The sequence below is a fragment of the Cetorhinus maximus genome, chromosome 25 (assembly GCF_964194155.1).
Source record: "Cetorhinus maximus chromosome 25, sCetMax3.hap1.1, whole genome shotgun sequence".
In the NCBI taxonomy this organism is placed as follows: Eukaryota; Metazoa; Chordata; class Chondrichthyes; order Lamniformes; family Cetorhinidae; genus Cetorhinus; species Cetorhinus maximus.
This window is the reverse complement of record NC_135903.1, coordinates 44078235-44654950: the sequence shown is the minus strand read 5'-3', so window position 1 is coordinate 44654950 and position 576716 is coordinate 44078235. Positions and strand designations below refer to the sequence as shown.

The 576716-nt window shown below is 45.7% G+C and overlaps 5 protein-coding genes across 11 annotated transcripts in view; 1 reads left to right on the top strand and 4 right to left on the bottom strand.

Moving 5' to 3' along the window:
• Positions 1-117601: 117601 nt before the first annotated feature.
• On the bottom strand, positions 117602-153314 carry myl4 (myosin, light chain 4, alkali; atrial, embryonic). Its single transcript, XM_078529881.1, has 7 exons — positions 152992-153314; positions 142487-142514; positions 136205-136354; positions 135397-135570; positions 123592-123669; positions 120746-120788; positions 117602-117878 (listed from the first exon to the last, which is right to left on the bottom strand). The coding sequence occupies exons 1-6, from the start codon at positions 153097-153099 to the stop codon at positions 120760-120762; spliced, it is 567 nt and encodes a 188-aa protein (XP_078386007.1). The 5' UTR covers positions 153100-153314; the 3' UTR covers positions 117602-117878; positions 120746-120759.
• Positions 153315-171535: 18221 nt separating this feature from the next.
• strada (STE20 related adaptor alpha) lies at positions 171536-266467 on the bottom strand. 3 transcript variants are annotated; one of them, XM_078529877.1, is made up of 13 exons: positions 266376-266467; positions 246785-246840; positions 244138-244195; positions 229849-229877; positions 217624-217726; positions 206971-207092; positions 195056-195164; positions 194076-194199; positions 183505-183676; positions 179272-179376; positions 174641-174882; positions 174044-174086; positions 171536-172836 (listed from the first exon to the last, which is right to left on the bottom strand). In XM_078529877.1, exons 2-13 carry the CDS (start codon positions 246794-246796, stop codon positions 172684-172686), a joined length of 1272 nt encoding a protein of 423 aa, XP_078386003.1. In that variant the 5' UTR covers positions 246797-246840; positions 266376-266467; the 3' UTR covers positions 171536-172683. The 3 variants fall into 3 exon arrangements, with proteins under 3 accessions (XP_078386003.1, XP_078386004.1, XP_078386006.1); XM_078529878.1 differs by lacking the exon at positions 229849-229877 and having other exon boundaries at positions 266376-266451; XM_078529880.1 differs by lacking the exons at positions 217624-217726; positions 229849-229877.
• Positions 266468-266932: 465 nt separating this feature from the next.
• On the top strand, positions 266933-382872 carry ddx42 (DEAD (Asp-Glu-Ala-Asp) box helicase 42). 4 transcript variants are annotated; one of them, XM_078529873.1, is made up of 19 exons: positions 266933-267148; positions 279104-279331; positions 294445-294604; positions 302934-302995; positions 305531-305567; positions 309357-309503; positions 310310-310414; positions 316973-317092; positions 345711-345887; positions 349707-349835; positions 351308-351407; positions 351799-351846; positions 354987-355084; positions 360859-361135; positions 365523-365624; positions 367457-367581; positions 369818-369928; positions 379193-379291; positions 381542-382872. In XM_078529873.1, the coding sequence occupies exons 2-19, from the start codon at positions 279111-279113 to the stop codon at positions 382295-382297; spliced, it is 2874 nt and encodes a 957-aa protein (XP_078385999.1). In that variant the 5' UTR covers positions 266933-267148; positions 279104-279110; the 3' UTR covers positions 382298-382872. The 4 variants fall into 4 exon arrangements, with proteins under 4 accessions (XP_078385999.1, XP_078386000.1, XP_078386002.1 ...); XM_078529874.1 differs by having other exon boundaries at positions 266940-267059; XM_078529875.1 differs by having other exon boundaries at positions 266972-267069.
• Positions 382873-425967: 43095 nt separating this feature from the next.
• LOC144667704 (parathyroid hormone/parathyroid hormone-related peptide receptor-like) lies at positions 425968-531297 on the bottom strand. Its single transcript, XM_078529158.1, has 15 exons — positions 531205-531297; positions 521296-521368; positions 507617-507642; positions 501505-501610; positions 496621-496731; positions 491542-491663; positions 489086-489180; positions 487817-488000; positions 483606-483759; positions 472569-472629; positions 470776-470842; positions 469313-469407; positions 447249-447390; positions 432542-432583; positions 425968-426336 (listed from the first exon to the last, which is right to left on the bottom strand). Exons 1-15 carry the CDS (start codon positions 531295-531297, stop codon positions 425968-425970), a joined length of 1740 nt encoding a protein of 579 aa, XP_078385284.1.
• A 35190-nt stretch (positions 531298-566487) lies between these two features.
• Positions 566488-576716, bottom strand: part of rnf113a (ring finger protein 113A) — a 19208-nt gene continuing 8979 nt past the window's right edge. For both annotated transcript variants that reach the window (XM_078529871.1, XM_078529872.1), the window contains 7 exons: positions 576194-576301; positions 574054-574163; positions 571068-571174; positions 570126-570215; positions 568344-568437; positions 568068-568174; positions 566488-566665 (listed from right to left, as the gene is read on the bottom strand). In XM_078529871.1, coding sequence (XP_078385997.1) covers positions 566589-566665; positions 568068-568174; positions 568344-568437; positions 570126-570215; positions 571068-571174; positions 574054-574163; positions 576194-576301 — 693 coding nt within the window. In that variant the 3' untranslated portion in view covers positions 566488-566588. The remainder of the gene's footprint in view (positions 566666-568067; positions 568175-568343; positions 568438-570125; positions 570216-571067; positions 571175-574053; positions 574164-576193; positions 576302-576716) is intronic.

Sequence of the window (576716 nt, the reverse complement as noted above, 5' to 3'; positions counted from 1 at the left end):
GTACTGGCAAACATGATGACTGTAATAGTTTCTCAGCTTTCATAAAGGCTTCTCCCTGTTGTGAATTCCATTACTTTTTTAACAAGTGTAATGGTGATAACACTTTGGTAAGTTTGGCAAGAAGTAGCGATAATAGTTGATCATGCCCAGGAAAGACTTCAGTTCAGTTACACTGAATGGAGAGGGCGCAGCTTTGATCACTCTAACTTTATCATCTACCAGATGCAAACCCATGGCGCCCACCCTATGGCCCAGGTAATTAACTTCTGGCACTCAAAATGTACATTTTTCCTTCTTTAACTGTACGCCGGTTTCCATGAACCTTCTTAACACTGCCTCCAGGTTAGCCTACTGTTCGGCTTAAGTTGACCCTGTGATCAGAACATCATCTGGGTATACTACTACTCAGGCAAGTCCTTGCAGAAGACTCTCCATTCTCCTTTGGAAGATGGCATGTGCAGACGATACTCCAAAGGGTAGGTACATATATTGAGAGAGGCCCTTGTGCGTGTTGCGTGTTGATGGTTACATACCCTCTAGACGTGCTATCCAGCTCTAGCTGTTGGTATGCATGGCTCATGTCCAGTTTGGTATAGGACTTGCCACCAGCTCGCTTTGCATACAAGTCCTCTATCCTTGGGTTAGGATATTTACCTAGTTTAGCTGCCTTGTTCATGGTGAATTTATAGTCCCCACAAATGCGTATGGTTTGATCAGGCCTAACCACTCTGGGTGCTGCCCATTCTGAGAATTGGACAGGTTGGATGATGCCCAGCTTTTCTAACTGGCACAGTTCTGTATCCACCTTCCCCTTCAATGCATAAGACACAGGTCTGGCCTTAAAGAAACGTGGTGTACTTGAGGATCCAAATATATTTTTGCCTGTAAGACTTTTAACTTCCCTAGTTCGCCACGAAATACACTGTCGTATTTCCTTAGCAATTCAGGAATTCCTGTTCTCAGGTGAAATATTTCAGACCAGCTAAGCTTGTTTTACCATAACCAGTCTCGGCCCAGAAGGCTGGGTCTTTCTCCTGTCACTATTATCACTGGAAGCTGGGCTGTCAGTTTCCTACAGGACAAGGGTACTGTGATGATGCCCTTCATCATTATGGATTCTCCAGTGTATGTCTTCAATTGAGCCGTTGTCTGCTCCAGGTTTAGTCGCTGGGTGCCTTCATTTACGTATTTCAATGTGTGCTCTCCCATCACTGGAGTTGAGGCTCCCGTATCTACCTCTATTATTAGTGGCTATGGGCTCTGACAATATTCCAGCAATAGGACTGAACACTTGTGCTCCAGAACTTGCTGCGCCCCTAGCCATGCTGTTCCAGTACAGCTACAACACTGCTACAACAGCTACAACACTGGCATCTACCCAACAATGTGGAAAATTGCCCAGGTATGTCCTGTACACAAAAAGCAGGACAAATCCAACCCGGCCAATTACCGCTCCATCAGTCTACTCTCAATCATCAGTAAAGTAATGGAAGGGGTCTTCAACAGTGCTATCAAGCGACACTTGTTTAGCAATAACCTACTCACTGATGCTCAGTTTCGGTTCCACCAGGGCCACTCAGCTCCTGACCTCATTACAGCCTTAGTTCAAACATGGGCAAAAGAGCTGAACTCCCGAGGTGAGGTGAGAGTGACTGCCCTTGACATCAAGGCAGCATTTGACCGAGTGTGGCATCATGGAGCCCTAGCAAAACTAGAGTTAATGGGAATCAGGGGGAATACTCTCCACTGGTTGGAATCATACCTAGCACAAAGGAAGATGGTTGTGGTTGTTGGAGGTCAGTCATCTCAGCTCCAGGACATCACTGCAGGAGTTCCTCAGGGTAGTGTCCTCAGCCCAAACATCTTCAGCTGCTTCATCAATGACCTTCCTTCCATCATAAGGTCAGAAGTGGGGATGTTCGCTGATGATTGCACAATGTTCAGCACCATTCATGACTCCTCAGATACTGAAGCAGTCCATGTCCAATTGCAGCAAGACCTGGGCAATATCCAGGTTTCAGCTGACAAGTGGCAAGTAATATTCATGCCACAAAAGTGTTAGGCAATGACCATCTCCAACAAGAGAGAATCCAACCATCGCTCCTTGATGTTCAATGGCATTACCATCACTGAAACCCCCACTATCAACATCCTGAGGGTTACCATTAACCAGAGACTGAACTGGACTAGCCATATAAATACTGTGGCTGCAAGAGCAGGTCAGAGGCTAAGAATAGTGCGATGAATAACCCACCTCATGACTCCACAAAGCTTGTCCATCATCTACAAGGCACAAGTCAGGAGTGTGATGGAATACTCCCCGCTTGCCTGGATGAGTGCAGCTCCCACAGCACTGAAGAAGCTGGACACTGTCCAGGACAAAGCAGCCCGCTTAATTGGCACCACATCCATAAACATTCACTCCCTCCATCACCGATGCACAGTGGCAGCAGTGTGTATTATATAAAAGATGCACTGCAGGAACTCACCAAGGCTCCTTTGACAGCACCTTCCAAATCCACGACCACTACCATCTAGAAGGACAAGAGCAGCAGATAGATGGGAACACCACCACCTGGAAGTTCCCCTCCAAGTCACTCAGCACCTGACTTGGAAACATATCGCCGTTCCTTCACTGTCGCGGGGACAAAATACTGGAACTCCCTCCCTAACAGCACTGTGGATGTACCTACACCACATGGACTGCAGCGGTTCAAGAAGGCAGCTCACCACCACCTTCTCAAGGGCAACTAGGGATGGGCAATAAATGCTGGCCCAGCAAGCGACACCCACATCCCATGAATGAATAAAAAATTAATAATTCACTTGGATTGTGACGGTGATGGGTTCAGTTTTACTGCGGTGACGTTGTACAGGGAATAGATGTCGGTGACATTGTACAGGGAATAGATGTCGGTGACATTGTACAGGGAATAGATGTCGGTGACATTGTACAGGGAATAGATGTCGGTGACATTGTACAGGGAATAGATGTCGGTGACATTGTACAGGGAATAGATGTCGGTGACATTGTACAGGGAATAGATGTCGGTGACATTGTACAGGGAATAGATGTCGGTGACATTGTACAGGGAATAGATGTCGGTGACATTGTACAGGGAATAGATGTCGGTGACATTGTACAGGGAATAGATGTCGGTGACATTGTACAGGGAATAGATGTCGGTGACATTGTACAGGGAATAGATGTCGGTGACATTGTACAGGGAATAGATGTCGGTGACATTGTACAGGGAATAGATGTCGGTGACATTGTACAGGGAATAGATGTCGGTATCGGCAGCTTCAGGTTCTGTTATTTTATTCACTTCAATCATTTTGGTTTTCTGCCTTGTGGGCTGTTTCGATTTTGTCCTGCATTGCTTTATTATTACGTGACCTTTCTTATGGCAGTAATGGCATCCTGCCTCGTGAATCTGCAGGTATCTAGTGTGTGGTTAACCCCACATCTATAACAGGTTAACCTCGGAGTCGCTGCTGTTTTCCTGGCAGCAGAGATTGTCTCTCGCTTCGCTGCTGTGTCTCTGGTTTTTGAGCCACACCCTGGGGTAGGCTCCTGTCCCACATGAAGAACAGCGCCATGTTGTATGTTCTGTAAAGCCTGTGAGTCTGTCGCAGCACTTTCCATAGCTAGTGTTATTTCCATGATGTTGACTTCTGTGAGTAAATGGCGTCGTCCTCAACTCCACAAACTAATCGGCCCCGCAGCATTTCATTCAGTGTGTCTCCGAAGCTGCAGTGCTCAGTCAAGTGCTTCAGCTTTGCTATTTAGGTTGCGATGAACTTTCCTGGGGCCCTTACTCTGGAGTTAGATTTAGCATCATTATGGAAAAGGACAAAGATAGAACAGGAGTCAAAGTTCTAAATTGGGGGAAGACAAATTTTACAAAGCTGGGAGGTGAACTGGGGAGAGTGGACTGGATACAGCTATTAGAAGGAAAAACTGTGTCAAATCAGTGGTAGCCAAAGGCGAGATTCTACAAGCACAGTGAAGAAATGTCCCCACAAAGAAAAAGGATGGTACTGCCAACAGCAATGTGGTTGACTTTTGAATGCCCTCTGAAATGGCTGAACAAGCCACTCATGTGTAACAAACAGCTACAAAGTCACAAAAAAGGAATGAAACCGGACGGACCACCCGGCATCAACCTAGGCACTGGAAACGACAATGGTAATCTCAGCCCTGTCGACCCTGCAAAGTCCTCCTTAATAACATCTGGGGGCTAATGTAAAAATTAGGAGAGCTGTCTCAAAGACTAGTTAAGCCAGACATCCTCACTGAATCAAACCTTACAGATAACGTCCCAGACACCACCATCACCATCCCTGGATATGTCCTGTCCCACCGACAGGACAGACCCAGCAGAGGTGGCACACAGTGGTATGAAGTTGAGAGGCAGTTGCCCTGGGGGTCCTCAACATCAACTCCAGGGCCCACAAAGTCTCATGGCATCAGGTCAAACATGGGCAAGGAAACCTTCTACTGATTACCACATACCGTCCTCCCTCAGCTGATGAATCAGTGCTCCTCCATGTTGAACACCATTTGGAGGAAGCACTGAGGGTGGTAGAGGTGCAGAATGTACTCTGGGTGGGGGATCTTCAATGTCCATCACCAAGAGTGGCTCGGTAGCACCACCACTGACCAAGCTGGCTGAGTCCATAGCTGCAGGTCTGTGGCAGGTGGTGAGGGAACCAGCAAGAGGGAACAACATACTTTACCTTATCCCCAGCAACCTGCCTGCTGCAGATGCATCTGTCCATGACCGTGTGGTGGTCACTCCTGCCGATACTGTCATTGTGGAGACGAAGTCCTGCCTTCACATTGAGGATACCCTCCATCTTGTTGTGTGCTAAATGGGATAGATTTCGAACAGATCTAGCAACTCAAGACTGGGTATCCATGAGGTGCTGTGGGCCATCAGCAGCAGCAGAATTGTACTCGACCACAATCCGTGGCCTCATGGCCCGGCATATCCCCCACTCTACCATTACCATCAGGCCAGGGGATCAACCCTGGTTCAATGAAGAGTGCAGGAGGGCATGCCAGGAGCAGCACCAGGTATGCCTAAAAATGAGGTGTCAACCTGATGAAGCTATAACACAGAACTAACTACTTGTGTGCCAAACAGCAAAAGCAGCAAGTGATAGACAGGGCTAAGCGATTTCACAACCAATGGATTAAATCTAAGCTCTGCAGTCCTGCCACATCCAATCGTGAATGGTGGTGGACAATTAAACAACTCACTGGAGGAGGAGGCTCCACAAATATCCCCATCCTCAATGATGGGGAAGCCCAGCACATCAGTGCAAAAGATAAGGCTGAAGCATTTGCTGTAATCTTCAGCCTGAAGTGCCAAGTGGATGATCCATCTCGGCCTCCTCCGGAGGTCCCCAGCATCACAGATGCCAGTCTTCAGCCAATTCGATTCACTCCACATGATATCAAGAAATGGGCTGAAGGCACTGGATACTGCAAAGGCTATGGGCCCTGACAATATTCCGGCAATAGTACTGAAGACTTGTGCTCCAGAACTTGCTGCGCCCCTAGCCAAGCTGTTCCAGTACAGCTACAACACTGGCATCTACCCGGCTATGTGGAAAATTGCCCAGGTATGTCCTGTACACAAAAAGCAGGACAAATCCAACCCGGCCAATTACCGCCCCATCAGTCTACTCTCCATCATCAGTAAAGTAATGGAAGGGGTCATCAACGGTGCTATCAAGCGGCACTTGCTTAGCAACAACCTGCTCACTGATGCTCAGTTTCGGTTCCACCAGGGCCACTCAGCTCCTGACCTCATTACAGCCTTAGTTCAAACATGGACAAAAGAGCTGAACTCCGTAGTGAGGTGAGAGTAACTGCCCTTGACATCAAGGCCGTATTTGACCGAGTGTGGCATCAAGGAGTCCTAGCAAAACTGGAGTCAATGGGAGTCGGGGGAAAACTCTCCACTGCTTGGAGTTCATACCCAGCACAAAGGAAGATGGTTGTGGTTGTTGGAGGTCAATCATCTCAGTTCCAGGACATCACCACAGGAGTTCCTCAGGGTAGTGTCCTTGGTCCAACCGTCTTCACCTGTTTCATCAATGACCTTCCTTCCATCATAAGGTCAGAAGTGGGGATGTTCGCTGATGATTGCACAATGTTCAGCACCATTTGCGACTCCTCAGATACCGAAGCAGTCTGTGTCCAAATGCAGCAAGACCTGGACAATATCCAGGCTTGGGCTGACAAGTGGCAAGTAACATTCACACCACACAAGTGTCAGGCAATGACCATCTCCAACAAGAGTGAATCCAACCATCACCCCTTGATGTTCAATGGCATTACTATCACTGAATCCCCCACTATCAACATCCTGGGGGTTACCATTGACCAGAAACTGAACTGGACTAGCCATATAAATACTGTGGCTACAAGAGCAGGTCAGATGCTAGGATTTGTGCAACGAGTAACTCACCTCCTGACTCCCCAAAGCCTGTCTACCATCTACAAGACACAAGTCAGGAGTGTGATGGAATACTCCCCACTTGCCTGGATGAGTGCAGCTCCAACAACAATCAAGAAGCTTGACACCATCCAGGACAAGCAGCCCGCTTGATTGGCATCACATTCACAAACATTCACTCCCTCCACCACCGACACACAGTAGGAGCAGTGTGTACCATCTACAAGATGCACTGCAGGAATTCACCAAGACTCCTTCAATAGCACCTTCCAAACCCATGATCACTACCTTCTAGAAAGACATGGGCAGCATCTACATGGGAACACCACCACCTGGAATTTCCTCTCCGAGTCACTCACCATCCTGTTGTGGAAATATATCGCCATTCCTTCAGTGTCGCTGGGTCAAAATCCGGGAACACCCTTCCTAACAGCACTGTGGGTGTACCTACACCACATGGACTCCAGCGGTTCAATAAGGCAGCTCATCACCACCTTCTCAAGGGTAATTAGGGATGGGTAATAAATGCTGGCCCAGCCAGTGAAGCCCACATCCCATGAATGAATAAAAACAAAGTCACAAAAGGCTTAATAGTGTAGAAAGCCTAGAGGAGTATAGAAAATGCAGGGGTGAAGTAAAAAAGGAAATTAGGAAAGCAAAGAGAGGATATGAAAAAATATTGGCAGGTAAAATCAAAGAAAATCCTAGGATGTTTTAACCATACATTAAGAGTGAGAGAAGAACTAAGGAAAGGGTAGGGCCTGTCAGAGATGTCACATGGTAACTTGTGTGTTGATGCTGAAGATGTGGGCAGGGTTCTCAGTGAGTACTTAGTCTCTGTCTTCACTAAGGAGAGGGATGATGCAGACATTCTAGTTAATGAGGAGGAGAGTGAAACATTAAAGCAATTGGCATGGTGAGAGAGGAAGTACTGGAGGGACTGACATCCTTGAAGGTGGATAAATCACTAGGGCTGGATGGATTGTATCCCAGGCTGTTAAAGGAAACCAGGGAGGAAATAACAGATGCTCTGAGGATCATTTTCCAATCCTCACTTGATATATGCAAGGTCCCAGAAGATTGGAGGTCTGCAAACATTGTACCGTTATTTAAAAAGGGTGCGAGGGATAGGCTGGAAAATTATAGGCCCGTCAGTCTGACTTTGGTGGTGGGTAAATGATTGGAAACAATTCTGAGGCACAGGATAAACTGTCACTTAGAAAGGCACAGATTGATCAGGGATAGTCAGCACGGTTTTATCAGGGGAGGATCAGGTCTTACTAACTTAATAGAAATTTTTGGCAAAGTAACAAGGAGGATTGATGAGGGTAGTGCAGTGGATGTTGTCTACATGGATTTTAGTAAGGCATTTGACAAGGTCCCACATGTGAGACTGGTCAGGAAAGTGAAGGTGGTGAGTTGGATCCAAAATTGGCTCCATGACAGGAAACAAAGGGTAATGGTCGATGGGTGTTTTTACGAATGGAAAGCGGTTTCCAGTGGTGTTCCACAGGTCTCAGTGTTGGGGCCCTTGCTGTTTGTCGTATATGTTAATGATTTAGACTTAAATGTGGGGGGCATGATTTGGAAATTTGCAGATGACACCAAAAATATCTGTGTAGTTGATAGTGAAGAGGATAGCTGTTGTCTCCAGAATGATATCAATGGTTGAGTGGGTGGAGAACCGGCAAATGGAATTCAGTCTGGAAAAGTGTGAGGTAATACATTTGGGGAGGGCAAACAAAGCAAAGGAATATTCAATAAATGGAAGGATATTGAGAGGGGGTGAGGAAGTGAGAGACCTTGGAGTGCATGTCCACAGGTCCCTGAAGGTCTCAGGACAGCTGGATAAGGTGGTCAAGAAAGCATAAGGAATGCTTCCCTTTCTTGGATGAGGTATTGAATACAAAAGCAGGGATGTAATGATAGAACTGTATAAAATGCTGGTTAGGCCACAGCTGGAATTTTGTGTACAGTTCTGGTCACCACATTACAGGAAGGACATAATTGCTCTGGGGAAAGTACAGAAAAGAATGTTGCCAGGGCTTGGAAATTGCAGCTATGGTTGAAAGATTGGATAGACTAGGGTTGTTTTCTGTAAAACAGATGAGGTTGAGGGGTGACCTAATTGAGGTGCACAAAATTATGAGGGGCCTAGATAGGGTCAACAGGAAAGACTTCTTTCCCCTAGCTGAGGGGTCAATTACCAGGGGACACAGATTTTAGGGGATTGGTAGAAGGGTTAGAGGGGACATGAGGGAAAACATTTTCATGCAGGGGATGGTGGGCGTCTGAATTCACTGCCTAAGTTGGTGGTTGAGTCTGAAACGCTCAACTCATTTAAAAGATTCTTGGATCTGCATCTGAAGCGCTGGAACCTGCAAGGCTACGGACCAGGGGCTGGAATTAAAAGTCTGATGATGACCACAAAATTTTTGCCAATTGTTGTAAAAACCCATCTGGTTCACTAATGTCCTTTAGGGAAGGAAATCTGCCGTCCTTACCCGGTCTGGCCTACATGTGACTCCAGACCCACAGCAATGTGGTTGACTCTTAAATGCCCTCTGAACAAGGGCAATTAGGGATGGACAATAAATGCTGGCCTAGTCAGCAATGCCCACATCCCATGAATGAATAAAAATATTCTCTGATACACCCAGTGTCTCACAATATAACTCAAACTCTCACATTATGTAATTGCTGCACATTCAGCTTGGTTTTGTGTTACTTACATGCATGAATAAATAAATATATATATTTGGCTGTAATAATTAATAATATGAACAAATAAGTCAAAGGTTCTGCAAACCGTACGCCATTCTTATCTGATTAATTAATATAGCAGGTTTGTTCTGCTCTATTTACAGTCTCAAGTCACATGTTTATGACAGACCTTTAGACAGAGTTACAGCTATTTCCAGCACATTGGAGAATTAATCACAGCTGGAAATGTAGTAGTCTCTGCTGACACTCAGAGTCTGGCCAACACACGCTGACCCCATCCTCTCCACACTGTCCTTAACCTCTCCATCCTGCCCCGGCTTTACCCCAGCCTCCCTGCTCTGACCCATCACTCTCCCCCTGTCCTCAGTCTCCTGGTTAATAGTCTGCCTCAGTTACACTTTCCTGCACTTCCCCCTTTTCCCTTGAATCCATTCAGTCATTCATGTGCATTCTGTCCTAAGGCAGATCCTTGGCTCATTGTCTGCTGAGCTTTTGTCAGGGGTGGTTTGCTATTGCTTTCCACTCTGAGGGGCAGGTCCCAGGTCCACCTCAGCCAGAACGGGAATCGAGCCTATGCTATTTATGTTATTCTATCCTACGTGCTAACCATCTAGCCAATTGAACTAACCAGTCCTGTTGATTCCATTAGTATCCAAAAATTTACTGATCTGAGTCTTGAATATACTCAAAAAATGAACGTCTTACATCAGGGATATTCAAAGATTCTAAATGCTTTGAATGAAGAAATTTCTTCTCCATCTCAGCCCCAAATGGCTGAACCCTTATTACCAAGCTGGAGTGGTGAGACTGATGGGCCTCCTGTGGCCAGAGCAGGGGGTAGAGGACCGTGAGATGGCCTCCACTGCATCCAGAAGGTAGCCTGCGATGCATCACTGAATCAGAGGCTGCACTATTCTAGGTTTGTTGGGCCATGTCTTCACGGAACAGCCCTAGGCTGCAGACATTGAGAAGTGCCCGCATGGCTGCAGTTTAACTGTGGTACCTGGTGTGAGGAAGTGGCGAGGTAACAGTGTGGCGGGCAAATCGGAGACCACCTGTCAGTGACCCAGCATGTTACTGGTGACTACAGGAAGGGGACCATCTGGCTTGAAAACCGCCATTGCGGCCAACGGGTAAAATGTCCTTTATGATGCTCACTACCCTCGTTTAGTCTGAATCTGGGATGGTTCTGCCTAATGTTTTCACCCGTTTGTAAGTCTAAGTTTGTAAACAATATACCTCAAAAACTAATGGACGGATTTCAACATAACTTGGGGCAGAATTTTTCGTCTCGCGGGCAGACGCGATGATGTCGGGTGAGTGTCCCGACGTTATTGCGCACTCTGGTGGTCTTTTGGCTGGTGGGCACGCGCGAGAGGTGACAGCACACCCGCTAACTATTCAGAGGTCCATTAAGGCCTAAATCAATTAATTAAATTGAATTTTTCACTGCCTGACCGACCGTTCGGTTGGTGGATGGGCGAATAGGGCAGGCGGCCTTTGCATTTTTAATTAAATCTCATCGACGGGCAGGATGAGGCTTTGAACAGTGACTGAAAAAAAAATAAAACATTTTTAAAACTCATATTTCACATGTTCCTGTTCGTGTGACAGAGTCACATGTGGGGACATGTTTTCCTTATTTTTAAAATCTTTATTTTTAATGTTAAAAATCTTCAGCTCTGTGCCTTTAGGGAGTTCTCGCTGAGCACACCCCTGTGGATGCTCACACTTCAGCGCTCACACTGCTCCCACCCCCACCCTGGCAGCACCAGTGCCGTTTCACACTGGCCGGCCGTTAACTGGCCAATGTCTGGCCGCTCCTGGACCACCCACCCGCCAAGGGGAAATCCCTCCCCCCAGATATGCAGATAGGGTTTGGCCCACGGCGGAACTGATTCGTTTTTGGCAAAGATCCGGATCCAGATCTGGATCCAGAGCCTGGAATTTTTTAAAGGATGCGTTAACATAGGGAGGTAGGGTGAATTGGCAAGTGTTTTTTAGAATGTTGGGGTTTGTTTTATTTCGAATGTGGTGGATTGTCTCAGCTACAATGGTGGAACTTGTCACAGCTGTCAAAATGTGACCAGGGTTTTCAGAGCAAGTTGTTGGATGTGGATTGGCCTGAAGCCTTCTCAGTGACATGGAAGCTCTTAATAAAAAGTTTTTTTTTCAGTTTTGTAGTTACTGAACATCAACCAGGCAGGGAAAAGCCTCAAGGTAGAGCTGTATAATTGTAATAACGTGGTATTAACACAGCATGGCAGAAGTATGCGCCCTCTTGAGTGCCCTTTTCACTTGTTCTGAGACTGTGGCCCCATATTCTAGATTTCCCAGCCAGGGTGAAAATTTTCTCAGCGTCTACCCTGTTAAGTCCCTTAACAATTAGATATGTTTTAATGAGATTCCCTCTCGTAAAGGAATGAAGGCCTCAGTGACAATCCCTCAACCCAGGAGCCAGTTTAGTGTTTTTATGTTGCTCTCCCTCCAGGTCAGGTATAACCTTTCTTAGTATGGAGGCTAAGGGCTGGATTTCGTCAAGGAGACACGTATCTGGAGTTGGGAATTTTCCTGACTCTGCAACACGGTCTCTATCTTGGAGGAACCTGTTTGATCTATTTGTGTGTCAAGAACGCAGACATGAGCTGGAGACAGGCCCCCCACCTCCGAAATCCAGTTTGATGTGACGATGGAGGTGGGCAGATGATGAGGTTGGCAGGCCTGAAGGCACACCTCCATTTACTAGGTCGTTGGGTCAGTTGTAATCATGGCTGTTAGTCCCTCTAGTCCTCACCCCTCACATCCCTTCCTCTATCCCCATGCCCCCTCAATGCCCCCTCAATGTCCCTCATATCTCCCATGCCCCATGCATCATCCATACTCCCTCTTTCAGTATCCACTCTGTACAGAACCAATGGGCCATTGCCAAGTTTGGCAAGTCTTTGAAATGCTCCTGAAACCGACAACATAAGCAAAAAGGCTTTAAAAACTCCTTTGAAGAAACCATTCATCTTACAACAACCTCATAATAGAGTCAATTAACCACAACCTTTCATGGTATCAATGACAAAAAGCTTTTACCACTTCACATTTCCTAATCTTGTGTATATAAACAAATGGGCATTGGAAAAACAAAGAAACAATAACTTATTAGAAGGTAATAAAGATGTCAATCAAACAAAGCTAGCACTCCCCTCCATGCCGTGTCAACATTGCCTACAGGGTGGAGTCCATTAACCATTCTTAGAGTTTAGCCTACCCTGAGAAGCCTTCTTAGAATCTTATATGTTTCAATAAAACTGCCTCTCATTCTTCTGGAGTTCAGAGAGTAAAGGCCCAATCTAATCGGCCTTTTATCATAAGGCAATCCCTTCATCCCAGGATTCGGCCTAGTGAACACTCACTGAACTGCTTCCAATGTAAGTATGTCCCTCCTTAAGTAAGGAGACCAAAACTGTTATTACCATCCCCAAAAACCAAAATAAACACATTTACTAAATGACCCCAAAATGAGAAATTACCAACAAGGTTTGACTTTTTATAACTTTTACTTTAACACAAATCAGAATCAATGTAAATTAAACATGAATTAACAGGCAAAAGATACTGCAAAGAAAAAAGTACATTTCAGCTTAAATAGTCAATACAACAACAATATGTTTTACACACCCACAAATGCCCAATCACTCTCCGCAGAGATGTGACAATACATAGCTACACAGTTCCACAATATGCTGCTCTTTATTCACTCAGGTTAGGCCAGGAGTCCTATCCGACAACAGCTTTCATCTTCGAGGTTCATGGCTATGATTATCATCAGCAAAGCACATTTCTATGAACCCCCTCCCCTTATGGTCACAGCAGTCTTGATGGTGTAGCTTTCCACATTTCCTTTTCAACCACCTGACCAATAACACCCCGGTTCAATTGGACCACTTCTGGGAAAACACCCAGATCTTTAGCATCTCCGAGCTATTGGCACAGCTTTCCAGGCTTTATACATTTTTAGCCAGCTCACACAATACCTCAAAGAGTTCCTGTCTCCTTTTCTGCCAAACAGAAAAGACTGACCTCTTCCTGAGAGAGATTTGCTTCTTCTCCTCATGTGAATTTGGTGTGTTCCTCCTTCTGTCTCTGTCTGCTTTCTCTTTGTGTCCACATCTGTGTACTGATTACCTTTGGTCTCCAGCTCTCCTGCTAGTAGCTATCCTTTGTGTCTGCAGTTCTCTTTTGTGTCTTCCAGCCACACGGCTTCAGGTCTTCCTCCATTTTGGTACTGCTTCCAGGTCAAGGGTTGCCAGGTCACATTGACCAGTATTTCTTACTTTCCAAGAAAGTCACAATTGATCCCTTTACAATTGATGAAAACTCTTAAAAGTCCTTTTCAAACATTTTAAAAACAATTATGGATTCCACAAATATTTTAAAGAAATTACAAGTCTTCCTTACTGTACTGCTTCCAGGTTAGAGGTTATGACACTACCTCCACCACCCCACCTTGGAAAAGGGGTTTACCGTGGTAAGATTTTCTTTACAACAATGTTTGAAATACATCATAAACACTTTAACAATTAGCATGTTACATGTTAAACAGCTAACAACAATGATACATCATATTTACAAAACAAACTTCATTAGACTTTCCAGTATCTGCAGTAGTTTTTTGTTTTTATTTCGTTATACGTTGTTACTTTACAATCTTATTAAACCCAATATAAACCCAATCTTATAAAACTTAACCCTGGCTTTAAGACAATGTTACTGTCCCTTATTCTTTAAACACTTGACAAGACATTCACAATCACAGCGTTTAAACATTCGACAGGACATTCACAATCACACCCTTTAAACACTCGACAGGACATTCACAATCACACCCTTTAAACACTCGACAGGACATTCACAATCACACCCTTTAAACACTCGACAGGACATTCACAATCACACCCTTTAAACACTCGACAGGACATTCACAATCACACCCTTTAAACACTCGACAGGACATTCACAATCACACCCTTTAAACACTCGACAGGACATTCACAATCACACCCTTTAAACACTCGACAGGACATTCACAATCACACCCTTTAAACACTCGACAGGACATTCACAATCACACCCTTTAAACACTCGACAGGACATTCACAATCACACCCTTTAAAAGCACAACAGGACATTCACAATCACACCCTTTAAAAGCACAACAGGACATTCACAATCACACCCTTTAAAAGCACAACAGGACATTCACAATCACACCGTTTAAACATTCGACAGGACATTCACAATCACACCGTTTAAACACTCGACAGAACATTCACAATCACACCCTTTAAACACTCGGCAGGACATTCACAATCACACCCTTTAATCACTCGGCAGGACATTCACAATCACACCCTTTAAACACTCGACATGACATTCACAATCACACCCTTTAAACACTAGACAGGACATTCACAATCACAGTGTTTCACACATTCACAATTACAGCATTTCACACAATCGCAATCACAGTGTTTCACACATTCGCAATTACAATGTTTCACACAATCGCAATCACAGCGTTTCACACATTCACAATCACAGTGTTTCACACATTCACAATCACAGCGTTTCACACATTCACAATCACAGGGTTTCACACATTCACAATCACAGCGTTTCACACATTCACAATCACAGCGTTTCACACATTCACAATCACAGCGTTTCACACATTCACAATCACACCGTTTCACACATTCACAATCACAGCGTTTCACACATTCACAATCACACCGTTTCACACATTCACAATCATAGCGTTTCACACATTCACAATCACAGCATTTCACACATTCACAATCACAGTGTTTCACACATTCACAATCACAGCATTTCACACATTCACAATCACAGTGTTTCACACATTCACAATCACAGCGTTTCACACATTCACAATCACACCGTTTCACACATTCACAATCACAGCGTTTCACACATTCACAATCACAGCGTTTCACACATTCACAATCACAGCGTTTCACACATTCACAATCACAGCGTTTCACACATTCACAATCACAGCATTTCACACATTCACAATCACAGCGTTTCACACATTCACAATCACACCGTTTCACACATTCACAATCACAGCGTTTCACACATTCACAATCACAGCGTTTCACACATTCACAATCACAGCGTTTCACACATTCACAATCACACCGTTTCACACATTCACAATCACAGCGTTTCACACATTCACAATCACAGCGTTTCACACATTCACAATCACAGCGTTTCACACATTCACAATCACAGCGTTTCACACATTCACAATCACAGCGTTTCACACATTCACAATCACAGCGTTTCACACATTCACAATCACAGCGTTTCACACATTTACAATCACACCGTTTCACACATTCACAATCACAGCGTTTCACACATTCACAATCACAGTGTTTCACACATTCACAATCACACCGTTTCATACATTCACAATCACAGCGTTTCACACATTCACAATCACACCGTTTCACACATTCACAATCACAGCGTTTCACACATTCACAATCACAGCGTTTCACACATTCACAATCACAGCGTTTCACACATTCACAATCACAGCATTTCACACATTCACAATCACAGCGTTTCACACATTCACAATCACACCGTTTCACACATTCACAATCACAGCGTTTCACACATTCACAATCACAGCGTTTCACACATTCACAATCACAGCGTTTCACACATTCACAATCACAGCGTTTCACACATTCACAATCACAGCGTTTCACACATTCACAATCACAGCGTTTCACACATTTACAATCACAGTGTTTCACACATTCACAATCACAGCGTTTCACACATTTACAATCACAGTGTTTCACACATTCACAATCACAGCGTTTCACACATTCACAATCACAGTGTTTCACACATTCACAATCACAGCGTTTCACACATTCACAATCACAGTGTTTCACACATTCACAATCACAGTGTTTCACACATTCACAATCACAGCGTTTCACACATTCACAATCACACCGTTTCACACATTCACAATCACAGCGTTTCACACATTCACAATCACAACGTTTCACACATTCACAATCACACCATTTCACACATTCACAATCACACCCTTTCAGCCAGCAACATGAACAAGTTTTAATGTGAACGGCTGTAACATAAAACTGCATCAAAACAGCCTTTGGTCCTTGGTTAAGAGATTATACCTTTTTCACATGGCTTTTTAGTATAGTATAGGACTGTGCAGTTTGGACATTGGGATAATATTCCTGATTGGTCTTTGGGGTGGAATCATCCCCTCTCCTGAGGCGGGTCCAGAAAGTCGGAGTGACTCCTGCCACGGAATGTGATTGGCTGCTATGCACAATCATGTGCTCCCTGCCTCATTATTTATGCATGCACACAGTTTGTGGCTGGGCAGGCAGGGGGCTGGGCAGGCAGGGGGCCGGGCAGGCAGGGGGCTGGGCAGGGTGCCGGGCGGGCAGGGGGCCGGGCAGGCAGGGGGCTGGGCAGGCAGGGGGCTGGGCAGGCAGGGGGCCGGGCAGGCAGGGGGCTGGGCAGGGTGCCGGGCGGGCAGGGGGCTGGGCAGGCAGGGGGCTGGGCAGGGGGCCGGCCAGGCAGGGGGCTGGGCAGGCAGGGGGCCGGGCAGGCAGGGGCCCGGGTGGGTCGGGGGCTGGGCAGGGTGCCGGGTGGGCAGGGGGCTGGGCAGGCAGGGGGCCGGGCAGGCAGGGGCCCGGGTGGGTCGGGGGCTGGGCAGGGTGCCGGGTGGGCAGTGGGCCGGACAGGCAGGGGGCTGGGCAGGCAGGGGGCTGGGAGGCTGGGCAGGGAAGGGGGCTGGGGAGGCAGGGGGCCGGGCAGGCAGGGGGCTGGGCAGGCAGGGGGCTGGGAGGCAGGGGGCTGGGCAGGCAGGGGGCCGGGCAGGGGGCTGGGCAGGCAGGGGGCCGGGCAGGCAGGGGGCTGGGCAGGCAGGGGGCTGTGCAGGGAAGGAGGCTGGGAGGCAGGAGGCTGGGCAGGCAGGGGGCCGGGCAGGCAGGGGGCTGGGCAGGGAAGGGGGCTGGGAGGCAGGGGTCTGGGCAGGCAGGGGGCTGGGCAGGGGGCTGGGCAGGCAGGGGGCTGGGGGGCTGGGCAGGCCGGGGGCTGGGGGGCTGGGCAGGCAGGGGGCTTGGCAGGCAGGGGGCTGGTGGCCCTGCCATCATGTCTGGGCACCATATTTAAAAGGCACCCAGACAGCCAATCATTAACCACACCAGGGCCCTGGAGCAAAGACGAAGAGCGGAAGGCAGCAAGCTCCAGCCCCATGGTTTAGTGCTGCCTCACTGGAGCATCTCCTCCAGGCTCTCGAGGGTAGGTGGGACACACTGTTCCCAACGGATGGCAGTCGGAAGCCCACCTGACTGACCATGCCGGTCTGGGAGGCCCACCTGACTGACCAGGCCGGTCTGGGAGGCCGACCAGACTGACCACGCCGGTCTGGGAGGCCCACCAGACTGACCGTGCCGGTCTGGGAGGCCCACCTGACTGACCAGGCCGGTCTGGGAGGCCGACCAGACTGACCACGCCGGTCTGGGAGGCCCACCAGACTGACCGTGCCGGTCTGGGAGGCCCACCTGACTGACCAGGCTGGTCTGGGAGGAGGTCAGCGCCACTGGGGTCTCTGCAGTGTTGGAAACAGATGAATGATCTCATCCTCTCCGCTAGGGCGAGTGAATCCTCTACTCTCCCAACTCACCTCATCACTCATTTTGTGTTTCTTTCATGGGACCTGGGCATCAATGTCAAGGCCAGCATTTCTGTTGCCCATCCCTAAATGCCCTTGAGAAAGTGGTGGGCTGCTGCCTTATTGAACCTCTGCAGTCCATGTGATGCGCTGTTAGTGAGGCAACTGCAGGATTTTGACCCAGCCACAGTGAAGGCACAAACATACGGTGTGGAGAAGAGGGTAACTTGCTGTTCCCATGCGTCTGCTGCCCTTGTCCTTCTAGCTGGTAGAACTCATAGGTTTGGAAGGTGCTGTCTAAGAAGCCTTGGTGAATTCCTGCAGTGCATCTTGTAGATGGTACACACTACTGCTACTGTGTGTCAGTGGTGGAGGGAGTGAATGTTGAGGGCAATGGTTGTGGTGCCAAACAAGCGGGGCTGCTTTGTCCTGGATGGTGTCCAGATTCCTGAGTGTTGTGGGAACTGCACTCATCCAGGCAAGTGGAGAGTATTCCATCACACTCCTGACTTGTCCCATGTGCATGGTTGTTGGGTTTTGGGGAGTCATGAGGTCAATGATTAGCCACAGAATTAGCAGCCTATGACCTGCTCTTTCATCAGACAGGCTCACAATCCAATGCAGAAAAAGACAGTGCACAGCAGGGTGGAGAGAGAGAAGACGGGAGGGAGGATGCCTGAGCTCAGGCCCCTCACTGCATTTGAGCAGCAGGCTGCTGAGCTGACAGGAGAGGATTGAGACCATGCCTGTGCTGACGGCAAGGTCGGTCTCCTCCCAGCATCTCGTGCGGAAGCATGCATAATCCCGGGAACCTCAGAAAATCAGGACTGATGAATGCAATGTTTGAGCCAGCCTAGACACTCATTCTCTCTTCCCTCCATTCTAGGTGCCAGCAGGAAGAGGGGGAGACCGGCCCCCACACCAGAAGTCAGCCTCACCCCCCAGAACACCTTGGAGGAAGACAATGACTACTTCACACCTGTAGAGCTGTCACAGCGTTCACCTGCACCCTCCACCAGCTCAGAGACACACACCTCAGTGGATCATATATATGGTTTAGGCAGGGGTTCACACTCTGGTGGTCACCTCCCAGACTCATGTCAACAGCAGGAGAAGGGCAACCGCCAAGGTCTCTGGCACTCGGAGGACTGTTGGAAAAGAGGTCCCTGCTGAGTCTGAGTCAGATGTGGAGCCACAGGGAGTGGCCATGGAGAAGATGCTGGAGATAAAGGAGAACATCAGGCAGAGGTGTCAGAGACCCTCAACAGAGTGACATGCGAGGCGGAGGAGTCTGTCCACATGCTCTCTGTTGTCATGGCTCCGACATGCAAGTGCATAGAAGTCTCCATGGGGAGGATGGCAGACGCCATGGAGATCCTGGTTCAGCAGAACACACAACTTCTGCCAGATATGCGCTTGGACCTGCACTCCATTGTTCTAGCCGTGGTTGAGCTTCTGCAGTGGCTGTGCGAGACAGGGACAGAGCATCTCGAGCCCCCTGCAGGGAGTCAGGGAGGGGCGCTTGAGCGCTCATGGGGAGGAGGAGCATCAGGTGGATACCCAGGACACTCCAAGGGCATCCAGGCATTCCCAATCTCTCTGCCTATACACAACAGTTGCAGTTTCTAAGGCCTCAGAGGGTGAACCTGCCCCTGAGCAGGAGACCCAAAGAAGGCCGGGGCCCTCCAGGCCTCGGATCTCCAGAGGACGCCTGCCAAGTTCATCACAGGCAAGAGGGAATGGCAGTCAGCAGGCTGCCTCCAACTCTACTGCGGATGTTGGGAATGCACCCAAACAAAGTGGTAGAGTGAGGAAGATTAAGAAGTTTTGAATTAGCACTGGTGGTACAGGTGTACAATCATTGTACACAGTTTTGGCAGTAGTAAGTATATGTTAGCTTGCACTGATTGGAAATCTCCTGGATTCATTCTTGCTGCTGGTTGTTGCAATAATGGTCGCGCACAATCCATCCCTTTCATGGGTTTTTCTAACCCTAATACAAGGCTGCACATGGAGACATCGCTTTTTGACAAGGGTGATGACAGCCATCCTCCCACTCGCACTATTCCATTTTCCTCCACTATCCTTGAGACTCAGTAGAGGGACCTTGTCAAGGTACAAAGACTGACCACATGAGCTCTGGTCAGGCAGGTCCATTTCGCCGAGAGGATGGAGGTTTGAATCACAGCTTGGCTGCCGTTCACGTGGATGACCCGTGTAGTCTTCCCCACTTCTCCCCTAACTCTGACTGGAGCCAATGGCCAATGATCAGGGTGAACAGCAGCTCTACACCTTGCTGGGATCTCGTTGTAATGGGAACCGTCTGGGCCAGGCCTGCTGCCGTGTGCCCTTCATCAGACAGTGAGGAATAGCAAATGAGAAAGCCCTCACACAGTCTCCACATGATTTTAGGGTTTCCCTTTAGCTGTCCAGTTGTGCTGACAGTCAGCTCCACCTACCCGAGAAGACCCTCCCCCAGCCTCGATGTTTTGCAGTTGGACATCAAGGGCATTGCCTTGGTGTCTCAGGATGATGCCTGCCAGGGACCAAGCTGTCTCCACAACCTTTTATCCTGCTCCTGTCACCCACCACCATCTCCCCATCACCATTGACACCCCCCCAATGTCAGCTTTATTCTCCCCTCAGTACCCTTGAGCCTCCCCCCTTCACTTTGAACCCGATCACCATCAACTTGGACATGCCTTCACTCCCCACTGAGCCCACACCAGTCACCGTTCCTATGCCCACCTTGATCCTCTCCATTCCCGTAATCCGTGCCACCATTCTTGTCCCCCTCAATGACCCTCTGAATGAAAGCTACACCCGTCATACTCAAACCCTGACCCTACCACCCTGCTGGATCCCACTTCCCCTCTCGCAGTCACCATCCCTTCCTCTCAACAGCTCCCTGCCCTAGGATCCCAACACTGACTCAACTAACCCTTCCCTCTGAAGCCCCCATACTCACTCCCCACCTTCCTCTTCATGCCTCCCTCCCTCCCTCCCTCCCCCTTCATGCTTTCCTCCCTCCTCCAGCAACCCCATGCCTTACTTCACAGCTCACTCCACCCACCCACCCACCCATCCCCTTCATCTCCCCCGGACCACCCCCTCACCACGGCTTCCACCCACACCCATCCTCTTCATGTCTTCCATGCACACCATACCTGCAGCCATCTCCAGTTTTTCAGGCAACGTCGACTGTAACATTAAGTGTGCTAAGATTCTCCCTCACCAGGTTTATGAAGTCGGGTAACTGAATGGGGTAAATTTCCGCTGGTGAGGTGGAATATTTGGCAGGGGCACGTTTCTGGTCTGTTGGGGTTTTAATGAGCATGAGATGCAAAATGGGTTCCCACCAAGCTTCAGCAGAAAAGTCGACCAACCATCACTCCGCCAACCGTCACTCCGCCAACTGTCACTCCGCCAACCGTCACTCCGCCAACCGTCACTCCGCCAACTGTCACTCCGCCAACCGTCACTCCGCCAACTGTCACTCCGCCAACTGTCACTCCGCCAACTGTCACTCCGCCATGAAATTTGGGAGAAGGAGATCATGACCTCATTTCCCGACATTGGGAAAGTGATTTTTTACATCCTGCCATACCTTCTGCCTCCATTCACCATGAATCCCACCGATGGTGGGAGGGGATGATTCCACCCATGGGTTTTACAATTTGTTTGGCCTGGTTAACTTTGTCAAGAACAACCTTACTGACTGCTGGCAGACCATTTGGTTTTTTGGGTACTGGTGGCTGTGAATTGGAATCCAGGGAGAAATCCCGGGTGATATTGTGCCTTACCCTCTGGATTCAGCAAGTTCCTTTGTTCTTCCTTAAAGCTAGACAGTAAATTCTCATCATGCTTTTCACTATTTAACATTCTTCGTTCTTCACCATGATCCAACCCTTTGGTTTTCTTTTCCAGGAGATGCAGGTTTAAAACTGCCTCCTTTTGTGCAAACAGTTCATTATTCTGCTGAGTAATATCATCTTCAGCTATTTTAAGAACTTTGTTCAGGTTATGTCGATGTTCAGCCCAGAAAGCTGAAATCCCTTTTCATTTAGTTCACAAATTTTCTTAATTTCTTTTTGTTTTTCATCCTCCCACTGCATTCGAGCTTTGTTTAATTCTGTTCTAGCAAGAGTGGTTGCCTCTTTGTTTTGAAGTTTTCATTGAAATTCAAGAGCACAAGTCCTTCCTCACAGCTCTATTGTGTCAGCATTGAACTCAGCTTTCCCACTCTCTTTCCTCTGTTTTATCATTAACTTTGAGTGCTGTTATTAGTTGCTTTTCCTCATCTTGCTCATACCTTTTCTGCATTTTTATTCCTGATGGCTTTATACCGTCTCCAACTGCCTGATGCTGCAATATAATTTTGAACTTAGCAGGCTGAATTTTTGACTTTATGGACACGTTTTTAATGAAAACATTAATTCTAGCAGAAGATTTACAGACTGACCTGGACTCTTTTAAGTCACCCAGTTTTTCCTGTAGAATTTTAGTTTCAACAGCTTCTACGTGCTTTCCTCAAGCCGCTGGAGACAGCGATACCTTATCCTCAGCCAAGTCATTTCCTGACAAGAAATCAGCACCTTCAAACAGGTAAAGTGCCCGAATCATTTCTTCTTTGAAGGTAGCCCATTGTTCAGCTACAGATTTTCCCGCCAGCCTTTGGTTCCAGTCTATCCAGTCCAGCTCTGTTCTTGCCCCATTGAAGTTGGCTCTCCCCCAGTTAATTATTCTTACTCTGGTTGACCATTGTCCTTTTCTACCGTCATCTTTAACCTTATGATACAATGATCACAGTCTCCTAAATGTTCCCCCACTGACACTTGATCTACTTGGCCCACCTCATTTGCAAGAACCAAGTCTAGCTGTGCCTCATTTCGTGTTGGATTGTACACATACTGCTGTAGGAAATTCTCCTGAACACACTGTAGGAACTCTTGCCCCTCTCTGCCCTTTACACTACCACTGTTCCAGACTATATTCAGGTAATTAAAGTCACCTATTACAACTACTCAAGAATGTCTACATCTTTCTGTATTTTCCCTGCAGATTTGTTCCTCTACATCCTTCCCACTAGCTGGCAGTCTATAGACTACACCGAGCAATGTAATTACACCCTTTCTGTTCCTTAGCTCTAGCCAAATTGATTCTGTCCTCGAACCCTGTGGGACATCCTCTTTCTCCAGCATTGCAAATCTGGATCCCTTTGCAAAATTATTGAATAACTGATTAGCAAATCACGGCTCATTGTCTAACACTACTATGTCCACAGTGTTACATAAATTCTCTTCAGTGATTGAATGACTGCTTTCTCCGTGATGCTGTGCAATCTGTTCACTTCAATCCACCGTGAGTTGTAATCAGTGACAATGAGGAATGTTTTCCTCCTAAAATCAGATAAGTCCATTCCCAGGCGATCCCACAGCCTTGGGTGAAAAGTAGAAGGTGATAGTTATTCTTTTTGCTCTTGGCTGCTCACTGCACATGTAAGACAAATGAGAAATAATTTCTTCCATTGAACGAGGAATGCCTGGACACCAGATTGTTTGCTGGGCTGTCACACAAATTTTTGCTATCCGTAAGTGACCTTGGTGAAGTCTTTGAAGAAAATCAAGCCATAGTGTTCTCAGTATGACTATTGTCTCATTGAAGTCTAGTAAATCGCCAATGACTGTGAGGTGCTTCCTCTGTTCAAAGTATTGGTGTAGCACTGGATTACTGGGGATATAGTCTGGCCATAACAATTGTTATTCCAGATAATATTCTCTTATCCAGAGATATTCGTCATCTTGCTGTTGTGCTTGTTTTATTTCTGGCAACTTTTTTTGCAGTAACTGGTATGTGTTGAGTGATTAGGGATGTATATGCTTCCACCTCCCCAATGAAGTGTAAATCATCTTATTTGTTTCAGTCTGATGGTATCCATGACAGTGCGTCTGCTGTCATTTCAAACTTCTTTTGAACATACTCTGTTATGGAGTCATATCTCATAATCTTAATCTGAACTCCTGGATCCTGGGTGGCATCTTCACAATTTCTTTCATGTTCAGTAGAGTGATTCGTGGTTATGGTCTGTTTCAATTCTGAACCACGGTCCCATCATGTAGTCTGAGAATTTTTAGCACGTCCACATTGCTACCAACGCTTCTTTTTTGAATGTGGTCTATCTTTGTTCTGTTTCTGATAATGACCTTGAGGCTTAGTAAACTAGTCTGTTTACCATCTCTCGGCACTTGAAATAATACTGCCCCAGACCGGTTGATGATGCATCTGCTGCTACTATGGTCAGTAACTCTGGGTCATAATATGCCAACATTTCAGAGGAGATTACTAGTTGTTTAATCTTTTCCAAAGCGTTTCACTGATCCACGTTCCAGCACCACTGTTGCGTCTGTCTCAACAGCTGTCTCAAAGGCTCAATAACCTCGGCCAAATTTGACAGGAACTTGCCGACTTCGTTGACCATCCTGAGGAATTTTTCTCAGTTCTGTTCCTGGGTTGTGGAAATTTACTTTTGTTTTTTGTGGATCAACTGTGATTCCAGTGGCTTTTACCAAGTGACCTAGAAATTTGATCATAGGTTCGGCAAACTCACATTTTTCATTCAATGTTAGGCCTGTATCCTGTTAGACTCCCAGGACTGCTCTGACTCAGTGGTCATGCTCTTCTCTCCTGGAGCCATGTATAAGTAAGTCATCCATATGGCATATTACTCCTTCCATCCCTTCTAGGGTTTGAGACATTTGTTATGAAACCCAAACTTCCCTTAATGTTGAGGGTGGAGGTTGGGAATTCCAAGTCCCGATAAACCTCAGACTTCCTGTGCATGTGCAGGCCAGGACCAGGCTGCACATGCGCAATTCAGCAGATCTGCACCTTTAAGTTCTTTGGCCCAGGACAGGTCTATACATAAAGAAAGAAAAAAAAGCGCAAAAACTCAGGTCAGGTGACTGGGAGCGAAGCACCATGAAAGACTACTGTCCCTGCCGGGGACAGGGAGAGGGGACAGAGAGAGATCCCAAAAAGAAGCCCAAGATAGGGGACAGAGACTGGGGAGAGAGAAAGCTCCCAGTTAAGTTAAGGAAGAAGAGAGGAGCAGCGAAGCAGGCTCCAAAATGGAAAAGGGCTGCAGGGAGCAGACTTCACATGGAAAAGGCAGCTGAAGATTGGTGACTCGATGCTGCGGGCCCTAGGGGCAAAGGTCACCCTTTGGAGTAGTAGCGCTAACCCTTTGGAGTAGTAGTGCTCTGCTTGGTGCAGTCAAATACCTGACGTTGTGCCTGTAATGTGGTGTTTGGGTGCATCCTCAGAAATCCAGTGGAACAGAATGTCAGGAGATGAGATGTAAACCCTACAAGGTGGGCCATTGCTGATGTCATCTGAGTCTGGTAATTGAAGAGGGCTCAAGAGCAGTCCTGAAGATTTAAGGGGGCAACTGAACATTGGTGATTCTCTGCTGTGGGCCGTTGGGGAAAAGATCACCCTTTGGAGCAGGAGTGTTCTGCTCTGCACAACTGAAGAGCTGAATTTGTGCTTGATGTTTGTGTTTAGTGAGTACTCGAGAATCCAAGGGAATGGAATCTCAGGGGACGAGGTTGAAACCCTGCAAGGTGGGCCATTGTTGAAGTCGGAGTTTGAGTGACCTTTGGAGAAAATTCCAAGGTGAGATCTTCCAAGATGAAGACTAGAATCCCTCGTGAGAGAGACAGACAGAGTTTCAGTGAGATTGATTGATTCACAGTATTGCTGATGTATGGTTGGGCTGTTGAGAAATCCGTGGAATCTGTTTTGGTCGCATTTGGCATTTGGCAGTGTGGTGTGTGCAACCACGGTTTGCATGTTAATTCATATTTAACTCATATTAACCCTGAATGTTAGAGTATAATGCAAAACTGAAATATAAAGATGAGGGGGCTGGACAGGGTAGATAGGGATCAAAAACAAGAGGACACAGATTTAAAGTGATTTGCAAAAGAAGCAAATGTGACGTGAGAAAAATCTTCTTCTCACAACGAATGGTTCGGGTCTGGAATACACTGCCTGGAAGTGTGGTGGGGGCAGGTTCAATCGAGGCATCCAAGAGGGTATTAGATGATTATTTGAATAGAAACAATGTGCAGGGGTACGGGGAAAAGGCAGGGCAATGGCACTGGGTCATAATGCTCATTTGGAGAGCCAGTACAGACATGATGGGCCAAATGGCCTCCTTCTGTGCCATTAAAATCCTGTGATTCTGATTCTGTGATATCTCTAACTTTTACCAGCTCTGATGAAAGTTAATCTCTCTCCACAGATGCTGTCTGACATGCAGAGTATTTCCAGCATTTTCCGTTTTAATGTCAGATTTCCAGCACCATTTTGCTTTTCATTCAGCCGTGGATGGATGAGGCTGATGAAGTGGGCATCAGGAATGTAGTCCCCCGAACATGGGGACAGTGCCCCAAGAAGTTCCCGGACCTCAGGAGGGCAGGAAAGGTGAGTGGTTTGACTCATTCAGGTGGTCAGCGCAGATATCCATGGGGAAGACCAGCAAGTGCAAGAAAAGATGAATGAAGACAGGGAACGCTCCCTTTTCACAACAGTAGCTGATGTATTTAGGTAAGATTTAAAGGTCTCAAATCTTTCAGTCAGTGAGTTGATGAGTGCGTGAGTGGATGAGTGGGTGAGTGGATGAATGGATGAGTGAGTGAGTGGGTGAGTGGGTGGGAGGTAAGTGCATTGTTGGATGGTCAGGGGGCAGTCAGATGGTAGGGGTATTTGGGTTGGGGAATAGTCGGGTTGGGTGGGGACAGTAGTTGGGTTTCTGTTGTGGTGCTCAGTTTAGTTAGACTGGTTAATCAGTGAGTTAGATCAAGTAGAAAACGGTGTAGCATTTCCAGGGTAAGTACGCAGGTAAGTCCCACAGATCTGGCCTAAGTGTCTGACTCTGAGCTCAGTGTTGGAGGCATTTGCTGGGCAGTGGAAATCAGCCCATTGGAAGTTTAAATTTCCTGGGCAATTTAAGTGCATGTGCGTGTAGTCAGGACTTCCACAGGGTCCTGATGCGCATTCCCAAAGTACGTCCAATCTTCAAAGATTCAGTTACTTGATGATTTGGGACAATGAGTTCAAACCTCTCTGTTGGACATCCCAGATTTGTCATGTTGCCATGGGGATAGATTGCAAGGAGTTTTTTTTTTGGTTTTGGGTTTTTCTGCGTGATTTATCAGGCAGTTGAAGCCTGGAAGCAGCTTTGAGACAAGTAGGCAGAGATTCTGCCAGAAAGTGTAGACCAGTAACAGAGGGCTATCAAAGACCAAGGGTGTTTTCTGAGTTGGAATCACTGAGGAGGAAAGCAGTGAGACCCAAGCTTGAGCAGAGATGTTCACAATCATGAGGTGTTTAAAGAGAGTTGGTGGGTCACTTAGGTGGATGCTAGTGGAAGGACCCCAAGCAATCTCATACTTCAGAGAATAGCAAGAATACTGAGGAGAATCAAAGTGAATTCCTGAGAGCTATGGCATACCTTGGTTTTGTCCCAGGAGAAGTGAAGGGACCCTCAATATCCTGGAAAGTATAGGGAAACTCTTGGGTGGAAATAGAAGTAGAACAGAAAGTGTTTAAAAAATAAGTGCTTAAAAATGAAGTATTTACAAAATATAGTATTGAGTTAATTGCCCTTGCTTTGGGTTTTTGTTTAAAATGTGAAATCTTGTGATGTAATTCTTTCAGTTAATATCTGGATGTTTGAATTTCCTTTTAAAAGTTACTGGTCTCCACTGAGATCATAACACAAGGAAATGCAAATGAAAGTGAGTGAAGTTCAGGATTTCCAAGAGGTTTGAATTACCTGTCAAGAATGAGATGGTACTTGTTTGGAGAAAATGCTGCATGAACCTGCATTTACTGGACATGGTTTCACTGTCTGAAGGCTTCCCAGCCTGTCAGTTTCACTGAACAAGCACTCCCTGCTGCTCTGTCACCTTGCTAAGCCTGAGAGTTCCACCCAGCTCAGGAAAACCCTGTTAAATCCTCAGTTAGCTGGGAATTTGAATATCTCGGTTACTTAGCTGACAGCTCTGTGGGTGTTTCCTGTCTACACAAAAACCCTCCCGGGCTAAACCTGCAAATGGGTGGGATCATCTTGGGTCCCTGACCTGGCACCACCTTTTGGGGCTTTACGCCCCCCAGCCTCCATCCCGCCAACACGCATGTGCACCCACTTGCCCTTGGCATATAAAATTCTGCCCAATGTCTCTTCTTGACAGAGAGACCCAGGCTGCTCAAATACTACTCTGTCTGGAGCACAATGACTGCCCTGTACTGAGTCTAATGTTGTTAATGTCTTCCTGTACCAGTCACACCTCTAGCCTGTCAAATGTCCTAACTCTGGACAGCACGCTCACACCCTTTTCCAACCCCAGTGGCTCCCATGCATTGTTAACTTTTAGTACACCCTAAAAGTTAGATTGTTGACACCATAATGCAACCCAGAATGAGGATCAGAAACAGAGCAACCACTCCACACAAGGACCAGGAGACAGACAGATGACTGGAAAATGCTGCATCATTTAAAGAATGGATAAGATTTCACAATGGATCAACTTATGTCAGACCTGTTTTTTATTCAGATATTCTGCAAAACCTGCTGGGGAATAATTGTGAGAATAAGGATTGTAGAAGTTCTTCCATGGGAATGGAAATTTAAGTAACAAAGATAAACATGATGAACTGAGTATTACTCAAACATGCCAGTCTGATACTGATGTCCGCTGGAGTTATGAGGGTGACTCCATGTTGTATGTGTATATGAGACATATGTAGTGTGTCCACCATGGACGCTATCACACTTCTGGTATTCAATAATCTGATAGGAAAACCGCTCCAACAGACAGGCCATCAATCAGAGACCGGCAAGATTCAGAACAAAGCAATTCAGCTCAGCTCTTCGGATCTAGCACACATGAAAAACACTTGTTTTGATCTATTTGGCCTTGTTGGGTAAACTCCTGTCACCCTGAGTATCAGTTGGACCATGTTAGAGGAAACAAAAGGAACCTCAATTAAAGGAGTGTCAGTTTCACTCTTCAAATGACTTGGCAATTCTTGGCCACGCTGGTGAAACAAAGTGGGCAGAAACGACTTGAGTTCTGTCTTCACGGAGGAAGACACAAACATCTTCCCAGAAATGCTGAGGAACCAAGGGTCCAGTGAGAAGGAGGAATTGATGGAAATTAGTATTACTAAAACAATAGTGCTGGAGAAATTAATGGAACTGGAAGCTGATAAACTCCCAGGGTCTGGTAATCTACATCCCAGGGAGGTGGCCTTGGAAATCGTGTTGGTTGTCATCTTCCAAAATTCTGTGGATTTCAGAACATTCCCAGTAGATTGGAGGGTGGAAAATGTAACCCCGCTATTTAAAAAAGGGAGGGAGAAAATAGCAAATTACAGACCGGTTAGCCTAACATGAGCAGTAGGGAAACTGCTAGAGTCTATTATAAAGGATGTGACAACAAGACACTTAGAAAATATCAACAGGATTGGACAAAGTCAACATGGATTTATGAAAGGGGAAATCATGCTTAACAAACCTACTGGAGTTTTTTGAGGACGTAACTAGCAGAATAGATAAGGGAGAACTAGTGGATGTGGTGTATTTGGATTTCAGAAAGCTTTTGATAAAGTCCCACATAAGAGGTTAGTGTGTAAAATTAAAGCACATGGGACTGGGGTTAATATATTGACATGGATTGAGAATTGGTTAGCAGACAGGAAACAAAGAGTAGGAATAAATGGGTCTTTTTCAGAGTGGCAGGTGGTGACTAGTGGGGTACCGCAGGGATCAGTGCTTGGACCCCAGCTACTCACAATATATATCAATGATTTGGATGAGGGAACCAAATGTAATATTTCCAAGTTTGCTGACAACACGAAACTTGTTGGGAATGTGAGAGGTGAGGAGGATGTTAAGAGGCTTCAAGGTGATTTAGACAAATTGAGTGTGTGGGCAAATACATGGCAGATGCTGCAGTTGTGGCCTCACCAGTGTTTTATACAATTCCAACATTATATCCTTACTTTTATATTCTATACCTTTGCCAATGAAGGAGAGCATTCCATATGCCTTCTTTACAACCTTGCCTACTTGAACTGCTGCCTTCAGGGACCTGTGTACTTGTATGCCAAGATCTCTCACTTCATCTACCCCTCTTAGTATATTCCCATTTATTGTGTAATCCCTGCAACTGTTTGACCTCCCTAAATGTATGACCTCACACTTCTCTATGTTAAAATCCATCTGCCACTTTACCGCCCACTCTGCCAACCCATCTATATCGTTTTGGAGATTATGGCTATCCTCTACACTATCCACTACTCAGCCAATCTTTGTGTCATCTGCAAATTTCCCAATTGTGCCCTCCACTTTCACGTCCAAATCGTTAATATATAACACAAACAGCAAGGGTCCCAACACCGAGCCCTGTGGATCACCACTTGAGATAACTTTCCATTCAAAAGGATATCCATCGACCATTACCCTTTGTTTCCTGTTACAAAGCCAACCTTTTATCCAGTTTGCCACATTACCCTGAATCCCATGGGCTTTTACTTTCTTGACCGATCTGCCATGTGGGACCTTGTCAAATGCCTTGCTAAAATCCATGTACACAACATCCACTGCACTACCTTCATCAACCCTTCTTGTCACTTCCTCAAAGAATTCAATCAAATTTGTGATGCAAGACCTTCCTTCAACAAATCCATGCTGACCATCCCTGACTAGTCCATGCCTTTCCACATGACAGTTAATCCTATCTCTCAGGATTGATTCTACTAATTTGCTCACCACCGATGAAAGACTAACTGGCCTATAATTGTTTGGCATTTCCTTTGATCCCTTTTTAAACAATGGAACTACGTTTGCATTTCTCCAGTCCTCTGGTACCTCCCCTGTATCTAGTGAAGATTGGAAAATCATCCTCCGAGCATCTGCTATCTCCTCCCTGACTTCCTTCAGCAGCCTCGGAAACAATCCATCTGGCCCTGGTGACTTACCAACTTTCAAGGATTTCAACCCTTTGAGTATTTCCTCTCTCTTTATGACTATCCCATCCAATATTTCGCAGTGTTCCTCCTGGGCGACTATATCTACATCCTCCCTTTCCTTTGTAAACACGGAGACAAAATATTCATTCAAAACCCTTCCCACAGCCTCTGCATCTACACACAAGTTTCCATCTTCATCTCTGATAGGTCCCACTTTTTCCTTAACTAACCTTCTTCAGAGCTAAAGGGAAGTAAAAATGTGGTGAAATATATACTGTTTAAGGGGGTTGGAACAGGTGAAGCTGGATAGAAGGCCAGTGATAGGTGGAGGCAAAGCAGAAATTGCGAAAGATGTTATAAACAAAAGGTCAAAGAGTTAATTAAAAAATTAAAATTAAAAAATTAAAAAATAAAAACGAATAAGGAAAAAGGGGGTGATCAGAAAGGTGTTCCGCAAAGCGGTCACCCAGTCTGCGTTTGAATCTCTCCAATGTAGAGGAAAACGCGTTGGGAGCAGCAAATGCAGTAGATTTGTTGGGAATGTGAGAGGTATGAGGGAAGTGCAAGCGAAATTCTGCTTCACCTGAAAGGAGTGTTTGGGCCCTTGGACATTGAGGAGGGGGGAAGTAAAGGGGCAGGTGTTGCACCTTCTGCGGTTGCATGGGAAGGTGCCGTGGGAGGGGGTTGAGGTGTAAGGGGTGATGGAGGAGTGGACCAGGGTGCCCCAAAGGGCACTATCCCTGCGGAATGCCGGCAGGGGGGGTGAAGGGAAGATGTGTTTGGTGGTGGCATCATGCTGGAGTTGGCGGAAATGGCGGAGGATGATCCTTTGAATGCGGAGGCTGGTGGGGTGATAAGTGAGGACAAGGGCACCCTATCATAGTTCTGGGAAGGAGAGGAAGGTGTGAGGGCAGAGTCGTGGGGAGATGGGCCGGACACGGTTGAGGGCCCTGTCAACCACCGTGGGTGGAAAACCTCAGTTAAGGAAGGACCACCATCACCTCAGGCCTTCAGTAATCCGGGTGCCATATTTAAAGGGTGTGTCCCTGCACAGGGCCGGCTCTCTCTGAGGGATCGAAAGCTGCTGGAAAGTCATGGCTGCCAAAGAGAGGAAATATGCTGCCCCCAAATTTAACAATGCCTCCCTCGAGCGCCTACTGGACACAATGGAGGCCCGTCATGAAGTCCTCTACCCCCACTCTGGGTGAAGACCAGCAGGTAAGGTCACCAATCCAGCATGAGAGACAGTGGCAGTGGTGGTCAGCGCCAATGCCCTGCAAAAGAGGACAGCCACTCAGTACCGGAAAAGGATGAATGATCTCTTCCCTTCCACCAGGGTTAGTCACTTCTTATCACACTCAACTCACACACTCACAAACCCATCACACATCCACAGGGATCTCACTCACTGCCAGTTCGAGGGATATCATCATTCTCACACACTCTCTCACACACACCTTCACCTGCCCTGCAGATCATGTCCTCATCCCATCTTCATCCAGGCACCACTCACCACACCCACATGCCAGGCATCCTTCCCATCTGGCCTGGCAGGCGTCCTGCTTACACTCTCTCCAACTGTCTTCATGCAGGGCAAGCTGGCACACAACAAACAGGAGAGGTCACAGACTGGTGGGCCTATGCCTGAAATCAAGGTCCTCACAGACTTTGAAAACAGAGCCATCCAGCCGGCCGGCGATGATCTGGACTGTTCTGTGCTGATGGTGAGGTTGGCGGTTCTCAAACAAGCAAAGATCCAGCAGTGTAACATCCATCAGATAACCAGCCTGTGAGTGAGTTCCCCTGTTCCCCAGTCCCCTGCCACACATTAATTATCTCTCCCTGATTTCACAGGCACATCCGGGCAGCAGCGGACGAAGAGTCTGATCACACCCTAATTGAAACCAGCGCTCACCCAACCCCTCCACCAGCACAGAGACACACACCTTGTTGGACCTGGTTCTAGAGTAGCCTCAGGGTCACAATCTGGTTCTAGAGTAGCCGCGGGGTCACAATCTGGTTCTAGTGTAGCCGCGGGGTCACAACCTGGTGAGCACATCGCAATATCTGATCCACAGCAGGCGGAGGCAGGGACTTCTCAGGTCTCCGGAACTCGGAGGGCTGCTGGAGGCCAGAGTGTTGCTGAGTCCGAGTCAGATGATGAGCCTCTAGACTTGGTCATGTCACAGTTGCTGGATCTGCAAAGGCAAGCTCGGGAACATCAGGAAGGCATGTCTGCTGCACATCTGAAGCTCACTCCAGCTGCTCTTTCCTCTCAAGGAGTCAGCCAGGGGCTATCGGGTACTCATAGGGAGGAGGATCAGTGGGTGTACACCCTGGAGCATTTCACCCAGGTAACTCCGAGTGTCCGGCCCATCCGAGTCCCCTCTTCCTGTGACCTCAGCAACTGCAGCTCCGCAGGCCGAGGAGGGTGTCACTGCCACACAGCAGGACCCCCAAAGCAAGCCAGGGCCCTCCAGGTCTTGGCCCTCCAGAGGACACCCACCATGTTCATCACAAACAGGGCATTGCAGTCAGCAGGCTGCCTCCATCTCTGCTGTGGATGTCGGGGAGCACCAGGACATAGCTGCATGGTTAGGAAGGTCAAGAAAATTTAGTTGCATAGTCTGCGCACAGGTGTTAATAACTTGTAGATACTGTTCATGCTCCCTGTTCTGATGAGCTATGTTCGTGTCACTTAGATGTGAAACATTGGTTCCTGCACAGGATAAAGGCAGGTGTCTCAGTCCAGAGTCTCTTCCCTGTGCAGTGTGTAACCTTCAGACCAAAGCGGTGGTCCAGCTTCACACTCACTGGAGACATTACTGATGCCTGCACCTCGATGGTGCTGGTCATTGCTGCCAGAATGTAGTGGGCAGGTGTCACAGAGTTCCCTCATTCTCTCTGTGTGCTCTCAGCACCTTTAAGGTGGGGCTGGTCCCCATCTCTTCAGCACCTGTGACCAGTGATGCTGTGCTCCTGAAGGGGGTCAGGTGCTGAAGGCTGACAAAGGATCAGGTACATATAAAGTTTCATGGCTGTGTCTCCACGATATGACCCTGATTACTGAGCGCAAGTGAGCTGCCCTCAGCCAGACAGGAGTCAGACACTCACAGAGACTGTGTGAAGATCTATGGAGTGTCCGCACTGCATCTCATCATCATCCTCCTGGAATCTATTGAGATAGGCGAATTTCTCCCTGAATGAAACCAGGATGGGTATGGCCTCCTGTTGCGAATCCTCCCAGATCTTTAGGGAATATTAAAACTGGTGCCTTGTCAGAAATGGTTCCAGCCTATCAGAAAGGACAGGCCAGTAGAAAATAAAATTAGAATTACCACTACACAATCTCCTTACCATGTCTCCCCTCACTGTGCCCATTATTACATGTATTTCTAAAGGTGCTGGGGATATGATCCCTCAGAAAGTGTAAAATTTAACATGATACTTTAAACACCATTTCAAACTTCACATGGTCAGTTAGCTCAGTTACTGGGCGGCTGGTTTGTGATGCAGAGCGACACTAACATTGTGGCTTCAATTCCTCTACCACCTGAGGTCATCCATGAAGGCCCAGCCTTCACTTCCGTGCCCCTCGCCTGAGGTGTGGTGACCCTCAGGTTAAACTTACCACCGACTGTCTCTCTCTAATGGTCCTTTGGGATTACCGCAGCTTTCATTTTACCTGGAACCTAACAACTATTAGGGTCTCTCGCTGCGTCTCCGTGACATAAGTCTGAGCACTGAGGGTATGTCAGACAGGATTCAAACATTCATAGATACAAGGTGAGGATGTCAGGACTGTCCTCACTGCATCTCGTCATCATCCACCACGAATCTTGTGGTTATGAGGGCCTCCCGAACGCGCTTGTATCTGGCCAGTGCAATGGCCTCATCGCCGGCATCCTCACTTTCGAGGACCTGATCACCATCATCCCCTTCAATGTCCTCCTCATCAGAGGGGACATTCAGCTCTTCCATCTCGTCTTCAGCCAGGTCCTTCCCCCATTGCAGCGCCAGGCTATGTAGTGCACAGCAAACAACGATGATGCGCGACACCCTCTGGGGACTGTATTGCAGTCTCCACTGGACCTGTCGAGGCACTGGAACCTCATTTTCAAAATGCCTATCGTTTGCTCCACCGGATTGTGGTATAAACCTCGTTATAGCAACGCTCTGCTGCAGTCTGAGGCTGTGTCATCAGCCACGGCCTCTGTGGTAGCCCTTGTCCCCGAGGAGACATCCCTGCAGCCTCTAGGACCCTGGAAGATGTCAGGGATCAAGGATGAAGGCATCATGAACACTCCCTGGGTGCCGTGCGCAGACCTGTAGGATGCGTTTGTGGTGGTCACACACCAGCTGAACATTCAGTGCATGGAAGCCTTTGCGGTTGATGTAGTTGACCGCTTGTTGCCATGGAGATCTAAGTGCCGTGTGAGTGCAGTCGATGACATCCTGCACCTGTGGGAAACCAGGGATTTGTGCAAATCCCAGCGTCCTTACTTTCTGGCTTTCCTGATCCCGGGTGAAATGCACAAAGTTCTGAGCCTTCGTGAAGCTGGGGTCTGTGACCTCCTGGATACACTTGTGTGTGGGGGTTTGCGAGATCCCACACAGGTCACCTGTGGAACCCTAGAAGGAGCCACTGGCTTAAAAATTGAGCACTGCAGTTACTTTCATGGCCACTGGTAGTGGATGCCCTCCATGTACCCGTGAAACCAAATCCTTCAGCGACACTGGTACTCAGTCATCTGCAGGAATGACAGGCGCTGTCTATAGGCCCTGGGTCCAGCAAAGCACCTACAAGCGACGGCTCCCTGTGGATCTACAGCTGTGTCTGCAGCAGGCCCTGCCGCCCCTTCATTCTGAGGGTGGTGCTCCTTCCTTTGCTAAGCCAGGCACCTCTGCCGCTCTCTTCTTCTTCTCTGCTCCCTGTAAGCCATGAGGCTAAATCACCAGCTCCATGATCCTGATGTTCTCCCCCTGCAGGGCCAAAGAGAGAGACCCGGGGTTAGCGTATGTGTCCTCAGAGCCTCTCCTGGTTAAGTCTAAAGGCCTCATCACACATGCCGGAGAGTCCTGGCCACCACTGGGATGGCCAGTGTATAGTGCGCTCATTGGCTGTCCGAAACCCCACCCACCTCCGCCCCACTCCACCTGACCGATTGGCAGCAGCGTCAGCCACTGGACTGCAGGCTGTGCTCTCAGCTCAGGCACAGGCATTCTCCTAACCTGCACTGCAAGGCTGCACTGTTAGCTTGAACCATGGGGGAGACTGGTCCACATGTTAATAAAGACATTGCAAGGGGCTGTGAGCACCTCCACCAGTGACTGCCCCATGGCCCCTTTCACAAGGGGATTGTACAACGTGTGCAGTCAGACAATTGCTCTGCTGTCCCCTAAAATGCACATTAATTTGCAGCCTACGCCCAAGGAGTGGAAAGTTCTGGAGCATTTGGTGACACTTTCATGCTTTTGCGTTGCTTGACTGGACAGAAAATCTTCACAGGCCCGACTCCCAGTTGCTGCTGACTGGTCTCAGCTGGTGAAGAATGTTCGCTTTTGACAAGCTTTTCCAAATGTGTGGCCGCTTCCCTCACCCCCCGACCTCCACCCCCACCCCACCCCGTGGCTTGTGCTTGTGAACCTCCTTCAGTCTGTGCTGCCTTGCCCCCCACTCCCCCCGCACCACCCCTTCCCCAGCCCCGACCCCACCCTCACTGGAGCTCTTGCCCTGGCACCGCACTGACAGTGAGCTGGGAAAAAAGCGATTTGCCTGTGCCCCCTGCGAATGTGTGGCGCCTCTTCCTCGATGTCCTAGGGGCGATGCTCCTGAACGCTACACAAGGTTGTGTCCACTCACCTCCGAGTTCCCTCGAAGTTTCGCTCGCCAGTTGCATGCCTTTTAGCAGCATCATGAAACCACTGCTCTGAAGTCACATCAATGTGGGCAGTAGATTTGACGTAGGGGTGATTCTGGTAAGCAGGGTTTATAATGAGATGCTAAAGTACTGAAATGATGTTCCCGATGTGTGGTGGTGGGAAATGCAACCCGCCTTTGACAGGTGGAGTAGACGATCGCAAATTTTTAGCCTTCTCACCATATTGCTCCCCCCTCCCACCAGGATACCCTTTGCCAACAGGATCGGAGGATTCAGCCCATTTTGTGAGACCAGGAAAGGGTTAACTAGAGCCACTTTCTGCTGCATCTGGACTGGTGCAGTGTGGATCATCCATGGTCAGGGTGGATTACACAGCAGCTGATTAACCCAACTCTTGTGTTCCCCACTCTGACCAAATCTGGCACCAGGAATCTCACTCCACGATTCAAGCAGCAATGGGTAAAATCTTATCCCAAAAGCCCTGCAGACAGCGGGGAAGCCAGTGGGAACCCCTTTGATTCAGTAGCCGATTTGCTGTGGCTCTTTAACTCAACCATGGCATTAGCATCCTGCCTCTGCGTTTGTCAGTCAGCCAACCAGAGAGAGTGGGCGGAGTGACACGCGGAATCTGTGAAGCCCAGGATTAGTCCTGAAGCCCAGGCTTCCCTGGCAGGCTGTTGCTCACAGCTGCTGCATCCCAAATAACATGCAATCCCGGTATGGGGTAGGATGTACATTGATTCCTGAGGCATCAGCAAACACAGGGATGGAGAGGAGAGCTGGGAAGGCTGCCCCCCTGGGACTCAGTCTCTTAGCTGGAGGTCCCGCTGTGGGATCCAAAGGATTGAAATGAAATAATGTTGGCCAAAGATGAGAGGGAAAGATGCTGAGTCGGATCACAGTGGCTGAGGAAGTGAGTGTCCTGGTTAGGTTGAAAGGGAACTTCTGACAACCCATGTCCCCTTTTAAAATGCCCATGTTTAGTGACAAATAGAAATAGTGAATCTATTTATTTAAACCCCTGAGTGTGTTGTCAAGAAATTGTACAGCAGCAGACTTTCAGGAATTCATTGTTTAGAAAAAGATGATTGTTTATTTCTAAACAGTAAAAAAACTAAATAATCCAAAAATGAACACGACTTCACTCAGTCACATATTCACTCACACTAACACACTCGAGAAATGTTACAGGGCTTAGCAGAAAGTGCACTGTTACAACTTATAAACTAGAAAGAGAATGTTCATCTGCCACTTGTCTGGTGTAATCTGATGATTAAAGTTGCAGGTCCTGATGAGAGACCGTCTGTAATCGAAGGATCAGTTTGGAAATTTCAACGTCCGAAGTAGAAGAGATTTGTAGGAATCCTCTTGAAAGGATGAAGTTGATTTCTGGTCATTTTTTCAATGAATGAAGAATCCGTTCTTGTGTGGGTTGATGTTCAGTGAGTTGTCGGTCCCTTGGTTTGTGTAGCTCTTTTCTTTGCCGTATCCTGATTGGCTTTTCTTTGCCGTATCCTGATTGGCTTTTCTTTGCCGTATCCTGATTGGCCTAGGTGACTGTAGTCAGAATGACAATTTTTTGGTTTTCTTGGTATAGTCAGCAGGATCTGCAGCTTCTTCTTTCCGTGTCCTGACCTCCTTGTGACTGCAATCAGAACAGCAGTTTAACTATTTTATATTTTAATTTTTTTGAACCAATAACTGAACTCAAACTGAAACTGATTCTGCTCTGACTGTTGGAGAACATGCTGCTCTTTGAGAGACAGTGAGTCAGATCACTGACTGGGTTTTGGAATTCACACTGCAGAGTAATCCGATGTTCAGTGGCCATTTTATGGACACAGTGACCTTCCTTCTAATCCAATATTTTTAACAGCTTCTCTGTTTGTGGTAAAGTGGAGTGCTATGTACCTTTAAGAGAATGTAGTTAGTTGACCATGTGGTTGTATTGACCAATCGCTACACAGCGTGGGTTCCTTGGGTAACTGTAAGTGTAGAGCTGGAGGTGATTGAAGAATCACACATGGTGTTAGTCCTCTGTCCTTAGTTCCAATGAACTACCAGTGTTTGTTCAGTTAATTGGTCTCTCTCTGCTTTTAGATTGTTTCAAGCACCAACTAATGTGTTAATTCAAGGACACAGCTAGTATTCACCAGACTAAGCGAACCTGACAACCAAAAAGGTAAAACTATTCAATGCCATTATTGAATAAGGTCTGTACTTTATGCCAGGCCTTACATGACATGAGAAACAGGAGTATAGTCCTTTGAACCTGGAAACAGTGCCCCTAGAGGTTTAAGGACCCCAGGAGTGTCGGAGAGGTGAGTGGTATAACTTGTTCAGTTGTAATCAGCTCAATCTGTCTTCAGAAAATCTCTTAACGTATGATTTTATTTTCAAAGACTTTTATTTAAAATATCTTAACTCTGGAGAGCATACCCATATTTCCCCCAACCTAAGTAGCTCCTTTTCACTGTTAAAGTTTAGCACACCCTGGAGGTCAGATTGATGACACCAAAATGCAACCCAGAATGCGGAAAAGAAACATTTTCTTATTTATTCTTTCACGGGATGTAGGCATCACTGGCTCGGCCAGCATTTATTGCCCATCCCTAAATGCCCTTGAGCTGCCTTCTTGAACACTGCAGTCCATGTGGTGTAGGTACACCCACAATGCTGTTAGGGAGGGAGTTCCAGGATTTTGACCCAGTGACAGTGAAGGAACGGTGATATATTTCCAAGTCAGGATGGTGAGTAACTTGGAGGGGAACTTGTAGGTGATGGTGTTCCCATCTATCTGCTGTCTTTGTCCTTCTCAGTGGTAGTTGTCGCGGGTTTGGAAGATGCTGTCTAAGGAGCCTTGGTGAGTTGCTACAGTGCATCTTGTAGATGGTACACACACTGCTGCTACTGTGCGTTGGTGGTGGGATATAGCAAGCAGTCTCCACAAGGATCAGTGGGACAGGACTGGAAAATACTGCATTACTTGTGAAGTAAACTGGACTTTATATTGGAACGGGTGCCCCACATGATGGTGTGGATGGGAATGGCAGGAACTGTGCTGCCAGTTTATGGTGACCTGTGAGTCACACTTGCATGATTGTTGTAGGGTGACTGAGTTGGTACTTTGGATAGAGTACTTCTGCAGTCACTTCTTATGTGGAACATATATAGAAACCTATAAAATTCTAACAGGACTAGACAGGGTAGATGCAGGAAGGATGTTCCCGATGGTGGGGGAATCCAGAACCAGGGGTCACAGTCTGAGGATACGGGGTAGACCATTTAGGACTGAGATGAGGAGAAATTTCTTCACCCAGAGAGTGGTGAGCCTGTGGAATTCGCTACCACAGAAAGTAGTTGAGGCCAAAACATTGTATGTTTTCAAGAAGGAGTTGGATATAGCTCTTGGGGTGAAAGGGATCAAAGGATATGGGGAGAAAGCGGGAGCAGCTATTGAGTTGGATGATCAGCCATGACCATGATGAATGGCGGAGCAGGCTCGAAGGGCTGAATGGCCTACTCCTGCTCCTAGTTTCTATGTTTCTATGTATTACGTTGAGGATCCCAACGTCCGATAGCAGGAAATGCCATCAGCGGGATGAGCAGGCAATCGTGAACTGGTTTTATGCTGTTGTGAAACTGATCGTGCCGTATTGTCTGCTCACGCCACCAATCATGTCCGATGCCAGTGGGCACGGAAAACCCCGGCCCATGTCTTCTGTACCGCAGTCTTGGGCTGGAAGCACTGAGAGGTGTGTGCGTGGCTGCAGTTTAAATATGGCGCCCGGCGTGATGACGCGGCGAGGTGATGGTGTGGTGAGCGAATGAGAGCCCGCCCGCCATGGTAACGGCATGTTTCCTGGAATGCATGATTGATGAGGCAGGATTGAGATGACACGGTGCGAAAATCCACCATTGCAGACGGCGGTAAAACATTCTTTGCCCCGCCCGCTACCGCACTTTGTGCAAAACTGGGACGATTCCACCCTTAGAGTTTCAGGAATGGAGCAACATCCTGAGTGTGCGATGCTGCCTGAACCATCAACTGTAGAAAATGGGAACCCAGCTCAGCAGCAAGGTTTAAAAATATTTGGGGTTAAATTGCTGGACAGTAAACATGTGCAGACTGTGTGACAGCTGCTGTAATATGCAGGGGTAAGGCCCTTACGGTGCCTCAGCACAGTCATGGTCCCCACAGCTTTCTAAAGGTCATTGTTGCAATTTTCTGAACACAGATTTATCTAACTTACCTTATGCTCCAGGTCTGAAGAAAGCACCTGCCACATCCTCTGCCTTTCCAGCAACAAAACCCGCCACTAACACCCAACAAACTGAACTCTCCTCCTCACACGGGGCAGTAAGGAATGAGGGATGGGGGATTGGGCACATCCTACTTGGCCAATGATTGCCGTTGTTCTGGCATTGAGCCTGGGCACCTTCCAGGTAACAGGCCCCAGTGAACAGCACCAATCGCACCCCCCATTCCTGGACATTGCACCTTAGCAGCTCATCCCCTTGGCCACCCCAGGTCATGTGAGGGCATTCCTTGGAACCTAAGAATGTGATAATCAGAAAACCAATTAACCCTTTTTCAATTGTCTCCAATGCACTAAGAGGACACCTTAGGCTCTGTATGGTGTTATCTTTGATAGCATTTAACTTCTCTGGCCAGAGCGAACGCTTTGCAATAGCTCCAGTTTTGACAAATCGTGGACACGCTCTCCCACAGATTTCCTTCAGTTTGTCAGACCCCCAGATGCCAACAGCCAAGGACTTGACGAATAACGAACTTGTCCTTTGGCTTTATACCTTATTCCACATTCTGTCTAATATCTCAATGCCACCTGGCAGTTTTACCTGTAAATAAAATCAAGGACATACTCCTGTCATTTATTAGCTGAGGCGTAGAATATAAGAGCAGGGAGGTTGTGCTGGAACTATATAAAGCACTAGTTAGGCCACAACTTGAGTACTGAGTGCAGTTCCGGTCACCTCTTTACAGAAAGGTTGTAACTGCATTAGAGAGGGGACAGAAGAGATTTACGAGGATGTTGCCAGGACTAGAAAGTTGCAGCTTTGAGGAAAGATTGGATAGGCTGGGGTTGTTCTCCTTGGAACAGGAGAGGCTGAGGGGAGATTTGATTGAGATGTGCAAAATTATGAGGGGCCTGGATAGAGCAGATGGGAACAGTTTATTTACTTTAGCAGAGAGGGCAGTGACTAGGGAGCATAGATTTAAAAGGATTGGTAGAAAGGTTAGAGGGGAGATGAGGAAAGTTTTTTTTCACCCTGAGCGTTGTGGGGGTCTGGAACTCACTGCTTGAAAAGGGAAGTAGAGGCAAGAAACCCTCAGCTCATTTGAAAGGTGTCTGGATATGCACCTCAAGTGCTGTAACCTGCAGGACAGAGGACCAAATGCTGGAAAGTGGGATTAGGCTGGGTGGCTCATTTTTTGGCCGGCACAGTTAGGATGGGCAGAGTGGCCTCTTTCTGTGCTATAAACTTTCCAGCATTCTATACTCAGTATCCTACATGTAAAATTGGAAGATAATACCGACTCAGATTAATTACAGACTCTATGTGAAGCTGTTCAATAGTGCAGTCTCACTGATTGACCTGTCATTAGTGATGGAGGCAAGTTTAACACTGTTCCTACCATCATAATGATCCATCACATTTTGCTGAAACCAACATTAATTATCAAATATTTTGCAAATGAATTATGAGAGTCATTACCTTGCCATTAATTGCAATGTAAAGCTGCTCACTGGCCTCCTCATGTTCCCTGTAGGGGGCTTGCTGACTCTGCCTGGGGGCACTGGTATGCCTGGCCCTCTTTGCTTGTGTGCTGGGCCCTCATTGCCTTTCCCAGGCACATCCGACATTCTGGCTGCAACTTGATGAAAAATAATTTACATCATTCATATTTCGGAGTTGGGAGGCCAACTGCCAATTTAATCTATCATCTGTTTCCAATCAGATAGAGCTGCATTAGTCACAGAAAGAGGTTTACTGTGCAACATTAAAATAACAGTTGTATCTCACCAGTTTTTGACAGTTCAACAATTTCCTCCTGGAGCTTGAAATTCAAAGACTTCAGATTCTCCAGCTTCTGTTCCAGAATCTCCTCTTTCTGCCGGAGGGCTGCCCTATCTTCTTTAATCTTCCTGATTTTTTTTCTCCTCTCGAGACTGGGAAGCCACAGGCTCTGAGGCCAGGATCAGCCGCCTCTTGGGAAGGTTTTGTCTCCAGCTGCTTCTTTGTGGATTTATTGTTCTTACCCAGATCTCTATTTTCAATGATTCTCTGTTCCATTATCAGATTGAACTGTTGCTCTCTTCCCTCCTTTGGTTCGGGTAAACTTCTCTTTCTGCCAGAGAGGAGATATTAGAACATTTGAAATCACAACTATCGAGCATTGGTTTGAGATCTTAAACAATTCACAACACGAATTGCCCCAGCTGCACTTGCATCCTCAAGTGCCCTCTTCGTGCTTGCTGGAGTTGATAGGGGCACATCCTCACCGCTGTTGCTGTCCTCGGTAGTGGTGTCCACAATCCTGGGCACCCTGAGCCTTGGACTGCTCCTCACATTGTGCCTGATCTCTTCCTGGGAGCCTATGGAGTAAGAACAATGGGACATGTTACAGAAATAGGCACAAGCACATTTTAGATTTACTTGTCTAGTCAATCAGGATATACCTCACGTTTTCAGGCAGATATAAAGTATTAATGGTAACTAATAGTTTTAATGGTAGTTAATAGTATTAATGGTAGTTAATAGTCAGTCTAGTTGTGAAAATAGAGATGTAAGGGAAAAGTAGAGCAAAGATGTTATGTGAGTCAGTTAAATTAGTGAGGTTAACACAACTTGATAGTCTCAGTCCTCTCTCCTGTCGACTTGCAATTTTTAATAAAATGCCCAATTCTTTTCCTCTTGACTCCTTATCGCTCCCGATCCCTCACGATCACAATGAACATTTAAAAAAAAATGTTTTCTGTTTCCAGTTGATCTCCACCTAGCGTGGGTGGGGGAGGGATGTGTGTGGCGGGAGGTGGGAGTAGCGGGGGCTGGGTGGTGCTGGGTGGTGTCACTCACTCCTGATTGACAACCATCTTTGCCAATTAGCAATCGATTCACACTAAATCCAGCCAATCAGGTGTAGTTGGAGGGGGGGGGGGGGGGGTGGGGGGCGGCCTCCTCCCATTTTTTGGGCCTTCCTAACCCCCTCCCGCTCCGGGGACCATGTCCCTGTTCCCGCTCCGGGGGCCATGTCCCTGTTCCCGATCTGGGGACCATGTCCCTGTTCCCACTCCGGGGACCATGTCCCTGTTCCCGATCCGGGGACCATGTCCCTGTTCCCGATCCGGGGACCATGTCCCTGTTCCCGATCCGGGGACCATGTCCCTGTTCCCGATCCGGGGACCATGTCCCTGTTCCCGATCCGGGGAACATGTCTCTGTTCCCACTCTGGGGGCCATGCCCCTGTTCCCGCTCTGGGGGCCATGCCCCTGTTCCCGCTCTGGGGACTATGCCCATCACACATCCACAGGACCCTCACATGCTGCCAGTTCAATGGGCATCACCATTCACTCTCTCACACACACTCTCAACTGCCCTGTGGATTGTTTCCTCATCCTGTCCATGGCACCACTCACCACCCACACATGCCAGGCATATTTATCATCTGAAACAAAAATAAAAATAGCTGGAAAAACTCAGCAGGTCTGACAGCATCTGTGGAGAGGAACACAGTTAATGTTTTGAGTCCGTATGACTCTTCAACAGAATTAAAGAGAAATAGAAATGTGGTGAAATATAAGCTGGTTGAGGGGGTTGGAACAGGCAGAGCTGGATAGAGGGCCAGTGATAGCTGGAGGCAAAGGAGAGATTGCCAAACATGTCACAGACAAAAGGACAAAGAGGTGTTGACGGTGGTGATATTAGCTAAGGAATGTGTTAATGGTGACATTAAGAGTAGAAAGCAGGATGAGCAAGGGACAGATGGCACTAGTGGGGGTGGAGGGAAGGGATCAAAATAGGCTAAAAGGTGGAGATAAAACAATGGATGGAAATAAATTTTAAAAATACTAATGGAAATAGGTGGGAAAAGAAAAAATATATATAAAAAATATATAATAATTATTAGAAAAAAGTGGATCAAAAAGGGGGTGGGGATGGAGATAGAGAAGCGAGTTCATGATGTAAAGTTGTTGAACTCAGTGTTAAATCCGGAAGGCTGTAAAGTGCCTAGTCGGAAGATGAGGTGCTGTTCCTCCAGTTTGTGTTGAGCTTCACTGGAACATTGCAGCAGGCCAAGGACGGACATGTGGGCATGAGAGCAGGGTGGAATGTTGAAATGGAAAGCAGCAGGGAGGTCTGGGTAATGCTTGTGGACAGACCGAAGGTGTTCAGCAAAGCGGTCACCCAGTCTGCGTTTGGTTTCTCCAATGTAGAGGAAACCGCATTGGGAGCGGCGAATGCAGTAGACTAAATTGAGGGAAGTGCAAGTGAAATGCTGCTTCACTTGAAAGGAGTGTTTGGGCCCCTGGATGGTGAGGAGGGGAAAGTAAAGGGGCAGGTGTTGCACCTTCTGTGGTTGCATGGGAAGGTGCCATGGGAGGGGGTTGAGGTGTTGGGGTGATGGAGGAGTGGACCAGGGTGTCCCAGAGGGAATGATCCCTATGGAATGCCAACGTGAAGGGAAGATGTGTTTGGTGGTGGCATCATGCTGGAGTTGGCGGAAATGGCGGAGGATGGTCCTTTGAATGCGGAGGCTGGTGGGGTGATAAGTGAGGACAAGGGGGACCTTATCATGGTTCTGGGAGGGAGGGGAAGGTGTGAGGGCGGATGGGTGGGAGATGTCAATCCCCTCCCACAGCACTTCACTTGCACTTCCCTCAATTGGCCTGCTGCAATGTTCCAGTGAAGCTCAACGCAACTGGAGGAACAGCACCTCATCTTCCGACTAGGCACTTTATAGCCTTCCAGACTTAACACTGAGTTCAACAACTTTACATCACGAACTCGCTTCTGTATCCCCATCCCCACCCCCTTTTTTATCTTCTTTTTTCTAATAATTATTATATATTTTTTATATATATTTTTTTCTTTTCCCACCTATTTCCATTATTATTTTAAAAATTTATTTCCGTCCACATTTTAGCCTATTTGATCCCTTACCCCCACCCCACCCCCACTAGGGCTATCTGTCCCTTGCTCGTCCTGCTTTCTACCCTTAATATCACCATTAACACATTCCATAGCTAATATCACCACCGTCAACACCTCTTTGTCCTTTTGTCCATGACATCTTTGGCAATCTCTTCTTTGCCTCCACCTATCACTGGCCTTCTATCCAGCTCTACCTGTTCCCCCCCCCCACCTCAACCAGCTTATATTTCATCCCATTTCTATTTCTCTTTAGTTCTGAAGAAGAGTCATACGGACTCGAAACGTTAACTCTGTCTTTCTCTCCGCAGATGCTGTCAGACCTGCTGAGTTTTTCCAGCTATTTTTGTTTTTGTTTCAGATTTCCAGCATCTGCAGTATTTTGCTTTTGTATTTATCATCTGGCCTGGCAGGTGTCCTGCTTACTCTCCCTCCATCGCTATTCATGCAGGACAAGCTGGCACACAACAAAAGGGAGAGGTCGCAGACTGGTGGAGGAATGCCCGACATCAAGATCCTCACAGACTTTGAAAATAGAGTCATCCAGCTGGTCGGTGACAATTTGGACCATTCCTGTGCTGATGGTGAGGTTGGCGGTTCTCAAACAAGTGAGGATCCGGCAGTGCAGTATCCATCAGATAACCATGCTGTGAGTGAGTTCCCCTGTTCCCCAGTCCCCTGCTATGCACTCATTATCTCTCCCTGATTTCACAGGCACATCTGGGAAGCAGCCGAGGGTCCACGACCCAGGTCCTTGACGCAAGCCCCGATGACACCTCAGAAGAAGAATCTGGTGACACCCTAATTTAAGACCCATCACAGCGCTCACCCTCACCCTCCACCACCGCAGAGACACACACCACGGTGGGACCTAGTTCTGGAGTAGCCTGGGGTTCACAACATGGTGAGCACATCGCACTGTCTGATCCACAGCAGTTGGAGGCAGGGACTTCCCAGGTCCCCGGCACTCGGAGGGCTGCTGGAGGCCAGAACGTTGCTGAGTCCAAGTCAGATGAGGAGCCTCTGGACTCAGTCATGTCACAGTTGCTGGAGCTGCAAAGACAAGCTCGGGAACATCAGGAAGGGATGTCCGCTGCACTCCTCAGATTGCAAGGCACGATGGAGGAGTCCATCCACCTTCAGCCATCCGCCATCTGCAAATGCACTGAAGTCAACACTGGTAGGTTGGCAGTTGTCATGGAGACCTTGGTCCAGGACATTGGTCCTGCGCTGCTGCTGGGCTGAACTCCATCACTGACGCCGTAGTTGCCTCCAACAATGTCAACATGAGAGGGGTGCGGGGCAGCTCGATCTCACTTCAGCTTCCCCTTCTCCTCAGGGAGTCAGCCAGGGGCCCTTGGGCACCCATAGGGAAGAGGATCAGCAAGTGCACACCCCGGGGCCATCCACCCGGGTGACTCCGGGAATGTCCGGCGTATCCGAGCCCCCTCTTCCTATGACCCCAGCAGCTCCACAGGCCGAGGAGGGTGTCACTGCCACACAGCAGGACCCCGAAAGCAGGCCAGGGCTCTCCAGGTCTCGACCCTCCAGAGGATGCCCGTCAAGGTCATCATAGACAGGGCACAGCAGTCAGCAGGCTGCCTCAGCCTCTGCTGTGGATGTCCGGGGATCACCAAGACGTAGCTGCAGGGTTAGGATGGTTAAGATGTTGTATTTTCACAGCTTGGGCACGGGTGTTAATCACTTGTACATAATGTTCACTATTGTGAATAAACTCCCAAAAATGTCTCCCTGTCTATGGCTCCTTGTTCTGATGAGCAGTGTTCTTGTCACTCAGATGTGAAACTTTGGTTCCTGTACAAGATAAAGGCAGGTGTCTCAGTCCAGGGCCTCTTCCCTGTGCAGTGTGTAACCTTCAGACCAAAGTGATGGTCCGGCTTCACACTCACTGGAAACATTAGTGATGCCTGCACCTCGATGGTGCCGGTCATTGCTGCCAGAATATTGTGGGCAGGTGTCACAGAGTTCGATCATACTCTCTGTGTGCTCTCAGCACCTTTGAGGTGGGGCTGACCCCCATCTCTTCAGCATCGATGTCCAGTGAGGCTGTGCTCCTGAAGTGCTCAGGTGCTGAAGGCTGACAAAGGATCAGGTGCGTTTAAAGTTTCATGGCTGTGTCTCCATGATATGACCCTGATCACAGAGCACAAGCGAGCTGCCCTCAGCCAGACAGGAGTCAGACACTCACAGAGGCTGTGTGAAGGCTTATGGAGTGTCCTCACTGCATCTCATCATCATCCTCCTGGAATATGCTGCGTCTCCATGACAGGAGCCTGAGCACTGAGGGTATGTGCACTGCCATCAGCCACACAGGCGTCAAACGCTCACAGGTGCAAGATGGGGATGTCAAAATTTTAAACACAATTCCATGCCCACTACATGAAGACTTAGGAAGCCTAATGGTAACATGTCATCTAATAAGATACACATTTGCTATAGATACGGAGGGAAATCATGGAGCAGATGTTTGTAGATTCAGAGGCAAAATGCAATTATTGCCACAGGAAAGGACAGCTGGTTAGGCAGCGAGAACAAAGGACAGGCAAATAGCAAAATAACAAACAAATCTGATTGAGCTCACTGACATAGCAAAGGCAGGGGCTGCTATTCCTGATGTATACTCTCTGTATCATGTAACTGCTGTTAAATCTGACAAGTGAATGGCAGCAGCTGCAGATGGGGGTGGATGTCGGTGCTTTAACTACTGTTGTTGGGATCACACGTTCAAGTACCTGAGTGAAGGGAGTCGGCCATTGACACTGGAGCGGACGCCCGCCAAGCTGAGAACTTACACTGGAGAATTCATTCAGGTCGAAGGCATTGCTGTTGTCCCAGTCTGATCCAAACCAGACAGCCCAACTGCCTGTGAGCATCAGAAAGGGGGAGGGGCCCAGTCTTTTGGGTCGAGATTGGCTGCAGAAAATAAAATTTGACTGGTCAGAAATATTCCATTTGAAGTCCAATGGAATTCTCGGGCTCTTGAAGAAATATGACACTGTTTTTCAAGATGAATTGGGAAAACTGAAGGGCGTGTAAGCTAAAATACACGTCAATCCCCAGGCAACAGCACGTTTCTTCAAGGCCAGACCAGTGCCTTACTCACCAAAAGAATAACTGGAAGCAGAGTTGTGCAGGTTGGAAAACCTGGGAATAATTCAGTCTGTCCAGTTTTCCAAGTGGGCAGCACCCATAGTCCCAGTTGTCAAGCTAGATCAGACTATACGTCTATGCAGTGACTACAAACTGACAGTCAACAGAGCAGCAAAGTTAGACACATCCCCCATTCCTAGAATTGATGACTTGTACACCAAGTTAGCAGGAGGCAAGTCACATACAAAACTCGGCATGATTCATGTCTATCAACAATTGGAATTGGATAACACGTCAAGAGAACACGTGACAATTAATACCCATAAAGTCCTCTCCCAGTAAACCCAATTACCTTTCGGAGTTTCATCAGCATGCGCTATTTTTCAACTAACCATCGAGAGTCTCCTTCCATGTGTGGTCGTGTACTTAGTTGACATTCTCATCGCTGGACTGACTGAAGCTGAACATTTAGCCGACTTGAGGAAGTGCTGAGAAGGTTTATGGAAGCAGCTGTGTGTTTGAAGTGTGAAAAATGCACATTTCAAGCATCGGAGGTGATCTGCCTGGGTCACAGAGTGGACGCTGTGGGGTTGCAGCCTCTTGAAGACAAGGTCCAAGCAATTAAAGATGCATCATCACCCTCTAATGTGACAGAGCTTAAATCTTTCCTAGGTATGGTTAATTACTCTAGCCGTTTTTTACCTAATTTATCCACTGTACTGGCATCACTACATTCGTTACTGAGGAAGAGCCACCACTGGTCATGGGGTTCACAGCAAGAAGAAGCCTTTGTAACAGCGAAGAAACTGCTTCATTCCTCATTCTTGTTGTACATTATGACCCACCTAAAGAGCTAGTGTTGAAGTGTGATGCTTCTCCTTATGGTATAGGAACCGTTTTACCACATCAGATGGAGGATGGATCAGAAAGACCCACTGGCTATGTTTCAGGAACATTTTCCCAAGCTGAAAAGGGTTACTCTCAGTTGGAAAAAGAAGGTTTGTCAGTTGTATTTGATGTCAAGAAGTTTCACCAATACCTACACGGGCAATATTTTACAATTGTGTCTGACAATGTCTGACAGGTTTGTTCAGCGAAGACAAACCAATTCCACCTATAGCTTCAACGCTGGGCTTTGACGCTATTGGCTTACGAGTGCATATTCCTGTACGGCCCTGTCTCGCATATAGCCAATGCAGATGTACTTAGTTGTCTTCCGTTAACGGGTAGTCTTGTCATTACACCCATTCCACAAGAGTTAGCATTATTGTTAAATTTCTTGGATTCATAACCTCTGTGAGCCAAACAGATCAAGAATTGGATGAACAGAGACCCAGTACACGTCAAAAGTCAAAGACTTCGTTTTACAAGGATGGCCAAGAACACTTGTGTCTGATCACTTACTCCAGATTTATTCCAGAAACACTGAATTGAGTTGTCAAGACAGAATTTTGCTGTAGGGTTCAAGAGTCGTGGTCCCGTCACAGGGTAAAGAGTCACTCTGGGCAGAGCTCCACAGTGCACACCCAGGCATATCGAAGATGAAGATGCTGGCATGTAGTTATGTCTGTTGGCCAGGAATAGACAGTGACATCGAGAGCATGGTTAAACACTGTTCCCTTTGCCAGCAAGAGCAGAGCTGTTTCAGCTCCTCTTCACCATGGGAATGGCCTGGTCAACCTTGGGTTAGACTGCATATCGATTAAGTGGGACTGTTTCTAGGCACCATGTTCCAATTAATTATCGATGCACATTCAAAATGGCTTGATATCTATGAAGTAAAAATGCCAACTTCAGCTGCAACTATTGAAAAGATGTATCATTTCTTCAGTATTCATGGTTCACCTGAGATTATTGTTTCTGATAATGGAACAGATTTCACAAGCTTGGAATTTCAGAGATTCACGGACCTGAACGGTATCTGGCACATAAAGACCACTCCCTGGCATCCTTCATCCAATGGTCTCACCGAAACAGCTGCCCAGATGTTTAAAGCTGGTATGAAGAAGTTATCTGCAGGTACTCTGGAGTTTCGCCTTTCCAGATTTCAGTTAATGTGAAACACCACATACTACTACAGGCTCAACATCAACCGTGTTACTGTTTGCGTTTGCGTTTACACATGCTGTTTCCAAATCTAGAGGGGAAGGTGACACAGAGCCAGAATAATCAAAAATTGACCCCAATCTACACAGCAAGGCTTGTATGTTCCATGTAGGTGACCCTGTGTACCTGCGTAATTTTGGAAGTGGATCCTGTTAGACTCCAGGAGCCATCATTTCAGAGACTGGTCCATTATCTTTTCAAGTGAAAATTGAGGATAGAGTTGTACCTAATCAGGTAGATCATATTAGGGTTAGAGAAACATCCCAACGACTACAAGGTCAACCTGTGATTGATGTTTCGCCGTTGACTCTGAGGTGTGTGATCGTCCTAGAGCTGATATTCCAGACGTATCTAACGAGTTTCCAAATACAGAACTAACCAGTTCCAACGATGTATCTTCGAGAGCAGCCCCTGATCCCATTAATCCTGTTCAGTAACCTCCTGCGGTAGAGCTACACCATTCTAATCATCTCCGCCGAGCTCCTCAGAGACTTGATTTGTAAACACCAGAGGCTGTACAAATGTTTGCTGGGTTTTTTTATTGGAAATGTAAGAAACTTAAAGGGGGAGGAAGTGTAGTAACTCGCTGTATTGTGCCTCCCTCCTGTCAATGACTCATCATGTGATACAATTAGAGGGGCTTCGACCAATAAGCTTATTGCGCTGGTGGTCCTGTGTGCGGGACTTCCGATGGAGAGATCATGTCTAGCGTGTAAGCATGTCTACATGTCTCCTAAATAAAGTTTAACCTTTTCTTCACCAAGAAGGTGCTGCTCCATCGAGTTATTACACCTCCTTTAAGACACTCTTAAAAACCTGCCTCTTTGACCAAGCTTTTAGGCACCTGCCCTAATATCTCCTTATGTGGTTGTGTTATATTTTGTTTTATAAAGCTCCTGTGAAACACCTGGGATGTTCTATTATGTTAAAGGTGCTTTATAAATATCAGTTGTTGTTTGGTAGGTCTCCTCGCTAGTGTGATCCTTAATGGGTAGTTGGTGTCTCCAAGGAGCCACCCATTGACTCTGCTTGGAGTTGTGAAGCTGTATGGTAGACTTAGCTGGCACAGGACAAACACATTACAATAGCTCCCTGAGTATCTAGCACAGGCGTGTATGATAACCTAGCAGCTGAATATTAATGGCTGTTCACTTGATGAGTCCTGTTGGTTGATCTGAGGGAGCCTTGATTGACAGGTGGCTGAATTCTATTACTTCCTGGGCCTGTGTGAATCTAGCCAGAGTAACAAACCTGAGGGCCCTCTCATTCTGTCTGGACTCCTCAGTACAAAGTAGATGTAAGTAGTGACCCTGACAAAGCTGGCATCACTCACCTGGGAGAGGCACTTGTGAGTAGCAGATTGAGATATCACCAGAGTTCCTTGGAAGGAGCTACAAGCAAAGAAACGCGCTGTGGTGACTTTGACAGTGGCTGGCAATATGTGCCCACCTGATCCTTTCTAATGGGGTCCTTGTTTCAGGAGGTTACAGAGGTTAGCAATAATTGTTTTGTCTTGTGTTCGGGGTCTAGATGGGGTTTTCCTGTTTTAGGTTTTGCCTGTCACCCGAAGAATGCTACCATAAACTATTATTCATACAAACCATTCTTGTTGATTTACAGATCTATGTGCAGCTCTGTAATTCCACATCAGGTTCTACTTCTGCTTCCCACCAGATCTCAACCTCGTTGTCATGTGATATTGCATCATAGTTACATCAGCAGTTCCATCAGTATCAGGTGCTTCTGATGTTAACCCTTTACTCTACAATAACCTGTCATGATAAATGGAACTTCCTGAGGCACTGCTGCCCTCAGTCATGTTGAGAAACTCATTCACTAACTGTGTGCCCTGTATTGGGGATATCGTCTCCTCTGAGCTTGAGCCCTGTCCTGTAGAGTGACTTGTGACTGAGAAGGCTGCTGCTGTTCCTGCTAGTGCTGGTCCTGGTGCTGTTGGTGTCGTTGGTGCCGTTCCTCCTGTTCCTTATCAGAGGTAGGAGATGCAGAAGCTGCCCCCATATTGCTGTCAGCAGAGAAGTGCAGATCAAAGTCCAAAAAACCCTAAGATAGGAGAAATATATTCCGAAATATTAGAAATCACCTCTAAAGCAGTGAAAGCACCATCTCAGAACAAGTCCGAGTGAGTAAACACTTTTCGTTTCGGTAACAAGGCTGTCATCGCTCTGTACTTAAAGCCTTTCCAGCCTGTCAGTTGCTTAACCTTGTCAATGCCCATTGTCCTCTCACCTTGATGACCCTTGTGTGTTTCAGATGGTCTGGAAACCCTGTTAACTGGCAGCTAAAGACAGAATGCAAGATTAAAGCAGCAGTCAATTGACTTTATGTCTAGTTAACTCTCAGACTTGCTGGTTCCTTGGAGGTTTCATCCCAAATTGCATCCAGATATGGATATGGAAGTCATCAGATTCCAGCCTGGTCCCCAACATAAACAGGAATATAGACAGGTTAAATGAATGGGGAAGAAGGTTGCAGATGTTTGGGAGTTGGGGTGAAGTGAAGCTGAGGTGTAGTTTTCAGCTCGGTGAACAGCAGTTGTTGGCAGCAGCGTGGCTGAGGAGCGGGGACTGTGCCCATGTTTAACGCTGGAGTGTAGCCTGGCCAACACGGGCAAGAGGCAGTCTCAGAGGTAGGTCAGCTCAGTTGGAAAAGAAGACACAGAAAGCTGGATCTGGGAGCAGATCTGAAAGAAATCTGAAACGGTGTGCCTTTTGGTGAAGATTATATCCATAGAACTTGGGTGGAGTAGAACTGCTGCCGGCTGAGGATCAGACTAGCTCTTTGAAGAAGAGGTGCTGAAATTCCTCATGAGGAAGACAGAGTAGGGTTTTGTGTGACTCACAGTGATCACTGACGTCTGGGTGGATTGCTGAATAAATTTATGGAATCAGTCTTGGTGGTGTCTGCCATTCGATGTGCAGTTTGTGGTGTGTTCAACCACAGTTTGCCTGCTAATTCTTTCTTCTTTGTTTAAAACTGGGGAACTTTATGGCTTTACTCCTTCATGAGTAACTGGGATTTCAGCTAAAAAAAAAGTTACTGGTCCCTAACCAGGTCATAACAAAATGTGAGGGTTTCATCCAGGACCATAACACTGTGATAATGATCAACCCCTCTGACACGGATTGATTCCCTGTGATAAAAATTGATCCATTGTAATAATGATTAACTCTCTTTGACAAGGTTCAATCTCCTGTGATAATGATTGTTCATTTGTTATAATGATGAAGCCACTGTGATAATGCATTTTCTAACACATGGACTGAATAGCATAGAGGCCAGCTCAATGGAGTACAGAGTGCTTAACTTGGGAATTTGGAGATTGAAGGAATTTGGCCCAGTGAAGGGTGAAGTGCTGCTCTGGTCTTTCACAAAACAAGGAGTGGCCCGAGAGAGGGAGGGAGACACAGCGAGGCCTGAGAGCTAAGGTCCAGAGGCATTAATTAGCTGAGCTTTTGGATGATCGTTTTATATTTTTTATTTTCAAAATTAGGGCAGTAGATTAAACTAGGACCAGGGATCTATAAGTACTGTATCAAGTTTATAGCTTAACTAGTTAAACTACTTAAAATAACCATAAATAATTGTTCAGCGATATTTCTAAACTTGAATCTTCTGGTCAGCATGTGAGGGCGGGCCCTGCACACCGATGCGCGGTGACATGGGGCATGAGTCCCGATGTCAATGGGAAAGTCCCAGCAGTTTGGAAAACCGAAAATGTAACACCTCTATTCAAGAAAGAAGGGAAACAGAAAGCAGGAAACCATAGACCAGTTAGTCCAACATCTGTCACGGGGAAAAGGCTAGAATCCATTACTTTGGAAGTAGTAGCAGAACATTTAGAAAATCATAATACAGTCACGCAGATTCAGCATAGTTTTATAATAATAATTGAATCTCCATGACCAGCTCTGAGTGATAATGATTGTTTCCCCGTGATAGAGATTTAATCACTGTGACAATGTTCAATCCCTGCTATACTGATCAATCTCTTTGTAATATTAATAGATTATATGTTATAATGGTCAATCTTCACTGATAATAATTGTCTCTGTAGAAAAATGATCCCCCTCAGATAATACCCTGTGGTAATGATTGAATTGCTGTAATAATGATCGATCCCCCATGGTAATGACTCAACCTCTGTGATCATGATCTACAGCCAGTATTAATAATTAATCCTCTGTGGTAATAATCAATCCTTTTTGATAATGGTGGTGATAATGATTAACTCGCTGTAATATGATAACCCTGTGTGTGTAAGGAGGACACTGTGCTGGAGGGTAGAGTTAAAGAGGATAACATGAGGGAGGGGAGTGTTTGTGAGGCGATTATGAATGAGGGGGTTGTGGGAGAGGGGGGAGGGATCAGTATGGGGGATGAGGAGTATCAGAGAAGTGAGTTTGGAGAGGGGTTTGGGTGTGTGGAGTGCGGGGCAGAGTGAAATGGGGGTGGGTGTGCCAGGTTGCTGCTGCATTTGCATTAAGTTATTAAATTAGTTGATAAATTGATCAATGGATTCAGTTTGTGTTTTGTCTCATTAGTGTGTTTGCTGGTCTGACATAGACACTAGGGGCTGAATTTTGCCCTCATTGGGCAGGCGTGGCAGGTGGGCCCTGGAGCAGTTACAAAACTGACCACCGCCCGTGATCAGGCACCAACCACAAGTTCACATTGGCTGACCCATTAATGGTGAGCCAGTGTGAATCGTGTGCTGCAATGCTGAGCGTTTCCGGGGTGGGGGCGGGAGGAGTGTGAATGCAGAGGTTTGTACATGCGCGTGGGTATGTGCACTGACATCTCCCTGAGGCACAGAGCTGTCTCAGGGAGCTGAAGATTTGAAACAGTACAATTTAAAAATTTGAAAAATAAGGTGAACGTGTCCCCTTATGTGACTCTGTCGCATGAGCAGGGTCATGTTACAAATGAGAGTCAAACATTTTTATTTTATTTTTAATTAACATTGGAAACCTCATCCTGCCCATGGATGAGGTTCTCTCAAAAATCCAAAGGCCGCTTGGCCTTTGCGCCTGCTCGCCAACCGAATGGTTGGACAGGCAGCAACAAATCCGATTTAGTTAACTGATTAAGGGCCTTAACAGGCTGCTTAATACCGCGAGAGTGTGCACTGACGTTGGGACGCTTGCCCGACATTATCACAAACTACTTTACTCCCGTTCGGGTCGGGCGCATGCCCGCCAGATGAGAGAAAAACTCTGCCCCGAGGAGATGGATTTGCCAATGTGTGCTCCTGGGGGAGAGCTTTGCCAGATGGGAGCACACATGAGGTAGGAGCCATTTGTGTAGGCGTGCTAACCACTCCCCATTGTATCTCAGCAATAACAGCATCAGGAGACTGGAATATTCCAGAATCAGCAGCTCTTTTAAAAATTTGGTGCTAAAGGTTTCTATAACATTAAAGCAGTCAGCACAACACGCAAATTCATCTCCATAGAAACGGGATCACATACTGATCTGTAACCATAGAAACAGGCTCACATATTGATTAGTCTCCTTGGAAACAGGTTCCAACAGGGATTTCTTCAACATTGATGCTGAGATTCGAATCAGGTGACAAAGTCACAGTTAATAAGGATCCAAATCCAGATCAGGATCAGGAATTGGGGAGGGGGTTAAAATTGGGTGGCATGACAGGGCCACCATGTCTGTCACTGACCCACCGCTGCTGTTATTTTGTCAGTGGCGGGGAAGGCATCAGGCAGTCCGGCCCCTTGGGCCAATTGATGCCCTTAAGCCACCACTGGTATTTTACCAGCAGCAGCAGTCTGGGTGGTGTCCATGCCACATGGTGAGGCTGCCAGGTGAAAACTCATGACCTTGTTGTGAGCTGGATGGGTTCTGTTCTGTTCTGTTCCAGCATCTTGTGCCCAACAGACCCCACCTGCCTTCCCCAATGTCAACTTCCTAATCCCAGTCTCCCACCCATCTCACCAGGGCCTGGCTTACAGACCCTGACAAAAACCTCCAATCACATGGGCATCTGGCTCCAATGACGATCATTGCTGGAGACCGGATGCAGTCTTAGCATTGGCCACTGGTCCTGGTGGCACTGCTGGGTTTAGAGAGCTAATGGCCATTTGATAGGCAATAGCTCACAGAGGTCAGAATTCGTCCTAGATGGGGATGGGAATCTATTCCTGAGGCACTGAATGGGCCAATGGACATAAAATATAACCCCTCTGTTCAAGAAGGGAGGGAGGCAGAAAACAGGAAACTATAGGCCAGTTAGCTTAACATCTGTTGTGGGGAAGTTATTAGAATCGATTATTAAGGAGGTTAAAGCTGGGCACTTAGAAGAGCTCAAGGCAATCGGGAAGAGTCAGCATGGTTTTGTGAAAGGAAAATCATGTTTAACCAATTTATTGGAGTTTTTTGAAGGAGTAACATGCACAGTGGATAAAGGGGAGCCTGTAAATGTCCTGTACTTGGATTTCCAGAAGGCATTTGATAAGGTGCCACATCAAAGATCATTATGGAAAATAGCGTATGGTGTAGTGGGAAACATATTAGCATGGATAGAAGAAATCTGAGAGTATGTATAAATGGGTCTTTTTCTGATTGGCAGGTGTGACAAGTGGAGTCCCACAGGGGCGTCAACTTTTTACAATTTACATCAATGACTTAGATGAGGGGAGTGAAGACATGGTAGCTAAATTTGCAGACAACACAAAGATAGGTAGGAAAGTATGTTGTGAAGAGGACATGAGTAGGTTGCAGATGGATATAGAGAGGTTGAGTGAGTGGGCAAAGATCTGGCAAATGGAGTTTAATGTGGGAAAATGTGAAGTTGTTCACTTTGGCAGGAAGAACAAAAAGGCAAAGTATTACTTAAATGGAGGATGGCTGCATAATCCTGAGGTGTAGGGGGGTGTGGTGCGGGGGCGGTGATGCAGAGGGGGGCGATGCTGGGGGGGCGATGCGTGGGGGGTGGTGTGGGGGGGTTGATGCGGGGGGGTTGATGCGGGGGGGTTGATGCGGGGGGGCGATGCGGGGGGCGATGCGGGGGGCGATGCGGGGGGGCGATGCGGGGGGGGGTAATGCGGGGGGGTGTGAAGCGGGGGGGTGATGCGGGGGGCGTGAAGCGGGGGGGGTGATGCGGGGGGCGTGAAGCGGGGGGGTGTGAAGCGGGGGGGGTGATGCGGGGGGCGATGCGAGGAGGTTGATGCGGGGGGGCGATGCAGGGGGGTAATGCGGGGGGGTGTGAAGCGGGGGGGGTGATGCGGGGGGCGTGAAGCGGGGGGAGTGATGCGGGGGGGGTGTGATGTGGGGGGCGTGATGCGGGGAGGTTGATGCGGGGAGGTTGATGCGGGGAGGTTGATGCGGGGAGGTTGATGCGGGGTGGTTGATGCGGGGGGGGTGATGCAGGGGGGGTGATGTGGGGAGGTTGATGCGGGGAGGTTGATGCGGGGAGGTTGATGCGGGGAGGTTGATGCGGGGAGGTTGATGCGGGGAGGTTGACGCGGGGGGGTTGACGCGGGGGGGTTGATGCGGGGAGGTTGATGCGGGGAGGTTGATGCGGGGGGGTTGACGCGGGGGGGTTGACGCGGGGGGGTTGATGCGGGGAGGTTGATGCGGGGAGGTTGATGCGGGGAGGTTGATGCGGGGAGGTTGATGCGGGGAGGTTGATGCGGGGAGGTTGATGCGGGGAGGCGATGCGGAGGGGTTGATGCGGGGGAGGTTGATGCGGGGGGGTTGATGCGGGGAGGTTGATGCGGGGAGGTTGATGCGGGGAGGTTGATGCGGGGAGGCGATGCGGAGGGGTTGATGCGGGGGAGGTTGATGCGGGGGGGTTGATGCGGGGAGGTTGATGCGGGGAGGTTGATGCGGGGAGGTTGATGCGGGGAGGCGATGCGGAGGGGTTGATGCGGGGGAGGTTGATGCGGGGAGGTTGATGCGGGGAGGTTGATGCGGGGAGGTTGATGCGGGGAGGTTGATGCGGGGAGGTTGATGCGGGGAGGTTGATGCGGGGAGGTTGATGCGGGGAGGCGATGCGGAGGGGTTGATGCGGGGGAGGTTGATGCGGGGGGGTTGATGCGGGGAGGTTGATGCGGGGAGGTTGATGCGGGGAGGTTGATGCGGGGAGGCGATGCGGAGGGGTTGATGCGGGGGAGGTTGATGCAGGGGAGGTTGATGCGGGGGGGTTGATGCGGGGGAGGTTGATGCGGGGAGGCGATGCGGAGGGGTTGATGCGGGGGAGGTTGATGCAGGGGAGGTTGATGCGGGTGGGGCGATGCGGGGCAGCGATGCGGGGGGGTGATGCGGGGGGGGTGATGTGGGGGGTGATGCAGCGGAGGGTTGATGTGGGGGGTAGATGCGGGGGTTTGATGCGGGGCGGTGGTGATGCGGGGGGGGTTGATGCGGGGGGGGTTGATGCGGGGCGGGTTTGACGCGGGTGGGCGATGCGGGGGGTTTGATGCGGGGGGTTTGATGCGGGGGGTGTTGATGCGGGGGAGGTTGATGCGGGTGGGGCGATGCGGGGGGGGGCGATGCGGGGGGGCGCGATGCGGGGGAGGTTGATGCGGGGGGGTGATGTGGGGGGGTTGATGCGGGGGGGGTTGATGCAGGGGTGGTGATGCGGGGGGATTGATGCGGGGGGGGTTGATGCGGGGGGGTTTTTGGGGGGGGTTGATGCGGGGGGGGGTTGATGTGGGGGAGGTTGATGCGGGGGAGGTTGATGCAGGGGAGGTTGATGCGGGTAGGGCGATGCGGGGGGTGCGATGCGGAGGGGTTGATGCAGGGGTGGTGATGCGGGGGGATTGATGCGGGGGGGGTTGATTTGGGGGGGGTTGATGCGGGGGGCGATGCGGGGGGGGCGATGCGGGGGGGTGATGCGGTGGGGTTGATGCGGGGAGGTGATGCGGGGGGGTTGATGCGGGGGAGGTTGATGCAGGGGAGGTTGATGCGGGTGGGGCGATGCGGGGGGGCGATGCGGGGGAGGTTGATGCGGGTGGGGCGATGCGGGGGAGGTTGATGCAGGGGAGGTTGATGCGGGTGGGGCGATGTGGGGGTGCGATGCGGGGGGGTTGATGCGGGGAGGCGATGCGGAGGGGTTGATGCAGGGGAGGTTGATGCGGGGGGGGCGATGTGGGGGTGCGATGCGGGGGGGTTGATGCGGGGAGGCGATGCGGAGGGGTTGATGCGGGGGAGGTTGATGCAGGGGAGGTTGATGCGGGTGGGGCGATGCGGGGGGGTGATGCGGGGGGGGTGATGTGGGGGGTGATGCAGCGGAGGGTTGATGTGGGGGGTAGATGCGGGGGTTTGATGCGGGGCGGTGGTGATGCGGGGGGGGTTGATGCGGGGGGGGTTGATGCGGGGCGGGTTTGACGCGGGTGGGCGATGCGGGGGGTTTGATGCGGGGGGTTTGATGCGGGGGGTGTTGATGCGGGGGAGGTTGATGCGGGTGGGGCGATGCGGGGGGTTGATGCGGGGGGGGGCGATGCGGGGGGTGTTGATGCGGGGGAGGTTGATGCGGGTGGGGCGATGCGGGGGGTTGATGCGGGGGGGGGCGATGCGGGGGGTGTTGATGCAGGGGAGGTTGAGGCGGATGGGGCGATGCGGGGCGGCGATGCAGGGGGGGTGATGCGGGGGGGTGATGCGGTGGGGGGTTGATGCGGGGGGGCGATGCGGGTGGGGTTTGCTGCGGTGGGGTGATGCGGGGGCGGGTGATGTGGGGTGGGGGGATGTGGAGTGGGTGATGCAGGTGGTGATGCGGGGATGGTGATGCGGGGGCGGTGATGCGTGGGTGGGGGGGTGGGGGGGTTGGGGGGGAGGGTCACCGTCTCCATCTATATTTCCATCCAGTTTCTTCCATTCTATTCCACCAAATTCTTTCAGGTTTTGGCCATCTCTATTAAATCTCTCATTAACCTTCTTTGCTGTAAGGAGAACAACCCCAGCTTCCCCAGTGTCTCCACATGAACCAAACCAGAACACACTCTGCTGAATCTTTTCTGTATCCTCTCTCAGTCCTCCCCCATCCTGAAGTGTGTGCTCCAGAGCTGGACACATAGTGCAGCTGGAGCCTAGTCTTTGATTAACTTCATACTTCAGAATCAGAAAGAAAATAGAAAATAAAAATAAAAATAAATACAAATGAACTGGTGAAAACCAACAAGTTTGATCAGTTAAATACTGAGAGACAAAGAGGATCAGGACAAAAAGTCAGAGCAAAATAATTTATCTAACCCTGAGCTGTACCTGTCCTGGGAGTATTTGATGGGGACTGTGTAGAGGGAGCTTTACTCTGTATCTAACCCTGTGCTGTACCTGTCCTGGGAATGTTTGATGGGGACAGTGTAGAGGGAGCTTTACTCTGTATCTAGTAACATTCTTTAATTCAACATAAACGTACCAATGATACAAGGATCGGTACAACAATAATCTGAGTTCTTTATTTGAAGGTAAGGCCATATCCATACAATATTAACTGGGAGATTGTGTCTACAAGTCTGACTTTGATTGCTGTTACTGTATACTGAGTATGGAGACCTGGGACCACTACATCACATCCTGTCTCAGTGGTAGTGACTGACAGCAATTTAAGATCTAGACCCTTCAATGTACATGTACATCATATCACAACATTCCCCTTTTTTCTAAACTAGTGGTTTTTTTTATAGAGATTCAAACTATTTACATGACAGCAAAAGAAAATAACATTGTGTATGAATAAACCATTATACAAAGCAATAAATTGACAAGTCTCTTAAACATATTAGTGGTTTGCTTATAGGTCCAGACATAGTTATGGTGATCTTGATTGGAGACAGTTGGATGTTGTCAGAATATTAGTTGTTGGTAGGGCTGTGTTGTTTGTGTTGGGTCTTAGACAGTGTTCTAGTCACAATAGGAATGCTCGATGTTTCTGGTTGTGGTCTTGTTCTGATTTGGCACCTGTTTTGCCACTGTCATCCCATGTGGTGTCTAGACTAGGATCTGAGTGGATGTTCCCCTCCTGGAAGTTCCCCTCCAAATCACTCACCATCCTGACTTGGAAATATATCGCTGTTCCTTCACTGTCACTGGGTCAAAATCCTGGAACTCCCCCCCTCTAACAGCACTGTGGGTGTATCTACACCACATGGACTGCAGCGGTTCAAGAAGGCAGCTCACCACCACCTTCTCAAGGGTAATTAGGGATAGGCAATAAATGCTGACCTATCCAGCGATGCCCACATCCCATGAGTGAATAAATTTAAAGAAAACTTGGGGAAGGACCTTGACCCATTTTGGCCTGAGTCTGAGGAGAAATTTTCTCTGACAAAGACTGATTTTTCCCTTGTCCTTCAATTAAACTTTCCACTTCATCAGTCATGTGTGTCTTGCTCTGACTCTGATCCAAACTGGTTTCAGGCACAACTTGTGTTACAGTAACTATTGGAAATCTACTCGTATCCCGACTATCCAAATCATCAGACTCATTCAATTCTTCCCAACTCCCTCATTCTTCATGAACCTCTGAAGGTAAAACATGATCTATATGTACAAACCTAACCTTTCCACTACCAAATATCTTGACCAAATCTGTGCGAGGGCCATAAATTTACATGACTCTTCCTGTTAGCCACTTCAACCGCTCATGATGATGATGATCATTTTTCATCTTCATCTTCTGGTTCAACTTCAGACTTTGTTCTCTCACTCTACCCCTGTCATAAATCTCTTTCTGTCTGGGTTGTTTCTCTTCTACTGACTGTGCTAAATGTGGCTTCAGCAATGAAGACCTCGTTCTAGGCTGTCTTCTAAGTAACAATTCAGCTAGCGCTCTGCTACAAGTAGTGTGAGGTGTGTTATAATAATTAAAGAAAAAATCACCAGTTTGTGGTTCAATGAAAACTGACATTTCTTTAATTTGTATCTAGCGTTTGTTTAACGAGAGCACACTTAACGATTTGATGGAACTCTAGTGTGTTTTATCTCATTCATTCTCATAAAATCTGAAAACTCTTCCAAACAAAACTGAGATCTGTTGTCGGAAACAATTTCCTCTGGGAATCCATAAGCAGCAAACAAGCTACACAAAATATCGAGAGTTTTGCTAGTTATTGTTGATTCATCAGCAACCCCTCAGCCCACTTTGAATGACTTTCTATCACAATGAAATGCTGTTGCCCTTCAAATTCTGCAACATTGATGTGCAGCCTCTCTAACTCTCTAGCTAGCCAATTATATGGCTACAAAGGTACCAATGGTAGCTTTGTTCTACAGCTTGACATACTCTATGTGATAATTACTGCTCATTCAATGGTTAAAGGAGGAATCTAGAGCCAGTATTTCATTAACATAGGGTTTGCTCACAAAACCCAGGGACACAGGCACAGACTCCCTTTTCTTTCCCCTCTGCAGGTGAAAACCGGTTCTTATATATACTTAAGCATAATGCCCTAACCTTTCCCCAGTCAGTAACAGCTGCTCTCACTTACAGCTAGATCATGGACTTCATTGTGACAGGACTGCAACATTAACAGATTCCCTTCTTTCTTAAAGAAAAAAGTTAACAAGTACATTGGGAGAATTTTTCCTATGGCGGGCGGGCTCAGTGGGAGTGGGCAGGGGCAGGGATGGAGTCAATCGCCGTGATCGGCTGCAGGACACCATTTTACGTGGGCAGCCCAGTTAAGACCCACACAGCGTAAGGTGGAGCCGGTAGCGCTCAGCGTTACCTGTATGGGTGGGGGGAGGAGGGAGAGTCAGGGCCTGTGCTCTTTCGCGCATGCACATGAAAGAGCACAACAATCTCCCTGAAGCATGGAGCCGCCTCAGGGAGATTAAGTAGATAATAAAGCTTTTTCATAAATGAAGTAAAAAATTATTTAAAGATGTCCCCTCATGTGACAGTGTCACATGAGCTGGGACATGTTTGTGAAGTGTGGAAAATTTTAAAAATAATTTTATGAAACCTTCAGGAAACCTCATCCCGCCTGTGGATGAGGTTTCCTGAAAAACGCAAAGGCCACTTGGGTTCTTCGCCTGCCCAACAGCCTGAAGGTTGGACGGGCATGTTTGTTAACAAGTTAAATTACTTTTTTAATGGCCCTAATAGGCCATTGACAGTTTGGCGGGCGCACATCTGCCTCCGGCACGCGCCTGCCGAATGAAATATCAAAATGATGCGCGATGATGTCGGGACGCAGGCCCAATGTCATCGCGCATCATTTTACGTATTGACATATCGGGCCCTCCCCCACACGCCAACAGTAATATTCTGCCCCATATTTACAGACAAACTTCTTAAAAACACTGAAGAATGAGAAATATATTGGACACTCTCAAGACCCACATCATGAGCCAACCTTCTTCTAAGACTCTCAATAACTTTACACTGGAAGTGTTCCTTTTGGTAAAACAATCAGACAATTGATGCCTTGCATCTACACATTTAAGTTTGGAGATTTCCCTTTTCTCCAAGATTTGTTTCGGACTCATAATGTCAATTTTTAATCTCCTCTCATTCACATAATTTCAGGGAGTGCACATTATTCCAATGGGAAAGGTTGTCTATATAACATTCAATAGGTATGTTTTCTTAGGCAGCTCCCTGATACAGAATTTCCCCTAATAACTTTGATAAAAAGAATACCATGTAACTGCAACGACAGGTACAGGAGTTACAGCAGCCAGGGTGTTTTTTAATATTCTCCTTATTTTTTTGGCTTCCCCAGCCAAGGCAACATTTCCCACCGTCTCCCATAAGAAATATTATCAAACTAGCTGCACTCAAAAACCCATCACAAAGGATTACATGAGAGGTGTCACTAAAATAAATTAATTTTATATTCTTAGGTCACCCAAAGATGGGAATTTTAGCACACATTTCTTCATCTTTAATTATTTTTTATAGCTTTGTTCACCCACAAAATGTGCTTGAACTTTGGATGTTTCATTATCGTACTCAGTTCCAGGACACCTAAACTTGCATCCAGCCCTTTCTGTGTGCCCAGCCAATTCAATCGTCCAATTAGACTTGCAGCTGCTCTGTCTCAGCTTTGAAAGCATCTGCATCTTTTTGTGAGAAACTGGCATGATTGCTGTAATAGGGTTAACACTTTCTAAGTAAGATTATTGATGTAAAGTAGCATCAGATCCATACTGCCTTTTCCCAAAGCAATATATTTAAAGGTCCCAGAAGCCTGATTCCCAATCTTAAATTCTGTTCTAATCCTGTCATTAACATTGTTTTGGAACTTGCTAGTTCCATACCATAGGAAGTCACCAAGATGCATCATAAAACTGCCTGAGAGTTTTCTGCCATGGTAGCAATAAAATATGGCAGGATCTGCCTACAGTTGGAGACAGCCCAACTTTAACAGAACTGATCTAACTGAAAGTACCATACTCTAGAAGCATCGGTCAAACCATAGACACATTTATTTAACTTCCGAAGTCTTCCTTCTATAATCTGGTGTCTCCTTGGGATGTTGTAGAAACACTTCCCTATGGAGATGATTCACATGCCGAAATGCAGCTTTTATGTCTATGAACTTACATTCCAAAGAAAACATTGCTAAAAGGGCCAAAAAAAATTTCAAAATTACTTTCCCGCTGTGGGCAAGTCCACTCTGACCTCTTTATCTCTTGAGTATTTTTCAAAACCGCAGGACACTAACCTAGCTTTGGCATTATAAGTTCTACCCTATAGGACCTTTGCTGTGCAGATCCATCTAGGCAATAATTTCTTTTGTGTTCATTCACGGGATGTGGGTGTTGCTGCCTGGGCCAGCATTTATTTCCCATTCCTATTTGCCATTGAGAAGGTGGTGGTGAGCTGCCTTCTTGAACCGCTGCAGTCCGTGTGGTGTAGGTACACCCACAGTGCTGTTAGGAAGGGAGTTCCAGGATTTTGACCCAGCGACAGTGAAGAAACAGCGTTATATTTCCAAGTCAGGATAGTGAGTGACTTTGAAGAGAGCTTCCAAATAGTAATGTTCCCGTCAAATGCTGCCCTTGTCCTTCTAGATGGTAGTGGTCATGGGTTTGGAAGGTGCTGTCTAAGAAGACTTGGTGAATTCCTGCAGTGCATCTTGTAGATGGTACACACTACTGCTACTGTGCGTTGGTGGTGGAGGGAATGAATGTTTGTGGATGTGGTGCCAATCAAATGGGCTGCTTTGTCCTGGATGGTGTCAAGCTTCTTGACTGCTGTGGGAGCTGCACTCATCCAGGCAAGTGGGGAGTATTCCATCACACTCCTGACGTGTGCCTTGTAGATGGTTGACAGGCTTTGGGGAGTCAGGAGGTGAGTTGCTCATCGCACGATTCCTAGCCTCTGACCTGCTCTTGTAGCCACAGTATTTATGTGGCTAGTCCAGTTCAGTTTCTGGTCAATGGTAACCCCTAGGATGTTGATAGTGGGGGATTCAGTGATGGTAATGCAATTGAATGTCAAGGGGCGATGGTTAGATTCTCTCTTGTTGGAGATAGTCACTGCCTGACACTTGTGTGGCACAAATGTTACTTGCCACTTGTCAGCCCAAACCTGGATATTGTCCAGGCTTTGCTGCATTTGGACATGGACTGCTTTAGTATCTGAGGATTCGCGAATGGTGCTGAACATTGTGCAATCATCAGCTAACATCCCCACTTCTGACCTTAGGTCATTGATGAAGCAGCTGAAGATGGTTGGGCTGAGGACACTACCCTGAGGAACCCCTGCAGTTATGTCCTGGAACTGAGATGACTGACCTCCAACAACCACAACCATCTTCCTTTGTGCTAGATATGGATCCAACCAGTGGAGAGTTTTCCCTCTGATTCCCATTGACTCCAGTTTTGTTAGGGCTCCTTGATGCCACACTTGGTCAAACGTGGCCCTGATGTCAAGGGCAGTCACTCTCACCTCAATGCTGGCTGACCCCTATCTGGGACCTCTGAATATGCACCAAAATCTCTCCGACTATCTAACTCTTTCTGTTGAGCCTCCTGTAGGCTTTATCCCCAAATTTATTTGCTGCTACAAAAATGTCTTGGTCATGGGGACTTCTGCTTCTGCGATTTTGTTGGGATTGCTCTGCGTTCTCCATTCTACTGTGCCATCTAGTCAGACCATGACCTCTACTCGCCTGTTGAAGTCTTTGCAGGCTCCTACTAATAGATCCCCTGTATACCCTGTCTGAGGCCCTTTCCACTTTCAATGCTTCCTCACCCAGGATTCATCACCTGACCCATTGCTGTAACTCGAGCTACATCTCCTTATTTTGCATTGTCGTACTCCATTTTCCTAGCCCATGGCCCTCGCAGCTTGACCATCATCCTGCAAATTGAATCAATCCTTGAATTTTCCAGAAATTTCCCTGCCTGTCCCACTATTGTTGCATCCCTCCAGTTATTTAAACTTTCTGGATGGTACGACACCAGGGGACCCACTTTGGGCAGTTGGCCTCTCGATCAATAGCCCTTTCCTGTTCATCTTGAACAGTTTCTCTACCAGCATCTAACCCCTGATCTATCAAATCTTGTCCCTCTAGCTCTACCCGGCAAAATACATGAGTAAACGATGCACATGGTGCTTCGTCATCCTCTATCACTGTCAGTATCCGAAAATATATCATTCATCCCAATGACCCCTGAGGAAAGGGGTTTTGTTGTTCAATTCCCATGTTAGATATTCAGTTTTCCCCTCACTTCCTATAACTTTCCCTGAAACTTTCCATTCTCTATGTCCCTCTCTTGTAATAAACCAGATCGCCTGAAATAAAGTCTACTTCAGATGGTCTAATGTGATGTCGCAACATTCTCTGAGTTCTTTCTGAAACTTCAGCCTTGATAAAAGATTTCCTGCCTGCACGTAATGCATTTAATTGGGCAGAGAAAATAGAACTAATGGTGTTTCTTCCATCAGACAGTACAGAAGGCAACTTTCGATACCTTCCATATACCAATTGTTATGGGTTTAACCCCCCAACCATTTGCAAAGAATTGTTAGAATATAATGCCCAGGCCAGTGCCATTTGCACCTTGCAAGCTGATTTGTCGGCCAGTACCTTATGCAACATCTCGTCAATTTTGTACATCAACATTTCCCAATCGATCACTATTTAAATAATACTCTGCATTCTGCTTTTCCTACTGAAGTGAATAACTTCACACATATCCACGTTATACTGCATTTGCCATGTATTTGCCCACTCACTCAACCTGTCTAAATCACCTTGAAGCCTCTTAACATCCTCCTTATCGCTCACATTCCCACCTAGTTTTGTGTCATCAAAAAACTTGGAAATATTGCATTTGGTTCCCTCATCCAAACCATTGTTCTATATTGTGAATAGCTGGGGTCCAAGCACTGATCCCTGCAGTACCCCACTAGTCACCACCTGCCACTCTGAAAAAGACCCATTTATTCCTACTCTCTGTTTCCTGTCTGCTAACCAATTCTAAATCCATGCCAAAATATTACCCCCAATCCCATGTGCTTTAATTTTATGTGGGGTTTTATCAAAAGCTTTCTGAAAATCCAAATGCACCACATCCACTGCTTCTCCCTTATCTATTCTGTTAGTTATGTCCTCAAAAAACTCCAGTAGGTTTGTCAAACATGATTTCCCTTTCATAAATCCATGCTGATTTTGTCCAATCCCATTGATATTTTCTAAGTGTCCTGTTATCACATCCTTTATATTAGGCTCTAGCATTTTCCCTATTACTGATGTTAGGTTAACCAGTCTGTAATCTGCTTTCTCCACCCTCCCATTTTTAAATAGTGGGGTTACATTTGCCACCCTCCAATCTGCCAGGACTGTTCCAGAATCTACAGAATTTTGGAAGATGACAACCAACACATCCACGATTTCATCCACCTCCAGGCCCTGGGGATTTATCAGCTTTCAGTCCCATTAATTTCTCCAGAACCATTTTTTTAGAACAAAGAACAAAGAAAAGTACAGCACAGGAACAGGCCCTTCGGCCCTCCAAGCCTGCACCGATCATATGGCCCATCAACTAAAACATTTTGCACTTCCAGGGTCTGTATCCCTCTATTCCCATCCTATTCATGTATTTGTCAAGCTGCCTTTTAAACACCACTATCGTACCTGCTTCCACCACCTCCTCTGGCAGCGAATTCCAGACACTCACTACCCTCTGCGTAAAAAACTTGACCTGCATATCTCCTCTAAAGTTTTCTCCTCTCACCTTAAATCTATGTCCCCTAGTAATTGACACTTCCACCCTGGGAAAAAGCTTCTGACTATCTACTCTGTCCATGTCACTCTGTGAGAACAATCCGAGTTTCTCCAACCTCTCCTCATAGCTAATAACCTCCAGAACAGGCAGCATCCATTTTACCAATGTTAATTTCCTTCAATTCCTCCTCCTCCTCACTAGACCCTTGTTCCCTAGTATTTCTAACTAATCAGGTGTTTTGCTAAATACCTGAGGGGACTTGGCGATCACATCGTCTTGTGCTGTGAATTTTACTTCTAAGCACAAAAGCTTGTTCCAGTTTAGCCTCAGTGCTGTTAACCAGTTTCTTCCTAACAAGGCTGGTCTTTAACCCTTCACTACGTGATGGGCGATTTTGCACATTGCTCCTTGTATGTGACTGGAACTGACACGCTTCCCATGATGGGGATTTTCTCTCCTCCATAACTTCATAATTCTGTCTGATTTCTCCAGTTGGTGCTGGCTCAATATTTGACGGTAAAGTGAATCGGAAATCACGCTAACGCTGCACCTGTGTTGACCTCCATGTTTACTGGAACTCCATCCAACGTTACATGGACTATGGTGCCCTGTGAATTTCTACTGGACATCCTTGTGCTCCAGATCAATGGGTCACAACCAACCTCTCATCCACCTGGTGCTGTTCGACAGCCGTGTGCAGTGACTGCCGCTTCCTCCAGCCAGCGTTTTCTCTGTTTACGTTCTTTCAACATGTCTTGGCAAGATGAGCCTTCTTCTTGTAGCTATAAAACTCAGTCTTCTGCAATGGAATCCATTCATTCAGTGTGCTGCCTGTGTAGATTGTAACATTTAAAGTACAAGTAGTTCCAATGCTTGTTACATTTGTTCCTGCCTAGTAACCAGGGCAGAACCTTCTTGAAGTTTTAATAGGTCACCAGATCAGTTCAAGGGTCAGGGGACAGCACTTCTAGAATAGTCTTTGGAGTCACTTTTTTTTCAGCCAGGAAATGTCTGAGAAATAAGGGACAAAGACAGGGACAGGAAAAGGTCCCAGTTAAGTTAAAAAGCATGAAAAGGGTTACAGTGAGCAGACTTTAAGTGAAATGAGCTCATGAGAAGCCCAGAAGATCCATGAAAGTAGCCGTGGGTTGGTGACTCTGTGTTGTGGTGGTTGGGGCAGAAGTACCCCTTTGGAGCATTGGTGTCCTGCTTGATGCAGCCAAAGAGCTGAAATTATGCTTGTGAGCTGGTGCTTTAGTGAATAAGAAATCAAAGAGAACATAACCTCGCAAAGCGAGATTGAAACTCTGTGAGGTAGGCCATTGTTGAAGCTGTCCGAATTGAGCAATCTTGGGCGAGCAAACCCTTGAGTGATTCCTACACCATCTGTGCCTGCTCCAGTCAGAAAGATTACCCGATTCCTTTCCCCCTGTGCCTTATTAACAGCTGGATTATCAGGAACATCGAGGATATCATTAGCGGTGAATAACACCTCGAGCCCTTTCACATACACACCAAAAGACTCCAGGACATGACTATACTCTCCCAGTCACTCAGTTGATGCAGCTATCTTCAAAGGGAAGACCACCCATGTGCACAGCCTTTTCACCAAGACTGGATGAGTAAAACTACTTTTCCTCAAAAAAACCCTCAAGCTCCTCTACTGGTTTGCTGGCAGCTTCTCCAATCACATTTGTTGGACTAGGAAATTGACATTCATAATCCAACCTCACTGTCAGAGTGTGATATCTTTGCAGGACAGAAAAGAGACTGTGTGCTGCACTTGAGCTCAAAGGTACCTAACTGAAAACTAGTTTCTTCCAGTTTGATTATTTGTATATACCTGTGGCCGCAAAAGTTTGCTATTATAGTTGAAAAATCATTTTAAGATAATATGCAAATAGTAGATAGTGTCATCATGGAACGAGGATGTTAAACAGGATGTGACCAGCAGGTTTTGTGTGTATGTGTGTGTGTGTGTGTGTGTGTGTCTGTGTGTGTGTGTGTGTGTATGTGTGTGCGTTTGTGTGTGTGTATGTCTGTGTGTATGTGTGTGTGTGTATGTGTGTGTTGAATCCCTGGAATTTGCTCATCTCTCCTGTAATTTCATATTTGAAATGAAGCAGTCTAACAAGTTCACTAATGGGTTCTCTACTGCTGTCTATGGCAAGCCTACCTTCACTGGTCAATATACACATTGGGATTCTTACAGTTCCACATGGTATAAGATTGGCCTTATCAGAAACCTTATAAATAGGGCCCGAGTCATTTGCCTAACATGCAAGCTTGATGCTGAAATAGGGCAGGAAGTTATCCTGCAGGATAAAGGCCACCCTAATCAGATCATTGCTCGTTATGTATCACGCAAACTCACAAACGGACATAAAGCTGTCACTTTCACCCCTGAAAAGTGTCCAGTCTACCTCAGGTTACCCTGGAAGGGTAAGATGTCTCAAAAATTTGAGCAGCAGGTGAAGCTAGCTGTTTCACGCTGCTACTATTCAGTAACAACATGAGAAGCATTCTCCACTACCAGGATGCTGCCATCAAGCCAAAAAGATGTTCAGCCTATCACACAAATGAGTAATGTGGTATATGAATTTCAGTGCCAGTGTGATGCCAGGTATGTAGGCCATATGTTCCAAAAACTGGTGGATGGTATCAAACAGCCCATCCCTTGACTGTTTGCGATAGACAGAGTACTGGGCTCAGAACATAATGTCTAATGTTGGATGTAATTCCATGACTGGACAGCACCTGATGAACAATCCTGAGTGTGCTATGAATTACATTAACACCTAATTTAAGACTATCAGTCGGGCTCAAAATGTAGCTCACTTATACCTGCTAGAAGCTACGTATATTCATATGCAGGGGCCTGCCCTCTCCAGGCAAAAGGAATATGTCCAGACATTGCCCCATTTTTAAATTAAACAAAAGCGCGGGGAACAATAACTCCCTGGTCCATTCTCCATGGCAATGCCTTGATCAATCAGAGTTGGCTTGCCAACCAATCAGCACCTTTTCCTCATGCAGTATAAACTGTTGTTGCCTTTGAAATTTGGCATTCTTGTGTCTGTCTGGATGAGTGCAAAATGAAAAGCTTTGACAACATGTCCCTTTTCTCAGCAATGAATAAGAAAAGCAAAAGCAGCATCGGAGAGATTCCAAACATCCTATTAATCAGGAGCACCTGTAAAAGGCAGGAAATATAAGGAAGATGACCACCAAAATCCCCAGCATGAATTGAAAGGCCACAGATGTCTTATCCGAACTTAGGCCTTTCAGACAAAGGATGAAACTATGCTTTCTAGCTTTATCCGTCATAGAACCAGATAAACAAGTGTTGAAAATAAAGATAGCCATTGGAAACAAGGAGCTCCATAGAGTCAACACTTTGAGTCTGTCTGGGGAGGATGAGAAAGTTCCTGTTAAGCCTTGGAACATACTGGAGAATCAGCTCCATGTAAAGGTGAACTGCACCAGGGAACCATTGTCCCCCATGCTTTTGTTTATTTCAGAAAAGGCTCAATGCCTGGACATATTCTTTCTGCTTACAGAGGACAGATCCCTGTGTATCAATAAGTGTAGATTCAAGTAAGTGTCAGTGAGCTACACTGCGAGCCTGGTTGATAATGCTAAATTGGGTGTTAGTGTAATTCTTAGCACACTCTGGATTGTTCAGCAAGTGCTGTCTAACTGTAGAATCACATCTACTGGTAGACATTATGTTCTGAGTTTTACAAGCACAGGCTGACTGAGTACAGCCAATACTCTGCCTACTGCAATCAGAATACACCAATTAGACCTGATGGTTTTCAGACAACAGCCACAAGAATCAATCAGGTCAGCAGCAGGGACCATGAAAAGGGCAGGGACTGTGATTGAGGTTGAGCTGTCTGAATGGATAATGGAGCTATGCATAGCTTCAACAATGATCACGGCCTTTCAAAAAGACCTTTTAGAGAAAAGGAAATGTCACAATATTGGCAGACTGCTAAAAGATGGCAGAGACTATGAAGCCATTGTGACTGGAGGGCAACAACTTCAAGCATTGGGTGTGGCTGCCAGCAATGGTGTGGTAACCAAGATGCAGAAACCAAACCAGCAGTGTATGAAATGCAATCCCCTGTACCCACTCCAAAGCTGTCCTGTGTTCCAAGAATTTTACAAAGTGTGTATCTTAAGAGGTCATTGGACTCAGCAATGTAGGAAATCTGCCTCTGAAGGTCCGACCAGAGATTACAATAAGACATGACGAAGCTAGAGGTACATGCAGCAACTGGCAGCAACAACAGGGAGTGGGACAGAGATCAACATAAACACAAGCACATACACCAGGTTAGTAACAAGACAAGCCAGAGTGAAGATTCAGAATGGAGAAATCTTCAACCAGAAAGTGAACAGGCTTTTCACATCATGAATGTGACACCATGTGTGTATGAAGTCAGCAGTACGAGGGTTATCAGTGGGCACCAACCTCAACATTGTGACCGTACATGAGATCACCAAGATACCAATCATGGCAAAAGAGGCAAAGAATAGTCAGTCCATGGTCTACAACAAATATTCTCAGACAGATTCGATGCTATAGGAAATTTCAGAAGTGATGCTGTACTACACCTCAGAGAAGGTGCAATTCTGTCAATTGACTCTCCTGGAAATTGTAGTGTTCACATTGAGGAGAAGCTTAAACTTGTGTTGGATGACATGAAGATACAGGGTAGACCATTTAGGACTGAGGAGAGGAGAAATTTCTCCACCCAGAGAGTGGTGAGCCTGTGGAATTCGTTACCACAGAAAGTAGTTGAGACCAAAACATTGTATGTTTTCAAGAAGGAGTTAGATATAGCTCTTGGGGCAAAAGGGATCAAAGGGCATGGGGAGAAAGCGGGAGCAGGCCATGAACATAATGAATGGCGGAGAAGGCTCGAAGGGCCGAATGGCCTACTCCTGCTCCTAGTTTCTATGTTTCTATGTAACGGCATTGTCCACCGTGTGCATCAGCACACTGACTAGTGCAGCTCTATCACATACATACTGACAAAAGATGGCATAATCTGGGTATGCTTGGACCCAAGATGTTAAAATCTCATTCTAAAGAGGAGCCCACACAAGATCCACATTAGAGGAATTGAATCCCAGTTCACAGGAGCAAGGTTTTTCTCCAAGTTGGTTGCCAAACATGGATATGAGCAGATCATTTAGCAGCGGAATCTTAAGAGATCACTATGATCAGGACACCAACCAGAAGATACTGCTTCCAGAGATTAGCCTTTGGTTTATCTGTCACTCAGGATCGGTCCCAGCAGCATTTGGACAGAAAAATCGGAAACTATTCCTAGATGTGTATGGATTGCTGATGATATTGCAATGATGGGGAAAAGCAAAGAAGAGCATAACTGAAACCTACACTCACTGATGGCAGCAGCTCAGTGTGAAAGACTTGTCTTCAACAGGAGGAAATGCCAGGTAAATGTGGATCAGATTAACTTTCTCAGCTCTGTTTATTCAAGTTCCATGATCCATCCTGACCCAGGCAAACTCAGATGTACAACACACGCCTACTCATCAAGACAAAGAGGACTTGCAGAGATACCTTGGATTATTCAACTTATTCACGTTGTATGTACCAAAATTCACCAAAAGGGCATCGTCACTTAGAGAGCTGCTAAGGGAGGATGTTCCATATCACATGGCAGGAGGACCATCAAAACAAGTGTGAGTCACTGAAACAGGCATTGCCAGAAGAGGCATGTGTTCGAGAACACTACGACCCAAGAAAGGAGATGGCTTTTGAGGTCAATGCATCTCAGAAAGGGTTAGGAACATGAATCATGCAAGACAGAAAATTGATTGCATTTGGCTCCAAAAGTCCATCACAAGCACAATCCAATTATTCAAACATTGAGTGTGAGACACGCAATCTGATATTCGGTATCACAACATTCCACATGTCCCTATTTGACAAATGATCCATTGTGGAAACATATCAGAAACCATTGGAAATGACTTGGCATAAGCCACTGATGAGTGCACTATCCAGACTGCAGCGACATCTTATAAAAATACAAGGATAAGATGGTGAAGTCCGTTACAAGCTGGATAGCAGACACTGAGACACAGTGAGCAGGTAACCAAATCTATAAAAAACTGCAGATAATTTATTACTAGACTACAAGTAGATGGTGTAGACATTGAAGCAGAAGATGTACTCAAGTTTGATCTGATGAGTTTTGGTCAACAGGATTGCAGCCAACTTCAGGAGGAGACAAAAAACGATCGACGAGTAAAGGCATTGTGGAAAGTCATCCTGGAAGGATGGCCTGATACAATACAAGAAGTGCCAGACACCCTGAGCTGATGTTGGCCATACGGAGGTGAACTGGGTATTTCAATAGGTGTGATTTTCAAAGGGATGCAGCGGCTTGTACCTGAAGCTGTTCGCCAGGACATATTGTCACGGTTACACCTGGAGCATATGGTCAAAAAGTGAACAAGGTGCCTGGCAAGGGAAACTATGTATTGGCCAGAGATCAACAACACAATTGAGAAGGTAGTGAGGATGTGTGAAGCATGTCAGAGTCGCCAACGACACCAACACTAAGAAGTTCTTTATGTTTTCGAGATCCCATCGGACCCTAGGTTGCAAATTGCAACAGATTAATTCACTAACTGTGGTAATGATAATCTCCGAGTCACTGATCATTTTTCCAAGTTTCCAATCATCCAACAATTGAAGGACACCTCGAGCGTGTCCATGACGGACACAATGAACACTATTCAGTTGTACACCTGAGGAGATTATATTGGACAAAGGGCCACAATATACTGGCAGAACTTATATGGCCACATGTGCCAAATGGGGCATAAACCCTGTGGCAGCCTCGCCACACCATCGCTGACCCAGTGGTCTTGCTGAGTGAATGGTCCGCACCGTCATGGCAATAATGGTGAAGTGTAGAGAAACAAAACAAGACTTCAATATTGCCATGTTACACTTGCGAGGGACACCTTTAGACATGGGCTTACCTTCACCAGCGCAAATCATGTTTGGGGGGCAGGTTAGGGCAGCCTTGCTGAGCCATCACCCGTCCAAACACTCAGGAACGCAGGAGGATGAAGATAGCACACGACTGATAAGCAGGTCTGGAACTGCCTAGTCTGCGCGTAAGGAAAAAGGTTCCGGTCATAATGGGGAATCTGGTTACCCGAGGAAGTATCGAAAATGCGCAGTGAGTCTAGAGCGTATGAAATTGAACGACACTAAGGAGAAACAGAAGCCAACTGTTGTAGGTACACCCACAGTGCTGTTAGGGAGGGAGTTCCAGGATTTTGATCCAATGACAGTGAAGGAACGGCGATATATTTCCAAGTCAGGATAGTGAGTGATTTGGAGGGGAACTTCCAGGAGGTGGTGTTCCCATCTCTCTGCTGCCCTTGTCCTTCTAGGTGGTAGAGGTCATGGGCTTGGAATGTGCTGTCAAAGGAGCTGTGGTGAGTTCCTGCAGTGCATCTTGTAGGTGGTACATATTCCTACCACTGTGCAATCGTGGTGGAGGCATTGAACATTCATGTTATTAGATAGGTTGCCAATTAAGCAGGGCTGCTTTGTCCTGGATGGTGTCGAGCTTCTTGAGTGTTGTGGGAGCCGCACTCATCCAGACACGTGGAGAGTATTCCATTACACTCCTGACTTGTACCTTGTAGATGGACAGGCTTTGGGGAGCTAGGAGGTGAGTTACTCATCACAGGATTCCTAGCCTCTGACCTGCTCTTGTAGCCACAGTACTTATATGGCTAGTTCAGTTCAGTTTCTGGTCAATGGTAACACTCAGGATGTTGATAGTGGGGGATTCAGTGATGGTAATGCCATTGAATTGAAAGGGGTGATGGTTAGATTCTCTCTTGCTGGAGATGGTCATTGCCTGACACTTGTGTGGTGTGAATGTTATTTGCCACTTGTCAGCCCTAGACTGGATATTGTCCAGGTCTTGCTGTATTTGGACATGGACTACTTCAATATCTGAGGAGTCACGAATGGTGCTGAACATTGTGCAATCATGAGTGAACATCCCCACTTCTGACCTTATGATGGAAGGAAGGTCAGTGATGAAGCAGCTGAAGGTGTTTGGGTCAAATTGCAGCAATGATGAGAGGCTTGGATCTTGTACCTGTGAGGGTGACGGAGGCAGGTTCAATTATAACTTTCAGAAAGGAATTAGATAAGCAGCTGTATGGTTAGGGGGGAAAGGGCAGGCAAGTGGGACTTAGTTGAGTTGCTCTTGCAGAGACCTGGCACCAACATGATGGGCCAAATGGCCTCTTTCTGAGCTGTAGCTATTAGATGGGAGATGGTTGCATCGTGGTAATGTCACTAGGCTGCAATTCAGAGGCCCAGGCTAATACCTTATGAGGGACAGGTTCAAATCTCAACATAACAGCTGGTGGGATTAAAATTCAATTAACAAATCTGGAATATAAAGTTAGCCTCAGTAATGATGACCATAAAGCTATCATCAGTTGTTGTAAAAACCCATCTGGTTCACTAATGTCCTTATGGGAAGGAAATCTGCCATCCTTACCTGGTCTGGGCCTACATGTGACTCCAGACCCACAGCAATGTGGTTGACTCTTGACTACCCTCTGAAATGGCCTAGCAAGCCACTCAGTTCAAGGGTAATAAGGGATGGGCAAGAAATGTGGCCTTGCCAGTGACGCCCACATCCTGTAAAAGAATAAATAAAAAAAGTGTGATAGCCATTGCCCAGTGTTTTACACATTCCTGCCAACCTTTATGAAGCATATTACTCATTAATAAAACAAACACATCCACACTAATGTCACATATTCGGCACCAGCCCTTGCGCATTGAAACCAGAGTCTTACACAGCCGTATCATTCTATCGTATGAAACAAAACAAACATCGAACCTGAAAATGTACTTTCCGCATTTTCAGCTGCTGATTGAAAACAACATTCTCCATCTGTTCTTTCACCTTTGCTTGGATCGGGCGACACTTTCCATTTACAGACTGAAGTTCCAGTTGCATTTCTGCTGTAAACCAGATTCCTGTCGCAAAGTGAAAAAAAGACAAACCATTCCAAGCTCACAAAAGATTAGAGGGAAGATTTTTACCTGAAGAGAAGCAGTCACTTTGGTACATGGGCAGGGAAGCAGGACCCCACCTCTGGCTGAATAACAGGTCTTTGTTGTGATGCTTTCTAAATTCGCAGCATCACAGTCACCCCAGGATCTGTCAGGATGGAGCTGGTTGTTCCAGTGTCAGAGTTTGCAGCCCACACTAGGTGGCAGCTCGATGTAAGGGTAGAATGGTGGAAGAGCTGTCTGCAGCCAGAATATTTCACACGGAGCTGGAAACACAACAACAAACCTTTAGGATCTGAAAAGCATCAACCTGTACTCACAGGGACACTCTCACAGCACAATGCTTTACTGAAAATTATCATCAAAGATGGCAGGACTATCTCCAACAAACCCGGGAATACTGAATGCTCCTCCATATTGTCCTGCCCTTCCCTCTGTCCCCAATACTCCTTCTAATCTCACCTCTTTCCGTGTATTCACAATATCCAGCGGGCTTCCCCTCTTTGACTCTGAATGATCTGTCCTCAGGAAAGGTCTCAGCTTCATCCCCCTACACCCCCACCTCAATGAATTTCAGGTTCAGCACAATGCTGAACTCCTCTTCCATCACCTTCACCTCACACACTCTGCTTTGGTCAGCAGTCTTACACATTGGGACCCTTTTACCTGTCTCCAGTATTCTCCCTTCACTTGGACCCCTCCCTCTGGCCTCTTATCCCCTTTTGACCATTTCATTGAGAACTGTCAGTGTGACATTGGCCTTCTCTGTTCCTCAGATCATACTGATATATTCCTATTTGTGCCATCAATTCATTTATCTCATTACAAATGTTTCTTTGTGCATTCAGATAAAGAGCCTTTAATTCTGTCTTGTACCATTTTTCCTTAACGTGATCCTATTTGCTTCTGCAATTATGTTTGTACACTCTGTTCCTTCCTGTCACACTCAGGTTATCATCACTGTCCTGTTATTATAATAATATAATACCTTGGGCTTATTTACTTTACAACACACAAAACACCAATCGCTCATAGGGATTGGGTAAAGACGTTGTGGGTTCATTTATTAATTCTAGGCACGAGAACAGTTATATATGGGTAAAGCTTATGGGCATCAGAGCTGTGTGTGTGTGCTCTGCTCAAAGCAAAAGTGAAACTAAGACTGGATCACATGACACATTTCTCTTCTAGGCATATTACAACAATTACCCCTATCGCCACCCTGCACCATTGCTTTGTCCTTTCATCCACACCACTCTGAGCCCCTCATTCAACTCTCTGATCTTATTTACCTTATGCTAACTCACTTGTGGCTCAGGTAGTAATCCAGAGATTATTACCTTTGTGGTTCTGCTTTTTAATTTAGCTCTAGCAGCTCATCCTCCCTTGGCAGAACCTGTATCTTAGTGCTACCCATGTTGTTGGTTCCCACATGAACCATGATAACTGGATCCTTCCCCTCCCGCTCCAAGGCCGGGAATTTCCCTCCCCGTGTGGTGGGACTCGCCGTGGGAGATTCTGTGGCCCAGCCAAAAGTCCATTGACTTATGGCGGGATCAAAAGTTCCAGGCGGTTGGCAGGGCCAGAAAACCTTGCCCCAAGTTCCTCTCCAGCACTGAGGAACTGTCCTTAATCCTGGCACTGAGACGGCAACGCAGGACTCACACTCTCGCTGCAGAGGACAGTGTCTATTGCCCTAATTATAATGCCCCCGCCTCTTTCTTACTCCCACCACTTGAATGGCTCCTTGCACCATGGCCAGTCTGCTCAACCTCATTGCAGTCCCTGCTCTCATCCACACAGGCTACAAGAACCTCAAACCTGTTGGACAAATCAAGGACTTGAGGCTCGTCCATTGCTACCTCTGGAACCCCATACATGCCTCACTCGCAGTCACACCATCCTACCTCTGACCACAGTCCAAATTCGAAGTACATAGCCTAAGGAATGTGACTGCCTCCTGGAGAAAAGTATCCAGGTGACTTTCCCCCTGCCTGATACATCACAGTGTCTGCAGATCAGCCTCCAGCTAGTCAACCCTGAGCCAAAGCTCCTCAAGATCCAGACATTTGCTGTAGATTTCTTTTTTATGTATTCTTTCATGGATATGGATGTCACTGGCAGTGCCAGCATGTGTTGCCCATCTGTAATTGCCCTTGAAGTGAGTGGCTTGCTAGGCCATGTCAAGAGGCAGCCACATTACTGTGGGTGTGGAGTCACATGTAGGCCAGACCAGGTAAGGGTGGCGGATTTCCTTCGCTAAAGGGCCTCAGTGAATCAGAGAACAACAATCGATAGCAGTTGTCATGGTCACCATCACTGAGACTAGTTTTATATTCCAGATTAATTAATTTAATTTAAATTCCACCTGCTGCCATTTTGAAGCCATGACACCAGAGCATTAGCCTGGGCCTTACCAGACATCACCACTAGGCCACCATCTCCCCTTGTGGCTATTGTGGATCATACTGGTGTTTATTTCATCCGTTGGTCATGTGGCCGACCTTCTGTCTGACTCAGGTAGTTACTTCAAACTACTTTATTAACACTATATACAAGATAGGCTACAGAGTAGGTATGTCTCTTGAGTACAGACTGTTCCATCTACTCGACAGTTTCTAGTACATGACTGATATCACTGTTACATGATATATATCACTAGCTCATTAACATAACTATTCCATTAACCCATTATGCTACAGTTTCACCAGCTTCCCCATGCTACAAGTACAAAACACCACCTGTCCTGCCAGATCTACTGTAATTTATTTAGCTAATTAGTGTTTCAAACTTAGAAACTTGGTGCAGACATGATGGGCTGAATGGCCTCTTTCTACACCATAACTTTCCTATGGTTCTAAATATTTCTCAATGAATATTTGTAGTAATCAAGTAGTTTTACTAGTTAAGCTATAAATTTAATACAGTACTTACGTCACCCTGGCACTAGTTTAAACTGTTGCCCCAGTTTTGAGAATAGAAAGAAACCTTAAAACTCACCAAATTACCTACTTGCCTAGTTAATGCCTCTGGACTTTAGCTTTCAACTCCCACTGCCTCTTGCTCCCCCTCTCAGATCATTCCTTGTCTTGTGAAGGACCAGAACCGCACCTCTTACCTCCCTGTGCTGAGTTCCCTCACTCACCAGGCTCCCTGATGTGAGTAAGTACTCTGTCTAGCAGCGCTCCTTCAAGATAAACTTTTGCTAATTCCTTTGTGCATTTGCAAAACCTGCCTAGGAAACCTGTTCTAACTCACCACCCAATTAACTAACTGTGCAGCTCCCACTAGCGGGCGGGCTATCACTGAAAGAAACTACAATTTAATGTTACAGTTAAGTTAAATGCTAGTTGTAAATATGACTAGGTTTTTGAAAGAGATTAACACTTCAGTTCCCCCCAAATTCCCGGAATTAGGGAAGGACTCTGTCTAGCAGTGCATATCGAGCTGGACTTTATAATACTAACACTGTCTCTCACTGTCATCTTAAATGTCACTGTGCCTGTCACTCTCTGTCACTGTGTCTGTCACCGTGTCTGCCCCATGTCTGCCCCGTGTCCACCATGTCTGTCACCGTGCCTGTCACTCTCCGTCACTGTGTCTGTCAATCTCTGTCACCATGCGTGACACTCTCTGTCACTGTGTCTGTCACTCTCTGTAACTGTCTGTCACCATGTCTGTCACTGTTTCTGTCACCATGCCTGTCACTCTCTGCCACTATGTCTGCCGCTGTGTATGCCATTATGCCTGTCACTCTCTGCCACTGTATCTGTCACTCTTTGTCACTGTGTCTGTCAATCTCTGTCACCGTGCATGTCACTCTCTGTCACTGTGTCTGTCAATCTCTGTCACCGTGCATGTCACTCTCTGTCACTGTGTCTGTCACAGTGCCTGTCACTCTCTGTCACTGTGTCTGTCAATCTCTGTCGCTGTGTCTGTCACTCTCTCATGGTGTCTGTCAATCTCTGTCAGTGTGCCTGACACTCCTGCCACTGTGTCTGTCACTGTGTCTGTCACTCTTTGTCACTGTGTCTGTCAATCTCTGTCACCGTGCCTGACACTCCCTGTCACTGTGTCTGCCACTGTGCCTGCCAATCTCTGTCACCCTGTCTGTCACTGGGGTATTTTGTCCACCCACACAGTGAGTAGAGAGGTTTGTGGGGGTGGGGGTATTAAATTGTCAAAAATCTAAAACATAAACCCAACCTATTGTGCACATGGCTCCTTCTTGTGTAAGTCTGCTGGGTTGGTTTGGGTATTAGTAACTCCCTCTGGAGAGGTGGCTCCCTCATTATAATATTTCTGTTTATGTGATGGACATTACAGAGGAGATTGTGGCCTCATCTGGGGAACCTTAATCCAATGATGCAAGTGGACCAACGACATCCTCCTCTCTGTCGGGGAGATTGAAAAACCTCAGTCCCCTTTGGGGGTAGGGGAGTGGGGGCAGGAAATGGGTAATTGTGATGTGTGGATGCTGGGGAGGGGGAGCCCACCAGCTCAGTGTCTATGGGTGGAGGCTACAGCATCTCCTGTGAAAGGAATGGTTACAACTCTGAGGGGACGTGAGCCTGCCACTGGCGATCTGCACAATGGCAATCTAGACTGGCATAGTGCCACATGTGTGCCATCTAGACTGGCATAGTGCCACATGTGTGCCATCTAGACTGGCATAGTGCCACATGTGTGCCATCTAGACTGGCATAGTGCCACACGTGTGTAATCTAGACTGGCATAGCGCCACATGTGTGCCATCTAGACTGGCATAGTGCCACATGTGTGCCATCTAGACCCTGCATAGTGCCACATGTGTGCAATCTAGACTGGCATAGTGCCACATGTGTGCCATATAGACTGGCATAGTGCCACATATGTTCAATCTAGACTGGCATAGTGCCACACGTGTGCAATCTAGACTGGCATAGTGTCACATGTGTGCCATCTAGACTGGCATAGTGCCACATGTGTGCCATCTAGACTGGCATAGTGCCACATGTGTGCAATCTAGACTGGCATAGTGCCACATGTGTGCAATCTAGACTGGCATAGTGCTGCACATGTGCCATCTAGAGTGGCATAGTGCCACATGTGTGCGATCTAGACTGGCATAGTGCCACATGTGTGTAATCTAGACTGGCATAGTGCCACATGTGTGCCATCTAGACTGGCATAGTGCCACACGTGTGTAATCTAGACTGGCATAGCGCCACATGTGTGCCATCTAGACTGGCATAGTGCCACATGTGTGTAATCTAGACTGGCATAGTGCCACAAGTGTGCAAACTAGACTGACATAGTGTCACATGTGTGCCATCTAGACTGGCATAGTGCCACACGTGTGTAATCTAGACTGGCATAGTGCCACACGTGTGCAAACTAGACTGGCATAGTGCTACACGTGTGCCATCTAGACTGGCATAGTGCCACATGTGTGTCATCTAGACTGGCATAGTGCCACATGTGTGCCATCTAGACTGGCATAGTGCCATGTGTGTGCCATCTAGACTGGCATAGTGCCACATGTGTGCCATCTAGACTGGCATGGTGCCACATGTGTGCAAACTAGACTGGCATAGTGCCACACGTGTGCAATCTAGACTGGCATAGTGCCACACGTGTGCCATCTAGACTGGCATAATGCCACGTGTGTGCAAACTAGACTGGCATAGTGCCACATGTGTGCCATCAAGACTGGCATAATGCCACATGTGTGCAAACTAGACTGGCATAGTGCCACATATGTGCAATCTAGACTGGCATAGTGCCACATGTGTGCCATCTAGACTGGCATAGTGCCACATGTGTGCAAACTAGACTGGCATAGTGCCACATGTGTGCAAACTAGACTGGCATAGTGCCACATTTGTGAAAACTAGACGGGCATAGTGCCACACGTGTGCCATCTAGACCGGCATAGTGCCACATGTGTGCAAACTAGACTGGCATAGTGCCACATGTGTGCAAACTAGACTGGCATAGTGCCACATTTGTGAAAACTAGACGGGCATAGTGCCACACGTGTGCAATCTAGACTGGCATAGTGCCACACGTGTGCCATCTAGACTGGCATAGTGCCACATGTGTGCCATCTAGACTGGCATAGTGCCACATGTGTGCCATCTAGAGTGGCATAGTGCCACATGTGTGCAATCTAGACTGGCATAGTGCCACATGTGTGCAATCTAGACTGGCATAGTGCTGCACATGTGCCATCTAGAGTGGCATAGTGCCACACGTGTGCCATCTAGAGTGGCATAGTGCCACACATGTGCCATCTAGACTGGCATAGTGCCACACGTGTGCAATCTAGACTGGCATAGTGCCACACGTGTGCAATCTAGACTGGCATAGTGCCACATGTGTGCCATCTAGAGTGGCATTGTGCCACATGTGTGTAATCTAGACTGGCATAGTGCCACGTGTGCAATCTAAACTGGCATAGTGCCACACATGTGCAATCTAGACTGGCATAGTGCCACACATGTGCAATCTAGACTGGCATAGTGCCACACATGTGCAATATAGACTGGCATAGTGCCACAAGTGTGCAGACTAGACTGGCATAGTACCACACGTGTGCCATCTAGAGTGGCATAGTGCCACACGTGCACCATCTAGAGTGGCATAGTGCCACACGTGTGCCATCTAGACTGGCATAGTGCCACATGTGTGCAAACTAGACTGGCATAGTGCCACATGTGTGCAATCTAGACTGGCATAGTGCCACATGTGTGCAATCTAGACTGGCATAGTGCCACATGTGTGCCATCTAGACTGGCATAGTGCCACATGTGTGCAAACTAGACTGGCATAGTTCCACATGTGTGCAATATAGACTGGCATAGTGCTACATGTGTGCAATCTAGACTGGCATAGTGCCACATGTGTGTAATATTGACTGGCACAGTGCCACACGTGTGCAATCTAGACGGGCATAGTGCCACACATGTGCAATCTAGACTGGCATAGTGCCACATGTGTGCAATCTAGACTGGCATAGTGCCACATGTGTGCCATCTAGACTGGCATAGTGCCACATGTGTGCAATCTAGACTGGCATAGTGCCACATGTGTGCAATCTAGACTGGCATAGTGCTACATGTGTGCAATCTAGACTGGCATAGTGCCACACGTGTGCAATCTAGACTGACATAGTGCCACACGTGTGCAATCTAGACTGACATAGTGCCACACGTGTGCAATCTAGACTGACATAGTGCCACACATGTGCCATCTAGACTGGCATAGTGCCACACGTGTGCAATCTAGACTGACAGAGTGCCACATGTGTGCAATCTAGACCCTGCATAGTGCCACACGTGTGCAATCTAGACTGGCATAGTGCCACATGTGTGCAATCTAGACTGGCATAGTGCCACACGTGTGCAATCTAGACCCTGCATAGTGCCACACGTGTGCAATCTAGACTGGCATAGTGCTACATGTGTGCAATCTAGACTGTCATAGTGCCACATGTGTGCCATCTAGACTGGCATAGTGCCACATGTGTGCCATCTAGACTGGCATAGTGCCACATGTGTGCCATTGGCCACCAATGTTGTAGCACCTGTGCAGAGTGATTTGGGATTGTGTTTGCTCGTGTGCTGCCACTGACGTCATTCTCCTGTATTGCTGCAGGAGGAAAGTGCCCAGAATGCCACGGAGAGGGTCCGGACCGATCACCACAATCCAGGCTCCAATGGAGCAGCGGGTGCTGGAACTGGCTGGAATCCAATGGGGACAGTGAGGCCAGGGTGCAGTCAGGAGCGGGTGAGTCACCTTAGAAACAGGCACGGGGGAAGCATCCGGTGAGAATGAGGGATGGTTGTGCTTCCGATTAACAGGACGTCAGGTGGAGCTGCAGCTGAATCTGTGGGCTCCTGTCTGGACAGTCGGATCTCCTGACCATTCGGTTTCCTCAAGCAGATCAATCACAGGATTAGCTGCCATCTCCAGGGAAAATCCACTCACCTCTGAGGAGGGGGAGGAGGGGACCTCAGAGGCTGCAGTGTCACATAATCCACCCCCAGCCCCCACAACAACCGCCCCCACCAGCTCAGATTCTGTCACTTCAGTGAGTATGGGCTGAGGAGTAGATTCAGGGTCACAACCAGGTCTGAGCACCAGGCAAACCCTGGACCAGCTGTCGGAAGCTGGGTTAGCCGAGGCAACTGATACATGGAGGACGGAGGGAGCCCCAGGCTGATACTGAGACCCAGGCTGATACTGAATCCCAGGCTGATACTGAATCCCAGGCTGATACTGAATCCCAGGCTGATACTGGGCCCCAGGCTGATACTGAGACCCAGGCTGATACTGAATCCCAGGCTGATACTGGGCCCCAGGCTGATACTGAGCCCCGGGCTGATACTGGGCCCCAGGCTGATACTGAGCCCCGGGCTGATACTGAGCCCCCGGCTGATACTGAATCCCAGGCTGATACTGAGCCCCCAGCTGATACTGAGACCCAGGCTGATACTGAATCCCAGGCTGATACTGAGCCCCAGACTGATACTGAGCCCCAGGCTGATACTGAGCCCCAGACTGACACTGAACCCCCGGCTGATACTGAGCCCCCGGCTGATATTGAGCCCCAGGCTGATACTGAGACCCCGGCTGATACCGAGCCCCTGGCTGATACCGAGCCCCAGGCTGATACTGAGTCCCAGGCTGATACAGGGCCCCAGGCTGATACTGAGACCCAGGCTGATACTGAGCCCCAGGCTGATACTAGCCCCTGGCTGATACTGAGCCCCAGGCTGATACTAGCCCCTGGCTGATACTGAGCCCCAGGCTGATACTGAGCCCCAGGCTGATACTGAGCCCCAGGCTGATACTGAGCCCCAGGCTGATACTGAGCCCCAGGCTGATACTGAGCCCCAGGCTGATGATGAGCTTCTGGAATTTTCTATGAGACAGTAGATACTGGAGGTACAGTGTGAGGTGTGTGAAGATCTGGCGGAGATTCCAGAGGGTACGCACACCCTGCCTTGGACAGTGGATGAGACCGTCCAGACCATGAGAGCTGCGATCTCCCTCCCGTCTTCATGCACTGCTCCCTCCATCGAGAGATTGGCGACTCTCATGGAGAGCCAGACCCAGCAGACCAGTCAGTGGCTGAGGGAGAAGCCTGCAGGCCTGCTCATCATGGCCTTGGCTGGGTCTCTATGGAGCAGTACCGAGGGGAGAGCAGAATGAAGCTCCTGGGGTCACCTCAGCTCCTCGCCCTTCCCAGCTCAGCAGGGAGGTACATGTGTGCCTTGTGAGGGAGGTGATGTTGCTGCCTTCTCCGACTGGGGCTCCTCCCAGGGTGGAGTGGCTCCTCTGTCCCCCTGCCAGTGACACCAGTGCCTCAAGTTATCGAGATGACAGAAAGGCAGCCAGAGTGATGGCTGCCAACCTCACCCCAGGCCACAGGGCACTGAGGCCAGCAGCCTGCCTCCAGCACACTGAGCAATGAGGGGGGAAACACCACACAGGTAGGCACTTAAAAGGCTTAAGAAAATAATCTAGATGCACTTTAGCTTCAAGAGGGTGTTCAGGAAATTATTGATTCCCCACTTGTGAGTTTTTATTAACATAATAAATGTTGAATTTGCTTCATGACTGTCTCAATGCAGCGTTGATGGTCAGCCAACTGCATCATGTAATCATCAGTGAACATCCCCACTTCTAGCCTTATGATGGAAGGAAGGTCATTGATGAAGCAGCTGAAGATGGTTGGGCCGAGGACACTACCCTGAGGAACTCCTGCAGTGATGTCCTGGAGCTGAGATGATTGACCTTCAACAACCACAACCATCTTCCTTTGTACTAGGTATGACTCCAACCAGCGGAGAGTTTTCCCCCTGATTCCCATTGACTCCAGTTTTTCTAGGGCTCCTTGATGCCACACTCGGTCAAATGCTGCCTTGATGTCAAGGGCAGTCACTCTCACCTCACCTCGGGAGTTCAGCTCTTTTGTCCGTGTTTGAACCAAGGCTGTAATGAGGTCAGGAGCTGAGTGGCCCTGGCGGAACCCAGACTGGGCGTCAGTGAACAGGTTATTGCTGAGCAAGTGCCGCTTGATAGCACTGTTGATGACCCCTTCCATTACTTTACTGACGATGGAGAGTAGACTGATGGGGCGGTAATTGGCCGGGTTGGATTTGTCCTGCTTTTTGTGTACAGGACATACCTGGGCAATTTTCCACATTGCTGGGTAGATGTCAGTGTTGTAGCTGTACTGGAACAGCTTGGCTAGGGGCACGGCAAGTTCTGGAGCACAAGTCTTTAGTACTATTGCCGGAATGTTGTTAGGGCCCATAGCCTTTTCAGTAACCAGTGCCTTCGGCCGTTTCTTGATATCATGTGGAGTAAATCGAATTGGCTGAAGACTGGCATCTGTGATGCTGGGGACCTCTGGAGGAGGCCAAGATGGATCATCCACTTGGGGCTTCTGACTGAAGATTGTTGCAAATGCTTCAGCCTTATCTTTTGCACTGATGTGCTGGGCTCCCCCCACCACCCCCATCCCCCTCACATCCCCAACCTCCCCCCGTCCCACCCACACCCCCAACCTCCCCCCATCCCACCCACACCCCCAACCTCCCCCCATCCCACCCACACCCCCAACCTCCCCCCGTCCCCCCATCCCGCCCACACCGCCAACCTCCCCCCAACCCACCCACACCCCCAACCTCCCCACATCCCGCCCACACCCCCAACCTCCCCCCATTCCACCCACACCCCCAACCTCCCCCCGTCCCCCCATCCCGCCCACACCGCCAACCTCCCCCCAACCCACCCACACCCCCAACCTCCCCACATCCCGCCCACACCCCCAACCTCCCCCCATTCCACCAACACCCCCAACCTCCCCCCATCCTGCCCACACCCCCAACCTCCCCCCATCCCACCCACACCCCCAACCTCCCCCCGTCCCCCTGTCCCACCCACACCCCCAACCTCCCCCCATCCCGCCCACACCCCCAACCTCCCCCCATCCCACCCACACCCCCAACCTCCCCCCATCCCACCCACACCCCCAACCTCCCCCCATCCCGCCCACACCCCCAACCTCCCCCCATCCCGCCCACACCCCCAACCTCCCCCCATCCCGCCCACACCCCCAACCTCTCCCACCCCTCAACAGCCTCCACCAACCTCCAAACTCTCAGCCTGAAGGTTCCAGTGTTTTTTAAAGTTGGTTTTTCAGGTCCGCAGCTCTGCCCTTGACTGCTCAGACTGGGGGGTGAACAAGAAATTCCATTTAGAGCAACAAGCCCGGGCCCCTCCTGTCCCCAGGCCCCAGTGTCTGCACCCCACCCCCCCGACCCCTACACCAGGCCCTGCTCTTGGCCTTGGTATAGTGCAGCACCCAGGCCCTCATTCAGAGCTGCTGTGTACAGGATGAAAGGTTAATAACAGTCCTGGGAACCTATAACTGGTGGGATAATGAGGTATTTCAGCATCTTCCCTCGGGCTCTTTGATAATCCACCATCCAACTGATGCGTTGGCATAATGGCACTAGACTGGTGTTTCAGCTCACTGCCTTTATATCTTTGTCATCATTGGTGGGGAATTCTCTTCACCACTCTCACGGGGCTTTTAAAGTTGGTTCAGGGGCTTTGCAATGCTCCAGAGGTTAGGGGTGTATTGGCGTTAGAGTATCCTAACCAACCAAAGAGCTTCCTTACTTCTCCCCCAGTTGTCGGTTCTTTGTGACAGAGACCTTCAGTGTAGTTACCTCTGCAGGATCCACCTTATAACCTTCACTTGAAATCATCTGAGCCAAGTACTTGACCTCACGTTTGAACAAAGAATATTTGCTGGGCTTTAGCTTCATTCTTTGTTCCTGAAGTATGTCAAGAGTCAGGGCTGAGGGAGTAGACACTGTTGGAGGGGCAGTACTGAGAGACCATCAGACTGTCAGGGGGTCAGAACAAAGGGAGCATTGCAATGTCAGGGGTCAGTACTGAGGGAGTATTGGACTGTCGGAGGGTCAGTGCTGAGGGAGTGTCACACTGGCAGAGGGTCTGTACTGAGGGAGTGCTGCACTGTCAGAAGGTCAGTACTGAGAGAGAACTACAATGTTGGAGGGTCAGTACTGAGGGAGTGTCACACTGTCGGAGGGTCAGTACTGAGGGAGTGTCACACTGTCAGAGGGTCAGTACTGAGGGAGTATCGCACTGTTGTAGGGCAGTACTCAGGGGCTGTTGACGGTCAGAGGTGTAATATTGAGGGAGTGCCGCATTGTCGGAAGGGCAGTGCTGAGGGAGTGCTGCACAGTTGGAGAAACTATATTTTGAGTGAAACACTAAACCAAGGTTCTGTCTGTTCTCTCAGGTGAATCAAAGATCCCACAGCAATATTTCAAAGAGGGGGAGAGTTATCCTTATTGTCACGAGCAATATTAATTCCTCAGTCAACATCACTGATGCAGATTAACCTGGTTGTTATCACATTACTGTTTGTAGAGCCTGCTGTGCACAAATTGGCTGCTGTGTTACATTACAACAGTGACTACACTTCAGAAGTATTTCACTGGCTGTTAAGTGATTTAGAGCAACTTGAGTATGTGAAAGGCACTATATAAATGCAAGTCTTTCCTTCCGAATGGTTTTTATTATCTGGATTTTATTATTTTTCTGCTCAGTTTTGCTATGTCTGGTGTTCCTCAGCTCACTATTCCACACAGAGCCTGTGCATCCCTCCTCACCCCCTCAAACACTGCCTCAGTGACCTCAGTGACCCCTCGCAATACCCTGGGCTGCATGTGTCGGGCAGGCCTGAGGTACTTTTAAAAAAATATAAACAGAAAATCCTGGAAATACGAGGTGCATCTGTTGGGAGAGGAAGAGAGTTAATATTTCAGATCAATGACCTTATGTCAGGACTGGGAAATGTTCGCGGTATCACAGGTTTTAGACAGAGTCAGGGATAAGGGGGAGTGGAGGAAGAGCAAAAGGGTAAAAGACAGGAGAAATTCAGTGAAAGGGATGATGGTGCTCGGCAGAAGGGGGTGGTAAAGGGACATGAAAGGTAACAAAAGTTCATTTAAAAGATGGATCTAGAAGACGTGTAAATGGAAAAACCAAATCATCAACGACAGCTGTGTACCTAAAGCAGAACACAGACTAAAGGAAATAATAAGCAGAGATTATGATCTGAAATTCTGAATTGAGACTGAAGGCTGCAAAGTGCCTAATTGAAAGGTGAAGTGTTGCTTCTCAAGCCTATGTTCAGCTTCACTGGAACATTGAGAAGTCAGAATGGGAATCAAGTCATGAAATTGTAGCTTGGGGTCAGGCTGCAAGATTTTATTCAGAATTCCAGCAGGTGGCACCAAATACACAGTTTACACAAGCCCATGATTGGTGGATATTTCCCTCGGACCATATAATCCTTCCAGCCTGCTCCACTATTCAATTAGATATTGTTTTGGATTTCCAGCATCTGCAGTTTTTTGCTTTTATCAATTATATAATTGCTGGCCTTTACCTCATCTCCATACCTGCCTTAATTCATTATCCCTTCATCATAGGGTGGCTGAGTTACTACTATTGATAGACTTGAATTGCAGACACTTGAGTGGAAGCATTAAGTTTATTTACAATATATTCAGCATCAACTACACGTGTGCTTTCAACTCCAACTCTATCTCTACACTGACTGCTGAGGTAAGCCACGCTACTCTCCTATTGGTTACTACAGATCATGTGATCTTGCCTAACAAATATTATTCTGAAAGGTACATTACACACTAAATAAAACCAGAATGACCACATTCCTCCCCCTTTAACTCAGCTATACACATTATATTTACAAGTACATATTTTACAAGACAACATAATATTTACACTGGGTAAGGAATTTACAAGTTCAGTCTTTCAGGTGGTTTCCTGGTACGTGTGGAATGTTGCAGCTCCACAACTTCAGATTCTTTGTCAGGAACCTTCTTTTCCGGAGTTGCCTGAACATCAGGTGCTTCGGTGGGCACTTGCAGTTCTGTATCCTCAACTCTTACAGGAACACCAGACATGTCAGTCCTGGGTTGAGTATCCTCAACAGGAAATGCAGACCCAGCAATGGTCATTGGTGGAACCAAATCTTGGTGATTTGTCTCCCTCTTCCTTAAATGGTCCACATGTTTATGGATGATCCGGCCTTCCACCTCCACGTGGTAAGTTAGAGGTCCAGTCACCGCACTTATTTCACCCGGTAACCACTTTGGTCCTTCTCTGAAGTTTTTCACATACACCGACTCTCACACGGTAAATTTCCTCTCTCGACTATGCCAGTCTAGTCTAGTTTTCTGGCTTCCCTGACTCTTTTCCACTTTACCCCCCTAAATTCGGCATTATTAAACTCAATCTCATCCTGAGACAGTGTTTCAACAATAAATCCGCAGGTGTGACACCTGTTGTTGTGTGAGGGGTGGTCCTGTAATGATAAAAGAAAGCGTGCTAGCTTGGTTGCCAAGGAATCACCAGTTAGCTTTTTCATGCCTGCCTTGAACGTTTGAACTGCCCTTTCGGCCAGTCCGTTTGAGGAAGGGTGGGTACGGTGCAGTTTTCACATGAGTGATACTGTTAAGGCTGATAAACCGTTGAAACTCAGCACTTGTAAATGCCGTGCCGATATCGGAAATGACTACTTCTGGAAGTCCATGAATGGCAAAACTCTGGCGTAGTTTCTCAATTGTAGCGCCCAACATTGGTGACTTCACCTCATATATGTCCAACCATTTTGAATAGGCATCGACAATGAGCAGAAACATTGTTCCCAGGAAAGGTCCAATGTGGTCAATGTGTAACCGCACCCAGGGTCTACCTGGCCACTCCCATGGGTGTAATGGAGCTGTCACTGGCAACTTTTGCAGTTGCTGACATTGCACACAGTGCTTTACTAAACTCTCTATTTCACCATCCATCCCTGGCCACCATAGATAGCTGTGTGCTATGGTCTTCATTCGGGAAATTCCTGGATGGGCACTGTGTAGTTCAATTAAAAGTGGCTCCCTTCTCTTTGGAGGAACTATCACTCGTACTCCCCACAATAAGATACCATCCTGGCTGGTTATTTCATGTCTCCTGTTGAAGTGTGGTTTCATTTTGTCATATGAGTTCCTGTGACCCTTCCAGGTATCAGACAGCCTTCTGTAACCCTGGTAATGGGGATTATGGTCTCTGCTGGTGGCACCTCACCTGAGGAGGGAGAGAGGAGCAGAAGGGAGAGGAGGCCGGGTGTCCCAATGCAGCATCCAGGGGAGGGACCTGTGGGAGGAGAGGCGCAGGCACAAGGGGCACAGGGTCAGCACGTAGTCCAAGGCAGAAGGGGCCGCAGAAGACACCACTATCCTGCTGCCAGGGTTTACAGGCAGCGATGCAGCTACCTCAATGTGTCTGAGGTGCAATACCGAAAGAGGCTCCGCCTCTCCAGGGAGACCATGACCTCCATTTGTCAGATGATCGGCCCTGAGATCAGCTCTGACTGTGTGGGTGGACACCCCATGACAGTGGCTCTGAAGGACACAGTGCCCCTCAACCTCTATACCTCCGGCTCTTTACAGGGGTCAGTGGGGGATCTTTGTGAAGTCTCCCAATCAGCTGTCCACAGTTGCGTCAAGCTGATGACAGAAACTCTGTTCAGGTGGGGATTGACTTTTATTCATTACTGCGCAGACGAGGCCAGCCAGGCTGAGTGAGCCAGAGGCTTCGCGGCCATTGCTGGCTTCCCCCGTGTCCAGGGTGCTATAGTCTGTACACATGTGGCCATCAAGGCGCCAGCAGGTGAGCCCGGTGCCTTCGTCAACAGGAAGGGCTTCCACTCCATGAACGTGCAGATAGTGTGTGATCACCGGATGCTGATTCTCCAAGTCTGTGCAAGGTACCCAGGCAGCTCCCACAATGCCTACATCCTCAGACACTCCCAGGTGCCGGGGCTCTTCAGTGCTCCAGCCCGGCTGGATGGATGGCTCCTGGGTGACAAGGGCTCTCCCTTGAAGGGGCAGCTCATGACGCCTCTCCCCCATCCAAGATCAGAGGCGGACAGTGTTATAATATGAGTCATGTCTCCACAAGGGCGGTGGTAGAGAGAACCACGGGTCTTCTGAAGATGTGCTTATGATGCCTGGACTGTTCAGGGGGAGCTCTACAAGAGGATTTTGATGCAGCTGCACAGGCCACAGAGGATGAGTCCAGTAGTGAGTCAGAAGAGGAGCACGGTGAGGGGAACACTGAGGGTGTGGAGGCAGACCTCAGTAACCTCCAGGGAGGCAGGGACACCAGGGATGCCTTGACCCAACCTTCCTTCAGCTAGACTGCCAAAGATCAGCTTCAACCACAGCCAGGGCTGCCTCCATCCCGAGTGTCTGAAATGACCCTTTCATTTGAACCCAAAGAACACTCAGTGCCTGTGCAATAAAGTTCAGAATCACTTAGGTCCAGCATTACAGACTGGCATCCGCTGGATCAATAAAATAAAAAGGAGAAGCATATTCAGGCCATGACGACAAAAACACAATTTATCTCATTTTGACAATTCCAAACTATTTACATAACCTTCTCTGGTCTTCATTCCCAGACCAGTATAGATAGATTAAACATAAATGAACATAAAATCACCCATGAACTGTCCCTCTTGTGCTCATGGTGCCTTTAACTTACATTTGCGAGTGCTACATCTTGGTGTTTCCCCCTCGCTGGCACCGGTATTGGAGACAGCCTCACTCTGCTGTCCTGTTGGCCTTGGTGACCTTGGCAGTCGTCCTCTGGCCAGTGGAGCCTGTGCTGGCCCCGCCTGGGAGGGAGCTGCCAGTGCCATGGCTGGCATCTCCCCAGTCACCACAGCCTCATCAGATGTCACAGTTACTGGCAGAGGGGTGGAGGAGCTGCTGCCGTCATCCAGAGCGCCCTGAGAGGAGCCCGCAGAGACAACAGGCAGCTCGTGGGTCAACGTGAGGTCGCTTTGGACCTCCCTGCTCACCATTGATGGACGGGTACCTAGCTGGGGTACTGGGTGCCTCATCCATCTCCCACACTGACACTGACCAGCTGAGGTCATTGTCGCTATGAGGGCTGCAGGTCTGAGCACAACCCCAAGAACCTCTGATTCTGTCCCTGGAGCTGCCTCTCCATGAGAGTCGCCACTCTCTCAATGGAGGAGACAGTGCGCTCAGCCATGAGGGTCAACTTAGATGAGGGAAGTGAATGAACTATCGCCAAGTTTGCAGATGACACAAAAATAGATGGGAAGGCAAGTGGTGAGGATGACACAAAGCGTCTACTAAGTGAGTGGGCAAAAACTTGGCAGATGGAATATAATGTTGGAAAATGTGAGGTTATGCACTTTGGCAGGAAGAATAGAGGAGCTGAATATTATTTAAATGGGGAAAGACTTCAGAAAGCTGTAGCACAGAGGGATTTGGGGGTCCTTGTGCATGAATCACAAAAAGCTAATATACAAGTTCAGCAGGTAATAGGGAAGCAAATGGAATGTTGGCCTTTATTTCAAAGGGAATGGAGTATAAAAATAGGGAAGTCTTGCTAAAATTATACAGGGCACTAGTTAGACCACACCTAGAATACTATGAACAGTTTTGGTCCCCTTATCTAAAGAAAGATATACTGGCGTTGGAGGCAGTCCAGAGAAGGTTCATTAGGTTGATCTTGGATATGGAGGGATTTTCTTATGAGGAGAGGTTGAATCGGTTGGGCCTGTACTCATTGGAGTTTAGAAGAATGAGAGGTGACCTTATTGAAACATATAAGATTCTTAAGGGGTTTGACAGGGTAGATGCTGAGAGGTTGTTTCCCCTTGTGGGAGAGTCTAGGACCAGAGGGCATAATCTCAGAGTAAGGGGTCGCCCATTTAAGACAGAGATGAGGGGGAATTTCTTCTCTCAGAGGGAAGTCAATCTGTGGAATTCTTTACCACAGAGGGCTGTAGAGGTTGGATTGTTAAGTATATTCAAGGCTGAGATAGACAGATTTTTAATCAGTAAGGACTTCAAGGGTTAAGGGGAAAAGGCAGGAAAGTGGAGTTGAGGATTAGCAGATCAGCCATGATCACATTGAATGGTGGAGCAGACTCGATGGGCCGAATGGCCTTCTTCTGCTCCAATGTTTTATGGTCTTATAAAGGAGACCATGGCACGCTGACCCTCACGGATCTCCGCCAAATCCTCCCGCACGTCTCACTGGACATCCAGCATCTGCTGCCTAATGCACGACTCCAGAGGCTCATCATCTGCCTTCAGCTCGGCACCGTCCTGGTCCCCAGCATCTTCTCACAGCCGGTGCCCTGGACACTCTCTGCCTTCGCCTGCACCTCAAGTGAGTGTGAACTGCCCTCACCAATGTGCACTGAGATACTAGCCATCGATCTAATGCCCACCGAGGTGCTGGTATCTGCACTGGTGCCTGGTGCAGAGAGTGGGTGTGACACTAGTGCAAACAACACCCGGTGTTCGTCGAGAGTCGGGGGGCCCTTCGAGGTGCACAGAGCAAACGCCTGCTGGAGAATCTAAAGGAGATCAAGAACATGTCATTAGTTAAAGTCATCACTCTGTCACTGTGCATGCCAGGCACCCTGGTGAGACAATGGAGATCTGCATCATGGTGCCATCATCTTTCAATGATCAATGGGGACTCCAGGTTCGAGGCTCCCATCAATGAAGAGACTGCACTAGAATGGTTACACAATCTGAAACTCTCACCTCTGTGCCCTGCGCTCTTACCTTCATGTGGCACCCCCGCCTCTCCACGCCCGGTTGCACGGGGAATGTGCCGGCTCTCCAGCTCCAGGGTGTCCTGCTGGAACCTGCTGAACAGCAGCAGGGTGGCCGGGCCTCGGACTGTACGTACCCTCTCTGATTGGTTATGGCTCGTCTCCTCCTGAAAGGACAGAGGAGCATTGATTAGTCCCCTCTCTACCTGCAGCGCCATTGCAGCCTGGCCAACCCCAGCTGAGGGACACCTCGCAGGGCACATTCGAGTTGTGGTCCTCAAGCCGCAAGGCCCTCAGTCCAAGCAGCCTGGGCTCACACCCTTGGCCAGCCCCATTTGACAGCTGGCGCTCAGACTCTAACACCCCTGAGATCCAGGGGGGATGGCCACACCTTAACACTTCACCACACTGACCCACGCCAACACGGTATTCACCCTGCCTGAGTGAAGCAGGTCATTGAAATGCTTCTGGCACTGAACCCAGGTGCATCGCACCACATCATGGTTACTCACCCAGGCTGCCACCTCCTCCCAAGCCCTTGTTATTGGGTGTAGTGGCCTCCTCCTCCCATCCCTGGGGACGAGGGTGACCCTCCTGGCAGCCACCTCCTCCAGTAGAATGGTGAGGCACTTGCCTGAAAAGTGGGGGCTGAGTGCCCACCGGTCCTGCCCTCTCGCCTGCCGTGTCCAGCTGCACTCGACTCCGTATCTTGGGTTTGGGAACGCAGAGGAGATGTCCTTTCCCGACAGCCTTCCAGGGGCTGCCTGGTCCCTTTTTAAACCAGCTGCCGGGGTCACCATTGGACCCAGTGACCAACAGACCCCCACATGGCCCTTCCCAACCAGTGCAGAGCCGCGTTTCACGCTGGCCGGGCATTAATTGGACCCAGCGTGAAATCGCGGTTGGAGGCCGAACACAGGCGGTGGCTCCTTTCCCGGCTGCTCCCAGGCCCGCCCACCGTACCCACCCATAGACCTCAAAATCCTGCCCAGTGAACATGGGACTGTACCCCAGTGAGAGTCAGCGTGTATCGGACTGCACCCCAGTGAGAGTCAGTGTGTGTGGAACTGTACCCCAGTGAGAGTCAGTGTGTGTGGGACTGTACCCCAGTGAGAGTCAGTGTGTGTGGGACTGTACCCCAGTGAGAGTCAGTGTGTATCGGACTGCACCCCAGTGAGAGTCAGTGTGTGTGGAACTGTACCCCAGTGAGAGTCAGTGTGTGTGGGACTGTACCCCAGTGAGAGTCAGTGTGTGTGGAACTGTACCCCAGTGAGAGTCAGTGTGTGTGGAACTGTACCCCAGTGAGAGTCAGTGTGTGTGGAACTGTACCCCAGTGAGAGTCAGTGTGTATCGGACTGCACCCCAGTGAGAGTCAGTGTGTGTGGAGCTGTACCCCAGTGAGAGTCAGTGTGTGTGGAACCTGTACCCCAGTGAGAGTCAGTGTGTGTGGGACTGTAGCCCAGTGAGAGTCAGTGTGTGTGGAACCTGTACCCCAGTGAGAGTCAGTGTGTATGGGACTGCACCCCAGTGAGAGTCAGTGTGTGTGGAATTGTACCCCAGTGAGAGTCAGTGTGTGTGGAATTGTACTCCAGTGAGAGTCAGTGTGTGTGGGACTGTACCCCAGTGAGTGTCAGTGTGTGTGGAATTGTACTCCAGTGAGAGTCAGTGTGTGTGGGACTGTACCCCAGTGAGTGTCAGTGTGTGTGGAACTGTACCCCAGTGAGAGTCAGTGTGTGTGGAACTGTACCCCAGTGAGAGTCAGTGTGCGTGGAACTGTACCCCAGTGAGAGACAGTGTGTGTGGAATTGTACTCCAGTGAGAGTCAGTGTGTGTGGGACTGTACCCCAGTGAGTGTCAGTGTGTGTGGAACTGTACCCCAGTGAGAGTCAGTGTGCGTGGAACTGTACCCCAGTGAGAGTCAGTGTGTGTGGAACTGTACCCCAGTGAGAGTCAGTGTGCGTGGAACTGTACCCCAGTGAGAGTCAGTGAGTGTGGAACTGTACCCCAGTGAGTGTCAGTGTGTGTGGAATTGTACTCCAGTGAGAGTCAGTGTGTGTGGGACTGTACCCCAGTGAGTGTCAGTGTGTGTGGAATTGTACTCCAGTGAGAGTCAGTGTGTGTGGGACTGTACCCCAGTGAGTGTCAGTGTGTGTGGAACTGTACCCCAGTGAGAGTCAGTGTGCGTGGAACTGTACCCCAGTGAGAGTCAGTGTGCGTGGAACTGTACCCCAGTGAGAGTCAGTGTGTGTGGAACTGTACCCCAGTGAGAGTCAGTGTGCGTGGAACTGTACCCCAGTGAGAGTCAGTGTGTGTGGAACTGTACCCCAGTGAGAGTCAGTGTGTGTGGGAATGTACCCCAGTGAGAGTCAGTGTGTGTGGAACTGTACCCCAGTGAGAGTCAGTGTGTGTGGGAATGTACCCCAGTGAGAGTCAGTGTGTGTGGGACTGTACCCCAGTGAGAGTCAGTGAGTGTGGGACTGTACCCCAGTGAGAGTCAGTGAGTGTGGGACTGTACCCCAGTGAGAGTCAGTGAGTGTGGGACTGTACCCCAGTGAGAGTCAGTGTGTGTGGCTGTGGGGTGGTGATCTCGAACTGCTCTGGGTCTTGAGGGCCCAGATAATGCTGTAGCCTCTTGGCCTAGCTGGAGTGCTCTGGACCTGCCAGCTGTGTAGTATTATAAAGGGAACAGGTGGAGTAGGTGACAGAGGAACAGGAAATCTGTCGCCCTGAGAAGACAACATGTGCCTGTCCTGTGGACCCCAGGCCAGTGCCCTGGTGCTTGGTATCAGCAAACCGGGGGTTCTGCCTGGGACAGGGCAGGGGTGATGCTGCTCTCTGGAAACCTCTGCCAAGACTTGTCCCCGGGGCCAAGATGGTAATCGCCTGAGCGTCCATAGCAGCTCTGAGAGCTCCAGAGAGGCTCCATCATGGTGGATCCACAATGGTGTTGATGGAGCTGGCTGCTCACTTCATGATGAACAGAATATTCTCCATGTTCTGTGTGAAATCCTGACACAAGCTACAATTGGATTGCTCCGTATTCTGCACTATAGTGAGTAACGCTCGGGCAGTCTGTCCAGTGCACGGAGAATGTCCCACAGGGTCCCCACCAACCTTCCTGAGGAGGCTGGGAACTCAAACTAAGCATCTGGGTCTCCTGCACCATGATCCCACCACCTCGTCTGGGTTCCCAGCCCCTCCACCTGCATTGTCTCCCCGTCTGATTTCTAGGACATCCTCTTCAGGGAAGAGAGACAGGAGAGGAGAAGCCTGTTCTGATCGTGGTCCATGTGTGGTACATTATTTATTTACTGTTGCTGACTGGGAGCTTAGTGACTCCAGTGTGGAGGCCGGGAGGTCCATAGCCCCAGAGTAACGTCCACAGCCCCAGAGTAACGTCCACGACCCCAGAGTAACGTCCACGGCCCCAGAGTAAAGTCCACGGCCCCAGTGTAAAGTCCATGGCCCCAGTGTGGAGTCCACGGTCCCAGTGTAAAGTCCACGGCCCCAGTGTGGAGTCCACAGCCCCAGTGTGGAGTCCACAGCCCCAGTGTGGAGTCCACGGCCCCAGTGTGGAGTCCACAGCCCCAGTGTAAAGTCCACGGCCCCAGTGTAAAGTCCACGGTGCTGGTGTGGAGTCCACGGCCCCAGTGTAAAGTCCACGGCCCCAGTGTAGAGTCCACGGCCCCAGTGTAGAGTCCACGGCCCCAGTGTAGAGCCCACGGCCCCAGTGTAGAGTCCACGGTGCTGGTGTGGAGCTGCTAGGCCGGGCCAGGATGTTAGATTTCATGACAAGCTGCAGACCTTGTTGCTCAATGTTTGAACTGGACGTAGTCTCTCAGTCACGGGCGTGTCTGCTAGAATATTTCACCCCTCACATCGTGAAGGGCAGGTGCTGAGCATGGGCTGTACATTTCACTATTTGGAGAGGGATCGGATCAACATCCTCTTAGAGGGCGCTAATGACATTAGAGCGAAACATCTCAATCCTCCTGAGGGTGAGGCAATTATTTCTGTGTAATCATTTCCCCTTGCCCCCACAACAGGTCAGGTCTATAAATGGTCATCAAGTATTACTGGAGATCTTAAGTAAGTGGCTCGTTGACTTAAATAGCAGGCCTGCTGCTTGCCTGTGTCATTGGGTTTTCCAGGAATGTGGTTTTTGACTGCCTGCTGCTGTTGTTACTGATATTCAGCATGTGCTCAGCTCACAGAACCTGAGAAATTGAATCAACCAGAACCAGCTTAGGGACTGGGCCTGAAATAAGCACTATAGGCCCTTAGGCTGTGCAGACATTGGGCCTAGCAGCTGTTTCAGCCAGGCAATCTGGGTGACTACAGAGCGGCCAGCCCAATATAGCATGTGATGGCTCCACAGGGTAGAATATGAGTGTGCAGGCTGCACTGTCTAAAATCAGAGATTAAACCTTCTTAATCTCTTGCATGTCCCAGCAAGCTCTCTGACTTCAGCTTCCTGCATTGATTAACATATAAGCAATTCTATTGGCAGAATGAGCTTAGCCAATGGAATGTTGGAATGTGAACAGCTGGAGCTCAACATCTGGGACATTTCACATTTTGTAATATCTCTCAGGGTGTCCAAGTGTCCCGTATTTTAAGGGATTGTCCCAGGTCCCCTAAGGGATGCCTTTTGTCCTTTGTTTGTAGGGCAGCCTGTGGGATTCTGAACCTGGGAGTCTCCGATTGCTTTTGCCTCTTTGTTTCCTTCTGCGAGTCTGTGCACTGCGGGTGTCAGAAAGCAGGGGAGTTACGGCCAGCAGCGACCCACACCCTCCTTCCCCCACCCCAGTACCACATGTCCCTTATTTCATTTCATTAGAGTTGATCACCCTGTTCAAATCCCTCTATCAAACTATCCAGAATCCCCACCTCGCCCAGTCAGTTCCACACAGTCAACACCCACTGTGTAAGATAATTACATCTTAACTGTCCTTCCGTCTTATTTCCTCAATTTAATTTTGCATTAGTTTATTACTGCCTCACCCTGGCTACATTTTAAGAACATTTTCCCAAGCTGAAACGGGCGACTCAGTTGGAAAAAGAAGGTTTGTTGGTTGTAGTTGGTGTCCAGAAGTTTCACCAATACCTAGACAGTGACCATAAGCCACTGACAGGTTTGTTCAGTGATGACAAAGCTATTCTGCCTGTAGCTTCAATGAGAATCCAACTTTGGGCTTTGATGCTATTGGTTTACGAGTACACACTCCTGCACTGGAAGGGGTGCAGAGGAGATTCACCAGGGTGTTGCCTGGGATGAAACATTTAAGTTATGAAGAGAGGTTGGATAGACTTGGGTTGTTTTCGTTGGAGCAGAGAAGACTGAGGGGGCGACCTGATCGAGGTGTACAAGATTATGAGGGGCATGGACAGGGTGGATAGGGAGCAGCTGTTCCCCTTAGTTGAAGGATCAGTCACGAGAGGACATAAGTTCAAAGTTAGGGGCAGGAGGTTTAGTGGGGATGTGAGTAAAAACTTTTTTACCCAGAGGGTGGTGACAGTCTAGAATGCGCTGCCTGGGAGGGTGGTGGAGGCGGGTGGCATCACATCCTTTATAAAGTACCTGGATGAGCACTTGGCACATCATAACATTCAAAGCTATGGGCCAAGTGCTGGTAAATGGGATTAGGTAGGTAGGTCAGGTGTTTCTCACGTGTCAGTGCAGACTCGATGGGCCAAAGGGCCTCTTCTGCACCGTGTGATTCTGTGATTCTGCATACAGCCCTGGCTCGACATATAGCGAATGCAGATGTACTTAGCCGTCTTCCGTTACTGGGTAGTCTTGTCAGTACACCTGTTCCACAAGAGTTAGTGTTATTGTTAAATTTCTTGGATTGATCACCCGAATGTGCCAAGCAGATCAAGAATTGGATGAACAGAGACCCAGTATCCGTCAAAAGTCAAAGACTTTGTTTTACAAGGATGGCCAAGAACACTTGTGTCTGATCGCTTACTCCAGATTTATTCCAGAAACACTGAATTGAGTTGTCAAGATGGAATTTTGCTGTAGGGTTCAAGAGTCGTGGTCCCATCACCGGGTAGAGAGTCACTCTGGGCAGAGCTCCCTAGTGCACACCCAGGCATATCGAAGATGAAGATGCTGGCATGTAGTTATGTCTGTTGGCCAGGAATAGACAGTGACATCGAGAGCATGGTTAAACACTGTTCCCTTTACCAGCAACACCAGAAGCTACCTATTTCAGCTCCTCTTCACCATGGGAATGGCCTGGTTGGCCTTGGGTTAGACTGAATATTGACTGTGTGGAACTGTTTCTAGGCAACATGTTCCAATTAATTATCGATGCACATTCAAAATGGCTTGATGTCTATGAAGTAAAAATGCCAACTTCAGCTGCAACTATTGAAAAGATGTATCATTTCTTCAGTATACATGGTTCACCTGAGATTATTGTTTCTGATAATGGAACAGATTTCACAAGCTTGGAATTTCAGAGATTCACGAACCTGAACGGTATCTGGCACATAAAGACCACTCCCTGGCATCCTTAATCCAATGGTCTCACCGAAACAGCTGCCCAGATGTTTAAAGCTGGTATGAAGAAGTTATCTGCAGGTACTCTGGAGTTTCGCCTTTCCAGATTTCAGTTACTGTGAAACACCACATACTACTACAGGCTCAACATCAACCGTGTTACTGTTTGCGTTTGCGTTTACACATGCTGTTTCCAAATCTAGAGGGGAAGGTGACACAGAGCCAGAATAATCAAAAATTGACCCCAATCTACACAGCAAGGCTTGTATGTTCCATGTAGGTGACCCTGTGTACCTGCATAATTTTGGAAGTGGATCCTGTTAGACTCCAGGAGCCATCATTTCAGAGACTGGTCCATTATCTTTTCAAGTGCAAGTTGAAGATAGAATTGTACCTAAACAGGTAGATCATATTAGGGCTAGAGAAACATCCCAACGACTACAAGGTCAACCTGTGATTGATGTTTCGCCGTTGACTCTGAGATGTGTGATCGTCCTAGAGCTGATATTCCAGACGTATCTAACGAGTTTCCAAATACAGAACTAACCAGTTCCAATGATGTATCTTTGAGAACAGCCCCTGATCCCATTAATCCTGTTCAGTAACTTCCTGCTGGTTTTTCTGATTTTTTTTATTGTAAATGTAAGAAACTTAAAGGGGAGGAAATATAGTAACTCGATGTATTGACCCTCCCTCCTGTCAATCCTGTCATGTGATGTGATTATGGGGGCATCGACAAATAAGCTTATTGCGCAGTAATCCTGTGGGTGGGGCTTCCGACAGAGAGATTGTGCCTAGTGTGCAACACCTCTACATGTCTCCTAAATAAAGTTTAGCCTTTTCTTCACCAAACTTGCTGCTTTGTCGAGTTATTACACTGGACATTTAACTGGGTTATCTATATAAATACTGTGGCTACAAGAGCAGCAGAAAGAGGGGTCAGCCTCGGAGTAGCTGGATGATGGATGTCACAGAGCGATCACAGGCAACGTACATGGGATGAGGATGGCGCAAGACAGAAGAACATGGCTTACCATGACAGCAAATCTCCTGGTAGGAATGGTTGCAAGCAGACGGACAGATAGACAGGCAAAAGCAGGTCAAGGCTGGGAATTTAACGAACATACGAAATAGGAGCAGGAATAGGCCATTCGGCCCCTCGACCCTGCTTCGCCATTCAATATGATCATGGCTGATCTGTTTGTGTTTCGAGTTCCACAGATACATTTACACCCGATAACCTTTGATTCCCTTGCCTAATAAGAATCTGTCTACCTCTGCTTTATAAATATTCAGTGACCCTGCTTCCACTGCCTCCTGAAGTGAGTAACTCACCTCCTGATTCCCCAAAGCCTGTCCACCATCTACAAGGCACAAGTCAGGAGTGTGATGGAATACTCTCCACTTGCCTGGATGAGTGCAGCTCCCACAACACTCAGGAAGCTCGACACCTTCCAGGACAAAGCAGCCCTGCTTGATTGGCACCACATTCACCAAGAACACAATCCCTAGACCACCAGCACATTGTGGCAACAGTGTGTACCATCTACAAGATGCATTGCAGGAATTTACCAAGGCTCCTCCGACAGCACCTTCCAAACCCACGGCCTCTACAATCAAGGCAATGCAGGAGAACACCACATTCCTGCAATTTCCACTGCCATTCACACATACCATCCTGACTTGGAAATATATTGCCATTCCTTCACTGTCGCTGGGTACTCCCTCCCTAACAGCACTGTGGGTGTACCTATACCACATGGACTGCAGCAGTTCAAGAAGGCACCTCACACTATCATCTTCTTAAGAGCAATTTAAGTTTGGCCAATTAAGGGTCTGGCACACATAGGGTTAATGTGGGACTAAGTACAGTACACCTCACACAGTGATGTAAGAGAACACTGACCCACACCTAGGGGTCATTCTAGTGTTAGACAGAGCCATGTGTACAAGTAAGCATGGAGACAGCTCCTAGCTTGGACTCCTTACTGTATGTAGGTACATAGATTTTGTACTTAATACATGTATACAGTTAACCTACTAATGACTACAAGGCCTATCGAATGGTACCCAACACCCTACAACATGGTGGCAGCGAATGGAAAAACTCAAAACCTCGCAAAAAATGCAGAGGAAAACTAAAATCCTGACAAACTAAAGAATAATCTGAAGAAGCATTCTAATCTGAAGAGAAGCTCAATAAACAGACACACAAGGGAAAATCACCAGGGAAAAGCTCCAAAGAAAGGCTTGGAAGCTGAAGGCAGAAATTGAAAATTCTTCACGGCAGCAAACAGCTTGGAAGTCCCGCTCCAATTCCGAGAGAGTGCAGACTCAGCAGACCTGGCAGGGGGGAGTTAAAACTTTTAAATTCTAGGATGCAGCAAGATCTGAGAAATTTTTAAATAGCTCAGTGGTCAGAAATTGCCATTTAAAAACTGTCAGAAAAGCCATCTTACTGAGTTGGTGCCTGAAGACCCGAGCTCACTCCGAGAAGAAAAAAATAATTAATTAATTTGGAAGATTCTTGACTAAAGAATCAGCTTTAAAGACCAGCATAGGCCAGGATTCGACATGTTCAAGACACAAAAGCATTGTACTGAAACAGAGAAGTTAGCAGCTAGCCGATCCAAACAGCCATTGTTTAAAACCTTTTCAAGGCTGAACACGAGTGTCATTGCAGCAGGTTCCTGCCAAAACCGACAAGCCAGTGAATGTGTGATGGGCTTGTGAGTGTGTGAGATGCCAGTGAATGTGTGATGGGCTTGTGAGTGTGTGAGTTGAGAGTGATGAGATGGTTGCCTTACCCTGGTGACATGGATCAGATCATTCACCCTCTTTCTGCACTGGATGGTCAATCTCTTCAGTGCAGCATTGGCACTGACCACCACTGCCATCACCTACCAGGCCGGAGTGATAATGTTGCTGCCCGTCCTGTGGCCTGGGTGGGGATAGGGGACATTACAGTGAGCCTCCATGATGTCCAAAAGGCACTCGAGGTCTGCACCATTAAACCTGGGGCTGCATTGACTTTCAGATATTGTCTTTTGGGGCCATATCTTCCATGCAGCCGTCCAGAGCTGGAAGCACTGAGAAGTGTGTGTGCGGCTGCACTTTAAATATGGTTCCCAGTATGATGAAGCGGCGAGGTGACAGGTGGAGCAGGCGAATCAGAGCCTGTCTGCCATCAGAATGGTGTGTTTCCCAGGGCTGCATAATTAATTTGGGACGATGAGGCGTGAGAAGCCGCCATTGAGTAAAATGTTTCTCCCGTCCACTGCTGCACTTAGTGCAAATCTGGGACAATTCCACCCCTTGTGTTCCCTTTAACAACACCTTTCAGGAAGTGAAGAAGTTACATTGAGCTGATGTATCAGTGAATGACTGGGAGTGAGGCCAGTAGATACTGAGCTGTCCTGTCCTGTTAGTGGTTATTACGAGGCCTCTGGGCAGCCTGGAGGCTCATTATTTATTTTAGGAACTATTTGTGGACACCGATAATGTTAATTAAAGGGATCTGGAGAGAAGAAGCGTCTGGAGACCTGCTGTTGAATGTTTAGAGAATGTTTGAGGCTCACATAACACAGCCATGATAGAGGCCTAGTGGGTATCTCAGGTTGGTCCCCAATGAACATCAGTTAGAAGCTTGAAGATGCCCCTAATTTGGCAGTTGCGTCGTGTTAATGTAGCCTGAGATAAAATTAGCTGTCGGATTATGACAAGGGTAAAGGGCTGAGTCAGCATGGATATAACCATAATGTAAAGTGAAGCCTCAACCTAAAGCTCTCACTACACTGGCCTTGTCCAGGTTGGGAGGGGGAATGTCTGGGGCAAGCTATGAGTGATGACTGCAGCACTGTCTGTATAGGTCCTGAAACCCTGTACTCCGGATCCTGATTATCGATAAAAGTCCTGGAACTCCCTTCCTAACAGCACTGTGGGTGTACCTACACCACAGGGACTGCAGCGGTTCAAGAAGGCAGCTCACCACCACCTTCTCAAGGGCAACTAGGGATGGGCAATAAATGCTGACCTAAGCATGTCCCATGAATGAATTAAAAAATAAATTCCCAGCTTTGAAATGTGTGGTTCTTGGCCCTCGCTGTTTGTCAGCCTGTGTAATGAAATCAGAGGTGACTTTCAGAGAGTGAAACTGGGCCTCCGATTTTTAGGAAAAGCTGAAAGGTTAAGCAAGAGAAAAAAGTTACTTTACACTGATTGTGATTTTTTTTGGGAATAAGTCCTCAGAGCCTCATAAGAACCGAAGTACAGGCTGCAGGACCTGTTGCATACTTCGATTTACAGGCCTCTACTCAACAACAACTTGCATTTGTATAGCAGTTCAAACGTTATTAAATGTCTCAAGGTGCTTTGCAGGGGCGATTCTCAAATAAAACCGAGGCGCGTGAGATAATAAGACAGGTGACCAAAGTTCTGTCAAAGAGAGTAGGTCATAAGGGAGTAGAGAGAGGTGAGAGGTTTAGGGAGGAACTTCCAGAGATTCGGGCCCAGGCTGAAGGCACTGCCATCAATGATAGAGCAATTGAAATCAGAAATGCCAGAGGAGGTCAGAATTGGAGGAGCGCAGGTATCTTGGAGGGGTTTGGGCTGCAAGAGTTTACAGACTAGGCCAGGGTTTTCCAGTCTCTTCTGCCGCTGGAGTCTTTCAGTTCCACCGACAGTCAGTGGAATTTTGGGTGGCCCATTGCATCCCCCACGGTGTGTCCCACCATGGCAGGGCTGGAAAATCACGGCCATAGGGTGGGGAAGGCGATGGAGAGTTTTGAAAACAAGGATGAGAATTTTGAACCCGAGGCATTACTTAAACAGGAGCCAATGTACATCAGCAAGCACAGGGGTGATTGGAGAGTGGGACTTGGTGCAAGTAAGAATATAGGCAGCAGAGGTTTGGATGACTTCAAATTTACAAAGCATGCAAAATGGAAGACTGGCCAGGAGAGGATTGGAATAGTCAAATCTGGAGGTGACAAGGCATCACTGAAGGTTACAAGTCAATGGATTGAGGCAGGAGCAGAGAAAAGCCATATTACAGAGGTGGCAGTGGGCTATCTTACTGATGGGGAGGTTATGGAGTTGGAATCTCAGCATCAAATAGGACATCAAGACTATTAACCGTCTGCCAGCTGCATGGGTGAGGGATGGAGTTAGTGGCTGAGGAACAGGTTTGTATTTAATTGGAGGAAGCTTCTTCTCATCCATTCTGATAATTTAGATAGAGTGGATGGGTTAAGAGAGATGGTGATGAGGTAAATTGAATGTCAACAGCGAACAGGGGAAAACTGATGCTATATTTTCAGATCATATCGCTAAGGGGCAGCGTGTTGAAGAGAAAGAACAGGGGGCCCAGGATAGCAGGAAAAGAAGCCATTGCAGGTGATTGTCAGGCTATGACTCGATAAACAAGAATGGAACCAGGTGAGAGCATCCCCCTGAGCTGATAAGAAGAGAAAAAAATAGATTATGAGAGTAAACCAACCAGGAATCGAAAAGCGGATTGCAAGAGCTTTTACAAGTTTTTAATAAGGAGGAGAGTTGCTAAAGTAAACATTGGTCTCTTCAAAGAGATCATAAGGAATGAGAAAATGGCAGAGGTGGTGAATTAATATTTTATATCTAAATTCACAGTAGAAGATGCAAATTACATACCAAAAATAGAGGGTAAGTAGGGGCTAATAAAAATGAGAAACTTAGGGGAGAATTTTCTCCCCGTCGGGAGGGCCGGTCAGGAGTGGGCACGGGCAGGCGCGGAGCCTATCACCACCCGCGATCGGCTGCACGCCACCATTTTACGTGCGTGGGCCTATTGAGGCCTGCCCAGCGTGAGTGCTCCCGGTAGTGCTCAGTGCTACCTGTGCGGGCGGGGGGAGGAGGGAGAGTCGGGGCCTGCGCTCTGTCGCGCATGCACATAAAAGAGCTCAGAAATCTCCCTGAGGCACAGAGCTACCTCAGGGAGATTAAGTTCAGAATGAAAGTTTTTATTAAAGGCAGAAAAAAATTATTTAGACATCTCCCCTCATGTGACAGCATCACATGAGCTGGGACATGTGTATCAAATGTTTGAAAAATGTTTATTTAATTAATAAACCCTTCATGAAACCTCATCCTGCCCGTGGATGAGGTTTCATGAAAAATACGAAGGCCGCCTGGGCTCTTCGCCTGCCCGACAACCTTAAGATTGGACGGGCAGCCCTGACAATTTGTTTAATTGGCTGATTAATGGCATTAACAGGCCTTTGACAGCTCGATGCGCTCACAGCCAACTCTGCTGTGTGCCCGCCGAGCCGAAGATCAGAATGACGCGGGGTGATGTCGGGACGCACACCCGATGTCACTGTGTGTCATTTTACACATCAGCGTGCGGGGCCTGCCCCCAGGTGCCAAAGAGAAAACCCTGGCCTTAAAGTAATGAATCTCAGCAGAGGAAGGATATTAGAGAAACTAAAAGCACTGAAAGTTGGCAAATCCCCAGGACCAGATGGTTTACATGCTCAGGCTCTGAAAGAGGCAGCTGCAGAGAGAGTGAATACATTTATTGTGATTTTCAAAACTTCCCTAGGTTCTGGAACAGTGCCAGCAGATTACAGGTAAGCAAATATAACACAGCTATTCAAAAAAGCAGGGAGAGAGAAAACGGAACTACAGGTCAGATAGCCTGACATCAGTCATTGAGAAAATGTTAAAATCTATTATTAAGGAAAGTCTTAATACACTGAAATTATTGTAATGTGATCAGACAGGGGAAACATGATTTTAAGAAAGGGAAATAGTGTTTAAAAATGTATTCCAGTTGTCTGAAGATGTAACTAGTAGGATAGATAAAGGGGAGCCAGTAGATGTGGTACACTTGGCTTTCCGAAAGGCATTTGATAAGCTACCACACGGAAGGTTGGTATCAAGATAAGGACTCAGAGTTGGGTGTGATATATCGACATGGATAAAGGTTTGGTTAACAGACAGGAAGCAGAGTGGGGATAAATTGGGCATTTTCAAGTTGGCAGACTGTAAATAGTGGAGTGTTGCCAGGATCAGTGCTGAGCCTCAGACATTTATAATTTGTATTATGGCTTAATGAAGAGACCAAGAGTAATGTATTTAAATGTGTACAGTTACTAAACTAGGTGCAAATGTGATCTGTGAGGAGGACACAAAGAGGTTGTAAAGAGATATAGACAGGTTAAGTGGGTGGGCAACAAGATGGCAGATGGAGTGTAATGTGGGGAAATGTGAGGCTATTCACTCCACTGGTCAGAATAGTAAAGCTGAATATTTTTTGAAAGACGTGAAGCTGTTAAATGTTGATGTTCATTGAGACTTGAGTGGACATGAACAAGGAATGCAAGCTTAGCTTGCAGATGCAGCAAGCAATTAGGAAGGCAAATGGCATGTTGGTCTTAATTGCAAGTGGATTGGAGTCCAAGAATGAGGAAATCTTGCTACAAATGTATGAGGCTTTGGTGAGACTACAGCTGAAGTACTGTGCACAGTTTTGTTCTCAATAAGGATATATTTGCCTTGGAGGAGTTAGAGCAGCGTTCACTAAATTGGCTTGTGGGATGAGAGGGTTGACCTGTGTTAAGGGACTAAGTAAATTGGGCCTATACTCTCTGAAGTTTAGAAGGATAAGTGATTTCAAAGGGCGCTTGACAAGTTAGACATTGAGACGTTTTTCTGGCTGTGATAGTCTCAGGATAGAGGGTCAATCATTTAGGGCTGAGAAGAGGTGAAATTTCTTCACTCAAAATTTGTGAGCCTTTGGGATTCTCTACCACAAAGGTTTGTGAAACTCCATCATTGAGAATACTCGGAGATAGATAGATTTTTGGTCTCTAGGGCAATCAAGGGATACTGAGCGCAGGCCAGGAAGTGGAGTTGAGCCAGGAGAGCAGCCATTATCATGCTGACTGGTACAACAGGCTTGAGGGGTCTCCTCATGCCCCTATTTCTTATGTTCTTATCTACATATTGCCTCTTGGTGACATCACACAAAAGCACAATATTAATTTTCACATGTATACTGATGAAACACAGCTCTACCGCATTACCACCTCTCCCAACTCCTCCACTCTTACTAAATTATCAGACCGCTTATCCAAAATCCAGCACTGGGTAAGAGAAAATTCCTCCAATGAAATATTGGGAAGACTGAAGCCATTATTTTCAGTCCACGCCCCAAACTCTGTTCCCTAACTACCAACTCCATCCCTTGCCTTGGCAACTATCTGAGGCTAAACCAGACCATTCACAACCTTGGAGTCATATTTGACCTCAAGATGAGCTTCCAACCACATATCTGCACAATCACTATGACCACCTATTTCCACTGCGCTAATATTGCCCAACTTCACCCCTTTCTCAGCTCATCTGCTGCTGAAACCTTCATTCAGGTCTTAGTTACCTCCAGACTCAACTATTCCAATTCACTCCTGGCTGGTCTCCCACATTTTACCCTCCATAAACTAGAGTTCATCTCAAACTCTGCTGCCTCTGTCCTAACTTGCAAAAAGTCTAGTTCACCAAATTTGTCTATTCTTGCTAACCGACAATGGTTCCTGGTCAAGCAATGTCTTGATTTAAAAATCCTCATCCTTGTTTCCAGTTCCCTCCATTGTCTCATCCCTCCCTACCTCTGTAATCCCCTCCAGCCCCACAACCCCACCGCCCGAAATATCTGTGCTTCTCTAATTCTGGGTTCTTGAGCTTCCCTGGATTTAATCACTCCACAGTTGGTGGCCATGACTTCAGCTACTTAGGCTCTAAGTTCTGGGATGTCCTCCCTACGCCCCTGTATCTCTCTCCCACCCTTTCCTCCTTTAAGAGACTCCTTAAAACCTGGTTCTTTAACCAAGCTTTTAGTCATCTGACCTAATATGTCCTTAAGTGACTCAGTGTCATACTATGTTTTATAATGCTTGTGTGAAGCACCTTGGGATGTTTCATTACGTTCAAGATGCTATATAAATGTCAGTTGTTGTGAAAGTGGGAAGAGAAGTCATTGCAACTGATATTTTGACTACGATAGAACCAAATGAGTGCAGTCCCACCCAGCTGGATACGATGGAGAGGTGTTGGGGGAGGAGGTCCCACCCAGCTGGATATGATGGAGAGGGGTTGGAGGAGGAGGTCCCACCCAGCTGGATACGATGGAGAGGTGTTGGGGGAGGAGGTCCCACCCAGCTGGATATGATGGAGAGGGGTTGGAGGAGGAGGTCCCACCCAGCTGGATACGATGGAGAGGTGTTGGGGGAGGAGGTCCCACCCAGCGGGATACGATGGAGAGGTGTTGGGGGAGGAGGTCCCACCCAGCGGGATACGATGGAGAAGGGTTGGGGGAGGAGGTCCGACCCAGCGGGATACGATGGAGAGGTGTTGGGGGAGGAGGTCCCACCCAGCTGGATACGATGGAGAGGTGTTGGAGGAGGAGGTCCCACCCAGCTGGATATGATGGAGAGGGGTTGGGGGAGGAGGTGTGAAAGGTTTCAGACAGGTCGAGAAGGACGGGGTGTGAAAGGTTACCTTTGTCACAGTCACACAGGAGGTCATTTGCTTCCTTAATAAGAGCCATTTCAATACAATGGCTTGGGCGGAAGCCTGGTTGGAGGGATTCAAACATGGAATTTAGGAAAATGTGGGCATGGATTTGGGATGTGACAATGAGTTCAAGGACTTTGGAAAGAAAAAGGAGTTTGGAGATGGTGATATTTGAAAAGAAGGGTTGATTTGTTTTGAGGGGTAATGAGAGCAGATTTGTAGGAGCTGGAGACAGTACACTTTGGATAAGAAAGATTATATGTAGGAGCACTTCAGGGAGGGATGGAGGGCAGTGGATTGAGAGGAGAGATAGTGTGGTGAATTTAGCTGCAAGTTGAAATCAATGAGGATAAGAAATCATTAGCGCTGAGGCTGAGGGAGGAGACCAGTGAGGAGAGCTCAGTAAGAACAGTTTGATTGTACTTTGGGGGGGTTTGGCTGGGGGTTGGGCAATGGAGTAGAAAGAGTTTCATGAAAGGTGAGAGGGTGGAACAAGGTGAGATGCTCATAGGAGGAGAACTGCCAAAGGATCAGGGGACAGGCCAAGGTGTGCAAGGTGAGATTTTGTGATAAGCTCCACACTTACCACCGTGACAGTCTAGGCAAGACAACTTGTGGTAGGAATAGCCAGGGGTGGTGGGGCCATGGGGCGAGGCTTCCGTTGGGAGGAAAGAATCATCACCCCTCAGCTAGCTTTCTGTTAAGGCATGATATTGATGCAATCATCCCCAATAAGGTTCTTGGATGGCAAAGAACTTTGGTCACAAGTGAACAGACATTCTGGAAAAGGCTGTGTAGAGGGGCAATGAGAGATGTCCTGCTGGCAGAGTCCACAGGGGCAGCAGTGAGTGGGATGAGTTGATGGGAAGGGGATAGGCAAGGTTAGCGGTTAGGCCCCAGTGGACACACTGGCCAGAAGGTCACTGAGAGAGTTGGATGGGCAGTGAGAAAGTCTAGGGGTTTGGTGGGGCAGGGGGATGGGCAGTGACAAAGGGATTGGCAGGATCCAGGAAACGGACACAGGGCAGTAGAAGACCAGGGCCAGGGGTGTCAGCAGGATTGTGGGACAGGCACTAGACACTTTAAATTAAACTATAAATGCACCCAATTATAGAGCCTGTGGAATTTAAACAATGTCAGAGAGGAGGTAATTCTCTCTCCGCAGATGCTGCACCTGTTGCGTATTTCCAGCACCTCCTGGAAAATGACAGGAATCGTATGGGAACCAGCAAAAGGCAAGACAGCAGAAGTGGCACCCAGTTCCTGTTGGTCAAAATGTTGTCCCTGATGTCCGAATGGTCAGTCATGCTAAAAGGCATTTGAAAAGTTGAAGGCCATTGCCAGGGAGCTTAGACTTCACGCTATATATGTTTATTGAATATATATATATATCCTCATGGCTAGTTTCTAAAATTTAAAAAAACTGGACAATGACCATTTAAAATGGCTGAAGCATTTTTTAATTCATTCACGGGATGTGGGCTTCGCTGGCTGGGCCAGCATTTAATGCCCACCCCTAACTGCCCTTGAGAAGGTGGGGGTGAGCTGCCTTCTTGAACCGCCGCAGTCTGTGTGGTGTAGGCACACCTACAGTGCTGTTAGGGAGGGAGTTCCAGGATTTTGTCCCAGCGACAGTGAAGGAACAGCGATATATTTCCAAGTCAGGATGGTGAGTGGCTTGGAGGGGGACTTCCAGATGGCGGTGTTCCCATGTGGCTGCTGCCCTTATCCTTCTAGATGGTAGTGTTCGTGGGTTTGGAAGATACTGTCTAAGGAGTCTTGGTGAATTCCTACAGTGCATCTTGTAGATGGTACACACTGCTGCTACTGTGCATCGATGGTGGAGGGAGTGAATGTTTGTGGATGTGGTGCCAATCAAGCGGGGCTGCTTTGTCCTGGATGGTGTCAAGCTTCTTGAGTGTTGTGGGAGCTGCACTCACCCAGGCAAGTGGGGAGTATTCCATCACACTCCTGACTTGTGCCTTGTAGATGGTAGACAGGCTTTGGGGAGTCAGGAGGTGAGTTACTCATTGCAGGATTCCAAGCCTCTGACCTGCTCTTGTAGCCACAGTATTTGTATGGCTAGTCCAGTTCAGTTTCTGGTCAATGGTAACCTCCCCCCAGGATGTTGAGAGTGGGGGTTTCAGTGATGGTAATGCAATTGAACATCAAGGGGTGATGGTTGGATTCTCTCCTGTTGAAGATGCTCATTGCCTGACACTTTTGTGGCATGAATATTACTTGCCACTTGTCAGCCCAAGCCTGGACATTGTCCAGGTATTGGTGCATTTGGACATGGACTGCTTCAGTATCTGAGGAATCGCGAATGGTGCCGAACATTGTGCAATCATCAGGGAACATCCCCACTTCTGACCTTATGATGGAAGGAAGGTCATTGATGAAGCAGCTGAAGCTGGTTGGGCCTAGGACACTACCCTGAGGAACTCCTGCAGTGATGTCCTGAGGTGACTGACCTCCAACAACCACAATCACCTTCCTTTGTGCTAGGTATGAATCCAACCAGCGGAGAGTATTCCCCCTGATTCCCATTGATTCCAGTTTTGCTAGGGCTCCTTGATGCCACACTCAGTCAAATGCTGCCTTGATGTCAAGGGCAGTCACTCTCACCTCAGGAGTTCAGCTCTTTTGCCCATGTTTGAACCAAGGCTGTAATGAGGTCAGGAGTTGAGTGGCCCTGGCGGAACTCAAACTGGGTGTCAGTGAGCAGGTTGTTGCTGAGTAAATGCTGCTTATTAGCACTATTGATGACCCCATCCACTACTTTACTGATGATGGAGAGTAGACTGATGGGGCAGTAATTGGCCGGGTTGGATTTGTCTTGCTTTTTATGTACAGGACATACCTGGGCAGCTTTCCACATAGCTGGACAGATGCCAGTGTTGTAGCTGTACTGGAACAGTTTGGTTAAGAGCTCAGTAAGTTGTCCAGCACAAGTCTTCAGTACTATTGCTGGAATGTTGTCAGGGCCCATAGCCTTTGCAGTATCCAGTGCCTTCAGCCGTTTCTTGATATCACGTGGAGTGAATCAAATTGGCTGAAGATTGGCATCTGTGATGCTGGGGACCTCTGGAGGAGGCCAAGATGGATCATCCACTCAGCACTCCTGGCTGAAGACTGTAGCAAATGCTTCAGCCTTATCTTTTGCACTGATGTGCTGGGCTCCCCCATCATTGAGGATGGGGATATTTGTGGAGCCACCTCCTCCAGTGAGTTGTTTAATTGTCCACCACCATTCATAACTGGATGTGGCGGGACTGCAGAGTTTAGATCTGATTCATTGGCTGTGGGATTGCTTAGCTCTATTACTTGCTGCTTCTGCTGTTTGGTACGCATGTAGTCCCGTGTTACAGCTTCACCAGGTTTACACCTCATTTTTCGGTATGTCTTGTGCTGCTCCTGGCATGCCCTCCTGCACTCTTCATTGAACCAGAGTTGATGGTAATGGTAGAGTGGGGGATATGCCAGGCCATGAGGTTACAGGTTGTGTTCAAGTACAATTCTGCTGCTGCTGATGGCCCTCAGCGCCTCATGGATGCCCAGTCTTGAGTTGCTAGATCTGTTTGAAATCTATCCCATTTAGCACAGTGGTAGTGCCACACAACACGATGGAGAGTATCCTCAATGCAAAGGCAGGACTTCGTCTCCACAATGACTGTGCGGTGTTCACTCCTCCCGATACTGTCATGGACAGATGTATCTGTGGCAGGCAGGTTGGTGAGGATGAGGTCAAGTATGTTTTTCCCTCTTGTTGGTTCCCTCACCACCTGCCACAGACCCAGCCTAGCAGTTATGTCCTTTAGGACTCAGCCAGCTCGGTCAGTAGTGGTGCTACCGAGCCACTCTTGGTGATGGACATTGAAGTCCCCCACCCAGAGTACATTCTGCACCCTTGCCACCCTCAGTGCTTCCTCCAAGTGGAGTTCAACATGGAGGAGCACTGATTCATCAGCTGAGGGAGGGCGGTACATGGTAATCAGAAGGAGGTTTCCTTGCCCATGTTTGACCTGATGCCATGAGACATCTCCCTGTAGGTGAGGCCTCTGTAGGTGAAGCTTCTCCCTGTGGGTGAGGCCTCTGTGGGTGAAGCTTCTCCCTATGGGTGAAGCTTCTCCCTGTGGTTCTGGTGTTGACAGGATATGTCTAATCCCAATTTGTAATTCCTGTCTGTGATCTGTGCCCGGAACTGTTGCCTGTGGCCATGATGTGCAGTTATTTTCTCATTTACGCCCCAAGGAAATGCGCAGGGAAAAAAAAAACAGAAATGTTTTTTGTTGAATTTAATTTATGGTAAAAACTCATATAAATTAAAATACAAGTTACTGGACAATGAAGCATGGGCTGAGTGTGATGGAACATATCCACATACAGCACACACGGTATGAGCAGATTGATTTCAGTGCTAATGTCAGGACTGAGTAGGTCTTCCCAATGACACACAATGGCTTCTCACTCGCTGAGTGACATCAGTGTGGAATCAGGAAAGGTTGTTGATGTAAAGATTTGACTGCCCCTGGTTATGTGTTCATTGGCAACCGCACTGTTCACACTCTGGAACCATAAGAAAGAAAATGGTCAGCAATTAGAAAGGAGGCCAGACATTAACATTCACAGAACTGCAACACAAATTAAAGTGACCAAAGATTAATTAGTAAAAGATTCACTGGGAAATAGTGATCATAATCTAATTGAATTCTACTTTAATTTTGAAAATGACATACTTCAATTATAAACAAGAATGTTAAACTTAGACATTTCCAATTACATAGGTAGGAGGGGAGAGCTGGCTAAGGTTAATTGGATAAATAGACTGGAAGCTAAGGAGGTAAATAAACAGTGGGAAACATTTAAGTTGGCAGGTTGTGACTAGTGGAGTGTTGTAAGGATCAGTGCTTGGGCCTCAGCTGTTTATAATCTATATTAATGACTTAAACAAAGAGACAGTTAATAATGTACCTAAGTTTGCTGACGATACAAAGCTTAATGGGAATTGAAGCTGTGAGGAGGACACAAAGAGATATAGACACAGGTTAACTGAGTGCACAACAAGATTACAGATGAAGTATAATATGGGAAGTGTGAAGTTATTCACTTTGGTCAAAAGAATAGAAAAGCAGAATACTTTTTAAAAGGTGTGAAACATGTAAATGCTGATGTTCAGAGAGACTTGGCTGTACATGCACAAGGAACAAAGAAAGTTACTAGAGAACCGCAAAGGTTCACTAGATTGGTCCCTAGGATGAGAGGGTTGTCCTATGATAAGAGGCTAAGTAAATTGGGTCTATATTCTCTGGAGTTTAGAAGGTGATCTCATTGAAACATACAAGATTCTGAAGGAGTTTGACAGGGTTGACACTGAGACATTGTTCCCTCTGGCTGGGTGTAAATTTTTTCTCATCTCAGGCTAAGGGGGTGATCATTTAGGATTGAGATGAGGAGAAATTACTTCACTCAAGGGTTGTGAATCTTTGGAATTCTCTACCTCAGGGGGTTGTGGATGCTCCATCGCTTTATATATTTAAGGTTGGGATGGACAGGTTTTTTTGGTTTCTCAGGGAATCAAGGGATATGGGAAAATGGAGTTGAAGCCCAAGATTTGCCGTGATCATGTTGAATGTTGAATTCTTACTCCTATTGTTTATGAAAACCGAGAGTACGGATAAAAGAGACATGTTTGGATTGTCAGGCTGTAACTCGCAGGGTACCACAAGGATCAGTACATGGGTCCCAACTATTTACAATTTATATTAATGGGCAGAATTTTATGTTCGGTGCGTGGGTGTGCGCCCAACACACGGGAACGTAAAATGATGCGCGATCACGTTGGGTGTGCATCCCGACGTCATCATGAACTCGTGTGATATTTCGTTCGGTGGGCGCATGCCTGAGTTGGCTGTGCACCCGCCAATAATTGAAAGGCCTGTTAAGGCCATTAACGAGGTAATTAAGCTGGATTTTATGCTGCCCGTCCATGGGCAGGTGAAAAGGCCAAGCGGCCTAACGAGCAGCATGAGGTTTCCTAAATTAAATAAAAAATGTATTTGAAAAATAAAAACATGTCCCATCTCATGTGACACAGTCACATGAGGGGACATATTTCATTAAATTTTTAATGTATTTTTTTCAAAAAACACTTCAATCTCCCTGAGGCTGCTCCATGTGTAATATATCCAATGAGTGCAATATATCCAAGTTTGCTGATGATACAAGGTTAGGTGGGAAAATAACTGGTGAAAAGGACACAAGAGGTTGCAGAGTGATTGAGACAGTTTTGCTGAGTGACCGTGACAGATGGAATATAATGTGGCAAAACATTAAGTTATCCACTTTGGCAGGAAAATAATAAAGCAATTTTTTAATGGTGAGAGGTTGGATTGGAAACGTTTGCATTCAGAAGGTCCTTGTACATGAATCACAGAAAGTTAACATGCGGTTATAACAAGCAATTAGGAAGGCAAATTGTGAGTTAGCTTTCATTGCACACAGATTGGAGTATATGGGTAAAGAATTATATTTAGAATTGGTGAGATCACGCTGGGGGTATTGTGTCCAGTTTTGGTCTCCTTATTTAAGGAAGGACATATCTGCCCTAGAGAGAGCGTAACAAAGTTCACCAGACTGGTTCCTGGGAGGAGGAGTATGTCCGGTGAGAAGGGTTGAGTGGACTAGGGGTGGAATCTTCCCTACTGGAGACTAAGGCCAGTGGCAGGAGCGGGAGTCGAAGTGAGTTCTGCTGGACAGTGGGACAGACGCGAGGATCTTGCACTGTTCAGCTCATTAATTATGCATCCGTGAGAAGCAGGTCAAATCTCCTGGGGGGCGGGCAGGAAGTGACCCGCCCTGCTGTCACCTCATAGGCTCCAACGTCCAGGCACTGTTTAAAGCAGCACCTGGACAGCCATTCACTCTCCCGCTCTGCTCCTTGAACTCCCGCCCAGTCTTGCCTCGGTCTCACTCCTCTCCCATGCCCAGCCTCGCGGCACCTTGTGCTACAGGCAGATGATGTCTCTCCGCGACAGTGTGAAAGGAAGGAGAAAGCAGCATCGACTGACCTGAAAGTCCAGGAAGAGGTCTACCTCATCACCTGCACGCCACTTATGTACAGTCGTGAAAGTGAATGTTCTAAATTCCCACTGGCGGGTGTTAAATTTGGAGGGGGAACAAGATTCCTGTGTGTTGGTCTTTTAATGAGCATTCATGAATCAGCCATGATCTTATTGAAAGGCAGAGCAGATTTGTGGGGCCAAATGGCCTAATCCAGCTCCTAATTCTTATGTTTATTTGAAGTAAAGTTTCCTCCAGATTGGATCCATTTTCACTGACTGACCATCCTGCGCCTCAGTCTCACTGAGTGAATCATGGCATTTCGAGCGTAAAAGCCTCCGTGCACTAATCACCTGGGACTTTAGCTAACTCACCGGTATGGAACTTTTCATCCTGATAAGATGTGTTTCGCAAAAGCTGAAAAATAAACAAAAAAATTACTGTCATTCAATTAACAAGATTTATTTAAGCAGTGTGGGCTGGTATACCAGAATACAGGCATGTGGGGTCTACATTACTCCTTGTTTCTACCTCTCCACTATCTGTCTCTCATCAACTACCACATCCTTTTGGACAACATGATAAATATAAAAGAAGATATTTCCTGTAACTTTGTTAAAGTATAAGATATGTATATCTGGGTTCTATACAGTATTTCCGGGTTTAGAGATTATTCAGGTTTTTTTTTTGCTTCTCTACAAAATTACATTTTGTCATAATAAAAATAGAAAATGCTGGAAAAACTCAACAGATCTGGCAGCATATGTGGAGAGAGAAGCAGAATTAGTGTGTTTTGGGTCAGTTAACTTAACATCTGTCGTAAGGAAGCTATTATTAAAGAAGCTATAGCAGGGCACTGGAATAAGTTCAAGGTCACCAGGCAGAGTCAACATGGTTTTGTGAAGGGGAAATCGTGTTTAACCAACTTATTGGAATTCTTTGAGGAAGTAACATTTACTGTGGATAAAGGGGAACCGGTGGATGTACTGTATTTAGATTTCCAGAAGGCATTTAATAAAGTGCTACATCAAAGATTATTGTGGAAAATAAGAGCTCATGGTATAGGGGGTAACATATTGGCATGGATAGAAGATTGGCTGGCTAACGGAAGCAGAGAGTGGGCATAAATGGGTCTTTTTCAGGTTGTCAAGATGTATTGAGTGGTATACCACAGGGATCAGTGCTGGGACCTCAACTGTTTACAATTTATATAAATGACTTGGATGAAGGGATGGATGGGGATTGTTGCCAAATTTGCTGATGACACAAAGATAGGGAGGAAAGTAAGTTGTGAAGAGGATGTAAGGAGGCTGCAAAAAGATATAGATGGGTTAAGTGAGTGGGCAAAGATCTGGCAAATGGTGTATAATGTGGGAAAATGTGAAATTGTCCATTTTGGCAGGAAGAACAAAAGAAGCATATTACCTGAGGGATTGCAGAGCTCTGAGGCGCAGAGGGATCTGGCTGACATAGTGCATGAATCACAAAAGGCTAGTATGCAAGTGCAGCAAGTAATTAGGAAAGCTAATAGAATATTATCATTTATTGTGAGGGGCATTGAATATAAAAGTAGGGAGCTTATGCTTCAGATCTACAGGGACTGCATTTGGAATATTGTGTACAGTATTGGTCACCTTATTTAAGGAAGGATGTAAATGTGTTGGAAGCTGTTAAAAGAAGGTATACCAGGCTAATACCTGAAATGGGTGGGTTGTTTTATGAGGAAAGGTTGGACACACGAGGCTTGTATCTGCTGAGTTTAGAAGAGTAAGAGGTGAGTTGATTGAAACATAAATCCCTGACAGGTGTATGTGGAGAGGATGTTTCCTCTTGTGGAAGAATCTAGAACTCGGGCATCACTGTTTAAAAATAAGGGGTCACCCATTTAAAACAGAGATGAGGCAAAATTTTTCACTTTGAGGGTCATGACTCTTTGGAACTCTCTTCCTGAAAAGGCAGTGGAAGCAGAGTCTTTGAATATTTTTAAGGCAGAGGTGGATAGATTCTTGTTAAGCACGGGGATGATAAGTTATCAGGGGTCAGTGAGATACAGATTTACGGTTACTATCAGATCAGCCATGATCTTATTAAATGGTGGAGCAGGCTCAAGGGGCTGAATGGCCTACTCCTGCTCTTTATTCATATATTTATATATTGGTGTCCTTATTGCACTCTCTCTGTATTATTGTACATCTTTGGGTTCGTAAGGGGCCTTTTCATTGCACCTCCAGTCTCCCTGATTTCAACACAATACAACATTTAGAGACTTTCAGGGTTGTTAGTGTATATAGCTGGAGTTAGGGGCAGAGCATGAGTTGGAAAGAGTTGGAATGAGGCAACAAAGTGTAGGTTGGAGACAGTTGGAGTGAGGGAACAGAGTGTGAATTGAAAAGAGTTGGAGTGAGGGGACAGAGTGTGAGTTGGAGAGAGTTGGAGTGAGGGGACAGAGTGTGAGTTGGAGAGAGTTGGAGTGAGGGGACAGAGTGTGAGTTGGAGAGAGTTGGAGTGAGGGGACAGAGTGTGAGTTGGAGAGAGTTGGAGTGAGGGGACAGAGTGTGAGTTGGAGAGAGTTGGAGTGAGGAGACAGAGTGTGAGTTGGAGAGAGTTGGAGTGAGGGGACAGAGTGTGAGTTGGAGAGAGTTGGAGTGAGGGGACAGAGTGTGAGTTGGAGAGAGTTGGAGTGAGGGGACAGAGTGTGAGTTGGAGAGAGTTGGAGTGAGGGGACAGAGTGTGAGTTGGAGAGAGTTGGAGTGAGGGGACAGAGTGTGAGTTGGAGAGAGTTGGAGTGAGGGGACAGAGTGTGAGTTGGAGAGAGTTGGAGTGAGGGGACAGAGTGTGAGTTGGAGAGAGTTGGAGTGAGGGGACAGAGTGTGAGTTGGAGAGAGTTGGCGTGAGGGGACAGAGTGTGAGTTGGAGAGAGTTGGAGTGAGGGGACAGAGTGTGAGTTGGAGAGAGTTGGAGTGAGGGGACAGAGTGTGAGTTGGAGAGAGTTGGAGTGAGGGGACAGAGTGTGAGTTGGAGAGAGTTGGAATGAGGGGACAGAGTGTGAGTTGGAGAGAGTTGGAGTGAGGGGACAGAGTGTGAGTTGGAGAGAGTTGGAGTGAGGGGACAGAGTGTGAGTTGGAGAGAGTTGGAGTGAGGGGACAGAGTGTGAGTTGGAGAGAGTTGGAGTGAGGGGACGTGTATGGGGAGGTGTTTGCAGCTTTTATCCTGGTCTCACCTTCATAATTGACACATCCATTCGAATCCTCTTGACCGGCCATTAGCTGCTCCACTTCATTTTCTGTCATCTTCTCACCTACCGAGTAACAGACTCATTAGATTATTAATGGCAGCTCAGTTAGGAGAAAAACCCTCTCTACTTATGTATCCCAGTAATAATACCAATAATGCTGTATCCCAGTAATAATGCAAATACTGCTGTAACCCAGCAATAATACCAATACTGCTGTTTCCAACTAATAATACCAATACTGCTGTATCCCAGAGATAATACCAATAATGCTGTATCCCAGTAATAAGACCAACACTGCTATATCCCAGCAATAATACCAACACTGCCGCATCCCAGCAATAATACCAATACTGCTGTTTCCAAGTAATAATACCAACACTGCTGTGTCCCAGCAATAATACCAATACTGCTGTTTCCAACTAATAATAACAATACTGCTGTGTCTCAGTAGTAATACCAACACTGCTGTATCCCAGTAATAATACCAACACTGCTGTATCTCAGTAATAATGCCAATACTGCTGCATCCAAGTAATAATACCAACACTGCTGTATCCAACCAATAATACCAATGCTGCTGTATCCCAGAAATAATACCAATACTGCTGTATCCGAGTAATAATACCAACATTGCTGTACCCCAGTAATAATACCAATACTACTGTTTCCAACTGATAATACCAATACCACTGTATACCAGTAATAACACCAATACTGCTGTATCTCAGTAATAACCAACACTGCTATATCCCAGCAATAATACCAATACTGCTGTATCTGAGTAATAATACCAACATTGCTGTATCCCAGGATTAATACCAATACTGCTGTATCCCAGAAATAATGCCACTATTGCTGTATCTCAGCAATAATGCCAATACTATTTTTTATTCATCCATGAGATGTGGGCTTCTTTGGCTAGGCCAGCATTTATTGCTCATTCCTAGTTGCCCTTGAGAAGGTGGTGGTGAGCTGCCTTCTTGAACTGCTGCAGTCCATATGGCGTAGGTACACCCACAGTGCAATTAGGGAGGGAGTTCCAGGATTTTGACCCAGCGACAGTGAAGGAACGGCAATATATTTCCAAGTCAGGATGGTGCGTGACTTGAAGTGGAACCTCCAGGTGGTGGTGTTCCCATCTATCTGCTGTCCTTGTCCTTCTAGATGGTAGTGGTTGTGGGTTTGGAAGGTGCTGTTGAAGGAGCCTTGGTAAATTCCTGCAAAGTATCTTGTAGATGGTACATACTGCTGCTACTGTGCGTCAGTGGTGGAGGGAGTGAGTGTTTGTGGATGTGGTGCCAATTAAGCGGGCTGCTTTGTCCTGGACGGTGTCAAGCTTCTTGAGTGTTGTGGGAGCTGCATTCATCCAGGCAAGTGGGGAGTATTCCATCACACTCCTGACTTGTGACTTGTAGATGGTAGACAGGCTTTGGGGAGTCAGGAGGTGAGTTACTCATCACACGATTCCTAGCCTCTGACCTGCTCTTGTAGCCACAGTATTTATATGGCTAGTCCAGTTCAGTTTCTGGTCAATGGTAATACCCAGGATGTTGATAGTGGGGGATTCAGTGATGGTAATGCCATTGAATGTCAAGGGGCGATGGTTGGATTCTCTCTTGTTGGAGATGGTCATTTCCTGGCACTTGTGTGGCGCGAATGTTACTTGCCACTTGTCAGCCCAAACCTGGATATTGTCCAGGTCTTGCTGCTTTGGACATGGGCTGCTGTATCCCAGCAATAATACCAGCTTCATTTATCTTCTCAGGTTCAAAAATGTCTAAATGTCCCACATTGGAACCAAAACAACATAAACTGTAGGCTGGGATCTTACTGAGGGATTTGAGATGGTTTCTATATAGACATAAAGATACCTGGGTCTGAGTTAAAGGCTAGAATTTAATCAGGAGGTTCAGGAAATTTGTATAAAATAACAAATACCCAAGAGTGAGTTACAGACTGTAATCTATTCGAAGGGCTCAGGGAGTTTATATACAGAATAACAGATTGATCTGGATGTGATCTAGTGGACTGGAATGATGAGCTCTGATAGGCTTAGTGATCTGGATGTGATCTAGTGGACTGGAATGATGAGCTCTGATAGGTTCGGTGATCTGGATGTGATCGAGTGGACTGGAATGATGAGTCTGATAGGTTTGGTGATCTGGACATGCTTAAGTTTCAGGCTGGATGGAGTCAATTGTATTAGCAGACTCCACAGAAAGAGGTGAAAGGAATTCAGGTTGGTCACCCTCAGTATTGGGATGGCATTAACCACTGCTGTCAGCACTCATTAACATGATTTGGCGTGGAACAGATGTCATACTGATGGGGTGGCAGAGATTGGATGAAGTCAGGTTTAAGGAGGGTATGGAGGGCAGCGAGGAGAGTATTGGAATAGTCAAGTTTAGAGGTGACAAAGGCAGGGGCGAGGGTTTCAGCAGCAGATCAGTTGAGCTAGGGGCAGAGACGGGTGATGTTGCCTTGCTGGAAGTAGCAGATTATACATGTCCTCAGAATTGGAGCTGCTGTAGACCAGTGTCATACAGCCCAGTGCAGGAACAGCCTAGCTGCTGCAATTCACTGCTATTGACACCCAGCTCTATGTGATGTCTAGTGGACAGCTGGAGAAGGACAGGCCCTTCAGATCTTGTAGCTTCACAGAAAGACGGCGCAGTTAGGACGAGACTGTGACTAACACGCTGAGGCTCGCTATAGCTGAATTCTGGGAATGAGCCTCTGATCCTGGCGTGTTCCACGGTGAGACCGTGCAGCAATGTTCTGAAACCAGAAACCGATGGGGTGCACCTAGTCAGCCATGTGGAAGGTGAGTGCCATCCCTGCTCCAGCAGAATAGAGAGCAATGAAAATCGGTCTGGGTCTGTAAAGATGTACGAGCGAGAGGCTTCTTTAGTTGAACAACAAACCTTATTTACAGAGCTGCTGGATTAGCTACAGGCCTCCAGCAAGGTTACAATACACGCCCCCAGGAAAACTCCACCCTCTGATGAGATTCCCCACGCTTGGTGTTGATTGGCTGTTCTGACCATGTGACCCGTACTCACTAAGGCTGGCCTTAAAGCAACAATTACCACATCCCTTCCCCCTTTAATTCCTTGTTTTACATTCCTTACACAAATTACTTTATACAGGTGAATAGAAAACAATATCAAAATCTTCGAAATAATCACACTGGCACTTTGTCATGAATTCAGATTACACACTTACACAGGTCCAGCAATTACAAATCAAGTCATTAAGAGGGTTTTCTGTTCTGGGTAGAGTGGTGTAATTCTATAGCCTGAGGCTCTCCTGCAGGATTGACACTAACAGGAACTGCAATAGCGGAACAAGCAGTTCATCATTATTTGATTCAATGGAAACATCAGTTATGTCTATAACAGGTTGATCAGGTACTTCAGTGCTTACAGGTTCAATAACATTCCTTGGTGGCGACACTGACTGTGGAAGCGTCTCCCTGCTCCTCAGGTGATCCACATGTTTATGAACGATCCGGCCTTCCACGTTTACTTGGTATGAAAGGGGTCTGATCTCACAGACAGTAATTCCTGGGATCCAACTTGGACCACTACCCGAGTTTCTTACATATACAGCTTCATCTACTATAAAATTCCGGGCTCTGCTATGCAAATGTGATTTGTTTTCTGATTACCTTGGTCATTCTCTACCCTCCCTGGCAAATTTGGAAATAGGAGGTTCAGTCTCGTTCTGAGACAACACTTCACAGGCGGCTCTGCGGGGGGAACTCCTGTTGTTACATGCGGAGTTGTGTGGTAGCTAAGGAGGAAACGTGAGATTTTGGATTCCAAGGTGCCTCTGGACAATTTTTTTCATCCTGATTTGAAAGTTTGGACGGCTCTCTCAGCTAGTCCGTTTGATGCTGGGTGGTAAGGCGCAGTTTGAATGTGTTTAATGCTGTTTAGATTGGTGAAGTTCTGAAATTCAGCACTTGTAAATACGGCTCCATGGTCTGATACAATGGCTTTGGGTCATCCGTGAGTGGAAAAGCATTGGCTTCACCTTTCGATGTAGCATGTGACATAGGTGATTTCACCTGAAAAATCTCCATCCATTTTGGGTGTGCGTCGATTAGACTAATAGAGTCATAGAATTATACAGCACAGAAACAGGCCCTTCGGCCCATCGTGTCCGTGCCGGTCATCAAGACCCTATCTACTCTAATCCCATTTTCCAGCACTTGGCCCATAGCCCTGTATGTTGCGGTGTTTCAAGCGTTCATCTAAATACTTCTTAAATGTTGTGAGGGTTCCTGCCTCTATCACCCCCTCAGGCAGTGAGTTCCAGATTCCCCCTACCCTCCGGGTAAAAAAATGTTTCCTCAAATCCCCTCTAAACCTCCTGCCCCTTACCTTAAACCTATGCCCCCTGGTTATTGACCCCATCACTAAGGGGAAAAGTTGCTTCCTATCTACCCGGCATAATTTTGTCCTCCCTCAGCCTTCTCTGCTCTAAGGAAAACAACCCTAACCTATCCAGTTTCTCTACATAGCTGAAACACTCCAGCCCAGGCAACTTCCTGGTGAATCTCCTCTGCCCCACCTCCCCAGTGCAATCACATCCTTCCTATAGTGTGGCAACCAGAACTGCACACAGTACTCCAGCTGTGGCCTAACTAGTGCTTTATACAGCTCCAACATAACCTCCCTGCTCTTATATTCTATGCCTCGGCTAATAAAGGCAAGTATCCCATATGCCTTCTTCACCACCTTATCTACCTGTCCTGCTGCCTTCAAGGATCTATGGACATGTACACCAAGGTCCCTCTGATTCTCTGTACTTTCTAGGGTCCTACCATTCATTGTATATTCCCTTGCTGTGTTAGTCCTCTCAAAATGCATCACCTCACACTTCTCAGGAATAAGTTCCATTTGCCACTGCTCTGCCCATCTTACCAGCCCACCTATATCATCCTGTAATCTAAGGCTTTCCTCCTCACTATTTCGACATCACCAATATTCGTGTCACCTGTGAACTACTGATCATCTCTCCTACATTCACGTCTAAATCATTAATGTACACTACAAACAGCAAGGCTCCCAGCACCGATCCCTGTGGTACACCATTCATCACAGGCTTCCAATCGCAAAAACAACCTTCAACCATCACCCTCTCCCTCCTGCCACTAAGCCAATTTTGAATCCAATTTGCCAAATTGCCCTGGATCCTATGAGCTCTTACCTTCTTGACCAGTCTCCCATAAGGGACCTTGTCAAAAGCCTTAATGAAATCCATGTAGACTACATCAATTGCACTACCCTCATCTACACACCTAGTCACCTCCTCGAAAAATTCAATCAAATTCGTTAGACATGATCTCCCCCTGACAAAGCCCTGTTGTATCCTTGATTAATCCCTGCCTCTCCAAGTGGAGATTAATTCTGTCCCTCAGAATTTTTTCCAAAAGTTTCCCTACCACTGCTGTTAGACTCACTGACCTACAGTTCCCTGGTTTATCCCTACCACCCTTCTTGAATAATGGTACCACATTCGCTGTCCTCCAGTCCCCTGGCACCTCTCCTGTGGCCAGAGAGGATTTGAAAATTAGTGTCAGAGCCCCTGCAATCTCCTCCCTTGCCTCACATAGCAGCCTGGGATACATCTCACCTGGGCCTGGGGATTTATCCACTTTTAAGCCTGCTAAAACTACTAATATCTCCTCCCTTTCAATGCTAATTTGTTCAAGTATATCACAGTTCCCCTCCCTGATTTCTATACCTACATCATCCTTCTTTATAATGAATACAGATGCAAAGTACTCATTAAAACCTCACCTACATCTTCTGACTGCACTCTGGTTCCTAATGGGTCCTACTCTTTCCCTCTTGCCCCTAATATACTTATAAAACGTCATTGGATTTTCCTTTATTTTATCTGCCAGTGTTTTTTCATGTCCCCTCTTTGCTCTCCTAATTTCTTTTATGAGTAACCCCCTGCACTTTCTAGACTCCTCCAGGGCTTTCACTGTTTTGAGCCCTCGGTATCTACCATAAGCTTCCCTTTTTTTCCTTATCCAATCCTGTACATTCCTCAACATACAGGGTTCTCTGGACTTGTTGGTCCCAGATTTCACCTTTATGGGAACATGTTGGCCCTGAACTCTCGCTATTTCCTTTTTGAATGACTCCCACTGGTCTGATGTAGATGTTCCTACAAGTGGTTGCTCCCAGTCTGTTTTGGCCGGATCCTTTCTTATCGTATTAAAATCAGCCTTCCCCCAATTCAGGACTTTTATTTCCAGTCCATTTTTGTTCTTTTCCATAACTACCTTACTGAGTTATGGTCACTATCACCAGCATGCTCCCCCCAACCCAATACCTCCTCCTGAGCAGAAACATAGTGCCTAGGAATGGACCCACATAGTCTCTATGGATCCACACCCATGGCTGGCCTGACCATTCCCAAGGGTGTAGGGGGTCTGTGGCTGCAACTTTTGCTGCAGTTGGCACTGTTGACAGTACTTGACTAGCTTCTCGATAGCTGCATCTATACCAGGCCACCACACGTAACTCCTGGCGAGCATTTTCATCTTAGAAATGCCAGGATGAGCGCTGTGTAATTCGGGAGGAGCAGTTCTCTGCCTGGCACAGGAACAACTACTCTTTCTCCCCGGAGTATGATGCCATCCTGACAACTCAATTTGGATTTGCAGGTAAAAAATGGTTTCATCTCCTCAGAGACTGGCTCATTTAACCATCCTATAAGTATCTGGTCTCTCACTTTGGACAGAAGCGGATCTCGATTGGTCCAGTTCCTGATCTGCTTTGCACAGATGGGTGATATGTCTAAAAAATTCACTGCAAGGACAATTTCTTGGGGTACAGAAGTACACACGATGCTTTCTTGCAAGGGCAGGCAGCTAAGAGCATCCGCATTCGCGATGTGTACCCCAGGTTAGTGCTTGAAAGTATATTCATAGGCGGACAGAATTAATGCCCATCGCTGAATTCTTACCGAGGTTATCGGTGGGTAAGCCTTGTCTTTGAAAAGGCCCAAAAGTGGTTTCTGATCGGAGACGATAGTAAAGTGTGAGTACTGGTGGAATTTTTTTAATTCTGAAGACTATTGACTCCTTCTCGATCTGCAAATAACCTTTTTCAGCCACTGAGAGAGTTCTTGCTACATAACCTATTGGCCTTTCAGAACCATCATCCATTCCATGGGGCAATACTGCACCAGTGCCATATGGAGAGGCGTCGCAGGTCAATGTCAATTCTTTAGCTGGGTTGAAGTGCACTAACAAGGTTGAGGATTGCAGCAGCTGTTTTACTCTGTTGACGGCTTCCTCCTGGGGAGCCTTCCAGGACCGACGATGGTGTTTCTTCAGCAGTCTGTGCAAGGGGACCAGTACAGTCGATAAGTTGGGTAAAAATTGCCCGTAGTAGTTAACAATCCCTAAACATGATTTGAGTTCCATGGTATTTGTGGGGAAGACGCCTCCTTTATCCCCTTAACCTTTTCTTCCATGGGGTGTAATCCTTGTGCGTCTACACAGAGCCCCAGGCAGGTAACCACGGTGACTTGGAAAGTGCATTTCTCCTTTTTTAGGCAAACTCCAGCTTCCAGAAACCTTTTTAATGTCTCCTCTAAATTAGCTAAATGCTCGGGCTCCGTCAATCCAGTCACGAGGATATCATCGAGGTACACTCCAACCCGTGGTACTCCCTGTAACAAACTCTCCATCGTCCTTTGGAATATCGCACATGCGGAGGACATGCCAAAAGGGAGGTGTGTATACTGGACCAGGCCTTTGGGAGTGTTTATGGTGACCTACCCCGGGATGTGTTATCTAACTCGAGAGGCTCATATCCAACTTAGTGTAGGATTGTCCTCCTGCCAGCTTTGTGCACAAGTCTTCAGCTCTTGGAATTGGATAATTATCCAACTTGGCGGCCCGATTAACTGTTAGCTTAAAATCGCCGCAAATGCAGCCAGTCTTATCCTGTTTCAGTACGGGGAAGATGTTTTGTTTTAACAATTCTAGCAGTCCTCCTGGCCGCACTTGAGAAATCTTGGAGCAATTTAACTTGATTTCTTTTAGCCAATCATGACCCAGAAGGCTCGGTCTTTCTCCAGTCACTGTTATTACTGGGAGCTGGGCTGACTGCTCACAGGTACCATGGCAGTGCCTTTTACTTATATTGCTACTCCTGTGTAAGTCTTCAACTGGGCAGAAGCTCTCTCCAGGCTTAAGGGTTGGGTACCCACTCTCAGGTACTGAAATGTGTGCTCACCCATCACTGTGGCTGATGCCCCTGTATCCACCTCAATGACCAGAGGCTCCCCATTTATGTGGAGTGTGACAGTGATAGGGTTTGCCTTGACTGTTTTAAGATTAAAAAGAGAGTGAATGTCAGAATCAGTTATTTCAGGCTTTTTCACACTATATGTACTTCTAACATCTTTGCTGGCTGGTTACTTGGCTGCCTGTACTTAGCTCTGCACTGCTTTATCAAATATCCTCTTTTGCGACAATAAATAGCACTCGGCCTCCTTAAATCTACATGTTTCAGGAGTGTAGTTACTCCCACATCGGTAACATTTCAATTTCAGGATCGCTGTCTGATTGCCTCCGGTATATTTTCTTGATTTCTGGATGATTGGGAATGATTCTCGCTTCGCGGCTGCTTCAGCAGTTTTGGCGCCAAGCTTGGCGCAGGATCCCACCCTAACAGGTAAACCGCGCCATTTTGCAAACTCTGTATCTCCTGTGAATCTTTTTCAGTGCCTTCCATGGCCTGCGCCATCTCCATTGCTCATTTAAAAGTTATATCGACTTCTGCCAGCAATCGACGCTGAATGGCATCATTGCGCACACCACAAACTAACCAATCCCACAGCAGGTCATTTAAGGTCGCTCCCAAATCACAATGCTCTGACAATTGCTTCAACTTAGCAATATAAGTCTCAATCGATTCACCTGGGGCCCTCAGTCTCATATTAAATTTAAATCTTAGCATAATGACCGATGGTTTGGGCTGAAAATGGCCCTGCACTAAATTCACAAGCTCACTGAACGATTTGGAGTTGGGTGCACTTGGGGCTGTGGGACTGTGAATAAGATCATGGGTTTGACTCCCACAGATGCTCCAGAGAATTGCTTTGCGCTTTGCCTTCTCCCCTATTTTGTTGGCCCGGAAATAAAATCCGAGGAGTTCGATGTATTAAGTCCAGTCCTCCGTGGAGGAGTAAAATGGGTCAATCTTCCCTAAGAGAGGCATCCTGGTGAGTATATTCTTTTTCTTTCCTTCCTTTTTTAAAACGAGATACTCACAGTTGTAAGGCGAGAGACAGAGCCAGGATCATTTAACCTCATCACCAGGTGTAGAGATGTACTACCAAGAGGCTTCTTTAGTTGAATAACGAACTTTATTTACAGAGCTGTTGGATAAGCTGCCTGCTTCCAGCAAGGCTACAATACTTTCCCACAAACTAGGAAAACTCCACCCCCTTATGAGATTCTCCGCGCTCGGTGTTGATTGGCTGTTCTGACCACATGGCCCTCACTCAGTAAGGCTGGCCTTAAAACAACAATCACAACTGTCCCAGCTTCTGATGGCTGGACAATGGCCAAAGCCTGAATCTCATAGTAAATCATTCCCATTATATTGTACAAACAATTCTCCTGCTCCCTCCCAGTGCTGAACTGCTCTAGAGGGAGCCCTACATCCATTCCATTTACTGTCTCTAACCGCTATTCCAATTACCTGTTCTAGGGGAGGATGTTCCTCCTAGCCTCTGGTTTAAGACACTCCCTTAATTCTTTGCTAGTGATTAACTGCAGTCCTGTAAGATTCTACTAGATTGCTCCTGACTGGGGTTAGCCCTAAGGATAACTAAATACGCACAAGGAGCAGGAGTAGGCCATTCAGCCCCTCGAGCCTCCTCTGCCATTTAATAAGATTATGGCTGATCTGATAGTTACCTCAATCTGCATCCCACCTACCCCCGATAATCTTTCACCCCCTTGCTTACCAAGAATCTATCCACCTCTGCCTTAAAAATATTCAGACTCTGCTTCCACTGCCTTTTCAAGAAGGGAGTCCCAAAGACTCATGACCCTCTGAGTGAAAACATTTCGCCTCATCTCTGTTTTAAATGGGTGACCTCTTATTTTTAAACAGTGACCCCGAGTTCTAGATTCTTCCACAAGAGGAAACATCCTCTCCACATCCACCCTGTCAAGACCCGTCAGGATCTTATATGTTTCAATCAAGTTGCCTCTTACTCTTCGAAATTCCAGTGGATACAAGCCTAGTCTGTCCAACCTTTCCTCATAAGACAACCCACCCGTTCCAGGTATTAGTCTGGTAAAACCTTCTCTGAACTGCTTCCAATGCATTCACATCCTTCCTTAAGTAAGGTGACCATTACTGTACACAGTACTCCCGATGTGGCCTCACCGGTGCTCTGTATAATTGAAGCATAACCTCCCTACTTTTGGGCGAGTCATGGCAAACCAAGGCCCATCAGTGGACGTACCCCTGCACTCAAATAAAAGCAAAATTCTGCAGGTGCTGAAAATCATAGATAAAAACAGAAAATGCTGGAAAAAACTCAGCAGGTCTGGCAGCATCAGTGGAGAGAGAATCTGCACTAACCCCACCACCCAAAGGTGCACCTGCCCGTGGACTGGGAAAAGGTGCAAGATGGTGCCAAGTTATCACTGGCAGCGATGGACTGTATGGGTTCCTGCTTGTCACATGGTACCCAAAAAGAAAAAACAGTAAAAACTGGGAAATAAGAGTACTGGGCCAAACTGCTTTTTTCCCTTCTGGGTATTTACTATTCAGTTATGGTGCTGGGAGGTTTTAAGACATCAGAAACAGTCAGTTTGTTAAGGAGGTGAGTGTGGGCGGCGATGAATGTGGGCAGAGGTGAGTGTGGGCGGCGGTGAGTGTGGGCGGCGGTGAGACTGCGGTGAGTGTGGGCGGCAGTGAGTGTGGGCGCCGGTGAGTGTGGGCGGTGGTGAGACTGCGGTGAGTGTGGGCGGCGGTGAATGTGGGCGGCAGTGAGACTGCGGTGAGTGTGGGCGGCGGTGAGTGTGGGCGGCGGTGAGACTGCGGTGAGTGTGGGCGGCGGTGAGACTGCGGTGAGTGTGGGCGGCGGTGAGACTGCGGTGAGTGTGGGCGGCGGTGAGACTGCAGTGAGTGTGGGCAGCGGTGAGACTGTGGTGAGTGTGGGCGGTGGTGAGACTGCGGTGAGTGTGGGCAGAGGTGAGTGTAGACGGCGGTGAGTGTGGGTGGCGGTGAGACTGCGGTGAGTGTAGGCGGCGGTGAGTGTGGGTGGCGGTGAGTGTGGGCGGTGGTGAGACTGCGGTGAGTGTGGGCGGCGGTGAGTGTGGGCGGCGGTGAGTGTGGGCGGCGGTGAGTGTGGGTGGCGGTGTGGGTGGCGGTGAGTGTGGGCGGCGGTGTGGGTGGCGGTGAGTGTAGGCGGCGGTGAGACTGCGGTGAGTGTGGGCGGCGGTGTGGGTGGCCGGTGAGTGTGGGCGGCGGTGAGGCTGCGGTGAGTGTGGGCGGCGGTGAGTGTGGGCGGCAGTTTGTTTAAAAGAAACAAATAGCGGTACAGCCTCTACTAAGAGAACTGAGCAGCAGAGAGGCAGGGACAAGAAGCTCGTGAGGGTTACTTGCTGAACAGTTATACGGAGGGAAAAGAGTACTCATTAAAGATCAATATCCAGGCCACATGTCTCCTATGGAATCATCTCCAGGCTCACCCATCCCTCCAAACTGGAGATTTACTATAATAACTTACCCAGTGTAGCTAACACGTGGCGGAGTTCGGCTCCCATGACAGTGCCATTTCCTTCCTTGTCAAAGACTTTCAAACCTTCTACAAAGTCCTCGTACGTGCCCACGTCCTTGTTCCTGGAGATGTGCTGCAACATGGGGAGGAAGGTCTCAAAGTCCAACATCTTCTGATTCATCTCTGCAAGGAGCCAAACAGACTGTCACGCAGACTGATAGGAGCCTCCATAAGGCGTCTTGGTTAAGAGTGGGAGAAGCTTGAAGCTCCTCACACCTCAAGGGAAAAAATATGTTAAAAAAATTAGAGGGTCAATTTTATCTGCTAGGATCCTCAGGGTGATTCAGGAAGTCAATGGAAAACAAGTTAAAATACTGAAAGGCCCATTCTAATGGATCTTAATGAAGCTGTATATGTTTTTTATGAGGTGTTTGGGATGTTCATTCATGTGTATATTCACATTTCTATTTCATTGCATATATTTGTACATTAGTGCATGTGTACTTTAGGTGTGCATGTGTCTATGCATGTGTGTGCACGTATGCACGTTTGCGTGTGTGTGCGCGTGTGCGTGCATGTGTGCGCATGCATGTATATTTGCAGACATGTACCATGTTTCTTTCCCCCAAGTTATTTTCCTTCTCCCATCTTGCCGCTCCATCATCCCAACACAACTCTGAGCCCAGGACCCCATTCACCATCACTCCAGTGCCTCTCAGCCACCATCACTGCTGTTGATCATAGTCAGTATTGTAAAGCAGGGTGAGTGCAGTGTTCCTGTGAAATGGAGCAGCCCCACTTTCTCTCTGATACTCACCTTCCGGTTTGGGTTTGCCAAGCACTTTCATGACCTCAGCATTAGTGGGGTTCTGTCCTAAGGCACGTAAGACATCACCACACTGTCCATAAGTAATCTTCATCTCACAGGACGGAGTCCTGTCGAAAAGGGCAAAAGCCTCCTTGAACTCTGAAATTGAAGACACAAATGGTGAGACGGTTATTCCACACGTGAGGAATTACACCAACCAGACATCGCCAGACGCAAACCAGACATAACCAGATATAACCAGTCACAACTGGAGAGAATCAGACAGAAACTAAACATATCCAGACACAACCAGATGGCAGCCAACAACGCAGGGTTCAATTCTACGGTATTGTTGGATAGATAAGGCCACCTGTATCATACATAGCGGGGAGACAGTAGCCTAGTGGTAATGTTGCTGGACTAGTAATCCAGGGACCTAGACTAATGCTCTTGGGACATGGGTTCAATTCCCAGCACAGCAGCTGGTGGAATTAGAATTCAATTAATAAATCTGGAATTAAAAGCTCGTCTCAGTAAAGGTGATCATAAAACTATCATCAATTGTTGTAAAAACCCATCTGGTTCACTTATGCCCTATAGGGAAGGAAATCTGCCGTCCTTACCCACTCTGGCCTACATGTGACTCCAGACCCACAGCGATGTGGTTAACTCTTAACTGCCCTCTGAAATAACCTAGTAAACCACCAGTTCAAGGGTAATTAGGGATGGGCAATAAATGCTGGTCTTGACAGTGATGCCCACATCCCATGAAAGGAATAAAGAAAAGAAAATCAAACCAAAGCTTTGCACCTTACCAAAAAAAAGGGGGTGTGGGAAGTGTCAGGAGATGTGGTCATTAGCAGGAGGTTGGTCAGTTTTGGGGGTGTGGCCCATATCAGGGAGGTTAATGTCAGGGTCAGTGTCAAGAGGTTGGTCAGTATTAGGAGGTGTGGTCAGTGTTGGGAGTTGGTCAATGTCAGGGTATGTGGGCAGTGTAAGGAGAGTGGTCAGTGTGAGGAGGTGTGGTCACTATCAGAATTGTGGATTTGAAAGAATGAGGCCATTCGGCCTTGTTGGTGTTTGCCCTCCACATGAACTCAGTCTTAATTAAAGTAAGACTTGCATTTGTATAGCACCTTTCATGGCCACTGGAGATTTCTGTTGTAATATGCCTCTAAAGGATTGCAGCATGACATCACTAGAAAGGAAGTGTGTCATATGATTCAGATGTAGTTTCACTTTTGCTTTTAAGCAGAGCACAAACACAGCTCTGATATCTCCAAGCTTTCTATCCACATATATCTGTTCACATGTGTCCAGAACCCACAACGTATTTAGCCATTCCTTATGAGTGATTGGTGTGTCTTTATATCATTACACACCTAAGGCATGGAGTGCAGCCATGGTTCCTTCTAAACAACATGGTGTTCAGCCTGGTTGCAAGGTTATATACAGGTACGACATGGTGTTCAGCCTGGCAGCAAGGTTACGTACAGGTACAACATGGTGTTCAGACTGGCAGCAAGGTTATATACAGGTACGACATGGTGTTCAGCCTGGCAACAAAGTTACGTACAGGTACAACATGGTGTTCAGACTGGCAGCAAGGTTACGTACAGGTACAACATGGTGAACTGTCTTAGATCATGCTACATGGCATGAGACAGCCCTTGACGTTTTGGTCAGACCTTTGGTCAGAAGTGTCGGAGAGTATTGATAACATGGTGTGGTCAGAAGTGTCGGAGAGTATTGATAACATGGTGTGGAGACTGCATAGAAAAGCTTTGAAGACACAGTGCTCAAATAAAGAGCTGGGAAGCAGACAGATCCCTTGTGGTGAGATTGCTGTGCGTAGCCTGTCAGTTCAGTGAGTGGGACAGTGTGTCGAGAGGACCAGCGCCTGGTTAGCTCGGTCAGGAAAGGTGAGTGACCAGGGTGTGGACTGGTTCAATACCGAGCGAGGGAGAGGCAAACAAAAAAACCCCGAAAAAATGTAATAAAAACTGAGCCAGAGAAAGTTGCGATTATCATGGATGGAGCTTCAGAAAAGCACACGCAAGTGGTTACAGCGACACTCATCCCTGGCACTACAGGAGAAGGAAGGTCAAAATGTCCATGAAATTCCCCAGACTGAATTGGGATGCAGCTGACCTACTATCTGAATTCAGAATATTTAAACAGTGCACAGGACTCTGGTTTCTTGATTCAGGTGTGTCTGAACCAGACAAGGAAGCCATAAAAATTCACCAAGCAATTGGGAATTAAGGTCTACACAGGCTGAACATGTCAGGATTAACAGCAGAAGAGCTACAGGATCCCCAAAGGATAGAATCAGGTTAAACTTCCGTATTCACCAACTAGAGTTTGTGTCATTTCGACAACAGCCTACAGAATCCATAGATCACTTCATCAGCAGATGCAGAGATCAGGGTACGTACTGTGATTGATCAAACACAGAGCTAGCAGGCAGAATTGTTGAGCTGGTGATTGCATCCACTCCCATCGAATAGTTCTAGAAAGATCTGCTAGACAAGCCCATAACCTACAGCATCAAAGAGCTACTGAAGGATGGATGTAAGTATGAAGTGATCCTCACAGGCTGACAGAGCTTACAGCTCCTTAGTACAACCCCAATTGTTGACACACTCACTAGGCACCCAAACCCAGTAAGACATGTGGAAGGTGTGACCTTCTGCAGGCACCAAGGAAATGCCCAGCTTTCCAGTTGCAAGGCATTTGGCAGAAAGGGCCATTGGCAGGGGCAGTGCACTAGAACAAAGGCTGATGCAGTTACAAAGAGCCGTGTACTGATCCAAACAGACCATACACAATGGGTACCTTTAAACAATAATAATAACCATCCGGTATCCTGTCAGAAATATATACGAGGTGATTGACAAACCTGAATACGACGATGATGTGGACGATGAGATGAAGAGCGGTGAACACATTTCACAATGTCAATCTCATGGAAAAAGTCAATGCATCACAGTGTCCAAAGTGTTTGCCAAAACTTGAATTATCTTCCCTAAGGAAATTGGTAACTATTCATTTTTGGCAAAGATTGACATAGGGCAAAGTGCCAAAATATTGCCCCTGCAAATTCTAAAAGGCATAAATCCACAGACATGGAAAGTCATAGCGAAACCTCCTGTTGTGAAACCTTCAGTATACAACGGCTCACTAATTCCCCGTGCAGGTTCCATAGTCCTGGAGTGCAAGCACAATCAATCCTCCTGGGTGTCACAGACATTCTACATCATGGAGACTAAAGGCCCAGCGATTGCAGGTCTACCGGCATGCTGTGACCTCACACTAGTAACAATCCATGGAATCAGTCAGACATCACAAGGCAGATCAACCTGAGAAACTACTCCTCTCACCTCAGTTCATGACCTAACATTGAAATATCCAGAATATTTCAATAAAAATGGCAGTTTCAAGGGAGCTGCAACATTACACTTGCAGGAGATTGCAAATCCATCCATTGATCTCGTATATTTTGTGCAATGCAAATACCAGCGGATACAAGAAGAAATGGCAAAAGATTCACTACAGAAACTGTGAAAAGCCATCCTCGAAGGATGGCCTGATTCAATTCAGTGTTGTTCAAGAACACGAGATTGTTTTGGCCTCGTCAGGACGGTTAAGCATCTCCCTGGGTGTCATTTTTAAAGGCAGATCATCATACCGGAATCTTTGTGACCTGATATTCTTCAACAACTTTATCACTCACAAATGAGCATGGACTGGATGAGAAGACTCGCAAGAGAGACAATCTATTGGCCAGATATGAACAATGACTTTGAAGTCAAAGCCAAGAAGTGTGAAGCATGTCAAGAGCATATGCCAAGTCAGCACAAAGTACCACTGATTCCACATGAAGTTCCTACTCATCCTTGTCCAAAATCACATCCGACCTCTTCAATGTCTATGTCACTGCCTTCATGTTGATCGACTAATTTACCAAATACCTCATCATCCAACAATTGCACAGTACATCATGCACAACTGTTGTGCACACTGTACATTCAATTTTCAGTTTATTTGTTGTGCTGAGAGAGATCATTATGGATAATGGTTCGCAATTTATTGATAAGCAATTTTAGGATATGTGTGAAAAGTGGAATATCGATCTCACTACTTCTTCTCCTCATTACCCTAGATCTAACGGCCTAGATCTAGCTAAATGAATGATTTGCATGGTGAAATCCCTAATTCTCAAATCTGAGAGTGACACCTTTAAGTGTAGCTATTCCACCACTGCCAAGCTCATGTTTGGCAGACCAGTGTGTACTAATTTACCTAGTCTTACCCATTCTACTCTCCCAGAATTAGAGTGTAACTTTTAAAACTACAAGAGAAGACCAATGTGCACTATAAAATGCAGATACAGATTTGCTAAGTTTACAGTTGGGACAATAAATTCACATCCAGGATCCCACAGAAGGTACGTGGCAACCAGCTGGGGTGACAAGGATTTGTTCAGAACCAAGACAATATGAAGTCATTACACACGTAATGAGGCATAACCGTTGACCAATCAGGTCCATTCCAGCTCATCAACCACCGTGCAGTCCTGTTGCATCGAGGAAAAGATCCCAAATGCAACCAGGAACAACATCCAAGGATGACAATCCCACAGATCACTGTGAACAATTAAAGAAACCTCCAGACAAGGTTACCATCACAAGATCTGGGCATACTGACATATCAACTTTACGCTTTAGAGATTCATAGATTCATCAGTCCTATACACTTATATAATGGTAACTAAACATGAACATTGATTGTAAATAATTATACTTCTTTAAAAAGAATTGGGGATGTTGTCCTGTGCCTTTAAGGGATAGGAGCATGACATCACTGGAAAGGAAGTGTGTCATGCGATCCAGTTTTAGTTTCACTTTTGCTTTTAAGCAGAGCACACAGCTCTGCAGCTCAGATGCCTTCAAGCTTTGTGCCCATGGTTAACTGTTCTCATGTGCCTAGTCTTATTAAATGAACCCACAATGTGTTTACCCAATCCCTGATGAGTGATTGTTGCTTATGTCATTAAAACAACATAATATTCTCAAAGCGCTTTACAGCCAATAAAGTACTTTTGAAGTGTAGTCACTGTTGTAATGTAGGAAATGTAGCAGCCAATTTGTGCACAGCAAGATCCCACAAACAGCAATGTGATAATGACCCAGATAATCTGTTTTGATTGATGCTGATTGAAGGATAAATATTGTCCAGAACCTCCAGGTGGAGGTTTCACGTGGTCTTTAAAATAATCTTGTGGTATCTTTTGCAATCATCTAAGAGAGCAGGCAGGGCCTTAATTTAATGTCTCACCCAAAACCTTTGTGTCTACACTCACATTCTAGATCGTAACATGAGCCAACAACCTTGTGTCTGAGGCAACAGTGTTACCAAACAAGCTACAGCCAACACATCTCACCAAAAGGCTGTCTGCTCCCCTATTCCCTTAACCCTCCCATTACTTCAACAACCTATCCAACCTATTGTTAAACGTTGACATGACTTCCACTTCAATCACAAAAGGTCGTGGATTCCACAGCCTCATAACCCTCTGTGGAAAAAATGTTCTCCTGTTTGTTGTCCAATCCCTTCTACATTCAATCTTGTCTCTAAGTCCTCTTTCTCTAGACCCCTTGATCACTGTTTTTATCTACCTTACTGCATTCCTTCATAATTTAAATAGTTAAAATGCCCCTTAATCTCCTCTATTCTAAGGAAAATGTTCATAATTTTAAGTCATCAGTTGTGTTTGTGTTTCTTCATACTCAACAGTGTCTCAGTGAACCTGCACTGTACCCTCCACTCTCTGTTACCTCGAAGCCCTTCCTATTGCGCAGAGCTGAAAACGGCAAACTGTGGTCTTACTAAGATTTTATGAAGATCCCCCATTTTATCTCCACTTTAGTATTTGTGCAGTTATCATAGCTTGATGATAATGAGGCCCAAAGCCTGATGACAAGTGAGCCCTATTGATCCATCCCGGCACAGGAATGGTTCCTGTTTGCTTGCATTTAGGCAGCAGCAAATCTTTCCCCCTTTAATTTTACTGAACTAGTTTTTGCTGCCTGGTGATGCTCAGACTGCATCTCGTGATGATATGCTTCTCTTGTAAGAGCAGTGGAAGAGCCTGTGGCCTGATTCCACTCCCCTCCCCCATTCTCTTGCCTGGATGAGCTGCTTTAAGAAGATTGAGAGCACAGTCAGCAGCTAGAATGAAAGAGTTGAAGATTTGATAGTGTTTGCTGTGGAAGGATGTTAACTCACCTTCAATCTGGTCCGCACTGAAGTCAATCTGAAACAGAAACAAAGTCAAGCTTATTAAAGGGGAAATGTTTATGAGAGAATGTTCCAGCCTCTTAACCTCATATTGGGCCATTTAGTTTGTTACATACAAGGTTACTCAGATCAGACAGGTATCAGGCTGAATTTCTGGTCAAGGCAGGTTAAAATCCCTGTCTCTATTCTCCATTACATTCAGCCTGGTTCCAGAAACATCTTAACAGTTAGCTACAATTACCAGAACAGCACTTACTGTTTGTTACAGGCACCCATTTTGGGCAAAGCAAGACAGCAGTGAGAGTTAAAAACACATATTTCCAAAGTCCTTCATGTCCTTGAACCCCCCTCCCCCAACCTCCTGGCTTTCAAACTTCACTCTCCTACTCCTGGACTGTGGCTCCTCTCCTGCCTCCCCACTCCCCTCCCTTTTCTTTTTCCCCTCCTCCCTCCACCATGTCCATCCTCATCCTGCTCCTCTCCCCTTCTCCCACAACCTTCCTCTCCTTCTTTCCACTCCATCAACATTGTCACAAACTGCATCCATATGAACAAATACGCAGGAAATCTCTGCCTTGGTGGGGTGGTTTGATGAGGACAGTGTAGATGGAGCTTTACTCTGTATCTAACTCCGTGCTGTACCTGTCCTGGGAGTGTTTGATGGGGACGGTGTAGAGGGAGCTTTACTCTGTATTTAACCCCATGCTGTACATGCCCTGGGAGTGTTTGATGGGGACAGTGTAGAGGGAGCTTTACTCTGTATCTAATCCCGTGCGGTACGTGTCCTGGGAGTGTTTGATGGGGACAGTGTAGAGGGAGCTTTACTCTGTATCTAACCCCGTGCTGTACCTGTCCTGGGAGTGTTCGATGGGGACAGTGTAGAGGGAGCTTTACTCTGTATCTAACCCCGTGCTGTACCTGTCCTGGGCGTGTTTGTTGGGGACAGTGTAGAGGGAGATTTACTCTGTATCTAACCCCGTGCTGTACCTGTCCTGGGAGTGTTTGATGGGGACAGTGTAGAGGGAGCTTTACTCTGTATCTAACCCCGTGCTGTACCTGTCCTGGGAGTGTTTGATGGGGACAGTGTAGAGGGAGCTTTACTCTGTATCTAACCCCGTGCTGTACATTCTTAGCTATAATGTGTCAATCTAATAAATTTCACAAAGGTGAAGCTGCTACAATATTCCTGGTTCAGGGTGGTGAGGAACCTCAATCTGGTCTCTCTTCAAAGCCTCTGCAACTGCCACATTCCAGCTCAGATTGAGTCAACAAACTGCCTATTGCTGTCTGAGACAAGAAATGTGAAACGTGCAGGAATTATCTGAGCTCACCTTGGATAAAGGTGGTGTTCTCTCAAGAACACTAGAAACGGCAAACTGGCTGAGACCAACTCCATAAATAGTGAGCATATCCCGAGCACATTGAGACAAAGTGTAGAAACTGCAGGACCTAGGGACACGTTTTCACCATCATGTGTGGCAAAAATGATGGATGCGGCCAAAAATCGTAAGTCCCCCGCCCCCAAAAATGGCACTTCCCCTTTTCACACTTGCGTGTTTTATGTAGGCAACTGGCCATTTAAATCACCAGCTGCCTCCACTGTAGTGGGAGTTTGGCCAGGAGTGTGAAACCCAGAGTGTGCAGATTAAACCAGGCAAGAGCAGGTCAGAACTTGGTGGATTTGTTTGGATAGTCTGGGCACCCCTGTGGCGAGATAAGTTACCCCTTTGGATCTGGTCCCGGGACAACTTTGGGGGAGGTAAGGTGCTCTTTTGAGTAGGTCAGGCCCTTTGGAATTTTTAAAAGTCTGCATAAATGTGCGTAAAAGGTGCATAAGCGCGTGTTACTTTCAAGCTCATTGGGATTGTCACCAGTCCTATCAAAATCAACTGTTAAAACTGTTAGAAGTGCCAGTCAAAGGGACCTGTCAAAACCATCAAGGCATTTAAAAGACCTGCCCTTTAAAATTTTTGGGAAAAAAATGTCTGGTGTTAAAATATAAATTCCTTGATCATTCACTCTGTCTGCTGACATAAGCCTGAGTGTTTCCATTACTGGATTAGTGCTACATAACTGATTTCACAACCATCCATTATCACAGCAGGGTGCCTGTCATATCCCAGTTTGATTGACAGCAACTGGTGATTACAGACTCTTTGATGTGGGACTATGATTTCAAATGCTTGATGTTATAAGGGATTATACTTGAAGGAAATGTTTCTTGTTATGAGGCTTTATTTAGTTGAAGGCATGTAAATGTAGAAAATGTGTTTTTATGAATGAGAGTGCTTTGTCAATATAGTGAAGACTGCAATAGACACTTTGTAGAACTTTACTTTATTTTATCTCTGCATGGGTCCTGAGGTCTGCCCATGTTGGATACTAGGTGGGTGGTAGGTGTGGTAGGTGTAAGGGCAAAGGGCAGTGGGTGTGGTGCATAGGCTGGCATGGAGGGTATGAGGGGTTATGGGGTGGGTTGGGGGCATGAGATGTTAAAGGTGGGACATGGGGGCTGTGTGGGGGAGTGAGAAGTGTGAGGGGTGAGGGCTGGAGGCGTGTTTCATACTTTAAACTTTATTTTTAAACTATGGACATGGTGCTAGAGCCTCAAGGCAGGCCTTCGGCCCAGCTCACCTCTGCAGCCGGCATCCTCCTCAGTTTCTCCCTGGTCTAATCCAGCCCACACCTCCCAGACTGAAAACCTGATGTCCGGGCAGCCACTGATAAAGGTTGGGTTTCCGGAGTGGGAATTCTTCTGTCTCTGTGCCCCAGACCCAAAGGCAAAAATCTGGGCCCTGGTCAATGCTTTACGACATGAGCTGGGGTGGTCGAACCCTCACATACCGATATGTCTACACCCTGGAGCAGAGAGCAACAGGACTCTGATGTACACATGGCACTGACTCCACTATTGTACCCATGGAATGGTATTGTTAGTAGCCCAGTTGCCAGCTGATAGTGAGACACAATTGTCAGTCACAGTATCACACTTCAACACAGAAAATTGTCTGTCACAGTATCACACTCCAACACAGGAAAGGTGTACATGCTGAAATAAAGATTCCTGTCATTGGCTGCTAGGCAGCAATAACCAATCACAAACTGTAGTGACACTACATCACTAGAAAACACACTCTTGGTGTCACGATATTGTGCGATATCCAATCAGATTACTCCCGGATATCTCTTATTCTATATATAAACCATCCAAACCCCTCAATTAATACTCCCAATAGCTGTTATTTTAGCAACTGTTTGTAATGTCACATAGGCCTTTGAAATTTTCATTTACAAATTACATTTCCCACACGCAATCACAACACCTAATCACATCATTCATCTACATCATTGATGTGCAGTGAATCATCACATCTCTAATTAAATCACCCAACCATAACACCCAAATACAGCACTGCTACACATCACCAACCTTACCACTGATCACCCAATCTTAACGTGCATCACATTACTCACTCATACCACCAAATCTCTAGCCCAAATTGCAACATCCAATCTCATTGAGAATTCACGTCGACCAAACATATAATCACATCAGCAAATCACAATCTTATATGTCTTCATTGATTCAGATCACCCAATCAGATCATTTAAAGATATCACTGAAACTCTGATCATTGTCATTGTTCAGTGTGACATCAGCATGACCTTTACAGTCCCCTGACTCTCTCTCCTCTGTACACGCAGAGAATGGTTACAGTATAGAACGAGGCCATTTGGCTTGTCCAGTCCTAGCCGACTCTCTGCAAGAAAGATTTAGCCAGTCCCATTCCTTCACCCTTTCTCCAAAGCTTTTTCATATCCTTCCTAAAGTGTGGTGCTCAGAACTTAACAAAATACTCCAGTTAAGGCTGAACCAGTGTTTTATGAGGATTCATCATAACTTCCTTGCTTTGGTGCTCCATGCCCTATTTATAAAACTCAGAATCCCGTATGCCTTTATAGCCACTTTCCCAGCTATCCTGTGACCTTCAATGATTTATGCATTTACAACACAGGTCCCACTGCTCCTGCTTACTTATTTAGACTTCGTTCCTCCAGTCCCGTGTGGGACAATGGGCAGCAAGACTCGGTCGCTGGCCCCTGGTCTATCACAATCTCTTTCACTCCAGAAGCTCCTCCTTAAATGTACTTTGCCAAGTCTCCTCTGTCCGGCCCCGTCTTCTTCTTCCATCTGGTGCTGTCCATTCTCCTGCCGCTCTGGCGGGATGTACGTCCGGGAGGTGAAACCCACATCCTGCCAACCTCAGTCATCTCTCTGTCATAATGTCCAGCAAGTGCCTCTGACCAGTCCTCTGGAGCACTTCCTCACTGTGATGCTGTCTCACCATGTGATGCCCAGGATCTTACGTAGGCAATGCTGGTGAAAGACGTGACACCATTGCTGTTCTCTTCCATGTCTCACTGGCATAGATTGCAGTTGGTATTACAATGGGCATGTGGAGTCACAGCTTCATGGCCGTGTTGATGGGATTGGCTGCCCAGACCGTGTGGAGTTGCTGGACAGCCATTGCCACTTTGTAGTTTCTTGTGTGGACATCGATCTCTACATCACCCCCTCCCCCGGATATGTTGCTTCCTCGGTAGGGGAACCTCTCGATGTCCTCGATGTCCTGTTGCCCGTTGGTGATGGGAGGGCCGTGTTGCTGTCCAGCCATCACTGTCTTGGTCTTCTCACAGCTGAAGCGTAGACCACCCTTGGCGCCGCTACTCTCAAGACCAGTGTCATGTCTTGGAGTGTGTTCAATTCTTCAGCCAGCAAGATGGTGTCATCTGTGAAATCACACCCGTCAACCAGTGGTGTTTCAACGGGATGTCAAAGTCTGCAGCCATCATCACCTTCCTCATGATGTAATCAATAACCAAGAGGAACAGGAATGGGGAGAGTGTGCAGCTTTGCCGTATTCCCGTGATGATGATGAGTCCGTGATGCTCGTGCTGGTCTTGATACAGCAGCTGGAGTCACAGTATAAGGTTTTGAAGATGTTAATATCCTGCTCTGGGATGTTGTACTGTCTTGCGATATGCACAGAATGACCGCTCCTGCACACCCTTTAGAATTGTACCCTTTATTTTATATTGCCTCTCCCTGTTCTTCCTACCAAAATGAATCAGTTCACACACCTTTGCATTAAATTTCAAAATTAAATTTAAATTAAATTTCTCTCTCCTCTTTTCCATCTCTCCCTCTCCATCCCCCATCTCCCTCTCTCTCTCTATCTCTTCAACCCCTTTGTCTCTCCATTCCATCTCCCTTTCCATCCTCGTCACTCTATACCTTTTGCCGTCTCTATTCTCCTTCCCCATCTCTCTCTTTCTTTACATAGAATTGTTTAGAATGCACAGCACAGAAACAGGACAAATGGACTAACAAATCTGCACTGCTGTTTATACTCCACACTAGTCACCTCCCTTTCTAACTAGCTCATCTTGGCCTTTCAATGCACCATTCTATTTTTGTTCATGTGCTCTCTCATATGCCTGTCCATTGTCCTTTTGAAAGCAGCTGAATTCTTTGCCTCGACCACATGTGGTGGTGCTGAGTTTCACATTCTAACCTTATTTCCTTATTGCATTTATTAGTAACTATCTTGTTTTTGTGGGCCTAGTTTTAGATTCTCCCACAAGTGGAAACATACTCTCCACATCTACCCTGTCCATTCATACATTTAAATACCTCCTCAGGTCTCTTCTAAGCAGCAACCTGTTCAAACCTCTCCGGAACTATCTTTGTAAATCCTTTTTATATTTTATCCAGTGCGTCCATGTCCTCTTTATATAATGAAGACCAGAATTGTGCACAATACTCTCCAAACGCAGCTTGCTCAGGGTCCTGTAGAAGTTTAATATACTGTAACTTCATTACTTTTAAATTCTATATCCCAATAAATAAATCCCAGTGTGTCGATAGCATTTTTAATTGTTTTGTTGTCCTATGATGCTGATTTTAATGATTTGTTCAGCTATATCTGAAGATTCTTTTACTCTTCTATCCCATTTAGTTTCTGTTTCCTATCAAATTTCATCATCTCACATATTTCTATATTAAATTCCGTTAGTCATTAAACTGCCCAGTCTGCAAGTTTTCAGATGCCACCTGGTATTATGTTGCATTCTTCCCTGTGTTAGCTGTAAACCTCCAGTTTGATATCATCTGCAAATTTTCATATCAAGTTACTTAGCCCTAAATTGAAATCATGAATGTAAATTATAAATAACCATGGTCTTTGTGGAACATTGCTTTCTACATCCCTCCAATCTGAATAACTATCCTTTACACTTAACGAGGACCATAAATAATCTCATCTTTTTTTAATCTAATTTGCCCCCTGACTCTACATGTCTGATCCATTCAGCTATTTGCCCCCTGACTCCACATGTCTGATCCATTCAGCTATTTGCCCCCTGACTCCACATACCCTAACCTTTGCCATGAGCCTTTCATCAAAAGCCTTTTGAAAATCCAAATATATGGTATCTATCACATAACCCTTGTCTACTCTTTCCATTATCTCCTTAAATAATTCTATTGGGGTAATTAAGCATAAATTAGCCTTTTGAAATTTATACTCACTTTATCATATTTCCTGTCATTAAGCTGACTGGTCTATAATTCCCAGGTCTTGTTCAAATTTCCTTTCTGTATGTAGGAACAATATTAGCTGTCTGACAGTCCTCTGGCACTCCCTCAACCCTCTATAGAGCTTCTGGATATGTAAACTAGCTCTTCCGCTCTTTCCTGTCTAGTTTTTTGAGTAAGTATGGGTGCAAACTGTCTAAACTTTTTAATAGTTTCTCTGGATGTCAATTATTTTCTCCCTTTCTCTCCCATCTGTATTAACATTCTTTTAAAACTCATTCAACAGTGAAGCCTTTGTTTCATTACCCTTCTGTCATTAAAAACTGAGGTCAAGTGGATTTTCGATATTTCTACCATTCCTATCATTCTCTGCTCCATCCCCTGTCATCATTCCTTCCCCAATGTTCCAATTCCTTCCCTCCTTTTTGAGTTTTTCTCCCTCCAATTTCCTCCCCGCTTTTCCAACTTTGTCCCAGGTTTCAGGCTCACACTTCCCCATTTCCCTCTGGTATCTCCTTCAGTGACTGTTTTTCTGGGAGAGGGGATATGCCTGCACAGTTTATCATTTTATCTCAGGACCTTCACTCATTTGCCACACGAGCCATTGGACAGTCACTAGGTACAGAAGCGTGGCTGCTGCTTCTCTCCCTCCCCAGCTGGGTCCTTTAGTCAGCCAGAGGCCCAGCAACTAACAGAGTCCCAGAGGAACTTTCAACTTTATCCCTTAAAGCCAAATGAATGTCACTGTCCAGATGACCAATCAGTGCAACGTTAAAGTGTTTCTGGTGCTAACTTCAGTGTTTCAGGGAAAATTTCAGCAGTTTAATTGAACTCATTCCTGTGCAGTAATCCTGCATTATGCCTGCCCGCATTTCCCTCTCAGTTAATGGACTGTAGCTTTTTCAATGTAAAAATTACCCTCACTGCACAGCCCTCTGTAAGTCAAAAACATCCCTGGGAAGTGTCAATACCCAGACCCAGGACTAGTTTGTTCACCAGCAGCCTGCCAGATGTTAGCTGGCAGTAAAGGCTCTCCAGTTGTGTGCTGAGTTCATGCGGACACAGCAGGAGGTCACACAGCCAGACGGGTACTGTACTAACCTAATCCAGTTACTGTTTCTATCTGGAGTGCCTAAGATTTTCACTCCTCATTTAGACTAAAGGCTGTGAGTATCTCTGCCATAGCTTCTGTTTCAGTTACTGAGGAATGTTTCTGTTCCCAGGGTGGTGGAGGCTGCAGTGACAGGTACTCTGTGATAAGGGACAGATGGCGTATCACACGCACATTCACCAATAGCTTTTTCAGCTCATGGAGCCACCTTAGATAGAAATCTTTCTTTAGACAGTGGAGGAGACAGCGGCTTGAGAAAACACCCCCACTGCTGGCTCACCATTGTCTGAAGCTTTTGGTAAAACATAGGAAATGTAGAATTGGTCAGGAATTAGATTAATTTAAACAGGAGAATATTTTCATTTATCACAGCTTAGAGAGGAGTTAAGGAGCAGTTTCCCTCAGCACAACCAGGGCAATGGTGGGGAGCATTCGAGGGATGGGTGTAGGTGAGTCAAGGTCAAAACACTAGCCTTCTCAAGGTGCAGTAGTTGGACTAGATGCTTAATGATTACGGCCACAGAGAAACCCCCTGGAATCATGGAGCTGGTACCCTGGGAGGACCAGAGACTTTGGGGGGGGCAGGGAGCGAGACGAGGAATGAGAAAAGATAAAGGCGCTTGCAGCTATTTATTGATCTAATTTTGGGTTAACAAAGAGAACAAGGAGCTGAGAGAAACAGTGCCCACTCTCCCAGTGCAGGAGCTGAGGGAAACAGTGCCCACTCTCCCAGTGCAGGAGCTGAGGGAAACAGTGCCCACTCTCCCAGTGCAGGAGCTGAGAGAAACAGTGCCCACTCTCCCAGTGCAGGAGCTGAGGGAAACAGTGCCCACTCTCCCAGTGCAGGAGCTGAGGGAAACAGTGCCCACTCTCCCAGTGCAGGAGCTGAGGGAAACAGTGCCCACTCTCCCAGTGCAGGAGCTGAGAGAAACAGTGCCCACTCTCCCAGTGCAGGAGCTGAGGGAAACAGTGCCCACTCTCCCAGTGCAGGAGCTGAGGGAAACAGTGCCCACTCTCCCAGTGCAGGAGCTGAGGGAAACAGTGCCCACTCTCCCAGTGCAGGAGCTGAGGGAAACAGTGCCCACTCTCCCAGTGCAGGAGCTGAGAGAAACAGTGCCCACTCTCCCAGTGCAGGAGCTGAGAGAAACAGTGCCCACTCTCCCAGTGCAGGAGCTGAGAGAAACAGTGCCCACTCTCCCAGTGCAGGAGCTGAGGGAAACAGTGCCCACTCTCCCAGTGCAGGAGCTGAGGGAAACAGTGCCCACTCTCCCAGTGCAGGAGCTGAGGGAAACAGTGCCCACTCTCCCAGTGCAGGAGCTGAGGGAAACAGTGCCCACTCTCCCAGTGCAGGAGCTGAGGGAAACAGTGCCCACTCTCCCAGTGCAGGAGCTGAGAGAAACAGTGCCCACTCTCCCAGTGCAGGAGCTGAGAGAAACAGTGCCCACTCTCCCAGTGCAGGAGCTGAGAGAAACAGTGCCCACTCTCCCAGTGCAGGAGCTGAGGGAAACAGTGCCCACTCTCCCAGTGCAGGAGCTGAGGGAAACAGTGCCCACTCTCCCAGTGCAGGAGCTGAGGGAAACAGTGCCCACTCTCCCAGTGCAGGAGCTGAGGGAAACAGTGCCCACTCTCCCAGTGCAGGAGCTGAGGGAAACAGTGCCCACTCTCCCAGTGCAGGAGCTGAGGGAAACAGTGCCCACTCTCCCAGTGCAGGAGCTGAGAGAAACAGTGCCCACTCTCCCAGTGCAGGAGCTGAGAGAAACAGTGCCCACTCTCCCAGTGCAGGAGCTGAGAGAAACAGTGCCCACTCTCCCAGTGCAGGAGCTGAGGGAAACAGTGCCCACTCTCCCAGTGCAGGAGCTGAGGGAAACAGTGCCCACTCTCCCAGTGCAGGAGCTGAGGGAAACAGTGCCCACTCTCCCAGTGCAGGAGCTGAGGGAAACAGTGCCCACTCTCCCAGTGCAGGAGCTGAGGGAAACAGTGCCCACTCTCCCAGTGCAGGAGCTGAGAGAAACAGTGCCCACTCTCCCAGTGCAGGAGCTGAGAGAAACAGTGCCCACTCTCCCAGTGCAGGAGCTGAGAGAAACAGTGCCCACTCTCCCAGTGCAGGAGCTGAGGGAAACAGTGCCCACTCTCCCAGTGCAGGAGCTGAGGGAAACAGTGCCCACTCTCCCAGTGCAGGAGCTGAGGGAAACAGTGCCCACTCTCCCAGTGCAGGAGCTGAGGGAAACAGTGCCCACTCTCCCAGTGCAGGAGCTGAGAGAAACAGTGCCCACTCTCCCAGTGCAGGAGCTGAGAGAAACAGTGCCCACTCTCCCAGTGCAGGAGCTGAGGGAAACAGTGCCCACTCTCCCAGTGCAGGAGCTGAGGGAAACAGTGCCCACTCTCCCAGTGCAGGAGCTGAGGGAAACAGTGCCCACTCTCCCAGTGCAGGAGCTGAGGGAAACAGTGCCCACTCTCCCAGTGCAGGAGCTGAGAGAAACAGTGCCCACTCTCCCAGTGCAGGAGCTGCATTAACAAATTCTTATTGAAGCTTTTGACAGCCATGACAAGATGGAAAATGAAAGCTATCACCTTTCAGCCACAATGGGATTTCCTGCACACGGTTAGTAAAAAAGCAAAAAATAAATAAAACCAACGCTTTAACTGCTCGGTATCTAGTTTTGTCTTTGTCTTGTCTCCTTTCAGAAAGCCTGGAGCCACTAACAGCAGGTAGACAGACAGCACAATCATCATCCTCTCACATTGTCAGACCGGCCTTGGCAGGGCCACCGCTGCTCTACTTACCATCACGTTCTTGGGGTCAAAGACTGGTTCCTTGGGGGGCTCTGGTTCAGGAGGGGGGGCAGGTGCTGGCTTTGCAGCTTCCTTCTTCAGGTCTTTCTTGGGGGCCATGGTTGTAGCGGGAGGAGCGTCTGCAGAAGCGCTGAGCACACGGACGAGCAGCCGCAGCCCCCAGCCCACTCTTATACAGATAGCCCCCTCACTCAGCCAGCGGACAGCTGAGAAAGCAGCGATCACTGCCTATAAATGGAAGAAATCTCCATCCCTCCAGGGAATATTGGAGCATTTGCTGGCGGCTTCCATCAGCTGGCGCTGCCATGGCAACCGGAAAGCCGACAGGTCATGAAATCTGAGCTAAAACAATTAAAGGGAACCTGTCCTCCCGAGCAGGTATTTGACAAACTCTTGGTGGGAGCGGAGACCAAAGGAAGGCGGGTCTCCCGGTGACTTTGTCAAGCCGCAGCGATGCAAAGACGTGTTTGGACAAAGCTTCTATCACTGGGGGTTGTGCTCACAAATGAACACAAGGCTGGTGAAGATTTTCTCTGCAGTGAAATGCCCCTTTAATGTTCCAAAGCCAGAGCTTCGTAACAGCCCCGTTATCCGCTGGACTTCAGTGCCCCAGAGATCAGAGAGATGATGCTCCAAATCTTTAAATAGCTTTTCAACCGGTAGTACCAGGGAGGCTGAGCAACACCCCTGGGCTAGAGAAGCTGGCGCTGAATGAGCTCCCATCTGTCAGTGTCTGTCTGCAGGGGCAGCGTGTGGGGAAGGAGCTTTTACAAAATTATTCAAACCCCATCCCGGCCTTTCTTTCTCATCCGCCTGGCGACCACTGTACCCTGCTTCCCACTGACCACTGCACCCACTGACCTCTAACTACCATACCCATTGACCACTGTATCCACTGACCTCTATATCCACTGACCACTGTACCCAGCTACCCACTGACCATGGTGCCCACTGATCTCTACCCACTGACCACTGTACCCATTGACCTCTATATTCACTGACCACTGTACCCAGCTACCCACTGACCACTCTACCCACTGACCTCTAACCACTGTACTCATTGACCACCATATCCAATGACCTTTATACCCACTGACCACCCTACCCACCGAACTCAACCCACTGACCATTAAACCCATTGAGTACTGTACCCATTGACCTCTATATCCACTGACCTCTATACCCACAGAACCCACCTTCTCACTGGCCACTGTATCCAATGACCACTGAACCTGCTGACATCTACCCAGGTATCAATTGCCCACTGTTACCAGGTGCCCACTCAACCACTGAATGATAGATAAACTGTGAATGAAGCAACTTGATGTAAGGTTCCCATAATGAGAGTGAACGCTCCATTATGGAGCTGAGCATGCCCTCAGAGATGACAAAGGAGGATGAGGGAGGAACAGGGGAGGAGGGCAAGAATGGGGAAATGGAAAGGAAGAGGAGAGTGGTGGAGAGGTAGGAAGGATGAGGGAGGGGAGGTTGAGGGATGGGAACAGCCCTTAGCTTGGTGATGAGGAGAGGGATGGAGGGGGAGTGGTGGGGAGCAGAGGGGGAATGGGGTGTGGAAGTAGTTGGAGAGTTTGGGAGAATGGGGGAGGGTAGGAGGAGAGAGTGGGGCAGATGGTGAGCAGAGATGGAGAATAAAGGGAGTAGGGAAGGGTGGGATGTGGGATAGAGTGGATTGTGGAGGATGAGGAGGGAGGGGGAGGGAGAAGAGAAAAGTAGGGTGGTGGGGGGAGGTCATTTCCATGCTACCAGGTTCTGCAGGGGTTTCTGAGCAGCGATCACACTGGATCTGAGCAGGGATTTCAAGCCCATTGAAATTATAGCACTGGAGTGGCCCATTTGACCATCAAGCCTATCCAATTTATTTTTATATTCATTCATGGGGTGTGGACGTCCCTGGCTGGGCCAGCATTTATTGCCTATCCCTAATTGCTTGAGAAGGTGGTGGTGAGTTGCCTTCTTGAACACTGCAGTCCATGTGATGCAGGTACACCCACAGTGCTGTTAGGGAGGGAGTTCCAGGATTTTGACCCAGTGACAGTGAAGGAATGGTGATATATTTCCAAGCCAGGATGGTGAGTGGCTTGGAGGGGAACTTGCAGGTGGTGGTGTTCCCATGTGTCTGCCGCCCTTGTCCTTCTCAATGGTAGTGGTTGTGTGTTTGGAAGGTGCTGTCGAAGAAGCCTTGGTGAGTTGCTGCAGTGCATCTTGCAGATGACACACACTGCTGCTACTGTGCGTCGGTGGTGGAGAGAGTGAATGTTGAAGGTGTGGCCATCCGGGTGCTAATCAAGTGGGCTGCTTTGTCCTGGATGGTCTCAAGCTTCTTGAGTGTTGAAGTTGCACTCATACAGACACTGTATCTAACCGATGCTGTACCTGCCCAGGGAGAGTGTGGTGGGACAGTGTAGAGATAGATATACTCTCTACCTAACCCCGTGCTGTACCTGCCCTGGGAGTGTTTGATGGGGACAGTGTAGAGGGAGCTTTACTCTGTATCTAACCCCGTGCTGTACCTGCCCTGGGAGTGTTTGATGGGGACAGCGTAGAGGGATATTTACTCCGTATCTAACCATGTGCTTTATCTGTCCTGGGAGTGTTTGGTGAAACTCCAATGTTGACTAATTTACCTTGATTGGTATTTTGCTGGCTGAACCTTTAATGTTATTGGATGTTTCTGGAAGGACCTGTGTGAGCCCTGATGCACCGTCAGGTTATTGAGAAAGTTGGGTTATTTTAAAAAGGTCAGCTGGGCTGCCAGAGCTGACAGTAACAGAATTCATCCCTCAAGCATTTCAGAAAACTCCTGGAATCTGCTGAGTAGCAACACTGACAACATGGAATCCTACAACACAGTGGGAGGTCTTTCACCAGAACATGCCTGTGACTGGTCTTTGAAAAAAAACTCTCCAGTTTGGACCTCCAACCCAGCAATTTCCCCAGAACACTGCAAATTCGATCTCTCCAATTATATGTCCAAGACTCAGCATGGACTGGACAGCACTGTACCCAGTCTCAGTACAGAATAGTATGCACTACACAGTGCTATGGGTTACTATGTTCAGTGGATGGGATTTCCCACATGTTGTGGCCCTACAGCTTGTCCTCTAACACACACTGCCATGCCCCCACCACCATCCCCCCCATTTTATATCAGCCCATCAACACATTCAGGCAGTATACAGTAAAACTACAAATACCCAACACACTTCTCTCAGAGATAGACTGTGGAAATCTGGTTATTCACACAGAATAACAGAGGCTTGTGAATGGGTTACAGGCTGGAATCTAATCAAGGGTTTGTGATGGTTTTAAACACTGAATACCTGGGTGATTATAAACTGACCTAATTGACAGGTTAGACTGTCAGCTGCAGAAGACCGAGGGAGCCTGTAACCTGATTAATGAGGGGTCCAAGATCCTGGGGTGATCCACAATGCTGAAGGGAAGGTTGGAGATCATGGGGAAGGTTCGAGAATCCTGGGAGGGATCTGAATTTTAGGGTGGAGAAAGTCTGTAATGCTGAGGGGAAGGTTATTGATTATGAGGAGAGTTTGGCAATCCTGGGGTGGTCCAAGATGCTGAGGGGAGCAAGCAGGTTAGCTTGGGAGGCGATGAAGCACTCCTGTTCCTCCTGAACCACAATGACCCTACTCTTGCTCCTATGTTCCTGTCTGGTCATTATCACTTTTTTAGTTGTGGGATCTTGGCCGTGTGCGAATTGGTGCTGTGATGCCTAAACTACAACAATGACTATAAAGTACTTCATTGGTTGTAAAATGCTTTGGGACATCCTGAGGTTGTGAAAGGTGATATATAAATGCAGTCTTTCTTTTCCCGTATCCCAAGAACAAAAGTAGCATCCCTGGGAGACAGCACTTGGCAGCCAGCTACCAGACAGGTGGTCACTATGGACAGGTTTCTGGGTGTAAACAAACCTCTTGTTGAGTGTCTTGCCTTCTTTCCCCAGCCGTGTCTCTATTTCTCATTTGGCCTGTCCCTTTCTCTTTAATCAATCTATCCTCCATCTATTTTCCTCACTCTGTATCTGTCCATCTACCATGCTTTCTCACCTATTCTTTTCTCTGTCTTCTGTATCTCTGTCACTGTTTCCATCCCTTGCTGTCATTTTCCTTGCCCGTCTCCCTTTCTTTCTGCCTCCCTCTCCATTTTGTCCGTTTCTCACTCTCTTTTCAGTATTTGGTTTCTCATTCTCTGGTTATTCAAGCAATAACCTTCATTGAAAAGGTAGGTGGCAGCTGTGGCTCAGTGTTTGCACCCTTACTTCCAAGTCAGAAAGTCGTTGGTTCAAGTTCCACAGCAGAAAGTTGAGCACAAAAATGAAAGCTGCCAGTCCAGGGTGGTACTGAGGGAGTACTGCGCTGTTGGAGACATTGGGAAAAATTTTACGGCAGGGGGATTTTACATTCCCGCCGAAGTCAATGAGGTTTAGAATGTCTCGTCACATTTTACAGCCCCGTCCCCACCGAAATGGGGCTGTAAAATCTGCCATTGTTTTGGATGATGCGTTAAATCAATTGCTTGTCAGCAGTGTCACATGGAAGTAAAAGATTCCATGCCCTATTTCGAAGAAATGCCATTGTCCTGTCCAATTTTTATCCCTCAGTCAACATCACAAAAACAGATGATCTGGTCATTACCACATTGCTGCTTGTGGGAACTTGCTGAGTGCAAATTGGCTGCTGTTTCCTATATTACAACAGTCATTATACTTCAGAGATACTTGTTTGACTGTAAAGGGCTTTGAGATGTCCTGAGGTTGTGAAAGGCACTATATAAAAATGCAGGTCTCTCTTTTTATTTGAGGCTGTTTTGCAGTTATAACTTGCATTTCGAATTATAAATGTTCTGTGAATTTGTCAGCTTTTCCAGGATTTTGAGATTGGTGCAAACAGGAGCTGGGGTTGGAAGGGTCAGGTTTTAATCTTCACCTTCAACAGTATATAAAGCGGCAAAAACTAGTGGTAGGCCAGAGGATTGGGAATTTTTTAGGAACTAACAGTGGATGACTAAAAAGTTAATAAAAAGGGAGAAAACTGATTATGAAAGTAAATTGGCAAGAAATATAAAAATGGACAGCAAGAGCTTCTACGGGTATATAAAAAGAATGAGAGTGGCTAAAGTGAGCGTGGGACCCTTGGAGAATGCAACTGGAGAATTGATAATGGGAACAGGGAAATGGCAGATAAGTTAAACCAATATTTTGCATTGCTCTTCACGGTGGAGGACATTATAAACATCCCAAAGATATCAGATAAGCAAGGAGCTAATAGGAGGAAAGATCTTGTAACCAGTCTCTATCACAAGGGACAAAGTATTTGACAAACTAATGGGACTAAAGGCAGACAAGTTGCCAGGACCTGATGGCCTGTATCCAAGGGTTTTAAAGGAAGTGGCTGCACAGATAGTGAGGGATTGGTCAAAATATTCCAGAACTCACTGGTTTCTGGGAGGGTCCCAGCGGATTGGAAAACCACTAATGTGACGCCCCTGTTCAAGAAGGGAGGGAGACAAAAAGTAGGAAACTATAGGCCAGTCAGCCTAACATCTGTCATTGGGAAAATGCTAGAGTCCATTATTAAGGAAGAAATAGCAGGACATTTAGAAAAGCTTAATTCAATCAAACAGTCAACATGGTTTTGTGAAAGGGAAATCATGTTTGACAAATTTGCTAGAGTTCTTTGAGGATACAACAAGCAGAGTTGATAAAGGGGAACCAGTAGATGGAGTGTATTTGGATTTCTAGAAGGCATTCGATAAGGTGCCACATAAAAGGTTACTGCACAAGATAGGAGCTCACGGTATTGGGGGTAATGTATTAGCACGGATTGAGGATTGGTTAACACACAGAAGACAGAGATTCAGTATTAATGGGGCTTTTTCAGGTTGGAAAGACGTAATTAGTGGAGTGCCACAAGGATCAGTCTGAGGGCCTCAATTATTTACTATCTATATTAATGACTTGGAGGTGGGGGCAGGTGTAATGTATCCAAATTTGCTGATGATACAAAAATAGGTGGGAAGGCATGTTGTGGTGAAGACATAAGGAATCTGCAAGGGGATATAGATAGGTTGAGTAATGGGCAAAAACTTGGCAGATGGGGTTTAATGTAGGAAAGTGTGAGGTCATACACTATGGTAGGAAAGATCAAAAGGCAGACTATTATTTATATGGAGAGAGACTCCAAAAAAGTGCAGCACAGAGGGACATGGGTGTTATTATGTATGAAACACAAAGTTAGCATGCAGGTACAGCAAGTAATTAAAAAGGCAAATGGAATTTTGGCCTGTATTGCTAGGGGGTTGGAGTTTAAAAATAGAGAAGTCTTGTTACAACTGTACAGGGTGTTAGTGAGGCTGTACATGGAGTACTGTGTACAGTTTTGGTCCCCATATTTAAGAAAGGATATACTGGCATTGGAGGCAGTTCAAAAGAGATTCACTAAAGTTGATTCCTGGGATGAAGGGGTTGACTTATTAAGAACAGCTAAACAGGTTAGGCCTTTAGAGTTTAGAAGAATGAGGGGTGATCTTATTGAAACGTACAAGATTCTGAGAGGGGTGACTGGGTAGATGTTGAGATGTTTCCACTAGTGGGGGAATCTCGAACTAGGGGACATAGTTACAGAATAAGGGGACACTCATTTAAAACTGAGATGTGAAGGAATTTCTTCTCTCATAGGGTAGTGAATGTCTGGAATTCTCTACCCCAGAGAGTTGTGGAAGCTAGGTCACTGAAAATATTTAAAGAGGAGGTAGATAGATTTTTAAAATGTCAGGGAGTTGAGGGCTATGAGGAGCTGGCACAAAAAAGGAGTTGAGGCCTGGGGCAGATGGCGGGGCAGGCTTGAGGGGCTATGAATGGCCTACTCCTTCTCCTATTTCTTATGTTCTTAACTTCACTATGTGGGGAGTAAACTGGTAGGAATTGCCACTGATCTAAATTTGTTTTCATTTGTGAAAATGAAATCAGGTAGCTTCTATAACATGCGCCTGTATCTGGTTGAGAGGTTGAAAATTGACCTCACAGACCCTCCATTTTTCCAGTGCAAATCATTCCAACTTCCATGATTCTTCCTTCTGGCCCAAGCACCTGGAATAAAAACCTTGCATATTTTGTAATACTTTTCACATCCTCGGAATCTAAATTGGCTCTGAGGTGCACTCAGGCAAATGTTGCAGCCAATCTGTACATAGCAGGATCATGCAAACAACTGAACCCAGGAACCAGTTTCAGTGCAGGGCTGAGTGCTAGACAGTAGTCAGAGGGACTTCCTTTGATAATCTCACAGGTTCTTTTATAATTCATCCAAACAATAATATATCTCACCTGAAAGAGGGCATGTCCAACATTGCACCACTTTAGACCTGTCCTGAAGTATTAACCTGGACTATGTGCTCAAGTCAGTTAAGTGGAGCTCATATTCATGACTTTGAACTGAGGGGAAAGCTTGCTACCACTGTGCCAAGTCAACACTTCCAATGCTGTTGGTTTAGTGTTGAGAGAGTGATTTTACTGATAATATTTGATTTGAAACAATTGTGGTAAAACAAACAGGTAGAAATCAATAACCACATTGGGAGCCTCAATTTGACCTGCACTCCTTTTGAGCAACTACAGGCCTGATGTCTTTAGACCCAGTGGTGTCAGTGGCTCCTCTGATTGGTGTGAACATCATACTTTTATGGGACTGGGTGCTGGTGGATAGTAAGGAGTCTTAATTTTTAAAAAATCTTTTTATAAAAATCTAATTTTGTTTGTAGTTAGCATTTAACTGAAATCTACAGTTTAAATTCTAAAGTTCCCAGCCTTAAGCAGGGTTTTAACAAGGTCTCTACTGGGTGAGCAGTTGGGCTTAGTTAAAGAAGAAGCTGAAACGGGTTCCTCTGTAACTGGGTCAGCTAGCCTTCATCTTCGAAGCATATAAAGGCAGCCAGCTTACTGTGATTTAGAATAGAGTGCTGGAAGCGGGATGATTGAGGGAGTCGCAGAAAGAGGTGCTCCTTTGCTTTTGGCATTTAATAACATGAGGGGAGTGGTGGCTTTAAAGAGTGAGGGGAACCAGGCCTGAGACCAAAGCGGGATTGGGAGCCAGCATGACAGGAGCGGCAGTCTTGATAAGTAGAACCTGATGAATATTTCTATTGTCCAGTCTTTAAAGCAAAAATTGGCCTTAAGTTTAGATTAAGTAGTGTTTAAAGTATAAGAAGTAAGGTCCCTAGTATATATTTAATATTCCTTAAACTAGAGGAAGTAAAAGTAAAGGGAGCAGCTTAACGGTAAGTCATGGCAGGGCAGCTTGGCCAAGTGGAATGTTTCTCCTGTGTGCTGTGGAAATCAGGGACACTTCCAGTGTCCAGAGCAACGTGTGTAAGAGGTGCCCCAGCTGCAGCTACTCAAAATCAGCATTTTGGATCTGGAGCTAAGGCTGGAGTCACTGCGGAGCACCTGCAAGACTGAGATCTTTGTGAATAACGTGTACAGAGGTTGCCACACCGCAGGTGAAGAGTGCATAGGCGGAAAAGGGCTGGGTGACCGCCAGACAGATTGAAGACACTAGGCAGCAAGTGCAGGAGTCCCCTGGGTCTATCTCCCTCTCTAACAGATTTTCCATTTTGGATACTGCTGGGGAAGATGGCTTCTCAGGGGAATGCAGCAAGAACCAAGTTCACGGCACAGGTGGCTCAGCTGTGCAAGAAGGAAAGAAAAAGAAATGTGGGAGAACAATAGCGATAGGGGATTCTATGGTAAGGGGAACAGATAGATGTCTCTGTGGCCGCAGACGTGACACCAGGATGGTGTGTTGCCTCCCTAGTGCCAGGGTCAAGGATGTCACTGAGCAGCTGTAGGACATTCTGAAGGGGGAGGGTAAACGACCAGAGGCCGTGGTCCATATTGGTACTAATGGCAGAGGGATGAGGTCCTGAAAGCAGAATATTGGGAGCTGGGAAATAAGTTAAAACGCAGCACCTCAAAGATAGTAATAATAATATCAGGATTACTCCCAGTGCCATGCGCTAGCGAGATCAGGAATAGGAGAATAGACCAGATGAATGAGTGGGAGAGATGGTGTAGGAGGGAGGGATTTAGATTCCTGAGGCATTGGGACCGATTCTGGAGAAGATGGGACCTGTACCAGCTGGACGGGTTGTACCCCATGAGGACCAGGACCAATATCCTCACAGGGGTATTCGCTAGTGCTGTGGGGAGGGTTTAAACTAGAGTGGCAGGGGGATGGGAACCTGAGCGGGGAGACACAAGAGAGGGAAACAAAAATAGGAATGAAAGACAGAAAAGTAGAAAGCAAAAGTGGAAGGTAGAGGAAACAAGGGCTAGCAGCAATGGGGCCATAGTGCAAAAAATTACACATAAAAATGTTAAAAAGACAAGTTTAAAGGCATTGCATCTGAATACTCAGCGCAAACAGATGTAAACAGGTACAATATGATTGCGATTACAGAGACATGGCTGCAGGGTGACCGAGGCTGGGAACTGAATATCCAAGGGTAGCTGACATTTAGGAAGGACAGGCAAAAAAGGAAAAGGAGGTGGTGTGGTGTTGTTAGTTATGGATGAAATCAGTGCGATAGTGAGAAAGAATATTGGCTCAGAAAATCTAGATGAAGAATCAGTCTGGGTGGAGCTAAAAAGCAACAAGGGGTGGAAAACATTCATGGGAGTTGTCTATAGGCCTCCAAACAGTAGTGATAAGGTAGGGGCAGCATTAAACAGGAAATTAGAGATGCATGTAACAAAGGTGTTTCAGTAATGATGGGTGACTTTAAGTTACATATAGACTGGGCAAACCAATTTAGCAATAATACTGTGGCAGATGAATTCCTGGAGTGTGTATGAGATGGTTTTATAGACCAGTACATCAAGGGACCAACTAGGGAACAGGTTATCCTAGATTTAGTATTGTGCAATGAAAAGGGGTTAATTAATAACCTTGTGTGGGGTCCTTGAGGGAACAATGACCATAACATGATAGAATTCTTCATTAGGATGGAAAGTGAAGTAATCCAATCCAAAACTAGGGTCCTAACTCTAAACAAAGGAATCTAGGAAAGTGTGAGGGGTGAGTTGGCTACGATATATTGGGGAACTTCATTAAAATGAATGACGTTGGATAGGCAATGACTAATAGTTAAGGAATGAATGTGTGAATTGCAACAGTTGTACATTCCTTTCTGATGCAAAAATACAACAGGAAAAGGAGCCCAACCATGGCTAACAGCAGAAATTAAGGATAGTATTAGATCCAAAGAGGAGTCCAAAGAGGATTGGGAGCAGTTTCGAATTAACAAAGGAGCACAAAGAAGTTGATCAAGAGGGGAAAAATAGAGTGTGAGAGTAAACTCACAAGGAACATAAAATGGACTGTAAAAGATTCTATAAGTTAAAAGAAAAAGATTAGCGAAGACAAATGTAGGTCCCTTACAGTCTGAAACGGAGAATTTATATTAGAGAACAAGGAAATGCCAGAGCAATTAAACAACTACTTTAGTTTTGTCTTCACAGAGGAAGACATAAATAACTTTCCAGAAATACTAAGGAACTAAGGGCCGAGAAGCAGGAATTGAAGGAAATTAGTATTTGTAAAAAAGAGTGCTGGAGAAATTAATGGATCTGAAAGCAGATAAATCCCCAGGGCCTGATAATCTACATCCTAGGGTACTGAAAGAGGTGGCCATGGAAATTAGTGGGTGTTTTGGTTGTCATTCTCCAAAATTCTGCAGATTCTGGAAGTCCCGGCAGATTGGAGGGTGGCAAATGTAACCCCACTATTTAAAAAAGGAGGGAGGGAGAAAACAGCGAATTACAGACCAGTTAGCCTAACATCAGTAGTAGGGAAAATGCTAGAGTCTAGTATAAAGGACGTGATAACAGGGCCCTTAGAAAATATCAGTGAGATTAGACAAAGTCAAAATAGATTTATGAAAGGGAAATCATGTTTGACAAACCTACCAGAGTTTTTTTTGAGGATGTAACTAGTAGAATAGATAAGGGCGAATCAGTGGATGTGGTGCATTTGGATTTTTCAGAATTTCATGGAAGCAGTCCATGTCCAAAGGCAGCAAGGCCTGGACAATATGCAGGCTTGGGCTGACAAGCGGCAAGTAACATTCGTGCCACTCAAGTACCAGGGCAATGACCACCTCCAACAAGAGAGAATCTAACCATCGTCCCTTGACATTCAATGGCAATACCATCGCTGAACCCCACACTAACAACATCCAGGGGGTTACCATTGACCAGAAACTGAATTGGACTAGCCATATAAATACTGTGGCTACAAGAGAAGGTCAGAGGCTAGGAATCCTGCAGTGAGGAGCTCACTCCTTACTCTCCAAAGCCTGTCCACCATCTATAAGGCAGAAGTCAAGAGTATGATAGAATACTTTCCACTTGCCTGGATGAGTGCGGCTCCAACACCACTCAAGAAGCTTGATACCATCCAGGACAAAGCAGCCTGTTTGATTGCTGCTACATCCATAAACATTCACTCCCTCCACCACCGACACACAGTGGTAGCAGTGTGTACCATCTACAAGATGCACTGCAAGAATTCACCAAACCCCCTTAGACAGCATCTTCCAAACCCAGGACCACTACCATCTAGAATGACAAGAGCAGCAGACACATGGGAATACCACCATAGAAAAATTACAGTGCAGAAAGAGGCCATTCAGCCCATCATGTCTATGCTGGCCAGAAAAAGAAACTAGCCGCTAATTTTAATCTCACCCTCCAGCACCTGGTCCGTAGCCTTGCAAGATACAGTGCTTCAGGTGCAGATCCAAGTACCTTTTAAGTGAGTAGAGCGTTTCAGCCTCAACCAGCAATTTCGGTAGTGAATTCCAGATGTCCACCACCCTCTGGGTTAAAAAGTTTTTCCTCATGTCCCCTCTAATCCTTCTACCAATCACATTAAATCTATGCCGCCTGGTAATTGTCCCCTCAGCTAGGGGAAACAGGTCTTTACTGTCTACCCTATCTCGGCCCCTCAATATTGTACACCTCAATTTGGTCACCCCTCAGCCTCCTCTGTTCTAAGGAAGACAACCCTAGACTACCCAATCTTTCCTCATAGCTGCAATTTTCAAGCCCTGGAAGCATTCTTGTAAATCTTCTCTGTACCCTCTCCAGACCAATTATGTCCTTCCTGTAATGTGGTGACCGGAACTGTATGCAACATTCCAGCTGTGGCCTAACCAGCGTTTTGTATAGTTCCATCATTACATTCCTGCTTTTGTATTCAATACCTCATCCAAAGAAAGCTTTCCATATGCTTTCTTTACCACCTTATCCACCTGTCCTGCCTTCAGGGACCGGTGGACATGCACTCCAAGGTCTCTCACTTCTTCAACCTCTCTCAATATCCTCCAGTTTATTGAATATTCCCTTGTTTTGTTTGCCCTCCCTAAATGCATTACCTCCCACTTTTCCAGATTGAATTCCATTTGCCACCCTTCTGCCCATTCAACCAAACCACTGACATAACTCTGGAGACAACACTGATCCTCTTCACTATCAACTATATGGCCAATTTTTGTGTCATCTGCAAATTTCCCAATCATACCTCCCATATTTATGTCCAAATCATTAATATGTACAACAAACAGCAAGGGCCCCAATACTAAGCCCTGTGGAACACCACTGGAAACTGTTTTCCATTTGCAAAAACATCTAATCGACCATTACCCTTTGTTTCCTGTCGCTGAGCCAATTTTGGATCCAACTCACCACCTTCACTTTTCTGACCAGTCTCGCATGTGGGACGTGTCAAATGCCTTACTAAAATCCATGTAGACAACATCCACTGCACTACCCTTATCAAGCCTCCTTGTTACTTGCACAAAAAATTTGATTAAGTTAGTAAGACACGACCTTCCCCTAACAAAGCCATGCTGACTGTCCCTAATCAACCTGTTCCTTTCTAAGTGACGGTTTATCCTGATCTCAGAATTGATACTAATAATTTGCCCACCACTGAAGTCAGATTGACTGGTCTATAATTTTCTGGCACCCTTTTTAAATAATCGTACAACGTTCGCAGACCTCCAATCCTCTAGTATCTCGCCTTTATCTAGTGAGGATCCGCTATTTCCTCCCTGGCTTTCTTTAACAGCCTGGGATGTAATCCATCCAGCCCTGGTGACTTATCCATCTTCAAGGATGTCAGTCACTCCAGTACTTCCTCTCACTATGCCAATTGCTTTAATGTTTCACACTCCTCCTCATTAACTAGAACGTCTGCATCATCCCTCTCCTTATTGAAGACAGAGATAAAGTACTGATTGAGAACCCTTCCCACATCTTCAGCATCAACACACAAGTTACCATGTACATCTCTGACAGGCCCTAACCTTTCCTTAATTATTCTCTTGCTCTTTATGAACTGGTAAAACATCTTTGGGTTTTCTTTGATTTTGCCTGCCAATATTTTTTCGTATCCTCTCTTTGCTTTCCGAATTTCCATTTTTACTTCACCCATGTACTTTTTATACTCCTCTAGGCTTTCTACACTATTAAATCTTTTGTGACTGTCATAAGCTTTCTTTTTCTGCTTTATCTTGGTCTGTATGCTTCTGGATAACTAGGGGGCTTTAGATTTGGCAGTACCACCCTTTTTTTGTGGGGACAAGTCTACAATGTGCCCGTACAGTCTCGCTTTTGAATGCCTCCCACTGATTTGATACAATTCCCTCTTCTAATTGCTGTATCTCACCAGCTCACCTCTGAGCTTTGTAAAATTTGACTTCCCCCAATTTAGAACTTTCACTTGTGTCCTATTGTTGTCCTTTTCCATAATGATGCTAGGTCTAACTGTATTATGGTCACTATCTCCAAAATGGTCCCCCAATGCTACTTCATCCACTTGCCAGCTTCATTTCCAAATACTAAATTTAGAACTTCACCCCCTCTCGTTGGGCTTATGTGCTGGCTAAAAAAATTCTCTTGAATGCAGTTCAAGTGTTTTGCCCTTCACACTGTTTGCACCCCAATTGTTATTAGGGCAGTTCAAGTCCCCAACGATTACTGCTGTATTGTTTTTGCATTCAGAAATTTGTCTACATATTTGCTGCTCTCTTCCACTATTTGGGGGTCTATAGTACACTCCGAGCAGTGTGGCTGCCCCTTTTTTATTTCTGAGCTAAACCCACATGGCCTCATTTGATGCCTCATTTAGTATATCATCCCTCTTCACAGCTGTAATTGATTCTTTAATCAATAATTCTACACCCCCACCTTCTTTTAATCCCCCTCCCTATCCTGTCTGAAAACTCTATATCCAGGGATGTTGAGCTGCCATATTTGCCCCTCAAGCCAAGTTTCTGTTATAGTAACAATATCACGTTGCCATGTGTCTGTGTGCCCTCAGTTCATTGGCTTTATTTGCTATCCTCCTTGCATTTACATATATACCTTTTAACTCTGCCACATTCCTGTGCTGTACACTTTTTAACCTGTGCTTCTTCTGTCTTTCAGAGTCACTTGCTAATTCTCCATCTCCCGTTTCCAGCTCTGACTTTGCCCTCAGGTTTCTATTCATTCATGGGCCAGCATTTATTACCCATTCCTAGTTGCCTTTGAGAAGGTGGTGGTGAGCTGCCTTCTTGAACCGCTGCAGTCCCTGTGGTGTTGGTACACCCATAGTGCTGTTAGGAAGGGAGTTCCAGGATTTTGACCCAGTGACAATGAAGGAACGGCGATATATTTCCAAATCAGGATGGTGAGTGATTTGGAGGAGTGGATAGGCTTTGGGGAGTCAGGAAGTGGGTTACTCGTTGCATTATTCCTAGCCCCTGACCTGCTCTTGTAGCCACAGTATTTATATGGCTAGTCCAGTTCAGTTTCTTGTCAACAGTAACCCCCAGGATGTTGATACTGGGGGAATCAGTGGTGGTAGTGTCATTGAACATCAAGAGGCGATGGTTGGATTCTCTCGTGTTGGAGATGGTCATTGCCTGACATTTGGGTAGTGCGAATGTTACTTGCCACTTGTCAGCCCAAGCTTGGATATTGTTCAGGTCTTGCTGCATTTGGACATGGACTCCTTCCGTATCTGAGGAGTCGCGAATGGTGCTGAACATTGTGCAATCATCAGCGAACATCCCCACTTCTGATCTTATGATGGAAGGAAGGTCAATGAAGCAGCAGTTGGGGACACTACCTTGAGGAACTCCTGCAGTGACGTCCTGGAGCCGAGGTGACTGATCTCCGACAAACACAACCATCTTCCTTTGTGCCAGGTATAACTCCGACCAGAAGAGTTTTCCCCGATTCCCATCCCCCTGCCAATCTAGTTTAACCCCACCCCCCACAGCACTGGCAAATCCCCCTGCGAGGATATTCATCCCAGTCCTGTTCAGGTGTAGACCGTCCAGCTTGTACAGGTCCCACCTTCCCCCAGAACCGGTCCCAATGCACCAGAAATCTGATGCCTCCCTCTTACACCAAATTTCCAGCCACGTGTTTATTTGCTCAATTCTCCTGTTTCTATACTCACTTGCACGTGGGCTCTGGGAGTAATCCTGAGATTATTGCTTTAGAGGTCCTGCTTTTCAATCTCCTTCCTAAAATCTGCTTTCAGGACCTCATCCCCTTTCCTACTCAATTCATTGGTACCAACGTGTACCATGACCTCTGGCTGACCCCCCTTTTCAGCAGAATTTCCTGCAGCTGCTCCGTGACATCCTTGACCCTGGCACCAGGGAGGCAACATACCATGCTGCAGTCATGTCTACGGCCACAGAAATGCCTCTTTCCCCTAACAAATCCCCTATCACTATGGCTCTTCCTTTCTTCTTCCTCCCCTCCAGTGCAGCTGAGCTGCCCATGGTGCCACAAACTTGGCTCTGACTGCACTCCTCTGAGGAACTAGCACCATCACCAGCTTCCAAAAAAGAAAACTGATTTGTGAGTAGGACCCCAAGGGACTCCTACACCACCTGCCTAGTTTTCTTGGACTGCCTGGCGGTCATCCATTCCCTTTCTATCTCCAGGCTCCTAAGCTGTCATGTGACTACCTCTCTGAAAATGCTATCCACATAGCGCTCAGCCTTGTGGATGCACCACAGTGACTCCAGTCGCTGCTCAAGCTCCGAAACCCAGAGCTCAAGGTTCTTTAACTAATGACATTTCCTGCACGTGGTTGTCTTGGACATTGGGAGCGGCCACAACTTCCCACATATTACAGGACACGCATTCCACATGACCAAGCTATCCTGCCATGGCTTCAATTTACTTCTTTTACGTTTACTTTATTTTACTTTGGTTTACTTCTATTAACTTATTACTTGGCCTACTTAATAAACATTACCAAAAGTACAGTACCTAATTTATTTTAAACCTTAGGAATAGAATAAAGCTTAAACACTTGCTAGATACTCACCAGATACTCACCAAACAGCTAGTTTCTTCTCCAACCAAATTGTGATATCACAGGAAAGAAGCAATTTTTTTCCTCACTCTCCTTTCGAACTCAGCACGGGCCAGTTCCAAGCAGCTGACCGGTCCACCTCTCCAACTGCTCTTCCCAAAGGTGAGTGATGTAGGCTGCGCTCCGCGGATTGTATTTATTCTCTCCCTGCCCCGTGTATCTCCCGTAGGTCCACCTCCTCTTCCGGAAGATGAGCGATGTAGGCTGTACTCCCCTGAAAGTTTCCCTCCAAGTCACTCACCATCCTGCCTTGGAAATATATCACTGTTCCTTCACTTTTGCTGGGTCAAAATCCTGGAGCTCCCTCTCTAACAGCACTGTGGGTGTACCTACACCACATGGACTGCAGCAGTTCAAGACGACAACTCACCATCACCTTCTCAAGGGCAATTAGGGATGGGCAATTAACGCTGGCCTAGCCAGTGACACCCACATCCCATGAATGAATAAAAAAACTAAAGCTTTTGATAAAGTCCCACGTAAGAGGTTAGTGTATAAAATTAAAGCACATGGGATTGGGGGTAATATATTGGCATGGATTGAGAATTGGTTAGCAGACAGGAAACAGAGTAGGAATAAACGGGTCTTTTTCAGAGTAGCAGGTGGTGACTAGTGGGGTACCACAGAGATCAGTGCTTGGGCCCCAGCTATTCACAATATATATATCAACGATTTGGATGAGGGAACCAAATGCAATATTTCCAAGTTTGCTGATGACACAAAACTAGGTGGGATGTGAGTGGTGAGGAGGATGTAAAGAGGCTTCAAGGTGATTTAGACAAGTTGAATGAGTGGGCAAACACATGGCAGATGCAGTATAATGTAGATAACCTCACAGTTATCCACTTCGGTAGGAAAAACAGAATGGCAAAGTATTATTTAAACGTGATAGATTGGGAAATGTTGATGTACAAAGAGACCTGCATGTCCTTGGACACCAATCACTGAAAGCAAGCATGCAGGTGCAGCAAGCAGTTAGGAAGGCAAAAGGTAAGTTGGCCTTCATTGCATGAGGATTTGAGTACAGGAGCAAGGGTGACTTGCTGCAGCTATACAGGGCCTTGGTGAGACCACACCTGGAGTAGTGTGTGCAGTTTTGGTCTCTGTACCTAAGAAAGGATATGCTTGCCATAGATGGAGTGCAGCGAAGGTTTACCAGGCTGATTCCTGGGATGGCAGGATTGTCATTTGAGAAGTGATTAGGCCGACGAGACCTGTGTTCACTGGAGTTTAGAAGGACGAGAGGGGATCTCATTGAAATGTATAAAATTCTGACATGGCTGGACAGACTGGATGTAGGGATGCTTCCTCTGGCTGGGGGGCGGGGGTCTGGAATAAGGGGTCACAGTCTCAGGATATGGGTAGACTATTTGGGACTGAGATGAGGAGAAACTTCTTCACTCAGAGGTGGTAACCTGTGGAATTCTCTACCACAGAAGGCTGTGGAGGCCAAGTTAATGAATATATTTAAGAAGGAAATAAATAGATTACTCTAAAGGTGTCAAGGGGTATGGGAAGAGAGCAGGAACATGGCATTGAGGTAGAGGACGAGCAATGATTATATGAATGGTAGAGCAGGCTTGAAGGACCTGGCAGCCTACTCTTGCTCCTATTTTCTTTGTTTCTATGTTTCACTCAAATTGCCCTGTATCTAACTGTACAATAATATAAGCTGGGGATGTAGCAATAGCATTCTCTTGTGACCTACACCAGATCATTCTGTCGTCTGCATTTGTGTTTCTGCAGTCTCTCTGATGGTAATATCATATAAGACAAGGTTTGATATGAATCGTAGGCTGTTGAGGTGTCAGGTAGATAATTTCTCTCTAGACTGGCATCCCATCTACAGGACTATGGAAGAAGCACTAGTCTGGCAATTGCACGAAGAGGAGCTCCACGAAGAGTTGCATATTGGGAATGACAAAGATTGCAGCTGTGGTCAGAAACTGAATAATTATCTTTCATCGGGATGCAAAACCCTACCTCTTAGTTCAACAGCCTTTTCCCCATCTCCAAGAGTTCTTACAATAAACAAAAATGTTCAAAGAAAATGAAAATACACACTTTTATTGCCACATTATTTTTCTCCTGGGTTGCTGACAGCACTGTTCAGGAGATTAAATCTAAAATTCTGAGACTCCAGGGCAGTCCTGGAGGAGTTAGGAATCCTACTTTTCCAAAAAGGGGATATCAGACAGCTGAGAGCTTCTGTGATTCCAAGGGATTGTGACTATCTGGTGAGTTGCTCATGTAGGGTTTGAGCCAACTCAGATCCACTGGAGAATCCTGGCCTAGGGCATCTCTCAGCTGGCCAGTTGAGACCAGGTCCTTCAAGAGGAGATCCGGTATATCTGAAAATTGCTCCTGTTCTAGCTCTGATGGGAGCCATACTGAAGCCAACTCAACAGTCTGTGGAGCCATGGATCTCACAGTCGAGCTCAACCCATGTTCTGCTGACTCCTTCTATTTACCTGCATTTGACTCGAGGCAGCACTGACTGGAAAATGCACCCCTCTCTGTTTCTCTAAAGCTGAGAGATAAAAAAAAAATCAACCCAATGGACTTGACAAATTCAGGACCAGGGTCCTGCATGGGAGAGAATCCAAATTAAAAATTGTTGCATCTGGGACTTGTCCAGTATACAAGGATTCCGCACATGTATACCCAAGTGCAACTTTCATATTGATTGAGTCTGAATAAATAACAATTCAGGTATAAAGGGATTTTATGTAAGAAGGTAATAAAACATTATCAGGGTACATTGCACGCCTCCATTGTGACACGAGGGGGTTTGAGTACAATGCCTCTGTACCCTCAAGCGGTGAAGTGTGAAGACACTGTCTCTGTACTCATGAGGAGTGTGAGGTGAGGGCAATACCTCATTACTCATGAGGGGTGTGGGTACACTGCCTCTGCACTCACTATTCACTAGCTGCTGGTACAGTTACTGTAAAAGGGTAAAGGTTTTGATCAGAAATCTCTTGAGTTCAAGTTGAGTAACAATGTTCAGGCGGTGGTCCCTGGTCCACCTGAGCTGGTTCGATGGGCACACACATTATTCAGCTTCCATCAGTACCACAGGTTGCTGGATCCCAGCTAACAATTGTAAGTTAATGAAGTTGGCTTTTTATGTAAAAAAAAGATTACAAATAAAGACCATCAGTGTCATGCAGTCACTGCACGTGCATGGGCTCCACTTTCAGAAGTCCCAGTCCTCCACGTCCAGCTGCTCCAGGCTGGATGCCAGTCCGGCCATCCCTCGCAACTCGTGTGGGTGAGTTCCTTCCAGGTCTGTCATAGGGGTTACGGGTCGGAGCAGGTCGGGAAGCACCTCCACCACTCGACGTTTCAGCTTGAAAAAAGAAAAGTGAATGAGTCCGTGCCTATCACAGCTCAGAGAAAGGAGCAGAACTGACAGGAATGGGGAGCTGACAAACTGGTGAAACTACAGCAGCCACCCTCCCTGCATGAACATGTAGAAAACTTGTTTTTATTCTTTCATGGGAGATGAGTGACACTGGCAGGGCCAACATTTGTAATAATCTTAACTTCACAGCAAAAAAGGTCCAAAATGGTTTTAACCTCCAGGTTCGATATGATTGTGACACTGAGGGGTTACAGAAATTATACTCACTTTGCGATGTGTTTTCAAAAACTCATCACCCAGTGTCTGGAGTCCCTATCAATCTACAACAGAAAAACATTGGACACCAGCTTCATCTCGCTAACTATTAAAACAGGACCGAGATCTTCACAGCTTCCAATATCTCCATGCTTAAGGAAGGATATACTTGCAGTGGAGGTGGTACAGCAAAGGTTCACTAATTTGGTCCCTGGGATGAGCAGGCTGTCCTATGATGAGAAGCTGAGTAAATTAGGTTTACATTCTCTAGAGTTTAGAAGAAAGGGAAGCAATCTCATTGAAACCTACAAGATTCTGAAGGGGCTTGATAGGGCAGACACAGAGATTGTCACAGTTTCAGGATAAGGGACCGGTCATTTAAGACCGAGATGAAGAGAAATTACTTCACTCAAAGGGTCCTGAATCTTTGGAATTCTCTATCCCAGAGGGTTGTGGATGCTCCACTGTTGAATATGTTTAAGGCTGGGAAAGACAGATTTTTGGTCTCAGGGAATTAAGGGATATGGGGAACGGGCAGGGAAAGTGGAGTTGAAGCCCAAGATCAGCCATGATCGTATTGAATGTCGGAGCAGGCTCCATGGGCTATGTGGTGTACTCCTGCTCCTATTTCTTGTGTTCCTCCCTCCCAGGCCTTCTTTCTCACATCCCTTCTTTCAACTTATCTCCCATAAACTCCTCTCCATCTTCCCATCCTCTTTGTCTCTCTCACCTTCTATCTCTCTTCCCAAGATGATATGCAGTGAGTGCAGTCCATCAAAATTGCAGTCTCACTATGAGCTTTTGAGAAAAACCTTATTTTCTAGAATGCCTTACTCCACTCTCCCCATGCCAACAATAAAATGAACCCCTAGGGATCAGAGAGGGCATGGAGTGACGGCAGAGCTGAATATAGAAGGAAAAATTACCATGCACATACCTGCTTCACAAACGAATGGTTGAGTAATGCACTGGCTGAGGGTCTATAAAGAACACACAAGGGCAAGAGTCAGTCAAGAGTGTTAAAGCAGACAGCATCAACTGCAGCAGTGAGGGTGACGCAGATTAACCACAGTTCGATGGGAAAAATACTTTCTTAATGGTGCAGTTGGTAAAAACAGCAGTAACTGCCTCACACAGACCAGGTGGTTTTGAGTTCAATCTCTGCCCTCTGTTGCATTAGCCAATCTCAGCTAGGTGCTACATTGCCCCGGGGGAGGTGCCAATCAGCCAGTGATCCATGTTGGAATATGAGCAAGTCAACATCAGAATCAGACTTGGATGATTGTCCTGAGCATTCACTGAGATTGGTCAGTTGGCTGCAGTGTCATTGCAAGAGACACAGCATTTAAGCAGAATCGAGGGAAATTTACTCTGCATCCAACATCTGACCTAGGAATACTGAATATCAGAGAGCTAAAATGGAAAGGATTTCATCCCCTGGCATTATCAACTTTATAAGCAAAAATACTAATTTTGTGAATGAAATCTAGCCATGAAACAGCCAACATCAAATCTGCTTTCACAATGATTGTACCTCTGCTCAGGCTCCCGCTGTAAGCACAACTCCACAAAATTGTGGAAGAGCCCAGAGAAGGTCCTGTTGTATGGATGCTGCACCTGTTCCCCATTTGTTGTTCGTGTTCCACAAGCAGCAGAACTCTCTACGATACCCGAATCCACCGCTGACTGGGAGTTTGTCATCAACAGCTCCTCTGCAGGGATAGTAGTGGTGTCCAGTAGGCAGGGCACTGTCCCATTCAACTTCTCCAGCAACATCTGAGAACAGCAAAAGATCCATGGGAATAAGAGATAAATGTTTTAAATCCAAATTAGAAACAGAAAATGCTGGAAAAACTCAGGTCTGACAGCGTCTGTGGAGAGAGAATCAGAGTTAACATTTCAAGTCCATATGACTCTTTTTCAGAGCTAAAGAGAGGTAGAAATATGATGGATTCTATATTATTTAAGAGGGGGTGGAGCAGGTGGAGCCAAATAGAAGGTCAGGGATAGGTGGGAGCTCAGGAGAGATTGACAAAAATGTCATGGACACAAGACGAAGGGAGTGTTAATGGTAGTGTTAAAGACTAAAGAAGGTGCTGATAGCGGCATAAAGGTGATGGCAGAATGTGTTAACGGCAGAACAAGGGCCAGTATTCTGTGAAATCACAACATAGAAACAAGTGACACATGGTCCAGTGGGGGATGGGGTAGGGGTGGTTGGGGAAAAAGGATGAAAAAATTAATAAATAAATAATAAAAATTGGATTAAAAAAAGGAGTCAAGATGAAGGAGAGAGTTCACGCTCTGAAGTTGAAGCTATAAGATTGGGCTTATCAGCAACCTCGTAAATGGAGCTTAATCCATTTGTTCACCATGTAAGCTTGATGCTGAAATAGGGGCATCGAGGGCATCCTGCAGGATAATAGCTACCCTAATCAGATCATTGCGTGATACACACGTGAAAACTCATGAACGGGCCTAAGGCTGTCACATTCGGCACTGAAAAGTGCCCCGTCTACCTCAGATTACCCGGATAGGGTGGATGTGGAGAGGACGTTTCCTCTTGTGGGAAAATCTAGAACTAGGGGTCACCCATTTAAAACGGAGATCAAGTAAAATTTTTTTCTCTCAAAGGGTCATGAGTCTTTGGAACTCTTCCTGAAAAGGTGGTAGAAACAGGATTTTGAATATTTTTAAGGTAGAGGTGGATAGGTTATCGGGGGTAGGTGGGATGCACAATTGAAGTTACAATCGGATCAGCCATGATCTTATTAAATGATGGAGCAGGCTTGAGGGGCTGAATGGCCTACTCCTTGTTCTTATGTTCGTAAAAATTCGAACGACAGATGAAGCTAGCTGCTTCACGCTGCGACTATGCAGTGGTGACGCAAGTGGTATTCACCACCAACAGGATGCTGCCATGAAACCAAAAAGATGTTCTGCCTATCACACAAATGAGTAATGTAGTAAATGAATTTCAGTGCCAGTGTGATGCTCGGTATATAGGCCATACAGCCCAAAGACTGGCTGATCGTATCAAACAGCATGTCCTTTCCACTGTTCACAACAGGCAAGGTACAGACTGTATCCAACCAGCCAGTACTTGTGAAGCTCAAACAGTGTCAAACATTAGATGTGATTCTGCGATTGGACAACATTTGCTAAGTAATCCTCAGTGTGCTAAAAATTACGCCGGCAATCAATTTGTCAGTTGGGTTAGCAGTGTGGCGCATGTGTGTACTGGAAGCTACATATATTAATACACAGGGCCCTGCTCTGTGTAGACAGAAAGAACATTGTGCCTGTTTCAGCTAAACAAAATATGAGAGTGCCATTCGCTGGTTCATTCCTCAGGGCAGTGCCTTGACCAGAGTCAAGCTGCCTGGATTAAATTTCAAACAATGCTTGGCAGTTAACTGTCAGTCACCATTAACTGGTGCATTCTCCATGGCAACACCTCTATCAGAGTTCACTTGCCAACCAATCGGCACTCTCTTCTCATATAGTATAAAGTTGTTGCTTCCCCGGCATTGGTATTCATTCTTGAGATTGTCCTGATGAGTGCAAGACAAAAAGCTTCAACAAAATGTCTTTTTACAGCAACAAGAATCTGCTCGGGTAGAGCTAAGAAAAAGTAAAGGGCAGCAAACATTGGTAGGAATTATTTATAGGCCAAACAGTATTGGTGTTGTAGGGCACAGTATAAATCAGGAAATAGGTGCATGGAACAAAGGTAATATAGTAACCATGGGAGACTTCAATCTACACATAGACTGGGTAAATTTAATGAGTATTAATGCCATGGAGGACAAATTCCTGGAATGTTTACAAGATAGTTTTCTAGAACAGTTTGTTGAAGAACCAATGAGAGAATGGGCCATTTCAGAGGAAGGACCAATTAATAATCTTGTTGTAAGAACTTTCAGGGAAGAGTGAGCATAATATGATGGCACGTTCCATTAAGTTTGAAAACAGAATCTCTCAGTGCAGAAGAGGCCCTTTGGCCAATCGAGTCTGCACCGACACGTGAGAAACACCTGACCTACCTACATAATCCCATTTACCAGCACTTGGCCCATAGCCTTGAATGTTATGATGTGCCAAGTGCTCATCCAGGTACTTTTTAAAGGATGTGAGGCAACCCGCCTCCACCATCCTCTCAGGCAGCGCATTCTAGACTGTCACCACCCTCTGGGTAAAAAAGTTTTTCCTCACATCCTCCCTAAACCTCCTGTCCCTCACCTTGAACTTATGTACCCTCGTGACTGACCCTTCAACTAAGTGGAACAGCTACTCCCTATCCACCCTGTCCATGCCCCTCATAATCTTGTACACCTCGATCAGGTCGCCTCTCAGCCTTCTCTGCTCCAATGAAAACAACCCAAGTCTATCCAACCTCTCTTCATAACTTAAATGTTTCATCCCAGGCAACACCCTGGTGAATCTCCTCTGCACCCCCTCCAGTGTAATCACATCCTTTCTATAATGTGGTGACCAGAACTGCACAAAGTACTCCAGCTGCGGCCTCACCAAGATTCTATACAACTCCAATATGACCTCCCTACTTTTGTAATCTATGCCTTGATTGATAAAGGCAAGTGTCCTATATGCCTTTTTCACCACCCCACTAACATGCCCCTCCACCTTCAGAGATCTGTGGACACACACACCAAGGTCACTTTGTTCCTCAGAACTTCCTAATGCCATGCCATTCATTGAATACTTCCTTGTCAAATTACTCCTTCCAAAGTGTATCGCCTCACACTTTTCAGGGTTAAATTCCATCTGCCACTTATCTACCCATTTGACCATCCTGTCTATATCTTCCTGTAGCCCAAGACACTCAACCTCACTGTTAACCACCCAGCCAATCTTTGTGTCATCCGCAAACTTACTAATCCTACCCCCCCACATAGTCATCTATGTCATTTACATAAATGAAAATTATGTTGTGAGGATGATGCGAAGAGACTTAAAAGGGGCTTGGATAGACTTAGTGAGTGGACAAGAACATGGCAGATGGAATATGATGTGGACATGTGTGAGGTTATCCACTTCGGTGGGAGGAATGGAGGTACATAGTATTTTTTAAATGGAGGGAGATTAGGAAATGTTGATGTCCAAAGGGATCTGGGTGCCCTTGTTCATAAATCACTGAAAGCAAACATGTAGGTACAGCAAGCAATTAGGAAGGCAAATGGAATGTTGGCCTTTAGCACAAGAGGATTTGAGTACAGGAGTAAAGATGTCTTGCTTCAATGATATTGAAGCTTAGTGAGACTGCACCTGGAGTATTGTGTAGAGTTTTGGTCCCCTTACCCAAGCAAGAGTATACTTACGATAGAGGGAGTGCAGTGGAGGTTCACCTGACTAATCCCTGGGGTGGCGGGTCTGTCCTTTGAGGAGAGATTGAGAAGACTAGGCCTGTATTCTCTAAAGTTCAGAAGAATGAGAGGTGATCTCATTGAAACTTACAAAATTAAGGGGACAGGGTAGATGCAGAAAGCATGTTTCTCCTGGCTATGGGGGTGGGTCTAGGACCAGGGGGCACATTTTCAGAATAAGAGGCAAGCCATTTAGGAATGGAATGAGGAGGAATTTCTTCACTCAAAGGGTAGTGAATCTTTGGACTTCTTCAACGCTGAGGGCTGTGGAAGCTCAGACACTGGATATGTTCAAGACAGAACTCAATAGATTTCTAGATACTAATAACATCAAGGAGTTTGGGGTAGCATGGGAAAATGTTCTAATTGAATGGCTGAGCAGGCTTGATGGGCTGAATGGCCTACTTCTGCTCCTATATTCAACTTTAAGACTTTGGTGTATGGAATTGTAAAGACTGGCTTATGTTGGTTCTGGAAATTGATTCTCAATCCAACTAGGCCTGAGTTAGTTTTGCTAACCGCATGATGAACAACAACATCCTGGTTAGATCAAATTTCATTTTATGAAGCTAAAAAGGGAAGAAAGTGAGTATTCTGTGGTTGAATTGAACTCTACCTGTGACAAATGTTAACAACAATTCTCAACCTGCCAATTAAACCTTCCTTTATTTTTCTCCACAGTCAATTGATCATTATATTATCAGAGCCCTGTGATGTGCCAATCTCATGCTGCAGTCTGTACCTATAGTAAGCAGTGCTGAGTACATTATAACACACATACCTGAGTTGCAGGCATATTTTTGAAAGGAACATGCCCATTAGCCAGCTCGCAGGCCGTTATTCCCAGGCTGTATATATCAGATTTGGCATCATAACCCTGCAGATTCTACAGGAAGGAAGGGAACAAAAGGTTCCAGGACACTTCAGTGAGCAGCTGTAAATATTATAACAAGGCATTAATACAAAGTTTCCAAATGATCAACCACCATGCAAATGGAACTCGGTGACTGGGGAACCCATGATCAGCTGCTAGGATCATAGGATCTGGCTCGCTCTACTGAAAGGCTTAAATTCAGATTACTGGAGTAATAAACCCGTGATACAGTGAATAAATAAATAGCTACTTCACACAACCTCCATCCTAAGAATGAGGGTGCAGGGCTCCAGTATTCATCGATTCCTCATGACCTAACCCCAATCCCACCCCATCCTCCTGGTCTCTGCCAATTTAATGAGAATCCTACTCCTAAGTGAACACAGTGGCAGTGATTTCAAACAGTGACCCAGCTGTCTTCAAAACAACAGGGTAATGAACACCATCTATCTTGGAATTCTGGGCAGGGGCCCTGACTTTTTAAAATCATTTACAGGATGTGGGTGTTGCTGGCTATGCCAACATATATTGCCCATCCCTCGTTGCCCTTGAAGGTGGGGGTGAGCTGCCTTCTTGACCCGCTGCAGTCCATGTAGTGTAGGTACACCCACCGTGCTGTTTGGGAGGGAGTTCCAGGATTTTGACCCAGCAACAGTGAAGGAGCGGATATATTTCCAAAGCAGGATAGTGAGTGACTTGGAGGGGAACTTCCAGATGGTGGTGTTCCCATCTATCTGCTGCCCTTGTCCTTCGAGATGGTGGCGTTTGTGGGTTTGGGAGGTGCTGCTTAAGGAGCCTTGGTGAGTTGCTGCAGTGCATCTTGTAGATGGTACACACTGCTTCTACTGTACGTCGGTGGTGGAGGGAGTGAATGTTTGTGGATATGGTGCCAATCAAGCGGGCTGCTTTGTCCTGGACGGTGTCAAGCTTCTTGGGTGTTGTGGGAGCTGCACTCATCCAGGCAAGTGAGGAGTATGCCATCACACTCCTGACTTGTGCCTTGTAGATGGTTGTCAGGTTTTGGGGAGTCAGGAGGTAAGTTACTCGCCATAGGATTCCTAACTTCTGACCTACTCTTGTACCCACAGTATTTATATGGCTAGTCCAGTTCAGTTTCTGTCAATGGTAACCCCCAGGATGTTGATAGCAGGAGATTCAGTGAAGGTAATGCCATTGAATGTCAAGGGGTGTTGGTTAGATTCTCTCTTGTTGGTCATTGTCTGGCACTTGTGTGACTAAAATGTTACTTGCCACGTGTCAGCCCAATTTTGCTAGAATGCAAAAGTAACCTCACCCTAAAACAACAGTTGCTACAGAAAGAATGTTCAACGTTTTAAACTGGAAGTACAGTCTCACATTGTCTGGATATTTCTTTCCAGATAGTATTCCTTCCTGCTACAGTAATATACAGGCTAAGGGCAGATATTCCCCCTCATCATTGTGAATGGAAGCACCACTAGTTCAGTAACAAACTTTTCACTACAAACCACTCTAACATGGAACTATCACCATTCCTTCATTGTTGCCGGCTGAAAATCCTGGAATCTCAGAATTTTAATGGCACAGAAGGAGGCCATTTGGCCCATCATGTCTGCGCCAGCTCTCCAAATGAGCATTATGACCTAGTGCCATTGCCCTTTATTTTCCCCGTACCCCTACACATTGCTTCTATTCAAACAGTCATCTAATGTCCTCGAATGCCTCGATTGAACCTTCCTCCACCACACTTCCAGGCAGTGCATTCCAGACCCGAACCACTTGCTGTGAGAAAAAATTTCTCATGTCACATTTGCTTCTTTTCAAATCACTAAGTCTGTGCCCTCTCGTTCTTGATCCTTTTATGAGTGGGAACAGCTTCTTCCTATTTACTTTGTCCAGCCCCCTCATGATTTTGAACATCTCTATAGTTCCTCTTAGCCACCTTCTCTCCAAGGAGAACAGTCCCAACCTCTCCAATCTCTCCTCATAGCTGAAGTTTCTCATCCCTGAAACCATTCTTGTAAACCTCTTCTGTACTCTCTCCAATGTGTTCACATCCTTCCTATAATGTGGTGCCAGAAGTGTACACAATACTCCAGCTGAGGTCTAACGAATGTCTTATATAAATTCAGCATAACCTCCTTGCTCTTGTATTCTATGCCCCTATTAATAAAGCCCAGGGTACTATATGCTTTATTAACTGCTTTCTCCACCTCCTGGTCTTTCTGCTCCTGTGTTCTCTTCAAAATTTCACCCCTTATTTTACATTGCCTGTCCATGTTCTTCCTACCAAAATGTATCACCTCACACTTCTCTGCATTGAACTTCATCTGCTATCTATCTGCCCACTCCACCAACTTGTCTATGTCCTCTTGAAGTTCCACACCATCCTCCTCACAGTTCACAACACTCCCAAGCTTCGTGTCACCCGCAAACTTTGAAATTGTCCTCTGCACACCAAGATCTAGATCATTAATATATCAGGAAAACCAAGAGTCCCAATACCCTGGGGAACTCCACTACAAACCTTCATCCAGCTCAAAAAATATCCATCAACTATTACTCTGTTTCCTATTATTCAGCCAATTTTGTATCCACGTTGCTACTGTCTCTTTTATTCCTTGAGCAATAACTTTTCTCACAAAACAAAAACAGAATTACCTGGAAAAACTCAGCAGGTCTGGCAGCATCGGTGGAGAAGAAATCAGTTAACGTTTCGAGTCTTCACGACCCTTCGGCAGAAGTCGTGAAGACTCGAAACGTTAACTGATTTCTTCTCCACCGATTCTGCCAGACCTGCTGAGTTTTTCCAGGTAATTCTGTTTTTGTTTTGGATTTCCAGCATCCGCAGTAGCTTTTAGCTTTTAACTTTTCTCACAAGTCTGTTGTGTGGCACTGATGAGGGGGAGGGGGAGTATCTGCCCTTAGTTTTCCTTCCTGCTACAGAAATACACAGGCTATCTGGGAAGAAATAATCAGACAGCGCGAGACTGTATTTCCAGTTTAAAACGCTGAACGTTCTTTCTGTAACAACAGCACTGTGAAGTATCTACATCGCTCAGACCACAGCGGTTCAAGAAGATAGCTCACCACCCCCTTCTCAAAGGCAATGAGGGATGGGAAATAAATACCAACCTTGCCAGTGAAACCCACATCCCATGACTTAATTAAGAAAAATCATTCCACACTCACACTTTGTTCTCAGAATCAGTAACCAACAATTGCAAGCAAGTGCATAAACAAGGAGGCGTATTCTGAGTGCAAACTGAATATAGGGGCACCAAACTCCTGACCAAGAACAGGAGGAGCATTAAGGCAAGCATTGCTTTTCAATCTGGGGTTGCATGAATCTACAGGCCTGGAGGTGAAAGCATGGAATCAACTGGGCAGGAAATATCAGTGTAAAGTCCATTGGAATCTTGGCACCAACTCTAGCGTTTTGTCAGAGACAGGCCATCATCATTGAACTAACTGGCTAGCAGTAGGCACGCAGCCTATAGAAACTCTCTTGCCACTAATAATCAGGGGTCTTTCAATTTTACTCAGCAGAATTCTGATTAATTCATAATTCATACTAGAAGCAAAGAGGAATATGGTAGTGATAGGAGACAGTATAGAGAGGGCGATAGATACAGTTCTCTGCAGCAGCAACCAGGAGCTCTGCAAGTTGTGTTGCCTGCCCGGTGCCAGGGTTAAAGGATATTTCCTCGCTGCTGGAGAGGAACTTGGAGGGGGAGGATCCTGTTGTCACGGTCCACGCGGAAACCAACTACATAGCGGAACATCATTCCTGGTTTAGTTACGTTAAACATATTTGAACATGCACCAGCAAATAATAAAAATGAAGATTTATCAGACTAGACTGATTTTGTTATGCTTTCTAGTACTATACCGGCAAGATTATAATAATAAAACGCAGCCCAACGTGCACATCAGAAGCATAGGTTTTGGGTGAAATTTTAACCCTGAAAGCTGTATCTTCACTATTGCAGCAAACTTTTGAGACCAGGGCAAGCTGTATCTCCTCTATAAATGTTGCATGGTTCCTGTAGAATACATGTACCAGGGGTTAGTCTGGTCACTATTACACCCACCCAAAGCTTCCAACTTCCTGTCACTCAATCTGTTAGAAGAGTTTGTTTAAAGCAGGTGTGAACTTACCTGTTGAAGCAGCTCGGGGCTTAGCCATGGTAATATTTTAACACTGTATTTTGGGAAGTCATGGATCACGCGTAGCCGCTGCCCATGGCTGATCATACTGAAAATACTGCGGAGTCCTGATAAATAGACCTGTCCATCTGACGATATTAGAATGTGACTGGCTTGAACACTCCTGAAAAGGAAGGAAGGAAATAAGATGGCTGTATTTACAGTTTGTTGATTTTACTCTATGTCACTTGCCATTACAGTGAGTGAGCCTGAGAGAGAACAGTGCTCGAGTGAAAAGCAGCAGCAGGGAGTCAGTGGGAATCAGAGTGCGCAGGTTAGAAAAAGGAAAAAAAAGTGTAATATAAGAAAGTGGGTCAAACATTGGTTGGTTTCTCTACTCTCTCTAAACTAGGGCATTCATTCATACTGGAAGCAAAGAGGAATATGGTAGTGATAGGAGACAGTATAACGAGCGCGATAGATACAGTTCTCTGCAGCAGCAACCAGGAGCTCTGAAAGTTGTGTTGCCTGCCCGGTGCCAGGGTTAAAGGATATTTCCTCGCAGCTGGAGAGGAACTTGGAGGGGGAAGATCCTGTTGTCATGGTCCACGTGGAAACCAACGACATAGTGGAACATCATTCCTGGTTCTACCCAAGAGAATTTGAGTGGTTAGGATCCAAATTAAAATGCAGAACATCAAAGGTATAATCATCTCTGGATTGTTACCTGAGCCACGTGCCAATTGGCAAAGGGTCAAACAGATTAGAGAATTAAACACATGGCTCAGTGGTGTGGGAAAAAGGGACTTTGATTCATTGGGTGCTGGCATCAGTGCTCAGGGAAGTGAGTGCTAATCTGTTGGGATGGGCTCCATAAACCCGGCTGGGCCCAGTGTCCTGGCCAATCGTATGACTAGGGCTGTGGACGGGGTTTTAAACTAATGGGGGAGAAGGGGAGGGTTTCTGTGTGGGGGGCTATTTAGGAATCTAAAGAGAAAGGTTGAGGCATTGGAACAGTGTATCAATGTGGGTAAAGACAAGCAACGTGGGGCATGATAAAGAGTTTAACAAAAATTGTACATCGGTGAACAAAGACATTGAAGTGAATAGGACATTGAAGGGAATAGAAGTAAAAATTTGAAATTAAAAGGTTATTTATCTGAATGCACAAAGCATCTGCAACAAGTTAGATGAACTAACAGCACAAATAGAGGCAAATAATATATATTTAATTGCAATTTCAGAGGCATGGTTACAATTTGACCAAAGTTGGGAAATAAATATTCCTGGGTACAGAATATTTCATAAAGAGACAGAATGATAAGGGAGGGGTAGCCCTGATAGTATAAGATTGCATAAGGTCATTAGTGAGAAAAAATCTGGCCTCAGATCATGAAGTACAATCAGCGTGGGTGGAAATTAGGAATAACAAGAGTCAGAAAACACTGGTGGGAGTAGTTTATAGGCCCCCAACAATAGTTATACTGTTGGACAGAGCATTAAATAAGAAATTATTGGAGCTTGTAACAAAGGAAATGTAATAATTGTGGGGGACTTTAATCTTCATATTTTTAGGCAGTCCTTCAGGGTCGAGGATGGCTTACTTCCACACTAAAAATGAATTCTCAGGTGACTAAAGAGTCCAATGCACGGCCTACAGTCTCTGTCACAGGCGGGGCAGACGGTGGTAGGTGGGTGGGGTGCTGCGTGCTCGTTTCGTTGTTGACGCTTGACTTCAGCTAGCCCTTGGCGATGAGACTCGAGGTGTTCAGCTCATTCCCGGATGCTGTCCCTCCACTTCGGGCTGTCTTGGGCCAGGGATTCCCAGATGTCGGCGGGGATGTTGCACTTTTTCAAGGAGGCTTTGAGGGTGCCCTTAAAGCGTTTCCTCTGCTCTCCTGGGGTTTGCTTGCCGTGTCAAAGCTCCAAGTAGAGCACTTGTTTCGGGAGTCTCGTGTCAGATATGCGGACGATGTGGCCTGCCCAGAGGAGCTGATCGAGCGTGGTCGATGCTTGGACTCTGTGGATGTTGGCCTGAGCGGGAACACTGACGTTGGTGCACCTATCCTGTCAATGGATTTGCAGAAGCAGTGCTGGTGGTACGTGTCCATAGGTTTGAGGTGCCTGCTGCACATGGTCCATGTCTCTGAGCCATATAGGAGGGCGGGTGTTACTACTACTCTGTAAACCATGAGCTTAGTGCTGGGTTTGAGGTCCTGGTCTCCAACACTCTCTTCCTCAGGCGGCTAAAGGTGTGCTGGCACACTGAACGTGGTGTTGAACCTCGCTGTCAATTTCTCCCCTTGTTCACAGTAGCTCCCAAGGTATGGAAAGTGGTTCACGTTGTCCAAGGCCTCGTCGTGGATTTTGATAATTGGGGGGCAGGGGTGGTGTGGAGAGGGCAGGTTGGCGGTGGACCTTTGTCTTACAGAGGTTTCGTGTAAGGCCTATGCTCTCATATGCCTTGGTGAAGGTTTGGCAATGGCTTGGAGCTCAGCCTCCGAATGTGCGCAGTTACAAGCATCGCCTCGCGTCGAAGACAGAGTCTCTGTTAAGATGATCTTTGACGTGCTCCTTCCAGCGGGTGCTGACTGCCTCTCTGTCCTTGATGAGCACCTCTCCGTTCTTGGCCAGCAGTGGAGTGGGGCCTTGGGTGCTTGGGCTGTAAGTGGTCTAGACTGTGCTAAAGCAGCCTCGCACGTCACGGTTGTTAGTTAACTGTTGGATCTCCTGCACTTTCTCCACCCATCTGTTCTTTAGGTTGTGGGTTTTTTGCTGGACTTCAGCCGTCTGTTGGGCTGCTTATTTGCTCTCGGGTTGGGTGGCTGTTTCAGGTTCAGAAATGCCTTGCGCTTACGGCTTATCAACTCCTGGATCTCCTGTTTGTTCTCATTGAACCAGCCTTGGTGTTTCCTGATCGAGTGACCAAGCATCTCTTCGCAGGTGCTGATGGAGGCCTCGAGGGCAGACCAGGTGCTGTGGACACTATCTCTGGGTCACCGGGAGTTGCCAGGTTGGCAGTGAGGCGCTGGCTGAATAGAGCTCTCTCATCAGGGGCCTTCAGTGCCAGTGTTGATTTTCCTGCGACATTGTTTTTGTTGCCATCGTTGCTTTGGGGCTGCATTGATGTTGATGATGGAGCGAATTAGGTGGTGCTCCGTCCAGCAGTTGGCACCCATCAAGGCACGGGTGACATGGATGTGCTTGCGGTTGCTCGCTCGGACAATGACCTAGTCGAACAGGTGCCAGTGCTTGGTGCAAGGATGTTGCCATGAGGCCTTGTACTTGTCTCTGACAGAACAAGGTGTTGGTTATGACAAGGCCGTGTTCCAGGCATTTTGTCAGGAGCTGGGTACCATTGGCGTTGGATTTCCCTATTCCCTCTCTGCCAATTACATCTCCCCAGAGGTCTGTGTCATTCCCAACTCTGGCACTGAAGTTGCCAAGGGGGATCAGCTTATTGCCCGCTGTGACTTGGGCCAGGGATTTTGAGGCTGGAGTAAAATTCCTCTTTGGACTCGTCCATCGCATCCAGTGTTGGGGCGTACGTGCTGACGATTGTAGCACATTGGCTCAGCTAGGGTGAGCTGAAGGGTCATGAGGTGCTTGTTTATCCCACAAGTGACGTCTCGGAGATGGCCAACTAGCTCGTTTTTAATGGCGAAGCCAACCCCATAGAGGCAGTGATCTTCTACTGGTTTATCCTTCCAGAAGGTGTAACCACCACCTTGTTCCTGCAGCTGGCTTTCTCCTGCCAGCTGGATCTCACTTAAGGCGGCACTGTCAATGTCAAAACATCTGAGCTCCCAGGCAACGGTAGCAGTACATCGATCTGGTCTGTCGCTGTTGGGGTTGTCCATGAGGGACCTAACATTCCAGGTCCTGGACTTCATTTTAAAGGGGGTGGAAGATGCCTGTGTGTGGGTTCTTTTAACATGGAGTGGCTGTTGCACACCAGCTACCAAACGGGTTTGACAGAGCGAGGCCTCAGTCCAGTGGCAAGGGGGCCTGAGACGATTAGAGACCAGGCTCCACTGTGTGGGCCTAGGACATACAGACACACAGTCCTACTGTCCTCTTTTCTCCTTTGCACAGGATCTCTCTCCCTGGGATTCAAAGAGCAGGTGGTGGCCTTGCAATCTCGCTGTTGGCCTGTGCTGCGCCACTCTGGGCAGTAACCATCAGGTGGTGATTCCTGCCTCCGGGTCCTCAACTGCCCTTCTGGGTGGTGATTGCTGTCTCTGGGCCCTCTTTTTGCCCACTCTTCCAGGTGATGGTTACGGCCTCCAGGTCCTCATCTGCTCTGGCTCTCCACTACCAGCTGCCTCTGTTTACATACTCCCGACTGCCTCTCCACTCGCGCTGTTTTCAGATTCCCGACTGCCTCTCCTCGCTGAATTCTCACTCTTTATACCCAGCTGAATCTGGCCTGAGGTCGAGGGGAGTAGCAGCTCGGGCCTAGTGTCCAGGGCCAAGCCTGCGCATTAATTCCTTCTTCCAGCGCATTCCCGGCTGAATTTACCTCGAATTCTGCCTTTATCCAAGGCTGAGGATTTTCACTCGCGGCTTCGAGTCTTTACCCGCAGCTCCGGTGGGGATTTAAACTCGGTATAAATCCAAAAGGACTGGAGTGGGTGGACAGGAGGCTGGAGGTAAGATGGTGGCACCCATCATTCATATATATCTTCATAATGACTGAGACAATCAAATTGGCAACAGTGGTCTTGAAGATGAGTTTGTAGAATGTTTTTATAACAGTTTCTTGGAACAATACGTGTGGAAACCACTGGGGATAAAGCTGGGATCTAGTATTGTGTAATGAAACGAGGTTAATTAGTAATGTCATAGTAAAAGATCTACTGGGAAATAGTGATCATAATACCATTGAATTCCAGGTTTAGTTTGAAAGTGAGGTACTCCAGTCACAAACAAGAATCTTAAACTTAAACAAAGCCAATTACATAGGTATGAGGGGAGAACTGGCTAAGGTTAATTGGGTAAATAGACTAAAAAGTATGGGGGTAAATGAATAGTCGGAAACATTTAAAGAAACAATTCAAAATCTTCAACAAAAATATATTCCATTGAAAACAAAACTCAGCAAGAAAGACCCATCCATGGCTCAATCAGGAAGTTAAGGATATAGTGTTAGATTTTAAAAAAGAGACTTACAATATTGCAAAAAAGAGTGGTAATTCTGAGGATTGGGAGTGTTTTAGAAACCAGCAGAGGGCTATCAAAAAGATAAAAAGAGGAAAGATAAAATGAGAGTAAACTGCCATAAATATTAAAACAGATTGTAAGACCTCTATAAATATATAAGGAGGAAGAGTAAACTTTGGCCGCTTAGAAGCAGAGACAGAAGAAATCATCATGAGGAATGAGGAAATGGGAGAAGCATTGAACAAATATTATGTCGGTCTTCATAGTAGAGGGCGCAAGTTTTATATCTAGGGGCTAAAAAGTGAAGAAATTAATATCAGCAGAGAAAAAGTACTGGACAACCTAAGGGAGTAAAATCCTACAAATCCCCAGACCTGATGGCTACAGAGAAGGACTTGGCGGTCGATTTGTCTAGGGAAGAGTGTGTAGATAGCCTGGATCATGTTGAGATCAAAAAAGAGGTGTTAGGCGTCTTGAAGAATATTAAGGTGGATAAGTCCCCTGGGCCAGATGGGATCTATCCCAGAGTACTGAGGGAGGCAAGGGAGGAGATTGCTGGGACCTTGACAGAAATCTCTGTATCCTCACTGGCTATGGATGAGGTCCCAGAGGACTGGAGAATGGCCAATGTTGTTCCTTTGTCTAAGAAGGGTAGCAGGGATAATCCAGGAAATTACAGGCCGGTGAGCCTTAGGTCAGTGGTAGGGAAATTATTGGAGAAGATTCTTCTTGACAGGATTTACTACCATTTGGACGCAAATGGGCGTATTAGTGAGAGGCAGCATGGTTTTGTGAGGGGGAGGTCGTGTCTCACTAACTTGATCGAGTTTTTCGAGGAAGTGACAAAGATGATCGACGATGGAAGGGCAGTGGATGTTATCTACATGGATTTCAGCAAGGCCTTTGACAAGGTCCCTCATGGCAGACTGGTACAGAAGGTAAAGTCGCACCGGATCAGTCGCAAGATGGATACAGAATTGGCTTGGTCATAGAAGACAGAGGGTAGCAGTGGAAGGGTGCTTTTCTGAATGGAGAGCTGTGACTACTGGTGTTCTGCAGGGATCAGTGCTGGGACCTTTGCTGTTTGTAGTACACGTAAATGATTTGGAGGAAAATGTAACTGGGCTAATTAGTAAGTTTGCAGACGACACTAAGGTTGGAGGAGTTGCAGATAGTGAAGAGGATTGTCAAAGGATACAACGGGATATAGATCGGTTGGAGACCTGGACGGAGAAATGGCAGATGGAGTTTAATCCGGACAAATGCGAGGTAATGCATTTTGGAAGGTCTAATACAGACAGGAATTATACAGTAAATGGCAGAACCCTTAAGTGCATCGACGGGCAGAGGGATCTGGGTGTACAGGTCCACAGGTCACTGAAAGTGGCAACGCAGGTGGATAAGGTAGTCAGGAAGGCATATGGCATGCTTGCCTTCATCGGCAGGGGTATTGAGTATAAAAGCTGGGAAGTCATGCTGCAGCTGTCTCGAACCTTGGTTAGGCCACACTTGGAATATTGCGTGCAATTCTGGTCGCCACATTACCAGAAGGATATGGAGATGTTGGAGAGGGTGCAGAGGAGGTTTACCAGGATGCTGCCTGATCTGGAGGTTATTAGCTATGAGGAGAGGTTGGAGAAACTCGGATTGTTCTCACTACAGTGACAGAGATTGAGGGGCGACTTGATAGAAGTTTACAAAATTATGAGTGTCATGGACAGAGTAGATAGTCAGAAGCTTTTTCCCAGGGTGGAAGAGTCAATTACTAGGGGACATAGATTTAAGGTGAGAGGAGAAAACTTTAGAGGAGATGTGCGGGGCAAGTTTTTTTACGCAGAGGGCAGAGAGGGTCTGGAATTCGCTGCCAGAGGAGGTGGTGGAAGCAGGTACGATAGTGGTGTTTAAGAGGCAGCTTGACAAATACATGAATAGGATGGGAATAAAGGGATACGGACCCCGGAAGTGCAAAATGTTTTAGTTTGACAGGCAATATGATCAGCGCAGGCTTGGAGGGCCGAAGGGCCTGTTCCTGTGCTGTACTTTTCTTTGTTCTTTGTCTAGGGCTCTAAGAGAGAGAGCTGCAGATATAGTGGATGTGCTGGCTATGATTTTCCAAAATTCCTTAGATTCGGGAACAGTACCATTAATAAGGAAGCTTAGAATGTTATGTCACATTGGAGGTGCTATTTAAATACAAGTTACTGTTGTCTTACGATGTTGTGCAGACCGGAAGTGTTGGGTGAAGAAATCTCTACAGGGGAGTAGTTGGGGAACAAGTATGTTATCATATTAATGTGTCAAGAAGCTGATTGGTTTTAAATGAACTTAGCTCACAATTTCTGTGACATTATAGATTGATTGGGCTGTTTCTTATCTCCTACCATGGCTTTGCACTTATGCAAACTTAAAGTGAACTAAAGTTTAACTGAAACTACACTTTAGAAGGTTTGAGGGGATGGGATTGCTGTGTATATAGGTTGCATATCATTTAAAGGAGGACAATAAGAAAAAAGACTTGCAGTTCTATAACACCATTCATGCCCTCTGGATTTCTCAAAGCAGATTATAGCTAATGCAATACTTTTGAAGTGTAGTCACTGTGGGAAACATGGCAGCCAATTTGTGCTCAGCAAGATTCTATAAACAGCAATGTGATAATGGCTAGGTTATTTTCTTAAAGTTATGTTCAATGAGGAATAAATATTAGCTAGGACATGCAAGGTATGCAATCTCTCTTAATTTAGCCATTCTCCTCATACAGGAACAGTAGGCCAATGTAGTCCAATTAATGGTGGAAACAAGGGGAGTGTAATTCCAGTTATCATATAGCCCTACCAAGACATGATGTAGAAGTCAAATCCAGACACTCAGAAAACATCAGGTTCACTCTCCATGTGGCAGCCTCACAAATACAGTGAATCAACTGGAATTTGATTGCAAGATGCTCTGGTAGTAGCTGTGGTAAAGTTGGAACGGCCTTTAACCTACACCTGGGGTTCTTCGCTGCAGGATGGTAACAATGTAGAATGTACCTAGCAAGCTCTTTAGCTATATGTCACTTTGTCCTTGTGTTCTTCAAGTCTGTGCCTCAAAACAGTAAACTTTTAAAGTTGCATAATAACTCGCCACCTCTCTGAGCTCCTGTATTCTCAGCATTCTCCTTCCAACTAGTGTGGTGTCAGATAAAACAGCAAAGCAGTACTTCTGTGTAGAAATTAGGCTGAGAAGTTACAATGGGCTCCTGACCTTAGTCGAGCAGTAGGACATTTAAAGGCAGTCTTGCTTTTCGTAGCTATTTCCAACATGCTTCACGGGGTCTTAATAGCTTCTAGCAATTCCCCAACCTGCTGCTAAAAATAGTCCTGCTGAAAATGTTGGTGAAAGGCTGGTTGCTGCTTTAACTCCAATGGGGAATGAGGGAAGGGGCAGCTGAACATCAAATATCATGGATTCTCTCCAAGGTATCGATGCTGCCTCCTACCGCAGTCTCAGAGAATCACATACAGTTGTCAGCGAAGGGGATTGCGATCTACATTGGCAAGTTGTTTTCTAGTGTATTGATGATGTGACTAGACTGGCATACTCCTGATAATCAGTTGGTGAAGGATGAGTCCAAAGCCAGTCTTTACTTTAGATAGATTTATTCACAGAGTGAAAGATTAAAGGTATAAATATCCTGACTTCACTCAACCAGCTTCAGCAAGTGTCTCTTTAAACATTCTTCAGTAACCATCCGATCAATGCCTTACACCAGTAAGTACTAACTTCAATTGATACAATTGACATGGACCATTAGCTTAGAGCAACCATACCAAGTTGGGCAACTGAGTTCTATAAATTTAGACATTTTTGGTTTGGTACCACAACAAATACTGAGAACCTGCTGCATTATTGTAACTGCTTCACTAGTGTCCCTCAGGGGAGGAAAGCTGCTGTCCTGACTCTTTCATGCTACACGTGTCTCCAGCCCCACGTTACATGCTTGACTCTTAATGTCCTCTGAAGCAGCCTAGCAAGAAACTTAGTTGCACAAGTAGCCATGACATGGAACAGCCACCAACATATTCGCAGAAACAATTTGGATGAGCAATAAATTCAACCTTATTCCATCATAGCCTGAGAACAAAATAATTAACAATGATTAATCATTATTAATAATTAACTATGCTGCCTGCAACCGTAAGATGGTCTGATTTAAAAGATCTGTCAATAAGCTTGTTGGCATAATATTCTGACCTGATTAGGCCCTTTCAAGTAAGTTTGCTGACCAAGTGTACGTTTGCAGTTAAGAGCCCTATCAAGAAGTGAGGAGAGGAAGAAAAAAATAACAAAGACCTGGGAGATCTATCATTGAGTCAATGGATGGGATATTATATACACACTTTACTAACTGACAGGGTAGCTTGTAGGTTTGTATAGCTTGGAAACACCCTGAAAATCTATACATCAGCCAGATCCCTGTGATTAAAACCTACAGGGAAGTGGGCATATGAAAGTCCATGATAGTGTTTTGTTGTGGTTTGTGCCAGACTTGGAGGTTCCCCTAGCTGGGAAGGTTTAACATTCCTCCACCTCCCCACAGGGGGAACATGATACTCACTAAATTAATTTGTTATGGGAATTGAATCAATGCCATTGTGTGATTTGCCATTCTTCCAGCGTGTCCGAGCCAACAATCTCACTATTCAGTCAGTTGACACAATAACGACTTCCATTTATACAGTGCTTGTAACGTAGGAGTGAGTCCCAAAGTGCTTTACAGGACAATTGGACACTGAATATGCACCAAAAAAAATTGAGGGTGGTGAGTGAAAGTAAAGTTGACACAGTTGGTAAGCTTTTGAAGATGGTTAGAAAGTAAGATGAAGGGATATTGGGAGAGAATTCTGGAATCAGATTATGATGGCTGGCTGCTCAGCCCCGAATATGGAGGGCATATGGAATACTTGACACTCAGAAGCCTGAAGGATAGCAGCTCGGATAATAGAGAGAGCTGGGTGATGTGGACAAGGATTAATGAATTCAAGTTCACAAGACAAAAAAAAAGCAGCTAAAAGCATTAAACGCTGTGAAATACTGGGTTGTATGAGAAGTATAGAGTATAAAATTAGATGAGATGTAATGGGGAATGTATATAAATTCTTAGTAACATCACAGCTGGAGTGTGTGTAGTTTTGAGCTTCACACAATAGGAAAGATATTTGCAATAGAGAGGGTACAACAGAGATTGCATTGCCTGATATGCAGAAACACAAATAAGGAAAATTGGGCTGTGCTGTCTCGATTAGAACAGAGGAGATTAATGGGCTATTTGATGGAGATGTTTAAAATTATGATGGTATGGATAGAGTTGATAGAAACAGTTTCCAATGTTGGCATATCTATTTCGATGTTTGGAATCTGAGCTAACAGTACATTACCTGTGTACATATCCCATTCTATGAATATAAACCAAGGCCTTTAGCACCCCCTGCAGGATGTATGCAATTGTTGGCTCATTCAGACCGTCTGTGAAATGGGTGTTCATCAGATCTTTAGCAGAACCTGGTGATTAGACCATATAAAATAATTAAAAGCTTTTCAAACTGAAATAGTCTGAGACACGGATGAAAACATGTCATAACCTCTCATGCCAAACTGGTGTCCTGATTCATTCAATGTCGAGCATCTGATAATTTTATTATAGAATCACCCACACTTTTATCATGCAGTTTACCTTTACAGGTTCAGTGAGAATTTTTAAAGCTTCCTTGTCCAGTAAGTTGCACTTATATAATGCCCCTCATATGTAAAAAAAAACTTAGTGGAAAATGCTGGTATTACATTTCTGACAACCAGTCATATCAAACATTCCCAGGACAGGTACAGCACGGGGTTAGATACAGAGTAAAGCTGCCTCTACACTGTCCCCATCAAACACTCCCAGGACAGGTACAGCAAGGGTTAGACATTTAATTTAATGGGGAAAATAAGAAATTTTTTACTGGATTGACACTGTCCAAATTATTTCATGTATAACCCTTAATGCCAGTAGGACAGAGGTGCCTTTCATCCCATCATTGAGCTAAGTTTGTCACCAGGTTCCAGAAATTAATGATCAATGCTCCAGTGTCCAGCCAGTATTTAGACCCACCCCAGTCAGTGTGATCCGACACCTAATATTGTGTCATAGAGATAGTACATTGCTCAATACATCTTTAGTCTGAAATCTGGGCTGTAATGATGCAATGTTAATATCTCCAGTCTTCTTTCTTGCTCCAGCAAAGATGGTGGAGAAAAGAGACAGTAACATGAAAACTGGAAACACATTTTCAAAGTTGACCTTCGAAAATGTGAAAAACAACTTTAATTTGGCTCTGATAAACAGTACTGTCTACAGTATTAGACACAGCAAACTTACCGTAGGCCATGAACGGAGTCACTACCCAAACTTCATTGTTGGCTATCAAGGTGGCTTTGTATGGCAATATGTTAGGATGATGAAATAGCTTTGATACGTGGAGTTCACTCTAATGAAATAAACTCACTGTTAGGTCACATATCAAACCTCATGGTTCAGTTGCTAACGAGTTAACAGAGACAAAGTTAACCAGTAACGAACGATTGCTACACATTTTGCCCCAAGATAATGGGCATAATGTGCACTAATCCACAGTTTCACAGTACAATACTATTATTTCCAATGTTGTTCTTTAATACAGATTGACTTATAAAACATTCCCTTTATCAGCAGACGAAATGGCGATATATTTCCAAGTCAAATGGTGAGTGACTTGGAGAGGAACTTCCATGTGGTGGTGTTCCCATTTATCTGCTGACCTTATCCTTCTAAATGATAGTGGTCGTAGGTTTGGAAGGTGCTGTTAAAGGAGCCTTGGTGAATTCCTACAGTGCATCTTGTAGATGGTACACACTGTTGCTACTGTGCGTCAGTGGTGGAGGGAGCGAATGTTTATGGATGTGGTGTCAATCAAGCGGGGTGCTTTGTCCTGGATGGTGTCAAGCTTCTTGAGTGTATTCATCCAGGCAAACAGGGAGTATTCCATCACACTCCTCACTTGTGCCTAGTGGATGGTGGACAGGCTTTGGGGAGTCAGGTGGTGAGTTACTCGTTGCACGATTCCCAGTCTCTGACCTGCTCTTGTAGCCACAGTATTTATATGGCTAGTCCAGTTCAGTTTCTAGTCAATGGTAACCCCCAGGATGTTGATAGTGGGGGATTCAGTGATGGTAATGCCATTGAACATCAAGGGGCGATGGTTGGATTCTCTCTTGTTGGAGATGGTCATTGCCTGACACTTGTGTGGTGCGAATATTACTTGCCATTTGTCAGCCCAAGCCTGGATATTGTCCAGGTCTTGCTGCAATTGGACATGGACTGCTTCAGTGTCTGCGGAGTCACGAATGGTGTTGAACATTGTGCAATCATCAGCGAACATCCCCACTTCTGACCTTATGATGGAAGGAAGGTCATTGATAAAGCAGCTGAACATGGTTGGGTAGAGCACAATACCCTGAGGAACTCCTGCAATGATGTCCTGGAGCTGAGGTGACTGACCTCCAACAACCACAACCATCTTCGTTTATGCTAAGTATGACTCCAATCAGCGGAGATTATTCCCTCGATTCCCATTGACTCCAGTTTTGCTAGGGCTCCTTGATGCCACACTCAATCAAATACTGCCTTGATGTCAAGGGCAGTCACTCTCACCTCACGTCGGAAATTCAGCTCTTTTGTCCATGTTTGAACCAAGGCTGTAATGAGGTCAGGTGCTGAGTGGCTCTGGCGGAACCTAAACTGGGTGTTAGTGAGCAGATTATTGCTAAGCAAGTGCTGCTTGATAGCACTGTTGATGACCCCTTCCGTTACTTTACTGATGATCGAGAGTAGACTGATGAGGCGGTAATTGGCCAGGTTGGATTTATCCTGCTTTTTGTGTACAGGACACCACTGGGCAATTTTCCACATAGCCGGGTAGATGCCAGTGTTGTAGTTGTACTGGAACAGCTTGGCTAGGGGTGTGGCAAGTTCTGGAGCACAAGTATTCAGTACTATTGCTGGAATATTGTCAGGGCCCATAGCCTTTGCAGTATCCAGTACCTTCTGCCGTTTCTTGATATCACGTGGAGTAAATCGAATTGGCTGAAGACTAGCATCTGTGATGCTGGGGACCTCCGGAGGAGACTGAGATGGATCATCCACTCGGCACTTCTGGCTGAAGATTGTAGCAAATTATCTTTTGGACTGATGTGCTGGGCTCCTCCATCATTGAGGATGGGGATATTTGTGGAGCCTCCTCCTCCAATGAGTTGTTTAATTGCCTACCAGCATTCACGACTGGATGTGACAGGACTAGAGCTTAGATCTGATCCATTGGTTGTGGGATTGCTTAGCCCTGTCTATCACTTGCTGCTTATGCTGTTTGGCACACAAGTAGCCCTGTGTTATAGTTTCACCAGATTGACACCTCATTTTTCGGTATGCCTGGTGCTGCTCCTGCGCTCTTCGTTGAACCAGAGTTGATCCCCTGGCTTGATGGTAATGGTAGTGTGGGGGATATGCTGGGCCATGAGGTTCAGGTGCAATTCTGCTGCTGCTGATGGCCCACAGCACCTCATGGATGTTCAGTCTTGAGTTGCTAGATCTGTTTGAAATCTATCCCATTTAGCACGTCAGTAGTGCCACACGACACGATGGAGGGTATCCTCAATGTGAAGGCAGGACTTCATCTCCACAATGACTGTGCGGTGGTCACTCCTCCAATACTGCCATGGACAGATGCATCTGCGGCAGGCAGGTCGGTGAAGATGTTTTTCCCCTCACCACCTGCCGCAGACCCAGTCTAGCAGCTATGTCATTTAGGACTTGGCCAGCTCGGTCAGTAGTGGTGCTACTGAGTCACTCTTGGTGAATGACATTGAAGTCCCCTCCCAGAGTACATTCTGCGCCTTGCCACCTTGTTTCCTCCAGGTGATGTTCAACATGGAGGAGCATTGATCCATCAGCTGAGGGGGGGGACGGGATGTGGTAATCAGCAGGAGGTTTCCTTGCCCACGTTTCCCGTGATGTCATGACACTTCATAGGGTCCGGAGTTGATGTTGAGAACTCCCAAGGTAACTCCCTCCCGACTGTATACCACTGTGCCGCCACCTCTGCTGGGCAGTCCTGCTGGTGGGACATGACATACCCAGGGATGGTGATGGTGGTGTCTGGGACAATATCTATAAGGTATGATTCTGTGAGGATGACTGTGTCAGGTTGTTGCTCGACTAGTCCTGTGAGACATTTATATAAACAACATAGATGACTATGTGGGGGGAGGATTAGTAAGTTTGTGGATGACACAAAGATTGGCCGGGTGGTTAACAGTGAGGTTGAGTTTCTTGGGCTACAGGAAGATATAGACGGGATGGTCAACTGGGCAGATAAGTGGCAGATGGAATTTAACCCTGAAAAGTGTGAGGTGATACACTTTGGAAGGAGTAATTTGACAAGGAAGTATGCAATGAACGGCATGACACTAGGAAGTTCTGAGGAACAAAGGGACCTTGGCGTGTGTATCCATAGATCTCTGAAGGTGGAGGGGTGGTGAAAAAGGCATGTGGGACACTTGCCTTTATCAGTCGAGGCATAGATTACAAAAGTAGGAGGTCATGTTGAAGTTGTATAGAACCTTGGTGAGGCCACAGCTGGAGTACTGTGTGCAGTTCTGGTCGCCACATTATAGGAAGGATGTGATTGCACTGGAGGGGGTGCAGAGGAGATTCACCAGGGTGTTGTCTGGGATGAAACATTTAAGTTATGAAGAGAGGTTGGATAGACTTGGGTTGTTTTCGTTGGAGCAGAGAAGACTGAGGGGTGACCTGATTGAGGTGTACAAGATTATGAGGGGCATGGACAGGGTGGATAGGGAGCAGCTGTTCCCCTTAGTTGAATGGTCAGTCACAAGGGGGCATAAGCTCAAGGTGAGGGACAGGAGGTTTAGGGGGGGATGTGAGGAAAATCTTTTTTACCCAGAGGGTGGTGACGGTCTGGAATGCGCTGCCTGGGAGGGTGGTGGAGGCGGGTTGCCTCACATCCTTGAAAAGTACCTGGATGAGCACTTGGCACGTCATAACATTCAAGGCTCTGGGCCAAGTGCTGGTAAACGGGATTAGGAAGGTAGGTCAGGTGTTTCTCACGCGTTGGTGCAGACTCGAAGGGCCTCATCTGCACTGTGAGATTCTGTGATAAAGCTAATGAGTTAACAGCGCAAATAAAGATAATTAGGTATGATTTGGTGGCGATTACTGAGACGTGGTTACAGGGAGAACAGGTTTAGGAGTTGAATATCCAAGGGTACTCTACAAGTATATAAAAGGGAAGAGTAGCTACAGTGAATGTTGGTCCCTTGGAGGATGAGATTGGGGAGTTCATCATGGGGAACGCAGAAATAGCAGAGACGCTTAATCAATATTTTGCCTCTGTTTTCATGCTGGAGAACACTAGTACCACCCCAATAGTAACAGGTAGTGCAGAGGGTATAGAGAAGGAGGAACTTAGAACAATCACCATCACTAGAGAAAAAGTACTGAGCAAACTATTGGGATTAAAGGGTCCCAGGACCTGATGGCCTACATCCCAGGGTCTTAAAGGAAGTGGCAGTGGAGATAGTGGATGCATTGGCTATAATATTCCAAAATTCCCTGGATTCTGGAAAGGTTCCAGTGGATTGGACAAATGCTAATATAACACCCCAATTGAAGGTGGGGCGGGCGGAGAAAGGAGGAGGCAGAAAGTAGGAAACTATAGACCAGTTAGTTTAACGTCTGTCGTTGGGAAATTGTTGGAATCCATTATTAAGGGAAGTAGTAATGGGGCATTTGGAAAGTCAAAATGCAATCCATCAGAGTCAGCATGGTTTTATGAAGAGTAACTCGTGTTTGACTAATTTTCTAGAGTTCTTTGAAAATGTGACAAGCAAAGTGGATAATGGGGATCCTGTAGATGTAGTATATCTGGACTTCCAGAAGGCCCTTGATAAGGTGCTGCACAAAAGATTAATACACAAGATAAGATCATACGGAGTTTGGGGTAATATATTAGCTTGGATAGAGGATTGGCTAACCAACAGAAAGCAGAGTCGGGATAAATAGGTCTTTTTCTGGATGGCAAGCTGTAACTAGTGGGGTTGCCACAGGGTTCGGTCCTTGGGCCCCAACTATTTACAATCTATATTAATGACTTGGATTCAGGGATAGAAGGTACCATAGCTAAATTTGCAGATGACACCAAAATAGGTGGGAAAGTAAGTTGCAAAGAAATGAGAAATTTACAAATGGATATGGACAGGTTAGGTGAATGGACCAAAATTTGGCAGATGGAGTTTAAAGTGGATAAGTGTGAAGTTATCCATTTTGGTTGGAAGAATAGAGGCAACTTATTATTTAAATGGAGACAAACTTCAGAATGCTTCAGTGCAGAGGGACCTGGGTGTCCTCGTGCATAAATCACTGAAAGCTAGTATGCAGATGCAGCAGGTAATAAGGAAGGCAAATGGAATTTTGGCATTTATTGCTAAAGGAAGAGAGTATAAAAATAGGGAAGTGTTGTTGCAACTGTACAAGGCATTGGTGAGACCGCACCTGGAGTACTGTGCACAGTTTTGGTCCCCTGACTTGAGGAAGGATATAGTTGCATTACAGGCTGTTCAGAGGAGGTTCACTAGATTGATTCCAGAGATGTCTTATGAGGAGAGGTTGAGTAGTTTAGGCCTATACTCACTAGAGTTTACAAGGAGGAGAGGAGATCTAATTGAGGTATATAAGATGCTAAAGGGGGTAGGCAAAGTAGACATGGAGTGGATATTTCCCCTTGTGGGGCATTCTAGAACGAGAGGCCATAGCTTTAGGCTAAGGGGTGGTAGATTTAAATCAGAGACGAGGAGGAATTACTTTTCTCAAAGGGTTGTAAATCTGTGGAATTCATTACCTCAGGGGGCAGTGGATGCCGGGATGCTGAATAAATTTAAGGAGGAGGTAGACAGATTTTTAAATAAGCAACGGGTTGAAAGGTTATGGGGAGAGGGCGGGAAATTGGAGTTGAGGCCGAAATGAGATCAATAATGATCGTATTGAATAGCAGGGCAGGCTCGAGGAGCTGAATTGCCTACTCCTGCTCCTCGTTCTTATGTTTTTTTAAATGGGTATTTTTCTTGGTTGTAACTAGTGGAATGCCACAGGGATCAGTGCTGGGGCCTCAACTATTTACAATCTGCTTCAAAGACTTGGATGAAGGGACCGTATGTATGGAAGCTAAATGTGATGGCACCAAGATAGGTAGGAAAGTAAATTGCCAAGAAGAGGTAGGGAGTCTGCAAAGGAATGTAGATAGGGTAAGTGAGTGAACAAAAATTTGGCAGATGGAGTATATTGTGGGAAAATGTGAACTTGTCCACTTTGGTAGGAAGAATAGAAAAGCAGTATACTATTTAAATAGTGAGATATTGCAAAGCTCAGTGATACAGAGGGATCTGGGTGTTCTGGTACATGAATCAGGAAAAGTTACAGCACAGAAAGAGGCCATTCAGCCCATTGTGTCTGCAGCGGCCAAAGAAAACGAAAATAAAAACTAGCTGCCCATTTTAATCCCACTTCCCAGCACCTGGTCCATGGCCTTGCAGGTTACAGCACTTCAGATGCAGATACAAGTACTTTTTAAATAAGTTGAGCGTTTCAGCCTCAACCATCAATTCAGGCAGTGAATTCCAGACACCCACCACCCTCTGGGTGAAGAAGTTTTTCCTCATGTCCCCTCTAATCCTTCTACTAATCACTTTAAATCTGTGTCCCTATAAATAGTTGAGGCCCCAGCACTGATCCGTGACATTCCACTAGTTACAACCCAAAAAATACCTATTTTCCCTACTCTCTGCTCCCTGTTGGCAAACAAATCCTTTAAGCATGCTAATATGTTACCCCCACACCATGTAATCTTACCTTTGATGTGGCACCTTATCAAATGCCATCTGCACATCCACACCACATCCACATCCACACCACATCCACATCCACACCACGTCCACATCCACGTCCACGTCCACATCCACGTCCACGTCCACACCACGTCCACATCCACACCACGTCCACATCCACACCACGTCCACATCCACACCACGTCCACATCCACACCACGTCCACATCCACACCACGTCCACACCACGTCCACGTCCACACCACGTCCACGTCCACACCACGTCCACATCCACGTCCACGTCCACATCCACGTCCACGTCCACACCACGTCCACGTCCACACCACGTCCACATCCACACCACATCCACATCCACACCACATCCATATCCACACCACATCCATATCCACACCACATCCATATCCACACCACATCCATATCCACACCACATCCATATCCACACCACATCCATATCCACACCACATCCATATCCACACCACATCCATATCCACACCACATCCATATCCACACCACATCCATATCCACACCACATCCATATCCACACCACATCCATATCCACACCACATCCATATCCACACCACATCCATATCCACACCACATCCATATCCACACCACATCCATATCCACACCACATCCATATCCACACCACATCCATATCCACACCACATCCATATCCACACCACATCCATATCCACACCACATCCATATCCACACCACATCCATATCCACACCACATCCATATCCACACCACATCCAGGGATAAAGAACTGTAGCAATGTGGATAGACTGAAGAGGTTGATAGATTGACCCCTCAGCTCGGGGAAAACAGGCCTTTCCTGTCTACCGTATTCAAGCCCCTCAATGTTGTACACCTCAACTAGGTCACCCTTCAGCCTCCTCTGTTCTATGGAAAACAGCCCTAGCCTATTCAATCTTTCCTCATAGCTGCAATTTTCAAGCCTTGGCAACATTCTTGTAAAAAATCTCCTCTGTACCCTCTCCAGGGCAATTATGTCCTTCCTGTAATGAAGTGGCCAGAAATGTACACAAAATTCCAGCTGTGGCCTAACCAACATTTTATACAGTTCCATCATTACATCCCTGCTTTTGTATTCAATACCTTGTACAATAAAGACCTTGTCCTGTCACCTTCAGAGACCTTTAGACATGCACTCCAAGGTCTCTCACTTCTCTTCCTCTCTCAATATCTTCCCATTTATTGAGTATTCCCTAGCTTTATTTGCCCTCCCCAAATGTATTACCTCACACTTCTCTGGATTGAATTCTATTTGCTCTTTTCCACATACTCAACCAAACCATATAATTCCACAGACAACAGCTATCTCTTTACTATCAACTACACAGCCAAATTTTGTGCCACCTGCAGATTTCCCAATCATATCTCCTACATCTAAGTCCAAACCATTAATAAATATGGCAAACAGCAAGGGGTCCAACACTGAACTCTGTGGAACGTCACTGGAAACAGCTTTTCATTTGCAAAAACATCCATCCACCATTATCCTTTGTTTCTTGTCGCTGAGCCAATTTTGAATCCAACTTGCCACCTTAGCCTGTATCCCATGGAATTTCACTTTTTTGACCAGTCTGCCATGTGGGACCTTGTCAAATGCTTTACTAAAATCTATGTAGACAAAATCTTTAAATTAAACAAGAAGGGTGAGGGATCAAGTTTGGGTAGAGGTAGAAATTCAAGGTCAAAGACAGGAGAGTAAAATAGTAAGTAATACGAGAAATGAGGGTCAGAGAATGGCAGGGAGGAAGAGAGAGAGAAAAAAATCTAAGAATATATCAGCAGTCAAGACTAGATGTTGCAAGGGTAACAAAAAGACAAAACTGAAGGCTTTCTATCTGAATGCGCGTAGCATTCATAAAGTAATGAATTGATGGCCCATATTGAAGTAAATAAATATGATCTGATAGCAATTATGGAGATGTTGCTGCAGGATGACTAAGATTGGGTCCTTAATATCGAAGGCTATTTGACATTCAAGAAGAATAGAAAGCTAGGTAAAGGTGGAGGGGTAGCACTGTTAATCAAAGAGGGCATTGATGTAATAGTTAGAGATGACCTTGGTTTAGGAGATCAGGATTTAGAATTGGTTTGGGTGGAGATGAGGAATAGTAGGGAAAAAGTCATTAGTGGGAGTTGTCTAAAGGGCCCCCTAACAGTAGCCACAGTATAAGACAAAGTATTCAAGAGAAAATATTGTGTGCTTATGATAAAGGGATGGCTTAATCATGGGTGATTTTAATTTACACAAACTGGAAAAATCAGATTGGCAGTAGTAGCCTGGATGAGGAGTTCTTAGAATGCTTTCGAGATAGTTTCTAAGAGCAGCATGTTCTGGTACCAACCGGAGAGCAGGTTATATTAGACTTGGTATTGTGTAATGTGACAAGATTAATTAATGACCTCAGAGTAAAGGCACCCCTAGGTAGCAGCAACCACAATATGATTGAATTTTACATCCAGTTTGATAGGGAGAAGAGTGGGTCTAAGAATAGTATCTTAAACTTAAATAAGGGCAACTATGTGGGGATGAAAGCTGAGCTAGCTGAAGTGAACTGGGAAACTAGGCTAGAAGCTGGATCAATAGAGAAGTAGTGGCACTCATTTAAGGGGATATTTCAGGGTTTTCAGGATAAGTACATTCCTACTATAAAAGGAAAATTCTAAGGGGAGGACCCACCATCTGTGGTTAACTAAAGATGTTAAGGAAAGCATCAAACTTAAGGAAAAATAATACAATAGAAAATAAAGAACGGCAGAGAATGACTAAAAGGTTAATCAGGAGAAAGAAATTAGAATATGAGAGGGAGTTAGCTAGAAATGTAAAAACGGATAGCAAGAGTTTTTACAGGTATTTAAAAAGGCAAAGAGTAAGTAAAGTTGGTCCTCTACAGAGTGACAGTGGGGAGTTAATAGTAGATAATAAAGAAATGGCGGAAGAAATAAACAAATATTTTGCTTCTGTGTTCACTATAGAGGATACAAAAAACATTCCAGTAATAGCTGCAAATCAGGAGGTGAACAGGAGAAAGGAACTTGGTGAAATTTAAAATCACTAGGGAAATGGTACTGAGCAAATTGATGGAGCTGCGGCTGGCAAGTCTCCGGGTCCCGACGGACTGCATCCTAGGGTCTTAAAAGAGGTGGCTAATGAGATAGTTGATGTGGTGTTAATTTTCCAAAATTCGCTCGATTCTGGAAAGGTTGCATCAGATTGGAAAGTAGCAAATATAACCCCTCTATTCAAGAAGGGCGAGGGGGGTGGGTGCAGAAAACAGGAAACTATAGGCCAGTTAGCCTGTCATCTGTCATGGGGAAGTTATTAGAATTGATCATTAAAGGAGGTTATAGCTGGGCAAGAGCTCAAGGCAATAGGGAAGAGTCAGCATGGTTTTGTGAAAGGAAAATCATATTTAACCAATTTATTGGAGTTTTTTTGAAGGAGTAACATGCACGGTGGATAAAGGGGAGCCTGTGGACGTACTGTACTTGGATTTCCAGAAGGCATTTGATAAGGTGCCACATCAAAGCGCATGGTGTAGGGGGTAACATATTAGCATGGATAGAAGGTTGGCTGGCTGGCAGAAAGCAGAGCGTATGCATAAATGGGTCTTTTTCTGATTGGCAGGATGTGACGAGTGGAGTCCCACAGGGGTCTGTACTGGGGCCTCAACTTTTTACGATTTGCATAAATGACTTAGATGAGTGGAGTGAAGACATGGTAGCTAAATTTGCAGATGACGCAAAGATAGGCAGGAAAGTATGTTGTGAAGAGGACATGAGATTGCTGCAGATGCATATAGAGAGGTTGAGTGAGTGGGCAAAGATCTGGCAAATGGAGTTTAATGTGGGAAAATGTGAAGTTGTTCACTTTGGCAGGAAGAACAAAAAAGCAGAGTATTACTTAAATGGAGGGCGGCTGCATAATCCTGAGGTGTAGAGGGATCTAGGGGTTCTAGTACATGAGTCACAAAAAGTTAGTATGCAGATACAGTGAGTAATTAAGGCAGCTAATGGAATGCTAACCTTTATTACGAGAGGGATTGAACGTAAAAGTAAGGATGTCATGCTTCAGTTATACAGGGCATTGGTGAGACCGCACCTCGAATACTGTGTGCAGTTTTGGTCTCCTTATTTAAGGAAGGATGTAAATGCATTGGAGACGGTTCAAAGGAGGTTTACCAGATTGATACCTGGAATGAGTGGGTTGTCTTATGAGGAACGGTTCAACAGACTGGGCTTGTTTTCACTGGAGTTTAGAAGATTGAGGGGTGATTTTATTGAAGTTTACAAGATCCTGAACGGCCTTGACAAGGTGGATGTGGAAAAGATGTTTCCTCTTGTGGGTGAGTCCAGAACTAGGGGGCACTGTTTTAAAGGTGAGGGTGTGGTGGTGGCAGGTTGAACTGTGGCTTTCAAAAGAACATTGGATAATTATCTGAAAAGGAGAAATTTCAGACATAGGGAAAGACAAGGGAGTTGGAGTAGCTGAGTTGTTCTTGCAGAGAGCCAATCTGGACACAATGGGCCAAAAGGCCTCTTTTTGTGCTGTAATTATTCTATTATTCCAAGTACCTAATGCCATCATATTCCTCAAACCATTCTTACTCCAGAAATACATTCAATTGTCTCTTGACCCCATTTACACTGTCCACTTCCACAACAAAGAACAAATAACAACCTTATACAACTAGGCTCTTTTGCCCTTCATTTGAAAAATTCCTGTTAACTTTTTATTCTTAGCTTCCACCTTTTAGTGTGCTCCATGGGATTTGAACCCTTTGTTATGGGGAGCGATGTATGTGGATCAATTTTGTCAAGTCTCTTTGTAATGTAAAAATCTTCAATTCAATCTTCCCATTTTGAAAGATCGGGAATCTTCCCAACTGGAATCATCCCTTAAAACTTACAATCACCTTTTGTAACAGTCCTCTGTTCCCCATCAGGGGCATGGATTTTTAATACTCTACAGGAGGCATTGATAAATTCAGGCATTTCCTACAAGACACCAACAAGTATACTTGGAGCAACCTGGCCCTAGGTTTCAATCTAGCCCAGGGACAGCTTGTCCTTTGAAGTCACGGCTCTTCATTCAGAACAGAAACACAATACAACACTAGACCAGCCCCGTGTTATCAATCACATCAAATGAAACAAGGGAACCTTTCAACATTATCCTAACTGGCCTCAAAAATTTACCTGGAAATCTAATAATTTAAAAGGGCCTTAAGTGATGTTTTAAATCTAATAACACAAGGCATATGCTTCCTTCACTGACTCCCAAACTTCACTAACACAAGTTATTACCTGTAATAAAGCAAACATCTCATTGGTGCAGTAGTCCAAGTTAATTCTTCGAACAGCCACCTGCAGGCCAGTCCGCTTGTACCTCCCCAAGGTCACAGTCATAATGTCATTAAATCCTTTACCTGTGCAAGAAAGACAGCCATTTGACTCCAGGGAAAAAGCAGAACTGGTATAAAATCAGCTCAATACTGAGTTTACATCTACATTTACTGATTACAACAGTGTTTCACTCATTTTATACTCCCATACAAATAATGCATCCTTTGGTAGATGCTCCACAGGTTGATAGTATTTCTATTGGGGTCTTTTTTTTTTGGCTGGCCGAGTCAGTTGATAGTTCTTTCAAACTGAGTCAGAAGGCCCATTCTAGGACTTGAATGAATAATCTAGGCCAACACTCCAGGGCAGTGCTGAGGGAGTGCTGCAATGTCAAGTGGTGCTGCCCTCTAGCCGAGATAATTACAAGATGGCTTTATCTGCCTGTTCCAGCAGATGTTAACAATTGCACATCACTATTTGAGGAGTAGGAAGTTTTCCCGGTGTCCAAAGATTTCTCCTCCAAACATGGAAATTAGATTAACCCATCTTTCGCCCCAGTGTTGTTTGTCGGATCCTGCTGCACACAAAATGGCTGCCAAGAATGCCTTTGCAACTCATTTCAAATTAAGTCACTTATGTGAAGTACTTGGAGGCATTGCTCACAGAGATCGTAAAGTGCTTTATATGCTTAAATGTTTCTTTAATTCCTTTAAAACGGTTCCTTGCTGGCAGTACAATTACTAAAAGATTTGGTCTCTTTTTAGTTGTGACGGCCAGGTGTAGACTATGAAGAGAGGGCGGGTTTGTCATTGCCGGATACTTGATTCTGATGCTTTTGTTATTGGTAATGAGGATAATTTAATGCACAGGGATTTCACAGTTCGATTTTATTTTGCAGATTTAACAGTTGGATATTTTCTTCTGTATTCCAGAGGCTGCTGCAATTATTTTGGTCAGATTATTGATTTCAAACAGTCTCACAGGGTGGTCATTTTGGAAATTTATACTTGGGCCTCTGTCGGTATGTTGGTTAGTTTGGAATGCTGCTGCTGCAGGATTTAATTTCTCATGTGCTCTTGGTTTGACTGTACATTTCTGTATTCGATGTATTTCACGCCTGTTTTTCAGGTTGTTTTGTATTTTTTTGGCTCAACAGCTGTTCCCGAGAGATTGGCTATCTCAACACAGACACTTGGGACATCACGGCTTGTTTTTAATCATATAGTTGTGCACGGCCTTTACCGACCAAGAAATCAATGGAATCATCTTCTCACATGGATGAAAAGTACTGTTTTCCTATTTGAGCAAGTATCTGTTGCTGTGACCCCAGAACCCAAATTATGACATGGTATTAATCCACTGTGTTTATTGACATAGAATTGCAAAGTATGTCAGGAAGCTCTCAACTCAAAGTACAGCATGTTCCAGGTGGAGAACTGCTGCTACAGTCTAAAACTAATCAATTCATTGACTGAAGCACTTTTAGGGGTTTCAACGTGATAAGGTTCTGGATTATCGAACAACATTATTTATCACAATAACTGAGTTGTCTTTCACGTTACCTGCAGTACTTTCAGCAGTTCCTGTTTCTGCACCCTCTCATTCACTCTGGTTTCACAATTCTGCAGAAGTGAACGTTTCCTTTTTCCCCCTAATTGTTCATCTGGGTGCCGTAGACATGGTCAGCATTTATTGCCCATTCCTAATTATCCTTGGGAAGGAGAGCTGCCTTCTTGAACTGCTGCAGAGCTATTTACTATAGATACACCTACAGTGCAGTTTGGTAGGGAGGTGCGGGATTTTAACCCAGTGGCAATGAAGGAATGCTGACATACTTCCAAGTCAATGGCTTGGAGGGAAACTTGCATTTGGCAGTTGAGGGGTTGGGAAGATTCGCACAGATTTCAAAAATGCAGTTTGATATCCAAATTCCAATTAATCTTTTACGTAGATTGAAAGGGAACTTTTAGCAACATGCTAAGGTGGTGTGAGATCCTGAGTTGGCCCAGTGATCCTAGGCTAGCCCGCTGGGTCTCAGTGTCGGTGAGTAATGTTGAGCTGGGACGTTTGCTTTCGTCATCAATTAAAACATTTCAACATCATTCATCACCAATTTCAAGCAGGAGTAATGATGGCGGGGAAGGAGGAAAGAGTACTTTTGCTCAAAGCGCTCCCATTTATCCAAAGTAAACTATTTGGCAGCCCCTTGTTGATTATATTAACCTTATTTTGATTCCTCAAAGTTGGCTCTTCCTCTCCAAGTTGTCACTGACTGGGAGCAGTACCCATGTGGCTCCATCGGAAAAGCAGGGGACAGGACTTCACGCTGGCTTAAGAATTCCAGGGTCTAACCCCTCAGCTGAAAAATCTGCAGACAAGGATTCCCAGAGACCATTAACATCTCCCAGGAGGTTCACGCTGAATTCCTTCAGTTCTCTTCTGGAGTCAAAGTCTTGACCAACTTAATCATCAGACAATGGGCAGAATTTTGCCCTTGGTGGATGTGTGGGCCCCACCGGCTTGGCGGTGGGCGGACAGCCGACCCCCGCCACTGAAACGGGGCCCGCCGCCATTTGACAGCTGTCAAAGTGCACTCTTTCGCGTATGTGCGCAAAAGAGCGCACTGCTCCCTGAGACTAAGTGCTGTGTCAGGGAGATTAGTGACAGTGCACAAAAGTTAAAAATTAGAAAAATAAAAAAATTATTAACATGAGCCCCTCATGTGACAATGACAATAAAAATGACAAATTTTATTAAACTTTTTAAAAACGGACATGAAACCTCATCCCGCCAGTGGATGAGGTTTCATGTATTATCAGGAGCTCGCTGGGGCTCCTGGCCTGCCCGCCAGCCTTAAGGTTGGATGGGCAGGTCTTTAGTGATTTTAATTAGCCTGTCAATGGCCTCAATTGGCCATTGACAGGTCGGTGGGCGGACAGCTGATTTCGCTGTCCGCCCGCCTTCCTAAAGGGAGCGGGGTGACATTGGGGGTTCCTCCTGACGTCATTTTCCTGTCGGCGAGCGGGCCCCGCCCCCAAATCGCCGACAGGAAAATTCTGGCTAATGTTACCAGCAAGACCGAGTCAGTCTCAGTCCAATTCACACACAGTCTTCTGTCAATCAGTCCCAGAACAATCCCAGGAATTGGTATCACTGTCATGACCCAGAGAAGGGTAAACCCAACCAGCAGGGGGTCTATGAATAAACAGATATTTTTAGAAAAAAAATCATGCATGTTTTTCTACTCTATCTAACGGAGATTCCTCTCCCATTTTCTTCCCCCTTTAAACATTTTGTTTAGGGGTTGAGATTTTGGTCATGGCTCAGGTGTCTGGAAGGTGCTAGTTTCATGGTGCAGGACTTTACTGATTCTGAAACCCAGATCAGTCATATCAGTAGCTGAATGTGCCATTCTTCTCCTGTGACCTCTATCATCAAGGACAAGACCAACAATGTTCTGAGACCACCTCCCTCTTGAAGCCACGTACCAAGCTTAATTTGTCACTATTCCTTTATTGTGGCTGGAGTTCCCTGCCAAAAGATATTGCATTACATAGGACTGCAGAGACATTATGGCATAGAAACTGACCATTTGGTCCAATTCGGCTATGACAGTGTTTATGCTTTACATGAGCCTCCTCCCACCCCTCTTCACCACTCACTTAAGATAATATACCTTATTATCGACATTAACAGCAACAATTTGTAGCTATATAATGCTTTGTATAATTTTATATTATATTATAAAATATAATTTGGCATTGAGCCACAGAAATATAAGGGCAGATTATCAAAAAATCAGCCAAAGTGTAGGTTTTAAGGAGCCATCATGAAAGAAAGAGAGTTGGAGGTTTAGGGAGAATATTTCAGAGCTTTGGGGCTTGGCAGCGGCAAGGCACGGCTGCTAATGGAGCAATTAAAATTAGGGATGCTCAAGAGGCCAGAACTGGAGGCAAGAGGGTTGGTCAGCTGGAGGAGATTGCAGAGATAGGGAGAGGTGAGGTCAAGGAGGGATATGAAAACAAGGATGAGAATTTTAAAATTGAGGTATTGCTTTAACAGTAGCCAACATAGGACAGCAAATACAGGGATTGAGGGCGAATAAGACTTGGGGTTAATTAGGACAGGGGAAGCAGAGTTTTGGATGACCCCAAGTTTACAAAGAGTAAAACATAGGAGGCTGGCCAGGGACATGTTAGAAAAGTCAAGTCCAGACATGAATGAAGGTTTCAACAGCAGATGAGCTAAGGCAATGGCAGAGTTGGGCGATGTTAGAAGCAGTTCAGAGAAGGTCCGCTCAACTCATTCCTGGGCTGAAGGGCTTATCTTATGAAGAAAGATTGAACAGGCTGGGGCTATACACATTGGAATTTAGAAGAATGAGAAGTGACCTTATTGAAACATAAGGTCCTGAGGAAATTTGATAGGGTGGATACTGGGAAGATGTTCCACTTATGGGGGAAAGAGTAGAACCAAGGCACAAAGTTTAAGAATAAACGGTCTACTGTTTAAGATAGAGATGAGGACAATTTTTCATTCTCAAAGGGTTGTTAGTATGTGGAATTCTCTTCCCCAGAAAGCAGTGGAAGCTGAATCATTGAATTTATTCAAGGCAGATTTTTGATTGACAAGGGAATCAAGGGTTGTTGTGGGTGGGGGAAACAGATAGCAAAGTGGAATTGAGACCACGGCCAGATCAGCAATGATCTTATTGAATGGCAGAGCAGGCTTGAAGGACTGAATGATTGATCTATTCCTGCTCCTAAGTCCTAAAATGAGTGCAACTTTGGAACCGATTGTATACCTGAGTGTTTGGTGATTGGGGGATTTTGTTGAGGAGCAGAAGGTGGTGTTCCTTTTCTTTTGCTTTTTCCACCTTTGTCACCTTGTAGGAATTGGTTCTTACTCTACTACAGGGAAAGGAGCTAGCTGTTTGATGAGTATCTGATAAGTGGTTAGAGTCTATTCCAGTCCTAAGCTTTAAAATAGTATACAAACTGGTGGTAAAGTTAGTAAAATATATGAAAAGGAAAATAAGTGAATAATATAATTAAGTAATTAATTTAAATACATTAAGGATGGCAGGACAGGTGTTGTGTCAAGGCTGCAGCATGTGGGAGCTCCTGGATGCCAGTGTGATCCAGGGCAAACATGCAAGTGTTTGTGGTTTGAGGAACTTTGGCTCAGAATCTTTGAGCTGGAGGTTGATCTGCAGATGCTGCGATACATCAGGGAGGGGGAAAGTTACCTGGATGCTTTGCACCAGGAGGCAGTCACACCACTTAGGATAGGGTCTTCTGATTTTGTCAGTGGTCAGGGACAGGATGGTGTGACTGTGAGTGAGGCAGTAAGGGGAACCAGAGGGCAGGAATATAGGAACCTCAGCCTTTATAATTGTAAGATAGGTTTGAGGTTCTCTCACAAAAATAAAAATAGCTGGAAAAACTCAGCAGGTCTGACCGCATCTGCGGAGAGGAATACAGTTAATGTTTGAGTCCATACGACTCTTCATCAGAACTGAGGAAATATAGAAATGAGGTGAAATATAAGCTGTTTAAGGGGCGGGGGGGGGAGGTGGAACAGGTAGAGCTGGATAGGGGGTCAGTGATAGGTGGAGGCAAAGAAGAGATTGCCAAAGATATCATAGACAAAAGGACAAAGGGGTGTTGACAGCGGTGATATTATCTAAGGAATGTGCTAATGGTGACATTATGGGTAGAAAGCAGGATGAGCAAGTAACAGATAGCCCTAGTGGGGGTGGGGTGGAGGTTATCACTGTACCTTTCTGAAAAGCTGCATTATTTCTTCCTTTATACCCTGTCCTACTGTTTGGTTACTGTTGGGGAACCTGAAAACTATTCGCACAATGATTTCTCATCTCTACACTCCTCACTAGGGCTATCTGATTTCCAGCATCCACAGTATTTTGCTTTTATCTTGAGGTTCTCTCAGCTTGTTTGGATGAGAATGGGGGCTGCAGGGTGCTTGGGCAAACTGACCATGGTGCAAGAAGCCATTCAAGTAGGGGGAAGAAAAAAGGAATGTAGTGATAGTAGGGAACAGCATAGAGAGAGGGAATTGACACTGTTCTCTGCAGCAAAGAGTGAGAGTCCAAACAGCCATGTTGCCTGCCAGGTGCCAGGGTTCGGGACATATGCTCAGAGCTGGAGAAGATCTTGCAGTGGCAGGGGGAAGGATCCAGTTTTTGTGGTCTATGTAGGTACTAATGACATAGGTAAGACTAGGAAAGAACTTCTGGATAGACAGTATGAAGAGCTAGGTACTAAATTAAAAAACAGAATCTCCAAGGTAATAACTGAGTCATGTGCAAATTGGCATAGGGTACGTAAAATTTGAGCCACGTATTCATCTCTCTAAGATGGGTGTGGGAGAATTGGGTTCTGGTTTGTGGGACACTGGCACCAGTACTGGGAAAAGTGGGGGCTGTACCACTGGGACAGTCTACATCTGAACTGTGCTGAGACCAGTGTTCTAGCCAGCTGCATAACTAGGGAAATAGGGTTTTAAACTAAAAATAGTGGGGGAGAGGGATCAAATTTGCGAAGAAGTGGCAAATCAAAGAGTAGAGAAAAAAGAGAAGAGAAAGGTATTAATGTAGAAGATGATAAGCAGACCGTGACAGGAAGGGACAGAGAGTACAGAGAGTTCAAATCTAAGCGTAAATCAGCAGATAAGGCTAGAGGTTACAAAATTAACGAAAGGACAGAACTAAAGGTTCTGTATCTGAATGCACATTGCATTTGAAACAAAACAGATGAACTGAGCACACAAATAGAAATAAATAAGTACAATCTGATAGCCATTACAGAGACATGGCTGCAGGATGACATAGACTGGGACCTGGATATTGAAGGGTGCGTGGCATTTAGGATGGACAGGAAGCTAGGAAAGGGTGGAGGGGTGGCTTTATTAATTAATGATGGTATTAGCACAAGAGAGAGGGATGACCCAAGTTCAGGAAACCAGGATGGAGAAATGGTTTGGGTTGTGGGAATGGTTTTCAGATTCCCCAACAGTAACCATACAGCAGGACAGGGTATAAAGGAAGAAATAATGCAGCTTTTCAGAAAGGTACAGTGATAACCATGGGAGATTTTAATCTGTATATAGACTGTGAAAATCAGATAGGCAAAGGTAACCTAGATGAAGAATTCATAGAATGCTTTTGGGATAGTTTCTTAGAACAGCATGTTCTGGCACCAACCAGCGAGCAGGCTATATTAAATGTAGTATTGTGCAAAAAGACAGGATTAATTAATGACCCTATAGTGAAGGTGCCCCTAGGTAGCTGCGATCATCATATGATTGAATTTTACATTCAATTTGAGGGAACGAAGAGTGGGTCCGAGACTAGTACTTTAAACTAAAGTAAGGGCAATTATGAGGGCATGGAAGCACCGTTAGCTAAAGTGAACTGGCAAAGTAGGTTAAGGGATAAGTAAATAGTGGCAGACATTTAAGGGGATATTTCAGAATACACAGAATAGATACATTCCAACAAGGAAGAAAAATTTCAAAGGGAGGACCCACCATCGGGGGTTAACTAAAAAAATTAAAGGAAGTGTCAAACTTAAAGAGAAAGCATATAATTGCACAAAGATAGGTAGCAGGTCAGAAGATTGGACAGACTATAAAAGGACAGCAAAGAATGACTAAAAGATTAATAATGAGGGAGAAATTTGAGTACAAGAGAAAGCTAGCTAGAAATATAAAAACAGATAGTAAGAGTTTCTAAGGTATTTTAAAAGGAAGAAAGTAAAGTGAGTGTTAGTCCTCTAGAGAGTGAGAATGGGGAATTGCTAATGGAAAATAAAGAGATGGTAGATGAATTGAACCGGTATTTTGCATTGGTCTTCACAATAGAGGATACAAGTAACATCCCAGGAATAGCTGTAACTCTGGAAATGGAAGGGATGGAGGAACTCAGGAAAATAACAGTCGCTAGGGAAGTGGTACAGAGAAAATTGTTGGAGCTGTGGGTTGACAAGTCCACAGGTCCTGATGGACTTCATCCTAAGGTCTTAAAAGAAGTGGCTACAGAAATAGTTGATGTGTTGGTTTTAATTTTCCAAAATTCCCTAGGTTCAGGGAAGGTTCCATTCGATTAGAAAATAGTGAATGTAACTCATTTATTCAAAAAGGGAGACAGAAAGCAGGAAACTTCATGCCAGTTAGCTTAACATCGATCATTGGGAAAATGTCCATTATCAAAGACTTTATTGCAGGGCACCTGGAAAAATTCAGGTAATCAGGCAGAGTCAACATGGTTCTGAGAAAGGGAAATCATCTTTATTTATTGGAGTTCTTTTAAGAAGTAAAATCTGCTGTGGATAAAGAGGAACTGGTGGATGTACGGTATTCAGATTTCTGGAAGGCATTTGATAAGGTGTTGCATCAAAAGGTTATTGTGGAAAATAAAAGCTCATTGTGTAGGGGGTAACATTGACATGGATAGAAGATTGGCTGGCTAACTAGGAAACAGAGAGCAGCCTTAAATAGGTATTTTTCTGGTTGGTGGGATGTAATGAGCGGTGTGCCACAGGGATCAGTGCTGGGGCCTCAACTTTTTACAATTGATATAAATGACGTGGATGAAGGGATGGTTACTAAATTTGCAGATGACACTAAGATTGGTAGGAAAGTAAATTGTGCAGAGGATACAAGGAGGCTACAAAGGAATATAGATAGATTAAGTGTAGGGCAAAGACCTGGTAAATGGAGTATAATGTGGGAAAGTGTGAAATTGTCCATTTTGGCAGGAAGAATAAAAAAGCATATCATTTAAATGGTGAGACATTACAGAGCTCTGAGATGCAGAGGGATCTAGGAGTCCTAGTTCATAAGTCGCAAAAGGCTAGTGTGCAGGTACAGCAAGCAATTAGGAAAGCTAATAGGATGTTATCATTTATTGCAAGGGAAATTGTATACAAAGGTAGGGAGGTTATACTTCAATTTATACAGGGCACTGGTGACGCCACATCTGAAGTACAGTATAGGTCTGCTAATTTAAGGAAGGACGTAAATGCATTGGAGACAGTTCAGAGAAGATTTACTGAACGAATTCCTGTAGTGGGTGGGTTGTCTTAGAGGAAAGGTTGGACAGGTTTAGCTTGTATCTACTGGAGTTTCAAAGAGGCGACTTGATTGAAACATTCAAGATTCTGAGGGGGTCTTGACAGGGTCGATGTGGAGTTGATGTTTCCTCTTGTGGAAGAATATAGAACTAGGGGGGGTCACAGTTTTAAAAATAAAGGGTCACCCATTTAAGACAGATGAGGAGAAATTTTCTGAGGATTGAGTGTCTTTGGAACTCTCTTCCTCAAAAAGCGATGGAAGCAGAGTCTTTGAATATTTTTAAGGCAGAGAAAGATAGATTCTTGATAAGCAAGGGGGTGAAAGGTTATCGGGGTAGGCGGGAATGTGGGATTGAGGTTACAATCAGATCAACCATGGTCTCATTGAATGGTGGAGCAGGCTCGAAGGATCAAGTGGCCTATCCCTGATCCTAATCTGTCCGTCCATGTCCAAGTCCTTTGTTCCTATCTTATGGAGGTGGAAATAGGCAATCTTTGCACAGGTACAAACATGTGGTTGGAAACTCATTTCAGGATCAACCATCAAGGTTGTGAAGAGTCTGGTACATTCTCAGATAGTCGCCTGGAAGAATGTTGGAATCATGGCTAGGGTACAGAGTTTGTGGCAGGGACCAAAGACAACAGAGAAAATTTCTGCTCATCCAGTACTCAATGTCAGGTCAGCAGTCTGATGGTTTAGAGACAGCTGTGGGAATTGAGAGGAGCAGTGGGGATAAGGTAGAGCTTATTAGTGACTATCTTATATTTATGGTGTTAGTTTTGGAACTCCTCGCAAGTGGAACCATCTCTATGTCCACCCTATCAAGCCCTTCCATAATTCCTAAGATTTCTATTGGCTTACCCCTCAGTCTTATCTTTTTCTTTTTACAGAATGCCTGTTCACTCTTTGTCAGTCTGCCTTCGTTACATGAACTGCATTGGTTGAAGGAAAAAGCCCACCACCAGCATCCACTCAGGTCAACTGGGGATGGACAATAAATGCTCGCGTTGCCCTGTTGTTTTGTTGTGTGGGTTAAATGTTTTGCTTAGTGTTCAGCCAAGTTTGTTTGTTGTTGTTGTATTCTGTGTGTCCTGTTTCTAATTGCTATTGACAGAAACAGTGCTTCACTAAGACAGATGTGTTGGTCACTTTATCAGTGTCATATTTCAGTGCTGGGGAGGAGGGGGAAAGGACAGGGAGACTTGAGCTTTGCTATCTTCTAGTCCATTTTCTGATTTGTGGGGTCCACTTCATTACTGTCTCATTCGGTCTCACTGTGCTGGGGTGTTACTGATATATTTCAATGTCTGTAACTGCCATTCAACAGCCAAGAATCAGCTGAAGAGCTGATCTGGGAGCATTTCTGGAAAGAGTACACCAATCAACTTTAAATGTTTGGAGACCACACACACACACACACACACACACATGGAGCCCCCTGTACACTGGGCTGGATTGAAAAGTAAAATCCAGAGCACATGGACCATTTAACAGGTAGGACACATGCACACACATTACCTATTGCAGTCAGCAGCTCATAGGAACTACTGTCTGCTGGGAAGTTGCTCACGGTATCCCAGTTCTGGGGAGATGTAATATTTTCCGATGGGTGTTCATCTGGCTGAGGGAGGAAAGAAACAGAACATGGGTATTGTAGCAGAGTGGTGAATGAACAGCTTCAGTGTGATTAGCAGTGAGACTAGCTGCCAGCAAGAGGTTTAACAGAGCCATTCAATTCAACTGGCACAGCTCCACATCTCTTCAAACTGTTGATTAAATTGAGCTATTGTAATAAAGCTCTGTCCACCCTCTCTAATTCATGTCCCCTTTAAGATCACGGCACCAGCAGTGTTCCAAACAACAATGCAGGCAATCATTTTCACAATGAATATCTCAGAAACCAGCTACACCGCATTTTCTGTCTCCCATAGAAAGTTCCGGCAGCCAGTGGTGCACAATATACAGCTATTTAACATCAGAGCAGGGTACATTCAATGAGCAGAGACTTAAAAATCAACAGCAGCAGTTGGGGCTGAGATCAGGGGGATAAGACTCCATTTAAATCTCGACAGCAAGCAGCAGTGGGCAGGGCAAGCTGACAAGGAAAGCATCTGTGGATAACAGATAACACAAAAGGCAAGAATTTCAATGGGGTAAGTTATCATAGAATAATACAGCACAGGAGGCAGGCATTTGGCCCATCGAGTCTGTCAGCACTTTCAAACCACAATCCAGTTGGTCCCACTCCCCCCCACTTTACAATTTTTTTTTCTCCAAGTATTTATCCAACTGTCTTTTGAAAGCTACTATTACATCTGTTTTCACCATCCTATGAGGCAGTGTATTAAAAAATACTAACCACTCATTGCATAAAAGTTTTTCATATCGCCTCTGGTTCATTTTTCAATCACTTTAAATCTGTGCCTCTGGTTATGGACCCTTCAACCTTTGAAAACAGTTTCTCTTCATTAACTCTATCTAAACCTTTCATGATTTTGAATATCTCGATCACACTACCTCTTAGCTTTCATTGGTCTAAGGAGAACAACCTCTGCTTCTCTAATCTATCTTCATCCTTGAACCATTCAAGTAAATCTCTTGCGTACCCTGTCCAAAGCCTTTAAGTCCTTTTCAAAATATGGTGTCCAGAATTGGACACAGTATTCCAACTAGGGCCAAACTGGTATATTTATTATTTAGCATTATTTCCAGGCTTTGGTACTCTATGCCTCTATTCAGCCCAGGATCCCTTTTGCTTCATTAACTGCTTTGTTAATCATTCCGGTCATCTTCAAAGATGGTGCACAATTACCTCAGATCTTTCTCTTTTTGCACTTTCCTGAAATTGTATCATTTAACATGTCTCTACTCACTTACCCTTCCAAAATTGATAATTTCATTCGTTGAATTTCATCTGGCATGTCTCCACCCATTCCACAAGCTGTCTACATCCTCTTGATGTCTATTACTATCTTCCTTACTGTTTACTATACTTCCAAATCTTATGCAAATTGCAAAGTTGTGCTCTGTAGCCCGAAATCAAAGTGATTAATGTGCATCGAAAACAGGAGCAGTCCTAGTTCTGAACCACGGGGAACTCCACTTTTAACTCAAACTCCCTCCAGTCTGACAAAAACCAAACACCACAACTTACTGTTTTCCATCTCTTAGCCAACTTTGTTTCCATGTTGCTACTGCCCTTTTTCTCCCTTCAGCTTCAATTTTGCTAACAATGGGTTTTGAAAGCACTCATGCACAGCATCAACATTAATAGGGGAAGGACACTGAGATGGACAACACAATTAGCTGTGTTTTGGAGAAAGGAGGGATTGAAGGTTATGGCATGGGGTTGGGTGGGTTGACTACTAAGAGCGAGCCAGGCTTCCTGGGCCTAAAGGCTATTTCATAGAACGGTTACAGCACAAAAGGAGGCTATTTGGCCTGTACCCCTACCCCCCCCCACCCCTTTCCCTGTAGTCCTACATTTTTTTTTCTATTCAGAAAACTTCTGTAGATGTTGGCATACAAGTTGACCTTTGAAACTTCTAAAAATTAAGTATAAAATGCAAAATGCCGGTGTGGTGGTCACCATTTAGATATGTGAAATAAATCATAACACCGGTAATTCATATTAATGTGATACACTTTATTGAATTAATTGTACATAGATACTTCAATCTCAATGAAAGTGTTTTAAAACCCATTAAATTCATTGGCTTTGGCTTCCGACACAGAGTTAGAACACAATGAGTTCATTCTGGCATCATTGTAAGGATCCCACTCTGGCGCTTTCGGTTTCAGAAACATCTTCCTCTCCATCCATTGAATTGGATATTTTGCATTTTTTGAATGATCTGATGACAATTTGAGCACTAACAGAATCCCATGGTTTGATGACAAAACCACACAAAGCACCAAGCGGGGAAGCACACATTTCCACTCGGTGAAGTTCTGATCTCCATCAACCTGTGTGATGTGGCACGAAGATGATCCTTGAGTGGCTTGCTAAGGCACACATTCAAATGCTGAACTAAGGATATTAGACCTCCTGGTATAACTACAATGTGGCCGTTATTTCTGTGCAGGTGCCTCTGGACCTCATTGATTCTATGGGATCTGAACAAGTGCTGCACAAATAAGCTGCATTCTTTACATTGGTCACTAGGACACCTATTTCACATACAATTGATCCATAACTTCACTCCATCCTCATCCATCCAATTGTTATCATGGACTTGTACAAAAAAATCCAGCAGGGAACTCTATTTTCAGCATGGTTTTAATCTTTGAAAATGACCATAGGCTTTAATTTAGTTCTGTCGGCCATGCAGGTTGGTACCACCGTCAATCTCGTCTCCTCAAGAGCTGTGGGTTTCTCTTGATCTGTTTGAACTTTTCCACTCCACAGTTTGGTTGCTGGCCATATTGAAATTCATGGGGTTTCACCCAAGTTGCTAATGTGGCAAAATGGGAACTTGTGTTTTAGCCACTGCCCGATGAGCCGCTGCCCGATGAGCCGCTGCCAACTGGTCATTTTGGTATCACGGTCTTTTGGTAATCTGTGAGCGAACTTTATCTTCTGCCGCAACACTAGACCATTTTCATTCCATAAAGCGACAACACCAACCACCTATTGCTCTGAAATCTTTGCTGGACTCACGGTTTGATTTGGCCCACTTAAGTGCATATTGGAGATGAAACAATTCTGACATTGAGGACCCATTCTGATAGATGCTTGTCAAGATCAGGCCAGTGGCTGGTCCCTGTTCGAGATGCATTTGGTTTTGGGCATCTTCTTCAAGGCAGATTCCTCCTCCTTTCATTCTCATACCAGTTTTTCACCAAATTCCCTCGCTGCAGCAGTTATTTGGCGAGTTGGCAAATGTTACGACTTTTAGCTCGAAACCACTTCATACTTAAATTTGTTTTGCTGAAAGACATTCGTCGTGGAGGGTCTGCTCTGTGTGGGTGTGTGTTAAATTCCCACACATCTTTGCAACACAGCCCATATCGCTTGCTCAATCCCTTGCATCCAGTTATAAGGTAAATAAAACATCAATTCGTGAGGTGAAGAATTGAGGCTGACTACTAATGCAAGTATAGCATGTTGTGGCTGAAAAGGGAACCAAGTATTTGCAAAAACCCAACTTTTTTTGGACTGGAAAATGGGGTCGTCTTAGATGCCTGGTCTACAGTATCCAAGTTTCTTCTGAAAGCCACAATTAAATCCGCCAATTAAATTGGTGTCTTCTGGTTCATGATCCTGCCACCACTGCAAACAGTTTCTCCATTGGTCTAGATTCCTCGTGATTTTGAATACTTCTTATCAAGTCTCCTCTCAACCTTCTCTTCTCCAAAGAGAACAATACCAGGTTCTTCAATCTATCCAAAGAAGTGAAGTCCTTCATCCCTGGAAACATTCTTTCTGCATGCTCTCTACTATCTTCACATCCTTTCTAAAGTGTGGTTCTCAGAACTAGACACAATACTCCATATGAATTAGGAGCAGGTGTAGGCCATTTGGTCCCTCGAGCCTGCTCTGCCATTCAATAAAATCATGGCTGATCCACATTCCTGCCTACCCCGGTAACCTTTGACTCCATTGTTAGTCAAGAATCTACCTACCTCTACCTTAAAAATATTCATTGACCTTGCCTCCATCACTCTCTGGGGAAGAGAATTCCAAAGATTCTCTCAGAGAAAAAACTTCTCATCTCAGTCTTAAATGAGACCCCCTTATTTTTAAATGATGCCCTCTAGTTCTAGTCAATCCCACATGGGGAATATCCTTTCAGCAACCATCCTGTCACGTCCCCTCAGGATGTTATGTTTCAATAAGATCACCTCATTCTTCTAAACTCCAATGGATACAGCCTAGCTCGTTCAACCTTCCCTTGTAAGATAGCATTCCCATCCCAGGTATCAGTCAAATTAACCTTCTCTGAACTGCTTCTAACACATTTATATACTTTCCTAAATAAGGAGACCAAAACTGTACACAGTACTCCAGATGAGGTCTCACCAATGCCCTTACAACTGTAGCATAACATCCCTACTTTTATATTCCATTCCACTTGCAATAAAAAACAGCATTCCATTTATCTTGCTAACCACTTGCTGTATTTGCATACCAACTTTTTGTGATTCATGTACCAGGACGCCCAGATCCCTCTGTACCTCAGAGTTCTGTAATCTCTCTCCATTTAAATAACAAGCTGCTTTTCTATTCTTCCTGACACAGTGGACAAGTTCACATTTTCCCACATTATACTCCATCTGCCAAATTTTTGCCCACTCACTTAACTTATGTTCCTTTGCAGACTCCTTATGTCTTACTCACAACTTACTTTCCTACCTATCTTTGTCATCAGAAAATGTAGCAACCACACATTTGGTCCCTTCATCCGATTCGTTGATATAAATTGTGATTAGTTGAGGCCCCCGCACCGAACTCTATGGTACTCCACTTGTCACATCTTGCCAACCCGAAAAAGACCCGTTTATCCCCACTCTGTTTCCTGTCAGCTAACCAATCCTCTATCCATGCTAATATGTTTCCCCCTACACCATGAGCTTTTATTTTACATAGTAACCTTTGATATGGCAACTTGTCAAATGCCTTCTAGAAATAAGTACAGCACATCCACAGGTTCACCTTTATCCACGTTGCTTGTTACTTCCTCAAAGAACTCCAATAAATTAGTCAAACATGATTTTCCTTTCACAAAACTATGTTGCCACTGCTTGATTGCATTGAGATTTTCTAAAGTGCCCCACTCCTTAACAATAGATTCCAGCAATTTCCCTACAACAGATGTTAAGCTAACTGGCCTACAGTTTCTTGCTTTCTGTCTCTTTCCTTTCTTGAATAGAGGAGTCCCATTTGCTATTTTCCAATCTCATCGGACCTTTCCTGAATCTAGGGAATTTTGGAAAATTAAAACCAATACATCTAATATCTCAGCAGCCACTTCTTTTAAGACCCAAGGATGAAGTCCATCAGGACATGGGAACTTGTCAGCTTTTAGTTTTAATAATTTTCTCTGTACCCTTTCCCTGGTGATTGTAATTATTTTAAGTTCCTCCCCCACTTTCGCCTCCTGATTCACAATATTTCTGTTATTTGTATCCTTTAAAGTGAAGACAGACGCAAAATGTGTATTCAATTTATCTTCCATTTCCTTATTTTCCATTATTAGTTCCCCATTCTCACTTTCTAGAGGACCAATAGTCACTTTAGTTACTCTTTACCTTTTTAAAATACCTGTAGAGCTCTTACTATCTGTCTTTATATTTCTGGCTAGCTTTCTTTCTTACTCTAATTTTTCCCTCCTTATTAATCTTTTAGTCATTCTTTGCTTTTTTTAATATTTTGTCCAACCTTCTGACCTGCCACTCATCTTTGTGGAATTATAAGCTTTTTCTTTCAATTTGATACTATCTTAAACTTCTTTCATTAATCACTGATGGTGTGTCCTTCCCTCAGGGTTCTTTCTTTCTCACTGGAAAGTCTCATTTGAGTATTCTGAAATATCTCCTAAAATGTCTGCCATTGCACTTCTACTGATCTATCCCTTAACTTAATTGCCCAGTTCACTTTAGCCAGCTCTGTCTTCATGCTCTCATAATTGCCCTTATTTAAGTTTGTAACACTAGTCTTTGATCCCCTACTCTCTCCCTCAAACTGAATGTGAAATTCAATCATATTATGATCACTGCTAACTAGGAGGGCCTTCACTATGAAGTCATTAATTAACCGTTTCATTGTATATTCTTGTATAGCCTGCTCTCTGGTTGGTGCTAAAAAGTTGATTGGCTCTAAGAAACTGTCCTGAAAACAGTGAATTCATCATCCAGGCTACCTTTGTCATTCTGATTTGTCCAATCTACATGTAGATTAAAATCACCCATGATTTATTGCCCTACTTTTCTCACAAACCGACATTATTCCTTCCTGTATACCCCATCCTACAGTGTGGTCACTGTTAGGGGGGCCTATAAACCACTCCTACAAGTGACTTCTTACCTTTACTGTTTCTCATCTCTACCCAATCTGATTCTACATCTTGATCTCCAGAACTACAGTCATCTCTCTCTATTGTACCAATGTCATCCTTAATTAACAGAGCTACCGCTCCACTTTTTCCTAGCTTCCAGTCCTTCCTAAATGTTATGTACCCTTGGATATTCAGGTCCCAGTCTTCGTCATCCTGCAGTCATGTCTCTGTAATAGCTATCAGATCATACCTATTTATTCCTGTGCGTGCTGTCAATTCACCCATTTTATCTGAATGTACATATCATTTGTAACAGAGCCAGTTCTGTCTTTTCACTTTTTGTAATTTCTAGCCTTATCTACTGGTGCACTCTTAGGTTTGTACACTCTGTGCCTTCCTGCCACACACTCATCATCATTTCCCTTATTCTTACCTTGATCTCTTGCCTTGTCTTCTCTATTTAATGCATCACATCTTCCCAAACTTGATCCCTTGCTCCACTCTTTAGTTTAAAGCCCTCTCTACTGCCCTAGTTATACAATTCACTAGAACACTCCATCCCAGCAGGTTCCAGGTGAAGACTTTCCCAATGGTGCCGCTCCCACTTTCCCCAGTACTGGTGCTACTGCCCCATGAATCAAAACCCATTTCTCCCATACCAGTCTTTGAGCCACGCAGTTAACTCTAATCTGATTTACCCTATGCCAATTTGCTCTGGCAGTAATCTGGAGATTACCACCTTTGAGGTTCTGCTTTTTAATTTAGCCCCTAGCTGCTCACACTCCCTCAGCAGAACCGCTTTTCCAGTTCTACATGTCATTGGTACCTACATGGACCACAACCACTGGATCCTCCCACTACAAGTTGCTCTCCAGCCCATAGCAGATATCCTGAACCCTAACACCAGGCAGGTAACACAGCCATCTGGACTCCCAGTCTCAGCTGCATAGAACTGTGTCTATCTCCCTGACTATACTGTCCCCAGCTATCACTAAATTCCGATTAACAAACCTTCTTGAATGGTTTCCTTTACCATGGTACCACGGTCAGTTTGCACATCCACCCTGTAGCCACCACTTTCATCCATACAGGCTGCAAGAACCCTGAATCTGTTGGACAATTGTAAAGGCTGAGGCTACTCCACTTCTGGGTACCCATACCTGCCTCACTCGCAGTCACACCCTCCTGTCCCTGACCACAGACCAAATCAGAAGACCCTATCCTAAGGGGTGTGACTACCTCCTGGTACAAAATGTCCAGGTAACGTTCCCTCTCCCTGATGCGTCACAGTGCAGCGGCAGCTCAGCTTCCAGTTCAATGACTCCAAGCTGAAACTTCTCAAGCCGCAGGCACTTACTGCAGATGTGTTTGCCCTTTCCAGGGGCTCCCAGTCTGCAGTTGCAACACCACCCGCTATGATATCTTTACTATGTATTAATTTATAATTAATAAACATGGCTACTCCCAATGACCTTTACTGCTGCTAGTAAATCTTAAAATTAATAAAACCTTACAACTACTAATAAATTACACAGGTTTTGAAGCTAAAGGAGCAAAATATTCACCAACCAATCACTTCTGCTTTTTCTGCGATATCACACTTGGATTTGGATTTCTCTCAGAACACAGCCACTCCAGGACAACAGACTGGACTGGGTTGGAGAGCTTTTCTAGGTGCTGCTGACTCCCTTGGGTCCTCTCTTCATCTGCCCTACTAGGAGGTGGTTACTGCCTCTGGGTCGTGTTTTTGCGCTTGTGACTTCAAGTCACAGTCTTAAACAGTGTCAAACAAAGGTTCACCATTACTTCCTTGTTTTTTTTAACTCTATGCCTCTATTTACAAAACCCAGGATCCAATTTGCCTTATTAAATATATGGGGAGGCGGTGGCATTGGGGGATTGTCACTGGACTGGTATTCCAGCGACCTAGGGGACCAGGGTTCAAATCCCACCATGGCAGATGGTGAAATTTGAATTCAATAAAAATCTGGAATGGAGTGAAACCATTGCCAATTGTCGTAAAAACTCATCTGGTTCACTACTGTCCTTTAGGGAAGGAAATCTGCTGTCCTTACCTGGTCTGGCCTACAATGTGACTCCAGATCCACAGCAATGTGGTTGACTCTTACAAGCAATGGCCTAGCCAGCAATGCCCACATCCCATGAATGAATATTAAAAAAAAATCACTCCGTCAGCATCACCGATTTGTGCACATATAACCCCTGGTGCCTATGTTCCTGTATCCACTTCAAAATTATATTTATTGTTTTACATTCTTCCTTCACTTTCTTCCCGCATTAAATTTCATCTGCCACGTGTCCGTCCATTCCACCAGTCTATCACCATCATCACAGTGGATTATGGTATATAAGTGGATTATGGTATATAAGTTGACCCCATTTCCCGACACTAAAATGCAATCAATACTCGGCACTCAAGTCCATCCCCCCATTTTTCACGCTTAGGGCTATACACAGGTTAGGAGTCGGTCTCAATTTTTCAGCTCGGACATGCACGTTTAAGGTTATACTCACCTCAAGTCTGTGCATGGGATCGAGCAGGTGATACGGGCTATGTTGCCAAGATGATGTGTGGGAGTTTAAGACATGCCCACACAGAGCAGACTGTGCATGGTGACCGGCGAACAGAAATGGCTCCCACTGCACCAACACCGGTGGGTCACATTTTATACTCGATGTACAAGTTGAACCCCAAATTTTGGGAGGATTTTTTGAAGCTTCAATGGTCGTCTTACACGCTGCGATCCATAGTAATTCTAAATTTTGTGTCATCTGCTAATTTTGAAATAATGCTTTGCACACCCAAATCCAGATCATTAATTTATATCAAGAAAAGAAGTGGTCTTAATACCTCCTCCTATGCTGTAAGTGATTCTATGACCCCACTGTGTACCTTCCTCTGGTTTCCTAATACTAAGATTCTCTGGTACTTAAAAGTCTTTGTTTAATAGCAAAAGTGGATCAATTTTCAATTCAGCGGGTTTGATGTTAATGGGGTTCCTTTGATCTAGGGCAGGTCCAACTGCATATCCACAGTTGCATGAATCTCCACTAGGATTCCATGGGACATTTAACTACTACAGCTTGTGTGGATGGTTGCTGATTAAAATGGAATGGGTTACTAAAATGTTGAGTCCTTGCATTACAAACATATTTTAAAAAATAATAATTTTTTCCAGTGACCAACTTACTGCTCACTGCACACTTGCTTTGGGGCCTTTCTGAGGATCCAAGCATCCCAACACCCTCATTATTGCTCAGGGAGAGCTACTCCTGCAGTTACTTGGCCCCACTGGGAACTGTCAGGGGCCTGGCTGCCCATTGCCCAGCATTAGCACCCCTCATCTGGAGGTACATTTCCCATTAAAGGCAGCAATATATTAAAAGAAGCCTCAGACACTGAGAATATGCTTAATTATCAATATAGCAAAACCTGTCCCCACCCAATATACGGAGTCTCTCTTTTCCTTTCTGGTGCTAATGGGTCTGATGTGTCTTTCCAGTTACCATTTCAGCCTCACATTGAACTACCATGGGTTTCCAGTCCAGGAGTCAATAATACAGCAGTAGCTTTTATTCAAACTACAATCAGTAAAAACAAATTAACATGACAAATGTAAATCTCACTCAGATAAAGCAGCATACACAGAGACCCCTGAATATATGGACTTGTAATCAACAGCAGGCTGTGTCTGTAAAATCGTTGTTAAGTACAGGCTACAAACACATACTATATTAAACTATAAATATTACCTCCTAGTAAAATACAATTTTTGAGGCAAAGGCAAATCACAAACACAATATTGGAAATCACTGACCTCACCAAGGTCATTATATAATGAGCCCTAAAGCCATGCAGCAGATACACTGCACAGCACACTGCAGTACACACAACACTCATGTTCCCAAGCATCGTCCAGTGACCTCCGGACAGCATCTGGTTAAAGCAGGAAGCAGCCAGAAGTAGTCGTGATACCCCTGTAGTTGCACAGCTTTTGACAAGCCAAGTGTACACTTACACTTGAGCGAGGTTCCATGGGGTTTTGTACTTACATCCTGGCAAGTCAGGGCTTTCAGCAGTGGACAGGGTAAAACAAGAATGGTTTCAAAGAAGATGCTGCTTTGCTATCCACAAACAATTTCACTCATCAACAGGAGTCAGGAGTTTGAATCTGGCTTGTAAGTGAAATTTCCTGATCTAAGATTGTCATGAGAATAAAGAGAGTACACTGCTCCACAGCAGCTTAGCCTGTAGCAGCACTGAGGGTTTTCACACATATTTGTGGATGGGTTACTGTATCCTCCTAAGTTGCGGTGTGAAGTTTTGACCTGTGCCTTGAAATGCATCTTTAAAGAGAAAGTCATTTTTTTTTGATAATTATGTTAAAGTTCGATAGCAAAGGTCACATCTCAGTCTAATGGACTGTGAAGATCTGCCACACTGAAATATCCACACCAGTTCCACCCTCACACAGTCCACCATTCTCTGCTCGGTGTTTTATGTGGATGAGCTGGTCATAGGTAGGTGCATGTCCACATATCTGTGAAACTCATCAGCTGATTTTTGTATTTATCCCATAAGCAACTGGTGAACCTGCGCCAAGCTCCGCATCCCAATTGCGGCCTCTGTTTCACAATGAACGCAGGCATGTATCTGCTGTCCAGAGCTGCCCTCATCAGTAGCGTGCTATCAGGAGTCGACTGTAGTACCTTGTTGACTATTTATTTTGGATATTTAGAGACAGATGGGATCCATCTTAAGAGATGGATGTGCAGTCATGACTCTTCAAATGCAGAGTTTTTTTTTTTAAACAGACTAGGGCGATGGGTCCCGTTCTTTGGCTTTATAGGTTTGCTGAGCGACTGTTATCATGTTCCCTTCCCAGAACACAAATATCAAACCTTGCCACTCAGAATGTGAGGAGTTGCATGCTTTGAAATTTATTTTTGGCATTTGTTCCAGGTGCATCAAATTATTAGGGGACTAAACACAGCTTAGTAATGTGCAATGGAGAAAGTGAAAAAAGTGATATACAAAGACAATACCAAAACGAGAGGTTATACTTAGCAGGAAAGATTGAACAGGCTGGGACTAGTTTCTCTCTCATAGAGAAGATTAAGGGGTAATCTAACATAGGTCTTTATGAAGAGGTTCGATCAAATAGTCAAAGAAATGGTTCCACTTGTGGGGACGACCTAAATTTAGGACCATAAATATAAGATAGTCACTAATAAATCCAGTAAGGAATTCAGGAGAAACTTCTTAACTCAGTGGTCAAAATGTGGGATTTGCCACTGCATAGAGTAGTTGAGATGAATAGCACAGATACATTTAAGGGGAAGCTAGATTGAGTATGAAGAGAGCAAGGAATAGACAGGTATGTTGATGGATTGAAATGAACAGGAATGGGAGAAAGCTCTTGTGGGGCATAAACAGTCAGACCTATTGGGCTGAATGGCCTGTTTCTGTGCTGTAATTCTATGTAATGTCATTAATAACATAATAATCTTTCTAACACTACTGTACAGAAAAGGAAAAAAGGAACTTTTTTTGAAAAACAAGACCACAAAATAAAATTCTCTTCAGCAATATATGGACATACAGGATGGCAAACTTCACAAGGGTGCAGTTAAAGTGAAGCTGGCTGCAACACAAGTCACATACTACATTGCAAAAGGGCTCACATGCAACCAATATCACAACCTTTTGGTGCTGAGTACTCACCTTTTTGTGATATTCCGCCTGAGGCCGCTCTGAAGTAAAGAAACTAAAAGTTGACTTTCAGTTGTGGGGCAGAACAATTGGCAAAAAAGACTGGCAATCATGATTATAGCTGACACCTCGATCAGAGTCACGGTCACATGGCACAAAATTAGATTGCTCAGTCAAAAAGGTTGGCATTTTACAGCAATAACAGTGTTTGAATGATAAATGCGATTTTAGTTTTTATTATACCATCTGACACCTACACAAAATTACAGTCTTATAGTCACTTAGATTCATTTACATACATATTACAGACTCATGGAAATGCTAATAGAATATTGTGAGATCAACTTAGAATAATTCAATCACTAGATTCCACAAGGATGCATGACAAAGGAATTATCACAGCACAGCCCCCAAATGATAGGATTCTGAAAAATACAGTATACATTATAAAACATCACAGTACTGTTCCCCCATAGGCTGTAATGATCATTGGACAAAACAACAGGAGATTATCCAGAGGATTGCAGTGAGCAACTAAAGCGAATGTCATTAAAAACATCTTTCATGTCAGACTGCTCAAGGACAGAGACAATAATCTGCAAAATGTCACAGAAGAAACACCAAGTTGTATTTTAAAAGTCTATAGACTGTAGGAAGAGAAAAATGAGGCGGGTGGGGTGGTGGTGGGGAGGAAGGAGTTGAGTCTGTTTTAGATCCTGAGGATGTAAGAGATAATGAAGGTTTAGAGTTAGATCCATGGAAAAGCAGGAGGAACAAGAGAAGAAAGTACAGAACAGCTAAGACCACCATAGTACAAATCACATAGATACAAATGGGTGTGATGGAAGGAGAGGTCAAAGGCTATAGGTTAAAATAGATTACTCAACAGATACAAAGATAACAAAAAGGTGAGGAAAGGCTCATTGATACTCACCTACATCGCACAGAGTATAAATAACAAAAACCATAAACAACAATATCTCTTGCCAAAAAGATATGGAGGGAAAAAAGCCCAACAGAGTTTATCGGGAAAAATTCCAATAAGCTCCAGGGAACCCATGACCATCAGTGATGCAACTCCCTAAGTAACCAAAACCCTCCACCCACATTTTTCAATTTCCCCAGACAGAGCATGAGAAGACTAGAAATGGTCTTTTCCATCAAATCCAAACATCACTGACTTCCTTATTCAAATACACATTCTGCTTAATCAATCGTCACCCTCAAAATTTATGACATCCTCCATTTCCACTGCCTCTCTGGGTAGATTATTCCATAAACTGTCTTATCTGTGTATTCACCCTTCTACAGAATGATACAGCAGAGAAGGAGGCCATGCAGCCCATCGTGACTGTGCTGGCTCTATGGTAGAGCAATCCAATTAATCCCACTGCCCTGCTCTTTTCTCCCCTTTAAGTATTTATCAAAATTCATTTTGAATGTTACAATGAGGTCTGTTTTCATCACCCTTTACAGCAGTGCATTCCAGATTACTTCAACATCACAGAATGGTTACAACACAGGAGGCCATTCGACCGTTGTATCTGTTCTGGCTCTCCAAAGGAACAATTCACCTAGTGCCACTCCCCTGCCTTCTTCCTGTAGCCCTGCACATTTTTCCTTTTCAGTTTATAATTCAATTCCCTCCTGAATGCCTCAATTGGCCCTGCCTCCACCACACAGGCAGTGCATTCCTGATCCTAACCACTTGCTGCTTGAAGAAGTTTTCCCTCACGCTGCCATTGCTTCTTTTGCTAATTACCTTAAATCCGTGTGCCCTCTGGCTCTTGATCCTTCCACCAATGGGAACGGCTTCTCCCCATCTACTATGTCCAGGCCCCTCATGATTTTGAAAATCTCATCAAATTTCCTCTCAACCTTCTATTCTCCAAGGAGAACAGATTCAACTTCTCCAATTTATCTACGTAACTAAAGTTCCTCATCCCTGGAACCAATCTCTAACGCCTTCACATCTTTCCCAAAGTGTGGCACTCAGAATTGGACACAATACTTTAGTTGACACCGAATCAGTGTTCTATATAAGTTTAACAGAAGTTCCTTGCCCTTGTACTCTATGCCCATATTAATAAAGCCTAGGATACCGTATGCTTTATTAGCCACTCTCTCAACCTGTCCTGCCACCTTCAATGATTTATGCACATACGCCCAGGTCCCTTTGATCCTGCATCCTCTTTAGAATTTCAACCTTTATTTTATATTGTCCCTCCACATTCTTCCTACCAAAATTAATTACTTCGCACTTCTCTGCTTTAAATTTCACCTGCAACTTGTCTGCCACCAACTTTTGAATTTCTGCACCATCTCCTCACAGTTCACAACATTTCCATGTTTTGAATTGACTGCAAATTTTGAAATTGTGCCATGTACATCAAGATCTAGGTAATTAATATACATCAGGAAGAGCAGGGGCCCTAACAGTGACCTCTGGGCAGCTCCATTGTAAACATTCCTCCAGCCCAAAAACCACCCATTAACCTCTTCTCATTCCTGTCACTCAACCAATTTCATATCAATGTTGCTATTGTCCCTTTTATTCCACAAGCTCTACCTTTGCTCACAAGTTGTGTGGCACTGTTTCAAATGCCTTTTTGAAGTCCATGTCCATCACATCAACAGCATTGCCCTCAACAACCCTCTCACTTACCTTGTCAAAAAACTCCAGCAAGTTAATTAAACACGATTTTCCCTTAACAAATACATGCTGGCTTTCCTTAATTAATCTGCATTTGCCCAAGTGACTATTAATTTTGTCCCAACTCGTTTCTAGAAGTTTCCCCACCGAGTGTAGTTGCCTGTAGTCGCTTGCCTTATCTTTATACCCTTTTTTGAACAAGGGTGTAATATTTGCAATTCTCCAGTCCACTAGCACAATCTCTGTGGCTAAGGGAAACTGAAAAATCATGGTCAGTGCCTCTGAATTTCCAGTCTCACTTCCCTCTGTATCCTTGATGCATCTCATCTGGCCCTGGTGCCTTGTCAACTTCAAGTACAGACGGCCTACCATTATCTCCTCTTTTACAATTTTAACCCCTTCAAATGTCTGAATTATCTCCTCTTTCACCTTGCCCTGTGCAGCAGCATCTTCCTTGGTAAAGACATATGCAAAATATTAATTTAATACCTCAGCCATGCCCCCTGCTTCCATGTGTAAATCCTCTTTTTGGTCCCTCCTCCTCCTTTTACCAGTTATATGCCTACAGAAGACTTTGGGGTTCCCTTTTATGTTAGTTGCCGGTCTCCTTTTACACTCTCTTGCTTCTCTTATTTGCTTTTTCAAATCCCCTCTGAACCTTCTATATTTAGTTGGTTCTTGGTTGTACAATCCACTCGACGTCTCTCACGGGCACACTTTTTCTTCTTCGTCTTAAGCCCAAGATCTTTCGTCATCCAGGGAGCTCTGGGTTTCTTTGCCCTGCTTTTCCCCTTTGTGGGTATATTTGACTGCGCTTGAACTCTCTTCTTTAAAGGCAGCCCATTGCTCAGATATTATTTTGCCAGCCAATCTTTGATTATCTTGGGCAGAACCATTCTAACCGCATTGAAGTTGGCTTTCCCCTGTTAATTATTCTTACCCTGGTTTGTTCCTTGTCCTTTTCCATAGCTAACCTAAATCTTATGATACAAAGTTCACTGTCCCCTAAATTTCCCCTACTGACATTTGACCCACTTCATTCCCAAGGACCAGGTCCAGCAGTGCCTCCTTTCTTGCTGGACTGGAAACATATTGAAGAAAGTTTTCCTAAGCACACGCTAGGAACTCTTGCCTCTCTGCCCTTTACATTATTACTATCCCAGTCTATATTTGAATAATTCAAGCCCCATTACAACTACTTTATAATTCTTGCACCTCTAATTTTCTTGCAAATTTGTTCCTCTACATCCTTCCCACTAATTTATGACCTATAGACTGCACGTGGCAATGTAACTGCCCCTTTATTTTTTCCTTAGCTCTAGCCAAATAGACTCTGTCCTTGCCCCCTCTGGGACATCATCTTTCTCTCCAGCATTGTAATGTTCTCCTTAATCAATACTGCCACCCCTCCCGTTTTCCTTCCTTTCCTATCTTTACTGAACACCTTGTAACCAGGAATATTTAACACCCAGTCTTGACCTTCTTTGAGCCAGATCTCTGTTATAGCCACATCATCATGTTTCAGTGTGGCAGTCTGCACCTGTAACTCACCAAACTTATTTCCCACACTCCGCCTATTCACATACATGCACAATAACCCTAATGTAGACTTTATTACTTTCTCCCTTACTCTGAACCATGTATTAACTTAATATTTCTTACTCCAGTGCTCTCTGTCTCTCCCATTATTTTGTGTACCTTGGTATTCCTCGGATATTACCTGCTGGTTCCCACATCATTTTAAATCCTCCTCAACAGCACTAGCAAATCGCCATGCAAGGAACTCAGTCCCGGTTCTATTTAGGTGCAATCTGTAAGGCCTGTAAAGGTCCCTTTCCCCCAGGGCTGGTCCCAATGTCCCAGACATCTAAAGCTCCCTTTTCCACACCATCTTTCCAGCCATGCATTCATCTGCTTTATCCTCCTATTTTACTTGCATGTGGTACCGGGAGTAATCCGGAGATCGACTTATCAAATCGCCAACTCTTCCAGTCTTCTTCATGCCCCCCTTGCAGCTGAGACACCCGTGGTCCCATGGACTTGGCTCCGATTGCAATCCCCAGATGAACATCACTCAGCCAGTATTCCATTCTGAATACAGATGAGAGTGTATGATGCACTCCGGGTACTTCTGCACTATCTGCCTGCTTCTTCTCGACTGTCTAGTGGTCATTCATTCCTACTCTCCCTGCATAGTCTTAAGCTGCAGGGTGACCACATCTTTAAAACGTGTTATTGACGAGACCTGGAGCTCGAGCTGCTGCAACTGATGACACTTCTTGCATGTATGGTTATCCAGGACACAAGAGTCTTCCTGGAGTTCCTGAATATCAAAAGGTGTGCACTGGAGGTTGTAGCAGCCCTGCCATTCCTCTACCTATTAGATAAAAATACTTACTACTACAACTAATAGGCCTTGCTACTTAAAAAAAAGACACATCAGCTACTCACGTCCCTTCTGTTGATGTTATTTAATTATAGGGAAGGTAACAATGCTTTTCTTGAAATTTTTAACGTTTTTTAGTCTATCAGCTGCTCAGACTTGCACTTCAAATAAAAGATGTTTCCTCATGTTGCCCGTTATCTTAAATTTGTGCCCTCTGGCTACTGGATTTTTTGCCACTAGAAACAGTTTCTCCTTAATTACTCTATCAAAAACCCCTCATTGTTTTGAATACCTTAATTAAATAACATCCCAACCAAAACTCAACTTTTTTTGCTCTAAGGAGAACAATCCTAGCTTCTGTAGTCTCTCCATATAACACAAAGTCCCTCATCCCTGGTACTATTCTAGTAAATCTCCTCTATGTTCTTTTCAAGGCTCCTACACATCTCCTAAAGTTTGTTGCCCAAATTGAATGTGACACTTAAGCGGAGGCTTAACCTGGGTGTTATAAAGATTTGGCATAACTTCACTGCTTTGTACTTTATTCCTCTAATAATAAAGGCAAAGATTCTATATGCTTTAAGTACAACCTTCTCAACTTGCCCAACCACCTTCAAAGATTTGTGTACATATATTGCAGATGTCTCTTTTCCAGCACTTCTTTAAAATTGTACCATTTAGTTCATATCATTTCACCTCATTCTGCCTTCCAAAATGCATCACTTCACATTTCTCTGCATTAAATTTCATCTGCTGCATCTGTCCATTTTGCCAGTTTACGTCCTACTGATGTTTAAGAACATACAGACATACGAAATAAGAGAAGCAGGCCATTCAGCCCCTTGAGCCTGCTCTGCCATTCAATAAGATCATGGCTGATCAATTTGTGTTTAGAATTCCACATTCCCATCTACCCCTGAAAACCTTGGATTCCTTTGCCTAAAAGAATCTATCTACCTACACCTTAAAAATATTCAATGACCCCGCCTCCAAAGTCACACAACCCTCAGAAAAAATCTCTCATCTCTGTCCTAAAAGGGTGACCCCTAATTTTAAAACAGTGCCCCCTAGTTCTGGACTTACCCACAAGAGGAAACATCCTTTCCACATCCACTTTGTCAAGACCGTTCAGGATCTTATATACTTCAATCAAGTCACCCCTCACCCTTCCAAACTCCAGTGGAAACAAGCCCAGTCTGTCCAGCCTTTCCTCATAAGACAACCCACTCATTCCAGGTATCAATCTAGTAAACCTCCTCTGAACCGCCTCCAATGCATTTACATCCTTCCTTAAATAAGGAGACCAAAGTTACACATGATATTCGAGATGTGATCTCACCAGTGCCCTGTATAACTGAAGCATATCATCCTTACTTTTATGTTCAATTCCTCTCATAATAAAGAATAGCATTCTATTAGCCTTTTTATTACTTGCTGTACTTGCATACTAACTTTTGTGACTCATGCACTAGAACTTCTAGATCCCTCTGCACTCCGGAATGCTGCGGTCATTCTCCATTTAAGTAACACTCACTGATTCCCAGGGGAACACCACTGTACCTCCTGTATGGAACACCCTTCAGTCTGAAAAATAACCATTCGCCAATGCTTTGTTTTTGGTCTCTTAGCCAATTTTGTATTCATATTGCCATTGAATGTTTAATGGGCTTCAATTTTGCTAAAAGATCTATTTTATGTTGCTTTGTCAAACGCTTTCAAAAGTCCACACACACATCAACAACACTACCCTCATCAACCTTCTCAGTTACATCAAAGAACTCATTCATGATTTGCCTTTTTACAAGTCTGCACTTTCATTTATTAGCCCCTACATTTCCAAATGCTAATTAATTTTATCCCGGATTACTGTCTCTAAAATTTTCTGCACCACCATCAGGCTGACCGTTGTAAGTTACTGTGTTTATCCCGCTCCTCTTTTTAAAGAAACGGTGTAACATTCAATTCTCCAGTTGTCTGGCAGCACCCCAAAATCCAAGGAGGATTGGAAGGTCATGGGCAGAACTTCCGCAATTTACATCCTTACTTCCTTCAGTAACCCAGTGTATCCCATCTGAACCAAATGACCTTTCTACTTTGACAACTACCGTTCTTTTAAGTACCTCTTCTATTTATTTTTATCCTATTCAATATTCCTACTACAGGGAATCCCCTATTAAAGTGGTTTTGTTTTAAAGGGCTTTATTTTTTTTAATGTCTGGGTTCCATTTAGAGTGCAGTGTTCCCTGTTTTAACGGGTGTGAGCAGTGTGATGACATCTTCACGCCCCCAACGTGATGACGTTACCGCGTGGCCAGGTCCAGTGATTCCGAGTAGAGTCCGGCTTACGGTTGTTTTGGTGCCATTTTGTCCTTACTACACATTCCAGGAACATTGTTTTTGCTGCTGCATTTTCAGGTTACCCCCCACCCCCACCCCACACTAACCTAAACTTCATTATTAAACTTTTTTATTGCAGCCTGCACTATTTGAGGAACTCTGTTGACTTTGATTTTTGAAAGAATTCTCCACTGCACTGCGGCAGTACAGTGATGTACAGGGCAGATACTGTACTGCAAATTGTTTTCAAATTTCTCTGCTGTTTGTACAGTATGTACCTGAGGAACTGCTGTGGACCTCTGCTTTAGAGATACTGCTCTGTACTGTACAGTACCTGTGTTTGAGGAATCTGTTGTAAACTTAGTGTTTTAAAGAGGTCTCTGCAAGGAAGCAGCCTTGGAAGGAATAAGATGGAATAAGGCAGCAATTTTAAAGTCACCTGCTGTACAGTACTGTACAGTATTTCAGATTTGTGATCCCGTCCGACCATGAGCCAGAAATGCCCAGCAATTGGTTGCAGTGAGCTTGCTACTGCCAAAAATAAAATCAAAACTATTTTACCCCGGAATGTACAGCACTGCACATGGATCACATTGTTTTACATTGATTTTTCCAGGCAAAAATTGTCCTCAGGAACCTAACTCTGCCTGTAACATTGATTCCTATGGGAAACTATGCTTCACTTTAAGGGGCTTCACTTAAAGTGGTGATTTTCACATTAAGTGAGGACTCCCCACTCCTCTTTTAATGCTACATTAGCAGCATCCTCTTCATTGAAAACATCATTTCATACTTTAGTCAAGCCCTTTGTCTCCAAAAGTTGATCTCTTTTTGGTCCTTCCTTTGACTATCTTTTCACTATTGAATTGTTTATTAAAGACTTTTGTATTCTCTTTTTGTTACTCACTAATCTGTTCACATACTCTCTCTTTGCCCCTCATTCATCTTTTTTTTAAAGATCTCCTCTGTGCTTTTTATGCTCCACCTGGATCAGTTTTAATCCCTGCGCTCTTTTCTCAATGTTTATATTGACATTCTGAGATCTAATTTATCTAATTCTTAAAAATACCTCCATAGGAGTCTTGCTAGGCTGTTGTTTTCCTATGTAAACATCTTGCTACCCATTGTCCTTCTTCATGGCTTAGGTGACCAATCCCATTTACCAACCTGTTGTCATCTTTTATGTTCACTCTCCCCCCTCACCCACTGCATTATGATGCCCAGCATCTGAGGTTGGAACAGATCAATGCTTTATACAAGCTGTCAATTCCCACAACTTGACCTCCATTCCACCAAGCTAAAACACCTGAAGATCCTGTTTGCCATTTTCATCGCCCTTGAAGACTGTGTTTATAGTTTAAGGGTGTCCTTGGACCTATTCAGTGCTGAAAGAGAAGTGTTCCAAAAGCCACCCTGGGCTATTCTAGCTGGCTATCTTAAAACAAGACAAAATTGGTTCATACAGATGGCTTGGTCCAGAGCATTCTGCAAGAGACAGTGGTCATAGACACCCAAATAAAGATACAGACAAGACGCAAGGGATAGGACTGGAGGTGAGAAAAACATTAAGATTATGAACAAAAGGCAAATCATTGAAAGAGGGAACTTAAAGAAGCACAAAAAGAACATTAGCTGGGGCAAAGATAAAGAAGTAAACTGGGATTAGGCAAAGGGGGTCCAAAACCGCACCAGCATTATGGGTCAGGTGCCTGTACCAGAATGTCTCGATTAGTTGAACTATCAGAGTCTTGGGTGAAGTTTCGAAACTTAGTTAAACTGAAGAAAATATTCACACTTTGTGTGACATTGTAACCTACAAAAATTATGGGATTCCATCTAATTCTACTAAGAGACTGCAATCGAATACTTTGTTATGTTTACACACAATGCATGGATGTGCTGGCTGCAGGACTAGAATGGCACTACCCCACAGATAGCAGCAGCAGTGTGGGGTTGGTGGGGTGGAGGGATATGGGGGTGGGGGGGGGAGAAGATCTGTATTTACTCATTCCCCCAGTTGATTACTGAGCAGAGGAGGCATTGACCTGGATCTCACCCGCCCTCCCTTCAAATTGGGATGTGGTGTGAAACAAGGAAAGAAAGATCACTTCTGATTTCATCAGGGTAATAGCTGGACAGTAAAACTCCACATCAGTGACCCTGGGGTTGAGAGAGGAGCATCAGCCAGGTTTCCTGCTCTCAATCACTATCCAGTGATCTCTGCTGAAAAGTGAGTCAGGTGAGGACAGGATTAGGTCTGGGTGTGATGCCTTGCATGAGAGAGTAGCCTGCTCAGACTGACTGACCAGGCTTAGACTTGGCAAGGTGATAAGGAGCTGATGCTTGCAGAGCTAAGCACTCCATTAACAAAAATCACTGCCATTTCTCTTCACATGCCAAGGGACAAAGTGCCGTTAGTTTTCACAGATCCAATCAGGATTGCAGGAAAATGAGAAAACCTTAAAATCCGTCTTAAGGATTATAAGAGCCATTTCTGAGCTCACATGGAGCGGGGATAACCAGTCATGTCTTGAGGGACAACACTAAACCTGCCTCAGTAACCCTGAGACCCATGATTTGTTTCTTCACTGTTTCACCATCATTAAAGGGCTGAGTAGGACCAGCTCATCAACCCCAATTGACAAAAGAAATAGGTAGCTCAAAGCATTGAGAGATCACCAGCAATTCCACATCACAACAAAATCCACAGGCGCTCAATTACACACATACGCATCCTTATTTTGGTGATAAAGCAAAAAATTACAAATGTTGCAAAACTGAAATAATGACAGAAAATGCTGGAAACATTCAGTAATCAGTCACTGAACAGTGATCCTTCCATGCTGATATAAAGTGTACGCCCAAACTAATTTGTCTTTCCTCATCCAGATGTTGATCATCTGGCTGCACATTTCTAGCAGTTTCTGGTTTTACAACAGGATTCTCAGTGGTGCACAGCTAACAAGGTGAGGCAGTTCTTACCCAGCCATCGCATTACTGCAGTGCCATGTTTGTTGTCTTCCCCCCTCCCGCTGCTGACTCTGGGTCATAAACATCTGGAAACAACAGCTTTGCTGATCAGTATCAGAGGTTTATGCAGACACAAAGGATTGTGAATGACGAAGTTTCAAAAAGATTTCTTTTTCTGGCAAATGTGTGGCAGAGAGGAATGAATAGTAAGGGAAATGAACTCCCTCTTAATATACAGGAGTCAAACCAAAACGTAGAGGTCAGGGATTCCCATGGTGTGTGGGTATTACTTAGGATGACAATGTTGAGCAGGAGTACTCTACATTTGTTAGGCTAACACATTTCAGAAAGCGGGGGACAGGAATTGCATCTATTCAGCAATTGCTAAGTTCCTTTTGCAACAATATTGAGATACACAAGGATAAAAGGCATGCACGACCATTGGAAGAGCTAATCTTAAGGTTAAATGATAGGAGCTGTATTAACAGAATGTGATGAGATAATGGTATTCATGTTTATCCTAGGTAAGGAATCATATAAACATCACAACACATTGGATCTCCGTAGGAAATTTCCATCTAGTCTTCATGAAGCTAGCGTAAACAGCCAAAAAGACATGTCTGCCAGATCTTGGAGGAGCTTTCAGTATGTGAGTATAGTTGGAGCTGATCTTTTTTTGGGGGCATCGCTGGCTAGGCCAGCATTTGTTGCCCATCCCTAATTTCCCTTAAGGTGGTGGTGAGCTGCCTTCTTGAACCGCTGCAGTCCATGTGGTGTAGGTACGCCCACTGTGCTGTTAGGGAGGGAGTTCCAGGATTTTGACCCAGCTACAGTGAAGGAACAATGATATATTTCCAAGTCAGGATGGAGTGTGGCTTGGAAGGAAACTTGCAGGTGGTGGTGTTCCCATGCATAGTGCCCTCGTCTTTCTAGGTGGTAGAGGTCACAGGTTTGGAAGATGCTGTCGAAGGAGACTTGGTGAATTCCTGCAGTGCATCTGGTGGATGGTACACACTGCTGCCACTGTGCGTCGGTGGTGGAGGGAGTGAATGTTTAAGGCAGTGTATGAGATTCCAATTAAGCAGGCTGCTTTATCTTGAGTGCTGTTAGAGCTGCACTCATCCAGGCAAGTGGACAGTATTCCATCACACTCCTGGCTTGTAGATGGAGGACAGGCTTTGGGGAGTTAGGTGAGTAATGTGCTGCAGAATTCCAAACTTCTCACCTAGTCTTGTAGCCACAGTACATAAATGGCTGATCCAGTTCAGTTTCTGTTAAATGGTAATCCCCAGGATGATGGTGGGGCATTGAGCAATAGTAATGCCATCGAATGTCAATGGGTGATGGTTAGATTCTCTCTTGTTGGAGGTGGTCATTGCTGGGCACTTGTGTGGTATGAATGATACTTGCCACTTATTAGCCCAAGCCTGAATGTTGTCCAGGGCTTGCTGAAAATGCTTCAGCATTTGAGTTGTCACGAATGGTGAACATTCATCAGCAAACATCTCCATTTCTGACCTTATTTAGACAGAAGGTCATTGATGAAGCAGTTGAAGATGGTTAAGCCTAGGACACTACATTTTAGTGAAGTCTGGGACTGAGATGATTGACCTCCAACAGCCAAAACCATCTTCCAACCAGTAGAGTTTACCCCCCACCCCGATTCCCATTGACTTCAATTTTGCTGGGCTCTTTGATGCCACACTTGGTCAAATGCTGCATTAATGCCAACATGTCACTCTCAGCTCACCTCTAATTCAATTCTTCTGACTATGTTTTTGACCAAGGTAATGAGGTCAGGAGTCAAGTGGCTAAACTGAGCATTGGAAAACAGGTTATTGCTGACCACGTGTCCCTTGAAGTAGCACTGTCATTGACACCTTCCATCACTTTGCTGGTCATCAGGGGTATACTAACGGAGCAATAATTAGCAGGATTAGATTTGTCCTGCTTTGTGTGTTCAGGACATACCTGGGCAATTTTTTCACATAGTCAGGCAGATGTCAGTATTGTAGCTGTACTGGAATTCTTTGGCTAGGGGTGCAGCTAGTTCTGGAGCACAAGTCTTCAGTACTACGTCCCTGATGTTGTCAGGGCCCAAAGCCTTTGCTGTTTCAAGAAATGACTGAAGGCACTGGATATCAAGTGGAGTGCATCTAATTGGATGAAGATGATGCTGGGCACCTCAGTAGGAGCTGAAATGGATCATCCACTCTACACATGGTTTCAAATGCTTCAGTCTTGTCTTTTGCATTGTGATGTGCTGGGCTCACCCATCATTGTGGATTTTTGTGCAGCCTCCTCCTTCAGTTAGTTGCTTAATTGTCCACCACTGATGACTGGACATTGCAGGGCTGCAAAGTGTTATGACTGGTCCCAGGGTGAGATCCCCCCAATTTGTTAACTTCCTGAATGGGACACCAATTTTGTTCTGCTCCCGGGTGAGGAGGAATGAGCTGGCTCCCCTTCTTTATTCAACCTCCCCGGTTGGTCACAAGGTCAATTCAAAAGGGATCCCTTCCTCCGCAGAAACCTTTTCCCAGTACAAATGTATTTTTTTTTTTTAGAAGGAGCCAATTTAACCAGGCTTTCTTGAGTCAAAGAATGAGCAAGTTTATTAGTGACTAAAAACCTGAGAAAAAAAAATAAAAATGCAACACACATAACTTCTCATTTCTGATTTGTGGGTAAGAGTCCAAATAGAAGTTTAAAATAATGAATCAGTGTGCGAGAGCGAGAGCCTGCACCCGTAGGGATGACTAATTGGTCTTCTCGATGTCACATGCACACACTGCAATGCTTTTTAACCCATTTTTCCCCTGTGTATTCCTGCAAGGGAAAAAAAAACATGTCTCTTGCCCAGGGTCTATTTTCTTTCATCTCCAAGCGTTTTACACATTGAGATATAAGTCAACAGGAGATGGCTTTTAGATGACTGCTGAGACTTGGCAATCAGTCTTTTTCTCAACAGCCACAGGAGATTAAAGTTTAGTCTTTTGCATCTTTCCTATCTCCCTTTCAAGTGTCTCTGCTTGAAGGCCATGACACCTTTTTTTGGTGCAACATTCCATGTTCTCTCAAGACAGGTCTGTCAGTATAATCCACATTGGAATTTTCCAGAAAATGGTCACTTTACATTATCAGCCACCTTTTGCCCAGTGTCCTTGCTTGTATTTCTTTAAAAAAACACACGTCTTCCTTAAAAAGTTCAATATGCCTGTAAGTAATTTGTCGCTGTAATTGGCTTTTCATGACAAGAGCTTTGATTTAATTTGTTGGTTGTAGGACCAGTTTGCTATCTATGGCATGCTGCTTCTGCTGTTTGCCATGCATGTAGCCCTGTGTTGTAGCTTTGCCAGGTTAGTATCTTGTTAGGTATGTCTGGTGCTGCTTCTGGTCTGCTCTCCTGCACTCTTCATTGAACCAAGGTTTGCTCACATGGTTTGATGGTAATGGTAGAGTGAGGGATAATCTGTAACCTCATGGCCCAGTTTATGGTTGAATATACACTATATGCAAGTGGCTGTTTTGTATTATTTCAATGGCTTGGTTCAATAAAGACTGTTCAACAAGTGTTTGACATATTTCCTTGTCCTCAAGCCTGCATTAGAGGTTAAGAATATATGGCAATCTCCTAAATAAACTCAACATATCAGAGTGGAAATGAACACCCACTCCCCAATCTAGTCCAGAGCTATTTTTAGAATGCCACTGATAGAGGCACAGCAGGAACTAGCCCATCCCCTTCCCTCCACACTCCCCAGCTCTTAGGGAGAGGTGGCCCATGGCACATTGACATTAATAGGAATGAGGAGAAGAAATAGGGATCAAGATGGTATATAGACTGCACAGAAGATGCTCAAAAGCATTGCCATTTGTCCCTTATGGATGACCTTAGTTAACTACCAGTTCATCTCTAACAGCAATGGTACAAAATGGTTCAAAACTAACTTACCGCCAAACAGTCCCACATCCTGCAGGCTCTCCACGCTCAGTTTTTCAGACACCCACCTCTAGGGCACGCAATTCAAATAAGTAAAAGAAACAAAGAGATGAGAAATCACAATTAGCAGTTTTTTTGCACTCTTTTGATCCAAAATAACGAGGAAAATCCAAGTGGCAAGATCAGAAACTAATGAGCAATTTCTAGATTCTAATTCATTGTTTTCCCAAGACTGCACTACGTAGCTTCAGATTTCATTGCAAATCAGCAGTTTTGAATCTCCTCCTCCAAATTTCTCCCTTTGTTCCTCTTCTCATGGAGAATTGTTGACATATGGGCCCTGGCATAATCCATCCTTCAGTACTTTGTCTAATTGACCACAATGGACCTTACCCTGGCTGACCATCCTCCAGATTTATATGTTGGACATCTTGTGGAGTTAAGTACTAATAATTGGACTTCTTTACATCTTGGAGTAACAGGCTTTTCAGGATAGACAAGATAGCTTTGAGCTGCCATTGGAGAAAGTCTGGTTTATCTTCTGCTCCAAATGTCTGTCTAATCGTGTATACTCATGTAAAAGTTGAACTTTTAGTGCTGATTTTTCAACCAAAACGTTAAGGGGTCGACTTTTACATGGGTAATGTTTTCGAGGGGCTTACTTTCAACTAATGCACACCTGCCAGACACATCTAAAATGGCTCTAAAAGAATCCACAAGGTACTCGGGGAAGCAGCAGCCAAAACAGCCCTTTATTCTCTGTTTTTTAAGGAGCCCCCCTCCGTGCCCTGCGACAGGAAGCAGCAACAGCAGCAGGGCCTGTGGTTCCAAAGCTGCTCAAGGGCCTACAGAAGTAAAGGGCCACGCAAATGTCATGTTGATGCTACCTTGCGTTGATCTAGACCTTGGTGCAGGGGGATTGCACTGAGTCGGCTTAACAAGGGCCCGATTGGTAAGGCATGAGCCTCCTCTCCCCTGCCCAGGAAGGCAGAGCACAGCATTCAAGGACACAAGACCCGGATGATTATTATTTTAAAGTTTGCTCTGGAAGTTGATCCCTGTACCTGGTTTCCACATAGGCTGTTTATTATTCTTCTCCAATCTGTTATGTTTCCCCAAAAAAATCAAAATCAATCAACATTCGAATATAAAAATAAAATACTGCAGGTGCTGGAAATCTGAAATAAAAACAGAAAGTGCTGTAAACAATTAACAGACCTGCCAGCATCTGTGAAGAGAAACAGAGTTAATAAAGTTTAATATCAAAGAGTAGAAATGTGATGGGTTTTATTCCATTGAAAGTGGGGAGGGGAAGGAAGAACGAAAGGGAAGGCCTGGGATAGGGTAGAGGGCAGGAGAGATTAAATGACAAAGATGTCATGGATCAAAAGGCAAAGGGAGTGGTAATAGTTGTAAAGAGAGAAAGCATTTGTCCAGAGTGAGTGTGAATGACAGAATAATGAACAGCTCTGTCTGAGCGACATGGTTCCTGTCTTAACTGACAAGTAGAAACTGGAGGGAATAAGTGAAACCTTTTTAATGGATAATGAATTGAGGATGTTGAAGTGATTGTAGAGATTATACTCTGGTTCTGAAATTTTTGGGCTTTGATCCCTGAAAAAGTAAGATTGACTTTTACATGAGGAATATGAAAAACTATGGGTTTTCTAGGCCTGAAAAAGCATGGGGGTGACTTTTACATGAGTATATACGGTATCTCAAAGAAATGCTTCAGCAAGGAATCAGCAGCTGAGATAACAACAACCACAAGTGATCCACGTATAACTTTAGTGGCTATGCATTAAACATAGGTAGAAGGGTCTGTTAACTCTTAATAAAACTACTCCTCAACTGATTTGGACAAGAAATCTTGTTTGAGAGAAGTATCATTAAAGTAAATAGCTACAACTCTTTATGCAAGTAGACTGTTTTCAAAGGATTCTGAAAAAAATAAATCAGGAAGTCTTATGTATGCCATGTACTATTGATGCAGACAACTAAGGATTATAACGAAGCACAGTTTTCAACAATTATTTGCAGAGCCCAAAAAAGATACAAAAGCCAAAAGGTACTTTTTAATGTACAATATAGTTTGATCAATTATGTTGCATTGGAATAAAATCTACTGTCTGTACAGCAACATGGAGTATCACATGTTAACTCCAAGTATGTTATTGTGAACCATAGAAAGAAGGCGGCTGACTAATATTGATCCTAACACACTCCCTGTAAGATGCTGGTAATAGAGTAGAGGCTTTCACTCCAGCATTCTGGGCTTAAAAATGTAGGTCTCAGAAATAAAATCAGTGTAGTAATCCAATGATTTTTTAAATGCAAGACAACACACAGTAAATATCTTTGCAGAGGCTCTGGGTGGTACCAGGGTATTAGACACTTATCTAATCAGTCCTATTTGGATTTGAGCCGAAATATTTTCTCTCTTCTGGCTGCATGTTTCCAACAAGTGAACAGGCTGGATCGCCAAACTCACTCGCCTTGCATTCAATCTCATGTCAACAGGCTCACAATGGCTTCTTTTTCATAAACCATCAACCAGCTCTTGATCATGACAAGGTCAGCTCAGTGCTCAAGCTAGTGAAACAGCTAGAACTTCACTTAACTTACATTAATGCAAATATTGAAATAAAATGGGACTTACCAGAAATGACATGGAAAAGCTGGTGTGTCACCAAACAGGCACTGCCATTAAGAGATCTAGTATGAAACAGAGCACCAATATAAACACAATGACTTCACAGTGGATCTGCTTCACTCCCATATTGTGTGGGAATACACTGCACAGCAAATCAAAAGGTAATTAAAAAAGGTTCCCATCCTGCTCCTCGTTCAAATCAAATGAACATGTCACAACAGTTTCACCTTATTCAGGACATGAAAATGAAACCCTTCCTGTTTCTTTGACCACCCGAGTCACTCTCCGAATGCATCTCAGACACAGCACAGGTTAGATACAGAGTAAAACTCCCCCTACTAGGGTATGGGCACCAGGATGAAATAATAGTGAGAAAAAAGGAACACAGTGGACTGGAAAAGATAAATAGCACTAGAGAGTGAAAAATAATTTAGATAAAGTAGGGATCAGACAGGGGCAAAAATGGCAAGCAGACTAGAACGGGTCTGGAGTGTATGTGCGTAAATGCAGCATGCATGGTAAATAAGGCTTTGAGCTATAGGCACAAATTGCCACATGGGACTACGATATCGTGGCAATAACAGGGATCTGGTTCAAAGCAGGATCTGATTGGGAATTTAATATTCAAAGCTCCAGGAAATTTAGGAAGTATAGGGACTGAAAGAAAGAGTGGAGGTGGCAGCATTGATCCAATAAATTATTAAACCTCTGGTTGAGAGGTTGAAGACAGAATCTTTTCAGTCTTTCAGAATTAAGAAACAATAAAGGACCTATTACACTGCTGGGCATACAATGGTGGGAAGGAGAAGGAGCAAGTTTGCAGGCAAATTACAGTGAGAGTACAGCAAGAGTAGCGAAACTAATTATCTCAATATAGACTGGGATAGTAACAGTGTGAAGGGCAGGAATTCCTGAAACATATACTTCAAACTTTGAGTCACTGTGTTTCCTGTCCAATGAGGAAGGAAGCAGTAATGGATCTCGTTCTCACCAGTGAAGTGCAGTAAGTGGGGCATGTTTTTTGGGGGGAGGGGCGGGGGGTTGGGTCAGTGATATGGTCATAAGGTTTAGAATAGTTATGGAAAGGAGAAGGAACAGTCAAGTACCAAAATAACTCAAGTGCAGGAGAGCTAATTTCAGTAAGTTGAAAAACAGATCTGGCCCAGGTGAATTGACATATAAAATGGGAAGCAAAACAGCAATTGGAACAGTGGGAGTCCTTTAAAGAGGAGATGGTAGACACATTCCAATAAGTGAGAAAGGAAAAGCATTGAAAGCTGGAGTTACCTGAAGAGCTAAAGATATAAGATTGAAAAAGAGGAGCCTTATGTCAAATGTAAGATCCACAATAGAGAACACAGCAAGTACAGGGAAAATCTAAAAAAACTAACATAAAAAGGACCCAAAAGGTTTTTGAATATATAATTACAAATTTTTAAAAAATTTGTTCATGGGATATAGGCATCACTGGCTGGACCAGCATTTATTGCCCATCCCTAATTGCCCTTGTTCAGAGGGCATTTAAGAGTCACTCACATTGCTGTGGATCTGGAGTCACATGTAGGCCAGGTAAGGATAGCAGATTTCCTTCCCTAAAGGATATTAGTGAACCAGATGGGTTTTTATGACAATCAGCAATCGTGGTCGTCAGACTTAATTCCAAATTTTTATTGGATTCAAATTTCATCATCTGCTATGGTGGGATTTGAACCCGGGTCCCCAGAGAATTACCGTAGGTCTCTGGAATACTAATATCATTATGTCACTGTCTACCCTGGAGGTGAGTCAAAGAAAGGATGGGTTAATTAGGGACCAAAAAGATCATCTTGTTCTTCTCAGAGGGCTTGGTTGAGACAGTAAATGAGTACTTTGTATTTGTCTCCACTAGTGAAGAGGATGTCGACAATGCAGCAGTAAAGGTGTTAGCAATGTTGGATAGGCGATACATAGATTAAGAAGAGGTTGGCAGTACTCAAAGTAAAAAAATGTCAGCCAGTCCAGATTTTTAATTATATACTAACTAAATGTTTAATTGCATTCAGGCGATGGGCATTAACTAGGGATTCACTTGCGCTCCTCTATACAGAAGCAGGCTGTGGTTATTGTGGTTAGAAGTGCATGTTTATAAATGTACATCTCTGCAAATAAAAGCTTACGAAGTGTGTAAATATTAGGCTCTAATTCTATTCTTCAGCGCCTTGCTTTCTGGGATAAAACACAGATCTGAAGCATCCGTGGTTGCTGAGGGCTGTAATGGTGAATTGCAGAGGTTCTGGCCACAATTTTCTAATCCTCCTTCAATATGGAGGCTGTGCAAAGGACTGGAGGATTGCAGAAGTTAAACCTCTTTAAAAAAGAGGAAAGGAAAAGTCAGGCAATTAAAGGCCAACCAGCCTGGTCTTTTTGTATTTATGGCCTGGACTTGAATAGTTTCAAAGTTCACAGATGACAACATTTTGAAAGGCAAGATGGTGGTTGAGGTTGTTGGAGGTCAATCATCTCAGTCCCAGGACATCACTGCAAGAGTTCCCCAGGGTAGTATCCTAGGCCCAACCATCTTTTCAAATCCTCTGGCCACAAGAAAGGTGCCAGAGGACTGGAGGACAGCAAATGTGGTACCCTTATTCAAGAAGGGTAGTAGGGATAAACCAGGTAATTACATGCCAAGTCTAACATCAGTGGTAGGGAAACTATTGGAAAAAATTGAAGGACAGGATTATTCTCCACTTGGAGTGGCAGGGGTTAATGAGGGATAGTCAGCATAGCTTTGTCAGGGGGAGATCATTTCTAACAAATTTGCTTGAATTTTGCGGAGGTAACTACTGGTGTAGATGAGGGTAGTGCAGTTGATGTAGTCTCCATGGACTTCACTAAGGTCCCGCATGGGAGAATAGTCAAGAAGGTAAAAGCCCATGGGATCCAGGGAATTTTGGCAAATTGGATCCAAAATTGGCTTAGTGGAGGAGGCAGAGGGTGAGGGTCAAAGGTTGTTTTTGTGATTGGAAGCCTATGATGAGTGGTGTACTGCAGGGATCGGTGCTGGGACCCTTGCTGTTTATAGTGTACATTAATGATTTAGACATGAATATAAAAGGGATGATCAGTAAGTTCGCAGGTGACACAAAAATTGGTGTTGTAAATCGTGAGGTGGAAAGCCTTAGGTTACAAGATAATTTTGCCGGTTGGTAAGATGGGCAGAGCAGTGGTGAATGGAATTTAATCCTAAAAAGTGTGATGTGATGTATTTTGAGAGGACAAACACAGCAAGCGAATACACAATTAATGGTAGGACCCTAGGAAGTACAGAGGATCAGGGGGGCCTTGGTGTACATGACCATAGATCCCTGAAGGCAGCAGCACAGGTAGATAAGGTGGCATATGGGATACTTGTCTTTATTAACAGAGGCATAGAATATAAGAGCAGGGAGGTTATGTTGGAGCTGTATAAAACGCTAATTAGGCCACAGCTGGAGTACTGCAGTTCTGGTCGCCACACTATAGGAAGGATGTGATTGCACTGGAGAGGGGGCAGAGGAGATTCACCAGGATGTTGCCTGGGCTGGAGCATTTCAGCAATGAAGAGAGACTGGATAGGCTAGGGTTGTTTTCATTAGAGCAGAGAAGGCTGAGGGGGGTCCTGATAGAGGTATAAAATTATGACAGGTATAGATAGGGTAGATAGGAAGAAACTTTTCCCCTTAACAGGGGTGTCAATAACCAGGGGGCATAGATTTAAGGTAAGGGGCAGAAGGGTTAGAGGGGATTTGAGGAAAACATTTTTCATCCAGAGGGTGGTTGGATTCTGGAACTCACTGCCTGAGGGAGTGGTAGAGGCATGAACCCTCAACATTTAAGTAGTATTTAGATGAGCACTTAAAACACCATAGCATACTGGGCTACGGGCCAAGTGCTGGAAAATGGGATTAGAATAGAAAGGTGTTTGATGGCCGGCACGGACACAATGGGCCGAAGGGCCTGTTTCTGTGCTGTATAATTCTATGACTATGAAACTAAATGATACAATTTTAAAATGGGTTGAAGATTAGTGAGGCGTGTACACAAATCTTAAATGGTGGCAAAACATGGCAGCTATTTAAAAAGCATATGGATTCCTTGGCTTTATTAATAGAGGAATAGAGTGCAAATACAAGGAAGTTAATGCTAAACCTTTACAAACAGTGGCAGAAGGGCTGGTAGCTAGAAGAGACAGGGTTAAAGCGACTGGTGGTAAAAGCAGAGATAGCATAAGGGAACATTTTTTACACAATGAGTTCTGATCTGCCTGAAAGGGTAGCAGATTCAATGGTAATTTTCAACACTCATGGGGCAGGTACAGCACGGGGTTAGATACAGAGTAAACCTCCCTCTACACTCTCCCCATCAAACACTCCCAGGACAGGTACAGCACGTGGTTAGATACAGAGTAATGCTCCCTCTACACTGTCCCCATCAAACGCTCCCAGGACAGGTACAGCACGGGGTTAGATACAGAGTAAAGCTCCCTCTACACTGTCCCCATCAAACATTCCCAGGACAGGTACAGCACGGGGTTAGATACAGAGTAAAGATCTCTCTCAACTGTCCCATCAAACACTGCCATAGTAAATACAATCCAGATCTATTAACATATACAATTGACTGCCTGTGACTCTGGATATCGTACAGAGGGTTACTGAAATAATGTACTTAGGGCAATTCAGACACTGATGTAAATAGATTCATGGGAAAGTCAATAATAAATGGGAATGTGTACATGTTTGAGAAGTTGCAGCACTGGAATAATTGAAAGCCCAGGCTCAAGGTAATGCAAGAAACCAATCCTGACTGGATTAGAGCCTTTCTTTCAGAAATGTAGACATTATTACTGCTTCCCATCACTGATTTACAATAAAATCAACTATTTTCAAATATATCATAAAACTTGTGGTGCATTGGCTATAACATTCCCAGGATAACACACAAACATACAAATTAGGAGCAGAAGTAGGCCACTCAGCCCATCAAGTCTGCTCTGCCATTCATGGCTGATCTGATTGTAACCTCAACCTCACATTCCCGCCTACCCTGAATCTTTCACCCCCTTAACAAAAATAAAAATACCTGGAAAAACTCAGGTCAGGCAGCATCTGCGGAGAGGAACATAGTTAACGTTTCGAGTCCTTATGAATCTTCATACGGACTCGAAATGTTAACTGTGTTCCTCTCCGCAGATGCTGCCAGACCTGCTGAGTTTTTCCAGGTATTTTTATTTTGGTTTTGGATTTCCAGCATCCGCAGTTTTTTGCTTTTATCTTTCACCCCCTTGTTTATCAAAAATATCTATTTACCTCTACCTTAAAATACTCAGACTCTGCTTTCACCGCCTTTTGAGGAACAGAGTTCACGCCCAGGCTAACACGCCCAGGCAGGACTTTTACACAGATAAACATGATAGAATTAAAATTCAGCGTGAATACATAGCAGAATTTACAATGCTGCAACAACCACTCTGACATTTAATTCCTTTCGATAAAGTGGCTTTGCTTCGCAACAATGCACCGTGACAATAGGCAAATTCAGAACATCACCTCTTCCTGCACCCTCCCTCTGACAAACACACATACACACACACCGATGTTCACTCTGTACTGCCCCCTCCTTTCTCTGATGTCCACTACGTACTACCCCCTCTCTCACTGATGTTCATTCTTATTGCAGTCTCTCAGAATAAAAGGAGATTCTGTTCTTTTCTAATCCAGCTAGACAGAATATCTACATTCACAGTAACTTTTTTATTACCACAAAAGATCAAAATCAGGTCAGGGAAGGAAATCCACACACAATCAGATCTATGACTTCTTGTTTTTCAAAGAACAGAGCCAAACACACAAATGCGACGATCAATAGTGGGGAAAATGAATAAACAAGAACAAAGAAAAGCAGGCTGTGCAATGATGTGCTTTGCTTTGACAATAGACCTCATCTGTTGAAGTTTTTGCATCCTGCGATCTATCAAGGGTACTCCACAGGGGGGTGATAGACCCAGGAATCAGCATACCTTACACTCAAAATACTGCCTTTGTGATGGAGACAGCATTTTCTTGCATAATGTCAATCAATATTCCTCAGCTCAAAGCAGTTATTTGGTCTGGTGTTAAGACTTGCAATCATTAATAAGCCATTACATTTTCTTGAATGAGGCTGTGATCATTGTGCAAGGCACCATCAGTGAACGGATAGATATGGAACTTCTAACAACTGAAATGTAGAATGTCTGATATTTCTTGGTAATTTGCCAAACGCTGCATGATTTGAAGAAAAAGATCAAAAACATTTTAGTGGGGACATCTCAGAATCTCAAAGAACGTTATAGGACACACCTGTCCACGTATAACGGGCTTTTATTCTGTTCTTTGAGAGAAAGATTGATCATGCATTTATACAGAGCATTTTTTTCCTGTCCTCAGGGCATCCCAAAGTGCTCCAGAGCTAATGATTTTTATTTTGAGTAGTCACTGTTGTTCTGTCAGCAAACATGGGTGCTGTGTGCAAAGCACGATCCCACAAACTGCAATTTGATTTTGGGCTCCCTCCTCCACTCTGGTGTCTGCAGGCCTGTTCACATTGTGAAGTCCAGTATACCTAGCCTTTCAACAGATCAGTAGGCACAGTTTTGACCACCATTGGCATGTCTATCACAAGGATATGGAAAACAGATTTAACAGCATAAGCACTATCACTAGGCCACACCAGTCTGCAGCCCTGACTCACAGACACCAGGAGCCAAATCAAAACGCAAAATACTTGACCGCATGAAGATGTTTGCCTATTTCAAAACACTGCCGATACATATTCACAGTGGAAATACTGAAATGCAGTAGTGCCAAGTCCATTTGTGAATGTTAGGGCACAACTAACGAGAGGAGTGGGCTCCAAGAACATCCCCACCCTTAACAATGGTGCAGTTTACAAGAGCAAAAGACAAGGCTGAAGCCTCTTTAATCATCTTCACTCAATTTGATTCACTCCACGTGAAAACAGAAACTGCTGAGCAAACAGGATACAGCAATGGCAACGGGCTCCAACAACATTCATTGCTGTAGCACTGGAGGCGTGTTCCAGAACTAGTTCCAAGTCTAGCCAAGATGCTCCAGTACAGTTACAACACTGGCATCTACCTACAATGTGAAAAATTGCCAGGTATGTCCTCTCCACAGAGAAAAAAAACAGAAATACAATCCCATCAGCCTACTCTCAATCATCAGTAAAATGACGGAAGGCGTCATCGACAAGTGCTATCAAACAACACTCACTCAGGAATAACCTGATCATAGACGCTCAGTTTGGGTTTCACCAGGGTGAATTAGCTTCAGACCTCATGACAGCCTTGGTCCAATCACTGACAAGAGAGCTGAATCTCAGAGCGGTGAGAGTGACTGTTCTTGACATCAAAGCAGTATTTGACAGAGCGTAGCTTCAAAGAGCCGAGTAAGACAGGTGGAAGGACGTATCCATGGCTTCATAATTAGAAGCATTGAGTACAAAAGCAGGGAAGTTATGTTGCACTTTTATAAAATTTCTGATTAGGCCACAACTAGAGTATTGCATCCAGTTCTGGTTACTACACTTTAGAAAGGATATGAGGGTCCTTGACAGGGTGCAGAGGAGATTGACCAGAATGGTTCTAGGGATGAAAGATTTTGGCTACAATGTTAGGTTGGAGAAGCTGGGGTTGTTCTCCTTGGATCAAAGGAGATTGAGGGGAGATTTGATAGAGGTGTACAAGATTATGACAGGTTTAGATAAGGTACACAAAGAAAAGCTGGTCCCATCAGCTGATCGTACAAGGGCCAGAAAATACAGATTTACGGTTTTGGGCAAGAGATGCAGGGGGAATGTGAGGACAAACGCTATTTATGCAACCAGCGGTAATGATCTGGAATTTGCTGCCTACAAGGATGGTGTAAGTAGAGGCAATGGTTTCAAGTGGAAACTGGATGGGCATTTGAAGGAAAGAAACTTTCAGGCTAGGGGGATAGTGTTGGGGAATGGGACTGACTGGATTGCTTTACAGGGAGCATTGACTCAATAGGTCCAATGGTCTCCTTCTGTGCCATAATGACTGAGAAGTCAATGGGGATTGTAGGAAAAGTCTCCACTGGTTTGAATCATACCTAGTACAAAGGAAGATGGTTGTGGTGTTTGGAGGCCAATCATCCCAGTCCCAGGAAATCACTTATTAATATAAACTACACAACTGTTGAGTCAAATTTCAAAACTTCAAACTGTAATTAGTCAAACAAAATACAATAGAGCTGGCAGGGCAGGTCATGTGTTGCAGCTGTAGCTTGTGGTACTAAGTGTCTGCAGCTCAAGGAACTTCATCTCAGAGTTGATGAGCTGGCGTCTGAAGCTCAGACATTGCGGTGCATCGGTGAGGGGGAAAGTTACCTGGACACTGTTCCAGGAGGCAGTCGCATCCCTTCAGCTAAATACTTCCGATTTGGTCCGTGATCAGGGGCAGGAAGGTGTGACTATGTGTTAGACAGGTATAGAGATCAGAAGGCAGCACTGAAGAAGCCTCAACCCTTGCAATTGTCGAATGGGATTGAGATTCTTGCAGCCTGTGTGGATGAGGGCAGGGACTGTAGGAGGATGAGCAAACTGACCACTGCGCCATGGTATGGGGAGGGGGGTGTTCAATTTGGGGGAAGTAAACATTAATGTTGTAATAGTAGGGGACAGTGTAGTTAGGGGATAGATACTGTCCTCTGCAGCCAACAGCATGCATTCCAAAGGCTGTGTTTCCCACTCAATGTCAGGGTTAATGACATCTCCTTGGAGCTAGCTAGCAAGGAGCTTGGTGTGGGAGGGGAGGGATCCAGTTGTTGTGGTCCATGTCTGTACCAACGCCATAGGCAGGACTAATAACGAGGTTCTGCTCAGAGAGAATAAGCAGCAAGGGGTTAAATTAAAAAGAAAATCTACAAAAGTAATACTCTGGGTTACTACCTGAGCCACGATTAAATTGGCATAGGGTAAATAAGATTAGAGGGTTAAATGCATGGCTCAAAGGCTGGTGTTTGAGAAACGGGTTTCAATTCATGGGGCATTGGCACCAGTACTGGGAAAGAGGGAGCTGTAACACCTGAACCATGCTGGGACAAGTGCTCTGGTGAATCAAATAACTAGGACTGTAGACGTCCTGCTACATTGTTAATGAGATCACACCTAGAGCGCTATGTATTATTTTTGGACTCCATATTTATGGAGGGATATACTTGCATCAGGGAACATTCACTAGGCTGATTCCTGGGGTGAAAGGATGAGGAAAGTTGAACAAGTTGGTCCTATACTCATTGGAGTTTAGAAGAATGAATGGTTATCTTATTGAAACAATAAGATTGAGGGGCATTAAAAGGATAGATGCTGAGGGGACTTTTCTCCCAGTGGGGGATTCTAGAACTAGGAAGCACAATTTCAGAATAAGGGGTCACACATTTAAGACAGAAATGAAGAATTTCTTCTCACAGAGGGACATAATCTTTGGAATTCTTCATCCCAGAGAGCAGTGGAGGCTGGGTCATTGAATATATTCAAGGCCGAATGTGTCAGAGTTTTGATCTACGAGGCAGCAGGCAGGAAAGCGGAGTTAAGGCCACAATCAATTCAGCCACAATCTTACTGATCGACAGAGCAGGCATGAGGGGCCAAATGGCCCACTCCTGCTCTTATTTCTTAAGTTATGTTCTTTCTGTAGGGATTCCTTAGTGTAGTGTCCTAGGTTCAACCATCTTCAGCTGCTTCATCAATGATCTGCACTCAATCATAAAAGGTCAGAAGTGGGACTGTTCACTGATAATTGCAACTGTTTTCCTTCATACTATAGCAGAATTTTATTTACTTTTTAAAATTCATTCACGGGATGTGGGCTTCGCAGCATTTGTTGCCCATCCCTAGTTGACCTTGAGAAGGTGGGGGTGAGCTGCCTTCTTGAACCGCTGCAGTCCATGTGGTGTAGGTACACCCACAGCGCTGTTAGGGAGGGAGTTCCAAGATTTTTATCCAGTGACAGTGAAGGAACGGCGATATATTTTACAAGTCAGGATGGTGAGTGACTTGGAGGGGAACTTCCAGGTGGTGGTGTTCCCATGTATCTGCCACCCTTGTTCTTCTAGATGGTAACAGTTGTGGGTTTGGAAAATGCAGTCGAAGGAGGCTTGGTGAATTCCTGCAGTGCATCTTGTAGAGGGTACACACTGCTGCTACTGTGCATCAGTGGTGGAGGGAGTGAATGTTCGTGGGTGTGGTGCCAATCAAGCGGGCTGCTTTGTCCTGGACAGTGTCAAACTTCTTGTGTTGTGGGGGGGTGCACTCATCCAGGCAAGTGGGGAGTATTCCATCACACTTCTGACTTATGCCTTGAAGATGGTGGACAGGCTTTGGGGAGTCAGGAGGTCAGTTACTTGTAGCACAATTCCTAGCCTCTGACCTGTTCTTGTAGCCACCGTATTTATATGGCTAGTCCAGTTCAGTTTCTGGTCAATGGTAACCCCCAGGATGTTGATAGCAGGGGATTCAGGGATGGTAATGCCATTGAACATCAAGGGGCAATGGTTGGATTCTCTCTTATCGGAGGTGGTCATTGTCTGATACTTGTGTGGCGCAAATGTTACTTGCCACTTGTCAGCCCAAGCCTGGATATTGTCCAGGTCTTGCTGCATTTGGACATGGACTGCTTCAGTATCTGAGGAGTTGCAAATGGTGAACATTGTGCAATCATCAGCGAACTTCCCGACTCTTGACCTTATGATGGAAGGAAGGTCATTGATGGAGCAGGTGAAGATGATTGGGCTGAGGACACTACCCTGAGGAACTCCTGCAGTGATGCCCTGGAGCTGAGCAGATGACTGACCTCCAACAACCACAACCATCTTCCTTTGTGCTAGGTATGACTGCAACCAGAGAGTTCCCCCCCCACCTCACCAAATTTCCATTGACTCCAGTTTTGCTCGGGCTCCTTGATGCTCCAGTTGGTCAAATGCAGCCTTTATGTCAAGGGCAGTCCTGGTGAAACCCAAACTGGGGGCCAGTGAGCAGGTCATTGCTTGATAGCGCCGTTGATGACCCCATTACTTTATTCATGATCGAGAGTAGACTGATGGGGCGGTAACTGACCGGGTTGGATTTATCCTGCTGTGTGTACAGGACATACCTGGGCAATTTTCCACATTTCCAGGTAGATGCCAGTGTTGCAGCTGTACTGGAACAGTTTGGCTAAGGGCGCAGCAAGTTCTGGAGCAGAAATCTTCAGTACTATTGCCGAAATATTGTCATGGCCCATTGCTTTTGCAACGTCCAGTGCCTTCAGCTGTTTCTTGATATCATGTGGAGTAAATTGAATTGGCTGATGACTGGCATCTGAGATGCTGGGGACCTCCGGAGGAGGCCAAGATGGATAACCCACTCGGCCCCTCTGGCTGAAGATTGTTGTGAATGCTTCAGCCTTGTCTTTTACACTGATGTGCTGGGCTCCTCCATCATTGAGGATGGGGATATTTGTGGAGCCTCCTCCTCCAGTGAGTTGTTTAATTGTCCACCACCATTCATGACTGATGTGGCAGGACTGCAGAGCTTAGATCTGATCCGTTGGTTGTGGGATCACTTAGCTCTGTCTATCACTTGCTGCTTACACTGTTTGGCACACAAGTAGTCCGATGTTGTAGCTTCACCAGGTTGACATCTCATTTTGAGGTATGTCTGGTCCTGCTCCTCGTATGCTCTCCTGCACTCTTCATTGAACCAGTGTTGATCCCCTGGCTTGATGGTAATGGTAGAGTGGGGTATATGCCGGGCCATGAGGTTACAGATTTTGTTTGAGTACAATCCTGCTGCTGCTGATGGCCCACAGCGCCTCCTGGATGCCCAGTCTTGAGTTGCCACATCTGTTCGAAATCTATCCCATTTAGCAGGGTGGTAGTGCCACTCACCATGGAGGGTATCCTCAATGCGAAGGTGGGATTTAGTCTTCACAACGACTGTGTGGTGGTCACTCCTACCGATACTGTCATGGACAGATGCATCGGCTGCAGGCAGGTTGGTGAGGATGGGGTCAAGTATGTTTTTCCCTCTTGTTGGTTCCCTCACCACCTGCTGCAGACCCAGTCTAGCAGTTATGTCCTTTGGGACTCAGCCAGCAGTGGTGCTACCAAGCCACTCTTGGTGATAAACATTGAAGTCCCCACCCAGAGTACATTCTGCACCCTTGGCACCATCAGTGCTTCTTCAAAGTGAGTTCAACATGGAGGAGCATTGATTCATCAGCTGAGGGAGGGTGGTACGTGGTAATCAGCAGGAGGTTTCCTTGCCCATATTTGACCTGATGCCATGAGACTTCATGAGGTCCAGAGTCGATGTTGAGGACTCCCAGGGCAACTCCCTCCTGACTGTATACCACTGTGCTGCCACCTCTGGTGGGCCTGTCCTGTCGGTGGGGCAGGACATACCCAGGGATGGTGATGGTGGTGTCTTGGACATTATCTGTAAGGTATGATTTCGTGAGGTTGACGATGTCAGGCCGTTGCTTGACTAGTCTGGGACAGCTCTCCCAATTTTGGCAATAGCCCCCAGATGTTATTAAGGAGGACTTTGCAAGGTCAACAGGGCTGAGTTTGCGGTCGTCAGTTCCAGTGCCTAGGTTGATGCCGGGTGGTCCGTCCGATTTCATTCCTTTTTTGTGACTTTGTAGCGGTTTGTTAGAATTGAGTGGCGTGTTCAGCCATTTCAGAGTCAACCACATTGCTGTGGGTCCGGAGTCACATGTAGGCCAAATCAGATAAGGCTTCCTTCTCTAAAAGGGCATTAGTGAACCAGATGGGTTTTTACAACAATTGACAATGGCTTCATAGTCATCATTAGGCTTTTAATTCCAGGTTTTTATTGAGTTCAAATTCCACCATCTGTTCGTGGCAGGATTCAAACCCAGGTACCCAGTGCATTACCCTGGGTGTCTGGATTACTCGTCCAGCAACGATACCATTACGCCACTGCCTAGTGGCGAACTGAAAGCAATTAATATTAGTAAAGATGGAGCACTGGAGAAATTAATGTCACTAAAAGTTGATAAATCCCCTGGACCTGATGGCCTGCATCGAAGAATTCTTAAAGAGGTGGCTGCAGAGATTGAGCATGCATTGGTTTTGATCTTCTAAACTTCCCTAGATTCTGGAATACTCCCAGCAGATTGGAGTCCCAGCAAATGTAACATTGGTCTTCAAAAGGTGGGAGAAAATAAACAGGAATCACAGGCCAATTAGTCTGATATCAGTCTTTGGGGAAATGCTGGATTCCATTAATGAGGAAACTGTAACAAACACTGAGAAAATCATTGTATGCTTAGGCAGAGTCAACATAGTTTTATGACAGGGAAAGTGCGTTTCACAAATCTGCCAAGATTTTTCTGAGGGTGTAACTCGTAAGGTAGATAAAGGGCAACCAATGTATGTCGTATATTTGGCCTTTCAGAGTATATTTAATAAGATGCCACATGAAAGACTGTTACAAAAGATAAGTGCTCATTAGGGTGATACATTAAAGCATTGACTGAGGATTAGTTGAACAGAGAGAAAAAAAAAAAAGAGTAGGAATAAATGGATCATTTTCAGGTTGGCAGACTGCGATTATTGGAGTGCCACAAGGATCAATGCTGGGGTCTTAGCTATTGACAAGTGACATTAATGACTTAGATGTAGTGACCAAGTGTAATATAATCAAGCTTGCTGACAATACAAAGACAGGTGAGAAAATAAGCTGTGAGGAGGATGCAAAGAAACTGTAAAGGGATATGTCAGGTTAAGTAAATGGGCAAGAAATTTTTAGAGTGCAATTTGGAGAAATGAGAGGTTATTTACTTTGGTATGAGGAATAGAAAAGCAGAAAACTTTTCAAATAGCAAGAAATAATTAAATGTTTGTGTTCAGAAGGATTTGGGTATCTTGATAAATGAAACAAAGTTAATGTGAAGATACAGTAAGTAATGAGGAAAGCAAATGATATGTTGGACCTGGTTCTTGGAAATGAGCTGGGCCAAGTAGATCAAATGTCAGTTGGAGAACATTTAGGAGACAATGATCATTGTATCATAAGGTTTAAGATGACGGTAGAAAAGGACAATGGGCAATTCAGAGTAAGAATAATTAACTGGAGGAGAGACGACTTCAATGGGGCAAGAACAGAGCTGGGTCTGATAGACCGGAACCAAAGGTTGGTGGGAAAAACTGTAGCTGAGCAACCGGCTACCTTCAATAAGAAATGGTTCAGGCACAGTTAAGGTATATTCCCTTAAAAGGGAAAGTAGGGCAAACAAACCCAGAGCCCCCTGGATGATAAAGGAGATAGAAATTAAGATAAAGAAGAAAGTGTGCTTATGACAGGTGTCAGGTAGAAAATACAATTGAGAACCAAGAGGAATACAGAATGTTCAGAGGGGAGATGAAAAAGCAAATAAAAGAAGCAAAGAGGGATTATGAGAAAAGACTGGCAGCCAACATAAAGGGGAATCCTGAAGTCTTCTATCGGCACACAAATAGTAAGGAGTAGTAAGGCCGATTCAGGACTGAAAAGGGGATTTACACATGGAGGCAGGGGGCATGGCTGAGGTGTTAAATGAATACTTTGCATCTGTCTTTACCTACGAGGCAGATGCGACCGAGGTCGCGGTGACAGAGGTGGAAACTCTGTCACTAGAAGGGTTCAAAATTGATAAGGAGCAAGTGTTATACTTTTGGTACTTAAGGTTGAGATGCACCCAAAGGGTATTGAAGGAAGGAAGGGTGGAAATTGTAGGGGCACTGGCCATAATCTGTCTGTCTTCCCTAGACTCAGGGGTGGTGCCAGAGGACCGGGGAATTGCAAACATTACACCTTGTTGAAAAAAGGTTGTAAGGATAAGCCCAGCAATTACAGACCAGTCAGTTTAACTTCAGTGGTGGGGAAGCTTCTTGAGACAATTATTCAGCATTGAATTAGTAATCACATGGAAAAACGTGGGTTGATTGGAAATCCAGGCTGGCTCTTCCTTAAGGGGAAATCATGTTTAACTAACTTGCTGGAGTTTTTCTGAAGAGGTAACAGAGATGTCAGGAAGATAATTTTCATAATGTTTTTGGAATTTATTGTAAAGTAGAGTAATGTTGGGGTCTGTGTCTGTGCTTGGGGGACTTAACTGAATTAAAGGCAGCTGGTCTGAAGGCTTTGATGTTTCAGAAGACAGTTAGGTTTGAAATGTTAAATAGGTAAACATGGTTGAAATTGTAGGATGTGGAGATGTAAAAGGAAAATGTGCATTTTTAAATAAACCAGACTCGCTTGAATTCAAAAGAGAGGATGAAATGTTTCACTTAGCCAGGAGAAGTTAAGAAACAATGTGTTTATTTTCCCAAAGATTACTGGTAAAATTGGTGCTATATTAGATTTTTATTATTAGAGAGGTAAAGTCCAAAGGCATAGTGAAACAATGGGAATTTGCATTCAAAGGGGAAATTATGGATAAAGGAGAGCAGGCTGTGTACAAGGGAAGGCATTTTAAGATCTAACACAAGTGTGAAAAGCCTCCAGCATCTAAACCTCAAGCTGCTGTCTACAGAAGCTGAGAAAAACTCAATTTGAATTCAACTGTTCAGGGTATTGTTTCTTACTTTGCCTGGGTCTTTTAAAATCTGTGTGCCTTCCTGTTGCCTTAATGGAAGTGTAACTGGGAGTTAGATTAATTATGGGAGCGGAGTTATCATAGTAGTAATTTATAAACCTAAAGTTATGTAGTGGAGATCCCCAGGGGTCAGTATTGTGGCCCTTGCTTTTCCTGATATATGTTAATGATCTGGATCTTGGTGTGCAGGGGCAAATTCAAAGTTTGCGGATGATACGAAACTATGAGGACAGTGCAGAACTTCAAATGGACATAGACAAGTTGGTGGAGTGGGCACATAGGTGGCAGATTAAGTTCAATGCGAAGAAGTGTGAGGTGATGCATTTTGGTAGGAAGAACATGGGGAGGCAATATAAAGTAAGGGGTACAATTCTTAAGGGTGTGCAGGAGCATAGTAAGTGGGTGTATATGTGCATAGATCATCGCAGGTGACAGGACAGGTGGAGAGAGCGGTTAATAAAGTATACAGTATCCTGGGCTTTATTAATGGGTGCATAGGGCAGGATGAGCTTATATAAGACACTAGATAGACCTCAGCTGGAGTATTGTGTAAAGTTCTGGATGCCACACCAAAGGAAAGATGTGAACACATTGGAGACAGTGCAGAAGAGGTTTACAAGAATGGTTTCTCATCCCTGGAACCAGTTATGAAGATAGTTTGGAGAGGTTGAGACTGTTCTCCTCGGAGACGAGATTTGACAGAGATGCTCAAACTCATGACAGGGCTGGATAGAGTAGATAGGGAGAATCTGTTCCTGCTCATAAAAGGATCAAGAATGAGAGGGGAGAGATTTATAGTGATTTGCAAAAGAAGCAAATGTGATGTGAGAAAAACTTTTTCACACAACGAATGGTTTGCGTCTGGAATGCACTGCCTGGAAGTGTGTTGGAGGCAGGTTCAATCGAGGCATTCAAGAGGGCGTTGGATGATTATTTAAATAGAAACAATGTGCAAGGTTACAGGGAAAAGGCAACAGAGTGGCACTAAGTCATAATGCTCATGTGGAGAGCCAGTGCAGAAATGATTGGCCCAATGGGCTTCTCCTGCATCGTAACAATTCTATGATTATCGTAAGCAAGTTGAAGTACGAGAGTAAGGAAGACTTGCTGCAATTGTACAGGACTTTGGCTGGGACCACACTTGGGGTACTGTGTATAATTTTGGTCTCCATAACGAAGGAGGGATAGATTTGCTTTCGAGGGGGTCTAACAAAGGCTCACTCCTGGATTGAGGAAGTTGACCTATGAAGAGGTTGAATCAAATCGGTCTATGCTCGAGTTTAGAAAAATTTACAGATGATCTAATGAAATACAAGATTGAGGGAATTGACAAGAAAGGTGCGGAGAGGCTGTTTCACCTGGCTCAGGGTAAGGGGATGGCGATTTAGGACTGAGATGAGGAGAAATTTTTTCACTCAGTTGTAAATTTTGAGTTTTCTGCACCAGAGAGGCGTGCACGCCCAATTGTTGAGTACATTCAAGGTGGAGATCAACATATTTTTGGACCCTTAAGGGAATTAAGTGATATGAGGATTGGGCAGGCATGTGGCCCACTCCTATTTCTTATGTTCTTATTTGCAATTGCTGAGATAATTAAACAATCTGTGCCAACAAGCAGCAACAGGTGGACAAAATTCAGGCTTGGGATGTTAAGTGGCAAGTAACACTGACACACGCAAATTACATTGGACCTCTGCAACAAGACAGAGTCTAATCACCTCCATGGGATATTCAATTATTACCAACATTTATTGCCCCACCACAACATTTTGGGGTTCACCATTGACCAGAAACTTAACTGGACCAATCACGTAAATACTGTGGCTACAAGAGCAGGTCAAAGGCAGAAGCCATGCCGAGAGATTCACCTTTGAACTCTCTAAAGCTTTCTCACCATCGACAAGACACCAATCAAATGCGTGATGGAATAATCTCCATTTGCTTGGATGTCTACAGCTACAAATATGCATACTGTTGGTGGCAGTGTAGTGCAGAAGTAGTTTTATTCTGAACAGAACTTACACTGCACCTGGCACTACTGAACATGGTCCACTCCTCAGTATGGACATCACACACAGAAACATGAACCTAAGTATTGCTGAAAATAAAAGGAGACATGTTGAAGCTTTGAGTCTTGCACTCATGCTGCTGTTTTCCCCTTGTTTGGTATTCTTGTAGCATGTCCTGATGAGCGCAAGCTGGAAAGCTTTGACGTCTCTTTTCCACAATACTCAAGTTCTGTACTACCAAGTGACTACTAAACATAAGTATTCTCTTCTATACTCCATATACTGTATTCTGGACTACAATGGAAGGTAAGCTGTTTTTTCCTGTCACAGAATGTTACTGCTAAATTATTCTAGGAAGGTTGGGGGTCCAAGCCCATTCCAGAATTTAAACACAATTTATCTGACTTTTGACCGTAATACTGAGAGAGTGCTGCACTGTTAGAGGTACGATCATTCAGTCAAGGCGTTATGCTGTAGCCCAATCTGCCTGTTCAAGTGCAAATAACCTAGTCAAAGCCAGTAAGGTTCTTCCTTCACTAAACATTCATTCCTTAATCAACACGATTCCTCAATCAACACCAAGCAACAACAATTCATGGATCACTTAACACAATTTTTCTTTGTGGGATGTTTCCATACACAAAGTGGCTCCTATAACTGACTACACTTCAAAAACGATTAAATGTTAACAAGACACTTTGGGATGTCCTGAAGATAGGAAGAGCATTATCTGAATGCAAGTTTTCTTTTATTTAAAAAAGACTGCATGAGGTTAAATCACTATATATAAACTTAGGCTAACAATTAACTACAGCACTGAGGGAGTGTAACATTACTTTCGTCAGGTAGCTATAAGCAATCCCACAAGGCTATTGGATGGAAGGCAGGCTGTTGCCCCTGTATCACCTCATTGTTTGTGGGAGCTTGCTGTGCACAAATTGGCTGCCACATTTCCTACATTACAAGTGAGTACACTTAAAGTACTTTGTTGGCTGGTCACAAAAGGTGTTATACAAATGCACATTTTTCTTTTTCTTCCAGCAATTTCCATATTGTGCCACTAAATACAGATTAACTGGTCAATTGTTTCATTGTTGTTTAGGATCGTGTGTACCAATTGCTTGCCGCATTCTCTATAAAACTCCAGAGGAAGTATTTCAAAGTAATCAATTAGCCACGAAACACTTCAGAACATGCTGCGGATGTGCAAAAAGCACTTGCGTCTAAACAGCTCACATCATCAGGGAATCCCAAAACAGTCAAGTAATACTTTAAATGCAGTTACAGTTGGAACAAGAAAAACATGGCAATCAATTTGCACATTACAAACTCCCACAAATAGAAATATGACAACAACCAGATAGTTTATGTTTAAAAGAGGAATAAACATTGGCTAGGGCACCAAAGAGAACACCCCTGTTCTTTGAACTAGTACTTTTACAATCCACCTGAGAGAAGCAACAAGGATTTCCCAGCTCATCAGAAAGGAGGCACCTCCGACAGTGCAGCACTCCCTCAGTCCTGGCATTAAAGTGTCAGGTTGGATGATGAGCTCCAGTCTCAACAGTGGGACTTGACTCCCTTACCTTCTGACTCGGATGAGAGTTATCCAGAGTCCCGACTAACCCATAGACATGTATAATGCCAGGGCCTTTCCCCCGCCTAACAATTCAGGTGAAAGGTTTCCCGGTTGAAATGTCGAGCTGCCCGGCTCTCTGCAGATGCTGCCTGGCCTGCTGAGCATTCCCAGCACGTCCTGAGTGTTGCAGGAGCCGGGATATGGCTCCCTTACCCCCCAGGAGCAGCCTCAGCTCTCAGGTAAAAGCTAGTCCTCGGTCCCGAGGGCAGATTTTAGCCCCAGTTCCCACCCCATTCCCCTGGCCGAGCCAGTGCCGCCACTCACCGCGATCTGCTGCCGTCTCTCCCTCTCTCTCTCTCTCTCTCGGTCCGGACAATCCAGCGCTGAATGTCCCGCCTCCCATGCCAATTCCCATTGGTCCTTTCACTCTGATTGACGTCAGCGGCGGAGTGGGCGGAGCAGCAGCTTATATCCATAATTGGTTACTGCTCCTGTCAATCATCCTACACCCGCCTTCCCAAGGTGGTGGTCAAAGGTCATCGGCCGTAGCTTGGCTCGTGACGTCACCATCACAATCTTCCATTCCTTTTCCATTTTTGATTTCTAGCCGGTAACAAACTGCCTTTTATTTACTCTGAATCTTTTATGGTTTTATTTCGCGGTTGTAAGGGTCATTTCGAAAAACAGTGCCTGAGGCAATAATTGCCCCTTGACCCAGTGACGTAAGACACTTTAATTAAAAAGTCAAATATTGTCAGAGTTTTTTTTATTTCTTCGCGTGGTGGTTATAACTTTATTGCTGCTGTCTGACAGTTTTTGAGAGAAGCGTGTGCAAAAAATCAGTGAAAAATAAACGGTAAGTTTGCTGATGGGGGGCAGAGGGCAGGCAGTGCGCATGCGCGGCGGTGCTCGAGACTTTTCTCTTTTTGCTCGGGGGGGCTGGCGGCGGCGGAGAGACCGGGGATCGGGATTGGGAGAGACCGGGGATCGGGGCCTGGCGGAGACGGGGTGAGAAAGAGTGAGGGCAAGCGCCGCGCTGAGGAACATCAACGCCGTGTGTTTATCGTCCCTCAAGTAGGCTGGGGCCTGCTGCTGAGGTAGGGCCTGGATCCCCCGCTCCATCCCCACCCCCACCCCCCGGGCCTGGATCCCCCGCTCCATCCCCACCCCTGGGCCTGGATCCCCCGCTCGGTCCGTCACCCCGCCGGGGCCTGGATCCCCCGCTCCATCCCCGGCCCCCCAGGGACCTGGATCCCGCTCTCCATCCCCCCCGGGCCTGGATCCCCGGTGTTGCCGCGCTCAGTGCTTCGCTGTGAGGCCGGGAGTGTTGCTTGCTGGGCAGGAGGTCAGTACCCAGCTGCTGGCTGTGTCCAGGATTGGGATCCTTCCTGTCCCCAGCCTTGCTGACCTGCACCGTCTGCCTCTTGTGGGGCCAGAGTTCCTGTTTAAATACCGAGTGCCGGCAGAGACCTAACCTGATGAATCTAACTAATGTTACAATCTTATTTACATCGCACAATGGAACTGGCCGTCGGCATCTGCAAAGAAAGATGTGTTTATGTTTTGGATTGGACTCCTTTGATTGGAACGTAGATGTAGTCTGTGTCTACACGGTTTTTTATTAGGTATCGTGTTAACTGACTGGCAGGAATGACATTTTGTGTGGGTCTTTTACTAACCATCTAAGAGGATCAAAATCTCTTTGGGTTTGTGAGTGATCATCCAGGACACGAACTGCTGATAATGTGATTGTCACGAACACACGATGTGTGAAAGACTGGCATCTTCAAAGCGCTTTCCAGCCAATTAAATTGTAGTCATTGTTGCAATTTAGGAAACGTGGCAACCAATTTGTACATTGCGAGCTCCCACGAAAGAGAGTGAGAATGACCAGATAATCCATGTTTGTGATGTTGATTTGAGAGATAAATATTGGCCAGGACACCAGGGATAACTGCCCTGCTTTTCTTCGAAGTAGTGCTATGGGTGCTTTTACATACACCTGAGAGGGCAGATGGTTTAACAGCTTATCCGAAATGGAGCACGTCCAGCATTGCTGCACTCCCTCAGAATGCTTTAGAGTGCCAGCTTGATTTTTGTGCTTAAGTTCTGGATTGGGACTTGAATTCACAGCTTCTGACTCAGGTAGAAGTGCTACTAACTTGACACATGATTGACCTCCACTATTTCTAGCTGTTCACCATTTGGAAAAAAACATTGTTCTATTTTTTTTAGATCCAAAGTGGTGACTTAACATCTGCTTGCAATGAAATCTATTTGTCACAGTTTTGCCCATTCATTCAATCAATCTATCAATATCACATAATTTTATGCTTCCCTCCATAATGTTTACAGTGCTGCCTATCTTTGGGTCAGAAGCAAGCTTGAATATGCAACTGTCTATCCCATCATCCAAGTCACTAATAAATAGTGAATAGTTGAAGCCCCAGCCACATCCTCACAGAAGACCACTAATCACATCCTGCCAGTTAAGAGTATCTGCCCATTATCCCTACTTTCCATCACCTGCTGCTCAGTTAATATCCAACCAGATCAATAATTTGCCTTCAATTCCGTTTGCTTGTGGTAACCGTTTCAAAGGAGGAACTTTATCAATTTATTTATTATGTCCATAGACCTTTCTCTGCACTATTTTAGTCACATTTTCAAAAAATTCTATCAGAATCATCAGCCATGACCTACCCTTTACAAATCCATGCTGCTTCTCCGATCAGCTGAAAATTTTCAAGGTATTCAGTCACTTTATCCTTAGTTATAAACTTTAGTAATTTCCTGACAACATATTATGCTAGCTGGTTGATAATTCTCTGCAAATCACTTTGCTATTTAATCAACCTGATGGAACAGTTTCTGAATCAAGAGAACTTTGGAAGATTATAATTGAGCATCAGAAATGTTCTCACCTACTTTCTTTAAAACCCTGGGATGGAAATCATCTGGAAGATTTGTCACTTTAGGGCCATTATTGTCTTCATTACTTTATTTTGCTTAATTGGTTTTGGTGCGTCCCCATCTCTGATTCAAGATCTAATTCCTTGAGGAGCCTGTCTACTGTACTGACCACAAAGTAACAATTTAAAATGTCTGCAATTTTCTTACTTTTCGTTTAGAACATCATTATAAGTTTTCAAAAGACAACATTACTCCTGATCGCTCCCTTTTAAATAAAAGTGTAAACATTATGGTGTTGATTTTGATATTTTCATAAGCTGCTTGGATAAGTAAGTAGTGTTTGCACAGAGTGAGGCAGCACGCTGGGAACCGAGTGCCAAGTTTTGAATTTGGTGCAGAGGGGGAAGGAGGTGCTGCTTCTCCAGTAGCTGGTGAGCTTTCTTTTGTCTCCAAGCGAGGAGACTGTAGCGTGCTATTACTTTCGTTTACCAGTTACTAATTTAGTTAAGTAATCAAACAAATAAGGTTAGACGGACATGGTAGGGCAGGTGGTATATCATGGAATAAAAGCTATTTTAGATCTAGTATTGTGCAATGAATCAGGGTTAATTAGTAATCTCGTAGTAAAAGATCCATTGGAAAAAAATGATCAGAATACAGCTGAATTCCATTTTAAGTTTGAAAGTGACATACTTTATTCCCAAACAAGAATCTTAAACTAAAATGAAGCAAATTACATAGGTATGAGGGAGAGCTGGCTATGGTAAGATAGGATAAATAGACTAAAAGGTATGGCAATAAATAAACAGTGGGAAACATTTAAATAAATAATTCAAAGTGGTTAACAAGAATACATTCTATTAGAAAGCAAAACTCAGCAAGAAAGATCCATCCAGGGCTTGCTAAGGAAGTCAAGGATAGTATTAGATTAAAAGAAGAGGCTTATAATGTGACAAAGATTAGTAGTAAGCCTGAGGATTGTGAGTGTTTTTAAAAAACAGCAAAGGGCCACCGAAATGTTGATAAAAAGAGAAAAGATAAAATGAGTAAACCATCCAGGAATATAAAAACAGTTTGTAAGAGTTCTTACCTACTATGTAAAAAGGAGAGCAGCTAAAATAAACATTGGTGGTCCGATAGACAGGCACAGGAGAAATTATCATGGAGAATGAGGAGATGTCAGAGAGAACAGATCGACAACTCCCCAGAGCCTGATGGCCTACATCGTAGGGCTCTAGCTGCAGAGATAATGCTGATTATGATTTTCCAAAATGCTAAAGATTCTTGAATGGTCCCAGCAGATTGGAAGTTAGCAAATGTAACTCAATTTAAGAAAGGAGGGAGAGTAAACTGGAACCTATAGTTAGCCTGATGTTGGCTATCGGGAAAATGCTGGAATCTCTTATTAAGGAAGTCTTAACAATGTACCTAGAAAATTATAGTCCATTCAGACAAAGTCAGCGTGGTTTTACAACAGGAAAATCACATTTGACAGATTGTTTTTTGAGGGTGTAACTTAAAAGGGTAGAATAACGGAAGCCAGTAGATGCAGTATATTTAGATTTCCAAAAGGCTTGCATTAAGGTATCACACAAAAGGTTAATATGCAAAATAAGGGCTCATTGAGTCAGGGATAATATATCAGCATGGGTGAAGGATTGGTTAACGAACAGGAAGCAGACAGTAGGGATAAATGGGGCACTTTTAAATTGGCAGACCGTGACTAGTGAAGTGTCACAAGGATCAGTGCTGGGGCATCAGCTATTTGTAACCTATATTAATGATTTAGGCAAAGAGACCAATGGTAATGTATCTAAGTTTGCTGATGATACAAAGCTCAGTGAGAATGTAAACTGTGGAAAGGACACAAAGAAGCTGCAAAGAGATATAGTCAGGTTAAGTGAGTGGGCAACAGGGTAGCAGATGTATAATAATGTGGGAAGTGTGGGGTTGTTCACTTTGGTAGTAAGAGTAGAAAAGCAAAATATTTTTAAGAAGGCATGAAACTTGTAAATGTTGATGTTCAGAGGGACTTGGGTATACTCGCACAGGTTATACAGAAAGTTTGCATGGAGGTACAGAAAGCAATTAGGAAGACAAATGGCAAGTTGGCCTTTATTGCAAGGGGAGTGGAGAACAAGAATAATGAAGTCTTGCTACAATGGAACAGGGTTTTGGTGAGACCACTCCTGGAGTAGTGTGTGCAGTTTTTGTCTCAATATTTAAGGAAGTATACAATTGTACTGGAGGTGGTGTAGCGAGGGTTCACCAGATTTGCCCCCGGGGTGAGAGGCTGAGTAAATTGGGTCTATGTTCTCTGGAGTTTAGAAGAATGAGAGGTGATCTTTTGAAATATACAAGATTCTGAAGGGGCTTGATAGGGTAGATACCGAAATTTTTCTACTGGCCGGGGAATCTAGAACATAGGGGCATGATCTCAGGACAAGAGTCAATCATTTAGGACTGAGATGAAGAGAAGTTTATTCATTCAGAGGGTTATGAATCTTTGGAATCCTCTATCCTAGAGGGTTTCAGATACTCCATTATTGAATATACTTAAGGCTGAGACAGACAGATTTTTGGTGTGTCAGTGAACCAAGGGCTATGGGGAGCTGGCAAGAAAGTAGAATTAAGGCTGATGAATTAAGGCTGATGATCAGCCATGGTAGTACTGAATGGCAGAGCAGGCTCAACGGGCTGCATTGGGCTACTCATATTTCTTATGTTCTTTTATCATTTGCAAGCTTCTTTCAATATTCACATTCTATATCTCTTACTATCTGTTTTGTTACATAGAAACTAGGAGCAGGAGTAAGCCATTCGGGCCTTTGAGCCTGCTCCGCCATTCAGTATGATCTTGGCTGATCCTCTATCTCAATACCATGTTCCTGTTTTCTCTTCATACCCCCTGATGCCCCTAATATCCAAAAAATTATCAGCTTCTCTCTTGAATCTACTCAGTGACCTGGCCTCCACAGCCTTCTGAGGTAGAGAATTCCACAGATTGACTACCCTCTGGGTGAAGAAATTTTTCCTCATCTCAGTCCTAAATGGCCTGCCCCGTATCCTGAGACTGTGGCCCCTAGTTCTAGACTCCCCAACCAGTGGAAACATTCTCCCTGCATCCAGTCTGTCTAACCTTGTTAGAATTTTATATGTTTCAATCAGATCCCCTCTCATTTTTCTAAACTCTAGTGAATATAGGCCCAGTTGAACCAACCGCTCCTTATAATGACAATCCTCCCATCCCTTGTATCAGTCTAGTGAACCTTAACTGCACTCCCTCTATGGCAAATGTATCCTTAGGTAGGGAGACCAGAACTGCAGACAATACTCCAGGTGGAGTCTCACCAAGGCTCTGTATAACTGCAGTAAGACATCCCTACTTCTGAACTTCCTAATTGCTTGCTGCACCTGCCTATTTACTTTCATTGACTGGTGTACCAGGACACCCAGATCCTTTTGTACATCCATATTTCCCAATATATTACCGTTTAAATAATACTCTTTTCTGTTTTTCACACTGAAGCACATAACTTCACACTTATCCATGTTATACTGCACCTGCCATGTGTTTGCCCGCACAGACAACTTGTCTAAATCGCCCTGAAGCCTCCTTGCATCCTCCTCACGGCTCTCAGCCCCTCCCAGTTTTGTGTGGTCAGCAAACGTGGAAATATTGTATTTGGTCCCCTCATCCAAGTCATTTATATGTATCGTGAATAGCTGGGGCCCAAGCACTGATCCCTGTGGTACCCTATTGTCCTGCCAACCGGAAAAAGACACATTTATTCCCACTCTCCGTTTCTGGTCTGTCAACCAATTCTCAATCCATGCCAGTATATTACCCCCAATCCTATGTGCTTTAATTTTGCCCACTAGCCTCTTATGTGGGACCTTATCAAAAGCCTTCTTGAAATCCAAATACACCACATCCACTGGTTCTTCCTTATCTATTCTACTAGTTACATCCTCAAAAACTCCAATAGATTAGTTAAGCATGATTTCCCTTTCATAAACCCATGCTGACTTTGTCTAATCCCAATAATGTTTTCCAAGTGTTCTATTACCATGTCTTTTGTAATAGACTCTAGCATTTTCCCCACTAATGATGTTAGGCTAACTGGTCTATAATTCTCTGTTTTGTTTCTCTCCCTTTTTTATATAGTGGGGTTACATTTGCCACCCTCCAATCTGTAGGAACTGCTCCAGAGCCTATGGAATTTTGGAATATGACCACCAATGCACCCAATATTTCCAGGGCCACTTCCTTTCGTACTCTGGGATGTAGATTATCAGGCCCTGGGGATTTTTTAGCCTTTAACCCATTAATTTCTCTAGCACCATTTTTTTTACTAATACTGATTTTCTTCAATTCCTCCCTCTCACTAGACCCTTGGTTCCCTAACATTTCTGGGAAATTATTTGTGCCCTCTTTTGTGAAGATAGAACCAAAATACGTATTCAATTCTTTGTTCTCCATTATAATTTCCCCCGTTTCTGACTGTAAGGGACCTATGTTTGTCTTCACTAATCTTCTTCTGTTCACATATTTATAGAGGCTTTTACAGTCAGTTTTTATGAACCTTGCAAGTTTACTCTCATACTCCATTTTCCCCTTTTTGATCGATCTTTTTGTCCACTTTTGCTGAATTCTAAACAGTTCCCAATCTTCAGGCTTGCTGCTTTTTCTGGCAATTTTATATGTCTCCTCTTTGGATCTAATACTATCCCTAATTCCTTTTGGAAGCTATGATTGAGCCACCTTTCCTGATTTATTTTTGCGCCAGACTGGAATGAACAATTGTTGTAATTCATGCATAAGTTCCTTAAATATTAGTCATTGTCTATCCTCTGTCAACCCTTTTAGTAAGGTTCCCCAATCCTTCATTGCCAACTCGCGCCTCATACCCACATAGTTCCCTTTATTTAGATTCAGGACCCTAGTTTCAGATTCAACTTCTTCACTCTCCCATCCTAATGAACAATTCCCATTTTATGGTCGCCCTTCCCCAACAACAAGATTGTTAATGAAGCCTTTCTCATTGCATAATACCCAGTCTAGGAAAGCTTGCTCTCTAGTTGGTTCCTCAACGTATTGGTCCAAAAAACCATCACGTACACAGTCCAGGAAATCCTCCTCCACAGTATTACTGCTAGTTTGGTTTGTCCAATCTGTATGTAGATTAAAGTCATCCATGATTACAGTTGTACCCTTATTGCGCGCATCTCTAATTTCCTGCTTAAAGCCTTCCCTTACATCACCATTACTGTTTGGGGGCCTATAGACAACCCCCACCAACGTTTTCTGCTGCTTGGTGTTTCTTATGTCCACCCAAACAGATTCAACATCGTGATTTTCTAAGCCAATATCCTTCCCTATTGCATTGGTTTCCACCTTTACTAACAATGCTACCCCACCTAGGAAAGGTCCCTATTTGTCAGTCCTTCCTAAATTTTGAATACCCCTGGATGTTCAGTTCCCGTCCTTTGTCACCCTGCAGCCATGTCTCCGTAATTGCAACTGTATCATAACCGTTTATATATCTATTTGCACTGTTAATTCATCTACCTTATTGCGAATGTTCCACACATTAACATACAATGCCTTTAGACTTGTCTTTTTAACCTTGTTAGTCATCTTAGCTTTATTTTGCACTATGATCCCATTTGTTTTTCACCCTTATTTTTTCTGCCTTTCACCTTTGCTTCTTACTTTGCTGTCTTTTGTTTCTATCCTTGTTTTCCCCCTCCTCTGTTGCCCTGCTCAGGTTCCCATCCCCCTGCCATTCTAGTTTAAACCCTCCCCGACAGCATTGAGCAAACACCCACCCACCCCCCACCCACTGAGGACATTGGCCCCGGTCCTGCCCAGATGCAACCCATCCTGTTTGTACTGGCCCCACCCTTCCCCAAAACTGATCCCAGGAATCTGAATCCCTCACCCTTACACCATTTCTTCAGCCACATGTTCATCTGATATATCCTGTTATTTCTACTCTTGCTAGCATGTGGCACTGGTAGTAATCCTGCGATTACTACCTTTGAGGTCTGACTTTTTAATTTACGTCCTAACTCCCTACATTCAGCTTGTGGGACCTCATCCCTTTTACCTATGTTGTTGGTACTAACATGTACCACAACCACTGGCTGTTCACCCACCCCCTTCAGAATGCTCCGTAGCCTCTCTGAGATATCCTTGACCCTGGCACCAGGGAGGCAACATACCATCCTGGAGTCTCTTTTGCGGCCGCAGAGATGCTTGTCTGTTCCCCTTACTATTGAATCCCCTATCACTATAGCCCTGCCACTCTTCTTCCTTCCCTCTTGTGGAGCAGAGCCACCCGTGGTGCCAAGGACTTGGCTCCTGCTGCTTTCCCCTGAGAAGTCATCTTCCCCAACAGTATCCAAAATGCTAGATCTGTTAGAGAGGGGGACAGCCACAGGGGCCTCCTGTACTACCTGCCTTCCTCTACTCTGCCTGGTGGTCACCCATCCCCTTTCTGCCTGTTCAGTCTTTACCTGCGGTGTGACCACCTCACTGAACTTACTGTCCACCATAATCTCAGCATTGCAGATGCTCTATGGTGAATCCACCTGCAGCTCCAGCTCCGAAATGTGGTTAGCCAGTAGCTGCAGCTGGACACACTTCCAGCACACATGGTCGCCAGGAACAATGGAAGTGTTTGTGACTTCCCACATAGCGCAGGAGGAGCATATCATCGGTGTGAGCTCTGCTGCCATGACTTCCCTTTAGACTAAGCTCGTTAGCTGCTCCCTTTAAAGAATACTAATTATACTAGGGGCCATATTCCACTCCAAACATTCCCACTACAGTCCAAACTCCTCACCTTATTTTGTTTAAGCTAATGGACTGCAACAGTTTAATTAGTAGAATAGAAGTAGAAGTACTCACCTGACCCTACTTACCAATTTGCTGCCTCCCCTGTGTCGTGTCACTTTTTGAATCGTGACATCTTTGCGCTGCTTTCAGACCTGAGTCTCCCCGGAACTCTTGCTCTGACCTCGCGCCGCATTCAGACCCCGAGTCCAGATCCCGCTCTTTCTAAATCTCCGCTCTGACTTGCAGCTCCCACTCCTTTTAAATCTTACCAAGGCTGCTGCTCCTCTCGCACTGCCTCTTGGCCCTGCTTTGGGGGACCATCAGATGTTTTATTGTTGTTCTTATAACTCTGAGTCACCAGAATCTATGCAATGGAATCTCTGCTATGTTTTCATTTTATTTTCTCTTTTGGTTTTATGTTGTCCCTTACCTCTTAAAAGTCCATGGTTTTTTTTGGACAAGTAGAGCTCTTGCCCCTTACAGTTATAAACTGAATGTGTCATGTTAAATTCTTTTTTGAACACCTCCTACTGATCTTTTGTTGAATTTTTCATTAACAGATTTGCCCAGTTTATTGTCAGTAGTGTCCCATTCCATTGCAGTTAGCCTTACCAATTTAGGCATTTTCGTGGCAGTTTTGCTTTTTTTCCAATTAAATGCATTATCGAACTGGATCATAGTATGGTCACTGTTAGATTAATGTTCACACACTATAAGGCTGTGTAATCTAGCTGAATACCCATTACATCAAATATGGCTTGACTTCTTACATAACAGCATAAGAAATAGCAGGAGTAGGCCATTCAGCCCCTCGAGCCTGCTCTGCTATTCAGTAAGATCATAGCTGATCCGATTGTGACCTTAGCTCCACTTTCCTGCCTACTGCACCCTCCCATAGCCTTTGACTCCCTTGTAGATGGAAAATCTGTGTAACGCACCATATACCCTGTCAAACCTCCTCAGAATCTTATGTTTCCATAAGATCACTTTGCATCCTTCTAAACTCCAATGAGTATCAGCCCAACCTGCTCAACCTTTTCTCCTAAGACAACAGCTTCATCCTAGGAATCAGCCTAGTGAATCTTTTCTGAACTTCTCCAATGCAAACATATCCTCCCTTAAGTAAGGAGACCAAGACTGTATGCAGTACTCCAGGTGTGGTCTCACCGATGGCCTGTACAGTTGTAGCAAGACTTCCCGACATTTATACTCCATCCCCCTTGCAATAAAGGCCAACATTCCATTTGCTTTCCTGATTACTGTACTGCATGCTAACTTTTTGAGAGTCATATACGAGGACACCCAGATCCCTCTGTACTCAGCATCCTGCAGTCTCTTTCCTTTTAAATAATATTCTGCTTTTCTATCCTTCCTGCCCAAGTGGACAACCTTATATTTTTCCATCTTGGACGCCATCTGCCAAATTTTTGCACACTCAGTCTATTTATATCCTTTTTCAGACTCTCTTATCCTCCTTTCAACTTGATTTCCTACCTATCTTCATGTATTCTAAGACTTGGTGCTGCAAAAAACTTTGCTGAACACACTTGAAAAATTTGCTACCTTTGACATGAGCAAATCTCCTTAACCCAATTTGTAAGGAAGTTTAAAATCTCCTATTAAAACTATGCTGCCTTTGCTACCTGCTTGCCTAATCTCTGCATTAATACATTCTGCTACTTCACAGCTGTTAGCAGGGACCTGTACCCAACCACCATTGCAATCTTAAATCCTTTTCTGTTTCTTAAGTTTTCATTGCTGATTTCCTCTCATTATATCCTCTTATCATTAAAGTAATTTCATCCTTAATCACAAAGACCACACCTTCTCTATCACTTTCTCCCTGTAGACCTTATAACCTGGTATATTCAGTTGCCAGCCTTGTCATGGCAACCTTGTTGTACTCTAAGTTAAATTTGTGCCTGCAATTCATTCAATTTGATCTTCGTACTCCAGGACTTTTTTTAAAAAAAATGCTTCTTTGGATCAGATTTCAACCTATCCTTCTGCTCTAAAGTTTTTCTCATACATTTCAGTTTTAAAAAATTACTTTACGTTGTTTTCTTTTCCCATATCATTGTGCTTTGGGCACAATAGGTATTGAGTATTTCTTTACACTTTCCTTTTGCTTTAGAATTATCACTAATACCACCTGAGCCTTCCTCCACAACACCTCTTCCCCATTTACTAGGTTAAAATCCTAGCCTGGTTCAGATGAAGCCCATTACTACATACAATACAGTTTCCTACCTGTCCCAGTACTGGCACCAATATCTTAGGAAATGGAACCCCACTTTCCCAAACCATTCCTTCAGCTATGTGTTCATTTCCCTAAGCTGATTAACCTATATCAATTTGCATGTGGCTCAGGTAGTGAAGTCCTGCTGTTCTAATTTATTTCCCAGCACCTGGTGTTCTCTGAATCAGTAGTCATGCTGGGCAATGTGAAATTTGTCAGGCAGCTGGTAGATATTCTGAGCATGCTCACTCATTCAGCCATTACAGGAAGGCTCAGCACAATGTTTGTTAGGTTTGTCCACTAGAGAATAAGAGCGGCCACACCATACAAACTATTGCTGCTACAAAAGCAAAATGCTGTGTTGATACTGAAAATCATGAAATAAAAACAAAAAATGCTTGAAATACTGAGCAGTTCAAGCAGCGTCTGTGGAGGGAAAAACAGTTAACTTTTCAGGTTGCTGACCTTTCAATGCTGACTGCAAGAAACTGTATTCCCTGCCCTCCACTCTGGAGGACTGTGACAGTGCCCACAACAAATATGGAGCTGCAGCAAGTTTGAGACATATCATATGTTGATATTTGTTTATCCATGGAGCTGGAGATCCCAAACAGCTTGGGGCCCATTCTTGGTCTCTTATTTGGATGCACACCCCAATGTTTTCTCTAATTTTATTTGCTGTGCATGGCCTATTCATTTATGTGCATGGGGCATTTTAATGTGTGAGTCTACCACTCCTACATGCATTGTTAATGGCTTTTAAAAATATATAGTAAATGTAACATTTTACGTGTATGATATTTATTTCAATGCCAGCTGTCCTGTACCTAATTGATGGGCATCAGATATTTCGCTGACTGTTCTGCTAATATAATCCCTGATCCTATTAGTGTAACCTATACCTTTGGGTTTATTTTTGGGGTGACATTCTCTTTTTCATTTCCTTTTTAATCCAAAAGACGTTATCGTTGTGATCTTTTCCTGTCTGCCATTTCTTCGTAAGATGTTGAAGGTGCTTTAGGGAGCTCTAGTAACATCTAATTTATGTTTATGCAGCTAAAGAATGAATTGGAATAAGGGAGGCAGTGGAGCAAAGAGAGGATTTGGTTTTGGTGGTTTTGCCATTGCGCCTGGGAAGAAAGAAGAACCAAAGCTCCCGAAGGCAGCACACTCTGTATTCGGTCCGCTGGGTCCATCAGGAGGTTATGGAAAAACACAGCCTGCTCAAACACCCTGTTTCTATAAAGTGGGCTCTAAACGGCCAAACTTCGATGAAGAAAATGCGTGAGTATTGTAGAGTGAGTTGTTTGCAGATTGTAATCACTAATCAGAGGGAGAAATATAAAGAAAATATCCTCACCACCTATACAAACACTTCAGCCTGTTCCATTCAATTAGATCGTGGCTGATTTGTACCTTAACTCCATTTACCCGCATTGGTTCTGTACCCCTTAATGCCTTTGCCTTACCAAAATCTTGCTGATCATTGTTTTGAAATTTCCAATTGAAGCCCAGCCTCACTGACTTTGGTTCAGTTTCTTTCTCTCTGTTGTGGATTGAAACTCATCGTTTGATCTTGTGTTGTTGCAGGCAAACGTTATTTTTGACAAATTGGAATTGAATAGCTCTCAACAGCTGACCATTCTGACTTATAAACTTAGTTACAGTTTTAACTTTAAAAATAATTGGAAATTATTTCAAATTACTGTAAGTGGTCAGTTTCTATATTGTCTGATTTTGGAATATGATTCCCTGATTTCACTGATCACTGATGGCCTTATGATTGATACTTGAGAATGAATCAAAATACGAACTAGAATCTTGCATCCATGTATTCAAACGTTTTTTCAAACTGAAAACATACAATATGTAATGTTTGTTTACTTCTGATACATTAGGAATTGTATGTTAGATGCACTTTGCTGATCTGAAGTGGGAGGCTCCTGTCAAAAATAGGGAACAAACCAATTCCAGAGTGATTTGGATACATTGGAGATTGAGGCTGACAGCAAATGTTGTTTTATGTGAACTGATGCAAGGGGAATAAACAGTGGGGATATAAAGGGAATGGTAGAAGTCTATCAGGCTTGTCCAACCTTTTTGGGGGTGGGGGACGGGACGGGACACATTTCAATTTTTTTCTCACTGAAAAGGGCGGATTAGCAAATTTCAGCAAGATAAGGTTTGGCACAACGATAAACATCAATTTTAAACGAAAATCAATGTCAGAACAATAAATTGATAATTTAAAAAAGTGTAATTAATAAAAATAACCATTAAAAGTGCCAAGTAGCAAAATTAACCAATAAAACCTTTTTTGCCTTTTTGCTTCAGGAATAGAGCTAGAGAGACACAGACTAGGCCCCAGGTCTTGGTCATCAGGGAAAGGGTGGGGATCAGGGCCGAGCTAAAGAGTTGGGTTTAACTAACACTGACCTTGCATTCGCCTCTGGCACAAACTCTGTGCTGGCCTCAGCGAAATTCGTATGAAAATGGGGGTTGGAAACATGTTGCCTTTCAGTCTGGGTTTCCCTCCTTGGCTGGCCTGCTTTGTTCATAGGTTTTTGGGGAGGAGGAGGGAGGAGGGCAGGGTGTGTATGCCTGTCTGGCTTACTCCCAGTCTCAAATTCTCGCTCTCACTCACTTGCTCAACCAAGCTCGCTCGCGCTCTCACTCCCCACCCAAGCTTGCTCTTCCGCTCGCTCACCCACTCTCTCCAGCACCCCTCCCCACCCCACCCCCAGGCAGCCTCTCTCGGCCTCACACAGTCTCTCTCAGGCTCATAGAGTCATAGAGGTCTACAGCACAAAAAAAGGCCCTTCAGCCCATCGAGTCTGCGCCAGTCAAACAAGTACCTAACGATTCTAATCCCACCACTAGACCCATAGCCTTGTATGCCATGGCATCATAAGTGCACATCCAGATACTTCTTAAATGTTATGAGGGTTTCTGCCTCTACCACCCTTTCAGGCAGTGAGTTCCAGATTCCAACCACCCTCTGGGTGAAAAAATTCTTCCTCACATCCCCTCTAAACCTCCTGCCCCTTACCTTAAATCTATGCCCCCTGGTTATTGATCCTTCCACCAAGGGGAAAAGTTCCTTCCTGTTTACCCTATCTATGCCCCTCATAATTTTATACACTTCAATCATGTCTCCCCTCAATCTCCTCTGCTCCAGGGAAAATAACCCCAGTCTATCCAATCTCTCCTCATAACTAAAATTCTCCAGCCCAGGCAACATCCTGGTAAATCTCCTCTGCGCTCTCTCTAGTGCAATCACATCCTTCCTATAATGCGGATTCCAGAACTGCACGCACTACTCTAGCTGTGGCCTAACCGGCGTTTTATACAGTTCCAGCATAACCTCCCTGCTCTTATATTCTATGCCTCGGCTAATAAAGGCAAGTATCCCATATGCCTTCTTAACCACCTTATCTACCTGTCCCACTACCTTTAGGGACCGGTGGACATGCACACCAAGGTCCCTCTGATCCTCGGTACTTCCCAGGGTCCTACCATTCACCGAGTATTCCCTTGCCTTGTTTGTCCTGCTCAAGTGCATCACTTCGCTTGCACCCAGTTACCCTCTTGCTCGCACCCACTCACTCAACCAGACTCAATTACTCACTCAGACAGATTCTCTCGGCTTCACACAGACTCTCTCAGGCCCACTCGCTTGCACCCAGTTACCGTCTCACTCGCACTCACTCACACAGACTCACTCACTTAGCACCAGGGCCAGGAGGTTTGGATATCTTACTGGGGAGGTAATCGGGACACTGTAAAGAGGCGCACTTCCTCACTCCAGCCTGTCTGGGACTCGAGTTGCCACAGGTGGAGGGAGTGGGTAGGTGCTGTTGCTGCAACCCTGTTGTTCCTTGTGGCCTCCCCGGCCTGCTGCACCATCCTGAGCCCTTTGCTCCTTTACGGGGTGGTGCCTGCTCGGGAGAACGAGAGAGAGAGGGGCTAATGGTGGAGAGAGTGCGCACTCTGCCAACAAATGAGAAGCTACTCATCTTCCCACTGGTCAGTGCTCCTTCAATCAGAGGCAGATGTGGGAGGGAAATGGCCTGTGGTTGAAATTGAAGTCCCTTGCAGAAACTTTCACTGACCTTACCATAGTTTGAACACTGGCTCCCCAAGCTAAATACAGAGGCTTGGTGGGGGGGCCATGGGTTGGACAAGCTTGGGCCAAAACATCGTAAAGTGTAAGCTGAAACCAGCAGTGCATTGAGCAAAACCGCTAAAGAAATAAACCAGATATTGTATGGAGCACTGCTTCAGTCCATCACATGCAGCTTTTCAGTCCTGGAAAACCAGACTACAGAGCACAGGCTTTTGTTTACATTCAGATTTTATACTTGCTGGTTTACTCCCTTTGAATTTTCTGGTTTGGAGGATTGGAGTGGACTGATCTTACTTCTGTTTCCTCATTGGTGGATAAATCATAATCCATAGCAGCAAGATGTATATCGCAACTTAAGGTATTATATGGAAACAGGGAGTTAAAGATTATAACCTTTAAGTTTCTAAATATACACCTACAGGCATCAAATACAAAAAACTTGGACGCTTCTGGTGGGTGCACAGCCAGGGATAGAGGACACAAAACCCTTAAGAATATAAGAAATAAGAGCTGGAGGAGGCCATTTGACCCCATGAACCTGCTCTGTCATTCAGTAGGATCATGGCTGATCTTCTACCTCAACTCACCTTCCTACAAAGGGGGCTCCAGTGAACTTATATGGAGCACAGGTTCAGTCCCAGTTGGAGTACTGTGTGCAGTTAGTCACTTTACTGTAGTGAGGATATCCTGGTTTTGGAAAAGAGACAAAGAGGAGAAACTGAACTGATACAGTGGATTAAGCATTTAACTCAAAAACTGATGAGATTTACATTGGAATTTACAATCCCAGAAGTAATGATAGAGGTCCAGTCATAAGGCAAATGCTGCAAGTGGGAGGCATGGACTCAAGTTCAGAAGAAAAGAGGTCAACAGAAAGTTTAACTGTTTCACACATGCAGTGGTATGCATGTGAAACTGGCAGTGAAAGGGGCCGTGTCAACAGGTTCAAGTGGATCCTGCATAGTGTTTTGGACAATTTTAAAGGGAGAGATTTAAGAGAGAGAGTATTTTATGGGATTGTTTGAATGATATGAGAGATGAGGTATTATGTAGGATATGGTAAGTGTGATCTAATCTAGGTTCTATACCAGTTTCTGGTGTACCTCCCCTACTTTTCAATTCTATACTAGAAATGTACCTGTTTTGTTTGCATCTTTATATCCTTGTTAACTTGCATTGTTACATCTAATGATTTGTCAATGTACACCCCTAGACCCCTTTGTTCCTCTACCCCATTTAGGCTTCTATTTTCCAAGGAGTATGGGGCCCTTATTCTTCTTTTCAAGGTGTGCCGCCTCACACTTATCTATTGAAATCCATTTGTCATTTAACATGCTCATTCTGCAAGTTAGTCTTCTACATTTTGTTACAGCCTTAAAATCAGTGTTAACTACACTCCTCAATTTTGTGTTACCTGCATACTTTGAAAGTGTACTTTCAGTTCTTGACTCTAAATCATTTAAGTAAATAATGAACAGCAATAGTTCCAACACCGATTGCTATGGTACAAACTTCTCACCCTCAGTCAGTATGATTAACTTCTTTTTAACCCTTGCTTCTGTTTTGTAGCCAGCTTGCTATTCGTTCTGCTACTTGTCCCATAACTTCAAACGCTCTGACCTTGATAATGCATCTTCCTTATCAAAGGCCTTTTGAAAATCCAAATATATTTCATCTATAATGATACTCTTGTCTACTCTTTCTGTTACTTCCTCAAATAATTCAGTAATGTTGGTCAAACCTGAACTTCCCTTTTGAAATGCATGCTGACTACTCTGTTAGATTTTTGGTTCCTGGGTTTTTTTCTATTAAATATTTGAGTAAAGATTGCATTATCTTTCTTGCCACTGACTTTTAGCTATAGTTTTCTAGACTTGTTCTGCCCCCATTTTTAAATGTATGAGTAACGTTAGCTATCCTCCAGTTCTCTGGCACTATACCATTTTTTATTGAATTTATAGCAGTATATAAAATGTCTCTGAAAACTTTTTCCCAGCATATGCCGAATGTCATCCTCCAGTGTTATAATGATTCTATTTGTGATTATTTTAAATTTATGAGAGATAGATGACTAAATGGGATTGTTTGAAATGTGTGCCTAGGATGGATTACCATGATCTTCGGGATTCTGGATATTCCCATTGTTTAATGGTTGTCGCTCCTGCGTAAACATTTCATTTGGCGGTAGACAATGGTGTTCTCCAAGAGTCAATACTAGGGCCACTACCTCTTTTTTTAATATAAATAACTAGGAAACCACTGTCAATTGTTGTAAAGACCCATATGGTTCACCAATGTCCTTCAGGGAAAGAAATCGGCCATCCTCACCTGGTCTGGCCTAAATGTGACACCAGACCCACAGCAATGTGGTTGACTCTTAAATACCCTCTGAAATGACATAGCAAGCCACCCAACTGTATCAAACCGCAACGAAGGCCTATAAGGAATGAAACTGGACAGACCACTTGGCATCAATCTAGGCACCAGAAACGGCAAATTGTCGACCCTGCAAAGTCGTCCTTACTAACATCTGGGGGCTAGTGCCTAAATTGGGAGAGCTGTTTCACAGACTAGCCAAGCAACAGCCTGACATAGTCATCTCCTTGGACAGCACCTTCGAAACCCACGACTGCAACCATCTAGAAGGATAAGCGCAGCAGATGCATGGGAACAGCACCACCTGGGAGTTCCCTCCAAGCCACACACCGTCCTGACTTGGAAATATATCAACATTCCATCACTGTCCTTCACGGTCAAAATCCTGGAACTCCCTCCCTAACAGCACTGTGGGTGTACCCACACCACATGGACTGCAGTGGTTCAAGTAGGCAGCTCACCACCACCTTCTCGAGGGAAATTAGGGATGGGCAATAAATACTGACCTAGCCAGCGACACCCACATCCCATGAATGAATAAAAAAACTTGGATATTAGAATGCAGAATGAATTGCAGAATTTGCTAATGATACCAAACTTGGAGTGAAGCAAACAGTGAGGATGGTACCAAACAACTGCAACAGGACATGGCTCAGATGGCAGGATGGGCAGAAAAGTGGAAAATTGAATTTAATACAGAGAAGTGTGAGGTGATGCATTTTGGCAGAAAGAATAAGGAGAGACAATATAGACTTATTGGCGCAATTCTTTTTTTTATTCATTCATTGGATGTGGGTGTTGCTGGCTAGGGCAGCATTTATTGCCCATCCCTAATTGCCCTTGAGAAGGTGGCGGTGAGCTTCTTTCTTGAACTGCTGCAGTCCATGTGATGTAGGTATACACACAGTGTTGTTAGGGAGGGAGTTCCTGGATTTTGACCCAGCGTGCGCTGCAAACCACCACATTATACTTGATTGGCACCACATTCACAAACATTCACTCCCTTCACCACCGACACACAGTAGCAGCAGTGTGTACCATCTACAAGATGCATTGCAGCAACTCACCAAGGCTGCTTCGACAGCACCTTCCAAACCCGCAATCTCTACCACCTAGAAGGACAAGGGCAGCAGACACATGGGAACACCACTACCTGGAAGTTCCCCTCCAAGTCACCCACCGTCTAGACTTGGAAATATATCGCCGATCCTTCACTGTCGCTGGGTCAAAATCCTGGAATCCCTTCCTAGCAGCACTGTGGGTGTACCTACACCACATGGACTGCAGCAGTTCAAGGAGGCTGCTCACCACCACCTTCTCAAGGGCAATTAGGGATGGGCAATAAATGCTGTCCTAGCCAGCGATGCCCACATCCCCTGAATGAATTTAGAGAAGAGCTTGACCTTAATAGAAGAATAGTACAGGGTATACTACGTACTATAAAGGTCCTGTCCTTTTAAAGAAACATATACTCGGGCTTATTATGAGCAGTGCCATAGGAGATACATTGGCACGTTTAATAGAAAGATGATTTTTAATGATTCTTTTCAGTGACCTGGGGATTGATGTGCATAGATTTTTCAGAGAGTAATTAGAAAAGCATATGGGACCTTGAGCTTCATAAATAGATGTATTTGGTATAAAAACTGGGTGTTGTGCTGAACCTTTTTAAAGCTCTGGTTAGGCCACAACAATTCCGGTCATCACGTTTTAAGGAGAATCTGAAAATCCTTGTGAGAATGCAGAGGAGATTTATTAGAATGGTTCCAGGGATGGGGGATTTTAGCTACAAGGTTAGGTTGGAGAAGCTGTGGTTGTTGTCCTTGGACCAAGGGAGATTGAGGGGAGATTTGATAGAAGTTTAGTTAGTGCTGGAAATCGGAAATAAAAACAAAATACTGGGAAAAAACTCAGAGGTTAGGGAGCATCTGTTAGGGAGCATCTGTGTTGAGAGAAACAGAGTTAACGTTTCAGGTCTGTGACCTTTCATCAGACATGTGAAAAGCTAGAGACCATCCAAGGCCCCAGACACTCCTTCCAGCTGAAGCAGCAATTTACGAGTACTTCTTTCAATCTAGTCTATTATATTTGTTGCTCAAAAAGTGGTCTCCTTTATACTGGGGAGACCAAATGCAGGTTGGGTGACCACTTTGCAGAGTATCTGTCATTTGAATTCTCTACCTTGCTCTCACATTTCTGTCCACTGTCTACTGCACTGTTCCAATGAAGCTCAATGTAAGTTTCAGGAACAGGACTTCAGTTAGGCACTTTACAGCCTTCCTGACTCAACGTTGAGTTAAACACTTTCAGACCATAAACTCTGCCCTCCCATTTTGTTTTCTTTGCTTGTTTTCACTTTTTTTCTTCCAGTTAGCAGCACACCTGCACATCTTTTTTCTTTTTTGCCCCATTACTATTCCCTTTGACCCTGGAAGACTTGATCTTTTGTCATTCAAACTTTCCTGACTTTTACTCAATCACAGACTTTCCTTTTGCCTTTGTCCCACCCAGCCCTTGCTCCAAATATATTACATCTCTAACTTTTGCCAGTTCTGATGAAAGGTCACAGTTGGGTGGAATTTTCCATTTTTGAGACTTAGTGCAATGGGGGGTAAATTTCAAGGTCTGTTTCCCACTGGGCAGCATGGCAGGAATTCGTGCCCAATTTCATGCTCGGAAGCCAATTAAATATGCATCTGTAAGTAGCTCTCTGAAACACATGGCGGGCACTAATTCATCCACCCGCCCTTACTTAATGGGGTCGAAGAGCGGGCACCATATTTAATCACCATGCGAACACACGCATTCACACTCTGCAGTCCAGCTGTGTGGCAGAGATGTCTCAGTATGGCTGCGTCCAAAAAAACAAGCTGCACTGAGGTTCAGCAATGAAGCCCTCATCATTGAAGTCTGCCAGCACTGGATGTCTTCTATCCAAAGGATGTCTCCAGGTGGCTCACCAGCCTCGCCTCACCGGCATGGGAGGCAGTTGCAAGAGAGGTCAGCTCATTGGGCACCTGCCTGAGAAATGCAACCCAGGAAGAGGATGAATTATCTAATCTGCTCCACCAGGGTGGAGCCAACCTTCAGCTCACTTCAATCTCACACTCTCATAATTGCATCACGCGCTCAAAGAGTTACACTGCTCAGAGATCTCATGCAATATAAGTGCGGGGTGGGGGCGGGGGGGGTGCCGGCGGTGGTTGGGGAACATCAGCACTGATTGTCTCACGCACATTTTATCATCACCAGCATCTCATCTGTCATGCTGCACAAACTCCATTTTCAGCCCCTACTGGGGAGGGCTCAGCACATGCATGCATGTTTCCCAACCTCTCCTCCATTTCTTCTCATCACATTCCATCCATTTGTCTTCATGCAGGCTGACTTTGCCCACAACAAGAGGGAGAGATCCCAGACTGGAGGAGGTACAGCCAACATTTGATTGTTACTGTACCCTTGTGTTATGTCAGGGAGATGTGTCAAACTCTTTACTGGAAGTGTCTGCAAGATGCGTTAGTAACCTATACTCCTTACAAGACAACATGGAGCTAGGCTTGTTCACTAGCCTTGGGGGGTGGCTCTAATTGTCTCTCAACACGTGAAGGCTGTCTTCATTGGCAGTGCCAAAGCACAAGACCTGCAGCCGTGATGGTCTCTCCAACCATGCGCGCATCTCTGTGTCCGTTACAAGCTTCTCATAAAGGTGGCAACGACTGCATCAAGTCCTCTGACGCATCGCTTGCGCTGTTGTGCCAACCTTCACTTCCCAGAGCACCAAATACAGGGTTTGCCGCTGACCTTTCCAAAAATTAGGGCCTGGTGAATCACGAGATTGAAAGTGAAAGTTTGAGTGCTGAACTTGCTCTCGTTGTTACTGGTTGTAAAGTTCTTTCAGTACACTGGCATGGCACTAATGAACAGAAGGAATGTGGATGTGTCCCTTTGCCTGTACCTTAAGCCTCCTGGAATCTTGTGGCTATCAGTGTGTCACAGGTGCATCTTTCACGTTTTGCTTTTTTGAGAACATCCTCATGTGGAAGCTGACCCTCATCTCCATATTCAGCTTCCTGCTTTTCATTGTCCGAGGAGCTCTCAGCCTCCTCCATGTCTCCCTCTGGCAAGGGATCCCCACTTTGAAGTGCCAGGTTGTGAAGGGCACAGCACACTCCACGATGATGCGGGACACCCTCTGTAGGAAAGTACTGTAGAGCCCCACCTGAGCGGTCCAAACATTGAAAGTGCATCTTCAGGATGCCAATGGTCTGCTCAATGATGGATCGTGTTGCCTTATGCGCCACGTTGTATCTCTCCTCCGAGTGACTCAGAGGACGATGCACGGGTGTCACAAGCCATCGTTTGAGTGGGTACCCGTTATCCCCAAGCAGCTACTCCTGTAATCGCTGAGGGGCCCTTCAGTTATGTGAGGCACCTGGGAGTGACTCAGGATGTATGAGTCATGAGAACTCCCAGGGTACCTGGCACAAACGTGCATGATGAGTTTCTGATGATCACAAACCAGTTGAATGTTCAGAGAGTAGAACCCTTTCCTGTTAATGAACTTCAGGGGCTGCTGTCATGGAGCTCTCATAGACACATGTGTACAATTGATCGCACCCTGTCCTCTAGGGAAGCCTGAGATAGCTGCAAACCCCAGAAATCTAGCAGCCTGGCTAGCTTCATCGAGTGTGAACTTCACATAACGATCAAGCTTACTGTACAGCCCCACCAGAGGGCATCTGTCACCTCCTTGATCCATTTATGTGCTGAGGACTCAGATGCCGCATAGGTCTCCTGTGTATCCCTGGAACCATCTGCAGGCAAAAAAATTGAGCAGTGACCTTCAGGGGCACTGGCAGAGGATGTCCTCCCAGTCCATGGGGTGTTAGATCCTCCCACAGAATGTGGCAGACATGATCCACCGCATCTCTTGACAAGTGCAGATGTGCGAGGCATTGTTTTTCACTCATCTCCAGATAGAAACATTGTCTTCGGTAGACCTTTGGTCATGCAAGTCGCCTCCGTGGGATGGGTCTAATCTCATCATCTGGGTCTTGCTGGGGCTCCCCTGGACCATGGACTTCAGGCCAGGCTTCCTCTTGAAGCTGGGTTAGGCAGCGCCGGGCCCCCTTCCTCCTCCTGAATTGGATCACTGCCATCAATAAGGCAGCATTGAGCACAGGCTCCATCCTTCAATCCTCCTCCCCCCTGTGGACTGATAGATGCAAGAGATTAATGAACACTGGGTGAATATAGTAGACCTCCCACTCGCAAATAGAAAGCCAATGTCAAGCCCTGGAGTTGCGTTTGCGCTAATAGCTTCTCCCTGACACAGCCTTGCAGCTGAGGCGCACACTCAAAGATCTAGGTGATCACGATGCCAACCCTGATACTTGACATCACAATCCTGCAGAGGTTGGAAGAGATTTGGACTCATTCATGAAATGTGTGACCTTACCAAAGGCACTCCCGCAGTGTTTAATCTGGTTTGCTGATCAAACTCAACTTTCACCTCAGCAATGGCTGGATGCCCTTTAGCCTGTTATCCATGCCAATTGGAAAGCACATTAGAAGCTTTCACTGATGATCTGGCAGATATGCAGCAGCTGAGCTGCCTTTACGGTTGCCTGCGTCTTCCATTCTCACATACCTCTCTGTTAAAGCTCAAGCTGAGCGACTGTATTGTGAAGCCAATGACTCCTACAGTCTCTTGTTAAAGTGCAAAAGGCAACGGCTCCAGTTGCACCTTCTCAATGAAGTCTTCCTCTTTTCTCTCAGCTCTGTCTCTATTTCAGTGTGACTCTAAGCAGTTTGCCGGTGTCCCCTGAAGGGCCCCTTAGTCCAGCTGTGGGCTCCTCGCAGACTGCCTCAGTCCCCTCCCATGCAGATTCTTTTCCAGTTTCGATTTCAAACTGCGCAACAATTTTGGGCTTTCAAGATGGTAATGCTCCATTTTTATTTTGAGACCAGCTTTGACCCTTCCCCTGTCAGTGTTCGGGTCCCTCCAATCTTCTTGGAACCTCACGATGTGTAGCTAGAGTTCCCTCCGGTTGTTCTCCAATCTCCCCCAGTAACCCGGGATACAATTGTAATAGTGCTGGACATTGCAACCCTCCCACCTGAACCTATCACCGTTGATGTCCCCATGTCCCATGTGGACCTCACCCCTCCTGATCTCGGGGCTGTGTGCACGGTCAGGTACAGAGGAGAGCCCCACCCCCTGCCAACCCCCCTCCACCTCGTCCTACCAGGAGAACTACGAATGTGTGTCCTCACACCCCCCCCCCCCCCCCCCCCCCCCCCCCCCCAAAAAAAAACTATTATGTTTTTCCCATTTACAAGCTGCGGATGCCTCCCTTTGCCATGACCATCTCATCTGCAGCCCAGTACCAAGCCAGACAGCCCCCTCGCCACCGACTGTAAGATGATGACCATGCCTGGCACACCAAGCTATGCATTAACAATTTCCAGTTCCCTGTCCCCAACCGCTTCCTCTTCACCATGGACGTCCAATCCCTCTACACCTCCATCCCCCACCAGGATGGTCTGAGGGCCCTTAGCTTCTTCCTTGAACAGAGGCCCGAACAATCCCCATCCACCACTACTCTCCTCCATCACACAGGCTTTGCCTCTCCCTGGAGTGGGACTACGACATGCATGGTATGCATCGCCCAGTAGCATGGCCCAATAATTCCCAGGACTGCCTTTAATCCTCACCCCAATCTGTTGGCCCCAGGCCAAGGACCATGACTGTCTTTCAGTGAGCTCTCCCATTCCTTCATGACTTATGTCAACACAGTTCTCTCTCTCTCTCTCTCTCTCTCTCTCCCCCCCCCCCCACCCCCTCTCAATCAGTCTCTGTGCAACCTGTCCCTCATGTGCAAGCCTTTTGCCTACCCCACCTCCATGAATCTCTCTGCAATCCATCCCTCTTGTGCCACACTAATACAACCGACCCCCCCTGCCACCTTGTATTCCGGAGTCTGCATGCAACCGCCCCCATTCATACAGTTCAATTCCCATCCACCCCCTTCTGTGTCTGCGTTCTAGTCTTCCATGTAGGGCTCCAGCTTCCCTTCTGCTTGTCCCAGTTCCCCCACTCCACCTCTCTCCAATAGCCCAAAGACATGCATATCTCCATCCTCCAACCCCCCCATCCCCCACTCTCCAAACCCACCATAGTCCAATGGCACCCATGCCTCCTTCCTCCTCTTCCCCAGCCGCCCCCCAACAGCCCACCATAGCGCAATGTCCCCCATGTCTCTGTCATCTTTCTTTCCTCACTTGCAATGCTGGTTTCTCTCTCAGAGTGCAGCCCTGCCTGAGACCTGCAAAACAGACCCTCCCAAAATACAGAGGAAGCCAATGAGCAACCAACACTTCACCCCCACCATTGTGGCATCCCACTGGCATTGGTGAGAACCCAGATCAGCGCTGCTGCAGTTAGGCTTTGAATGTTGAACTCGCCTCAAAGTCACCAGTGAAGTGAGGGCTGACAGATGTATACCACTTATTTCAAAACATGATTTCAGCTGGTCTAATTTCCTGCTGACACACAAGATTGGGAGGGGGAACATGATTCTAGTGAGTTGCATTTTTAATGAGTATTCTTGACATTGTAATGTATGCAAATTGTGCCCCCGACTGGATCAGCAGGAAACCCTACCCACCATCAGCCCGCCATGAATGTGGTGAGGGGAAATTCTAAACTGATTTTCCTCCGGCGGGAATCAGATATTTGGCCCCGCTCTCCAAGTTTTCCTCTTCTGCCCGCCACAAAGCCCATGGTTGGCAGGACCAAAAAATTCCGCCTATTAACTCTGTTTCTCTCTCTGCAAAGATGATTTCCAGTATTCTATGTTTTAATTTCCGAGCTGGTCTGTTTGCTTGGTGGAGCACCTTTCCACTCTGCTAAGTAAATAAATTGGTTTGACAAAATACTGACTTATCAACACACACATCCTTCTTCGGGTTTTGCCCTTTTATTGCTATCTGCTGGCTATTAGAGTCACAGTGTCATTATTATGGCACAGAATGCGACCATTTGGCCCATTGAATCCATGCTGCCTCTCCATCCTCATAGCCCTGCAGGTTTATTTACCACAAGTATCTATCCAATTTTCTTTTGAAATTATTGATAGTCTCTACTTCCACCACTCATGTAGGCAGCCACTTACGGGTTATTACTCCTAGCTGCGAAAAAAGGTCTTCCTTGCATTCTCCGTGTATTTCCACCGAAAATCTTAAACCTGAGTTTCCTAGTCCTTACACCATCAGCTAATGGAAACAGGTTTTCTTTGTCCATCTCATCTAAACCTGTCATAATCTTGTACACCTTTACTAAACTCCCCTCAATCTTCTTAGTAAAGTCATTCCCACCTGCAGAGCCAGCTAAGTCATTGGGTGGAATCTTGTGGAGTCAACACGAGTCCAGCCTGCCTACTAGATTGCCAGCGAGAGACCTACATTGCCCTCTTTTGGGTAAGCCCGCCAAACCACGAGCCAATCAGGCAGTGGTGAGGCCAGTAGCAGACCTTTCCCTGGGATCAGGACTCCAGGGGCAGAGGTCTTGCCTACCCAGAACGGCCATCCAATCAGAGGCTGGTAGCTTTTTTATTCAGCAGTGCCACCAGGGAGGTGGTGACTGCTGTTGGAATGACACCTAACAGAGGCCCCAGTTCACGGAGCGACTCAGGCCACAGGTAAGTAATGGCAGAAGGCGTTTTGCTGGTCAGGGGTAAGGGCAGCGGGGAGTTGCTCCCAGAAAACCCAGGCCCCACCACCACACCTCCCACCCAACTCCCCTCTCCCCGATGCCAAGTCCCTCGGTCAGCTGTTGAGTGCCTTTGAAGAGGAACTCCCCCAACCCTCCTCTTCCCATACAGGTTTACTTATTGCGCATGCCACATGGCAACAGGCCCGCCCGCAGCTAAGTTAACACCAGCAGCTGCAGGATGAGGCCCTTAAATGGACACTTGTTGTCCACTTATGGGCCTCAATTGATGGCGGTGTGGGAAGGTCGATTACAGACCTTCCCATCCTAGACTTTATTGGAGTGGAGGCGGGAAAGGAACAGGCTGCTCACCTGCCAACCTCCTACCTGATTAAATGCCTTCCCCGCCTCCAAACAATTCACTAGAGAGGGCAGAAGATTCTGCCATTATTCCTGACAAACAGATACAAAATTTGCCTCATCCTGATGGCTTTTTGGATAGATACACTGCCTGATCATGTGGAGTAGCTGAGTCCTGAGAAGTTAGTCACTGTTGGATGGGATAATAGTGCACACTTGCATTCTTCCCTGACAACCCTGCATTGGAGAAGAGCAGTGTTATATGGGTAGTCGTGGAAGTAAGAAATTATTGCAATGCATGTCATGCATGAAATTTTATGGGTAAGTATTGAGCTGCATTAATGTTAGAATTTCCTTTTGGGTTAGTCATGTTCTTGTATTTAAGTGATGACCTGCTTAACATAACATCACCAAATGGTATTGAATTGTTCTGGGAATTGTATTATTTCCTTTATACTTTGCAGTGATTTAGAAGGGCTTGGAGTTTTACCAGTAAAAAACCTTTAGTTTAGTTTCAAGGTCTATGTGGAAATCCAAATTTCGCGTCTTAATTGAAAACTTTGCTAAGTTCTACTCTCTTCTTCAGAAGAAGCAGCTGATCAAATCATTGCTTGAGTATACTATATAATGTGCTCAGTTATGAGTAAAGATTATACCATTTTCAAATTATCAAATTATTCAAATTTCAAAGTCATTCTTTCTTATCTGACTACAGTGCTGTGTAAAAAAATATCTTGAATGGAAGAATATTTTATTTAACCTGTCAATGGTGCTACTTCTAACTACAAAGAAACCTTCACATTACTGAGTTGGGTTTTCTAGGTATTTTGAAGATGATGATGAAGATGACAGTTCAGCAAACGTCGACTTGCCTTACATCCCTGCAGAAAATTCTCCAACCAGGCAACAGTTCGCTTCTAAGGCTGATGACTCTGAAGACAGTGAGGAAGATCCATTGGATGCATACATGGCAGAAGTGGAGGTGACCTTTACTTCCAAATTAACTTATTCAAGATGAAGGTTATTCATAATGTATTCATAATGCATTTCAGGCACTAACTGTCAACATTCAGCACTCCCACAAACTCCTATCTGCTGTTAGCACCCTCTGATTTATAGGATGGAAGCAAACACTAGCTTCTGCGCTTGAAGGATTGGGAAGACAGAATATAGGTCTAAATTTTCATCTGTGTGTTGGGTTCCGGAGAATTCCTGGTTCCGCGAACCCATTCTGAAAATGTCTGGCTGAATGTCAGATTTTCGATCCGGGGGTTGCGGGCTAAATTGGGAGTTGGGCCGGGTGACCCCAGAACAAGTGCAGGGGATGCTGGGACAGAAGGCCTGCCTTTGTGCACTGGCACTATGTCAAAGTTTTGAAAAGAAAACAGAAAAACATAAAACAGCCATCCAGCCCTACCCTTTCACCCCCACACACTCTCCATGCCCCATCTATGCCAATCTGTGCCCACCTGTGCCCCAACCCATCTCCAAGGCCCCTCATACCCTCCATGCCATCCTATTCCCCCCTCCCCACCTTCCATGGCCCCTTGTACCATCAATGCCAACCTATGCCCCCCACCTACCCTCAATGGCCCTTTACAGCCCCATGCCAACCCATGACCCCCACCACCCCCATCCTTTTCCCTTAGACCTACCATGTCAACTGACCCAGTATGCATAATGGACAAACCTCAAAACCCATGCTGAGATTCAATAAAATAAATCCCAAGTATCTATTACAGTCTTTATTACATTCTCATTCGTAAGAACCCATTTACTATATTTATATTCCTTCAACTACATTATTCCTTATAACAAAAAACATTTCAGTCAATTGCATAATCTCTTATTAAAAACAAGTATTGGAATTCATAGTCCCATTTCAAAGAGCCTATAACCACTTGGAGCTGTCAGTCAAACTGAACTGGTAGGCACCATATTGTGATCATGAATGGGTTTGAAATCAGTCATGCAGCACCAATCCGGTAATGGTTGCCCTAAGGATTATGTGAACAGGCAGAGTGAAATAGCAAGCAGTCTTTTTTTTAACACTCCAGGCAGTATTTCTTGAGAGTTAACCGGCAGGAGTTTTAAATATTTTGACAGCACCCTTTGATAGTTCATCTTGACACTTTTGACAGTTGATTTTGATAGCTTCAATAAGCTTCATGATTCCAATGAGTTCATGCACTTTTTAATGGACATTTATGCATACTTTTAGCAATCCCAAAGGACACTGTATCTGCCCGAAAGGTGTCCTGGGACCATATTCAAAGGGACACCTTGCTTCTCCAAAAGGGTACCCTTGGCTATCCAAAAAATCCACAATGTTCAGACCTGCTCCTACTAGGTCCAATCTGCGCACGTCGGATTTCAGACATTTCTTGCACTAAAATCACACAAGTGGAGGGAGCTGCTGATTTCTGTGGGGAGCTGCCTCCACAAAATGCACATGTGCAAATCCCGACCTGGGCTCATTCCTGCCCCTGTGAAAATGGGAGCTGCCTTGTTCGGGGGGTTGGGACATATGAATTTGGGCCTCTTGCGCCATGTTTGCCACGATGGCGAGGCTCTCTGTTGTGGCAAAAATCCAGGCCATGACCTTTAGTCAAGCTAAACTTCTCCACTGCATAGTTAGGAGAGTGAAGCTCCTGAGAACCTTGGCTCAACCTCAGGCCAGCATACGTTGGTCATTTCACAGAATCTCAGCAGCACAGCATTGTTACAGCAGGGAAAGAGGCCACTCGGCTAACCACGTCTGTGCCCGCTCTTCAAATGAGCAATTCACCTACTGCCATTCTCTTGCCTTCTCCCTGGAACCCAGCACATTCTTCCTTTTCAGATAATAATCCAATTCCCTCTTAAATGCCTTGATTGAACTTGCTTCCACCACACTCTCAGGCAATGCATTCCAGATCCTAACCACTTGCTGCGTGAAAAAGTTTCTCATATTTCCATTGCTTTTGCCAATTATCTTAAATCTGCGCTCCCTCGTTCTCGATCCTTCCACCAGTGGGCGCAGTTTCTCTCTGTCTAGCCTGTCCAAACCCCTCATGATTTTGAGTACCTCTCTCAAATCTCTCAGCTTTCTCTTCTCCAAGGAAAACAGTCCCAACTTTTCCAATCTATCTACGTAACTGAAGTTCCTCATCCTGGAACCGTTCTTGTGAATCTTTTGTGCACACTCTAATGCCTTCGCATCTTTCCTAAAGTGTAGTCCCCAGAACTAGATGCAGTACTCCAGTTGAGGCCGAACCAGTGTTTTATGCAAGTTTAACACAACTCCCTTGCTCTTGTACTCTATGCCCCTTTTAATAAAGCCTAGGATACAGTAGCTTTAGGCTTCAAAATCATTTAAAATAAAGTTCTCTCCCAAATTTTATTTCCTTTTGTTGACATGCTACAGTATTCCTTTTTGCATATTTTGGAGGATGAGAGACTTTTAAAGTCATTATGGCCATGAAGAAGGCCATTATGGAAACATAGAAAATAGGAACAGGAATGGGCCATTCAGCCCTTCAAGCCTGCTCCACCATTCAATATGATCATGGCTGATCCTCTATCTCAACGCCATACTCCTGCTCTCTCTCCTTACCCCTTGACTCCTTTAGTGTCTAGAAATCCATCTATTTACTTCTTAAATATATTCAGTGACTTGGCCTCCACAGTCTTCAGTGATAGAGAATTCCATGGGTTCACCTCCCTCTGAGTGAAGAAGTTTCTCCTTATCTCATTCCTAAATGGCGTATGCCGTATCCTGAGGCTGTGACCCTTTGCTCTAGAACCCCCAGCCAGGGGAAACATAATTCCTGAATCCAGTCTGGCCAGCCCTGTCAGAATTTTATACATTTCAATGAGATCCCCTCTCATTCTTCTAAACTCCAGTGAATATAGGCCTAGTCAACCCAATCTCTCCTCATACGACAATCCTGCCATCCCACAAATCAGTCTGGTGAACCTTTGCTGCACTCCCTCTATGGCAAGTATATCCTTTCTTAGGTAAGGAGACCAAAACTACACACACTACTCTAGGTGTGTTCTCACCAAGACCCTGTACAGCTGCAGTAAGACATCCTTGCTCCTGTACTCAAATCCTCTTGTAATGAAGGCCAACATATCATTTTCCTTCCTAACTGCTTGTTGCATCTGTTTGCTTGCTTTCAGTAACTGATGTACAAGGATACCCAGGTCCCTTTGTACACCAACATTTCCCAATGAATCACCATTTAAATAACACTGCCATTCTGTTTTTCTTACCGAAGTGGATAACTTCACAGTTATCCACAATATACTGCGTCTGCCATCTATTAGCCCACACACTCAATTTGCCTAAATCACCTTGAAGCCTCTTTACATCCTCCGCACCACTCACATCCCACCTAATCTGTGTCGTCAGCAAACTTGGAAATATTACATTTGGTTCCCTCCTCCAAATCATTGATATATATTGTGAATAGCTGGGGCCCAACCACTGATCCCTGCGGTACCCCACTAGTCACCTCCTGCCACTCCGAAAAACGTCCATTTATTCCTACTCAGTTTCCTGTCTGCTAACTAATTCTCAATCCATGCCAATATATTACCCCAATCCCATGTGCTTTAATTTTACACACTAACCTCTTATGTGGGACTTTATCAAAAGCTTTCTGAAAATCCAAATACACCATATACACTGTTTCTTCCTTACTTATTCTACTAGCTATGTCCTCAAAAAATTCCATTAGGTTTGTCAAGCATGATTTCCCTTTCATAAATCCATGTTGACTTTGTTCTAATCTGGTTGATATTTTGTAAGTGTCCTGTTATCACATCCTTTATAATAGACTCTAGCATTTTCCCTACTACAGAGGTTAGGCTAACCAGTCTGTAATTCGTTGTTTTCTCTCCCTCCTTTTTTAAATAGTGGGGTTACATTTGCCACCTCCAATCTGCTGGGAGTGTTCGAGAATCTACAGAATTTTGGAACATGACCACCAATGAATCCACTATTTCCGTGGCCACCACCTTTAGTACCTTGCAATGTAGATTATCAGGCCCCGTGGATTTATCGGCTTTAAGTCCCATTAATTTCTCTAGCACTATTGTTTTAGAAATCTTAATTTCCTTCAGTTCCACCTTCTCATTCGACCCTTAGTTCCCTGGTATTTCTGGGAAGTTATTTACGTCTTCCTCTGTGAAGACAGAACTAAAGTGGTTGTTTAATTGCTCTGCCATTTCCTTGTAACTATTAGCTATTGCCTATCCACTGTCATGCTTTTTAATGAAGTTCCCCGATCTATCGTAACCAACTCATCCCTTTGTAGTTTTCTTTATTTAGATTTCAGACTTTAGTTTTGGATTTGACTACGTCACTTTCAATCCTAACGAAAATTCTATCTTGTTATGGTCACTGTTCCCAAAAGAACCCCACACAACAAGATTATTAATTAACCTCTTCTCATTGCACAATACCAAATCTAGGATAACCTGTTCGCTAGTTGGTTCCTCAATGTACTGGTCTAAAAAACCATCTTCTACACACTCCAAGAATTCATCCACCACTGTTTTATTGCTAATTTGATTTGCCCAGTCTATATGTAGATTAAAATCACCCATGATTACTGTAGCACCCTTGTTACATGCATCACTATTTTCCTGTTTAATGCCATCCCCTACCTTACCACTACTGTTTGGAGGCCTGTAGACAATTCCCACGAATGTTTTCTGCCCCTTGTTGCTTCTTAGCTCCAACCAGATTGATTCTACATCTACAAGATGCACTGCAGGAACTCACCAAGGTTCCTCAGACAGCACTTTCTGAACCCACGGCCGCTGCCATCTAGAAGGACAAGGGCAGCAGATACATGGGAACACCACCACCTGCAAGTTCCCCTCCAAGTCACTCACCATCCTGACTTGGAAATATATCGTCGTTCCTTTACTGTCACTGGGTCAAAATCCTGGAACTCCCTCCCTAACAACACTGGGTGTACCTACACCACAGGGACTGCAGCGGTTCAAGAGGCAGCTCACCACCACCTTCTCAAGGGCAATTAGGGATGGGTAATAAATGCTAGCCTAGCCAGTGATGCCAACATTCTATGAATGAATGAATAAATAAAAAAAGAATTTCTGAGCCAATATCCTTTCTCACTATTGCACTGATGTCATCCCTTACTAACAACGTCACTCCGCCCCCTTTTCCTTTTTGCCTGTCCTTCCTAAATATCAAGTACCCTCGGATATACAGTTCCCAGTTTTGGGTCACCCTGCAGTCATGTCTCTGTAATCGCAATCATATTGTACCCATTTATATCTATTTGCACTGTTAATTTGTCTATCTTATTGTGAATGCTCTATGTATTCAGTTACAGTGCCTTTAAACTTGTCCTTTTAACATTTTTTACACATAATTGTTTGTATATGGCCCTATTTGCCGCTAGCTCTTGTTTCCTCTACCCTCCACTTTTGCTTTCTACTTTTCTGCCTTTTGTTTCTATCTTTGTTTCCCTCTCTTGTGTCTTCCCGCTCAGGTTCACTCTAGTTTAAACTCTTCCCCCACAGTATTAGTGAATACCCCTGAGAGGATATTGGCCCTGGTCCTGCTGGGGTGCATCCTGTCCAGCTGGTATAGGCTCCATCTTCTCCCAAATCGGACCCAATTCCTCAGGAATCTAAATCTCCCCACCTACACCATCTCTCCAGCCACGCATTCATCTAGTCTATGGGCAGAATTTTTCTGTCGGGGGGGCGTCCCGCACGTCGACGCGTTAAATGACGCAGTCAAGTCGGCTGCGCGCCCGCCAACCTGTTAACAGCCTATTAAGGCCATTAAGAAACCAATTCAGCTCATTAATGGACCTGCCCGTCCAACCTATTGTTTTTACTCTGTCTGGCAGTCACCCATAGCTCCATATATGAAACACAGATTTCGAGTAGCTGCAGCTGGAGACACTTCCTACACGCGTGGTCACCCTGGATATTGAAAGCGTCTCTGACTTCCCACATCGCACAGGAGGAGCATTCCACTTGGCTGAGCTGCCCTGCCATGACTTGCCCTTGTTTTACTCCCTCTAGTTTGAAGAATATTAAATGTACTATGGGGACCTTACTTTACTTCTTATACTTTAAACATTACTTAATCTAAACTAAAACTCAATTTTTACTTTAAAGACTGGACAGTAGAAATAATCACCTGTTCCTCTTTACCAAGGCCACCACCCGCTCCTCTCGTTGGTTCCTGGTCCTACTCAATGAACTTGTTTCCCCTGTGATGTCAGTCTTGGATATTTTCAAAAATCACCCCTCTCGTGCAGCTTTTCAACTCCTGGTGTCCTGGAGGCTGAGGAAGATAGAGAAAGAAAAAGAAAATAGCTCCTCCCTCCCCTCCTCACTGAGCTACCTGCTCACCAAACTCCAGTAATTCCACTTTGCACCAGTACCATCCTCCGGTCTAGAAAAACAACCATTTACTTTGACTTGTTTTTTCTGCCCATCAAGTCCATGCCAGCTCCCTGTAGATCAACTCTACTTTGTCCCTATAACCTTTGAGGTTTATCTCTCGCAAGTGCTGATCCAGTTTCCTTTTGGAAACGTTCATCGTCTCCACATCCACCACCGTTGTAGGCAGCAATTTCCAGGCAAATACAACACTGAACTCAGAGACAGTTCAGACAGGCAAACTCCAAACCAGGCCTTTACCACTCGCTGTGTATGGAAGTGCTTCTTCAAATCCCATGCACATCTCTTGGTCAAAATCTTAAATCTGTATCCCTTAGTCCTTATCTAATCATCATCTAATGGGAACAACTTTTCTTTGCCTACCTTACCTAAATCTTGTTTATATAAAGCATGTGCACCTCTATCAAATTTCTCCTTAATCTCCTTTTCTCCAAGGAGAACAAGCCCAACTTCTCCAACCTAATGCCTTCATCCCTTGACCTATTAAGGTAAATCTCCTCTACACACACTCAAGGGCATCACATCTTTCCTAAAGTGTGGTGACCAGACCTGGATGCAATACCCTAGTTAGGAAACCTAGTCCATAATAGGCCCAACCTTGTCTCTTATTGTCCACTTACTATTTACATAGCTGTAGAATATTTTTAGGTTCTCATTTATGTTAATTGCCACTCTATTCTCATATTCTCTTTTTCCCCACCTCATTTTTCTGTTCGCTTCCCCTCTCAACTTATTGTATTTGTCCTGGTTCTCGCTTGAAGAATTCACCTGACATGCACCATACACCATCTTTTTTTTTGTTTCATTATATACTCCCTCATTTACAAGGAACCCTCTTTGGTTCCCTTACCTCCTGCCCTTGTTGGGATGCATCTAGTTGGTACCTGAAATATTTCCTCATATTGACCTGGATGTAATACCCTAGTTGTGGCCTAATCAGAGCATGTACTCATACCCATCTCTTTATGAAGCCCAAGATTCTACATGCTTTGCTGATTACTCTCTCAATATGTTCTGCCACCTCGCCAAGATCACCAGTGTCCCATTACAGTTTTTTCTTGTCACTCTTTGGTTCCATTTTATCCTGGTCCCATTCTATCCTGAAGTAGATCCCGTCTCATCCCATGTAAGTTATTCTTATTCAAAATTAGAAGTTCTACTTTAGATTGTTCCTTGCTCTTCTCCATCACTAATCTAAACCTTTTTGATACGCTGATCTCTCTTACCCCGTGTTCTGCCACACTTGGTCCATTTGGCCCATCTCGTTCCACTGTATCAGACCCAATAATGCCTCCTTTCTAGTTGGACCGAGAACATTCTGGTCAAGGAAGCTCTGAACACATTTCAGAAATTCCTCCCCCTCCTTTCCCTTTACTCTAACATCTTCCCAATTGATTTTGGGTAATTAGAACCAACCCTGCCATCTCCACCCCCACCAACCCCCAACAGCCTTACAAGCAATAGGTCACGTTGTGTTCAGTTTCTCTTTGCAAAGTTAGGTGATCTCAGGTGGTACACCACGTTCGACTGCAGCATTATCCTCTGCTGGTAAATGCATGTCTGTGGAGATGTGGAAATTGGGCTAGGCAGTGTTGTCCCCATGGTTAAATAGCTGCTAATGTCACATCAAGCACATCCACTTGGAAAAGGCACTATGCAGACATGGGCCTATGGCTAATTGAGGGGTGTGGGTGAGAGATATTGCTAAAATAATTGGATACAGCAGAATTTAAGGCAGGAATCAGCCAGTTTTGTTCAAGCTGGATAAAAATCATTAATATACTAATCATGCAATGCATCAGTTCATTCGCCAGAACTGTTCACTGCCAGGATTATGATTTTCATTGTGCTCCCTAACTATTTTTTTCTAGGACCAGGCAGCAAAAGATATAAGAAGACTTGATGAAAAGGAGTTTGAGAAGAAAAATGCGAAGTAAGGACTATTTCTACTCTTTAATTTCCCTCAAGCCCATTTGTAATTGCATTGTCACAGTAAACTGTGCATTATGATTCACCTATCAGCCCTAATGAATGTGCCTTAGCCTTCTTATTGAGAAAAGTAAAACAAAATAAAATTGACAACTCTTTTCCAGCCCAATTTGTGTCTGATCCCATAAATGGCCACACAATTGATATCAGGATAACCAAACAAAATGCTTCATAAATATGACTAATACTTTTGGAAAAGAAAACAACAGAGGCTCGGTGAATCTTTTACTGCATCATAGAAATGGTGATTCGAGGAATGGGAGGTGCCTGTGACCCCTTTTGCTGCCTTTGAAATTTTGAATAGTTTTCTCAAAAATTCTAAAAAAGAAACAAATAGTTACAATTTTATGGCACCTTAAATTATCATCAAAGTTTCAAAGTGTTTTACACAATGCAATCTCAAATAATGCAGGGTATATTTACACTGAGAATCATGAAACCTGAGGAAAGAGCCAGGTAGTAGTCAGCAGTGGGGATACAGGTGAAAAATCTTTGAAGATACAACTGAGTTAGTTGATTAGGAGAATTCAGTAGTTTGAATATAAGTTTGAATACTGGAATGAGACAGCAGGGTCTGCAAACACATCTTGCTATTTTGATGGACGCAATTCACTGTACTCTGCTTCAGGCCACACCCATGAAGCCAAGGTAGGAGGGGGACTTGATTTGAGGATCCTGGCATGATTTTGCAAAAGTAGTTGTGAAATCTTGTCAATCTACTTTACTCTGTAAACTGGGAAATACTTTCAATAAAGTTCTTCCTGTTTTACAGACCACCTGTTTACAGGCTTCAAGTAGGATGTGCAGACTGGTGGGTAATGCAGGGTGGCGTGGTAAATTTATATAGGTGTGCCACATTTTCCTTAACTCAAGTTGCTCCAAATGAAAAGGGTTAGCTCTGGCTCATAGGGTTGATGGCAATCCATGAGCACGGACGTATGATGTTGCTTAACAAAATTGTAGCTCGTAGAACAGGAGGGTCAGTGTCAACTGGCTTAAGAACAGAAAACAGTGAGTGGTAAATGGTTGTTTTTTTAAACCAGAGAATTACATTTAGCGGTGTTCCTCAAGCATCAGTGCTAGGACCATTGCTTTTCTTGATATATACATAATTGACTTGTATATTGAATACAGTAAAATTTCAAAATTGCCAATGATACCAAACTTGGGGGTGTGGCAAAGAGTGAAGATGATACCAATTGACTGCAACAGGGCATAAGCTAGCAGAATGGACTGACAGAATTTAGTACAGATAAATGTGAGGTGATGCATTTTGGCAGAAGGGATAAGGAGAGGCAATATAGACTTAATGGCACAGTTCTTAATGTGTAGAGAGTGGGACCTGGGGATTCATGTGCATAGATTTTTGAAGGTGGCAGGACATATTGAGAGACTGTTTAGCAAAGCATTTGGGGAACTTGGGTTTCATAAACAAAGGCATTGAATATAAAAGCAAGGAAGTTATGTTGAACCTATATAAAGCTCTGGTTAGCCCATAACGAGAGTATTATATCCAGTTCTGGTCACCACACTTCAGGAAGGATATGCGGGTCCTTAAGAGATGCAGAGGAGATTTACCAGAATAGTTCCAAGGATGAGGGATAAGCTGGGGTTGTTTCCTTGGAGCAAAGGAGATTGAGGAAGTGATTTGAAAGAGGTGTACAAGCTTATGTAAGGCTTAAGTAAGGTAGACAAAGAAAAACTTCCCATTCCTCTATCTTGGACTGAAGTCAGAAGGCTAAGGTATATTGAAAAAAGGTAGCAGTCTGAGATCAGTGCTTCAATATTAGCACGTTCTATAAATTGTATCTAATATTCCCAGAAGCTTTTCTTTACTACTTGTAATGTTTTTTAACCATGCAGCATGGGTAGTTGAGGATATTGATCTGATCTGTTCAGATATATGACAATGCCACATAGATTGAATATTGATGAGGTAGAAAACAAATCAGCTTGAATGTGTTCACTTAAAAGTAACATTGAAGCTGCTAAAAACTGCGGCTGACTCGAAAGCATTTACTTGAGTAGCACTTCATAGTTGGAATTTTTGCAATTTAAGTGTAATCATGAAATCCAAGACTATTCCTTTGATCTGCATCTAACATTCACAGCAGTAAATGCTATTCAGGTATGTTATGAATTATTTATGTAACATGGCATTGCATTAATCAAATAAAATGTAGTCTGCTAGAATTATTTTGTAGAATACTGTTACTTTCTTATGTAATTAAAATTGATTTGTCCCTTAAGAAAAATGCTGCACAGAAATGTCCATGTTATTGGGAAATCTGCTTAACAGAAGAATCATTTTGGTATTTGTATTTCCCTGATTTTAAAACAGGAGCAAAATGTGTAAAGATTTTCAAGAAACTAGGAACTTCTGGGTGTTTTCACACTGTGATCATTTCATGCTTTGCTGCATTCGTGCTGGGTCTGTTGAACACTTGTAGGGAGTTGGTTTTTCCCTTTGTTTTTGCAGGGGTATAAGGGATGACATTGAAGAGGAAGATGACCATGTGAGTTCTTGTGCTGTCTTTTTTGAATATACTGAAAAGACTGAATATATTGTTATTGAATATACTATTAAGCACATAATGCAGGTTGTTTTGCATTCACTGTAGCCTTTGGTCTGGATCAATTCTTGGTATGCAGCCACAGATCCAAAAGGTGTTTAATTTCACCTTGTTGTGTCTTGAGATTTTTCCATAAGTCAGACCTACATTATGGAAGTGACTTCTGCTTTTCTACTCCATTTAGATTATTTTTGGAGGACTGCTGCCCTGGAGCAGGAACATCTAGTTGCCAGTGGTGCCCTAAATTGACAATCCTAGCAGTTACCTGTGGTTCAGATGGTTGTTACAGTGCCTTGTGACAACTGTGGTTGTCATTGGACCATCTCCTTCTGCCAGAAGTTTTGATTGAGTTTCCACTCATCACTGAAAGGACTTTTTTGACTTATGAAAAATGCTCAACGTAGCAACTTAGAACCATATCAATGATTTGGTGCTAACTCTAGGCTGCAGTGTAAGAATTCTGTGTATGTAAAGTGACTGAACATTTTCTGTCATGTTGTAATTCAAAATCCAAATTGATCTTTCCAAAAATGGTGTTCTTAATAATTTGTTTCTTCTTAGCAATCCCTACACTTTTTCAAAGAGTAAAAAGAATCACTGAGCTAACCCAAACTATACCCCTCAAATCTTAAAGGGTTTTGTTAAAGCAAGTTCTTTGCATTTTGCCCTCCTCGGGCTCATTGCAGTTTCTGATTTGCCTTCTGTTGATCTGTCTAACTGTGGGTGTAACTAGTACAAGAGTTATAATTTTTGTTTTATTTTTCTAAGACCACAGTTTTATCACGGGTCCTGTGACATTTTTAATCAAGAAGAAGTCTCAAAGGATAGCAGTGATAGTATTTCTTCCTGTTTTACTATCATATAGAGCACCTGCTCTCAGCTGAATGAATCAGTGCTTTCTCTATCTAGCCACATCTGATCACACAAATGCCAGGTGGTGACGACAGAAATAAGCAGGAACATGGGTGAGGAGAACACCGGAGGAAATTAACATTAAAAAAAATTAGCAAGGCAAAATTGGAAGACAAGGGGAGAAAGAATTAGAAGGGCAGAAGTGAAGGGGAGAGAGTTAAGTGGTAAGAAAAAGGCAGGTGAGGCATAGAAATGAAGGAGAGCAAATGAGATTGGGAGGATGAGGTAGAGACAAATGGAAGAGGTGAGTGTTGCAGAAATAACAGCAGAGACAGCACTGAAGAGAGAGATAGCGAGACAGAATTTATGGAGGGGATGTGGGAGGTGGAGAGAAAAGCTGGAACTGGAGGGAGGAAGGAAGGAAGAGTTGGAGCAGGACCAAGGGATAGACAGGATGGGATGGGATTGGAGGGAATAGAGATTTTTGACAGAGTGTGGATTAACATGTCAGGGAGGGGAGCGGAGTGGGGAGATACATGATGGGAGGGAGCAATGGGCTGGGACTAAAGTGGAGGAAGTGATGAGATGGGGAAGGACAGAGACTATGGGCTGGATTTTCATGTTAGAGGCAGGTAGCAGGAATTTGGAAATTCCCTGGCTGAGTGTGCCTGCCTTGGGGGGAAAGTGCCTTGTCCCAGTTTTTTTTGTTCAATATTAGGGCCTTTAGCCCTCACCACCACCCACCCCTCAATGGCCCTTCATGCCACCTCTTTATCTGTCAATCACCCCCCCGCCTCCCACTGTGATAATGACAGGTTGTGGAAGCAGCCAAGCAGTATTAATGATATAATTATTGTCTTTAAAGTTATGTCACAAATGTTTCTTGAAACTGATTTTTTTCCCTAACTCTGAGACATGAGTTTAAAGGGCTGGAGATTTAAATAACTTGACAGCTCGACAATTCTACATTATTTATCCAGCCTTCATGAGAATTTATGTCTCTGCCATGATGTTGTGGGACACACACTGTGGGTTGAGACCGTTCCTGAAGTGAAAATCGGGTCTGGTTGTCCTGAGCACTAAGTTTAAATGAAAACAGAATTACCTGGAAAAACTCAGCAGGTCTGGCAGCATCGGCGGAGAAGAAATCAGTTAACGTTTCGAGCCCTCATGGCCGGCCGAAGGACCATGAGGGCTCGAAACGTTAACTGATTTCTTCTCCGCCGATGCTGCCAGACCTGCTGAGTTTTTCCAGGTAATTCTGTTTTTGTTTTGGATTTCCAGCATCCACAGTAGCTTTTAGCTCTAAGTTTAAATGGCCTAGCTGAATTCAGTTTTCCCCCGTGTTGCAAAAATGTTGTGTGCTGGAAATTGGGACGGAATTTCTGGATCCGGGTCCCGTCCACTATTTTTAAAGGTCCCCAGAGTCTTCCCGACTCCTCAAAAATCCAGCCTTATGAGAGTGGAGGAGAGGGAGAGGCAGAAGTGTCTTAGCGAATTGGGGGTGAAGAAAGGAGCGAGAGACACAGATGGGTATGAAGCGAGGACAAATAGAAATATTCTCAGGGAAAGGGATAGGGATAGGATGTTGAGATGAAGGGGGGAATGTGTGTAGACCTGGGCAAATGAGGGAAAGAAGGGCAAAATATGGCTGAAGTAAAGGAAATATGGAGTAAGGAGAGCAATATAACAAAATAATGCTGAAAGAACAAATGTGGGAAAAAAAGCAGAAAATGCTGGAAATGCATGGCTGGCCTGGTCAGTAGGTTTGTTGTTTCAGAAGTAGCTGTTTTGTCAGAACACATATAAACCACAAATTCTTACTTTCTACGACTGCGGATTCCCAAAATGTTACAGTGGTACAATTATATGAGTTATAATGTAAATTAAAATCCTTTTTGGGTTTTATTATAAACTGAGAAATTTGCCATGTTTTTTTTAACTGCTTCCTGAATAGATCCAAGGCACTTCAAATTCTTTTGAGAGTACTGTTCCAACAACATTACAAATTTCCACCTTTCTAACTTTTTTCAAATTCAGCAGTTTTTACAGGAGTTGATTTATAAGTGTTTTTACATTGCCTTTTTTTGACATTGTCAGTATCATAAAAGCATGGGTTTATCATTCTGTCACTGGGACACGATGAACTCAGGGAGTCAGCACACTGATGCTGCTCTCTCATGACTAAACAAGCTCCAGTGTGATGTGATGCCCCTTACATTCCACGCTGAACCATAGCTCAATAATATTCGCTGATCCCCAAGGATGGAGGTGAACGCAGTGATAGCCAGAGCAATAACCAGAAAATGTAGATACCGTAGCTAGGAATAGATAGAAGCAAGGTTCCAGGAGCAATTAAATGCCAGAAAAGATGTCTTTAAAAGGAGAACAGGAGCAACAAATTAATAGTTTGGATGAAAACGAGCTGCAGAATAAAGGATCACTAAAAAAGAGAGGACAAAATAATAATATGAATGATAAAGGGAGAGAAAGTACACAGTGTACACCCAATAGTGTGTGTGCCCGTGCGCGTGCATGCGGTGCATTTAGAAAGCATAGGTTAATTATTTTATTGCACACAGTTCATGGAGAAAATCTTGCCCTCAATAAACAACTAACAGTGTATTGCGGCAGCTGACTGGCACTACGAACTGGTTTCAATGCTTGTCCTTTCAGAGTGAGTGCCCTTTCAAATACTTTTTGCTCTGTTCATAGTTTTTTATGTGTTGAATATTCTCAGTCAACTTGATCTATTTAATGAATACTACTTGAAAGTGTTGTATTTTCCAGGGGATTGATCTAAATAGGGGAAGCATTCAGTACACTGAGCAGTGTTGCGTTCTCTCTCCAGTTTGACTTGTGGATTACGTTTTTGTGCAGGAAGCCTATTTTCGGTACATGGCTGAAAATCCTAATGCTGGTGTGATTCAGGAGGAGGAGGATGATATTGAATATGACAGTGACGGTAATCCCATACCTCCGCAAAAGAAAGTGATTGATCCATTGCCTCCTATTGACCACTCGGAGGTAAGCAAAAATCTGAAAAGATTCCTAGCTGCACGGTGTCTGGCAGCTGGGCCTCTTGAATATGAACCTTTTGGACAGGGGACTTCCGCTGTAAATGGTAGATTCGACTGATGGGACAGTTTGAATCTCTGGTCTCTCTTGGGTTGCTTAACTCATCTCTGTGGATTGTTTACAACTGGGTATGAGGAAATGCATTTGTGGGTGGGGCAGCTAATGTTGGTACATTTGTTGATGGGCTGACCCAGTCTTTCTGACAAAGATATTGGGACGAAGAGAAAAATTGCTTTTTTTCAAAAAAGGGAGTCTTTTCCACATCAACTCACCTTTATGCAGCATTGAGAGAGCCTGGTTATTATTGAATTATGAGCAGTTTGATTTATTGTATACATGGAAAACTGGATTGAAACTGCACCAAACTCAAGGTCTTAAGTATGGATTGAGTTCATTCCAACCTCCAAAAGTAAAAAGCTCAGTGCTTTAACCAGCTCTTCAGTCTTTGATTTGTGTCCATATTTGTTGAAAGCATAGTTGGACTTGGAGGGTTTTGCTCCTAATAAAAACGTCTCCTGAGACCGCTCAATCCTTCTCACCTTCCAGAAGATTCTCACTCATCTGGAGATTTTGAGCTGTTTCTCAATTTAGTGAATGCATAACATCATTGGACATTATTTTAAAACTGCACCCATCAAGGGAACAGAAGAGAACATTTTTTTACAAAAGATATACTTCAGATTTTGGTCATTTGTCACTTTAAGCATCCTGTTGAAATGAGCCAGGTGGTGCCAGTAATTTATAACTCCTTTTAGATCGAGTACCAGCCATTTGAGAAGAACTTCTACATTGAACACGAAGACTTGGTGAAACTTTCACTCATACCATTAGCTGAACTCCGGCAGAAACTGAACTTGAGAGTAAGTTTGGAATTTCATCTACTCATACTTTGTATTATTATGTTGACAGGCAGTTAGTTAAATTCTGATGTTATTTTTATTAAAATTATCAGTTCCCTCTGCCTAAAGTGAGCACCTCATCATAGAACTCAAACTGCTGAAGGTTTCCTCTCACCAGTTTACAGCGTCATGTGAATGGTCATGTTGTGTAAAGATTATATTCCCAGTTAATCATCACTGAAATGAACTGCATTTCAGACCCTGTGTTTCAATCATGAGTTTATCAGTTGTATTTTTGCAGCAGGAATGATGCTTCTGGTGAAACCAAACCTGCCAAGCGGATTAAATCCCCGCACAATCACATTGTGTGATAAAGAATAACGCAAGCTTGCATATTTGAAAGATGCAGTCCATATCCCGCTTCAGATCAGATTGTTGTACAGCTCTAACACAAACACAAAAATAGCTGGAAAAACTCAGCAGATCTGACAGCATCTGCAGAGAGGAACACAGTTAACGTTTTGAGTCCATATGACTCTTCATCAGAACTAAGGAAATATAGAAAAGAGGGGAAATATAAGCTGGTTGAGGAGGGTGGGACAGGTAGAGCTGGATAGAGGGCCAGTGATAGGTGGAGGCAAAGAAGAGATTTGTCATAGACAAAAGGACAAAAGGGTGTTGATGGTGGTGATATTATCTGAAGAATGTGCTAATGGTGACATTAAGGGTAGAAAGCAGGACAAGCAAGTGACATAGCCCTAGTGGGGGTGAGGTACGGGGGAAGGGATCGAAATGGGCTAAAAGGTGGAGATAAAACGATAGATCGAAATAAATTTAAAAATAGGTGGGAAAAGAAAAATATATTAAAAACGATAAATTATTGGAAAAAGGGGGATCGGAAAGAGGGTGGGGATGGAGGAGAGAGTTCATGATCTGAAGTTGTTAAACTCAGTGTTAAGCCCGGAAGGCTGTAAAGTGCCTAGCCGGAAGATGAGATGCTGTTGCTCCAGTTTGGGTTGAGCTTCACTAGAACATTGTAGCAGGCCAAGGACGGACAGGTGGGCATGAGAGCAGGGTGGAGTGTTGAAATGGCAAGCGACAGGGAGGTCTGGGTCATGCTTGCGCACAGACCGAAGGTGTTCTGCAAAGTGGTCACCCAGTCTGCGTTTAGTCTCTCCAATGTAGAGGAGACCGCATTGGGAGCAGCGAATGCAGTAGACTAAATTGAGGGAAGTGCAAGTGAAGTGCTGTTTCACTTGGAAGGAGAGTTTGGGCCCTTGGACGGTGAGGAGGAGGGAGTAAAGGGGCAGGTGTTGCACCTTCTGCGGTTGCATGGGAAGGTGCCGTGGGAGGGGGTTGCGGTGTAGGGGGTGATGGAGGAGTGGACCAGGGTGTCCCGGAGGAAATGATCCCTGCGGAATGCTGCCGGAGGGGGTGAAGGGAAGATGTGTTTGGTGGTGGCATCATGCTGGAGTTGGCGGAAATGGCGGAGGATGATCCTTTGAATGCGGAGGCTGGTGGGGTGATAAGTGAGGACAAGGGGGACCCTATCATGGTTCTGGGAGGGAGAGGAAGGTGTGAGGACGGATGCATGGGATATGGGCCGGACACGGTTGAGGGCCCTGTCAACCACCGTGGGTGGAAAACCTCGGTTAAGGAAGAAGGAAGACATGTCAGAGGAACTGTTTTTGAAAGTGGCATCATTAGAACAGACGCGACGGAGGCGAAGGAACTGAGAGAATGGGATGGAGTCCTTACAGGAAGCAGGGTGTGAGGAGCTGTAGTCGAGGTAGCTGTGGGAGTCGGTAGGCTTGTATTGAATATTGGTAGACAGTCTATCATCAGAAATTGAGACAGGGAGGTCAAGGAAGGGAAGGGAGGTGTCAGTGATGGACCATGTGAAAATGATGGATGGGTGGAAATTGGAAGCAAAATTGATAAATTTTTCCAGGTTCGGACGAGAGCATGAAGCAGCACTGAAGTAATCATCGGTTTACCGGAGAAAGAGTTGTGGGAGGGGGCCTGAGTAGGACTGGAATGAGGAATGTTCCACATACCCCATAAAGAGACAGGCATAACTGGGGCCCATGCGGGTACCCATAGCCACACCTTTTATTTGGAGGAAGTGAGAGGAGTTGAAGGAGAAATTGTTCAGTGAGAGAACAAGTTCAGCCAGATGGAGGAGAGTGGTGGTGGATGGGGATTGTCAGGCCTCTGTTCAAGGAAGAAGCGGAGAGCCCTCAGACCATCCTGGTGGGGGATGGAGGTGTGGAGGGATTGGACGTCCATGGTGAAGAGGAGGCGGTTTGGCCCAGGGAACTGGAAATTGTGGATATGATGTAGGGCGTCAGAGGAATCGCAGATGTAGGTGGGAAGAGACTGCTGAGTTTTTCCAGCTATTTTTGTTTTAGATTTCCAGCATCCGCAGTATTTTGCTTTCATGCTGTACAGCTCTAAATTGCTTGTTCTGATCTGATGTAATTTCAGCTCCATTTTGCAACACACTCTGGGTTTAACAAAAGGTCACTCAGTTTCTTTCACCAACACTTTGCTTGTGTGTGCCATGGGGAACAATGTCAGTGCTAGAGAATAGAATCATTGGCTGGGATATTCCAGACCTGCCTGCAGTGGGATCTGTTGCAAGCAGGACGGAAAATTTGGATAGGCAGCCAAACGTCCATTGACAACACAAAAACAAAAAAAATACCTGGAAAAACTCAGCAGGTCTGGCAGCATCTGCGGAGAGGAACAGTTAATGTTTCGAGTCCGAATGACCCTTCAACAGAACTAAGTAAAAATAAAAGAGAGGTGAAATATAAGCTGGTTATTTCACCTCTTCTATTTTTACTTAGTTCTGTTGAAGGGTCATTCGGACTCGAAACGTTAACTGTGTTCCTCTCCACAGATGCTGCCAGACCTGCTGAGTTTTTCCAGGTATTTTTGTTTTTGTTTTGGATTTCCAGCATCCACAGTTTTTAGCTTTTATCAAACGTCCATTGACCTTGGGAGGGAATTTGGGGGACTGGAAAATCCCGGCCATTTTCTATTATCAATAACCAGTGCTGCCTTGAGCACTCTGTGGTCAGGTATAATATGATTAGATTCTTTCTTTTGATCTTCCAGAAGGTCAGCTGTATTTTGAAGCCTGCTCAAGTTGAAAAGGGAATTAGACTGTTATTTGAAGAGAAAGAATGTGCAGGATTGCAAACATATGAAATAGGAGCAGAATTAGGCCATTTGGCCCCTCGAGCCTGATCTGCCATTCATTAAGATCATGGCTGATCTGTTTGTGTTCAAATTCCACATTCCCATCTACCCCCAATAACCTTCGATTACCTTGGCTAACAATCTATCTAGCTCTGCCTTAAAAATATTCCATGATCCCGCTTCTACTGCCATCTGAGGCAGAGAGTTCCAAAGTCGCAAAGCCCTCAGAGAAAAAAAATTATTCTCATCTCTGTCCTAAAAGGGCGACCCCTAATTTTAAAACAGTGACCCCTAGTTCTGGACTCACCCACAAGAGGAAACATCCTTCCTACATCCACCTCGTCAATACCGTTCAGGATCTTATAGGCTTCAATCAAGTCACCCCTCACTCTTCTAAACTCCAGTGAAAAGAAGCCCAGTCTGTCCAACCTTTCCTCATTCCAGGTATCAATCTAGTAAACCTCTTCTGAACCGCCTCCTTAAATAAGGAGACCAAAACTGCACGCAGTATTCGAGATGTGGTCTCACCAATATCCTGTTTAACTGAAGCATAACATCCCTACTTTTATGTTCAATTCCTCTCATAATAAAGGATAGTATTCCATTGGCCTTCTTACCTGCTATTCCTGCATATTACCTTTTGTGACTATTGCACTAGAACACCTAGATCCCTCTGCATTTCGGAATTCTGCAGCCGTTCTCCATTTAAATACTATTTTTTATTATTGCCCCTACCAAAGTGAACAACTTCACATTTTCCTACATTATACGCCATCTGCTAGATTTTTGCCCACTCACTCAACCCATCTATATCTGTCTGCAACCTCCTTATGTCCTCTTCGTAACATACTTTCCTACCTATCTTTGTGTCATCTGAAAATTTAGCTACCATGCCTTCACTCCCCTCATCTAAGTCATTGATGTAAATTGTAAAAAGTTGAGGCCCCAGCACAGACTCTTGCGGGACTCCACTCGTCTCATCCTGCCAATCCGAAAAAGATCCATCTATGCAAACTCTGTCTTCTGCCAGCCAGCCAATCTTCCCCTACACCATGAGCTTTTATTTTCTACAATAATCTTTGATGTGCCACCTTATCAAATGCCTTCTAGAAATCCAAGCGCAGCACGTCTACAAGCTCCCCCTTATCAACCACACATGTTACTCCTTCATAGAACCCCAATAACCTGGTTAAACATAATTTCCCATTCACAAAGCCATGCTGTGACTCTTCCTGATTACCTTGAGTTTTTCTAAGTGCCCAGCTATAAGATTGATTCTAACACCTTCCCCAAGCCAGACGTCAAGCTAACTGGCCTATAGTTTCCCATTTTCTGCTTTCGTCCCTTGAATAGAGAGAGGGGTTATATTTGCTATTTTCCAGTCTGATGGGACCTTTCCAGAATCTAGCAAATTTTGGAAAATTAACACCGAAGCATCCATTACCTCAATGGCCACCTCTTTTAAGACCCTAGGATGAAGTCCATGCTAATATGTTACCCAGGTTAAGGAGAGAATGGCACTAAGTGAATTGCTCATTTGGAGCGCTGGTGCAAAGACGATGGGCCGAATGGCCTCCTTCTGCACTGTTGTGATTCTGATATGAAGAAATCTTTTATCGTTGTTAAAGGAACTTTTTGAACAAATTAACTCTTCAAAAAACAGATTTAGATTTGTAACAAGATAAAGATGATGATGAGCTTAACAAGTTGGTTCCATGATAGGTCGCCATTCCACAATGCTAGTTAAACCCCAGCTGCCCATTCTTTAGGAGTGAGTGTTGACAGTGAGAGTTGGTACAGCACCCTTGTGACTGGTACTGGACCCACAATCCAGCTGTCATGAGTTCAGATCTCACCCTGGCTAGTTGTGAAACTGAATTCAGTAAATCTGGCACTAGAAACTGAACATACGAACTAGGAGCAGGAGTAGGCCACTTGGTTCTTCAAGCCTGCTCTGCCATTTAAAAAGATCATGGCTGATCTGATTGTACCCTCCTGCCTACCCCCGATAGCCTCTCACCCCCTTGTTAATCAAGAGTCTATCTAGCTTTGTCTTAAAAATATTCAAAGACCCTGCTTCCACTGCCTTTTGAGGAAGGGAGTTCCAAAGAGGCACGATCCCCTGAGAGAAAACATCTTTCCTCATCTCTGTCTTAAATGAGTGACCCCTTATTTTTAGACCATGACCCCTAGTTCTAGATTCTCCCACAAGAGGAAATGTCCTCTCCACATCCACTCTGTCAAGACCCCTCAGGATCTTAAAGGTTTCGATCAAGTCGCCTCTTACTCTTCTTAACTCCAGCGGATACAAACCTAACCTGTCCAACCTTTCCTCATAAGACAACACACCCTTTCCTGGCATTAGCCTAGTAAACCATCTCTGAACTGCTTCTAACACATTTACATCTTTCCTTAAATAAGGAGACCAATACGGTACAAGGTACTCCATATGTGGTCTCACCAGTGCCCTGTACAACTGACTATAAAATCTTCCATTTCACTAAAGACATTAATGTCCTTCAGGAAATTTGCCACCCAACCCCAATCTGATCCATGTGTGACTAGGCTTACGTGTTGTGTGGTCGCTTCTTAATACCCTTAGGGCAGCTATGGGTGATCAATAAATGCTGCTTGCCAGGGTCACCAACATTCCAAGAATAAATATATATTTTAAAAAACATCGTTCTGGAGGCATTGCACCTGTACCCAGTCCTTTGTATTGGGCATGAGCAACAGTGTAGGACAGGGAATAAAAAGAGCAAATTATGGAAAGAATCCAACATGAAAAGGGAAGTGGGCACCCTGTGCGGTTTGATTTTTCTGTTCCTAATTTCACCGAAACACTAGCTGATCATCGTTAGCTGTGGTGTATCACTACTAAGTTTATGTTGAAGTGAAGCACTTTTTACTGTAACTTAATTCAGGCATAAAGTCACCTGAAATGTATTTGGCAAAATTGTGAGAGACCACCTTCAGGCGTACCTGTGCTTTGCACTCTCTGCAATACAGCTGCACCACAGTGCAATCTTTTAAAACATAATTCCCATTGGCAGCAGAGAGCTGATGGCCTTGCCTGGATAGTGCAGATCTGCCCTTTGGCATCCTGCATAGGTACACGTTTGTAATAATGCCTGTACAGTGCTCAAATAGTTGCATTGAATATTGTTTATTGTCTTGTTGGAATTGGTGTTTCACTGTTTCTGGTGTACAAATTTCACAGCCTACGCAAGTGTAACGTGCTCACAAACATGCAGTTGAGGAAAAAATCATCAAGATCACAAAAACATTTGTTCTAAAATTGTCTACCTGAAGTTGTTTGCAATACACGTAATTTAAACTGTATTTAACATAACTGAGTGTCTCCCTTTGCAGGTCTCTGGTGCTGACCCTCCAAAACCTTGCAGTAGTTTTGCTCACTTCGGCTTTGATGAGCAGCTGATGCACCAGATCCGAAAGTCTGAATACACACAGCCAACGCCAATACAGTGTCAGGTAAGAACCTGGACATCTCTCATATATCGTCCTCCTTCCATGCAGGAATGTTGAAATACCTGACATTACAAATATTATGGACTACTCTTATTTCCATTTTCATGTTGCTAGCCACCTGTGATTAGTTGAGAGGGGAATTGAAGAGGAAAATAAGACTGGCAAAGAGATAATATGAGAATAGAATGGCAGTTAACTTAAAAAGGAACCCAAAAATCTTCATCAAGCATTTAAATAGTCAGCATGCAGTAAGAGATGGAGTGGGTCCTATTAGGGCAAAGAGGGTGGCATACTTACAGACAGAAGGCAAAGCTATAATGAGTATTTGCTTTGACATTAACTAAGGAAAAGGAAGCTCATAAAATATTAATAGAAGCGAAGATGGATAGAGTTAATGGATGGGGTAAAAATTGAGGGGCGGGTTGTACTGGAAAGTCTGGCTACACTTAGAGAGGATAAGTCGCCTGGTCTGGATGGCTTACATCCCATTTGCTAAGGGAAGTGGGAGCGGAGATAGTGTAAGGGCCTGTCATAATCTCCCAATCCTCCTTAGATGCTCGAGAGGAGCTAGAGGATTGGAGAGTGGCAAATTTGATACCTTTAGTCACAAAAAGATAGTTCTAATAACTACAAGTCTATTAGAAACAAAAATAAGAGAAAGAATTAAAAAGAGTTAGTTAAGGGGAGCCAGCATGAATTTGTGAAAGGTAGAACATGCTTGATTAATTGAAGTTTTTGATGAAGTAACAGAACGTTGATTAAGGAAAAGCAGCGGATGTTGTCCATATGGATTTTGAGAAAGCATTTGACAAAGTACCACATAAAAGGCTGGTTTACAAAATTTTGGCTAATGGAGTAGAAGGGTTAGTGTCAGTTTGGGGGGACAAAAGTTGGCTTAAGGACAGAAAACGGTGAATCGTGGTAAGTGGTTACTTTTCAGACTGGAAGATGGTATACATTGGTGTTCATGAAAGATGAGTGCCAGAACCACTGTTTTTTACATATATATAAATTACTTGGATCTTGGAGTACAGAGTAAAATTTCAAAATTTGTTGATGATACCAAATTTGAAAGAGTGGCAAACAGTGAGGATGATATGAATTGCCTGCAACAGGGCATAGATACACTAGCAGAATGGGCAGATGGAATTTAATAATAAGTGTGAGTTTGTATTTTGGCGGCAAGAGTAGGGAGAAGCAACATAGACTAAATGGCACAGTTCTAAAGAATGTGCAGGGACAGAGGAACCTGGAGGTGCATGTGCATTGATCTTTGAAGATGACAGGACATAGCATATGGGATCTTCAGCTTCATAAATAGACATATTGAATATAAAAGTGGGGAGGTTACGCTGAACCTTTATAAAGCTCTGCTTAGGCCAGAACTAGAGTATTTCATCCAGTTCTGGTCACAACACTAGGATGATGTGAGGTTCCTTGATAGGGTGCACAGATTTACCAGAATGGTTCCAAGAATAGGGGATTTTAACTACAAGATTAGGTTGGAGAAATTAGTACAAAATAAAAACAGAATTACCTGGAAAAACTCAGCAAGTCTGGCAGCATCGGCGGAGAAGAAATCAGTCAACGTTTCGAGCCCTCATGGCCCTTCAGCAGAACTGAAGCATAGTTTCAACAAGGGAGAAATATAAATTGGTTTAAGGTGGGTGGGGGGGAAGAGACACATTGAGGGTGTGGTGTGAGCAGATAATCAAGAGATGTCAGAGACAAAAGGGTCAAAGAGGTGTTGAAGGTGGTGGTCTTTGTCTGAGAAAAGTGCTAATTAAGAATGCAAGACAGGATATTCAAAGTACAGCTCTAGTGGGGGTGGGGTGGAAAGACTAAAGGTTTTAGTTTTAGATTTAAAAATAATGGAAATAGGTGGGGAAAGAAGAATCTATATAAATTATTGAAAAAAAAGGCGGGTGGGGGGGGGGGAAGAAACGGGGTGGGGATGGGGGGAGGGGGAGTTTAAGATCTGAAGTTGTTGAATTCAATATTCAGCCCAGAAGGCTGTAAAGTGCCTAGTCGGAAGATGAGGTGCTGTTCCTCCAGTTTGCGTTGGGCTTCACTGGAACAATGCAGCAAGCCAAGGACAGACATGTGGGCAAGAGAACAGGGTGGAGTGTTAAAATGGCAAGCGACAGGGAGGTTTGGGTCTTTCTTGCGGACAGACCGCAGGTGTTCCGCAAAACGGTCGCCCAGTTTGCGTTTGGTCTCTCCAATGTAGAGGAGACCGCATTGGGAGCAACGAATGCAGTAGACTAAGTTAGGGGAAATGCAAGTGAAATGCTGCTTCACTTGAAAGGAGTGTTTGGGCCCTTGGACGGTGAGGAGAGAGGAAGTGAAGGGGCAGGTGTTGCATCTTCTGCGTGGGCATGGGGAGGTGCCATAAGTGGGGGTTGAGGAGTAGGGGGTGATGGAGGAGTGGACCAGGGTGTCCCGGAGGGAACGATCCCTACGGAATGCTGTCAAGGGGGGTGAAGGGAAGATGTGTTTGGTGGTGGCATCGTGCTGGAGTTGGCGGAAATGGCGGAGGATGATCCTTTGAATGCGGAGGCTGGTGGGGTGATAAGTGAGGACAAGGGGGACCCTATCATGTTTCTGGGAAGGAGGAGAAGGCGTGAGGGAGGATGCGCGGGATATGGGCCGGACACGGTTGAGGGCCCTGTCAACGACCGTGGATGGAAAACCTCGGTTAAGGAAGAAGGAGGACATGTCAGAGGAGCTGTTTTTGAAGGTAGCGTCATCAGAACAGATGCGACGGAGGCGAAGGAACTGAGAGAATGGGATGGAGTCTTTACAGGAAGCGGGGTGTGAGGAGCTGTAGTCGAGGTAGCTGTGGGAGTCGGTAGGCTTGTAATGGATATTGGTGGACAGTCTATCATCAGAAATTGAGACAGAGAGGTCAAGGAAGGGAAGAGAAGTGTCAGAGATGGACCATGTGAAGATGATGGAGGGGTGGAGATTGGAAGCAAAATTAATAAATTTTTCCAGGTCCCGACGAGAGCATGAAGCAGCACCGAAGTAATCATCGATGTAGCGGAGAAAGAGTTGTGGGAGGGGGCCGGAGTAGGACTGGAACAAGGAATGTTCCACATACCCCATAAAGAGACAGGCATAGCTGGGGCCCATGCGGGTACCCATAGCCACACCTTTTATTTGGAGGAAGTGAGAGGAGTTAAAGGAGAAATTGTTCAGTGTGAGAACAAGTTCAGCCAGACGGAGGAGAGTAGTGGTGGATGGGGATTGTTGGGGCCTCTGTTCAAGGAAGAAGCTAAGGGCCCTCAGACCATCCTGGTGGGGGATGGAGGTGTAGAGGGATTGGACATCCATGGTGAAGAGGAAGCGGTTGGGGCCAGGGAACTGGAAATTGTTGATGTGACGTAAGGTGTCAGAGGAATCACGGATGTAGGTGGGAAGGGACTGGACAAGGGGAGAGAGAAGGGAGTCAAGATAATGAGAAATGAGTTCCGTGGGGCAGGAACAGGCTGACACGATCGGTCTGCCAGGACAGTTCTGTTTGTGGATTTTGGGTAGGAGGTAGAAGCGGGCCGTCCGAGGTTGGGCGACTATCAAGTTGGAAGCTGTGGGAGGAAGATCTCCAGAGGAGATGAGGTCAGTGACAGTCCTGGAAACAATGGCTTGATGTTCTGTGGTGGGGTCATGGTCCAGGGAGAGGTAGGAGGAAACGTCTGCGAGTTGACGCTCAGCCTCCGCGAGGTAGAGGTCAATGCGCCAGACAACAACAGTACCACCCTTGTCAGCGGGTTTGATGACAATGTTGGGGTTGGACCTGAGAGAACGGAGTGCAGTGAGTTCAGAGAGAGACAGATTAGAATGGGTGAGAGGAGCAGAGAAATTGAGACGGCTAATGTCACGCCGACAGTTCTCAATGAAAAGATCAAGAGAAGGTAAGAATCCAGAGGGAGGGGTCCAAGTGGAGGGAGAATATTGGAGGTGGGTAAAAGGATCCGTTGAACGGGGAGAGGACTCCTGCCCAAAGAAGTGAGCACGGAGACGAAGACGGCGGAAGAAGAGTTCAGCATCATGCCGAGCCCGAAATTCATTGAGATGAGGGCGTAAGGGTATGAAACTAAGTCCTTTGCTGAGCACTGAACGTTCAGCATCGGAGAGGGGAAGGTCAGGGGGTATAGTGAATATGCGGCTGGGGCTGGGATTGGAAGATGGGGTGAGGACGGAGGGACAAGCAGGGGTGGAGGGTCCCCGATGGGTGTTGGAGTCGATGAGTTGTTGGAGCTTGCGTTCCTTAGCACTTGAGAGAAAGAGAAAAAGTTTCTTGTTGAGGCGACGGATGAGGCGAAGAATAAAATGAAACTGGGGGCACGCGCAGCTTTGAAAAAGGGTGCGGCGGTGCTGCTGGAGGGAGAGGTCAAGTGTGTTCATATGGCGGCGCATGGCACTGAGTGTGGATCTCAGAATGCGACGGGAACAGCAGTCCGAGAAACGTTTTATGTCCCGGAGATACCTGTAATCCTGGGTGGGTTCGAAACAAGAGGGATGGAATTTCAGTTGAAATCCACGTGGGGTGAGTCGGAGACGGAGACAGTCACTGAGAAAGGAGATATGGCTGTGAAAGCGGGTTTTAGTAAACACCTTGTCAAACACCAGGAGAGAAATGGAAAGCAATGAAGGTGAGCAGGGCAGAAGAGACAGTCGGAAATCCTGTCGGAGGACAGAACCATACTTCTTCCAAGAGGGCATTTTTTTGAAGAGAGGTGGCAGTCAATCAAACACAAAGATAAAAACAAAAAGCTAAAAGCTACTGCGGATGCTGGAAATCCAAAACAAAATAAAAACAGAATTACCTGGAAAAACTCAGCAAGTCTGGCAGCATCGGCGGAGAAGAAATCAGTCAACGTTTCGAGCCCTCATGGCCCTTCAGCAGAACTGAAGCATAGTTTCAACAAGGGAGAAATATAAATTGGTTTAAGGTGGGTGGGGGGGAAGAGACACATTGAGGGTGTGGTGTGAGCAGATAATCAAGAGATGTCAGAGACAAAAGGGTCAAAGAGGTGTTGAAGGTGGTGGTCTTTGTCTGAGAAAAGTGCTAATTAAGAATGCAAGACAGGATATTCAAAGTACAGCTCTAGTGGGGGTGGGGTGGAAAGACTAAAGGTTTTAGTTTTAGATTTAAAAATAATGGAAATAGGTGGGGAAAGAAGAATCTATATAAATTATTGAAAAAAAAGGCGGGTGGGGGGGGGGGAAGAAACGGGGTGGGGATGGGGGGAGGGGGAGTTTAAGATCTGAAGTTGTTGAATTCAATATTCAGCCCAGAAGGCTGTAAAGTGCCTAGTCGGAAGATGAGGTGCTGTTCCTCCAGTTTGCGTTGGGCTTCACTGGAACAATGCAGCAAGCCAAGGACAGACATGTGGGCAAGAGAACAGGGTGGAGTGTTAAAATGGCAAGCGACAGGGAGGTTTGGGTCTTTCTTGCGGACAGACCGCAGGTGTTCCGCAAAACGGTCGCCCAGTTTGCGTTTGGTCTCTCCAATGTAGAGGAGACCGCATTGGGAGCAACGAATGCAGTAGACTAAGTTAGGGGAAATGCAAGTGAAATGCTGCTTCACTTGAAAGGAGTGTTTGGGCCCTTGGACGGTGAGGAGAGAGGAAGTGAAGGGGCAGGTGTTGCATCTTCTGCGTGGGCATGGGGAGGTGCCATAAGTGGGGGTTGAGGAGTAGGGGGTGATGGAGGAGTGGACCAGGGTGTCCCGGAGGGAACGATCCCTACGGAATGCTGTCAAGGGGGGTGAAGGGAAGATGTGTTTGGTGGTGGCATCGTGCTGGAGTTGGCGGAAATGGCGGAGGATGATCCTTTGAATGCGGAGGCTGGTGGGGTGATAAGTGAGGACAAGGGGGACCCTATCATGTTTCTGGGAAGGAGGAGAAGGCGTGAGGGAGGATGCGCGGGATATGGGCCGGACACGGTTGAGGGCCCTGTCAACGACCGTGGATGGAAAACCTCGGTTAAGGAAGAAGGAGGACATGTCAGAGGAGCTGTTTTTGAAGGTAGCGTCATCAGAACAGATGCGACGGAGGCGAAGGAACTGAGAGAATGGGATGGAGTCTTTACAGGAAGCGGGGTGTGAGGAGCTGTAGTCGAGGTAGCTGTGGGAGTCGGTAGGCTTGTAATGGATATTGGTGGACAGTCTATCATCAGAAATTGAGACAGAGAGGTCAAGGAAGGGAAGAGAAGTGTCAGAGATGGACCATGTGAAGATGATGGAGGGGTGGAGATTGGAAGCAAAATTAATAAATTTTTCCAGGTCCCGACGAGAGCATGAAGCAGCACCGAAGTAATCATCGATGTAGCGGAGAAAGAGTTGTGGGAGGGGGCCGGAGTAGGACTGGAACAAGGAATGTTCCACATACCCCATAAAGAGACAGGCATAGCTGGGGCCCATGCGGGTACCCATAGCCACACCTTTTATTTGGAGGAAGTGAGAGGAGTTAAAGGAGAAATTGTTCAGTGTGAGAACAAGTTCAGCCAGACGGAGGAGAGTAGTGGTGGATGGGGATTGTTGGGGCCTCTGTTCAAGGAAGAAGCTAAGGGCCCTCAGACCATCCTGGTGGGGGATGGAGGTGTAGAGGGATTGGACATCCATGGTGAAGAGGAAGCGGTTGGGGCCAGGGAACTGGAAATTGTTGATGTGACGTAAGGTGTCAGAGGAATCACGGATGTAGGTGGGAAGGGACTGGACAAGGGGAGAGAGAAGGGAGTCAAGATAATGAGAAATGAGTTCCGTGGGGCAGGAACAGGCTGACACGATCGGTCTGCCAGGACAGTTCTGTTTGTGGATTTTGGGTAGGAGGTAGAAGCGGGCCGTCCGAGGTTGGGCGACTATCAAGTTGGAAGCTGTGGGAGGAAGATCTCCAGAGGAGATGAGGTCAGTGACAGTCCTGGAAACAATGGCTTGATGTTCTGTGGTGGGGTCATGGTCCAGGGAGAGGTAGGAGGAAACGTCTGCGAGTTGACGCTCAGCCTCCGCGAGGTAGAGGTCAATGCGCCAGACAACAACAGTACCACCCTTGTCAGCGGGTTTGATGACAATGTTGGGGTTGGACCTGAGAGAACGGAGTGCAGTGAGTTCAGAGAGAGACAGATTAGAATGGGTGAGAGGAGCAGAGAAATTGAGACGGCTAATGTCACGCCGACAGTTCTCAATGAAAAGATCAAGAGAAGGTAAGAATCCAGAGGGAGGGGTCCAAGTGGAGGGAGAATATTGGAGGTGGGTAAAAGGATCCGTTGAACGGGGAGAGGACTCCTGCCCAAAGAAGTGAGCACGGAGACGAAGACGGCGGAAGAAGAGTTCAGCATCATGCCGAGCCCGAAATTCATTGAGATGAGGGCGTAAGGGTATGAAACTAAGTCCTTTGCTGAGCACTGAACGTTCAGCATCGGAGAGGGGAAGGTCAGGGGGTATAGTGAATATGCGGCTGGGGCTGGGATTGGAAGATGGGGTGAGGACGGAGGGACAAGCAGGGGTGGAGGGTCCCCGATGGGTGTTGGAGTCGATGAGTTGTTGGAGCTTGCGTTCCTTAGCACTTGAGAGAAAGAGAAAAAGTTTCTTGTTGAGGCGACGGATGAGGCGAAGAATAAAATGAAACTGGGGGCACGCGCAGCTTTGAAAAAGGGTGCGGCGGTGCTGCTGGAGGGAGAGGTCAAGTGTGTTCATATGGCGGCGCATGGCACTGAGTGTGGATCTCAGAATGCGACGGGAACAGCAGTCCGAGAAACGTTTTATGTCCCGGAGATACCTGTAATCCTGGGTGGGTTCGAAACAAGAGGGATGGAATTTCAGTTGAAATCCACGTGGGGTGAGTCGGAGACGGAGACAGTCACTGAGAAAGGAGATATGGCTGTGAAAGCGGGTTTTAGTAAACACCTTGTCAAACACCAGGAGAGAAATGGAAAGCAATGAAGGTGAGCAGGGCAGAAGAGACAGTCGGAAATCCTGTCGGAGGACAGAACCATACTTCTTCCAAGAGGGCATTTTTTTGAAGAGAGGTGGCCTTACGCCCTCATCTCAATGAATTTCGGGCTCGGCATGATGCTGAACTCTTCTTCCGCCGTCTTCGTCTCCGTGCTCACTTCTTTGGGCAGGAGTCCTCTCCCCGTTCAACGGATCCTTTTACCCACCTCCAATATTCTCCCTCCACTTGGACCCCTCCCTCTGGATTCTTACCTTCTCTTGATCTTTTCATTGAGAACTGTCGGCGTGACATTAGCCGTCTCAATTTCTCTGCTCCTCTCACCCATTCTAATCTGTCTCTCTCTGAACTCACTGCACTCCGTTCTCTCAGGTCCAACCCCAACATTGTCATCAAACCCGCTGACAAGGGTGGTACTGTTGTTGTCTGGCGCATTGACCTCTACCTCGCGGAGGCTGAGCGTCAACTCGCAGACGTTTCCTCCTACCTCTCCCTGGACCATGACCCCACCACAGAACATCAAGCCATTGTTTCCAGGACTGTCACTGACCTCATCTCCTCTGGAGATCTTCCTCCCACAGCTTCCAACTTGATAGTCGCCCAACCTCGGACGGCCCGCTTCTACCTCCTACCCAAAATCCACAAACAGAACTGTCCTGGCAGACCGATCGTGTCAGCCTGTTCCTGCCCCACGGAACTCATTTCTCATTATCTTGACTCCCTTCTCTCTCCCCTTGTCCAGTCCCTTCCCACCTACATCCGTGATTCCTCTGACACCTTACGTCACATCAACAATTTCCAGTTCCCTGGCCCCAACCGCTTCCTCTTCACCATGGATGTCCAATCCCTCTACACCTCCATCCCCCACCAGGATGGTCTGAGGGCCCTTAGCTTCTTCCTTGAACAGAGGCCCCAACAATCCCCATCCACCACTACTCTCCTCCGTCTGGCTGAACTTGTTCTCACACTGAACAATTTCTCCTTTAACTCCTCTCACTTCCTCCAAATAAAAGGTGTGGCTATGGGTACCCGCATGGGCCCCAGCTATGCCTGTCTCTTTATGGGGTATGTGGAACATTCCTTGTTCCAGTCCTACTCCGGCCCCCTCCCACAACTCTTTCTCCGCTACATCGATGATTACTTCGGTGCTGCTTCATGCTCTCGTCGGGACCTGGAAAAATTTATTAATTTTGCTTCCAATCTCCACCCCTCCATCATCTTCACATGGTCCATCTCTGACACTTCTCTTCCCTTCCTTGACCTCTCTGTCTCAATTTCTGATGATAGACTGTCCACCAATATCCATTACAAGCCTACCGACTCCCACAGCTACCTCGACTACAGCTCCTCACACCCCGCTTCCTGTAAAGACTCCATCCCATTCTCTCAGTTCCTTCGCCTCCGTCGCATCTGTTCTGATGACGCTACCTTCAAAAACAGCTCCTCTGACATGTCCTCCTTCTTCCTTAACCGAGGTTTTCCATCCACGGTCGTTGACAGGGCCCTCAACCGTGTCCGGCCCATATCCCGCGCATCCTCCCTCACGCCTTCTCCTCCTTCCCAGAAACATGATAGGGTCCCCCTTGTCCTCACTTATCACCCCACCAGCCTCCGCATTCAAAGGATCATCCTCCGCCATTTCCGCCAACTCCAGCACGATGCCACCACCAAACACATCTTCCCTTCACCCCCCTTGACAGCATTCCGTAGGGATCGTTCCCTCCGGGACACCCTGGTCCACTCCTCCATCACCCCCTACTCCTCAACCCCCACTTATGGCACCTCCCCATGCCCACGCAGAAGATGCAACACCTGCCCCTTCACTTCCTCTCTCCTCACCGTCCAAGGGCCCAAACACTCCTTTCAAGTGAAGCAGCATTTCACTTGCATTTCCCCTAACTTAGTCTACTGCATTCGTTGCTCCCAATGCGGTCTCCTCTACATTGGAGAGACCAAACGCAAACTGGGCGACCGTTTTGCGGAACACCTGCGGTCTGTCCGCAAGAAAGACCCAAACCTCCCTGTCGCTTGCCATTTTAACACTCCACCCTGTTCTCTTGCCCACATGTCTGTCCTTGGCTTGCTGCATTGTTCCAGTGAAGCCCAACGCAAACTGGAGGAACAGCACCTCATCTTCCGACTAGGCACTTTACAGCCTTCTGGGCTGAATATTGAATTCAACAACTTCAGATCTTAAACTCCCCCTCCCCCCATCCCCACCCCGTTTCTTCCCCCCCCCCCACCCGCCTTTTTTTTCAATAATTTATATAGATTCTTCTTTCCCCACCTATTTCCATTATTTTTAAATCTAAAACTAAAACCTTTAGTCTTTCCACCCCACCCCCACTAGAGCTGTACTTTGAATATCCTGTCTTGCATTCTTAATTAGCACTTTTCTCAGACAAAGACCACCACCTTCAACACCTCTTTGACCCTTTTGTCTCTGACATCTCTTGATTATCTGCTCACACCACACCCTCAATGTGTCTCTTCCCCCCCACCCACCTTAAACCAATTTATATTTCTCCCTTGTTGAAACTATGCTTCAGTTCTGCTGAAGGGCCATGAGGGCTCGAAACGTTGACTGATTTCTTCTCCGCCGATGCTGCCAGACTTGCTGAGTTTTTCCAGGTAATTCTGTTTTTATTTTGTTTTGGATTTCCAGCATCCGCAGTAGCTTTTAGCTTTTTGTTTTTATCTTTGTGTTTGATTGACTGCCACCTCTCTTCAAAAAAATGCCCTCTTGGAAGAAGTATGGTTCTGTCCTCCGACAGGATTTCCGACTGTCTCTTCTGCCCTGCTCACCTTCATTGCTTTCCATTTCTCTCCTGGTGTTTGACAAGGTGTTTACTAAAACCCGCTTTCACAGCCATATCTCCTTTCTCAGTGACTGTCTCCGTCTCCGACTCACCCCACGTGGATTTCAACTGAAATTCCATCCCTCTTGTTTCGAACCCACCCAGGATTACAGGTATCTCCGGGACATAAAACGTTTCTCGGACTGCTGTTCCCGTCGCATTCTGAGATCCACACTCAGTGCCATGCGCCGCCATATGAACACACTTGACCTCTCCCTCCAGCAGCACCGCCGCACCCTTTTTCAAAGCTGCGCGTGCCCCCAGTTTCATTTTATTCTTCGCCTCATCCGTCGCCTCAACAAGAAACTTTTTCTCTTTCTCTCAAGTGCTAAGGAACGCAAGCTCCAACAACTCATCGACTCCAACACCCATCGGGGACCCTCCACCCCTGCTTGTCCCTCCGTCCTCACCCCATCTTCCAATCCCAGCCCCAGCCGCATATTCACTATACCCCCTGACCTTCCCCTCTCCGATGCTGAACGTTCAGTGCTCAGCAAAGGACTTAGTTTCATACCCTTACGCCCTCATCTCAATGAATTTCGGGCTCGGCATGATGCTGAACTCTTCTTCCGCCGTCTTCGTCTCCGTGCTCACTTCTTTGGGCAGGAGTCCTCTCCCCGTTCAACGGATCCTTTTACCCACCTCCAATATTCTCCCTCCACTTGGACCCCTCCCTCTGGATTCTTACCTTCTCTTGATCTTTTCATTGAGAACTGTCGGCGTGACATTAGCCGTCTCAATTTCTCTGCTCCTCTCACCCATTCTAATCTGTCTCTCTCTGAACTCACTGCACTCCGTTCTCTCAGGTCCAACCCCAACATTGTCATCAAACCCGCTGACAAGGGTGGTACTGTTGTTGTCTGGCGCATTGACCTCTACCTCGCGGAGGCTGAGCGTCAACTCGCAGACGTTTCCTCCTACCTCTCCCTGGACCATGACCCCACCACAGAACATCAAGCCATTGTTTCCAGGACTGTCACTGACCTCATCTCCTCTGGAGATCTTCCTCCCACAGCTTCCAACTTGATAGTCGCCCAACCTCGGACGGCCCGCTTCTACCTCCTACCCAAAATCCACAAACAGAACTGTCCTGGCAGACCGATCGTGTCAGCCTGTTCCTGCCCCACGGAACTCATTTCTCATTATCTTGACTCCCTTCTCTCTCCCCTTGTCCAGTCCCTTCCCACCTACATCCGTGATTCCTCTGACACCTTACGTCACATCAACAATTTCCAGTTCCCTGGCCCCAACCGCTTCCTCTTCACCATGGATGTCCAATCCCTCTACACCTCCATCCCCCACCAGGATGGTCTGAGGGCCCTTAGCTTCTTCCTTGAACAGAGGCCCCAACAATCCCCATCCACCACTACTCTCCTCCGTCTGGCTGAACTTGTTCTCACACTGAACAATTTCTCCTTTAACTCCTCTCACTTCCTCCAAATAAAAGGTGTGGCTATGGGTACCCGCATGGGCCCCAGCTATGCCTGTCTCTTTATGGGGTATGTGGAACATTCCTTGTTCCAGTCCTACTCCGGCCCCCTCCCACAACTCTTTCTCCGCTACATCGATGATTACTTCGGTGCTGCTTCATGCTCTCGTCGGGACCTGGAAAAATTTATTAATTTTGCTTCCAATCTCCACCCCTCCATCATCTTCACATGGTCCATCTCTGACACTTCTCTTCCCTTCCTTGACCTCTCTGTCTCAATTTCTGATGATAGACTGTCCACCAATATCCATTACAAGCCTACCGACTCCCACAGCTACCTCGACTACAGCTCCTCACACCCCGCTTCCTGTAAAGACTCCATCCCATTCTCTCAGTTCCTTCGCCTCCGTCGCATCTGTTCTGATGACGCTACCTTCAAAAACAGCTCCTCTGACATGTCCTCCTTCTTCCTTAACCGAGGTTTTCCATCCACGGTCGTTGACAGGGCCCTCAACCGTGTCCGGCCCATATCCCGCGCATCCTCCCTCACGCCTTCTCCTCCTTCCCAGAAACATGATAGGGTCCCCCTTGTCCTCACTTATCACCCCACCAGCCTCCGCATTCAAAGGATCATCCTCCGCCATTTCCGCCAACTCCAGCACGATGCCACCACCAAACACATCTTCCCTTCACCCCCCTTGACAGCATTCCGTAGGGATCGTTCCCTCCGGGACACCCTGGTCCACTCCTCCATCACCCCCTACTCCTCAACCCCCACTTATGGCACCTCCCCATGCCCACGCAGAAGATGCAACACCTGCCCCTTCACTTCCTCTCTCCTCACCGTCCAAGGGCCCAAACACTCCTTTCAAGTGAAGCAGCATTTCACTTGCATTTCCCCTAACTTAGTCTACTGCATTCGTTGCTCCCAATGCGGTCTCCTCTACATTGGAGAGACCAAACGCAAACTGGGCGACCGTTTTGCGGAACACCTGCGGTCTGTCCGCAAGAAAGACCCAAACCTCCCTGTCGCTTGCCATTTTAACACTCCACCCTGTTCTCTTGCCCACATGTCTGTCCTTGGCTTGCTGCATTGTTCCAGTGAAGCCCAACGCAAACTGGAGGAACAGCACCTCATCTTCCGACTAGGCACTTTACAGCCTTCTGGGCTGAATATTGAATTCAACAACTTCAGATCTTAAACTCCCCCTCCCCCCATCCCCACCCCGTTTCTTCCCCCCCCCCCACCCGCCTTTTTTTTCAATAATTTATATAGATTCTTCTTTCCCCACCTATTTCCATTATTTTTAAATCTAAAACTAAAACCTTTAGTCTTTCCACCCCACCCCCACTAGAGCTGTACTTTGAATATCCTGTCTTGCATTCTTAATTAGCACTTTTCTCAGACAAAGACCACCACCTTCAACACCTCTTTGACCCTTTTGTCTCTGACATCTCTTGATTATCTGCTCACACCACACCCTCAATGTGTCTCTTCCCCCCCACCCACCTTAAACCAATTTATATTTCTCCCTTGTTGAAACTATGCTTCAGTTCTGCTGAAGGGCCATGAGGGCTCGAAACGTTGACTGATTTCTTCTCCGCCGATGCTGCCAGACTTGCTGAGTTTTTCCAGGTAATTCTGTTTTTATTTTGTTTTGGATTTCCAGCATCCGCAGTAGCTTTTAGCTTTTTGTTTTTATCTTGGAGAAATTAGTGTTGTTCTCCTTGAAGCAAAGGAGATTGATGGGAGATTTGATAGAGGTGTACAAGTTTATGACGGGTTTGGACAAGGGAAAACTGTTCCTATTAACTGATGGTACAAGGGCTAGGGGGGCACAGATTTAAGGTTTTGGGCAAGAGATGCAGAGGCAATAGTGAGAAAGAACTTTTTTACTCAGTGAGTGGTAATGACCTGGGACCCACTGCCCATGAGGTGGTGGAAGCAGAAATGATCGATGATTTCAAAAGGAAATTAGATAGACACTTGAAGGAAATAAACTTGCAGGGTTATGGGGATAGAATTGTGCAGTGGTACTGACTGGATTGCCATACGATGAGTCGCCATAGACTCGATGGGCCAAATGGCCCCCCTCTGTGCTATTTATGACTCTATGACTCCAGATTTATGATACTACTTGGGTTTACGAGACCTTAAGGATAGAAATGAAGTGAAGGATAGATGTAAAAACAAAAAGCTAAAAGCTACTGCGGATGCTGGAAATCCAAAACAAAAACAGAATTACCTGGAAAAACTCAGCAGGTCTGGCAGCATCGGTGGAGAAGAAATCAGTTAACGTTTCGAGTCTTCATGACCCTTCGGCAGAACTGAGTATAGTTAGGAGAAAGGTGAAATATAAGCTGGTCTAAGAGAAGTTGAGGGTGGGATGATTGTGGAGGTAAGCAAGCAGTGATCGGAGCAGATAATCAAAAGATGTCACAGACAAAAGGATCAAAGAGGTGTTGAAGGTGGTGATATTGTCTAAGAAAAGTGCTAATTAAGAATGGAAGACAGGATACTCAAGGTACAGCTCTAGTGGGGGTGGGGTGGAAAGACTAACAAAGTTTTAGTTTTAGATTTAAAAATAATGGAAATAGGTGGGAAAAGAAGAATCTATATAAATTATTGAAAAAAAAGGGAGGGGGGAGAAACGGGGTGGGGTTGGTGGGGTGAGGGGGAGTTTAAGATCTAAAGTTGTTGAATTCAATATTCAGCTCGGAAGGCTGTAAAGTGCCTAGTCGGAAGATGAGGTGCTGTTCCTCCAGTTTGCGTTGGGCTTCACTGGAACAATGCAGCAAGCCAAGGACAGACATGTGGGCAAGAGAACAGGGTGGCGTGTTAAAATGGCAAGCGACAGGGAGGTTTGGGTCTTTCTTGCGGACAGACCGCAGGTGTTCTGCAAAGCGGTCGCCCAGTTTGCGTTTGGTCTCTCCAATGTAGAGGAGACCGCATTGGGAGCAACGAAGGCAGTAGACTAAGTTAGGGGAAATGCAAGTGAAATGCTGCTTCACTTGAAAGGAGTGTTTGGGCCCTTGGACGGTGAGGAGAGAGGAAGTGAAGGGGCAGGTGTTGCATCTTCTGCGTGGGCATGGGGAGGTGCCATAGGTGGGGGTTGAGGAGTAGGGGGTGATGGAGGAGTGGACCAGGGTGTCCCGGAGGGAACGATCCCTACGGAATGCCGCCAGGGGGGGTGAAGGGAAGATGTGTTTGGTGGTGGCATCATGCTGGAGTTGGCGGAAATGGCGGAGGATGATCCTTTGAATGCGGAGGCTGGTGGGGTGATAAGTGAGGACAAGGGTGACCCTATCATGTTTCTGGGAAGGAGGAGAAGGCGTGAGGGCGGATGCGCGGGATATGGGCCGGACACGGTTGAGGGCCCTGTCAACGACCGTGGGTGGAAAACCTCGGTTAAGGAAGAAGGAGGACATGTCAGAGGAGCTGTTTTTGAAGGTAGCGTCATCAGAACAGATGCGACGGAGGCGAAGGAACCGAGAGAATGGGATGGAGTCCTTACAGGAAGCGGGGTGTGAGGAGCTGTAGTCGAGGTAGCTGTGGGAGTCGGTAGGCTTGTAATGGATATTGGTGGATAGTCTATCATCAGAAATTGAGACAGAGAGGTCAAGGAAGGGAAGAGAAGTGTCAGAGATGGACCATGTGAAAATGATGGAGGGGTGGAGATTGGAAGCAAAATTAATAAATTTTTCCAGGTCCCAACGAGAGTATGAAGCAGCACCGAAGTAATCATCGATGTACCGGAGAAAGAGTTGTGGGAGGGGGCCGGAGTAGGACTGGAACAAGGAATGTTCCACATACCCCATAAAGAGACAGGCATAGCTGGGGCCCATGCGGGTACCCATAGCCACACCTTTTATTTGGAGGAAGTGAGAGGAGTTAAAGGAGAAATTGTTCAGTGTGAGAACAAGTTCAGCCAGACGGAGGAGAGTAGTGGTGGATGGGGATTGTTCAGGCCTCTGTTCAAGGAAGAAGCTAAGGGCCCTCAGACCATCCTGGTGGGGGATGGAGGTGTAGAGGGATTGGACATCCATGGTGAAGAGGAAGCGGTTGGGGCCAGGGAACTGGAAATTGTTGATGTGACATAAGGTGTCAGAGGAATCACGGATGTAGGTGGGAAGGGACTGGACAAGGGGAGAGAGAAGGGAGTCAAGATAACGAGAAATGAGTTCTGTGGGGCAGGAACAGGCTGACACGATCGGTCTGCCAGGACAGTTCTGTTTGTGGATTTTGGGTAGGAGGTAGAAGCGGGCCGTCCGAGGTTGGGCGACTATCAAGTTGGAAGCTGTGGGAGGAAGATCTCCAGAGGAGATGAGGTCAGTGACAGTCCTGGAAACAATGGCTTGATGTTCTGTGGTGGGGTCATGGTCCAGGGAGAGGTAGGAGGAAGTGTCTGCGATTGTTCCAGTGTTGTTCCACTGAAGCCCAACGCAAACTGGAGGAACAGCACCTCATCTTCCGACTAGGCACTTTACAGCCTTCTGGGCTGAATATTGAATTCAACAACTTTAGATCTTAAACTCCCCCTCCCCCCCATCCCCATCCCGTTTCTCCCCCCTCCCTTTTTTTTCAATAATTTATATAGATTCTTCTTTTCCCACCTATTTCCATTATTTTTAAATCTATAACTAAAACTTTGTTAGTCTTTCCACCCCACCCCCACTAGAGCTGTACCTTGAGTATCCTGTCTTCCATTCTTAATTAGCACTTTTCTTAGACAATATCACCACCTTCAACACCTCTTTGATCCTTTTGTCTGTGACATCTTTTGATTACTGCTCCTATCACTGCTTGCTTATCTCCACAATCATCCCACCCTCAACTTCTCTTAGACCAGCTTATATTTCACCTTTCTCCTAACTATACTCAGTTCTGCCGAAGGGTCATGAAGACTCGAAACGTTAACTGATTTCTTCTCCACCGATGCTGCCAGACCTGCTGAGTTTTTCCAGGTAATTCTGTTTTTGTGAAGGATAGATGTGCTGATGAGGTGTAAGATTGTACTGTGTTACTGTTGGAGCAGCTCTGGGAAAAGCATGAAATTTGAATGCAGGATCTGAAGACCTTGCCGTACTAATTTTAATGTTTGGCCCTCTCTGGCTAGGAAATTTTCCTCAGAACCAAGAACATGGGAACAAGAGGAGGCCATTTATTCCCTTGAGCCTGTTCCACCACCATTCAATAAGGTCATGGCTCACCTTCGACTTAACTCCATATACCTTTGCCTCTTACCCCTTAATACCTTTGACCAACAAGAACCTATCAACCTTTGTTTTGAAATTTACAGTGGATTTAGCATCAATTGCTATTTGGGGAAGAGATTTCCAAACTTCTGCCACCCTTTGCATGTAGAAGTTTCTCTTAATTTCACTGCTTAAAGGCCTGACTTTAATTTTTATGCCTCCTTTTCCTAGACTTCCCAGCAAGCAGAAATAGTTTCTCTCTATCTACCCTATCTGTTCCCCTTAATATTTTGAAAACTTGGATCAACTTTAATCTTCTAAATGCCTAGGAATGCAACCCTAGCTTGTATAATCTCTTCTTGTAGTTTAACCCTGGGAGTCTGCAGGTATCATTCTGGTAAATGTATGCTGCACTCCCTCCCAGGCCAATAAACCCTTTCTTAGGTGTGCCTAGAACTGCTCATGGTACTCCAAGTGTGGTCTAACCAGAGCTTTAAATAGCTGAAGAATTACTTCTACCCCCTCATATTTTAGTCTTCTAGATATAAAGACCAACATTCTGAAAACCTTTTGAATTATTTTCTGTACCTGTTCATGGAAAGTAATGATCTATATACCTGGATCCCCAAGTCTTTTTGGACCTCCAGTGTTTCTCACTCTTCACCATTCAGAAAGCATCCTGTTTGATCCTTATTAGGTCCAGAGCGAGTAACCTTCTGCATTGAAATCCATTGCCACAGTTTTGTCCGTTCACTTAATCTGTCAATCTCTCTTTGTAATTTTATACTTCAATATACATTGTTTACAATACCGCCCATCTTTGTGTTTTGTATGTGTGCCTTACTATCCCATCATCATGTTATTAATAAATATGAGAGTAGTTGAGGCTCCATTACAGATCCCTGTGGGACACGACTAATAAATAGAGTACTTGCCCACTATGCCTACTCTTTGACTCCTGTTGCTCAGTCAATTTTCTAACCAGGTCAGTAATTTGCCTTCAGTTCCATGGACTTCATAACAGACTGTTGGCTAAATTTTATCAAATGCCTTCTGGAAGTCCATATAAATAACATCCATAGACATTTCCCTGTCCACTACTTGATCAGGCATGACCTACCTTTTATAAATTCACGTTGGCTCTTTGATCAGCTGAAAATTTTGCAGTGTTTAGTCACGCTATCCCAACTGACTCTCTTAATTTTCCAACAACAGATGTTAAACTAACTGATTTATAATTTCCTGATTTCCCCCTCTTACTTTTCTTAAATAGCTGAGTGACATGCGTAATTCTCTAATCTAAAGGAAGACGCCCTAATTGCAGGAGCTTTGCAAGTGCACTAGCCATAATCTTCCAATGTTCTCACCTATTTTTAAAACCCTGGAATGGAAGCCATCCATTCAGGGGATTCTTCACTCTTCAATGCGATTATTTTCGTCATTACTGTTCTTTTACTAAAAACTTTGGCAATTCCCTGGCCCTGATTCAATATTAGTTTCCTTGAGATGTCTGCATGCTGTCCTCCTTCTCTGCTGTAAATACTGACGTGAAGCAATTATTCACTATGTCTGACATTTCCCTATTTTCAATGATCATATCATCCTTATCAGTTTTTAAGGGGCCCACTTTACTATTGACCCTCTTTTTCTTAATATCATTGTAAAAAATGTTGAAATTGATTTTGATATCCCTTGCAAGTTTCTTTTCATACCCCCTTTTGTGACTCACTCTCTCTTTTGTCACCCTTTGCTACGCTTCATATCTGCTATTTTTTTGCATTTTTGAATGCTGTTTCTATCAGTTTTATGTTGTCTCTTACCTCTTTTTAGTTGTTGGTGACTGTCTTTTCTGGCAAGTAGAGCTCTTGCCCCTTTGGAATATATCACATTACTTTATTTTTTTGAACACCTTCCACTGATTTTCTATTTTACCATGAACAGAGTTCCCCATTTTACTGTGGGCACTCTGCCTCTTCCTGTAGAATTCAACATTACCTAAATCTGGAATCTTAGATGTTTCACATTTCTTCCTTGCATACACTAAGTTGAATTCGATCATATGATGATTGCTATTAGATAAATGTTCATGCACCATTAGGCTGTTAACTAGATCTAGCTCATTACTCATTATTAAATCTGATATGACATGCCCCTATTGGCTACAAATCTTATTGCTGCAGAAAACTATACTGTACTCGTCTACTTATTCCAAGCTATATGGAAATTAAAATCCCCCATTAAACCCAATCTGTCTTTGCAGCATACTTATTTAATCTCATCAAAGTAATTTTTGTCCTTAATCAGTAAGGCTACTCCTCCCCATCTACCATTTTCCCTATCTTTCCTGTATATATTCAGTTCTGACCACCTTGAGCTATGCCACAGTATTGACTATCGTCTCATATCCACTAAGTTGAACTTGCAACTGAATTCATTCAATTGCACTTTGTGTATTTTATAAAGAATGCTAATTTGGGCCACACACCATAACCTATGCACCTGAACTAATGTTTTACTGTCTGGTTTCTTATTTCTATTGTTTTAGTTTTCCCTTTACCTGTAGTGTCTATAGCACAATTTCCAACTGTTACTGCCTTCCTTTTTTTTAAACTATTCTTTGAACTATTCCACATACTATCTTTTCTACTTGCGCTGCACCCCACCCCGTCCCACTTTTGACTGCCTTATTTATCCTTTCTGCTAGGACCCTAGCCCCAACCCACTTCAGGTGGAATGTGTCCCTGGAGTACAGTTCCTCCCTGTCCCAATACTGGTGGCAGTGCTGTTCAGCAGAACACTGCTCCCCTGTATGGGCAGAGCATAGCCGCACAAAATGCTTGGACACTGTCCTCAACACATCAATGTGGATCACCAGTGGCATGCTTAAATCAACACCTGTACAATGGCTCCCAGACCTGTTTGATATCCTATCCCCTGATGTGTGGCGGAAGGCAAAAACGCTTGAAGTGTATGACTGTATTAAAGCCAACCCAGAACTGCTAATCGACAAAGATCTTCAGAATCTACCTTTCAGAATCAACTCAAATCACACAAACCTTTCTATGAGCATTGCAGCTTTTGACAAAAAGACCAGATAGCACAACCTCTGGGCTGATAACTGATATTGGCAACAAAAATCTGGTGAGTTGTCCAATAGTAGAGCCTCCAGGGTTTAATCTCCCTCAAACAGTGGTCTACACTCAACAGGATCCGCACTCTCCATACAAGGACATCACATCTTTTCCACAAATGAAATTTCGAGGACAGCCCAGCTTGTGACTAGTCACCCAAATCAGACCGTTCATCACATCGTGAATGAATGGGGCCGATGAAAATTTGCCTCAAAATTCAAAGCGATCACCTAACAACACACAGTGCTGTGACTTGATTGTCCAGCTTGAATTTAGACTTATAAAGCTATAAGATGTCATACACAAGAAAAAGACTGGTACCAGTGTTCCATGAAATGGAGACCCCTCTTTTCTACAGCACACTGTTATCTGCATCTTCAACTCCCTAATCTGCTTACCTGTGTGTCAATTTGCTCATTTTTCGGTATCAATCTGGAGATTATAACCCTTGAGATCTTTTAATTTAGCTCCTAGTTCTTTGTACTCTCCAAACAAGATCTCTTGCCTACTCTTCCATATGTTTTTGCTCCTAACATGGATCACAATGACTGGATCCTCTCTTTCCCTTTCTCTCTCTCCAATATCCTGTCAAGCTGGTTCCAGATGTCCCCCACCCTGGTTCCAGGTAAGCAACATAGACTGTGGGACTCTTCTTCCTGCTCATAAAAGATGCTATCTGCCCCCCCTAATTATTGAATCCTCTACAACTGTAGCAATAAACTTCCCCTCCTCCTCACTTTGGACAGTCTCCTGATCTGCATCCTAATGCTCTGCATTCAAGTCATTCTTCCTACAGTCTTTTCCTCACAGATAGCAAGTACATTGAACTTGTTGAGTAGGATCAGTTTCTACAGTTCATCGTTCTCTATCTTACCTGAGTTCCCCTTACTCTGTACACTATTGGTCACACCACCCACCCATTCTGAACCTGTACCTCTCTCTGAGGTGTGACCGAAGTCTAGAGCAAACTGTCCAGATACTAATCCCCCTCTCCTATGGGTCAGAGTGTCTTCAAATCATACTCAACCTCATTGACCCTGAGCTGGAGAAATTCCAGTTGGAGACATTTACCGCATATTTGCTTGGGACAGTCTTGCTATCCACATATTTCCACACACTTTAATCCAGGCACACAGCCTGCACTATCATATCTTAGTCTAGGTTATTTATGTTATCAATATGCACTTTTAATATGTACTTTTCAGAACACTGTGACGCTGGTTTTTGGCTAAGTCTTTTTATTGATGATCATATTGATGACCACTTTAACAAAATTAATAAATCATCTTTACATGTTAATAATTTACTGATGATATTAAATCTTTGCAGCTTCATTCAGTTTGACCTTATTGATGCCTAAGGGCTATTTACCTATGTTCTTTTCAAGCTGCGCTGGTGCACAGCAGCAAACCAGAACACCACACAATTCAACAGACTGCACAAAACATAAAGGAGTTAGAGGGAACATTGCTCTTTATGAATCCATGACAGTCAGCATCTAGCCCTACTCTCCTATTTGTTGATTTTTAACCCACATTGAGATTGATTGATGCCATATGTGCATGAGCACCAGTTCAATTTACCAATCAGCTCTTGTAAAATTCTAAGTGGGACAGCACAGGACCAATGATGCTTCACTCTGTCCAAGGCATTAGGAGTTCTCTGGACCATTCATGGTTTCTGTTAGCCATGTTTAATCTGGGAGCTTTATCAATGCAAGGCAACAATGAAATGACCTGAAACCATTGCCTCCTGAAGTTGGGGTGCCAAACAGCCAATGAAGTGGGAATTTTTGTGTGGGCAGTCTTTTGGCCACCCCACTTCCTGAGGATCTCTAGGCTCTCCTTTCCTTTTCATTTCTGCTTCTGTTGGAATGTGTAAAGAAAGAAAAGAACTTCCAAAGCATTTATATAGCACTTTCCACACAGCAAGAACCCACAAATAGCAATGAAATAAATGAAGGGATCATTTGGGTTAGGTGTTGCTTGAGTGATAAATATTGGTGGAACGCCAAGAGAACCCTCCCCCCCGGCTCCCATCTCCCCCCTGCTCCTCCAACCTCCCCCCCACCAACCCCCACTATATCCTTTGAGGACTTTGGAAGTAGCTTTGCAAGAGTGGGAAGTCTGATATGACTGCCAGACCCAACTGAGGTGATGCATTGGAGGAGGATGGTTTAGTCAATAGTGTCAAAGGTAACATGTAATGCAAAAATGGAGGAGTTACTTGCGGTACAGCCAGTGACATCAACATGACCCCTTTTGATTTTCATCCGACCTGAGAACCTGCCTCATTTAAGTGTTCTTTAATAAGACCAGACCAGACAGATATCCTCTTTAACTACAGGATAGCTGGTCAGTTACTGTGTTTGTTGTATTTGACCCTGAAAATGTTGATGGGTCCTGGGCATTGGTATTGGAGGTGGTATTTGCAGGTCAGCAAATCTCTAGAAAGGTTATATTGTATATCATGTTACTGTTGGATAAGATTAGGTTAAACTGTTAATCTGTTGTTTGATGTTACAGAAAGCTCAAAGGGAACTCTGTTCTGTGCACTGCAGGCTGGGGAGTCCTGACATTAACAAGATTTTTAATTTTTCAATTGAATAATACAGAACTAACCTCTCGAGGTTATCATTCACTTAGATCATGACTGATCTATATCGTAACTCAATCTACTGGGGAAGTTAATGGAATTGAAAGTTGATCAATCCCCCAGACCTGATGATCTGCATCCCAGAGTGTTGAAGGAGGTGGCTGTAGAGATAGTGGATGCACTTGTAGTCAGCTTCCAAAATTCTATAGATTTTGGAATGGTTCCTATAGTTTGAAAGGTAACAAATGTAGCCCCACTATTTAAGAAAGGAAGGAAAGAGAAATGAGGAACAACAGTATGGAACAGTAGTATGGAAAATGCTAGAATCCATTATAAAGGATGTGATAACTGGACACTTAGGAAATAATGGTAGCACTGGACAGAGTCAGTGTGGAGTTATGAAAGGGAAATCATGTTTGACAAACCTGTTGGAATTTCTTGAGGGCGTATCTAGCAGAATAGATAAGGGGGCATCAGTGGATGTGGTGTATTTGGATTTCCAGAAGGCTTTCGATAAGTTCCCACACAAGAGATTAGCAAACAAAATTAGAGCACATGGGATTGGGGAGTTATATACTGGCATGGATTGAGAATTGTTAACAGATGGAAAACAGAGAGTAGGAATCAACAGTGTCCAGGTAACTCTCCCCCTCCCTGATGTGTCGCAGTGTCCGAAGTTCAGATCCAGCTCATCAGCTCTGAGCCGGAGTTCCTCGAGCAACCAACATTTGCTACAGATGTGGTCACTAGGAACCACAATGGGGTCCACCAGCTCCCACATCATGCAGCTACAACACATCGCCTAGCCCTGCATCTCTATTTTATTTGATTAGTTTTTCAATTTTAAAAAAAATTTCCTACTGCTTCCCAGCGACAGTGACTGCAGAGGACACTCTTCCCAGACTGCTTCATGGCGACGGTGACTGCAGAGGATGCTCTTCCCAGACTGCTTCATGGCGACAGTGACTGCAGAGGGCACTCTCCTCAGACTGCTTCACGGCGACGGTGACTGCAGAGGGCACTCTTCCCAGACTGCTTCACGGCGACAGTGACTACAGAGGGCACTCTTCCCATACTGCTTCACGGCGACGGTGACTGCAGAGGACACTCTTCCCAGACTGCTTCACGGCGACGGTGACTGCAGAGGGCACTCTTCCCAGACTGCTTCACGGCGACAGTGACTGCAGAGGGCACTCTTCCCAGACTGCTTCACGGCGACAGTGACTGCAGAGGGCACTCTTCCCAGACTGCTTCACGGTGACGGTGACTGCAGAGGACACTCTTCCCAGACTGCTTCATGGCGACGGTGACTGCAGAGGATGCTCTTCCCAGACTGCTTCATGGCGACAGTGACTGCAGAGGGCACTCTCCTCAGACTGCTTCCCGGCGACGGTGACTGCAGAGGGCACTCTTCCCAGACTGCATCACGGCGACAGTGACTGCAGAGGGCACTCTTCCCATACTACTTCACGGCGATGGTGACTGCAGAGGACACTCTTCCCAGACTGCTTCACGGCGACGGTGACTGCAGAGGACACTCTTCCCAGACTGCTTCACGGCGACAGTGACTGCAGAGGGCACTCTTCCCAGACTGCTTCACGGCGACGGTGACTGCAGAGGACACTCTTCCCAGACTGCTTCCTGGCGACGGTGACTGCAGAGGACACTCTCCTCAGACTGCTTCCCGGCGACGGTGACTGCATAAGACACTCTTCCCAGACTGCTTCCCGGCGACGGTAACTGCAGAGGATACTTTTCCCTGACTCAGATGTCCCTAAATGTTTAGTACATAGAAAACCTGTGGCGTTGCCCCTATCCTTGGCTTCCACTGCTCCTGCTCTCTCGCCTCTTTCCCTTGCACCTATCCCTAAGTCGATAGCCATGGAGGTTGCTACACGTTGTCATACAGGGAATGTAACAAAGGTTCAGCAGACTGATTCCTGGGATGGTGGGATTGTCCTATGAAGGGAGATTGAGGAGACTGGGCCTGCATTCTCTGGAGTTTAGAAGAATAAGAGGCAATCTCATTGAAACATACAGAGTTTTTACAGGATTCACCAAAGTAGATGCAGGAAGGATGTTTCCCCTGGCTGGAGTCTAGAACCAGGGGACCCGGACTCAGAATAAGGGGTAGTCCATTGAGGTCTGAGATGAGGAGGAATCTCTTCACTCAGCAGGTGGTAAATCTGTGGAATTCCCAACCCCTAAGGGTTCTGGAGGCTCAGTCCAGTATGTTCAAGGCAGAGGCCAGTAGGTTTTTAGAGATTAAAGACATTGAGGGGTGTGGGGATAATGCAGGAAAATTGTATTGAGGTAGATGATCAGCAATGATCTAATTGAATGTTGGAGCAGGCACGAGGGGCCAAATGGCGTACTCCTTATTTTATTCTTTCACCAGATGAGAGCGTCGCTGGCTGGACCAGAATTTATTGCCCATCTCTAATTGTCCTTTAGCAGCTGTTGATGAGCCACTACCTTGAACCGCTGCAGTCCATGTGGTATAGGTCCACCCACAGTGCTGCTAGGAAGGGAGTTCCAGTATTTTGACCCAGCGACAGTGAAGGAATGTTCCAAGTCAGGATGGTGTGTGTTTTGGAGGGGAACTTCCAGGTGATGCAGTTCCCATGTATCTACTGCCCTTGTCCTTCTAGATGGTAGAGGTTGCAGGTTTGGAAGCTGCTGTCAAAGGAGCCTTGGTGAGTTGCTGCAGGGCATCTTGTAGATGGTACGCACTGCTGCTACTGTGTGTCAGTGGTGGAGGGAGTTAATGTTGAGGTTGGGGCACCAATCAAGTGAGCTGCTTTGTCCTACTCCTATTTCCTATGTTCCTATGTTTCTTACCCACAAAACAACTGAACAAAAAATATTGATCACAGTTCTGAAATTTTCCATCAACTTAAAATTGAAAAATAGCTTTTCCGGGGGCAGATTGGGGTGAATTCCAGATTTCCATTACCCTTTTATGTGAAGAAGTGCTTCCTACCCTTCTGATAAGCCAAGCTATAATTTTAAGATTACGTCTCCTTGTTTAAGTCTCCTCCAGTGGGTTAGAATGAAGTGCTGTGCGTTCAGCAGGTGTCTATGTGTCTGTTGTATCTTGTGCAAAGTTTTGGTTCTAAAATAAGTCCCATTGAAGCATTTTGTAATTTCTATATGACCAAATTACAACTACAGATTTTCTTGATTTAGAAATGCCTCTAAATGGGTTAATATTCATTCTGCTTTTAAATACTGAAGTGTGGAGTGTTACAAGGGAGATCAGCTCAATATACTGGTCCCCTTTTTTGGGGACCCTTACTTGAGGAAGGATATAGTTGCACTGGGGGTGGTTCAGAGGAGGTTCACTAGATTAATTCCAGAGATGCGGGCCTTGCCTTATGAGGAGAGATTTAGCAGTTTAGGCCTATACTCGCTAGAGTTTACAAGGATGAGAGGAGATCTAATTGAGGTATATAAGATGCTAAAGGGGATAGACAAAGTAGAGGTGGAGCGGATGTTTCCCCTTGTGAGGCATTCTAGAATGAGAGGCCATAGTTTTAGGCTAAGGGATGGCAGATTTAAATCAGAGATGAGAAGGAATTACTTTTCTCAAAGGGTCGTGAATCTGTGGAATTCACTACCTCAGAGTGCAGTGGATGCCGGGACGCTGAATAAATTTGAGGAGGAGATAGACAGATTTTTAATTAGTAACGGGTTGAAAGGTTATGGGGAGAGGGCGGGAAATTGGAGTTGACGCCGAAATGAGATCAACCATGATCGTATTGAATGGCGGGGCAGGCTCGAGAGGTTGAATTGCCCACTCCTGCTCCTCGTTCTTATGTTCTTATGTACTGCCTACAGTGTGTAGGTTATGTCTTAAAATTCTATGACAAATAATACAGCATATAGTAATAGTTTTGGTGTTGCACTAAGTTTAAAAAGTAGGGGGTTCAAACCCATTCCAGGATTTGAGCTCATGTTCTAGCCTGACATTTCAGTGCAGCAGATGGGTTGTGCTGTTCTTTAGATGAGATGTTAAATGGAGGCATGATCCACCTGTTCAGCTGAAAATAAGAGATCTCATGACACTATTCAAGCAAGAGTAGGGCTTTCTCACAGTGCCCTCAAGCACCACCAACAAAAACACGTTACCTGCTTAGTTGCTGCATTGTCATCTGTAGGACTTTGCTGTGTTTGGAGAACAGCACATCCTAAGAAAATGTACAGTTCCATTTCAATGAAAACCTGTCTGCCTATATTTCTGTTGACACTGACCTTTTAACCCAATGCTTATTGATTGTGCTTAACGGTAATTTCAGGATTTTCTTTCTATCAACATAACTATATTAAATTTTATTTATGTGCTGCTAATCCTGATTAAACTTAAGAGATAGCTTTTTAGTATTGTATCGTCTCTTGTTGCCCATGTAATATAGAATGGTAGCACTGTCCAGACAATAGGTTTTGCTTCTCTGGCAACCAGTACAAGTGGAATGCCAATGGATAAGAGGCTGCCTTGGACCAAAGGGACCTGCAGGAGTGTAGTATTTGCCAAATTGGAACTCAACATAGAGATTCAACTCCAAATTGCAGGGTGTTACAGTGAGTTTGAAACTGACTTGGCTGTGGTACCTGGATTCAACTCTAATCTAGCCTAATGATATCAAATTCTCCGCTCTTCTGACTGTAAAATTGAATTTCGACTTCATTTGGATTTCCAGCTCCACACTCCTGACCTCTGCCAACCTAGTGTGGAAGTAGGAGGGTAAATCAGAGGGAATTATGGTGAGTTTGGGTTTGTACCTGTCCAATATAATGATTTACAGATCCTGGATGGGCACAGCTCATTGAGAGGGGCATTGGGGGCAGTTGGTCTTGCTGCAGAGGGAACATGGTATGTCTACTGGTATGTTTGAGGCCTTTTGTCACCAGTAGGCACCTCATGTATAGAATATCTAATAACCAATGATAATGTTGTGACTTAGTTGGGAAGGTGCCCATTGTTTATATTGCATTTCTTTTATTTTGATTGGACCTTAAATTTCCGCCTTGTATTATTTTGCCCTAAAAGCAGTATTTATCCCAATGTCATCCTCATTGGTCTGAGCTCAGGACTAAAGCTCTCTCTAATTTGGCGCTAATTGGAACAAAGTGAGTAGTAAGGCCTCGAGATATATGGTGTCAGAAGTGGTGCAGTAAGGGCTGCTTTTAAGATTGGCCTGAGGCATAATGTTGACATCGAGTGAAGGAACCTTTGCTCTGTGTTTCTCTGTGTTCTACCAGTGCTTGAAGCTAACTCTAGAAGCCTATTGTAGGAAGTGTTTAATTTATATATATTAATATATATGAATGTACGAACAAAATATATGAACAAAATTCATTTAAAAAAGCCTTGAATTGCTTAGATTGTTATAAAGTAAGATGGTTATCAAAGGATTAACTCCATTGAACTCATTATGTATATTTGTTTGAACGCAGGGCGTCCCCATTGCGCTGAGTGGGAGAGACATGATCGGCATTGCCAAAACTGGGAGTGGTAAAACCGCAGCCTTTATCTGGCCGATGCTGATTCACATCATGGATCAAAAGGAGCTGGAGCCAGGGGATGGGCCTATTGGTGTGATTGTTTGCCCAACCAGAGAACTCTGTCAGCAGGTACAGTCAATGATGCTAATCCATGAAAGCAGTTGGAATCTTATCTGCATACAACTGACAACCAGGGCAGCATTATTTAGGAACAAAATAAATGATAATGTCTTTGGAATCGGTGCCTTCTCAAAGTTAAATTAAAAATCCTTGAAGAAATTATTGTTCCTTAGGCTTTAAAGTTCTGCCTCTGAATGTTAAGACTGAGGAATCAATTTTTAAAAATCCCTGATAACTATGAATCTGCAGCAGGAATACCTGAAATAAGAAGACAGAAACTGCAGGTCATTCAGCATCCATTCTGTTGAAGGGTCCAGCCTGAAACAATGGGCTAGATTTTGTCAAAAAGGTGGAGGCAGGCATATCAGCAGTTTCTCAGAACCGTTCTGGTCTGCTGCCATGTTCCTGCTGTTTTTAGCGAGGGGGCTTCTGGGGGTGACAGCTATCCAAATGTTAATGGCAGGTAGCTAATTCAGTCAGTTCAGATGCCAGTTGAGGGCACTCTTCACCCACGATCTGGATTTTCCAGATGGCAGTCATGCTCCCAATTTGGCTGGAGCCTGTAACTGGAAGACTGGCTCCTGATGGCAGGCTGGGGGGTGTGGGCCCACATGTGCATTCTGCAAAGAACCCAGCATGGACCCTCTGGGCTGTGATGGCCATAGCCCTGCTACCATCCTGTGCAGTGATAGCCTGTCAGCTATGGACATTTTTTTTTGTTGAATGTTCAATTTTTCAGAAGGCATCTGCATGTAGAGCAAGCTGGAGCAACTTTTTCGCATGAGGAGTGACCACATTTCAAAATTTTTTTCACTCAAGGGGCAGATGTGCAAATTTTGGAAGGATGAAGTTTGGCACAACATGAAACGTGGGGCAGAAATTTGTGCTGAGCAGGCGGGCACACACCCAACCCGCTCGAGCGTAAAATGACGCGCGATGACGCCAGGCAAGCGTCCCGACATCATCGTGTGCTCACACAATATTTCGGTAGGCGGGTGTTGGCAGAGCGCCCACCAACAATTAACAGGCCAATTAAGGCCATTAAAGTTCTAATTGAATGAAATTTTTCACGGGTGGGATGAAGTTTCCAACAGGAATTAAAAATTAAATTAAAAATGTTCAAATTCATTCATAACATGTCCCTGCTCATCTGACAGAGTTAGAAGGGGTCATGTTTTTAACATTGCTGACTTTTTTATTTTTAATGTTATAAATCTTCAGCTCCCTGACAGCATGCACGGGCTTCGAACTCGCCCTCCTCCCTCCTCCCACCTCCACCCAGGCAGTACTGCAGAGCGCCTTTCACGCTGGCTGCCTGTTAATTGGCCAGCCAGTGGGAAATGCCAACTGCTCCTGGGCCGGCCTGCCGCTCCCGCCCAACCAGGTAAAAATCCTGGCAATGAAGTTAGAAAAAAAATCTGAGGTATGAGAAAAACAATATGCTGAGCAAAAAGAAACAACATGCTGAGCAAAAAAACAATGTGTAATAAATAAAGACGAGTATCAGTGTGTATGTGTGTGTGTGTGTCTGGCTCACTCAATAACCCTCACCCTTGGTGAAAGTGGGTGAGAGTACACGTTGGTGTGTGGGGGTGAATGAGAATTCTGATACTGGGAGTGAGCCAGACTTGTGCACATTCTGTACCTGGACACGCCACCTCTCCTTGCTCTCTCTCTTTCTCCCCCTCACACACTCTCTCTCTCTCCCTCTCTTTCTCCTTCTCACACACTCTCTCCCCCTCATGCACACTCTCTAAGCCCCACACTCTCTCTAACCCGCTCACACTCTTTCTCTCTCCCCTCACAATCTCGCTGTCCGCCCCTCATTCTCTGTCCCCCCTCGCACACTCTCTGTCCCCCCTCGCACCCTCTCTGTCCCCTCCTCGTGCTCTCTCTGTCCCTCCCCCTCTCGGCTCCACCCTTGTGCCCTCTCTCCTCCCCCCTCCCCCAGTGCCCTTCTCTTCCACACCCCCCTCCACCCGCACTCTTCTCTACCCCTCCTCCTTCCCACGCTCCCTCGATGTTTGGAGCCTCAATGTTCAGACTGATCCCGTCTTGGCCTCACATCCACACATACAGCAGGGTTCACAGATAGTGATCAGGTGGTGTGACTAATATCTAGAGCTGAGGCCAGTTGCCGTAGCCCCACTTATGACCATTGCCGATACTAGCTAACTCAGCATTGAGCTGGTCTCAAACAGAAACTGCTGGAAATACACAGTTGTCTCTGTGGAGAGAGAAACAGAGTTTACATTTCAGGTCTATGATCTTTCACCAACAGACCTGAAACGTATAGTATCTTTCTCACTACACAGATACTGCCAGACTTGCTGAGTATTCCCAGCATGCCTTTTTCTTGTTCATCCTGTATATTTCTGTAGCTTTAACCTTAGCTTGCATTGGTGCGGATGACTTTTTGCCCGGCTCCATCATAACTAGTAATAAAGCTATGTTGACACTGATTAAATTATCCAGGTGACTTATTCCTTGTCTATTGTACTGAATCTGAACTGGTCCTAACGTGGAAGCCTTCCACTATGATAAAGGCACCAAAAACATCTTCCCTTCAGCCCCCCTGGCGGCATTCCGTAAGGACCGTTCCCTCTGGGACACCCTGGTTCACTCCTCCATCACCCCCAACACCTCAACCCCCTCCCACGGCACCTTCCCATGCAACTGCAGAAGATGCAACACCTGCCCCTTTACTTCCCTGGACCCCCCCCCCCCCCCCACATCATCCAAGGGCCCAAACACTCCTTTCAAGTGAAGCAGCGCTTCACTTGCACTTCCCTCAATTTGGTCTACTGCATTCGCTGCTCCCAATTGCCTCTACATTGGAGAGACCAAACCCAGACTGGGTGACCGCTTTGCTGAATACCTTCGGTCTGTCCGCAAGCATATGACCCAGACCTTCCTGTCGCTTGCCATTTCAACACACCACCCTGCTCTCGTGCCCACATGTCCATCCTTGGCCTGCTGCAAATTTCCAGTGAAGCTCAACACAAACTGGAGGAACAGCACCTCATCTTCCGATTAGGCACTTTACAGCCTTCCGGATTTAACACTGAGAACACTTAAGACTCAACAACTTCAGATCATGAACTCTCTCCTCCATCCCCACCCCGTTTTGATCCCCCTTTTTTCTATATTCATTTTTATTTCTATTTTTTTTCCATTTATTTTCATTATCATTATATTTAAAATTTATTTCCATTTTTATTCATTGTTTTATCCCCAGCTTTTATCCTATTTTCACTGTCCCTTCCCCACACCACTAGGACCATCTGTCACTTTCCAGAGAGCTTACCCTGGTATCACATTCTGCTTTCCACTCTTAATGTCACCATTAGCACCTCCTTTAGCCAGCACCACCACTATTAACAACCCTTTGACCTTTTGTTTATGACATCTTTTGCAATCTCTCCTTTGCCTCCACCTATCGCTGGTCTTCTATCCAGCTTCACCTGTTCCAACCCCCTTAAACAGTATAAATTTCACCACATCTCTACTTCCCTTTAGCTCTGAAGAAGAGTTGCATGGACTTGAAATGTTAACTCTGTCTTTCTCTCCACAGATGCTGTCAGACCTGCTGAGCTTTTCCAGCATTTTTTGGTTTTGTTTCAGCCTTCCACTATTGTTTGTTATGCTTTTCTTATGCTTATCAACAGGAGATCAGACTGTTCTGTTTGGCAATGCGAGTATGGCGGTTACTGTCACAGCCATTTCCCATTATAGTGTCTCATCACTAAAATACACTTTGCATGATATGATTTCTGCAATTCTCCCTGTATGTTCACACTAAATTAGCTCACTTCCTGTAATGTACAGATTCATTCTGAGTGTCGGAAGTTTGGAAAAGCCTACAACCTGAGGTCAGTGGCCGTTTATGGCGGAGGCAGCATGTGGGAACAGGCAAAGGCTCTACAAGAAGGAGCAGAAATCGTTGTTTGCACACCGGTCAGTACAAAAAAATGGAGAACCTTGAGCGACTTAGTGACAGAATGCTTTCCAGAGCAGCAGGTCAAAAGAATAAATATCAAAATTATTGCTACTATCAAAATTTGTGGAGTTTCCAGTGCAGCAGTTTATAAAATGAAGTGTTTGTGAGAAGAAAAATAAAGCCTTGTATTTATAAGCGCTTTTCACAAGCACAGGATGTCCGAAAGCACTTAGCAATTATAGCCAATGAAATAGCTCGAACTGTAGTCAATGTAATTTAGGAAACGCGGGAAACAATTTGCATGTAACAAGCTCCTACAAACAGCAATGTGATAATGATCAGGCAACTAGTTTTTGTGTTATTGAGTAAGGGATAAATATTGGCCAGGACACCGGGAGTAATTCTTCTGTTGTTCTTCGAAATAGTGCCACGGGATCTTTTACATCCACTTGAGAGGGAAGATAGGGCCTCGTTTTAATGTCTCATCCTAAAGATAGCACCTCCCAACAGAGCACTCCCAAGCTACCGCTTGGCCTTGATTTTTGTGCTCAAGCCTTGAAGTGGAACTTGAACCCACAGCCTTCTGGCTCAAAGGCGAGAGTGCTACCAACTAAGTCACAGTCACCACTAATGCACTTTTATTGAGGCCTGCAGTTTCACTACGGAGACAGGTGCGCAGAGTTGGGAAATTTTCCTCATCAGGAAAAAAGTGCCATGAATGGAGGGATTTTCATTCTGCTGGGACAGGTGCAGACTGGAGCTGGGACAGGTGCAGACTGGAGCTGGGCCTGCTGTCACCCTGGATGCAGATCGGAGGCAGCCACCGGGACTAGTTAAAAGGCCCACCTTGGCTCTCAGGGAATTAATCCCAGGCGTGAGGACCCTCTACTCCTCTCGCATGTTGCAAGAGAAAGCCCCCACTCCAGTGAAAATGGGGTCTGTTTGAACTCAGCACTGAGGTTAAATGGCCCTGCTGAGCTTGGGTTTCCGCCATCTGAGAGTCACTTCCTGTCCCTATTCCCCTACCAGCAAAAATAGGACCTGTCAGGAATGGGAGCAGGTCTTCTTACTTCCGGTGTCATTTTGAATAAGCTGTGGAGTCTCGATAAGTCAGTGGAAATCTAAGCATAAGTAACCACTCTGAATTTCTGTGCTGAATTGAGAATTATTTTGACCACTTTCCTTCCATTTTGTGGTATTTATCAAGTGGTCTTGCTGGGTATTCAGAACATATACAAAACATTTTTTAAATCTCCTATTTGAGTGTCAGTAGTGTATAATTAATTATGAAATAGTCTTTGAAATCCCAACCATATTAATATTCCAGGAATAGAAGCTGCCACAAATCATTCAACAGAAGTTCCACTTGCTTGAATATAAAACTTTCTTTGAACTTTCTTTCTTTGTAAGTGCTTGGTGTCCATGTAAACCACTAAACAAATTGTTGGATGTAACATTCAGGCCATTGCTTGTTGCTCTTTCACACTAGGGTCGGTTGATAGATCATGTGAAAAAGAAAGCCACCAATCTCCAGAGAGTGACCTACTTGGTGTTTGATGAAGCTGACAGAATGTTTGACATGGGCTTTGGTAAGAGATCAATGTATTTAAAAACGCTATATAATTGTTCTTGTTTTGTTTGATTAGGCTAATTTAGCATGGTGGCCTCTAGGATATTTACATCTTAATGCTTACAATATTCTTTAATGTTATGTCACTACACTTGTTGTATACAAATGGATAGATTTTTCAAAGAGCCAACACAGCAGTGATGGGTTGAGCGAGTTTCTTTTGTGCTATACGAATCTATACAAGTTCACTCCAGATAAGTCTTAGTTTAAGATTAAGTTTTGCATTTTTAGGTTCCTTAATTTAAGAGGACTTAATGCCTAGTTGCCTGTTACCTTACTGAATGACAGCACGGTAATGAGTGCATGTCACTATATTGTATCTTTAATGGTAATTTCTTTATCTTTTACAGAATATCAGGTCCGATCATTAGCAAATCATGTCCGTCCAGACAGACAGAGTAAGTGATGATGTTTTATTGTAATCCTTATTGCGTAACCCCAGTGTGAGTTCAATTAAAGTTTACAGTTTATTGCAGTCATTTTTCTGGAGAAAGTGGGCAATTATGCATTCAATGGCATGAAATAGTTTCAGCTCTTTTATGGGAAGGGGTGTGAATTCAAAACTAATTTGCAGAAACAGTATTCCATGTAAGCAAGTGATCAGCTATGTAACGTACTCCCTAGTGAGATAGTGAAAATTGTATTGATTCATTCAAATGAAAATTAGATTTCTTTCAGAAAAAAGTAACATTTTGGGATATAGTATATGAGTAATTTGAAAAATGACATGTTCAAAGTGCAGCTTACTTGGACCTATGATTCCCAGAGCACTCCACTACACATATTTTCCACATGTCATCTGGGCCTTTTGTAAATTCATTGATAGAGATTGTTTGCTAGGATTGGTCAATAGTTCCATTATTGTTATATAATGTGATGAGCAGGCTAGCAGAAGGTGAACTAGGTGGATCTGTCCTTTTTCATCTAACACTTCCTATGAGCAAGTGCATTGCAGGACCTTGAAACTGTGTGACTTCTCTGGAAAACATCTGAATTTTTAAGTATTTGATCTTCAGACGAGGCTGGCATTTATTGCCCATCCCCAGTTGCCCTAATGTGGTGGGTATGGTAGGCCTTCTTATTGATCTGCTGCAGTCCTTCTAGTGGTTCTCCATCATTGGTTTTAGTGAGGAATTCTAGAATACTAATCCATCACTGATGAAGGGATGGTGATGTATGTCTAAGTCAGGATGGTGCGACTTGTGATGGTGTCCTGGCACTTCTCAGTGGGTAGTAGTTGCAGTGGAAGGCACTGCTGTCAAAGTAACCTTGGTGAGTTGCTGCAGTGCAACCATAACAGTGCACAAACTACTGGTGATGCAGGGGTGAGTACGAATCCAATTATAATTCTGGCACAGCATAATGTAAAATATCACAATGCACTGGGCCACACAGCAAAATGTAGTGACTGTAGTGTGGCTATTAATGGTAGGTGGTGAACTGTTTCTAGAAAACTCCAGAAAAGATTTAAAATAAATGAAAAGTATTATTTGCAGTAATAAGATCATTAGACATAGGAGCAGAAATTAGGCCATTCGGCCCATCGAGTCTGCTCCGCCATTCAATCATGGCTGATAAGTTTCTCAACCCCATTCTCCCGCCTTCTCCCTGTAGCCTTTGATCCCCTTACCAATCAAGAACCTATCTATCTCGGTCTTAAATACACTCAATGACCTAGCCTCCACAGCCTTCCGTGGCAATGAATTCCATAGATTCACCACTCTCTGGCTAAAGAAGTTTCTCCTCATCTCTGTTCTAAAAGGTCTTCCCTTTACTCTGAGGCTGTGCCCTCGGGTCCTAGTCTCTCCTACTAATGGAAACATCTTCCCCACGTCCACTCTATCCGGGCCTTTCGGTATTCTGTAAGTTTCAATCAGATCCCCCCTCATCCTTCTAAACTCCATCGAGTATAGACCCAGAGTCCTCAAACATTCCTCATATGTTAAGCCTTTCATTCCTGGGATCATTCTCGTGAACCTCCTCTGGACCCTCTCCAGGGCCAGCACATCCTCCCTGAGATATGGGGCCCAAAATTGCTCACAATATTCTAAATGTGGTCTGACCAGAGCCTTATAAAGCCTCAGCAGCACATCCCTGCTTTTATATTCTAGTCGTCTCGAAATAAATGCCAACATTGCATTTGCCTTCCTAACTACCAACTCAACCTGTTTTATGGCTATAGCAATCTTTCACCTGTGCAAACACTTCAACTTGTTTATGTCCTTATTCAAATCATGGGTACATTCCACTCATGATTTCTGTTTTCCATCAATTGTTTGCAAACGTCCTGTGACAGAGATTTATTTCTCAATCTCATTCTGTACTGTGTTGTCTCCGCTCTAACAATAATGCATTGTTGTCACTCTTTCAATAAATTCAATAGCTCATTTCCTCTACTCGATAATCGTTTTTGGAGTCGACCTGCGGATAACTTTATTACTAGACTCATTTGGTGCATCCATTTCTAGTTGTGGAACAGAGGTCCACAGTTGTCTGTAAATTAAGAAAAGCAGAGGGTGAAATTGAGGTTACCTCTGAATTTTGAAAAGTGATTTCAATCCCACATCCAAATGGTTAACTCTTCACTGCCTTCTGAAGTGACCCAGCAAGCTTCTCAGTCCTTCTTTTCATACAATAATTCAAGAAGGAAGCCCAAAAGCACCTTCATGGGGCACCTGGGGATGAGCAATAAATGCTGACCTTGCCAACAATGTCTACATCCTGAGAATGAATTAAAAAAAAGATGCTGCAAAATTAGAAGGCTGAAACTTGTGTTGTTGGAGATGCAGTACCAGGCAGCCTCACCACCCGTATAGCTGTGTAGAGCCGGGCAGATATGTAGTAGTGCTGGGTGAGGCTTCTAATCAAAAGGGTGTGTTTTCAAGTTTGTAGGGCTTTATGTACTAAACTATAACATATGTTACAATTTTTCTGTTTCTATACCAATGGAACGTAAATTGTCATTGGACTTTTTTTATTCTTTCCTGGGATGTGAGCTTCTTTGGTAAGGCCTGCATTTATTTCCCATCCCTAATTGCCTTTGAGAATTATGAATTAGTGAAAAGCTGATTGATAAGTTCACTAGGTCCTGCTGCTGAAAAGATAAGTACACATGAGGGAGTAATTTGGCTCAATCTTCCATAGAAACCTACATTGCCCCACCATGTCATTTAACTGACTCTTGAATGACCCCAGAGTATTTTCCTTCAGTATCCCATCCTGACATCATTTCAGGTACTGGTCTCTCTTTGCATAACTGGAATTTACCTATCAGCAGTTTATAGCTGGGGTTTGCAGTCATGGTTATACCTTAAACAGTCCTTGGAATTACTCTCTTCTCTTTAGCTTACCATCATGTTTACCACCTTTCAAAGCTGGAGAGTCTGTATCCTGATCTTTCCTCATAACCCAACACTCATACTTGAGATTAGAACAAATACAAGAGATGTTTCCGTAATCTGCAGTCGATTTCACATCCAGGGTATGTAATTTGATTGACACACTGCCGCCATTTTCTTAAATATGGATTGTCTTACAGCTCTGCTATTTAGTGCTACTTTCCGGAAGAAGATCGAGAGGCTGGCCCGAGACATTCTCATTGACCCTATTCGAGTTGTACAAGGCGACATAGGAGAGGTAATGGGGCGCCTTATTGTTGCATCAAGCTTTATTTCCTATATAAATATGCAATGCAGTAAAGTATAAGTTGTTCCCAGTTTTGATCACTGAATGCACGGAATGGGAGGCAACTAGTGTATGAGTTTATAACCTGGTATCTTCGGCTAGCTGACTGCCCAGTCTCTACTGTGCAACCATGGGAAGGCATTGGACAAAGGATAAATGCTTCCCCGTGGGAAGCAAAGGGGAGATCAAAGAGCATTATCCCTGTGGTTGTACTTCCAAGCAACAGTGACAGTTATAGCCCTCCACTAAGACCCTTAACAACTACAACTTTAAATTTAGCATTGTGTTTTGAAAGGGAAAATGTAAACACACAACTGATTTTTATATCATCTGCAAACTTCTTAATCACGGTCCCTAAATTTAAGTCTAAATTATTGATGTATATACCACGAAAGAACAAGTAACCTGGTACTGAACCCTGTGTACTGAACCCACTGGAAACAGCCTTCCAGTTACAAATATACCCATCAACTGTTACCCTTTGCTTCTGAGCCAACTTTGGATCCAATTTTCTCTGTGTAGTTTCAATTTTTCAATTTAACCAGGTATAGGCCTCACTTTGCAGACTTGCTGCAGATGCCCCATTCTCGAGTGATGTGTTTGACACACTTTTGCAGAATAACCCCGATCCCAAAATTTAGACCTGCATTTCAGTGGCATGCTGTGAGTGTGGGCGTACCTTCTGCCAAGTTTAATGCAAAGTACTACATCCAGTGGCATTTAAATGATATATTTGTGTGCATGGGCGGGGCATTTTGCAATAAGTTGAGCTTTACTTTGCCCAGAACTCTTACCATGTATGAGCAACATATTTATTACTAGTGTCACCTTCAATTTTATGCAGAAATGAATCTTTAATTATCTAAAACCTCTCCAAGCATCTGTTAATTCTTTTTTTGATTATTGTTTTTAACACCTTATCCACTACTGATGTTAAATTGACCAGTCTGTAGTTACTAGGGATGTCCTTACACCCTTTCTTGAATAAGGTTGCCACTTTTGCCATTTCCAATCCTCTGGCACCTTCGCTTTATCACAGGAAGTTTGAAAGATTCTGCCAAGACCGTCCATTATCTCCAACCCAACTTCCTTTCGCAACCTGGGATGCAAGCCATTCAGACTTGGTGACTTACGCATTCTAAGCATGGCCAGCCTTTCCAATACATCCTTCCTATCAATTTTCACCCCATCCACTACCTCTATGATCTCTGTGTCGACAGATATTTTGTCAGCATCCCTCTTCTTCAGTAAACACCAATACAAAGTGCCCATTCTAGCCTTGCCCTGCACCTCTAAGCATATGTCACCCTCTTTGACCCTAACAGGCTCCACCCTGCCTCTTACAACCTGCTTATTATTTACAAGTTGGTAGAAGATTTATCAGTTCCCTTTTATGTTAACTGCCACTCTATTCTCATATTCTCTTTTTGCCAGTTTTATTTTTTCTCTTCACTTCCCCTCAACTTATTATAGCCCGGTTCTCCTTTGAAAAATTCAACTGTCATGCATCATACACTCTTTTATTTTTTGTTTTATCATATCCCCTATCTCCCATATCATCCAAGGAACCCTGGCTCTGATCCCCCTACCTTTCTCCCTTGTTGGAATGTATCAGCCCGTACCTGAAACATGTTCTCCTTAAAGATCACTCATTGTTCCGTTGCAGTTTTTCCTGTCAGTCTTTGGCTTAATTTTACTCTGGTTAGATCTCTCCTCATCTCATTGAAATTAGCCTTCTTCCAATTTAGAAGTTCTACTTTAGATTGCTCCTTTCTCCACTGCATTACTAATCTAAACTTTATAATACAATGATCACTCTTTCCCAGTGTTCTTCCACAGACACTTGGCCTACCTTATTGCCCCAGCAGTGCCTCCTTCCTATTTCAACTGAAACATACTGGTCAAGAAGTTTTTACGTGAAGGGAAATTTTGAAACTTAACAATAAAGGGCAAGACAATAGTGCAGGGTTGTGATGCGGGTAATGATAACCAGATTGTGACAGGAAGGGATAGAGCGTACAAACATAAGACTGCACCAGCAAATAAGGTAGGAGTTTGGAAAAATGGTAAAAATACAGAATTAAAGGCTTTTTATCTAATATAACTAATATATGCAGCACTTGTAACAAGATGGGTGAATTGATAACAGAGATAAATGAGTATGTTATTAGTGTCATGATTGAGTCATGGTTGCAAGGTGACCAAGGCTGAGCCCTAAATATTTGACATTTAGGAGGGGCAGGAAGAAAGGGGAAGGAGGTGGGGTAGCTTTGTTAATAAAGGATGAGATCTGTACAGCAGTCAGAAATAATCGTGGCTCAGAAGATCAAGATATAGGGTGGGATTTTCTGCACCCGCCCGCCGCCGGGATCTTCAGTGGACTTCTGGCTGGGATGCCGCCTCACACGTGACAGGTCCCACCCACGACGGGACCGAAAAATCCTGGCCATAGAATCAGTTTGGGTGGAGATAAAAAATAACAAAGAGAATAAGTCATTGGTGGGAGAAAATTATAGCCCCCTAACAGTAACTACACTATAGAACAGAGTATAAGTCAAGAAATAATGGGGCCTTGTATGAAAAGTACTGCAATAATAATGGTCGTTTTTAATCTTCATATAGATTGGACAAATCAAAGTGGCAAAGCTAGCCTTGAAGATAGGTTCATAGAGTGTATTTGGCAGTTTCTTAAAACAATATATTTGAAACTAACCAGAGAACAGGTTATTTTAGACCAGATAACGTGTGTGATGAGACAGGATTAATTAATGATCTCTTTAGTAAAGAATCCTCTCGACATGGAATTTCACATTCAGTTTGAAAATGAGAAATGAGTCTATAACTAGAGTGTTAAATTTAAATAAAGGCAATTACAAAGGTATGAAGATAGAGTTGGCTAAAATGGACTGAGAAAATAGATTAAAAGGTCGGAGAGTAGAGAAGCGGTGACAGACATTTAAGGAGATATTTCATAACTCTCAACAATGATATATCCCATTGAGGAAGAAAGACTCTGAGAAGTAAGTACCGTCCATGGCTAACTAAGGAAGTTAAGGACAATATCAAATTGAATTATATTTTCTTGAGTGATGGTGATTATTTTAAGTTCCTCCCTCCCTTTAGCCTCTTGAACTTCTACTATTCATGGGATGCTTTTTGTGTCTTTTGCTGTGAAGACAGATACAAAATACTTGTTCAAAGTCCAAGCAGTCTACTAGCTTCCCATTATTAATTCCCCAACCTCATCTTTTCTTTTCCTTTTAATGCGTTCAATGCTGCAAAGATGAGTGGTAGGCCAGAAGATTTCACAGAATTGTTACAGTGCAGAAGGAGGCCATTTGGCCCATCATGTCTGCAGTAGCTCTCTGAATGAGTAATTCATCTAGTACTATTCTTTCCCCTCTCCCCATAACCCTGAACTTTGTTCCTTTTCAAATAAGTCTAATTTCCTTTTGAATGTCTCAATTGAACCTGCCTCCATCACTACTCTCAGGCGGTGCATTCCAGACCCTAACCACTAACTGTGTGAAAAAGTTTCTTCTCATGTTGCCTTTACTACTTTTGCAAATTACATTAAATTGGTGCCCTCTCATTCTCGATCCTTCCAGTGCGAACACTTCTCCCTATCTACTCTATCCAGACCCCTCATGATTTTGAATACCTCTATCCAATCTCCTCTCAGCCTACTCTTCTCCAAAGAAAAGTCCTAACTCCTCCGATCTATTTTCATACCTGAAGTTCCTCATCCCTGGAACCATTCTTGTTAATCTTTTCTGCACTCTCTCCAATGTCTTCACGTCGTTCCTAAAGTGCAGCACCCAGAACAGGATGTAATATTCCAGCTGGGCTGAACCAATGTCCTATACAAGTTCAACATAACCTCCTTGCTCTTGGACTCAATGCCCCTATTATAAAGCCTAGGATACTGTATGCTTCATTAACCTCTGTCTCAACTTGTCCTGCCACCTTCAATGACTTACACACATATAAGTAAGGCCCCTTAAGGCCTTTAAAAAACTAATTAAGCCAATTAATGGACCTGCCCGTCCAACCTTAAGGTTGGCGGGCAGGCGAAGAGCCCAGGCAGCCTTCAGGAAAAACACAAAACTTCATCCACAGGCGGGATGAGGTTTCATGAGGGATTTAAAATGTTTTAAAAATATTGCATCCCCTTTAGAGTTGGACCCTTTAGAAACCAGCAAAGGATGATGGAAAAAATAGAGGAAGAAATTAGAACGTTAGAAGAAACTGGCAAGAAATATAAAAATAGGCAGTAAAACTCATACAAATATATTAAAGTAAAAGAGTAACTAAAGTGAGCATTGGTCCCTTAGAGGGTGAGACTTGTGTATTAATAATGAGAAACAAGGAAATAGCAGACTTTAAACTAGTGTCTTCACAGTAGAAGACACAAAGAGCATCCCAAGAATAGTAGAAGATCAAGAGGCACAAGGGAGGGAGGAACTTAAAACAATCACGATCACTGGAGAAAAAATGCTAGGAAAACTAATAGGACGGAAGATTGACAAGTTCCCTGGTCCTGATGACTTCTTAAAAGAAGTGGCTGTGGATAGTGGATGCATTGGTTGCAATCTTCCAAAATCCCCTAGACTCTGGAAATGTTGCAGCAGATTGGGAAACTGCAAATGTAACACTTCTGTCTCCCTCTTGACTAGAAAGCAGGAAATGATAGGCCAGTTAGTCTAGCATATGTCATTAGGAAAATGCTGGAATCCATTTTTAAGATAGTAGCAGCAGGGCATTTAGAAACTCATAATACTATCAGGTAGAGTCAACATGGTTTTGTGAAAGGAAAATCATGTTTGAAAATTTTTTTAGAGCTCTTTGAGGATGTTACAAGCAGGTGGGTCAACGGGAACTAGTAAAAGTAGGGAAGTCTTGCTGCAGGTGTACAGGGCAAATTGGTGAGACCACACCTAGAGTATTGTGTACAGTTTAGGTCTCCATACTTAAGCAGGGACATACTTGCATTGGAAGCAGTTCAGAGAAGGTTTACTAGGCTATTGCAAAGGGGATGGAGTGTAGAAATAGAAAATAAAAACAAAGTGCTGTAAAAACTAAGCAGATCTGGTAGCATCTGTGGAGAGAAAAACAGAGTTAACGTTTTGAGTCCAATATGACTCTTCTTCGGAACAGTTGAATGCCGACTGACCTACTCTGGCTCCTATTTCTTATGATCTTGTGTTCATTAGGCAGTTCTCCTGAATATGTTTCAAAAATTCATCCCTCTCCGCAATCTTTATTCTAACATTACCCCAATCAATATTTGGGTAATTTAAGTCCCCCAATATCACCACTCTAATTTTTACACATCTCCTTGACTTCCCTGCAGATTTGTTCCCCTCTCTCGTGCACGTTCTCTCTCTATCTCTCTCTCTCTCCCCCCCTCTCCCCTCTCACCCCCTCTCTCTCTCACACGCACACACACACACTCACTATTTGGAGACCTATAGAATACGCCAGTAATACCCTTTCTTGCTTCTCAACTCTGACCAAATGGATTCTGCCCTTGCCCCCTCAAGGCATTCTTTCACATCTAATCTGTACTGCCACCTCTTTGCTTTCCCTATCTTTTCTAAATACTTTGTATCCTTGAATATTAAGTACACAGTCACGTTTCTGTTCTTGTCAGTACATCCTATTCCCACATGGCTCTCTATGCTTGTGGATCACCAACCTTACACACTTTGTGCGTTTTGTTTCAGGCAAATGAGGATATTACTCAGATTGTGGAGATTTTCATTGCTGGTCCTGACAAGTGGAACTGGCTCACAAGGAGGCTGGTAGAGTTGACATCTAGAGGCAGTGTTCTGATCTTTGTGACCAAGAAAGCTAACAGCGATGAACTTGCTGCCAATCTAAATCAGGAAGGTCACACTGTTGGTCTGTTGCACGGCGATATGGATCAGAGCGAAAGAAACAAAGTCATCTCTGACTTCAAGAAGAAGTCAATTCCTGTTCTCGTGGCTACAGATGTAGCAGGTGAGTGTTCCTCCACACATATGGGATTAGTTGTGGTCATGTGTGCAGATTGGGATAGACATAGTGTTAAGGGCTTGGATTTCTTGAAATGTGTACAGGAGAACCTTTTAGGTCAACATGTAGAGGGTCCAACAAGGGACGGCGCAGTGCTGGGGAATGAAGCCGGGCAGGTGGCTGAGGTGGTGGTGGGCGAGCATTTTAGTGATAGCGACCACAACGTGGTACAGTTTAAGTTTGTTATGGACAAAGAAATAGACAAGTTACAAAAAAATGTTTTGGATTCAGGGAGAGTGGATTTTAGTAAAATAAGGCAGGATCTGGCCAAGGTAGACTGGGAACAGCTACTTGTGGGGAAATCTACAGAGGAGCAGTGGGGGAGCGTTCAAAAAGGAAATGGGGAGTGTACAGGCTGAACTGTTCCCTGTAGGGTGATAGGAAGGAGTAACAAGCCCAGAGAACCTTGGATGACCAGAGATATTCAGGTTACGATGAGAAGGAAAAGAGAGGCTTTTAGCAGGTACAAGGGAAGCAAATCAGCAGAGGCATTAGTGGAGTACAGACAGTGCAGGGTGAAGCTTAAGAAAGCAATTAGGCGAGCAAAAAGGGGATATGAGTAAGCTCTGGCTGGTAAAAGTAGGGAAAATCCCAAGTTATTCTATAAGTATATCAATGGGAAGAGGATAACCAGGGAAAGAGTAGAGTCCATAAGGGACCAAGGGGACAATCTATGGGTGGAGCCAGAGGACATCGCTAGAGTGTTGAATGAATACTTCACATCCGTCTTCACCCAAGAGAATGAGGATGAAGGTATCGAACTCGGGGAGAGAGACTGCAAGGTTCTTAAGCAAATTGATATAGGGAGGGTGACAAAGTATTGGAGGTGTTGGCAGGCTTAAAAGTGGACAAAACTCCAGGTCTGGATGATTTGTGTCCCAGACTGCTGAGAGATGCAAGGGAGGAGATCGCAGGGGCTCTGACCCAAATTTTTAATTCCTCTCTGGCCACGGGGGAGGTGCCAGAGGACTGGAGATTAGCTAATGTGGTTCTGTTATTTAAGAAGGGTTGTAGAGATAAGCCAGGGAACTACAGGCCAGTGAGTCTCACATCAGTGGTAGGGAAAATATTGGAGAAAATTCTGAAGGAGAGAATCTATCTCCGCTTGGAGAGGCAAGGTTTGATTAGGGATAGTCAGCATGGCTTTGTCAGAGGGAGGTCATGCCTAACTAATTTGACTGAATTTTTTGAGGAGGTGACCAGGTGTGTAGATGAGGGTAGTGCAGTTGATGTAATTTATATGGATTTCAGCAAAGCCTTTGACAAGGTCCCACATGGGAGACTTATAAAGAAGGCAAATGCACATGGGATACTGGGTAATTTGATAAGGTGGATTCAAAATTGGCTTAGTTGTAGGAGACAGAGGATGATGACAGAAGGATGCTTTAGTGACTGGAAGCCAGTGTCCAGTGGCGTACCACAGGGATCTGTGCTGGGTCCCCTATTATTTGTCATTTATATAAACGACATAGATGACTATGTGGGGGGGCAGGATTAGTAAGTTTGTGGATGACACAAAGATTGGCCAAGTAGTTAACAGTGAGGTTGAGTGTCTTGCGCTACAGGAAGATATAGACAGGATGGTCAAATGGGCATATGAGTGGCAGATGGAATTTAACACTGAAAATTGTGAGGTGATACACTTTGGAAGGAGCAATTTGACAAGGAAGTATTCAATGAACGGCATGACACTAGGAAGTTCTGAGGAACAAAGGGATCTTGGCGTGTGTGTTCATAGATCTCTGAAGGTGGAGAGGCATGTTAGTGGGGTAGTGAAAAAGGCATATGGGACACTTGCCTTTATCAATCGAGGCATAGATTACAAAAGTAGGGAGGTCATGTTGAGTTGAATAGAACCTTGGTGAGGCCACAGCTTGAGTACTGTGTGCAGTTCTGGTCGCCACATTATAGGAAGGATGTGATTGCACTGGAGGGGGTGCAGAGGAGATTCACCAGGATGTTGCCTGGGATGAAACATTTAAATTATGAAGAGAGGTTGGATAGACTTGGGTTGTTTTTGTTGGAGCAGAGAAGACTGAGGGGCGACCTGATCGAGGTGTACAAGATTATGAGGGGCATGGACAGGGTGGATAGGGAGCAGCTGTTCCCCTTAGTTGAAGGGTCAGTCACGAGGGGGCATAAGTTCAAGGTGAGGGGCAGGAGGTTTAGGGGGGATGTGAGGAAAAAGTTTTTTTACCCAGAGGGTGGTGACGGTCTGGAATGCGCTGCCTGGGAGGGTGGTGGAGGCGGGTTGCCTCACATCCTTTAAAAAGTACCTGGATGAGCACTTGGCACGTCATAACATTCAATGCTAAGGGCCAAGTGCTGGTAAATGGGATTAGGTAGGTAGGTCAGGTGTTTCTCAAGTGTCGGTGCAGACTCAATGGGCCGAAGGGCCTCTTCTGCACTGTGTGATTCTGTGATAACCTCCTCAGATTTTTTTCGACGATATCTATGCAGCTCTTTACAAGTGGAACTACAAAATGCACACAGTAATATTAGGCTTTTACTGCACTAGTAATTGAATCCTTACAATCTCCACCGTTTATAGCAGGTGTGTTAGTCCTGCTGCAATTTACCTGCCAAACAAGTTGGATACATTATTTGAGTGAATAGTTCCTGGCCCTGAATAAGTTTTGAAATGGAAAAAGGCATTGGTACTTTGCATGGAAAAGGCACACTCTGATTTCCTTGATTACTGTAATTTTCTCCTCTTGTAATTATTGCCTGTAAAAAGAACAGCAGAGGCAGTCATAGCAGCAGCAGAGCAGCTTGAACTTCACTGAAGCTTGACATGGGTAGCAATGACGAATAACGAAAGATGAAAAGCTGAAATAACTGGAAATGCTAAGCGTGTGAGTGGAGAGGTTGATGGTTTTTCATCAGAACTGCTGTGCGTTCCAGCACTTCCTCCTTTTTATTTCAGATTTTCAGCATGCACAGTATTTTGCTATTTTAAAAAATGGTTGGATTAGTTGTATCTGAACTGCTTGGTTGGGTTATTGTAATGTAATTAATTAGAAGGACAGCTTTATGAGCTCACCAAATACCTGTTTCTGTTCTAATAGCTGGTGCAATTAACATTTCATTACCTCTTGGTTTTTATATCTGTATTAATTGAAATACGCTGTAGAAGCCCATTACCTGTTTTTTTTTTTGCAACCTTATTAACCTGAGTTACTGCAGTTAATGTTCTATGAATCTGTGCCCCAAAATACCTCTGGTCTCCCAACAGCGCTGAGCTGCTTCCATTCAGAAGATAATTACTACTGTCATTTTTTAACTACAAAGTGCATCATCTCGGTTACTGACATAGAATAGAATGATGTCACACAGAAGGAGTTTATTCATCCTGTTGTGCCTAGGAAACAGTTTCTCATTCTATCAAACCACTTCATGAATTTGATCACCTCTATTAAATGACCTCTAAACCTTGTCTGCTTTAAAATCAACTCATTTTCTCCAGTGTCTCCAGATAAGTGAAATCCCTCATTCCTGGTACCTTTCTAGTAAATTTTGGCTATACCCTCTCTAAGGCCTTGACATCCTCCCTAAAGTGTAGTACCCAGAACTGAACAGACTGCTTCAGCTGAGGCCTAATCAGTGTTTCATAAATATTTAATATAACTTACTTGCTTTTGTACTCTGTTCCCCTGTTAATAAAGCTAAAGATACCATTGGATTTTTTTGAATAGCCTTCTCCGTTTGTTCTGCATTCTTCAAAAGATTTCTGTACATGCACCCACAGGTCTCTTCCTGTACTGCTTTTTTAAATTTGCCTCCCCTCAATCTTCCTACCCAAATGTATCACTTCAAGCTTTAAATTTTATCTGTCACATGTCTACCCATTTCACCAGTCTTCGTCCTTATGAGGTCTGTCGCTATTCCCCTTATTGTTTACTACATTCCTGAGTCTTGTATTATCTGCAAATAGTGACATTATGCCCTCCACACCCAAATCCAGGACTTTAATATATATTTAAAGGAGTAGTGGTCCTAATAGCATCCCCTGGAGAACACCGTAATGTTCTGCGCTTCAGGATGAAATGTATATGGGAATCGAAGCTTATGGGGCTGCTAGCCAGCAATGAGTCAGTGCCTTCATAAAGGGGGACTAACTGTTAGCATGTAGTGAAATAGAGCTATAAGATAGTCTATAAGGTAGTTTATTGATCAAGGTGATTTATTCAGATTAGTAATATTTTTTTCTCAAAAAGCGAAGTAAGGTTTGTGACTGCCCCGGATGCTGGAATGTCATTTGAGATTTGGTACCTGTTTGATGTCGCTCCCACCTGTTCATGTTGGAATAATCACATTGTTCCCTTTATTACAGCTCGTGGTTTGGATATTCCATCCATTAAAACGGTGATCAATTATGATGTGGCTCGTGATATTGATACACACACTCACAGGATTGGTCGTACTGGCAGAGCAGGTAAGAAGGTGTTAACTTCTACAATGTGCATGCATTATAATGTCCAGCAAAATACTTAAAAATTCCATATTATTTCACATTGTGTAGGAATGGTCAAAAGTGGATGAATATATTTCTTCGTCCACTTTGATAGTTTGGGCTTAGTGGAACTCTCCAATCTGACCAGTGTGAAGATTTTGTTCACAGTTTTTCTATTATTGCCAGATTGTTCACTTTACAAGTTTTATGCTGTATGTTTAGTCCCAAACAGCTTTTAATCATTCTGCCTTAGCTCTTCCTCACTTATGTAACATTCTATACATTTAGGAGTAACTGTTTCATATTTTTATTTTATTAAAATTGGCAAACTATAGAATTACTGGATCTTTTCCCAACTCATTACAAGTCAGCAGAACAATTTCAGTGAGTGAACTTATATAAACATTTCTGTGTACACAAACGTTTCACTCACATGCTCTGTTGTGTTGTCTTTCATCTGCTTGCATCTGTCATTCTCAGTGCATGTTTTAAAATACTTACAATGAACAGTAGCACACTTTGGAAAGAAGATTATTGTTAAGTATACCTATAGTTTTACTTAAATCTAGGGGCACGTAGCACATGCCGTAGATGGACTAGCAACCAGTGATTGTGAATTCATCTTCCATCAGGATTGTTGCAATACTCCAATAGCATTACTATTGACTTTCAAGGGAACATTCCACCTCTACCTGGTCTACCCTATATATGACTGCTGTCCACGCCACATGGTGACTCTTACTGTCCATCACTATGAAAAACCAGCACCACAGTGACTTCAGAGGTTCAAGAAATCAGCTCACTGCCCCCTCAGGAAGGGTTGTATGTGGTGCCTTGCTAATGTCAGCGTTGCAGAGATTTTGTTCTTTATAGCTGATGAAGTACTTTTAAAATGTAGTCACCATTGTAACGTAGGGAAATGCAGCAGCCAATTTGTGTATTGTAAGCTCGCAGAAACAGAAAGGTGATAACTAGATCATCTGTTCTGTTGGTGCTAGTTGAGGGGTTAATGTCGGCCAGGACACTGGAGAGAACTCCCTTGCTGTTCAAAATTGTGCCATAGAATTTTGAAAGGGTAAACCAGGCCTTGGTTTAACTTCTCATTCATAAGAGAATACTTTCTGAAGCATCAGCCTAGATTTTTTGGCTTAAGTCTCTGGAGTAAACCTTGACATACATCCTTCTGATTCAGAGGTGAGAAGGCTACTAACCGAGCCACAGATGACACCCAGTACAATAGATAGAAAGATGCCTGATACTGAAAGCCATGCGATAATGTCAGCTTGGCTCAGTGGTACACTCTGAGTCAAAAGGACATGGGTTTCAAGCCCCACTCGAGACATGAACTAGGCTGGCATTTCATTGCTGTACAGAGGGAGTGCTCCACAGTTGGAGATTCCACCTTCTGGACAAGATATTGAACCGAGATCTTAACCACCTACTCAAGTGAAAGTGGAAAATCCCAGTGGCACTTCTGAAATTCTCCCAATGTCCTCTCTGACATTTATTCCTCAACTAATATCGCCAAAGCAGATTAACTTGTCATTTATCTCTTTATGGGAATATATTGTGCACATTAGGCTGCTCAGTTTGTCTCCACAACAACGATTGGTTGGCTGAAAAGTGCTTTGGGGTGTCCTGAGAATTTGAAAGCACTATCTAAATACATGTTTGTTCATTCTTTACTGGCCAGACAGTATGTATCTAAACAAAAAATGCATAGATTTCCTCCCCGTTTAACCACTGTTTGATTCTAGCTTTGTTAGATGGAAATTTTAATTCTGCCATGGTTTATTCTGTTTCTCTCTTTCCAGGAGAGAAAGGTGTGGCCTATACATTGATGACCAACAAAGACAGCAATTTCGCTGGGGATCTCGTTCGCAATTTGGAAGGGGCCAACCAGTATGTTTCCAAAGAACTGTTGGATCTGGCTATGCAGGTATGTTGCTTTGAAGTCCTGGATCATGTCTCCCATCTGTAATTTTCCCCCCAGCACAAGTAACTTTGTTGCTAAAACATTTCTTCATGGCTTGGTTCCCTAACGCCTGGAATCTTCTTGGTCACACATCTCCAAATCCTTGCTAAAAAAATCTGTATGTCCTTTTTAAGGCAGGTAGATCGAAAATACACAACATGCTCCTGAACTAATCTCAGTGTTGCAATCCGCAATGTCAGTATGTCTTGTTCTGATTTGTAATCCCATGTTCTCCAGATGCACTAGAAGATGCAATTTGCCTTAATAATGACTGCCTCACACTGATCAGATATTTTCAGTATCATCAATGCTCACTCCAAATCATTTTCCTTTTCAATCTCTGCTCATGCAGCCAAATTCACTGAATTATTTTGTTTTAGATAACAATTTAGATAGGCCAGGCCTTCCTTCAGCAGTGTTAGTGTTGCCCCATTACGGTTAGGTACCTGTATAAATTTCAGTCCCCTAGTCTACTAGAGAAGCATTTGTGCCTTGCATACTTCTTGATATTTTCCATGTACAACGTATGATTTTTTTCTGATCTTTCACCTGTTTGTGAATAAACCTTTCATCTTGCAGAGTTTGAGTGCCAATCTGTTGTGGTTTACCTGTCCCAAACAATGGACACAGCTTTTGATGTAACTAATTAGCAAATCATAATAACCTGACCTGGTTTTCAGTGCTGCACATGCAAGAGTCTGGACCCATGCCTGAAAGTTCAGTGGCTATTTTCCTCCTTCCTCTCCGGAAGGTGCTAACTCATGCTGGGTTACAATTCCAGCTGAGCCTCTAAGACATTGCTCAATTACCAGTCTTTGTGTATGAGCCTATATAGTGATCATCTGTATATCATGTGCTGTCACAACTCAATCTAATCCCATCTTTCCCAAAGGTTCACATACATGTTTTCCAGCAAGTGATATAGCAAGTGTCCATAGATCTCTGAAGGCGGAGGGGCATGTTAGTGGGGTGGTGAAAAAGGCATATGGGACACTTGCCTTTATCAATCGAGACAGAGATTACAAAAGTAGGGAGGTCATGTTGGAGTTGTATAGAGCCTTGGTGAGGCCACAGCTGGAGTACTGTGTGCAGTTCTGGTCGCCACATTATAGGAAGGATGTGATTGCATTGGATTGGGTGCAGAGGAGATTCACCAGGGTGTTGCCTGGGATGAAACATTTAAATTATGAAGAGAGGTTGGATAGACTTGGGTTGTTTTTGTTGGAGCAGAGAAGACTGAGGGGTGACCTGATCGAGGTGTACAAGATTATGAGGGGCATGGACAGGATGGATAGGGAGCAGCTGTTCCCCTTAGTTGAAGGGTCAGTCACGAGGGGACATAAGTTCAAGGTGAGGGGTAGGAGGTTTAGAGGGGATGTGAGGAAAAACTTTTTTACCCAGAGGGTGGTGACGGTCTGGGATGCGCTGCCTGGGAGGGTGGTGGAGGCGGGTTGCCTCACATCCTTTAAAAAGTACCTGGATGAGCACTTGGCACGTCATAACATTCAAGGCTCTGGGCCAAGTGCTGGTAAATGGGATTAGGTAGGTAGATCAGGTGTTTCTCTCGTGTCAGTGCAGACTCGATGGGCCAAAAGGCCTCTTCCGCATTGTGTGATTCTGTGAAGTGATAGTGAGTCGGAACCCTTGCTGATTTTTCCCTTCCCTGCTGCTGAGACCAATTGTATAACTCCAGTTGCAGCTGCAGCTGACTTGAGGTGTCAGGTTAGATCAGTAATTAATCCCTTGCTGAAAATATTTTACATTGATTTCTTGCACGGACTGATCATGTAACCTGGGCCATTTATAATGTACAAAAAAGCCGATCATTGAAAAAAATTGTCATTTGAATATCAGGATTTTTCTGAATGATATCCTTCTGCATTCCAGTTGCTACACCCAAGGAGAGAAAATTGAAGGGAGTGATAACTTGCACTTTACATCTTGCACTACTCCAGCTATCTGTTTCAATAATGTTTATCAAGGCCTGGAGATGGATCACCTGCTGTCTTGACTGTGAATGGCCAGGGACACAAGCAAATAGGACCAAAAAATTGAACTTCTAAAGTTAAAAGGATTACCTTGAATTTGTTGCTTGTGCATAACATTTATTTAATGAAAGTATTAACTTACTGGTTTAATAGTGTGTGTGTTACCAGTTAAGTTTAGCAATAAGTATTTTAATAACTTTTTTCACTGTCAGAACCCATGGTTTCGAAAATCTCGTTACAAAGCTGGGAAAGGGAAGAGAATGAATATCGGAGGAGGAGGACTAGGCTACAGAGAACGTCCAGGGCTGGGCTCAGACATCTCAGTGAGTAAATGATGTGTTGGATGTTATCACCATCAATAAATATTCTTTGGTTGAAAGTGGTGCTGTCAATGTCACACTGGAGCACTGTTGGCTTTTACTGCTGGATACAAATATGAGAGAGCTAGTGTCTTAAAAACTGCCATTAACTCTGCTTAGGACTGTTCCAATTTATTTTGGATAAGCCTCACTAATCAGATTGAAGCCCAAAATGGAATGAACTATACTAAAAATAATAAAAATAATGTTAGATTTTTAGCCTTTAAGCTGCAATTACTGTTTTGAATATACAGGGCTGTTAAATCCTGTTGAGAAACATCGCACTGTTAAAACCAATTGATGTTAAATCCTATTGCAAGGAGTCTAATGAGTAAGACAGAGATATAGACACTTGGAAGTATACCGTAGCTATTATTGAAACATGGCTTACAGAAGGGCAGGACTGGCAGTTAAACTTTGCGGGGTTTCAGGCAGGATAGAAAAGGGGATGAAAAAAAGAAGGGAGTCACAATATTAAAGAAACAATCACAGCTGTGAGGAGAGATAATAATGTTAGAAGGGTCATCAAATGAGCTCTTACGGATTGAATTGTGGAACAAAAAAGGGACAGTCACACTGATGGGTGTGCCATAGATCCCTAAACAGTCTGAGAGAGAAGAGCAAATACGTTGGCAAATTGGCGAAAAGTGCAGAAACAATAAAGAAAGAAAGACTTTCATTTATGTAACGCTTTTCATGACCACATGCTGCACAATGTTCAGCACTATTTGTGACTCCTCAGACACTGAAGCAGTCCATGTCCAAATGCAGCAAGACCTGGACAATATCCAGGCTTGGGCTGACAAGTGGCAAGTAACATTCGCGCCACACAAGTGCCAGGTAATTACCATCTCCAACAAGAGAGAATCTAACCATCCCTTGATGTTCAATGGCATTTCCATCACTGAATCCCCCACTGTCAACATTCTGGGGGTTACCCTCGACCAGAAACAGAACTGAACTAGCCATATAAATACTGTGGCTACAAGAGCAGGTCAGAGGCTAGGGATCCTGCGGCGAGTAACTCACCTCCTGACTCCCCAGAGCCCGTTCATCATCTTCAAGGCACAAGTGAGGAATGCGATGGAATATTCTCCATTTGCCTGAATGAGTGCAGCTCCAACAACACTCAAGAAGCTCGACACCATCCAGGACAAAGCATTTCGTTTGATTTGGACCCCTTCCACACACATTCACTCCCTCCACCACCAACGAACAGTGGCAGCAGTGTGTATCATCTACAAGATGTATTGCATAATCTCACCAAGGCAGCACCTTCCAAACCTACAACCACTACCAACTAGAAGGACAAAGGCAGCAGACACATGGGAACACCACCACCTGGAAGTTCCTCTCTAAGCCATTCACCATCCTGACTTGGAAATATATCGCCGTTCCTTCAATGTCACTGGGCCAAAATCCTGGAACTCCCTCCCTAACAGCACTGTAGATGTACCTACACCACATGGACTGCAGCGGTTCAAGAAGGCAGCTCACCACCACCTTCTCAAGGGCAATTAGAGATGGGCAATAAATGCTGACCTAGCCAGCAACACCCAGGTCCTGTAAAATGATTTTTTTTAAAATGTCTCAAAGCACATTACAGCCAATTATGTGCTTTTTTGAAGATGTGTCACTGTTATAATCCAGTAATGATAAGGGATTTCAACTACCCTGATATTAACAGGGATAAATTGAGTATAAAAGGAAAAGGAGGGCCTAGAGTTCTTCAAATGCATTCAGAAGAACTTTTTTTTAGCCAGTACATAGCAAGCCCAACAAGAGAGAGTGCAATTCTGGACTTAGCTTTAGGAAGTGAAGCTGAGCAAGTAGAAAGTGGGAGATCATTTTGGTAGCGGTGATCACAGTTTAGTGTAGTTATAGAAAAGGAAATAGGCCAAAAGTAAGAGTTTTACATTGCAGAAAGGTTAGTTTTACTAAGCTGAGATGCAATTTTGCAAAAGTGGACTGTAAACAGCTACTGGAATGTAAATCAGTGCTAGAGCAGTGAGGGACATTCAAGGCGAAGATGTGTTCCCACAAAGAAAAAGGATGGGACTCCCAAATATATACAACCCACCTTCCCAGAAGTCAATGTGGATACAGAGTAGGATTAGGCAAAAAAGAAGGCTTATGTCAGACACCAAGAACTCAATACTGCAGAAAGCCTAAAGGTTTATAGAAAGTGCAGGCGTGACATGAAAAAGGAAATTAGGAAAGCAAAGAGGGCATGAAAAAATTCTAGCAAGTAAAATCAAAGAAAACCAAAGATGTTTTATAAATATATAAAGTTATCCTCAGGAAGGAGTAGAGCCTAATAGAGATCAAAATGAGTAATTTGTGTATGGAGGCAAACAACATGAGCATGATTCTTAATGAGAATGATGCAGATTTTATGGTTGAGTTGGAGGAATATGAAATATTGGATTGGATAAACATGGTGAAAGAGGAAATATTAGAGTGTTTAGCATCTCTGAAAATGAATTAATTGCCAGGCCCAGGTCTGCAAAGAGAAACATGGGAAGAAATAACAGCAGCCCTGATCACCATTTTCCAGTTCTCTGACTACAGATGTGGTGCCAAAGGCCTGGAGACATTGTATTGTTGTTTAAAAGGGAGAGAGGAATAGACTGAGTAATTACAGGTGGTGACAAGAAAATTAATTGAAAAAAATTCCGAGGGAAAGTACAAATCAACATTCAGAAAGGCACAGATTAATCAAGGACAGTCAGCATGGATTTGAAAGGGAAAGTCACGTCCAGTTTACAGGATAATTTCCTTAATAAAAACAAAATGCTGGAAAAACTCAGTAGGTCTGGCAGCATCTGTGGAGAGAGAAACAGAGTTAACATTTCGAGTCCATATGACTCTTCAGAGCTGCTGAGTTTTTCCGGCATTTTCTGTTTTTATTTCAGATTTCTAGCATGTGCAGTATTTTGCTTTTATCTTAGGAGATAATTTCTTTTATTGGCTGAGGCTTAGAACGTAAGAATAGGGAGGTTATGCTTGAACTGTCTAAAACATTGGACCATAGCTAGAGTGCTAGGCATGATTCTAGTCACCACGTTACAGGAAGCATATGATCACTGTTCCAAGTAGTAGATGAAATGGCTTCTGCTCTCAAGACTATATACACCAAAGATGACATCAGAAGTCACATGACTGGCAAGCCGATGGCCACATTACACAAAGGCACTTCTCCAAACATCCCTCCCCACCCCTGCTGCATACAAAAAAACAACCTGCATACACCATAATTTGCAGTTGCAAGTGACGCATATACATGGTCTACAATGAAAATCGTGATGCATGTGCAAAAAAACTGGTTATTCTGGTCTGACTCTAGGAACTCTTCCATACATTGCACGCATAATACTTAAAACGTTCAGGTCTTCAAATGGAACGTGTGTGTGTTATTGGCCGTTTGGCTAGTCCTGTACGTTCCTGAGGTGATGTTACTTCTCCAGGGAATTTTGTTGCCATGGCAAGTGTTGCTGCCATGGTCATTGCTGCTGCTGATCTATTGCCTTTGTTGGGGAACAGTTGACCCCTCTGGGGCTGATGGTCGTTCAGTTCCTTGTGTGGTTAGTGAACTCACATCTTCCTTATCAGCAATGTGCTGTGAAAATGCAGCTTCTCCAGTTGTACGTATATGTCTGTGGTTATGACAATATATTTGGTCATTCATTTTCACCGTGTACGATCAAGGTGACAACTTCTCTACACAGATCCCAAGTTGCCAAGTGGGCTGACTTTGGGTTAGAACATTGAATACTGACCGCCTCTCCAATTCTCAGCACAGGCAATGATTTGGCAGCTTTATTTATCAGTGAAATTTGACTTTCTGTCATTTCACTTTGATTTTGTCACCCATGCCTGTTACTACTTCCAGTCAGTAGTGTTTTAACTATTGGAAGAGTAGTTTGGGTGTAGCGTGACATTAGTCACTGAACTGGACTATTTCCATGCTTTCAGTTGGTGTGTTTCTCCACTCTGGGATTGCTTCCTACACATCTGTGCTGGATTTACTCGATCCCTTGATGATCCCTTTGGCAATTTTCACCACTGCCTCAGCCTTTCCTTTAACTGGGTATAGGACGGAGGTGAATGTGTAGCGCTGAATTTCCCAATCATTTACAAAGCGTCTGAGTTCTTCATTCGTGAACTGAGGACCATTGTCACTTATCACTGTCAGGAATGCCATAAGGATTGAAGTGTGCTCTCAGGTTTCTGCGATCTCACTTGGTGGTCTTTGACTTCAGCTGCTCTAACTCGCAATAATCTGAACAGTGGTCACTAGTGATGAGATAGTCAGTTCCAAAAGCAGTGAAAAGACCGACTCCAAGCTTCATCCATGGTCTGTCTGGGAGGTCATGAGTGGCCCTTTAGCTTGCTTAGCTTGATGTTTTCATTACAAGCACTGCACTGACTGATATGGTCTTTGATCTCATTGCTCATGTTTAGCCAGTAGAGCACTTCTCTTTGCCTTCCTCAGACTAAACTCAATTCCTTGTTGGCTTGCATGGATGCACTTCAGCATCTCTTTCCTCATTTCTTTAGGGATTATGACTCTAGTAGCTTTGTACAAGATGCCATCTTGGGCAACCACTTGATCCCTGTATGCCCAATATTCCCTATAACAATAGGTGTGTCCTTGATGGTTTCCGGCCATCCTTTCATCACTACTTCCTGTAGCACTTGAAGAATTGTATCTTGTTTCGTAGTTTGTTTGGTGTGAGCAAGACACTTGTCTGTCAGATTCAATGTTTCTGTTCGGTTGATGACTTCCAGAGCATGTCGTGCTGTTGCTTCTCACCACCATCACCATCCCTGGGTATGTCCTGTCCCACCAATAGGACAGACCCAGCAGAGGTAGCGGCACAGTGCTATATAGTTGGGTGGGAGTTGTCCTGGAGTCCTCAACATCGACTTGAGACCCCATGGACTAGGAAACCTTCTGCTGATTACCACGTACCGCGCTCCCTCAGCTGATGACTCAGCTCCTGACCTCATTACAGCCTTGGTTCAGACATGTACAAAATCCTCCGTGTTGAACACCACTTGGAGGAAGCACTGAGGGTGGCAAGGGCACAGAATGTACTCTGGGTGGGGGACTTCAATGTCCATCACCAAAAGTGGCTCGGTAGCACCACTACTGACCAAGCCCTAAATTACATTAGCTGCTAAACTGGGTTTGCAGCAGGTGGTGAGGGAACCAACAAGAGAGAAAAACATACTTGACCTCATCCTCACCAACTTGCTTGCCAGAGATGCATCTGTCCATGACAGTATCGGTAGGAGTGACCATCACACAGTCATTGTGGAGACGAAGTCCTGCCTTCACATTGAGGATACCCTCCATCGTGTTGTGTGGCACTCCCCCACCATGCTAAATGGGATAGATTTCGATCAGATCTAGCAACTCAAGACTGGGCATCTGTGAGGCGCTGTGGGCCAACAGCAGCAGCAGAAATGTACTGGAACACAATCTGTAACCTCAAGGCCTGGCATATACCTCACTCTACCATTACCATCAAGCCAGGGGATCAACCCTGGTTCAATCAAGAGCTCAGGAGGGCATGCCAGGAGCAACACCAAGCATACCTAAAAATGAGGTGTCAACCTGGTGAAGCTATAACACAGGATTACTTGTGTTCCAAACAGCATAAGCAGCAAGTGATAAACAGGGCTAAGCGATCCCACAACCAAAAGATCAGATCTAAGCTCTGCAGTCCTGCCACATCCAGTCGTGAATGGCGGAAGACAATTAAACAACTCGCTAGAGGAGGCGGCTTCACAAATATTCCCATCCCCAATGATGGAGGAGCCCAGCATATCAGTGCAAAAGGCCGAAGCATTTGCAACAATCTTCAGCCGAGTGGATGATCCATCTCGGCCTCCTCCGGAGGTCCCCAGCAGCATAGATTCCAGTCTTCAGCCAATTCGATTCACCCCACGTGATATCAAGAAATGGCTGAAGGCACTGGATACTGCAAAGGCTATGGGCCCTGACAATATTCCGGCAATAGTACTGAAGACTTGTGCTCCAGAACTTGCCAGGCCCGTAGCCAAGCTGTTCCGGAACAGCTACAACACTGGCATCTACCTGGTTATGTGGAAATTGCCCAGGTATGTCCTGTGCACAAAAAGCAAGACAAATCTAACCCGGCCATTTACCGCCCCACCAGTCTGCTCTCAATCATCAGTAAAGTAATGGAAGGGGTCATCAACAGTGCTATCAAGTGGCACTTGCTTAGTCATAATCTGCTCACTGATGCCCAGTTTGTGTTCTGCCCGGGCCACTCAGCTCCTGACCTCATTACAGCCTTGGTTCAGACATGGACAAAAGAGCTGAACTCCCGAGGTGAGGTGAGAGGGTCAATGGGAATCAGGGGGAAAACTCTCCGCTGGTTGGAGTCATACCTAGCACAAAGGAAGATGGTTGTGGTTGTTGGAGGTCGGTCCTCAGCGTGGTGTCCTCGGCCCAACCATCTTCAGCTGCTTCATCAATGACCTTCCTTCCATCATAAGACCAGAAGTGGGGATGTTCGCTGATGATTGCACAATGTTTAGCACCATTCATGACTCCTCAGATACTGAAGCAGCCTATGTCTAAATGCAGCAAGACCTGGACAATATCTAGGCTTGGGCTGACAAGTGGCAAGTAACATTCGTGCCACATAAGTGTCAAGCAATGAGCATCTCCAACAAGAGAGAATCTAACCGTCACCCCTTGATATTCAATGGCATTACCATCATTAAATCCCCCACTATCAAATCCCTGGGGGTTACCATCGACCAGAGACTGAACTGGACTTGCCATGTAAATACTGTGGCTACAAGAGCAGGTCAGAGGCTAGGATTTGTGCGATGAGTAACTCACCTCCTGACTCCCCAAAGTCTGTCCGCCATCTACAAGGCACAAGTCAGGAGTGTGATGGAATACTCCCCACTTGCCTGGATGAGTGCAGCTCCCACAACACTCAAGAAGCTTGACACCGTCCAGGACAAAGCAGTCCGCTTGATTGGCACCACATCCACAAACATTCACTGCCTCCACCACCGACGCACAGTGGCAGCAGTGTGTACCATCTACAAGATGCACTGTAGGAATTCACAAGGCTCCTTAGACAGCGCCTTCCAAAACCACGACCACTACCATCTAGGAGGACAAGGGCAGCAGATAGATGGGAACACCACCCAACTGGAGGTTCCCCTCCAAGTCACTCACCATCCTGACTTGGAAACATATCGCCTTTCCTTCACTGTCGCTGGGTCAATATCCTGGAACTCCCTTCCTAACAGCGCTGTTGGTGTACCCACACCACATAGACTGCAGTGTTTCAAGAAGGAAGCTTACCACCACTCAAGGGCAACTCGGGATGGGCAATAAATGGTGACCCAGCCAGCGAAGCCCACACCCCGTGAATGAATTTTTAAAAATTTTACATTCAGTACTCCGGCCTTGATCTTTCTGCTGGCCCATCTGCAAATAGTTCTTCCTTCTCTCCATTGTTTTGTGCTGGAAGACCTGAACTTCCTCTCAGCAGAGTGCAAAGCCTCATCAGTTCTCCCATCTCCCATCAATACTCTGCAGCTGATTGACCACTTCAGAGCTTCTGCACGTGTCAATAGCTTTCTTGTGAATAATTTTCTCTTCGTTCAGCAGATGTGCTCTGATGGTGGGATCTCTTGTTCCTAAAACAATCCTATCTCAGATCACCCTTCAGTTGCTCAAACTCTCAAGATTCAGCTAGGCATTTCAATACAGTAACATACTGATCATTGTTCTCCCCCTCTTCCTGAGCTCTGGTGTTAAACACATAGTGTTCATAAGTAACATTAGTAGAGTGCTCAAAGTAGCTTCTTAAGGCAGCAAAATTTCCCAAAACTGGATTTTCTGGTCCTCAGTGAGGTCTAGGGTGCAATAAAGCTTATAGCACTCTTTCCCCAGCACTGATAACAGTATCTGCTCTTATTTGTTCAGGTTTCTTGTATAACTCTGTGGCAGTTTCAATGTTTTGCCGTTTAGACTGGAAGGATCTCCATTTTCAAATCTGCCTTCACCTCCATTGGAGCAGGTACTGGAATATTCAAAGCCATACTGACTCGTCCAGTGAACAATGTCCTGTACAAAGTTGCAGACTGAAGTTTTAATGCTGTTCTAAAAGCAAAAAACTGCGGATGCTGGATATCCAAAACAAAAACAGAAACAGAAATATCTGGAAAAACTCAGCAGGTCTGGCAGCAACTTAGTTCTGTTGAAGGGTCATGAGGACTCGAAATGTCAACTGTGCTCTCCTCCGCCGATGCTGCTAGACCTGCTGAGTTTTTCCAGGTATTTCTGTTTTTGTTTTAATGCTGTTCCACTGTTTCTCACAGCTGCTGGCTCCCTTACAGCTATCAAAATCCACTCAATTTCAGTTGCACTCTCCTGACACCATGCTCCTAGTAGTGGATTAAATGGCTTCTGCTCTCAAGCCTTTATACATCAAGGATGACATCGAGGTCACATGACTATGGCAAGCCTGTGGCCAGATTGCACAAAAGGCACTTATCCAAACAATCGTAATAGTGAAGATACAGAGGAGATTTACAAGTATGTTGCCAGTGTTAGATAGTGGATAGACTGGTGTTTGCTTCGGAACAGAGAATGCTGAGGGGAGTTTTAATTGAGCTGTATAAAATTATGAGGAGCCTAGATAGAGTGGATAATGTCCTTCCTAGCCACTCTATTTCCCTCAGCAGAGAGGTAATAAAGAGGATGCATTGATTTAAAATAAATGGCAGAAGGCTTAGAAGGGAGCAGGGAAGTATTATTCAGCCGGAGGGTGGCAGGGGTCTGGAACTTGCTTAAAATGATGATCGAGGCAGAAACCCTCATCACATTTAAAAAGTATTTGGATGTGCAGTTGAAATACCATTACTTGAAAGACTACAAATCAAGGGCTGGAAAATGGGACGAGGCTGGATAGCTCTTTCTCAGCAGTGATGGGCAGAATGGCCTCCTGTGCCATAAATTTTCTATGTTCCACTCTGTTAAATCCTCCTGAGGTAAACCGTGCTGTTAAATCCCATTGATGTAAGCCACTCTATCAATTCCTATCACGGTATGTTGGCTCAGCTAACTCATGAATTTCTATTGCTTGAACTATGTGGGGGTTTATTTGACTCTGTTAACCTCAAAACTGTTACTTGATGCATGGTAAACACGTTTGTCTTATACAGGACAAAACACCTGGCAATGTGCTGTCTAATTATGAGGCATACAAACCATCCACAGGAGCAATGGGAGACAGAATGTCAGCTATGAAAGCAGCATTCCAGGTAAAGATTCTTTGATGAAGTTGTGATGTTGGGTTGACTACAATTTAGTGAACTGGAGCTACCTGTAACATATTTCAAGGAGATTCATTTGTAGTCCTTGGGATTATAAAAGTGATCCTTCTTATATTTTCCACCGGAGGAGCCCTTCATATGGCTAATTAAATAGCTCCTTAGCTTCACCTCCCAAGGTAGTGTTCAGAAAGAGAGTACTTTATGTTCTGGAAAAACTCAGCAAGTCTGGCAGAAGGGCCATGAGGGCTCGAAACGTTGACTGATTTCTTCTCCGCCGATGCTGCCAGACTTGCTGAGTTTTTCCAGGTAATTCTGTTTTTGTTTTGTTTTGGATTTCCAGCATCCGCAGTAGCTTTTAGCTTTTTGTTTTTACTTTATGTTCTATTCATTGCTTTCAATTCAAAGCAGGTGGTCTGATAGGAGTTATTTAAATACTAGTGAGCATCCTATATATAGGTATAGGTATACACCTATACAGAACCGCACAGCTGTAAAGGCATTGATGCATCCTTTGAATCCTTTACATTTAATTAGTTAAAGATAACTAGCAGCCTACTCATGGTATAAATAGTGATCTGAATGCAACATTGTGCAGAATGTTACCTTAAGTAATAATGGGAGGGGGGTCTGCCACTAAGATGAGCAGAAGCACCAAACTGCAACAATATAATATCAAATGATTTGTGGTTTTGTAAAGCAGATATTTGATCATTGTGACCAGTCATTACAAATAGTGATTCGGTGAACAGGGTTGCACTGAGTAAAAATATATGAGGCCATAAACAGCTCTTTGGAAACTGCAAGAGCTCCATTTCTGCATTATTCACAACCAGGCCAATCAAAATCATTTTGTTTAGAAGGATTGCTTTTAAGAATTACGTTAACCCAGATTTTTTAAAATGTTGCCTTACCGGGATTTATATGACCTTTGTGATTCCCACAATTTTAATTACACTGTTTATTTGTTTTAAACTCTGTCATTCTAGGCAACATATTAGCTGACAAACATTTTTTTGTTTTTTGAGGTAAAGAAAACTCTGCATCACAGGTCAAATTTACCCTATAATTAATTTAATCTCATTCATCTGATCTTTCATTCCATTCATGTTCTCTTTTCCAAACTGGATGGGTTCCCTTCAGTGAGAGAAAAAGATGAGTTCCACCACTCACCGATACAGAAGGTCCCAGATTTAGTTCCTAGCTCCTGCTGCATTAGCTGGCCTCAGCAATTGAGTTTAGCATCTGTATTAGTGGATGTGGTAAATCCCCTGGGTTCCTACTCCAGCATGTTTGCTAAGAAGAGGAATGAGCTCTATTCTGATATCCCACTCTCTTACCCAAGTTTAACAGATTGCCGATGTTAACCGAGATCACACACACAGAACATCTTCCCTCTGGCGCCTTAACCAGTCGGCCATTTTTCTCGCATGAATGTTATTAGGCTCATCTCCTGTAGACGGCATTATCTGATGACTGAACCATTCCAGTGGGTCACAAATAGCTGGCAGAAGCTTTGTTGATTTTTCCCTCCTTAACCTTGACCCAATAAGCTTAATTGTAACAGCACTATTACTGACCTGGCCCAGATAGCCAACACAGCATTGTCTGGTGGCTGAACCTGAGTTCCCCTGGTAAGGTTCGGTGCTGCTAACTAGGTTAATAGGGACATAAATCAATTCCAACTGATGTTGCATCTCAGAATTATCATACATTGGGTCTAGATCTGATAGTTACTGTAACTAGGCAAATGATGAGCAGTGGCCCAGTGTTTGTGTCACTCCACTCTGGATGCTGTAGTTCCATCACACTGTGCCACCAGTTTAGTTTCACCCTAAATCTACAGCAATGGCATGATCAACCTTTTTTTTATGTGTCAAAGTGGTAGATTCCTTGGGGGAAGAGACCACACAGAGTGTAAACCATTTATATTCTGAAATCATGAAGGGTGCCTAAGACCAACTGAACCACTTACAATATGTTACTACTTTGTCCTTCAGTATACTGCAAAGGGGGATCAGTGAAAGCCTCAATTTCTTTACTCACAGCAGACCTTTCCGGCACAACAATATTTGTTCATTACATCTTATTTTGTATTAAGCAATATGAAGTAATAGCACATCACAACTCAATCCATTGATGCAATGTTTCTAATACAGATTTAGTATCTGTAGCTCTAAAGCTGGTGTTTGGAGATGTATATCACTGTATACTAACATTGTACTTGTTTTATTCCACCAGTCACAATACAAATCACACTTTGTTGCAGCCACTGGTAGTGCTCCTAAGATCACAGGCTCTGCTGCTGGTACCAGCAACTGGACTAGTGCTGGGAGTCTCAGCATTATTCCCACCTGTCCTCTGGGCAACCCAATCACCAACCAGCCCCCAGTCCCCAGCAGTAACAGTGGAGGTAGTGGACGGAATAAAGACAGCAGCAGTCGTCCTGCTGAGATCAAGGTCAGTCGTCTTGTTGATGGCGGCTCTAGCCGTTTTGAAGGCAGCAGTCGCCACGGTGACAACTTCAGCCGTCATAGCGACAGTGGCAGCCGCCACAGTGACAGCAGCAGTCGTCATGCTGATTCCAGCAGCCGCCATTCTGTTAGCAAGTACAATGATCGCGGAGGTGACAGGCACAGTGACCGGGGCAGTGAGAGGCATAGTGACCGGGGTGGTGATCGGAACAGCGAAAGGCACGTTGACCGCAGTGACAGCCGGCATGGTGACCGGCGCAGTGACAGCCGGCACGGCGATAGGCACAGCGAAAGTCGAAGTAGTGACAGCCGGCACAGTGAGGCCAGAAGTGGAGGCCAAAACCGGAGTGGTGGGGAGAGCGGGAGTGTGAACGAGACCGGGAGCAGTGGGGAGAATAGGAGCACCAACGAGAGCAGGAATGGAGACAGCAGAAGTAGTAATCGGACCAGTTCCGCTGAGAATGACGGCTTTGCTGTGCCAGAACCACCTCCCAGAAAGAAGAGGAGCAGATGGGACAATTAAATCCCAGCATTTGTGTTCCACATGTTCTCTTGCAGACACAAAGATGCTTACACTTTGAATCTCTGTTAGAAACTACAATGCATAGTTTTATCTGCATAACCATCGATACAAAAAAGGGACACTACAAAATGGATTTTTATTTAGAGTAGTGAACTATGTATCTTGTATGTTAGTGCTGGTCTTTGAAATGGAAAGTGGTCATTGGGAGTTTTTCAAATTGTCAAATACTTTCAATATACATCTGTTTCACTTGTTTTGCCTTTGCTCTGCTCTCTTTGTGAAACAGTAAAGTCATCTCAAATGTTTCTGAAATTGTCCTGAATCCTGTCTACTTTTGTTTTTTCACTGATTTGCTTTGTGAAATGCAGCTATGTTTGGGTTGACATTGCTATTCTGGCCAGAGCAGGCTACAAAGAGGTAACTTTCTTATTGTCTTTACCAGGCTAGGGCCAGCAGACTCTTCTGTCAGTCTGCTTGAAGCCTGATCACCAAGTCGCTCGCGATTACTTTTGAGAGCTCGGCTGTTTTATGAAAAAAAAATAAAGAAAGGATAATTAAATTAACTGTTTAAAGAAGCTCTGATTGAACTGATTCACACGTTAAGAATATACAAGTGTTGCAGTTTTGCTGTTGTGCATGTTCTGTTTTGTCCTACTTTGTGAATGAAGAGGAAAGGTGTAAACCAGACAGATAAGATGTGAAGAAACATACGAGATATTGGGTAGCAAGCCATCAGAGCATTGTTCTTACCCCTACTCCTGCTTAATTTCATACAATGTGTGGTTCCCCAAGAGCAACGAGTAGCTGGGGATAACTGACAGGGGAGGATGTGACTCATAGAGCTTACATTGGGGAACATAGGACAAGCAAGTTCAACCTTTGGTATTTATTTTTGTGAAAGCTGTGTACCAATGCTGAAGTGTGGCTCCAGCAGCTCTTGGGTTCCTAGCAGAAGTGCCCATGAGTCGAGTGGCAGTAGAAGAAAAACCTTTTATATCGTGCCATTTGTGATCTTGAATGCCCCAAAGCACTTTACAGGCAATAAAGTACCTCAGAAGTGTCCACTATCAGCCAGGGATGAGGCATCCTAAAGGAGCTGCTACATGGATTTGGGTTGTCAAGCACTCAGGGAAGCAGGAATACTTGAACAGACACTTTAGGTGATCCTCCTTTTCATTTCCTGCTTCTGTTGGAATGTTTTTTATTATTGAGGAAGCCTTAACAATGTACTTAGAAAACAGATGATCAGACAAAGTCAGCATGGTTTTAGGAAAGGGAAATCATGTCTGACAAATTTATTCAAGTTTTTTGAGAATGTAGCCAGTAAAGGAGAACCAGTAGATGTCTGCTTGGATTTCCAAAAGACATTTGCTAAGGTGCCACACAAAAAGTTAATACGCAAGATAAGGGCCCATGAAGTTTGGGATAATGTATTAGTATTGATGGAGGATTGGCTAACAGACAGGAAGCAGAGAGTAGGGATAGATGGGGAACTTTCAAGTTGGCAAGCTGTTAAGTAGTGGAGTGCAGCAAGGATCAGTGCTGGGGCCTTACCTATTTACAATCTATATTAATAACTTGGGCAACGAGACAGAGTGTAATGTATGCATGCTTGCTGATACAACGCTGGATTGGAATGTAAGCTGTGAGGAGGATGCAGAGGCTACAAAGAGATATAGACAGGTTAATTGAGTGAGCTGGCCAGTGGAGTGAAGCAGACAATGTGTAGGGCACCTTTTCAAGCCCCCCCCGCCTCATACTAGGGTGGTGAGTGTGTGGTCCTGAAAAGAACTGCTCAGTCAACCCTATGTCCTGAGCCACCTTTGTGCAGGTTTGTGGCTACGGCTCCCAGTGAATCCACACCTGCTGTTACTTCAGTCACCCATCGCCACAGGACTTATAACAGATGATAGAAAAATGATGAACATGACTTGCACGTCAATTGGTTCATAGTGAGGGAGAATTGTGCATCACACTCTTGTCCTGACCTATCTTGATCCAGTGGCAAGACTGGTCTAGACAGCTGGAGATAGATCCAGATGCAGTGGATAACCAGAATGTCTCCTGTGTTTTGTCGAGCTCTATGGGTTCCACAACACAGTGCTGATCCATCTTTGATACCGCTGGACCTTAGATTGGTCTAATCAGTGCAGTCAAGCAAAATCAGCCTTCAAACTTGCCGGGGTAGATAAATCCCTACATCGCCATGGATAGGCAGCCCAACAGCTGCTCTCACCTGGTTTGGCCTGGCCTGTTGAAGAGGTTTACTGGGGTGTGGCTGCTGTCGCATGCTAATAACAATTTGGAGCCACAGGTGAAGATGAGGACCAATACAGGATGAGCCACTCCAAAGAGTATGGCAAGCCTGCCTGTGAGAGGTGCTACCCCTCCCTTACATCCTGTGCTACACCTCTGGAGACTGACATGAAATCACCTGCAGAGTTACTGAATGGCAGAAAGTACAAGACAAAGCGAGGTGCATCCTATAAATAACCAAGAGGAAGTAAGAAAACAACCTACTGATGCACAGTTAGGAGGTCAACAATTCAACAAGCATGCTAAATCATTGCCTGAGTTGTTCAGAGGACAAACTGCATCTGCAGGACCCAATCATGAAAATCAGGAACCCAGCAAAAGTTGTTGAAGCTGAAACTCCAAGCTCCTATCATCGAGACCAAAACTGATAAGCAGGTGAGAAAGAACAGAGTCCATATTCGACCTACACCAGAACTGGAAAAACAGAAAAGATCATCAGTAGCATTACTTAACACGCGAGGCAACATCAACAGCATTACCAACAAGTGGTCCAACATAACAACGGGTAACACATAGCTGCAGCATCAAGCATAACTCCTACAACACCAGGAGCAACATGCACAATATTGCCAGTACAATGTGCCAACTCATCGCTGAGAGTGGTGACTACCAAATCCATGAGATGGAAGCACAGCATTTTACCACCTAAGCAATACCATGAATAATGCTTTTTGAGAAAATAAAACAAGCTGTAAAACAATATTAAGCTCAGAATTACAAGTTTAACTATAAAAGTTGATTGTACATTTTCTTTAGACAAAAAATGTTAATTGAAAGATTATGTTGATATAAAGAGGCATATTTTTTCAAAAAAGAGTAATGCTACATCATATTCAAAAGTGATTTAGGAACTATATCGTTCATGTGAATGTATTTATACGTAGTCAAAATCACATCACTCACCAATGGACTACGGTCTGCATCAATGCAATGTATCATTCCACAGCACATGGTGAAATCAGGAAAAATACACTCAATGAAAGCTCCAGTTTTTTGTGTCCAAAAGTGATTATTTTAAACTCCTGGGAACCACACGACATTACAAAGACAGTCATTATCCCTGATAACTATGCCTAATGACTGGCATTGTCCTCTTGAATATCTGCTCATTCTACAACAATATCTTAGATTGAAAGTGCTCGAAGCACTCAGCAGATCAGATAGCATCTGCAGAGAGATAAACAAGGTCAACATTTCAGGTCAATGACTTTCATTGGAACTGGAAATAGAAATGTAAGTTTTAAGTATAAAGGCAGGAGAAGGAGGGAAGAGAGGAAAAGAACAAAAGGGAAGGCCTCTGATAGGGTGGATGGCAGGAGAGGTTAAACAATGAAAAGAATGAGGGCGCAAGGCAAAAGAAGGGGGTTATAGGACGAAAGATGTAGCTGAAGGTGGTGTAAGAGGGAAAGCAGAATCAGCAGCTTCAGTCTAAGAAAATGAGGGTGAAGATTGCAGTCTAAAATTGTTGAACTCAAGTGTTGAGTCCAGAAGGCTATGAAATGCCTAATCAAAAGATGAGGTGCTGTTCCTCGAAGTTAAGCTGAGCTTCACTGGAACAGTGTTAGGAGGCTAAGGACAATTTGCATTTGGTCTCTCCATGTAGAGGAGACCGCTTTGTGAGCAGTGAATATAGTATAGTAAATTTAAAGAAGTACAAGTAAATCACTGTTTCACCTGGATGAAGTGTTTAGGGCCATGGATGGTGAGGAGGGAGGTGGTAAAAGGGCAGGTGTTGTATCTCCTGCATTTACATTGGGTCCAAAAGGAAGTCATATCAGAAGCGCTGGTATGGAAAGCTACATCATCAGAATAGATGTGACAAAGATGGAGAAACTGGGAGTTTGGAAGAGTCCTTACAGGAAGGGTGTGAGGAAGCTGTGGGTGTCAGTGGGCTTATAGTGGATATTTGTTGATAGCCTAGCCCAGAAATGGAGGAAGGAAAGAGGAGTCAGAGATGGGCCTTGTAAAGGTGAGGGATGGGTGGAAAGTGGAAGTTGATAAAATTTTCCAGTTCAGGGAGAGAGCAGAGAATTGCATCAATGCAATCATCAACGTACTGGAAAAAGAGGAAGGGGGCCTGACCAGGACTAGAACAAGGAATGTTCCACATATCCTACAAAAAGGCAGGCATTGCAAGGACCCATACGGGTACTCATACCTTTTATTTGGAGGGAGTGAGTGGAGTTAAAGGAGAAGTGTGTGTAGGACATGGGCACATGTGGGGCACTGGGAACATGGGTGTGATGAGCAGGGGCACATTTGGGGAGGTAGGCATGTGTGGTGTGTGAGAACAATCCATAATTGTATTCACCACTCTGTGGGACATGGTTGAACTCGCAGATGCAGCAGCCCTCAGAGAATTGTTATGGTGCTGAAAGAGGCCATTTGACCCATTTTGTCTTGTACCAGCTTTCTAAATGAGCACCTAATTCCAAGTTCTGATGAAGAGTCATACGGACTCGAAACGTTAACTGTATTCCTCTCCGCAGATGCTGTCAGACCTGCTGAGTTTTTCCAGCTATTTTTGTTTTTGTTTCAGATTTCCAGCATCAGCAATATTTTGCTTTTAACCTAATTCCATTCTCCTGCTTTCTACCCATAATCCTGCACATTCTTTTCAAATAACTTAAATGCTTCAAGTGAACCTGCCTCCAGCACACTCCCAAGCAGAGCATTCCAGACCTTAATTACTCGTTGCATGGAAAAGTTTTTCCTCGTATCACTATTATTTTTTTTAATAATTACTTTAAATCTGTACCCTCTTGTTCTCAATCCTTTCACAGGTGGGAACAGTTTCTCCCTATCTACTCTGTCCAGACCCCTCATGATTTTGAATACCTCTATCAATTCTCCTCTCAGCCTTCTTTTCTCTATGGGAAAACAGGAAAACTTCTCTAATCTATCTTCATAACTGAAGTTCCTCATCCCAGGAACCATTGTCGTGAATCTTTTCTGCACCTTCTCCAATGTCTTCCTATCCTTAAAATGCGGTGCCCAGAACTGGACACATTACTCCAGCTGAGGCCTTGTAAATTTATTCCTTTCCATCCTTCCTACTAGATGGTGACCTATAGACAACATCAAGCAAAGTAAATTGCACCTTTTTTGTTCTTTAGCTAAATAGATCCTGTCCTTGACCCCCTCTGGACCATTCTCTTTCTCCAGCATTGCAATACTCTCCTTAATCAATACTGTCACACCCTCCCCCTTTTCTTCCTTTCATAGAAACATAGAAAATAGGAGCAGCGGTAGGCCATCCCGCCCTTTGAGCACTCCACCATTCAGTATGATCATGGCTGATCCTCTATCTCAACACCGTACTCCCGCTCTCTCCCCATACTCTGTGACTCCTTTAGGATCTAGAAATCTATTTCCTTCTTAAATATGTTCAGTGACTTGGCCTCCACAGGCATCTGTGGTAGAGTGTTCCACAGATTCAACACCATCTGAGTGAAGAAATCTCTCCTTATCTCAGCCCCAAATGGCCTACCATGTATCATGAGACTGTGGGCCCTTGTTCTAGACTCCCCAGCCAGAGGAAACATCATCCCTGAATCCAGTCTGTCCAGCCCTGTCAGAATTTTGTACGTTTGAATGAGATCCCCTCATTCTTCTAAACTCCAGTGAATATAGGTCTAATCGATCCAATATCTCCTCATACAACAATCCTGCCACCCCAGGATTTGGTCTGGTGATCCTTTTCTGCACTCCCTCAATGGCAAGTATATCCTTTCTTAGGTAAAGAGACCAAAACTGCACCCAATACTCCAGGTGTGGTTCACCAAGGCCCTGTACAGCTGCAGTAAGACATCCTTGCTCCTGGACTCAAGTCCTCCCGCAATGAAGGTCAACATATCATTTGCCTTCCTAACTGCTTGCTGCACCTGCATGCTTGCTTTCAGTGATTGTTGTACAAGGACACCCAAGTCCCTCTGTACGTCAACATTTCCCAATCTATCACCATTTAAATAATATAAAAGCAAAATACTGCGGATGCTGGAAATCTGAAACAAAAACAAAAAATGCTGGAAAAACTCAGCAGGTCTGACAGCATCTGTGGAGAGGAAGGCAGAGTTAACGTTTCGAGTCTGTATGACTCTTCATCGGAATTTAATTTAAACCATTTAAATTGTACTCCGCCATTCTGTTTTTCCTACCGAAATGGATAACTTCAGTTATCCACATAATACTGCATCTGCCATGTATTTGCCCACTCACTGAACTTGTCTAAATCGCCCTGAAGCCTCTTTACATCTTCCTCACCACTCACATCCCCACTTAGTTTTGTGTCGCCAGCAAACTTGGAAATATTACAGTTGGTTCCCCCATCCAAATCATTGATATATATTGTGAATAGCTGGGGCCCAAGTTCTGATTCCTGCAGTACCCCACTAGTCATCTCCTGCCACTCTGAAAAAGACCCATTTATTTAGGCCTCTGTTCTCTCTACTCTCCCTTTACTGTCTGCTAACAAATTCTCAATCCATGCCAACATATTACCCCCAATCCCATGTGCTTTAATTTTACACACTAACCTCTTATGGGGATTTTATCAGAAGCTTTCTGAAAATCCAAATACACCACATCCACTAGTTCTCCCTTATCTATTCTGCTAGTTATGTCCTCAAAAAACTCCAGTAGGTTTGTCAAACACAATTTCCTTTCATAAATTGATGTTGACTTTGTCTAATCCCGTTGATATTTTGTAAGTGTCCTGTTGTCACATCCTTTATAATAGACTTGAGCATTTTCCCTACTACTGATGTTAGGCTAACTGGTCTGTAATTCGTTGTTTTCTCCCTCCTTTTTTAAATAGTGGGGTTACATTTTCCACCCTCCAATCTGCCGGGACTATTCCAGAATCTGCAGAATTTGGGAAGATGAGAACCAACTATTTCCAAGGCCACCTCCTTTAGTACCCTGGGATATAGATTATCAGGCCCTGGGGATTTATCAGCTTTCAGTCACGTTAATTTCTCCAGCACTATTGTTTTAGTAATACTAATTTCGTTCAATTCCTCTTCCTCACTAGACCCATGGTTCCCTAGTATTTCTGGGAAGTTATTTGTGTCTTCCTTCGTGAAGACAGAACTAAAGTCGTTGTTTAATTGCTCTGCCATTTCCTTGTTCTCTATTATAAATTCTACTGTTTCAGACTGTAAGGGACCTACATATGCCTTCACTAATCTTTTTCTTTTTACATACTTATAGAAGCTTTTACAGTCTGCTTTTATCTTCCATGCACGTTTACTCTCATACTGTATTTTCCCCTCTTGATCAACTTCTATGTCCTCTGCTGAATTCTAAACTGCTCCCAATCTTCAGGCTTGATACTTTTTCCAGCAACCTTGTATGACAAAAACAGAATTACCTGGAAAAACTCAGCAGGTCTGGCAGCATCGGTGGAGAAGAAATCAGTTAACGTTTCCAGTCCTCATGGCCCTTCGGCAGAACTGAGTATAGTTAGGAGAAAGGTGAAATATAAGCTGGTCTAAGGTGGGGGGGGAGCGGGGGGAGAGAGAAGTTGAGGGTGGGGTGATTGTGGAGGTAAGCAAGCGGTGATAGGAGCAGATAATCAAAAGATGTCACAGACAAAAGGATCAAAGAGGTGTTGAAGGTGGTGATATTATCTAAGAAAAGTGCTAATTAAGAATGGAAGACAGGACGCTCAAGGTACAGCTCTAGTGGGGGTGGGGTGGAAAGACTAACAAAGTTTTAGTTTTAGATTTAAAAATAATGGAAATAGGTGGGAAAAGAAGAATCTATATAAATTATTGAAAAAAGAGGGAGGGGGAGAAACGGGGTGGGGATGGGGGGAGGGGGAGTTTAAGATCTAAAGTTGTTGAATTCAATATTCAGCCCGGAAGGCTGTGAAGTGTCTAGTCGGAAGATGAGGTGCTGTTCCTCCAGTTTGCGTTGGGCTTCACTGGAACAATGCAGCAAGCTAAGGACAGACATGTGGGCAAGAGAACAGGGTGGAGTGTTAAAATGGCAAGCGACAGGGAGGTTTGGGTCTTTCTTGCGGACAGATCGCAGGTGTTCTGCAAAGCGGTCGCCCAGTTTGCGTTTGGTCTCTCCAATGTAGAGGAGACTGCATTGGGAGCAACGAATGCAGTAGACTAAGGGGAAATGCAAGTGAAATGCTGCTTCACTTGAAAGGAGTGTTTGGGCCCTTGGACGGTGAGGAGAGAGGAAGTGAAGGGGCAGGTGTTGCATCTTCTGTGTGGGCATGGGGAGGTGCCATAGGTGGGGGTTGAGGAGTAGGGGGTGATGGAGGAGTGGACCAGGGTGTCCCGGAGGGAACGATCCCTACGGAATGCCGCCAGGGGGGTGAAGGGAAGATGTGTTTGGTGGTGGCATCATGCTGGAGTTGGCGGAAATGGCGGAGGATGATCCTTTGAATGCGGAGGCTGGTGGGGTGATAAGTGAGGACAAGGGGGACCCTATCATGTTTCTGGGAAGGAGGAGAAGGCGTGAGGGCGGATGCACGGGATATGGGCCGGACATGGTTGAGGGCCCTGTCAACGACCGTGGGTGGAAAACCTCGGTTAAGGAAGAAGGAGGACATGTCAGAGGAGCTGTTTTTGAAGGTAGCGTCATCAGAACAGATGCGACGGAGGCGAAGGAACCGAGAGAATGGGATGGAGTCCTTACAGGAAGCGGGGTGTGAGGAGCTGTAGTCGAGGTAGCTGTGGGAGTCGGTAGGCTTGTAATGGATATTGGTGGACAGTCTATCATCAGAAATTGAGACAGAGAGGTCAAGGAAGGGAAGAGAAGTGTCAGAGATGGACCATGTGAAAATGATGGAGGGGTGGAGATTGGAAGCAAAATTAATAAATTTTTCCAGGTCCCGACGAGAGCATGAAGCAGCACAAAGAGACTTTGCAGAACACCTGCGGTCTGTCCGCAAGAAAGACCCAAACCTCCCTGTCGATTGCCATTTTGGCGCTTGACACCTTGTATCCAGGAATATTGAACACCCAGTCCTGCCCTTCCTTGAGCCAGGTCTCTGTTATCACCACAGCCTCATATTTCCACATGGCAATGTACGCCTGTAACTGCCCCCATCTTATTTACCACACTCTGTGTATTCACATACATTCACAATAACCCTGATTAAGACTCTGTTAATGTCTCCTTTACTGTGACTCTGCCTATTAACTTACTATTCCCTACTCTAGTGGTATCTATCTTCCCCAATATTCTGTGCACCTTGGTATTCCTCTGATATTATCTCCTGGTTCTGATACCCCTGCCAAGTTAGTTTAAACCCTCCCAGAAAGCACTAGTAAAAGGACCCTCAAGGCCCTGCATTGTCAAGGACATTATTGTCTGAGATCCCTCTCAGCGGAGATAATTGAAATATTGTTGGTCAATTCAAAGCCCTGTAAGGATTCTGCCAGCCAACAGCCTAGGATGGACTCACATTTGGACTGTACCAGCACTGCCCTTTAGGCTCCTCATTTTCTTACCTTGACTGGCTGTCCCCATCACACCTCAGACTCCAGGACCTTCTTACTCCACTCCTCTATGCCCTGACCCTACTCTCTGTCCTCCCTGGCAAAGCCTCAGCCAACCAGAATCCACTTGCCAACCAATCAGCATCCTTTCTCCTGTAGTATAAATCGTTGTGATTGTTTGAAATTTGGCATTCTTGTGTTTGTCCTGATGGGTGCAAGATGAAAATCTTCAGCAACTTGTCTTTGTTCAGCAATATTTACCCTGATTAGATGATCACTTTGCCAAGCAGTTCCATTTTGTCTGGAAAGCAGACCCAAAGGTTATTATTTCAAACCTCTACCCACTTCCACTCTCAACTCTCAGCCTTCGGCCTTCTCAAAACTTCAAGCAAACACTTCTGGCCTAATTTTCCTGCCCCATCATTGCTGTATCATGTCAGCTGAGCAAAAAAAGGGAGTTCTGGAATTCCTGCCCCTACTTCTGGCGCTGGCCATTTTCACTGGCACAGCGCAGTGGGTTGGAAACCAACATGTTCAGTGAGACATCAGGCACGCCAGTGCAGACTGCTGAAACAGTCACTTCTGTATTTTGATGGCGGCAGGCTTTGAAAGCCCACGTCAGCTCAGTGCAGTCAGGTAGTCAGTGCAGTGCAGGAAGGTCCCTCAGAAGTGTGGGAAGATTCTGAAGACTTTGCAGGTAAGGAAACTTCTGCATTAACCTGACCAGAAACACCTGAGAGTAGCACCAGGGAGGGGGGAGGGGTGTGGTCCATGAACAGAATCTTGGCAAAATTCTACGAGCAACAGGGGCGTGAACCCATTCAACTGGGCTTGAGTAATCTGTCCTCCAAGAAAGGAATTCTGCCACTTGACAGGCCTGAAACACCCTCAGGCCATTCAGGCAGAGCAGCCTAGCATGCCAAGAGAAAGGGCCCCCAAGCAGCAATAGACCCTACCTCAGCAACCAGCACTGAGAAGGAGCAGGAGCCAAGGATACCCTGAGCACTGTGTGTTTAGCAACAGGATCACCTTCCTGGAGATACCAGAGTGCATGAGGAGACTTCAACTGTCCAGGGAGATAGCGAATAACTTGGCTCCAGAACCACCCCTCGACAGGCTCTGTTGGGGAGCACTGAAGGTCACCATGGCCCTCAACCTCTTTGCCTCAGGTTCATTTCAGTGCTCTGTTCCTTACCTCTGTGGAATATTTCAGTCAGCTGCTCACCACTGCATTCATATCGTGACAGGTACCCTCTTCACAAGGGGCACTGACTTCAGCTTCCATATGGATGTGGCCTCACAAACACACAAGCTGCATCTATAGCTGACTTCCCCCAGGTCCAGGTGTTATGGACTGCACGATGTAGCCATAAAAAGACTGGACATGTTTATCAGCAGGAAGGAATACCATTCCATAAATTCTCAACTGGTCTGTGATCACAGGAAGAACCTCTTCCTCCCAAACCCTACCTCCCAAAGCTCTTACCCTACCCCCCACAGCTCTTACCCTACCTCCCGCAGCTCTTACCCTACCTCCCGCAGCTCTTACCCTACCTCCCAAAGCTCTTACCCTACCTCCCAAAGCTCTTACCCTACCTCCCTCAGCTCTTACCCTAACCCCCACAGCTCTTACCCTACCTCCCGCAGCTCTTACCCTACCTCCCTCAACTCTTACCCGAACCCTCACAGCTCTTACCCTACCTCCCTCAGCTCTTACCCTACCCCCCCACAGCTCTTACCCTAGCCCCCACAGCTCTTACCCTACCTCCCACAGCTCTTACCCTACCTCCCACAGCTCTTACCCTACCTCCCACAGCTCTTACCCTACTTCCCACAGCTCTTACCCTACCTCCTGCAGCTCTTACCCTACCTCCCTCAGCTCTTACCCTACCTCCCATCGCTCTTACCCTACCTCCTGCAGCTCTTCCCCTACCTCCCACAGCTCTTCTTACCCTACTGTAGTAATTGTAAGTTAAACCTTTCATATTTTTATGGGGATCATGTATAGATGAATCAGCCCTAAGTACAGGTAATCTTGGGAGCAGAGTTTTTAGCCTTGGTCTTGGAACAAGCATATAGCTTCATCAGGAGATCTGTAAATAAAGTTTACTATTTCTTACAAGAAACCCATCCTGCACTCCATGTTTATTACAATTGGCGACGAAGATAAATAGCATCGACGCAGCACCTTGCCTCGCGACTGTGAGTATTTAGGTTCTTAAGGGAAGAAAGGAAAGTATACTCACCAGCAATGCCTCTATTCAGCATAATTAACCCATACAACTCATCGAGCGAGGGCTGGAGTCAGTACATAGAGCACCTGAGTTTCTACTTTACGGTGAATGAAATAATGGTGGAGGAGAAACAGAAGGCAATTCTCCTAAGAGTCTGTGGGATCAAAATGTATAACTTAATTCACAGTTTGATAACTCTGAGCATGCCGAATTCCAAATCCTTCACCAAACTAGTAGACCTCATTTTCAGCATAAACCTATAGTGACCATGTAAAGATTCAAGTTCAACTCTTGAGTAAGGGCCCCCAGTGAGTCGATTGCAACATACATCGAGAAGTTAAAACAGTTAATGGAGAACTGTGACTTCAGTGATACTTCAAACAATGTGTTGCGAGATCATTTTGTCTGCGGCATAAACAATGCCATTCAGCGCCGTTTGCTTACAGAAGTTGAGATAGACCTGAAACACACCATGGAGATAGTGCTAGCAATGGGGAGGCTGAGAGGGACTCGCAGGCTTTACAGAGTGTGCAGCATGGCACCGTTAGGGCAGGAACCTGTCACCGGGCATGGCACGAAGATCAGGGAGGTTACCACGAAGTGGGACACAGTCCTTACTGCTAGAAAGACAAAAAGAAATACTGGAAGCAGCCCACCAGTAATGCAGAAGTTAAAGTGTTACCAATGTGGGGGGAATCATGTACCTGAAACCTGCAGGTTTAAAGAGGCAGAATGCCACTACTTTCACAAAAAATGACATGTTGTAAAACAGTGCAGGACGAGATCGAGACAGCCATTCAGACAGCAGGACAAGTTAAATGAAGTGCACAGTATAGATGAGTCGGAAGTTGCTGAGACTGACATCTATTCACTACACAATCTGAAGGCCAAGAAAATTGAACCAATCACTGATACCCTTCAAGTGAATGGAAAGCCTCTGGTCATGGAGATGGACACAGCAGCATCGGCCACAGTGGTGGGAGAATACATCATTAAATATCCCAGTGAAGGTACCCAGTCATTGAGTTTGGAGCAAACCACAGCTGAGCTAAAAACATATACTGGAGAGGCAATACAGGTGAAAGGCATCACCTCTGTACCTGTACCCTACAGGCAACAGACAGCCCAGCTGCCAATAATTGTTGTAACAGGAGAAGGTCCTCACCTTCTGGGCCATGATTGGTTGAAAGAAATTCAACTCAACTGGCCATAAATTTTCAAGTCCAAACAGGAAGAAACCCTGAGTTGACAAGGGAACATGATGATGTCCTTTGGAATGAGATAGAAAAACTGAAGGACCTTTACCAGTTGCAAGGATCCCTCAGTCAGAGCTGATTCCATGTGAAAATCATGAAAAGAAGCCAAACGAACACACAGTGCCACTCTGAACCAACTGAAGAAATAGTTGGCAGAAAAAACTCGACAACATTCGATATTCCAAGAGGAAGCCAAAAGATAGAAAAGAAGAACTGAGGAATCAGTTGATTGGGACAAAAGAGACATTAGAAGGAAAAGTCCTGGCACTTTCCAAGATGCGGATGGGTAGCTCAACTCCCAAACTGAACCAAGTTAAGATTTCACCTGAGAAAAATTTGGCCAACTGTGAAATCAGAACAAAGTATGAGACAAAACCCTGTGGCAAACACAAGAAGGAAAAACAGAAATCAAACCTGGAAAGTCAAGAAACCTTTACACTCATCATGCCTAGTATATTATGACCCATCTAAGGAATTGATACTCACTTGTGATGACTCTCCCCATGGGTTGGGAGCAGTATTGTCACACAAGCTGGAGGATGGATCTGAAAGACCAATAGGATATGTATCCAGAACCCTTTCTGCAGCCAAGAAGGGTTACTCACAATTGAAAAAGAAGGCTTAGCTATCGTAATTAGATTAAAGAAGTCCCATCGATATTTGCATGGTCGACACTTCACTATAATGTCAGGTCACAGGTCACTGTTGGGTTTGTTTAGTGAAGGTAAGGCAATTCCAACAACAGCCTCTGCTAAAACTCAAAGATGGGCTTTGATTTTGTCAGTATATAAGTACATCTTTATGCACTGTCTGGGTGTGTGTATAACAAATGCAGATGCCCTCAGTCATCTTCCTTTGCCAGGTAGCATTACACATGCTCCAGTACCTCAAGAGGTAGACTTGTGTTGAATTTCCTGGACTCCTCACCAGTCTGTGCAAAACAGAAAGAAATTAACAAATCAGGATCCAATTTTATCAAGTGCCTGTGAACAGGTATTGCAAGGATGGTCAAATGCACAAGTCTCTGAAGACTTAAAACCATTCTATGCTTGTAAATCTGAACCGAGTTGTCAAGATGGGGATCAAAAGTCATCATCCCTTTCCAAGGAAGAGAACCACTATTGACAGAGCTTCATAGTGCTCATCCTGTTATTTCGAAAAGAAGATGCTCGCACGAAGTTATATCTGGTGGCCAGGCATAGACAGTGATATAGAAAAAATGGTTAAACACTGTCTCCAGTGTCGGCAACAGCGGAGGTTGGCTGTTTCAGCTCTACTGTATCCATGGGAGTGGTCTGGTTGACCCTGGGTTAGACTACATATAGACTATGTAGGTCCATTTCTAGGTACCATGTTTCTTGTGACCATCGATGCACATTTAGAGTAGATGGATGTGTAAGAAATGATATCACCTACATCATGTGCAACCATTGAAAAACTGCGCCAATGTTTTAGTGTACATGGCCTACCAGAAGTTATTGTCAGATGATGGTACTGCTTTCACTAGTACTAAACTCCAAAATTCGTGAATTTAAATGGGATCAAACATGTCAGAACATAGAAATGTAGAAAATAGTAGCAGGAGTAGGTCATCTGGCCCTTTGAGCCTGCTCCGCCATTCAAAATGATCATGGCTGACCCTCTATCTCAACAAATACTCCCGTCCTCTCCCCATACCCCTCGATGCCTTTAGAGTTTAGAAATCTATTTCCTTCTTAAATATATTCAGGGACTTGACCTCCACAGCTTCTGTGATAGAGAATTCCACAGGTTCACCGCCCTCTGAGTGAAGAAGTTTCTCCTCTTCTCAGTCCTAAATGGATTACCCCGTATCCTGAGACTGTGACCCCTTGTTCTAGGCCCCCCTCAGCCAGAGGAAACATCATCCCTGCATCCAGTCTGCCCATTCCTGTCAGAATTTTATATGTTTCAATCTCCGCTCATTCTTCTAAACTCCAGTGAATACAGGCCTATTCGGTCCAATCTCTCCTCATACGACAATCTTGCCATCCCAGGAATCAGTCTGGTGAACCTTCACTGCACTCCCTCTATGGCAAATATATCATTTCTTAAGTAAGGAGACCACAACTGTACACAATACTCCAGGTGTGGTCTCACCAAGGCCCTGTACAGCTGCAGTAAGACATCCCTGCTCCTGTACTCAAGTCCTATCGCAATGAAGGCCAACATGCCACTTGCCTTCTTAACTGCTTGCTGCACCTGCATGCTAGCTTTCAGTGATTGGTGTACATGAACACCCAGGTCCCTTTGTACATCCACATTTCCTAATCTATCACCATTTAAATAATATATAAGCAAAATACTGCGGATGCTGGAAATCTGAAACAAAAACAAAAAATGCTGGAAAAACTCAGCAATTTATCATTGCAGCAATGAATGCTGCGATGTTCCAATGAAGCCCGATACAAACTGGAGGAACAGCACCTCATCTTCCGATTAGGCACTTTACAGCCTTCCGGACTTAACACTGAGTTCAACAACTTCAGACCATGAACTCTCTCCTCTGTCTTCACTCCCCTTTTTAAATCCCTTTTAAAAAAATTATTTTTAATTTTGATTTTGATTTATTTTTATTCATTTATTCATTGTTTATCCCCTTTTTATCCCCCCTTTTCTATCCTTTTTTCCTACTCCATTCCCAAAAGGGCTGTCTGTCATTGTTCCATGTTGTTCTTTCACAGAGCACTGACCCTTGTTCTGCTATTAACACATTCTGCTTCCTTACCTTTACGCCACTATCAGCACCTCCTTTAGTCCTTACCACTACCATTAACATTCCCTTTGTCTTGTGTCCATGACATTTTTGTCAACATCTCCTTAGCTCCCACCTATCCCTGGCCTTCTATCCAGCTTCACCTGCTCCACCCCATTAAACAGTTAAATTTCATCACATTTCTACTTCTCTTTGTCTTTGAAGATGGGTCATACAGACTCCAAAATGTTAATTCTGTTTCTCTCTCCACAGATGCTGTCAGACCTGCTGAGTTTTTCCAGCATTTTCTGTTTTTATTTCGGATTTCCAGCATCTGCAGTATTTTGCTTTTATCTTAGACTACCCTTGGATATTCAGTTCCCATCCACGTCTCTGTAATCGCAATTATATTATATAGTACCCATTTACATCTGTTGGCACTGCTAATTTGTCTACCTTATTGCGAATGCTTCGTGCATTCAGATACAGTGCCTTTAGACTTGTCTTTTTAACATTTTTACACAGTTTTTGTACTATGGTCCTATTTGCTGCTAGCGCTTGTTTCCTCTACCTTCCACTTTTGCTTTCTACTTTTCTGTCTTTCATTCCTACCTTTGTTTCCCTCTCTCGTGTCTCCCCGCTCATGTTCCCATCCCCCTGTCAAGCTAGTTTAAACCCTCCCCCACAGCACAAGCGAATATCCCTGTGAGGATATTGGTCCCAGTCCTGCTGGGGTACAACCCGTCCAGCTTGTACAGGTCCATCTTCCCCGGAATTGGTCCCAATGCCTCAGGAATTTAAATCCCTCCCTCCTACACCATCCCTCCAGCTCACATTCATCTAGTCTATTCTCCTGTTCCTGATCTTGCTAGCACGTGGCACTGGGAGTAACCCTGAGATTACTACCTTTGAGGACCTGCTTTTAATTTATTTCCTAGCTCCCTATATTCTGTTTGCAGGACCTCATCCTCTTTTTACCTTCGTCAATAGTACCAATATGGACCATGACCTCTGGCCGTTCACCCTCCCCCTTCAGAATGTTCTGCACCCACTTAGTGACATCCTTGACCCTGGCACCAGGGAGGCAACATACCCTCCTGGTGTCATGTCTGCAGCCACAGAGACATCTATCTGTTCCCCTTATGATACAATCCCATATCACTATTGCTCTCCCACTGTTTTTCCCCCTCTGTGCAGCTGAGCCACTCGTGCCAGGGACTTGGTTCTTGCTGCATTCCCCTGAGAAACCACCTCCCCCAGCAGAATCCAAAATGGAAAACCTGTTAGAGAGGGAGATGGACCCAGGGGACTCCTGCACTACCTGCCTAGTGCCTTTACTCTGTCTGGCGGTCATCCATTCCCTTTCTGCCTGTGCACTCTTTACCTGCGGTGTGACCACCTCACTGTATGTGCTATCCATTGTGGATGCTCCACAGTGACTCCAAGCGCAGCTCCAACTCCAAAATACGGATTTCGAGTGGCTGCAGCTGGAGGCACTTGCTGCACAAATGCTCGCTCTGGACACTGGAAGTGTCCCTGACTTCCCACAGCGCACAGGAGAAGCATTCTACTTGGCAGAGCTGCCCTGCCATGACTTACCCTTAAATTACTCCCTTTACTTTTACTTCCTCTAGTTTAGAGAATATTAAGGACAGAAGAAATACTTACCACGTCCTGCTTACCAAGGCCGCTGCTCTCCTTACAGAGGAAAAGTAGAAAATGAAAGGATCATCTCCTCCCCTCTTCACTGAACTCCCTCTCTCACCAAACTCCAACGGAAGCACTCTAATGCAGAACAGCACTGCGTCATCCCTCATCCAATAGGTTAGCAGAAAGAGCAGTAAAAACCTTTAAAACAGGCATGAAGAAACTATCCAAAGGAATGTTAGAGTCATGAATTTCAAGATTTCTGTTCAACTATCACACAACCCTTCATACAACCATAGGTTCAATAACTTCTCAACTGTTAATGAAGCATCGACTTTGTATAAAAGTGAGTCAAATGTTCCCTAATTTAAAGGGAAGGTGGAGAAAAACCAGAGTCGTCAGAAAGTGAATCATGATGTTCAAATTGAAGGTCGAGAATTTACTGTGGGAGAAACAGTATTTGTACGAAATTTTGCAACTGGACTGAAATGGGTCCCTGGTACAATCGTCTCTGAAACAGGACTGTTATCATCTCAGAAGTGGAAAGCAGGATTGTTAGGAAACATATAGATCATCTCAGAAGTCGAGACACACTCCAACAATTAGTTCCTCTGAAATCGAAGTTGAACCTTTGACCCCTGAGGTGTCAGATCGACAAAGAATTAGACATACCTGATGTGTCTTTTGAAGTAAATAATTCTGAACTGCTGTTGTCTAAGGGTGCTCCTGACACTGCAATTCCTGTGCAAGTTGATCACATGGAAGAATTTCAAGTTGTAGAGTTGCATCACTCTGCCCGAATCAGAAAATCACCTCAAAGACGAAATCTATAATTGCATGAACTGTATATATTAGCTCTGAAGAAGAGTCATCTGGACTCGAAACGTTAACTCTGTCTTTCTCTCCACAGACACTGTCAGACCTGCTGAGTTTTTCCAGCATTTTTTGTTTTTGTTTCAGATTTCCAGCATCTGCAGTATTTTGCTTTTTTTGTATATATTTGTATTTGATTTGGGTTAAGATATTGTTGTAAATAAGAAGAGTAAAACAAAAATTAAAGGGGAGAAATGCAGTAATTATAAATTAAAGCTTTCGTATTGTTATGGGGATCATGTGGATGACAAAGTGGATCACAGAGTGGGTTACAGAGTGGGTTACAGAGTATTTGCCAGATGGGTTACAGAGTGGATTACAGAGTTATTACAGAGTGGATTACAGAGTGGGTTACAGAGTGGGTTACAGAGTGGATTACAGAGTGGGTTACAGAGTATTTGCCAGATGGGTTACAGAGTGGATTACAGAGTGGGTTACAGAGTGGGTTACAGAGTGGATTACAGGGTGGGTTACAGAGTATTTGCCAGATGGGTTACAGAGTGGATTACAGATTGACTACAGAGTGGGTTACAGAGTGGGTTACAGAGTGGGTTACAGAGTGGATTACAGAGTATTTGCCAGATGGGTTACAAAGTGGATTACAGATTGATTACAGAGTGGATTACAGAGTTATTACAGGGTGGAATCCAGAGTGATCAAAGGGTGGTTTGCAGAGTAGATTTCAGGGCGGATTATAAATTAGATCACAGAATGATTACGGGGTGGATTACAGAATGGATTACAAAGTAAATACAGGGTGGATTACAAAGTGGAGTACATAGTGATTACATGGATTATGGACTGGATTACAGAGTGGATTATGGAGTGATTGCAGGGTGGATTGCAGAATGAATTACAGAGTGATTACAAAGTGGATTACAGAATTAATTACACAGTGGATTACAGAGTGATTGTACTGGCATTGGAGGCAGTCCAGAAAAGGTTCACTAGGTTGATCCCAGGTATGGAGGGATTTTCTTATGAGGAGAGGTTGAGTAGGTTGGGCCTGTACTCATCGGAGTTTAGAAGAATGAGAGATGACCTTATTGAAACATATAAGATTCTTAGGGGGCTTGAACAGGGTGGATGCTGAGAGGTTGTTTCCCCTTCTGGGAGAGTCTAGGACTAGAGGGCATAATCTCAGAGTAAGAAGGCGCCCATTTAAAACAGAGATGAGAAGGAATTTCTCCCCTCAGAGGGTAGTCAATCTGTGGAATTCTTTACTGCAGAGGCCTGTAGAGGCTGGGTCATTAAATATATTCAAGGCTGAGATAGACAGATTTTTAATCAGTAAAGGAATCAAGGGTTACGGGGAAAAGGCAGGCAAGTAGAGTTGAGGATTATCAGATCAGCCATGATCTCACTGACTGGCGAAGCGGACTCGAAGGGCCGAATGGCCTACTTGTGCTACTACGTTTTATGGGAGAATAAGGGGGACTGAGGACCTGACAGCCTTTAATACAGGGTGGTTTACTGAGTGGGTTACAAAGTGATTGCAGAGTGGATTACAGAGCGATTACAGAGCTGATTACAGGGTGCCTTACAGGGTGATTACAGGGTGGATTACAGAGTGACCAGGGAGTGTATTACAGAGTGGATCACATAGTAATTAGAGGATGATTTACAGAGAAGGTTACCAAATGGATTACATAGTGATTACAGGGTGGATTGCAGAATGGATTAGAGTAGATTACAGAGTGATTAGAGTGGATTACAGGGTGATTATGGAGTGGATAGCAGAGTGATTACAGGGTGGATTCCAAAGTGATTACACAGCGGTGGATTACATGGTAGGTTACAGAGCAGTTACATGCTGGATTATAACATGTTTACAAAGTGATTGCAGAGTGGATTACATAGTGATTACAGAGTTGATTACAGGGTGGAATACAGGGTGATTAAAGGGTGGATTACAGAGTGATTACAGGGTATATTACAGAGTGGATTATGGAGAGGATTGCAGAGCGGATTACAGTGATTACAGGTTGGATTACAGAATAATTACAGGGTGATTACAAAGTAAATTACTGGACACATTACAGAGTGGGTTACATGGTAATTAGTAAGTGTAGTACAGAGATGGTTACAGCGTGATTAAAAAGTGTATTACATTGTGGATTACAGATTAATTACAGGGTGGATTACAGAGTGTATTACAGGGTAGATTACAGAGTTGATTACAGAGTGATTAGAGGATGGATATACAGAATGTTAGGAAAGTGGATTACAGAGTGGATTAAAGGGTGGATTACAGAATGGATTAGAGAGTTGATTTCAGGGTGGATTACAGAATGCTTGCTGAGTAGATTACGTGGTGGATTGCAGGGTGATTACAGAGTGATTACAGGGTGGATTACAGAGTGCATTACAGAGTGATTGCAGGGTGGATTACAGTGTGACTACAGGGCAGAATGCAGAGTGATTACAGAGTGGATGACAGTGTGATCACAGAGTGGATTGCAAAGTCGACTACAGAGTGATTACAGGGTGCATTACAGAGTGGATTAGAGAGTAGATTGCAGAGTGGATTCCAGAATGATTGCAGAGTGATTACAAGGTGGATTACAGAGTGGATTGCAGTGATTACAAAATGGTTAAAGAGTGGATTACAGAGTGATTACAGGGTGGGTTCCAGGATGTTTTACAGGGTGTTTATGGAGAGGATTAGAGTGATTACAGGGTGGATTACAGTGTGGATTACAGAGTGATTAGAGAGTGATTACAGAGTGGATACAGGGTGGATTACAGATTGGACTATTTATTGATTGCTGCATGGATTACAAAGTGATCACAGTGTGTATTACAGGACAGAGTACAGAGTGATTGCAGGGTGGATTACAGTGTGACTACAGGGAGGAATGCAGAGTGATTACAGAGTGGTTTACAGAGTGGATGACAGTGTGATTACAGAGTGAATTGCAGAGTGGATTACAGGGTGCATTGCAGAGTGGATTAGAGAGCAGATTGCAGGGTGGATTCCAGAATGATTACAGAATGATTACAGGGTGAATTACAGAGAGGGTTGTAGAGTGATTACAGAGTGGGTTACAGGGCGGTTTACAGAGTGTTTATAGAGAGGATTACAGAGTGCTTACAGGGTGGATAACAGGGTGGATTGCAGAGTGGATGACAGAGTGATTACAGTGTGGATTACAGTGATCAGAGATTGATTACAAAGTGGATACAGGGTAGATTATAGATTGGACTACGTATTGATTGCTGCATGGATCACAAAATGATCGCTGGATGGATTACAGGGCGGAGTGCAGAATGATTGCAGGGCAGATTACAGACTGTTTACAGAATGATTACAGCATGTATTACAAAGCGATTACAGGGTTGATTGAGAGTGTTTACAGAGTTCTTACAGAGTGAGTTATGGAGTGGGTTACAGAGTGATTACAGGGTGGATTACAGAGTGGATCACAAAGTGATTACAGGGTGGTTACAGAGTGATTACAGACTGGATAACCGAGTGAGTACAATGTGTATTACAGAGTGATTAGACAGTGATTACGGAGTGGTTACAGGGTGGGCTACAGATTGGACTACACAGTGATTGCTCAGTGGTTTACTGAGGGATTACAGAGTGGGTTACAGGCTGTTTACAGACTGATTACAGGGTGATTACAGGGTGTATTGCAGAGTGATTAAAGAGAGGATTACAGAGTTATTATAGAGTGATTACAGAGTGGATTCCAGAGTGATTACCGGGCGGATCACACAGTGAATACAAAGTGGACTACAGAGTGCTAACAGTGTTTACAGGGTGATTACAGGATGGATTACAGAGTTTATTACAGAGTGATAAAGTGGATTACAGAGTGGATTAGAGAGTGTTTACAGGGTGAGTTACAGAGTGGATTGCAGGTTGGATTACGGAGTGATTGTAGAGTGGATTACAGAGTGTATTACATAGTGATTACAGAGTGGTTAGAAGGTGAATTACAGAATGGATTTCAGAGTGATTACTGTGTGGATTGCAGAGTGATTATGGAATGGATTACAGGATGGATTACAGAGTGATTGCAGAGTGGATTACAGAGTGTATTACATAAAGTATTACATAGTGGATTACAGAGCGGATTACAGAGTAGATTAGTAGAACAGGGTGGATTACTGAATGATTGCAACATGATTACTGGGTGATTACAGAGGGGATCACAGAGTAATTACAGGATGAATTACAGAGTAGAATACAGGATGGATTACATAATGATTACAGGGTGCATTACAGAGTGGATTACATAGAGGATTATAGAGTGATTACAGAGTGGATTACAGAGTAGATTACAGAGTGATCACAGGGTGGATTACAGAGTGATTACAGAGTGGATTACAGAGTGATTACAGAGTGGATTACAAAATTGGCCAACTGGCCAGCTGGCTGTACAGTGAGAAACAATGGAAGGTGTGCTTTTCTTATGCACCCCTCTGTACACGCGTTCAGCATCTGTGGTGATCAGAAATTGGTTATTCCTTGCATGGTCAGTCCATGTCACCCCTCATGGACAGAGTTCCTATCAACTGTTTCTAAATGCCATGTTTGACTGTTACAAGATCCCCACAGAGGCATAGCATTCCATATGTTTGATATGCATCAGCCAGGTGTATCTTCACACTGTTTCAAGATCAAAAAAGAGGAAGTGTTAGGCGTCTTGAAGAATATTAAGGTGGATAAGCCCCCTGGGCCAGATGGGATCTACCCCAGAGTACTGAGGGAGGCAAGGGAGGAGATTGCTGGGGCCTTGACAGAAATCTTTGTATCCTCACTGGCTACAGGTGAGGTCCCAGAGGACTGGAGAATGGCCAATGTTGTTCCATTGTTTAAGAAGGGTAGCAGAGATAAAACAGGAAATTACAGGCCGGTGAGCCTTATGTCAGTGGTGGGGAAATTATTGAAGAAGATTCTTCGTGACAGGATTTACTACCATTTGGAAGCAAATGGGCGTATTAGTGAGAGGCAGCATGGTTTTGTGAAGGGGAGGTCGTGTCTCACTAAATTGATCGAGTTTTTTGAGGAAGTGACAAAGATGATCGACGATGGAAGGGCAGTGGATGTTATCTACATGGATTTCAGTAAGGCCTTTGACAAGGTCCCTCATGGCAGACTGGTACAGAAGATAAAGTCGCACGGGATCAGAGGTGAGCTGGCAAGATGGATACAGAATTGGCTTGGTCATAGAAGACAGAAGGTACCAGTGGAAGGGTGCTTTTCTGAATGGAGAGCTGTGACTAGTGGTGTTCCGCAGGGATCAGTGCTGGGACCTTTGCTGTTTGTAGTATATGTAAATGATTTGGAGGAAAATGTAACTGGGCTAATTAGTAAGTTTGCAGATGACACTAAGGTTGGAGGAGTTGCAGATAGTGAAGAGGATTGTCAAAGGATACAACGGGATATAGATCGGTTGGAGACTTGGGCAGAGAAATGGCAGATGGAGTTTAATCTGGACAAATGTGAGGTAATGCATTTTGGAAGGTCTAATACAGGTAGGAATTATACAGTAAATGGCAGAACCCTTAAGTGCATTGATGGGCAGAGGGATCTGGGTGTACAGGTCTACAGGTCACTGAATGTGGCAACACAGGTGGATAAGGTAGTCAGGAAGGCATATGGCATGCTTGCCTTCATCGGCAGGGGTATTGAGTATAAAAGCTGGGAAGTCATGCTGCAGCTGTATAGAATCTTGGTTAGGCCACACTTGGAATATTGCATGCAATTCTGGTCTCCACATTACCAGAAGGATATGGAGGCGTTGGAGAGGGTGCAGAGGAGGTTTACCAGGATGCTGCCTGGTCTGGAGGTTATTAGCTATCAGGAGAGGTTGGAGAAACTTGGATTGTTCTCAATAGAGCGACGGAGATTGAGGGGCAACTTGATAGAAGTTTACAAAATTATGAGTGGCATGGACAGAGTAGATAGTCAGAAGCTTTTTCCCAGGGTGGAAGAGTCAATTACTAGGGGACATAGATTTAAGGTGAGAGGAGAAAACTACGGAGGAGATGTGTGGGGCAAGTTTTTTACGCAGAGGGTAGTGAGTGCCTGGAATTCGCTGCCAGAGGAGGTGGTGGAAGCAGGTACGATAGTGGTGTTTAAGAGGTAGCTTGACAAATACATGAATAGGATGGGAATAGAGGGATACGGACCCCAGAAGTGCAGAATGTTTTAGTTTGACAGGCAATATGATCGGCGCAGGCTTGGAGGGCCGAAGGGCCTGTTCCTGTGCTGTACTTTTCTTTGTTCTTTGTTCTTCTTTGGTCCACACACCCCTCTCCACACTGATGACCAATGAGATCAGAAGTTTCAAGGTTACTTTAATGAGATCAATCGTGTCAGTGTTTTGATAATTATAGGTGTTTCCATCATTGGAATGCTTGCAATAAGAACAGACCCCCATACCTGACCTCCTGCAAATTCAATTGTGGCCAATTCAACTCAAGCCACCCTATGTAATGTACATTCTCACAGTATAACAGGCATAATTGTAGTCATGGTATACAGATGAAAATTAATCAGTTACATCATCATTTCAGGGATTTTAGTACATGTTACAGTGGCACCAAGAATGTCCAAGCTTCAAGGATCAATAGGAAACAATGGGCCGAACCCTATGGTAAAAGACAACACAATGTCTGGGGGCAAAAGCAAAATACTGCGGATGCTGGAAAAACTCAGCAGGCCCAGCAGCAACTGTGGAGAGAGAAAAAACAGAGTTAATGTTTTGAGTCTGTATGACTCTCCTTCAGAGCCTCTGACGAAGAGTAATACAGACCATAAGACCATAAGACATAAGAGCAGAAATTAGGCCATTCGGCCCATCGAGTCTGCTCCGCCATTCAATCATGGCTGATAAGATTCTCAACCCCATTCTCTCGCCTTCTCCCTGTAACCTTTGATCCCCTTACCAATCAAGAACCTATCTATCTCCGTCTTAAATACACTCAATGACCTGGCCTCCACAGCCTTCTGTGGCAATGAATTCCATAGATTCACCACTCTCTGGCTACAGAAGTTTCTCCTCATCTCTGTTCTAAAAGGTTTTCCCTTTACTCTGAGGCTGTGCCCTCGGGTCCTAGTCTCTCCTACTAATGGAAACATCTTCCCCACGTCCACTCTATCCAGGTCTTTCAGCATTCTGTAAGTTTCAATCAGATCCCCCCCTCATCCTTCTAAACTCCATCGAGTATAGACACAGAGTCCTCAAACGTTCCTCATATGTTAAGCCTTTCATTCCTGGGATCGTTCTCGTGAACCTCCTCTGGACCCTCTCCAGGGCCAGCACATCCTTCTTCGAAATGTTAAGTCTGTTGTTTTCCCTCCACAGATGCTGGTAGTCCTGCTCAGATTTTCCAGCATCCAATGTTTGGGAACCGTTTGATTCAGTATCGGGTTTTGCTTCCATGTTTGCCAGCCAATCAGAGAGGGCTGGTGGGATGATTGCCAGCCAATCAGAGAGGGCTGGTGGGATGATTGCCAGCCAATCAGAGAGGGCTGGTGGGATGATTGCCAGCCAATCAGAGAAGGCTGGTGGGATGATTGCCAGCCAATCAGAGAGGGCTGGTGGGATGATGCACGGAATCTGTCAAAGCAAGGATTTCTCATGAAGCTCACGCTTTCATGGCAAGTCATTGCTGACATCTGCAGCATCTGGATAACATTAGAACCCAACAGATTAGAGTCGTTGAATTGTACATTGATCCCTGAGGCTTTAGAAGTCTCACGAATGGAAAGGAGAACTGGGAAGGCTGTCTCCGGGTCTCCAACACTCAGCTGGAGGTCCCGTTGGGGGATCTGAGGGACTGAAATGAGCTGGTGCTTTTCCAAGAATGAGAGAGAAAGGCCATCCTCTTAAACGAAGGAGCAGTGGTTGATGAAGTGGGCATCAGGAACGTAGTCCCCCCGAACACAGGGGCAGTGCCCCAAGAAGTTCATGGACCTCAGGAGGGCAGGGAAGGTGAGTGGCGTGACTCATTCAGGTGCCAAAATTCAAAGTCTGACATTAGCAGCAATCTCCCGCACAATACTCCTTTGACCAATACCCCTTGCAGCTACACCCACTACTCACTGTCCAGACATTGCCCCCCATCCCCATCTGAATACCCAACTCTCATACTCATCTTTCTGCCATCTCACATCCATGCCACAGAATCTCCCTCAGCAAATGTTTTCCCTCCCTCCCTCCTCTCCATAAAATCTATTTCTCACAATTCTCAGCTTTTTCTCCTTGCAGAAGACAGCGCAGAACTACACGGGGAGGGGGAGTACTGGGAGCGGCCCTCCAGTGACTGACCAATGACAGTGCAATGCCCAGCTGGCCCACTGAACAGGAGGTCTTGTTCCAGGAGGCTGCAGGTGTCAGCAATGACCTGCCATGAAAGTGTGAACCACCTGAGACACTGGAGCCCACACAGGTCAAGAGAGCTGACTCTGCTATAGACCCTGTTTTGGGGTCTCAGCTCCTCCCAGCTGAATCTGGGTGTCCATCACCTCTGCTTTGTGGAGCAGCATGTGGCTGAGGAGAGGACAGCTGTTGCTGCTGCTGGGCTCACTCCTGTTGCTGCTGGTGCTGCTGCTGGTGCTGGTGCTGCTGGTGCTGGTGCTGGTGCTGGTGCTGGTGCTGGTGCTGCTGGTGCTGGTGCTGGTGGTGCTGGTGCTGGTGCTGCTGGTGCTGGTGCTGGTGCTGCTGGTGCTGGTGCTGGTGCTGGTGCTGCTGGTGCTGGTGCTGCTGGTGCTGGTGCTGCTGGTGCTGGTGCTGGTGCTGGTGCTGCTGGTGCTGGTGCTGCTGGTGCTGGTGCTGGTGCTGCTGGTGCTGGTGCTGGTGCTGCTGGTGCTGGTGCTCGTGCTGGTGCTGCTGGTGCTGGTGCTGGTGCTGGTGCTGCTGGTGCTGGTGCTGGTGCTGCTGGTGCTGGTGCTGGTGCTGGTGCTACTGGTGCTGGTGCTGCTGGTGCTGGTGGTGGTGCTGTTGGTGCTGGTGCTGGTGCTGCTGCTGCTGGTGCTGGTGCTGCTGGTGCTGGTGCTGCTGGTGGTGCTGTTGGTGCTGGTGCTGGTGCTGCTGCTGCTGGTGCTGGTGCTGGTGCTGCTGGTGCTGGTGCTGCTGGTGGTGCTGTTGGTGCTGGTGCTGGTGCTGGTGCTGGTGCTGCTGGTGGGCTCACTCCTGTTGCTGCTGTTGCTGCCGTTGGTGCTGGTGCTGCTGGTGCTGCTGGTGCTGCTGGTGCTGGTGCTGGTGCTGGTGCTGGTGCTGCTGGTGCTGGTGCTGGTGCTGCTGGTGGGCTCACTCCTGTTGCTGGTGTTGCTGCTGTTGGTGCTGGTGCTGGTGCTGGTGCTGGTGCTGCTGGTGCTGGCGCTGGTGCTGCTGTTTTTGTTTCCTCATTAGAGGTCAAAGGCAGAGTTTCATAAGCTGTAGTGAATGTTGACAGGAGAGTAGAACAGATCAAGGTGAGTAAAGTCCAGGATAGGTGAGCCAATTTCCCGGCAGTTGGAAATCACCTGTCAAGCGGAGATAGACTTATTTATAAAAAAAAATACCAGCTACTCGCCAATCAGCACCTTTCCTTGTGTTGACAACACTTCTTTTTCACCTCGCTCCCATTCACACCTCCACAAGGGCGATGATTGAGAGGACCATAGGTCTTCTGAAGTTGCCCTTCTGACGCCTGGACCATTCAGGGGGAGTACTACAATACCCCCCAGAGCGGGTGTCACTGATAGTGGTTGCATGCTGCGCTCTCCACAATCTGGCACTGGCAAGGGGGGGACCCACTGGGGGAAGGGGATCTTGACACAGCTCCACAGGCCCCAGAGGATGAATCCAGTAGTGAGTCAGAAGAGGAGCACGGTGAGGGGAACACTGAGGGTGTGGAGGCAGACCTCAGTAACCTCCAGGGAGGCAGGGACACCAGCGACGCCTTGACCCAACACTCCCTCAGCTAGCCTGTCAAATAAGAACTACCACCTCATGCCAGGGCCGCTGCCACCATCCTGGATCTCAGAAATTACCCTTTCCTTTGCCCCCAAGATGAGGCTGCGGTGACTGGGTAGATGCCAGCCGCTCCCTCCCAGGCGGGGCCAGCACAGGCTCCACTGGCCAGAGGACGACCACCAAGGTCACCAAGGCCAACAGGACAGCAGAGTGAGGCTGTCTCCAATACCGGTGCCAGCGAGGGGGGGAGCACCAAGACATAGCACCCCAGTCATCACAGCCTCATCTGATGTCACTGTCACTGGCAGAGGGGTGGAGGAGCTGCTGCCCTCATCCAGAGCGCCCTGAGAGGAGCCCGCAGAGACAACAGGCAGCTCATGTACCAATCTGAGGTCACCCTGGACCTCCCTGCTTGCCATTGATGGACGGGCATCTCGCTGGGATACTGGTGCCTCATCCATCCCACATATGGACAGTGACCGCCTGAGTTCAGTGCCTGTGTGAGGGCTGCAGGTCCAAGCGCATCCCCAGGGACCCCTGATTCTATCCCTGGAGCTGCCTCTCCATGAGAGTCGCCACTCTCTCAATGGAGGAGACAGTGCGCTTGGCCATGAGGGTCAACACAATGCTCACACTCCACATGGACTCCTCCATCACAGAGACCATGGCACGCAGACCCTCATGTATCTCCGCCAGATCCTTACGCACATCCCGCTGGACATCCAGAATCTGCCACCTAATGGGCAACTCCAGAGGCTCATCATCTGCCTTCGACTGAGTATCGTCCTGGTCTCCAGCAGTCCTCCCACTGCCGGTGCCCTGGGCACTCTCTGCCTCCGCCTGCACCTCAAGCGATTGTGAAGTGCCCTCACCAATGTGCACCAAGATACTAGCCACCGAACAAATTCCCACCGAGGTGCTGGTATCTGCGCTAGTGCCTGGTTCAGAGAGTGGGTGTGACGCAGGTGCTTGGGGAGAATGGTGGTCCTCCGGGGTCAGGGGTAGCTCCTGGAGGTCCTGACATTGGCTGCTTGGTGGCAGATCCAAGGGAGAACAAGGACATGTCATTAGTTAAAGTCATCACACTGTCGCTGTGCATCCAGGCACCCTGGTGAGACAGTGGAGATCTGCATCATGGCACCATCGTCTTTCAATGTTCATTGAGGAATCCAGTCTGGAAGCTCCCATCAATGGTGAGACTACACAAGGATGTTTGCACCATGTGAAACTCACCTCTGTGCACTGCACTCTTACCTTTGTCTGACAACCCAGCCTCTCCGTGGCTGGTTGACCGAGGTACGTGGCGCCTCTCAAACTCCAAGGCCTCTGGTTCATATCTGGAGAGGTTGAGGGGGTGTGGGGTCCTCCGCCAGTCCGCGACCTCTCAATATTGTCATGGGATGTCTTCTCCTGAAAGGACAGAGGAGCATTGATTAGTCCACTCTCTAGCTGCAGCGCCATTGCAGCCTGGCCAACCCCAGCTGAGGGACACCTCGCACGGCACATCTGAATCATGGCCCTCGCGCCACAAGACACTCAGTCAAAGCAGCCTGGGCTCACCCACTTGGCCAGCTCTGGAGTCATTGACAGTTGTCACTCAGACTCTAGCACCCTCAGGGTCCACAGTGGGGACAGCCACACCTGAACACTTCACCACACTGACCCACGCCAACATGGTACTTACCCTTCCGGAGCTCAGCAGGTCATTGAAGCGCTTCCGGCAGCACTGCACCCAGATGCGCCACATCATGTCGTGGCTGCTGACCCGGGCTGCTACCTCCTCCCGTGCCCTCTTTGTGGGGTGCAGTGGCCCCCTCCTCCCATCTCGTGGTGGGGGGAAGAGTGTCCCTCCTGGCAGCCACCGCCTCCAGGAGGGCAGCGAGGCACTTGTTGGAAAAACGGGGAGACCGAGTGCCTGGCTGACCTCACCTCCCGCCTGGTCTCTGCATCTTTGTTTGCAGCCATGTCGCTGCTACAACTCCAACGTGGGCAGCCTCCCTGGGGCTACCTGCACCGTTTCAGAACCAGGCGCCAGGTCCCCACTGGACCCAGCGGCTGACAGGCCCCCGCCCCTTCTCGAATATTCTGCAGCCAGTGTTCATGCTGCGCGGGCCTTAACTGGCCCATCAGCGTGAAATCACAGTCACAGCCCGATTACAGGCAGCAGATCACAGCCGCTCCCACTCTCACCCACTGAGCCTGCCTGACGAGGGCAAAATTCTGCCCTATGTTACTTATACTTACCCTGATTGAAATTCTGTAGCTTAGATAAGAGAAAATACTGACCAATCAAACCTTCTTTGCTGTTACATCACTTTAACGTGCCCTGAACCAACAGACTCACCTGCTAACTCTTCAAACTCTCATTGCTGTCTCTAGGTTAACCTCTATTTTTGTGAAGCAACTCAAGTCTTCTACAGCTACTGGAGGCTGGAAAAGGGTCAAAAAAGGAGCACCTCTTACCCCCTCTGCACCAAATTGACACTTGAACCAAATTCCCAACTTCACATTCGGCCTGTCTCACTCAGGTGTAGTCTCAACTCCTTGTATCTCCTTACTCTCCTCAAGATAGCCAGATTGTGTAGAACACAACTGACTACCATGAATTGGGAGCAATAAGAATTTGAATAACACACTCTGGTGAGTATTGTAGGACCCCCATCCCACTTCCCACCCCACCCCCTGAACAGAGCTAATGACAGAACCATTGTTTGAGAACCAGGATGGTTCTCCATGATGTTCCTGGTCACTGCTGGGCTCTCATGGAGTGAGTGCTGTCCACATGTTGTTGGGTAGTGGTGGGGAATCATAAGCCATGTGCCCTTGTCACCAAGCAGCCACCATTTGGTTCATTGTGATGCCTCGAATATGGCATAGGGGAAAAGCATAATGGTAACTGCCAGGGTAGGGCATTAACCCAATTTTGCAGCGATAGAGTGCATAGTCAGGAGGATATACTAAACCTATAAAAAGCTCTGGTGACGTGACATAAAATCAATATTCTGGAATACAGATGTAAATGATGGGCACCCAACATAACCTGATTGTCCTCTCTTTCCATTTTTAGTGTTTACTGGGGTTGTTTTTGTTCCAGTTCTTGTCTTGTTTAAAATTCAGAGTTTAATTATTGATGAAATCAAGCATTATGAGATTGGCAATGGAGCAGGTTGCCTTGCATCTGCGTAAGTCGTGACTGTGATCAAACTCAGTTTGCCTCAGGCCCACATTTGGACTTCAGATATCAGCTGGGGAGCAGAAAAAAAGTGTGATGGAGAATATCAAAAGATGCAGTTTAACAGTGATTAACAGTCACCAGTCAACACAACACAGCACATGTTCCAGTGGTAGGGCATGAAAGGAGATCTTTAACCAACATGCTCATAGCATTTAAAATCTTTTCAAATGGATGGTTTATGCCTTATGCTTTTATCTGCAGTTGAATTATGAATTTGATTTTCAGTTGCCTGTGGTTTAATATCAACGGAATAGAAATTTAATTAAGAAATTAGTGCAGAATGAAATTGTTAGTTTTGAACTGAATGTACTATTGTAATAATGCTAGCGTCTCGCATGACATAAACTCTAGGATAGGTGCAATTTGGATCACCTTTCCAGAAGTATTTCAACATATTTAGCCTGGGACTTGGACTGGGCAGGAGGCAATGATCTATTTTCACTCAGACAATTGAATTGACCTTGAGTTGATGTCAGGATTCCACCTGAAATGGGGGGCAGACTGAATCCAGTTCCTCGTGGAACTTGGACCACAACACAAAGAACCTGCTCCAAAATTAAGAACATCAAAGGAGCTGATGGAATGTCTGGTGTGGGTGATGGTAAAATGCCACTGTGGTGACTTCATTGACAGTAATAATTCCCTCAGTTTCTTAACGAAAAGAAATCGACAGAGGTTCACCAGCTGTAGTGGGTGGGGCTGCATCGCAGACACCGCTCACCTTGTCCCAGGTGTGTAGCCAGCGCTATTCGTTGGCTACATATCTGTTTGCAGATTTGGAAATCAGGCACCTCTGCCATTGCTTCAAGGCAGCCATGAGCTCTTCATGGGGTGTGCACTCTAACTGCAGACACCAGGAAATGATTGGAAAGAGAGAAAAGGCTGCAAGACCCAAGTTCTTTGAAGCTGCCAATGGAGGTTGTGCTCCAGACAGTAGGCAGGAGAAAGGAGACCCTTTACCCTCTGTCAGGGGGCAGGAAGCCCCTCCAGCGATACAGTCGTCACCGGTGGGAAGAGGTAATTGAAGATGTTAATGACAGGAGCTCTGCTCGCAGCGCCTGGCTGCAAAATGTTCAGAGACCTCATCAGAGTTGCCGAGGTAAGAATCCTGCTGTTACTGTTTACTCACAGCCTCCCCCCCACTCCAACTTCACTCCCCAAAATACTCCCCTCCAATTGTCTCTCTCCCCTTGTCTCCCCCAAACTCTGCATCACAATTCCACCATGGGGGAGGTGATGGCATAATGGTATTGTCACTGGACTAGCAGTTCAAGAACATGGTTCACCACCTTCTCAAGGTCATATTGTTGAGCAATAAATGCTGGCTTTTCCAACAACGCTTACATCTCAAGAATGAATAAAAAAAGGGAATAGTTCAATGCAATAGAATCTGTCAATGCTGATTTCCATTTGTCCCTAAGTGCTGGAGATGGTTGGCTAGTAAGACAAAAATTGTTAGTGATGTTCCTTATTGCAAACAAGTATCTTGTTAGTGAAGCTCAGAATAGATTTGAAAACAACGGAGATTGTGCATGTGTTTCCAATGGTTTCATTAATTGCCCTTTCATTGTTCTTCCCCTGATTCAGTCTCTCCCTATCTATGCACTTGCTTAAAACCTGATAAATTTCTAAATTTTTCCAGTTTCAATGAAAGGTCGTTAACTTGAAACCTTAATTCTATTTCTCTCTCCAGAGATGTTGCCAGACTGGCTGCGTATTTCCAGCAGCTGCAGGATTTCGCTTTTGTGTCAGGTGTAGAGTGAGTGATCCTGTACTTTCCCCCTGTCCCTCTCAGTGAAATGCCTAGTACAGACTGCACACATCTGCACAATAGACAGAGCTCATCCAGGAGGGGCCTTCCCTCTTTCGAGACAGGTTTATGACCTGGTTACACAATGCATGGAATAATCGCCCATCTCCCGACTGGTTTATCTTCATTTCCCCATCCTCCTCTCCGCTTGTGGAGTGTAGCCTGATCTCTCCCTGCCTATCAATCAGCGCTACAAACATAGCCAACATCTCTGGGGATATGTTTTGCTGGTCTCCTGGTCCCTGACTACAAGTCATCATTGCTACGAATACATTGCTGTAATACTTCACCAGCTGATCTCCTGTGTGTGACGGGGATGCTGGTCGGACAGTAAATAAACGTGGGTGTGACTAATTATCGGCAGGTTCTGATGGTTGGTATGGCAACAGGTGACATTACAATTCTATTTGCTGAAGACCTGGTTTCATTTCAGGGAAATGAAATATAGAGTTTCAGGATTGAGGTCTTTGCCCTCTATTCTAATCCATCAGTTTGCTAACTGCTCTGTGCACCTTCCCTGTATTTATAACAAAACTCCTTAACCTTGGGAATTACTCTGCTCTGATGACGCATCAGTGGTTGGGGTTTACATTCTTCTACCTTGCTCCCCTGTAAAGATTCTGCAGATTGAACTGGGGTAACAGGCCCCACCTGGGGAGATTGCTATCATAGAATCATAGAAAGTTTACAGCACAGAAAGAGGCCACTCTGCCCATCGTATCTGTGCCGGCCAAAAAATGAGCCACCGAGCCTAATCCCACTTTCCAGCATTTGATCCTCTGTCCTGCAGGTTACAGCAGTTGAGGTGCATATCCAGACACCTTTCAAATGAGCTGAGGGTTTCTGCCTCTACTTCCCTTTTCAAGCAGTGAGTTCCAGACCCCCACAACGCTCAGGGTGAAAAAAAACTTTCCTAATCTCCCTTCTAACCTTTCTACCAATCCTTTTAAATCTATGCCCCCTAGTCACTGACCCTTCTGCTAAAGTAAATAAGCTTCTTCCTATCCACACTATCCAGGCCCCTCATAATTTTGCACATCTCAATCAAATCTCCCCTCAGCCTCCCCTGTTCCAAGGAGAACAACCCCAGCCTATCCAATCTTTCCTCAAAGCTGCAACTTTCTAGTCCTGGCAACATCCTCGTAAATCTCCTCTGTACCCTCTCTAATGCAGTTACAACCTTTCTTTAAAGAGGTGACCGGAACTGCACTCAGTACTCAAGTTGTGGACTAACTAGTGTTTTATATAGTTCCAGCACAACCTCCCTGCTCTTATACTCAAAACAATAGAAATTACCGATGAGGATCAGATTCAAACCCAGATGTATGATGCACAACATCATCATGTTAAGTTCCACCAGCTGCTGTGATAGGAGTTGAAGCTGTATATGCCCCCAAAGCGTTTACTGATCTACCACTGTCTTCCCCCATAAAATGAATGAATTATAAATTTTCAAGCTGCCATGGGGACCCAGCTCATTAGCCTGGGACTCGGGGTTACTGGTCCAATAACATTGTCATTGTGACACCATCTCCCCAACTTGCACTTCTTAACCTGAGCAGAGTGAGGGGAAGGCTCTGACTGGGTGTGTTAGGGGCACCTAGCTGGATGAGAAGGTTTGTACTTCTGTATGATGTGGAGTACCCTCCAGTGAATGACCTGTGATATTGAGAGGCTGGAGCTGGGTGAAATCTGCATCAATGGGTTAAATTTCACAGCTTTCACATGTCACAGTTCTGGTCCGTGATGCCTGAAGCCAGTAGGTTCTTATGCATTTATGCCACAAATTAACACTGGCCATATTTTTATGATACGTGACACATATATTGATGGGGGGACCGTTCCAAACTGGTCTCAATTTCTCGGTCATTGGCCACACGTGATCAGTGGGCCCGGGAGTGGCTGGGAAATGAACCCCTGACCACGACCGGCCCCCTGACTGCGATTTCATGCTGGCTGGTCAGTTAGCGGTCAGCCATGGTGAAGCGCGTGCTGAAACGCTCAGCGCTGCCGGGGTCAGGGCAGGAAGAGGGCGAGCGGAGGGGTGACTGTGAGAGAGCTTCTGGAAGGCAGACAGCTGCCTTAGGGAGCCGCAGATCTGCTAAACTGAGATGAAGCTGTAAACAGCTGCACAAAATGTCCATGCATCATAATCAAGCACCTGAAAACATTCCCCATAAAAACGCTGTCCCCAGATATTTATTGTTATTTCATTTCTGAATGGAAATTTCATCCTGCCCTTGGATGAGGTTTGATGAAAAATGTAAGTGCCGCCTGGCTGATTCGCCCGTCCGCCAACTGTAATGTTGGATGTGCCACAAAATCACAGGCAACTGCTCCGCTATCGGGGTTAATTGCCCCCTTAATTGTTGGCGTGTGTGCTTCCGACTTTTGCAGGCGCCCGTCGATCAAAATATGGTACGAGTGTGCGATAACATTGGGACGCTCGCCTGGCATCATCTCACGCGATTGGGTCGGACACGTGCCTAGTCACAGGACATAAAATTCTGCAAATTGACTCTCACTGGGGTACAGTTCCACACACACTGACTCTCACTGGGGTACAGTCCCATACACACTGACTCTCACTGGGGTACAGTCCCATACACACTGACTCTCACTGGGGTACAGTTCCACACACACTGACTCTCACTGGGGTACAGTTCCACACACACTGACTCTCACTGGGGTACAGTTCCACACACACTGACTCTCACTAGGGTAGAGTCCCATACACACTGACTCTCACTGGGGTACAGTCCCATACACACTGACTCTCACTAGGGTAGAGTCCCATACACACTGACTCTCACTGGGGTACAGTCCCACACACACTGACTCTCACTGGGGTACAGTTCCACACACACTGACTCTCACTGGGGTACAGTTCCACACACACTGACTCTCATTGGGGTACGGGTTCCACACACACTGACTCTCACTGGGGTACAGTTCCACACACACTGACTCTCAGTGGGTTACAGTTCCACACACACTGATTCTCACTGGGGTACAGTTCCACACACACTGACTCACACTGGGGTACAGTTCCACACACAATGATTCTCACTGGGATACTGTTCCACACACACTGACTCTCACTGGGGTATGTGTCTCACACACACTGACTCTCACTGGGGTACAGTTCCACACACACTGACTCTCACTGGGGTACGGGTTCCACACACACTGACTCTCACTGGGGTACGGGTTCCAAACACACTGACACTCACTGGGGTACAGTGCCACACACACTGACTCTCACTGGGGTACGGGTTCCACACACACTGACTTTCACTGGGGTACAGTGCCATACACACTGACTCTCACTGGGATACAGTCCCATCACACTGACTCACTCGTGCACAGTTCCACACACACTGACTCTCACTGAGGTTCAGTTCCACACACACTGACTCTCACTGGGGTACAGTTCCACACGCAATGACTCTCACTGGGGTACAGTTCCACATACTCTGACTCTCACTGGGGTACAGTTCCACACACATTGACTCTCACTGGGGTATAGTGCCTCCAAACACACTGACACTCACTGGGGTACAGTGCCACACACACTGACTTTCACTGGGGTACAGTGCCATACACACTGACTCTCACTGGGGTACAGTCCCATACACACTGACTCTCAATCGTGCACAGTTCCACACACACTGACTCTCACTAGGGTTCAGTTCCACACACACTGACTCTCACTGGGGTACAGTTCCACACGCAATGAGTCTCACTGGGGTACAGTTCCACACACACTGACTCTCACTGGGGTACAGTTCCACACACACTGACTCTCACTCGGGTACAGTTCCACATACTCTGACTCTCACTGGGGTACAGTTCCAGACACACTGACTCTCACTGAGGTACAGTTCCAGACACACTGACTTTCGCTGGGGTACAGTTCAACACACACTGAGTCTCACTGGGGTACAGTTCCACACACACTGACTCTCACTGGGGTACAGTCCCATACACACTGACTCTCACTGGGGTACAGTCCCATATACACTGACTCTCACTGGGGTACAGTCCCATACACACTGACTCTCACTGGGGTACAGACCCATACACACAGACTCTCACTGGGGTACAGTTCCACACACACTGACTCTCACTGGGGTACAGTTCCACACACACTGACTCTCATTGGGGTACAGTTACACACACACTGACTCTCACTGGGGTATAGTGCCACACACACTGACTCTCACTGGGTTATGTGTCCCACACACACTGACTCTCACTGGGGTACAGTTCCACACACACTGACTCTCACTGGGGTACAGTGCCACACACACACTGACTCTCACTGGGGTACGGGTTCCACACACACTGACTCTCACTGGGGTACGAGTTCCACACACACTGACACTCACTGGGGTACAGTGCCACACACACTGACTCTCACTTGTACACAGTTCCACACACACTGACTCTGACTGGGGTACAGTTCCACACACACTGACTCTCACTGGGGTACAGTTCCACACGCAATGACTCTCACTGGAGTACAGTTCCACACACACTGACTCTCACTGGGGTACAGTTCCACACACACTGACTCTCACTGGGGTACAGTTCCACACACACAGACTCTCACTCGGGTACAGTTCCACATACTCTGACTCTCACTGGGGTACAGTTCCACACACACTGACTCTCACTGAGGTAAGTTCCAGACACACTGACTCTCACTGGGGTACAGTTCCACACACTCTGACTCTCATGAGGTACAGTTCCAGACACACTGAATTTCACTGGGGTACAGTTCCACACACACTGACTGTCACTCGGGTACATTTCCACACATACTGACTCTCACTCGGGTACATTTCCACACACACTGATTCTCACTGGGGTTCACTTCCAGATACACTGGCTCTCACTGGGTTACAGTTCCACAGACACTGTCTCTCACTGCCGTACAGTTCCACAAACATTGACTCTTGGGTACAGTTCCACACACACTGACTCTCACTGGCGTACAGTTCCACACACACTGACTCTCACTGGGGATCATCCTCCGCCATTTCCGCCAACTCCAGCATGATGCCACCACCAAACACATCTTACCTTCACCCCCCCTGGCGGCATTCCGCAGGGATCGTTCCCTCCGGGACACCCTGGTCCACTCTTCCATCACCCCCAACTCCTCAAACCCCTCCCACGGCACCTTCCCATGCAACCGCAGAAGGTGTAACACCTGCCCCTTTACTTCCCCTGTCCTCACCGTCCAAGGGCCCAAACACTCCTTTCAAGTGAAGCAGCATTTCACTTGCACTTCCCTCAACTTAGTCTACTGCATTCGTTGCTCGCAATGCGGTTTCCTCTACATTGGAGAGACCAAATGCAGACTGGGTGACCGCTTTGCAGAACACCTTCGGTCTGTCTGCAAGCATGACCCAGATCCCCCTGTCGCTTGCCATTTCAACAATCCACCCTGCTCTCATGTCCACATGTCTGTCCTTGGCTTGCTGCATTGTTCCAGTGAAGCTCAACGCAAACTGGAGGAACAGCACCTCATCTTCCGATTAGGCACTTTACAGCCTTCCGGACTGAATATTGAGTTCAACAATTTTAGATCATGAACTCTCTCCTCCATCCCCACCCCCTTTCTTCCAATAATTTATATAGATTTTTCTTTTTCCACCTATTTCCATTATTTTTAAATGTATTTCCATCCATCGTTTTATCTCTACCTTTTAGCCTATTTCGATCCCTTCACCCCACCCCACCCCCACTAGGGCTATCTGTACCTTGCTCGTCCAGCTTTCTACCCTTAATTAGCACATTCCTTAGATAATATCACCACCTTCAACACCTCTTTTTACTTTTGTCTATGACATCTTTTGGTTATCTCCACCTATCACTGGCCCTCTATCCAGCTCTACTTGTCCCACTCCCCCATAAACCAGCTTATATTTCACTTCTCTTCTATTTTTACTTAGTTCTGTTGAAGGGTCATTCGGACTCGAAACGTTAACTGTGTTCCTCTCCGCAGATGCTGCCAGACCTGCTGAGTTTTCCCAGGTATTTTTGTTTTTGTGTTACAGTTCCACACACACTGGCTCTCACTGGGGTACGGGTTCCACACACACTGACACTCACTGGGGTACAGTTCCACACACACTGACACTCACTGGGGTACAGTTCCACACACACTGACTCTCACTGGGGTTCAGTTCTACACACACTGACTCTCACTGGGGTACAGTTCCACACACACTGACTCTGACTGGGGTTCAGTTCCACACACACTGACTCTCACTGGGGTTCAGTTCTACACACACTGACTCTCACTGGGGTACAGTTCCACACACACTGACTCTCACTGGGGTACAGTTCCACACACACTGACTCTGACTGGGGTACAGTTCCACACACACTGACTCTGACTGGGGTTCAGTTCCACACACACTGACTCTCACTGTGGTACAGTTCCACACACACTGACTCTCACTGTGGTACAGTTCCACAAACACTGACTCTCACTCGGGTACAGTTCCACACACACTGACTCTCACTGGGATACAGTTCCACAAACACTGACTCTCACTGGGGTACAGTTCCACACACACTGACTCTCACTGGGGTACAGTTCCACACACACTGACTCTCACTGGGGTTCAGTTCCACAGGCACTGACTCTCACTGTGGTACAGCTCCACACACACTGACTCACTCGGGTACAGTTCCACACAGACTCTCACTGGGGTACAGTTCCACAAACACTGACTCTCACTGGGGTACAGTTCCACACACACTGACTCTCACTGGGGTACAGTTCCACAAACACTGACTCTCACTGGGGTTCAGTTCCACAGGCACTGTCTCTCACTGTGGTACGGTTCCACACACACTGACTCTCACTGGGGTACAGTCCCACACACACTGACTCTCACTGGGATACAGTTCCACAAACACTGACTCTCACTGGGGTACAGTTCCACACACACTGACTCTCACTGGGGTACAGTTCCACACACACTGACTCTCACTGGGGTTCAGTTCCACACACACTGACTCTCACTGGGGTACAGTTCCACAAACACTGACTCTTACTGGGGTACAGTTCCACACACACTGACTCTCACTGGGGTACAGTTCCACAAATACTGACTCTCACTGGGGTTCAGTTCCACAGGCACTGTCTCTCACTGTGGTACGGTTCCACACACACTGACTCTCACTGGGGTACAGTCCCACACACACTGACTCGCACTTGGGTACAGTTCCACACACACTGACTCTCACTGGGGTACAGTTCCACAGACACTGACTCGCACTTGGGTATATTTCAACAGACATCAGTCATTCTCTGAAGCCACACAAAACATTGTGGCAGTATTGACTGGGAATTGTGCTTTTGAGCCTATTCCAAATGCAGTTTTTACCTCATTTCCACACACAAGCACATTATTGCCGGAGTCCTTGGAGGCAGCTGGAGCTCCTGTTCTGATCAGTGATGCTGACTGAGATCAGCTCAGGGCACAGAGGGAAATGAAATTCCTGCACCTTCTGCCCTTCGGCAGTATGTTCTTTAGATGCCAGCCTGCCACATACCTGAGATCATTTCCTTTTAGTTGCTTTTCTTAATTTGCTGAGGACAGAATTTAAAGTGGTGTGGGATCCATTTTGGGATTTTGAGTTGATGAAGATCAGAAAAACACTGAGTTACTTGACCAGCCAGATCTGGTCAGTTGCTTGCCCTCCACCCAACACTTTCTGCTTGTTCTGATCATTTTTCTGTTGACCTAGCCAAGAATCTGTAATTGTCAAAATGGTTAACCGTAATCTTGAAGTGCAGTTACTGGCTGGAGACGTTCAGCAGTGTCCCAGACCCCAGACCCCAGACCCCAGGTCCCAGGGTTCTGCAAAATGATCTGAAATCTGGTTTTACAAATTTTTTCTCTCATCCTTTCTCTCCTGAAGTTAATAACTCAGGCGCTGATTTCCCTCTGCTACATCAACAAAGTGACCGTTCTTCAAACATTAGACCAGTTCATGTATGTAAATGAGCAGTTGAAAAACAAGTGAATTTCTTACTGTGCCTTCACTCAAAGTCAACATTAGCAGGGTGTCATGGACAGAATGTACCTGCTCTCTAACTGCCTGTGATCAGTACATTGTGAATGGAAAGAGAGGTGCCTTTTCTTGCCCTCAGAGTGTGTAATCCAATTAAATAATACAGCAGCAAGCTTTCATGAGTTTAAAATAAGGAAGGTTATTTATCCTCACATACTAACCCCAAATTAATGCAATGCCATACACTCGGCCTCTTGTACGCATTCACACACACACACACACACACACAAAGTTTAAATGCAGATAAAGATAGTGTTCTTTTACAGATTACAGTTAATTCAGTCTCTGATTTACAATTTATGCTCTCCAAAATGGCAGGCCTATGGTTTCTTGAATGGATTCGATGATTTAAAGTTGAAGTGAGGGTCTTGTAAAGTGAAGATTTCATAGCAGGTTGTGAGGTTTCTCGTAGTCGAATGTCCAGGAGGTTGGTTCTCAGATAAACTTTAATACTGGAACAGGTTAAGTATTTTGGCTGCTCGATGACTAGTTTCAGAGTCTGATTCTCAGACTAGCTGATGATTGATGGTTCTTAAAAGGCAAATATGACACTGCATTTCCTGAAGTTATTGTCTCCTCTGTGGTTTTCTGCAGATTGCCCAGGTTTATTCTGGGCCTTTAGATCAAAACTTGTTATCACCAGCCGCTTTCAGTCACATGGCCAATATTGGTATTATTTAACTGGAATAGTTTAGGAGTCTAAAGACATCAGTACACAATGCGAGATAGATGGTGGCCTTTCACATTTATTTTGTGGATAACTGGTCTCTTTAGCTCTCTCTTCTCAGGCATTGATCTTTGAGACAAGAAGTCTAGAGGTCTACTGATTCTGTGTTCGGAGTAAACTTCGAACAATGGCACATGTGAATTCCACAAAAGGGTGCTGTCTAGACAAGTCCATTCAAGGGAAGTCTCCCACCAAGGATGACCAATTAGAAACATTCCAAAAGCTTGAGATATTTTGTGTTGAAGCTGCAATGGGCACCTGTCCCTTTGGCAGCCATCATAACCACCTTGTAAGTTCCATTTTAACCAGGAGCTTCCACAGGTATACAGTTTGTGTTTAAAGTTATGAATATGACATGTCTTTACTGGGCATGACAAGCAGCAGCGGGTGAGGGATCGTCAGTGATTAGCAATGAGGAATAAGAGCTGGTCTGTGTAATTATTATCAGCTTGGAGAATATGTTTATTCATTTGCGGAATTATTATTGCTCATGGGACTGCAGGCAGTCACTGGGTCATTTCATTGTACGCTCTCTGTTGAGGAGGTCCACATTTGAAAAGTACCTCCTCCATCAGCAGAATCATGGTTTCACAGGTTGGTACCTGGCTGTGAAATCAGGCTGCCAGAGTTGGCATCAAAATGTTTAACAAGTTAAAAAAGGCATGTCACCTCATTGACCAGTATCAGGAGTATAGGGTTGTACACATTGACCAGTATCAGGAGTATAGGGTTGTACACATTGACCAGTATCAGGAGTATAGGGTTGTACACATTGACCAGTATCAGGAGTATAGGGTTGTACACATTGACCAGTATCAGGAGTATAGGGTTGTACACATTGACCAGTATCAGGAGTATAGGGTTGTACACATTGACCAGTATCAGGAGTATAGGGTTGTACACATTGAACAGTATCAGGAGTATGGGGTTGTACACATTGACCAGTATCAGGAGTATAGGGTTGTACACGTGTTACTGTCTCTGGCTTTCCCGCAATAGCTCAGTAATCATGCATAGAGCTTCTGAACAGAAAGCAAATTAAGATGACCCGCCTGACCCCTGGGTTAACACCAGGGCAGCTGGTGATATTTCTTGATGTTGACACTATATTTACGAAATGCCCTTTTCTCCTGAATGCAATCCTGCCCTTCAGTGAATTGTTACTGACCCTCGTACACACCCAACCTGTACACAGCACAGAGCTAAGCCAAGGGAGCTTATGCAACACACAATCCTAGGATGTGGACCCTTGTGAAACCCTCCTTAATGGTAATTGAACCCTTAAACATTATTCACCACCACTGTTTAGCTCAACATGCAATGTCTTTGTTTATTCAGTAAAGGAAAGTTTCAAGCTACAATAAATACATTTATCTTTTTTATAGCACAGTTTCCCATTGATTGTGCAGAGGGTCTTTGGGTTTCTGCTGCTCCTGATGTGCAAAATGCTCCTTGCTCTCTATTTTCTTCTTGGTGCTCTCCAGGGTTGGAGAGGGCAGGGAGTTCTCTGACTGGAATGTGCTTGTGATGTAGGCAGGAAGGTTGGAGAAGGAGTGCAGTGGCAGTACAGAGTGCTTGGTGTTAGTGTGCAGTGTGGACCCTCCTCTGGCGCCCATGCTCATGCTGATGCTATTGGTGGTGTGAGAGGCCACTGTTCCATAGGGGCAGTTGCTGCCAGCCCGCAGCTTCTGATTAAAGTTCAGAGTTAGATTCCTCCTGAACCAAGACTTCTTTATCTCTGACTGGACCTAGTGAGCACAGGATAAAGCAGACGGTTACAGAGCACAGAATAAAAGCAGGCAGTTATAAATGGAGTGATGGGTACATGATGTCACTGGGATGGGGTAATTGAGATGAAGACGTTGTTGAATGGCTGATGAGACCCTTGCAGCTCTGCAGAGGGTGATAACTTTGCTCTGTTTGTAGCAAACACTTGACTCCAACCCAGAGGGTCATTGGTTTGAGTCTAGTCCCAGTCACTTTTCCAGACACACCATCTCAGACACACCGCCCCAGACACACCGTCCCAGACACACCGTACCAGACACACCGCCCCAGACACACCGTACCAGACACACCGCCCCAGACACACCGTCCCAGACACACCGTCCCAGACACACCGTACCAGACACACCGTCCCAGACACACTGTCCTAGACACACCGTACCAGACACACCACCCCAGACACACCATCCCAGACACATTGCCCCAGACACACCGTCCCAGACACACTGTCCCAGACACTGTCCCAGACACACCGTACCAGGCACTGTCCCAGACACACCGTCCCAGACACTGTTCCAGACACACCATCCCAGACACACCGCCCCAGACACAACGTCCCAGACACACCATCCCAGACACACCGCCCCAGACACACCGTTCCAGACACTGTCCCAGACACACCATACCAGACACTGTCCCAGACACACCGTCCCAGACACTGTTCCAGACACACCATCCCAGACACACTGTCCCAGACACACTGTCCTAGGCACACCGTCCCAGACACACCGTCCCAGACACACCGTCCCAGTCACTGCTCCAGACACATCATTCCAGGCACACTGTCCCAGACACACCATCTCAGTTAGTATCGCAGACACACCATCCCAGGCACTGTCACAGACACACCATTCCAGGCACACTGTCCCAGACACACCATCTCAGTTAGTATCCCAGACATATCGCCCAGGAACTGTCCAGGCACACGGCCCCAGACATTGTCCCAGACACACGGTTCCAGACACATTGACCCAGTCACTGTCCCAGACACATTGACCCAGGCACACTGACCCAGTCAGTGTCCCAGGAACTGTCCAGACACCGTCCCAGACACACTGTCCCAGACACACTCTCCCAGACACACCACACCAGGCACTGTCCCAGATATTCTGACCCAGACACACTGTCCCAGTCATTGTCTCAGACACACTGTCCCAGACACACTGTCCCATACACACTGTCCCAGACACTGGGGGGAGTTTTCTGTGCCTGTGGGCAGTGGGTGTGTTCAGTGGTGTGAACGGTCAATATGGTGAGAAGGCCAGAAACCTGCTTCACGATGTTGTGAAATCAGTTGGCGATGGTCCATTCAGCCTGTCGATGGTGTGTCCCTCCATCAGACATCGGGAACCTCACTGTAACACATCTGCATCTCATTATAAGGCCAGCCCGCTGGAATCGTCTCCCCACAGCTGGATTGTTTGCCCACGTCAGCAGGAAAACACACCGATGTGTTTCACAGCAGCACACACCAGGCATGTGGCCTGCTCTGTGAGGGGAACTCGGACAGAATGCACAGAAACGCTGCACAGAGCTCATGAGGGTCACCTGTTGGACATCAATGTTGAGGTGACTTCGGGGAGGGTCAAGAGCAGCTCTGTGGCTGTTAGTCACAAGCACATGTGGGCAGGTGGAGGGAAGCAGCTGCGCATTAGGGAAACCTGTAGAAAGTGACCATTTCTCTGCGGCTGAGACAGTTCAGGCACAGCCGCATTGATCTGATTGGACAAAAGCAAAAAACTACGGACGCTGGAAATCCAAAACAAAAATAAAAATACCTGGAAAAACTCAGCAGGTCTGACAACATCTGCGGAGAGGAACACAGTTAACGTTTCGAGTCCGTATGACTCTTCAACAATTCATTCACTCCAACCATTGTTTTATCTCTACCTTTTAGCCTATTTCGATCCCTTCCCCCCACCCCATCCCCACTAGGGCTATCTGCACCTTCATTATCATATTCCTTAGATAATATCACCACCTTCAACACCTCTTTGTCCTTTTGTCTATGACATCTTTTGGTTATCTCTACCTATCACTGGCCATCTATCCAGCTCTACTCGTCCCACCCCCTCCTTAAACCAGCTTATATTTCACCTCTCTTCTATTTTTCCTTAAGTCTGATGAAGAGTCATACAGACTCGAAACGTTAACTGTGTTCCTCTCCGCAGATGCTGTCAGACCTGCTGAGTTTTTCCAGGTATTTTTGTTGATGTGATTGGAGTTGAGCCTCTAGCTTATCTGTCCACTTAAGCAACGCAGACACATGACAGTGCCACCAAGTGCTCCAGAGCTTTTCACCCCCCGAGCACAGGCTGCAAACTGATGTGCATTTTAGGGGGCTGCAGAACAGTTAGATGACTGGGCAAGTTGTACAATCCCCTTGCTAAAGCTGCCATGGGGCAGTCACTGGTGGAGACGCTCACAGCCCCTTTGCAAAGTCATCATCCCGGTTTGGACCAGTCTCCCCCATGGTTCAAGCTAACAGGGCAGCCTTGCCGTGTGGGTTAGGAGAATGCCTGTGCCTGTCCTGAGAGCACAGCCTGCAGTCCAATGGGTAAAGCTGGCACCAGTCAGTCAGGTGGAGTGAGGCGGAGGTGGGGTTTTGGGCAGCCATGCAGCACACTAAACTCTGGCCTTCCAAGTGGAGACCAGCACTGTCCGGGATGTGTTAAGGGGCCTTCAGATTTTTTTTTATTCATTCATGGGACACAGGTGTCACTGGCTAGACCAGCATTTATTGTCCATCCCTAATTACCCTTGTTCAGGGGGCATTTAAGAATCAACGACATTGCTGTGGGTCTGGAGTCCTGTGTAGGCCAGACCGGGTAAGGACGGCAGATTTCCTCCCCTAAAGGACATTAATGAACCAGATGGGTTTTTACAACAATTGGCAGTGGTTTCATGGTCATCATTAGACTCTTAATTCCAGATTTTGGCCATGGTAGGATTGGAACCCAGGTCCCCAGAGCATTACCTGTGTTTCTGGAATACTAATCCAGTGACAATCCCACTATGCCCCCACCTCCTCAACTGAACCAAGAGAGGTTCTTAGTGTACCCAAGCTAACCCACGTGTCTCTCTCTTTCATCCTGCAGGAGGAGTACATCAGGAACATGGAGCCTGGTGACCTAGCTGTATGCCTCGTGGAGTACAGAGAGCGAAGATGATGGAGAAGAGAGTGACAGGGCACCTGGATGGGCAGAGGGAGGAACAGCACCCTATGGAAGAAGGGGCAGCTGGGGCTCCCACACACGCTGCCAAGGAGCCACAGTGAGACGTCGCTGGTTTGCGCCTAGCGACATCCAGGGTGTATAGACGCCGCCTTTCATTCCTGCAGATGACCGAGAAACAGTGTCGTCAAAGATTTTACCTGTCTAGGGAACTGGTCATTCACATCTGCCAGCTGTTGCAGGATTTGGCACCACGGGGACATGGAGGGCATCCACTGCCAGTGGCTGTGAAAGTGACAGCGGTCCTCAATTTCTGTACCAGTGGCTCCTTTCAGGGCTCCACAGGTGACCTCTGTGGGATCTCACAAGCCTCCCCCTACAAGTGCATCCATGAGGTCACGGATGCCATCTTCGCAAGGGTCACAACTTTGTACATTTTGCCCGGGACCAGGACAGCCAGGATGCAAAAACGATTGGATTTGCCCAGATCTCAGGTTTCCCACAGGTGCAGGATGCTATTGACTGCACTCATGTGGTGCTCAGATCTGCATCGCAACACACGGTCAACTAGATCAACCACAAGGGCTTCCATTGGCTGAATGTGCAGCTGATGTGCGACCACCACAAACACATCCTGCAGGTCTGTGCACAGTTCCCAGGGAGTGTCCACAACTCCTACATTCTCAGTTGGTCACAGATCCCTGGCACCTTCCAGGGTCCACAGAAGCTGCAAGGTTGGCTCCTCGGGGACAAGGGCTACCCACAGAGACCGTGGCTGATGACACCTGTGTTGCGGCCTCAGACTGCAGCAGAGCGACGCTATAATGAGGCTCATGCAGCAGCTCACAACTCACTGCAGCAGACCATCGGGATGCTGAAGATGAGGTTCCGGTGCCTGGACCAGTCTGGTGGAGCCTGCAATAGAGCCCACAGAGGGTGTCACACATCATCATCGTCTGCTACACCCTTTACAACCTGGCGCTGTACCAGGGAGGGGAGCTGGCTGAGGGGGAGATGGAGGAGCTGGAGGTCTCCTCAAATGAGGAGGATGCTGACGGGGATGAGGGTGAGGGGATCCTCGAAGGTGACGATAACAGGGGTGAGGCCCTCATAGCTGTTAGATTTGTGGAGGATGATGACGACATGCAGTGAGGAGACTCCATAGTTCCTTACATCGCACCTGTGAATGTTTGACTCCAGCCTGGCTTATGGCAGTATGAATACTCTCTGTGAGAATGCTCCTGTCATGGAGACACAGCGGGAGCACTAATAGTCACTTGATTCCAGGAGGATGATGATAACATTCAGTGAGGACACTCCATAAATCTTCACATAGTCTCTGTGAGTGTCTGACTCCTGTCTGGCCGAGGGCAGCTCACTTGTGCTCTGTGATCAGGGTCACATCATAGAGACGCAGTCATGAAACTTCAAATGCACCTGATCCTTTGTCAGCCTTCAGCACCTGAGCCCTTCAGGAACTGGAGCACAGCATCATTGGACACAGGTGCTGAACAGATGGGGACCAGCCCCATCTCAAAGGTGTTGAGAGCACACAGAGAGAATGAGAGAACTCTGTGACGCCTGCCATTTGGACGCTATAGTGCCTGCTGTGATGTCCTCTACCCCCACTCTGGCCGCAGGATGGGCAGTGGCATCACCATGGCAGACAATGGCAGCAGTGGTCAGTGCCAACACTGCACAGAAGAGCTTGGCCATCCAATGCAGGGTAAGGCAACCATTTTGTCACTCTCAAATCACCTCCACTCAAGCCCATCACACACTCACTGGCATCTCACTCACTGCCAGCTCAAGGGACATCACCACTCACTCTCTCACACACACCCTCACATCTCCATCTGGCCTCATCTCCTCTGGAGACTGCCTCCTCAGCCCTCACCATGTTGAGGCCACTTGCACAGATCAACAAGTGCCCCCACTCACACCCTAGAATACCCGCCCTGCAGCCTCTTCCTTTTCCTGAGGCCACTTCTCCCCCTTCCCCAAGCAAGCCCTAACCCTGCAGCTGTTGAAAAGCCACCCCCGCCTTACGGCTGGTCTGGGAGGTAGAGTCTTGCCTGTGAGCCCCCCGAAGAGTGATGTGGTGCTGCCTGTGAAGCCTGGTGCTGATGGACTGCGAGTGCTGCCCGAAGTAAGGTGGGCAAACAAACCTCCAAGTCCTGAGTGAAGTGCAGCTCACCAGGATGTTGTTGTGAAACATGTCGGGGTGTTTTCCCACTGACGTTGGTGGATGATCCAGCGGGGGGGATGAGTCTGGCGGACTGGCCTTATAATGAAATGCTGCTGTATTACAGTGAGGTTCCCGATGTCCAATAGCGGGGCACGTGGCCCACCATCGACGGGCTGAGCGGACAATTGCAAACTGGTTTCACATCATACTGTCCGCTCACACCAGCAAACACGCCCGATTCAGGCGGACATGGAAAATCCCGGCCACCATTCCAGCAAATTCCATTGGCTGAGCGATCGGCCTCTGCAGCCAAACCTCACCAGCCACAGGCAGGATTCAGAGGCGTCTCTGAGTAACTTCTCATTGATATCAACCCACAGCTTGTAAAGTCAGATGGACCAGGACTTGTTACCTATTGCTGATTGTTACAAATCTGTTACAGACAGGATGCAACTCAATGTCTGAATTACCACACTTACGGCAAATGCTGGAAACACACAACAGGTCTGTTAATATTTGTCGAGAGGTCGGGAGTGGACCAGCCAAAGGACCAACAGTGAAATATAAACTTGTAAAACGTACATTTCTACAGCATCTAATACAGGAAAGGTTTCCAAAGTGCTTCACAGGAAGGCAACATTTGATAAGAAGCTACATAAGGACGATTATGACAGATGACCAAAAGTTTTGGTCAAGGTGGTAGGTTTTAAAGAGTCTTAAAAAATGGAGGCATTGGTGCACTTTTCAGTATTTTGGGGTTTTGATTTCTGATTTGCAGGGTTGTTTAGGTGCAGCTGTGTGACTCACCTCCCCATTGCAGAAACAGTAAATAAAGGCAACAAAAAAACCCTGCAATGGAAAAAAGATAAAAAATTATAAACAGTATAGAATAGAACCAGAGAATAGCAGCACAGTCATTCAGCCCACTGAGTCTGTTCAAAGAGCAACCCAATTAATCCCACCCTTTCCCCATCCCTCCCCCACTGATTCTTATATTCCTGCAATGTTTCTCCTTGCTGTATTCCTCCAATTCCATTTTGAGACTTGCTATTGAATTTGTATCCACTACCCTATCATACAGTGCATTCCAAATTTTAAACACACTTTGTATAATATAGTTTTTCCTCAAGTCGTAAGAATATAAGAGCATGATGCCTTTGGTTCTTTTGCCAAGCATCTTAAAGCTGGGCCTCGGGAGACCCTTTAGCCACTGGAAACAGGTTCTTTCTATTTACTCTATCCAAACCCCTCAGGATTTTTTGAACACCTCGATCAAATCACTTTTTAGTCTTCTCTCTCCTAAGGAGGACAAGCCCAGCTGCTCCAATCCCTCTCCGTATGTGTAAAGGTTCAATCCTGGAACCATTCTAGTAAATCTCATCTGCAGACTCTCCAAAAACGTCGTGTCCTTTCTAAAGTGTGGTGTCCAAGATTGGACACAATATTCCAGTTGGGGCTGAACAAGTGGTTTAGCTTCCTGGCTTCTGTGCTTACCTTGATTTAAAAAGCTGAGGACCCCATGTGCTTTATTTACAGGCGTGTTAACCAGTCCTGCCACTTGTAAAGATTTGATTACGGGTATCTCTCTCCATGTGCTCCATTTAGCTTGTAATGTCTTTATTCATCCGTCCAACCAAAATATATCACCTCACACATTCCTGTGTTGTTCTGCCATGTGTCCATCCTCTCCACCCACTTCACCCTCTCCACCCTCTCCACCCTCTCCACCCACTCCAACTCCACCCACTCCAACTCCACCCACTCCAACCACCCCACCCACTCCACCCACTCTAACCACCCACCCACTCCACCCACTCCACCCTCTCCACCCACTCCAACTCCACCCACTCCACCCACTCCACCCTCTCCACCCACTCCACCAACTCCACCCACTCCACCCACCCCACCCTCTCCACCCACTCTAACCACCCACCCACTCCACCCTCTCCACCCTCTCCACCCACTCCAACTCCACCCACTCCACCCACTCCACCCTCTCCACCCACTCCACCAACTCCACCCACTCCACCCACTCCACCCTCTCCACCCACTCCACCCACTCCACCCACTCCAACTCCACCCACTCCACCCACTCCACCCACTCCACCCACTCCACCCACTCCACCCACTCCAACTCCACCCTCTCCACCCATTCCACCCACTCCACCCTCTCCACCCACTCCACCAACTCCACCCACTCCACCCACCCCACCCTCTCCACCCACTCTAACCACCCACCCACTCCACCCTCTCCACCCTCTCCACCCACTCCAACTCCACCCACTCCACCCACTCCACCCTCTCCACCCACTCCACCCACTCCACCCACTCCACCCTCTCCACCCACTCCACCCACTCCACCCACTCCACCCACTCCACCCTCTCCACCCACTCCAACTCCACCCTCTCCACCCATTCCACCCTCTCCACCCTCTCCACCCACTCCAACTCCACCCACTCCACCCTCTCCACCCACTCCAACTCCACCCACTCCACCCACTCCACCCACTCCACCCTCTCCACCCACTCCAACTCCACCCTCTCCACCCATTCCACCCTCTCCACCCTCTCCACCCACTCCAACTCCACCCACTCCACCCACTCCACCCTCTCCACCCACTCCAACTCCACCCACTCCACCCACTCCATCCTCTCCACCCACTCCAACTCCACCCACTCCAACTACCCCACCCACTCCACCCACACCACCCACTCCACCCTCTCCACCCACTCCAACTCCACCCACTCCAACCACCCCACCCACTCCACCCACTCCAACCACCCCACCCACTCCACCCACTCCAACTCCACCCTCTCCACCCACTCCAACTCCACCCACTCCACCAACTCCACCCACTCCACCCACTCCACCCTCTCCACCCACTCCACCCACTCCACCCACTCCACCCTCTCCACCCACTCCACCCACTCCACCCACTCCACCCACTCCACCCTCTCCACCCACTCCAACTCCACCCTCTCCACCCATTCCACCCTCTCCACCCTCTCCACCCACTCCAACTCCACCCACTCCACCCACTCCACCCTCTCCACCCACTCCAACTCCACCCACTCCACCCACTCCACCCACTCCACCCACTCCACCCTCTCCACCCACTCCAACTCCACCCTCTCCACCCATTCCACCCTCTCCACCCTCTCCACCCACTCCAACTCCACCCACTCCACCCACTCCACCCTCTCCACCCACTCCAACTCCACCCACTCCACCCACTCCATCCTCTCCACCCACTCCAACTCCACCCACTCCAACTACCCCACCCACTCCACCCACACCACCCACTCCACCCTCTCCACCCACTCCAACCACCCCACCCACTCCACCCACTCCAACCACCCCACCCACTCCACCCACTCCAACTCCACCCTCTCCACCCACTCCAACTCCACCCACTCCACCCACTCCACCCACTCCACGCACTCCACTCACTCCACCCTCTCCACGCACTCCACCCACTCCAACTCCACCCTCTCCACCCACTCCACCCACTCCACCTCCACCCTCTCCACCCACTCCACCCACTCCACCCTCTCCACCAACTCCACCCATTCCACCCTCTCCACCAACCTGCCTATGGCTTCTTAATGTTGATAATTATTTTCCAAATTGTCTACTCCACTTCTAAGTTGCTTTTTATCTCCAAATTTCAAAATTGTACCCTTATTGTGTCTTTCCATTTGTTTATCAGTGACTATCCCTTGAATCTCCTCTGCCTTCCTGTGGGGAAGTGGGTGGATTGTTTGGGCAGAAGACCCTGGCCTGAATCTTCTGCTCAGCGTGTGGGGTTGGGCCCCGCTCACCGATGTGTAAAATGATGCGTGGTGATGTCAGGTGTGTGACCGGACGTCACTGCGCGTCATCCCAATCTTCAGTTCAGTGGGCGCGCACTGGAGTCGGCTGCGCGCCTATTAAACCATCAAAGGCCTATTAAGGCCTTTAATAATCTAATTAAGCCGATTGTCAGGGCTGCCCGTCCAACCTTAAGGTTGTTGGGCAGGCGAAGAGCCCAGGCGGCCTTCGCATTTATCATGAAACCTCATCCATGGGCGGGATGAGGTTTCATGAAGGGCTTAAAAATTGAATAACATTTTTTATTAGGGTTCATTGACATGTTCCAGCTCATGTGACACTATCACATGAGGGGACATGTCTGAATAATTTTTTTTTCTTTATTTTAATTCTTCATAATCAAATAATCTCCTTGAGGCGGTTCTGTGCCTCAGGGAGATTTCTGTGTGTGACAGAGCTCAGGCCCTGACTCAGGCAAACCGCACCCCCCTCGCCCGCACAGGGAGCGCTCAGTGTTTCCGGGTGTGCGTCATGCTGGGTGGGCGTTAATTGGCCCGCCCACGTAAAATGGCGGCGCGCAGCTGATTGCGGGCGGCAATCGGCTACACGCCCACACGCACCCGCTCCCGCCCAGCCCCTCCCCACCCCGACAGGTGGAATATTCTCCCCCATGAGATTCTGAAGACCTGCCCAGAGCAGACAGACCCTGTCTTCTTGTGGGAAGCGCCCAAATACAAAGGGGGAGAAAAAAAGTAGAAAAGGAAGTGATGGACTCGGGCCTGGTGAGTTTCAGCTTGTTCATGGTGCTTTTGTTAGGACTCCTATCGTTATGATGTGATATTGAGAATCACGGCTCAACCAGCACCTCCCCCTCCCACCGTGTCACCACCCCCCCCACCCGGACCTGGTCAACTATACTGGAACTGCCCTCCCCCCGTGACATTACTGAATACAAGAACATCTTCATATGGCCACAACCAATAAAGCAGCTCCCAGGCATGGAGCCTGAACACTTTCCCACTGTCTCACGGGTAGCAAAGTGGTCATGTAATAGGAACAGAAAATGCTGGAAAAACTCAGCAGATCTGACAGCATCTGTGGAGAGAGAAACAGAGTTAACGTTTCTAGTCTGTTTGATTCTTCTACAGAGCGGTAATATGCTAATGTAACTGGATGAGCGATCCAGACGCCTGGGCTAATAACCTGGGGCCATGGATTCAAATCCCATCATGGCAGTTGGGGGGGCTTAAATTCAAGTAATTAAATAAATAATGATGACTATCAGATTGTTCTTAAGTGATATTGAAGGAACGGTGATATATTTCTAAGTCAGGATGGTGAGTGACTTCCAGGTGGTGGTGTTCCCATCTATCTGCTGCCCTTGTCCTTCTAGATGGTAGTGGTCATGGGTTTGGAAGGTGCTGTCGAAGGAGCCTTGGTGAGTTCCTGCAGTGCATCTTGTAGATGGTACACACTGCTGCTACTGTGCATCGGTGGTGGAGGGAGTGAATGTTTGTGGATGTGGTGCCAATCAAGCGGCTGCTTTGTCCTGGATGGTGTAAAGCTTCTTGAGTGTTGTGGGAGCTGCACTCATCCAGGCAAGTGGAGAGTATTCCATCACACTCCTGACTTGTGCTTTGTCAGGAGTCAGGAGGTGAGTTACTCGCCGCAGGATTCCGAGCCTCTGACCTGCTCTTGTAACCACAGTATTTATATGGCTACTCAAGTTCAGTTTCTGGTCAATGGTAACCCCGAGGATGTTGATAGTGGGGGATTCAGCGATGGTAATGCCATTAGATGTCAAGGGGCAATGGTTAGATTCTCTCTTGTTGGAGATAGTCATTGCCTGACACTTGTGTGGCACAAATGTTAGTTGCCACTCATCAGCCCAAGCCTGGATATTGTCCAGCACTTGCTGCCTTTGGACATGGACTGCTTCAGTATCTGAAGAGTCGTGAATGATGCTGAACATTGCGCAATCATCAGCGAACATCCCCACTTCTGGCCTTATGATGGAAGGAAGGTCATTGATGAAGCAGCTGAAGATGGTTGGGTCGAGGACACTACCCTGAGGAACTCCTGCAGTGATGTCCTGCAGCTGAGATGATTGACCTCCAACAACCACAAACATCTTCCTTTATGCTAGGTATGACTCCAACCAGCAGAGTTTTCCCCCTGATTCCCATTGACTCCAGTTTTGCTAGGGCTCCTTGATGCCACACTTGGTCAAACACTGTCTTGATGTCAAGAGCAGTCACACTCACCTCACCTCTTGAGTTCAGCTCTTTTGTTCATGTTTGAACAAGGCTGTAATGAGGTAGAAGCTGAGTTTGATTTGATACAGGTATTTGATATGGTGCTGCACAATGGATTTGAGAGCAAAGTTATAGCTCATGGAATAAAAGGGACACTAGGAACATGGATGTGAAATTGGCTGAGTGACAGGAACCAGACTCGAGGTTAATGGATGTTTTTTGGGCTGGGGAAATGTTTATAGTGGACTTCCCCAGGGGTCAGTGTTAGGTCTCCTGCTTTTCCTGATACATGTTAATGACTTAGACCTCTGTGCACAAGGCACAGTTTAAAATTTGCAGATGATATTAAATTTGGAAGCATTGTAAACTGTGAGAAGGGCAGGGTAGAACTTTAAAAGGACATAGACAAGTTGGTGGAGCGGGCAGGTAGGTGGCAGATGAGGTTTAATGTGGAGAAATGTGAAGTGATTCATTCTGGTAAGAAGAACATGGAGAGATAATATAAAATAAAGGGGACAATTCCAAAAGGATGCAGGAGCAGAGGGACCTGGATGTATATGTGCATAAATATTAAAGCACACTGTATCCTAGGCTTTATTAATAGTGGCATAGAGTACAAGAGCAAGGAGGTTATATTGAACTTGTATAGGGCACTAGTTTGGCTTCAGCTGGAGTATTGTGTCCCGTTCTGGGTGCCACACTTTAGGAAGGATGTGAAGCCATTGGAGAGAGTGCAGAAAAGATTCATAAGAATGGTTCCAGGGATGAGAAGCTTCAGTTATGTAGATAGATTGGAGAAGTTGGGATTGTTTTCCTTGGAGAAGAATAGACTGAGAGGAGATTTGATTGAGGCATTCAAAATCCTGAGGGGTCTGGACAGAGTAGATCGGGAGAAACTGTTCCCACTCATGAAAGGATTGAGAAAGTGTAATGACTTGACATACTGGACAGGTTTCAAAAAGAAAGAGTTAACTTTATTACAAGAGAGCTTTTGAGATGCTACATGCTTGAACCAGGCCCTTAGCAAGAAGCCCCGCCCCCTGGATTACCCACACTTAGGGCTTATTGGTCGGAGCCTCCAAGAACAAGATCACGTGACCCCTGATAGACTGCAGGAGAGGCTATAGATACTACATTTCCTTCTCCGTTAGTTTTTTTTTACAATTTCGATTTACAGAGAACATATCCAACAACATATACATATATACAACTATAGGTGATTAAAGATTAAGTCTCTGAGGTGCTTTCCTTTATCGGTTAGAGTGGTGTAGCTCTACTACTTGAGGTTCCTCCACCAGATCGACATGATCAGGAACTGCAGCACCAGATACATCATTAGAAAGTGGAGTTCAGGGTTAGGCAATTCTACAGAGACATTGGGCATGTCTATTCTAGGTCGATCTTTCACCTCAGGGATTAATAGTTCAACGTTAACCACAGCGGGAACAGCTGGTTGTTGGAATGTCTCTCTATTCCTAAAATGATCCACATGTTTTCGAACAATTCGGTCTTCCACTTCCACCTGGAAGGACAAGGGATCAGTTTCTGAGACAATTGTACCAGGAACCCAACAAGGTCCACTTCCAAAATTCTGCATGAAAGCGGCATCACCTACAGTGAATCTGCAAACTTTGCTGTGAATATCGTGATTCAATTTTTGATGACTCTGATTCTTCTCTACCTTCTCCTCTGGTTTGGAAACACCAGACTTAACCTTGTATATAGACGACTGAGCGCGAGCACATTTGCAAAATGCACAGCAGGACGGTGCATAAAGGTATACTCATGTGCAGATAATATCAAAGACCAGCATTGTATTCTTACTGATGCTATTGGTGGAATGGTCTTATCCTCATTGAATAAGCCCATTAATGGTTTCTGGTCTGACACAATGGTGAAATGTCATCCATACAGGTACAGGCGGAATTTATTCACTCCAAATATCACCAATAAACCTTCCTTTTCTAGCTGGGAATAACCCTACTTGACTGTGAAGAGGGTTCTTGAGACGTAGCCAATGGGCCTTTCTGATCCATTTTCTATTCTATGTGATAACACGGCTCTTACACCATAAGGAGATGCATCACATGTTAACACCAACTCCTTCAATGGGCCGTAATGTACTAGCGAATATGATGAATGTAACAGTTTCTTAACTTTCACAAAGGCTTCTTCCTGTTGCGAATCCCACGACCAACGATGATTCTTTTTTAACAACAAGTGTAATGGGGCCAACACAGCTGGTAAGTTTGGCAAGTAGTGGCTATAATAGTTGATCATGTCCAGAAAAGACTTGAGTTCGGTTACACTGGACGGAGAGGGTGCCTCTTTGATCGCTCTAACTTTCTCTTCTACCGGATACAAACTCACGGAGTCCACCCTGTGACCCAGGTAAGTAACATCTGGCACTTGAAATGTGTATTTTTCCTTCTTTAACTGTACGCCGGCTTCCATGAACCTACTTAGCACCTCCTCCAAGTTGGCCAAGTGTTTGGCTTCAGTTGACCCTGTGATCAGAACATCACCTAGGTATACTACCACTCAGGGAAGTCCTTGCAAAAGACTTTTGGGAGATTGTTAATGCAGATGATATTCCAAAGGGTAGACGAGTAAATTGACCCTTCTGCGTGTTGTTAGTTACATATCCCCTAGATGCACTATCAAGTTCTAATTGTTGGTAAGCATAGCTCACATCCAGTCTTGTTTGGATTTGCCTCCAGCTAGCTTTGCATATCAGTCTCCTGCCCTTGGGATACGGTACTTATCTAGTTCACGGTGAATTTATAGTCCCCACAAATGCATATGGTTTGATCAGGCTTAACCACTCTGAGTGCTGCCCATTCTGAGAATTGGACAGATTGGATGATGCCTAGTTTTTCTAACTGGCACAGCTCTGCATCCATCTTCTCCTTCAACGCATAAGGTACAAGTCTGCCCTTAAAGAAACATGGTGTCACCTGAGAATCCACATATATTTTTGCTTGCAAGACTTTTAACTTCCCTAATTAGTCCCAAAATACCCTGTTGTATTTCCTTAGCAATTCAGGAACTCCTCCTGTTCTCAGTTGAAATATTTCAGACCAGTTATTTACTGTAACCGGTCTCGACCCAGAGGGCTGGGTCCTTCTCCTGTCACTATTATCACTGGAAGCTGGGCTGATCGGTTGCCTATAAGACGCTGGTATTGTGGCAATGCCCTTTACCTGTATGGATTCTCCAGTGTATGTCTTCAATTGAGCCATTGTGTGCTCCAGATTTAGTGCCTGGGTACCTTCATCTAGGTATTTAAGTTTGTGCTTTCCCACCACTGGAGTTACTTAGTGGCTTCCCATTAACTTGGATTGTGACAGTGACAGGTTCAGTTTTTACAGCGGTGACATGGTACAGGGAAAAGATGTCGGTGTTGGCAGCTTCAGGTTCTGCTGTATTTTTCAATTTAGTATGTTGGTTTGCTGCTTTATGGGCTGTTTCGATTTGCCCTGCATTGCTTAACTACTTCCTTATGGCAGTAGAGGCATTCTGCTTCCTTGAACCTGCAGGTGTCCGGTACGTGGTCACTCCGAGATCTACAACAAATGAACCCTGGGGCTGCTGCTGAGACATTACCACTGAGGGTTTTTGTGTTTCTAACAGGGGACATTGCATCTCGCTTCAATGCTGTGCCTCTGGTTTTCGCACCACACCTGGCAGTAGGTTCCCGCCCAGCATGAAGAACGGCACCATATTGTACGTGTTGTAAAGCCTGCGAGTCTCTGGCAGCGCTTTCCCTGGCGAGGGAGATTCCTGGGGTACACTTCAAATCGATTTCGACTTCTGTGAGTAAACAGTGCTGAATGGCGTTGTCCTGAGCTCCACAAACTAATCGCTCCCGCAGCATCTCCGAAGTCGCAGTGCTCTGTCAACTGCTTCAGCTTCACTATATAGGTTACGATGGACTCTCCCGGGGCCCTTACTCTGGAATCAAATCGAAACTGCTGCATTATTATGGTTGGCTTTGGCTGAAAATGTGTTTTCATGAGATCCTCTAATTCATTAAAGGATATAGAATTGGGCGCTCCTTTCAAGTGAAGCAGCATTTCACTTGCACTTCCCTCAACTTAGTCTACTGCATTCGTTGCTCCCAATGTGGTCTCCTCTACATTGGAGAGACCAAACGCAGACTGGGTGACTGCTTTGCCGAACACCTTCGGTCTGTCCGCAAGCATTACCCAGACCTCCCTGTCGCTTGCCATTTCAACACTCCACCCTGCTCTCATGCCCGTCCTTGGCTTACTGCAATGTTCCAGTGAAGCTCAACGCAAACTGGAGGAACAGCACCTCATCTTCCGACTAGGCACTTTACAGCCTTCCGGACTGAATATTGAGTTCAACAATTTTAGATCATGAACTCTCTCCTCCACCCCCACCCCCTTTCTTCCAATAATTTATATAGATTTTTCTTTTTCCACCTATTCCCATTATTTTTAAATGTATTTCCATCCATTGTTTTATCTCCACCTTTTAGCCTATTTCGATCCCTTCTCCCCACCCCACCCCCACTAGGGCTATCTGTCCCTTGCTTGTCCTGCTTTCTACCCCTAATGTCACCATTAGCACATTCCTTAGATAATATCACCACCTTCAACACCTCTTTGTCCTTTTGTCTGTGACATCTTTTAGCTATCTCCACCTATCACTGGCCCTCTATCCAGCTCTACGTGTCCCACACCCCTTAAACCAGCTTATATTTCACCTCTTTTCTATTTTTCCTTAGTTCTGTTGAAGAGTCATACGGACTCGAAACGTTAACTGTGTTCCTCTCCGCAGATGCTGTCAGACCTGCTGAGTTTTTCCAGGTATTTTTGTTTTTGTTATAGAATTGGGTGTTCGGGGCCTTCAGGCTGGGATGAGATTGTGTGTCTTACTGCCGCATACACTCAAAAGGATGGCTTTCTGCTTCTCCTCCGCGGTAATGACATTCACTATGAAATCAAACTCGAGGTGCTCGACATGCTGGCTCCAGTCTTCCATAGTCACATCATAAGGATCGATTCTGCTGAAGAGTGGTATAACCGGTGAGTAGTCCTTCCTTTATCTTAAGGTTCGATGTATTCACGTTAACAAGGTGAGGTGCAGCATCAGAGATATTTTACCCTCATCGCCAAATGTAATGATGTGACAGAGCAAACAGATTTCAACAAGAAATAGTTAACTTTATTACAGAGAGCTTTTCAGGTGCTAGATGCTTGAACCAAGTCCTCGACAAGAAGCCCCGCCCCCCATTAGCAGCGCTTAGGGCTGATTGGTCGGAGCCACCAAGAACAATCACATGACCCCTGATAGACAGAAGGAAGGGCTTTACCTTCAGTTACTACAGAAAGGAAGAAGCAATTGCGACATGGGGAAAATCTTTTTCAGGCAGCGAGTGGTTAATTTCTGGATTGCACTGTGGGAGAGGGTGTGGTGGAGGTAGGTTCAAGTGGGGCATTCAAAAGGGAATTGGACAGTTAGCTGAAAAGGGATATTGTGCAGGGTTACAGGGAAAAGATGGGAGAATGGCTCCACACAGACACGATGGGCTGAATGGCCTCCTGCACTGTAATAATTCTATGGGCAGGATGTTTAGGTTGGCGTGTGGGTACGATCGGCAGGGCCCGCGAGTGGCCGGGGAATGGACCCGCAATCGGCCCCCGACCACAGTTTCACGCTGGCAATTAACGGCCGGCGCTGTCGGGATGGGGGCGGGAGGAGGGTGGGCGCTGAAGTCAGTGCGGGCGTGGGGGAGCGCGCAGTGAAAGCCCCCCAAAGGCAGAGAGCTGCCTCAGGGGGCTGAAGACTTCAAAAAAATTAAATAAAGATTTCAAAATCACAAAAAAACTGTCCAAGCCTCACAATCAGTTACCTGAACATATATACGTTAAAAATTCTGTCCATATTTTAAAAAATTTAGTAACAGAAACCTCATCCTCCTCTTGGATGAGGTTTCATTATAGATGCAGAGTCTGCCTGGCAGATTCACCTGAACGCCAACCGTAAGGCTGGAGGGACCATGAAAAATCAGGGACAGTTGGAACTTTAACAACTTTAATTGTCTTCTTAATCGTTAGCGAGTGCGCTCCTGACACTTGTACACGCCCGCTGACCAAAAGATCTCGCACGGTTTTGCGTCCGATCGGGTCGGGCGCGCGCCCGCATTCCGACCTAGAAATTCTGCCTGTTGATTCCGTGATCAGTGCAAAAGACAAGGCTGAGGTGTGCACAACCATCTTCAGCCAGAAGTGCTGAGATTAATGATCCATCTCGGCCTCCTCCGGAGGTCCCAGCATCACAGATGCCAGTCTTCAGACAATCTGCAACTCCTCCAACCTTAGTGTCGTCTGCAAACTTACTAATTAGCCCAGTTACATTTTCCTCCAAATCATTTGAAGAGTTATACGGACTCGAAACGTTAGCTCTGTATCTCTCTCCACAGATGCTGCCAGACTTGCTGAGTTTTTCCAGAATTTTCTGTTTTTATTTCAAATTTCCAGCTTTTGCAGTATTTTGCTTTAAACTCACTGGAGGAGGAGGCTCCACAAATATCCCCATCCTCAATGATGGAGGAGCCCAGCACATCAGCGCAAAGGATAAGGCTGAAGCATTTGCTACAATCTTCAGCCAGAAGTGTCGAGTGGATGATCCATCTCGGCCTCTGGAGGTCCCCAGCGTCACAGATGCCAGTCTTCAGCCAATTCAATTCACCCCACATGATATAAAGAAATGGCTGAAGGCACTAAATACTTCAAAAGCTCTGGGCCCTGACAATATTTCAGCAACTGTGCTGAAGACTGTGCCCCAGAACTTCCCGCGCCCCTAGCCAAGCTGTTCCAGTACAGCTACAACACTGGCAACTACCCGGCTATGTGGAAAATTTCCCAGGTATGTCCTGTACACAAAAAGCAGGACAAATCCAACCCGGCCAATTACAGCCCCATCAGTCTACTCTCCATCATCAGTAAAGTGATGGAAAGGGTCATCAACAGTGCTATCAAGCGGCACTTGCTTAGCAATAACCTGCTCATTGTTGCCCAGTTTGGGTTTCAGCAGGGTCATCAGCTTCTGACCTCATTACAGCCTTGGTTCAAACATGGACAAAAAAGCTGAACTCCAGAGGTGAGGTGAGAGTGACTGCCCTTGACATCAAGACAGTGTTTGACCGAGTGTGGCATCAAGGAGCCCTAACAAAACTGAAGTCAATGGGAATCAGGGGGAAAACTCTCCACTGGTTGGGGTCATACCTAGCATAAAGGAAGATGGATGTGGTTGTAGGAGGTCAATCACCTTAGCTCCAGGACATCACCACAGGAGTTCCTCAGGGTAGTGTCCTTGGCCCAACCATCTTCAGCTGCTTCATCAATGACCTTCCTTCCATCATAAGTTCAGAAGTGGGGATGTTCGCTGATGATTGCACAATGTTCAGCACCATTCACGACTCCTCAGACACTGAAGTAGTCCATGTCCAAATGCAGCAAGACCTGGACAATATCCAGGCTTGGGCTGACAAGTGGCAAGTAACATTCGTGCCACACAAGTGCCAGGCAATGACCAATAAGAGAGAATCTAACCATCACCCCTTGACATTCAATGGCATTTCCATCACTGAATCCCCCACTATCAACATCCTGGGGGTTACCATTGACCAGAAACTGAACTGGACTAGCCATATAAATACTGTGGCTACAAGAGCAGGTCAGAGGCTAGGAATCCTGTGATGAGTAACTCACCTCCTGACTCCCCAAAGCTTGTCCTCCATCTACAAGGCACAAGTCAGGAGTGTGTTGGAATACTCCCTGCTTGCCTGGATGAGTGCAGCTCCCACAACACTAAGAAGCTCAACACCATCCAGGACAAAGCAGCCCGCTTGATTGGCACACATCCACAAACATTCACTCCCTCCACCACCGACACAGTAGCAGCAGTGTGTACCATATACAAGATGCACAGCAGGAATTCACCAAGGCTCCTTAGACAGCACCTTCCAAACCAACAACCACTACCATCGAGAAGGACAAGGGCAGCAGACACATGGGAATACCACCACCTGGATGTTCCCCCTCCAAGTCACTCACCATCCTGACTTGGAAATATATCGCTGTTCCTTCACTGTCACTGGGTCAAAAACCTGGAGCTCTCTTCCTAACAGCACTGTGGGTGTACCTACACCACATGAGCTGCAGTGGTTCAAGAAGGCAGCTCACCACCACCTTCTACAGGGCACTTAGGGATGGGCAATAAATGTTGGCCCAGCCAGAGAAGCCCACATCCCGTAAATGAGTAATTTCAAAAACACAGTCTCATAGAGCCTATCCACATCTCATCTGTTCAAGAATAGAATAGAAGTATGGAATTACAAAATGGTTACAGACAGTAGATTATCCAGCCCGTCATTTCTATACTGGCTCTGCAAGAGCAGTGCACCCGGTGCCTCTCGCCTCTTTTCCCTGAAAGCCTGCACATTTTTTCTTTGCAGGCAATGATTCAATTCCCTTTTGAAAGTTATGATTGAACGAGTCTCCCCCACACTCTCAGACAGTGCATTCCAGATCCTAACCACTCGCTGTGTGAAGAAGTTTTGCCTCATGTCCCCATTGCTGGTTTTGCCATGAACTTAAATCTGTGTCTTCTAGTTCTTGATCCTTCCATCAATGGGAACAGTTTCTCCCTATCCACTCTGCCCAGAGCCCTCGTGATTTTGAACCTGAGATTGATTAGGTGGCCAAGGTCAGAGTAAGAGCCTAAATCCCGAAGCCTAGAACTGAGAGAACTGATCTGAATTCCCGGAGTGTACAACCCAGAGCCTAAAGCTCAGGGTTTGAAGCTCAGAATCCAGTGTCCAGAGTCCAGTAGTCAAATTCTAGTGCTCAGAGTCCAGTAATCAGAGCCCAGTGCCCAGAGTCTAGTGCTCAAGAGTCCAGTGCCCAGAGTCTAGTGCTCAAGAGACTAGTGCCCAGAGTCCAGTGCCCAGAGTCAAGTGCCCAGAATCCAGTGTCCATAGTCCAGTAGTCAAATTCTAGTGCTCAGAGTCCAGTGATCAGAGCCCAGTGCCCAGAGTCTAGTGCTCAAGAGTCCAGTGCCCAGAGTCTAGTGCTCAAGAGTCCAGTGCCCAGAGTCTAGTGCTCAAGAGTCCAGTGCCCAGAGTCCAGTGCCCAGAGTCCAGTGCCCAGAGTCCAGTGCCCAGAATCCAGTGTCCAGAGTCCAGTAGTCAAATTCTAGTGCTCAGAGTCCAGTGATCAGAACCCAGTGCCCAGAGTTTAGTGCTCAAGAGTTCAGTGCCCAGAATCCAGTGCCCAGAATCCAGTGCCCAGAGTCCAGTGCCCAGAGTCCAGTGCTCAGTACGCAAACCCTAGAGCCCAGAATCTGAAGCTCAGAGTTTGGATCCCAGATCTAGAGCAAACATTCAGTGCCCCGAATTAAAAATTCAGAGTCCTACCTGAGAGGAGTTGAAGAGCATCTCATAATGCATTTGGATCTGCCAAAGGATTCCCGACACATCAGAATATGGCATTGCCATGAAAATCACATAATGGACCCCAAAGAGCGGCATGAGTACAAGTGTGGACTTCAGCAGTTTTCTTTAAGAGAAACAAAACAGATTGAAAGACATAGCAAACAGCATAATGACAGAGTGAGTCACACTCCGAGTGGAAGCTTCAGCTTTCATCATCACTGCCAGAGCACAGAGGTCAGAGCCCAGAGCACAAAGCACTGTGTCCAGAGCCCAGAGTTCAATGCCCAGAGCCCAGAGCATTGACTCCAGGGCACAGTGCACAGAGCCCAGAGCCCAGAATCCAGAGCACAGAGTCCAGAGTCCAGAGCACAGAACCCAGCATCCAGTGCACAGCGTCAAGAGCCCAGAGCACAGAGTCCAGAGCACAGAGCATAGGGCCCAGAGTTCAAAATCCAGAGCTCAGTGCACAGTGCACAGTGTCCAGAGCCCAGAGTTCAATGCCCAGAACCCAGAGCATAGTCCACAGAGCCCAGGGCACAGAGCCCAGTGTCCAGAGTCCAGAGGGGTGTGTGTCAGTGTGCAGGGATATGTGTGTGTAGGGGTGTGTGAGTATATAACGGTGTCTGTGTCTGTGTAGGGGTGTGTGTGTGATTGACTAAGGAAATGAGTGTGTAGGGGTGTGTGTGGGCATGCGGGGATATGTGAGCATGTAGGGGTGTGTGTCAGTGTGTAGGGATCAGTGAGTGAGTAGAGGTGTGTGTGAATGTATAGGTGTGTGTGGGTGTGAAGAGGTATACGTGGGTGTGTAGGGGTGTCTGAGAGTGAGTACCTGATGTGTGAGTGTGTAGGGATGTGTGAATGTGTAGGGGTGTGTAAGAGTATGCAGGAATATGTGTGTGAGCTTGTAGGGGTAGGTGAGTGTGTAGGGAGCCTGTGAGTGCGTAGGTGTGTGTGAGTGTGGAGGGGTGTGCATGTGAGTGTGGAGAGGTGTGTGGGAGTGTGTAGGAGTGTGTGTGTGTGTGTGTGTAGGGTGTACGATTTTGTAGGGGTGTGTGAGTGTGTAGGGATGTGTGAATGTGTAGGGGTGTGTGTGAGTTTGTAGGGGTAGGTGAGTGTGTAAGGGTGTGAGTGAGTGTGTAGAGGTATATGAGCTTGTAGGGGTATGTGAATGTGTGTGTGTGTTGCAGTGTGTGAGATTGCAGAGGTGTGTGTGAGTGTGTAGGTATATGAGAATGTGAAGGTGTGTGTATATGAGTGTGTAGTGGAGTGTGTGAGTGTGTAGTGGTGAGCGTGAGTGTGAAGGGATGCTGGAGTGTGTAGGAGTGTGTGTGAGTGTGCAGCAGGGGATGTGAGTGTGCAGGGTTAGGAGAGTGTGTAGGGGTGTGTGTGTTTATAGGGGAGTGTGTGTAGGTTGTGTTGTGTGAATATGTAGGGGTATGTGAGAGTGTGTAGGAGTGTATGAGTATGTAGATGTGTGTGAGAGTTTGGAGGGGAGTGTGTGAGTGTGTCGGAGTGAATGTGAATGTGTAGGAGTATGTGTGTGTAGCAGTGTGCGTGAGTGTGTAGGCATATGCGACTGTGTAGGGGTGTGCAAGCATATTGGAGTCTGTGTTAGTGTCTAGGGGTATGTGTATGTGTAGGAATGTGTGTGAGTGTGTCGGAATATGTGTGAGTGTGTAGGAGTACATGAGTGTTTAGGGGCATGTGAGTGTGTAGGGGTGTGTGTATGGCTGTGTGTGAGTATGTAGGAGTGTGTATGGCTGTGTGATTATGTAGGGGTGTGCTTGAGTGTGTAGTGGTGTATAGGAGTGTGTGTGAGTGTGTAGAGGTGTGTGTATGGGTGAGATTGTGCATGGGTGTGTGTGTGTGTAGGGGTGTGTGTGAGTGTGTTGGGGTGCGTGTGAGTGTTTAGGAGTGATTGAGTATGTAGGGGTGTGTGTGAGTGAGTTGGGGTGTGTGTGAGTGTGTAGGGGTGTGTGTGAATGTGTCAGAGTATGTGTGAGCGTGTTGAGGTTTGCGTGAGCATGTAGGGGTGTGTGTGTGTGTGTAGTGGTATGTGTGAGTGTATGTGTGTGGGGGTGTGTTGAGAAGTTTGTGAGTGTGTAGGGGTATGTGTGAGTGTGTATGGTTGTGTGTGTGTTGGGGTGTTTGAGTTTGTAAGTGTGTGTCAGTGTGTAGGGTTGTGTGTAAATACGTAGGGGTATGTGAGTGTGTCCGGGTGCACGTGAGTGTGTAAGTCTATGTGAGAGTGTGTAGGGGTGTGAGTGCATAGTGGTGTGTATGAGTGTGTAGGAATGCGTGTGAGTGTGTAGGAGCATTTGTGAGTGTGTAGGGGTATGCCAGAGTGTAGGGTTGTGTGTGAGTGTATTGGCTTGTGTAAGCGTATGGGTGTGTGTGAGTGAGTAGGGGTGGGTGTGATTGTGTAGGAGTGTGTGTGACAGTGTATGGGTGTGTGTGGGTGTTTTGAGTGTGTGTGTCAGGGTTTGTGTGAGTTTGTTTGGTTGTATGGGCGTGTGTAGGGGGTGTGTGTGTGTAGGGGGGTATATGAGTGTGTATGGCTATCTGTGAGTGTGTAGGTGTGTGTGTGAGTGTGGAGGAATGCGTATAAGTGTGTAGGAGTGTTTGTGAGTGTGTAGGCGTATGTGGATGTGTAGGTGTGTGTGTGAATGTATTGGTGTGTGTGAGTGTATGGGTGTGTGTGTGTAGGGTGGATGTGAGTGTGTAGGAATGTTTGTGAGTGTGTAGGAATGGTTGTGAGTGTGTAGGAGCGTGTGTGAGTGGGGAGGAGTATGTGAGTGTGTAGGGGTGTGTGAGTGTATGGGTGTGTGTGTGAGTGTTTTGAGATGTCTACGAGTGTGTCAGGGTGTGTCAGCGTGTATGCTTGTGTGTAGGGGTGTGTAAGTGTGTAGGGGGGTGTGTGAGTGTTTGGTGTGTGTGAGTGTATATGGGTTGGTGTGAATGTGTGAGTGTATTGGTATTGTATGGGTGCGTGTGAGTGCGTAGGGGCGGGTGTAAGAGTGTATGGGTGTGTGTGAGTGTTTTGAGATGTCTATGAGTGTGTCAGGGTGTGTGTGAGTGTGTACGGTTATGTGAGTGTGTAGGGGCATGTGTGTGTGTGTAGGGGTATGTGAGTGTAGGGATGTGTGTGGTTGTGCATGGATGTTTGTGAGTGAGTTGAGTTGTAAATGAGTGTGTGAGGGTGTGTGTGAGTGTGTAGGGGCATGTGTATGAGTGTGTATGAGTGTGTAGGGGTGTTTGTGAGTGAGTTGAATTGTGTGTGATTGTGTAAGGGTGTGTGTGAGAATGTATGGGTGTGTGTGAGTGTTTTGAGATGCCTGTGAGTGTGTCAGGGTGTGTGTGAGTGTGTATGGTTGTGTGCGTATGTGGGATGGGTGTGTAGGAATATGTGTGAGTGTGTACCAATGTGTGAATATGTGTGGGTGAACACCCCATGCCAGCGGCTCTGAATGTCACAGCTGCCCTCAACTTATATGCCTCTGGCTCCTTCCAGGGCTCAGTGGGTGATCAGCTGTCCACACTTGTGTCAAGCAGGTTACAGACGCTCTGTTCAGACGGGCATTGACATTCATCCACTTCCGCTGCGACCAGGCAAGCCAGGCAGAGTGAGCCAGAGGCTTCGCGGCCATTGCTGGCTTCCCCTGTGTCCAGGGTGCTATAGACTGTACACATGTGGCCATCAAGGTGCCAGAGGTGAGCCCGGTGCCTTTGTCAACAGGAAGGGCTTCCACTCCATGAACGTGCAGATAGTGTGTGATCACAGGATGCAGATTCTACAAGTCTGTGCAAGGTACCCAGGCAGCTCCCACAACACCTACATCCTCAGACACTCCCAGGTGCCGGGGCTCTTCAGTGCTCCAGCCCGGCTGGATGGATGGCTGCTGGGTGACAAGGGCTATCCCCTCAGAAGGTGGCTCATGACGCCTCTCCACCATCCAATAACAGAAGCTGAGCAGCGGTACAATAGGAGCCAGGGCACCACAAGGGCTGTGGTGGAGAGAGCCATCGGTCTTCTCAAGATGCACTTCCGATGCCTGGACCGTTCAGGGGGCGCACTCCAGTACCCCCCAGATCGTGTCTCAGTGATAGTGGTTGCATGCTGCGCTCTCCACAATCTGGTGCTGGAAAGGGGCGATGCTGTGGATGATGAAGATGTCGACGCAGTGGCTGCGGCTGCACACGATGAGTCCAGCAGTGAGTCTGAGGATGAGCACACACAGGGAAATGCTGAGGGGGTAGACGCTGACCCGCGGATACTCCAGGGAGGCAGGGATACCCGGGAGGCTTTAATCCAATGAACCTTCAGCTAGAACACCACAGATGGACCTCCAACAAAAGCCTGGGCTGTAGGCTCCATATTCAATACCTGAGTGCTACATCTGTCTGGATTGGAACATTAGCTAAGGGCCAAGTCAATAAAGCTCAATGTGACACAACAAACTCATAACATCCTGGGTAACCGTCCACCTGCAGAGGAAAAGAGTCACCCTCAGCCACGGTCACATGTCTAAATTTAATGATATAATAAAATGATCTTAAGGAAACAAAATGACATGGTGTTAAACACCCACATCAACTAATCATGACCTCATTACAGGCAACACCAAAGCACCAGTGAGAAGCCCGTGGTGTGCCTAAGGTGCCTTAAATTTACGTTTCCGGGTGCTATGTCTTGGTGCTCCCGCCTCGCTGGCACTGGCATCTGAGCCAGCCTGCTGACCCTGCTGTCCTGTTGGCCTCGATGACCTTGGCAATCGTCCTCTCACCCATGGAGCCTGTGCTGGCCCTGCCTGGGAAGGAGCTGCCAGTTCCACAGCTGGCATCTCCCCAGTCTTCGCAGCCTCATCAGGTGCAACGGTCACTGGCAGAGGGGCGGAGGAGCTGCTGCCCTCATCCAGAGCGCCCTGAGAGGTGCCCACAGAGACGACAGGCAGCTGCTGCGCCGACATGAGGTCGCTTCGGAACTCACTGCTCATCGTAGATGGATGGGCACCGGGCTGGGAAACTTGGTATCCAGACCATCTCCCGCACTGGCACTGACCAGCTGAGGTCAATGCCGAAGTGAGGGCTTGCTGGTCCGAGCACATCCTCAGGAAGCCCTGACGGGTCTCCTGGAGGAGCCTCTCCACGAGAGTCACCACTCTCTCCATGGAGGACACATGGCGCTCGGCCATGAGGGTCATTGCACCAGCGAGTCATAGAGGTCTACAGCACAGAAAAAGGCTCTTTGGCTCATCAAGTCTGTCCCGGTCAAACATGTACCTAACTAATCTAATCCCATTTTCCAGCACTAGGCCCACAGTCTTGTGTGCCAAGGCATCGTATCCAAATACTTCTTAAATGTTATGAGGGTTTCTGCCTCTACCACCCTTTCAGGCAGTGAGTTCCAGATTCCCACCACCCTCTGGGTAAAAAAATTCTTCCTCACATCCCCTCTAAACCTCCTGCCCCTTACCTTAAATCTATGCCCCCTGGTTATTGATCCCTCCACCAAGGGGAAAAGTTCCTTCCTGTCTACCCTATCTATGCCCCTCATCATTTTATACCCCTATCCGAGGGTCTGCGTGGGCTCCTCCACCATGGAGACCAAGCCAAGCATAGCCTCATGTCTCTCCGCCAGATCCTCCCACACACCCTGCTGGACTAATTCTAATTCCCACCGAGGTGCCAGTATCTGTGCTGGTGCCTGCCTGGCAGGGATGGTGTGACGCTGATGGGTCAGAGTCTTCAGGACCCTCAGGTTTGAGAGGGGGGGCCCCCGTGCCTCCTCCTCCTGGCCCTGATCCGGTGATGCTGAAAGGAAGAACAAGGACATTTGATTAGTTAAGGTGGAGACAATGTCAGTGTGCATCCCTGTGCCCCAGATCATTATGTGCTTATCCTTCCATAAGCAATGGTCAACCCATATTGCAAACTTCAATCACTAAACATTCAACAGTGTCATGGCTGCTGGGATACTAATGGTGACCTCAGTGCTGGGCAAACACACCTGCCCATGGCCTCCCAGCCTCACTGACATCAGTGGACCTGGGCGCATGGCATCTCTCCAGATCGAGGGCCTCCTGCTTGAACCGGCTAAGCATCGCCACCTGGGCCGGCCCTCCGCCAGTCCTCACCCGCTTGGCAGCATTATGAACATTCTTCTCCTGAAAAGGAGAGAAGAGCATTGGTTAGTGAAACTTGTACCTGGAATTTCTTCGCTGCCGTCCCACCCCAATCAGAGTGGGACATTGCAGGGCTCCAGTGCCTCCTCACCCCGCAGCTGCCGCGCACACTCTCAAAGATGCCAGGCCTGTCCCCCCTCCCACCTCCTTGGCCAAATGCTGCCTACGTCACATTTGGCACCACACGGTCTAACAAGGAGGCACAAGCATGTGGAGCGCAGAGGGCAGCAGATGGATCGGTGCCAACGCCACCTTGAAGCTCCCCTCCCAGCATCTCATCACCCTGACTTGGACATGTCCTGGAGTTCCAGCACTGTGCCTAGGGGCAGCTCCTTCAGGCTGACCCCACAACAGTCATGTGGGTGTCACTGTACCACAGGCTGCGGGTGCAGGACCCATCTCTTCACCACACTCTCAGGGTGACCTCGGCATGGGCAATATCTGCTGGCCCACCCAGCGAAGGACACATGCCGGCAATAATTCATTGCAGTCACTACACTCAGACTTGGGGGGGCGGTGGTGGCCAGGGGGGAAAGCCGACCTGCTGGATTCACTGACCAATGCCAACATGGTACTCACCCTTCCAGAGCGCAAGAGGTCATTGAAGCGCTTGCGGCACTGGATCCAGTTGCTCCGCACCACGTCGCGGGAGCTCACCACCTCTGCCTCCTCCTCCCAGGCACGTTTGGTCATGTGGGGGGGCCTCCTCCTCCTGCCCTGAGGAACCAGAACCTCCCATCGTGCTGTCACCTCCTCAAGGAGGGCAGCAAGGCAATCATCCAAAAAATGAGTATCACAGTGCACTGTGTCAGGCAGGCACCAGCACAGATACTGGCACCTCGATGGGAATTAGAATTAGTCCAGCAGGATGTGTGGGAGGATCTGGCGGAGATACATGAGGCTATGCTTGGCTTGGTCTCCATGGTGGAGGAGCCCACACAGACCCTCGGATAGGGGTATAAAATGATGAGGGGCATAGATAGGTAGACAGGAAGGAACTTTTCCCCTTGTTGGAGGGATCAATAATCAGGGGACATAGATTTAAGGTAAGGGGCAGATGGCCCTACCCTCCTGCCTGGCCTGCTCGCCAGCAGCGCTCTGGGCAGCCCTTCCACTGGCCATGGTCGACAGCCGTTGCAAGGCTGCAGGAGCCTTTTAAACAGGCGGCCGGGTCGCCATTGGACCCGGCAGTTATAGTAGTCCCTCCACCACCCGCTCACTCCCGCTGTCCTCAGGAGCCGCCCACGTCAAATGACAGTGTGGACTTGATCGAGGGTGGAAATGGGGTCCCACACCCGCCTGCACCCACCTGCGCCCACCTGCACCCGCTCCCGCACAGCCTGCCCGACAAGCAGACCATGAGGGTGTAGGAGTACGTGTGTGAGACTGTGTGTACATACAGGAAATATTGCAGATGACAGTGTGTGGAATGGGTTGAATTCTGCACTCACACTTTAGCCCTGGCCAGCAGCTGTCAAAGATTTTAGCCCTGGCCTGTCATTGGACAATCCACAGTCCTCATCATGGCCTGACTGTATTAATTTTAAAATCTTCACCCTGGTTTGCAAATGCTATCACTCTACTCCATTTCTGTAACCAATACCCTAACCCTAACCCTAACCCTTCCTACATCATAGCTTTCACCCTCTACTCATCCAGATGTGCCCTCCCCCCATTTCCACACACCCCCACCCACAGCCCCCCACCCCTCAACCCCATCTGTCCACTGTAGCTTCCTCAGCCCCAACCCCAACCCCAACCCCAACACCCGGCTCCCAGCTTTACACCATCGGACTGTGGTCTTCTCCTCCCTAAACTCCTACCCCTGCTCCCTCTCTCCCTTTCAAACATTTCCACAAAATTGACCTCAACAACTACGCCTCCGCTCACTGGTCCCTGTGAAATCCTTCAACTCATGTGATGTAGATACACCTGCTTGCTGCCCATTCAACTGCTCCCAGTTTCTGACCGATAGTGAGGGGAATGTGCTAATGATATGTGCAGAGACATGTGAGGAAACATGACTATCACGGCCATGAAATGGACTCTGTGAAAGGAATCATGTGGTGATTGATAAAATGCTGCGTAAAATCTTAACAGATCAGCTAAACTGCAAGCTGACAACTGCCCTGGGATGGGTGGTTGATGCAAAGATTTCACTCCAAATGGTTGAAGAATATTAGTCTGTGGGTGAATCCCAAATTGCCTTCTATTCTGTGTGATAGTCCTACGGCTCAAGGAGGTACTACAATTAGTTCAATTTCTTCTGCACATTTGAATGTTTTGCCTGCATGGAGACAGGCTGAGGTCACGGGGAAAACACCAAGAACACTGAGACAATCTGAGACAGAATTTAATTCAGGAGGTTTGGTGTATTATAAAAGAGGTCATAGTGAATGGAGAGGCCTTGGTAGGTCATGATGGTAAGACAGTACTTATCAAACATGGTAATCAAACTGTTAAAGTCCATTATAATTAATTATAATTAATTGGAATTAATGATAGAATCTCATACTCTGAGCAGCTGATAGATATAAACAAGACGCTGTGTATCTCAGATGCCCACGTGTTTTATGATGAAGATCCTGAGGAGCAGAATACAGTTTCTCAAGGGCTGGGTATTGGGTAATGTGAGTGATCCTGACACACAGGACAGAGCATTCACAACCAAAAGGTCAAATGCCCAGACATATATTCCAGAGCAGTCCAGTGATTGGAGGATGTGCCAGAGGTGGGAGGAAAAGCTACTGACAAGTTTAAATATTGGTGAATGTTCAGGAAGATGAGCAAGAAGTGATGTCCATGGATGGGCAGAACAGGCTGAAGGAGTGGGGAGTAAGTTTAAACAGATTACGCAGTGAAGGGAGGTCTACAGGACAATCTCTGAACAGAATTAGAAGCTGAAGTTCTCATGATTGTGAAGTTTCTGTGGGGATAACTTGGGGATAAACTAAAAAGAGAGGCAAGGTAAAAGGGCTTAGAAAGCGGGAGAGGGTTTGGAATTTATCCCGAGGCGCCAGCTAAGGGGCAACCAGCTTTGCCACATACGCGGATTTGTACTGAAAAAATCTTTGCAAATGAGGCATATAAACCTAAAGTGAAGCAAGTTGCCGGGAGTTTTGAAGAGTGACTGGGTGATCCAGATGTTAGAGTGGATGGTCCCACAGCTGGAAAGGTAATTTTGAAAACCTTTTTAGCTCTTTTGTCCACATATTCATTGGAGTAAAGATTACTCGACATAAAAACTCCATTTCTAAAACCACTCAAAGAAACAGCAAGTGCAGAAGGACAATTATGGAAGTGAAGCAAAATGCATCTCTGGCCTGAATGATGCTTCCGAGGTGTGGTAATTATCCACAAAATCTGCTTTGCTGAAAATAGATTGTGTTCGATTAAAAGCAGATCCTGCAATGTTTTATTGGTATCATAAAGAAACACTGTCGGCATCTGCACAATGCATGTTGATGATTTCTTATGGGGTGGTCCCGCAGGATTTGAGAAGCGTGTTATTAATAAGATTGGGGTAGAATTTAAAATTGGGAGTCAGCCTGATGGAGATTTTAAGATATTAAGCAGAGTAAGTCTGAAATAACTTTAAAACAACAGTTCTGATGAAGGGTCATACGGACTCGAAACGTTAACTGTGTTCCTCTCCGCAGATGCTGTCAGACCTGCTGAGTTTTTCCAGCTATTTTTGGTTTTGTTTAAAACAACAGTCTTGTTCAGTGAGTGTTGCTCCAATGTAGGTTAAACATGCTGATGTTAATCATGATGATGTTGTATCCAAACAAGAGACAGAGCAATTGCGAAGAAACTATCGGATTGTTTTACAAAAGGAGATGCGTATAGGAAGAAATTGTTAGGGGTCCTAGAAAAGGAGAATCTTATAATGTTTTGTTCAGAATACAGAGATTTTTTATTTAATTTGTTTTGAACTTTTAGCTGTGCATATTAACTCTAATTTTAACTAAAGAAAGACAAGGAAGTCTGTGAATTGTATATTAATTGTGTTTAATTTTATGAACATAGTGGGCATTAACTGGGCATTCACATGAGCTGCCCATAAATGGAGGCAGACTAAAACTGTGTTTGTTGGGTTAGGAGGTTCATATAAACATACAAGATGTGAATTAGGAGCAGGAGTAGGACATTCCAACATTCACTATTCAATAAGATCATGGCAGATCTGATTGTGGCCTCATCTCCACATTCCCATCTACCTCCCATATCTTTTGGCTCCCTTGTCAGTCAAATCTCGATCTACCTCTGCCTTTAAACTATTCAATGACCCCGCCTCCACTGCTTTCTTGGGAAGAGAATTCCAAAGACTCACGACTCTCTGAGAGAAAACGTTTCTCCCCATGTCTTATTTTAAACTGTGACCCCCCCTAGTTCTAGTTTCTCCCACGAGGGGAAACATCCTTTTAGCACGAGTCAAGTCTGCTCGGGGTCTTATGGGTAGAATTTTCTGGTTGGCGAGGGCGGTGGAGTGGGAGCAGGCGCAGGCGGATGCGGACCCGATTGCCGCTCGCAATCAGGTCCGCGCCGCCATTTTGTGCGGGCGGGCCAGTTAAGGCCCACCCAGCGTACTTCACGGCTCCGGTACATAGCAGGACTGGGCGGGCGGCAGCGGGCGTTCTCAGGCCGCCGGGTCCAATGGCGACCTGGTGACCGGTATAAAGGAAGGCCTGGCAGCCTCGGAAAGGCTGCTCACAATGGCTGGGTGAAGGGCTGTGCAGAGGGGCAATGGAGGTGACGCAAGTCCAAAGGGTGGGCCATCGGAGCAGGCCAGGCTGGAGGGTAGGCCATCGGGGCAGGCCAGGCTGGAGCGTAGGCCATCGGGGCAGGCCAGGCTGGAGGGTAGCCCATCGGGGCAGGCCAGGCTGGAGGGTAGGCAATCGGGGCAGGCCAGGCTGGAGGGTAGGCCATCGGGGCAGGCCAGGCTGGAGGGTAGCCCGTCGGAGCAGGCCAGGCTGGAGGGTAGGCCAGCGGGACAGGCCAGGCCGGAGGGTAGGGCCTGTGTGCCCCTTGTTTTTTGGATGACTGCTTTGCTGCCCTCCTGGAGGAGGTGACAGCACGGCGGGAGGTGTTGGTTCCCCAGGATTGGAGGAGGCCCCCCCACATGACGAAATGTGCCTGGGAGGTGACGGAGGTGGTGAGCTCCCGTGATGTGGTGTGGTGCACCTGGACCCAGTGTCGCAAGCGCTTCAATGACTTGTTGTGCTCCGGCAGGGTGAGTACCATGTTGGCATTGGTCAGTGAACCCAGCAGGTGGGCTTTCCCCCTGCTGCCCCCACAACCCCCCTACCCCCAAGCCTGAGTGCAGTTACTGCATTTAATCATTGCCGGCATGTGTCCTTCGCTGGGTGGGCCAGCAGATATTGCCCATGCCGAGGTCACCCTGAGAGGGTGGTGAAGAGATGGGTTCTGCCCCCGCAGCATGTGTTACACTGAGACCCACATGACTGGTTTGGGGTCAGCCTGGAGGAGCTGCCCCTAGGCGCAGTGCTGGAACTGCAAAACGTGTCCAAGTCAGGATGATGACCTGCTGGGAGGGGAGCTTTGTTGGCACCGATCGATCTGCTGCCCTCTGCGCTCCACGTGCCTGCGCCTCCTTATTATGGAAGGTTATACTGTGCGGTGCCTAATGTGATGTAGGCAGCATATGTCCAAGGGGGTGGGGTGGAGGGGTTGGGGATAGTCCTAGCATCTTTGTGCGAGTGTTCGGCAGCAGCGGGGTGAGGAGGCACTGGAGCCCTGCAATGTCCCACTCTGGTTGGGGTGGGCCGTCCGCGAAGAGAGTCCAGATACAAGTTGCACTAAACAATGCTCGTCTCTCATTTTCAGCAGAAGAGTACTCATAACATGGCAGAGCGGGTGAGGACTGGTGGTGGCCAGGAGCAGTTAACCATTCTTAGCCGCTTCGAGCAGGGGGCCCTGGATCTGGAGAGGCGCCATGTGTCCAGGTACAGCAGTGTCGGTGAGGCTGGGATGCCATGGCCAGGTATTTATGCCCAGCAGTGAGGGCACCATTGTTCTCTCAACAGCCATGGCAGTGCTGAACGTTCAATGATTGAAGTTTGCAACATGGGTTGACCATTGTTTATGGAAGGATGAGCGTATAACGATCCAGGGGACAGGGATGCACATTGACATTGTCTCCACGTTAACTGATCCAATGTCCTTGTTCTTCCTTTCAGCATCATTGGAGCAGGGCCGGGAGGAGGAGCAGCAGAGGCACCCCTCTCACACCTGAGAGCTCTGAAGTCTCACCAGCGTCACACCATCTCTGCCAGGCAGGCACCAGCGCAGATACTAGCACCTTGGTGGGAATTACAAAAACATCAGCTAGTGTCTCAGGGCACAGTGATGAGGGCACTTCACAGTCGCTGGAGGAGCTGGCAGAGACAGAGAGTGCCCATGGCACCAGCAGTCGGAGGACTGCAGGGGACCAGACACATGCTCAGTCAGTAACAGAATTACCTGGAAAAACCCAGCAGGTCTGGCAGCATCGGCAGGGAAGAAAAGAGTCGACGTTTCGAGTCCACACAACCCTTCAACAGAACTGAGTAAAGTTAGGAGAGGGGTGAAATATAAGCTGGTTTAAGGTGGGGGGAGAGAAGTTGAGGGGGGGTGTTGATGTAGGGGCAAGCAAGCAGTGATAGGAGCAGATAATCAAAAGATGTCACAGACAAATGTACAAAGAGGAGTTGAAGGTGGTGATATTATCTAAGAGAATGTGCTAAATAAGAATGGATAGCAGGACACTCAAGGTATAGCTCTAGTGGGGGTGGGGTGGAAAGACTAACAGGGCATAAAAGGTATAGAATTAAAAATAATGGAAATAGGTGGGAAAAGAAAAATCTATATAAATTATTGGAAAATACAAAAGGGAGGGGGAAGAAATGGAAAGGGGGTGGGGATGGAGGAGGGAGTTCAAGATCTAAAGTTTTTGAATTCAATATTCAGTCCGGAAGGCTATAAAGTGCCTAGTCAGAAGATGAGGTGCTGTTCCTCCAGTTTGCGTTGGGCTTCACTGGAACAATGCAGCAAGCCAAGGACAGACATGTGGGCAAGAGAACAGGGTGGAGTGTTAAAATGGCAAGCGACAGGGAGGTTTGGGTCTTTCTTGCGGACAGACCGCAGGTGTTCTGCAAAGCGGTCGCCCAGTTTACGTTTGGTCTCTCCAATGTAGAGGACACCGCATTGGGAGCAATGAATGCAGTAGACTAAGTTAGGGGAAATGCAAGTGAAATGCTGCTTCATTTGAAAGGAGTGTTTGGGCCCTTGGACGGTGAGGAGAGAGGAAGTGAAGGGGCAGGTGTTGCATCTTCTGCGTGGGCCTGTGGAGGTGCCATAGGTGGGGGTTGAGGAGTAGGGGGTGATGGAGGAGTGGACCAGGGTGTCCCAGAGGGAACGATCCCTATGGAATGCCGCCAGGGGGGGTGAAGGGAAGATGTGTTTGGTGGTGGCATCATGCTGGAGTTGGCGGAAATGGTGGAGGATGATCCTTTGAATGCAGAGGCTGGTGGGGTGATAAGTGAGGACAAGGGTGACCCTATCATGTTTCTGGGAGGGAGGAGAAGGCGTGAGGGCGGATGCGCGGGAGATGGGCCGGACACGGTTGAGGAGCCCTGTCAACGACCATGGGTGGAAAACCTCGGTTAAGGAAGAAGGAGGACATGAGCTGTACCTTGAGTGTCCTGCCATCCATTCTTAATTAGCACATTCTCTTTGATAATATCACCACCTTCAACACCTCTTTGATCCTTTTGTCTGTGACATCTTTTGATTATCTGCTCCTATCACTGCTTGCTTGTCCATACAACATCGCCCCCCCCAACTTCTCTCCCCCCCCACCTTAAACCAGCTTATATTTCACCCCTCTCCTAACTATACTCAGTTCTGCCGAAGGGTCATGTGGACTCGAAACGTCAACTCATTTCTTCTCCACCGATGCTGCCAGACCTGCTGAGTTTTTCCAGGTAATTCTGTTTTTGTTTTGGATTTCCAGCATCCGCAGTAGTTTTTTGTTTTTACATGCTCAGTCAGTGCCTGATGATGTGTCTCTGGAGACGTCCGCGATGCAGCAGGTGCAGGAAATGCAGCCGGGTGTGTGGCAGCATCTGGGGGAGATACATGAGGCTATGCTTGGCTTGGTCTCCATGGCGTAGGAGTCCATGCTGACCATCGCCAAAGCAATGAGCCACATGTCCGAGCACCATGCGTCCTCCATGGAGAGAGTGGCGATTCTCGAGGAGAGGCTCCTCCAGGAGACCCATCGGGGCTTCCTAGGGATGCGCTCGGACCAGCAAGCCCCCACATCAATATTGACCTCAGCTGGTCAGTGGCAGTGTGGGAGATGGTCTGGGCATCAACATTCCCAGCTTGGTGCCCATCCATCTACGGTGAGCAGGGAGGTCCGAAGCGACCTCATGTTGCGCAGCAGCTGCCCTGTCGTCTCTGTGGGCTCCTCTCAGGGCGCTCCAGATGAGGGCAGCAGCTCCTCCACCCCTCTCCCAGTGACCGTAGCATCCGGTGAGGCTACGACAACTGGGGAGATGCCAACTGTGGAACTGGAAGCTTCCTCCCAGGCGGGGCCAGCACAGGCTCCATGGGCCAGAGGACGACCACCAAGGTCACCGAGGCCAACAGGACAGCAGAGTCAGCAGGCTGGCTCCAATGCCGGTGCCAGCGATGGGACAGCAGCAAGACGTAGCACCCGAAAATTAAACATGAGGCACCTTAGGTACACCACGGGTTTATCACTGGTGCTTTTGTGTTGGCCTGAGATGAGGTCTTTATGATTTGTTTTGATTTCTAACACTATTGTCTTTTTTTTTGCCTAAGTTGGTTTGTTTGACATATTAAATTCAGAGATGTCACCATGGCTGAGGGTGCCTCTTTTCTTCTGCATGTGTATGGTTTCCAAAACTGTAATGAGTGCTTTGTTAGACATTCAGCTTTATTAACAAGGCCCTTAGTGACTGTTCCTAACCTGGCAGATTTTGCACTTAGGTATCGAATATGGAGTCTACAGCCCAGGCTTTTGTTGGAGGTCCATCTGTGGTGTTCTAGCTGAAGGTTCATTGGATTAAAGCCTCCCAGGTGTCCCTGCCTCCCTGGAGTATCCGCGGGTCAGCGTCTACCCCCTCAGCATTTCCCTGTGCGTGCGCATCCTCGGACTCACTGCTGGACTCCCCGTGTGCAGCCGCAGACACTGCGTTGATGTCTTCATCATCCACAGCAGCACCCCCTTTCCAGCGCAAGATTGTGGAGAGCACAGCATCAGACCACTATCACTGAGACACGATCTGGGGGGTACTGGAGTGCGCCCCCTGAGCGGTCCAGGCATCGGAAGTGCATCTTGAGAAGACCGATGGTTCTCTCCACCACAGCCCTTGTGGTGCCGTGGCTCCTATTGTACCGCTGCTCAGCTTCTGTTCTTGGATGGTGGAGAGGCGTCATGAGCCACCTTCTGAGGGGATAGCCCTTGTCACCCAGCTGCCATCCATCCAGCCGGGCTGGAGCACTGAAGAGCCCCGGCACCTGGGAGTGTCTGAGGATGTAGGCGTTGTGGGAGCTGCCTGGGTACCTTGCACAGACTTGTAGAATCTGCATCCTGTGATCACACACTATCTGCACGTTCATGGAGTGGAAGCCCTTCCTGTTGATGAAGGCACCGGGCTCACCTGCTGGCGCCTTGATGGCCACATGTGTACAGACTATAGCACCCTGGACACGGGGGAAGCCAGCAATGGCTGCGAAGCCTCTGGCTCACTGTACCTGACTTGCCTGGTCCCAGCGGAAGTGGATGAAGGTGGATACCCATCTGAACAGAGCGTCTGTAACCTGCTTGACACAAGTGTGGACAGCTGATTGGGAGACACCACAAAGATCACCCACCGAGCCCTGGAAAGAGCCAGAGGCATAGAAATTGAGGGCAGCTGTGACCTTCAGAGCCACTGGCATGGGGTGTCCACCCACACAGTTAGCAGAGATCTTGGGCCCAATCATCTGACAGATATAGTTGACTGTCTCCCTTGACAGATGGAGCCTCCTTCAGCACTGCACCTCAGACATATTGAGGTAGCTGCTTCGCCGCCTGTAAACCCTGGCAGCAGGATAGTGGCATCTTCTGTGGCCCCTTCCACCTTGGACCTCTTGGCCCTGCCCCCTTGTGCCTGCACCTGTCCTCCCAAAGGTGGCTGCCCTGGAGGCTGAATGTGCACATCTGGCCTTCTCCCCCTTCTAGCCCTCCCTTCCTCCTCAGAGGAGCTGCCTCCAGTGAACAGTTCAGCTCCCAATCCCAGGCTAAGGGAAGGCTTCCAGAGACCTGCAGGCCCAGAAAAGATGCCTCACTGCAGAGTGCAGACCTGAAGGTTAAGAGTCCAGAAAAAGCAGCTGGGATGCGTTTTGAAGTACTGCAGATCACACAGGCAAGTTTCAATAACTTTGAAAAATAAATACTTGACTGTGCACACTCACGACCCCAGTGACCCCTCTTATCCCACCTGTGGATGAGGTTTATACAAATGTCTCCTACCCACCTGCCCGATGCGCCCATGCGCTGACCTGAAGATTGCACAGGCCCCGAAAAATTACCGTCGATTGGTGAGTCAAGGGCCTTAAGTGGCCCATTAATTAATGGCGGGTGTTCATCGGACATCATGGCGCGCCCGCCCACCGAAATATCACAATGGCGCGCGGTGACATAGGGACACTTGCCCGACTTCACCGCGCGTCATTTTACGTGCTGAAGTGCGGGGCCCGAAGCCCACACACCAACGGGAAAATTCTGCCCTATATGTTTCAATAAGGTGACCTCTCATTCTTTTAAATTCCAATGGACACAAGCCCAACGTGTCCAACCTCTCCTCATAAGATAAACCATCACCAAACCTCACCCCACCATCCTAGGTATCAATTGAGTGAACCTTCTTTGAACTGCTTCTAATGCATTTATATCCTTTTGTAAATAAGGAGACCAAAACTGCACACAGTACTCCAGGTGTGGTCCCACCAACACTACGACTGTAGCAAAACTGTAGCTTCCCCTTGTGGGAGAAACTGGAGCTCGGCGGGGGGCACAGTTTAAAATAAGAGATGAGGAGAAACATTTTCTCTCAGAGAGTCGAGAGTCTTTGGAACTCTCTTCCCAAGAAAGCGGTAGAGGCAGGGTCATTGAATATTTTTAAAGCACATAAAAGAATGCTTTTATATTCCTACTTTTATATTCCATTCCTCTTGCAACAAACACCAGCATTCCGTTTGCCTTCCTAACCACTTGCTGTACCTGTGTATAAACCTTTTGTGATCCATGCACCAGGACACCCAGATCCCTCTGTACCTCAGAGTTCTGTAATCTCTCTCCATTTAAATAACAAGCTGCTTTTCTATTCTTCCTGACACAGTGGACAAGTTCACATTTTCCCACATTATACTCCATCTGCCAAATTTTTGCCCACTCCCTTAACCTATCTATATTACCCTGCAGGCTCTTATATCTTTTTCATAACTTACTTTCCTACCAATCTTTGTGTCATCAGCAAATTTAACTACCACATCTTTGGTGCCTTCATCGAAGTCAAGGGCCTCAGCTCCTGCAACTGTATAACTGTTACCAGGTTCTTACAAGCTGTGTGGACGAGCGGGGACTGCAGGGAGGACTAATGAACTGACCACGGCACTGTGGTACAGGGAGACATCCAAGTGGGGGGGGGGGAATGGGAGCGTAGTAGTGACAGGGGACAGTGTATAATTAGGGGGGTAGATACTGTTCTCTGCAGCCATGAGCATGAGACCCGAAGGCTGTGTTGCCTGCCCAGTGCCAGGGTTAAGGACATCTCCTCAGGGCTGGAGAGGAACTTGGAGTGGGAGGGATGGGATCCAGTTGTCATCGTCCACATTGGTACCAATGACTTTGATAGGATTAGAAAGGAGGTTTTGCTGAAAGAATTTGAACAGTTAGCAGCTAAATTAAAAAGCAGAACCTCCAAGGTAATAATCTCGGGATTCCTACCTGATCCACAGGCAAACTGGCATTGGGTAAATAAAGTCAAGGAGTTAAATGCAGGGCTCAGAGATTGGTGTGGGAGGAATGGGTTTCAGTTCATGGGGCACTGGCACCAGTACTGGGGTAGAAGGGAGCTGTTCTGCTGGGACGGGCTTCACTTGAACCGTGCTGGGACCAGTATCCCGGCGAATCAAATAACCAGGGCTGTAGAGAGGGCTTTAAACTAAATGGGGGGGAGGGTTCTGGAAAGGGGATACGTAGGCTTACAAAGCAAAAGGATATGGCAGCCTTGCAGGACAGCTATTTAGGTAATGATAGCCAGTGTGTGACAGGGAGGGAAAAAGTGGTAAAAAGGCAAAATTAATGGCTCTTTATTTAAATGCCGGCAGCATTCGGAACAAAATAAATGAATTAACGGCACAAATAGAGGTTAATGGGTGTGATCTTAGTTATTATGGAGACATGGCCACAAGGAGATCAAAGCTGGGAACTAAATATTCAGGGGTATGTGACTTTTCGAAAGGACAGGCAAGAACAAAGGGTAGTGGGGTAGATTTGTTAGTGCGAGAATGGAATAAGTACGATGGCAAGAAATGATCTTGGATTGGAAGATGTGGAATCCGTATGGGTGGAGGTAAGAAATAACAAGGGGAAGACGATACTGGTGGGAGTAGTCTATAGGCCCCTGAACAGTAGCTATATTGCATGACAGAATAAATCAGGAGATAATGAGGACATATAAAAAAAGGCAGCACATTAATCATGGGTGATTTTAATCTTCACGTAGATTGGAAAAATTAAATTAGCAGAGGTAGCCACGAGCAAGAATTCATAGAGTGTATTTGGGACAGTTTCCAAGCACAATATGTTGTGGATCCAACCAGGGATCAGGCTATTTTGGATCTGGTAATGTGTAATGAGGCAGGTTTAATAAATGATCTCAGAGTAAAAGGTCCCCTAGGAAACAGTGACCATAACATGGTGGAATTTAGCATTCAGTTTGAGAGTGAGAAACTTGGGTCGGAAACAACTGTGCTAAACTTAAATCAGGGTAATTACAAAGGAATGAGGGCAGAGTTGGCTGGAGTGGACTGGGAAAGGAGTTTCACAGAAAAGATAGTTGATGAACAATGGCAGACATTTAAGAAAATAGTTCATGACTCACAACAAAGATATATCCCAGTGAGGAAGGATTCTAGGGAAGGGATAAACTAACCATGGTTAACCAAGGAAGTTAAGGATAATATTAAATTGAAAGAAAAACATACAATGTGGCAAAAATTAATGGTAAGCCAGAGGATTGGGAAAGTTTTAAAAGCCAACAAAAGGTGACCAAAGAAAATAAAAATTGAGAAAATAAACTTTGAGGGTAAACTAGCAAGTAGTATAAAAACAGACAGTAAGAGCTTCTTTAAATATATAAAAAGGAAGAGAGAGGCCAAAGTGAACATAGGCCCCTTAGAGAATGAGGCTGGGGAAATAATAATGGGGAACCAGGAAATGGCAGAGGAGTTGAACAAATACTTTGCATCAGTCTTCACGGTAGAGGACACTAATAACATACTAAATAATCAATGGGCAAAAGGGGGAAGGGGGAAGGAAATAAATGTAATAGCTATTGCTAGAGAAAAAGCACTAGGGAAACTAATGGCGCTAAAGGCTGATAAGCCCCCTGGACTTGATTGGTTGCATTCTAGGATATTAAAGAAAGTAGCTACACAAATAGTGGATGCACTGGTAGTAGTAATCTTCCAAGAATTCTTAGATTCTGGAAAAGTCCCAGAAGACTGGAAAACTGCCAATGTAACACCCTTATTCAAAAAGGGAGAGAGACAAAAAACAGGTAACTAACGGCCAGTTAGCTTAACATCTGACATCAGGAAAATGTTGGAATCTATAATAAAGGATGTAATAGCGGAGCATTTAGAAATATATAATATAATCAAGCAGAGTCAGCATGGCTTCATGAGGGGGAAATCATGCCTGACAAATTTATCGGAATTCTTTGAGGAGGTAACAAGCAGGATAGATAATGGGGAACAAGTAGTTTTAATATATTTGGATTTCCAAAACGTGTTCGATAAGGTACCGCACATAAGGCTACCTAATAAGATAAGAGCCCATGGTGTTGGGTGTGGTTTTTAGCATTGATAGAGGATTGGCTAACTAATAGAAGACAGAGAGCTGGGATAAGGGGGATATTTTCAGGATGGCAATCTGTAACTAGAGAAGTGCCACAGGGATCAGTGCTGGGGCCACAATTATTTACAATATGTAATCATGACTTAGATGAGGGAAGTGAATGTACTATCGCCAAGTTTGCAGATGACACAAAAATAAATGGGAAGGCAAGTGGTGAGGATGACACAAAGCGTCTACTAAGTGAGTGGGCAAAAACTTGACAGATGGAATATAATGTTGGAAAATGTGAGGTTATGCACTTTGGCAGGAAGCATAGAGGAGCTGAATATTATTTAAATGGAGAAAGACTGCAGAAAGTGCAGCACAGAGGGATTTGGGAGTCCTTGTGCATGAATCTCAAGAAGCTAACATACAAGTGCAGCAGGTAATAGGGAAGCAAATGGAATGTTGGCCTTTATTTCAAAGGGAAAGGAGTATAAAGTTAGAGAAGTCTTGCTTCACCTCTATACAAGGCACTAGTTAGACCATACCAAGAATACTTTGGTCCCCTTACCTAAGGAAAGATATACTGGCATTGGAGGCAGTCCAGAGAAGGTTCACTAGGTTGATCCCGGGTATGGAGGGATTTTTTTATGAGGAGGGGTTGAGTAGGTTGGCCTGTACTCATTGGAGTTTAGAAGAATGAGAGGAGACCTTATTGAAACATATAAGATTCTTAGGAGGCTTGGCAGGGTTGATGCTGAGAGTTTGTTTCCACTTGTGAGAGAGTCAAGGGCCAGAAGACACAATCTCAGAGTAAGGGGTCGCCCATTTAAGACAGAGATGAGGAGGAATTTCTTCTCTCAGGGGGTAGTGAATCTGTGGAATTCTTTACCACAGAGGGCTGTAGAGGCTGGGTCGTTAAGTATATTCAAGGTGAGGTAGACAGGTTTTTAATCAGTAAGGAAATCAAGGGTAATGGGGAAAAGGCAGGAAAGTAGAGTTGAGAATTATCAGATCAACCATGATCTCACTGGTGGAGCAGACTCGATGGACCAAATGGCCTACTTCTGCTCTGATGTCTTATGGTCTTATGGTCATTGATATAAATAGTGAATAGTTGAGGCCCCAGCAGTGAATCCACTGACACTCCTTTTGTCACATCTTGCCAACCTGAAAATGATGCATTTATGCCTACTCTGTTTCCTGAGGGCTAACCAATCCTCTATCCATGTTAAATGTTACCCCCTACACCATGAGCTCTTATTTTGCTTAGTAACCTTTGATGTGACACCTTGTCAAATGCCTTCTGGAAACCTAAATATAGCACATCTACATGTTCCCCTTGATCCATGTTGCTGGCTACTTCCTCAAAAAAACTCAAAAAAATTTGTCAAACATGATTTCTCTTTCATAAAATTATGCTGAATTTATCTGTTCATACTATTATTTTCTAGGTGCATTGTTAAGTCTCCCTTAACAATAGGTTCCAGCATCTTCCTGATGATTGACTTCAGGCTAAATGACCTGGAGTTCCCTGTTTGCTCTCTCTCCCTCTTTTCCTGAATAGAGGTGCTACATTTGCTAACTTCCAACATACTGGGACAGTTCTAGGATCTAAGGAATTTTGGAAAATCATAAGTTACATCCACTATTTCTACAGCTATCTCTTTTTGAACCCTGCGATGTATGGATCACAGTCGATGGTCTTGGTCAATATGTCTCACCTGTATTGTTGTCGTGGGTCCAGTTTTCCTGCATTTGTCTCCCACAATTTTGATGCTAAAACCCGGACAATGTTTATGAAAAGGAAGAAATTCAGCTGAAAAAAAAGAACAAAATTACCCACTTCACATCTCTGAGTTTCATTTCCTGCCCTGGTTGGGGATAAGTCCTGAAACATTTTCCCTATCGACGGGCTGGTGTGATTCAGTTTCTTCAAAATGTGAGCCATGTCTTTGATAATGGATCCCTATCCCATCAGAAACCAGCGTTTGTGGATCCCTATCCCACCAGGAATCAGCACCTGTGGATCCCTATCCCATCAGAAACCAGCGCTTGTGGATCCCTATCCCTCCAGGAATCAGCCCCTATGGATCCCTATACCACCAGGAATCAGCACCTGTGGATCCCTATCCCACCAGGTATCAGCACATGTGGATCCCTATCCCACCAGGAATCAGCACCTGTGGATCCCTATCCCTCCAGGAATCAGCAGCTGTGGATCCCTATCCCACCAGGTATCAACCCCTGTGGATCCCTATCCCTCCAGGAATCAGCCCCTGTGGATCCCTATCCCACCGGGAATCAGCACCTGTGGATCCCTATCCCTCCAGGAATCAGCCCCTGTGGATCCCTATCCCAACAGGAATCAGCCCCTATGGATCCTTATCCCACCAGGAATAAGCCCCTGTGGATCCCTATCCCACCAGGTATCAGCACCTGTGGATCCCTATCCCTCCAGGAATCAGCCCCTGTGGATCCCTATCCCTCCAGGAATCAGCACCTGTGGATCCCTATCCCACCAGGTATCAACCCCTGTGTATCCCTATCCCTCCAGGAATCAGCCCCTGTGGATCCCTATCCCACCGGGAATCAGCACCTGTGGATCCCTATCCCTCCAGGAATCAGCCCCTGTGGATCCCTATCCCAACAGGAATCAGCCCCTGTGGATCCCTATCCCACCAGGAATCAGCACCTGTGGATCCCTATCCCACCAGGAATCAGCCCCTGTGGATCCCTATCCCACCGGGAATCAGCCCCTGTGGATCCCTATCCCACCAGGAATCAGTCCCTGTGGATCCCTATCCCACCAGGAATCAGCCCCTGTGGATCCCTATCCCTCCAGGAATCAGTACCTGTGGATCCCTATCCCACCAGGAATCAGCCCCTGTGGATCCCTATCCCTCCAGGAATCAGCACCTGTGGATCCCTGTCCCAGTTGGGCTCAGTACCTTCAGGGTAGGAGGGGAGGCAGGTGATAAACCGTTGATTAAAACAGGGGCTTGATGTCTACAGGAGTTTTCTAAAGAGAAGAAAGTCTTTTTGTTTTCCTGCGAGATTTAAGGTGATTGATGATTGGTTTTGGTCCATTCTGCCAGGTGAGCTACTGAGCTGTATATCAGCTGAGCATTGCTGCCTACCCTCCTCAACCAGAATCCCACTGCAACAGACGCAGCCCCTCACTTACCACAATGGCACTGAGAATGGGAACCTGGTAAATCCACTTCAAGTTTCCAGCACTTAGGTCCCAACAGCTGAAAGAGAGAAAAGACAGAGAGGTTTTTGATTTAGACACAGAGTTTTCACAAGTAGCTGAGCAGGTTCTGTGAGCTCTCAAACCAGGCTCAGTTTCGTTGTTCCAGAACTGCCTGCGATTGATCTGTTAATCTCTCTGAGTTGCTAACAATCTGACCAATCAGGTAAAGCAACCAGACTAAATCCAAGAGGGAAAGTTATCATTGCTCATTTAACCTGACTTGAGATATAAAGCTCATCTCACTGTAAGGTCATGATTGTGTTTCTTGCTACGGTGACCATATCTCTGGTTCTGTTATATTTTGAGGGTAATTAAAACTGGACAGATTACAGCCTTCCATGTGTTCGTGTGTCTCCTCTCTATTCACCTGATGAATAAAAAACTTGCACTTTTACCGAGCTTTCAAAACCTCAGGATATTTCAAAATGAAGTACAGCCAATGAAATACTTCTGAAGTGTTTCACTGTTGTAATGTAGGAAATGCGGCAGCCAATTTGCACATAGCAAGCTCCCACAAACAGCAATGTGACACCTGAGCAGATCATTTTATCGAAGCTAAGGGATAAATATTGGCCAAGACACCAGGGAGAAAGCCACTGGTCATCTTTGAATAGTGTGAGAGAACCTTTTACCTTCTCCTGAGAGGACAGGCATCTCATCCAACGATGCAGCCCTCCCTCAGTACTGCCCTTAAGTCACAGGGCTGCATCTTCCGGTTGGCGAGCGGGGGGTGTGGGGCCTGCTCACTGACGTGTTAAATAATGCGGGGTGACTTTGGGCGTGTGTCCCGACGTCACCGCGCGTCATTTAGATTTGCAGTTTGGCGGGCGCGCAGCTGAATCAGCCACATGCCCACCGAACTGTCAAAGGCCTATTGAGGCCATTAAAAAAGTAATTAAAGTGATTAATGGACCTGCCCGTCCAACCTTAAGGTTGGCGGGCAGGTCGAGAGGTCAGGCGGGCTTCAGAAAAGCATGAAATATCATCCACGGGCGGGATGAGGTTTCATGAGGTTATTAAAATTTGTATGAAATCTCTAAATAAAAGAAATTGACATGTCCCAATTCATGTGACAGTGTCACATGAGGAGACATGTCAGTGTTTTTATTTCTCATCTTTATTTAATGTTTCAAACCTGAGCCGATCTCCCTGACTCAGCCTCAGGGAGATCTGTGTTCTCTGTCGTGCGTGTGTGAAAGAGCACAGTCCCGGCTCAGGGAATCCTCCCCTCGCCCACACAGGGAGCACATAGCACTTCCTGGTGGACATTATGCTGGGCGGGCTAATTAAGGCTCGCCCGTGTAAAATGGCAGAGCACCCCCAACAGGGGGCGCCAATTGGGAGCCTGCCCACTCGTACCCGCTCCTGCACATCCCCCCCGACGGGGGGAAAGATCCTGCCCATAGAGTCATAGAGGTCTGCAGCACAGAAGAAGGCCCTTTGGCCCATCAAGTCTGCGCCGGTCAAACAAGTATCTAACTATTCTAATCCCATTTTCCAGCACTAGGCCCATAGCCTTGTATGCCATGGCTTCGCAAGTGCACATCCAAATACTTCAGTGTCAGTCTGGATTATGTGCTCAAGTCTCCAAATGCCCCAGTCCCATTCGGCTTTGGACTGAACCAAAGTTGGCCACCCAGCTTTTAAAGTTTTTATGTTCCTCAGATGTTTAGGCAGTCCCAGGTATTCACTGTTGTTGGAAAAGTGTACAAGAGAGTACGTACTGTGTATCAGCTAGCGATGCTCTGGCACTTCCCCATACAGACACCACCACAGCTGGAACTCCTAGAGAAAATTCAGAAACAGATATCTCAGATCTCAAAGCCACCAGGGTTTTATATTTACTCACTCCGTACACACAGCAGCTAGCAACAACAACAAAAATATATTTATATAGCACCTTTGATGTAGTAAAACATGACAAGGAATATTACCAAACAAGACTTGGCACATAAGGAAATGATACTGGAGCATGTTTTAATGAATGTCTTAAAGGAGAAAAGGGAGGTTTAGGGAGGGAATTCCACAGTTTAAGGCTCAGTCAGCTAAAGGCATGGCCATCAATAGTGGAACAATTAAAATTAGGGATGATCAAGGGATCAGAATTGAAAGAGGTCAGATGTATTAGAGGATTTTAGGGCCGGAAGAGATTGTAGAAATCTGAAGGGATGAAGATATGGAAGGATTTGAAAACAAGGATGGGATTTTTTAAAAATCGAGGCACTGCTTAAACAGTGCCCATTGTTATATTCTAGAAAGCCAGTTGGTGAAGGATGATACTGGAGCCTATCTTTACTCAGTCTAACATTTATTTACAGACTGAAATGTTACAAACATACACCTCCTAACTCAACCGCACTACAGTTTCAGTGAGTGTCTCTTTATATGTGTTCAAGTGAAACCACAATTAAGAGCACAAGAGATACAAGAGACAGGAGTAGGACTAGACGACTCAGCCCATTGCGCCTGCTCCATCATTCAATACCACCATAGCTGATCTTGGGCTTCAACTCCACTTTCCTACCTGCTCCCCATATTCCTTAATTCTCCAAAAGGCCAAAGATCTGTCTGTCCCAGCCTTAAGTGTGTTAACAATGGAGCATCCACAACCCTGTGAGGTACAGAATTCCAAAAATTCACAACCCTTTGAGTGAAGTAATTTCTCCACAACTCAGTCCTAAATGATTGGCTCCTTATCCTGAGACTGTGCCCCCATGTTTTAGATTCCCCAACCAGGGGAAACAACCTCTCAGCATTCACCCTGCTAAGCCCCTTCAGAATTTTGTATGTTTCAAAAGATCATCTCTCTTTCCCCTGAACTCCAGAGAATATAGACCCAATTTACTCAGCTTCTCAGCATAGGACGACCCCTTCATCCTAGGGACCAATCGAGTGAACCTTCGCAGTACTGCCTCCCGTGCAAGTATATCCTTCCTTAACTATAGAGACTGTTACCACTGCAACCGATCCACATCACTGAACAAGCCAAATCCCAGAGGGAAACTTGCCTTACTGATCATAACTTTTTTGTTTTGTATTTTGAAAATGAGGGAAAGAACGATTGATCACAGTAACACTGTGAAATTAAAAGATTTATTAACAAGAAGAAAAAAATTTAAGCACACAAGATTAAAGTTACACAGTTAAAACTGTTTTACAAAACATCCCCCCAAAAAACCCACTCGATCAGATCACACAAGTAAACAACTTGGCAACAGCTCCTTATAGATTTTTAACCATAAAAATCCAGTAATATTACCCAGGGTAAAGCTGCTGTCGCTTTAGTAAAAGGTATACCGCACGACTTCTCACTCTCTTCTACTCTGCTGTGGAAACCCAAAAGGTTCAGAAACAGACTGCTTCCTGAAAACACAGACTCTCTGGCTTGGAAAACTTGACGGCTGCTTCCAATTCATAACTACACACCTTCTCCCAGCACAGATCTGGTCTCAGGACATCTACCCCACATAGCCACCCAATACAACTACATATCTTTCCTTAAATATCTTTTTGTCCCTTTCATCTTAGGTTCCATTGTTCTCAAACACCTCTTTTAGCTCAATTTTTCCAAATATAAAAATCTTTCATATTTTCCTTTAGCCTCCATTTTCAGGTCAAACAAATTCACCTAATGCAAATTTTAAAACCCAACCTATTTACTTGTAATTACAACTTCACCATAGCCTCTCATTACAAATACATGCATCTAGCACCTTTATCTTTCATCTCTCAGTTCCCCTTTACTAACCTTCCCCCAGTTTAATTAATCATGGACATGCATGCACGCGCACACACGTGCACACACGTGCCCACACACACACACATACACACAGCCTTCTTTACAGGATGCCACCATATTCCCAAAAATATTTAAAAATACAGCATCCACCTTCATTCCCCACTCAATGGAAAAAAATGAAACGTCATATTTCAAAAAGATATTATCATTTTCTCAACCTATTTTGTATCACTTACTATACTTATCTAAATAAAAAACTATTACACTATGGTGTACGTGCGTCAACCATGAAAATATATACAGTTCTTTTGTGAGAATAGAGTTCATTCAGTCCATTCTCAATTTTCCAACATCCAAGTCCTTTTGAATTTAAGCTCTTGACAATGCATCTGCAATTAAATTCTCTCATCCAGCCACATCTATAATTTTTAAATTGAATGGTTGCAATAATAAACTCTACTGGAACATTCTGGCGTTTTTATCTTGAAACTTTTCCAGAAACTTCAAAGGATCTGGTCAGTATATACAACTGTCTCTTTTTCTAAAGTTGAATATTTCTCATGATGCACGTTCAATTTCTGTGAGAATTACCCCACTGGCTTCTCAAGTCCCAGTTGATCCTCCTGTAGCAGTATAGCACCAGCACCCACATCACTGGCATCAACAGCCATTTTAAACTGCTCTGAATAACCGGATGCTGCCAGAACAGGTGCAATGGTTAGTGCAGCTCTCAAGCTGTCGAACACAGTCTGACACTCTTGTGTCCATTGGAATCTCCTGTTCTTTTTCATTAATCCAGTCAGTGGAGTAACTACACCTGCTGAAATTGGGCACGAATTTCTGATAAAACTAACTCATGCCCAGAAATCTCAAAACTTCCTGTTTCGTTGTAGGCACTGGGAACTCTACGATAGCTTTTAGTTTTGCATCTCATGGGGCCACTTGGCCATGTCCAATAGTGTGGCCTAAATATGTAACTTCTGCTTTTGCAATTTCACTTTTAGCCAAATTTCCAACCAAATTGGCTTCCAGTAGTCAGTCAAACGATCCCTTAAATGTCGTAGATATTCCTCCCAGGTTTGACTGAATACCACTAAGTCATCAATGTAAACACACAAATTGCTCAATCCTTTAATCACTTTGTTTGCTAATCTCTGAAATGTTGCTGGTACATTTCTCATACCAAAGGGCATTACTTTGCATTGATATATAAACCATCTGGCGTCACAAAAGCTGATATCTCTTTTGACCTTTCCGATAAGGGTATAAGCCAATATCCTCACAGTAAGTCTTGATACAATCCTCCAATCGTGGAATAGGATATGAATCCGCCATTGTTACTGCATTTAGTTTGGTGACATGAGGTGGTCTCCACTTCCTCATTAACACATTGTCTTTAAGGTAAAAACAGTCTGGAATATATTCTTCTTCTGTTTCTGGATAAGCAGTCTGGTATAACTGCTTTAGTCTGGGTCTTGCTGCTGTAACTCCACTAACTTCAATGAACTAAACACCTCAACCTCATGCTCTCTAACATTTTCTTCCTGAGTAACCTTTTCAAAGATTGGCCCAACCAAGGTTCTGCATCCTCCCTGTCTTTTCGATTCTTCCTCTTCCTGTTTGAGTTTGTGTGCCTGTGACTTCATCACCACACAATCTGGAAACAATCCAGGGTGCTCTTTCTGTAAAACCTCTGTTGATTGCATCTCAACAGGTTCCTCAGCTACAGTAGGCATAGACAATATTTGAGATCCAGCTATATCATTCCCTAGAATAAATTGACCCCCTACAATAGGAAATTTCTCCACCACTCCAACTATAACCTCTCCTGTTTTCAAATCACTCTTTAAATATATTATATATAACGAAATAGACCTAAACCCTCCATGAGTTCCACTAACTAACACCTTCTCCTGCAACACCCCTTTTGGACAGCAGATGGCACTATCCCATAACATTAATGACTGTATAGCCCCTGTATCTCTTAAGAGCTTAACAGATTTTCCTGCTCTTCCTGGAAAACATGGATATACTTTCCCTTTGTATACAAAATCTTTAAACTCATCTGTAACTTGCCCTTCAGAACTTCCTTGGGTGGGTTGTGAACATATTCTCACCTCTCTGGCTAATACTGACTCTTCCTTTTTCACTTGTACAAAGGCTACTGGTCTGCCTGGCATTTGGGTGTCAGAGCCCATAGCACTTTTACTTACAGAACTGTTCTGAGTTCCTATCACTGCAATCATTCTCCCAATTAACCTCCAACAATTTGACCTTGTGTGCCCAGCTTTGTTACAATGCTAAAATATTACCTTTCTCCCTTCATCTCTGCCTTCCACCTTTCCATCTTTAATAGGCTGGCATGCTTTAGCTGGCTCCTTGTTACTATCACTTTTACCATCACTAGGTTCTCTATACCTCCAATTTCCTTGCTGATTTCGATATGACCCTTTTCCCACACTCCACTGTCTGTGTGGAGCATCATAAATATCAACTAAAACAGGAGCTTCCCTGATCTTTACTTTGTCTTTCATCTAAATACTGTCCTGATGGTCACTGAAATACTATTTCTAAATTCTTCCATAATCATAATTTCTCTTACGTTTTCAAAAATCTTGTCCAGTTTCAATGCCCTAAACCATTGATCTCAGAGAGCTTCTTTTTTCTCTTGCAAACTCTACAAATATTTAATTGGATCTCTGTATTACAGTCCTAAATTTCAACTGATAAGCTTCAGGGACAAGCTCATAAACATTTAGTATTGCCCTTTTAACAACCTCGTCGTCTGCAGATTGTTCCTCTGATAAGCTAGCGCACACATCCATTGTCGTACTTGACAGAACACTCTGGAATTTAATAGCCCAAGCATCTCTTGGACAATTTAATTTCATAGCTATATTTTCAATGAGGTGAAATGTCTTTCAACTCCAGCCTCCTTAAATTTAGGCACTGACCGAAGATTTTTAATTAAATCAAACATCTCAAAGGAATCAAAGTCATCATCGGAATCACTATCTCCCCTTTCCTCCTTCATTCTAAGCTTCACTTTAGACAATTCATACTGTCTGGCTTCTTTCTCTCCCTGAGGCTCTCTCTCTCTTTCCTTCTCTCGTTCCTCAATTGCTAAGGTAGAAGTTGAAGTTCAATTTTTAACTTTTCAATCTTTGCAATCTTTTCTTTTCCTTTTCCTGCTCCTCTTTTTCCCATGCAAGCTTTTTTATTTTCATTTATTTTAATCTGGTAGAGAAAGTGTTTAAAAAAAAAAGATAGCATTAAAGGCTTTTTATCTGAATGCATGAAGCATTTGTAACAAAATGGAGCACAAATATAAATAAGTGGGTATGATATATTACCCATTAAAGAAATATGGTTGCAAAGTGACCAAAGCTGGGACCTGAATATTCCAGGATATTTAATAATTCAAAAGGACAGGAACAAAGGTAAAGGAAAAGGAGGTGGGGCAGATTTGTTAATAAAAGATGAGATCAGTACAGTAATGAGAAATGATCTTGGTTTAGAGGTTCAAGATGTAGAATTAGTTTGGGTGGAGATAAGGAATAGTAAAGGAAAGCAGTCTCTGGTGGGAGTAGTTTATAGGGCTCCTAACAGTAGCTACATTGTAGGAGAGAGGGCAGAATTTTCCATGCCCGTTGGTGTTGGATGCGCTCGGTGACATGAGTGGACAATATGGCGACAAGGCCAGAAACCAGTTTCACAACATCGTGAAACCAGTTTCCGATGGTCCACTTGGCCCATTGATGGTGGGCCGCATTTCCTGCTGTCGGACACCGGGAATGTCATTGTAATAAATCTGCATATCGTTATAAGGCCGGCCCGTCTGAATCATTTCCCCCACCGTTGGATCTTCCCCCCATGTCGGTGTGATTGCACGCTGATGCAGAACACGCCTTGACAACTGTGACGTGCAGAAGTGGGGACTTACCCACTTACTGCCAGGGCCTTGCTCACATCGCAGACATCCGAGGAGCAGAAGATGCTGGAGCCCGACAGTAACAGCACACTGGAGGAATGTCCATGGCCTGCTGGATGGATTCTCATGGACATGGCTCTGCTGAAAAGCAGCTCACAGAAGTTGGAAAGTCACCACTGAGGGTCTGCTCACAATGGGTGATGGTGGAGGGGGGTGGAGGGGAAGGTTCAGCTGTGTTTGGGAGAGGAAGATGTACTGGGGGGGTTGGAGAGGAAGGCCTAGGATCGACTGGGAGATGAAGAGGTGTTGGGGCGGTGAGGTTGGGAGGGACGAATGAAGGTGTCGGGGGGAGCTTGGGAGCGGGAAGGGAGTAAGGGGAGAGGAGTGGGTAATGGGGGCGAAGGTGACAACTGGAGAGGTAGGTATAAGAGGGGGTGGAAGGTGTAAGGGAAGTAGTTTGGAGCGAGGAAGGGGTTCAGAGGGAGGAAGGAGTGCAGAGAGGGGAGGTAGTCCAGAGGGAGGAAGGAGCGTGGAGAGGGGAGGGAGTCTGGGAGGAGGAAGGAGTGTGGAGAGGGTTGGAAGTAAGGGTGGAGGAAGGAGCCAGGGGTGGGGGGAAGGAATAAGGGTGGCAGAAGAAGTAAGGGTGCCTGAAGGAGTCAGGAAGGGGGAAGGACTAAGCCGGGGGGTGGGGAGTCCAATGGTGGGGGGGGAGGACTAAGGTGGGGTGAGCCTGGAGGGGAAAGGGGTTCCGAGGGAGGAAGGGGTCCAGAGGGGTGGGGCTGTCCAGGTGAATGTGCGAGAAAGGACTCTGATGAGTCCATGACTGTCTCCTGGGGAGCAAACTGAGGGTGCAGGTGGTAGGAGGGAATGGTGAGAACGACCGAGGGCAGAGTGAGGCGGTAGGGTGGGAGGGTGATGGTTCGACAGTAGCGGGAGATGGTGATGGTGGGTGGTGGGGACTTGGTGGCAGACATGGGAAGTCGGGGCGGTGAGTGTGGATGGGGGTGGGATCTTTGGGAAGGAAGGGAACGTGCACATTCACCTGGACATTCCCAAAGGGTAGGTCACGAAGGGAGGGGAAGATGATGCCGGTGGGGGAGAAGGGAGAGGGGGGATCAACAATGATGGGGGAAATGAAATAGGTGACTGGGAGAGGGGAAAGGATGGGGGGGGCGGAGTGAATGAATAACTGAATCACCAACATGTTGTCTAAATTGAAAGTGAAACGAGAGTTGTGGTGGGTGAGATCCGGTGCTGCTGGGAGTGTGATCAGTGGCTGGGAGGAGATGCAGCTCAGATGGACAACTGTAAGAGACCCCAGCGGGCAGCACAGAAAATGCTGGGGACATTGAGGTGAGTGTGATACGGAAGGGTCCGTGTATGTGGGAGAAAGCTTGCAAGAGCCTCTGAAAGGCCTTGTCACACACACCTCTCCCCCCAGAATCACTCATTGGCCAGCTGTTCCCTCTGTGGTGACAGAGGATGAGGTTGAGGGGCTCACAGGCAAAGGGGACTCGGAGGAAGTGGACAGCCTCTGACATTCCCCAGTGAGTGACCTAGGGGTGTGCAGCTGATGCTCCTCCTCCCCATGGGTGCCTGGGGGCCCTGGCTTGACTCCTTGAGGGGAAGGAGCACCTGGAGGGATGTCGAGGTGCCCCGTTTCCCTCTCCTGTTTAACACTGCAGGAACCCTCATGGTTCCTGCGATGGAGTACGGGTCTGCACACACCTCCACTTTCTGCTGGACCAGGGTCTCCATGGCGTCTGTCCTCCTCACCATGGAGACCTCCATATGGGCACAAGTGGGTATCACTTCATCAGAGAGCAGGCAGACACACTCCTCCGACTCGTGACTCACTTTGTTGGGGGCTTCTAACAGCTCTGTGTGATGTTCCCACGCCTTCTGCTGACCCTCCACAGTGAGTTGGGAGGCCAAATCCAGAGGCTCATCATCTGACTCCGACCTTACAGATGCCACCTCCCCAGCAATCCTCGAGTGTCAGGGAGCTCGGATGAACCTGCCTCCTCCTGCTGCGGACACGTGTCCATGCGGTGACCAGCAGATTGTGAACCCGAGCCTGCTCTAGATCTAGGTCCCACCGAGGTGTGTGTCTCTGCGCTGGTGGAGGGTGTGGGAAAACACTGTGACAGGTCTTCCAGGCTGCTTATTTCCAGTTCTTCAATGGAGGAGGTGCCTCTTTGCTGGAGGTGAGGACCTGGATGGAGCTGAGGGACTGGCTGGCTGAGGGTGTCGGTCGCTTGGCAGAGTTCCCTGTGAACCAAAGTAGAGATAATGAGTGCATGGCAGCAGAGTCAAAAACAGGAGAGAGAGAACTCACAGTTGTGTTGAGAGAGGGATGATGTGGTGCAGGATCCTCACGTGGGTGTTCTCCACTGACCTCACTGTCACCGCAGGCAGGATCCACATCCTCACCAGGCAGCACAATGGCACACTCCTCAAAGTGAGTGAGGGGCCTAATGTGGGCCACATCACCCCCGGGTCTGGGACCTCTCCCTGCTGATGTGAGCCAGCTTCTCCTGTGTGGAAACAGATGGAGAGAGTGTGAGCAGGACACATGTCACTGTGTGGAATGTTTGTGTGGTGAGTGGAGCCATGGACAGGATGAGGATACGAGCTCCAGAGGATATGAGCCTGATGGAGATGTGAGGGTGTGTGTGAGAGTTAGTGGTGATGTCCCTTGAGGTGTGAGATCCCTGTGGATGTGCGATGGGTTTGTGAGTGTGGGAGTTGAGAGTGATGAGAAGAGTGACTTACCCTGGTGGAATGGATGAGGCCATTCACCCTGTAGCAGCACTGGGTGTCTGTCCTCTTTTGCAGGGCATTGGCACTGGCCACCACTGCCACTGCCCCCCATGCTGGATTAGTGACACCACTGCCTCTCCTGTGGCTAGAACGGGAGTGGAGGACATCACGGCATTCAGAAGGCGCTCAAGGGACGTGTCACTAAATCTGGGGGCTGCAGTCTTCTTGCCTTTCGGGGCTATCCTGTCTTCCATGAGGCAGTCCTGGGCTGGAAACACTGAGAGGTGTGCACGGCTGCACTGTAAATGTGGTGCCTGGTGTGTGCTGAAGCAGCGAGGTGATGGCGTGGTGGGTGAATGAAACAGTGTGTTTCCTAGGAATGCATAATAAATGCGGCAGGTTTGGGATGATAGGGCGTGAGAAGCCGCTATTGTGGCCATCGGGTAAAACGCTTTCCCTGCCCGCTACCACAATTAGTGCAAATCTGGGACCATTCTGCCCAGAGTATAAACCAAGAAATAATGGGGGCTTTCAAGGAAGCTCCTGTAATAATCGTGGGAGATTTTAACCTTCATTTAGAATGGACAAATCAAATTGCCAAAGGTAGCCTTGAGGATGAGTTCATTGAGTGTATTTGGGACAATTGCTTAGAACAGTGTGTTCTGGAACTAACCAGGGAGCAGGCGGTTTTAACTATGGTAATGGGTAATGAGACAGGATTAATTAATGACATCATAGTAATGGATTCTCTAGGCAAAAAGTTTCATGGCCAGGATCCTCAAGCGGGGTTGGGGGTGCCACTCGCTGATGTGTAAAATGACACACGGTGAGGTCGGGTGTGTGTCCTGATGTTACCACGCGTCATTCCGATCTTGAATTCGGTGGACATGCACCAGAGTCGGCTGCGCGCCCGCCAAACTGTCAAAGGGCTATTTAGGGCATTTAAACAGGAATTAAACTAATTAACTGAGCTGCCCTTCCAACCTTAATTTTATACATTTTCCCCTCACTCCCCCTCTCAGCATTCCGTAGGGACTGTTCCCCCTGGGATGCGCTGGTCCACTCCACCATCACTCCCAACTCCTCATCCCCTTCCCAAAGCACCTTCCCAGGCAATCGCAGAAGGTGCAACACCTGCCCCTTTACCTCATCCCTCTTCACCATCCAAACACTCCTTTCAGGTGAAGCAGCATTTCACTTGCACCTCCTTCAATTTAGTCTACTGCATTCGTTGCTCCCAATGTGGTTTCCTCTACATTGGAGAGACCAAACACAGACTGGGTGACCGCTTTGCAGAACACCTTCGGTCTGTCCGCAAGCATTACCCAGACCTCCTGTCGCTTGCCATTTCAACACACCACCCTGCTCTCATGCCCACATGTCCGTCCTTGGCCTGCTGCATTGTTCCAGTGAAGCTCAACGCAAACAGGAACAGCACATCTTCTGATTGGGCACTTTATAGCTTTCTGGGCTTAGCATTGAGTTCAACAACTTCAGACCATGAACCCCCTCCTCCATTTTGATCTTTTAGAAAAAAAATTCCCAATCGCCCCCCTGCCAAATTGTAATTTGTCCTTATATTTTTCTTTCACAGAGCGTTGACCCTTCTTCTGCTATTAACACATTCTGCTATCTTACCTTTATGCCACTATCAGCACCTCCTTTAGTCTTTAACACGACCATTAACACTCCCTTTGTCTTGTGTCCATGATATCTCTGTCAATCTCTCCTGAACCCCCACCTATCCCTGACCTTCTATCCAGCTCCACCTGCTTCACTGCCTCCCGCCACTCAACGGTATAAAATCCACCACATTTCTACCTCTCTTCAGTTCTGAAGAAGAATCATATGGACTCGAAACGTTAACTCTGTTTCTCTCTCTACAGATGCTGAGTTTTTCCAGCACTTTCTGTTAATCTTTGGAACTCTCCATCCCAGAGAGCTGTGGAGGATAGGTCAGTGAATATATTTAAGGTTGAGTTGGACAGATGGTTCATCTACACGGCAGCCGAGGGTTATGGAGGGTAGACAGGAAAGTCTGGAGTTAAGGCCACAATCAGGTCAGCCATGATGTTGAAAGTCAGAGTGGACTCAAGGGGCCGAATGGCCTGCTGCTGCTCATATTTTATATGTTCTCATGTGCTTGACCGACCCAGTGAAGGAACCGTATGATTTGGGATGGAGCACATCAGGGGACTGTGCCAGTGGGGGATTCCCTGAGATTATGCAGCTGTTTGATGAGTTATTGAGCTGAGTGATAAGAAACCAATCAGAGGTACACACACCAGGTAAAACAAGTACATAGGATAGGATGCGCGTCATTCTTACCCCAGCCAATCAGAGTTAATGCCCAGAGATATTTCTTATCCGATAAGAAAGCCATGAAGATCAGACTGTGCAGGTAAAGGCCCTCCACTAGGATCCAGTAGTGATTAGTAGCCAGAAAGTACAGGAATATTGTCACTGCCACCTTACAGCCAGCCTGCAAATGTACAATGTGGTTACCAGACTGAACAGGTAATGAGTACAATACAGATGTGCTATGTGTGTGTCAGTGGCTGAGAAACTCCGCTACACACAGCGTACACTTTTCAGGCACTAACTGGCCAACTAAGCCTCCAGTATGGCAGGCGGCAAGTATGTGCACATTCTCAGCCAGAATTGTGTCACCTGCGATATCGAGAAAAGGACCAAAAAAATACTACTTGTTGTCCTGTGCCACATCTAAAACAGAATTAATCCCTTAGATGGAGAAATGGGGCCTGAAACCTTTTTGCTCCCTCCAGCTGTAATATTGCTTTACCCTGAGTGAGTCATCATCATCTATAAACACCAAAACTAGACCGTGGGACTGCCTTTCACCAACAAGCTCTTGAAATATTCTTACCTGAACATGGAGCTGCGAGGGGGCGACACACTGTACCAGCCCAAACTCAGTCATTACCACCCCCCCTACCCTGGCACATGGTGATAAAACCTGAGGACCAATTTTGGGCTGAACTTTTGGGGGTTGTATTGCAGTGGGTCCTGAAATACGTCGTGTGCGTGTGTGTGTATGTGTGTATGTGTGTGGTGTGTATGTGTGTGTGTGTGTGTGTATATATGTGTGTGTGTATGTGTGTGTGTGTGGTATGTGTATGTGTGTGTGTGTATCTGTGTATGTATGTGTGTGTGTGTGTGTGTGTGTGTGTGTGGTATGTGTGTGTGGTATGTGGTATGTGTGTGTGGTGTGTGTGTGTGTATGTGTGTATGTGTGTATGTGTGTGTGTGTATGTGGTGTGTGTGAATGTGGTGTGTGTGTGTATGTGGTGTGTGTATGGTGTGTGTATGTGTGTATGTGTGGGCATGTGGTGTGTGCCTGTGTGTGTGGTGTGTGTATGTGTGTGGTGTGTGTATGTGTGTGTGTGGTGTATGTAGTGTGTGTGTGGTGTGTGTGTGTATGTGTGTGTCTGTGTGTGTGTTGTGTGTGTCTGTGTGTGTATGTCTGTGTGTGTGTGTGTCTGTGTGTGTGTGTGTCTGTGTGTGTGTCTGTGTGTGTATGTTGTGTGTGTGTGTCTGTGTGTGTGTGTGTGGTGTATGTAGTGTGTGTGTGGTGTGTGTCTGTGTGTGTGTGTCTGTGTGTGTGTGTCTGTGTGTGTATGTTGTGTGTGTCTGTGTGTGTGTGTGTGTGGTGTATGCAGTGTGTGTGGTGTGTGTGTATGTGTGTGTCTGTGTGTGTGTTGTGTGTGTCTGTGTGTGTGTCTGTGTGTGTATGCCTGTGTGTGTCTGTGTGTGTGTGTGTGTGTGTGTCTGTGTGTGTGTGTCTGTGTGTGTATGTTGTGTGTGTGTGTCTGTGTGTGTCTGTGTGTGTGTGTGGTGTATGTAGTGTGTGTGGTGTGTGTCTGTGTGTGTGTGTCTGTGTGTGTGTGTCTGTGTGTGTGTATGTTGTGTGTATGTGTGTGTGTGTGTGTCTGTGTGTGTATGTCTGTGTCTGTGTCTGTGTGTGTGTGTCTGTGTCTGTGTGTGTGGGTGTATGGGGAAGCGTTGGGGAGTGGGGGTTTTGCTGGCTCAAGCTGATCCAATATAGGAAATGATGTCAAGGTGCAACAGGTATAGTCAGGAGCCAGAAGCTTGTTGTTTAACACAAACTGAAACTGACAAATATTGATTTATTATTCACTCTTGGAACGTGAATGTCTCTGGAAAGCTTAATGATCATCCACCCATGATCTTTAAGCACATGGGGCAGGATGTCCCATGAGGTAATGGGGTCTGGAGTGCAGGATTTGCTTCTTTTCCTTTCCTTCTCTGTGACTCAAAGTGTGGTGCGGCTTGATGGACAGGTTATTGCTATTCTGAACCATCGCTCACTAATGTCAATGCTGCCGCACTTCCAGGAGAGTTTCAGAGTGTCTTTGAAGTATTCTCTTTGCCCTCCCCAGAAGGCTGACCATTTGAGAGTTGAGAAAACTCTCAATTCTCCCCATGGTGGGGGAGATGCTGAACCCTATACACCTGTGTCTAAATCAGTGGCCATTTAATAGCCACCACCAGTGGCATTTTAGGCAGGGTGGGGAGGCCTATGTCAGGCGGTATAAGCCTGGCATCTTTAACTGTGTAGACTGATGTTGGACAAGGGGAGGGGAAGTTCCTTTCCAGGCCCCTGGGCTAATAGGAGGCACCCCTAACCAATGCCATCCCTCCTTTAGCCCTCCCTCCTGGCCTTCTGTACAGGCCCCTCACCCCCTCACACCCCTCGCCAAGATCCCAACTCTAAACTTCATTGTCAGTCTGAGCTCCTCAGCATTGGGGACTGCTTGCAGTCCCAGAAGTGGCCACTGGTCTGGGTGGCGCTGCTGGGACTACAGAGCTGCCGCTCATCCGATTGGCCAGCGGTTTTCGAAGGCAGGACTTCCTCCCAAGAAAGGGATGGAAGTTTCACCTTAAAGCAATTAACACCGCACCCAGTGTTAAAGTGCGGTGGGGCAGCAGGAGAGCTCACTAGCGGGCCACCCTCCCACCCCCCATCCCGCAACATTTTAGCGGGAGTGGGGGGAACTACAGGACCCGTAAAATCCATCCCTCTGTTTCCTGTCACTCAGCCATCCTCAAATCCATGCTGCCACTGTCCTTTTTATTCAGCTTTGCTGACAAGCCTGGTTTGTGGCACTTCAAGTGTCTTTTGGAAGTCATGTGCACGGCATTACGCTGATAAAGCCTTTCGGTTACCTCCCAGGCCCTCTCTGCCATTCAATAAGATCAAGGCTGATCTGATTGTGGCCTCAATTCCACTTTCCTGCCTGCCCCCCATAACCCTTGACTCTCTTGTAGATTAAAATCTAATCATTTAGCCTGTGCTGTTTGCTGAAGAAAAGATTTCCATAAATGAACAATTATCTGAGAGAAGAAATCCCTTCTCATCTCTGTCTTAAATGGAAGATCCCTTATTTTGACACTGACCTCTAGTTCTTGATTCCTCTATGAGGTGAAACATCCTTTTAGCATCTACATGTCAAACCCCCTCAGAATCTCATTTGTTTCAATAAGACCATCTCTCATTCTTCTAAACTCCAATGAGTTTAACTTTTCCTTATAAGACAAACTCTTCATCCCAGGAATCAGCCCAGTGAACCTTCTCTGAACTGTTTCCAATGCAAGTGTATCCCTCTTTAAATAAGACGGCCAAAACTGAACACAGTAGGTGTAGTCCCACCAATATCCTATACAGTTGCAGCAAGACTTCCCCCTTTGCAATAAAGGCCAAAATTCCATTTACCTTACTTGCTGTAGCTGCATACTGAATTTTTCTGATCCATCGACAAGGACATCCAGATCCCTCTGTACTGCAGCATTTTGCAGTCACTCTCTATTTAAATAATATTCTGTTTTTTCATTTTTTCTGTCAAAGTGACAACCTCATATTTTCCCACATTATACTCCATCTGCCAAATGTTTGTCTGCTCAGTTAACCTGTCTGTATCCCTTTGCCGACTTTGTATCCTCCTCACTGCTTGTGTTCCTACATACCTTTGCATCATTAGCAAATAGTCAGTGTTCCCTGAATTAGCCTCCAGGACTCTAACACAACTACACAAACCATCCTCTGGGGGTGGGGGATATTAATGTGAAGAGTTTCCTGTTGCCAATGGTCGTGGGGACTGTTCATGTCAGCGATTTAGGCCTCAGCTGATCAGCTCTTCTGATCATTAAAATTACTGACGGTGTGCCCAAGTTGCCAACATGAAGTTGCTGGAGTTGGATTTTTGCACCAGCAGCCTAGGAGCATGGGATACCCACCCATACCTCTGCAAGTCAATGACACTTCACTCATTCTTTTAATCTATGCCATTTTACTCAGGATGTTAGTCTGAATTGAGGCCCAGTGTTAACTGGTCCACAATTGAGTCCCTTAATCATCCTTAGTAACCTAATCGACTGAGAGTGCTGTGACTCCTTGATGGAACAAGACTTTATGTGGTGACACTCTAATTCCAACAAATAAGAGATTTATTTATTACTCAACATGAAGAATCTCTGACTATGTGTGTGGCTGCACTTACAAATTGGTGCTTGTCCTTAGGGAAAGCTGTTACATCATCCATTAAATCTTCAACTCTGAACTCCAGCCCATCCATTGCAGAGTCTGAATAGACCACAGCATCCTTGACAAAGATACTGACAGCTCGGCACACAAAGGAAGTGAAGAGGTGCATATGAATGTAATTCCTGGTACAATGCAGGCGCCTGTGTGGAGGACAGAAGCACCACATAATCAAACTCAGTCCAATCTTTAAAGACTTTAATATTTAGTTGCAGAGTTACACAATACAAGTGTGCATCTCCTAACCCAACGCCACAGTTTCAGTCTCTGTCTATTTAGAGGGGCACAATCACCAGTAAATGTCTGTCACCTGTGTACAATTAAACACAATTCAAGTCAAGGAATAAAATACAACTACAACATCCAATAATAACTACCTGAGAACAAATATCTCTTGGGCCTCCATATTAACTCCCCCACTCATTGGAAACCAGGCGGATGTTGTCAGATCCCTGGTACTTCTGATATACTGAGAATCACAGAATTGTTATGGTGCAGAAGGAGGCCATTTGGCCCATTGTGTCTGTGCAAGGAACCTGTGCTTTAGTAAAACTGCAAATACACTGAAACTGCAAATACACAAACTGCAAATACATAAACTGCAAATACATAAACTGCAAATACACAAACTGCAAATACATAAACTGCAAATACATAAACTGTAAATACATAAACTGCAAATACATAAACTGCAAATACACTGAAACTGCAAATACACTGAAACTCCTGTACTGGGATCATTGGGTGGTGATTGGGATGCTGTGGTTGGTTATTGGGTGGGTGGGTTGTGGTGGGGTATGAGGTGGTGATTGGGAGGGGTTCTCAGGCGGAGATCATGACAGGGGCTGAGAGGTGTTTGGCAGTGGCCAATGGTTTTAATACAAAGCCAGGAGGAGCAGGATTTGAGAGCCAGATAAATAGTTTTTAGATTTCCCTTTTTGGTGCTGGCCTCCTGGTTGGCTTCCAAATAGCCCGACTCTACAGGGGGGCTATCAGTCAGTCATTAGAAACCTTATTTACCATTGCACGCGGCCTAACACCAGGACATTGATGTCTCTTTGTTTTACTTCCGGTAATATGGCAGGCAGGGTGTTAGACCTCATCCCCCACCAGGACCAAATTGGAGGCTCAGTTTTCCATTTAGTAGACATAGTCCCATTAAATTTCTCCACCTATGAGTTACTTCTGAAGTGCAGTCACTGGTGTTAGATAATGACAATTTTCTTACTTGAAGTAGAGGAGTATAGAGACAGCGCCTAAGAGAGAGATCAGCGAAATGGAGTACCCAACAGTGTATATCAGGTGTAGACGGTCAAACACTTCCTGTGGGGAAATAATCAGACAAACCAACTATCAGCATTCTCGGTCTGAGAGTGTTCCTGAAGGTGCTGCATTTTCAACATTCCAACTCAGCATTAATCACTAACTCTGTGCCAAAGCCCACACTCCCACACAATGTCTGGCTCAAGGACCAGTGATTGGGAACCCGATGGCCGGATAATTTCCAGGTCCCAACCCTGCATTGTGTAGGCATGATTTTCAAATGTAAAGGGCCTAATTGACTGGGGAGAGGGGTGGGGGGTTGGTGAGTTTGGGAGCAGCTTGCCTATGGGCCCTTTGAAAAGGCAAGCGACAGCCATTGCTGGTCTTGCCATTCAATGAGAACATGTTGCAGGAGGGTGCTGATCGGGTTGGTGTTGGCACCTGCGGGCGTTCATGGGTAGCTCCAAAGTTCCCTGATGTCTCTCTTGAGGTGTTGATGGAGGCAGCCACCATGAGGCTAGAATTTCAACTCCTGGCATCCGGGAGAAGAAAGACACCTTAAGAGACCTGAAGGGATTGGATGGGGATCAGCACAGAGATCAGCAGTAGAGGTGTCACACAGATAATGAGTCCAGTGTCAGAAGAGGTTCAATGACCTATTAAGATCTGGGAAGATGAGTGGACATCGGAGTGACAGGGCCTCTAACTCTGTACACAGCAGCAGGCGCACAAGCTGAGTGGACTGAGTGCCCATTGTGCTCTGTAACATTGGCAGAGTGAGTGCTTAGCTACATCGCTGAGATATCAGCCACTTTCAAATATGGAGCACAATTGAACCAGGGTGCATCACTGAGGAGTTCGATAGAGCCAATGTCATGCTGGAATAGGCAAGGGAGGGCAGGCTAATCCTACATCATTCTCTCCTCACCCTGCAGGAATAGTGAGTACACAGCCGGCATGAGATCGGTGATGGTGTGTCTGACCTTCATGACCTGACGCCAATGGAAGAGGTGAGGATTGGTATTGCACAGGTGCAATCACAGCAGACCATTGGTGATGGTGAGACCGGAAGCCATGAAGGGCAGGGTCATCACGTACCAGAGTGCAAATGCCCGAGACCATCTGCCTGGAGAGACACAGCCCCTTACGATACTGGCAATCTGTCCTTTGCAGGTAGCTAACTCTTGGGTGGTATACTCAATGTCTTGGGTAGTGCTGTCTTCTCCTTACAGCCCCTCTCTGTGCTCTTTTGGCCTCCTCCTAACCCCTCCCATTTAACTCCCTCACTTGCCGCTCACCTGTTCACCAGGGTTTCCTCTGCCAACTCTCCTGCCCAAGTGATGCCAACAGCCTGATGCTCCTCTCAAGACTCCTATCTCTCACTGTTGACAAATCCAAGCCTCTCAGTACCAGCAATGGCAGCTCTGGGCCTCTGGTTGTGTGGCCAAGCTTTATTCTTTCTCTTTTAAATAAGGTGACCAGTCTACCCATTATCCGTGTTGGCTTCCCATTGTGTTCACACCAGCTGCGCCCTGACATGTCCCACACACACTGTGTTCCCCATGCTTCCCAACTGAAAATTCAAAACTGCCCCTCAGAGGCCTGTTAATGAGCCATTAGTGAGCTCAACAAGCACTTCATTGAAGTTATGCAGGTTTCAGAATCACCCCTCCTGCACTCCCTCAGAGAATCAGGTTGCATTCCAGAGGCAGTGGGATCCAGTTCCGCCCTTCAGGCACACGATTTTCAAATTGCACCTACAATTATTACCATCTCAACAGGTAATTGAAAATCCAATCCCGGCTCTAATACAGGAGCAATGGGATCTGACTCTGCACTCGAGGACCCACACCATGAACAGAAAATAGAAACCAGGCCCTTCATCAAAGGGGAAAAACTAATGAGTAAATATTGGCTTAATTAGTATATCTTCATTTAGTTAGCAACTCCTGGTTTAATTTATAAACATTGGTTTCATAAGTAACTTTTGGATAATTAAGTTAGTAAAACTTAGGTTGGTTAGTTATTCCTGGATTAGTTAATAAATCCAGTTTAGGTGTGTAAGTGCTGCTTGATAGTGATGTCGATGACACCTTCCATCACTTTGCTGATGATTCGAGTAGAATAATGGGGTAGTAATTGGCTAGATTGTTTTTGCCTTGCTTTTGGAAGACTGGATGCACATAAACAATTTTCTATCTTGTCAGTTTTGTAGCTGCACTGGAGCTGCTTGGCTAAGGGTATGTCTAGTTCTGGAGTCCAGGTTAGGTTGTCAGGGCCCATAGCCTTTGCTGTACCGAGGGCCTTTAGCCATTTCTTGAGTTTGAAATTCAGATAGTAAGTCTTTGTTAGTTGGTAAACCCTTGATTAATTGGTAACTCTTGGTTAAATTAGTAACTTGGTTGTTTTTCTGCTGTCTACCTTTTGGTGCCAGTGGTCAGGCATCAGGAACTTGGTGCACTCGGTGTAGTTTGCCCAGGTTTTGTTACTGCTGGGGACCAACCCCCATTCCCCGTGTACATTGCATTTCCGATAGGCGTGTCCTGTCAGAAGGAAGGCAACATTTAAATTTATTGAGCAGGATTCCACTGGAGAACTTGCAGCAGCACCCATTGATACTGACTCCTCTACCAGCTCGTGGATCCACTGCCTCCCCACAACTGGCACCAGTGTTGGTCACTGGTTCGTGGATGCTCTAAGCTGACTCCACACTGTCCACACATTGACTTCATCCCATCACAGGGCATCAGTCTTTACCTCTGGACCATTAAGCTCCTCCTCATCCTCTGTCTACAACCAGCTTACTTCATTTCTAATCTCTGCCATGTCTGTGGCACCGAAATTCTCTTGAGCCCAAGCCCATTAATTCTTTCTCCCTTTTTCATCCTCCTCTCTTGACTCCATGGAGCTTCCTCTCCTTTTTCCTCCCCTTTCTACCATGCAATCATACCTCCTTTTAATTCTTCCTCTTAGCCTTGCCAATCCCCATCTCAACCCATCATTATTCTCCTGCCATCCTGATCTCCTGCTGCCTTAGAGGCTGAGACTGGGGAATTATTAATGGGAAATAAGGAAATGGCAGACTTTGAACAAGTATTTGTATCTGTCTTCACAGCAGAAGGGGCAAAAGGCATCCCAACAATGGTAGAAAATCAAGAGGCAAAAGGGAGGGAGGAATTTAAAACAATCACTATCACTAGAGAAAAATTAATAGGAAAACTAATAGGACTGAAGGCTGACACATACCCTGGACCTGATGGCCTGCTTTCTAGGGTCTTAAAAGAAGTGGCTGCAGAGATAGATGGTGATAATCTTCCAAAATTTCCTAGATTCTGGAAAGCTCACAGTGGATTGGAAAACATTAAATGTAACTCTTCTGTTCAAGAAAGGAGGAAGACAGAAAACAGGAAACTATAGGCCAGTTAGTCTAACATCTGTCATTGGGAAAATGCTGCAATCCATTACTAAGGAGGTTGTAGCAGGACATTTAGGGAATCATAATACAATCAGGCAGAGTCAGCACGGTTTTATGAAAGGGAAATCATGGTTGACAAATTTATTACAGTTCTTTGAGGATGTAACAAGTAGGGTGGATAAAGGGGAACCAGCAGATATAGTGTATTTGGATTTCCAAAACGCATTTGGTAAGTTCCACATAAAAGTTTACTGCACAAGGTAAGAGCTCATGGTGTTGGGGGTGATGTATTAGCATGAATAGAGGATTGGCTAACTAACAGGAAACAGAGAGTCAGGATAAATCTTCACGACAGCAAACCATAACCAGTGGATTGCCACAGGGGTTAGTGCTGGGGCCTCAATTGTTTACAATTTATATTAATGACTTGGATGAAGGGATATTGTAACCAAATTTGCTTATAATACAAAGATAGGTAGGAAAACAAGTTATGAAGAGGACACAAAGAGTCCACAAAGGGATATAGACAGGTTATTTGAGTGGGCAAAACATTGGTGGATGGAATATAATATGGGAAAATGTGAGGTTGTCCATCTTGGCAGGAAGAATAGAAAAGTAGAATATTATTTAAATAGAGAGAGACTGTAGAATGCTATTATACTTAAAAGATTGATGCCGCATTGACTTAAGAGTTTAACAGATAGAAAACTAAGATCATAAAACAGCAGGTGGGCTTACTTAGCTAAAGAACTGGAGACATAATATCTTCAATCCTTGCAATAATGGTTATCTAGGGAGATGTTTTTGTTTTGAGCGCTAGAGTTAAATTAGTTTAAGAAGCATTCAATAAACTCTGAAAGGTTGTAAAATCTATTTCTTTCTTCAGATCAAAGAATGAATTTTAAATGAGGGTACTTAACCTAAAGATAAAAGCAAAATACTGCGAATGCTGGAAATCTAGAACAAAAATACCTGGAGAAACTCAGCAGGCCTGACAGCATCTGCGGAGAGGGATACAGTTGACGTTTCAAGTCTGTATGACTCTTCATCAGAACTAAGACATATAGAAATGAGATGAAATATAAGCTGGTAGAAGGGGGTGGGACAGGAGAGCTCAATAGGGGCCAGTGATAGGTGGAGGCCAAGAAGAGACTGCCAAAGATGTCATAGACAAAAGGGCAAAGGGGTGTTGACGGTGGTGATATTATCTAAAGGATGTGCTAATGGGGACATTATGGGTAGAAAGCAGGACAAGCTAGTGGCAGATGGCCCTAGTGGGGGTGGGATGGGGGGAAGGGATCAAAATGGGCTAAAAGGTGGAGATGAAACAATAGATTGAAATAAATTTAAAAATAGGAGGGAAAAAAAATATATAGTTATAAAAAAATTATAAATTATTGAAAAAAGGGGGATCGTAAAGGGGGTGGGGATGGAGGAGAGAGTTCATGATCTAAAATTGTTGAACTCAATATTCAGTCCGGAAGGCTGTAAAGTGCCTAGTCGGAAGATGAGGTGCTGTTCCTCCAGTTTGCGTTGAGCTTCACTGCCCACATGTTCATCCTTGGCTTGCTGCAATGATCCAGTGAAGCTCAACGCAAACTGGAGGAACAGCACCTCATCACCCGACTAGGCACTTTACAGCCTTCCGGACTTAACACTGAGTTCAACAACTTCAGATCATGAACTCTCTCCTCCATCCCCACCCCCTTTACGATCCCCCTTTTTCCAATAATTTATCATTTTTTTATAACTATTTTTTTCTTTTCCCTCCTATTTTTAAATTTATTTCGATCTATTATTTCATCTCCACCTTTTAGCCCATTTTGATCCCTTCCCCCCACCCAACCCCCACTAGGGCCATCTGCCACTAGCTTGTCCTGCTTGCTTCCCTTAACGTCCCCATTAGCACATCCTTTAGATAATATCACCACCGTCAACACCCCTTTGTCCTTTTGTCTATGACATCTTTGGCAGTCTCTTCTTGGCCTCCACCTATCACTGGCCCCTATTGAGCTCTCCTGTCCCACCCCCTTCTACCAGCTTATATTTCATCTCATTTCTATATGTCTTAGTTCTGATGAAGAGTCATACAGACTTGAAACGTCAACTGTATCCCTCTCCGCAGATGCTGTCAGGCCTGCTGAGTTTTTCCAGGTAGTTTTGTTTTTGTACTTAACCTATAGGTCTGTTCGAGGACATCCCAGAGCATGCCAAGTATTCATGGAAATCAGTGGAGCTTAGGGAGATTCTCTGGTTTCAATTTATTGGGCTGTTTGCTGGGAGTGTTGTTTAGTTGCACCTGGACATAGGGTGTGCAGTTTGCAGCTCACTGAGAGAAGATAGCCAAAGTGAATGACAATTAGTTATACCTGCACTGTAAGCAGAGAAAAAGCTAACTTCATCATTCACCACATGGAATGTGGGTGAGGTTTAATTACAATTTGAACTTTGTGAGAGAACAGAAGCTAGAAGATTGTACTGTTTGAAACTAGTGGAAAAATCTGCAGTGGTTCTGAGTCTTATAACAACAGATTAGCTTGGGAGTATTGAGAAGGCACCCAACACAAAGGACTGTAGTATCTACAGTCAAGAACTGGTAAATAAAAGTCTTATCTCTGAGGAAAGTTGGAACTGAAGAGAATTAAGAGTCATCGCTACTGAAGTAAATACTTTAAGATTGATGTGTCTTATAAGGAACAGGCTCGGGGGAAATAATCTGACTGCGTAACATATTTATAACTTGTAGTGTTAAGACTGTTTGTTTTGTTTAATTCTTGTGTGGACTATAAAGTCTGTTTTCGTTTAAAAAGTGTGAAATCTTGTGGTGTATTTCTATTGGTTAAAATGAGGTGTTCAGATTTCTCATTAAATGTTTAATGTTTAACAGGATTGTAACACTTGCTACAACTGAATAGGGCATTGATGAGACCACACCTATAGTATTGTATGCAGTTTTGGTCTCCTGACTTAAGGAGGGATATACTTGCATTGGAAACAGTTGAGAGAAGTTTCACGGAGCTGATTCCTGGGGTGAAAGGGTTGTCTAATGAGGAAAGGTTGAGCAGGTTGGGCCTGTATTCATTAGAGTTTAGAATAATGAGAGGTGATCTTATTGAAACATATAAGATTTGGAGTGGGCTTGACAGTGTAAATGCTGAGAGGATGCTTCCCCTTGTGGGGAATCTAGAACTGGGGACACAGTTTAAAATAGGTGATACCCCAATTAAATCTTAAATGAGGAGAGCTTTTTTTCTCTTGGAGGGTTGGTAGCATTTGGAATTCTCTTCTAGTGAGAACAGTGGAGGCTGAGTCATTGAATTTATTCAAGACTGAGTTAGATAGATTTTTGATTAACAAGGGAGTTAAGGTTATGAGAGAGGCAGGAAAGTGGAGTCAAGGCCACTATCAGATCAGCCAGGATCTTACTGAGTGACGGAGCAGGCTCGAGGGGCCGAGTGGCCTACTCCTGCTCCTAGTTCTTATGTTCTTATTCCAGGTTTGGTTTTTCCTTGAATAAGTCCACAGCCTCCCTCTCTGTCTCTTTGGTATTCTCCAAAGAGTCCATCAAGGCACTTGTCATTGTCACTCACAGACAGCACTTTAATTGCCTCATCTTCCACTCCCGGCTCACCCACTGGAATTCATTCATTACCCTCTTTGTAGTCTTGCCATCTAAACCAATGCATGTTGCCATGGAGTTTGCTGGAACATCAATGATCACTGTCTCATTCTACATTTCCCTTAGAGAGTCCATCAAGAGAGTCCTCCACCCTCCAGAAACTTCAGCTCATCCAAAACATTGTTTTCAAATCCTATCCTGAACCATTCAGCTATCACCCCTGCACTTGCTGCCCAACCCTGGCTTCCAAAGCTTAATGCCTTAAGTTAAAATTCTCATTATGTTTAAATCATTTCATGAACTTGCCCCTCCCTCTCTCTGTAATCTCCTCCAGCCCTGCAAAACTCATCAAGCTACACGCTTCTCCAATTCTGCCCTCCTGTGCGACCCCATTCCTTTGCTCACAGTCAGTGTGACAGAGAACATAGTTACAGGCAGTGTGAGCAACTCAAACGTGAGCAGTTACCTCTGTGGTTAAAATCATAAACGTATTCCGGACAGGGGACTGAGACACTTTTATTGGGGCTTCCCACAGGCCAGCACACGATACCATCCCACTCCGGTCTGCAACTTACTCCTGCACAAACACAAAAGCACCAAACAATATATAACATATCAGCTAGTCACAGACTAATCAATGATCAAGCTCAAAGTGAAATCAGCCAGAGGGGTAGAGGAAGCCTCAGCCATTGTGGAGGGAGCACCTAGAGCCTGCGACGAATGCTGGGAATCATAGAGCTGTAAGTTGACCAATCTTATAGCACAAGCACTCAACAGCCTGAGGCTCCATGCACCAGCCCACATTCCTGTACACTGTCTTAATAGTTGCACTTCCAACACCCCAATTCACAGACTCTCCCTTGTGAACCATCTCCTCAACTCACAGGCCCTCCCTCCCCTGGACTTTCCCTCCTGAAACACCTCCCCAGTATCAACGCTACTCTGTAAAAAGCAGTCCAGTTGATCAGCAGTCCAACCTGGATGGGAGGGTGGGGGAGGGAGTGGGGGTGGGGGTGGGGGTGGGGTAGGGGGTGGGGGGGTGAGGGGGTGGGAATGGGGGTGGTGGGGTAGTGGGGTGGGGGTGTGGGGGATGTGGGGTGGGGGGTTGGGGGGGTTTGGGGTGGTGGGGGGGTGAGGGTGGGGTTGGGGAGGGTGGAGGGGTGGGGGTGGGGATGGGGGGAGGTGGGGGTGGGGATGGGGGGAGGTGGGGGTGGGGTGGGGGGGGTGGGGATGGGGGGAGGTGGTGGTGGGGGTAGGGATGGGGGGAGGGGTGGGGGTGGGGGGGATGTGGTGGGGGTGGGGGGGATGTGGGGGTGTGGGGAAGGGGGTGGGGTGCGAGCAGGGGACTTTGTGCATGTGTGTAGCCGGGCACAGGAAAAGCTCCCTGAGGCACGGAGCTGCTTCAGAGAGATGAAGATTTTAAGAATTAAAAATAAAGAATTTTAAATTGTTAAAAAATATGTACCTTCACGTGACTCTGTCACATGAGCAGGGACATGTTATTAATGAAATGCTAAAATTTTTATTTAATTTTTAATTCCTGTTGGAAACCCCACCCGCCCGTGGATGAGGTTTCCTAAAATATCCAAAGGCCGCTTGGCCCTTTCGCCTGCCTGTCGACTGTGAGGTTGGACGGGCAGCGAAAAATTTAATTCAATTTGAGCTTTAATGGCCTTAACAGGCCTGTTAATTGTCGGCAGGTGTGTTACCGACTCCCTGTGTGTGTCTGTCGACCAAATATCACGCGTCATTTTACACTCATTCGGGTTAGACACACGCCCGCAGAAAATTCTGGCCATAAAGTTTGGCACAACAATAAACTCAAATTTCAAAATAAAACTGAGGTATGAAAAGAAACACTTTGCTGAGCAGAAAGATTGCGTAATAACAGAGTGTGTGTGTTTGTGTGTGTGTGTGTATATGGCTCACTCCCAGTCTCAGGGTGTTCAATCCCTCTCACCCACTGTCAGAGTGGATGTTGAGTGTGTATAGGTGAGGATGAATGAGAACTCTGATATTGGGAGTGAGACAGACTTACACAGACACTCTGCACCTGCACATACACTCCCCTCACACACTCCCTCTCCTGTCTCACATCCCCCGCTCTCTCTCACACCACCCAACACACACTCTCACCCCCCCCAAAACTCTCTCACACCCCCTACACTCTATCACACCACCCCCCACAAGTGCTCACCTTCCCCCTCACACTCTCAACTCCCCCACACTCTCTTTCAATCCCCCCTCACACTCTCTCAATATGACCCCCACACTCTCTCTCAACCACCCCCCCCGCTCTCTCACAACCCCCACATGTGCTTACCCTCCCCACTCACACTCTCTCTCAATTATCCTCTCACACTATCTCTCAACTCCCCCCACACTCTTGCACACCCCTCCACACACACTCATCCTCCTCCCTCACGCTCTCTCAGCCCCACTTAAGCTCATTCTCAACTCCCCCACACTCTCTCAACCACCCGCACTCTCTCTCAGCCCCTCAACACTCTCTCTCAACCCCACCCCACACTCTCTCTCAACCCCCCACATTCTCTATCAACCCCCCACACTCTCTCTCAACTCCCCTCCAACACTCTCTCAACCCCACCCCGCACTCTCTCTCAACCCCACCCCACACTCTCTCTCAACCCCACCCCACACTCTCTCTCAACCCCCCACATTCTCTATCAACCCCCCCACACTCTCTCTCAACTCCCCACACTCTCTCTCAACTCCCCTCCAACACTCTCTCAACTCCTTCCCACACTCTCTCTCACCCCCTCTCACACTCTCTTCCTCACACAGTCTTGAGTCACTCACTTTCTCGGACACCATTGGCCACTACTACTGCTGCCTCGAGTTCTGCCTCAGCCCACCTGGGCCCCCTTCGAACGTGCCTGAGCCCCCATCCAGGCTGCCTAGGCCTCGCACCAGGCTACCTGGGCCCCGCTACCTGGGCCCTGCTCCCTGGCACCTCTACTCCCTGAGCCTCGCTCTCCAGCACCTCCACTGCCTGGGTCCTGTTCTGGATGCCTGAATCCCACTCTAGCAGATGCTTGGCCCTGCTTCTCGGAACCTCTGCTCCTTTATCCATGCTCTCCGGTGCATCCACTCTCTTGCCCACACTCCCCAGCACCTCCACTCCCTAGTCCACACTCCTCGAAACCTCTGTTCCCTGGGCCATGGTCCCTAGGCCCTGAACTCACCGCTGCTCATTGCTCCTGCAATCACTGATTCGTTCTCTCTCACATTTGCTGCTGGTAAGTTCACTAGTGAGCCTATCAGCAGCAAATGCAGGAACGAAACAGCCTGTGATTGGAGGAGCAGCTCCATGCAGAATCTTCCATTCAAACTTACCTGTTTAACAGGCACTTTGAAAACTCGGTCCAGGGGCCACATAGAGGGGCTTTGGGGGGCAACTTTGGCCTGCGGGCCATACGTTGGACAATCCTGATCTAGAAAGACAAGGGCAGCAGCTGATGATAGTTGGAACCTTCAGCTCCAAGTATCGCCGTTCCTTCACTGTCGCTGGGTCAAAATCCTGGAACTCCCTCCCTAGCAGCACAGTGGGTGTACCTACACCGCATGGACTGCAGCGGTTCCAGAAGGCAGCTCACCACCACCTTCTCAAGGGGCAATAAATGCTGGCCAAGAGTACAAAAAAAATTACAAAGCAGGTTCCATCACTCCTAATTCGTTGGTTTCCCTCTTCAATCAATGTTACCTTTAAAGCCCTATTCCTTAACCATATCAACAAGCCTCTGGTGCAGTGCCTTATCATTATCAGTATCTTCTGCTTATACAAAACATCCATCATATCTCCCTCGAAACATCTGTATTAAATTTGTCAGACCTGACCTGCCATTCATAAATCTATGTTTCTCATCTTTTATCAATCCATATCTTTCTGCAGGAATATTTTATTCTCTATTGAGGCTGCTTGAAGGTTTGCCACTATTCATGTCTGGTTCACTGGTCTACAGCTACCTGCTTTATCTTTTTTGAACAGAGATCCTACACTCATACAACTTCCACATCTTTAAAGGATTATGATCAAAGTTTCTCCTTGGGCTTTTCAGCATTTTCGGATGCGAGTAAACCCAGGGTCTTCTCCACTCTGATTGCTGCAATGTCTTCAGTACAAAACCCTTATCTGCAATTCTCTTGACTGCTCCACCATCACAGCTTACACCTTTTCACTGTGATAACTGAGGCAGCCTCCTCACTCAATGTTACCATCATTGTCCATGTTTCTGCTGATTCCCTTCTGCATCGCTAATCGACTTTCCCTTTCCTCGCTCCTCACTTCTTGAGTTTACAAAATCTCTTCCCCATGGGTAGAACTTATCACCCTGTGGGTGGGCACACACCCATCCCGAACGGGAGTGAAATAGTGCACGATGAGGTCGGGCGAGCGTCCCGACATCACCGCGCACTCTCACCAGCTTTTGGTTGGCAGACGCCTGCCGATAGTTAACAGGCTTATTAAGGCCTTTAAGTAATGAATTAATTATTGCTGCCCACTCAACTATTTGCTTGGCGGGCGGGCGAATAGACCAGGCAGCCTTTGCATTTTTAACAAAACCTCATCCATGGGCAGGAAAAGGCTTCCAGTGCTTACTAAAAAAATAAATAAATATTTTTGAATATCCTTTTCCACCAGCCTCTCTTCATGTTACTGAGTCACATGTGGGGACATGGTCATCTCATGTGGTAAAAGTTTAATTTTGTATTTAAAATCGGTCAGCTCCCTGAGGCAGCTCTGTACCTTCAGGGAGCTGCCAGTGTGCACACTCCCCCCCCACGCAGGCGCCCACCCTCAGCACTCGTGCCCCTCCTGCCCCCACTCCAGCAGCACGTGTTTCACACTGGCTCACTGTTAGATGGTCAGCCAGTGTGAAATCGCGGCCGGAGCTCGATCGTGGTTGGTGGTCAGCTCCGCGGCCGCTCACTGGCCTGACCAAGGAGGGAAACATTCTGGCCTATCTCTCTTCTGCTCAGTGCCGATCTTTCATCATATTTCCTCAGCCTTTCTAAACAGCTTCTTTTCCCATTCTGTATTTTCCATATTCTGCTACTTTCTTTTATTATTAACAGGAGATTTATTAAAAATCCTCCTCTTTGACTCTGATTTTCACTTCTCCAACTTATTTAATTAACTCACTGCCTTCCTCCCTTGTGGAATGGATCTAGTCTGCATCACCTTCATCTCCTGTCTGAAAATTTACCACAGTTCGTCCATGGTTTTATTTGATGGTTTTTCTTTCTGGTTAATCCGGTCTAGATCTCTTTTTACCCTATTTGACTGTTTTTCCCTCGGTTTGAACACTAGTTTTTATCTGTATTTTACCTGCTTCCTGAGTTGGTCTTGTTTTCAGATTCTTTTCACAATTTCTCTTTGCCTCAAACAACAGATAAATCTGCTCCTCTTTCGTGATGACATCATCAGCATCAACCTGTCAGTAACAAGAAACAAGAAACACCATCAATCAAGCAAATTTCACACAGTCCCACTGACCTTTTGCTGTAGTAATGTTGACTGAGAGATAAATATTGGCCAGGACACTAGGAAAACTCCCCTGTTATTCTTCCAATGGTGCTATGGGGTCCTTGACATCTACCTGAGGGGGCACACAGGGCCTCTGCACTCAATACTGTGTTACCATCCTATTAAGGACCATTAATGTTTGAAGAAATCCAAACACCCAGTAACTAACTGACAGAATTACGCCACAAGATTCGCATTTTTAAACAAAAAGAAACTTTAGTCTGTACAAATCGAAATTAAACAAAGCACACACTATTAACTTTACACTATAGTTTATAGCTACATATGTTATGAACTCACTTCTACCTTTTACTTGCCCCCACAAGAGTTCCCTTGTCTTGTGAAATCTTGAAAGCTCATTCACTTTTTCTGGGACCCAACCCAAAGGTCTGCCACAGCCCTCCGGAATTCACTTTAGTTCTCCCCATTGTTCCAGATATCCTCCGAGGTAAGGTTCTATGTGGGTCCTTCCATTTGCTTTTCTTCACAGGCCTCATGATTGTAGATGACCCAGCTCCCTTGCTTGGGTTGTTGGCTTCCCACAGCTTTCCAAACTAACTCTGCTGATTGCGTTCTATCACAAGGCTCTGTGAGCACCGCTGGTTACCTCCAGTAGCTGCAGCTTGAGCAACCCTTCCCGCTGCTTTTTCCTCATGAAATCCCAATTGAGATAGAGCCGCACCCATATTCCATGCAGCAAGTGGGGAAGTTAGTGTTTTCTCTGCCTGAAGAGTAGGCCTAACTGACCATCACCACCTGTGGGGCTCTCTCAATCTGGTGAGATACAGTCTATACCAAAGTAAAACTGCAACAGCCTCTGACTGTCCCCCAAACAAAACAGCTTGCTTCTGTCAACAAACATACACAGATCCATTAAACAAAGGAATCTTCCAGCCAAAGCTCCACCTGGAATCAATATCTCTATTGCAAAGTGGCATGCTTTGGGAAGGTTCAAACAGAAAGATAAATCAATTATTTTATCTCCAACGCCACTCTTTGATCCTTTCACCTTGTAGTAATTGTAGTTTTGGGAAATGTAGGACTGTAGCTTAAGAATAATCATGTGTTGTGAGATCACATGATCTGTGTAAACCAATGTGTTCCCCGCGCTGGGGAACCTCTACAGGGGGTTCTCCTTTAGTTATGGGGTTAGATGCACACGTGTAGTTGCTGCTGTCTTGTAAATAAAGTTAAATGTTTCCACCAAGAAAAGTTGTCTGAAGGTCAATTCTATAACAAACTGGCGACAAAGATAAATCAGATTCAGTGCTGTGCCTTGCACAGTGATTGTGAGTATCTAAGTTCATTAAAAAAAAGATGTTCCAATGTCACAGTTTGGCAGAATTGATCCCTTTGAGCCAGTCACAGAGGACTGGTCTCAATTTATAGAACATCTTACATTCTTCTTTCAAGTAAATGAAATCACGGGAAGGAAAAGAGGAGAGCGATTCTCCTGAGTATTTGTGGGACCAAGGCCTACAGTTTAATTCGAAGCTTGATGGCCCCCAGTGCCCCAGGTTCAAAGGCTTTCAGTGAATTAGTAGACATCATTCAGGGACATTTTCAACCCAAGCCCTCAGTCACAATGCAGAGGTTCAGGTTCAATTTACTCTCTGCTGGTTGGAGTCATGCCTAGCATAAAGGATGTGGTTGTTGGAGGTCAGTCATCTCAGCTCCAGGACATCACTGCAGGAGTTCCTCAGGGTAGTGTCCTAGGACCAACCATCTTCAGCTGCTTCATCAATGACCTTCCTTCCATCATAAGGTCAGAAGTGGGGATGTTCGCTGATGATTGCACAACGTTCAGCACCATTCGTGGCTCCTCAGATACTGAAGTAGCCCATGCCCAAATACAGAAAAACCTGGACAATATCCAGGCTTGGGCTGATAAGTGGCAAGTAACATTTGCGCCACACAAGTGCCAGGCAATGACCATCTCCAACAACAGAGAATCCAACCATCGCCCCTTGATGTTCAATGGCATTACCATCACTGAATCCCCTATTATCAACATCCTGAGAGTTACCATTGACCAGAAACTGAACTGGATTAGCCATATACATACTGTGGCTACAAGGGCAGGTCAGAGGCTAGGAATCCTGTGACGAGTAACTCACCTCCTGACTCCCCAAAGCTTGTCCACCATCGACAAGGTACAAGTCAGGAGTGTGATAGAATACTCCCCACTTGCCTGGATGAGTGCAGCTCCCACAACAGTCAAGAAGCTTGACACCATCCAGGACAAAGCAGCCCGCTTGATTGGCACCACATCCACAAACATTCACTCACTCCACCACTGATGCACAGTAGCAGCAGTGTGTTCCGTCTACAAGATGCACTGCAGGAATTCACCAAGGCTCCTTAGACAGCACCTTCCAAGCCCACAACCACTACCATCTGGAAGGACAAAGGCAGCAGAAAAATGGGAACACCACCTGGAAGTTCCCCTCCAAGTCACTCACCACCCTGACTTGGAAATATATCGCCGTTCCTTCAGTGTCACTGGGTCAAAATCCTGGAACTCCCTCCCTAACTGCACTGTGGGTGTACCTACACCATATGGACTGCAGAGGTTCAAGAAGGCAGCTCACCACCACCTTCTCAAGGGCAACTAAGGATGGGCAATGAATGTTGGCCCAGCCAGCGAAGCCCACATCCTGTGAATGAATTAAAAAAAAAATAGAGCCCTGGCGGAGACAATTGCTACCCACGTGGCAAAATTAAAACAACTAACGGAATATTGTGATTTTGGTGAAACCCTGAATGACATGCTCAGGGATCATTTAGTATGTGGCGAGCAGGAAGACACTATTCAGTGAAGGTTGCTGGTTGAAGTGAATCTCGTTTTTAAGAAAGCATTAGAAATAGCGCTGGTAATGGAAAGCGTTGTAAGGGATTTACAAGCAATTCAAGGGGCGCAAAATGGCGCCGTGCTCCTATGTCAGCCAAAAGTGGCCTGAATAGCCGGGACTCTGCCACAAGCGGGAAACAGCCCCCACTAACCGAAAAATGAGAGGGGACAGCTTAGCAACTAAATCGAAAAATAACTTTCATCAACATGGAAACAATCAATCTTCTGGCGACTGGCAATTTAAGAAAATAGAATATAATTTTTATCACAGGAGTGGATACATAATGAGACAGTGCAAAGCGAGATTTAAACAACAAACAACAAACCAAGCCCAATGAAGTCTGTAGTGCAGAAGAGCCGGAAACAACCAATTCTGACATTTATTCATTATTCAGCATGTAGGCTGGGAAGATAGAGCCAATTATTGTCACAGTGCAAGTGAATGGTAAGCCATTAAAAATAGAAGTGGAAATGGGAGCTTCTACCACTGTAGTAGGAAAACACTCTTTCAAACATTTAAATAAAGGTAATCAATAATTAAATTTGGAACAAACATCTGCGAAGTTGAAAACGCACACAGGCGAAGAAATACATGTAAATGTATCACCAGAGTAACAGTTCATCAATGACACCAGTCGGCACAGCTACCAGTGATGGTGGTGAAAGGTGAAGGGCCAAGCCTTCTAGGTCATGATTGGCTGAAGGAGATTAAATTAAACTGGTTCAAAATCTTCCAGTTGTGAACGGGTGGACTACCAGAGGATGAACTGGGAAAAATCCAAGGCCTACAGGCCAAGATTTACGCGAACCCAGAAGCAACTCCTCACTTCTTGAAAGCGAGATGGTGCCAAACGCCCTGAGAGAGAAGGGTGATGCTGAGCTGAACCGGCTAGAGAGGCTGGGTGGCATAAAAGCGGTTCAGTTCTCAAAGTGGGCAGCACCCATTGTCCCTGCCCTTAAACCAGACCAGACCGTCTGGATCTGTGGGGACTATAAACTAACGGTCAACTGAGCTGCAAAACTGGACAGGTGCCCTTTTCCCAAGATTGGCCAATGTATACAAAGCTTGACATGAGTCACACATATCAGCAACTGGAGCTGGATGACGCCTCCCAGGAATTTGTAACCATCAATACCCACAAAGGGTTATACCAATATACACACCTGCCCTTCGGTGTTTCCTCAAAATGTGCCATTTTTCAGAGGATGATGGAGAGTTTAATACAGGGACTAGCTCAGGTTGTGATCTACCTGGACCATGTACTGATAGCTGGATTCACAGAAAAGGAACACTTGGCTAACCTAGAGGAAGTCCTGAAACGATTTTTAGAAGCAGGAGTGTGTCTGAAGAAGGAAAAATGCACTTTTCAAGCAAATTAAGTCATTTATTGGGGCCACCAGGTAGATGCCCAAGGGTTACACCCAGTTGAAGGGAAAGTTAAAGCAATAAGAGAGGCACCTGCACACAAGAACACCACTCTGAGCAAACTGAAGAACCAGTTGGCAGAGAAGATGCAGCAATGTTCAAGTTTCCAGGAGGAAGCCAAAGACACAATGAGGAGACAGGAGAGCTGAAGGATCAACTAAATGAAACTAAAGAGGCTTTGAAGGCAAAAGTCGTAGAACTTTCCAAGATGTGAGTAGATAATGAAATCATGGGGAGCTCAACTACTGAACTAAGACAAGTTGAGATTTCACCTGAGAGAAATCTGGCCGGCAGTGAAGTCAAAAAGAAGGCGGAGACTAAACTCCGTGGTAAAAAGAAGACACATAGAGAGAGGATGCAGAGTTACTGATAAGGCATCATCTTTGGACAAGATTAAGCCTGGTACTTCCCAATTGAAGGGGAAGTTGGAGAAAAGTCAAGGGAACCAAAATGCAACTCATGATTTGTATAGTCGTGAGTGACAGTTTACTGTTGGAGAAGTGTATATGTAAGGAATTTAGGTGGAGAACCGAAGTGGTTACCTGGCAAAGTCAGCTCTGTGACCAGACTATTGTCGTACCACGTGGAAGTGGATGGCTGGATCACCTGTAAGCATGTGGATCATTTAAGAAGAAGGGAGATACCCCAACAAAATGATGTTCCACCTGTAACCATTGCTGAACCTGTGCTTCCTGCTGAAGTTGATCAACCAAGGACAGACATGCCCAATGTCTCTGTCGGAGTGGAAGACATTGAACTGCCTGTGCCTAATGAGGTACCTAATGTTAATACAAAAGAATTGGAAGCCGTGGAGCTGTGACATTCCACACACATTACTTAAATGGGAAGAGACTGCAGAATGCAGAATGCTGCAGTACAGTGGGATCCAGGTGTCCTTGTACGTGTATCAGATAAAGCTAGCATACAGGTACAGCAAAGGGAGGCAAATATGACATTGGTCTTTATTGCAGGGGGATGGAGTATAAAAGTAGGGAAGCCTTGCTACAACTGTACAGGGTGTTAGTGAGACCACACCTAGAATACTGTGTAAAGTTTTTGTCTCCTTATTTAAAGAGCGATATACTTGCTTTGGAAGAAGTTCAGAGAAGGTTCACTAGGTTGATTCCTGGGACGAAGGAGTTGTCTTAGGAAAGGTGAAGAAGGTTGGGCCTACATTGATTGGAGTTTAGAAGAATGAGAGGTGATCCCATTGAAAGGTATAAGATTCTGAGTGTAGTAGAAGGATTTGGTACCTAAAGGGTTAACATGGGACAGAGTATAGTACTGGCCATCCAATGTGTAAGAAGGCACATGACCTAGAGCTAAGGCCAGTCCAGAGATAGGTAGCAACATGTAAGGACCAAGTATGAGGCCCTCTCCATACCTTTACCCTCTACTGTAAGTACGTTCATAGTTCAGTACTGTTAATGAAAACTTCTTTGTAACTTCATCAAGACTGCTTCATGGTGTCAAAGCAGTCAGATCACGGGTAGTGACAACAGAACACATCATGGTGGCAGAAGAATAAAAATCCACATACTCTCTAAAAGAAAGAAGAACTCTCAAGAAAAGGGCACTAGCAACGATTCTGCCCTGAAACAATCTCACTCAAGAAGCAAGATGCTGAGAAAACTCACCTGAGAAGCTCCAGAGACACAAGAGCCTGGCAGCAGTAAAAAGGCAGAAGTTAAACTCAAGCAAAAGTTTCCACTGAATCCCTGTGGAAGATCAGCTTCAACAAAGCAGAGCCAGTAGCTAGCAGCCTCCAGGCAAGCCAGTCCTGTGACCCATTTTAAAAAAATTCAATCAAGCAGGAACTCTGTTGTGCATTTCGTTGCGAGCCGGAATTCCAATTTAGCGCCCTGCTCATGTGGCGCTCCGAGTCCGGAATGTCCTGAAATGAAAACAAAGGGATCGAACATGGAGGAATTTAGAAGAAAAACAAATCAGGTGCCTTGCAATTCTTTGGCCTCCCGGCCAGTGAGAATCCAGTCCCTGACCCACAGCACGCCGTCATGACCAAGACGACCCTCATCAGCAACCCAACCTGTAACCATCTTGAGGCTTCCTCTCCCTCAGCGGACCACTGCCACGCTGAATTCACGCTCAAACAGCAAAGTGCATGAAAATCCCTCTTTATCAATTCCGGCGATGCCATCTTGAAATCCTCTTCACTTTTAATTGGACAGCCACACACTAAAATATTTTAAAGATGGAACACAATTCTTCATTACCATCACCAATGTGCCTTACCTATGACCCTTACCGACTTCCCAATTGCAGCTATTGGAGGAAAAGTTTCCTGAGGCACAGCACAGCTACAAGATTAAATAAAAAGTCAGAGGCAGGACCAGTAGGCTGGTTACTTTATTCCATTGATCTGATTGCAGACGATATCATCACCAGGCAAGCCATAGATGAATCATCTGCTAAATACGACAAGGTTTTAAAATCTTTCGACCTTTTCTCCAACCTGAGATCCAACAAGATGTTGGAATGCGCCAAATTTAACAGGAGAGTTCAGCAGACTGGGGAACCTGTCGATTCCTTTATCAACAACCTCTACTGTATGGCAGAAGGATGTGAATATGGAGATTTGAAATCAGAATTCATCTGATACAGAATCGTGGTGGGTGCCACTGATAATTCGCTCTCCGACCTTGATATCTATACACACATTGATATACACACACGCACACACACACACACACACACACACACACACACACAAGCATTGATACACACACACACATTGATATACACACACAATGATCTACACACACACACACATATTGATATACACACATGCACACTCATACTCACACATACACATTGATATATATACATACACACACAAAACACATTTATGTACACAAATACATGAATATATTCACACACATGCGCGCACACAGACGTACACATTGATACACACATAGTTATATGTACACACACACACATTGATATACACACACACATATACACAAACACATTGATACACACACACATACATATATTGAGACGCACACACACCACACACAACACACAACACAAACACACACAACACACTCACACACACACCACACACAATGTTGATATACACACACACACCACACACGCGCATACACATTGATATACACACACACACATTGATGCACAAAAACACGCACACATTGATACACACACAGCGATACACACACTCTTTGACATACATACACAAACATTGATATATGTACACACACAAATTGATATATATACACACAGACACATGGACACACACACATTGATATACACACACACATTGATATATACACACACACATTGACACATACACACATACGCACAGTGACACACATGCACACATTGATATGCACACACACACTGATACACGCACACAGTGTTACACACACACTCAATCTGATACAAATACACACATTGATAAACACACACGCACACACACTGATATATACACACATACATTGATATACACACACACAACACACACATGCACAGATTGATATACAGACACACATGCATACATAACACACATGCACATTGATATATATATATATACACACACACATAGTGATACACACACAGCAGACACACACACATTAATATACACACACAATGATATATATACACACACACACAGTGATATGCATCCACACATTGACACACACACACACTCATACATACAACACACACACACACATTGATATATGTGCATGCACACACACACACATTGATACACACACACGGTGATATATACACACACACACATTGATATACGCACACACACAATACCCACACACACATTGACACACACACATGCGCACACTCACACATACAACACTCACACACACACATGCACAGACTGATATACAGACACACATGCACACATAACACACATGCACATTGATATATATATATATATACATACACACAGTGATAGATCATCACACTTACATACACACAGTGATACACACACACATACACGCAGCAATATATTCGTGCACACACATTGTTATATATACACACATTCGCACAGACACACATTTATATGCACACATACACACAGTGATACACACACATTGATATATATTTATATATATATATATATATATATATATATATACACACACACATACCCACACACATTGATATACGCACACACACAGTGAAACACGCACAGTGATATATATATATACACACACACACACACACAGATATGCATCCACACATTGACACACACACACTCATACATACAACACACACAAACATTGATATACAGACACACATGCAAATACAACACACACGCACACAACATATACACACACACATTGATATATGTGCGTGCACACACACACACATTGATATACGCACACACACAACACTCACACACAACACAAATACACATTGATATATACATACACATTGGTACACACACACACTCACATTGATCCACACACTCACATTGATCCACACACTCACATTGATACACACACAGCAGACACACACACATTAGTATACACACACAATGATATACGCACACACACACTGGCCCCTGGGGGTTGGGGAGGGAGGCATGGGCTGGGTGAAATTGGGGAAGTCATGTCAGATTGGATCCCTGAACCTGAACACTTTACTGACGCAGGACTGAATCAGACAGGCTGCCCTCCCCAAGGAGGGGAGCAGCAACAATTAAAGGCCTAGTTTAGGGCCATTTTACAGCCTCAGCACCATTGGGCAATCCTCCGCCGTGTGTGGAGTGTGGCAGCTAATGGGAGGCAGCCTCCCAAGGCAGCCTGGGAGGGAGGAAGGTTTCTTAAAGCATTGAGTGGTTTATGGACAGTGAAGGCAGCCCCCATGGTCTGAGCGATTTCCCTGGCAGAGTTTCACCTCCAGCACTCGGCCCTGTATTTTTTTTAAAGATATTTATTTGCCTCCCCTCTATGAGCTGCAGAGCCCCTGCACTGGTCCTACTGCACCTGCTGATGCTGCTGTTCAGCCAGCCGTCTGGTGGTGAGCTGCCTGCCTGAATAGGGGGAGATCCCACTGCCCGTCTATGTGTGCTGGAGGGGCGCGATTGCTCCTGATGTCGGACCATCTGTCCAATCGACAAAATTCAGGCCTAAGACACTGATACACACAATTCCACAGTCACTCATACACATTCACTGATACACACACTAATATTCACACGTGATCAGGCTTCATGTCATATGGTCAGAACAACACATGGTCACACTTGCAGGAGTGCCACCTGTCACAGTTGTACACATGTATCAGTCACACCCGCACACTCGCAGCCTGCTGTATCCCTGCCTTCCCTGTTGATAGCCCAGGTTACAGACCCCGGTGAAAAGGCTTCAGCTGCCTCACCCAGTGTGTGGTCAGTTAAAATATCCAACATTTCACATTGGGACACTGAACCATCACTCAGGATTTCCAACACTAAGCTGCATAGTTAATTCGAAAAGTAACAGGAGTGAGAGAAATCCACAAACCGAACAGGACAGACCCCAGACAGGAGAACGCGGAACCGTCACAACACAGAACACAAGGACTTGCAAAACACTCACTGCTGGAGCAACTTTTCACAACCACATTCCAGTCTGCAACAGTTACTTTATGGCCATATAAAAAGCCAGCTCCAAACAAGACTTAATTGTGAGCTGTGAAGGCATTTCAAATATTTCACAGTATATTTAAACTCCCCATCTGCGAAGTATGAAGGTTTGGGTTAGAACGAAGACAACTTTGCTCTATTCACTCATTTCACCTCCTCCCAAAGCCCATGTTCACTCTACCCTATCATGGAGTATTGTGTGCACTTTACCTTATCATGGTCCCTACCCTATCGCCCATTTAACATCCTTCGGCAGCCAGCGTACCCTGTCAAGCTTCTGCTTCATGCATTTAATCTCTTCTGGATGAATGTCTGGTTTTTGAAACATTGAAAGAAACTAGAAGAACAAAGGGAAACATTGTATTTTCATTGCACCTTCACAGGATGCCCCAAAGCACTTTTGAGATATAACCGCTGTTGTAATGTAGTAAACAGAACAGCCAATTTACACAGAGCAAGATCCCACATGCAGGCAATGAGGTAACGGTCAGAGAATTTGTTTTAATGATGCTGGTTGAGGGGTTAATGGTGACCAGGACACCAAGAAGAATTCCCCCCGTTCCTCTCTGAAATAATGTCACAGGATGCCTTACATCCACCTGAAAGGGCAGATGGTGCCTTAGTTTAATGCCTCACCTGAAAGATGGCGCCTCTGACAATGTAACACTTCCTCAGTACTGCACCGACTGAAGTGAGAACTTAGACTTAGTGCTCAAGTCTCAGGAGTGGGGTTTCTAGCTCCCTGTCGCTTGCCATTTTAACACTCCACCCTGTTCTCTTGCCCACATGTCTGTCCTTGGCTTGCTGCATTGTTCCAGTGAAGCCCAACGCAAACTGGAGGAACAGCACCTCATCTTCCGACTAGGCACTTTACAGCCTTCCGGGCTGAATATTGAATTCAACAACTTTAGATCTTAAACTCCCCCTCCCCCCATCCCCACCCCATTTCTCCCCCCTCCCTTTTTTTTCAATAATTTATATAGATTCTTCTTTTCCCACCTATTTCCATTATTTTTAAATCTAAAACTAAAACTTTGTTAGTCTTTCCACCCCACCCCCACTAGAGCTGTACCTTGAGTATCCTGTCTTCCATTCTTAATTGCACTTTTCTTAGACAATATCACCACCTTCAACACCTCTTTGATCCTTTTGTCTGTGACATCTTTTGATTATCTGCTCCTATCACTGCTTGCTTATCTCCACAATCACCACACCCTCAACTTCTCTCTCCCCCCGCCCCTCCACCTTAAACCAGCTTATATTTCACCTTTCTCCTAACTATACTCAGTTCTGCCGAAGGGTCATGAAGACTCAAAACGTTAACTGATTTCTTCTCCACCGATGCTGCCAGACCTGCTGAGTTTTTCCAGGTAATTCTGTTTTTGTTTTGGATTTCCAGCATCTGCAGTAGCTTTTAGCTTTTTGTTTTTATCTCCATTATTACAATGTTGTGATTTACTTTTTCTTGTGTTACACAGTGTCACTCTGGATTATCCAGTGTCACTCTGGATTATCCAGTGTCACTCTGTATCACCCAGTGTCACTCTGGATTATCCAGTGTCACTCTGTTTCACCCAGTGTCACTCTGGATTACCCAGTGTCACTCTGTATCACCCAATGTCACTCCAGATTATCCAGTGTCACTCTGGATTATCCAGTGTCAGTCTGTGTTACCCAGTGTCACTCTGTACACAAGAACACATGAATTAGGGCAGGAGCAGGCCATTTGACCTCGAGCCTGCTCTGCCATTCAATAAGATCATGGCTGATCTGACTGCGGCTCAACCCCACTTGCCACCCTTACTCCCTTGTCGATCAGTAATCTGTCTAACTCAGCCTTCAATATATTCAATGACCCAGTCTCCACTGCTCTCTGCGGAAGAGAATTCCACAGGCTAACAACAGCCTGAGAGAAGAGATTTCCTCCTCATCTCAGTCTTAAATGGGAGAGTCTTATGTTGAAACTGTGTTCCCTAGTTCCAGTCTCTCCCACAAGGGGAAACATCCTCTCGGTATCCACCCTGTCAAGTTCCCTCGGGATCTTAGATATCTCAATAACACCACCTCTCATTCGTCTAAATTTCAATGGTACAGGCCCAACCTCCTCAACCTTTCCTCATAAGACACCCCCTTTGTCCCAGGAATCAGGTGAGTGAACCTTCTCTAAATTACTTTTGATGCAATTATAACCTTTCTTAAGTAAGGAGACTAAAACTGTACACAGTACTCCAGATGCCATCCATAGCAACACTTCCCTTTCCCTTCCCATTCCCCTTGCAATAAAGGCCAACATTCTAGTTGCCTAATCACTTGCTGTATCTGCATACTAACTTTCTGTGATTCATGTACCAGGGCACCCAGATCCCTCGGTACCACTGAATTCTGCAATCTTTCTCCATTTAAATAGTATATTGTCTTATGGTCTCGGCTGAGGTTACTACTGGACAAGCCTAATCCCAGAGCGGAACCCAGCTTGATAGATCTGAACTTTTATTTGTTTGTTTAGATATGTGGAGAGTGGCTACTGAACAGAGTCACCAGAGTCAGCTAATAACCTTTTAACAAAAGCATAAAACAATTATTAAACAAGAAAAGATGAACTATATTACAATAATCCTTCACCCACAAGTACACCTTTACGGATATATACAGATCTGTAAGGATAGCACAAGTTACAAAAACTATGTTATACTCTAATGTTGACAGTAAGTACAGGCCATGTAAACTAACTGGCAATCTGCGGCACACCACACTCAGAAACCAAGTGACAGATGCCACCTCAACCAGATTCTATGGATCTCTCCACAACTCTTCACAGATGCTTGTCACACCCTGAGCCGACCAGTCTCATGAACTGTCTTTCACATGAGTGTTTCCAATCTCTACCCCCAAGAACTTGTCTTGGAATCTTCTCCCAAACCGACGCTTTCTCTCAGATGCCTTCCACAAGGGTTCACCCCCAGGGTTTTGAACTCTCCTTCTGATGTTCCTCTCCTCACCACATGCATTCAAGCTTTCTTCCATGCATTCTCTCTCTCAGACTCAGTTGCCAACAGTACATCACTGCTTCACATGCCCATAGCAAAGAGTTACAGGCCTTCAATTGTCTCTTTGGACCTTCTGGCCTCTCACAAGCCTTTATCTCTTTCAGCTTGAAGCTTGGAGCCTTTCTCTGCCCCGCACTTTTAGCACCACTTAACAGGACCTTTTCCAGGTTCCTGTCCTTCCTTTGACTAGAAGGTCTTCTTGGGACTTTCTCCTGTTCCACTCCCCTGGAATTGGGGACTTTCCTCTTTAGCTTGGGACTTGCTATCTGTCCCTTTTGCTCAGTCCCTCCCTGGCAGCTACTTTCAATAAACCTTAGCTTGGGACTGGCTAAATGCCCCTTCTAGGCTGTTTCTGCCAGGTAGCTGTCTTCAAAACTGAACTCAAAAACTGATGTTTCTAGTTTCTTTTGTGTGTGTCTGTGGGATGGACCTGCCTCTCTGGAGCCCTGACAGCCCAGTTTTTTTACTCTTGTGTTTGCTTAACTTCTCTTACAGTCGTATACTCTCATTAGAAATGCAGGCACCTTTTAAGGTGTAACTAAAACTCAACTTGACCTTTTCTTAACACACAGATACAGAAATACAAACATTAAAGCTAAAACTCATTCCTAACACCAACAAATACAAGATAACTTACTTAAACTATCTCTATTCCCTAACACTGCTTTTCTATTCTTTCCGCCAAAGTGGACAATTTTTTAATATGGGACATTTTCCCACATTATTCCATCTGTCAAATTTTTCCCCACTAACTGAACCTACCTACATCCTGTTGTAGACTCTTTGGCCAGGATTTTTTGGACGGCAGGTTTTCCCTTCCCACCATCTGAAGTACCAATGGAGAACACATCTCCATTGATACTGCGACCTGCAGCCATTTAACGCTCCAACAAGCCTTAATTGGCTTCAAGCGGGACTTCTGCCCCTCACTCAGGAGAAAGTCCCACCTTGGAAAGTTGCCGGCCAATCAGATTGGCCAGCAGCTCTCTGGCGCCAGAAGCTGCGATGGACAGGACTGGGACTGCAAGCGGTCCCCAAAGCCCAAGTCCTGGGAGTCCAACATCAGGTCAATTTTGGTGGTCTCAGGGCGAGGAGGGGAGGCAAGGCCTGGGGAGGCGGACAGAGGGGGACTGGGGTGTGGGAGGAGCCCATTCAGGGGCCAGACCTTTCGGTGGGGGGGGGGGCCCAATGTTAAACAGAGGCTGCTGATGGAGGAGCATCCACCCACCTTCCTGGCCGAGCTCTGAACCGGGTTAATTTTCAGGCTCCTGCTGAACTCCTCCTGCCAACCTGGAAATCGAGGCTGGGTGGAAAACAGCCTTTAAGTGGTCAATAATTGGCCACTTAAGAGCCTCAATTGGGGCAAGAGTGGGCAGGCCTCACCCAGTCCAACATAAAATTGTGGAGAGGTCGGGGCAGGCGGGAACCCATCGGGAAGGCCACCCGGCAAATGTTACGCTCACATCCTGCCCACCCTGCCAGGGCCAGGGTGTCAGGGCGTAGGGAGGGGAGGAGTGTCAAATTCTGCCTTTACATCCTCTTCACAAGTTACTTTCCTCCTGATCCTTGTGTCATCAGAAAATTTAGCAATAATACATTTGGTCCCTTCATCCAAGTCATTAATATAGATAGTAAATTACTCAGTATTACCCGGTATCCACCTGATTTACCCAGTGTCAATTTCTGCTGCTTTCTGTATTGTATTGTTTTCTGTGGTTGTGCAGCCAAGTAAAAGAGAGCGTGTGAAATACCAAGAGTGGTTTCTACAGTAACCCTGCCAAGTTTGTTGTAGGGGCATGTCAGAATGTACAACTTGGAGGAGTTGTCGATTGCCATAAAGCCAATGAGGTCAGTGTGTCAATGATCAATGCTAGAACCTGTTAACTAATAACATGGAGCTCCTAGTGTTGTTAGGTTAAGGTACTGATATGTGGCCAAGATAAAGAAACATACAGAAACACAGTGGGCACACACAGACTGCTTCTGTCTCCCCAGCATCTGTCTGACTCATCTTACAAGTGGTTGCTCCGTGGTCAGCGCACTGTATATACAGAGGGCCTCCCATGTGTTATAAGCAGCTTGCCAGAGCCAGTGAAATATCTTCACACACAACTGACAAGCTAAACACATCACGCAGTATTGCAATCACACACAGCAGTGAACAAAAATACCAAGAAAGCTATCAAAACCAATCAGGGATTAGTACAGATGGAAGTTGAGAATGTCTCCTGTTGTACATTCCCTGTTCAATTTTCAGCATGTTCAGCAATAGAAATCCCGAAACGACTGCGACTGTTACTGTCAACACTGGGCATCCAGGTGAATTGCATTCCAAGTTTAATGAAGGTTTTAAGCTGCTTTTTGCTTCAGTTATGCTGAGCTTTGGTTTGATCCAATCTGGAGCACTGGATTCAGTTCTGGGGACCACGCCTCAGGGAGAATAAATCAACCTTCAGCACAGATTCACCAGGTTCACCCAGGCCCGAAAGGGTTAAACTCTGAAGATAAGTTGTGTAAAAGCCAGGGGCAGGATTTTCGCTGGGGAGGTTGACCTGTATCCTTTAAAAGGGGCCCTGGCCACCATATTTTCATTCTGGGGAGGTAGGGGTGGGGTGAAGCTGGGCCTGTCACCTCGGGGGCAGCTCAGAGGTGGCCAAAGAGGTGGATGAGCTAGAAGGCCCACCTCGGTTCTCTGGGACTTCAGCCCAGTTGTATTAAAAGCTGTTAGGTCCTCACCCCTCACATCCCCTCACCCTCCAAACCCCTCCATGCCCTCTCATACCCATGCACCCTCCATGCCTCCTCATACACCATGCCCTCTCCATGCCACCTTATACTCCCTTTCCCCCTCATATATCAAATACCCCCTCCAGGTCCTCATATCCCCCATGCTCCTTCCATGTTCCCTTATATTCTTTATGCCACCTCTATGCTGCCACCTCTCCCCCATACCCTCCATATCCATTCACCAAGAATTCACTATGGGCAGACCTCAAGAGCCATGTAGAGATGAAAAAGTAAACTTCTAATCACCTATCAGAGCTCTCACGCCAACTGACTTAATACTGAAAAAAAGTCTCATCCAAGAAACCCATTCAAAAATGTAAATCCTCTCAAGTGTATTTGTCGTAAAACCAAACAAACATCTATTCCACTAACCATATTCAAGACAGGTAATTATTGAATAACCTCTTAAAACTGCCAATAAAAATGTGTATACAGCCCCCTGCTGAGATAAGTGGTACCGAACCTTTTGAAACTCAGCCAAGCATTCTTAATGGGCTCAGCTATAATAATGAACATTGGGAAATATAAACAATGGAGTCTATTGAAATTGCAAAAACTGGTGGATGACGATGAATGCACTCTAGCAGCAGGTGTCGGGTTTTTTTCCACACTGAATAAAAACTTCAGGCTGTTTTTCTTTCAATTTTAAAGAGCTTGGATTTAAATCACTTCAGATCATGACACTTAAACGGACCTTTAATTTGACTTTCACAAGCATTGATGCCTCCTCCAAGGAATTGTGGTTCCCACACAGTGGGTTAAGGCCCTTGGAACAATAAAAAAGGAGCCTGTTTGTACTCGGCACTAATCTCAAATGGCCCAGCAGACTTGTGTTTCAAGCCTATACAATTCATGCCCCTGCCCCCATCCCCTCAGTCTCCACAGGCCTAGCTTTATATTTCCTTGAGGTTAAAAGGTCGAGGGGTGAGCTGACTGAAGTGATAAAGGGATTGTATTCGATGGTTACAGAGAAATTATTCTCTCTGGTGGGTGAGTCCAGAACAAAGGGTCATAACCTTAAAATTAAGAGTTAGGTCATGTAGGCGAAATCAGAAAGCACTTCTTCACACACAGGGTATTGGAGACCCGGAACTTTCCTTCAAAAATAAAGGCTTTGGTTGCTGGGGGTCATTGGAAATTTCAAAACTAAGATTCATCAAATTTATTAGGTAAGGTATCACATAATATGGATCAAAGGCCGATAAATTAATTGAGGAGCAGCTGAACTATAACTGAATGACAGAACAAGCTCAAGGGGTTGAATGGCCTGTATTTGTTTTTACACAATTGACTCAAGAGGCTGAATGGTTTCATTCCATTTTTATGTAACTGACTCGGGCTGAATGGCCTCATTCTGTCCCTATGTTAATTTTTTGGCATAGTCCAGGTTCTAGGCTATAAATGATGGTGAGGGCCTGACTATAAATTCTGTAAAGGTCCTCTGGCCTGTCAAGGCCATTCCTTCCACACATTGAACAACTCTCAGAGCCTAATGTTTCGTATATTCCATCAGTGAGTGCAATTCAAAAGTAGTTCCTTGGCTGTAAAGCACTTGTGACAACCTGAGGTCTAATGCAAAACTTTCTTTTTCTACTCACATGGCTCCAAAATTTCTATCCAATCCCCCCAAAAAAGTAAACTATGGTCAGGACTCCCAGTCGACTGTCTGCATGAATTGAGAATATAAGAAGTTAAGAAATAGCACCAGGATAAACTATAGGGCCTATGGAGCCTGCTCCACCATTCAATAAGATCAACCCCACATCCTCACACTATTCGCAGGTTCTTTCATTCCCTCATTATCCAAAAACCTCTAAATGTTAGTCATGAATATGCTCATTAATGAACATTCACAGCTCTCAGTGAAGAAACGTCTCCTCTTTTCAGCCCTAAATGGTTGACCCCTTATCCTGAGACTGTGTCCTGTAGTTTTGGACACCCCAGCCAGAGGAAATAACTTCTGAGCACACACTGTAGAGTAAAGGGTTAACACCAGAAGCACATGATCTGATGTAATGATGATGTAACATCGCATGATTGAGTAACAGATCGGGAGGGAGAAGAAGTTCCAGCCTCATGCAGAGTTCCCAATATGTACATAGTAGCTGTAAATAAAGAGTGATGGTTTTAACAAACTACCGTCTCAAACAGCTTACGTTGGGAGAATTGACAAGTCCCAAAGAGCCCCTTCTAGACCCAAAGCACACGACGAAACATGGTGGGGCAGTGGACAGTGAGTAAAAGATCCAGGAATATTTTAAGCAGCAGCTACAGATTTGGAAATTTAAGAGATCCTTCAGAGAAGGACAAAAAGAGCAGATTCAAGACTCACTAAAAAGCTGGTGCAACAGATACAAGCTGAGACACAGGCCTGGAGCCCAGGCAGCAGTGAGCACAAATCTGAAGCACCAGTGAAGCAGCAACAATTCCAGGACTCAGTAGAAACATGGAATCCACACTACCACCCCCAGTACCATTTCAGAGCGCTGAAGGGTTGCAACAGGCCCAGAACTATGATAGCGGGAGAAAGAGGTTCACGAGATATAGAACTGTGTCTGGTTTACACAAAAAAGATCAAAAACATCAGGTCAGAGCACTACTTTATGCAGTTGGATCTATTGCTGACGATGTGATAGCCAGGCAGGGAGTCAATTAGACTCCAACTTCTTACGAAGAAGACCCGCAACTTTTGATTCATATTTCAACACCCGCAGAAACTTAATTATAGAAAGGAAAAAATTTAACAAGAGAAAGGAAAGGTTAGGTGAAAGTGTTCGTCAATGATCTATGCAGGCTGGCAGGGAACTGCAATTATGGAATCTTAAGGGATGAATTGAATTATTACAGAATTGTGGTAGGGGTCCTAGATGAAGCATTATCAGATCTCTTATAGACAAGAGAGGATTTAACACCAGTCAAGCCAGGACAAATTACAAGGAAAACTGAGCTTAGAAAACAAAATCAGGCATTTGTTTGTGGAGAAGGCAAGATCCCATGGAGAAGGCAAGATCCCATGGAGAAGACTGAGTGAGACCATTGAGAATGTACGCCATAAGAAAGTAAGTACGCCAAAACCTAGGTCTGGCAAAATGGGGAAAAGAGCGCAAACCACCACCTTGAAATGTCTTAGCTGTGACGGGATCAAGCTGAACAATTGAGAAGAATGCTCAGCAGGGGGAAGCAGAGTGTCACAACTGTGAAAAAGCTGCCCACTTCAAAACTGTCTGTCACTCATAAGCACTGACAAGAGGGAGAAAATATTAAAACAGAGCCAAATACAAGAAGTGGAAGAATCACAGAAAAAGGAAGTAATCTTCCTTGGGGAGGCAAATGGTACTGCAAATAAATACTGGAGTTAAACCCGGAGTGGATGAACACCCCACAGAGTTTAAATTAGACACAGGAGCAGGGGTTTCTGTTTTATCAGATGAAGTAAAATGGCTCAAACAGGTCACATTGCGACCCTCATCTATCAAATTACAGGGTCCTGGTGGGACTACATTGAAAGTCAAAGGCCAACTCATGGCAAAGCTGAAATATAAAGATCGAGAAATCCTCGAACCCCTGCCGTCATTCAAAATCAAGAATGCTCTCTACTAAGCAGAAAGACATGCTTAAAATTCAAGCTAATCTGTAGAGTGGATGAAGTTGCTGATGAGCATCACAGCAGTACATTCAGAAATGAATTTCTAAAATTATTAAAGGTCTCGGGAAGTTAAAGACCGAGTATATATCCTCCTACGAGCTGATGCTAAACCAATTTGCCTCTTTACACCGAGGAAAGTCCCTCACCCACTCTTGGACAAAGTCAGGGGTAAAACTGAGAAGATGCAGCAGCAAGGAGTTATCTCACCGGTCACCATGCCAACAAACCGGTCCGGTTCAGGATTGGTCACAATCCCAAAGCCAAACAGCTCAATAAGAATCTGTGTGGAATAAACTTAGTGAAACAAATCAGTGGAACGTGAGATCCACCCGATGGCCTCAGTGGATGACAGTCTTGCCAAACTAGACAAGAATATTCACCAAATTGGATCTGAAAAGCGGATTTTGGAAGTTGCCTCTGGACAAAGCATCCAGATTACTGACCACATTTATAACACCATTCGGTCACTATTGTTTCAATAGATTTCCATTTAGAATAACGTCCAGGAATTTTCCAGAGAACAATGTCTCAAACCCTAGAAGGGATGGAAGGAGTAATATGCCATATGGATGACATATTATACATGGCTCCAGGAGAGAAGAGCATGACCACAGAGTCAGAGCAGTCCTGAGAGTCTAACAGGATACAGGCCTAACATTGAATGAAAAATGTGAGCTCGCCGAACCTATGATCAAGTTTCTAGGTCACTTGGTAAAAGCCACTGGAATCACAGTTGATCCACAAAAAACAAAAGTAAATTTCCACAACCCAGGAACAGAACTGAACTTCAAACATTCCTCAGGGTGGTCAACGAAGTCGGCAAGTTCCTGTCAAATTTGGCCGAGGTTATTGAGCCTTTGAGACAGCTGTTGAGACAGAGGCAACAGTGGTGCTGGAATGTGGACCAGTGAAACGCTTTGGAAAAGATTAAACAACTAGTAATCTCCTCTGAAATGTTGGCACATTATGACCCAGAGTTACTGACCATAGTAGCAGCAGATGCATCATCAACCGGTCTGGGGCATTATTATTTCAAGTGCCGAGAGATGGTAAACAGACCAGTTTACTAAGCCTCAAGGTCATTATCAGAAACAGAACAAAGGTAGACCATAATCAAAAAAGAAGTCTTGGTAGCAATGTGGACATGCCGAAAACTCTCAGACTATGTGATGTGATTGTGGTTCAGAATTGAAACAGAACATAAGCCATGAGTCACTCTTCTGAACATGAAAGAAAGAAATTGTGAAGATGCCACCCAGAATCCAGCAGTTCAGGTTAAGATTAATGAGATATGACTCCCTAACAGAGCATGTTCAAGGGAAGTTTCAAACAACAGCAGACATACTGTCATGGATACCATCAGAAGAAACCAAACAAGAAGATTTACATTTCAATGAGGATGTGGAAGCCTAAACATCCCTATTTATACAACACATACAAGCTACTGCAAAAAATTTGCAAAAAATAAAACAAGCACAACAGTAATATGACAAATAACTCCAGGTAAGAGAATATTGTCTGAAAGGGCTACCAGACCATATCCCCAGTAATCCAGTATGACGCTAATACTTTGAACAGTGCAATCACCCCATAGTCATTGATGATTTACTAGTCTTCAATGAGAGAACAGTTATACTGAGGGCACAAGGTTGGAACTTCCCCTCCCTCCTGATCTCTGTTACTCAATCATGTGATGTTACATCTTCATTACATCAGCATCATGTGCTTCTGATGTTGACTCTTTACTTTGTCATCCCCCAAGTCTTAATCCCCATCATATTTACATCCTCCTACATCTCCCCCCAAAGTCTCAGACTTCACAGGGCTAGTTTCTAAGGTAAAAACAGGAAATTCTGGAAAAATGCAGACCTGACAGCATCTGTGGAGAGAGAAACAGAGGTAATGTTTCAAGTACTGTATGCCTCTCCTTCAGAGCTAAAGAGAAGTAGAACTGATGAAATTTATACTGTTTAAGGGGGTGGAGCAGGTGAAGCTGGATAGAAGGTCAACGATAGGTGGGAGCTAAGGAGAGATTGACAAAGATGTCATGGACACAAGGCAAAGGGAGTGTAAATGGTAGTGGTAAAGGCTGAAGAAGGTGCTGATAGTGATATAAAGGTAAGAAAGCAGAATGTGCTAATAGCAGAACAAGGGCCAGCACTCTGTGAAAGAACAACATGGAACAAGTGACAGATGACCCTTTTGGGGTGGGGTTGGGGGAGGGGGTGGTGGCTGGGGAAAAAAGGATAGAAAAAGGGATAAAAAATGGATAAAACAATGAATAAATTAATACAGGCTTAGTTTCTGAGGTGCTTTGACCAATCTCCCTGATCTTGTTCTGATCTCTTTCTGAGGTTAAGGATATTCCATACTCTCCATTCTGTTGGAGTGAGTGATCTTCACCTGGGTGGCTGCTGAGCTTGTAATAAATCTTTCTTCTTTCTCTTCAGGATCTGAGCAGTAAGTCCAAGTATCTATTGGCTTTCTCTCCAAGGATATTAAGGTTCTGCGGTTTCTCATTATGGTCCCCTGGTCTGTCTCAATCCTGTACAATCTCAGTTATGGTGTTATTTCACTGATTGTGCCTTCTCTCTGTTGGTCTCATACCCATACTCTCTCCCCGGGCTTCATCACTGGTAACTCATGTGCTCTGTCCCTATGGTTAAAGTTCTGAGCCTGGTTGTTTCTCTGTTCTTCCTCACGCTGTTTTACCCTGTCGGTGTTGTTTGTGGTGTTATTGGGTTTAAGGTTCTGTGTCAGAGATGGAACTCGTGTTCTCAATCTCCTTCCCAACAATAACTCTGATGGTGAGAAACCATTTTGTAATGGTGAGGCTCGGTAACTCAGAAGATCTAGATTAAAGTCTTAATTCCTCTTCAGCAAATCTTTGATGGTTCGTACACCTCTCTCAGATTCTCCATTATCCTGAGGATAATGAGGTGAACTGGTTACATGAATGAATTTGGATTTCTTTGCAAAATTATTGAATGACCCATTAGCAAATTGTGGTCCATTGTCTGACACTACAATGTCCACAATGCCGTGTGTTACATAAATTCTCTTCAGTGATTGAATGACTGCTCCCACCGTGATGCTGCGCAATCTGTTCACTTCAATCCACGTGAGTAGTAATCAGTGACAATGAGGAATGTTTTCCCCTTAAAATCAGATAAGCCCATTCCCAGGTGGTCCCACAGCCTTGGGCAAAAAGTAGAAGGTAATTGTGTTTATTACTGCTCTTGGCTGCTTACTGCACACGTAAGGCAATGAAAAATCATTTCTTCTATAAAACAAGTAATGCACGGACACCTGTTTGTTTGCTGGGCTGTCACACAGCATTTTGCTATCCCTAAGTGACCTTGGTGAAGTCTTTGAAGAAAATCAAGCCAAAGTGTTCTCGGTGTTACTATTGTCTCCGTTGGAGACTTGGTATATTGGTATTGGTAGCACTGGATTACTGGGGACATAGCCTGGCCATCCTTCCAGACAATATTCTCTTATGTTGAGACATTAGTCATCTTGCTGTTGTGCTCGTTTTACTTCCTGCACATTTTTTGTGGTAATTGGTAAGTGTTGAGTAATTAGGGATGTATATGCTTCCACCTCCCCAATGAAGTGGGAATCCTCTTGTTTTGTTCCTTCTGATGGTATCCGCAACAGTGTATCTGCTGTCATTTGATACTTCCCTTGAACATACTCTGTTATGGAGTCATATCTCATTAATCTTAATCTGGACTGCTGGATTCTAGGGTGGCATCTTCACAATTCCTTTCATGTTTAGAACAGTGACTCATGGCTTATGGTCTGTTTCCATTTTGAGTCACAATCCCATAACAGACTGAGAATTTTTCACATATTCACGTTGCTGGCAATGCTTCTTTTTCAACTGTGCTGCACCTATGTTATGTTTCTGATCATTACCTTGAGGCACAGTAAATTGGTCTATGTTTGACACTTCTCTGCACTTGAAATAAAACTTCCCCTGACCTGTTGATGATGCATCTGCTGCTCCTATGGTCGGTAGTCCTAGATCGTAATGTAAGGTTTAGTAAACTCACATTTTTCATTCAATGTTAGGCCTGCATCCTATAAGACTCTCAGGACTGCTCTGTGGTCATGCTCTTCTCTCGTGGAGCCATGTATAAGTATGTCATCTGTGTGGCATATTACTCTTTCCATTCCTCCTAGGGCTTGAGACATTGTTCTCTGGAAAATTTCTGGAATTGACATAATTCCAAATGGTAATGTATTGAATCAATAATGACCCAATGGCATTATAAATGTGGTCAGAAATCTAGATTCTTTGCCCAGAGCCAACTGTCAAAATCCACTGTGCACATCCAATTTACTAAATAAAGTATTCTTGTTGAGTTTGGCAAGACTGTCATCCACTGAGGCCATCGGGTGGATCTCACATTCCACTGATTTGTTTCATTGAGTTAAATCCACACAGATTCTTATTGAGCCGTTTGGCTTTGGGACTGTGATCAATCCTGAACACTGTTTTGTTGGTATGGTGACCGGTGAGATAACACTTGACTTTGTCCAAGAGTGGGTGAGGGTCTTTCCTTGGTGTCTCTTTTTCTTCTTGCATTGCAAACAGAGGCTTTTTTGAACGACACATTGTTTTAGAATGGCCGATTTTGCCACATCCATGACATTCTGCCGTTTGGGTGGGACATTCTTCACGCCTGTGGATCTTCTCCCTGCCACAGCGGGGATATTGTAAAATGGCGGCTGGCGCTCTTTCAGTGCAATCCCCTGGTTGAAGCTGCAGTGCGCTTTCAGCCAATAAACGGAATGGCTTCAAGAGGCTTTTCCCCCCAGGATTTCTAGCTCACTCTTTCCAAACACTCGGTTTTGCTTTTGCATTTCGGGCCTGCCTAGACAGTTGCTCTGCTTTGCTCAACATCAAGTCTTCTCTAGATTGTAGGAAGGCTGATAGGGTTTCTTCCAAAACACCAACAATCATTCTACCTCCTATTAAAACATCTTTTAATGTTCCACACTCACAACTATCAGCCAAATGTTAGAGCTCATTTATAAATGAATCGATTCCTTCACCTGGTCTTGGATTTACACCGCTCTATGATGATGTTTCAACAAAGGCTGAAATATGAGTCAAAGGTTCTGATGACATTTCCCATAGGAGGATACCTCCTCATTCACTCTTGCCTGGCCAACAAGTCATCTGTGATGCTACTGACAGCATACTAACCTGATCCTTGTTAGTCTTACTCTTGAGACCCAAAGTATTTCGATAATGAGTGAAATGCTTTCTTTGGTTTTGCCATAGCTTGACCTGTTTGGGACGCTCTACTTTCTGGGAGAGGTAGGGTAGAATTGCTCACCCTGGATCGAGGTTTCCGTTTCCCACACTGCTTCTGTGTTAGTCGTTGGGCCGACCTTGCGGTTTCCCTCTCTGGTCTGATTACCAGGTAGGCCTCAAAGTCCTTCACCTTCTGTTCTCTGCTGCTGCTGGGCTTCTCCTCAGGCTGTTTCCCACTGTTTTACATTGTTTTTCTGTGGGTCTGGTCACTGCTGCCACCATCTGTTGTTGTTGGGTCATCTTGGAGGATGCTGGGTGGCTGACTCTTAGCAAGAGATCTGGGTGGAGGCAAAGATCCTTTTTCAAAGTAACCTTGATTTAAGTATTCAACTGTTTCCAGGATTACATAGCACTAGGACAGAGCCACCGCTCATCTCTCAGATTCTCCTCATTTTCTTCTGTGTAACATCATTATTACATAGCTCCTTATGCGCATGCTTAGTAGCTATTGTTAGAGTAATGTTAGAGTTAACCTTTAATCTACACAGTACTTCTTCTGAGTGGTGTTCAAAATGGAGGGAAACTGCTTCAGAGAGGGATGGCAATAGGAGGCAATGAGCATTATTCCTGATTCCATGAGACTATGTGGAGTCCGGGGTCAATTTTGAAGACTCCCAAGGCTACTCCCTCCTGATGGTGTACCACTCTGCCGCTAACTCTGGTGGGTCTGTCCTGCTAGTAGGACGGAGAAGTCTGGGGCGTTGGTGATGGGTACAATGCTGTGAGAATGGCTATGCCAGGCTGATGTTTGACTAGTCTGTTGGACAGCTTTCCCATCTTGGCACGAGCCTTGAAATATTAGTAAGGAGAACTTTGCAGGATTGATTGCACAGGCATGCCTTTGGCATGTGTGAATCTGATCCCTCAGTCAAAACCAAGTGGTCCATCCAGTAAATGTCTGTGTTCTTACTTGTAATTTACTCCATTTTAGAAGGAGGAGGTGGGTATGAAATTGTAATCAGAAATATCAGTTGTAATTCAGAAACAAGAGCCAAACTATGATTTGATTTCAAACCAGGAGAGTTATACCAGCCTACAGGCAAACAGCAAGTTAAAAATACATTTACTAATGAGTGGCAAGGGAAAAAGCTCATTAAAATTCACTTGATTTAGAGTATTATTTGGTAATGCAGAAATATGTGGATTGTCAGGTAGTGGGCTTAAGGAAAAGATATGAAAAGTGTATGTTGTATAGATTTACATAGGATAACTTAGATATACAGCACAAAAACAGGCCATTCGGCCCAGCTACTCCATGCAAGTGTTTATGCTCCACTCGAGCCTACTCCCATCTTTCTTCATCTAAATTTATCATTGTAATCCCTCTATTTCCTTCTCCCTCATATGCTTGTCTAGTTTCCCCTTAAATACATCTATACCATTCACTTCAATCACTCTCCATGGTAACGGGTTCCACATTCTCACCACTCTGGGTAAACAAGTTTCTTCTGGATTTCCTATTGGATTTCTTGGTGACTATCTCATATTGATGGCCTCTAGTGATGCTCCTCCCCACATTCTGTCCGGATCCACTCTTATCATAACCTTTCATCATTTTAAAGGCCTCTACTATGTCACCAGTCCCAGCACTCATTTTTCAAGAGAAAAGAGACCCAGTCTGTCAATCCTTATGTTGGAACAGAGACATCGCCCAGCTCAGAACTGTAACATCTTTGAGCCCTCCAACTAAACTTGCAAGGTTTGGTCAAAAGTACTAAGATAAAAGCAAAATACTGCAGATGCTGGAAACCTGAAACAAAAACAAAAATAGCTGGAGAAACTCAGCAGGTCTGACAGTATTTGCGGAGAGGAACACAGTTAACATTTCAAGTCTCTTCATCAGAACTAAGAAATATAGAAATGAGGTGAAATATAAGCTGGTTGAGGGGGGGTGGGACAGGTAGAGCTGGATAGAGGGCCAGTGATAGGTGGAGGCAAAGAAGAGATTGCCAAAGATGTCATAGGCAAAAGGACAAAGAGGTGTTGACGGTGGTGATATTAGCTAAGGAATGTGCTAATTAAGGGTAGAAAGCAGGACAAGCAAGGGACAGATAGCCCTAGTGGGGGTGGGGTGGGGAGAAGGGATCGAAATAGGCTAAAAGGTGGAGATAAAACAATGGATGGAAATACATTTAAAAATAATGGAAATAGGTGGGAAAAGAAAATTATATATTTTTTAAAATTAAATTATTGGGAAAGGGGGGATCGGAAAGGGGGTGGGGATGGAGGAGAGAGTTCATGTTCAACAACTTCAGATCATGAAGGGAAAGTAGTATGTCATAAATGATCAGCTGTCCTTTTTTACTAACAGGCAGCTTGATGTTCATTCTTGATCATGCGCAACTTAGAATGATCAGAAAGCAAGGCATGATTTTCTTTTAAAAAATTTAAAAAATAACGTTCAGGATTAAGATCATCAGGTTTTAAGTTACAGTCCAAAAGGAACATGAGAGAAGCAGATTTGTGATTTGTGTCTAAGGGAATGAAGAATGGTAGTTGCAGGGTTGAGAACAGCAATGAGAGAGGTAATTATAAATGGAGAAAGGGACTGGGTTCCCCAATGCTCCATCCACTGGTACTTTGCATTGTTACAACCTTCCTTAGTCCAAAATAGAAGGAGAGTGATTGCATAGGAGGATGAGGAGATAGTAACACCCTGTCACGGCAGACAGATGCTGTAAAGTAAAATACTCTATGGTTTGTCACATCAAATGTAATAGAAGAATTGGAAAGGAAAGGAAGGTGTTGAACACCCCCAGAAAACATCAGGAATTGAAATTAACGTTAAAAATAAAGGTAAAATAATTCCTTTTCTTTTCAGCATACAGCTGCTTTGAGAATGTCTGTGCACTTTATCGGAGATGGCTCTGTCCCTTTCAGCTTACTCACTATTAACCCTTCTGTAAGTATTAGCTCAGTTAACACCAAGATTGTTAACAAGTCTTCCAATCTTTGTTTAACTGTTATACACATGGTATTTACAGTTGTCTATTGAGATACATTAAGGCAAAGTATGAGAGAGAACTGACTTGCAATTTACAGGATATGTACTATTCTATCTATGTGTGTTTGATGTGCATATGTGTGTGTATATGTATATGGTGTATCTACATGTCTATGCACATGGTATGCATGTGTTGTTTCAGGAGTATTGAGAGTAGATTTGGAGGAACTGTTTCCACTGACGTGTTGGTAACCAAAGGAGACAGAGTTAAGATTAGTGTCAAAAACAGGGAGGAGATAAGGGCTTTTATTTCACTTGGTGTTGTTCTGATCTGGAGTGAATGGGCCAAAAGGATGCGGCTGGAAACATTCAAATGGAAGTTGGACAATTACTTGAAGGGAAAACAATCACAGGGCTATGGGGAAGAGCAGGGGAGTAGCAGGGACTGGATAGCTTGGCCAAAGAGCTAGCACAGGTGTGATGGGCTGAATGGATTCCTTCTGTGCTGTAAAATTCTATGATTCGAAGATGTGACATAGGTTAATGGATTATAAAAAACAAAGCAAGCACTAGGATGAAAACAGAGTGTGCTGGAAAGACTTAACAGTCTGGCAGCATCTGTGGAGAGAGAAACAGGGTTAACATTTCAAGTCCATATGACCTCGTGTTGTCCATTATGACCCTTCTTTTTCCAAAGAAGTGTCATATTGGACTCAGAATATTAGCTCTGTATCTCTCTCCACAAATGCTGCCAGACCTGCTGAACTTTTCCAGCACTGTCCATTTTTATTTCAGATTTCAAGCATCTGCGGTATTTTGCTATTATTAAAGCAAGCTAGGGTTCATTTCCAGAGAGATAGCCGTGATAAGCAAAGACGTTATATTAAATGTTAAATTGAATCTCGATCAGACCACACCTAAGTGCACACCTAATAGTTCTATATTATAGAAAGGATATAGAAGCAATGGAGAACATGCATTTGGGCAAACTCCATGTGGGTACACACCATGTAGGCACATTCCACGTGGGTACACACCATGTAGGCACACTCCATGTGGGTACACACCATGTAGACACACTCCATGTGGGTACACACCATGTAGGCACACTCCATTTGGGTACACACCATGTAGACACACTCCATTTGGGTACACACCATGTAGACACACTCCATTTGGGTACACACCATGTAGACACACTCCATGTGGGTACACACCATGTAGACACACTCCATTTGGGTACACACCATGTAGACACACTCCATGTGGGTACACACCATGTAGACACACTCCATGTGGGTACACACCATGTAGGCACACTCCATTTGGGTACACACCATGTAGACACACTCCATGTGGGTACACACCATGTAGACACACTCCATGTGGGTACACACCATGTAGACACACTCCATGTGGGTACACACCATGTAGACACACTCCATGTGGGTACACACCATGTAGACACACTCCATGTGGGTACACACCATGTAGACACACTCCATGTGGGTACACACCATGTAGGCACACTCCATTTGGGTACACACCATGTAGACACACTCCATTTGGGTACACACCATGTAGGCACACTCCACATGGGCGAGTTCCATACGGGCTCCAAGTCCAACTGGGTTAGGGTCAGGCAGTGCGAGTGGACTCACCCTCTGCAGAATGTCACCCATCTTCCCAACGCGTCATTCAAACTAAAGCTGCTGTCCATAGATTCCCAATCCCAAGGAGTGGGGAATGAGTGGACAAGTAGCCCCCCACCCCCACCCCCCCTGGTATCAGTCTGGGGGCAGTGCCAGTGCTTGGTTGGGTATTTGATGTTTGATGTACTCACCAGAGCACAGGCAGAGCCGAGCACCGAGGAGCAGAGCAGGATCCCGATCCAGCGGCTGCCGATCTCCCCCATCCCGGCCGCGCAGGGTCCCATCGGTCGCCAATCCCGGCACCAGATGCAGCGATTTTAACTCAGACACGAGCCACACTCAGCATCTCAGCTCCTGCCCCCCACCCCCCGAGCGGCCACTTGCCCCCAGGGCTTCTGTCCCTCGCTGCCAGACGGAGAGGGTCCAGGTTAGAAACTTTGCCGATCAGTCCAGATGCAGAATCTCAGGGAGAGAAATTCACAGCGGCAGCTCCGGGCACTTCGTGCATTTTAATAGGTTAATTAAACCAAATTAAAATTATTATGACATTGAGTAAAGTAAACGAAATCAAACCAAGAGTGTGAACTAAACGAAAATAAAATCAACCGAGCCAATTAAACCAATTTAAACGAAAATATAACCAATTGAGCAAATTAAACTAAAATTAAAAGACATTTAAACTAAAAGCAACGAAATCAAACCGAAATACTGTTGATTTATTTAAAGTGGGGCTTTAATCTACCTCCAGGTTTTCTGGTCAGTTTCCCGCACGGTGACTTTACAGGGTTGAGAAATAGACCATAATCTGTAAATTGCTGATGTCCCCCCCGCCCCCAGGGGCCGGACCCTGGTGGTGCTGCCTCCCCGTCTGCCCCTCTCTCAGCCCGGACTCTCCCGCGCCTCTTGCCGCCCCCACCCCCGGGTTTCCTCAATGGCCAATGCACGGGTGCTCCGGGCTGTTTGATTGTCCTGTCTCCTGGTCTGGAGGGGTCGGTGCCGCTCACACCGCCTCCGAGGTTCCCAGGATCAAACCCAGGAGGGGGTGGGTATGTCACACACACACACACACATGTGCTGGGTAACAGCTGAGTGTCAGCTCCGTTATAGAGAGGGTCTGAGCCGGAGTCAGAGGCAGACAGAGAAGGTAGGAGAAATCCGCACAGTTAAAGGGTGATAGTCTAATGGCTCTGATATTCATTGAGCGTGGGAGAGATCGTGAGATCAGATCCCATTAAGGCTAAATGGTGAAAGTGAATTCAGTGAATCTGGTCCATGTGTGGACTGGATCCCGAAACTGACCAGGAAATCTGCTAGATCCTTGCAAAAATCAATCAGCAAGTACCACTAATGTACATTACAGAAAGAGAATCTGTTGAACCTGCCTGATCTAGATATATCATTCCAGTCCCACATTAAACCAGCCTGGCGACATCCCAAGGACATTTATTAAACAACACCTTGCTGGACTCTTCATGAACCATAGAACCATAGAACACTACAGCACAGAAAACAGGCCATTCGGCCCTTCTAGTCTGTGCCGAAATATTATTCTGCTAGTCCCATTGACCTGCACCCGGTCCATAACCCTCCAGACCTCTCCCATCCATGTATCTATCCAATTTATTCTTAAAACTTAAGAGTGAGCCCATATTTACCACGTCAGATGGTAGCTCGTTCCACACTCTCACCACTCTCTGAGTGAAGAAGTTCCCCCTAAACCTTTCCCCTTTCACCCTAAAGCCATGTCCTCTCGTGTTTATTTCTCCTAATCTAAGTGGAAAGAGCCTACTCACATTTACTCTGTCTATACCCCTCACAATTTTGTAAACTTCTATCAAATCTCCCCTCATTCTTCTACGCTCCAAGGAATAAAGTCCTAACCTGTTTAATCTTTCCCTGTAACTCAACTCCTTAAGACCCGGCAACATCCTAGTAAATCTTCTCTGCACTCTCTCAATCTTACTGATATCCTTCCTGTAGTTAGGCAATCAGAACTGCACACAATATTCCAAAGTTGGCCTCACCAATGTCTTATACAAGCTCACCATAACATCCCAACTCCTATACTCAATACTTTGATTTATGAAGGCCAGTATGCCAAAAGCTTTCTTTACAACCTTGTCTACCTGTGACGCCACTTTCAGGGAATTATGTATCTGAACTCCCAGATCCCTTTGTTCCTCCGCAATCCTCAGTGCCCTACCATGGTTCCTCAATTTTTCAAAACAGGCTGAAAAGTAAGCATTGGTCTCTTCCCCCATCCAGTTTTGATTCTGTTCTACGCTGAGCACACTCGGCCCCAAGCTTACTGGGCTGAAAAGGGAAAATCAGCCAGGGTCATGATCATGAGTGATCCTGCTGGGAAGATGTGCAGGTTTCTGTGTGAGTGAGGAGAGTGTGTGTATGTACATGCACGTGCAGGTTTGTGTGCATGAGTGTGAGTATGTGTGAGTGTGCATGTGTGTATGAGTGTGTGAATATGTGTGTGTATGTGTGTGCAAATTTGTGTGAGTGTGAATGATTGTGTGTGAGTGTGGATGTGAGTGTGTGTGTGCAGGTTTGTGAGTGTGAATGTGTGTGTGTGTGTGAGTGTGTGAATATGTATGAACATGCAGGTTTGTGGGAGTGTGAATGTGTGTGTGTGTGTGTGTGTGCAGGTTTGTGAGTGTGAATGTGTGCATGTGAGTGTGTGTGAGTGTGCAGGTTTGTGTGACTGTGAATGTGTGTGTGTGAGTGTGTGCAGGTTTGTGTGTGTGTGAATGTGTGTGTGTGTGTGAATGTGTGTGTGTGCATGTTTGTGGGAGTGTGAATGTGTGTGTGTGAGTGTGCAGGTATGTGTGTGTGTGAATGTGTGTGTGTGTGTGTGAATGTGTGTGTGTGCATGTTTGTGTGAGTGTGTGTGTGTGTTAATATGTATGAACATGTAGGTTTGTGTGAGTGTGAATGTGTGTGTGTGTGCAGGTTTGTGCGAGTGTGTTTGTGTGTGTAAGTGTGCAGGTATGTGTGTGTGTGAATGTGTGTGTGTGAGTGTGCAGGTATGTGTGTGTGAATGTGTGTATGTGTGTGTGTGTGAATGTGCGTGTGTGTGAATGTGTTTGTGTGTGCACGTTTGTGTGAGTGTGTGTGAATATGTATGAACATGCAGGTTTGTGTGAGTGTGAATGTGTGTGTGTGAATGCGTGTGTGTGTGTGCACGTTTGTGTGAGTGTGAGTGTGTGTGTGAATATGTATGAACATGCAGATTTGTGTGAGTGTGTGTGAGTGTGAGTGTTTGTGTACATGCGAATGTTAAGTGTGGACAGGATTTGCACTCCAGCAAGGGAAAGTAGGAAAAAAGTCTGAAAATAAAACCTTAAAATAACCTCAATTGTACTTCTACTGTGCACGGATCCAATCAATATGAAAAGGTATGTGTCTGTGATGTGTTCACGAACAGCCATTTCCCTCCCAGGGTTCCTTATTTAGGGTTAACATTGATCAGATGCCATGAGAAGAGAGCTTGTGGAATCCGCATTTCCAACCTGAAATCTGAGCTCAAAGCTGAGTCTCGGGCGAGCTCTAAGCTTGAGTTTTGGGCTGGGAGTGGATGAGTTGATCCAGTCTCAGCCACTGCTGGAGAGTAGGGGTGACCTAGGGATATTGTCCGTCAAGCCCATTCCATTCACACCCAGGTAATATCCACCTTATCACAGACTCTTGCTTTACTCACTAGAGCGACGGAGATTGAGGGGCGACTTGATAGAAGTTTACAAAATTATGAGTGGCATGGACAGAGTAGATAGTCAGAAGCTTTTTCCCAGGATGGAAGAGTCAATTACTAGGGGACATAGATTTAAGGTGAGAGGAGAAAACTATAGAGGAGATGTGCGGGGCAAGTTTTTTACACAGAGGTAGTGAGTGTCTGGAATTCGCTGCCAGAGGAGGTGGTGGAAGCAGGTACGATAGTGGTGTTTAAGAGGCAGCTTGACAAATACATGAATAGGATGGGAATAGAGGGATACAGACCCCGGAAGTGCAAAATGTTTTAGCTGATGGGCAATATGATCGGCGCAGGCTTGGAGGGCCGAAGGGCCTGTTCCTGTGCTGTACTTTTATTTGTTCTTTGTTCTCTGTTCTACTATTGACTTCTTTAACTCTGTTATGCTACATAAGGATGTTTGTTTATGCCCTTTCATGGATTGTGAGCGTTGCTGGCAAGCCAACATTTATTGCCCATCCCTTATTGCCCACGAGGTGATAGTGAGCCACCTTCTTGAACTGCTAAGTTTGCTACAACTGAGTGGCTATTTTACAGGGGCAATTAGGAGTCATCCACATTGTGTGGGCTTGGAGTCACATGTAGGCCAGGCCAGGTAAGGCTGGCAGATTTCCTTCCCTAAAGGACATTAAGTGAACCAGATGGGATTTTATGACAATTGATGATAGTTTCATGGTCACCATTACTGAGACGCGCTTTTAATTCCAGGTTTATTAATTACTTGAATTTAAATTTCACCAGATGTGGTGAGATTTGAACCAGAATATTAGCCTGGGAACAAAAGCAGAATACTATAGAAGCTGGAAATCTGAAGTTAAAACAGAAAATGCTGGGAATACTCAGCAAACCTGGCAGCATCTGTGGCGCGAGAAACAGAGTTAATGTTTCAAGTTGTGAACTTCCACCAGAACCTCTGCCTGGGCCCCTGGATTGCCAGCATTAACATTATCACTACGCCACTGTCCCCTACCAAAATACATTACTCCCAGAAGAACGGTTTGGCTTGTTTGACACAATTATTCCTAAATCTATGGTTGTTGGCGAGTCAGGATCTAATACAAAAACAAAAGTTATATATCAAGAAAGAAAATCTGTTGTTCCAGTGGGTCTGGCCTACGTGTGACTCCAGACCTACAGTAATGTTGTTGATTCTTAATTGCCCTCTGAAATAGCAGAGCAAACCATTCAGTTGTAATTAAATTGGCAGCTCATTATCACCTTCTCAAAGGGACGGACAATAAATCTTCACATTGCCCACTGACAACCACATTGCATGAATGAATAAAAAAAATTACATATAGTTTTGATTAAGGATTTCTTTTAACATGAGTGGGCATTTATTCAAATTCAATGAGTACCTGTCACTTTATGGAAAGTATTAATCAGCCTGTCCTTTTTGAAATCAGTGGTTGTGTGTGAAATATTTGAAGAGCGTCAGACCTGATAGTTTCAATGTGTGCTAAGAAAGAGAAAATAAACGCTCAGAAAAATCACTTACATCCAAATTTTGCTCAGCAGCTGTCAAATCTTTAATGCACCCCACATTACAGCGGTTAGCAAGGATTAGCAATCTGGAATGCAGTGCCTGGAAATGTGGTGAAGGCAGGTTCAATTAAGGCATTCAAGGAGGCATTAGATGATTATTTGAATAGAAACAATGTGTATGATTACAGGTAAAAGGCAATGAGTTATAAAGCTCATTTGTGAGCCGGTGCAGAGACGATGGGCCGAATGGCCTCCTTCTGCACTGTAACAATTCTGTGATTCTGTGACGTTTACAGATGGACATTCTATTCACTGCCATATTATTTACTTGTTCTTTTTCTGTTCAGTACATCTGTTTGGCTGCTAAAACCCAAACCTGAATCTAGTGTAGTGTTTTCCTGCTCATGAGATGTAGCCACTGTCGTAATGTCAGAAATGTGGCAGCCAATTTGTGCACAGCAAGCTCCCACAAACAGAAATGTGTCCAGGTAATGTTTTTGTGATGATTGAGGGATAAATATCAGCCAAGTCACCAGGATAACTCACCTGCTTTGAAATAGCTCCATGGGATTTTGGATGCCCTCCTGAGAGAACAGAGAAAACCCCCCCAGAGTGTCACACTCCCTCAGTTACTGTGGAGCAGGGACAGCCTACATCTTTGTGCTCAAGTCCCTGGAGTAGGACATGAACCCACAACCTTCTGACTCAGAGATGAGTTTGTTGCCCACTGAGCCACATGACGCTAACAAGGGTTTGTCATTTCTGGGTTACAGATTTGACTTGATATCAAGGCCTGGGGAAGTGAGGTTAGGATTAGAAGATGTTCTGAAACACAAAAAACAGAAGTATCTAGAATAAAATTGGGCAACATAAAGTGTAACAGTGTCTCTCCAAACAACCTTCCATCATTTATTAACCTAAGAGAGGCTCAACAAAAATTGCTTAAGAGCTGACCTTGAATATTCGTGAAATTTCTCAACATCCATTATTCATTTCTGGTCAATTACTTTCCAAAACTGACATGCATGGTTCATCAGTTCCTGTGTTTTTTTTTAAATTATCTAAGCCTCATGCCTACATCCTGCAACCCAGCTGAAGACCAGATTTTTCTTCGTTGTAAAGGAGTCAGCCAACATTGGATCTGAGGAATGTGTCCAATTTCAATCATTGAGACACAAGAATAATATTCAAGCTCCCGAGGTAAAACTGAGGTCAGGGATCAGAGGAAGGGGTATAAAACCCTAAAATATTGACCTTTGAAAAGAGCTGACTGAGCCGACATCTCAGAGAAAATGAGATAACAAATAGTGTCAGCCCATTAAAGCAATCTAAATCATCAGAGCAGGATTAAAGGGAAAGTCTTGCATTTCTAGCTGCCCCAAAGCACTTTCCAGTCAATGAAGCATCTGTAATGTAAAGAAACCCATCAGCCAATTTGAATACAAAAGGCGCACGCTAAGAGCAGTGAAATTAATGACCAGATAATATGTTTTAGTGATTTTGGATGAGGAAAAAATTATTGGTCGGGTCACTGGGGACAACCCTTTGAAATAATGCTATAGGACATCCAACTGAAGGGGCAAATGGTTTAATGTCTCAACCAAAAGACAGAGCAGCACTCCCTCAGTACTGCAGTGAGAGTTTCAGCCTAGGTTTTGTGCTGGGTGGGTCACAGGCCCACGGCTTTCTGACTCAGCTGTTACCGAGGCATGGCTCCGTCTCAAATTAATGCCTGGAAAATGTGGGATTGACCAAAAAGTTTTCCCTGACACAAGGCACCAATCAGCATCTGGAATAGCCCCCAGGGCCAGCAATGGGGGCAAATATCTTGGCTCCTTTAAATAACGATTGTACATTTGTGATGGGGTGGGGGAAACTGTATGATGAGCTAGGCTGGGTAAAATAGCCTTCAACATCAATCTCTCTCATGGAATCTTGTGAGCCATTTAACGAGACGTTTAGATGTGATGCTAATCTGAAACTTCCGGTGTCTGTTGCTGTTTATTGGCTTCTTAATGGCCTTAATTGGCCCTTAAATACTTCGGGGCACTGATCTGACTTGCGCACGTTCCTGCTGAGTGTGAAATTGAGCGCGTGCACGATGATGTCAGGGAGCACGCCCCACGCCATTTGCTGATAATTACATTCGGCTGGGTCGAGCACGCGCCTGAAACCTGAACATGAAGTTCTGGCCAATATCTCCTTAAGTAACTGTGACAAATGCTGTTTGATAATGCCCCTGTGAAGCGTTTGGGACGATTTCCCTTTTTTTTCATTCATTCATGGGATGTGGGCTTCACTGGCTGGGCCAGCATTTATTGCCCATCCCTAGTTTCCCTTGAGAAGGTGGCGGTGAGCTGCCTTCTTGAACCGCTGCAGTCCATGTGGTGTAGGTACACCCACAGTGCTGTTAGGGAGGGAGTTCCAGGATTTTGGCCCAGCAACAGTGAAGGAACGGCAATATATTTCCAAGTCAGGATGGTGAGTGACTTGGTGGGGAACTTCCAGGTGTTCCTGAGTCCATTCTAGATGGTAGTAGTCGTGGGTTTGGAAGGTGCTGCCTAAGGAGCCTTGGTGAGTTCCTGCAGTGCATCTTGTAGATGGTACACACTGCTGCTACTGTGCGTCAGTGGTGGAGGGAGTGAATGTTAGTGGATGGGGTGCCAGTGAAGCGGGCTGCTTTGTCCTGGATGGCGTCAAGCTTCTTGAGTGATGTTAGAGCTGCACTCATTCAGGCAAGTGGCGAGTATTCTATCACACTCCTGGCCTGTGCCTTGTAGATGGTGGACAGGCTTTTGGGAGTCAGGAGGTGAGTTACTCGTCGCACGATTCCTAGCCTCTGAGCTGCTCTTGTAGCCACAGTATTTATATGGCTAGTCCAGTTCAGTTTCCAGTCAATGGTAACCCCCAGGGTGTTGAGAGTGACAGATTCAGCGATTGTAATGCCAGTGAAATGTCAAGGGGCAATAGTTGGATTCTCTCTTGTTGGATATGATCATTGCCTGACACTTGTGTGGCGTGAATGTTACTTGCCACTTGTCAGCCGAGACCTGGCTGTTGTCCAGGTCTTGCTGCATTTGGATGTGGACTGCTTCAGTATCTGAGGAGTCGCGAATGGTGCTGAACGTTGTGCAATCATCAGTGAACATCCCCACTTCTGACCTTATGATGAAAGGAAGATCATTGGTGAAGCAGCTGAAGATTGGGCCTCGGACACTACCCTGAGGAACTCCTGCAGTGATGCCCTGGAGCTTAGATGACTGACCTCGAACAATCACAACCATCTTCCTTTGTGCTAGGTATGACTCCAACCAGTGGAGAGTTTTCCTCCTGATTCCCACTGACTCCAGTTTTGCTAAGGCTCCTTGATGCCACACTCGGTCAAATGCTGCCTTGATGTCAAGGGCAGTCACTCTCACCTCACCTCTGGAGTTCAGCTCTTTTGTCCATGTTTGAACCAAGGTTGTAATGAGGTCAGGAGTGGAGTGATCCTGGTTGAACCCAAACTGGGCGTCAGTGAGCAGGTTATTGCTAAGCAAGTGCCGCTTGACAGCACTGTTGATGATCCCTTCCATCACTTTACTGATGATCAAGAGTAGACTGATGAGGCGGTAATTGGCTGGGTTGGATTTGTCCTGCTTTTTTTGTACAGGACACACCTGGGCAATTTTCCACATAGCCGGGTAGATGTCAGTGTTGTAGTTGTACTGGAACAGCTTGGCTAGGGGTGCGGCAAATCCTAGAGCACATGTCTTCAGTACTATTGCTGGAATATTGTCAGAGCCCATAGCCTTTGCAGTATCCAGTGCCTTCAGCCGTTTCTTGATATCATGGAGTAAATTGAATTGGTTGATGACTGGCATCTGAGATGCTGGGGACCTCCAGAGGAGGCCAAGATGGATCATCCACTCGGCACTTCTGGCTGAAGATTGTTGCTAATGCTTCAGCCTTATCTTTTACACTGATGTGCTGGGCTCCTCCATCATTGAGGATGGGGATATTTTTGGAGTTTCCTGCAGCCGTTAATTGTCCACCACCATTCATGACTGGATGTGACAGGACTTCAGAGCTTAAGTCTGATCTGTTGATTGTGGAATCACTTAGCTCTGTCTATCACCTGCTGCTTATGCTGTTTGGCATGCATAAGCCTGTCTTATAGCTTCACTGGGTTGACACCTCATTTTTAGGTATGCCTGGTGCTGCTCCTGGCATGCCCTCCTGCACTCTTCATTGAACCAGGGTTGATCCCCTGGCTTGATGGTAATGGTAGAGTGGGGGAATATGCCGGGCCATGAGGTTACAGATAGTGGTTGAATACAATTATGTTGCTGCTGATGGCCCACAGTGCCTCATGTGGTTGAGTAGTCTTGAGTTGCTGGATCTGTTCAAAATCTATCTCATTTAGCAGGGTGGTAGTGCCACACAACATATTGGAGGGTATCCTCAATGTGAAGGCAGGACTTTGTCTCCGCCAGGACTGTGTGGTGGTCACTCCTACCGATACTGTCATGGACAGGTGCATCTACGGCAGGCAGGTTGGTGAGGATGAGGTCAAGTATGTTTTTCTCCCATTTTGGTTCCCTCACCACCTGCCACAGATCCTCTGTTTATCCCGTTATGCATAATCAAGTTTTAGTGTTGTTGTTGACCAGGGATTATCCACTGGAGGCTTGTAAATTTCAACTTTAAATCTGTATGAACATGTGAATGAACAATGGCGCATGGCTGAAAGCCCTCTGGTCCATCCAGCCAATCCCACACACATGTCAAGCCTTGGACAGAATTTGCCCCTGATACAGGGTGAGAATGGAGGTGACTGGATGTATAAATTCATGTTGCCACCTGGCGTACCAGTTTTTTGCACCATCCTGCCCCTGGGCCATTTTTCTTGAGGCAAGATCAGGTGTACATGGGCTACCTGCCTGCAAGTGGCAGAAAACCAATTAAAGTAGACGAATGGCCCGCTAAAGCCAATTATCAGAGACTGTAAGGAATTTTCCAGCCATCCTTTGGCATGAGGAACAGGCAGCAGCAGACTTGGAGGTTATTGTTCTGGGCAGTCTCTGGAGACCCCTCCCATGCCTACCTGATCATAGCTGCAGCCACAGGCCGCCCTATGAAGGCAATTCCCCTTCCTCAATGCTGGCCCAGCAACTGTGGTATTTTTAAATTCAGAATTTTAAAAGTGCTGAGAACGCTTCTCAAGATGGAGAGACCCTTTCCCTCCCTTACAACGGCTGCTAAAGCTTCCTCTGAATTGGCGGACCTCGTGGTCCTCTACCTACGAGAGCCCACACCGTATCCTGTGGACAGAAATGCAACCTCTGGCCAAATCAGGGAAAATCACTACCCAGAGACTGCTCCTGAAATAGTGTGGGGTTGTGAACCCCATTTGACTCAAACGTTGGGGTCAACTCAAAACCCCAAATCCTGCCCCCTTGTCTATCAGTGTATACACTCTTCACCCCACCCAAAACCATGTGACCTCCTGGGAGAAATGAAAAACTAGATAAGAACCCAGGACAATTTGGTGGAAAAATGTCTGGGAAATTCCACTCTGACCCCTTCTCTTGCTCAAAATCTACTGAAGCTAGTCCAGGAGATCACTCTGCTCTTGATAATTCACTGCAGTTTCCATCTCTCATAAGTGGTGAAATTCACTCTCAGTTAGAAAAGAGGCCAGCGTTCGCTTGAAGGAATTCAGTCAACCTGTGTCCTTAGCACGAACTGGAAGCCTGTTCAAAGGACCACAATTCTCTGGGAAAAGAACCATCTCCTGACACCCAAACTAGATCTGGCCCGAGACAACTCTAAATTGTGACCCCTGGTCCACCTTAAACTATTTAATTGGAACAAACTGTCAGTTGGAACACAAATTATTTGCTTCAATATCTTATCAGGTCAGCCAATAAATTTACACTTCTCTAGACTTGACTATTCTAAAACACTCCTGGCTGGTCTCTCAGATTGTACCCTGCGTAAACCTGAGACCATTCAAAACTCTGCTTCTCGCCTCCGGTTCTCATATCGCCCTTGTGCTTGCTGACTTACGCTGGCTCCCGGGTAATTAAAAGCAACACCTCAATTTTAAAATTCTCATTCTTGTTTTCAAAACGCTTCATGGTCTCGCCCCTCCCTATCTCTGTAATCTCCTACAGTCCACAAATCTTCTAATAAATCTGCAATCCTCGAATTCCTGATTATATTTGCTTCACCATTGGTGGCCATGCCTTCAGATGCCTGGGCTCTGAGATCTGATATATCCTTTGTAAACCCCTTAGTCTCTCTACCTTGCTTCCCTCCTTTAAGACACTGCTTAAAACCTATCGCTTTGGCAGGCCAAACCTTCGATTCTCTCTTGCTCGGTCTCATATTTTGTTTTATAATGCTTTTGTGAAGTTATTTGGGATGTTTGATATTAAAGGTACTATGTAAATATAAATTATTGCTGTTGTTGCTAAGTGTAGAGACCGAACACTTGCAGATAAGCAAAGGGTTACAGATGCTACAAATCTGAAATAAAAACAGAAAATACTGGGAAAACTCAGCAGCCAGGATTTTCCAGTCCCCTCCGCCGACGAGACTGGAAATTCCCGCCGAAGGTTAATGGGCTTTTGGCTGCTTCTCCAGTATTCCCGTGGGCAGGACCGGAAAATCCTGGCCAGCACGTCAGGCAGCATCTGTGGGGAGGGAAACAGAGTTAATGGTTCAGGCCTGTGACCTTTCGTCAGAACTGGGAAAAATAAGGACATGTAATAGATTTTGAACAAGCAAAACGGAGCAGGTTGGAAAAGAAGACAGGGACGGTCTGTGAGAGGGTGGAAAATGGGAGAGATTGAATGACAGAGGAGTTGGCTGTGCAGTACACTGTGAGGTGTGAAGCGACAAGTGAAGGAACAAAGCTATGCCCAGAGGAGGTGTGACTGGCAGAATGATGAACAGCTACTGTCCGAAAGCAACAAGAGAGTGAAACCAAAACCTGCAAAAAAGGGAAACAAAATGGGGGCAGGGGTTAATGATCTAAAATTGTTGAACTTAATGTTGACTCCAGAAGGCTATAAAGAGCCAAATTTCCATCCTCAGAGTTACCATTGACCAGAAACTGAACTGGACTAGCCATATAAATACTGTGGCTACAAGAGCAGGTCAGAGGCTAAGAATCCTGTGATGAGTGGCTCACCTTCTGACTCCCCAAAGTCTGTCCACCATCTGCAAGGCACAAGTCAGGAGTGTGATGGAATACTCCCCACTTGCCTGGATGAGTGCAGCTCCCATAATACTTAAGAAGCTCAACACCATCCAGGACAAAGCAGCCCACTTGATTGGCACCCCATCCACAAACATTCACTCCCTCCACCACCGGTACACAGTAGCAGCAGTGGGTACCATCTACAAGTTGCACTGCAGGAATTCATCAAGGCTCCTTCAACTGCACCTTCCAAACCCATGACCACTACCATCTAGAAGGACAAGGGCAGCAGATAGATGGGAACACCACCACCTGGACGATCCCCTCCAAGTCACTCACCATCCTGACTTGGAAATATATCGCCGTTCCTTCACTGTCACTGGATCAAAATCCTGGAACTCCCTTTCTAACAGCACTGTGGGTGTACCTACACCACATGGACTGCAGCGGTTCAAGAAGGCAGCTCACCCCCACCTTCTCAAGGGTAATTAGGGGTGGGCAATAAATGCTGGCCCAGCCAGCGAAACCCACATCCCGTAAATGAATTTAAAAAACCTTCCCGACCTCAAAACAGAACACCACTCCACCAAAAATTCACACAGAATGCTCACAACAGAATGTCCTTAATTACTGTGGTGTGGTGGGGGCTGGGGGTGGGGGGGAGATGGTGGGGGGGGAGGATTGGGGGGGTTTATGGTTGTGCAGGGGTCTCATCAAAGTTCAACGAATTATGACCCAATCGGGTAATTCAAAGGCCACCACCTGACCTCCCACGGGTTCAGGACCCCGGGGGTGGGAAGTCCCCACTGCCCAGTTCTGTTGGCCAATCAGAGACCATCAGCAGCACCACTGGGGAGGTGATGGCTGCTGTGGGAAATATAGCCACCGGAAGCCCAGGATCACGGAGTGACCCAGGCTAGAGGTAAGTAATGGGGACACAGGTTTTGCAGGTTGGGGCTCACAGGGGAGGAGAGTTAGGGGGGTCTACAGCAAGGCAAGAGGTGTGACTCTCAGTGCGTACCCTCCCTTTCCTGATGTCAGGATCCTGGATCAGGCACTTTGACTGAGGGACCCCTCCCGGGAGATCACAACCAACCTGCGTAGGTTTGCATGTTGCACCCCCTGCGTGACAACAGGCCCACCTGCTGCTGGGCTACCTGTGGTGGTGAAATGAGGCATTAATTGCCCACCTAAGGGCCTCAATTGGTGTTGGGCCAGGAAGGCCGTCCATGGGCCTTCCTGCCACGGACTTAATCAGGGTGGAGGCCAGAACGTGGCGGGATCTCCACCCACCACCATTCCATCTGTTTAAATACTGCCCGACCTCCAAACTCACCACAGGGGAGGGCATAAAATATCTCATGTTCCCAGCCTAACATGTCTCTGAGCTAAACTCTATCTCTTTACTTATGTGGGAAGCTCGAGCTTTGGATACCCTTCTTTCCATTCTATTCCTCAGTTATCTCCTCCCATTGTTGGATCCGACTGTTCAATTTCCCATCACGTTTGGATTCCAATCCACCCTTTTCAACTCACTGAAATTCACTGTCCTCCAGTTAAGTATCTTTATGCTCCTTGTTCCTTGTCCTTTTCCATTACTATTTGAAACCTGATGATTGTCGTGCCCCAAAGCTCCCTCACTGAAACATGCTCCACTTGCCCCACTTCATTCCCCGGGACTAGATAGAGTGATTGCTTTCTTTGCCATTGGGCTGAACAAGTACTGATTAAGAAAGTTCTCCTGTACACAGTTCAGGAATTTCTCCACTTCTTTACCCTTTAAGTTGTACCTATCTCTGTCTAAATTGAGATATTTGAAGGTCACCATTATCACTACTCTGCAATTGTCACATTCTTCCTGCAATTTCTCTGCAAACTTGCTCCACTCTCTCCTTCCCTCAGCCTAATGGCCTAGCTTCAGCCAAGGCTCTGTTAGTAGCACTCTCGCCTCTGAGTTAAAAGATTGTGGGTTTAAGTCCTACTCCAAGAATTTAAGTATAAAATATTGTAGCTGACAATCCAGCGCCAAACTGAAGCAATGTGGCACTGTTGAAGATGCTGTCTTTTGGATGAGATGTAAAGTGTCCTTTCAGGTGAATATAAAAGATCCCATGCCACTATTTTGAACAAGAGCAGGGGAGTTCTCCCCAGAATCCTGACCATTATCCCTCAATCAACATCACAAAAACAGATTATCTGGTCATCGTCACATTACTGCTTGTGGGAGCTTGCTGTGCACACATTGTCTGCTGTGTTTCCTACATTGACACTGCCACAGTAACCACCCCTTAAAGATATTTCATTAGCTTTGAAGCACTTTGGGATGTCCTGAGGTCGTGAAAGGTGCTACGTAAATGCAAGCCTTTCTTTTTTGTATGCACCCAGTGGCCTAACTGCTCCTTTGCTGCTCTTTAATATGAAAAGATTCTTTAATTCCTCAACTACATTATCCCTTGCCGTGCTGTAATAACCTCTCTGACAAAGTTCAACATGAGGTGAAAACTGTACTCCACACATTATCCTGGATTTTCTCCCTGATGTTAACAGACGGCCCTGTATTTGTGAAATATTTGCAGCTGATTACAGTTATCGAGCTGTTGTGGTTTTTTTTTATGATTTTATCTTGAGTTGTGTTAGAAAAAGGCTAAAAATTGGATAATAAATCCTGAGGCAGCAAATGAGTGTTCACTGATAAAATCTCAGCAGAAGGCCTTTTAAATGTGAGGTGGGACTGCTAATGATTACTGGCACAGAAACAAAAGCATCCCATCCCTTTCGGTCCTAGATTTATAATCCTGGATCAGATGTTAAACAAAATTCCACTGATTCAGTTAGGAAGTTCTGACTCTGAAAATCTAATTACACAGAACCCGAGAAACGTGTTGCCAAACAGCCGGTCTTTATTCTGAGTGTGATATCAAAAAGAGCTATCGTAGGCAAAAGGCAGAACACTGCAGGTGCTGGCAATCTGGAATAAAAATCAGCTTAAACTTTTCAGCTGAAACCGAGGGCCTCAAGCAATTAATATTAAAAATTAAAAAGTACGAGAGATATTAATGGGGCTGAAGGACAATTAGGCCCCTGGACCTGACAGCCTACATTCTAGGGTTTTGTCAGAGATTGTGGTCACACTGGTTTTGATCTTCCTGAATTCCTTAGATTCTGGAACAGTTCTCCTGGATTGGAAGGGAGCAAATGTCATCTCGCACTTCAGGAAAGGAGGGAGTGGGATAACAGGGCCGGTTAGCCTGACATCGGGGGATCAGGCTGGGAAAGTGGAGTTGCTGTCGAACTTCAGCCATGATTTTATTGAACGGCAAAGCAGACTCAAGAGAACCTTTGCTTACTCCTCATCCAATTCCTCTGCTCTTATATCAGTGTTTCTGATGAATGGTCATTGATTTGAAATATTAACCAACTGTTTCTCTCTCCACCTATGCTGCCTGGCATACTGAGTGATTCCATTTTTTACTCATCAGAATTTATTAGAGTTACTGGATATGTTTGGAATCTGAATTGGCAAAAGATAGGCTGGCAGCTCTTTCTTTGTGTGATTGGGGTCTAAGACGGGGGTTTTGGGGAATATCTATTCTCCCACAGTGTGCTGCTCGAGCCGGTTGTTTGTTTTTATTAAATTCATTCACGGGATGTGGGCTTCGCTGGCTGGGCCAGCATTTATTGCCCATCCGTAATTGCCCTTGAGAAGGTGGTGGTGAGTTGCCTTCTTGAACCACTGCAGCCCATGTGGTGTAGGTACACCCACCCTGCTGTTAGGAAGGGAGTTCCAGGATTTTGACCCAGTGACAGTGAAGGAATGGTGATATATTTCCAAGTCAGGATGGTGAGTGACTTGGAGGGGAACTCCCAGGTGGTGGTGTTCCCACATATCTGCTGCCCTTGTCCTTCTAGGTGGTAGTGGTTGTGGGTTTGGAAGGTAAAAACAAAAAGCTAAAAGCTACTGCGGATGCTGGAAATCCAAAACAAAAACAGAATTACCTGGAAAAACTCAGCAGGTCTGGCAGCATCGGCGGAGAAGAAATCAGTTAACGTTTCGAGCCTTCATGGCCCTTCAGCAGAACTGAAGCATAGTTAGGAGAAGGGAGAAATATAAACTGGTTTAAGGGGGGGGGGTGCGGTGCGGGTGGGGAGAGAGACGTTGAGGGTGTGGTGTTTGTGGAGATAAGCAAGCAGTGATAGGAGCAGATAATCAAAATATGTCACAGACAAAAGGATCAAAGAGTTGTTGAAGGTGGTGATATTTGTCTAAGAAAAGTGCTAATTAAGAATGGAGGACAGGATATTCAAAGTACAGCTCTAGTGGGGGTGGGGTGGACAGACTAACAAGGTTTTAGTTTTAGATTTAAAAATAATGGAAATAGGTGGGGAAAGAAGAATCTATATAAATTATTGGAAAAAAAAGAGGGGGGGGTTAGAAACGGGGTGGGAATGGGAGGAGGGGGAGTTTAAGATCTAAAGTTGTTGAATTCAATATTCAGCCCGGAAGGCTGTAAAGTGCCTAGTCGGAAGATGAGGTGCTGTTCCTCCAGTTTGCGTTGGGCTTCACTGGAACAATGCAGCAAGCCAAGGACAGACATGTGGGCAAGAGAACAGGGTGGAGTGTTAAAATGGCAAGCGACAGGGAGGTTTGGGTCTTTCTTGCGGACAGACCGCAGGTGTTCCGCAAAACGGTCGCCCAGTTTGCGTTTGGTCTCTCCAATGTAGAGCAGACCGCATTGGGAGCAACGAATGCAGTAGACTAAGTTAGGGGAAATGCAAGTGAAATGCTGCTTCACTTGAAAGGAGTGTTTGGGCCCTTGGACAGTGAGGAGAGAGGAAGTGAAGGGGCAGGTGTTGCATCTTCTGCGTGGGCATGGGGAGGTGCCATAAGTGGGAGTTGAGGAGTAGGGGGTGATGGAGGAGTGGACCAGGGTGTCCCGGAGGGAACGATCCCTACGGAATGCCGCCAGGGTGGGTGAAGGGAAGATGTGTTTGGTGGTGGCATCATGCTGGAGTTGGCGGAAATGGCGGAGGATGATCCTTTGAATGCGGAGGCTGGTGAGGTGATAAGTGAGGACAAGGGGGACCCTATCATGTTTCTGGGAAGGAGGAGAAGGCGTGAGGGAGGATGCGCGGGATATGGGCCGGACACGGTTGAGGGCCCTGTCAACGACCGTGGATGGAAAACTTCGGTTGAGGAAGAAGGAGGACATGTCAGAGGAGCTGTTTTTGAAGGTAGCGTCATCAGAACAGATGCGACGGAGGCGAAGGAACTGAGAATGGGATGGAGTCTTTACAAGAAGCAGGGTGTGAGGAGCTGTAGTCGAGGTAGCTGTGGGAGTCGGTAGGCTTGTAATGGATATTGGTGGAAAGTCTATCATCAGAAATTGAGACAGAGAGGTCAAGGAAGGGAAGAGAAGTGTCAGAGATGGACCATGTGAAAATGATGGAGGGGTGGAGATTGGAAGCAAAATTAATAAATTTTTCCAGGTCCCGACGAGAGCATGAAGCAGCACCGAAGTAATCATCGATGTACCGGAGAAAGAGTTGTGGGAGGGGGCCGGAGTAGGACTGGAACAAGGAATGTTCCACATACCCCATAAAGAGACAGGCATAGCTGGGGCCCATGCGGGTACCCATAGCCACACCTTTTATTTGGAGGAAGTGAGAGGAGTTAAAGGAGAAATTGTTCAGTGTGAGAACAAGTTCAGCCAGACGGAGGAGAGTAGTGGTGGATGGGGATTGTTGGGGCCTCTGTTCAAGGAAGAAGCTAAGGGCCCTCAGACCATCCTGGTGGGGGATGGAGGTGTAGAGGGATTGGCCGTCCATGGTGAAGAGGAAGCGGTTGGGGCCAGGGAACTGGAAATTGTTGATGTGACGTAAGGTGTCAGAGGAATCACGGATGTAGGTGAGAAGGGACTGGACAAGGGGAGAGAGAAGGGAGTCAAGATAACGAGAAATGAGTTCCGTGGGGCAGGAACAGGCTGACACGAACTGGGCGACCGCTTTGCAGAACACCTGCGGTCTGTCCGCAAGAAAGACCCAAACCTCCCTGTCGCTTGCCATTTTAACACCCCACCCTGTTCTCTTGCCCACATGTCTGTCCTTGGCTTGCTGCATTGTTCCAGTGAAGCCCAACGCAAACTGGAGGAACAGCACCTCATCTTCCGACTAGGCACTTTACAGCCTTCTGGACTGAATATTGAGTTCAACAACTTTAGATCTTAAACTCCCCCTCCCCCCATCCCCACCCCGTTTCTACAACCCCCCCACCCCTTTTTTTTCAAAAATTTATATAGATTCTGCTTTCCCCACCTATTTCCATTATTTTTAAATCTAAAACTAAAACCTTGTTAGTCTTTCCACCCCACCCCCACTAGAGCTGTACTTTGAATATCCTGTCCTCCATTCTTAATTAGCACTTTTCTTAGACAAATATCACCACCTTCAACAACTCTTTGATCCTTTTGTCTGTGACATCTTTTGATTATCTGCTCCTATCACTGCTTATCTCCACAATCACTACACCCTCAACGTCTCTCTCCCCACCCCGCCACCCCCGCCCCCCCCGCCCCCCCACCTTAAACCAGTTTATATTTCTCCCTTCTCCTAACTATGCTTCAGTTCTGCCGAAGGGCCATGAAGGCTCGAAACGTTAACTGATTTCTTCTCCGCCGATGCTGCCAGACCTGCTGAGTTTTTCCAGGTAATTCTGTTTTTGTTTTGGATTTCCAGCATCCGCAGTAGCTTTTAGCTTTTTGTTTTTATCTCTGTGTTTAATTGACTGCCACCTCTCTTCAAGAAATGCCCTCTTTGAAGAAGTACGGTTCTGTCCTCCGACTGGATTTCCGACTGTCTCTTCTGCCCTGCTCACCTTCATTGCTTTCCATTTCTCTCCTGGTGTTTGACAAGGTATTTACTAAAACCCGCTTTCACAGCCATATCTCCTTTCTCAGTGACTGTCTCCGTCTCCGACTCACCCCACGTGGATTTCAACTGAAATTCCATCCCTCTTGTTTCGAACCCACCCAAGATTACAGGTATCTCCGGGACATAAAACGTTTCTCGGACTGCTGTTCCCGTCGCATTCTGAGATCCACACTCAGTGCCATGCGCCGCCATATGAACACACTCGACCTCTCCCTCCAGCAGCACCGCCGCACCCTTTTTCAAAGCTGCGCGTGCCCCCAGTTTCATTTTATTCTTCGCCTCATCCGTCGCCTCAACAAGAAACTTTTCTCTTTCTCTCAAGTGCTAAGGAACGCAAGCTCCAACAACTCATCGACACCAACACCCATCTGGGACCCTCCACCCCTACTTGTCCCTCCGTCCTCACCCCATCTTCCAATCCCAGCCCCAGCCGCGTATTCACTATACCCCCTGACCTTCCCCTCTCTGATGCTGAACGTTCAGTGCTCAGCAAAGGACTTAGCTTCATACCCTTACGCCCTCATCTCAATGAATTTCGGGCTCGGCACGATGCTGAACTCTTCTTCCGCCGTCTTCGTCTCCGTGCTCACTTCTTTGGGCAGGAGTCCTCTCCCCGTTCAACGGATCCTTTTACCCACCTCCAATATTCTCCCTCCACCTGGACCCCTCCCTCTGGATTCTTACCTTCTCTTGATCTTTTCATTGAGAACTGTCGGCGTGACATTAGCCGTCTCAATTTCTCTGCTCCTCTCAGTCACTCTAATCTGACTCTCTCTGAACTTACTGCACTCCGTTCTCTCAGGTCCAACCCTGACATTGTCATCAAACCCGCTGACAAGGGTGGTGCTGTTGTTGTCTGGTGCATTGACCTCTACCTCGCGGAGGCTGAGCATCAACTCGCAGACATTTCCTCCTACCTCTCCCTGGACCATGACCCCACCACAGAACATCAAGCCATTGTTTCCAGGACTGTCACTGACCTCATCTCCTCTGGAGATCTTCCTCCCACAGCTTCCAACTTGATAGTCGCCCAACCTCGGACGGCCCGCTTCTACCTCCTACCCAAAATCCACAAACAGAACTGTCCTGGCAGACCGATCATGTCAGCCTGTTCCTGCCCCACAGAACTCATTTCTCGTTATCTTGACTCCCTTCTCTCTCCCCTTGTCCAGTCCCTTCCCACCTACATCCGTGATTCCTCTGACACCTTACGTCACATCAACAATTTCCAGTTCCCTGGCCCCAACCGCTTCCTCTTCACCATGGACGGCCAATCCCTCTACACCTCCATCCCCCACCAGGATGGTCTGAGGGCCCTTAGCTTCTTCCTTGAACAGAGGCCCCAACAATCCCCATCCACCACTACTCTCCTCCGTCTGTCTGAACTTGTTCTCACACTGAACAATTCTCCTTTAACTCCTCTCACTTCCTCCAAATAAAAGGTGTGGCTATGGGTACCCGCATGGGCCCCAGCTATGCCTGTCTCTTTATGGGGTATGTGGAACATTCCTTGTTCCAGTCCTACTCCGGCCCCCTCCCACAACTCTTTCTCCGGTACATCGATGATTACTTCGGTGCTGCTTCATGCTCTCGTCGGGACCTGGAAAAATTTATTAATTTTGCTTCCAATCTCCACCCCTCCATCATTTTCACATGGTCCATCTCTGACACTTCTCTTCCCTTCCTTGACCTCTCTGTCTCAATTTCTGATGATAGACTTTCCACCAATATCCATTACAAGCCTACCGACTCCCACAGCTACCTCGACTACAGCTCCTCACACCCTGCTTCTTGTAAAGACTCCATCCCATTCTCTCAGTTCCTTCGCCTCCGTCGCATCTGTTCTGATGACGCTACCTTCAAAAACAGCTCCTCTGACATGTCCTCCTTCTTCCTCAACCGAAGTTTTCCATCCACGGTCGTTGACAGGGCCCTCAACCGTGTCCGGCCCATATCCCGCGCATCCTCCCTCACGCCTTCTCCTCCTTCCCAGAAACATGATAGGGTCCCCCTTGTCCTCACTTATCACCCCACCAGCCTCCGCATTCAAAGGATCATCCTCCGCCATTTCCGCCAACTCCAGCATGATGCCACCACCAAACACATCTTCCCTTCACCCCCCCTGGCGGCATTCCGTAGGGATCGTTCCCTCCGGGACACCCTGGTCCACTCCTCCATCACCCCCTACTCCTCAACCCCCACTTATGGCACCTCCCCATGCCCACGCAGAAGATGCAACACTTGCCCCTTCACTTCCTCTCTCCTCACCGTCCAAGGGCCCAAACACTCCTTTCAAGTGAAGCAGCATTTCACTTGCATTTCCCCTAACTTAGTCTACTGCATTCGTTGCTCCCAATGCGCTCTCCTCTACATTGGAGAGACCAAACGCAAACTGGGCGACCGTTTTGCGGAACACCTGCGGTCTGTCCGCAAGAAAGACCCAAACCTCCCTGTCGCTTGCCATTTTAACACTCCACCCTGTTCTCTTGCCCACATGTCTGTCCTTGGCTTGCTGCATTGTTCCAGTGAAGCCCAACGCAAACTGGAGGAACAGCACCTCATCTTCCGACTAGGCACTTTACAGCCTTCCGGGCTGAATATTGAATTCAACAACTTTAGATCTTAAACTCCCCCTCCCCCCATCCCCACCCCATTTCTCCCACCCTTTTTTTTTCAATAATTTATATAGATTCTTCTTTCCCCACCTATTTCCATTATTTTTAAATCTAAAACTAAAATCTTGTTAGTCTGTCCACCCCACCCCCACTAGAGCTGTACTTTGAATATCCTGTCTTCCATTCTTAATTAGCACTTTTCTTAGACAAATATCACCACCTTCAACACCTCTTTGATCCTTTTGTCTGTGACATCTTTTGATTATCTGCTCCTATCACTGCTTATCTCCACAATCACCACACCCTCAACGTCTCTCTCCCCCCCCCACCCCCCCCACCTTAAACCAGTTTATATTACTCCCTTCTCCTAACTATGCTTCAGTTCTGCCGAAGGGCCATGAAGGCTCGAAACGTTAACTGATTTCTTCTCCGCCGATGCTGCCAGACCTGCTGAGTTTTTCCAGGTAATTCTGTTTTTGTTGTGGGTTTGGAAGGTACTGTTTAAGGAGCTTTGGTGAGTTGCTACAGTGCATCTTGTAGATGGTACACACTGCTGCTACTGTTCATCGATGGTGGGGGGGAGTGAATGTTTGTGGATGGGTTGCCAATCAAGCAGACTGCTTTGTCCTGGACGGTGTCCAGCTTCTTCAGTGTTGTGGGAGCTGCACTCATGCAGGTAAGTGGGGAGTATTCCATCACACTCCTGAATTGTGCCTTGTAGATGGTGGACAGGCTTTGGGGAGTCAGGTGGTGAGTTATTCACCACAGGATTCCTAACCTCAGTCCTGCTCTTGTAGCCACAGTATTTGTATGGCTAATCCAGTTCAGTTTCTGGTCAATGGTAACCCCCAGGATGTTGATAGTGGGGTGTTCAGTAATGGTAATGCCAATGAATGTCAAGGGCAATGGTTAGATTCTGTCTTGTTGGAGATGGTCATTGCCTGACACTTGTGTGGTGAGAATGTTACTTGCCATTGATATTGCCACTTGATATTGTCCAGGTCTTGCTGCATTTGGACATGGACTGCTTCAGTATCTGAGGAGTTGTGAATGGTGCTGAACATTGTGCAATCATCAGCGAACATCCCCACTTCTGATCTTATGATGGAAGGAAGGTCATTGATGAAGCAGCTGGAGATGGTTGGGCCTAGGACACTACCCTGAGGAACTCCTGCAGTGATGCCCTGGAGCTGAGATGATTGACCCCCAACAACCACAACCATCTTCCTTCGTGCTAGGTATGACTCCAACCAGTAAAGAGCTTTCCCCCGATTCCCATTGACTTCAATTTTTCTGGGGCTCCTTGATGCCACACTTGGTCAAATGCTGCCTTGATGTGAAGGGCAGTCACTTTCACCTCACCTCTGGAGTTCAGCTCTTTTGTCCATGTTTGAACCAAGGCTGTAATGAGGTCAGGAGCTGAGTGACCCTGACAGAACCCAAACTGGGCATCAGTGAGCAGGTTATTACTAAGCAAGTGCCACTTGATAACACCGTTGATGACCCCTTCCATCACTTTACTAATGATGGAGAGTAGACTGATGAGGCGGTAATTGGACGGGTTGGATTTGTCCTGCTTTTTTTGAACAGGGCATACCTGGGCAATTTTCCACATAGCCAGTATTGTAGTTGTACTGGAACAGCTTGGCTAGAGTCGTGGCAAATCCTGGAGCACAAGTCTTCAGCACTATTGCTGGAATATTGTCAGGGCCCATAGCCTTTGCAGTATCCAGTGCCTTCAGCCGTTTCTTGATATCACATGGAGTGAACCGAATTGGCTGGGGACCTTCGGAGGAGGCTGAGATGGATCATCCACTCGGCACTTATGGCTGAAGATTGTTGTGAATGCTTTAGCCTTATCCTTTGCACTGATGTGCTGGGCTCCCCCATCATTGAGGATGGGGATATTTGTGGAGTCTCCTCCTCCAGTGAGTTGTTTAATTGTCCACCACCATTTACAACTGAATGTGGCAGGACTGCAGAGTTTAGATCTGATCTGTTGGCTGTGGAATCACTTAGTTCTGTCTATCACTTGCTGCTAATGCTGTTTGGCATGCAAGTAGTCCTGTGTTGTAACTTCACCACGTTGACACCTCATTTTTAGGTATGCCTGGCACTACTCCAGACATGCCCTCCTGCACTTTTCATTGAACCAGGGTTGATCCCCTGGCTTGGTGGTAAGAATGCCTGGCCATGGGTTTACAGATTATGGTTGAGTACAATTCTGCTGTTGCTGATGGCCCACAGTGCCTCATGGATGCCCAGTCTTGAGATGCTAGTTGCATGACGGAGGGTATCCTCAATGTAAAGATGGGACTTTGTCTCCACAAGGACCGTGTGGTGGTCACTTCTATTGATATTGTCATGGACTGATGCTGGTAAATGCTGAGTGAATAAAAATGTATATGCTTCAACTTCCTCAATGAAGTTTAAATTCTTCTTGTTTAGTTCCTTCTGATGGTATTCACTACAGTGTGTCTGCCATTGTTTGATACTTCCCTTGCTCATACTCTGTGATGGAATCATATCACATCGAACTTAGTCTGAACTGCTGGATTCGGCGCAGCATCTTCGCAATTTCTTTCATGTTCAGAAGAGTGACTTGTGGCTTATGGTTAGTTTTGATTTTGAAACATAATCCCATCACGTAGTCTGAAAATCGTTCACATGCCCAATAAAACTACATGTAGATGACGCATCTGCAGCTACTATGATTGGTAAGGCTGGGTCGTAATGTGTCAAGGTTTCAGAAGAGATTAATAGTCTAATCCTTTCAAAAGCATTTTACTGGTCCATGTTCCAGCACCATTGTTGACTCTGTCTCAACAGCTGTCTCAAAGTCTCATTGACTTCGGCCAAATTTGATAGGAACATTCTTTTTGGGTGACCATCCTGAGGAATTTTTCTCAGTTCTGTTCCTGGGTTGTGGAAATTCTCTCATTACTTTTGTTTTTTGTGGATCAACTGTGATTCCAGTGGCTTTTACCAAGTGACCTAGAAACTTGATTGTAGGTTTGGCAAACTCACATTTTTCATTCAATGTTAGGCCTGCATCCTGTTGGACTCCAGGGACTGCTCTGACTCTGTGGTCATGCTCTTCTCTCCTGGAGCCATGTATAAGTATATCATCCATATGGCATATTGCTCCTTCCATCCCTTCTAGGGTTTGAGACATTGTTCTCTGGACAATTCCTGGAGAGGACGCTATTCCAAAGGGAAATCTATTGAAACAATAGTGACCGAATGGCGTTATAAATGTGGTCAGAAATCTGGATGCTTTGTCCAGAGGCAACTTCCAAAATCCACTGTTCAGATTCATTTTGGTGAATAGAATGCTCTTGTTGAGTTTGGCAAGACTGGCATCCACTGAGGCCATCGGGTGGATCTCACATTCCACTGATTTGTTTCGTTGAGTTAATTCCACACAGATTCTTATTGAGCCGTTTGGCTTTGGCACTGTGACCAATTCTGAACACCGGTTTGTTGGCATGGTGACCGGTGAGATAACTCCTTGCTGTAGTATCTTCTCAATTTCACCCCTGACTTTGTCTAAGAGTGGGTGGGGGACTTTCCTCGGCGTAAAGAGGAAAATTGGTTTAGCATCAGCTCGTAGGGGGATATATACTCGGTCTTTAACTTCCCGAGACCTTTAATAATTTTAGAAATTCATTTCTGAATGTACTGCTGTGATGCTCATCAGCAACTTCATCCACTCTACAGATTAGCTTCAATTTTAAGCATGTCTTTCTGCTTAGTAGAGAACATTCTTGATTTTGAATGACAGGGGAGTTCGAGGATTTCTCGATCTTTATATTTCAGCTTTGCCATAAGTTGGCCTTTGACTTTCAATGTAGTCCCACCAGGACCCTGTAATTTGATAGATGAGGGTTGCAATGTGACCTGTTTGAGCCATTTTACTTCATCTGATAAAACAGAAACTCCTGCTCCTGTGTCTAATTTAAACTCTGTCGGGTGTCCATTCACTTCAAGTTTAAAACTCCTACTTGTTTTCAGTATCATTTACCTCCCCCAGGAAGGTTAGTTCCTTTGTTTGTGGTTCTTCCACTTCCTGTATTTGTCCCTGTTTTAAAATTTTCTCCCTGATTTTGCAGATTGACAGTGTTTTCGAGCAACAGTTTTGAAATGGCCCATTTTTCCACAGTTGTGGAACTCTGCCCATCTTGCTGGACATTTTCCTCGCTTGTGCAGTTTGCTCCCTCCACAGCTAAGACATTTCAAAATGGCGGTCGGTGCACTTTTCCCCACTTTGACGGGCTTAGGTTTTAGCACGCTTTCTCTCTTATGGCCCACAAACTGAATGGTCTCACTCGATCTTATCCATGGGACCTCTCCTTCCTGGTGAAGAAATGCCTAACTCTGTTTTCTGAGTTCGGTTTGCCTTGTAGTCTGCCCTGCTTTTACTAGTGTTAAACCCTCTCCTTTCAGTCGGAGATCTGATGATGCTTTGTCTAGGGCCCCGACTATGATCCTGTCGTGAGTCACCTCATCCTTTAAGATTCCGTAATAACAATTCCCTATCAGTTTATACAGATCATTGATGAACGAATCCTTGCTTTCACCTGCTCTTTGATTTCTTTTATTAAATTTATCTCTCTGTATTATTAAATTCTGACAGACATTGAAATAAGAGTCAAAGGTTTGCAGGACTTCTTCATAAGAATTTGAAGTCTCATCAACCTCCTGCCTTGCCATTATGTCATCAGTGTTAGATTTGGATTTCCCGGCCCCTTCTGCTCTGCCCAATGACCTCAAAATCCTGCCCCAGGAGTTTCATTTCTCTTATATTTAAAAATTCCGATCCCCAAACTCAAACATTTTACTCCTAAAGCATATGAATCATGAAATTACACTATTGCTGCAACACCACTCAGTGTACAGATATCTGTCAGAGGGTGAGAGTGTGGCCTACATCCAACACTAGCAGAGGAAGTATACAATGGATCAAGGGGAGATGCAGATAAGAGCCTTTTCCTTTAGAAACAAATTGGGGTTTACAGTGATGTTGTGTGTTATCCTTTAATTTTCATTGAGCTGAAAGATGTCAAAGCAGAGAACCAACTTCCATTTCATGCATCAAATGCCAAAATCAATTTTCCCTGCCTTCTGTTTTTTTTGGTGATAGAGTAGAATAGAACAGGCTTATTTCCCTCCTCCCTCCCTCACATGTCAAGCAGACTCACCTCGGACAGGTTACCGGCTACATCAAGGATTCACTTGATAGACAGTAGCTCAGCATCCGCATCAATTAACCCCAATAATTGACTCCTGACTTCTATTGGAGCAGAGGAATCCTTGCCCCTAAATAGTACTGGGATTTTTCTGCAATTTTGGACAAGATCTGGGCACGTCTGATCAGAAGGAGTTTGGGTTTCGCTAAAGCTTCAGGAAATCGGCATTAGACGCCGAGTTCAGAGGAAAATACCTGGTTTGAACTCTGGGCCAAATGCAGCATGTGGGGACTGTGACAGGTAGTAAATCATCCAGCATTCCCACAAAGTGAGGGCAGCATTACATCCTCAAATATTCCTGCCTGAACCCAGGAGAATAAGGCCTGTAGCAGGGAGCGGGATTGTGTGAGGCAGGAGGTCACTGGGGTAGACCAGAGTGTGGTGGGGAGGTGGGAGTGGAGACGCAGGTCTCCAGAGGGGAACATGGTCAGTGTAGGGAGGGGGAAGCATTGGGTTTTCTGGGAGGGGTTGGGGGGAATGCTCCCGATTCACATTCCAGCCTTAACAAAGTTTAAAATGTGAACTTACTTGGACTACTTTTAGCTGGGGACGCAATAGGAAAACCCAGGCACCATTTTAACCGGCTCCATCCCCTCCTGCCACATCCACTTCCAATCAGCCTTTTTCAGGATGTGGCTGAGTGACTGCTGATCCCCAGGGTGCCCCTGGTTTTGTTAAACCATCACTTCTGCTGCTTGGGGTCAGGATTAGAGCATTTCAATGAGGAGCTCCCTGCTTTCAGTCTATGGTTTTTTATTCATCCACAGGATGGGCCAGCATTTATTGTCCATCCCTAGTTACCCTTGAGAAGGTGGTGGTGAGCTGCCTTCTTGAACCGCTGCAGTCCATGTGGTGTAGGTACACCCACAGCGCTGTTAGGAATGGAGTTCCAGGATTTTGACCCAGTGACAGTGAAGGAACAGCGATATATTTCCAAGTCAGGCTGGTGAATGACTTGGAGGGGAACTTCCAGATGGTGGTGTTCCCATCTATCTGCTGTCCTTGTTCTTCTAGATGGTAGTGGTCGTTGGTTTGGAAGATTCTGTCTAAGGCGCCTTGGTGAGTTCCTGCAGTGCATCTTGTAGATGGTACACACACTGCTACTGTGTGTCGGTGATGGAGGGAGTGAATGTTTGTGGATGTGGTGCCAATCAAGCGGGCTGCTTTGTCCTGGATGGTGTCAAGCTTCCTGAGTGTTGTGGGAGCTGCACTCATCCAGGCAAGTGGGGAGTATTCCATCACACTCCTGACTTGTGTTTTGTAGATGGTGGACAGGCAGTTCCAGCCAGTTCCAGTTTTTTCACTTCTGTTCCAGTTTGTTCTAGCTTGTTCCATCTGTTCCAGTTTGTTCCAGTTTGCTGTCAGTCTGTGTAAGAAATGGTATCTTAAGAATATGATGGAATTAGCAGGCACAGTATTGTGAACTCCTAGCAGAAGGATGTTAGCATTCTCTGTCTGCCTGTCTCTCTCTCTCCCTTTCTCTCTCTATGGAAAAACATGAACATTCCTAGCAATCAAATACTGAAATAAAACAAAGATAGTAGCAAAGGAGAGCAGTGCTTTCAGGGAGTCTCACATCAAGGTCTCCTGGTAGAGGCTTCCACATCCCTAAGTTGATCGGATGGAGTTGTGTGCCCACTTATTGAGGCAAGTGTCTGTCAGGAGGTAATAAATTGGCAACATGAGATAAAGTGGAAGCTGATCTCAGCCAAAGTGATGGACAAAGGTGTCACTTCTGGGAGATATCTGTACTGGTGTCAATGTACACTGGTGTCTCTCTCAGGGAGACACCACTGACTGGTGTCTCAGTCCCTCTCTCTCAGGGAGATATCTGTACACTGACTGGTGTCTCAGTCTCTCTCTCTCAGGGAGATATCTGTACACTGACTGGTGTCCCTCAGTGCCCTCTCTCTCTCAGGGAGATATCTGTACATTGACTGGTGTCTCAGTCCCTCTCTCTCAGGGAGATATCTGTACACTGACTGGTGTCTCAGTCCCTCTCTCGCAGGGAGATATCTGTACACTGACTGGTGTCTCTCAGTCCCCACGCTCTCTCAGGGAGATATCTGTACGCTGACTGGTGTCTCTCATTCCCTTCTCTCCCTGAGGGAGATATCTGTACACTGACTGGTGTCACTCATTCCCTTCTCTCTCTGAGGGAGATATCTGTATACTGACTGGTGTCTCTCACTCCCTCTCTCTCTCAGGGAGATATCTGTACACTGACTGGTGTCTCTCAGTCTCTCTCTCTCAGGGAGATATCTGTACACTGACTGGTGTCTCTCAGTCCCCATTCTCTCTCAGGGAGATATCTGTACACTGACTGGTGTCTCTCAGTCCCCTCTCTCTGAGGGAGATATCTGTACACTGACTGGTGTCTCGCAGTTCCCTCTCTCTCAGGGAGATATCTGTAGACTGACTGGTGTCTCTCAGTCCCCTCTCTCTCAGGGATATATCTGTACACTGACTGGTGTCTCTCAGTCCCCTCTCTCTCACTCAGGGAGATATCTGTACACTGACTGGTGTCTCTCAGTCCCCTCTCTCTCAGGGAGATATCTGTACACTGATTGGTGTCTCTCAGTCCCTCTCCCTCGGGGAGATATCTGTACACTGACTGGTGTCTCTTGGTCCCTCTCTCTCAGGGAGATATCTGTACACTGACTGGTGTCTCTCAGTCCCTCTCTCTCAGGGATATATCTGTACACTGACTGGTGTCTCTCAGTCCCCTCTCTTTGAAGGAGATGTCTGTACACTGACTGGTGTCCCTCAGTGCCCTCTCTCTCTCAGGGAGATATCTGTTCTCTGACTGGTGTCTCTCAGTCCCTCTTTCTGAGGGAGATATCTGTACACTGACTGGTATCTCTCAGTCCCCACACTCTCTCAGGGAAATATCTGTACACTGACTGGTGTCTGTCAATTCCCTCTCTCTCTCAGGGAGATATCTGTACACTGACTGTTGTCTCTCAGTCCCCACTCTCTCTCAGGGAGATATCTGTACACTGACTGGTGTCTCTCAGTCCCTCTCTCTCAGGGATATATCTGTACACTGACTGGTGTCTCTCAGTCCCCTCTCTTTGAAGGAGATGTCTGTACACTGACTGGTGTCTCTCAATCCCCTCTCTCTCTCAGGGAGATATCTGTACACTGACTGGTGTCTCTCAGTCCCCTCTCTCTCAGGGAGATATCTGTACACTGACAGGTGTCTCTCAATCCCCTCTTTCTCAGGGAGATATCTGTACACTGACTGGAGTCTCTCAGTCCCCTCTCTCTCTCTCGGGGAGATATCTGTACACTGTCTGGTGTCTCTCAGTCCCCACTCTCTCTCAGGGAGATATCTGTACACTGAGTGGTGTCTCTCAGTCCCTCTCTCTCAGGGGGGTATCTGTACACTGACTGGAATTTTGATGACCAGTGTCCTTCTTACTCTACAGCTTCTGCAGTTGCAACACTTTATCACCAGCTTGGCAGAATAACTGAATGCAGGTTGTGTGTAAATATCATGGTATCCAGAAGCCATCTGACCTGGAGAAATCCCTTGACAGGTCAGGGCTGTGAAATTGTCCCCTGTCCTACACAAGCCCAATATCCTGATGAGAGTATTCCTGTCCCAGTGTCATGAAGAGATATTAATGTCTATAATGTTAATGGAAATTATTTTTCAATTGGAATTGTAGTAGTCTGTGTCTATGTGTGTGTGTGTGTCTATGTGTGTGTGTGTGTGTGTGTGTGTCTATGTGTGTGTGTCTATGTGTGTGTCTATGTGTGTGTGTGTGTCTATGTGTGTGTCTATGTGTGTGTGTCTATGTGTGTGTGTGTGTGTGTGTCTATGTGTGTGTGTGTCTATGTGTGTGTGTCTATGTGTGTGTCTATGTGTGTGTGTGTGTCTATGTGTGTGTGTGTGTGTGTCTATGTGTGTGTGTGTGTCTATGTGTGTGTGTCTATGTGTGTGTGTGTGTGTGTGTCTATGTGTGTGTGTGTCTATGTGTGTGTGTGTGTCTATGTGTGTGTGTGTGTCTATGTGTGTGTGTGTGTGTGTGTGTCTATGTGTGTGTGTGTGTCTATGTGTGTGTGTGTCTATGTGTGTGTGTCTATGTGTGTGTCTATGTGTGTGTGTGTGTCTATGTGTGTGTGTGTGTGTGTCTATGTGTGTGTGTGTGTGTGTGTGTGTGTGCCTTAATTGGATTAAAGCCAGCTAGTCTGGGTGCTTTGATATATTATAGTTTTGAGATGTTCATTAGTTAAACATCAGTAAGTTAGAAGGTGAAGTGTAATTTGCATTTGTTGAATAAATCATTCCAAAGAATGGGTTAAATCTCGCACCAACTGGGGGGCATCAAGCAACGTCTTTATATTACTAATAAAATTGGTGGAATGAAAGGATTATTTTCGGAGGGGTAAAATTAAAAAACCTCGTAATACAATGGAAAATTTACATTGAAAGGGGAAGCTAGGTATAAACAGAGAGGAATTTGTGTGAGAGAGTCAGAGGCAGGTCAGATCGAACCAGTTTTAAAAGCCAATAAAAATTTTTGAAAAAATTCATTGACATGTTCCAGCTCATGTGACACTGTCACACGAGGGGACGTGTTTTAAGATTTTTTCCCCTTTATTTAAATTTTAAAACCTTAAACTGATCTCCCTGAGGCACCGATCTCTGCGCTGCATGTGAAAGAGCACAGGGAACCTCTCAGGGAATCCCCCCCCGAAACACACAGGGAATCCCGCCCCCCACCCACACAGGGAATCCCACCCCCTCCCACACAGGGAATCCCCCCCCGAAACACACAGGGAATCCCGCCCCCCTACCCACACAGGGAATCCCACCCCCTCCCACACAGGGAATCCCGCCCCCCACCCACACAGGGAATCCCACCCCCTCCCACACAGGGAATCCCCCCCCGAAACACACAGGGAATCCCACCCCCTCCCACACAGGGAATCCCCCCCCGAAACACACAGGGAATCCCGCCCCCCCACCCACACAGGGAATCCCGCCCCCCCACCCACACAGGGAATCCCGCCCCCCCACCCACACAGGGAATCCCACCCCCTCCCACACAGGGAATCCCCCCCCCGAAACACACAGGGAATCCCACCCCCTCCCACACAGGGAATCCCGCCCCCCCACCCACACAGGGAATCCCACCCCCTCCCACACAGGGAATCCCCCCCCGAAACACACAGGGAATCCCACCCCCTCCCACACAGGGAATCTCCCCCCGAAACACACAGGGAATCCCGCCCCCCACCCACACAGGGAATCCCACCCCCTCCCACACAGGGAATCCCCCCCCCACCCACACAGGGAATCCCACCCCCCACCCACACAGGGAACGCTCAGGGAATTCCGGAGGTGCATCGTGATGGGTGGGCTGCCCATGTAAAATGGCAGCGGGTCCCCGATCGGGGGTGCCAATCAGGTTCGTGCCCACCCCCACACACCCCACCCCTGACAGGGGTAAATTTCTGCCCTATGGGTTACTGTTGCCTTGGTGAAATTTACCTGGCAGTGATTAATTTTGAGATTTGTTTAAAAGTTATTGTGGTAGCAATTTGTAGACATGTGTATGTGTTTATTTGGTTGTTAAATTAATAAATGTTTAATGTAGTTTTATATAAAAATCCTCTCGAGGCTTGGTAACTTCATTCCTGAATTCAGAGCTGCATCTCAAACATACCAATTGAAAATATAGGTTATGACAGTTGTTCAGGTTCCCCTCTGGGATTTAAACAACTCCACCTTTACCAACTGCTGCTTCACAACACCCAGGCATCAGTCCCATAGTGAAACCAGCGCATTCATGGTTTTATACTTGGGATTATAGGCCATTCGTAGACAGAGTGCTAGCTCAAACTTTGCAGTGAGGACTTTTGGGGCAGATCTTGTTCTGGACAAAACTCCCAGCTCCCCATGGGCATGTCCCACCCTTTCCTGAAGATGAGCACTCTGGAGGTTCCACCCCTGCGTGGGGCAAGGCCTTTCAAAGTGGCCTCTGACTGCAGTGTATGGCTAGAATGTTTCCGTGGAGGTGGTGGTGGCGCCAGCCCCCTCAGCCAAATGCACATGGATGAGTCCCACCTCTGCAGGGCTGGGAAGCCACAATCTAATTTAATGGGCATGTAGCAGCACTACCTGGGGCAGTGGCCACCATTGGGATCGCAGCCAGTCCTCTACGAGGAGTGGGGTTGTTTTGCTGAGGTCAGTTAGTGGGCTCTGACGCTGGTGCTGTGATCACAAGATCAGGGAGGGGAGGGGGTTGAGGGAGGGAGGGAACAAGTAGGGATGGCAAGCTGCCAGGCCACCAGGCCTTACCATTAATTGGCCACTTAAGGGCCTGAATTGACATCGACCCTAACATGGCAAAATTCCAGTGGAGGCACCAATATGGCAACCCACTTGCCAACGAATTTTTGCCCACCCCCCACCCCACCTTGCTCCCAGGGTGGAGCTAAAATGTTGATCTATATGTCAGCCAAAGACTTTTGACTTTGTGTAATTGTGGGAATGGTAAGTTAAGAGCTGTTACTGGACCAGTAATCCAAAGAACATGAGTTCAAATCTCACTAAGGATAAAGGGCTAGTATCGGTTAAAGTGACAGTGAATCTATTGGATTGTTATAGAAACCCAACTGGTTCATTAATGTTCTTCAGGAAAGAAAACCTGCTGTCTTTACCCAGCCTGGTTCTGCATGTGACTCAAGACCCACAAGAATGTGTTTGACTCTTCACTTCCTCCTGAAGTGATCTCTTCAGCCATTGAGTCAAGGAATCTCAGTATGGGCATTAACTGCTGGCCTTGCCAGCGACACTCATATCTCAAAACTGAGTGATAAATAGATTGCTGTATAGAAACCAGCCTCTGTGAGTTTCCATGACCTCACCTGGCCAGAGTCAGGTCCTGGCAGGAAGCTGCAGCTCCTCATAAAGGTGAGTGGACCAATGGGGACGGGACAGCCATGGATGATGACGTCCTCCCAACTACCCAGGCCCTTCACTGACATTTGGATTTCTGATGGAATTTTGAAATTGATTTTAAAGGGGGAGTTGGGGATCCAGGTCCTGCTCTAGGTATCAGCCATGGTTCAGCGTATAGAACTCTCGGCTGAGTCAAAAGGCTCCACTCCAGACACGTGAGAAAAATATCCAGGCTGACACTCCCATTTCAATACTGAAGGAATGCTGCACTGTTGGAGGTGCCGTCTTTTAGATGACAGGAGGTCCCTGAGCTGAATGTGATAGACCACGTGGCACTATTTTGAAGAGTAGGTAGTCTTCTCCAGTGTCCAAGTTAAAAATTTCCAAGGTGTTCAGTCACTGTATCCTATTGACTTTAGTCATTTCCCAACAGGTGTTAGGCTAACTGGTCTCCAATTTCCTGGTTTCCATTCTCACCTTTCTTTATATTCTAATTCTTGGCGTTTCCACTTTGAATCTGGATTAATCCGGCTCTGCTTCTATTCTGAATTCTTCCAACGTTTGATTGCAATCTCTTTATTAACTTCAACCTAGCTTCCTCATCCCAGTCTATTCTTCTCAATACCTGTTGATTACTATTACACTCTGGTTCTATAATCTTCAATTAACTTCTTGTAAGGCTCCTTCCAAGTATAAAACTTCCAATTCCTTTTGTGCTGTGGTCTGAATTCCTGCTCCTTCTGGCTGAATTATAGCTGAGTTAGCGGATGTATAAGATCTGCCTTCCACCCCACAGCAGACAATTTCCTGACTGCTAGCTCCTGGACTAGCTCCTGTTGAAATTTTAAATGCACAGATGGTCATTCTATAAGAAAGTCTCGTGTAGTTCTGACATTTCAATCGATATATCTATTTGGTAACTACGTTTCTCACTTCTGTACATGGAGCCTATTGTTATGAGAATGCTAGACTGATGGAAGTTACTGTGAACCAAGAGTGTAGGTCATGGAGGAGATCTGACAGCCTTTTAGCTGTAGGAGAAACATTGAAAAGGAAGGGCCCGAGGTTTACCACCTTTCGATGCAGCTCAGCAACTGCAATGCGAGGTTACCCACAGCCTCTGCAACTGTTGTGTGTCTTGTTTGTGAATATCATTCCCTCTTCTAAATTAGTCAAGTGAAAACTCTGCCCAGAATTCTCATTTCTGACAGCTCCAGGATTGTCTCTCCTGCAGCATTATTTAGCCTTTCGGTTTATAATATTACTCAGAGTAGATGTGAATTAATTGCAGCATTTAAAGAATATTTGATTGCTGGTAAAAACACACAAAAAAAACTTTTTCTAAAACAAGTGTGTTTATTTTGCTCAACTAATTTAAAGCTTGGTACATATTCTGTGCAGGTGGGGGGCGGGGTGGGGAAGGGAGAGTTATTCTGTTTATTCCACTTCATCTGCAGAGTTGGAATGGTCTGATGGATGCTCAGCTTCATGCTTTGCCAATTTTGCCATAAGTTCTGAAATAGACAACATAAAAACAATTGCAGTAAATTATTCTCAAATAGTCAGTATCCTGGTTCAGAGCTAGAAGTAGCCTCAGTGCTCACAGGCTAGGGAGAGGAAAGTAAAATTAAGCGTGTGCTCTCAATCCTGGTCATGACGCAGTGACTCCTGCTTGGGACAGAGAGTGTCAGCTGAAGACAGGATCGGGTTTGATTACTGTGCCTACCCTTATCTGTGACTTGGGTCACTGTGTGAAGGATGGACAAGTAGATCAAGGACCAGGAGAAGCGGATAATCTTCCTAAGGCCAGGGATAAAGCTAATTGTAGTACTTTTTGTCTTCACCCTGGTAACAGTACTTAACTCAGCAAGAGCTAGATCCTGGTATCTCCCTGCTCTACAGTCAGTACTGGGCCACAAGGAGCTGGTGGCAGAGCTTTCACAAACCAACAAACTTGACAATAACTCCACACTCAGTCAAACTTTTTGTTCATACAGGCTTCACACTGGAACTAACTAATCCCGTTCCAATTTTCTAATCCTATTTCCATGGTGCTTCTGCATACTCTTTACATTTGACTGAATGTTTATCTAACTCTCCCTTTTCCATGTTGTGCCTGAGTTAGCCACAGCAGTTCCTTGTGGTAATGGATTCCACATATTTTAAACAAGGAACAGGCATCTGTCTTGTATCTGCTGCCTGCAGCCACTGTGGAGTCTGAGCTGCAATCTTATCCAACCCTCAGGCAGATCAGCAGCCTGGATCAGGCAACCCGCTTTGCAGCTTTGTGAACTCTCTGTCCTGTCCCTGATCATTGAGCAAAGCCCTGGTAGCAACGTCCCACTGAACACAAAAGATTTGGCAAGATCGTGTTTCGTTACTGGAGAAGTAACTGCGAGGCCTGGACTAGTAATTCAGAGAAAATTTGAGTGCAAATCCCACTAAAGGCAGTTTGAGAATTCAGATTCAGTTCTTTTAAAATCTGCAATTAATGCTAGTATCAGTAAAAGTGATCATGAAGCTGTTACATTAGTGCAAAGACCTAACTAGTTCACTAATGTCTTTTAGGGATAGAAATCAGCTGTCCTTACCCAGTCTGGAGCTATAGGTAATTCCAGTCCCAATTTGGTTGACTCTTAACTTCCCTCTGAAGTGGCCCAGCAAGCTACTCAGTTGTATCGAACCACTACAAAAGGAGAAAGCTCACCATTATCTTCTCAGCACAATTGAGTATCATATGCCAGGCCCGCCAGCGGTAACCACATCCTGATACTCAGCATGCGCTCAGAGACTGATGCTGGGGAATGATGCTCAGAAAGGGACAGAAACTCAATCTAAAACACAAACATTGAGCACCTACAGCAAATGTCACCTTCAAGGGGCAACACTGCCAGTAGTAAAGACATGATCACGCACCTTTGGCTGGATTGAAGACTCCATTCGTCTGCTCGTTACACACATAACAGCGCTTGGATTTACGGTAATGCTGCAGAGCACAACTTTCACAGAAATAGTGCTTACACCTGAGAGAGAACAGATAGCTTGTTAAATAACATGGGCATTCCACAAAGAATATGCAGATCGTTAAATAACACAGACAGTCCATAGGGAACAGGCAGATTAGTACATAACGGTAACCAATTTCTGGTTAAATAATGCAAAGATCTTGTGGGCTGTGTCAAGCCAACTTACTTGGTGATTACTGGGTTGGTAAAAGAGGCCCTGCAAATGAAGCACTTAAAGGGAAGGTCATCATCATCACTGCTCACTTCATAGTTCTCATCATCTGCAAATAAAAGGCACAAGCTGGTGAGAAGCCATCCTACAATACAATCCCTGAAACCCTGAACTCCCCAGGAATATTGAAGACTGCACTCATGTATCTCAGAATGGAACCCCAAAGGCTGGTTAATCAAAGCACATTACCAGGATCAGTTTGCCAAACAACATGAGGCTGTTTCCCCACAGCCTCTAAAGCAAACAGTGCCGGGCTGTCAATCAGTTTTGAAAGACATCGAACAAATCTAAGCTCTTTCTTTCAGCCAAACAAGAAAGCTGTATGACAGAGGATTGCACAACGTGTAAAGATCATTGTCAATTTTTACTGCCAAAAGATTTAATAGTTTTTGAAGCTTAGTTTTAGCATTAAAGAGAAAATCTCTGGGTAAAAATTGAACCACAAAGAACAGGGTAAATTTAACAAAATTAGCACAAGCTAATGAAAATAGCCATGGGATAAACTGGGTGATAATCCGCAAGTATTTCCAGCTCAGTGATACCACTTTCATGGGGTCCACTTTCATACCCTTACTTAACCTCTGAATCAATTTTACTATTTCTAAAATTACTAAGAGCCAATATTTATGGTTATTGCTTTCACTCACTCACCTGTTTCCATGACAATGGGTTAATAAAGCATTGGCACACACAGGTTGCAGCCTTGATCTGGATCCTGTGTCAGTCTTTCACTGATGTCCTCAGTCACCAGGGCTAGCTGTGTGTGAACTGTGCCAGTGCAAAACCGTTCTTGTTCCATACCCAACTGCGAATGAACTACTGACGTTTGCCTCAGTACAATGAATGCAGCTCTTATATGGGGTCTAAAAATGGTTCAGACTCCATTCAAAAGAATGGCACAGTCTTCATTTTTTTTTTCCTGCCAGAAACTAGGTCTGGATATACTTGTGCACTGTGGCAGGGAGGTCAGTTTGATGTAGTGTTTGATGGGCTAGTCTCACCATATGGTGCATCTCTGGACCTGATTTTTGGTAAAAAATAACATTAAGAAATGTGCTTTTCCTCCCATTTGTGAAAAAAAACCCAGAGATGGGTGAGGGGGACAGCAGTGATAAAACTGATGTTCAGGAGCTATAGGCTGAGTTACAGGTCAAACAGTTTTGGTTGGCCCATTGAATGGCCCCACTAAAAAATCCTGGGCATTGATAAACTGGCAAACTTTGTTCTTATGAGTTGTGTCTCTAAACCTCTTAACACAAGAGCACATCTCCCCTCATTCTCTCCCATCTCCATGAAGCATGGTCACTGGGGAACGCCCATGGCCAGGCAGTGTGTGAATTTAGGCAATTCAACCACAGAGGGTGTCACAACTGAGTGCCATCTGTCTTCACCACACATGCACCTTCCCGTCAATGCATTATGACAATGAATGGGAATTTTAACGGATAATTCCCCACCTGACACACAGACACTGTGTACAACTGAAACAATGCAACTGCTGCCCTTGTTTAGATCAGCTGACTCAGCAGAGTGGGAACTTAAAATTGATCACAAATGCCCAAATTCGGTAGAATAAGTGACTGAATATGTTGCAAATCTCACGTCACGTACTTTAATGCAGTCGAGCATGCCAGTAGCTCAGCGCTTGACAATCTTTTCTTGAAGTGGCCGCCTATGATAAGCCTCACTGTGTTGGAGAGATTAGGACAACACTGAGCTTCCAATCACAAAACTCACCATTTACACCATATCGGCCTTCATCCAGCTCCCGTTCTATCTGCCAACCATGCTTGTAATCCGAGCGGTCGTGTAGAAACTTACAGCTGTCTATGAGGAGAAGAAAACCCCAGTTAGCAGAGCCCAGAGGAAGAGCATATTCCCTGAAGACTTAACTTTCTTTTCCAGTTTTCCCACTGCCTTTCTTATTAATGGGGTAGGAGGCCAAGGATGCCTCCCAATTCCTTGTCCAGTCTTCAAGAAACTTGACTGGATCAGTCGTATAAATACTGTGGCTACAAGAGCAGGTTAGAGGCTGGGAATCCTGTGCACCTTATGCAAGTTGCACTTCAGCAACTCACCAAGGAGCCTCCGACAGCGCCTTCCAAACCCACGACCTCTACTATCGAGAAGGACAAGGGCAGCAGATACATGGGAACACCACCAACTGGAAGTTCCCCTCCAAGTCACTCACCGTCCTGACTTGGAAATATATCGCCGTTCCTTCGCTGTCGCTAGGTCAAAATCCTGGAACTCCCTCCCTAACAGCACTGTGGGTGTACCTACACCACATGGACTGCAGTGGGTCAAGGAGGCAGCTCACCACCACCTTCTCAAGGGCAATTAGGGACGGGCAATAAATGCTGGCCTAGCCAGCGACACCCGCATCACATGAAAGAATAAAAAAGTCAGATTCCAGATAGTTAGTGTTGTCAGGCTAATTGACAATGGGAGCATCACAACTGAGCTTGATCCTCAACCAACGTCAATGTAGAAGCAGTTTCCACCCGGGACCTTGGCCGATTTCTCTCACCCTGGCACTGAGCCCAACTATAGCAACCCAAAGACCACACAGGTTACAGTCAGCTAACAAAGCATAGTCTGGGGATCAGAACCTCATGCACTGAGGAGCTGTGAACGCTCGTGTTTACAACAAAATTATCCCTAAGAGGATGAACTTACCTCCAAAGCCACAAAAGCCGGTCTCCTTGTAATCTTTACAGATGTCAGGCTGGTAGTCCCATCGCACAGTCGCTCGAAGGTGTTCAGGAGCTCGGATAGGTCCTTTCCTGATACACAATAAACAGTGTTCAAACTGACAGTGACAGTCATGAAATCACACACAATAATGAGAGCCAAGGAGGGGGGACAGCACGAGTGACAGCCTGGAGAGAGGGAGAAGGCACAGGAAGCTCCCGGAATTCTCTTCATTTTTTTAAGCATCCATTAAAAAAATTCATCATCCTCTGCTGAGAGACTGGGAGCAGTGATTTGTTTCACATCTGAGGGACAGGGAGAAGTGATCCACTGCTATGTGGCTGGGAGCAGTGATGTGATCCACTGCGAGGAACTGGGAGCAGTGAAGTGATCCACTGAGGGGAACCGGGAGCAGCGATGTGATTCACTGAGGGGAACTGGGAGCAGCGATGTGACCCGCTGCTGATGGACAGGGAGCAGCGACGCGATCCACTGAGGGGAACTGGGAGCAGCGATGTGACCCGCTGCTGAGGGACAGGGAGCAGCGACGCGATCCACTGAGGGGAACTGGGAGCAGTGACGTGATCCACTGCGGGGAACTGGGAGCAGCGACGTGATCCACTGCGGGGAACTGGGAGCAGCGATGTGATCCACTGCGGGGAACTGGGAGCAGCAATGTGATCCACTGTGGGGAACTGGGAGCAGCGACGTGATCCACTGCGGGGAACTGGGAGCAGCGACGTGATCCACTGCGGGGAACTGGGAGCAGCGATGTGATCCACTGAGGGGAACTGGGAGCAGCGATGTGATCCACTGAGGGGAGCTGGGGGCAGTCATGTGATCCACTGAGGGGAACTGGGAGCAGCGATGTGACCCGCTGCTGAGGGACAGGGAGCAGCGACGTGATCCACTGCGGGGAACTGGGAGCAGCGATGTGATCCACTGCGGGGAACTGGGAGCAGCGATGTGATCCACTGCGGGGAACTGGGAGCAGCAATGTGATCCACTGCGGGGAACTTGGAGCAGCGACGTGATCCACTGCGGGGAACTGGGAGCAGCGACGTGATCCACTGCGGGGAACTTGGAGCAGCGATGTGATCCACTGCGGGGAACTGGGAGCAGCAATGTGATCTACTGCGGGGAACTGGGAGCAGCGACGTGATCCACTGCGGGGAACTGGGAGCAGCGACGTGATCCACTGCGGGGAACTGGGAGCAGCGATGTGACCCGCTGCTGAGGGACAGGGAGCCGCGATGTGATCCACTGCTGAATGCTTTGGAACAGTGATGTGATCTACTGCTGAGGGGCAGGAGGCAGTGATGTGATCCACTGCTGAGGGGCAGGAGGCAGTGACATGATCCACTGCTGAGGGGCAGGAGGCAGTGATGTGATCCACTGCTGAGGGGCAGGGGCAGTGATGTGATCCACTGCTGAGGGGCAGGAGGCAGTGATGTGATCCACTGCTGAGGGGCAGGAGGCAGTGATGTGATCCACTGCTGAGGGGCAGGAGGCAGTGATGTGATCCACTGCTGAGGGGCAGTGCGAATGCTGCTCTGTAGCAGAGCTCTATTATGTGGAAGAGAGGTTCTGAGACACAACTCACCATAATGTTTCCTAAAACAGCTTCCTGAGCATGAATCAGATTCCCACTATTATGCTAAATATAAGACTGTCACTCAGAAATCCATAAGGAATTCAGCAGAAATTACCCCAAAAACTTGTGAAAATGTGGAACTCAGTACCATATGGAGTTATGGAGTAGTTGAGGTGAATAGTATAACTATGTTTAAGGGGGAGCTAGATAAACATGAATGAGGAAGCAACAGAAAGATATTCCGATGGGGTTAGATGAAGAGGGGTGGGACAAGATTCACCGAATTGGACCTGTATGGCCGACTGTTTCTGTGCTCCAGGCAGCCACCGGTGCCAATATAGTAACTGAGGTGCAATTGTTGCAGCGCCACCCAACACTGCTCCTCTCTGGCAGCGTTTGGGTATCTCAGGCTGTGAGACACTGGGATTTGTGAGACTCTGAGCAGTCCTCACCCCTGCCCTTTCACAAACTCCAGATGGGCAATAAATATCTGGACAGTAACACATCCCAGAAAGGTCAGAAAAAAAAAGTTTCCCAAGTCATCAGGCAGGGAAATCACAGGTTCAGGTTGCTGGTCTCTGTGGAGGGGAGTAGTTGGAGGGTTCAGGGCTCTAGGGTCTGAGCTACACATGATCAGCTGGGGCTCCAGCTCATCATCATCATCATCATCCAGAGACTTCTGCAGAAAATGCCGCATGTGGAAAACAATTGAGGGTGAGACACCAACGCCAATAGCTAAGGCGATGGTTGTGGGGTAAAGAGCTAAACCCAAGTGTGTATTCAAAGGAGATGTGGGTGGTGAAATGGGAGGATTGGAAACGTTAAGCATGCAGGAGGAGGCATCCAGATCTTTGGCTCGGCCGTCTTCCCACACCCCACCTTCCCCCACTGCTTGGCTGTAGCTCCCAACCTTCTCCCCTCACCACTGCTTCCCATTGCTCAGCTATCATTCCCCACAACCCTTCCCTGGCTCAGCATTTACTCTGCACAAGCAGCCATCATACTGCCAAGGCCAGGTGAATCAAATAAAGATCCCACAGTACAATTTTGAAGAGGAACAGGGGAGTTCTCCCCCGTATCCTGGCCAACACTTATCCTTCAGCCAACATCACTAAAACAGATTATCTGGTCATTATTGCTTTGCTGCCTCTGGGACCTTGCTGTGCAAATAGCGATTACACTTCAAAAGTACTTCATTGGCTCTGAAATGTTTTAGGTTGCTCTGAAGTTGTGAAAGGCACAGTAGAAATATCACTTCTGCGTTCTTTCAAGTCGATCAGCCCTGGCCTCTGCCAGCTATCTGTAGGAGATGTGTAGAGTCCCAGTCTGAAGGATTCAGGAAGGAGAGTGAGAGGAACTGCTGAGTGTTTCACTCACCTCACCATTCCTGAAGCTGCATTTGCCATGGATGTGTCTTTGGGTTTCACGTACTTGATGTAGTTGTTGATACCTCGATAGATTTTCTCATCTTCTTTCCCTTTTAGTTCCTTTCAGGTACAAAGAGGATAAAAGAGCCTTTTGGTAGTCCCTCATTGGACATTGAGCAGTCAGCCATGATGACAGCACAAACTGTTTATGTTTACTTGGTAAATGTTCAAAAATCTCGTACAAATTGTGGTCTAATAGTTTTAAGGTTGGGACTTATTTAAGTTATCATTTGTCTGTATTTGTGCATCTTCCCCTGTTTCTTCTTCATCTCTGCCTTGTGTGCTAACATGCTCATTCTGTGTTAGTGTCTGACTCGTCTTCCTGTGCTCTCTTTCTCCTCTGTTAGTATGCACTTCTGTATCCAAGTGCAGGCTGTTCTTTTCTTCCCAGTGTCCTCTTTCTCTTCCCTCATGTGTGTGGCTGACTGCTTCACCCACTCTCTCTCCCGGTTCAAGTATATATATGTGTCTCGACCTCCCCGTCCCACTGTGTATATCACTGTCTCAGTGTCTCTCTGTCCCAGTGTGTATATCACTGTCTCAGTGTCTCTCTGTCCCAGTGTGTATATCACTGTCTCAGTGTCTCTCTGTCCCAGTGTGTATATCACTGTCTCAGTGTCTCTCTGTCCCACTGTGTATATCACTGTCTCAGTGTCTCTCTGTCCCACTGTGTATATCACTGTCTCAGTGTCTCTCTGTCCCACTGTGTATATCACTGTCTCAGTCTCTCTCTGTCCCACTGTGTATATCACTGTCTCAGTGTCTCTCTGTCCCAGTGTGTATATCACTGTCTCAGTGTCTCTCTGTCCCAGTGTGTATATCACTGTCTCGATCTCTCTCCCTGTCCCAGTGTGTGTATCGGTTTCTCGATCTCTCTCCCTGTCCCAGTGTGTATATCAGTGTCTCGATCTCTCTCCCCGTCCCAGTGTGTGTATCGGTTTCTCGATCTCTCTCCCTGTCCCAGTGTGTGTATCGGTTTCTCGATCTCTCTCCCTGTCTCAGTGTGTGTATCGGTTTCTCGATCTCTCTCCCTGTCCCAGTGTGTGTATCGGTTTCTCGATCTCTCTCCCTGTCCCAGTGTGTGTATCGGTTTCTCGATCTCTCTCCCTGTCCTAGTGTGTATATCAGTGTCTTGATCTCTCTCCCTGTCCCAGTGTGTATATCAGTGTCTCGATCTCTCTCCCTGTCCCAGTGTGTGTATCGGTTTCTCGATTGCTCTCCCTGCTGCAGTTTGTATATCCCTCCCTCTGCACGTGCCTCCGATTCCCCACCAAACCCTCCACCCTCCCCTTGAAGTCTGCAGCCAACAGGAGCAGAGCTCTGTCCACTTACCACTACCAAGATGAAGGTAATTTTTAGATAAACATTACTATAAATGCACAGTACAAACTACAAAAATCTGACCCTCAGAGTATTCTGTCTAATTGAACCGTGAAGATTATCAAGGGGCTGACAAAATTAATTAAGGCCAATTGTTCTTTGTTATGAAGGGTCAACAACCAGGAGACACAAATTAAAAAATCAGAGAAAATTTCACCCAAAGAAAGGAATGATGTTGTAGAAGTTACCAGGAAAGGTCATCAAAGTGACAATGTCAAGCACCATTGGGTGTTCAGAGACAGTGCAACAGTGCGTAGGTGGGATCAACAGAGAAAGCAGGTAGGTGGGGTTGACTGCTGGGGCTTAGTGTGAAGCTGAGCTGAGCTCTGTTTGTTAGCCTCAATAAGCCCTCTTTATTTCTAAAAATGATTCCATTGTGATAGGTCCGTTATCTAGAAGTGTCTTATATTTTCCAGTCCCTACTCCTCACTATGTAATTTCACTACCTAAAGTGGATAAGGTACAGTATCTAGCCGTACAGCAAAAACAGAACATTCTGGAATTACTCAACAGGTCAAGTAGCATCTGTGGAGACAGGGTTAATGTTTCAGGTCTGTGGCCTTCCACCAGAACTGGCTATTTTTACCCCAGTCCTGATAGGTCTGTGTTTCTGGTCCTGGAACTGAGTTGGTGCAGTGAATCAGGACTGGTTACAAATAAAATCGAGCAACAGCCCTCACAACCCTGAGGTTGCATTATGCTCCTCTTACTTCTTGGATCTTCTGACTTCGTTCGAAGATTGCTTGCATGTCTTTATCTTTCTCAGTGTCCAGTTGATACACAGCTGTTGCTCCCATGTCCTCTGGGCCGACAGGTTTCTGTGAAGCACAGAAATACGTTAGCTGCAAATGACACTTCCAGCATAGTCATTACACAACTAAATACCAAACACCTCACGCATTTGTCTTTCAGACTCTCATTCCTCCAATCCACCCCCATCGCTATCGCATTATCATAAACCATCCTGCTCCCGAAGGAAGTGTGTTACGTTAGTGTGAGGTCCACTGTCGTCCCCGATACCATCACCCCTGGGGAGACACGTGCACTGAGGGAGGGAGGGAGAGAATCTTCACTAGACAGTAAGTGTCAGCAAAATATTTTCCTGGAGGGAAACCAGATTGTCCAGCTGAACCCAATCTCCACCAAACAGCCACAGAGCAACACATTGCAGCACTATTCTCAGGGGTAGCAACCCAGTCAATTTCCCCACTCCCAGTTCGGGACACCATCTTA

Bases quoted from the DNA above. Each gene is read 5' to 3' on its own strand.
- myl4 (XM_078529881.1), bottom strand. From the start codon at position 153,099: ATGGCCCCCAAGAAAGACCTGAAGAAGGAAGCTGCAAAGCCAGCACCT. The intron at 135,571-136,204 runs GTGAGTATCAGA...GGCTCCTTGCAG, and splicing joins TGGCAAACCCAAACCGGAAG to AGATGAATCAGAAGATGTTG. The intron at 120,789-123,591 runs GTGAGACCAGGA...TTTATTTTTCAG, and splicing joins TGGATGTGTCAATTATGAAG to CTTTTGCGAAACACATCTTA.
- strada (XM_078529877.1), bottom strand. The intron at 195,165-206,970 runs GTAATAACTTGT...TTATTTCATTAG, and splicing joins AGATGTTTGCTTTATTACAG to AGTGAACTCCACGTATCAAA. The intron at 174,883-179,271 runs GTATGTGTGTTA...TGCTGTTCTCAG, and splicing joins AAAATATGCCTGCAACTCAG to ATGTTGCTGGAGAAGTTGAA.
- ddx42 (XM_078529873.1), top strand. From the start codon at position 279,111: ATGAATTGGAATAAGGGAGGCAGTGGAGCAAAGAGAGGATTTGGTTTT. The intron at 345,888-349,706 runs GTACAGTCAATG...TGTAATGTACAG, and splicing joins CCAGAGAACTCTGTCAGCAG to ATTCATTCTGAGTGTCGGAA. The intron at 365,625-367,456 runs GTAAGAAGGTGT...CTCTCTTTCCAG, and splicing joins TGGTCGTACTGGCAGAGCAG to GAGAGAAAGGTGTGGCCTAT.
- LOC144667704 (XM_078529158.1), bottom strand. From the start codon at position 531,297: ATGGGACCCTGCGCGGCCGGGATGGGGGAGATCGGCAGCCGCTGGATC. The intron at 447,391-469,312 runs GTGAGACATATT...TTTCTCTTAAAG, and splicing joins GACCCACGACAACAATACAG to AAAACTGCTGAAGTCCACAC. The intron at 432,584-447,248 runs GTAGGACTCTGA...TTTCCATTGCAG, and splicing joins TGCTCTTCAACTCCTCTCAG to GGTTTTTTTGTTGCCTTTAT.